General features: G+C 43.4%; 1 protein-coding gene across 6 annotated transcripts; it reads left to right on the forward strand.

The window, feature by feature from the left end:
• Positions 1 to 183,686: 183,686 nt before the first annotated feature.
• On the forward strand, positions 183,687 to 484,702 carry GABRA1 (gamma-aminobutyric acid type A receptor subunit alpha1). 6 transcript variants are annotated; one of them, XM_073649525.1, is made up of 11 exons: positions 183,687 to 184,113; positions 185,516 to 185,604; positions 284,171 to 284,227; positions 285,093 to 285,202; positions 316,488 to 316,555; positions 325,937 to 326,157; positions 337,613 to 337,695; positions 369,583 to 369,726; positions 457,371 to 457,523; positions 472,240 to 472,442; positions 481,534 to 484,702. In XM_073649525.1, exons 2-11 carry the CDS (start codon positions 185,531 to 185,533, stop codon positions 481,837 to 481,839), a joined length of 1,419 nt encoding a protein of 472 aa, XP_073505626.1. In that variant the 5' UTR covers positions 183,687 to 184,113; positions 185,516 to 185,530; the 3' UTR covers positions 481,840 to 484,702. The 6 variants fall into 6 exon arrangements, with proteins under 6 accessions (XP_073505626.1, XP_073505627.1, XP_073505629.1 ...); XM_073649523.1 differs by lacking the exon at positions 183,687 to 184,113 and adding an exon at positions 184,339 to 184,439; XM_073649526.1 differs by lacking the exon at positions 284,171 to 284,227 and having other exon boundaries at positions 183,692 to 184,113.
• Positions 484,703 to 576,716: the final 92,014 nt, after the last annotated feature.

Genomic DNA, 576,716 nt, shown 5'->3' on the forward strand with positions numbered 1-576,716 from the left:
CACCTAAGATAAAAGTGTCATAATAGCCTCTGAAAATTCAAGTCAATGGAACCCTTATGAGGGAACTGCTCTCCTGTTCTTCTCCTAGTATTATTGTATACCAAACCCCTCTAGTCTTCATCCCAGTAGTACAGTCATTTCTTAAATTTGTCTCACTGGCTGTTTTTCAACATGACACCAGGCTGCATGTTGCTCTTGTTTCTGTCAGCAGAATGTGTGGCCTAAGGCTGTGTGCCCACGTAGCGTTTTTCAAGCGTTTTTGATGCGGAATTTCCGCAGCGGAAACGCTTGTAAAACGCTTGGTAACCCGCACCCCATGGTCCCCAATGGGATTCCGCAAGTTCTATGCACATGCTGCGGATTTTTCCGCAGCGTTTATGCTGCGTACAAAAATCCGCAGCATGTCATTTAATTTTGCGTTTCCGCAAGCGGAATTGCCTTTGTCCAATGCATAAAAAACGCAAGGCAATTCCGCATGTGGAAAACGCGCGATAAACGCGCGAAAAACGCGCGATAAACGCGTGCGGAATTCCGCATGCGTTTTTCCGGGAGAGGACTTGCAGAAATGAAGCAGAAATTTTCTGCTTCATAAATGCAACGTGGGCACATAGCCTAAAAGTGCTATCAAGGCCTACAGTGTTTCCAGAATTGTCTCCCATCAAGCACATCAAGAACATCATTGGTCAGCAATTTCAAAAAGGAGCTGTCAGCAGCGGATTTTGATGATTTGTGTGTCAATTGCACTCAATTTGACAGAACATTCTTCAGACAACCATTAATAACCTCATTGATGGTATGCCAAGGTGTGCAGGGGAGTGTGCTTTTGCACATACTAAATGCTGAATAAGTTAAAATGTTGTTTTCATTTCTTCATCATTTCCATATCACTATCTTGTCTATTGATCTAGTAATTTCCTTAAATCCACAACATTTTCTGTTTTGGTGCAGCAGTTTCAATGATTATAATTGTATATTTATATATATATATATATATATATATATATATATATATATATATATATACAGCTCTGGCAAAAATTAAGAGACCACTGCAAAATTTTCATTTTCTTTGTTTTTTCTCTTTAGAGGTATAGTTTTGAGTAAAATGTACAATGTTGTTTTATTCTATAAACTACTGACAACATGTCTCCGAAATTCAAAGCTAAAAATTTTGTATTTATTTGCAGCAAATGAGAAATTGCGAATATAATAAAAAAGAAACAGTGCTTTGAGACCTCAAATAATGCAAGTTCTTATTAATTTAGAAGCAACAACAGAAAGAGTTCAGAAATCAATATTTGGTTGAATAACCATGATTTTTAATCACAGCTTTCATATGTCTTGGCATGCTTTCCACCAGTATTTCATCCTGCTTTTGGGTGACCTTATGCCACACCTGGCACAAAAATTTAAGCAGTTCTTTTTTGTTTGATGGCTTGTGACTATTACTGTTGAGCGAGCACTAAAATGCTCGGGTGCTCGAAGCTCAGGCCGAGCTTACCGTGATACTCGGGTGCTCGACCCGAGCAACGAGTCCAATGTTAGTCTATGGGAGACCCGAGCATTTTTGCGGCGGCACCCCCGGCAGTCTGTAGAAAGCCTAAAAAGTGCCCAAAACGATAGTGACAGTGATCAAATGACATGGGGACAGCATGGGGATCGCCCCAGAAAGCATTTTCGACCCCCAGGTAACTGCGGTCTACAACGTAGTGAGAAGTATTAAGCCACTTTTACGGGCTCACAATAAAACGTTCAAAAACTAAACTGAAACAGTTTTCCTGTGAAATATGTTAAGGAACATCCTTTCCAGGGCAAAGACTTGTGTATAAGGTAAAATAAATAGCCAAGAAAAAATAATCCTCCACACCTTGCGCTATGTTCACAAGTAGCATTTTTTATGCACTTTTGTATTGCTTTCAACTGTGACAAATGCATTCACCGGGAAATGTCATTTTAACATTTTACAACCTTATCTGGCCATGTGCTATGTGACACATGCATACAGTGCTGAAAAGACATGAGAACAGCATGGGGAAGACCCCTGGAAGCATCTCTGACACCCAGGTCACTGCCTAAAAGTGTGCCCATCAGAAGTGATCCTTGCCGCATCAGAAGATGCAGACTTGCAACTATCCCCCATTCCTTGCAATGCAAGTGCAGATATTCAGCCAACCACTTACCACCCGCAGGCTGCAATACTATACTGCTAGCTTGCACTTGAAATGGGGTATTTTAGTTTGGAGGAGGCCGAAGCTGGCCACTACCTCATGGCTGCGTCGGCGGCGAGGTCTCCATACTCAGTCCCCAGCCGCCACTATTTGTCCTGGGAACCTTCCCCACACTTTTCTTAGCCTAGCCTGCTTTAGGGCAGCATTGGACGAACCCACCAGACAACCAGACTCCTCTGGTGGGCCCTGGCTTCTCCATCAGGGGAGTTGAGAGTGCCAAGGTGAGGAGCATGATGATGATGATAGAAGTTAGCATCTGCTTTGTTTTCTTGGAATGCAAGCATAAGTGTGCAGCCTGCCACCCACCCACCCCCAGGCTGCAATACCATACTGCTAGCTTGCTTGCACTTGAAATGAGGCCTTTTAGGCTTATAGAGGCAGACGCCGGCCGCCATGTCATGGCTGCATTGGCGGCCTGGTATCCATACTCAGTCCCCAGCCGCCCGGCGGCCGGATGTCCACACTCGGTCCCCAGCCGCCAGGTGGCGGCCGGGTGTCCACACTCAGTCCCCAGCTGCCCCTATTTGTCCCGGTGCGCCTTATACACAAGCGCGCATACCAAACCATTACCTGTGCCCTCCCCAGTGCATTAAGTGGGAAGGACAGCCTAACCACAAACACGTGGACAAGTGAATGTGGCCAGGGATGGTCCATCTCACTGACGCCTTCACACTGGGTTAATATTGTGGAAGCCGGGACACAGTTGGACACTGGGATGCAACACGTCCTCCATACATAGAGGATTGCGGGTCCTGGGTCAATCAGGCTTCAACACAAAGTTCAGAAGGTAGACAGCAGCAGTGATCAGCCTCCTTCACAACGAGTATATTATTCATAATTATGAGGCCATCTATCTAATTAGCTTTCTGTTCCGTGGAATGCAAGCGCATGTATGTAGTAGCGGCTAGACCTGAGGTGGTCAGCGTTTTGGCTCATATCCTACCTCCTCTGAGGATTGCTGGATGTTTTCCTGCTACTATCCCAGTTCTAAGACTCCCGTTAAAACAAAGCTTCAGGTGATGAATGATGGATGAGGTGGTGGCAAAGGAGAAAGAGCAGGAGGAACAGGGACCATTCACATCAATATCAGGCCAGACAACCACACATGTCTTGTAGAATATGTTTCTGTACCAAAAGGAGCAGTTCGGCTACACAGTTATAGGGCATACAGTGAGTGCAATGCCTACCAAAAATTTAGAGGCACTCCAATGCCCCTTGGAAGTGACATGGAGGTCAGAGGGCCTTAACTAAACCTTTATTTCCATTTATAGCAACTGGGTCTCCTGTACACTGTTGGCCTAAGCAGTGAATGGAAGGCTTTCCAAAAATTATGAGGAACTGCAATGCTCTTTGAAACAGACAAGGATTACAGTGTATTAAAAACCTTCTACCAATTATTGGGGAGTGGGTCTCCCTTAGTTTTCGCCTATGCATTGAAAAGCAAAAGCTGACTAAAATTGGGAGGAAATGCAACGCCGGTTGAAAGCGTCATGGAGGTTAGAGGTAATTAAAAACAACATTTCATTGCACCTTGGAAGAGCTGTGGAGTTCAGAGTGGTTTAAAAAGACGGTTTAATGCCCCTTGGAAGAGACGTGGAGGTCACAGTAGCTTAACAAGATGGTCTTAATGCCCCTTGGAAGAGACGTGGAGGTCACAGTAGCTTAACAAGATGGTTTTAATGCCCCTTGGAAGAGACATGGAGTTCAGAGTGGTTTAACAAGACGGTTTTAATACCCCTTGGAAGAGACGTGGAGTTCAGAGTGGTTTAACAAGACCATTTTAATACCTCTTGGAAGAGACGTGGAGGTCACAGTAGCTTAACAAGATGGTTTTAATGCCCCTTGGAAGAGACATGGAGTTCAGAGTGGTTTAACAAGACGGTTTTAATACCCCTTGGAAGAGACGTGGAGTTCAGAGTGGTTTAACAAGACCATTTTAATACCTCTTGGAAGAGACGTGGAGGTCACAGTAGCTTAACAAGACGGTTTTAATGCCCCTTGGAAGAGATGTGGAGTTCAGAGTGGTTTAATAAGATGGTTTTAATGCCCCTTGGAAGAGACGTGGAGGTCACAGTAGCTTAGCAAGACGGTTTTAAAGCCCCTTGGAAGAGACGTGGAGGTCCCAGTGGAATAAAAAAACATTATCAATGCCCCTTGAAAGAGTTGTGGAGATCCCAGTGGAATAAAAAGACAATATCAATGACCCTAGGAAGAGAAGTGGAGGTGACAGCAGCTTAACAAGACGATTTTAATGCCCCTTGGAAGAGACGTGGAGTTCAGAGTGGTTGAGCAAGACAGTTTTAATGCCCCTTGGAAGAGAAGTGGAGGTCACAGTAGCTTAACAAGACAGTTTAATTGCCCCTTGGAAGAGACGTGGAGGTCTCAGTGGAATAAAAAGACAATATCAATGACTCTTGGATGAGACGTGGAGGTCACAGTAGCTTAACAAGACAATTTTAATGCCCCTTGGAAGAGACGTGGAGGTCACAGTAGCTTAACAAGACAGTTTTAATGCCCATTGGAAGAGACGTGGAGTTTAGAGTGGTTTAACAAGACGGTTTTAATGCCCCAAGGAAGAGACGGGGAGGTCACAGAAGCTTAACAAGACGGATTTAATGCCCCTTGGAAGAGACGTGGAGTTTAGTGTGGTTTAACAAGACGGTTTTAATGCTCCTTGGAATAGACGAGGAGGTCACAGTAGCTTAACAAGACGATTTTAATGCCCCTTGGAAGAGACGTGGAGTTCAGAGTTGTTTAACAAGAAGGTTTTAATGCCCCTTGGAAGAGACGTGGAGGTTACAGTGGAATAAAAAGACAATATCAATGACCCTTGGACGAGACGTGGAGGTCACAGTAGCTTAACAAGATGATTTTAATGTCCCTTGGAAGAGACGTGGAGGTCACAGTAGCTTAACAAGACAGTTTTAATGCCCCTTGGAAGAGACGTGGAGTTCAGAGTGGTTTAACAAGACTGTTTTAATGCCCCATGGAAGAGACGTGGAGGTCACAGTAGCTAAACAAGACGGTTTTAATGCCCATTGGAAGAGACGTGGAGGTCCCAGTGGAATAAAAAGACAATATTAATGCCCCTTGGAAAAGTGGTGGAGGTCCCAGTGGAATAAATAGACAATATCAATGACCCTTGGAAGAGACGTGGAGGTCACAGTAGCTTAACAAGACGATTTTAATGCCCTTTGGAAGAGACGTGGAGGTCCCAGTGGAATAAAAAGACAATATCAATGCCCCTTGGAAAACTGGTGGAGGTCCCAGTGGAATAAAAAGACAATATCAATGCCCTTTGGAAGAGTGTTGGAGTTTACAGTGGAATAAAAAGAAAATATCAATGCCCCTTGGAAGAGTGGTGGAGGTCGCACTGGAATAAAAAGACAATATGAATGCCCATTGGAAGAGTGGTGGAGGTCCCAGTGGAATAAAAAGACAATATCAATGACCCTTGGTAGAGGCATGGAGGTCACAGTAGCTTAACAAGACGATTTTTATGCCACTTGGAAGAGACGTGGAGTTCAGAATGGTTTAACAAGACGGTTTTAATGCCCCTTGGAAGAGACGTGAAGGTCACAGTGGAATATAAAGACAATAACAATGCCCCTTGGAAGAGACGTGGAGGTCACAGTAGCTTACCAAGACGATTTTAATGCCCCTTGGAAGAGACGTGGAGTTCAGAGTGGTTTAACAAGACAGTTTTAATGCCCCTTGGAAGAGACGTGGAGGTCACAGTAGCTTAATAAGACAGTTTTAATGCCCCTTTGAAGAGACGTGGAGGTCCCAGTGTAATAAAAAGACAATATCAATGCCCCTTGGAAGAGTGGTGGAGGTCCCAGTGGAATAAAAAGACAATATCAATGCCCCTTGAAAGAGTGGTGGAGGTTACAGTGGAATAAAAAGACAATATCAATGCCCCTTGGAAGAGTGGTAGTGGTCGTAGTGGAATAAAAAGACATTATCAATGACCCTTGGAAGAGACGTGGAGGTCACAGTAGCTTAACAAGACGATTTTAATGCCCCTTGGAAGAGACGTGGAGCTCAGAGTGGTTTAACAAGACAGTTTTAATGCCCCTTGGAAGAGACGTGGAGGTCACAGTAGCTTAATAAGACGGTTTTAATGCCCCTTGGAAGAGACGTGGAGGTCCCAGTGTAATAAAAAGACAATATCAATGCCCCTTGGAAGATGGGTGGAGGTCCCAGTGGGATAAAAAGACAATATCAATGCCCCTTGAAAGAGTGGTGGAGGTCACATTGGAATAAAAAGACAATATCAATGCCCCTTGGAAGAGTGGTGGAGGTCGCACTGGAATAAAAAGACAATATGAATGCCCATTGGAAGAGTGGTGGAGGTCCCAGTGGAATAAAAAGACAATATCAATGACCCTTGGTAGAGGCATGGAGGTCACAGTAGCTTAACAAGACGATTTTTATGCCACTTGGAAGAGACGTGGAGTTCAGAATGGTTTAACAAGACGGTTTTAATGCCCCTTGGAAGAGACGTGAAGGTCACAGTGGAATATAAAGACAATAACAATGCCCCTTGGAAGAGACGTGGAGGTCACAGTAGCTTACCAAGACGATTTTAATGCCCCTTGGAAGAGACGTGGAGTTCAGAGTGGTTTAACAAGACAGTTTTAATGCCCCTTGGAAGAGACGTGGAGGTCACAGTAGCTTAATAAGACAGTTTTAATGCCCCTTTGAAGAGACGTGGAGGTCCCAGTGTAATAAAAAGACAATATCAATGCCCCTTGGAAGAGTGGTGGAGGTCCCAGTGGAATAAAAAGACAATATCAATGCCCCTTGAAAGAGTGGTGGAGGTTACAGTGGAATAAAAAGACAATATCAATGCCCCTTGGAAGAGTGGTAGTGGTCGTAGTGGAATAAAAAGACATTATCAATGACCCTTGGAAGAGACGTGGAGGTCACAGTAGCTTAACAAGACGATTTTAATGCCCCTTGGAAGAGACGTGGAGCTCAGAGTGGTTTAACAAGACAGTTTTAATGCCCCTTGGAAGAGACGTGGAGGTCACAGTAGCTTAATAAGACGGTTTTAATGCCCCTTGGAAGAGACGTGGAGGTCCCAGTGTAATAAAAAGACAATATCAATGCCCCTTGGAAGATGGGTGGAGGTCCCAGTGGGATAAAAAGACAATATCAATGCCCCTTGAAAGAGTGGTGGAGGTCACATTGGAATAAAAAGACAATATCAATGCCCCTTGGATGAGTGGTGGAGGTCGCAGTGGAATAAATAGATATTATCAATGCCCCTTGGAAGAGTGGTGGACGTCCCAGTGGAATAAAAAGACAATATCAATGACCATTGGAAGAGACGTGGAGGTTACAGTAGCTTAACAAGACGGTTTTAATGCCCCTTGGAAGAGACGTAGAGTTCAGAGTGCTTTAACAAGACGGTTTTAATGCTCCTTGGAATAGACGAGGAGGTCACAGTAGCTTAACAAGACGATTTTAATGCCCCTTGGAAGAGACGTGGAGTTCAGAAGTTGTTTAACAAGAAGGTTTTAATGCCCCTTGGAAGAGACGTGGAGGTTACAGTTAGAGATGAGCGTTGTTCTACTCGAACTGTTCGCCAATCTCAAATTCGAGCTGTTTTGGGCGGTGTTCGAGCCGTTCGGCGAACACGAACAATTTGAGAAAAATTCGGCTGTTCGAGGTTATGTTCGATAACTGTTCGTGCACCAAAATCATAACTGGATTTTTTCTCAGTAATGATGAAAATTAATGTTAATACGCAGTTTGAGTGTACAGCGGGGTGGGGGGAGGGGCAGGGGATGGATCTCTGCAGGAACAATGAAGATCTCCATTTTTTTTTCTCTTTCCCGCATTTACAGTGGGGAGGTGCAATCTGTCAGCCTATCAGCAGCGCACACACGGAGCAAAGTGCTTTTTTTCACACAAGCAAGGGCATGTGTCATTGGCAGTGTATGTCACATGTCCTTGCCCTATAAGACCAAGCCATTTTCTCCGTCGCCACCATTTTCTCACTGCTGCAGCTGCATGTTAGACGGCACCGCTGTTGCTGTGTGCGCTATACCTTGTTAATTTCAAGCCAATTTTCGCACAAATATACAGATAGCTTGGGAGTAGGGAATAGTTGTGATTGCAGTCCTTTTAAGGACTAGGTTACAGCATTTCCTACGACTTTTATCAGGGAGGTCTGTGCTCTTAAATAGATCGGTTGTGGGAGTAAAGACTAATTGTAATTGCAGTCCTTTTCAGGACTAGGTTACATGAGTTCCTATCAGTTTTTGCCAGGCAGGTCTGTGCCAGTGCTGTGCAAGTTTTTTTCACAGCATTTGGCTGAATCTAGCAAAGCTAATCCTTTTTGGCCTATTGCAGAGTGTGTTAGTCAGTGGAGTAGCCTATCTGTGTTGCAAGATATACCACCTGTGTATAGAATACCAATTTTTTTACTGCACCTAGTGAAGTAAAATCTTTTGGGCATAGCATCATTCTATTAGTCCATCTATACTGACCTCCATCAGGTTGCAAATTAAAACTAATTTTTATCTGCATCTACAGTACCTCTGAAAAAATATTTGGGCTTCTAGCAGTGTGTGGGACTTGTTCTATTAGTCCATCTATACTGACCTCCATCAGGTTGCAAACTGAATATAATTTTTTTCTGCATCTAGCTCTGAAAAAATATTTGGCCTTCTAGTAGTGTGTTGGACTTTCTCTATTAGTCCATCTATACTGACCTCCATCAGGTTGAAAATTAAAACTAATATTTATCTGCATCTACAGTACCTCTGAAAAAATATTTGGGCTTCTAGCAGTGTGTGGGACTTGTTGTATTAGTCCATCTATACTGACCTCCATCAGGTTGCAAACTGAATATATTTTTTTCTGCATCTACCTCTGAAAAAATATTTGGCCTTCTAGTAGTGTGTCGGACTTTCTCTATTAGTCCATCTATACTGACCTCCATCAGGTTGCAAATTAAAAATAATTTTTATCTGCATCTACAGTACCTCTGAAAAAATATTTGGGCTTCTAGCTGTGTGCGGGACTTGTTGTATTAGTCCATCTATACTGACCTCCATCAGGTTGCAAACTGAATATAGTTTTTTCTGCATCTACCTCTGAAAAAATATTGGGCTTCTAGCTGTGTGTGGGTCTTGTTCTATTAATCCATCTATACTGACCTCCATCAGGTTGGAAACTGAATATATTTTTTTCTGCATCTACCTCTGAAAAAATATTTGGCCTTCTAGTAGTGTGTCGGACTTTCTCTATTAGTCCATCTATACTGACCTCCATCAGGTTGCAAATTAAAACTAATTTTTATCTGCATCTACAGTACCTCTGAAAAAATATTTGGGCTTCTAGCAGTGTGTGGGACTTGTTCTATTAGTCCATCTATACTGACCTCCATCAGGTTGCAAACTGAATATATTTTTTTCTGCATCTACCTCTGAAAAAATATTGGGCTTCTAGCTGTGTGTGGGTCTTGTTCTATTAATCCATCTATACTGACCTCCATCAGGTTGGAAACTGAATATATTTTTTTCTGCATCTACCTCTGAAAAAATATTTGGCCTTCTAGTAGTGTGTCGGACTTTCTCTATTAGTCCATCTATACTGACCTCCATCAGGTTGCAAATTAAAACTAATTTTTATCTGCATCTACAGTACCTCTGAAAAAATATTTGGGCTTCTAGCAGTGTGTGGGACTTGTTCTATTAGTCCATCTATACTGACCTCCATCAGGTTGCAAACTGAATATATTTTTTTCTGCATCTACCTCTGAAAAAATATTGGGCTTCTAGCTGTGTGTGGGTCTTGTTCTATTAATCCATCTATACTGACCTCCATCAGGTTGCAAACTGAATATATTTTTTTCTGCATCTACCTCTGAAAAAATATTTGGCCTTCTAGTAGTGTGTCGGACTTTCTCTATTAGTCCATCTATACTGACCTCCATCAGGTTGAAAATTAAAACTAATTTTTATCTGCATCTACAGTACCTCTGAAAAAATATTTGGGCTTCTAGCAGTGTGTGGGACTTGTTCTATTAGTCCATCTATACTGACCTCCATCAGGTTGCAAACTGAATATATTTTTTTCTGCATCTACCTCTGAAAAAATATTGGGCTTCTAGCTGTGTGTGGGTCTTGTTCTATTAATCCATCTATACTGACCTCCATCAGGTTGCAAACTGAATATAATTTTTTTCTGCATCTAGCTCTGAAAAAATATTTGGCCTTCTAGTAGTGTGTCGGACTTTCTCTATTAGTCCATCTATACTGACCTCCATCAGGTTGCAAATTAAAACTAATTTTTATCTGCATCTACAGTACCTCTGAAAAAATATTTGGGCTTCTAGCTGTGTGTCGGACTTGTTGTATTAGTCCATCTATACTGACCTCCATCAGGTTGCAAACTGAATATATTTTTTTCTGCATCTACTTCTGAAAAAATATTTGGCCTTCTAGTAGTGTGTCGGACTTTCTCTATTAGTCCATCTATACTGACCTCCATCAGGTTGCAAATTAAAAATAATTTTTATCTGCATCTACAGTACCTCTGAAAAAATATTTGGGCTTCTAGCTGTGTGCGGGACTTGTTGTATTAGTCCATCTATACTGACCTCCATCAGGTTGCAAACTGAATATAGTTTTTTCTGCATCTATCTCTGAAAAAATATTGGGCTTCTAGCTGTGTGTGGGTCTTGTTCTATTAATCCATCTATACTGACCTCCATCAGGTTGGAAACTGAATATATTTTTTTCTGCATCTACCTCTGAAAAAATATTTGGCCTTCTAGTAGTGTGTCGGACTTTCTCTATTAGTCCATCTATACTGACCTCCATCAGGTTGCAAACTGAATATAATTTTTTTCTGCATCTAGCTCTGAAAAAATATTTGGCCTTCTAGTAGTGTGTCGGACTTTCTCTATTAGTCCATCTATACTGACCTCCATCAGGTTGCAAATTAAAACTAATTTTTATCTGCATCTACAGTACCTCTGAAAAAATATTTGGGCTTCTAGCAGTGTGTGGGACTTGTTCTATTAGTCCATCTATACTGACCTCCATCAGGTTGCAAACTGAATATATTTTTTTCTGCATCTACCTCTGAAAAAATATTGGGCTTCTAGCTGTGTGTGGGTCTTGTTCTATTAATCCATCTATACTGACCTCCATCAGGTTGCAAACTGAATATAATTTTTTTCTGCATCTAGCTCTGAAAAAATATTTGGCCTTCTAGTAGTGTGTCGGACTTTCTCTATTAGTCCATCTATACTGACCTCCATCAGGTTGCAAATTAAAACTAATTTTTATCTGCATCTACAGTACCTCTGAAAAAATATTTGGGCTTCTAGCTGTGTGTGGGACTTGTTGTATTAGTCCATCTATACTGACCTCCATCAGGTTGCAAACTGAATATATTTTTTTCTGCATCTACCTCTGAAAAAATATTTGGCCTTCTAGTAGTGTGTCGGACTTTCTCTATTAGTCCATCTATACTGACCTCCATCAGGTTGCAAATTCAAAATAATTTTTTTCTGCATCTAACCCAGCCAATAGTTTTGGCCTAATACCACAGTTTGGCCACTCAGCTCTTCTCGGTTACCATCCATTGTTTTTTTGTGCAAACAACTCCAGAGTTGTGAATTAGTTAACCACCAAAATGAGTGGAAAAAGGCCTGCTGCTGGTGGAAAGGGGAATAGGCGTGTTGGGAAGGGGAAAAAAGGTTGTGTCCGTGGGGTAGGTGTTAAAGCAACAGTAACATCTGCAGAAGAAAGACCATCTTCCAGCGAAACTAAAATGTCTACTTCTTTTAGCGGACAATGTGATAAGATCCCTTTCTTACGGCCACGCCAATCGCTACAAATTCCAGATGAGGCACAAAAACAGCAGGTGCTTCAACGGATATCAAGTGCTCCTTTAAGTGAGCTCTCCTCCACATCAACTTCAACATCACAAATACTCCAGTCCTCAAAGGTGTTACCCAAATCGCACTTGCTTCCTCACAGCTCCCAAATCTCCAACTGCCCGTCTGAGTTTAGGTAGAACAGATGGTTGAGTCTGCAGAGCTGTTTACTCATACTATAGCCTGGGAATCAGAGGTCGACTCCAGCGCTTCTGTGAATCCAGACGAGGAAATGATCTGCACTGATGCCCAGAATCTTTATGAGTCGGATCCAGGACCAGACGCAGAAGGTTCTGACCATAATGTAGACCCTCATTCCCAAACTGTAACTCCTGTTGGTGGAGACAATGAGGAAGACGATGATAAGACTCAAATACCTGATTGGAGCGACAACTTTAGTTTTTTGTCAGGGCAGGAACAGGTTGGCTCTGAGGACGACGGGTGTGATAACGCACAGGGTGATGATGATGAGGTCGGAGATCCCACTTACTGTCAACCCACAGTCAGCCAAGAGATGAGGTCAGCAGAGGAGGTGGAGGAAGATGCTAGTGACGACGAGGTCAGGTTGCGCCTTCCTGGACAGAGACGTAGTACTGGAAGCACGTCAACAACTGCATCCTCAAACACAACTCTGCCTCTCACCACAAGTCGTGGTGGCTCTTCAGGTCGCATGGGTGCTAAGCCTTGCATAGCCTGGGCATTTTTTCAGATCGATAAAGATGACCCAACTCGTGTTATCTGTAACATTTGTCAGCAAAAGCTAAGTAGAGGCCAAAAAATACATAGTTTGAGTACTTCATGCATGAACCGGCACATGGACATGAAGCATAAGTTGCAGTGGGAAGCTCAGTGTGCTACAATGCGGCCTAGCCGGCCGGGCCAACCACCGTCTGCCATATCTTGTGCATCCGCGGCCTCTTCATCCTCTGTGACTGGGGGGACAGCAGTCACACCTGTTTTGGGGCGCAGACCTGCCACCTCTTTACCCGCAACAGCCAGCGTGATTGGCAGGTCATCATTTTCTTTGGAGGTGGTAACACCAGCTGGTCTTGAGCGCTGTCCGACATCGATAGCACCACCTTTGGATGAAGGCAACCTAACATGTCCGCCTGCATCTAACTCACAGACCGGCAGTTTGCCGGGGACACCCTTATCAACCCCGTCTAAGCACAATAGCCAGCCCTCGGTCCCTCAGATGTGGACAAGTAAAAGACCATTTCCTCCTAGCCATGAGAAAGCTAAGAGGTTGAATTTCACCATCTGCAAGCTCTTGGCTACAGAAATGCTGCCTTTCCGCCTGGTGGACACAGAGGATTTTCGAGACCTTATGTCCGTCGCAGTGCCCCAGTACCAGATGCCCAGTCGGCACTACTTCTCAAAGAAAGGTGTGTCTGCGCTCCACCAGCATGTCGCACACAACATCACCGCTTCTTTGAGAAACTCTGTGTGTGACAGGGTGCATTTCACCACAGACACTTGGACGAGTAGGCATGGACAGGGGCGTTACATGTCGCTGACTGGGCACTGGATAACTATGGTGACAGCAGGACAAGGGGCTGCTGTCCAAGTCTTGCCGTCCCCACGAGTTGTGCGTCAATCCTCTTTATGTCAAAGTTCCTCCACTGCTTCTGCCTCCTCAACCTCCTCTCGGTCTTCCACCTGCACCCAAAGCCTGTCTGGTCATGCCACAAGCTTTCTAACTGCGCAGAAGGGATCCTGCACACCTCCTTACTATGCTGGCAGTAGGGCTCAACGTCATCAGGCGGTTTTTACATTGAAATGTCTGGGAAATGTGAGTCACACAGCTGAGGAGTTGTGGTCAGCTCTGGAGAACCAATTTCATGAATGGTTGTCTCCACTGGACCTGAAACCAGGGAAGGCCGTGTGCGACAATGCTGCAAACCTGGGTGCGGCCCTTCGCCGGGGCAATGTCACACACGTGCCTTGTATGGCTCACGTGTTGAACCTGGTTGTCCAGCAATTTTTAGCCCACTATCCCAGACTAGATGGCCTTCTGCAGAGGGCACGGTCGCTGTGTGCTCACTTCCGCCGCTCGCATCCCGCAGCTCAGCGACTTACATCTCTACAGAAGTCGTTGGGCCTGCCACTTCACCGGCTAAAATGCGATGTGCCTACCCGGTGGAATTCAACTCTGCACATGTTGCAGCGACTGTGGCAGCACCGACAAGCCCTGGTTCAATGCGTTCTGACGTATAGCCTGGGCCAACGAGATTCAGAGGTGGGGCAAATCACGCTGGAGGAGTGGTCTCAGATCAGGGACCTATGCACCCTTCTGCACAGTTTTGAAATGGCGACGAAGATGTTTAGTGCTGACGATGCCATTATCAGCATGACTATTCCGGTGATTTACATGCTGGAGCACATGTTAAACAGAATTCGGAGTCAGGTGGTGGCACAAGAGGAGGTGGAGGAAGTAGAGGAGGAGGAGTTGTATGCGGAAGGGCTAACATCTGCAAGGTCCAGAAGGTCGGCAGCACCAAGGCGGCAGGCATGTGAGGGTGGGGGAGATGGTTTTACCAGGGCGCATGGTAGCAGCCAAACTAGTGAGGAAGGTGCAGGAGCCCAGGAAGAAGTGGAGGACGAACTGATGGAAGACTCACCAGATGAGGGAGACCTTGATCACATTTCTGTTGTGCGAGGTTGGGGGGAGAGGACAGAGGAAGGAAGCATGATTGTTACCTCGCCACCAACACAACAGGGACTTGGTGCTCCTGGATGCGCAACACACATGAGTGCCTTCTTGCTGCACTACCTGCAACATGACCCTCGAATTGTGAGAATTAGAAATAATCCTGACTACTGGGTTGCCACACTGTTAGATCCCCGGTACAAAAGTAAATTTGCAGAAATTATTCCTGCCATAGAAAGGGATGCATGCATGCAGGAGTATCAGCAGAGACTGTTGCAGAATCTTACATGTGCTTTTCCACAAAATACCAGTGGTGCACGTAGTGAATCTCACAGTTCCAACTTGCCAACCGTGGGACCGTCAAGTGTTCAGCACTCAAACCGTAACAGAACCACAGTATCTGCTGGTAACATCAATTTTGCGGAATCATTTCACCACTTTTTTAGCCCATCCTTTGCAAGGCCACAGGAGACAAGAAGTCTGACACATAGTCAACGCCTAGAGACGATGGTACAGGAGTATCTCCAAGTAAACATTGAAGCCACGACTGTGTCACTGGACCCTTGCTCTTTTTGGGCTTCCAATCTGGATAAATGGCCGGAGCTAGCCACTTACGCCTTGGAGATCTTGTCATGCCCCGCAGCCAGCGTTCTGTCTGAACGTGTGTTCAGCGCTGCTGGTGGTGTGCTGACAGATAAGCGCACGCGGCTCTCCACTGATAATGTAGACAGACTCACGTTCATAAAGATGAACAAATCATGGATCCGAAACGACTTTTCTACCCCTGTGTCATCCTGGGGAGAGTGAAAGCTTGATGATTGGTTAAAATCACCCTACCAAACGTTTTAAGCTTTCAAATTACTAATCATGTTTATCTGTATCTTGACTGGAAAATAATTTGGGCTTTGTAGCAGTGTGCAGCACTGATCCTATTAGGCCATCTATAATAAGCTCCACCAGATTTAAAATTAAAAATAATTTTTAGCTGCATCTAGCCCGGAAAATAATTTTGGGGCTCCGAGATGCGCAAGACACATAAGTGCCTTCTTGCTGCACTACCTGCAGCATGACCCTCATATTGTCAGAATTCGAAGTAATCATGACTACTGGGTTGCCACACTCTTAGATCCCCCAAACTTTTCGATCAACCTTTTCATTTTAATAAAGACCAAAAAAATGGTCATTTTTGAAATTATAAGCATTAGCAGGTTGTTAGAAACTGAAATCAAACAGTTTTCAACTCAAAACTTTATTCTAGGTGATGTTACATTTTCACATAGGACCCCTTGTTCGAAAGGAGCTTCTGAACTCTCTCGTCCATTGAATTTGTCAGGTTTTGGATGGTTTCTGCTTCAATTGTTTTGCATGAGGACAGAATACCCTCCCAGATCTGTTGCTTAGATGTGAACTGCCTCCCGCCATCATAGACACTCCTTTTAATGATGCTCCAAAGGTTCTGAATGGGGTAGAGGTCAGGGGAGCATGGGGGTCACACCATAAGTTTGTCCCCTTTTATGCCCATATCAGCCAGAGATGCAGATGTTTTATGTGCAGCATGAGATGGTGCATTATCATGCAGAAAAATGATCTTGCTGTGAAATACACGGTTCTTCTTCTTGAACCATGGCAGGAAGTGCTGTTTGAGAAAATCCACATACATTATGGAGTTCATCTTTAGCGCCTTCAGGGATCCTAAATGGGCCGACAATCTCTCTCCCCATGATTCCAGCCCAAAACATTACTCCACCTCCTCCTTGTTGGCGCTGTAGCCGTGTTTGCGTGGGGTGTCCATCAACCAGCCATCCTCCACTCCATCCATCTGGACCATCGAGCGCTGCACGGCACTCATCCTTGAACAAAACAGTTTTGAAATCAGTCTTCATGTAATGTTTGGCCCACTGGAGCCGTTTCTGCTTGTGTGAAGTGGATAGAGGAGGTCGACAAGATGGCGTATGCACAGCTGCAAACCTCTGAAGGACCCTGCATCTCGTTGTTCGGGGGACGTTGGAGGCACAAGCAGCTTCAAAAACTTGTCTGCTGCTATGACAAGGCTTTTTTGCTGCTGCTCTTTCAACCTGACGTAATTGCCTGTAGGAAAGAGTCCTCAATTTGCCCTTATCAGCACGCACACGTGTGTACTGTGAATCAGCTACATACTTCTTGATTGCCAAGACACTTCATCCTGATCATCGCACAATGTTGATTGTAGTCATGCCTTGACCTAAACACTCCACAATTTGTTGCTTCTCAGCAGCCGACACATCCTTTTTCTTTCCCATTTTGGCAGAAAATGTAGGCTGCTTAATAATGTGAGAGAGCCTTCTTAAGTAGTCTTGCCTTTCATTGGACACACCTGCCAAACTAATTAGCACAGGTGTCTGCAATTGCTTACAGTGATATAAAGAGCCCTGACACACATCACCATCAATGAGTTTAACTGACAAACAAACAAATTCTTCCCTTATCACTCCTAAACACTTTTTGCATAATAATTTGGAACGCTGTGTACATGTGCTTTTCCACAAAACACCAGCGGTTCACGTAGTGAATCTTACAGTTCTAACTTGCCAACCGTGGTCTGTATGGAATTGTTCAATAAAGGGCCCAAAATTAAGATAACATAGATGGGAGAGGTCTCTATGAATAGGAATTCCTAAGTATTTGATACCCTGTGAGGGCCAGGCAAAGGGAAAGTTGGACTGGATGGAATCCTATATGGATTTGGGGAGGGAGACATCGAGGGCCTCAGACTTCGCTGCATTGATTTTAAAATTTTACCATGTAACAAAGTGATCTATTTCAGCCATAACAGCATGGATGGATATATGTGATTGAGTGATATATACTAGGACATCATCAGCAAATAGAGAGCACTTGTACTCGGTGCCTCCCACCTCAATCCACCTAATATTGGGGTTATGGCGAATTGATGAGAGCAGGTGCTCCGTCACTAGGATGTATAAGAGAGGGGACAGAGGACATCCCTGCCTTGTCCCATTGGTGATTGTGAAAGGTGATGAAAATGTTCTGACGCACCCCCTGGGCCTTGGGACACCCGGAGCCGGACCCTTTTTGGTGGATGCTGGTGGTTGTAGTCTTCGTGGCGGCGACCCGGTTCCGTGGCTCAGGGCGGTCAAACCAGTGGCGGAACTATTTATGTGGTTTTGATGTTTAAATGTCCGACTACGCCACCCGTGGATTGCGGTCAGAGTGAACCGCCGCTACAGGGCAGACCGCTGAGGCTGGTGTTGTGGGTGCAGCAGAGTGTAGCATAACTCTCCACGGGAGGAGTATAGCCTCAGGGCAGTGTATGCGGAGGATGGGGGTGATGGTGCAGGGCAGCAGCAGTAACGACACGGAGTCAGTGATGCAGTCCAGGGCCTTTACTCACAGTTCTTATTATCCAGACCACGTCTGCAGGTAACGGCTGCCCACGTCGTACTGTGCTCACCAGGTGAGGGGCTCAGACAACTCCCAGATAACTTTGGAGCACTTCACAGGACCCCCTTTGTGTGTCCTTTGTCTGGCCTTTCTTACCACCACTTCTGTCCGGCTGCCTCGGGCCTCCTCTTGGTAAACTTGGCGCCAGTTTCCCTGACCCTATGTGGTGCCTTCCTAGCGGGTGTAGCGAGGGGCTGCGCCACATAAAATGTCAGAGCCTCCGGTTTCTAGCTGAGGGTCGTTTCCTGCCTCCACTAGTTCGGGGACCGGTCTCCCCCTTTGGCCTGACCCCTCCACGCAGGTGGATTCGGGCGTGCGGTGGCGACTCACCCGTCCGCACCCCTGGGATCCCTTCATTCCTCGTTCCTGGAGCCTTCTCCGCTCCTCTTCCTTCCTTCTCCCTCTTCCAGGCCTGGGCCTCTGTTACTAGGCCCGCCTCCGGAGCAGAGCTCATGCAGAGCCCCTGCTCCCTGCCACTTCTGCTCAGACTTCTCTGCACTGAACTAAGATGGTGCCCACCTTTTATACTCCCTTCTCAATGCACCCAGGAACTGCTTCCTCCCTGCTCCTGCACTACAGGGTTCCCCTTCCTCAGTGTTCCCTCCCCCCACTCCAGCCAGGGACAGGGACTGTCGTGCCCATCTCAGGGGCATATTGGTCGCCCTGCCCCACGGCAATGTGGTGTAATGCATGCAGGTGTCGGGTCCTGATCCACACTCCATCCTTACCTGAGAGTGAGATATCACACCTCTGGGTGAGGTGCAATACGTCTGTAGCAACCGAGCCCTCAGGGTGCTACAGTTCCATTTATCTTCAGCCTAGGTGACGTATTGCGATACAGGGCTGTGATTTTGGCTATAAAAGGGTCCCCTAGACCCCTACCCCAAGCATTTTAAGAGAATCATATATGGCGTGCCAGGAGACTCTATGGAATGCTTTCTCAGCATCCAACGAGAGTATCTAATTACAAATTTTTAACTGCATCTAGCCCAGGAAATACTTTGTGCCTAGTAGCAGTGTCTGCTAGTCAGCGGATTATCCCGGCTGTTAAGCAAGCTACACCACCTGTAGTTTAGACACTTAATTTTTTCAAAGGAAATGCTTCGGGACCATGGGATACTCAGTGAAGAGCATCAGGAGGCACCCCAAGGCATAGGGGCTGGGACTGGCAGTAGGATGCCTTGCGGTGGACAGCCGAGCTCGATCATTATAAAAGCTTTTTAACTGCAGCAGCTTTAGTGGACGCTACTGGAGCTGGAATTACGCGGCTGCTGGCATGAGACTTGCCCTCCAATAGATCCTTGTAAATGGATTTAAAGTGTATTCATTCAAATTAGAGAGACAATTTAAATTAAAAAGCTTAGAGCTGCCTCCACCACAGGGGGGCTCGCTCGACCCACCAGCGGACAGGCACCAGTATTGGGAGAGGGGGGCTGGCCATCAGGGTTCACCGCAGCTCTTGCACAAACCCGGCGACACGGAGGTGGCATGGGCAGGAGCGGACTGGCCGTGTCGGCTTCTCACTTTTTGGATTTTAGAAGGGCATGACATGCCTATATCTGTGTCTCCCCCTCCTTTTACTCCTCCACCTCTTTTATTTTCGCATGACTATATGTACTTGTCACTTTTCCATGTGTTAGTTGTGTCTTCTGAGCAGTTTGTCAGCTTTTGGACACCTTTGAAGGTGTTTTCTATGTGTTTCTATGTGTTTTTGTTTGCCTGCCATTGGTTTTAACGGTGTTCGAAGGTGTTCGACGAACAGTTCGGCGAACACACAGGTGTTCGACGAACCGAACCGAACTCGAACACTACGGGGGTGGCTCAACACTAGTTACAGTGGAATAAAAAGACAATATCAATGACCCTTGGACGAGACGAGGAGGTCACAGTAGCTTAACAAGACTATTTTAATGTCCCTTGGAAGAGACGTGGAAGTCACAGTAGCTTAACAAGACAGTTTTAATGCCCCTTGGAAGTGACGTGGAGTTCAGAGTGGTTTAACAAGACTGTTTTAATGCCCCATGGAAGAGACGTGGAGGTCACAATAGCTAAACAAGACGGTTTTAATGCCCATTGGAAGAGACGTGGAGGTCCCAGTGGAATAAAAAGACAATATCAATGCCCCTTGGAAAAGTGGTGGAGGTCCCAGTGGAATAAATAGACAATATCAATGACCCTTGGAAGAGACGTGGAGGTCACAGTAGCTTAACAAGACGATTTTAATGCCCTTTGGAAGAGACGTGGAGGTCCCAGTGGAATAAAAAGACAATATCAATGACCCTTGGAAGACTGGTGGAGGTCCCAGTGGAATAAAAAGACAATATCAATGCCCCTTGGAAGAGTGGTGGAGTTTACAGTGGAATAAAAAGACAATATCAATGCCCCTTGGAAGAGTGGTGGAGGTCGCACTGGAATAAAAAGACAACATGAATGCCCATTGGAAGAGTGGTGGAGGTCCCAGTGGAATAAAAAGACAATATCAATGACCCTTGGTAGAGACATGGAGGTCACAGTAGCTTAACAAGACGATTTTAATGCTACTTGGAAGAGACGTGGAGTTTAGAATGGTTTAACAAGACGGTTTTAATGCCCCTTGGAAGCGACGTGGAGGTCACAGTAGCTTAACTAGACGGTTTTAATGCCCCTTGGAAGAGACGTGAAGGTCACAGTGAAATATAAAGACAATAACAATGCCCCTTGGAAGAGACGTGGAGGTCACAGTAGCTTACCAAGACGATTTTAATGCCCCTTGGAAGAGACGTGGAGTTCAGAGTGGTTTAACAAGACAGTTTTAATGCCCCTTGGAAGAGACGTGGAGGTCACAGTAGCTTAATAAGACAGTTTTAATGCCCCTTTGAAGAGACGTGGAGATCCCAGTGTAATAAGACAATATCAATGCCCCTTGGAAGAGTGGTGGAGGTCCCAGTGGAATAAAAAGACAATATCAATGCCCCTTGAAAGAGTGGTGGAGGTTACAGTGGAATAAAAAGACAATATCAATGCCCCTTGGAAGAGTGGTGGTGGTCGTAGTGGAATAAAAAGACATTATCAATGTTCCTTGGAAGAGACGTGGAGGTCACAGTAGCTTAACAAGACAATTTTAATGCCCCTTGGAAGAGACGTGGAGCTCAGAGTGGTTTAACAAGACAGTTTTAATTCCCCTTGGAAGAGACGTGAAGGTCACAGTAGTTTAATAAGACGGTTTTAATGCCCCTTGGAAGAGACGTGGAGGTCCCAGTGTAATAAAAAGACAATATCAATGCCCCTTGGAAGATTGGTGGAGGTCCCAGTGGGATAAAAAGACAATATCAATGCCCCTTGAAAGAGTGGTGGAGGTCACAGTGGAATAAAAAGACAATATCAATGCCCCTTGGATGAGTGGTGGAGGTCGCAGTGGAATAACTAGACATTATCAATGCCCCTTGGAAGAGTGGTGGACGTCCCAGTGGAATAAAAAGACAATATCAATGACCATTGGAAGAGATGTGGAGGTTACAGTAGCTTAACAAGACGGTTTTAATGCCCCTTGGAAGAGACGTAGAGTTCAGAGTGCTTAAACAAGACGGTTTTAATGCTCCTTGGAATAGACGAGGAGGTCACAGTAGCTTAACAAGACGATTTTAATGCCCCTTGGAAGAGACGTGGAGTTCAGAGTTGTTTAACAAGATGGTTTTAATGCCCCTTGGAAGAGACGTGGAGGTTACAGTGGAATAAAAAGACAATATCAATGACCCTTGGACGAGACGTGGAGGTCACAGTAGCTTAACAAGACGATTTTAATGTCCCTTGGAAGAGACGTGGAGGTCACAGTAGCTTAACAAGACGGTTTTAATGCCCCTTGGAAGAGACGTGGAGTTCAGAGTGGTTTAACAAGACTGTTTTAATGCCCCTTGGAAGAGACGTGGAGGTCACAGTAGCTAAACAAGACGGTTTTAATGCCCATTGGAAGAGACGTGGAGGTACCAGTGGAATAAAAAGACAATATCAATGCCCCTTGGAAAAGTGGTGGAGGTCCCAGTGGAATAAATAGACAATATCAATGACCCTTGGAAGAGACGTGGAGGTCTCAGTAGCTTAACAAGACGATTTTAATGCCCTTTGGAAGAGACGTGGAGGTTCCAGTGGAATAAAAAGACAATATCAATGCCCTTGGAAGACTGGTGGAGGTCCCAGTGGAATAAAAAGACAATATCAATGCCCCTTGGAAGAGTGGTGGAGTTTACAGTGGAATAAAAAGACAATATCAATGCCCCTTGGAAGAGTGGTGGAGGTCGCACTGGAATAAAAAGACATTATGATTGCCCATTGGAAGAGTGGTGGAGGTCCCAGTGGAATAAAAAGACAATATCAATGACCCTTGGTAGAGACATGGAGGTCACAGTAGCTTAACAAGACGATTTTAATGCCACTTGGAAGAGACGTGGAGTTCAGAATGGTTTAACAATACGGTTTTAATGCCCCTTGGAAGCGACGTGGAGGTCACAGTAGCTTAACTAGACGGTTTTAATGCCCCTTGGAAGAGACGTGAAGGTCCCAGTGGAATAAAAAGACAATATCAATGACCCTAGGAAGAGACGTGGAGGTCACAGTAGCTTAACAAGTCGATTTTAATGCCGCTTACAAGAACCATGCAGTACAGCATATTAAAAACATTATTCCCATTATTGGGGAGTGGGTCTCCCATAGGCTTTGCCTATGCCTTCCAAGCAAAAGCTGCTATAAATTAGGATGGAGGAACTTGCAATGCCCCTTACAAGAGCCATGCAGTATAGAATATTAAAAACATTATTCCAATTATTGGGGAGTGGGAATCCCAAAGTCTTTGCTTATGCCTTCCAAGAAAAAGCTGCCAAAAATTAGGACGGAGGAACTTGCAATGCTGACAACACGGACCAGGGTCACCCTGGTGGTATAGTGGTGGTGGAGGCTGAGGATAAGGAGAAGAGCAAAAAACAGCCAAAATGAGGAAGCGTATACCCATGTGTCGGTGTGAAGCGGTGCATGGGAATACACCTCCCGAAATAACACAGTGGATTTGACTTTATGTTTCTCTGCTGTCATTTGGTGGTGATGAGAAGTCTGGCCCAATCTAGCCCTTTTTCAATTTGATAACGGTCAGCTTGTCAGCATTGTCAGTTGACAGGCGAGTGCGCTTATCAGTTATAATTCCCCCTGCGGCTCAAAAAACATGCTCCGATAACACGCTAGCAGCAGGGCAGGCCAGGACTTCCAAGGCATACAGAGCGAGTTCATTCCAAGTGTCCAGCTTGGATACCCAATAATTAAAAGGCACAGTGGAATCACGGAGGATGCTGAAACGGTCAGCAAGGTACTCCCTCACCATCTTTTGAAACTTTCCACTCCTTGTGAGAGTACTCCGCACCTCAGGGCCTGTTAGCTAGATGGGTCTCACAAAACTGTCCCAGAATGTTGACAGTGATCCCCTGCCTCTGCTGGATTGGAGTTCAATCTCCTCGCCTGTACGCCTTGGTTGGGCAACGAACTGTGACCTCTGCTGCTAGTGTGTACAGATGGGAATTTTTTTAACCGTTCTGCAGCAAGGGCCTTCTGGCAATGTCCCATTTTTGTAGACCTCTCCACCTCAGGAATGAGAGAGTGAAAGTTCTCCTTGTAGCGGGGGTTAAAATGTGTCACCAACCAGTAATGACTGTCACCCAACATTTTGACAATGCGAGAGTCACGGTTAAGGCAGCGTAACATAAAGTCAGCCATGCGTGCCAGACAGGTAATGGGGAAGACTTCCGTGTCCTCACCAAGATGACGACTGACCATGCTCTCCTCCTCCCCCCTGTCCTCAGGCCACCCTCGCTGAACCGACGGTATGACAGTTGTACAGGTACTACCGTCTACAGCGCATGATACCGGCTTCTGTTCTTCCTCCTCCTCCTCCTCCTCCTCTCCCTCATTGTCCCCCAATGCACATTGGGATGAGATGAGGCTGGGTTGTGTGTAATCGCCCGCTACGGCTTCTTGATCCATCTCATCATACTCTGGCTGCAATGCCTCCTCTTTAAATCTCTGCAGAGAGCATTGCAAAAGACAGACAAGTGGGATGCTGACTCTAATGATGGCGTCATCACCACTCACCATCTTGGTGGACTCCTCAAAGTTTGTCAGGATGGTACATATGTCAGACATCGAGGTCCACTCCTCAGGTCTTATGTGTGGAGTCTGACCTGAATATTGACGGCCTTGTTGCAGCCGGCTACTCCACAACTGCTCTCTTCTTGTCACAAATCCTTTGCAACATGTGAAGGGTAGAGTTCCAACTTGTGGGGACATCACACACCAGTCGGTGTGCCGGAAGCTGCAAACGCTGCTGCAACACAGCAAAGGCGGCGGAAGCTGTTGCCGACTTGCAAAAATGAGCTGACTGGCGGCGTACTTTGACGAGCAGATCTGGCAACTCGGGGTACGATTTAAGAAAACGCTGAACCACGAGGTTAAGCACATGAGCCAGCCATGGTACGTGTGTGATCTCGCCTCGCCTCAGAGCCGCCACCAGGTTACGGCCATTGTCACACACCACCATGCCTGGATGTAGGTTCAGCGGTCTCAGCCACAGATCTGCCTGCTCTCTCACAGCTGTCCAAAACTCACAAGCAATGTGAGGTTTATCACCTAAGCTTATGAGTTTCAGCACAGCCTGTTGTCGCTTGGCTGAGGCAGTACTGCAGTGCTTCCAGCTTGTAACTGATGTGGTGATATCTGAGATGGAGGCTGAACATGAGGAGGAGGAGGAGGATGATGCTCAGGAGCTGTACACTGTGGAGGCAACTCTGACTGACATAGGGCCTGCAATCCTCGGTGTGGGGAGGATGGGTCCCGGCTTCCTCTATGCTCACCCAGTGTTCCGTCAGGGAGATGTACCGTCCCTGGCCACAAGCATTTGTCCACGTGTCCGTTGTCAGGTGGACTCTCCCAGTAACTGCGTTGTTGAGGGCACGGCAGATGTTTTGGGACACGTGCTTGTGTAGTGCGGGGATGGCACACGGGGCAAAATAGTGTCGGCTGGGGACTGAGTACCGAGGGACGGCCACCGCCATAAGGTTGTGGAAGGATTCCGTCTCCACCAGCTTAAAAGGCAACATTTCCATCGCAAGCTGTCGTGAAATGTGCGAATTTAGGACTGTGGCCTGTGGGGCGTGGGCTGAGAATTTGCGCTGTCGTTCAAAGGTCTGGAATTTGGACAATTCAACGCTGCGGTGGGACGTGGACGTTGATGCTGTTTCTTGATAAACTGCCATAACAAGTGAAGACTGAGAGGAGGGGGCATCTTTGCATGCAGTATGGACAGGGGATTGCCTTGCACGCACAACAGGGGGTTCTATTACACTCACAACAGCGGAAGAAGCGGTGGTGACACCCGCTGACTCTGGTTGTGGACCCTGGGGTTCGCCCCACAAAGTCGGGTGCATTGCTGACATGTGCCTGATCATGCTGGTGGTGGTCAGTCTGGTAGTTTTGTAACCCCTGCTGATGCTGGCCTGGCAGGTGGTACATATGGCCTCTTTGGGTTTATCAGCAGAGTATTAAAAAAAATTCCAGACTCTGGAATACCTACCGGTTGTACTGGCAACGTCCCTCGTCTTGGTGTTACGGGGAACGGTTGCCCGCCTTCTGTCTGCAGCCACCACACTGCTTCTTCCTGCCAGTTGGGGTACTCTGCCTCTCTCCTCCTGTGTGCTGCTGGCCTCGCTCTGCATGTCCTCCTGCCATGTTGGGTCAGTTACTAGATCATCCACCACCTCCTCCTCTTCCACTTCCGCACCACGGTCCTCCTCCTCACTTCGTGGCAATTGTGTCTCGTCATCGTCCACCTCTTGTGACTAATTGCCAGCGTCTCCTTCCTGTGGCCGTGGCTGTTCAAATATTTGGGCATCGCTACATGGGATCTCCTCTTCCACCACTTCAAGCGGAGCAGGCGAGGGGCCCAAATATGGAAATGGACCAGTGAACAGCTCTTCAGAGTGCCCAACTGTGGGATCAGTGTCTGTCTGACGACACTCGGAATGGTGGGAGGAAGGAGCATCAGGGTGAGGAGGAGTATGTTGTCGAGACTCACAGCTACTAACACTTGACCGTGTGGAAGACAGACCGGAGGTGGTGGTGCCCAGGTGACTGGAAGTATTATCTGCTATCCAATTAATAACCTGTTCACGCTGATCAGTTCGCAATAGTGGTGTTGTTGTGTGCTTCCCTAGTAATTCGGTCAAGAACTGGGAGCGAGAAGTTGTGGCTGTTGGTTGTGGCACATTTTCACCTTGGCCACGGACCCGTCCTCTGCCCACACCATCACCAGAACGTCCAGTTCCTTGTCACTTGCCATGCGCATTGCCCATTGTAAATGAAGTAAAATAGCTTACACTCGCACTATCAATGGCAAAAGGGTAATAAAAAGTAGATTAGAATCGTGGAAGAGGAAAACCACAGTTCTAGTTCTCTGGCCTACACCAGAATCTTTTAAACAGTTATATTTGTGTCTGAACAGTCAGCGAGACACTCAAACTGTTTTTTTTTTATATAAAAAAGGCAAAAAGGTGGATTACACCCAGATTTGAACTGTGGAAGAGGAAAACAACAGTTCTATTTCTCTGGCCTACACCAGAATCTTTTAAACAGATATATTTGTGTCTGAACAGTCAGCGAGACACTCAAACTGTTTTTTTTTATGGAAAAAAGGCAAAAAAGTGGATAATACAGAGATTTGAATCGTGGAACTGCAAAACCACAGTTCTAGTTATCTGGCCGAAACCAGACTCTTTTAAACAGATATATTTGTGTCTGAACACTCACAGGCACACTCAATTGTTTTGGGGGGGGGGAAATACCAAAAGGATAATAAGACGGGTATTTGTACAGTCTGACTGAGGAAAAAAAAAAAAAAGAGGATTTAGATGAAAAAAAAGGATTTTTCCTCGCCCCTGAGACCTGGGGCTAAGGTTAGCAATTTGAGCAGCGGTAGCACACAGGACTGTAATTCAGTGTTTGTTGGTATAACCACTGTGTCTCCTATACAGCCTGCCTGACTGCCTGATATCTGGGATGGATATTAGTCCTCAGAAGGACTGTTTGCTTGATTTTGCAGGCTTTAGATATCCTACGCTACCTATTTTGCAGTATAAATCTCTCCCTAGCTCAGCAGCACTCTCCCTACACTGTTTGATCCGGAGCGACTGTGTCCAAGATGGTGGCGCCCGGTTTAAAATACTCGAGGTCATGCTGTGGGGCCAGCCTATCACTGTAATGCCCACAACCAACATGGCTGCGGCATTACAGTGACTGGCTGGCAATCCTTGCATGTTCATTGGCTCTGTAAAGAGCGCCAAACATGCAGGGCGGAGACCCGAGCTCACGTCCGAGTAATCCAAAAATGCTCGGTGCTGGCCGAACATCCCGAGTAGTGAGATGCTTGGGCGAGTATCGAGCAGTGTGGAGCATGCTCGCTCAACACTAATGACTATCCATCTTCCTCTTGATTACATTCCAGACGTTTTCAATGGAGTTCAGGTCTGGAGATTGGGCTGGCCATGACAGGGTCTTGATGTGGTGCTCCTTGATCCAAACATTGATTGACCTAGCTGTGTGGCATGGGGCATTGTCCTGCTTGAAAAAACAGTCCTCAGAGTTGGGGAACATTGTCTGAGCAGAAGGAAGCAAGTGTTTTTCAAGGATAACCTTGTATGCGGCTTGATTCATACGTCCTTTGCAAAGATTAACCTGCCCAATTCCAGCTTTGCTGAAGCATCCCCAGATCATCACCGTTCCTCCACCAAATTTCACAGTGGGTGCAAGACACTGTGGTTTGTATGGCTCACCAGGTCTCCGTCTAACCATTAGATGACCAGGTGTTGGGCAAAGCTGAAAATTAGACTCATCAGAGAAGACTACCTTACTCCAGTCCTCTATGGTCGAATCCTTATGGTCTTTTGCAAACTTCAGCCTGGTTCTCCTTTGCTTCTCATTGATGAAAGTTTTTTTTCTAGCTTTACATGACTTGAGGTCTGCCTCTGAGAGCCTGTTACAAACTGTTCTTGACATGCACGTCACTCCAGCTGCCATTTGCCATTCCTTTTGTAGGCCACTTGATGCCATCCTGCGGTTGCTGAGTGACATTCGAGTAAGATGACGGTCATCCTGGTCAGTGGAGAGTCACTTTCGCCCTCTGCCGGTCTGTAGCTTTGTTGTCCCCAATGTCTGCTGCTTGATCTTGTTTTAATAGACTGCCATCTTCAAAATTTTAAGGATGGAGGCAACATGATGCTCACTATCCCTCTGCTAGTAAAGCCAGAATTGAGCCCTTCTTTTCCTCACTCAAGACTTTTCTTTTCAACTCTTTGGCATGGTTAAAAGTTATTTTTTCATTCAAATTACTTTTGGGCTATTCCTAGCACTTGTTTTGCCATCCAGCTGTCCTATTGCAAGAGGATTCTGAAGACCACAGCAGTGTTTTTTATACTTTCCCTCATTACATAAGATTTGGTTCAGGTGGTCACCTAATCAGAAGCACATTAAGTAGAATGAGGTGTACTTTGGTTGGAATTCAACTGACACTGGAATGGAATGGCTGTCAGACATGTAGGGATGAAGATTTTTAGAAATTCGTGCAGTGGTCTCTTAATTTTTGCCAGTGGTCTCTTTAATTTTTTTTATATATACAGCTGAAACCAGAAGTTTACATACACTATATAAAAAGACACATGCATATTTTTCTCAATATCTAACATGAAATCAGAATAAACCTTTCCCGTTGTAGGTCATTTAGGATTACCATCATTTTTAATATTTGTCAAATGCCAGAATAATGAGAGAGAGAGAATGTTTTAAGGTATTTTTATTACTTACTTCAAAGTCAAAAGTTTACATACATTTCATTAGTATTTGGTACCATTGCCCTTAAACTGAATGACTTGGGTCAAACGTTTGGGATATCCTTCAACGGGCTTGTCACAATAGATAGTTGGAATTTGGGCCCATTCCTCCTGATAAAACTGGTGTAACTGATCCAGGTTTGTAGGTCGCCTTGCTTGCACCTGCCTTTTCAGCTTTGCCCATACATTTTCAATAGGATTGAGATCGGGGCTTTGTGATGGCCACTAAAAAACATTGACTTTGTTATCCTTAAGCCACTTTGTTACCATTTTGGCCGTATACTTCGGGTCATTGTCCATTTGGAAGACCCATTTCCGCCCAAGCTTTAACTTCCTGGCTGATGTCTGGAATTGTTGCTTCAGTATTGCCACATTATCTTCATTTCTCATGATGCCACCTATTTTGTGAAGTGCACCAGTCCTTCCTGCAGAAAACTAGCCCCACAACATGATGCTGCCACCCCTGTGTTTCACAGTTGGGATGGTGTTTTTAGGCTTCCAAGCTTCTCCCTTTTTCCTCCAAGCGTAACAATGATAATTGTGTCCAAAAAGTTCAATTTTAGTTTCATCAGATCACAGGACATCTCTCCAAAAATTAAGTTCTTTGTGCCTGTGTGCATTTTCAAACATTAATCTGGCTTTTTTATGTTTTTTTTTTTTGAGTAATGGCTTCTTCCTATCAGAGTGGCCTTTCAGCCCATGTGGATACAGTACTCGTTTCACTGTGGATATTGACACAATCTTACCAGCTTCCGCTATCATCTTCACAAGGTCTTTTGCTTTTGTCCTTGGGTTGAAATGCACATGTCGGACCAAAGCACGTTCATCTCTGGGACACAGAACCCGTCTCCTTCCTGAGCAGTATGATGGCTGGACATTCCTATCTTGTTTGTGCTTGGGTATAATTTTTTGTACAGATGAACGAGGCACCTTCAGGTATCTAGAAATTGTACCGAAGGATGAGCCAGACTTGTGCAATTCTCTTCCTGATATCTTGACTGATTTCTTTAGACTTTCCCATGATGCTACACAAAGACGCAGTGTGTTTCAGGTGTAGATCAAAATACATCCACAGGTGTGTCTCTAATTAACTTAGATGTTGCCAAAAAACAGAAGCTTCCAAAAACATGACATCATCATATGGGCAGTCCAGAATTGTTTAAAGGCAAAGTAATCTTAGTGTATGTAAACTTTTAACTTTGCAGTAAGTAATATAAATCCCTTAAAACATTATCGCTCTCATTATTCTGGCATTTGGCAAATATTAAAAATGATCGTAATCCTAATTGACCTAAAACGGGAAAGGTTTATTCTTATTTCATGTCAGATATTGAGAAAAACATGCATATGTGTCTTTTTATATAGCGTATATAAACTTCTGGTTTCAACTGTACGTGAGCTTGCACATTGGCTCCTGCTCTTATACTGTGTACTAGCTATTGAACCCGTTCTATGCCCGGGTGGTGAGTATTTTTATTGGTATATGGTCTCCCATGCTGGTATGTGCTGCCCCCCTCCTGGTATTTGTGCTGCCCCCATCCTGTCCCCACCATCCTATCCTGGTATGCATGGCACCCCTCACCCCCAATCCTGGTATGCATGGCACCCCTCACCCCCAATCCTGGAAGGCGTGGCACCCCTCATCCCCAATCCTGGTATGTGTGGTACCCCATCCCTCATCCCTATCCTGGTATGCATGGTCCCCTCACCCCCCACCCCCCAATCCTGGTATGTGTGGTACCCCTCACCCCCCAATCCTGGTATGCGTGGTCCCCTCACCCCCAAATCCTGGTATGTGTGGTACCCATCATCCTGGTATGCATGGTCCCCTCACCCCACAATCCGGGTATGTGTGTCCCCCTCACCCCCCAATCCTGGTATGCGTGGAACCCCTCACCCCCCAATCCTGGTATGCATGGTCCCCTCACCCCCCAATCCTGGTATGCATGGTCCCCTCACCCCCCAATCCTGGTATGTGGGGTTCTCCTCACCCCCAATCCTGGTATGCATAGTCCCCTCACCCCCCAATCCTGGTATGCATGGCACCCCTCACCCCCCAATCCTGGCATGTGTGGCCCCCTCATGCCTTTCACGCTGTACACACATGCAAAAAAATAAACAGTAATACTCACCTTTCTTCTCTGTGCTCCAGCACTTCTGTTTCCTGTTCTGCTGGAGGCGGGGGGAGGAGGGAGGCGCAAGAGCACCGTGCTGTCCGGCGCCATGTTACTGAAGACACATTGCAAATGTGTCTTCGGTAAAATGGCGCCGGATAGCGCTTTGCGCATGCGCCGATCCAATGCCTCACTCCTGCTCTGGTCTCCGGCGAAGAGAGGCGCCGCAGCAACGCTCCTCCCTGTCAGGTGAGTATGTAAGTATGGCGCCAGAGATCACGGTATGCATTCAGTGTCTATGCATATCGCGATCTCCGGCCCCATACACACTCCTCTTACCTTTAACGTCTGGATGCGTGATCCTGTCTTGAGCCAGACTGCGCATCGCGCATGCGCAGTCTATCGAGGCTTCAGACAGAGACACGCTTGCAGCGTTATATTAAGGATGCTTGCAATGGCGGATATGAGACGAGAATGTTGCACCACATCTCCTGACCATGCATTGGTGCATATGTAGGGGGATGGGCACGTTGCCCAAGCCCCTTGACAAGCCTTTGTGTAATGTTGTACAGTGTAATGTGTAGTGTGTACTGTGTGATACGTATTGTTATGTTATGTGTCTTTTCATATAGTGTATGTAAACTTCTGGTTTCAACTGTATATATATATATGTTTATATATATATATATATGTTTAGATATATATGAATATTACATGACATCGCATTGCCATAATTCACACTGCAAACATGTCACTCATCATGATCCAAGGAACTAGTCTGATTGCCGTATGTATAGTCAGGAAGGATTTTTTTCCCAATGTAGAGCTTAGTGTTTGCCACTTGGTTTTTTTTTGCCTTCCTCTGGATCAACATGTTAGGCTATGGGTTGAACTAGATGGACTTAGTCTTCATTCAACCTTAAAAACTATGTTACTATGTTACTATGTTACATTAGGTGCAGAGAGGGTTACTATGTTACATTAGGTGCCCAGGTTTACAACGGCATGTTTTCAGTGCATGACGAAGTGCAGGGCGGGATGTCATCCACCATATCTCCAATCCAGGGAGTGGTCTGGGCTTTTAATATCCAGCCTTTACACTCAGGTGTGTTCAGTATCAGGGGGGAAACCTGCTACAGAGAGGAGCTCGCATGTGCTGTGCTGAACTGAAAGTGACTAACCCTGAGTGGCCGGACGCCGGCCAATATACGGACTGTGCTGCAACTTTATATTTTGCTTTGCCTTTATACCGAATGGGCTGTGTTTCTTTTATGGACTCCAGGTTAGTATATGATGCTTAATAAACTAACCAAAAATTTAAAAAGACAGTGTTACTTGTCTACCTCCGCATACAGCCGAGCAAGTCGCTTTACCACAATATATACAATATATACACAATATATCCAAATAAATACAGACATGAAAACTAGGAACTTGTCTGACACTATGCATAGGGCTCTTTGCAAATTGCATGGCATTCAGGAGTAAATATATCAACATTGTAGAACAAACACATAATATTGCACAATAATGGGAGGCCTGTAAAGAAAGTTGGGAGTCTATTCAACTTGCTAAGTGAGTATTCCATTTTGTATTAAATGAGGTATAGGGCTGCCAAATTTAATTGGGGCATTCACAATGCATTAGGCTTCAAGTGCATGCGCAATAGGCAGAAGAAGTATATTGCATTCCATATTGGATATGGGAGTGTGGGTGAGAGCACAATGCATTAGATTCTAGGTGCATCCACCATAGCAGTGAGGAATGCATAAGCAACATAGTAGAAAACAGACATGCATCATGTGTGAGAGGTGTAGAGCGGGCACAATGCCTGGAAGATGTAGAGGATGCCATTTTTAAAATGGGATCAGCCTACAGTTAGAAAGAGTTAATGTATATTATGCATATTGCATGAATCTGAAGATCTGAAGTTGATGATGATAAAATATAAAGATATGTAAAGTAAGTGGTGAAATATAGAAACAATCATAGAATTATAGAATGTTAGAGTTAGAAGGGACCTCCAGGATCATCGTGTCCAACCCCCTGCTCAATGCAGGATTCAATAAACCATCTCAGACAGATGTCTGTCCAGCCTCTGTTTGAAGACTTCCATTGAAGGATAACTCTCCACCTCAGGTGGCCGCCTGTTCCACTCATTCACCTTCACTGTCAAAAAGTTTTTTCTAATATCTAATCTGTTTCTTGACCATTTTAGTTTCATCCCATTGCTTCTAGTCTTTCTTTGTGCAAATGAGAATAAAGCTGATCCCTCTACAGTGTGACAGCCCTTAAGATATTTGTAGACAGCTATTAAGTCTCCTATCAGTCTTCTCTTTTGCAAGCTAAACATTCCCAGATCCTCTAACCGTTCCTCATAGGACATAGTTTGCAGTCCGCTCACCATCCTGGTCGCTCTTCTCTGAACTTGCTCCAGTTTTTTTAAGTCTTTTTTAAAATGTGGTGCCCAGAACTGGACACAGTATTCAAGATGAGGTCTGACCAAGGAGGAGTAGAGGGGGATTATTACTTCACGTGATCTAGACTGTATGCTTCTGTTAATGCAACCCAGAATTGTGTTTGCCTCTTTTGCCGCTGCATCACAATGTTGACTCATGTTCAGTCTGTTATCTATTAGAATACCTGCATAGAGAACTACAGGTAGGAAATAAGATAATGTAAGGAAAATAAGAAAATAAGAAAGTGGTTTATTTCATCTGTGGAAGAGACATACAATATTAGTTAATGAGTGGGTAAGAGTCTGAAAGTATAGGACAAATGCACTCACAAGGATAAAACAGACACCTCTGACAAATACAATCCTTTGCGATAAAATTCCTGGTAATTTCTGTTCTTGAAAACTCTTCCCAGTAACCTCAATATAACAATATTTATTGATGAAATGCTTTTGTTTCTTTGTGGAAATAATAACTTTGTAGAACTTCAGGCTTCCGGGCAGTTCAACAAAGAAAAATATTGTATATAGTTTACATTAAACCTAAGACATGGAACAGGTGTAGAATAACACACAACACTAATTGTCACGGGTGTGTCGGAGGTGACAGACAGTCGCCCTGCAGTGGTTTGCAGGAGATCTCCACATTTGCAATGCAGACAGCTGCCTAGATAGGAGGCTGTGATTAGGACCTAGCGACTACCTCCCTTTAGTCTGGGTGTATATATACCTGGTGTGTCTAGGTGGGCATCGCCGGTTTTACTCATTTCTACTTGGAACTTCGCTTCACGTCCTCTCTGGAGTCTTGAGGCAGTGTGCCCTTTTGGAGTTCTTCTAAAGCTAAGTTGTTATTCCCGTGTGCTGTCTTCCCCTTTTGTCTTTAGAGTGCAAGCAGAGGTTTACTAGTTCTCATCTCCTTCCACCCCCAGCTATAGCCTTATGCCAGGGATAGTAGGGCGAGGCACGTGATTGGCGACAGCTGCGGAGGCTGTATAGGGACGTTAGGGGGAGAAAGGGTGACGCTAGTCCAGATTAGCAGTTCTCGGTTTCCTACATCATAGTTGGGCTCCGTCTCCGAGAATTTTTCAGAAAATAAAGCACAGGGATGTACCCCATCCTTTCCCTCCTGGGACAGAACTGCCCCCACCCCTACTGATAAGGCATCAACCTCTACCAGAAATGGCTTGGTCTCTTCCGGCTGGATCAAAACAGGGGCAGAGGTAAACCTCTCTTTGAGATGCGCAAAAGCCTTAACTGCCTCAGTGGACCATTGAACCGTATTTGCACCCTTCTTGGTGAGATGTTATAGGTTTAGAGATAACAGAAAAATTCTTTAGGACCTTTCAGCAATAATTTGCAAACCCTAAAAATCTCTGAATGGACTTTAAACATTCAGGCCTAGGCCACTCCAGTACTGCCTGAACCTTCACCAGGTCCATCTCAAACCCATCACGGGAGACAAAGTACCCCAAAAAACAATTTTTCTGTACTCGCACTTCTCTAGCTTAGCAAAGAGAGTATTTTCACTCAAAATCTGTAGAACTTTGCAGACTCTCTGCCAATGCGACACAAGATCGGGTGAATAGATCAAAATATCATCCAAATAAACAATAATGCTCCTACCGATCAACGGCCTCAGAATGTCATTAATGAAATTTTGAAAAAAAGCAGGCGCATTAGTAAGGCCAAAAGGCATCACCAGACATTCAAAATGACCCTCCTGGATATTAAAAGCTGTCTTCCATTCATCGCCCTCCTTCACCCGCAACAAATTATATGCCCCTCAAAGGTCAATATTAGAAAACCACTTCGCTCCGGTTAGTTGATTAAACAAATCCGGAATCAGCGGTAACGGGTAAGGATTGCGCACAGTGATCTCATTAATCTCCCAAAAATCCAAACACTGCCTAAGACCCCCATCCTTCTTTTTAACAAAAAAGAATCCTACAGCCACTGGGGACTTAGAGGGTTTTATATGACCTGCAGCTAAACTAGTCTGTGGGTACTCCTTTAAAGCTTCCCTCCCAAGAATAGTCAGATTAAATAAACGACTCTTAGGGAGTGTAGTACCTGGGACGAACTCACTAGCGCAGTCGTACTCTCTATGGAGCGGTACAGCTTGCGACTTAACATCCGAAAATACCCTCCAGAAATCCTGAATGGCTTCAGGTAGCTCCCTCTTCAAAACCGCAGCAATGTGAACATTACAGCATTTACCATAACACCCCTGACCCAGGACATTATAGTACTAGACGACCAGTCCAACAATGGATTGTGCACCCTTAACCAGGGTAAACCCAGGACCACTGGAGCTGGCAAATTAGCAAGTACAAATAAGTCTATATGCTCTTTATGTTCCATATTCATAATTAGTGGGAACCCGGTGACCTTCCGAGAAATGCGCCCATGCTCCAGGGGAGTGTTATAAATCACCACAACAGGGAAAGGAGATGACAAAGGTTTAGAAACAAACTTATACTTGACTAGAAATTGTTGATGAATCAAATTAAGAGCAGTGCCGCAATCAACCATTACCTGAAAATCAATGGAATGACCATGAAAGGTGGTATTACCAGATAAAAACACTCCTGTGGAACGTAAAAATGCTATACGAACAGGACAGTTGCTCCTGCTGACCCTTTTTTTCCCTTCCTTATGCGAGCCTCGCATTGCTTAATAAAATGGTCAGCCTTACCACAATACAAGCATAGCCTCTCCGAGAACCTCCTCTCCCTCTCCTGGGAATGGGAGGACATCGCCGCAACTTGCATCGGTTCCCCGCTGACGGCGTGACTAGCCTGAGAGACGGGGTCCAACAATAAAAGAGCCTTCTCTTCACTCTGCCTGGCTCTCAATCTTCTATCCACATGTATATGTAGCTGCATAGCTGTTTCCTAAGTGGCAGGTGCAGGATATGCAATGAGCAAATTTTTAACCCTTTCGTTCAAACCTGCCTGAAACTGACTCTTGAGTGCTGGGTCATTCCATCTGACCTCTGCGGACCATCGTCTGAACAGGGTGCAATACTTCTCAGCCTCACCAGAACCCGGTTTAAGCTGTCTGAGCTCTGCCTCAGTTGATATGACCCGAGCAGGATCATCATATAACAACCCCAATGCAGTAAAAAATGCTTCTACTGACGTCAAACAAGAATCATTAGGATGTAAAGAAAATGCCCAGATTTGAGGTTTGCCTCGCAGTAAAGACATAATAATCCCCACACGCTGTAATTCACTCCCTGAGGACCCAGGACTAAGCCGAAAATATAGTAAACATGCATTTTTTAACGTAAAAAATTCCTGCTGTTTACCAGAAAAAAACTCAAGTAATCCTACCTTCGGATCATCAGGGCCTGCTCCATGGCAATTACTCACGTGCTGTTGCAGACTGGCTACTTTCAGAGTTAACCCTTGCAGGTGCTGAGCAAGCTCCTGGACGCTGTTTATACTGAAGGAATCCGGATGAGGATTTTTTTTTTATATATATATATTTTGGTCGGACAAACTGTTGCGAAACTGCAACTCCAAACTAGGGCAGAAGAGGGAAAAGCTGTCCCTGCACTAGGTCTAGACTGAAGCCCTACGGTGGAGTGGGCAACCTATTCTTAGCGAATAGACCCACCGTCGTTTCCTAGACTAAACTCAAATGAAGACCTAAAGGAAGAGGGGAAGGAGACCATGAAAGAACTAAGGACTGGGAAAAAACAAACTGGTGAACTCCTAACAGGAAACTAGAGGAAGCTGCAGAAACGAAAAAGGGAATAAAGGAATCTTCAGCAGGCAGAACTAGAGGATCCTAGAACTGCACAAAACTAAACACAGAAAGTACTACTACCAAACCTCCTAGCCAGAATTCTCGCGAATTAACACTGTTGGTAATAAAGGATGATACAATCACCTGACCTTAGTCAAAACCAACACCAGGGGAAAAAGACCAGCAGCCAGAAAACCACAACAAAATGGCGGATGGTCCCAAGGTGACCATGAGAACCTTGCCCAGATATTACAGAAAGGGGTAGTTATTTCGGCTCTTTTTCCTGAACTGGAGGGTGAGGTGCTGGAGGCTCAGGGGGACGCCCCTGCCTCCTGCCCTTCAGGAAAGTTATTTGTACCACCTGATATGCGCCGTAAAGTAATCAAGAAACATCATAACTCTGTGCTTGCTGGGCATCCAGGTGGTAAGGCAACCGCGGACCTCCTCTCTCGTCGTTTTGGTGGCCGGGTAACACCCGCCCATCTGGTACTCTTCTTCCGCTACCTATCCCTAGCAGGCCATGGACACACTTGTCCATGGATTTTATTACTGACCTACCAGTTTCTGCAGGCAAAACGGTGGCTTTGGTAGTAGTAAAAAGGTTCAGTAAAATAATTCACTTTGTCGCACTTCCCAATGCCAAGACACTTTCTTTGGTGTTCATAAATGAGATTGTGAAGCTTCACGGGGTTCCCTCCAATGTGGTGTCTGATCGGGGGACCCAGTTTGTGTCCAAGTTCTGGAAGGCATTCTGTTCTTGACTGGGGGTGCAGCTGTCCTTTTCCTCTTGAGCCCTCACCTCTACCACCACTCCTTGTAATGGTTGATGGTAATTTGGAGTTTGAGATTTCGAGAATAGTAGATTTTCGTCTCCAACGTCTTTCTCTGCAATACTTGGTGCACTGGAAAGGCTATAGTCCGGAGGAGAGGACGTGGGTTTCAGCGTCAGAGGTGAACGCTCCAGGATTGGTTGGCTCTTTTCACATCTTTTTTCCTGAGAAACCCGGTCCTGAGTGTCCGGAGGCCACTCGTAGAGGGGGGGTACTGTCAAGGGTGTGTCAGAGGTGACAGTCTGTCGCCCTGCAGTCGTTTGCAGGTGATCTCCACGTTTGACAATGCAGACAGCTGCCTAGATAGGAGGCTGTGTTTAGGACCCAGCGACTACCTCCCTTTAGTCTGGGTGTATATCTACCTGGTGTGTCTAGGTGGGTGTCGCCGGTTATACTCATTTCTACTTGGCTGAAGCAGCATCACGTCCTCTCTGGAGTCTTGAGGCCGTGTGCCATGTTGTAGTTCTTCTAAAGCTAAGTTGTTATTCCCCTGTGTTGTCTTCCACTTTTTTCATTAGAGTGCTAGTGGAGGTTGACTAGTGCTCATCTCCTTCCACCCCCAGCTATAGCCTTACGCCAGGGATAGTAGGGCAAGGCACGCTATCGGCGACAGCTGCAGAGGCTGTATAGGGACGTTAGGGGGAGACAGGGTGACGCTAGTCCTGATTAGGAGGTCACTGCTTCCCCCTTTTCCTAGTGTCTTGGCTCCCTTTCCCTTTCCCCTCTGTATTGCTCTCACACCTGACGTGACACTAATAAAATGCTCACATGACACTTCGGCCAGTCAACCACAGGATTCTTGTCACACACAACATTAACACACTGGACCCAAGACACACAAATACACACAAAACACCAGTATAACGCTGAGTACATTACACACACATTACTAGTACACTGGACAAATGACATACACACCACTAATATATTGGAAACATGTCTCAAACACTACTAACATACTGGACACAATAATATAACTCAAACACAAGATCCTTGTTTCACACACATCACTAACACACTGGACACGTCACACAGACACACACCAGTAGCACATTGAATACATCATGCACACACATACACACTACTAGTACACTGGACAAATGACATACTGTATATACGACGAACTTACTGGACACATGGCGGAAACACCACTATTACATTGGAAACATGACTGAAACACTACTAATACAATGTACACATAGCACATCTCACTAATACACTGGACACATGACACACCTGCCTGTTAGTGTTGAGCGAGCATTAAAATGCTCGGGTGCTCGAAGCTCAGGCCGAGCTCGCCGTGATACTCGGGTGTAATGCGCCCAATGTTAGTCTATGGGAGACTCGAGCATTTTTGCGGTGGCACCCCCGGCAGTCTTTTAAAAGCCTAACAAGTGCCCAAAACGATAGTGACAGTGCTCAAATGACATGGGGACAGCATGGGGATCACCCCAGGAAGCATTTCTGACCCCCAGGTCACTGCTGTCAACAACGTGGTCAGAGGTATTAAGCCACTTTTACAGGCTCACAATAAAACGTTCAAAAACGAAAGTGAAACTTTTTTTCTGTGAAATATGTTAAGGAACATCCTTTCCAGGGTAAAGACTTGTGTATAAGTTAAAATAAATGACCAAAAACAAAAATACTCCTGCACACCTTCGGCTATGTTCACAAGTAGCATTTTTTATGCGTTTTTGCACTTTTGTATTGCTTTCAACTATGACAAATGCATTCACCGTGAAATGTCATTTTAACATTTTACAACCTGATCTGGCCATGTGCTGTGTGACACATGCATAAAGTGCTGAAAAGACAAGGGAACAGCATGGGGAAGACCACTGGAAGCATCTCTGACTCCTAGGTCACTGTCTAAAAGTGTGCCCATCATAAGTGATCCTTACCGCATCAGAAGATGCAGACTTGCAACTATCCCCATGCAAGTTCTAGTCCCAGGGCAGTGTTCAATTGTACCTCCCCCATTCCTTGCAATACAAGCTCAAGTATGCAGCCTGCCACCCACCCACCCCCAGGCTGCAATACCATACTGCTTGCTTGCTTGAACTTGAAATTGGGCCTTTTAGGCATGTGGAGGCGGAATCTGGCCACCACGTCATGGCTGTGTTGGCGGCCTGGAATCCATACTCAGTCCCCAGCCGCCCCACGGCCGGGTGTCCAAACACGGTCCCCAGCCGCCTGGGGGAAGCCGGGTGTCCATAAACGGTCCCCAGCCGCCCAAATTTCTCCTGGGAACATCCCCCCACACACTTTTCTTAGCCCGGCCTGCTTTAGGCAGCATTGGATGAGACTACCAGAGAACCAGACTCCTCCGGTGGGCCCTGACTTCTCCATCGGTGGAGTTGAGAGTGCCAAGGTGAGGAGCATGATGATGATGACAGAAGTTAGCATCTGCTATGTTTTCTTTTAATGCAAGTGTAAGTGTGCAGCCTGCCACCCACCCACCCCCAGACTGCAATTCCATACTGCTAGCTTGCACTTGAAATGGGGCCTTTTAGTTTGGAGGAGGCCGAAGCTGGCCACTACCTCATGGCTGCTTCGGCAGCGAGGTGTCCATACTCAGTCCCCAGCCACCCCTATTTGTCCCGGTAACCTTTCCCACACTTTTCTTAGCCTGGCCTGCTTTAGGGCAGCATTGTCTGAGCCCACCGGACTATCAGACGCCTCCGGTGGGCCCTGGCTTCTCCATCAGGGGAGTTGAGAGTGCCAAAGTGAGGAGCATGATGAGGATGATAGAAGTTAGCATCTGCTTTGTTTTGTTGTAATGCAAGCGCATGTATGTAGTAGCGGCTAGGCCTGAGGTGGTCAGCGTTTTGGCGCATATCCTACCTCCTCCGAGGATTGTTGGATGTTTTCCTGCTACTATCCAAGTTCTATGACTCCTGTTAAAACAAAGCTTCAGGTGATAAATGATGGATGAGGTAGTGGCAAAGGAGAAAGAGCAGGAGGAACAGGGACCATTCACATCAATATCAGGCCAGTCAACCAGATATGTCTTGTAGGATAGGTTTCTGTAACAATATGAGCGGTTCGGCTACACAGTTATAGGGCATACAGTGACTGCAATGCCTACCAAAAAATTCGAGCCACTCCAATGCCCCTTGGAAATGACATGGAGGTCAGAGTGCGTTAACTAAACCTTTTTTTCCATTTATAGCAACTGGGTCTCCTGTGCACTGTTGGCCTAAGCAGTGAATGGAAGGCTTTCCAAAAATTATGAGGAACTGCAATGCCCCTTACAAGAGCCATGTGTGGCACCCCAGGGGTCTGGTCACCACAGTAATAGAGATATTACGTCGGAGAGCAAGTGGGAGGTTTCCTGGTCAGGATCCCTTAAACATGCAACATCCTCCTGCCCCAATCCTGGGAGGGGAGAATTCTGCCCTTATAAACTGGATCTGGGGCGGGGTTGAGTGAGTCAGAGAACAATCAGAGTCAGAGTGAGAGCAAGGGAAAGTAACAGCAAGGAGCTCTGTAGGAGCTAGGAGCTAAAGACCAGGGGCTGGAAGCTGAGCAGAGCTCGCCCTGGCAGAAGACAATAGGAACCGGACACAGGAGTCCGAAGCTGTGAAGACTTATATATCCAGCAGCAGAAACCAGCCGGCAGGGGATTTCAGGTCCTCTGGCCATAGAAGCCCGAAGGCTCAGTCACAAGCAAGGGACCAGCACCGCCGTCGTGGAGCGGAAGCTAACAGAAGGCCCCAAGTCACCAGCCATACGGGTAAGCACTACACGGTACACTCAGGGACGTGGGCTACTTCTACCCGCTTACAGCAAGGTAGCCAGGAAGAGTGAAGACAGACGGGGAGGCCTACAACTCCACCTGGCCAGGGGAACTCCTGCTTGCTCACAGACTGACCAGGCCTCTTATGCTAGCCAGTACTCCCTGAGGGTCTACCTAATAATCATCAGTAAAGACCCTGAACTGCACTGCAAAGACTCTGAGTCATTCCTGCTGCGCTCGTGCACCATCACCCCCATCATCCACACTCACTGCCCTGAGGCTATACTCCTCCCGAGGGGAGTTATTCCATTCTATGCTGCGCACACAACACCAGCCTCAGCGGTCTGCCTCGCAGCGGTGGTACTCCCTGACCGCAATCCACGGGTGGCGCAGTCGGACAATTAACCTTAAAACCTAAGAAAGACTGCCACTGGTTTGACTAGCCTGAGCCACGGGACCGGGTCACCGCCACGGAGACTACAGACCCCAGAGACCCGGCACCGGGTATCCCACACACGTGTACACACGGCCCAGGGGGCGCGTCACATGCAGTACAGCATATTACAAACATAAGTCCCATTATTGGGGAGTGGGTGTCCCATGGTATTTGCTTATGCTTTCCAAGCAAAAGCTGCCAAAAATTAGGACGGAGTAACTTGCAATGCCCCTTACAAGAGCCATGCAGTACAGCATATTACAAACATAAGTCCCATTATTGGGGAGTGGGTGTCCCATAGTATTTGCTTATGCTTTCCCAGCAAAAGCTGCCAAAAATTAGGACGGAGCAACTTGCAATGCCCATTACAAGAGCCATGCAGTACAGCATATTACAAACATAAGTCCCATTATTGGGGAGTGGGTGTCCCATGGTATTTGCTTATGCTTTCCCAGCAAAAGCTGCCAAAAATTAGGACGGAGCAACTTGCAATGTCCCTTACAAGAGCCATGTAGTGCAGCATATTACAAACATAAGTCCCATTATTGGGGAGTGGGTGTCCCATAGTATTTGCTTATGCTTTCCCAGCAAAAGCTGCCAAAAATTACGACGGAGCAACTTGCAATGCCCCTTACAAGAGCCATGCAGTACAGCATATTACAAACATAAGTCCCATTATTGGGGAGTGGGTGTCCCATAGTATTTGCTTATGCTTTCCCAGCAAAAGCTGCCAAAAATTAGGACGGAGCAACTTGCAATGCCCCTTACAAGAGCCATGCAGTACAGCATATTACAAACATAAGTCCTATTATTGGGGAGTGGGTGTCCCATAGTATTTGCTTATGCTTTCCAAGCAAATGCTGCCAAAAATTAGGACAGAGCAACTTGCAATGCCCCTTACAAGAGCCATGCAGTACAGCATATTACAAACATAAGTCCCATTATTGGGGAGTGGGTGTCCCATAGTATTTGCTTATGCCTTGCAAGCAAAAGCTGCCAAAAATAATGACGGAGGAACTTGCAATGCTGGCACCCTGGTGGTATAGTGGTGGTGTAGGCTGAGGATAAGGAGAAGAAGATTAAACAGCCGAAACGAGGAAGCGTATACCCATGTGTGGGTGTGAAGCGGTGCATGTGAATACACCTCCCGAAATAACACAGTGGATTTGACTTTATGTTACTCTGCTGTCATTTGGTGGTGATGAGAAGTCTGGCCCAATCCTGCCCTTGATCATTTTGATAAGGGTCAGCTTGTCAGCATTGTCAGTTGACAGGCGAGTGCGCTTATCAGTTATAATTCCCCCAGCAGCACTAAAAACACGCTCCGATAACACGCTAGCGGCAGGGCAGGCCAGGACCTCCAAGGCGTACAGAGCGAGTTCATTCCAAGTGTCCAGCTTGGATACTCAATAATTAAAAGGCACAGAGGAATCACGGAGGACGCTGGTACGATCGGCAAGGGACTCCCTCACCATCTTTTGAAACTTTCCACTCCTTGTGAGAGTACCCCGCGCCTCAGGGCCGGTAAGCTGGGCGGGTGTCAGAAAACTGTCCCAGAACGTTGACAATGTTCCCCTGCCTCTGCTGGATTGGAGTTGCATCTCTCTCGCCTGTACGCCTTGGTTGGGCAACGAACTGTGACCTCTGCCGCTAGCGTGTTCAGATGGTAATTTTTTTAAGAGTTCTGCAGCAAGGGCCTTCTGGTATTGCCCCATTTTTGTAGACCTCTAAACCTCAGGAATAAGAGAGTGAAAGTTCTCCTTGTAGTGGGGGTCTACAAGTGTCACCAACCAGTAATGACTGTCACCCAACATTTTGACAATGCGAGGGTCACGGTTAAGGCAGCTTAACATAGCCATGATTGCCAGACTGGTAACGGGCTAGATTTCCATGTCCTCATCAAGATGACGACTGACCATGCTCTCCTCCTCCTCCTCCTCTTCCTCCTCCCCCCTGTCCTCAGGCCACCCACGCTGAACCAACGGTATGACACTTGTACAGGTACTACCGTCTACAACGCATGATAGCAGCTCCTGTTCTTCCTCCTCCTCCTCCTCTCCCTCATTGTCCCCCAATGCACGTTGGGATGAGATGAGGCTGGGCTGTGAGTAATCGCCCGCTACGGCTTTTTGATCCATCTCATCATACTCTGGCTGCAATGCAATTAATTCTCTGCAGAGAGCATTGCAAAAGACAGACAAGTGGGATGCTGACACTATTGATGGCGTCATCGCCACTCACCATCTTGGTGGCCTCCTCAAAGTTTGTCAGGATGGTACATATGTCAGACATCCAGGTCCACTCCTGAGGTCTTATGTGTGGAGTCTGACCTGAATATCGACAGCCTTGTTGCAGCTGATACTCCACAACTGCTCTCTTCGGCTCACAAATCCTTTTCAACATGTGGAGGGTAGAGTTACAACGTGTGGGGACATCACACACCAGTCGGTGTGCCGGAAGCTGCAAACGCTGCTGCAACACAGCAAGGGCGGCGGAAGCTGTAGCTGACTTGCGAAAATGAGCTGACAGGCAGCGTACTTTCACGAGCAGATCTGGCAACTCGGGGTACGATTTAAGAAACCGCTGAACCACGAGGTTAAGCACATGAGCCAGGCATGGTACGTGTGTGATCTCACCTCGCCTCAGAGCCGCCACCAGGTTACGGCCATTGTAACACACGACCATGCCGGGATGTAGGTTCAGCGGTCTCAGCCACAGATCTGCCTGCTCTTTCACAGCTGTCCACAACTCACAAGCAGTGTGACGTTTATCACCTAAGCTTATGAGTTTCAGCACAGCCTGTTGCCGCTTGGTGGAGGCGGTACTGCAATGCTTCCAGCTTGTAATTGATGTGGTGATATCTGAGATGGAGGCTGAACATGAGGAGGAGGAGGAGGAGGAGGATGCACAGGAGCTGTACACTGTGGGAGCAACTCTGACTGACATAGGGCCTGCAATCCTCGGTGTGGGGAGGATGTGTTCTGTCCCAAGGTCCGACTGGGTCCCTGCTTCCACTATGTTTACCCAGTGTGCCGTCAAAGAGATGTACCGTCCCGGGCCACAAGCACTTGTCCAGGTGTCCGTTGTCAGGTGGACTCTCCCAATAACTTCATTGTTGAGGGCACGGCAGATGTTTTGGGACACGTGCTTGTGTAGTGCGGGGATGGCACACTGGGCAAAATAGTGTCGGCTGGGGACCGAGTACCGAGGGACGGCCACCGCCATAAGATTGCGGAAGGATTCCTTCTCCACCAGCCTAAAAGGCAGCATTTCCTACGCAAGCAGTCATGAAATGTGCGAATTTAGGACTGTGGCCTGTGGGGCATTAGCTGCGAATTTCCGCTTTCGTTCAAAGGTCTGGGATATGGACAATTGAACGCTGCGGTGGGACGTGGACGTGGACGTTGATGCTGTGTCTTGAGAAACTGCCATAACAAGTGAAGACTGAGAGGAGGGGACATCTTTACATGCAGTATGGACAGGGGATTGCCTTGCACACACAACAGGGGGTTCTATTGCACGCACAACAGTGGAAGAAGCAGTGGTGACTCCCGCTGACACTGGTCGTGGACCCTGGGTTTCACCCCACAAAGTGGGGTGCTTTGCTGCCATGTGCATGATCATGCTGGTGGTGGTCAGGCTGGTAGTTTTGTCACCCCTGCTGATGCTGGCATGGCAGGTGGAACATATGGCCTTTTTGGGGTTATCAGCAGAGTCTTTAAAAAAATTCCAATTGCAAAAAGAACTTTGGCACTCCATACTTGAAAATATAAGAAATATTGTATCTAGACTAATGTCACTTTTAAAAATGAAGGTTTTTTGCGCATAATTTGGCCAATTTATGTGTGCCCATCAACCACGACAAGGTCACCTTCGTATGATGGGAAACTACGCTACGCTACCACTGGATATGCCACTCTTGGGCCGTAAGCCTGTATGGACAATATGTCTTTGCTTGGGCTTTTAACCTACAATGTATGGGCTGGCAGAGCTAGTTAAAACCACCTGTGACTGAATGGGAGGGACACATGGTCAGAAAAAAGGCTGTCAAACTTCTAATAGTGTGAACACGTACCTGCTGCAATGCTCCAGGAGCGGGATCCCAAAAATGATTAATAGAAAAAAGAGAGGGGTCGCTCACTGGTCTATTCGGGTGCTCTGAAGAAAAGAGTAATCTCAATTGCAAAAAGAACTTCGGCACTCCATACTTGAAAATATAAGAAATATTGTATCTAGACTAATGTCACTTTGAAAAATGAAGGTTTTTTGCGCATAATTTGGCCAATTTATGTGTGCCCATCAACCACGACAAGGTCACCTTCGTATGATGGGAAACTACGCTACACTACCACTGGATATGCCACTCTTGGGCCGTAAGCCTGTATGGACAATATGTCTTTGCTTGGGCTTTTAACCTACAATGTATGGGCTGGCAGAGCTAGTTAAAACCACCTGTGACTGAATGGGAGGGACACATGGTCAGAAAAAAGGCTGTCAAACTTCTAATAGTGTGAACACGTACCTGCTGCAATGCTCCAGGAGCGGTATCCCAAAAATGATTAATAGAAAAAAGAGAGGGGTCGCTCACTGGTCTATTCGGGTGCTCTGAAGAAAAGAGTAATCTCAATTGTAAAAAGAACTTTGGCACTCCATACTTGAAAATATAAGAAATATTGTATCTAGACTAATGTCACTTTGAAAAATGAAGGGTTTTTGCGCATAATTTGGCCAATTTATGTGTGCCCATCAACCACGACAAGGTCACCTTCGTATGATGGGAAACTACGCTACGCTACCACTGGATATGCCACTCTTGGGCCGTAAGCCTGTATGGACAATATGTCTTTGCTTGGGCTTTTAACCTACAATGTATGGGCTGGCAGAGCTAGTTAAAACCACCTGTGACTGAATGGGAGGGACACATGGTCAGAAAAAAGGCTGTCAAACTTCTAATAGTGTGAACACGTACCTGCTGCAATGCTCCAGGAGCGGGATCCCAAAAATGATTAATAGAAAAAAGAGAGGGGTCGCTCTCTGGTCTATTCGGGTGCTCTGAAGAAAAGAGTAATCTCAATTGCAAAAAGAACTTCGGCACTCCATACTTGAAAATATAAGAAATATTGTATCTAGACTAATGTCACTTTGAAAAATGAAGGTTTTTTGCGCATAATTTGGCCAATTTATGTGTGCCCATCAACCACGACAAGGTCACCTTCGTATGATGGGAAACGACGCTACGCTACCACTGGATATGCCACTCTTGGGCCGTAAGCCTGTATGGACAATATGTCTTTGCTTGGGCTTTTAACCTACAATGTATGGGCTGGCAGAGCTAGTTAAAACCACCTGTGACTGAATGGGAGGGACACATGGTCAGAAAAAAGGCTGTCAAACTTCTAATAGTGTGAACACGTACCTGCTGCAATGCTCCAGGAGCGGGATCCCAAAAATGATTAATAGAAAAAAGAGAGGGGTCGCTCACTGGTCTATTCGGGTGCTCTGAAGAAAAGAGTAATCTCAATTGCAAAAAGAACTTCGGCACTCCATACTTGAAAATATAAGAAATATTGTATCTAGACTAATGTCACTTTGAAAAATGAAGTTTTTTTGCGCATAATTTGGCCAATTTATGTGTGCCCATCAACCACGACAAGGTCACCTTCGTATGATGGGAAACTACGCTACGCTACCACTGGATATGCCACTCTTGGGCCGTAAGCCTGTATGGACAATATGTCTTTGCTTGGGCTTTTAACCTACAATGTATGGGCTGGCAGAGCTAGTTAAAACCACCTGTGACTGAATGGGAGGGACACATGGTCAGAAAAAAGGCTGTCAAACTTCTAATAGTGTGAACACGTACCTGCTGCAATGCTCCAGGAGCGGGATCCCAAAAATGATTAATAGAAAAAAGAGAGGGGTCGCTCACTGGTCTATTCGGGTGCTCTGAAGAAAAGAGTAATCTCAATTGCAAAAAGAACTTCGGCACTCCATACTTGAAAATATAAGAAATATTGTATCTAGACTAATGTCACTTTGAAAAATGAAGGTTTTTTGCGCATAATTTGGCCAATTTATGTGTGCCCATCAACCACGACAAGGTCACCTTCGTATGATGGGAAACTACGCTACGCTACCACTGGATATGCCACTCTTGGGCCGTAAGCCTGTATGGACAATATGTCTTTGCTTGGGCTTTTAACCTACAATGTATGGGCTGGCAGAGCTAGTTAAAACCACCTGTGACTGAATGGGAGGGACACATGGTCAGAAAAAAGGCTGTCAAACTTCTAATAGTGTGAACACGTACCTGCTGCAATGCTCCAAATTATGCGCAAAAAACCTTCATTTTTCAAAGTGACATTAGTCTAGAAACTATATTTCTTATATTTTCAAGTATGGAGTGCCGAAGTTCTTTTTGCAATTGAGATTACTCTTTTCTTCAGAGCACCCGAATAGACCAGTGAGCGACCCCTCTCTTTTTTCTATTAATCATTTTTGGGATCCCGCTCCTGGAGCATTGCAGCAGGTACGTGTTCACACTATTAGAAGTTTGACAGCCTTTTTTCTGACCATGTGTCCCTCCCATTCAGTCACAGGTGGTTTTAACTAGCTCTACCAGCCCATACATTGTAGGTTAAAAGCCCAAGCAAAGACATATTGTCCATACAGGCTTACGGCCCAAGAGTGGCATATCCAGTGGTAGCGTAGCGTAGTTTCCCATCATACGAAGGTGACCTTGTCGTGGTTGATGGGCACACATAAATTGGCCAAATTATGCGCAAAAAACCTTCATTTTTCAAAGTGACATTAGTCTAGATACAATATTTCTTATATTTTCATGTATGGAGTGCCAAAGTTCTTTTTGCAATTGAGATTACTCTTTTCTTCAGAGCACCCGAATAGACCAGTGAGCGACCCCTCTCTTTTTTCTATTAATCATTTTTGGGATCCCGCTCCTGGATCATTGCAGCAGGTACGTGTTCACACTATTAGAAGTTTGACAGCCTTTTTTCTGACAATGTGTCCCTCCCATTCAGTCACAGGTGGTTTTAACTAGCTCTGCCAGCCCATACATTGTAGGTTAAAAGCCCAAGCAAAGACATATTGTCCATACAGGCTTACGGCCCAAGAGTGGCATATCCAGTGGTAGCGTAGCGTAGTTTCCCATCATACGAAGGTGACCTTGTCGTGGTTGATGGGCACACATAAATTGGCCAAATTATGCGCAAAAAACCTTCATTTTTCAAAGTGACATTAGTCTAGATACAATATTTCTTATATTTTCAAGTATGGAGTGCCGAAGTTCTTTTTGCAATTGAGATTACTCTTTTCTTCAGAGCACCCGAATAGACCAGTGAGCGACCCCTCTTTTTTCTTTTAAAAAAATTCCAGACTCTGGAAGACCTACCGCTTGTACTGGCAACGTCCCTCGTGTTGGTGTTACGGGGAACGGTTGCCTGCCTTCTGTCTGCGGCCATCACACTGCTTCTTCCTGCCTGTTGGGGTACTCTGCCTCCCTCCCCCTGTGTGCTGCTGGCCTCACTCCGCATGTCCTCCTTCCACGTTGGGTCAGTTACTAGATCATCCACCACCTCCTCCTCTTCCACTTGCGCACCACGATCCTCTTCCTCACTTCCTGGCAATTGTGTCTCGTTATCGTCCACCTCTTGTGACAGATTGCCAACGTCGACTTCCTGTGGCCGTGGCTGTTCAAATATTTGGGCATCGCAACATGGGATCTCCTCTTCCACCACTTCAAGCGTATCAGGTGAGGGGCCCAAATATGGAAATGGACCAGAGAACAGCTCTTCAGAGTGTCCAAGTGTGGGATCACTTGCTGTCTGACAACACTCGGCATGGTGGGAGGAAGGAGTATCAGGGTGAGGAGGAGTATGCGGTCGAGACTCACGGCTACTAAGAGTTGACCGTGTGGAAGACACACCGGAGGTGGTGGTGCCCAGTAACTGGAAGTATTATCTGCTACCCAATTAGTAACCTGTTCGCACTGATCAGTTCTCAATACTGGTGTTGATCTGTGCTTCCGTAGTAATTCGGTCAAGAAGTGGGAGCGAGAAGATGTGGCTGTTAGTTGTGGCACATTTTCACCTTGGCCACGGCCCCATCCTCGGCACGAACCATCACCAGAACGTCCACTTCCACGTCCCTCGCCATGCGCCTTGCCCATTGTAAATGAAGTAAAATAGCTTACACTTGCACTATCAATGGAAAAAGTGTAATAAAGAGTAGATTAGAACCGTGGAAGAGGAAAACCACAGTTATTGTTTACTGGGGTATACCACACTTTTTTAAATAGAGATATTTGCGGCTGAACAGTGAGCGACACACTCAAACTGCTTTTTTTTTTAGATACCAAAGGCCCAAAACTGGATAATACAGCGATTTGACCCGTGGAACTGCGAAACCACACTGGGATGTCGGGCCTACACAAGACTATTTTCAACAGATATATTTTTGTGTCACAACAGTCAGGAGACACTACTGTTTTTCTTTACGGAAAAAACTACCAAAAGCTGAATAATAGAGATTTTTTACCGTGGGATGGCAAAACCACAGTTATTGTTTACTGGGGTATACCACACTTTTTTAAATAGAGATATTTGCGGCTGAACAGTGAGCAACACACTCAAACTGCTTTTTTTTAGATACCAAAGGCCCAAAACTGGATAGTACAGCGATTTGACCCGTGGAACTGCGAAACCACACTGGGATGTTGGGCCTACACAAGACTATTTTCAACAGATATATTTTTGTGTCACAACAGTCAGGAGACACTACTGTTTTTCTTTACGGAAAAAACTACCAAAAGCTGAATAATAGAGATTTTTTACCGTGGGATGGCAAAACCACAGTTATTGTTTACTGGGGTATACCACACTTTTTTAAATAGAGATATTTGCGGCTGAACAGTGAGCGACACACTCAAACTTCATTTTTTTTAGATACCAAAGGCCCAAAACTGGATAGTACAGCGATTTGACCCGTGGAACTGCGAAACCACACTGGGATGTCGGGCCTACACAAGACTATTTTCAACAGATATATTTTTGTGTCACAACAGTCAGGAGACACTACTGTTTTTCTTTACGGAAAAAACTACCAAAAGCTGAATAATAGAGATTTTTTACCGTGGGATGGCAAAACCACAGTTATTGTTTACTGGGGTATACCACACTTTTTTAAATAGAGATATTTGCGGCTGAACAGTGAGCAGCACACTCAAACTGCTTTTTTTTTAGATACAAATGGCCCAAAATGGATAATACAGAGGTTTGAACCGTGGAAGTGCAAAACAACACTTCTGTTTCTCTAGCCTACACCAGATTATTTTCAACAGTTATATTTGTGTCTGAAAAATCAGGGACACGCTTTTTTTTGGGGTGGGGGGGGACACACCAAAAGGTTAATAAGACGGGTATTTGTACAGTGTGAAGGAGGAAAAAAAAGGAGGATTTAGATGAAAAAAAAGGATTTTTCCTGGCCCCTGACACCTGGTGCTAAGTCCAGCAATTTCAGCAACAGGAGCACACAGGACTGTAATGCAGCGTTTGCTGGTATAACCACTGTGTCTCCTATACAGCCTGCCTGCCTGGTATCTGGGATGGATATTAGTCCTGAAAAGGACTGTTTGTTTGTTCTGGCAGCCTTTACAGACCCTAAACTAACTATTTCGCAGTTTATATCTCTCCCTAAATCAGCAACGCTGTCCCTACACTGTCTAATCCGGAGCGACTGTGTCCAAGATGGCGGCGCCCCATTTTAAATACTCGAGGTGACGCTGTGCGACCAGCCAATCACTGTAATGCCCACAACCAACATGGCTGCAGCATTACAGTGACTGGCTGGCAATCCCTGCATGTTCATTGGATCTGTAAAGAGCGCCAAACATGCAGGGCGGAGACCCGAGCTCCCGCCCGAGTAACCCGGAAATGCTCAGTGCTCGCCGAACATCCCGAGTAGCGTGATGCTCGGGCGAGTACCGAGCAGTGTCGAGCATGTTCGCTCAACACTACTGCCTGTCAAACACAGAACACTTGTCTCACACACATCACTAACACATTAGACACAAGACACACAAATACACACAAACACACAAGTAGTACATTAAATACATCACACACACACTCTACTAGTACACTGGAGAAATGACAAACACTGCCAACACACTGGACACCTAGCACATATCATTAACACACTGGACACACAACAGATACACCACTAATACATTGGACACATGACGTACTGTACATCTTACTAACACATTCGACACATAGTAACCATCACTAACACACTGGAGACATGAAACACCTGCCAGTCACTGAACAGACACATGCTATACACTACTAGCATACTGGACAAATCACATTTACACATACCACCAGTACTCTGGAGCTATGACTCATACTCAAACCATTAGTACACTGGAGCTATGACTCATACAAAAAACACTAGAACTCTGGAGCTATAACTCATACACAAACCATTAGTACTCTGGAGCTAAGAATCATACACAAAACACTAGTACTCTGGAGCTATGACTCATACACAAAACACTAGTACTCTGGAGCTATGACTCATACACATACCACAAGTACACTGGAGCTATGACTCATACACAAAACACTAGTACTCTGGAGCTAAGACTCATACACAAAACACTAGTACTCTGGAGCTATGACTCATACACAAAACACTAGTACTCTGGAGCTATGACTCATACACATACCACAAGTACACTGGAGCTATGACTCATACACAAAACACTAGTACTCTGGAGCTATGACTCATACACAAAACACTAGTACTCTGGAGCTATGACTCATACACATACCACAAGTACACTGGAGCTATGATTCATACAAAAAACACTAGTACTCTGGAGCTACGACTCATACACATACCACTAGTACTCTGGAGCTATGACTTATACACATACCACTAGTACTCTGGAGCTATGACTCATACAAAAATCACTAGTACTCTGGAGCTATGACTCATACAAAAAACACTAGTACTCTGGAACTATGACTCATACAAAAAACACTAGTACTCTGGAGCTATGACTCATACACAAAACACTAGCACTCAGGAGCTATGACTCATACAAAAAACACTAGTACTCTGGAGCTATGACTCATGCAAAAAATACTAGTACACTGGAGCTATAACTCATACAAAAAACACTAGTACTCTGGAGCTATGACTCATACAAAATACACTAGTACTCTGGAGCTATGACTCATACAAAAAACACTAGTACTCTGGAGCTATGACTCATACAAAAAAACACTAGTACTCTGGAGCTATAACTCATACACAAATCATTAGTAGTCTGGAGCTATGACTCATACACAAAACACTAGTACTCTGGAGCTATGACTCATACACAAAACCCTAGTACTCTGGAGCTATGACTCATACAAAAAACACTAGTACTCTGGAGCTATGACTCATACACAAACTACTAGTACTCTGGAGCTATGACTCATACAAAAAACACTGGTACTCTGGAGCTATGACTCATACAAAAAACACTAGTACTCGGGAGCTATGAGTCATAAAAAAAACACTAGTACTATGGAGCTACGACTCATACACATACCACTAATACTCTGGAGCTATGACTCATACACATACCACTAGTACTCTGGGGCTATGAGTCATACAAAAAACACTAGTACTCTGGAGCTATAACTCATGCAAAAAACACTAGTACTTTGGAGCTATGACTCATACAAAAAACACTAGTACTCTGGAGCTATGACTCATACAAAAAACACTAGTACTCTGGAGCTATGATTCATACAAAAAACACTAGTACTATGGAGCTATAACTCATACAAAAAACACTAGCACTCTGGAGCTATGACTTATACAAAAAACACTAGTACTCTGGAGCTATAACTCATAAAAAAAACACTAGTACTCTGGAGCTATGACTCATGCAAAAAACGCTAGTACTCTGGAGCTATGACTCATACACAAAACACTAGCTCTCTGGAAATATGACTCATACAAAAAACACTAGTACTCTGGAGCTATGACCCATACAAAAAACACTAGTACTCTGGAGCTATAACTCATACACAAACCATTAGTACTCTGGAGCTATGACTCATGCAAAAAACACTAGTATACTGGAGCTATAACTCATACACAAACCGTTAGTACTCTGGAGCTATGACTCATACACAAAACAGTAGTACTCTGGAGCTATGACTCATACACATACTACTAGTACTCTGGAGCTATTACTCATACACATACCACTTGTACTCTGGAGCTATGAGTCATACAAAAAACACTAGTACTCTGGAGCTACGACTCATACACATACCACTAGTACTCTGGAGCTATGGCTCATACACATACCACTAGTACTCTGGAGCTATGAGTCATACAAAAAACACTAGTACTCTGGAGCTATAACTCATACAAAAAACACTAGTACTCTGGAGCTGTGACTGACGCAAAAAACACTAGTACTCTGAAGCTATGACTCATACTAAAAAACACTAGTACTCTGGAGCTATGACTCATACAAAAAACACTAGTACTCTGGAGCTATGACTCATACAAAAAACACTAGTACTCTGGAACTATGACTCATACACAAAACACTAGTACTCTGGAGCTATGAATCATACAAAAAACACTAGTACTCTGAAGCTATGACTCATACAAAAAACACTAGTACTCTGGAGCTATAACTCATACACAAACCATTAGTACTCTGGTGCTATGACTCATACACAAAACACTAGTACTCTGGAGCTATGACTCATACCAAAAACACTAGTACTCTGGAGCTATGACTCATACACAAACCACTAGTACTCTGGAGCTATGACTCATACAAAAAACACTGGTACTCTGGAGCTATGACTCATACACATACCACTAGTACTCTGGAGCTATGACTCATACAAAAAACACTGGTACTCTGGAGCTATGACTCATACACATAGCACTAGTTCTCTGGAGCTGTGACTCATACACATACCACTTGTACTCTGGAGCTATGAGTCATACAAAAACACTAGTACTCTGGAGCTATGAGGCATACAAAAAACACTAGTACTCTGGAGCTATGAGTAGTGTTGAGCGATACATTCTGATATCGGGAAATATAGGATCGGATTGGATCGGACCGATACCGAAAAAGTATCGGATATCGCCGATTCCGATACCGGAAACCAATGCAAGTCAATGGGACAGAAATATCGGAATGAAAATAAACCCTTTCTTTCCTTGTAGGTTAATTCTACATGAAGGAAAACAACTAAGAATAATCTAGAATGTATTGGGGGAGGTGGGGAGACAATAAAGGCATAGAGGTTTAGCCCAATCAAATGGAATAGCAGGAATTAATATTTTTTTTAAGACGTTCTGAGTTACGGAAATATTGACTATGTTAAGTATTTTTATATTTTGTCAGATATTTATGTTTCACTACTTCCATGCTCTTCACCTTCTTTTTTACTTCTACCACACTTTCTCCTTCATCATCCTCAGCATCTTTTTCATCCACTTCTTCTTCACCTTCATCTTCTTCTTCTTCACCTTCTTCGTATTATTCTTTTTTTTTACATTCTTCATATTCTACTTCTTCATCTTCTTCATATTCTTCTTCTTCATCATATTCTTATTTGAGACAGGCATTCCTGTAGTTGTTATCTATAAAAGGTTGGACATTACACCTTTCGTTCTGCCCGTCACAAAAGATTTACAACAGGATTTGTCCGCGTTCAGTTTGGCCTGCAGCAGCAGGTCTTTTCCAGGGGCACCACGAGGAGGAACGGACTCACCCCCATACACTGCTTAGTCATCTTCTGCTTATAATTTAGATATTATCTTTTGCTCTGATTTTTAGTCTTATGCTTAATGTTCTTCCGCTTTTTGTTCTGCAGCTTCTTGTATTTCTGCTTCTTGGTTTTCTGTCTCTTGTTCTTCTGTATCTTGGTGCTTGTCTTCTCTTCTTTGTCCTCTTGGTCAACTTCTTCAGGGTCATCTTCTTGGTCTTCTTCGGGGTGGTCTTCAGGGTCGTCGTCTTCGGGGGTCCTCATCTTCGGGGTCCTCGTCTTCTTCGGGTTGGTCTTCTGGGTCCTCGTCTTCGGGGTCCTCGTCTTCTTTGGGGTGGTCTTCAGGGTCCTCGTCTTCTTTGGGGTGGTCTTCAGGGTCCTTGTCTTCTTCGGGGTGGTCTTCAGGGTCCTCGTCTTCAGGGTTGTCGTCTTCAGGGTCCTCGTCTTCTTAGGGTTGGTCTTCAGGGTCCTCGACTTCGGGGTCATCGTCTTCTTAGGGTTGGTCTTCAGGGTCCTCGTCTTCAGGGTCCTCGTCAGGGAGATCCAGAGTGATTACCAAGAACCATTTCAAAAAGCTTGAACTTGGAAATGTAGCAGAAGGTACAAGAAAGCTGAGGAACTACCGAGGACCAGCTGACGGTACTGGAACCCGGATGGGTAGCAGAAGGTACAAGAGCCAATGGAACTGCCGAAGACCAGCTGACGGTACTGGAACTCGGTTACTAAGCAGGAGGTACCTGTGCCAGAAAGCACTACCAAGGACCAGCAGACGTTGGTGGAACTTGGACACCGAGAAGGAGGCACCTAATCCAAAGGCACTGCCGAGAACCAGCTGACAGTACTGGAACCCGGATGGGTAGCAGAAGGTACCCATGTAAAAAAAAGTTCAAAGCCGCGAGCCGGCCGCAGTTACCAAAACCCACAGTCCTACAGGGGGTGTTTGTCCTATTGGCACTATGGAACCAGCCTTCATTGCCAGATCCCGCAGCCCACATAGGAGTCGCCTAAACTGCAGGCACCATAGAGTCGGCTAACCCGACCGCAACACGACAGGACAACGCATTGGAGGCAAAGTGACGTTGACACTACCCGGAAACAGCTGGCGTGCTGGAACCAGGCTGGGCAGGAGGGAGTACCCGTGCCAAAGTCACTGCCGAGAACCAGCTGACGGTACTGGAACCCGGATGGGTAGTAGAAGGTACAAGAGCAAATGGAACTACCGAGGACCAGCTGACAGTACTGGAACCCGGATGGGTAGCAGAAGGTACAAGAGCCAATGGAACTGCCGAAGACCAGCTGACTGTACTGGAACTCGGTTACTAAGCAGGAGGTACCTGTGCCAGAAAGCACTACCAAGGACCAGCAGACGTTGGTGGAACTTGGATACCGAGAAGGAGGCACCTAATCCAAAGGCACTGCCGAGAACCAGCTGACGGTACTGGAACCCGGATGGGTAGCAGAAGGTACCAATGTAAAAAAAAGTTCAAGGCCGCGAGCCGGCCGCAGCTACCAAAACCCACAGTCCTACAGGGGGTGCTTGTCCTATTGGCACTATGGAACCAGCCTTCATTGCCAGATCCCGCAGCCCACATAGGAGTCACCTAAACTGCAGGCACCATAGAGTCGGCTAACCCGACCGCAACATGACAGGACAACGCATTGGAGGCAAAGTGACGTTGACACTACCCGGAAACAGCTGGCGTGCTGGAACCAGGCTGGGCAGGAGGGAGTACCCGTGCTAAAGTCACTGCCGAGAACCAGCTGACGGTACTGGAACCCGGATGGGTAGTAGAAGGTACAAGAGCAAATGGAACTACCGAGGACCAGCTGACAGTACTGGAACCCGGATGGGTAGCAGAAGGTACAAGAGCCAATGGAACTGCCGAAGACCAGCTGACTGTACTGGAACTCGGTTACTAAGCAGGAGGTACCTGTGCCAGAAAGCACTACCAAGGACCAGCAGACGTTGGTGGAACTTGGATACCGAGAAGGAGGCACCTAATCCAAAGGCACTGCCGAGAACCAGCTGACGGTACTGGAACCCGGATGGGTAGCAGAAGGTACCAATGTAAAAAAAAGTTCAAGGCCGCGAGCCGGCCGCAGCTACCAAAACCCATAGTCCTACAGGGGGTGCTTGTCCTATTGGCACTATGGAACCAGCCTTCATTGCCAGATCCCGCAGCCCACATAGGAGTCACCTAAACTGCAGGCACCATAGAGTCGGCTAACCCGACCGCAACATGACAGGACAACGCATTGGAGGCAAAGTGACGTTGACACTACCCGGAAACAGCTGGCGTGCTGGAACCAGGCTGGGCAGGAGGGAGTACCCGTGCCAAAGAAACTGCCGAGAACCAGCTGACAGTACTGGAACCCGGATGGGTAGTACAAGGTACAAGAGCCAATGGAACTGCCGAAGACCAGCTGACGGTACTGGAACTCGGTTACTAAGCAGGAGGTACCTGTGCCAGAAAGCACTACCAAGGACCAGCAGACGTTGGTGGAACTTGGATACCGAGAAGGAGGCACCTAATCTAAAGGCACTGCCGAGAACCAGCTGACGGTACTGGAACCTGGATGGGTAGCAGAAGGTACCCATGTAAACAAAAGTTCAAGGCCGCGAGCCGGCCGCAGTTACCAAAACCCACAGTCCTACAGGGGGTGCTTGTCCTATTGGCACTATGGAACCAGCCTTCATTGCCAGATCCCGCAGCCCACATAGGAGTCACCTAAACTGCAGGCACCATAGAGTCGGCTAACCCGACCGCAACACGACAGGACAACGCATTGGAGGCAAAATAACGTTGACACTACCCGGAAACAGCTGGCGTGCTGGAACCAGGCTGGGCAGGAGGGAGTACCCGTGCCAAAGACACTGCCAAGAACCAGCTGACAGTACTGGAACCCGGATGGGTAGTAGAAGGTACAAGAGCCAATGGAACTGCCGAAGACCAGCTGACGGTACTAGAACTCGGTTACTAAGCAGGAGGTACCTGTGCCAGAAAGCACTACCAAGAACCAGCAGACGTTGGTGGAACTTGGATACCGAGAAGGAGGCACTTAATCCAAAGGCACTGCCGAGAACCAGCTAACGGTACTGGAACCCGGATGGGTAGTAGAAGGTACAAGAGCAAATGGAACTACCGAGAAACAGCTGGCGGTGCTGGAACCCAGGGTTAATACTAAAAACAGAGGGGAGCCAGAGGTGTAATTGGAGCAAGTTTTAAATCAGTAGTACAGTGGATGTGGACAAAGCAGGAGAATTTGCCGGACACACAGCAGGGGAACAGCTGACGTTACTGAACCCCAATAACACTGGAGCAAGCGTTGACTGTGCAGACGGCACTTCTGAGCAGCAACTAGTGGTATTGGAGCCCAGGGTAAATACTAAAAACAGAGGAGCCAGAGGTGTATTTGGAGGAGGTTTTAAATCAGTAGTACAGTGGATGTGGACAAAGCAGGAGAAATTGCCGTCCGCACAGCAGGGGAACAGCTAACGTTACCGAACCCCAATAACACGGCAGCAAGTGTTGACTGTGCAGACGGCACTTCCGAGCGCCAACTGGAGGTGTTGGAGCTCAGGGATAATACTGAAAACAAAGGATCCAGAGGTGTATTTGGAGGAGGTTTTAAATCAGTAGTACAGAGGATATGGACAGAGCAGGAGAAATTGCCGTCCGCACAGCAGGGGAACAGCTGACGATACTGAACCCCAATAACACGGCAGCAAGTGTTGACTGTGCAGACGGCACTTCCAAGCGCCAACTGGCGGTGTTGGAGCTCAGGGATAATACTGAAAACAGAGGAGCCAGAGGTGTAATTGAAGCAGCTTTAAAATCTGTAGTAGTGAGAATGTGGACAGAGCAGTAGAAATTGCCGTCCGCACAGCAGGGGAACAGCTGACGTTACCGAACCCCAATAACATGGCAGTAAGTGTTGACTGTGCAGACGACACTTCTGAGCGCCAACTGGCGGTGTTGGAGCTCAGGGATAATACTGAAAACAGAGGAGCCAGAGGTGTATTTGGAGGAGGTTTTAAATCAGTAGTACAGTGGATGTGGACAGAGCAGGAGAAATTGCCGTCCGCACAGCAGGGGAACAGCTGACGTTACTGAACCCCAATGACACGGCAGCAAGTGTTGACTGTGCAGACGGCACTTCCGAGCGCCAACTGGCGGTGTTGGAGCTCAGGGATAATACTGAAAACAGAGGAGCCAGAGGTGTAATTGGAGCAACTTTAAAATCTGTAGTAGTGAGAATGTGGACAGAGCAGGAGAAATTGTCGTCCGCACAGCAGGGGAACAGCTGACGTTACTGAACCCCAATGACATGGCAGCAAGTGTTGACTGTGCAGACGGCACTTCCGAGCGCCAACTGGTGATGTTGGAGCTCAGGGATAATACTGAAATCAGAGGAGCCAGAGGTGTAATTGGAGCAACTTTAAAATCTGTAGTAGTGAGAATGTGGACAGAGCAGGAGAAATTGCCATCCGCACAGCAGGGGAACGGCTGACGTTACTGAACCCCAATGACACGGCACCAAGTGTTGACTGTGCAGACGGCACTTCCGAGCGCCAACTGGCGGTGTTGGAGCTCAGGGATAATACTGAAAACAGAGGAGCCAGAGGTGTAATTGGAGCAACTTTAAAATCTGTAGTAGTGAGAATGTGGACAGAGCAGGAGAAATTGCCGTCCGCACAGCAGGGGAACAGCTGACGTTACTGAACCCCAATAACATGGCAGCAAGTGTTGACTGTGCAGACGGCACTTCCGAGCGCCAACTGGCGGTGTTGGAGCTCAGGGATAATACTGAAAACAGAGGAGCCAGAGGTGTATTTGGAGGAGGTTTTAAATCAGTAGTACAGTGGATGTGGACAGAGCAGGAGAAATTGCCGTCCGCACAGCAGGGGAACAGCTGACGTTACTGAACCCCAATAACATGGCAGCAAGTGTTGACTGTGCAGACGGCACTTCCGAGCGCCAACTGGCGGTGTTGGAGCTCAGGGATAATACTGAAAACAGAGGAGCCAGAGGTGTAATTGGAGCAACTTTAAAATCTGTAGTAGTGAGAATGTGGACAGAGCAGGAGAAATTGCCGTCCGCACAGCAGGAGAACAGCTGACGTTACTGAACCCCAATAACATGGCAACAACTGTTGACTGTGCAGACGGCACTTTCGAGCGCCAACTGGCGCTGTTGGAGCTCAGCGATAATACTGAAAGCAGAGTAGCCAGAGGTGTATTTGGAGGAGGTTTTAAATCAGTAGTACAGTGGATGTGGACAGAGCAGGAGAAATTGCCGTCCGCACAGCAGGGGAACAGCTGACGTTATTGAACCCCAATAACACGGCAGCAAGTGTTGACTGTGCAGACGGCACTTCCAAGCGCCAACTGGCGGTGTTGGAGCTCAGGGATAATACTGAAAACAGAGGAGCCAGAGGTGTAATTGGAGCAACTTTAAAATCTGTAGTAGTGAGAATGTGGACAGAGCAGGAGAAATTGCCGTCCGCACAGCAGGGGAACAGCTGACGTTACTGAACCCCAATATCATGGCAACAAGTGTTGACTGTGAAGACGGCACTTCCGAGCGCCAACTGGCGGTGTTGGAGCTCAGGGATAATACTGAAAACAGAGGAGCCAGAGGTGTATTTGGAGGAGGTTTTAAATCAGTAGTACAGTGGATGTGGACAGAGCAGGAGAAATTGCCATCCGCACAGCAGAGGAACAGCTGACGTTACTAAACCCCAATAACACGGCAGCAAGTGTTGACTGTGCAGACGGCACTTCCGAGCGCCAACTGGCGGTGTTGGAGCTCAGGGATAATACTGAAAACAGAGGAGCCAGAGGTGTAATTGGAGCAACTTTAAAATCTGTAGTAGTGAGAATGTGGACAGAGCAGGAGAAATTGCCGTCCGCACAGCAGGGGAACAGCTGACGTTACTGAACCCCAATAACATGGCAGCAAGTGTTGACTGTGCAGACGGCACTTCCGAGCGCCAACTGGCAGTGTTGGAGCTCAGGGATAATACTGAAAACAGAGGAGCCAGAGGTGTATTTGGAGGAGGTTTTAAATCAGTAGTACAGTGGATGTGGACAGAGCAGGAGAAATTGCCGTCCGCACAGCAGGGGAACAGCTGACGTTACTGAACCCCAATAACACGGCAGCAAGTGTTGACTGTGCAGACGGCACTTCCGAGCGCCAACTGGCGGTGTTGGAGCTCAGGGATAATACTGAAAACAGAGGAGTCAGAGGTGTAATTGGAGCAACTTTAAAATCTGTAGTAGTGAGAATGTGGACAGAGCAGGAGAAATTGCCGTCCGCACAGCAGGGGAACAGCTGACGTTACTGAACCCCAATAACACGGCAGCAAGTGTTGACTGTGCAGACGGCACTTCCGAGCGCCAACTGGCGGTGTTGGAGCTCAGGGATCATACTGAAAACAGAGGAGCCAGAGATGTAATTGGAGCAACTTTAAAATCTGTAGTAGTGAGAATGTGGACAGAGCACGAGAAATTGCCATCCGCACAGCCGGGGAACAGCTGACGTTACTGAACTCCAATGACACGGCAGCAAGTGTTGACTGTGCAGACGGCACTTCCGAACGCCAACTGGCGGTGTTGGAGCTCAGGGATTACAGTTCAGGTGGTAGAAACATGAACAGTACAGGAGACCTGGATACTGTTGCCAACCAATTATTTATTCTGGAAGAGGACTGGCAAATTCATGAGAGATCCAGGCCTTGTTCATTTTGAGAAAAGTAAGCTGGTCAACATTAGCGGAGGATAGTCGCATGCGACGGTCTGTTAGTACACCACCTGCAGCACTAAAGACGCGTTCCGATAATACACTAGCAGCAGGGCAAGCTAGCACCTCCAATGCATACTGACTAAGCTCTGGACATGTATCCAGCTTACAGACCCAAAACTTGAAGGGAGAAGAGCCGTCTGGGAGTACACTAAGAGGGCAAGACATGTAGTCTGTCACCATCTGACGGAAACGTTGCCTCCTACTGACTGGAGCCGTCTGTGATGGTGTAGACATTTGTGGCGGCGGGGACACAAAACTTTGCCACATTTCGGCCATACTGGTCTTGCCTTGTGCTGAGGCGCTGCTTCTGCTCCCTCTTTGTGCAGAGCTTCCTCCACTGCCTCAACGCACTGAGCTGCTTTCTAAAGCACTAGCAGCACTGCTCTCGGTTGGAATGGAGAACATGATGGAATGCACCAGTGCGTCTTGGTACTCCCGCATTTTACGCTGCCGGTTCAACGGTGTTATGAGGCTTTGTAAGTTGTCCCGGTAGCGAGGATCTAGGAGGGTGGATACCCAATAATCAGCCGTGTTGAGAATGTGGGCGATGCGGCGGTCGTTTCTCAGGCACTGCAGCATGAAATCAACCTTGTGCTGCAGACTGCCAATTGGCCAAGAAACGCTGTCCCCTGCTTGAGGCGTGATCTCTGGGTGCTCTGCATTACCCCACCCTCGCTCTAGATACTGACTACTAGAGCATTGTGTACCTCCCTCCTCTGGACAGATGTCTTCCTCATCCATTGACTCCTCCTCATCCTCCTCACAAAGTGTCCCCTGCCTAGGCCTTTGTGAGGAACCACGTTGCGCAGACTGTAGAGAAGCAGATGGCATTTGTGACTCCTCATCCTCCACCTCTTCCAAAACCTCGCCCCTTAGTGCTTGCAGTGTTTTTTCAAGCAGGCAGATAAGGGGGATTAGTCATGCTGACTAGTGCATCATCTGCACTTGCCATCCGCGTGGAATAATCGAAGGCACGCAAAACGTGGCAAATGTCCTTCACAGAGGCCCACTCAGTAGTGGTGAAGTGTGAACGGCGCGCACTGCGACTTGTTTGCGCCTGCTGCAGCTGGTACTCCATTACTGCTGCCTGCTGCTCACACAACCTCTCCAACATATGTAACGTTGAATTCCACCTGGTGGGTAGGTCACATATGATGCGATGTTCCGGAAGACGTAATCGGCGCTGCAGAGCTGCAATGCGTGATCTTGCATTGCTGGAACGCCGCAAGTGAGCGCACTCTATGCGGACCTTGTGAAGCAGTGCATCAAGATCCGGATAGTCCCTCAAAAAACTCTACACGACCAAGTTGAGCACATGTGCCAGACATGGGATGTGAGTGAGGTTGCCTAGGCCCAGAGCTGCCACCAGATTTCGGCCATTGTCACACACTACCATGCCTGGCTGGAGATTCGCTGGCACAAACCACACTTCGCTCTGCTGCTTGATGGCATTCCAGAGCTCCAGCGCTGTGGTGCTTCGATTCCCCAAAGAAATTAATTTTAATACGGCCTGTTGACGTTTGGCCACGGCTGTGCTCATATTGGTCACCATAACAGGTAACCGTTCACGGGTCGATGTGGAGGTAGACCGTGACGGCTCCTGCAGCGCTGATTCAGAGGAACTGGAGTATGAGGAGGAGTCAATGTGTACAGACTGGATTCCTGCCATCCTTGGAGTTGGCAGAACCCGTACAGCGCCACTCTCAAGATCTGTACCCGGCTCCACAACATTTACCCAATGGGCAGTGAGGGAAAGGTATCGTCCCTGTCCATGCTTACTGGTCCACGCATCGGTGGTCAGGTGGACCTTGCTACTGACGGCGTTTTGTAGCGCATGTTTAATTTTTCCCTCCACATGATGTTGCAGGGCAAGGACGGCTTGCCTGCTGAAATAAAAGCGGCTGGGCACGTTGTATTGTGGGACTGCCAATGCCATAAAGTTACAGAATATGTCAGTCTCCACCAGCCTGAATGATAGCATTTCAAGGACCAGTAGTTTAGCAATGCCAGCATTCAGAGCCTGTGCTCGGGGGTGGTTTGCCAAGTATGGGCGCCTTTTCTCCCATGCCTGTGCTAACGATGGCTGTAGACTGGCTTGGGAGTGTGAGGATGACTGGGAAAGTGGTGCTGTGGGTGGAATTACACTGTGTCTCTGTACAACAGTGCCAGATATTCTTCCATGGCGATCCTGTGAGGAAGCCGAACCAGCTGTGTGTGAGCTGGAGGAAGAGGCTACAACACGAGCTGAAGAGGTGGTAGGTGGCGCTGTAGGTTGGCCTAGGTCTTCAGTGTGTTTTTGTAACTCCACCACGTGCTTGGTCCGCACATGTTTCCACATATTTGTGGTATTGAGGTTGCTGACACTTTTCCCTCTTTTCACCTTCTGATTACACAGCTTGCATTTGACAAAGCAAATGTCATCTGCAACTGTGTCAAAAAAGGACTAGGCACTGCAAGTCTTGGGAGTGCCCGCTTTGGATTTTGGAAGAGCCATGCTCCTAATGGGTGCCGAAGTGGAGGCTACAGGCAACCAAGTCTGCCCCCTCCCTCTCCCTCCTTTTTGGGCTGTTCGGGGAATCTCTTCCTCAGAGCTGCTCCCACCACCTTCCTGTCCCTCACGCCATGATGGGTCAAGGACCTCATCATCTACACCACCCTCTTCAAACAACTGCTTCTCCTGGGTAGTCTCGACAGCACAGTACGCACCAGAAAGTGGCACCTGAGTCTCATCATCAGATGTGTACTGAGGTGTGCTGCTGACCATAGGCACTGGCCCACCCGCCTCTTCAGATTCAGAGAGACAAACCAGTTGCGCATCACTGAATACTACCTCTTCTTCAAATTCTCGAATTCTGCTTGGCTGGCCCCCTCTTTCCAAGCCAAGAGATTCAGAGAACAGAAGTAGAGATGGCTCCTGTCCAGGGCTCTCTGACTGCCTGTGCAATTTGGCAGGTGGTGAAGAGACAGATGGGTGCTCTTCAGTGCTCAGGACCTGAGAGGATCTGGAACTAATTGAAGTCGATGCGTTAGCTGCCATCCATCCGACAACGGCTTCAATTTGGTCCTCCCGCAGCAGTGGGGTACGGCTAGCTCCTACAAAGCTGCGCATAAAGGACTGTTCCCTGGTAAAACTGGGGGATGCTGAGTCACTGGTGCCCGCAGCAGGCACAGAATCCCCACGTCCTCTCCCTGCAGACACAGAATCCTCACGTCCTCTCCCTGCAGAAACTCCACGCCCACGCCCACGACCACATGCCTTACTCCCTGCCTTCTTCATTTTGGTAGACTGATAAAGATAGGCAGAAAAGTACTAAGGGCTTAGTGTGCTTATTCCTGAACAGCTGCTAACAGGTATAAGAAGCACTAATTTTATAAAGTGTGGACTAGACTTTAATATGAGCTAATGTGGCCTACACAACTGTAAAGTGGAGTGTTTGGTGAACTTTATTTAGGTTTTTTTTGTCACAAAAAGACACTGGATGTGCCTAAAGATGTAATAACGATAGTATCACAAAATTTTTGTAGCTATTACAATGTAGGAACCTACAATGCAATAGATGAGGCTACAAAAAATAGGCTAATACTAATCTGGCTGGGGCTGCAGGGCCCAATGCTGCAGAAAGGCTCCTCTAACTACTCCTATATAGTGTGTTTGGAACCAATTTAGCTGAATACGGATGGAACCACCACACTAATAGGAGAAATCAGGAAAAATTATGAATTGGCAAAAAAGGACAATGTATGAGGCAGTGACACACACTGAGTGCACTACAACCAGACGTGGTTGAAGCACACACTACAGGGTGAGCTGCACTCACACACCAGACCTTGCAGACAATGGTGAACAGTACAGATGCAGAGCACTGTGCACTAGCGCTGCAAGACCAAAAAAATTTCTCTATCTACTCCTATATAGTGTGTTTGGAACCAATTTAGCTGAATACGGATGGAACCACCACACTAATAGGAGATATCAGGAAAAATTATGAATTGGCAAAAAAGGACAATGTATGAGGCAGTGACACACACTGAGTGCACTACAACCAGACTTGGTTGAAGCACACACTACAGGGTGAGCTGCACTCACACACCAGACCTTGCAGACAGCGGTGAACAGTACAGATGCAGAGCACTGTGCACTAGCGCTGCAAGACCAAAAATATTTCTCTATCTACTCCTATATAGTGTGTTTGGAACCAATTTAGCAGAATACGGATGGAACCACCACACTAATAGGAGATATCAGGAAAAATTATGAATTGGCAAAAAAGGACAATGTATGAGGCAGTGACACACACTGAGTGCACTATAACCAGACGAGGCTGAAGCACACACTACAGGGTGAGCTGCACTCACACACAGAGACCTTGCAGAAAGCGGTGAACAGCACAGAGAACTGTGCACTAGCACTGCAAGGCACAGCGATTTATAAAGTAGCTTGGGTAAAGCAGAATAGACCAAATAGGTAGCTAAAACAGTCCCTCAGTACAACAGCATCCTATCCCTAACTGAATTCGCAGCAGAGTGAGATCAAAATGGCGGCGGCGGCTTTTATAGTGCATCATGACATCATTTCAGCAGCCAATCACAGCCATGCCATTAGTTAAGATGCCTACATGCCTAACAGAATGTGCCCACACTTCTTAGGATCCTCATTGGCTGAATAAAATGAAAATGGCTCATTGCATTATGGGAACTTCCGATTCCGGTATACGATATTGCAAAAGTATCGGAATTAAGTATCGGAATTCCGATACCGCGAATATCGGCCGATACCCGATATTTCAGTATCGGAATGCTCAACACTAGCTATAACTCATACACAAACCATTAGTACACTGGAGCTATGACTCATACACAAAACACTAGTACTCTGGAGCTATGACTCATACAAAAAAAACTAGTACACTGGAGCTATGACTCATACAAAAAACACTAGTACTCTGGAGCTATGACTCATACACAAAACACTAGTACACTGGAGCTATGACTCATACAAAAAACACTAGTACACTGGAGCTATGACTCATACAAAAAACACTAGTAGTCTGGAGCTATGACTCATACAAAAAACACTAGCACACTGGAGCTATGACTCATACAAAAAACAATAGTACACTGGAGCTATGACTCATACAAAAAACACTAGTGCTCTGGAGCTATGACTCATACAAAAAACACTAGTACTCTGGAGCTATGACTCATACAAAAAACACTAGCACTCTGGAGCTATGACTCATACACAAAACACTAGTACTCTGGAGCTATGACTCATACAAAAAACACTAGAACTCTGGAGCTATGACTCATACACAAAACACTAGTACTCTGGAGCTATAACTCGTACACAAAACACTAGCACTCAGGAGCTATGACTCATACAAAAAACACTAGTACTCTGGAGCTATGACTCATACAAAAAACACTAGAACTCTGGAGCTATGACTCATACACAAAACACTAGTACTCTGGAGCTATGACTCATACAAAAAACACTAGTAGTCTGGAGCTATCACTCATACAAAAAACACTAGTACTCTGGAGCTATAACTCGTACACAAAACACTAGTACTCTGGAGCTATGACTCATACAAAAAACACTAGTACTCTGGAGCTATGACTCATACAAAAAAACACTAGTAGTCTGGAGCTATCACTCATACAAAAAACACTAGTACTCTGGAGCTATAACTCATACACAAAACACTAGTACTCTGGAGCTATGACTCATACAAAAAACACTAGAACTCTGGAGCTATGGCTCATACAAAAAAACACTAGAACTCTGGAGCTATGACTCATACACAAAACACTAGTACTCTGGAGCTATGACTCATACACAAAACACTAGTACTCTGGAGCTATGACTCATACAAAAAACACTAGAACTCTGGAGCTATGACTCATACAAAAAACACTAGAACTCTGGAGCTATGACTCATACACAAAACACTAGTACTCTGGAGCTATGACTCATACAAAAAAAACTAGTACACTGGAGCTATGACTCATACAAAAAACACTAGTACTCTGGAGCTATGACTCATACACAAAACACTAGGACACTGGAGCTATGACTCATACAAAAAACACTAGTACACTGGAGCTATGGCTCATACAAAAAACACTAGTACACTGGAGCTATGACTCATACAAAAAACACTAGTACTCTGGAGCTATGACTCATACAAAAAACAATAGTACTCTGGAGCTATGACTCATACAAAAAACACTAGTACTCTGGAGCTATGACTCATACAAAAAACACTAGTACTCTGGAGCTATGACTCATACACAAAACACTAGTACTCTGGAGCTATGACTCATACAAAAAACACTAGAACTCTGGAGCTATGACTCGTACACAAAACACTAGTACTCTGGAGCTATAACTCGTACACAAAACACTAGCACTCAGGAGCTATGACTCATACAAAAAACACTAGTACTCTGGAGCTATGACTCATACAAAAAACACTAGAACTCTGGAGCTATGACTCATACACAAAACACTAGTACTCTGGAGCTATGACTCATACAAAAAACACTAGTAGTCTGGAGCTATCACTCATACAAAAAACACTAGTACTCTGGAGCTATAACTCGTACACAAAACACTAGTACTCTGGAGCTATGACTCATACAAAAAACACTAGAACTCTGGAGCTATGACTCATACAAAAAACACTAGAACTCTGGAGCTATGACTCATACACAAAACACTAGTACTCTGGAGCTATGACTCATACACAAAACACTAGTACACTGGAGCTATGACTCATACAAAAAACACTAGTAGTCTGGAGCTATGACTCATACAAAAAACACTAGCACACTGGAGCTATGACTCATACAAAAAACAATAGTACACTGGAGCTATGACTCATACAAAAAACACTAGTGCTCTGGAGCTATGACTCATACAAAAAACACTAGTACTCTGGAGCTATGACTCATACAAAAAACACTAGCACTCTGGAGCTATGACTCATACACAAAACACTAGTACTCTGGAGCTATGACTCATACAAAAAACACTAGAACTCTGGAGCTATGACTCATACACAAAACACTAGTACTCTGGAGCTATAACTCGTACACAAAACACTAGCACTCAGGAGCTATGACTCATACAAAAAACACTAGTACTCTGGAGCTATGACTCATACAAAAAACACTAGAACTCTGGAGCTATGACTCATACACAAAACACTAGTACTCTGGAGCTATGACTCATACAAAAAACACTAGTAGTCTGGAGCTATCACTCATACAAAAAACACTAGTACTCTGGAGCTATAACTCGTACACAAAACACTAGTACTCTGGAGCTATGACTCATACAAAAAACACTAGTACTCTGGAGCTATGACTCATACAAAAAAACACTAGTAGTCTGGAGCTATCACTCATACAAAAAACACTAGTACTCTGGAGCTATAACTCATACACAAAACACTAGTACTCTGGAGCTATGACTCATACAAAAAACACTAGAACTCTGGAGCTATGGCTCATACAAAAAAACACTAGAACTCTGGAGCTATGACTCATACACAAAACACTAGTACTCTGGAGCTATGACTCATACACAAAACACTAGTACTCTGGAGCTATGACTCATACAAAAAACACTAGAACTCTGGAGCTATGACTCATACAAAAAACACTAGAACTCTGGAGCTATGACTCATACACAAAACACTAGTACTCTGGAGCTATGACTCATACAAAAAAAACTAGTACACTGGAGCTATGACTCATACAAAAAACACTAGTACTCTGGAGCTATGACTCATACACAAAACACTAGGACACTGGAGCTATGACTCATACAAAAAACACTAGTACACTGGAGCTATGGCTCATACAAAAAACACTAGTACACTGGAGCTATGACTCATACAAAAAACACTAGTACTCTGGAGCTATGACTCATACAAAAAACAATAGTACTCTGGAGCTATGACTCATACAAAAAACACTAGTACTCTGGAGCTATGACTCATACAAAAAACACTAGTACTCTGGAGCTATGACTCATACACAAAACACTAGTACTCTGGAGCTATGACTCATACAAAAAACACTAGAACTCTGGAGCTATGACTCGTACACAAAACACTAGTACTCTGGAGCTATAACTCGTACACAAAACACTAGCACTCAGGAGCTATGACTCATACAAAAAACACTAGTACTCTGGAGCTATGACTCATACAAAAAACACTAGAACTCTGGAGCTATGACTCATACACAAAACACTAGTACTCTGGAGCTATGACTCATACAAAAAACACTAGTAGTCTGGAGCTATCACTCATACAAAAAACACTAGTACTCTGGAGCTATAACTCGTACACAAAACACTAGTACTCTGGAGCTATGACTCATACAAAAAACACTAGAACTCTGGAGCTATGACTCATACAAAAAACACTAGAACTCTGGAGCTATGACTCATACACAAAACACTAGTACTCTGGAGCTATGACTCATACACAAAACACTAGTACTCTGGAGCTATGACTCATACAAAAAAACACTAGAACTCTGGAGCTATGACTCATACAAAAAACACTAGAACTCTGGAGCTATGACTCATACACAAAACACTAGGACTCTGGAGCTATGACTCATACAAAAAAAACTAGTACACTGGAGCTATGACTCATACAAAAAACACTAGTACTCTGGAGCTATGACTCATACACAAAACACTAGTACACTGGAGCTATGACTCATACAAAAAACACTAGTACACTGGAGCTATGGCTCATACAAAAAACACTAGTACACTGGAGCTATGACTCATACAAAAAACACTAGTACTCTGGAGCTATGACTCATACAAAAAACAATAGTACTCTGGAGCTATGACTCATACAAAAAACACTAGTACTCTGGAGCTATGACTCATACAAAAAACACTAGTACTCTGGAGCTATGACTCATACACAAAACACTAGTACTCTGGAGCTATGACTCATACAAAAAACACTAGAAATCTGGAGCTATGACTCATACACAAAACACTAGTACTCTGGAGCTATAACTCGTACACAAAACACTAGCACTCAGGAGCTATGACTCATACAAAAAACACTAGTACTCTGGAGCTATGACTCATACAAAAAACACTAGAACTCTGGAGCTATGACTCATACACAAAACACTAGTACTCTGGAGCTATGACTCATACAAAAAACACTAGTAGTCTGGAGCTATCACTCATACAAAAAACACTAGTACTCTGGAGCTATAACTCGTACACAAAACACTAGTACTCTGGAGCTATGACTCATACAAAAAACACTAGTACTCTGGAGCTATGACTCATACAAAAAAACACTAGTAGTCTGGAGCTATCTCTCATACAAAAAACACTAGTACTCTGGAGCTATAACTCATACACAAAACACTAGTACTCTGGAGCTATGACTCATACAAAAAACACTAGAACTCTGGAGCTATGACTCATACAAAAAACACTAGAACTCTGGAGCTATGACTCATACACAAAACACTAGTACTCTGGAGCTATGACTCATACAAAAAACACTAGTACTCTGGAGCTATGACTCATACACAAAACACTAGTACTCTGGAGCTATGACTCATACAAAAAAACACCAGTATTCTGGAGCTATGACTCATACAAAAAACACTAGTATTCAGGAGCTATGACTCATACACAAAACACTAGTACTCTGGAGCTATAACTCGTACACAAAACACTAGCACTCAGGAGCTATGATTCATACAAAAAACACTAGTAGTCTGGAGCTATCACATACAAAAAACACTAGTACTCTAGAGCTATAACTCGTACAAAAAACACTAGTACTCTGGAGCTATGACTCATACAAAAAACACTAGTACTCTGGAGCTATGACTCATACAAAAAAACACTAGTAGTCTGGAGCTATCACTCATACAAAAAACACTAGTACTCTGGAGCTATAACTCATACACAAAACACTAGTACTCTGGAGCTATGACTCATACAAAAAACACTAGTACTCTGGAGCTATGACTCATACAAAAAACACTAGAACTCTGGAGCTATGACTCATACAAAAAACACTAGAACTCTGGAGCTATGACTCATACAAAAAACACTAGTATTCTGGAGCTATGACTCATACAAAAAACAATAGTACTCTGGAGCTATGACTCATACACAAACCATTAGTACACTGGAGCTATGACTCATACACAAAACACTAGTACTCTGGAGCTATGACTCATACACAAAACACTAGTACTCTGGAGCTATGACTCATACACAAAACACTAGTACTCTGGAGCTATGACTCATACACAAAACACTAGTACACTGGAGCTATGACTCATACAAAAAACACTAGTACTCTGGAGCTATGACTCATACACAAAACACTAGTACACTGGAGCTATGACTCATACAAAAAACACTAGTAGTCTGGAGCTATGACTCATACAAAAAACACTAGAACACTGGAGCTATGACTCATACAAAAAACACTAGTACAGTGGAGCTATGACTCATACAAAAAACACTAGTACTCTGGAGCTATGACTCATACAAAAAACACTAGTACTCTGGAGCTATGGCTCATACAAAAAAAACTAGAAGTCTGGAGCTATCACTCATACAAAAAACACTAGTACTCTGGATCTATAACTCATACACAAAACACTAGTACACTGGAGCTATGACTCATACAAAAAACACTAGAACTCTGGAGCTATGACTCATACACAAAACACTAGTACTCTGGAGCTATTACTCATACAAAAAACACTAGTACTCTGGAGCTATGACTCATACAAAAAACACTAGTACTCTGGAGCTATGAGCCATACACAAAACACTAGTACTCTGGAGCTATGACTCATACACATACCACTAGTACTCTGGAGCTATGACTCATACACAAAACACTAGTACTCTGGAGCTATGACTCATACAAAAAACACTAGTACTCTGGAGCTATGACTCATACAAAAAACACTAGTACACTGGAGCTATGACTCATACAAAAAACACTAGTACTCTGGAGCTATGACTCATACAAAAAACACTAGTACTCTGGAGCTATGACTCATACACAAAACACTAGTACACTGGAGCTATGACTCATACAAAAAACACTAGTAGTCTGGAGCTATGACTCATACAAAAAACACTAGAACACTGGAGCTATGACTCATACAAAAAACACTAGTACAGTGGAGCTATGACTCATACAAAAAACACTAGTACTCTGGAGCTATGACTCATACAAAAAACACTAGTACTCTGGAGCTATGGCTCATACAAAAAAAACTAGAAGTCTGGAGCTATCACTCATACAAAAAACACTAGTACTCTGGATCTATAACTCATACACAAAACACTAGTACACTGGAGCTATGACTCATACAAAAAACACTAGAACTCTGGAGCTATGACTCATACACAAAACACTAGTACTCTGGAGCTATGACTCATACAAAAAACACTAGTACTCTGGAGCTATGACTCATACAAAAAACACTAGTACTCTGGAGCTATGAGCCATACACAAAACACTAGTACTCTGGAGCTATGACTCATACACATACCACTAGTACTCTGGAGCTATGACTCATACACAAAACACTAGTACTCTGGAGCTATGACTCATACAAAAAACACTAGTACTCTGGAGCTATGACTCATACAAAAAACACTAGTACACTGGAGCTATGACTCATACAAAAAACACTAGTACTCTGGAGCTATGACTCATACAAAAAACACTAGTACTCTGGAGCTATGACTCATACAAAAAACACTAGTACTCTGGAGCTATGACTCATACAAAAAACACTAGTAGTCTGGAGCTATCACTCATACAAAAAACACTAGTACTCTGGAGCTATAACTCATACACAAAACACTAGTACACTGGAGCTATGACTCATACAAAAAACACTAGAACTCTGGAGCTATGACTCAAACACAAAACACTAGTACTCTGGAGCTATGACTCATACAAAAAACACTAGTACTCTGGAGCTATGACTCATACACAAAACATTATTACTCTGGAGCTATGACTCATACAAAAAACACTAGTACTCTGGAGCTATGACTTATACAAAAAACACTAGTACTCTGGAGCTATGACTCATACAAAAAACGCTAGTACACTGGAGCTATGACTCATACAAAAAACGCTAGTACTCTGGAGCCATGACTGATACAAAAAACACTAGAACTCTGGAGCTATGACTCATACACAAAACACTAGTACTCTGGAGCTATGACTCATACAAAAAACACTAGTACTCTGGAGCTATGACTCATACAAAAAACACTAGAACTCTGGAGCTATGACTCATACACAAAACACTAGTACTCTGGAGCTATGTTTCATACAAAAAACACTAGTACTCTGGAGCTATGACTCATACAAAAAACACTAGTACTCTGGAGCTATGACTCATACAAAAAACACTAGTACTCTGGAGCTATGAGTCATACACAAAACACTAGTACTCTGGAGCTATGACTCATACATATACCACTAGTACTCTGGAGCTATGACTCATACACAAAACACTAGTACTCTGGAGCTATGACTCATACAAAAAACACTAGTACTCTGGAGCTATGACTCATACAAAAAACACTAGTACTCTGGAGCTATGACTCATACAAAAAACACTAGTACTCTGGAGCTATGAGTCATACACAAAACACTAGTACTCTGGAGCTATGACTCATACACATACCACTAGTACTCTGGAGCTATGACTCATACAGAAAACACTAGTGCTCTGAAGCTATAACTCATACAAAAATCACTAGTGCTCTGGAGCTATGACTCATACAAAAAACACTAGAACTCTGGAGCTATGACTCATACACAAACCATTAGTACACTGGAGCTATGACTCATACACAAAACACTAGTACTCTGGAGCTATGACTCATACACAAAACACTAGTACTCTGGAGCTATGACTCATACACAAAACACTAGTACTCTGGAGCTATGACTCATACAAAAAACACTAGTACTCTGGAGCTATGACTCATACACAAACCATTAGTACACTGGAGCTATGACTCATACACAAAACACTAGTACTCTGGAGCTATGACTCATACACAAAACACTAGTACTCTGGAGCTATGACTCATACAAAAAACACTAGTACTCTGGAGCTATGACTCATACAAAAAAACACTAGTAGAGTGGAGCTATGACTCATACAAAAAACACTAGTAGTCTGGAGCTATGACTCATACAAAAAACACTAGCACACTGGAGCTATGACTCATACAAAAAACACTAGTACACTGGAGCTATGACTCATACAAAAAACACTAGTACTCTGGAGCTATGACTCATACAAAAAACACTAGTAGTCTGGAGCTATCACTCATACAAAAAACACTAGTACTCTGGAGCTATGACTCATACAAAAAACACTAGTACTCTGGAGCTGTGACTGACGCAAAAAACACTAGTACTCTGAAGCTATGACTCATACTAAAAAACACTAGTACTCTGGAGCTATGACTCATACAAAAAACACTAGTACTCTGGAGCTATGACTCATACAAAAAACACTAGTACTCTGGAGCTATAACTCATACACAAAACACTAGTACACTGGAGCTATGACTCATACAAAAAACACTAGTACTCTGGAGCTATAACTCATACACAAAACACTAGTACTCTGGAGCTATGACTCATACAAAAAACACTAGAACTCTGGAGCTATGACTCATACACATACCACTAGTACTCTGGTGCTATGACTCATACACAAAACACTAGTACTCTGGAGCTATGACTCATACACAAAACACTAGTGCTCTGGAGCTATGACTCATACAAAAAACACTAGTACTCTGGAGCTATGACTCATACACAAAACACTAGTACTCTGGAGCTATGACTCATACAAAAAAACACCAGTACTCTGGAGCTATGACTCATACAAAAAACACTAGTATTCTGGAGCTATGACTCATACACAAAACACTAGTACTCTGGAGCTATAACTCGTACACAAAACACTAGCACTCAGGAGCTATGACTCATACAAAAAACCCTAGTAGTCTGGAGCTATCACTCATACAAAAAACACTAGTACTCTAGAGCTATAACTCGTACAAAAAACACTAGTACTCTGGAGCTATGACTCATACAAAAAACACTAGTACTCTGGAGCTATGACTCATACAAAAAAACACTAATAGTCTGGAGCTATCACTCATACAAAAAACACTAGTACTCTGGAGCTATAACTCATACACAAAACACTAGTACTCTGGAGCTATGACTCATACAAAAAACACTAGTACTCTGGAGCTATGACTCATACAAAAAACACTAGAACTCTGGAGCTATGACTCATACAAAAAACACTAGAACTCTGGAGCTATGACTCATACAAAAAACACTAGTATTCTGGAGCTATGACTCATACAAAAAACAATAGTACTCTGGAGCTATGACTCATACACAAACCATTAGTACACTGGAGCTATGACTCATACACAAAACACTAGTACTCTGGAGCTATGACTCATACACAAAACACTAGTACTCTGGAGCTATGACTCATGCACAAAACACTAGTACCCTGGAGCTATGACTCATATACAAAACACTAGTACACTGGAGCTATGACTCATACAAAAAACACTAGTACTCTGGAGCTATGACTCATACACAAAACACTAGTACACTGGAGCTATGACTCATACAAAAAACACTAGTAGTCTGGAGCTATGATTCATACAAAAAACACTAGAACACTGGAGCTATGACTCATACAAAAAACACTAGTACACTGGAGCTATGACTCATACAAAAAACACTAGTACTCTGGAGCTATGACTCATACAAAAAACACTAGTACTCTGGAGCTATGACTCATACAAAAAAAACTAGAAGTCTGGAGCTATCACTCATACAAAAAACACTAGTACTCTGGATCTATAACTCATACACAAAACACTAGTACACTGGAGCTATGACTCATACAAAAAACACTAGAACTCTGGAGCTATGACTCATACACAAAACACTAGTACTCTGGAGCTATGACTCATACAAAAAACACTAGTACTCTGGAGCTATGACTTATACAAAAAACACTAGTACTCTGGAGCTATGAGCCATACACAAAACACTAGTACTCTGGAGCTATGACTCATACACATACCACTAGTACTCTGGAGCTATGACTCATACACAAAACACTAGTACTCTGGAGCTATGACTCATACAAAAAACACTAGTACTCTGGAGCTATGACTCATACAAAAAACACTAGTACACTGGAGCTATGACTCATACAAAAAACACTAGTACTCTGGAGCTATGACTCATACAAAAAACACTAGTACTCTGGAGCTATGACTCATACAAAAAACACTAGTACTCTGGAGCTATGACTCATACAAAAAACACTAGTAGTCTGGAGCTATCACTCATACAAAAACACTAGTACTCTGGAGCTATAACTCATACACAAAACACTAGTACACTGGAGCTATGACTCATACAAAAAACACTAGAACTCTGGAGCTATGACTCAAACACAAAACACTAGTACTCTGGAGCTATGACTCATACAAAAAACACTAGTACTCTGGAGCTATGACTCATACACAAAACACTATTACTCTGGAGCTATGACTCATACAAAAAACACTAGTACTCTGGAGCTATGACTTATACAAAAAACACTAGTACTCTGGAGCTATGACTCATACAAAAAACGCTAGTACACTGGAGCTATGACTCATACAAAAAACGCTAGTACTCTGGAGCCATGACTGATACAAAAAACACTAGAACTCTGGAGCTATGACTCATACACAAAACACTAGTACTCTGGAGCTATGACTCATACAAAAAACACTAGTACTCTGGAGCTATGACTCATACAAAAAACACTAGAACTCTGGAGCTATGACTCATACACAAAACACTAGTACTCTGGAGCTATGTTTCATACAAAAAACACTAGTACTCTGGAGCTATGACTCATACAAAAAACACTAGTACTCTGGAGCTATGACTCATACAAAAAACACTAGTACTCTGGAGCTATGACTCATACAAAAAACACTAGTACTCTGGAGCTATGAGTCATACACAAAACACTAGTACTCTGGAGCTATGACTCATACATATACCACTAGTACTCTGGAGCTATGACTCATACACAAAACACTAGTACTCTGGAGCTATGACTCATACAAAAAACACTAGTACTCTGGAGCTATGACTCATACAAAAAACACTAGTACTCTGGAGCTATGACTCATACAAAAAACACTAGTACTCTGGAGCTATGAGTCATACACAAAACACTAGTACTCTGGAGCTATGACTCATACACATACCACTAGTACTCTGGAGCTATGACTCATACAGAAAACACTAGTGCTCTGAAGCTATAACTCATACAAAAAACACTAGTGCTCTGGAGCTATGACTCATACAAAAAACACTAGAACTCTGGAGCTATGACTCATACACAAACCATTAGTACACTGGAGCTATGACTCATACACAAAACACTAGTACTCTGGAGCTATGACTCATACACAAAACACTAGTACTCTGGAGCTATGACTCATACACAAAACACTAGTACTCTGGAGCTATGACTCATACAAAAAACACTAGTACTCTGGAGCTATGACTCATACACAAACCATTAGTACACTGGAGCTATGACTCATACACAAAACACTAGTACTCTGGAGCTATGACTCATACACAAAACACTAGTACTCTGGAGCTATGACTCATACACAAAACACTAGTACTCTGGAGCTATGACTCATACACAAAACACTAGTACTCTGGAGCTATGACTCATACAAAAAACACTAGTACTCTGGAGCTATGACTCATACAAAAAACACTAGTACTCTGGAGCTATGACTCATACAAAAAACACTAGTAGTCTGGAGCTATCACTCATACAAAAAACACTAGTACTCTGGAGCTATAACTCATACACAAAACACTAGTACACTGGAGCTATGACTCATACAAAAAACACTAGAACTCTGGAGCTATGACTCAAACACAAAACACTAGTACTCTGGAGCTATGACTCATACAAAAAACACTAGTACTCTGGAGCTATGACTCATACACAAAACACTATTACTCTGGAGCTATGACTCATACAAAAAACGCTAGTACACTGGAGCTATGACTCATACAAAAAACGCTAGTACTCTGGAGCCATGACTGATACAAAAAACACTAGAACTCTGGAGCTATGACTCATACACAAAACACTAGTACTCTGGAGCTATGACTCATACAAAAAACACTAGTACTCTGGAGCTATGACTCATACAAAAAACACTAGAACTCTGGAGCTATGACTCATACACAAAACACTAGTACTCTGGAGCTATGTTTCATACAAAAAACACTAGTACTCTGGAGCTATGACTCATACAAAAAACACTAGTACTCTGGAGCTATGACTCATACAAAAAACACTAGTACTCTGGAGCTATGACTCATACAAAAAACACTAGTACTCTGGAGCTATGAGTCATACACAAAACACTAGTACTCTGGAGCTATGACTCATACATATACCACTAGTACTCTGGAGCTATGACTCATACACAAAACACTAGTACTCTGGAGCTATGACTCATACAAAAAACACTAGTACTCTGGAGCTATGACTCATACAAAAAACACTAGTACTCTGGAGCTATGACTCATACAAAAAACACTAGTACTCTGGAGCTATGAGTCATACACAAAACACTAGTACTCTGGAGCTATGACTCATACACATACCACTAGTACTCTGGAGCTATGACTCATACAGAAAACACTAGTGCTCTGAAGCTATAACTCATACAAAAAACACTAGTGCTCTGGAGCTATGACTCATACAAAAAACACTAGAACTCTGGAGCTATGACTCATACACAAACCATTAGTACACTGGAGCTATGACTCATACACAAAACACTAGTACTCTGGAGCTATGACTCATACACAAAACACTAGTACTCTGGAGCTATGACTCATACACAAAACACTAGTACTCTGGAGCTATGACTCATACAAAAAACACTAGTACTCTGGAGCTATGACTCATACACAAACCATTAGTACACTGGAGCTATGACTCATACACAAAACACTAGTACTCTGGAGCTATGACTCATACACAAAACACTAGTACTCTGGAGCTATGACTCATACACAAAACACTAGTACTCTGGAGCTATGACTCATACACAAAACACTAGTACTCTGGAGCTATGACTCATACAAAAAACACTAGTACTCTGGAGCTATGACTCATACAAAAAACACTAGTACTCTGGAGCTATGACTCATACAAAAAACACTAGTAGTCTGGAGCTATCACTCATACAAAAAACACTAGTACTCTGGAGCTATAACTCATACACAAAACACTAGTACACTGGAGCTATGACTCATACAAAAAACACTAGAACTCTGGAGCTATGACTCAAACACAAAACACTAGTACTCTGGAGCTATGACTCATACAAAAAACACTAGTACTCTGGAGCTATGACTCATACACAAAACACTATTACTCTGGAGCTATGACTCATACAAAAAACACTAGTACTCTGGAGCTATGACTTATACAAAAAACACTAGTACTCTGGAGCTATGACTCATACAAAAAACGCTAGTACACTGGAGCTATGACTCATACAAAAAACGCTAGTACTCTGGAGCCATGACTGATACAAAAAACACTAGAACTCTGGAGCTATGACTCATACACAAAACACTAGTACTCTGGAGCTATGACTCATACAAAAAACACTAGTACTCTGGAGCTATGACTCATACAAAAAACACTAGAACTCTGGAGCTATGACTCATACACAAAACACTAGTACTCTGGAGCTATGTTTCATACAAAAAACACTAGTACTCTGGAGCTATGACTCATACAAAAAACACTAGTACTCTGGAGCTATGACTCATACAAAAAACACTAGTACTCTGGAGCTATGACTCATGCAAAAAACACTAGTACTCTGGAGCTATGAGTCATACACAAAACACTAGTACTCTGGAGCTATGACTCATACATATACCACTAGTACTCTGGAGCTATGACTCATACACAAAACACTAGTACTCTGGAGCTATGACTCATACAAAAAACACTAGTACTCTGGAGCTATGACTCATACAAAAAACACTAGTACTCTGGAGCTATGACTCATACAAAAAACACTAGTACTCTGGAGCTATGAGTCATACACAAAACACTAGTACTCTGGAGCTATGACTCATACACATACCACTAGTACTCTGGAGCTATGACTCATACAGAAAACACTAGTGCTCTGAAGCTATAACTCATACAAAAAACACTAGTGCTCTGGAGCTATGACTCATACAAAAAACACTAGAACTCTGGAGCTATGACTCATACACAAACCATTAGTACACTGGAGCTATGACTCATACACAAAACACTAGTACTCTGGAGCTATGACTCATACACAAAACACTAGTACTCTGGAGCTATGACTCATACACAAAACACTAGTACTCTGGAGCTATGACTCATACAAAAAACACTAGTACTCTGGAGCTATGACTCATACACAAACCATTAGTACACTGGAGCTATGACTCATACACAAAACACTAGTACTCTGGAGCTATGACTCATACACAAAACACTAGTACTCTGGAGCTATGACTCATACACAAAACACTAGTACTCTGGAGCTATGACTCATACACAAAACACTAGTACTCTGGAGCTATGACTCATACAAAAAACACTAGTACTCTGGAGCTATGACTCATACAAAAAAACACTAGTACACTGGAGCTATGACTCATACAAAAAACACTAGTAGTCTGGAGCTATGACTCATACAAAAAACACTAGTACACTGGAGCTATGATTCATACAAAAAACACTAGTAGTCTGGAGCTATGACTCATACAAAAAACACTAGCACACTGGAGCTATGACTCATACAAAAAACACTAGTACACTGGAGCTATGACTCATACAAAAAACACTAGTACACTGGAGCTATGACTCATACAAAAAAGACTAGTAGTCTGGAGCTATGACTCATAAAAAAAACACTAGTACACTGGAGCTATGACTCATACAAAAAACACTAGTAGTCTGGAGCTATCACTCATACAAAAAACACTAGTACTCTGGAGCTATGACTCATACTAAAAAACACTAGTACTCTGGAGCTATGACTCATACAAAAAACACTAGTACTCTGGAGCTATGACTCATACAAAAAACACTAGTACTCTGGAGCTGTGACTGACGCAAAAAACACTAGTACTCTGAAGCTATGACTCATACTAAAAAACACTAGTACTCTGGAGCTATGACTCATACTAAAAAACACTAGTACTCTGGAGCTATGACTCATACAAAAAACACTAGTACTCTGGAGCTATGACTCATACAAAAAACACTAGTACTCTGGAGCTGTGACTGACGCAAAAAACACTAGTACTCTGAAGCTATGACTCATACTAAAAAACACTAGTACTCTGGAGCTATGACTCATACTAAAAAACACTAGTACTCTGGAGCTATAACTCATACACAAAACACTAGTAGTCTGGAGCTATGACTCATACAAAAAACACTAGAACACTGGAGCTATGACTCATACAAAAAACACTAGTACAGTGGAGCTATGACTCATACAAAAAACACTAGTACTCTGGAGCTATGACTCATACAAAAAACACTAGTACTCTGGAGCTATGGCTCATACAAAAAAAACTAGAAGTCTGGAGCTATCACTCATACAAAAAACACTAGTACTCTGGATCTATAACTCATACACAAAACACTAGTACACTGGAGCTATGACTCATACAAAAAACACTAGAACTCTGGAGCTATGACTCATACACAAAACACTAGTACTCTGGAGCTATGACTCATACAAAAAACACTAGTACTCTGGAGCTATGACTCATACAAAAAACACTAGTACTCTGGAGCTATGAGCCATACACAAAACACTAGTACTCTGGAGCTATGACTCATACACATACCACTAGTACTCTGGAGCTATGACTCATACACAAAACACTAGTACTCTGGAGCTATGACTCATACAAAAAACACTAGTACTCTGGAGCTATGACTCATACAAAAAACACTAGTACACTGGAGCTATGACTCATACAAAAAACACTAGTACTCTGGAGCTATGACTCATACAAAAAACACTAGTACTCTGGAGCTATCACTCATACAAAAAACACTAGTACTCTGGAGCTATAACTCATACACAAAACACTAGTACACTGGAGCTATGACTCATACAAAAAACACTAGAACTCTGGAGCTATGACTCAAACACAAAACACTAGTACTCTGGAGCTATGACTCATACAAAAAACACTAGTACTCTGGAGCTATGACTCATACACAAAACATTATTACTCTGGAGCTATGACTCATACAAAAAACACTAGTACTCTGGAGCTATGACTTATACAAAAAACACTAGTACTCTGGAGCTATGACTCATACAAAAAACGCTAGTACACTGGAGCTATGACTCATACAAAAAACGCTAGTACTCTGGAGCCATGACTGATACAAAAAACACTAGAACTCTGGAGCTATGACTCATACACAAAACACTAGTACTCTGGAGCTATGACTCATACAAAAAACACTAGTACTCTGGAGCTATGACTCATACAAAAAACACTAGAACTCTGGAGCTATGACTCATACACAAAACACTAGTACTCTGGAGCTATGTTTCATACAAAAAACACTAGTACTCTGGAGCTATGACTCATACAAAAAACACTAGTACTCTGGAGCTATGACTCATACAAAAAACACTAGTACTCTGGAGCTATGAGTCATACACAAAACACTAGTACTCTGGAGCTATGACTCATACATATACCACTAGTACTCTGGAGCTATGACTCATACACAAAACACTAGTACTCTGGAGCTATGACTCATACAAAAAACACTAGTACTCTGGAGCTATGACTCATACAAAAAACACTAGTACTCTGGAGCTATGACTCATACAAAAAACACTAGTACTCTGGAGCTATGAGTCATACACAAAACACTAGTACTCTGGAGCTATGACTCATACACATACCACTAGTACTCTGGAGCTATGACTCATACAGAAAACACTAGTGCTCTGAAGCTATAACTCATACAAAAATCACTAGTGCTCTGGAGCTATGACTCATACAAAAAACACTAGAACTCTGGAGCTATGACTCATACACAAACCATTAGTACACTGGAGCTATGACTCATACACAAAACACTAGTACTCTGGAGCTATGACTCATACACAAAACACTAGTACTCTGGAGCTATGACTCATACACAAAACACTAGTACTCTGGAGCTATGACTCATACAAAAAACACTAGTACTCTGGAGCTATGACTCATACACAAACCATTAGTACACTGGAGCTATGACTCATACACAAAACACTAGTACTCTGGAGCTATGACTCATACACAAAACACTAGTACTCTGGAGCTATGACTCATACAAAAAACACTAGTACTCTGGAGCTATGACTCATACAAAAAAACACTAGTACAGTGGAGCTATGACTCATACAAAAAACACTAGTAGTCTGGAGCTATGACTCATACAAAAAACACTAGCACACTGGAGCTATGACTCATACAAAAAACACTAGTACACTGGAGCTATGACTCATACAAAAAACACTAGTACTCTGGAGCTATGACTCATACAAAAAACACTAGTAGTCTGGAGCTATCACTCATACAAAAAACACTAGTACTCTGGAGCTATGACTCATACAAAAAACACTAGTACTCTGGAGCTGTGACTGACGCAAAAAACACTAGTACTCTGAAGCTATGACTCATACTAAAAAACACTAGTACTCTGGAGCTATGACTCATACAAAAAACACTAGTACTCTGGAGCTATGACTCATACAAAAAACACTAGTACTCTGGAGCTATAACTCATACACAAAACACTAGTACACTGGAGCTATGACTCATACAAAAAACACTAGTACTCTGGAGCTATAACTCATACACAAAACACTAGTACTCTGGAGCTATGACTCATACAAAAAACACTAGAACTCTGGAGCTATGACTCATACACATACCACTAGTACTCTGGTGCTATGACTCATACACAAAACACTAGTACTCTGGAGCTATGACTCATACACAAAACACTAGTGCTCTGGAGCTATGACTCATACAAAAAACACTAGTACTCTGGAGCTATGACTCATACACAAAACACTAGTACTCTGGAGCTATGACTCATACAAAAAAACACCAGTACTCTGGAGCTATGACTCATACAAAAAACACTAGTATTCTGGAGCTATGACTCATACACAAAACACTAGTACTCTGGAGCTATAACTCGTACACAAAACACTAGCACTCAGGAGCTATGACTCATACAAAAAACCCTAGTAGTCTGGAGCTATCACTCATACAAAAAACATTAGTACTCTAGAGCTATAACTCGTACAAAAAACACTAGTACTCTGGAGCTATGACTCATACAAAAAACACTAGTACTCTGGAGCTATGACTCATACAAAAAAACACTAGTAGTCTGGAGCTATCACTCATACAAAAAACACTAGTACTCTGGAGCTATAACTCATACACAAAACACTAGTACTCTGGAGCTATGACTCATACAAAAAACACTAGTACTCTGGAGCTATGACTCATACAAAAAACACTAGAACTCTGGAGCTATGACTCATACAAAAAACACTAGAACTCTGGAGCTTTGACTCATACAAAAAACACTAGTATTCTGGAGCTATGACTCATACAAAAAACAATAGTACTCTGGAGCTATGACTCATACACAAACCATTAGTACACTGGAGCTATGACTCATACACAAAACACTAGTACTCTGGAGCTATGACTCATACACAAAACACTAGTACTCTGGAGCTATGACTCATACACAAAACACTAGTACCCTGGAGCTATGACTCATATACAAAACACTAGTACACTGGAGCTATGACTCATACAAAAAACACTAGTACTCTGGAGCTATGACTCATACACAAAACACTAGTACACTGGAGCTATGACTCATACAAAAAACACTAGTAGTCTGGAGCTATGATTCATACAAAAAACACTAGAACACTGGAGCTATGACTCATACAAAAAACACTAGTACACTGGAGCTATGACTCATACAAAAAACACTAGTACTCTGGAGCTATGACTCATACAAAAAACACTAGTACTCTGGAGCTATGACTCATACAAAAAAAACTAGAAGTCTGGAGCTATCACTCATACAAAAAACACTAGTACTCTGGATCTATAACTCATACACAAAACACTAGTACACTGGAGCTATGACTCATACAAAAAACACTAGAACTCTGGAGCTATGACTCATACACAAAACACTAGTACTCTGGAGCTATGACTCATACAAAAAACACTAGTACTCTGGAGCTATGACTCATACAAAAAACACTAGTACTCTGGAGCTATGAGCCATACACAAAACACTAGTACTCTGGAGCTATGACTCATACACATACCACTAGTACTCTGGAGCTATGACTCATACACAAAACACTAGTACTCTGGAGCTAAGACTCATACAAAAAACACTAGTACTCTGGAGCTATGACTCATACAAAAAACACTAGTACACTGGAGCTATGACTCATACAAAAAACACTAGTACTCTGGAGCTATGACTCATACAAAAAACACTAGTACTCTGGAGCTATGACTCATACAAAAAACACTAGTACTCTGGAGCTATGACTCATACAAAAAACACTAGTAGTCTGGAGCTATCACTCATACAAAAAACACTAGTACTCTGGAGCTATAACTCATACACAAAACACTAGTACACTGGAGCTATGACTCATACAAAAAACACTAGAACTCTGGAGCTATGACTCAAACACAAAACACTAGTACTCTGGAGCTATGACTCATACAAAAAACACTAGTACTCTGGAGCTATGACTCATACACAAAACACTATTACTCTGGAGCTATGACTCATACAAAAAACACTAGTACTCTGGAGCTAGGACTTATACAAAAAACACTAGTACTCTGGAGCTATGACTCATACAAAAAACGCTAGTACACTGGAGCTATGACTCATACAAAAAACGCTAGTACTCTGGAGCCATGACTGATACAAAAAACACTAGAACTCTGGAGCTATGACTCATACACAAAACACTAGTACTCTGGAGCTATGACTCATACAAAAAACACTAGTACTCTGGAGCTATGACTCATACAAAAAACACTAGAACTCTGGAGCTATGACTCATACACAAAACACTAGTACTCTGGAGCTATGTTTCATACAAAAAACACTAGTACTCTGGAGCTATGACTCATACAAAAAACACTAGTACTCTGGAGCTATGACTCATACAAAAAACACTAGTACTCTGGAGCTATGACTCATACAAAAAACACTAGTACTCTGGAGCTATGAGTCATACACAAAACACTAGTACTCTGGAGCTATGACTCATACATATACCACTAGTACTCTGGAGCTATGACTCATACACAAAACACTAGTACTCTGGAGCTATGACTCATACAAAAAACACTAGTACTCTGGAGCTATGACTCATACAAAAAACACTAGTACTCTGGAGCTATGACTCATACAAAAAACACTAGTACTCTGGAGCTATGAGTCATACACAAAACACTAGTACTCTGGAGCTATGACTCATACACATACCACTAGTACTCTGGAGCTATGACTCATACAGAAAACACTAGTGCTCTGAAGCTATAACTCATACAAAAAACACTAGTGCTCTGGAGCTATGACTCATACAAAAAACACTAGAACTCTGGAGCTATGACTCATACACAAACCATTAGTACACTGGAGCTATGACTCATACACAAAACACTAGTACTCTGGAGCTATGACTCATACACAAAACACTAGTACTCTGGAGCTATGACTCATACACAAAACACTAGTACTCTGGAGCTATGACTCATACAAAAAACACTAGTACTCTGGAGCTATGACTCATACACAAACCATTAGTACACTGGAGCTATGACTCATACACAAAACACTAGTACTCTGGAGCTATGACTCATACACAAAACACTAGTACTCTGGAGCTATGACTCATACACAAAACACTAGTACTCTGGAGCTATGACTCATACACAAAACACTAGTACTCTGGAGCTATGACTCATACAAAAAACACTAGTACTCTGGAGCTATGACTCATACAAAAAACACTAGTACTCTGGAGCTATGACTCATACAAAAAACACTAGTAGTCTGGAGCTATCACTCATACAAAAAACACTAGTACTCTGGAGCTATAACTCATACACAAAACACTAGTACACTGGAGCTATGACTCATACAAAAAACACTAGAACTCTGGAGCTATGACTCAAACACAAAACACTAGTACTCTGGAGCTATGACTCATACAAAAAACACTAGTACTCTGGAGCTATGACTCATACACAAAACACTATTACTCTGGAGCTATGACTCATACAAAAAACACTAGTACTCTGGAGCTATGACTTATACAAAAAACACTAGTACTCTGGAGCTATGACTCATACAAAAAACGCTAGTACACTGGAGCTATGACTCACACAAAAAACGCTAGTACTCTGGAGCCATGACTGATACAAAAAACACTAGAACTCTGGAGCTATGACTCATACACAAAACACTAGTACTCTGGAGCTATGACTCATACAAAAAACACTAGTACTCTGGAGCTATGACTCATACAAAAAACACTAGAACTCTGGAGCTATGACTCATACACAAAACACTAGTACTCTGGAGCTATGTTTCATACAAAAAACACTAGTACTCTGGAGCTATGACTCATACAAAAAACACTAGTACTCTGGAGCTATGACTCATACAAAAAACACTAGTACTCTGGAGCTATGACTCATGCAAAAAACACTAGTACTCTGGAGCTATGAGTCATACACAAAACACTAGTACTCTGGAGCTATGACTCATACATATACCACTAGTACTCTGGAGCTATGACTCATACACAAAACACTAGTACTCTGGAGCTATGACTCATACAAAAAACACTAGTACTCTGGAGCTATGACTCATACAAAAAACACTAGTACTCTGGAGCTATGACTCATACAAAAAACACTAGTACTCTGGAGCTATGAGTCATACACAAAACACTAGTACTCTGGAGCTATGACTCATACACATACCACTAGTACTCTGGAGCTATGACTCATACAGAAAACACTAGTGCTCTGAAGCTATAACTCATACAAAAAACACTAGTGCTCTGGAGCTATGACTCATACAAAAAACACTAGAACTCTGGAGCTATGACTCATACACAAACCATTAGTACACTGGAGCTATGACTCATACACAAAACACTAGTACTCTGGAGCTATGACTCATACACAAAACACTAGTACTCTGGAGCTATGACTCATACACAAAACACTAGTACTCTGGAGCTATGACTCATACAAAAAACACTAGTACTCTGGAGCTATGACTCATACACAAACCATTAGTACACTGGAGCTATGACTCATACACAAAACACTAGTACTCTGGAGCTATGACTCATACACAAAACACTAGTACTCTGGAGCTATGACTCATACACAAAACACTAGTACTCTGGAGCTATGACTCATACACAAAACACTAGTACTCTGGAGCTATGACTCATACAAAAAACACTAGTACTCTGGAGCTATGACTCATACAAAAAAACACTAGTACACTGGAGCTATGACTCATACAAAAAACACTAGTAGTCTGGAGCTATGACTCATACAAAAAACACTAGTACACTGGAGCTATGATTCATACAAAAAACACTAGTAGTCTGGAGCTATGACTCATACAAAAAACACTAGCACACTGGAGCTATGACTCATACAAAAAACACTAGTACACTGGAGCTATGACTCATACAAAAAACACTAGTACACTGGAGCTATGACTCATACAAAAAACACTAGTAGTCTGGAGCTATGACTCATACAAAAAACACTAGTACACTGGAGCTATGACTCATACAAAAAACACTAGTAGTCTGGAGCTATCACTCATACAAAAAACACTAGTACTCTGGAGCTATGACTCATACTAAAAAACACTAGTACTCTGGAGCTATGACTCATACAAAAAACACTAGTACTCTGGAGCTATGACTCATACAAAAAACACTAGTACTCTGGAGCTGTGACTGACGCAAAAAACACTAGTACTCTGAAGCTATGACTCATACTAAAAAACACTAGTACTCTGGAGCTATGACTCATACTAAAAAACACTAGTACTCTGGAGCTATCACTCATACAAAAAACACTAGTACTCTGGAGCTATGACTCATACAAAAAACACTAGTACTCTGGAGCTGTGACTGACGCAAAAAACACTAGTACTCTGAAGCTATGACTCATACTAAAAAACACTAGTACTCTGGAGCTATGACTCATACTAAAAAACACTAGTACTCTGGAGCTATAACTCATACACAAAACACTAGTACACTGGAGCTATGACTCATACAAAAAACACTAGTACTCTGGAGCTATAACTCATACACAAAACACTAGTACTCTGGAGCTATGACTCATACACAAAACACTAGCACTCTGGAGCTATGACTCATACAAAAAACACTAGTACATTGGACACAAATCCCAAATAAAGCTCATACACTGGACATTTGGAGGACACAGCAATAATACACTGGACACATGACCCACCCGCCAGGCACTGGACACTACATACTGTACACTAGTCACATGATGCACATAGTGCTAAAAGGCTAGACACATGTCACACACACATCACTAAAACACTGGACAAATTATACACGTGCCACTAACACACTGGACACATACAGCTAGAAATTAATGCTAAATATTGTATTAATAATAATAGAGACATACAGTACATGATGACATAAATTTTAATGCACATAGAATTCTGACAGATGTTTGTAAATGTTTATGTACTGTATATTTTGTCTATAGTGACTGATGTTTAGTGTAATACCTAGGTATGTGTAGATAGGTGTTAATAATGTGCTCCAGCAACCTCTGTATAACAATATTTATTGGTGAAATGCTTGTTTCCTTGTAGCATCATTAAATTTGTAACACTGCAGGCCCACAGGCAATTCAAAGAATAGACATTGTGTAGACACTATCTTAAACCCAAAACATTGGACAGGTATTGGATAATAAATTCAATTTCTAAGTAAATAAAGATATTTCAAGAGAAAGAAAATAAGAGAAACAATTGGCATTTCCAAAGTATTACTGTATCAGTGGTAGAAATTCAAAGTAATTTTACTTCCCTTATGAAATGCAAAGAAGATCCAGAACATTGCCAAGTACCACAAATCCTTTGATCTGCAAATCATTAAGAGTCTAGAGGATCTCCATATTCTCTACTCGTGCTTTCTTCTTCTGCATCATAATAACAGGGGCATATTTATCATTGAGACTAGGAATACCACAGCAGTGGGGGCCAAGATTGTGGGATGACAAAACCCTACTTACTATGTCCTAGCCAATTCTTTGCCCTAGTGGTTTTGTATTCTGACTTTATTAGCTTTAGTTAGTCCAGCTGTGGTTAGTGCACCTTTTCAGCACCTTATGCAATACAGTTCTATTTAAAGGGAACCTGACACCAGTTTTTACCCATATAAAGTCTGTTCATCAACATTAAGACCTCTGTTATAGCATACTAGAATGCTGTAAAAAAAGTCTCCAATCCCCTCTGCAGATCCCTAAAAAAGACTTTTTATTCCACTCGCAGATTGGCACAGTCAAGTCCGATGGGCATCTCTGGTATTGATGGGCACCTCCTCTTCTTCTTCAATCACTGTCCTTCTTCCCTGCTTTGTATGAATGATGCATCCTATGTCATTCATGTGTGCACAACGGGCCCAGCAGAGTTGATGTACAAGGCCAGATTAGAGGTGTTGTGATAAACGAGCTTGGAGAATCAATACAATACGCAGCACACACAGTCGTGTCCAGCACAGATTCACTTTAATGAAATGCTGGTGGGGTTTATATACACCCCTGGTAGAAAGGGCTTTATGCCAACAAGCAACTGTTTTGTGGGATTCAGAGATAGTTGTGTCTAAGTATCTGGTTCGAATCTCAGAAACTTGGAATGTGTAGGGGGGTTTCTGTGTAAAGGTGCTACATGATAGATTTAGAGCATAAAACGGGGACTGAGAAGAAAAAATTGATCCTGATTTCCCACATCCACATAGTGCCTCTCCAGAGCAAAGTACTGCAGTACACATGCCTCCGTTTTACTTTCGGGTCATAGGCGCTCTTTGACCTTTACTGGTGCAAGCGTATTACAGTACTTTGGGCAGAAAGAAATACACCTACACAGGGGCGCAATGAGGGACAATGTGTGGATGATGTAGGACATATCATCCACATGAAGCAGGGAAGGAGGACGGCAATAGAAAGAAGAGAGGAGGCGACGGATCCAGACCAGAGACACCCATTACACTGGGCTGCGGCATCTGTGAGTATAATTAAAGGATTAAGGCTATGTGCCCACGATGCAGAAATGCTCAGGATTATTTCCTGAGCGTTTCTGCATCTCCCTGGCAGAAAAAACTCATGCGGATTGTACATGCGGATTGTACATGCGTTTCCCTGCCAGGGACATGCGGAAGTGAAGCGTTCTTCACCTGTATTTCCGCATGCGGATTGTACATGCGGACTGTACATGCGGATTGTACATGCAGATTTTACATGCATTTTTCCTGCCAGGGACATGCGGATGTGAAGCGTTCTTCACCTGTATTTCCGCATGCGGATTGTACATGCGGACTGTACATGTGGATTGTACATGCGGACTGTACATGCGGATTGTACATGCGGATTGTACATGCGTTTTTCCTGCCAGGGACATGCGGATGTGAAGCGTTCTTCACCTGTATTTCCGCATGCGGATTGTACATGCGGACTGTACATGTGGATTGTACATGCGGACTGTACATGCGGATTGTACATGCGGATTGTACATGCGTTTTTCCTGCCAGGGACATGCGGATGTGAAGCGTTCTTCACATGCAATTCCGCATGCGGGTTATCAAGCGCTTTCCAAGCGATTTTAGCATCACTTGGAAAGTGCTTGTCAACTTGGTCACACTATATAAATCCATGCAAATGGCATGAATTTATATAGTGTGACCGTAAAAGAATGGTAAAAAATAAAAAAATAAATTTATACTTACCTTCCGATGGCCCCCGGAGTCTTGCTGCACCGTCCCGAATGCCGGCAGCGGTACACTGAAGGACCTGCCGATATCAGCGTCGCGTGACCCGTCACATGACTCTGACGTCAGCGCAGGTCCTTCAGTCCATCGCGAACTGCCGGCAAGCAAGGAGGAGCGCAGCGCGGGCCGCCAGAAGGTAAGTATATATTTATTTTTTATTTTATTAATTTTTTTTACAGTTTTCTATGGTACCTGGGTCCGGAGGAGAGCCTCCTGTCCTCTAGACCTGGGTACCATCCACACATTAGAACGCATGGAATACGAATCTACATATACAGTGATGCGTAATCCATGCGTTTTAATGCAAGTCAATGGCGGCAAAAACGCAGCGCTTCCGCAAAATAATTGGTAGTGCTGCGTTTTTCTCCGCAATGATAATCCGCAACGGAAATTTCCACAGCATGTGTACAGCACATGCGGATTATCATTGGGGGACATGGCAGGCCTTCTACCATGTGATTTTTAAGTGTTTCTGCAGCGTTTTTGCCGCTGTGGAAAAGCTTAAAAAACGCATCATGGGCACACAGCCTAAGGGTCTATTTTGGGATCTACAGATTAGATTGGTGGCAGGTTCTCTTTAATTACATAATCACTGCAGTGATAATTGTGACAATTTGCTTTTTAAAAAGACAGAAGCTTTATTCTTTGGGACAGCGAGGAGGCAGTAAAAACACAAGTTGAATTTGAAAAGGACTAGCATTATGGATATTTTTAGAAATCAGGGGATACACAGCTCACGCAGCATCGATGTCCATGTCCAACTTTGATTTTACTAGCTTCCTTTTCAGTTTGTGCTTTTCTCCAATACATGATAAAAGGCAAGTTTAAACTTAAGGCCCTAATTGGGCCTAAAGGACAGACAGAGTGTATTTTTTGTTTTGTTTTCCAGCACCTTATTCCCTGAGCTGCAAGCTATTATGGAGAAGCCCGGTGGCCATGTCTGATGCCGTTAACTGTCTGAGTCTTCTGTTTTGGCCAATTCTCATGAATCAAATTTCAGAGTGACTGAATCTGCAGGAACTTGAGAATTTCAGGAAATTTGAATCAAACTCAATCCTCAGTGGACCGAATTGCTCATCTCTATATCTACAGATTAGGTGATGGATCCAGTCAATCACAAGAACAGGGGTTCTAAATCCTCTGTGTCATATGGAGTAGCAGGCAAGCATGCACACTGCCCCTATTCTGTGGATAGGGCTTAAGTGTTAAGGATCGCTCACACTGGCGTATAATATGGAGGAGAGCAATGTGAGAAAATATTGCATTGCACTCTTACCAGTGTTATTCAATGAGTCAAATCAGATCTGCAATTTTTTTCTCACACCGATTCGGCATCAGAAAAAAATCTTACCATGCTGGGACTGACAGCGTATCTCGCATGGCATGCACCCATTTAAGTCAATGGGTGCGCGCAAATCATCGGACTGCACTCGGATTCCATCCGAGTGGAGTCTAATATACAGTACAGACCAAAAGTTTGGACACACCTTCTCATTTAAAGATTTTTCTGTGTTTTCATGACTATGAAAATTGTACATTCACACTGAAGGCATCAAAACTATGAATTAACACATGTGGAATTACATACTTAACAAAAAGTGTGAAACAACTGAAAATATGTCTTATATTCTAGGTTCTTCAAAGTAGCCAACTTTTGCTTTGATGACTGCTTTGCACACTCTTGGCATTCTCTTGATGAGCTTCAAGAGGTAGTCACCAGAAATGGTCTTCCAACAATCTTGAAGGAGTTCCCAGAGATGCTTAGCACTTGTTGGCCCTTTTGCCTTATCTCTGCGGCCCAGCTCACCCCAAACCATCTTGATTGGGTTCAGATCTGGTGACTGTGGAGGCCAGGTCATCTGGCGTAGCACCCCATCACTCTCCTTCTTGGTCAAATAGCCTTTACACAGCCTGGAGGTGTGTTTAAGGTCATTGTCCTGTTGAAAAATAAATGATGGTTCAACTAAACGCAAACCGGAATTTAATAGTATGCCGCTGCAAGATGCTGTGGTAGCCATGCTGGTTCAGTATGCCTTCAATTTTGAATAAATCCCCAACAGTGTCCCCAGGAAAGCACCCCCACACCATCACACCTCCTCCTCCATGCTTCACGGTGGGAACCAGGCATGTAGAGTCCATCCGTTCACCTTTTCTGCTTCGCACAAAGACACGGTGGTTGGAACCAAAGATCTCAAATTTGGAATCATCAGACCAAAGCACTGATTTCCACTGGTCTAATGTCCATTCCTTGTGTTCTTTAGCCCAAATAAGTCTCTTCTGCTTGTTGCCTGTCCTTAGCATTGGTTTCCTAGCAGCTATTTTACCATAAAGGCCTGCTGCACAAAGTCTCCTCTTAACAATTGTTGTAGATATGTGTCTGCAGCTAGAACTCTGTGTGGCATTGACCTGGTCTCTAATCTAAGCTGTTGTTAACCTGCGATTTCTGAGGCTGGTGACTTGGATAAACTTATCCTCAGAAGCAGAGGTGACTCTTGGTCTTCCTTTCCTGGGGCGGTCCTCATGTGAGCCAGTTTCTTTGTAGCACTGGATGGTTTTTGCAACTGCACTTGGGGACACTTTCAAAGTTTGCCCAATTTTTCGGACTGACTGACCTTCATTTCTTAAAGTAATGATGGCCACTCGTTTTTCTTTACTTAGCTGCTTTTTTCTTGCCATAATACAAATTCTAACAGTCTATTCAGTAGGACTATCAGCTGTGTATCCACCTGACTTCTGCACAACACAACTGATGGTCCTAACCCCATTTATAAGGCAAGAAATCCCACTTATTAAACCTGACAGGGCACACCTGTGAAGTGAAAACCATTTCCGGTGACTACCTCTTGAAGCTCATCAAGAGAATGCCAAGAGTGTGCAAAGCAGTCATCAAAGCAAAAGGAGGCTACTTTGAAGAACCTAGACTATAAGACATATTTTAAGTTGTTTCACACTTTTTTGTTAAGTATATAATTCCACGTGTGTTAATTCACAGTTTTGATGCCTTCAGTGTGAATGTACAATTTTCATAGTTATGAAAATTCAGAAAAATCTTTAAATGAGAAGGTGTGTCCAAACTTTTGGTCTGTTCTGTATGCCGAGACAAGCAATTAAGATGATGGAGAGTAGAGTCAAGTGTTATTAGCATATTGCATCGTATGCTATACGTTAGTGTGACCCTGGCCTTAATCTTGAACTATATCAACGATTCAGAACAAAAACACTGCTACTAAATATGTGCAATTTTCTGACATAATAAGTTATTAAAATACTATTGATACAAATTATGGGTACTTATAATTTATCCATTATTGTTTGTTCTATTTATTGGGAAATGGAAGAAAAACTCAGCAAATCAGACATCTAGTTAAAAAAAACTGGTGTCCTCACCACAGAATGCATGGTTATTGCGTGTTTGCTGCGTTTCTTTTATGCGCTTTCCCTCATATTTGATGCGTTTTTGGTACAGAAGTGAAGCCGCGTTTTTAACGCTTTTTTAATACTATAGAAAAGCTTTGATTCTGCACTTAAAAATGCAAAGGTGTTTTTTTTTCCTTGCATTTTTTTCAGGCTCCACATAAAAATGAAATCAAATCCACTTTGCTAGGAATTTAGACCATGTTCACTTGCTGCATTTTTTCTGCTGCTTTTTTGCACAGAAATTCTGCTGTGTTGAACTGTCGAAGCAAAGTGGAGATGTGGTTTCATGAAAATTGCACCCCTGTTGCATCTAAAGCTGCTGCTGGACTGGTTGGTTTTGGTGCTTTTTTTCTCTGGAGGTTTGTATGTGGAGCCTGAAAAAAATGCATGTTAAAAAACTGCAGATACTTTTTTAAGTGCGGAATCAAACTTTTCTGTACCATAAAAAAACAAATTAGAAACGCGACTTCACACCTGCACCAAAAACGCATCACATAAGGGACAAAAGGCATAAAAATGCAGCAATAAATCAGAGAAGATTGTCATTGCGTAGCTTGGTGCGGACACCTGCAGAAAACAAAAACACAGTATTTATGCAAAGTGTGAACACAACCTTACAGACACAAAAAAGCCGGATGTCGTATAGTGAAGCTACATAGAGATGAGAAAGTTCTGGCGGCTCCGACTGTGAATGAAGGAACAAAAAATAATCCACAACTAGAGATGAGCAGGACGCACAGATGACGTCGCGCTGCCCCCGGTGATCAAAAGCCGCCAGGGACGCTGGAAGGATAGAGATTCACAGAACTCATATCCAGCCGCCAGTTACCACTGACCTGGCTGCTGGACTAGAGACCCGTGAATCAATCAGCTCATCTCTAGTCCCAACCATCCCGGATACAGTGGGCAGTCCTGGATTTGTGTCTACGACCTACAGTCTTGGCCATCTGCTGAATTTCCCTCACTGGCAGTGCTCCTGTGACAACTCCTCCTGCCAGGGGAGAAAGCCTGGTAAATAGGCATGGATTGGGGTGTGACCAGGGGCATGGCAAAAAATTTGCCACGGCACGGTATGCGCGCCATATAATTTGTCCCTCTTTCTGTTCTTCAAAAGTTGGGAAGTATGCATCAACATCTCATCTCTTTTTGAGGAAAGCACATCCTTGTAAATCTCTTTGGCTGTTTGAGGATCTATGCATAAGGTACGAAACCGCTGTGCAGGTAAGATTTTTTTCCTGTAATCTTCATTAACTCATCATTATACTGTCCAGAATGAATTTATTGTTACTTTGGAGTAGTTTTGTATAGTCAAATTGTTCAAATTGATATAGATACAACATATGGTGTTGCCCGTGAAGGAGGATCAAAAGCAGGAGCATACAAAAACAAAGAGGCCCCATACCAGAAGTCCTAATTGGGTTCCCTTACAAAAAAAATATTGGGCTGGGTCACAGTAGAGCATATCTCACAACTTTGCAGCCCTTACAATGTAATTTTCCTCTTTTTTAAGCCCCTAGATTCACCTTTCATTGCCCCCAGAAAGTATGATGCCAACAAAAGTGTCCCCCCAAACAAAGTATGATACCCCAACAGTGAATTTCTCCACAGTACCCTCCACACACATAGTATGATGACCCTACTGTTCACCCCAACAAAGTATGTTGACCCCAACACAGTATGATGCCCTAACTGTGACCCCAACACAGCCATCCACACAATATGATGGCCACACACAATCTTCCACACAGTATAATGGTCTTATATACAGCATAATGGCCCCACTGTCTGCCACACAGTATGATAGCCCCACAACAACGCTCCACAGAGTATGATAGCCACAACACAACCCTTCACACAGTATGATGGCCCAAACACAACCCTTCACACTGTATAATGGCCCACACTAGCCCTCCAAATAGCAGCATAATAATAATCTCTAACCCTCCACACAGTATTATGGACCCCACACAAACCTCCACACTGTATAATTTCTCACAAACAGTATAATGGGCCCCGTTAACCTTTCAAACAGTATAATGGTCCACCAAATAGTCCTCCAAACAGTATAATGGCCTCCCCAATGTACTCATTGATTAAAAAAAATACTCACCTCTTCTCGTTCCTCGCTGCTCCGGTCTCTTCAGCATTTGTTCTGAAGCTCTGCATTGTTTGGCACAGCTGACACGAAGCAGTAATGCACCCACTGCACTGAGACATCAGAGATCAGTCATAGAGGGAGAATAATGGAAGAGCTGACGGCTCTCTGATCCATGATTGCTTTCAAATATATCTGCATCCAAGATGCCGATACAATTGAGCGTGTGATGCCGTTGGGGATGGGAGTGGGCTGGGGACTTATAAATCTTAAATTAGCAGGTATATGACCAGTTACACAGAATAGTTTCCCATAAAACTGAATAGGAAGGCAGAGCAGCACTAGATTCACACAGTAGGGTCCCGACTCACACGGAATTTGACATCAGCAGTTACCACTTGATGGGAAGTTATATAAGGGATAACATTAGTAGTTAATGTATCTTGATTTATTCACGCATGTTCTAAATTTAAGTCTACGTTCCCACAATGAGCTTTTGGTGAGTTTTTGATGTTGTGAATTTTCTGCACCATTTCTGCATCTATTACGTAAATTATATTACTTTTTTTCATTGTGTTTTTTCCATGCGTATTTGTTATGTTTTTAACACTGCACTTTTTTCTCATTTTGGTATGTCATGCTTTAAATAAAGCTTGACAAAGCTTTATTGATAATCTTATGTGGATTACATGTGGTTTTAGACCACGTGTACACTTTGAGTAATTGGTGAGTTTTTTATCTTCTTAGTAAATAAGAAGCACAGTGTGCAGGAAATTTCTATCAATCCCATCCACTTTGCTGGAACTGTAAAATGCTGAGTTTTTGATGCAGGGAAAATACACAGCTTCAAAAACTCACTAAAAGCTCACTGTGGGCACATGGCCTAAAGGATTTTTTTGTACCCTAATATATATTTACATTACAAAAAAACTACTATGAAGGTAAGATTTTCTGAGTAATCTGCATGAACTTACCATTATTTGTACAGAATTGATTTATATTACCTTTGGAGTAGTTTATAGTCAGAATGTTCATATAGATATAGCTAGAACATAGGACGTTGGCAGTAAAGGAGGATCAAAAGCAATTGGAGTCAATAAGGTTGAAGGTTAATGCAGAGAAACTATGTTAGGGCTCTTTCACACGTCAATGTGTCCAGTATGTGTGGTGAGAGTTTCCACACGTACCGGAAACACTGACACATGTAGACCCATTCAAATCTATGGGTCTGTGCACATGTCAGCGTGTTTCCACGGACCGTGTGTCCATGAGCAAAACACACTGACATGTCCATTTTTTACCCACTGCATGGAAAGCAAAACGTCTCTCACTGATGACACATGGATGACATCCGTGTGTCATCAGTGTGACATGTGCGCCTGGTAATCACTGGTACAGTTAGCATTGTTCCCAAGTGCCGTGTGCTGGGGGCAACTCTCATCATTGTCTCATGCTTTTGCTGTGATCAGCACTAGAAAGGGACAATTATAAGAGTAGTTGTCTGCTCCCACTGTGTCCTGGTTTAAAAATAAGAATAACATAAAAAAAATCCTTATATTCACCTGTTCGAAGATGTCCCCTGCTGTAATCCACCTGACTGCTAACACCGGAGAGCCGGGGAGAATGACTCGCTCCAGCGGGCGGGTCCTGGACACCGCTCGGTGAGCTCAGCAGAGGTCTGGGGCCTGCTCACTGCAGCAAATCATTCTCCCCGGCTCCTCAATGTGAGCAGTCAGGTGGATTACAGCAGGGGACATCTTCGGACAGGTGAGTATAAGGATTTTTTTATTTTATTCTTATTTTTACACCATGAAACAGGGGGAGCAAAATACTACTCTCATCATTGTCCCTTGCTAGCGCTGATTGCAACACAAGCATTGGACAATGATGAGGGCAGCATTCAGCACCTGGTGCTTGGGAACAGTGCTAATTGTACACTCATTCCCAGGTGCCGGTATGTGTGATACTTATTCAGCACATGGGCGGCACACGAGTGGCACATGGGTGCCACATGGTTGCCATGTGCAACACAGGTCCAAATGGACACATAGACACCAATATCTCCAGTACTGCTTCTTTCTCTATCTAGACTGATCTTTCATTCCCAAAATTCTCAATTCCCAGGTAATATCTGTATTAAATTAAGACAGATGGCTAGGGATGAGCGGACCCATTGAAATTCGGGTTCTGGTGCCCAACCCGAACTTTAATCCAAAGTTCGGTCCAGTTACCAGAACTGTACCCAAACTTGAACCAGAACCCGAACCTCATAGGAAACAATGGGGACCCAAACCTTTGATCTGGAAAAATATCTCTCTCTCTTCCCAGACTTCCCCTGGAACACCAAACATTGCAACGGACTTTTGAGAGAAGTCTGTATTCACAGATTAGCACTGGACACTAGCTGTCAGGTACGAATCCCGAACGTTTAAGTTCGTGTTCGCTCATATCTAATTATTACATTACTAAGAGAATGTTATCAGTTGTAACTACTATATCCTATGTATGTGGGGGAAAACTACTGTTTGATCGCACGGCAGGACTCGGAAGGAAAGGAGTTTGACTTTTTGAATGCAAAATTTACTGTAATCATTAGCTGACGCCATGTCGCATTTGAAGAGCCTCTGATGTGCCTAAACAGTGGAAACCTCCCATAAGTGACCCCATTTTGGAAACTAGACCCCTCAAGGAACTTATATATATGTGTGGTGAGCACTTTGAACCCCCAGGTGCTTCAAAGAAGTTTTTAAAGTTAAACCGTTAAAATAAAAAATCACATTTTTCCCACAAAAATGTTCTTTTAGCCACAATTTTTTTTTTCATTTTGACAAGGGTAACAGGAGAAAATACACCATAAAATTTGTTGTGCACTTTATCCCGAGTACACCAATACCCAATATGTGGAGGAAAACTACTGTTTGTGCACACAGGAAGGACTCAGAAGGGAAGGAATGCTATTTGACTTTTGGAGCGCAAAATTGGCTGGAATCCTTAGCGAACGCTATGTTGCATTTGGAGAGCCTTTGATTTGTCTAAACAGTGGACACCCCCCATATTTGACCCCATTTTGGAAACTAGATCCCTCAAGGAATGATTCTAGATGTGTGGTGAGCACCTTGAACCCCCAGGTGCTTCACAAAAGTTTATAACATAGAGATGTGAAAATAAAAAATCACATGTTTCCCACAAAAATGTTCTTTTAGCCCCACAAAAATACACTCACCAGTCAATGTGATTTCAACATTTTACTACCTTATTTGCCCATGTGGTGTGTGTTTCTTTTGTGATGGAGGAACTCTGAAAGTTACAAAGCCTATTTTTACAGGGCCATCAGGCGGCCCTTACTATTGTTAAGGGGCCAGCAGTTGGCCTTCACTATTGTTAGAGGGCCATCAGCCGGCTATGCTTTATTGTTCATATTATTAAAGCGTGGGTCTCCAATACTGTTATTGCGTATGCAGTGACTGCAAGGGCTGCCAAAAATTTGGACGCACTCCAATACCCCTTTGAAGAAACATAGAGGAGGGCCTCAATATAAAAAATGTTCCCATTATAAAAGAGTAGGTCTCCTATACTGTTATTGCACATGCAGTGACTGCAAGTGCTGCCAAAAATGTAGACGCACTCCAATACCCCTTTGAAGAGACGTAGAAGAGGGCCTTATTAAATTTTTTTTTACCATTGTTAAGGAGTGGGTCTCATATACTGGCAATGCCCAGTGCATTGCCAGTGCATGGGCTGAAAAATATTTACCCCTGGGGGGTATACATGAACATACTGTATAACATACTACCTTATCTTCCCATGTTGTGTGCAAGACATGATCAGACACATCATGCTTCATTTATGAAGGAGGGACTCTGAAAATCACAAAGCCTATTTTTATAGGGCCATCACGCGTCCCTTACTATTCTTAAAAAGCCAGCAGTTGTCTCTCTCTATTGTTAGAGAGTCATCAGCCGGCTATACTTTGTGGTTCACATTATTAAAGAGTGAGTCTCCTATATTGTTAATGCGTATGCAGTGACTTCAAGGGCTGCCAAAAATTTGGACGCACCCCAATACTCCTTTGAAGAGACATAGGGCCTCAGTAAAAACAATGTTCTCAGATCTACCTCTCTGGCCCAGATGTCACCTCTCTGCTGTCCAGAATCCCAGCATGTCTATCAGCCATATCCTCTTTCTTCTCCTTTCACTTCCTCAAGCTTAATGTGGACAAAACTGAACTCATCATCTTTCCCCCATCTTGCATATGTTCCCCACCTGATCTTTCTATTGAAATAAATGACATCACACTTTCCCCTGTACCGGCAGTCCGCTGCCTCGGAGTAACCCTTGGCTCTGCTCTTGCCTTTAAACAACACATTCAAGCTCTCGCCACCTCCTGTCGCCTCCAGCTCAAAAATATTTCCAGAATCCGTCCTTTCCTCAACCTTCAATCTACTAAACTGCTTGTGCATGCCCTCATCATCTCCCTCCTCGACTATTGCAACATCCTCCTCTATGGCCTACCTGCTAACACTCTCGCACCCCTCCAGTCCATCCTCAACTCTGCTGCACAACTGGTTCATCTCTTGCCTCGCTATTCATCTGCTACCCACCTTTGCAAATACCTTCACTGTCTCCCAGTTGCCCAGCGTTTCCAGTTCAAACTACTAACACTGATCTACTTAGCCATCCATAACCTTTCTCCTCCTTACATCTCTTAACTAATCTCCCGATATATTCCCTTACGTAATCTCCAGTCCTTCCAAGACCTCCTTCTCTCCTCCAAGACTTCTCCTGAATATCCCACGTCCTATGGAATTCTGTGCCTCAACACGTTCGATTAGCCTCCACATTTGGATCCTTCAGATGCAACCTGAAAACCCATCTCTTCAAACAAGCTTCCAGCCTGCCATGACCTTGCTTGCTGCCACCTCAACATCATCCAGAGTTGCTGCAACCCCCCCAACCTACTGTTTACTTTTCCATCATCCTATAGAATGTAAGCTCGCAAAGGCAGGGTCCTCTTCCCTCTATACCAGACTATCATTGTTAGTTTGTTTACTGTAAGCGATATCTGTATTTGGTATGTAACACCTTCTAATGTTCAGCACCGTGGAATCAATGGCACTATATAAATAAATTATAATAAAAGAGTGGGTCTCTTATAGTGGTAATGCCCATGCAGTGACTGCAATGGCTGCCTAAATTTGGGAAATACCCCAATACGAATTTGAAGATACATAGAGGTGGGCATCAGTAATGACATGTTGCAATAAAAAGGAGCGGTTCTGCTAGACAGCTATTGCATATGCAGTGAGTACAATGGCTGCCTAAATTTGGGAAATACCCCAATACTAATTTAAAGACACATAGAGGAGGGCGTACGTAACAACATGTTTCCATTAGAAAGAAGCGATTCTGCTATAAAGTTATTCCGTATGCAGTGAGTACAATGGCTGCCTAAATTGGGGAAATACCCCAATACCAATTTGAAGACACATATAGGCAGGCCTCAGAAATGACATGTTCCCATTAGAAAGAACCGGGTCTCCCATACTATTATTGCGTATGCAGTGAGTACAATGGCTGTCTAAATTTGGGAAAAACCCTAATACCAATTGAAAGACAAATAGAGGTGGGCATTACTGTTGAGCGAACATGCTCGACACTGCTTGGTACTCGCCTGAGCATCACGCTACTCGGGATGTTCGGCGAGCACAGAGCATTTCCGGGTTACTCGGGTGGGAGCTCGGGTCTCTGCCCTGCATGTTTGGCGCTCTTTACAGAGCCAATGAACATGCAGGGATTGCCAGCCAGTCACTGTAATGCCACAGCCATGTTGGTTGTGGGCATTACATTGATTGGCTGGCCGCACAGCGTCACCTTGAGTATTTAAAACCGGGCTCCGCCATCTTGGACCCAGTCGCTCTTGATCAGCTAGTGTAGGGAAAGCGCTGCTGAGCTAGGGAGAGATTTATACTGCGAAACTAGTCCTTCTCAGGACTAATATCCATCCCAAATATCAGGTAGGCAGGCAGGCTGTATATTAGACGCAGTGGTTATACCAGCAAAGTCGTGTGTGCTCCTGTTGCTGAAATTTCGGGACTTAGCTCCAGGTCCTGGGGGGCCAGGAAAAATCCTTTTCTTTTCATCTAAATCCTCTTTTTTTTTTCCTCCTTTACACTGTACAAATACACGTATTATTAACATTTTGGTGTCCCCCCCCCCCCAAAAAAAAAAAAAAAGTGTGTCTGTGACAGTTGAGACACAAATATATCTGTTTAAAATAGTCTGGTGTAGGACAAAGAGACAGAAGTGTGGTTTTGCAGTTCCACGGGTCAAATCTCTGTGTTATCCACTTTTGGGCCATTTAAACCTAAAAAATAACAGTTTGAGTGTGTCGCTCACTGTTCAGCCGCAAATATATATATTGAAAAAAGTCTGGTATACACCAGTGAATTATAACTGTGGTTTTGCTGTTCCACGGTAAAAAATCTCTATTATCCTGCTTTTGGCATTTTTTGCCGTAAAAAAAAAAACAGTAATAGTGTCTCCCTGATTGTTCAGACACAAATATATCTGTTAAAAATAGTCTGGTGTAGGCCAGAGAAACAGAAGTGTGGTTTTGTAGTTCCACAGTTCAAACCTCTGTATTATCCACTTTTGGGCCATTTGTACCTAAAAAAAAAAAAATAACAGTTTGAGTGTGTCGCTCACTGTTCAGCCGCAAATATATATATTTAAAAGAGTCTGGCATACACCAGTAAATTATAACTGTGGTTTTGCCGTTCCACAGTAAAAAAAATCTCTATTATCCAGCTTTTGGTATTTTTTCCGTATAGAAAAACAGTAATAGTGTCTCCTGATTGTTCAGACACCAATATATCTGTTTAAAACACTCTGGTATACACCAGTAAATTATAACTGTGGTTTTGCCGTTCCACGGTAAAAAATCTCTATTATCCTGCTTTTGGCATTTTTTGCCGTAAAAAAAACTGTAATAGTGTCTCCCTGATTGTTCCGACTCAAATAATCTGTTTAAAATAGTCTGGTGTAGGCCTGAGAAATAGAACTGTGGTTTTGCAGTTCCACGGGTCAAATCTCTGTATTTTCCTGCTTTTGGCATTTTTTGCCATAAAGAAAAACAGTAATAGTGTCTCCTGATTGTTCAGACGCAAATATATCTGTTGAAAATAGTCTGGTGAAGGCCAGAGAAACAGAAGTGTGGTTTTACAGTTCCACGGTTCAAACCTCTGTAGTATCCACTTTTGGGCCATTTTTACCTAAAAAAAAACAGTTTGAGTGTGTCTGTTCAGCCGCAAATATATCTATTTAAAATTGTCTGGTATACCCCAGTAAACAATAACTGTCGTTTTGCCATTCCACGGTAAAAAATCTCTATTACTAAGCTTTTGGTATTTTTTCCGTAAAGAAAAACAGTAATAGTCTCTCCCTGATTGTTCAGATTGTTTAAAAGAGTCGGGTGTAGGCCAGAGAAATAGAACTGTGGTTTTCCTCTTCCACGGTTCTAATCTACTTTTTGTTACCCTTTTTCCATTGATAGTGCGAGTGTAAGCTATTTTACTTCCTTTACAATGGGAAAGGCGCATGGCAAGGGACGTGGAACTGGATGTTCTGGTGATGGTGCGTGCAGAGGACGGTGCCGTGGCCAAGGTGAAAATGTGCCACAACCAACAGCCACATCTTCTCACTCCCACTTCTTGACCGAATTACTAGGGAAGCACAGAACAACACCAGTTTTGCGAACTGATCAGTGTGAACAGGTTATTAATTGGATAGCAGATAATATTTCCAGTTACCTGGGCACCTCCACCTCCGGTCTGTTTTCCACACGGTCAAATCTTAGTAGCCGTGAGTCTCGACCGCATGCTCCTCCTCACCCTGATGCTCCTTCCTCCCACCATGCCCAGTTTCGTCAGACAGCAACTGATCCCACACTTGGACACTCTGAAGAGCTGTTCACTGGTCCATTTCCAGATTTGTGGCCCTCGCCTACTCCGCTTGAAGTGGTGGAAGAGGAGATCCCATGCAGCGATGCCGAAATATTTGAACAGCCACGGCCAAAGGAAGTCGACACTGGCAATTTGTCACAAGAGATGGACCATGACGAGACCCAATTGCCAGAAAGTGAGGAGGAGGATCGTGGTGTGCAAGTGGAAGAGGAGGAGGTGGTGGATGATCTAGCAACTGACCCAACGTGGCAGGAGGACATGCAGAGTGAGGCCAGCAGCACATAGGGTGAGGGAGGCAGATTACACCAACAGGCAGGAAGAAGCAGTGTGGTGGCCGCACATAGAAGGCAGGCAACAGTTCCCCGTAACACCAACACGAGGGACGTTGCCAGTACAACCTGTAGGTCTTCCAGAGTCTGAAATTTTTTTAAAGACTCTGCTGATGGCCCCAAAAAGGCCATTTGTACCACCTGCCATGCCAGCATCAGCAGGGGTGACAAAACTACCAGCCTGACCACCACCAGCATGATCAGGCACATGGCAGCAAAGCACCCGACTTTGTGGGGCGAACCCCAGGGTCCACGACCAGTGTCAGCGGGTGTCACCAGTGCTTCTTCCGCTGTTGTGCATGCATTAGAACCCCCTGTTGTGTGTGCAAGGCAATCCCCTGTCCATACTGCATGCAAAGATGACCCCTCCTCTCAGTCTTCACTTGTTTTGGCAGTTTCTCAAGAAACCGCATCAACGTCCAGGTCCACGTCCCACCGCTGCGTTCAATTGTCCATATCCCAGACCTTTGAACGAAAGCGGAAATTCGCAGCTAACGCCCCACATGTCACAGTCCTAAATTCGCACATTTCACGAAAGCTTGCAATGGAAATGCTGCCTTTTAGGCTGGTGGAGACGTAATCCTTCCGCAACCTTATGGCGGTGGCCGTCCCTCGGTACTCGGTCCCCAGCCGAAACTATTTTGCCCGGTGTGCCATCCCCCCACTACACAAGCACGTGTCCCAAAACATCTGCCGTGCCCTCAACAACGCAGTTACTGGGAGAGTCCACCTGACAACGGACACGTGGACAAGTGCTTGTGGCCAGGGATGGTATATCTCCCTGACGGCACACTGGGTAAACATAGTGGAAGCCGGGACCCAGTCGGACTTTGTGACGGAACACATCCTCCCCACACCGAGGATTGCAGGCCCTATGTCAGTCAGAGTTGCCTCCACAGTGTACAGCTTCTGCGCATCATCCTCCTTCTCCTCCTCCTCATGTTCAGCCTCCATCTCAGATATCACCACATCAGTTACAAGCTGGAAGCACTGCAGTACTGCCTCCGCCAAGCGGCAACAGGCTGTGCTGACACTCATAAGCTTAGGTGAGAAACCTCACACTGCTTGTGAGTTGTAGACAGCTTTGAAAGAGCAGGCAGATCTGTGGCTGACACCGCTGAAATTACATCCAGGCATGGTCGTGTGTGACAATGGCCGTAACCTGGTGGCGGCTCTGAGGCGAGGCGAGATCACACACGTACTATGCCTGGCTCATGTGCTTAACCTCGTGGTTCAGCGGTTTCTTAAATCGTACCCCGAGTTGCCAGATCTGCTCGTCAAAGTACGACGACTGTCAGTTCATTTTCACTAGTCGGCTACAGCTTCCGTCGCCCTTGCTGTGTTGCAGCAGCATTTGCAGCTTCCAGCACGCCGACTGGTGTGTGATGTCCCCACACGTTGGAACTCTACCCTCCACATGTTGCAAAGGATTTGTGAGCAGAAGAGAGCAGTTGTGGAGTACCAGCTGCAACAAGGCCGTCAATATTCAGGTCAGACTCCTCACATAAGTCCTCAGGAGTGGACCTGGATGTCTGACATATGTACCATCTTGACAAACTTTGAGGAGTCCACCAAGATGGTAAGTGGCGATGACGCCATCATTAGTATCAGCATTCCACTTGTCAGTCTTTTGCAATGCTCTCTGCAGAGAATTAAAGAGGAGGCATTGCAGCCAGAGTATGATGAGATGAATCAAGAAGCCGTAGTGGTCGATTACACACAGCCCAGCTTCATCTCATCCCAACGTGCATTGGGGGACAATGAGGGAGAGGAGGAGGAGGAGGAAGAACAGGAGCTTGTATCATGCGCTGTAGACGGTAGTACCTGTACAACTGTCATACCGTCGGTTCAGCGTGGGTGGCCTGAGGACAGTGGGGAGGAGGAGGAGGAGAGCATGGTCAGTCGTCATCTTGGTGAGGACATGGAAGTTTTGCCCGTTACCAGTCTGGCACGCATTGCTGACTTTATGTTACGCTGCCTTAACCGTGACCCTCGTGTTGTCAAAATGTTGGGTGACAGTCATTACTGGTTGGTGACACTTTTAGACTTCCGCTACAAGGAGAACTTTCACTCTCTTATTCCTGAGGTGGAGAGGTCTACAAAAATGGGGCAGTACCAGAAGGCCCTTGCTGCAGAACTGTTAAAAAAATTCCCATCTGAACACGCTAGCGGCACAGGTCACAGTTCGTTGCCCAACCAAGGCGTACAGGCAAGAGAGACGCAACTTCAATCCAGCAGAGGCAGGGGAACACTGTCAACGTTCTGGGACAGTTGAGGTACGGGGTACTCTCACAAGGAGTGGAAAGTTTCAAAAGATAGTGAGGGAGTACCTTTCCGACCGTACCAGCATCCTACATGATTCCTTTGTGCCTTTTAATTATTGGGTATCCAAGCTGGACACTTAGAATGAACTCGCTCTGTACGCCTTGGAGGTCCTTGCCTGCCCTGCCGCTAGTGTGTTATCGGAGTGTGTTTTTAGTGCCGCTGGGGGAATTATAACTGATAAGCGCACTCGCCTGTCAACTGACAATGCTGACAACCGACCCTTATCAAAATGAACAAGGGCTGGCTTGGGCCAGACTTCTCATCACCACCAAATGACAGCAGAGTAACATAAAGTTAAATGCACTGTGTTATTTCGGGAGGTGTATTCACATGCACCGCTTCACACCGACACGTGGATATACGCTTCCTCATTTCGGCTGTTTTATGTTCTTCTCCTTATCCTCAGCCTCCACCACCACTATACCATCAGGGTGACCGTGGTCCGTGTTGCCATTTTTGAAAGTTCCTCCATCCTTATTTTTGTCAGCTTTTGCTTGGAAGGCATAAGCAAAGACTGTGGGAGACCCACTCCCTAATAATGGGAGTAATATTTTTAAGATGCTGTACTGTATGGCTCTTGTAAGGGGCATTAAAACAGGTCTTGTTAAGCTACTGCAACCTCCACCGCTTTTCCAGGGGGCATTTAAACCATCTTGTTACGCTACTGAGACCTCTACTTCTTTTCCAATGGGCATTTAAACCATTTTGTTAAGCTACTGCGACCTTCACGTCTCTTCCGAGGGGCATTAAAACCGTCTTGTTAAGCTACTGCGACCTCCACGTCTCTTCCGAGGGGCATTAAAACCGTCTTGTTAAGATACTGTGACCTCCACCACTTTTCCAAGGGGCATTAAAACCATCTTGTTAAGCTACTGTGACCTCCACCACTTTTCCAAGGGGCATTAAAACCGTCTTAAGCTACTGTGACCTCCACCACTTTTCCAAGGGGCATTAAAACCGTCTTGTTAAGCTACTGCGACCTCCACCACTTTTCTAAGGGGCATTAAAACCATCTTGTTAAGCTACTGCGACCTCCACATCTCTTCCGAGGGGCATTAAAACCGCCTTGTTAAGCTACTGCGACCTCCACGTCTCTTCCGAGGGGCATTAAAACCATCTTGTTAAGCTACTGTGACCTCTACCACTTTTCCAAGGGGCATTAAAATCATCTTGTCAAGCTAATGCGACCTCCACCACTTTTCCAAGGGGCATTAAAACCATCTTGTTAAGCTACTGCGACCTCCACGTCTCTTCCGAGGGGCATTAAAACCGTCTTGTTAAGCTACTGTGACCTCCACCATTTTTCCAATTGGCATTAAAACCATCTTGTTAAACCACTCTGAACTCCACAGCTCTTCCAAGGGGCATTGAAATGTTGTTTTTAATTAACTCCAACCTCCATGACTCTTCGACCGGGCATTGCATTTCCTCCTAATTTTTGGCAGCTTTTGCTTGGAAGGCATAGGCAAAGACTATGGGAGACCCACTCCCCAATAATGGGAATAATGTTTGTAATATGCTGTACTGCATGGCTCTTGTAAGGGGCATTGCAACTTTCTCCGTCCTAATTTTTGGCAGCTTTTGCTTGGAAGGCATAGGCAAAGACTATGGGAGACCAACTCCCCAATAATGGGAATAATGTTTGTAATATGCTGTACTGCATGGCTCTTGTAAGGTGCATTGCAAGTTCCTCCATCCTAATTTTTGGCAGCTTTTGCTTGGAAGGCATAGACAAAGACTATGGGAGACCCACTCCCCAATAATGGGAATAATGATTTTAAGGTGCTGTACTGTATGGCTCTTGTAAGGGGCATTAAAGCCATCTTGTTAAGCTACTGCGACCTCCACCACTTTTCCAAGGGGCATTAAAACCGTCTTGTTAAGCTACTGTGACCTCCACGTCTCTTCCAAGGGGCATTAAAACCGTCTTGTTAAGCTACTGCGACCTCCACGTCTTTTCCAAGGGGCATTAAAACCGTCTTGTTAAGCTACTGTGACCTCCACGACTCTTCCAACGGGCATTGCATTTCCTCCTAATTTTAGTCAGCTTTTGCTTTTCAATGCATAGGCGAACACTAAGGGCGACCCACTCCCCAATAATGGGTAGAAGGTTTTTAGTACGCTGTAATCGACGTCTGTTTCAAGGGGCATTGCAGTTCCTCATAATTTTTGGAAAGCCTTCCATTCACTGATTAGACTAAAAGTGCACAGGAGACCCAGTTGCTACAGTATAAATGGGAAAAATGTTTTAGTTAAGGCCCTCTGACCTCTATGTCACTTCCAAGGGGCATTGGAGTGCCTCTAAATTTTTGGTATCCCCTATAACTGTGTAGCCGAACCGCTCCTTTTGGTACAGAAACATATCCTACAAGACATGTGTGGTTGACTGGCCTGATATTGATGTGAATGGTCCCTATTCCTCCTGCTCTTTCTCCTTTGTCACCACCTCATCCATCATTTATCACCTGAAGCTTTGTTTTAACGGGAGTCATAAAACTGGGATAGTAGCAGAAAAACATCCAGCAATCCTCGGAGGAGGTAGGATATGCGCCAAAACGCTGACCACCTCAGGCCTAGCCGCTACTACAAAAATGCCCTTGCATTCCAAGAAAACAAAGCAGATGCTAACTTCTATCATCATCATGCTCCTCACTTTGGCACTCTCAACTCCCCTGATGGAGAAGCCAGGGCCCACCGGAAGAGACTGGTTCTCTGGTGGGCTCGTCCAATGCTGCCCTAAAGCAGGCCAGGCTAAGAATAGTGTGTGGGAAGGTAACAGGATAAATAGGGGCGGCTGGGAGTGAGTATGGATACCTCGCTGCCGATGCAGCCATGAGGTAGTGGCCAGCTTCGGCCTCCTCCAAACTAAAAGGCCCCATTTCAAGTGAAAGCTAGCAGTATGGTATTGTAGCCTTCAGGTAGGTGGGTGGTTGGTTGGCTGCATATTTGTGCTTGCATTGCAAGGAATGGGGGAGGTACAATTGAACACTGCCCTGGGACAAGGACTTGCACGGGGATAGTTGCAAGTCTGCATCTTCTTATGCGGCAAGGATGACTTCTGATGGGCACACTTTTAGGCAGTGACCTGGGTGTCAGATGCTTCCAGGGGTCTTCCCTGTGCTGTTCCCATGTCTTTTCAGCACTGTATGCATGTATCACACAGCACATGGCCAGATAAGATTGTAGAATGTTAAAATGACATTTTACGGTGAATGCATTTGTCACGGTTGAAAGCAACACAAAAGTGCAAAACGCATAAAAAAAGCTACTTGTGAACATAGCCCAAGGTGTGGAGGAGTATTTTTTATTTGGGTTTTTTATTTTACCTTATACACAAGTTTTTACCTCTTTTCCTTAACATATTTCACAGAAAAGCAGTTTCAGTTTCGTTTTTGAACGTTTTATTGTGAGCCCTTAAAAGTGGCTTAATACCTCTGACCACGTTGTTGACAGCAGTGACCTGGGGGTCAGAAATGCTTCCTGGGGCGATCCCCATGCTGTCCAGATGTTATTTGAGCACTGTCACTATCGTTTTGGGCACTTGGTAGGCTTTTAAAATATTGCCGGGGGTCCCACCGCAAAAACGTTCGGGTCTCCCATAGACTAACATTGGGCTCGTTGCTCGGGTCGAGCACCCGAGTATCACGGTGAGCTCGGCCTGAGCTTTGAGCACCCAAGCTTTTTAGTGCTTGCTCAACACTTGTGGGCATCAATAGCGACATGTTCCCATTAGAAAGGAGCATTTCTGCTACACAGTTATTGCGTATGCAGTGAGTACAACGGCTGCCTAAATTTGGAAAAAAAAACAATACCAATTTAAAGACACATAGAGATGGGCCTCAGTAACGACATGTTCCCATTAGAAAGGAGCGGTTCTGCTATACAGTTATTGCATATACAGTGAGTACAACTGCTGCCTAAATTTGGGAAATACCCCAATACCAATTTGAAGACACATACATGGGGGCATCAGTACCGACATATTCCCATTAGAAAAGAGCGGGTCTCCCATACTGTTCTTGCATCTGCAGTGAGTACAACGGCTGCCTGAATTTGTAAAAAAAGACAATACCAGTTTTAAAGACACATAGAGGTGGGCCTCAGTAATGACATGTTCCCATTAGAAAGGAGTCTCCCATACTGTTCTTGCATATGCAGTGAGTACAATGGCTGCCTAAATTTGGGAGAAACCCCAATATCAATTTAAAGACTCATAGAGGTGGGCCTCAGTAACGACATGCTCCACAATAAGAATGGAGCGGGTCTCCCATACTGTTCTTGCGCATGCAGTGAGTACGACGGTTGCCTAAATTTGGGAAAAACTCCAATACCAATTTAAAGACACATAGAGGTGGGCCTCAGTAATGACATGTTCCCATTAGTTAGGAGAGGGTCTCCCATACGGTTCTTGCGCATGCAGTGAGTACAACGACTGTCTAAATATGGGTAAAAAACCCCAATACCAATTTAAAGACACATAGAGGTGGACCTCAGAAACGACATGTTCCCATTAGAAAGGAGCAGGTCTACTATACAGTTATTGTGTATGCAGTAAGTACAACGAGTACCTAAATTTGGGAAATACTCCAATACCAATTTACAGACACATAGAGGTGAGCCTCAGTAACGATATGTTCCCATTAGAATGGAGCGGTTCTGCTATACTATTATTGCATATGCAGAGAGTACAATGGCTGCCTAAATTTGGGAAATACCCCAATACCAATTTAAGGACACATAGAGGTGTGCCTCAGTAACAACATGTTCTTATTAGAAAGGAGCTGGTCTCCCATACTGTTCTTGCGTATGCAATGACTGCAACGGCTGCTAAAAATTTGGATGCACTCCAATGCCCCTTGGAAGAGACGTAGAGGAGGGCCTTATTATAAAAAAATGTTCCCATTATTAGTAAGTGGGTCTCCCATACTGTTATTGCCTATGCAGTGAATGCAAGGGCTGCCAATCATTTGGAGACACTTCAATGCCCCTTGCAAGAGACATAGATATGGTGATATGGTAGATATGGTAGTGATATGGTGGTGGAGGATGAGGATGAGGAGAAGGAGGAGGACAACAGCAAATAGACAAAATCAGGAAGCGTATACCCATGTCTGGGTGTGAAGAGGTGCATGGGAATAGACTTCCAGAAAAAAAGACACTGAATTTAAGTTTATGTTACGCTGGTGTTGAGAAGTCTGGCCCAATCCAGTCTTTGTTCATTTTGATAAGAGTCAACCTGTCAGCATTACCAATGCAAATAAACAGAAAATGAAAAACCGGCACTTATTCCAATCGCATACCTTTTTGCAGTCCAGTGAGCGTCAGTCACCGATGGCCAGGGATCGCTAATCAGCCGGTGCTCTGCCCGAAGAAAGATTTTTTCTTTGCTGTCTTGATAGTATATAGAAGGCGGCAATCCAGCAAGCGATTAAATATGAAGATCCTTTATTCTTTACACACAATTTTAAAACATGAATTTGGACCTTTTGAAGCACCGGCTTGGTGCGAAATGGCTGTCGTCCTGAAGGACTCCCGCTTCCCCGGTTCCAGTTTTTAAAATTGTGTGTAAAGAATAAATTATTTTCATATTTAATCGCTTGCTGGAGTGCCGCCTTCTATTTACTAACAAGATGTCAGCATTATTAGTTGATTGGCGGATGTGCCTATCAATTATAATTCCCCCGGCGGCACTAAACACCCGCTGTGACAAAATGCTAGCTGCAGGCCAGGCCAGGACCTACCAAGGCATAGAGAGGCAGTTTATGCCACGCGTCCAGCTTGGATACCCACCAATAATTATAAGGCACAGAGGAATCATGGAGGATGTTGGTACGGTCAGCAGGGTACTCCTTCAGAATCTACGTAAAATGATCCCTTCTTGTGAGACTACTCCGCACATTAGGGCCTGTGCGATGGGAGGGGCTGAGAACACTGTTCCAGAACTTTGACAATGTTCCTCTGCCTCTGCTGGATTTTATTCGTGTACCTCTCTCCTGTACTCCTTGGTTATCCAAGGAAGTGCGACCACTGCCACCAATGTTTTCAGATGGGAATTTTTTTAATAATTCCGCAACAAAGGCCTTCCGGTACTGCCTCATTTTAGTAAACCTGTCCGCCACGGGAATAAGATATAGAAAGTTCTCCTTGTAGCAAGGGTCTAGAAGTGTCATCAACCAGTAATGACTAGAGATGAGCGTTGTTCGACTCGAACTGTTCGCCAATCTCAAATTCGAGCTGTTTTGGGCGGTGTTCGAGCCGTTCGGCGAACACGAACGATTTGAGAAAAATTCGGCTGTTCGAGGTTATGTTCGATAACTGTTCATGCACCAAAATCATAACTGGATTTTTTCTCAGTAATGATGAAAATTAATGTTAATACGCAGTTTGAGTGTACAGTGGGGTGGGTGGAGGGGCAGGGGATGGATCTCTGCAGGAATAATGAAGATCTCCATTTTTTTTTCTCTTTCCCGCATTTACAGTGGGGAGGTGCAATCTGTCAGCCTATCAGCAGCGCACACACGGAGCGAAGTGCTTTTTTTCACACAAGCAAGGGCATGTGTCATTGGTAGTGTATGTCACATGTCCTTGCCCTATAAGACCAAGCCATTTTCCCCGTCGCCACCATTTTCTCACTGCTGCAGCTGCGTGTTAGACGGCACCGCTGTTGCTGTGTGCGCAATACCTTGCCAATTTTCGCACAAATCTACAGATAGCTTGGGAGTAGGGCATAGTTGTGATTGCAGTCCTTTTAAGGACTAGGTTACAGCATTTCCTACGACTTTTATCAGGCAGGTCTGTGCTCTTAAATAGATAGATTGTGGGAGTAAAGACTAATTGTAATTGCAGTCCTTTTCAGGACTAGGTTACATCAGTTCCTATCAGTTTTTGCCAGGCAGGTCTGTGCCAGTGCTGTGCAAGTTTTTTTCACAGCATTTGGCTGAATCTAGCAAAGCTAATCCTTTTTGGCCTATTGCAGAGTGTGTTAGTCAGTGGAGTAGCCTATATGTGTTGCAAGATATACCACCTGTGTATAGAATACCAATTTTTTTACTGCCCCTAGTGAAGTAAAATCTTTTGGGCATAGCATTATTCTATTAGTCCATCTATACTGACCTCCATCAGGTTGCAAATTGAATATAATTTTTTTCTGCATCTAGCTCTGAAAAAATATTTGGGCTTCTAGCAGTGTGTGGGACTTGTTCTATTAGTCCATCTATACTGACCTCCATCAGGTTGCAAACTGAATATAATTTTTTTCTGCATCTAGCTCTGAAAAAATATTTGGCCTTCTAGCAGTGTGTGGGACTTGTTCTATTAGTCCATCTATACTGACCTCCATCACGCTGCAAATTAAAAATAATTTTTTGTCTGCATCTAGCTCTGAAAAAATATTTGGCCTTCTAGCAGTGTGTGGGACTTTCTCTATTAGTCCATATATACTGACCTCCATCAGGTTGCAAATTAAAAATAATTTTTATCTGCATCTACCTCTGAAAAAATATTTGGGCTTCTAGCTGTGTGTGGGACTTGTTCTATTAGTCCATCAATACTGACCTCCATCGGGTTGCAAACTGAATATAATTTTTTTCTGCATCTAGCTCTGAAAAAATATTTGGCCTTCTAGCAGTGTGTGGGGCTTTCTCTATTAGTCCATCTATACTGACCTCAATCAGGTTGCAAATTAAAAATAATTTTTTGTCTGCATCTAGCTCTGAAAAAATATTTGGCCTTCTAGCAGTGTGTGGGACTTTCCCTATTAGTCCATCTATACTGACCTCCATCAGGCTGCAAATTAAAAATAATTTTTATCTGCATCTACCTCTGAAAAAATATTTGGCCTTCTAGCTGTGTGTGGGACTTTCTCTATTAGTCCATCTATACTGACCTCCATCAGGCTGCAAATTAAAAATAATTTTTATCTGCATCTACCTCTGAAAAAATATTTGGCCTTCTAGCTGTGTGTGGGACTTGTTCTATTAGTCCATCTATACTGACCTCCATCAGGTTGCAAACTGAATATAATTTTTTTCTGCATCTAGCTCTGAAAAAATATTTGGCCTTCTAGCAGTGTGTGGGACTTTCTCTATTAGTCCATCTATACTGACCTCCATCAGGTTGCAAATTAAAAATAATTTATATCTGCATCTAGCTCTGAAAAAATATTTGGCCTTCTAGCAGTGTGTGGGACTTTCTCTATTAGTCCATCTATACTGACCTCCATCAGGTTGCAAATTAAAAAAAAAATTTTGTCTGCATCTAGCTCTGAAAAAATATTTGGCCTTCTAGCAGTGTGTGGGACTTTCTCTATTAGTCCATCTATACTGACCTCCATCAGATTGCAAACTGAATACAATTTTTTTCTGCATCTACCTCTGAAAAAATATTGGGCTTCTAGCTGTGTGTGGGACTTGTTCTATTAATCCATCTATACAGACCTCCATCAGGTTGCAAACTGAATATAATTTTTTTCTGCATCTACCTCTGAAAAAATATTTGGGCTTCTAGCTGTGTGTGGGACTTGTTCTATTAGTCCATCTATACTGACCTCCATCAGGTTGCAAACTGAATATAATTTTTTTCTGCATCTAGCTATGAAAAAATATTTGGCCTTCTAGCAGTGTGTGGGACTTTCTCTATTAGTCCATCTATACTGACCTCCATCAAGTTGCAAACTGAATATATTTTTTGTCTGCATCTAGCTCTGAAAAAATATTTGGCCTTCTAGCAGTGTGTGGGACTTTCTCTATTAGTCCATCTATACTGACCTCCATCAGGTTGCAAACTGAATATATTTTTTTTCTGCATCTACCTCTGAAAAAATATTTGGCCTTCTAGCAGTGTGTGGGACTTTCTCTATTAGTCCATCTATACTGACCTCCATCAGGTTGCAAATTAAAAATTATTTTTATCTGCATCTAGCTCTGAAAAAATATTTGGCCTTCTAGCAGTGTGTGGGACTTTCTCTATTAGTCCATCTATACTGACCTCCATCAGGTTGCAAATTCAAAATAATTTTTTGTCTGCATCTAGCTCTGAAAAAATATTTGGCCTTCTAGCAGTGTGTGGGACTTTCTCTATTAGTCCATCTATACTGACCTCCATCAGGCTGCAAATTAAAAATTATTTTTATCTGCATCTACCTCTGAAAAAATATTTGGCCTTCTAGCTGTGTGTGGGACTTGTTCTATTAGTCCATCTATACTGACCTCCATCAGGTTGCAAACTGAATATAATTTTTTTCTGCATCTAGCTCTGAAAAAATATTTGGCCTTCTAGCAGTGTGTGGGACTTTCTCTATTAGTCCATCTATACTGACCTCCATCAGGTTGCAAATTAAAAATAATTTATATCTGCATCTAGCTCTGAAAAAATATTTGGCCTTCTAGCAGTGTGTGGGACTTTCTCTATTAGTCCATCTATACTGACCTCCATCAGGTTGCAAATTAAAAAAAATTTTTTGTCTGCATCTAGCTCTGAAAAAATATTTGGCCTTCTAGCAGTGTGTGGGACTTTCTCTATTAGTCCATCTATACTGACCTCCATCAGGTTGCAAACTGAATACAATCTTTTTCTGCATCTACCTCTGAAAAAATATTGGGCTTCTAGCTGTGTGTGGGACTTGTTCTATTAATCCATCTATACAGACCTCCATCAGGTTGCAAACTGAATATAATTTTTTTCTGCATCTAGCTCTGAAAAAATATTTGGCCTTCTAGCTGTGTGTGGGACTTTCTCTATTAGTCCATCTATACTGACCTCCATCAGGTTGCAAACTGAATATATTTTTTGTCTGCATCTAGCTCTGAAAAAATATTTGGCCTTCTAGCAGTGTGTGGGACTTTCTGTATTAGTCCATCTATACTGACCTCCATCAGGTTGCAAACTGAATATATTTATTGTCTGCATCTACCTCTGAAAAAATATTTGGGCTTCTAGCTGTGTGTGGGACTTGTTCTATTAGTCCATCTATACTGACCTCCATCAGGTTGCAAACTGAATATAATTTTTTTCTGCATCTACCTCTGAAAAAATATTTGGGCTTCTAGCTGTGTGTAGGACTTGTTCTATTAGTCCATCTATACTGACCTCCATCAGGTTGCAAACTAAATACAAATTTTTTTCTGCATCTACCTCTGAAAAAATATTTGGGCTTCTAGCTGTGTGTGGGACTTGTTCTATTAGTCCATCTATACTGACCTCCATCAGGTTGCAAATTGAATATAATTTTTTTCTGCATCTAACCCAGCCATTAGTTTTGGCCTAATACCACAGTTTGGCCACTCAGCTCTGCTCGGTTCCCATCCATTGTTTTTTTGTGCAAACAACTCCAGAGTTGTGAATTAGTTAACCACCAAAATGAGTGGAAAAAGGCCTGCTGCTGGTGGAAAGGGGAATAGGCGTGTTGGGAAGGGGAAAAAATGTTGTGTCCGTGGGGTAGGTGTTAAAGCAACAGTAACATCTGCAGAAGAAAGACCATCTTCCAGCCAAACTAAAATGTCTACTTCTTTTAGCGGACAATGTGATAAGATCCCTTTCTTACGGCCACGCCAATCGCTACAAATTCCAGATGAGGCACAAAAACAGCAGGTGCTTCAATGGATATCAAGTGCTCCTTTAAGTGGGCTCTCCTCCACATCAACTTCAACATCACAAATACTCCAGTCACCCCAATCGCACTTGCTTCCTCACAGCTCCCAAATCTCCAGCTGCCCGTCTGAGTATGAGGTAGAACAGATGGTTGAGTCTGCAGAGCTGTTTACTCATACTATAGCCTGGGAATCAGAGGTCGACTCCAGAGCTTCTGTGAATCCAGACGAGGAAATGATCTGCACTGATGCCCAAAATCTTTACGAGTCGGATCCAGGACAAGACGCAGAAGGTTCTGACCATAATGTAGACCCTCATTCCCAAACTGTAACTCCTGTTGGTGGAGACAATGAGGAAGACGATGATGAGACTCAAATACCTGATTGGAGCGACAACTTTAGTTTTTTGTCAGGGCAGGAACAGGTTGGCTCTGAGGACGACGGGTGTGATAACGCACAGGGTGATGATGATGAGGTTGGAGATCCCACTTACTGTCAACCCACAGTCAGCCAAGAGATGAGGTCAGCAGAGGAGGTGGAGGAAGATGCTAGTGACGACGAGGTCAGGTTGCGCCTTCCTGGACAGAGACGTAGTACTGGAAGCACGTCAACAACTGCATCCTCAAACACAACTCTGCCTCTCACCACAAGTCGTGGTGGCTCTTCAGGTCGCATGGGTGCTAAGCCTTGCATAGCCTGGGCATTTTTTCAGATCGATAAAGATGACCCAACTCGTGTTATCTGTAACATTTGTCAGCAAAAGCTAAGTAGAGGCCAAAAAATACATAGTTTGAGTACTTCATGCATGAACCGGCACATGGACATGAAGCATAAGTTGCAGTGGGAAGCTCAGTGTGCTACAATGCGGCCTAGCCGGCCGGGCCAACCACCGTCTGCCATAGCTTGTGCATCCGCGGCCTCTTCATCCTCTGTGACTGGGGGGACAGCAGTCACACCTGTTTTGGGGCGCAGACCTGCCACCTCTTTACCCGCAACAGCCAGCGTGATTGGCAGGTCATCATTTTCTTTGGAGGTGGTAACACCAGCTGGTGTTGAGCGCTGTCCGACATCGATAGCACCACCTTTGGATCAAGGCAACCTAACATGTCCGCCTGCATCTTCCTTACAGACCGTTAGTTTGCCGGGGACACCCTTATCAACCCCGTTTAAGCACAATAGCCAGCCCTCGGTCCCTCAGATGTGGACAAGTAAAAGACCATTTCCTCCTAGCCATGAGAAAGCTAAGAGGTTGAATTTCACCATCTGCAAGCTCTTGGCTAAAGAAATGGTGCCTTTCCGCCTGGTGGACACAGAGGATTTTCGAGACCTTATGTCCGTAGAAGTGCCCCAGTACCAGATGCCCAGTCGGCACTACTTCTCAAAGAAAAGTGTGCCTGCGCTCCACCAGCATGTCGCACACAACATCACCGCTTCTTTGAGAAACTCTGTGTGTGACAGGGTGCATTTCACCACAGACACTTGGACGAGTAGGCATGGACAGGGGCGTTACATGTCGCTGACTGGGCACTGGGTAACTATGGTGACAGCAGGACAAGGGGCTGCTGTCCAAGTCTTACTGTCCCCACGAGTTGTGCGTCAATCCTCTTTATGTCAAAGTTCCTCCACTGCTTCTGCCTCCTCAACCTCCTCTCGGTCTTCCACCTGCACCCAAAGCCTGTCTGGTCATGCCACAAGCTTTCTAACTGCGTAGAAGGGATCCTGCACACCTCCTTACTATGCTGGCAGTAGGGCTCAACGTCATCAGGCGGTTTTTACTTTGAAATGTCTGGGAAATGTGAGTCACACAGCTGAGGAGTTGTGGTCAGCTCTGGAGAACCAATTTCATGAATGGTTGTCTCCACTGGACCTGAAACCAGGGAAGGCCGTGTGCGACAATGCTGCAAACCTGGGTGCGGCCCTTCGCCGGGGCAATGTCACACACGTGCCTTGTATGGCTCACGTGTTGAACCTGGTTGTCCAGCAATTTTTAGCCCACTATCCCAGACTAGATGGCCTTCTGCAGAGGGCACGGTCGCTGTGTGCTCACTTCCGCCGTTCGCATCCCGCAGCTCAGCGACTTACATCTCTACAGAAGTCGTTGGGCCTGCCACTTCACCGGCTAAAATGCGATGTGCCTACCCGGTGGAATTCAACTCTGCACATGTTGCAGCGACTGTGGCAGCACCGACAAGCCCTGGTGCAATACGTTCTGACGTATAGCCTGGGCAAACGAGATCCAGACGTGGGGCAAATCACGCTGGAGGAGTGGTCTCAGATCAGGGACCTATGCACCCTTCTGCACAGTTTTGAAATGGCAACGAAGATGTTTAGTGCTGACGATGCCATTATCAGCATGACTATTCCGGTGATTTACATGCTGGAGCACATGTTAAACAGAATTCGGAGACAGGTGGTGGCACAAGAGGAGGTGGAGGAAGTAGAGGAGGAGGAGTTGTATGCGGAAGGGCTAACATCTGCAAGGTCCAGACGGTCGGCAGCACCAAGGCGGCAGGCATGTGAGGGTGGGGGAGATGGTTTTACCAGGGCGCATGGTAGCAGCCAAACTAGTGAGGAAGGTGCAGGAGCCCGGGAAGAAGTGGAGGACGAACTGATGGAAGACTCATCAGATGAGGGAGACCTTGATCACATTTCTGTTGTGCGAGGTTGGGGGGAGAGGACAGAGGAAGGAAGCATGATTGTTACCTCGCCACCAACACAACAGGGACTTTGTGCTCCTAGATGCGCAACACACATGAGTGCCTTCTTGCTGCACTACCTGCAACATGACCCTCGAATTGTGAGAATTAGAAATAATCCTGACTACTGGGTTGCCACACTGTTAGATCCCCGGTACAAAAGTAAATTTGCCGAAATTATTCCTGCCATAGAAAGGGATGCACGCATGCAGGAGTATCAGCAGAGACTGTTGCAGAATCTTACATGTGCTTTTCCACAAAACACCAGTGGTGCACGTAGTGAATCTCACAGTTCCAACTTGCCAACCGTGGGACCGTCAAGTGTTCAGCACTCAAACCGTAACAGAACCACAGTATCTGCTGGTAACATCAATTTTGCGGAATCATTTCACCACTTTTTTAGCCCATCCTTTGCAAGGCCACAGGAGACAAGAAGTCTGACACATAGTCAACGCCTAGAGACGATGGTACAGGAGTATCTCCAAGTAAACATTGAAGCCATGACTGTGTCACTCGACCCTTGCTCTTTTTGGGCTTCCAATCTGGATAAATGGCCGGAGCTAGACACTTACGCCTTGGAGATCTTGTCATACCCCGCAGCCAGCGTTCTGTCTGAACGTGTGTTCAGCGCTGCTGGTGGTGTGCTGACAGATAAGCGCACGCGGCTCTCCACTGATAATGTAGACAAACTCACGTTCATAAAGATGAACAAATCATGGATCCGAAACGACTTTTCTACCCCTGTGTCATCGTGGGGAGAGTAAAAGCTTGATGATTGGTTAAAATCACCCTACCAACCGTTTTAAGCTTTCAAATTACTAATCATGTTTATCTGTATCTTGGCTGGAAAATAATTTGGGCTTTGTAGCAGTGTGCAGCACTGATTCTATCAGGCCATCTATAATAAGCTCCACCAGATTTAAAATTACTAATCATGTTTATCTGTATCTTGACTGGAAAATAATTTGGGCTTTGTAGCAGTGTGCAGCACTGATCCTATTAGGCCATCTATACTAAGCTCCACCAGATTTAAAATTAATAATAATTTTTAGCTGCATCTAGCCCGGAAAATAATTTTGGGGCTCTGAGATGCGCAAGACACATAAGTGCCTTCTTGCTGCACTACCTGCAACATGACCCTCATATTGTCAGAATTCGAAGTAATCATGACTACTGGGTTGCCACACTCTTAGATCCCCCAAACTTTTCGATCAACCTTTTCATTTTAATAAAGACCAAAAAAATGGTCATTTTTGAAATTATAAGCATTAGCAGGTTATTAGAAACTGAAATCAAACAGTTTTCAACTCAAAACTTTATTCTAGGTGATGTTACATTTTCACATAGGACCCCTTGTTCGAAAGGAGCTTCTGAACTCTCTCGTCCATTGAATTTGTCAGGTTTTGGATGGTTTCTGCTTCAATTGTTTTGCATGAGGACAGAATACCCTCCCAGAGCTGTTGCTTAGATGTGAACTGCCTCCCGCCATCATAGACACTCCTTTTGATGATGCTCCAGAGGTTCTGAATGGGGTAGACGTCAGGGGAGCATGGGGGTCACACCATAAGTTTGTCCCCTTTTATGCCCATATCAGCCAGAGATGCAGATGTTTTATGTGCAGCATGAGATGGTGCATTATCATGCAAAAAAATGATCTTGCTGTGAAATACACGGTTCTTCTTCTTGAACCATGGCAGGAAGTGCTGTTTGAGAAAATCCACATACATTATGGAGTTCATCTTTAGCGCCTTCAGGGATCCTAAAGGGGCCGACAATCTCTCTCCCCATGATGCCAGCCCAAAACATTACTCCACCTCCTCCTTGTTGGCGCTGTAGCCGTGTTTGCATGGGGTGTCCATCAACCAGCCATCCTCCACTCCATCCATCTGGACCATCGAGCGCTGCACGGCACTCATCCGTGAACAAAACAGTTTTGAAATCACTCTTCATGTAATGTTTGGCCCACTGGAGCCGTTTCTGCTTGTGTGAAGTGGATAGAGGAGGTCGACAGGATGGCATATGCACGGCTGCAAACCTCTGAGGGACCCTGCATCTTGTTGTTCGGGGGACGTTGGAGGCACCAGCAGCTTCAAAAACTTGTCTGCTGCTGTGACAAGGCTTTTTTTGCCGCTGCTCTTTTAACCTGACGTAATTGCCTGTAGGAAAGAGTCCTCAATTTGCCCTTATCAGCACGCACACGTGTGTACTGTGAATCAGCTACATACTTCTTGATTGCCAAGACACTTCATCCTGATCATCGCACAATGTTGATTGTAGTCATGCCTTGACCTAAACACTCCACAATTTGTTGCTTCTCAGCAGCCGACACATCCTTTTTCTTTCCCATTTTGGCAGAAAATGTAGGCTGCTTAATAATGTGAGACAGCCTTCTTAAGTAGTCTTGCCTTTCATTGGACACACCTGCCAAACTAATTAGTACAGGTGTCTGCAATTGCTTACAGTGATCTAAAGGGCCCTGACACACATCACCATCAATGAGTTTAACTGACAAACAAACAAATTCTTCCCTTATCACTCCTAAACACTTTTTGCATAATAATTTGGAACACAGTGTACATGTGCTTTTCCACAAAACACCAGTGGTTCACGTAGTGAATCTTACAGTTCTAACTTGCCAACCATGGTCTGTATGGAGTTGTTCAATAAAGGGCCCAAAATTAAGATAACATAGATGGGAGAGGTCTCTATGAATAGGAATTCCTAAGTATCTGATACCCTGTGAGGGCCAGGCAAAGGGAAAGTTGGACAGGATGGAATCCTATATGGATTTGGGGAGGGAGACATCGAGGGCCTCAGACTTCGCTGCATTGATTTTAAAATTTGACCATGTAACAAAGTGATCTATTTCAGCCATAACAGCATGGATGGATATATGTGATTGAGTGATATATACTAGGACATCATCAGCAAATAGAGAGCACTTGTACTCGGTGCCTCCCACCTCAATCCACCTAATATTGGGGTTATGGCGAATTGATGAGAGCAGGTGCTCCGTCACTAGGATGTATAAGAGAGGGGACAGAGGACATCCCTGCCTTGTCCCATTGGTGATTGTGAAAGGTGAAGAAAATGTTCTGATGCACCTCCTGGGCCTTGGGACACCCGGAGCCGGACCCTTTTTGGTGGATGCTGGTGGTTGTAGTCTTCGTGGCGGTGACCCGGTTCCGTGGCTCAGGGTGGTCAAACCAGTGGCGGAACTATTTATGTGGTTTTGATGTTTAAATGTCCGACTATGCCACCCGTGGATTGCGGTCAGAGTGAACCGCCGCTGCAGGGCAGACCGCTGAGGCTGGTGCTGTGGGTGCAGCAGAGCGTAGCATAACTCCCCACCGGAGGAGTATAGCCTCAGGGCAGTGTATGCGGAGGATGGGGGTGATGGTGCAGGGCAGCAGCAGTAACGACACGGAGTCAGTGATGCAGTCCAGGGCCTTTACTCACAGTTCTTATTATCCAGACCACGTCTGCAGGTAACGGCTGCCCACGTCGTACTGTGCTCACCAGGTGAGGGGCTCAGACAACTCCCAGATAACTTTGGAGCGCTTCACAGGACCCCCTTTGTGTGTCCTTTGTCTGGCCTTTCTTACCAACCCTTCTGTCCGGCTGCCTCGGGCCTCCTCTTGGTAAACTTGGCACCAGTTTCCCTGACCCTATGTGGTGCCTTCCTAGCGGGTGTAGCGAGGGGCTGCGCCACATAAAATGTCACAGCCTCCGGTTTCTACCTGAGGGTCGTTTCCTGCCTCCACTATTTTCGGGGACCGGTCTCCCCCTTTGGCCTGACCCCTCCACGCAGGTGGATTCGGGCGTGCGGTGGCGACTCGCCCGTCCGCACCCCTGGGATCCCTTCATTCCTCGTTCCTGGAGCCTTCTCCGCTCCTCTTCTCCCTCTTCCAGGCCTGGGCCTCTGTTACTAGGCCCGCCTCCGGAGCAGAGCTCATGCAGAGCCCTTGCTCCCTGCCACTTCTGCTCAGACTTCTTTGCACTGAACTAAGATGGTGCCCACCTTTTATACTCCCTTCTCAATGCACCCAGGAACTGCTTCCTCCCTGCTCCTGCACTACAGGGTTCCCCTTCCTCAGTGTTCCCTCCCCCCACTCCAGCCAGGGACAGGGAATGTCGTGCCCATCTCAGAGGCATATTGGTCGCCCTGCCCCACGGCAATGTGGTGTAATGCATGCAGGTGTCGGGTCCTGATCCACACTCCATCCTTACCTGAGAGTGAGATATCACACCTCTGGGTGAGGTGCAATACTTCTGTAGCAACCGAGCCCTCAGGGTGCTACAGTTCCATTTATCTTCAGCCTAGGTGACGTATTGTGATACAGGGCCGTGATTTTGGCTATAAAAGGGTCCCCTAGACACCTACCCCAAGCTTTTTAAGAGAATCATATATGGCGTGCCAGGAGACTCTATGGAATGCTTTCTCAGCATCCAACGAGAGTATCTAATTACAAATTTTTAACTGCATCTAGCCCAGGAAATACTTTGTGCCTAGTAGCAGTGTCTGCTAGTCAGCGGATTATCCCGGCTGTTAAGCAAGCTACACCACCTGTAGTTTGGACACTTAATTTTTTCAACGGAAATGCTTCGGGACCACGGGATACTCAGTGAAGAGCATCAGGAGGCACCCCAAGGCATAGGGGCTGGGACTGGCAGTAGGATGCCTTGTGGTGGACAGCCGAGCTCGATCCTTATTAAAGCTTTTTAACTGCAGCAGCTTTAGTGGACGCTACTGGAGCTGGAATTACGCGGCTGCTGGCATGAGACTTGCCCTCCAATAGATCCTTGTAAATGGATTTAAAGTGTATTCATTCAAATTAGAGAGACAATTTAAATTAAAAAGCTTAGAGCTGCCTCCACCACAGGGGGGCTCGCTCGACCCACCAGTGGACAGGCACCAGTATTGGGAGAGGGGGGCTGGCCGTCAGGGTTCACCGCGGCTCTGGCACAAACCCGGCGACACGGAGGTGGCACGGGCAGGAGCGGACTGAACGTGTCGGCTTCTCACTTTTTGGATTTTAGAAGGGCATGACATGCCTATATCTGTGTCTCCCCCTCCTTTTACTCCTCCACCTCTTTTCTTTTTGCATGACTATATGTACTTGTCACTTTTCCATGTGTTAGTTGTGTCTTCTGAGCAGTTTGTCAGCTTTTGGACACCTTTGAAGGTGTTTTCTATGTGTTTCTATGTGTTTTTGTTTGCCTGCCATTGGTTTTAATGGTGTTCGAAGGTGTTCGACGAACAGTTCGACGAACAGTTCGGCGAACACACGGGTGTTCGACGAACCGAAACGAACTCGAACACTACGGGGGTGGCTCAACACTAGTAATGACTGTCACCCAAAATTTGGAGAACGCGTGGGTCATGGGAAAGACAGAGTAACATAAGCTCAGCCATGTGTGCCAGACTGCCAACAGGCAAGACTTCCGTGTCCTCACCAAGAAGATGAATGACCATGCTCTCCTCCTCTTCCTCCTTCTCCCTATCCTCGGCAATCCATGCTGAACAGACGGTAGGACAGTTATGCGGGTAGTACAGTCTATAGCACAGGGAATTAGCTCCTGTTCTTCCTCTGCCTCCTCTTCCTCACCGTCACCCAATCCACGTTGGGATGAGATGAGTCTGGGCTGTGTGAAATCATCCTGTATTGTACCAAGCGCCATCTCATCGTAATGCGCCTGCAATGCATCCTTTTTAATTGTGAGCAGCGAGTGTTTCAGAAGACAGAGAAGTGGGATGGTGACACTAATTATGGCGTCATCGATGCTCACCATCTTCGTGGAGTCCTCATAGTTTTGGAGGACAGCACAGATGTCTGACATCCATGCCCACTCCTCAGTTCTTATGTGCGGAGGCTGACCTGAATACCGATGGACATTTTGAAGCTAGTACAGAACAACTGCCCTGTGCTGCTCACAAATCCTTCCCAACATCTGCAAGGTTGAGTTCCAATGCGTGCAGACATCGCACCCCAGTCGGTGAGCTGAAAATGCTACTGAATCATGGCAAGGGCGGCGGAAGCTGGAGCTGACTTTCTAAAATGGACACACACGTGGCGTACTTTGACAAGCAGATCTGGGTAGGTTTTGAGAAACCACTGAACCACAAGGTTAAGCACATGGGCCAGGAATTGTACGTGTGTGAGCATGCCTCTCTTCAGAGCTGCCACCAGGTTCTGGCCATTGTCACACAAGACCATGACTGGCTGTAAGTTCAGCGGTGACAGCCACAGATCAGCCTGCTCTTTCATAGCTGTCCACAACTCTTCAGCGGTGTGCGGTTTGTCACGTAAGCATATTAGCTTCAGCACCGCCTGTTGCCTCTTGGCCAAGGCAGTGCTACAGTGCTTTCAGCTTCCGACTGATGTGGTCAGAAGGAGGTGCAGGAGCAGTAGAATGTGGGGGCAACCCTGATTGACCCAGGGCCCGCAATCCTCTGCGTTGGGAGGACGTGTTCAGTCCCAAGGTCCGATAGGGTCCCGGCTTCCGCTATATTAACCCACTGTGCCATCAGGGAGATGTACCTTCCATGCCCACAAGCACTTGTCCACGTGTCCAAGGTTATGTGGACCTTCCCAGTAACTGCGTTTTTGAGGGCTAATGTTCCAGGACACGTGCTTGTGTAAAGTGGGGATGGCATACCGGGAGAAATAGTGGTGGCTGGGGACCGAGTACCTAGGGATGGCTACTGCCATCAGGTTGCGTAAAAATCTTCTGTCTCCATGAGCCTAAAAAGCAACATTTCAAGCGCAAGCATTCGCAAAATGTGTGAATTTAGTAGTGTGATTTGTGGGGTGTTGGCTGCGCATTTGCGCTTGTGTACCAAGGACTGAGGTAGGGACAACTGAATGCTGCGCTGGGACAAGGACATGGACATGCTTGCTGATGGTGCTAGTTGAGAGTGTGCAACGACAAGTACAGAGCAGGAGGTATCTTCACATACGCCATGGACAGGGGATTGGGGTGCATGCACAACAGCGGAACAAGCAGTGGTATCACCCGCAGACACTGTTTCTGGACCCTGGCATTCGGCTCACTTAGTCGGGTGCTTTGATGTCATGTGCCTGATCATGCTGGTGGTGGTTAGACTGCTAGTTTTGCGACCCCTCCTGATGCTGGCCTGGCAGATGGTGGAAATGGCCTTTTTAGGGTTATCTCCATAGTCTTTAAAAAAGAACCAGACTCTGGAAGACCTAACAGTTGTGCTGGCAACTTCTGTCATGTTGGTGTTCTGGGCAACGGTTGACTGCCTTGTGTCTGTGCCCACCATACTGCTTGTTCCTGCCTGTTGTGGTGCTATGCCTCCCTCCCCCTGTGTGCTGCTGTCCACGCTCTGCATGTCACCTTGCCAGGTTGAGTCAGTGACTTTATCATCCACCACCTCATCTTCCACTTCCGCACCATGGTCCTCCTCCTGACTCTCTGAAAATTGTGTCTCATCATCATCCACCTCTTGCGACAGTAATTGCACTTTCCCACCATCGCCTTCATTTGACCGTGGCTGCTCAAATAATTGGGCATCGCTACACACGTTCTCCTCTTGCCCCACTTGAAGTTGGCTGGGCGAGAGCCCCGAATCTATAAATGGAAAAGTAAACAGTTCCTCGAAGTGTCCAAGTGTGAGATCAGTTGTCTCCGGGCACTCAGCATGGTGGGAGGAAGGAGGATCAGGGTGGGGAATATGCGGTCCAGACTCACGGCTAAAGACTTGACCGCGTGGAAGACAGGGTGGTGGTCATAGTTGCATAGTGACTGGAAGCATTATCTGCTATCCAGCCAACAACCTTTTGACACTTCTCTGGATTCAATAGTGGTGTGCTGCTGTCCCCTAGCAATTGGGAAAGGGAGGTTTGGCGACAAGATGTGACTGTTTGTTGTGGCACAATTTCAGCTTGTCCACGGCCTCGGCCTCTGCATGCACCGTCAGCATCACGTCCACTTCCCCGTCCCTTGCCACGCGCCTTGCCCTTTTTAAATGGAAGACAATATTTTCCACAGTCGCTACAAATGGCTGGATTTGTATGCAGTTATATGTGATACGTCTGACGGATGCACACGGGCATGTAGTTTCCTATTATTCACAGCGACCACGTATGAATAGCTTCAATGACACACTGCTACAAACTGTAAATGGAAGACAATGTTTTCCACGGTCGCTACAAATGGCTGGATTTGTACTGCAGTTAAAAGTGGTACGCCTGATGGACACACACGGTTTTAAATAGTGGGCTTGTAATTTCCTATTCTTCACAGCGAACACGTGTGAATAATTTCATTGACACACTGCTACAAATTCTAAATGGAGGACAATATTTTCTACATTCACTACAAATTTCTGGATGTTTATCGCTGTAATATGGAATCACGTCTGATGATGGAAAAGATCTGGCTGTTTTCTGCAGTGCTAACAAGCAAATGGAGCAGTATATGATGTACTCTGTATTGCTTTTTAAACAAATAATCAGGATTAAGATTAAAAAAAATTAGCCCTGGCCCCTGATATCTGGGGCTGTCTACAGATATCTGAAGCAGCAGGACCAGACAGAACATGCAGTGGACCCTCTTGTGCTGTATACACTGCCACAAACCCTGCTTGCCTGCATAACTCCTGCTGGATTAATATATGCAGCTGGATTAGTCCTCTGATGGACTGTTAGTTCAGATGGATATATATACAGTGCTGGCCAAAAGTATTGGCACCCCTGCAATTCTGTCAGATAATACTCAATTTCTTCCTGAAAATGATTGCAATCACAAATTCTTTGGTATTATTCTCTTCATTTAATTTGTCTTCAATGAAAAAAACACAAAAAGAATTGTCCTAAAGCCAAATTGGATATAATTCCACACCAAACCTAAAAAAGGGGGAGGACAAAAGTATTGGCACCCTTTGAAAAATCATGTGATGCTTCTCTAATTCGTGTAATTAACAGCACCTGTAACTTACCTGTGGCACCTAACATGTGTTGGCAATAACTAAATCACACTTGCAGCCATCTAACATGGATTAAAGTTGACTCAACCTCTATCCTGTGTCCTTGTGTGTACCACATTGAGCATGGAGAAAAGAAAGAAGACCAAAGAACTCTCTGAGGACTTGAGAAACTAAATTGTGAGGAAGCATGAGCAATCTCAAGGCTACAAGTCCATCTCCAAAGACCTGAATGTTCCTGTGTCTTCCGTGCGCAGTATCATCAAGAAGTTTACAGCCCATGGCACAGTGGCTAACCTCCCTAGATGTGGACGGAAAAGAAAAATTGACGAGAAATTTCAACGCAAGATTGTGCGGATGGTGGATAAAGAACCTCGACTAACATCCAAACAAGTTCAAGCTGCCCTGCAGTCCGAGGGTACAACAGTGTCAACCCGTACTATCCGTCGACGTCTGAATGAAAAGGGACTTTATGGTAGGATACCCAGGAAGACCCCACTTCTTACCCTGAGACATAAAAAAGCCAGGCTGGAGTTTGCCAAAACTTACCTGAGAAAGCCTAAAACGTTTTGGAAGAATGTTCTCTGGTCAGATGAGACAAAAGTAGAGCTTTTTGGGAAAAAGCATCAACATAGAGTGTACAGGAAATAAAAAGAGGCATTCAAAGAAAAGAACACGGTCCCTACAGTCAAACATGGCGGAGGTTCCCTGATGTTTTGGGGTTGCTTTGCTGCCTCTGGCACTGGACTGTTTGACCGTGTCCATGGCATTATGAAGTCTGAAGACTACCAACAAATTTTGCAGCATAATGTAGGGCCCAGTGTGAGAAAGCTGGGTCTCCCTCAGAGGTCATAGGTCTTCCAGCAGGACAATGACCCAAAACACACTTCCAAAAGCACTATAAAATGGTTTGACAGAAAGCACTGGAGACTTCTAAGCTGGCCAGCAATGAGTCCAGACCTGAATCCCATAGAACACCTGTGGAAAGATCTCAAAATGGCAGTTTGGAGAAGACACCCTTCAAATATCAGGGACCTGGAGCAGTTTGCCAAAGAAGAATGGTCTACAATTCCAGCAGAGCATTGTAAGAAACTCATTGATGCTTACCGGACGCGGTTGTTCACAGTTATTTTGGCTAAAGGTTGTGCAACCAAGTATTAGGCTGAGGGTGCCAATACTTTTGTCCGGCCCTTTTTTGGAGTTTTGTGTGAAATGATCAATGATTTGATTTTTGCTTCATTCTCTTTTGTGTTTTTTCCTTGCAAGCAAATTAAATGAAGAGAATAATACCAAAGAATTTGTGATTGCAATCATTTTCAGGAAGAAACTGAGTATTATCTGACAGAATTGCAGGGGAGCCAATACTTTTGGCCAGCACTGTCTACCTAGAGTACCACTACCTATGCTTAAATATTACACCACCAATTTTGTCCCTCACACAGCAGCACCTCTCCCTACTCTGCCTGTTTCTGGGATAGACTGTGACGAGTCTAGCATCACCAGGTCTTATATAGACCCAATGACGCTGTGATGCCAGCCAATCACTATAATGCCACAACCAACATGGCTACGGCATTACAGTGCGTGACAGACAAACCCTACAAGTTGATTGGCTCTCTAAAGAACGCTAAACATGCAGGGCGGGGACCCAAACTCTGGCAAGCATGCTCGCTCATCACTAATTTTTACCACCAAAATTTGGTATTAGCCCCAGATTTTACATTTTCACACTGGGAAATGGGTAAAAATGGCACCAAAATTTGTCACACAATTTCTGCTGAATGTAGACATAGCCCATATGTGGCTGTACAGTACTTCTTAGCCGCATGGCATTACTCGGGAGGGATGGAGCACTATTTGCCTTCTGGAGCACAGATTTTCCAAGAATAGTTTGCGTACTCCATATAAAGAGCTCTTAGGTGCTAGAAGAGCAGAATCCCCCTCAAGTGATCCCATTTTGAAAATTATACCCCCTTGGGAATTTATCTACAGGTAGCGCGATGATTTTGACTTCATAGGTGTTTCCCAGAAACAAGTAGCAGTGGATGTGGCTGAATGAAAATTGTAAATTGCTATTGTAGTGCCCAGTACGTTTTAGTCACCAGTACATTGTAGTGCCCAGTATGTAGTAGTGCCCAGCTCATGCTTCTGGATACACGCAATCGTAAATTAAGCAGGCTCTCATCTCTACAGAAATGCCAAACATGTGGATTATAAATGTGGTTTAGGCACAGTATGTTGCTCAGAAGGCAGGGGGGCATTTGTATTTGGAAGCACAGACTTTGCTGAATTTCTTTTGGGGGGCAAGGAGCCATAGCGCTTTTCCAGAGCCTTTGTACTCCCAGTCACGTGGAAGCCCCCTATATTTCCGTTAACACATACATGTTAAACTCTGGCCCATGAGCCAAATCTGGCTCACAGGGTGATTATATTTGGCCCGCGACACCATAGCCACCACCCCTATGTGGGGCCATTATTCTGTATGGAGGACTTTGTGGAGCCCATTATACTGTATGGAGGACTACGTGGGGCCCATTATACTGTATGAAAAGCTATGTGGGACCATTATACTGCTTGTAGGACTTTGTGGGGCCCATTATTCTGTATGGAGGACTGTGTGGGGCTCATTATACTGCATACTTTTTGGTCCACAAAGTTGTCCAAGTTTTTCATTTTGGCCCTCTGTGTGTTTGAGTTTGACATCCCAGTGATAACAGATGATGGATCTGAGTGGGGACTTGATTTTTTTGTGGATTAAGCTAAAGCTTTTATTGGGAACATTTTACATAACATTTTGGATCACATTTATCGGATGCTGTATGCTGAACACTTGTTTTGAGGTTTTCATCTAAATCTCTGAGTAAGGTGATTAAGATGAAACATTCGAGGGATATATTCATTATAATGAGCAGAGTTACTCTGGACTCTGTCTGGCCTCTGTGCAGTGTTGTCCTTCTTTTCAGAAGTGGACAAAACTGTGGCGGACTGCTCTTTTATGCACACCTAAAAAGACGGACACCGCCGGATCATAGGCCAGACGGCGTCCACAGTGTCTCCATCTGCCTCATTATAGGGAATCTTCTGCAGAGGGTTCCATCTGAAACATGTATTTCAGAGATTTACATGGAAACCCCAGTGTAAGGGCTCAGCGTAGAGCGCAGGATAAATGTGAGCCGAGCCTTACTGCAATCTTTGGGAGGCAAAATGATCAAATCAACAGCAGGTGAAGAATTGGTTTTATCTATTTTTTACGCCGTTCGTCATTTTGTATAAGTGATTAGACGACTTTATTCTTTGGGTTGGTGCTATTACAGTGATACCAGATAGATATTGCTTTTTTTTATGTTTGGCTGCTGTCACGCACTAAGAGACACTTTTTGCATCCCCATATTTTCAGAGCTTTAACATGAGTCATTTGAGGACTTGTTTTTTGTGGGAAGAGTTGACGTTTTTATTGGTACTATTTTCGAGCATATGTTATTTTTTGATCGCTTTCTATTCCGATTTTTGGAAGGCAGACTTAACAAAAAAAAGATATGCAGGAATTGTTTTTTTTTTTTTTTAAATGTCATTTCGCTTGTGGTAAAACTGATAAGGCAGCTTTATTCTTCGGGTCAGTACAATTACAACTCTACCACATTAGTATAGTTTTTTATGTTTTAGTGCTTTTAAACAATAAAAACTATTTTATAGAAAAAATATTTTTTTTGCATCGCTTTATTCTGAGAGCTATAACTTCTTTATTTTTCTGCTGACGGAGATGTATGGCAGATGCCATTTTTATTTAGATCTGGCTTTCTGATCGCGTTTTATTGCTCTTTTTGTTTGGAGGAATGATAAAGCATTGTTTTTTTGCCTTGTTTGATATGTATTTATTTATGGTGTTCACTGAATGGGTAAAATAGTGGGACAGTTTTATAACCTGAGTCATTCTGGACGCAGCAATGCCAAATGTGTACTTTTTTTTTGTTTTTTTGTTTTTACATAAATGTATTTTTGGATTAAGATTTTTTCAAATTTTTTTGGTCTTTATTTTGTGATATTTTTTTTAAATATTTTTACAATTTTTAAAACCCTTTTTTTTTTTTTTTTCTTCCCCATGTCCCTCTATGAAACATCACCTTTCCCTGCCTTGATCGCTGATGTAATACTCTGCAATGCTTTTCCGCTACAGGGCATTAGCTCAGCGTCTCATAGTCAGGGAGGAGGCATGTCAGCTCCTGCTCTGGTGAACCCATGGTCATTTTTCAACCCAGGTTCACCATGGAGACCATGAGCACAATGCGATCGCAATCGCGTTGTGCCAATGGGAGCAAAGATGGAGCTACCTCCCTCTGAGATGCCTATCGATGACGCTGTCACTATTGACAGTGGCATCAGAGGTGTTACACACCCGCGATCGATGCCAGCACCGATCCTGTGTGATGCTGCAAGGTGTCAGCTCTCATATAGAGCTGACATCCGTATTTGATCATGGCGGTGCTTAGCGTGAGCCTGTGTTATCATCAGGAAGTATATGTACAGTGATTTGTGGGAACGCTGCTCCCACAGAGCCGTACATATACTGCGGATGTTGGTATTAAGATATATAACATCATATTTAGAAACGTTGGCATGATCTACGACTAATAGTGAGGACCAAACATTAACAAGAAAAACATTAAGAAGTCCTAGTTTAAAACTTAATTCAGCCACTAGGAGGCATCAGCCTAATCGCTGGTAGAGGCATTAGGTACAGCAATCCTGTTAAGGCATCTGTTTGGGTGTCCACTGCTTACTCGTGACATGATCGTGGGGTGAGTATGGGCTGTTATGACATATGGTTAACTGCTGGATGCCTCTATGACTGCCAAGTTGGTATTCCTAATTGTTAGCACCATGATTTTTTTTATAAACTGCAGTGCTGATGTATTGCAGTATATAGGACAAGTGTAGCACCCTGAGGATTCGGCTGCTACAGGGGTATTGCACCTCAAGCCAGAGGTGTGATATTCCACTCCCGGGTAAGGATGGAGTGTGGAACTGAGCTCAGTAGGCTGCATGCACTACATACATCCCATTTCCGGGGGACAGATCAATGGTACTCCCACTAGGTATATGTGCAGGTACGACAGTGTCTGTCCCTGGCTGGAGTGGGAGGGGGGTGGAACATCCCAGTAGTGTAGGGGCAGATAGGGGGAGCAGTCTGGGTAATGCTAGGAGCTCATTGGGTGCTGGTCACCTGAGCTCACACATAGAGGGAGTATATAAGGTGGGAACCATCTTAGATCAGGGTCAGACAGGCAGACAGTTACCAGTCAGTCTTTTGTAGAGGGTCAAGCAGTCCTGAAAGAAGAGAGATAGGAGAAGAGAAGGACCCAGAGGGGAAGAAGAGGGAACCCCAAGAGCCCAAATACAACCAGAAGGGTGAAGGGTTGGCACAAGGGTACCGGATCCCAAGCTGGTGGAGGGCACTAATCCTCAGCCAGAGACCGGAGGTTGTGGGCAGGATCTGCCACGACCCCCCACTAAATCCACTGCGAAGGCACACCGAGTATAGGGTCAGGGAACCCAGAGACAAGGGTTTTACCAACAAGAGGCCCGAGGGAGCCGGACATAAGTGGATCCCTGGTGGGGAAGGCCAGAGAAAAGGAACGTCAGAAAGGGAGCTCAGGATCACGCTCCAGAATTACCTGGGGGTTGGCCGAGTCCAGGACCTGGTGGACGCAGCACGGCTCGGGCGGTCACTCAACGCCGGAGTGACCAGCACAACAGCAGTAAGTAAAAACCCTGAACTGCACAGCCCGACTCTGAGTCTTATTACCATCCTCACTGCACCACCACAACCACCATCCTCTACAACTGACCCCCTGATGCTATACCCCTCCCGTTGGGGGTTATACTACCAGAAGCTGCACACACACCACCAGCCTCAGCGGACCCTGCTGCAGCGGCGGCCGTATTGACCGCAAATCAACGGGTGGTGTAGTCGACACTAAAGAACATCCAGCAACATCTGTAGGACTGCCACACACTGAGCTTGACACCCTGGGCACGGACCGGGTCACCGCCACTCGGAGACTACAACCCCCATCTGATCCGGCTCCGGGTATCCCCCAAACAACACTGGCCCAGGGGGCGCGTCAACTTTGGCGTAGTCGGCAGGATTACGTGCCCGCAACAACCGGGTACTGCGTGCCTGAAGAAAAGTTCACCGTTACCTCAAAAAGAAGTCTCCCGCCGGAGGTCCCCGCCAACGGACCCCATCACAGGTCGTTTCCCGCCGGTTGTCCGCCATTTGCAGCTTTTTCCCGCCATTTCCAAAGATTTCCCGCCTTGGAAGAGCGGACGCCATTATGGGCGTGCCAGAGAGTGGCAAAAGGCCACCTCCCATCGTGGGCCAGGTCGAAGAATGGCGCCAAAAGCGGAAACCGCGCCCACCAACAGAGACTGTGATGCTGGAAGTGTCCATCAGCGTGAGAGAACTGCCCCTGGAACTGACAATCACAAAGTTGCCCCGGGACCACCCTCAGTGTGGGCGGAGACGGAACAAAAGAGCGAAGATGGGTGCAGCCTGGAGGAGTCTGGAGAGAGCGCACCCGGAGACAAGAAGTCTGGAGAGGAGTCCAGAGAAAGCGTACCCGGAGATGGAGGGAGAGACAGGCAGCACCGACCCAGTGGTCAGGAGCCTGCTGCAAGCAACAACCCCACTAGGCTTAGTGGAGATCCTAGCACAGCTCCCCCGAGACCGGGAGTGTGCACAGACCGCGCTGGAGGGCCTCGCACGGAGGATGGCCCAGGTGCAGCAAGACACGCTGACGGAGTGGAGCCGTGAGATGGCCCAGCAGACCGGAACCCGTCAGCGGAGCACGCCACCCGAGACGAGGAGACAGACCGCCTCTGAGGATGGTGCAGGAGGAGTGAAGGCCGGAGACGGCGCCGAGGAGGGAGCTGAACGGACGGAGGCAGGTAAAGGGGACGTCTTTACCCCGAGCCGAGAAACCGTGTACCTGTCCCAGCTCCCCGTCGCAGAGCCCGAAATTCCCCCTGCCGTGCCCGTCGCTGCATCGTCACCGTGCCAGACTAGGCCTCAAGCAGAAGCCGCGGCTGCGACCCCTGTGACGTCACACGCCTCGACCCTGAGCGCGACCAAACAGGAAATACCATCGGCCTGGTCGCAAGGTCTAGTACCTCCGGGCGCCGCAATTCCAACAGCGCCCCCTACCTCCGCGGAGCCACCAGCCTGGTCGCAGGGCCGAGTACCCCCGGGCGCCGCCGTCCTTACGGTGCCCTTTACCTTTAGGGTGCCCCAAGCCTGGTCGCAAGGCCTGGTCAACCCGGGCGCCGCTACCATCAACGCGCCCTCAACATCTCGAGTGCCGCACCTGGGCGAAGATCTATTTGCCCAGCACACGTGCCCGGATGGGCAGCCCTTTGTATGGCCCCAGGAGTACTACCAACTGGAACTCCAAAGAGCAAGGCCCCTGTGCGAGCCCCTGATTCCGGCTCCGAAGCCCGTAAGGAGAACCCCGCTCCCGCTAGAAGAAGCACAATTCGAGTGGGACCCCACCGGAGGAGACCTCATGGGGTTCACTCAAGAAACGCGGGCAGCTGCAGCAGAGCGAGTGGAGTGCTGCCGCCAGCAGTTGGCAGCCTTTGAGCAAGAGCGGAAAGAGAGGCGGATCCGTGAGCAGCGGCTGCAGGAACAGAGCGCAGGGCAGAAGAGCCGGACCAGGAGGAACCCCCGTGCAGCTCATGGTCCCCGTACCACCGGGACTGTGATTAAATTCAACCTGCAGCATGGGTGGGGCTTCATAAGAGACCATCATACCCCCGGCGACGTCTTTGTCACCCGCAGAGACGTAGAAAGCCATCTGCCGGAGGGACACAGAGGTCGTGACCTGTACGTAGGGGACGAGGTCACGTTCACCCGGCACAAGTGTGCCAAAGGACCCTACGCCCTCCATGTGCATCGCCTGACGGAGGAGGAGCTGCGGTGTGAGGAGGAGCAAGAGGACCCGGACGGGTCTGAAGACAAAGAAGGAGCAGGAGGACGCCGTCGTTAAAGTACGGTAAAGAGACTGTAAATAGTTACCCGTCGGGGTACAGTGAACTGTTGCTGTTAACTATGTCCCCGTTGGGACAAGTGTAAACTGTTACCCGTATGTCCCTTAATCCCACTGACCGAGGACTGAGAGCGGTCATTCCTTCCTTATACCTGGCCGAGGACTGAGAGCGGCCACTTTCCCCCTGTATATAGTTGCGCTTTCTAAGGCGCCCCCTACTGGTTTTATAAGGAAACCGTTTTTCTACAAGAGACTGTCGCACTTTACCCGGTCACAAGTCGCACCGTGGCCGGAGGAGCAAGAGTGTTAACATATATATAATGTTTTATATGTTATTGTTGTTATGAAAATTTGTATGTTTGATGTTTTTATTCTCTTACAGCCCGAGGACGTGCTGTGATTTACCAGGGGGGAATGTAGCACCCTGAGGATTCGGCTGCTACAGGGGTATTGCACCTCAAGCCAGAGGTGTGATATTCCACTCCCGGGTAAGGATGGAGTGTGGAACTGAGCTCAGTAGGCTGCATGCACTACATACATCCCATTTCCGGGGGACAGATCAATGGTACTCCCACCAGGTATATGTGCAGGTACGACAGTGTCTGTCCCTGGCTGGAGTGGGAGGGGGGTGGAACATCCCAGTAGTGTAGGGGCAGATAGGGGGAGCAGTCTGGGTAATGCTAGGAGCTCATTGGGTGCTGGTCACCTGAGCTCACACATAGAGGGAGTATATAAGGTGGGAACCATCTTAGATCAGGGTCAGACAGGCAGACAGTTACCAGTCAGTCTTTTGTAGAGGGTCAAGCAGTCCTGAAAGAAGAGAGATAGGAGAAGAGAAGGACCCAGAGGGGAAGAAGAGGGAACCCCAAGAGCCCAAATACAACCAGAAGGGTGAAGGGTTGGCACAAGGGTACCGGATCCCAAGCTGGTGGAGGGCACTAATCCTCAGCCAGAGACCGGAGGTTGTGGGCAGGATCTGCCACGACCCCCCACTAAATCCACTGCGAAGGCACACCGAGTATAGGGTCAGGGAACCCAGAGACAAGGGTTTTACCAACAAGAGGCCCGAGGGAGCCGGACATAAGTGGATCCCTGGTGGGGAAGGCCAGAGAAAAGGAACGTCAGAAAGGGAGCTCAGGATCACGCTCCAGAATTACCTGGGGGTTGGCCGAGTCCAGGACCTGGTGGACGCAGCACGGCTCGGGCGGTCACTCAAAGCCGGAGTGACCAGCACAACAGCAGTAAGTAAAAACCCTGAACTGCACAGCCCGACTCTGAGTCTTATTACCATCCTCACTGCACCACCACAACCACCATCCTCTACAACTGACCCCCTGAGGCTATACCCCTCCCGTTGGGGGTTATACTACCAGAAGCTGCACACACACCACCAGCCTCAGCGGACCCTGCTGCAGCGGCGGCCGTATTGACCGCAAATCAACGGGTGGCGTAGTCGACACTAAAGAACATCCAGCAACATCTGTAGGACTGCCACACACTGAGCTTGACACCCTGGGCACGGACCGGGTCACCGCCACTCGGAGACTACAACCCCCATCTGATCCGGCTCCGGGTATCCCCCAAACAACACTGGCCCAGGGGGCGCGTCACAAGCACTTAAATAATCTCAGGTTTAAGTCACCTATTGGGGACTAAAGAAAAAAAATTAAAAAGTGTTAAAAAGAGTTTTTAAAAATGTGATATCATAAAAATTTAAATCACCTTGTTTCCCTCTTTTAAAAAAAGATATAAGAAAAGAAAAAATCATATTCAATACATGTAATCATTTAACACATACTGTAAATGCAAAGTTGTGGAATTTCAGTTTCCTTTTCAGCCACACATCCTCCAAAAATGTTATGAAAAGTAATCAAATCATTTTATATACCCCCAAATTATCGTAATAACACTGCACAAAAAAATCCCTTGTACAACTCCATCGACAGAAAAATTATAAGTTATAAATGTCAGAAAATGGTGATACAAATCAAACTTTTACAAATTTCTGATTTTTTTTTCACTACTTAAAGGGAACCGGTCAAGTAAAAAAACTCACTTTTAAACTGCAGATATGGGGTTAATTTGCTGGTTAATAGTTTTCTGAAACTGCCTGGCGCCCGCACTGAGAGCTCCACTGCCAGGAGGAAATTAACTTTATTCCTCGGGGCAGCCTTCAGTAATGGAGGTGCGGCATCAGTCAGTATTACAGCTCAGAGCATAGTGAGCAGCGGCTGTAACTGCGCTGCCAGCACTGACTGACAGCCAGCTCAGAATTAGACCACATTCACATGTTCAGTATTTGGTCAGTATTTTACAACAGTATTTGTAAGACAAATACTCATCCACCCCTATGACTGAAAGCACAAGGTTGCTGGGAGTAATAAAGTTAATTTCTTCTCGGCATTGCAGACACCGGGCAGTTTCTGTACTTAATATAATTAACCCCATGTATGTATATTAAGAGTGTTTTTTTTTACATGATAGGTTCCTTTTAAATAAAAAATAATAGTTTAAGTTTTGTGTCACTGTAATTGCAAAGACCTGGGAAATCCTGTAATCAGGTCACTTTAACCGCACAATAAACAATGACATAATTACATTTTTTTCACAATTTCCAAGGAAAGGTTAGGTTACAGGTTTGTGTCTGATATTCAACTTTAAAAACTAGGAAAACTAAAATAAATGGTGTAATTCAAAACTACCACTTGTCTTGCAAAAAAAAGGCCCTAATGCAGGTATGTTGACCGAAGTAGCAGAGGAACAGCAGAAAACACAAAACTAAAAATTGGCCATGGCTGGAAGGGATTGAACAGCTGTATATATTGTCGCCTTTTTTACGCTTGCTCAGCGGATATAGATGTCTGTCTATCTTGCACATCACACACAAGATCAGACTTGTTAAAATATGTTATAAAGTAATTGAAAACTACTATTTATAATTATATTTTTATCTGGCAAACGTAATTGACAACTAACTTGGTGACTATTTGGTCATTTTGACATGTCTGGTGGAAGCCTCCAGAAGAATGGTCAGGTCACTTATTTTAAACGCTTTGTGACTTGGAACACCTTAAGTTTTTAAAAGAAGTTGAAAAAGACTGAACATATTCAAAGCTCAGCATTTTTACAATACAGTGCATTATGCTTGTTCTTTTTAGGCACATTTTTAGTACCTTTTTAGGCAGGTTCAAGGTGAAATTCGCATGAAAAGGACGTTGTGTGTATATAAACTTATAGATCCAATGTTTTCTGGACTCCAGAATAGTAAGTCTTTGGATTTTGTTACTAAATTGCTTCATATTGTCACATTGGTTTTATTAACTGACAAAATGATTAAAGCATTAAACCGAATCTGTCACCAAAATGGCTACATATCAACTGCCTGCGGTCAGTTAGACATCTTCCGGTTCTCTGTTATTCCTAGAATGTCTACACAATGAAGATGTGATTCTTTTTTATATGAGACATCTACTTGTGAGATACTGAGTTCCTCTGATTGTAAATTCTTGATGTTTTCAAACAGAGTCAGAGTCTTGGCTCAGTATTTGGATCAGCTTAAAATATAGCACAGGGTACAGATAGTTTAGGAATGGCTAGTAAGAAAATGATTGTTTTGCAGCTTTCAGAATTTGTTACCTCTTCAAAAATGTATATTTTAGGAAATGCTTCCATTCCTATATAAAACCAATTCAGTTGACCATCAATTCTGTTGAATTGTAAAAACAAAATGAGCAAATACCATGTAGTAAGTAAATAAATCATCAAATTAAATGTAAATAACATAGGGTACTTAGTTAACACTATTTTGAACAAAAAAGCACTAAAGTCATCCCACAGTGACATGGTGTACTCTATTGGGACAGTCCCTAACTCTTGTAGTTCACCTCACCATGTATCAGCAGATGTCAAAATAGATGGGTGCAAAGCAGGATCCAGACCTGACTGTTCAGACACCTGCCCATGAAAAGCTATGGAAAGAAAATGCCCAGCCCAAAAAAGCATGAGCCACACCCCTGTATGTCCAAAGTACAAAAAACTTAAATCGACACCAAAGAGATGAGCGGGAATATATGTTATTGAAACATGGCACAGTCCGGTAGCTGTAAGCGAGGTACTTGTCTCTCACGCCCCAGCACATTATATGAAAGTGTGGGTCCTGGCTGGGCACATGAACTTGTTTTGTGAGGGTGCTTGGCCCATGCAGGCAGTATGTAACCGATGTTGCTGGTTTGCCAGGACCAGATGCTTTACAGTTCAATGAGGGAGTCCACCATTCAAAAATAAGGTTATTGTTATTGAAGGATAACTTGAAATGAACTATAAATATAAAAAAACTGACTGGCCCTTCCAAACAGATAAAGACAAGTGTGAACAGGTGTAAGCTAAGAGGCACTCTACACTGTGTGCAGAATTGTTAGGCAAATGAGTATTTTGATCACATGATACTTTTTATACATGCTGTTCTACTCCAAGCTGCATAGGCTTGAGAGCCAACTACCAAATAAGTAAATCTGGTGATGTGCATCTCTGTAATGAGGAGGGGTGTTGACTAATGACATCAACACCCTATATAAGTAGTGTTGAGCCACCCCCGTAGTGTTCGAGTTCGGTTCGGTTCGTCGAACACACGTGTGTTCGCCGAACTGTTCGTCGAACTGTTCGTCGAACACCTTCGAACACCATTAAAACCAATGGCAGGCAAACAAAAACACATAGAAACACATAGAAAACACCTTCAAAGGTGTCCAAAAGCTGACAAACTGCTCAGAAGACACAACTAACACATGGAAAAGTGACAAGTACATATAGTCATGCGAAAATAAAAGAGGTGGAGGAGTAAAAGGAGGGGGAGACACAGATATAGGCATGTCATGCCCTTCTAAAATCCAAAAAGTGAGAAGCCGACACGGCCCGTCCGCTCCTGCCCGTGCCACCTCCGTGTCGCCGGGTTTGTGCCAGAGCCGCGGTGAACCCTGATGGCCAGCCCCCCTCTCCCAATACTGGTGCCTGTCCGCTGGTGGGTCAAGTGAGCCCCCCTGTGGTGGAGGCAGCTCTAAGCTTTTTAATTTAAATTGTCTCTCTAATTTGAATGAATACACTTTAAATCCATTTACAAGGATCTATTGGAGGGCAAGTCTCATGCCAGCAGCCGCGTAATTCCAGCTCCATTAGCGTCCACTAAAGCTGCTGCAGTTAAAAAGCTTTTATAAGGATCGAGCTCGGCTGTCCACCGCAAGGCATCCTACTGCCAGTCCCAGCCCTTATGCCTTGGGGTGCCTCCTGATGCTCTTCATTGAGTATCCCATGGTCCCGAAGCATTTCCTTTGAAAAAATTAAGTGTCTAAACTACAGGTGGTGTAGCTTGCTTAACAGCCGGGATAATCCGCTGACTAGCAGACACTGCTACTAGGCACAAAGTATTTCCTGGGCTAGATGCAGTTAAAAATTTGTAATTAGATACTCTCGTTGGATGCTGAGAAAGCATTCCATAGAGTCTCCTGGCACGCCATATATGATTCTCTTAAAAAGCTTGGGGTAGGGGTCTAGGGGACCCTTTTATAGCCAAAATCACGGCCCTGTATTGCAATACGTCACCTAGGCTGAAGATAAATGGAACTGTAGCACCCTGAGGGCTCGGTTGCTACAGACGTATTGCACCTCACCCAGAGGTGTGATATCTCACTCTCAGGTAAGGATGGAGTGTGGATCAGGACCCGACACCTGCATGCATTACACCACATTGCCGTGGGGCAGGGCGACCAATATGCCCCTGAGATGGGCACGACAGTCCCTGTCCCTGGCTGGAGTGGGGGGAGGGAACACTGAGGAATGGGAACCCTGTAGTGCAGGAGCAGGGAGGAAGCAGTTCCTGGGTGCATTGAGAAGGGAGTATAAAAGGTGGGCACCATCTTAGTTCAGTGCAGAGAAGTCTGAGCAGAAGTGGCAGGGAGCAGGGGCTCTGCATGAGCTCTGCTCCGGAGGCGGGCCTAGTAACAGAGGCCCAGGCCTGGAAGAGGGAGAAGGAAGGAAGAGGAGCGGAGAAGGCTCCAGGAACGAGGAATGAAGGGATCCCAGGGGTGCGGACGGGCGAGTCGCCACCGCACGCCCGAATCCACCTGCGTGGAGGGGTCAGGCCAAAGGGGGAGACCGGTCCCCGAACTAGTGGAGGCAGGAAACGACCCTCAGCTAGAAACCGGAGGCTCTGACATTTTATGTGGCGCAGCCCCTCGCTACACCCGCTAGGAAGGCACCACATAGGGTCAGGGAAACTGGCGCCAAGTTTACCAAGAGGAGGCCCGAGGCAGCCGGACAGAAGTGTTGGTAAGAAAGGCCAGACAAAGGACACACAAAGGGGGTCCTGTGAAGTGCTCCAAAGTTATCTGGGAGTTGTCTGAGCCCCTCACCTGGTGAGCACAGTACGACGTGGGCAGCCGTTACCTGCAGACGTGGTCTGGATAATAAGAACTGTGAGTAAAGGCCCTGGACTGCATCACTGACTCCGTGTCGTTACTGCTGCTGCCCTGCACCATCACCCCCATCCTCCGCATACACTGCCCTGAGGCTATACTCCTCCCGTGGGGAGTTATGCTACGCTCTGCTGCACCTACAACACCAGCCTCAGCGGTCTGCCCTGTAGCGGCGGTTCACTCTGACCGCAATCCACGGGTGGCGTAGTCGGACATTTAAACATCAAAACCACATAAATAGTTCCGCCACTGGTTTGACCGCCCTGAGCCACGGAACCGGGTCGCCGCCACGAAGACTACAACCACCAGCATCCACCAAAAAGGGTCCGGCTCCGGGTGTCCCAAGGCCCAGGGGGTGCATCAGAACATTTTCATCACCTTTCACAATCACCAATGGGACAAGGCAGGGATGTCCTCTGTCCCCTCTCTTATACATCCTAGTGACGGAGCACCTGCTCTCATCAATTCGCCATAACCCCAATATTAGGTGGATTGAGGTGGGAGGCACCGAGTACAAGTGCTCTCTATTTGCTGATGATGTCCTAGTATATATCACTCAATCACATATATCCATCCATGCTGTTATGGCTGAAATAGATCACTTTGTTACATGGTAAAATTTTAAAATCAATGCAGCGAAGTCTGAGGCCCTCGATGTCTCCCTCCCCAAATCCATATAGGATTCCATCCAGTCCAACTTTCCCTTTGCCTGGCCCTCACAGGGTATCAAATACTTAGGAATTCCTATTCATAGAGACCTCTCCCATCTATGTTATCTTAATTTTGGGCCCTTTATTGAACAATACCATACAGACCACGGTTGGCAAGTTAGAACTGTAAGATTCACTACGTGAACCGCTGGTGTTTTGTGGAAAAGCACATGTACACCGCGTTCCAAATTATTATGCAAAAAGTGTTTAGGAGTGATAAGGGAAGAATTTGTTTGTTTGTCAGTTAAACTTATTGATGGTGATGTGTGTCAGGGCTCTTTATATCACTGTAAGCAATTGCAGACACCTGTGCTAATTAGTTTGGCAGGTGTGTCCAATGAAAGGCAAGACTACTTAAGAAGGCTCTCTCACATTATTAAGCAGCCTACATTTTCTGCCAAAATGGGAAAGAAAAAGGATGTGTCGGCTGCTGAGAAGCAACAAATTGTGGAGTGTTTAGGTCAAGGCATGACTACAATCAACATTGTGCGATGATCAGGATGAAGTGTCTTGGCAATCAAGAAGTATGTAGCTGATTCACAGTACACACGTGTGCGTGCTGATAAGGGCAAATTGAGGACTCTTTCCTACAGGCAATTACGTCAGGTTGAAAGAGCAGCGGCAAAAAAGCCTTGTCATAGCAGCAGACAAGTTTTTGAAGCTGCTTGTGCCTCCAACGTCCCCCGAACAACAAGATGCAGGGTCCTTCAGAGGTTTGCAGCTGTGCATACGCCATCCTGTCGACCTCCTCTATCCACTTCACACAAGCAGAAACGGCTCCAGTGGGCCAAACATTACATGAAGACTGATTTCAAAACTGTTTTGTTCACGGATGAGTGCCATGCAGCGCTCGATGGTCCAGATGGATGGAGTGGAGGATGGCTGGTTGATGGACACCCCACGCAAACACGGCTACAGCGCCAACAAGGAGGAGGTGGAGTAATGTTTTGGGCTGGAATCATGGGGAGAGAGATTGTCGGCCCCTTTAGGATCCCTGAAGGCGCTAAAGATGAACTCCATAATGTATGTGGATTTTCTCAAACAGCACTTCCTGCCATGGTTCAAGAAGAAGAACCGTGTATTTCACAGCAAGATCATTTTTCTGCATGACAATGCACCATCTCATGCTGCACATAAAACATCTGCATCTCTGGCTGATATGGGCATAAAAGGGGACAAACTTATGGTGTGACCCCCATGCTCCCCTGACCTCTACCCCATTCAGAACCTTTGGAGCATCATTAAAAGGAGTGTCTATGATGGCGGGAGGCAGTTCACATCTAAGCAACAGCTCTGGGAGGGTATTCTGTCCTCATGCAAAACAATTGAAGCAGAAACCATCCAAAACCTGACAAATTCAATGGACGAGAGAGTTCAGAAGCTCCTTTCGAACAAGGGGTCCTATGTGAAAATGTAACATCACCTAGAATAAAGTTTTGAGTTGAAAACTGTTTGATTTCAGTTTCTAACAACCTGCTAATGCTTATAATTTCAAAAATGACCATTTTTTTGGTCTTTATTAAAATGAAAAGGTTGATCGAAAAGTTTGGGGGATCTAAGAGTGTGGCAACCCAGTAGTCATGATTACTTCGAATTCTGACAATATGAGGGTCATGCTGCAGGTAGTGCAGCAAGAAGGCACTTATGTGTCTTGCGCATCTCGGAGCCCCAAAATTATTTTCCGGGCTAGATGCAGCTAAAAATTATTTTTAATTTTAAATCTGGTGGAGCTTATTATAGATGGCCTAATAGGATCAGTGCTGCACACTGCTACAAAGCCCAAATTATTTTCCAGTCAAGATACAGATAAACATGATTAGTAATTTGAAAGCTTAAAACGTTTGGTAGGGTGATTTTAACCAATCATCAAGCTTTTACTCTCCCCAGGATGACACAGGGGTAGAAAAGTGGTTTCGGATCCATGATTTGTTCATCTTTATGAACGTGAGTCTGTCTACATTATCAGTGGAGAGCCGCGTGCGCTTATCTGTCAGCACACCACCAGCAGCGCTGAACACACGTTCAGACAGAACGCTGGCTGCGGGGCATGACAAGATCTCCAAGGCGTAAGTGGCTAGCTCCGGCCATTTATCCAGATTGGAAGCCCAAAAAGAGCAAGGGTCCAGTGACACAGTCGTGGCTTCAATGTTTACTTGGAGATACTCCTGTACCATCGTCTCTAGGCGTTGACTATGTGTCAGACTTCTTGTCTCCTGTGGCCTTGCAAAGGATGGGCTAAAAAAGTGGTGAAATGATTCCGCAAAATTGATGTTACCAGCAGATACTGTGGTTCTGTTACGGTTTGAGTGCTGAACACTTGACGGTCCCACGGTTGGCAAGTTGGAACTGTGAGATTCACTACGTGCACCACTGGTATTTTGTGGAAAAGCACATGTAAGATTCTGCAACAGTCTCTGCTAATACTCCTGCATGCGTGCATCCCTTTCTATGGCAGGAATAATTTCTGCAAATTTACTTTTGTACCGGGGATCTAACAGTGTGGCAACCCAGTAGTCAGGATTATTTCTAATTCTCATAATTCGAGGGTCATGTTGCAGGTAGTGCAGCAAGAAGGCACTCATGTGTGTTGCGCATCCAGGAGCACCAAGTCCCTGTTGTGTTGGTGGCGAGGTAACAATCATGCTTCCTTCCTCTGTCCTCTCCCCCCAACCTCGCACAACAGAAATGTGATCAAGGTCTCCCTCATCTGATGAGTCTTCCATCAGTTCGTCCTCCACTTCTTCCTGGGCTCCTGCACCTTCCTCACTAGTTTGGCTGCTACCATGCGCCCTGGTAAAACCATCTCCCCCACCCTCACATGCCTGCCGCCTTGGTGCTGCCGACCTTCTGGACCTTGCAGATGTTAGCCCTTCCGCATACAACTCCTCCTCCTCTACTTCCTCCACCTCCTCTTGTGCCACCACCTGACTCCGAATTCTGTTTAACATGTGCTCCAGCATGTAAATCACCGGAATAGTCATGCTGATAATGGCATCGTCAGCACTAAACATCTTCGTCGCCATTTCAAAACTGTGCAGAAGGGTGCATAGGTCCCTGATCTGAGACCACTCCTCCAGCGTGATTTGCCCCACCTCTGAATCTCGTTGGCCCAGGCTATACGTCAGAACGTATTGCACCAGGGCTTGTCGGTGCTGCCACAGTCGCTGCAACATGTGCAGAGTTGAATTCCACCGGGTAGGCACATCGCATTTTAGCCGGTGAAGTGGCAGGCCCAACGACTTCTGTAGAGATGTAAGTCGCTGAGCTGCGGGATGCGAACGGCGGAAGTGAGCACACAGCGACCGTGCCCTCTGCAGAAGGCCATCTAGTCTGGGATAGTGGGCTAAAAATTGCTGGACAACCAGGTTCAACATGTGAGCCATACAAGGCACGTGTGTGACATTGCCCCGGCGAAGGGCCGCACCCAGGTTTGCAGCATTGTCGCACATGGCCTTCCCTGGTTTCAGGTCCAGTGGAGACAACCATTCATGAAATTGGTTCTCCAGAGCTGACCACAACTCCTCAGCTGTGTGACTCACATTTCCCAGACATTTCAATGTAAAAACCGCCTGATGACGTTGAGCCCTACTGCCAGCATAGTAAGGAGGTGTGCAGGATCCCTTCTGCGCAGTTAGAAAGCTTGTGGCATGACCAGACAGGCTTTGGGTGCAGGTGGAAGACCGAGAGGAGGTTGAGGAGGCAGAAGCAGTGGAGGAACTTTGACATAAAGAGGATTGACGCACAACTCGTGGGGACGGCAAGACTTGGACAGCAGCCCCTTGTCCTGCTGTCACCATAGTTACCCAGTGCCCAGTCAGCGACATGTAACGCCCCTGTCCATGCCTACTCGTCCAAGTGTCTGTGGTGAAATGCACCCTGTCACACACAGAGTTTCTCAAAGAAGCGGTGATGTTGTGTGCGACATGCTGGTGGAGCGCAGGCACAACTTTCTTTGAGAAGTAGTGCCGACTGGGCATCTGGTACTGGGGCACTGCGACGGACATAAGGTCTCGAAAATCCTCTGTGTCCACCAGGCGGAAAGGCAGCATTTCTGTAGCCAAGAGCTTGCAGATGGTGAAATTCAACCTCTTAGCTTTCTCATGGCTAGGAGGAAATGGTCTTTTACTTGTCCACATCTGAGGGACCGAGGGCTGGCTATTGTGCTTAGACGGGGTTGATAAGGGTGTCCCCGGCAAACTGCCGGTCTGTGAGGAAGATGCAGACGGACATGTTAGGTTGCCTTCATCCAAAGGTGGTGCTATCGATGTCGGACAGCGCTCAACACCAGCTGGTGTTACCACCTCCAAAGAAAATGATGACCTGCCAATCACGCTGGCTGTTGCGGGTAAAGAGGTGGCAGGTCTGTGCCCCAAAATAGGTGTGACTGCTGTCCCCCCAGTCACAGAGGATGAAGAGGCCGCGGATGCACAAGATATGGCAGACGGTGGTTGGCCCGGCCGGCTAGGCCGCATTGTAGCACACTGAGCTTCCCACTGCAACTTATGCTTCATGTCTATGTGCCGGTTCATGCATGAAGTACTCAAACTATGTATTTTTTGGCCTCTACTTAGCTTTTGCTGACAAATGTTACAGATAACACGAGTTGGGTCATCTTTATCGATCTGAAAAAATGCCCAGGCTATGCAAGGCTTAGCACCCATGCGACCTGAAGAGCCACCACGACTTGTGGTGAGAGGCAGAGTTGTGTTTGAGGATGCAGTTGTTGACGTGCTTCCAGTACTACGTCTCTGTCCAGGAAGGCGCAACCTGACCTCGTCGTCACTAGCATCTTCCTCCACCTCCTCTGCTAACCTCATCTCTTGGCTGACTGTGGGTTGACAGTAAGTGGGATCTCCAACCTCATCATCATCACCCTGTGCGTTATCACACCCGTCGTCCTCAGAGCCAACCTGTTCCTGCCCTGACAAAAAACTAAAGTTGTCGCTCCAATCAGGTATTTGAGTCTTATCATCGTCTTCCTCATTGTCTCCACCAACAGGAGTTACAGTTTGGGAATGAGGGTCTACATTATGGTCAGAACCTTCTGCGTCTGGTCCTGGATCCGACTCATAAAGATTCTGGGCATCAGTGCAGATCATTTCCTCGTCTGGATTCACAGAAGCGCTGGAGTCGACCTCTGATTCCCAGGCTATAGTATGAGTAAACAGCTCTGCAGACTCAACCATCTGTTCTACCTCATACTCAGACGGGCAGCTGGAGATTTGGGAGCTGTGAGGAAGCAAGTGCGATTTGGGTGACACCTTTGAGGACTGGAGTATTTGTGATGTTGAAGTTGATGTGGAGGAGAGCCCACTTAAAGGAGCACTTGATATCCGTTGAAGCACCTGCTGTTTTTGTGCCTCATCTGGAATTTGTAGCGATTGGCGTGGCCGTAAGAAAGGGATCTTATCACATTGTCCGCTAAAAGAAGTAGACATTTTAGTTTGGCTGGAAGATGGTCTTTCTTCTGCAGATGTTACTGTTGCTTTAACACCTACCCCACGGACACAACCTTTTTTCCCCTTCCCAACACGCCTATTCCCCTTTCCACCAGCAGCAGGCCTTTTTCCACACATTTTGGTGGTTAACTAATTCACAACTCTGGAGTTGTTTGCACAAAAAAACAATGGATGGTAACCGAGCAGAGCTGAGTGGCCAAACTGTGGTATTAGGCCAAAACTATTGGCTGGGTTAGATGCAGAAAAAAATTATTTTGAATTTGCAACCTGATGGAGGTCAGTATAGATGGACTAATAGAGAAAGTCCGACACATTACTAGAAGGCCAAATATTTTTTCAGAGGTAGATACAGAAAAAAATATATTCAGTTTGCAACCTGATGGAGGTCAGTATAGATGGACTAATACAACAAGTCCCGCACACAGCTAGAAGCCCAAATATTTTTTCAGAGGTACTGTAGATGCAGATAAAAATTATTTTTAATTTGCAACCTGATGGAGGTCAGTATAGATGGACTAATAGAGAAAGTCCGACACACTACTAGAAGGCCAAATATTTTTTCAGAGGTAGATGCAGAAAAAAATATATTCAGTTTGCAACCTGATGGAGGTCAGTATAGATGGACTAATAGAACAAGTCCCACACACTGCTAGAAGCCCAAATATTTTTTCAGAGGTACTGTAGATGCAGATAAAAATTAGTTTTAATTTGCAACCTGATGGAGGTCAGTATAGATGGACTAATAGAGAAAGTCCGACACACTACTAGAAGGCCAAATATTTTTTCAGAGGTAGATGCAGAAAAAAATATATTCAGTTTGCAACCTGATGGAGGTCAGTATATATGGATTAATAGAACAAGACCCACACACAGCTAGAAGCCCAATATTTTTTCAGAGGTAGATGCAGAAAAAAATATATTCAGTTTGCAACCTGATGGAGGTCAGTATAGATGGACTAATAGAACAAGTCCCACACACTGCTAGAAGCCCAAATATTTTTTCAGAGGTACTGTAGATGCAGATAAAAATTAGTTTTAATTTGCAACCTGATGGAGGTCAGTATAGATGGACTAATAGAGAAAGTCCGACACACTACTAGAAGGCCAAATATTTTTTCAGAGGTAGATGCAGAAAAAAATATATTCAGTTTGCAACCTGATGGAGGTCAGTATAGATGGATTAATAGAACAAGACCCACACACAGCTAGAAGCCCAATATTTTTTCAGAGGTAGATGCAGAAAAAAATATATTCAGTTTGCAACCTGATGGAGGTCAGTATAGATGGACTAATAGAACAAGTCCCACACACTGCTAGAAGCCCAAATATTTTTCAGAGGTACTGTAGATGCAGATAAAAATTAGTTTTAATTTGCAACCTGATGGAGGTCAGTATAGATGGACTAATAGAGAAAGTCCGACACACTACTAGAAGGCCAAATATTTTTTCAGAGGTAGATGCAGAAAAAAATATATTCAGTTTGCAACCTGATGGAGGTCAGTATAGATGGGCTAATAGAACAAGTCCCACACACTGCTAGAAGCCCAAATATTTTTTCAGAGGTACTGTAGATGCAGATAAAAATTAGTTTTAATTTGCAACCTGATGGAGGTCAGTATAGATGGACTAATAGAGAAAGTCCGACACACTACTAGAAGGCCAAATATTTTTTCTGAGGTAGATGCAGAAAAAAATATATTCAGTTTGCAACCTGATGGAGGTCAGTATAGATGGATTAATAGAACAAGACCCACACACAGCTAGAAGCCCAATATTTTTTCAGAGGTAGATGCAGAAAAAACTATATTCAGTTTGCAACCTGATGGAGGTCAGTATAGATGGACTAATAGAACAAGTCCCACAAACTGCTAGAAGCCCAAATATTTTTTCAGAGGTACTGTAGATGCAGATAAAAATTAGTTTTAATTTGCAACCTGATGGAGGTCAGTATAGATGGACTAATAGAGAAAGTCCGACACACTACTAGAAGGCCAAATATTTTTTCAGAGGTAGATGCAGAAAAAAATATATTCAGTTTGCAACCTGATGGAGGTCAGTATAGATGGATTAATAGAACAAGACCCACACACAGCTAGAAGCCCAATATTTTTTCAGAGGTAGATGCAGAAAAAAATATATTCAGTTTGCAACCTGATGGAGGTCAGTATAGATGGACTAATAGAACAAGTCCCACACACTGCAAGAAGCCCAAATATTTTTTCAGAGGTACTGTAGATGCAGATAAAAATTAGTTTTAATTTGCAACCTGATGGAGGTCAGTATAGATGGACTAATAGAGAAAGTCCGACACACTACTAGAAGGCCAAATATTTTTTCAGAGGTAGATGCAGAAAAAAATATATTCAGTTTGCAACCTGATGGAGGTCAGTATAGATGGACTAATACAACAAGTCCCGCACACAGCTAGAAGCCCAAATATTTTTTCAGAGGTACTGTAGATGCAGATAAAAATTATTTTTAATTTGCAACCTGATGGAGGTCAGTATAGATGGACTAATAGAGAAAGTCCGACACACTACTAGAAGGCCAAATATTTTTTCAGAGGTAGATGCAGAAAAAAATATATTCAGTTTGCAACCTGATGGAGGTCAGTATAGATGGACTAATACAAAAAGTCCCACACACAGCTAGAAGCCCAAATATTTTTTCAGAGCTAGATGCAGAAAAAAATTATATTCAGTTTGCAACCTGATGGAGGTCAGTATAGATGGATTAATAGAACAAGACCCACACACAGCTAGAAGCCCGATATTTTTTCAGAGGTAGATGCAGAAAAAAATATATTCAGTTTGCAACCTGATGGAGGTCAGTATAGATGGACTAATAGAACAAGTCCCACACACTGCTAGAAGCCCAAATATTTTTTCAGAGGTACTGTAGATGCAGATAAAAATTAGTTTTAATTTGCAACCTGATGGAGGTCAGTATAGATGGACTAATAGAATGATGCTATGCCCAAAAGATTTTACTTCACTAGATGCAGTAAAAAAATTGGTATTCTATACACAGGTGGTATATCTTGCAACACAGGCTACTCCACTGACTAACACACTCTGCAATAGGCCAAAAAGGATTAGCTTTGCTAGATTCAGCCAAATGCTGTGAAAAAAACTTGCACAGCACTGGCACAGACCTGCCTGGCAAAAACTGATAGGAACTCATGTAACCTAGTCCTGAAAAGGACTCCAATTACAATTAGTCTTTACTCCCACAACCTATCTATTTAAGAGCACAGACCTCCCTGATAAAAGTCGTAGGAAATGCTGTAACCTAGTCCTTAAAAGGACTGCAATCACAACTATTCCCTACTCCCAAGCTATCTGTATATTTGTGCGAAAATTGGCTTGAAATTAACAAGGTATAGCGCACACAGCAACAGCGGTGCCGTCTAACACGCAGCTGCAGCAGTGAGAAAATGGTGGCGACGGGGAAAATGGCTTGGTCTTATAGGGCAAGGACATGTGACATACACTGCCAATGACACATGCCCTTGCTTGTGTGAAAAAAAGCACTTCGCTCCGTGTGTGTGCTGCTGATAGGCTGACAGATTGCACCTCCCCACTGTAAATGCGGGAAAGAGAAAAAAAAATGGAGATCTCCATTGTTCCTGCAGAGATCCATCCCCTGCCCCTCCCCCCACCCCGCTGTACACTCAAACTGCGTATTAACATTAATTTTCATCATTACTGAGAAAAAATCCAGTTATGATTTTGGTGCATGAACAGTTATCGAACATAACCTCGAACAGCCGAATTTTTCTCAAATTGTTCGTGTTCGCCGAACGGCTCGAACACCGCCCAAAACAGCTCGAATTTGAGATTGGCGAACAGTTCCAGTAGAACAACGCTCATCTCTATATATAAGGTGTGCTTATTTATTAGGCAACTTCCTTTCCTTTGGAAAAATGGGTCAGAAGAGTGATTTGACGGGCTCTGAAAAGTACAAAATTATGAAATGTCTTGCAGGGGGATGCAGCAGTCTTGAAATTTCCAAACTTTTGAAGCGTGATCACTGAACAATCAAGCATTTCATGGCAAATAGCCAACAGGGTCGCAAGAAGCATGTTGGCCAAAAAAGGCGCATAATAACTGCCCATGAATTGAGGAAAATCAAGCGTGAAGCTGCCAAGATGCCATTCGCCACCAGTTTTGCCATATTTCACAGCTGCAACGTTACTGGAGTATCAAAAAGCACAAGGTGTGCGATGCTCAGGGACATGGCCAAGGTAAGGAAGGCTGAAAAACGACCACCTTTGAACAAGAAACATAAGATAAAACATCAAGAATGGGCCAAGAAATATCTTAAGACTGATTTTTCAAAGGTTTTATGGACTGATGAAATGAGAGCGACTCTTGATGGGCCAGATTGATGGGCCAGAGGCTGGATCAGTAAAGGACAGAGAGCTCCACTCCGACTCAGACGCCAGCAAGGTGGAGGTGGGGTACTGGTATGGGCTGGTATCATCAAAGATGAACTTGTGGGACCTTTTCGAGTTGAGGATGGAGTGAAGCTCAAGTCCCAGACATACTGCCAGTTTCTGGAAGACAACTTCTTCAAGCAGTGGTACAGGAAGAAGTTGGTATCGTTCTAGAAAAACATGATTTTGATGCAGGCAGGACAATGCTCCATCACATGCATCCAACTACTCCACAGCGTGTCTGGCCAGTAAAGGTCTAAAAGAAGAAAAAATAATGACATGGCCCCCTTGTTCACCTGATCTCAACCCCATAGAGAGCCTGTGGTCCATCATAAAATGTGAGATCTACAGGGAGGGAAAACAGTACACCACTCGGAACAGTGTCTGGGAGGCTGTGAAGGCTGCTGCACGCAATGTTGATAGAAAACAGATCAAGCAACTGACAGAATCTATGGATGGAAGGCTGTTCAGTGTCATCATAAAGAAAGGTGGCTATATTGATCACTATTTTTTTTGTTTTTTGTTTTTGCATGTCAGAAATGTTTATTTTTAAATTTTGTGCACTAATATTGGTTTACCTAGTGAAAATAAACAAGTGAGATGGGATTATATTTGGTTTTTATTATGTTGCCTAATAATTCTGCACAGTCATAGTTACCTGCACAAACAGATATCCTCCTAAGATCTAAAATCTAAAAAAAAAAAAAAAACACTCCAACTTCCAAAAATATTAGGCTTGGATATTTGAGTCTTTTGGGTTGATTGAGAACATAGTTGTTGATCAATAATAAAAATAATCCTTTAAAATACAACTTGCCTAATAATTAATTCTGCACACAGTGTATATAACTAACAAATTAAAGCTGCACTCTGAAATGCTATAATATGTAAACATTGAATATATGAAATTGGAGCTGCTTTACTGCTGTAGCAAACACGTTAAAAAATGAAGGTACTTAGAGCATATATTGACCAATTCATGAGAGCCCAATAGCCAGCGACAAGGCGTAGCCCTTTGTTGTGACCCTAAACCTAACATGATGCCTCTCCAGGGCTAAAAGCCTACTATTATATGGGCAGATAGGATCAAGCCTTATTTAAAAACATCTTAGGTTGATGGGAAGAGTGCTCAATCAGAGGGCGTGTACTACAAAAAAAAACTGACCAGCACTTCCAAACAGAAAAAGACAAATGTGAACAGGTGTAAGCTAAGAGAGCCACTCTTTGTAACTAACAAATGAAAGCTGCACTCTGAAACGCTATAATATGTAAACATGAATTATATGAATTTGGAACTGTATTAGTGCTGTAGAAAACACATTAAAAATTTGGCCAATTCATGTGAGCCAAATAGCCAGCGACAAGTTGTACCCCTTTGATGGAACCCTAAACCTAACATGATGCCTCTCCCAGGCTAAAAACCTACAATTATTGGGCAGGTAGGATCAAGCTCTATTTAAAAATGCCTTAGGCTGATGGGAGGAGTGCTCAGTCAGAAGGTGTTTACTACAAATATCAAAAAACTGACCGGCACTTAAAAAGAGAAAAAGACAAGCATGAACCGATGCAAGCTAAGAGAGCTTGTTGTTGTTGTAGTTATTTTTAGTTATATAGAAAGTCTCTCTTATCTTGCACATGTTCACCCTGTCTTTTTATCTTTAGAAGTAACATTGGGAAAGAAAATTCTCTGGATTGAGTTTGCATTGAATTTCCTGAAATTTGCAGTTTTAAGCGAATTTGAACATTTTGAGTTTTCCACGCATCTGAAGCATCAGAGAGTGGGCTACCATCATTTTGCGTGGCCATGTGAGCTTCCTCATTATGTCATGCAGCAATGACTAGTGATGAGCGAGCATGCTCGCTACTGCTCGGTGCTCGCCCGAGCATCTCACTGCTCGGTGCTCGCCCGAGCATCTCACTGCTCGAGATGCTCGACGCTCGCCGAGTATTTCTGGGGTTGCTCGGCGGGAGCTCAGGTCCCCCTCCTGCATGTTTGGCACTCTTTAGAGCGCCAATAAACATGCAGGGATTGTCTGCCACACACTGTAATGCCACAGCCATGTTGATTGTGGCATTACAGTGATTGGCTGGCCGCACAGCATCATCAGGTCTATATCAGACCTGGCGCCACCATGCTCATCACAGTTACTCCGCAATCAGTACAGTGTAGGGAGAGCTGCTGCTGTGTCAGGGAGAGATTTGATTGTTTCTAGTTAGTGTAGATGTACAGACTATATTAGAGACACATATCCACCTCAACAAACAGTCCTTCTGAGGACTAATCCAGCTGCCGAGATATCAGTGCTAGGCAGGCAGGCAGAGTATATAGCAGACTGCAGTGCACATAGCAAGAGGGTCCATTCCAGTTCTGTCTGCTGGTGCTTTTACAGATATTTGTAGAAATAGGCCCAGGTATCAGGGGCCAGGAATATTATTTTATCTTAATCCTGATTATTTGCTTAAAAAGCAATACAGAGAACAAAGCTTATCTGCACCATTTCCTTGTTGGCACTGCAGAATACAGCCAAGTCCTTTCCATATTACAGCGCTAAAAATCCAGCTATTTAAAACTGTGTTTTGTCCGTCACACAGATCATATATACTGTAATTGCGCTGAAAATATTTCCATTTCTGGCCTCCATTTAAATTTTGTTCCAGTGTATCAGAGAACTGATTGACTTGAGGTCGGCGCTGTTAAAAATAGTTACCTACAGGCCAGGTATTTAAAACTGTTATTTGTCCGTCACAAGGATCATATATAATTGCGCTGAAAATGTGACCATTTCTGGCCTCCATTAAAGTTTTGCTTCAGTGTGTCAGTGAAATTATTGACACCAGTTTGCTGTTAAAAATAGTTACCTACAGGCCAGTTACAGGCCGTCACATGGATCACATATAAGTTCGCTCCAAATTCTGCCATTTGTAGTGAGCGTGGAAGATATTGTCCTCAATTTAAAATGAGCAAGGCACGTGTCAAGGGACGGGGAACTGGACATGATGGTGATGGTGCATGCAGAGGCCGAGGCCCATGGGCAACCTGAAATTGTGCCACACCAAACACCCACATCTTCTCGCTTGACCTTCCTGTCCCAATTAATAGGGGACCACAGAACACCACTAGAGAAAACAGAGCAGTGTGAAAAGGTTATTGGTTGGATAGCAGATAATGCCACCACCACCACTCTGTCTTCCACACGGTCAAGTCTCAGTAGCCGTGAGTCTGGACCGCATATTTTTCACCCTGATCCTCCTTCCTCCCACCATGCCAAGCGCCCAGAGACAACTGATCCCACACTTGGACACTCCAAAGAGCTGTTCACTTTTTCATTTATAGATTCAGGCCTCTCACCTGGTCTACTTGAAGTGGGGCAAGAGGAGATCGCATGTAGCAAAGCCCAAATATTTGAGCAGCCACGAAGGCGACGGTGGGAAAGTGTCACAAGAGATGGACGATGATGAGACATGACTGCCAGAAAGTCAGGAGGAGGACCAGGATGCGGAAGTGGAAGACGAGGTGGTGGATGATATAGTAACTGAACCAACCTGGCAAGAGGACATGCAGAGCGAGGACAGCAGCATACAGGGGGATGGAGGCAGAGCACCCCACCAGGCAGGAAGAAGCAGTGTGGTGGCCACAGACAGAAGATGGGCAACCGTTCCCGGTAACACCAACACGACGGAAGTTGCCAGTACCACTGTTAGGTCTTCCCGAGTCTGGTTGTTTTTTAAAGACTCAGCCGATAACCCCAAAAATGCCATTTGCACCACCTGCCAGGCCAGCATCAGCAGGGGTAGCAAAACTACCAGCATGACCACCAGCATGATCAGGCACATGGCAGCAAAGCACCCAACTTTGTGGGCCGAACCCCAGGGTCCAGGAAAAGTGTCTGCGCGTGACACCACTGTTTCTTCCGCTGTTGTGCATGCAAGCCAATTCCCTGTCCATAGTGCATGCGAAAATGCCTCCTGCTCTGCACCTGTCATTGCACACTATCAACTAGCACTATCAGCAAACATGTCTTTGTCCCAGCCCAGCATTCAGTTGTCCATACCCCAGTCCTTGGAATGCAAGCTCAAATATGCAGCCAATGCCCAACAGGCCACACTACTAAATTCCCACATTTCGTGACTGCTTTTGCTTGAAATGTAGCCTTTTAGGCTTGTGGAGACGGAAGCTTTCCGCAACGTGATGGCGGCGGCCGTCTCTCGGTACTCGGTCCCCAGCCGCCAGTATTTCTCACGGTGTGCCGTCCCTGCATTACACAAGCACGTGTCCAACAACATTAGCCGTGCCCTCAACAATGCAGTTACAGGGAAAGTCCACCTAACCACGGACACGGGGACAAGTGGTTGCGGACAGGGACGGTACATCTCGCTGACGGCACACTGGGTTAACATAGTGGAAGCAGGGACCCAGTCGGACCTTGGGACGCAACACATCCTCCTGACGCTGAGGATTGCGGGCCATATGTCAATCAGGGCTGCCCCTACAGTCTACAGCTCCTGCACGCTATCCTCCTCAGCCTCCTCCTCCTCTTCAGTCTCCATCTCCAAAATGACCACATCAGTCACAAGTTGGAAGCGCTGCAGAACTGCCTCGGTCAAGTGGCAACAGGCTGTGCTGAAGCTAATATGCTTAGGTGACAAACTGCACAATGCTGAAGAGTTGTGGACAACTCGGAAAGAGCAGGTTGATCTGTGGCTGACACCCCTGAACCTATAGCCAGGCATAGTCGTGTGTGACAATGGCCGGAACCTGGTGGTGTTTCTGAGACGAGGCGAGCTCACACATGTACCATGCCTGGCACATGTGCTTAACCTCGAGGTTCAGCGGTTTCTCAAAAGCTACCCGGAGCTGCTGGATCTGCTTGTCAAAGTACGCCGCCTGTGTGCCCATTTTAGAAAGTCGGCTAGAGCTTCCGCCGCCCTTGCCGTGCTTCAGTTTCTGGCTCACCAACTGGTGTGTGATGTCCCCATGCGTTGGAACTCTACACTGCAGATGTTGATAAGGATTTGTGAGCAGAAGACGGCAGCATTTGTTGACTAACAGCATCAACAAAGCCCTCGGTATTCAGTTCAGACTCCACACATATGACCTCAAGAGTGGACATGAATGTCAGACATCTGTACCATCCTCCAAAACTTTGAGGACTCCACCAAGATGATGAGCGGCTGGTGGAATCATAACTAATAAGCGCATCCACCTGTCAACTGAAAATGTTGACAGGCTGACTCTTACAAAAATGAACAAGGGCTGGTGGATTGGGCCAGACTTCTCAACACCACTGAATGATAGCAGCATTACATAAACTCAAATCCAGTGTCTTTTTTTGGGAGGTGTATTCCCATGCACCTTTTCACACCCACACATGGGTATAGCTTCCTGATTTTGCTATTTGCTCTTGTCTTCCTCCTTCTCCTCATCCTTATCCTCCACCACCATATTGCCAGGGTGACCATGGTAGGTGATGCAACACTCACATAACTTTTTTAAAGGGTGTTTATAATTAGTGTTGAGCCACCCCCGTAGTGTTCAAGTTCGGTTCGGTTCGTCGAACACCCGTGTGTTCGCCGAACTGTTCGTCGAACTGTTCGTCGAACACCTTCGAACACCATTAGAACCAATGGCAGGCAAACAAAAACACATAGAAACACATAGAAAACACCTTCAAAGGTGTCCAAAAGCTGACAAACTGCTCAGAAGACACAACTAACACATGGAAAAGTGACAAGTACATATAGTCATGAGAAAAGAAAAGAGGTGGAGGAGTAAAAGGAGGGGGAGACACAGATATAGGCATGTCATGCCCTTCTAAAATCCAAAAAGTGAGAAGCCGACACGTTCAGTCCGCTCCTGCCCATGCCACCTCCGTGTCGCCGGGTTTGTGCCAGAGCCGCGGTGAACCCTGATGGCCAGCCCCCCTCTCCCAATACTGGTGCCTATCCGCTGGTGGGTCGAGCGAGCCCCCCTGTGGTGGAGGCAGCTCTAAGCTTTTTAATTTAAATTGTCTCTCTAATTTGAATGAATACACTTTAAATCCATTTACAAGGATCTATTGGAGGGCAAGTCTCATGCCAGCAGCCGCGTAATTCCAGCTCCAGTAGCGTCCACTAAAGCTGCTGCAGTTAAAAAGCTTTTATAAGGATCGAGCTCGGCTGTCCACCGCAAGGCATCCTACTGCCAGTCCCAGCCCCTATGCCTTGGGGTGCCTCCTGATGCTCTTCACTGAGTATCCCGTGGTCCCGAAGCATTTCCTTTGAAAAAAATAAGTGTCCAAACTACAGGTGGTGTAGCTTGCTTAACAGCCGGGATAATCCGCTGACTAGCAGACACTGCTACTAGGCACAAAGTATTTCCTGGGCTAGATGCAGTTAAAAATTTGTAATTAGATAGTCTCGTTGGATGCTGAGAAAGCATTCCATAGAGTCTCCTGGCACGCCATATATGATTCTCTTAAAAAGCTTGGGGTAGGGGTCTAGGGGACCCTTTTATAGCCAAAATCATGGCCCTGTATCGCAATACGTCACCTAGGCTGAGGATAAATGGAACTGTAGCACCCTGAGGGCTCGGTTGCTACAGAGGTATTGCACCTCACCCAGAGGTGTGATATCTCACTCTCAGGTAAGGATGGAGTGTGGATCAGGACCCGACACCTGCATGCATTACACCACATTGCCGTGGGGCAGGGCGACCAATATGCCCCTGAGATGGGCACGACAGTCCCTGTCCCTGGCTGGAGTGGGGGGAGAGAACACTGAGGAAGTGGAACCCTGTAGTGCAGGAGCAGGGAGGAAGCAGTTCCTGAGTGCATTGAGAAGGGAGTATAAAAGGTGGGCACCATCTTAGTTCAGTGCAGAGAAGTCTGAGCAGAAGTGGCAGGGAGCAGGGGCTCTGCATGAGCTCTGCTCCGGAGGCGGGCCTAGTAACAGAGGCCCAGGCCTGGAAGAGGGAGAAGGAAGGAAGAGGAGTGGAGAAGGCTCCAGGAACGAGGAATGAAGGGATCCCAGGGGTGCGGACGGGCGAGTCGCCACCGCACGCCCGAATCCACCTGCATGGAGGGGTCAGGCCAAAGGGGGAGACCGGTTCCCGAAACTAGTGGAGGCAGGAAACGACCCTCAGCTAGAAACCGGAGGCTGTGACATTTTATGTGGTGCAGCCCCTCGCTACACCCGCTAGGAGGGCAGCACATAGGGTCAGGGAAACTGGCGCCAAGTTTACCAAGAGGAGGCCCGAGGCAGCCGGACAGAAGGGTTGGTAAGAAAGGCCAGACAAAGGACACACAAAGGGGGTCCTGTGAAGCGCTCCAAAGTTATCTGGGAGTTGTCTGAGCCCCTCACCTGGTGAGCACAGTACGACGTGGGCAGCCGTTACTTGCAGACGTGGTCTGGATAATAAGAACTGTGAGTAAAGGCCCTGGACTGCATCACTGACTCCGTGTCGTTACTGCTGCTGCCCTGCACCATCACCCCCATCCTCCGCATACACTGCCCTGAGGCTATACTCCTTCCGTGGGGAGTTATGCTACGCTCTGCTGCACCCACAACACCAGCCTCAGCGGTCTGCCCTGCAGCGGCGGTTCACTCTGACCGCAATCCACGGGTGGCGTAGTCGGACATTTAAACATCAAAACCACATAAATAGTTCCGCCACTGGTTTGACCACCCTGAGCCACGGAACCGGGTCGCCGCCACAAAGACTACAACCACCAGCATCCACCAAAAAGGGTCCGGCTCCTGGTGTCCCAAGGCCCAGGGGGTGCATCAGAACATTTTCATCACCTTTCACAATCACCAATGGGACAAGGCAGGGATGTCCTCTGTCCCCTCTCTTATACATCCTAGTGACGGAGCACCTGCTCTCATCAATTCGCCATAACCCCAATATTAGGTGGATTGAGGTGGGAGGCACCGAGTACAAGTGCTCTCTATTTGCTGATGATGTACTAGTATATATCACTCAATCACATATATCCATCCATGCTGTTATGGCTGAAATAGATTACTTTGTTACATGGTCAAATTTTAAAATCAATGCAGCGAAGTCTGAGGCCCTCGATGTCTCCCTCCCCAAATCCATATAGGATTCCATCCAGTCCAACTTTCCCTTTGCCTGGCCCTCACAGGGTATCAAATACTTAGGAATTCCTATTCATAGAGACCTCTCCCATCTATGTTATCTTAATTTTGGGCCCTTTATTGAACAACTCCATACAGACCACGGTTGGCAAGTTAGAACTGTAAGATTCACTACGTGAACCACTGGTGTTTTGTGGAAAAGCACATGTACACTGTGTTCCAAATTATTATGCAAAAAGTGTTTAGGAGTGATAAGGGAAGAATTTGTTTGTTTGTCAGTTAAACTCATTGATGGTGATGTGTGTCAGGGCTCTTTATATCACTGTAAGCAATTGCAGACACCTTTGCTAAATAGTTTGGCAGGTGTGTCCAATGAAAGGCAAGACTACTTAAGAAGGCTGTCTCACATTATTAAGCAGCCTACATTTTCTGCCAAAATGGGAAAGAAAAAGGATGTGTCGGCTGCTGAGAAGCAACAAATTGTGGAGTGTTTAGGTCAAGGCATGACTACAATCAACATTGTGCGATGATCAGGATGAAGTGTCTTGGCAATCAAGAAGTATGTAGCTGATTCACAGTACACACGTGTGCGTGCTGATAAGGGCAAATTGAGGACTCTTTCCTACAGGCAATTACGTCAGGTTAAAAGAGCAGCGGCAAAAAAGCCTTGTCATAGCAGCAGACAAGTTTTTGAAGCTGCTGGTGCCTCCAACGTCCCCCGACCAACAAGATGCAGGGTCCATCAGAGGTTTGCAGCTGTGCATATGCCATCCTGTCGACCTCCTCTATCCACTTCACACAAGCAGAAACGGCTCCAGTGGGCCAAACATTACATGAAGACTGATTTCAAAACTGTTTTGTTCACGGATGAGTGCCGTGCAGCGCTCGATGGTCCAGATGGATGGAGTGGAGGATGGCTGGTTGATGGACACCCCACGCAAACACGGCTACAGCGCCAACAAGGAGGAGGTGGAGTAATGTTTTGGGCTGGAATCATGGGGAGAGAGATTGTCGGCCCCTTTAGGATCCCTGAAGGCGCTAAAGATGAACTCCATAATGTATGTGGATTTTCTCAAACAGCACTTCCTGCCATGGTTCTAGAAGAAGAACCATGTATTTCACAGCAAGATCATTTTTTTGCATGATAATGCACCATCTCATGCTGCACATAAAACATCTGCATCTCTGGCTGATATGGGCATAAAAGGGGACAAACTTATGGTGTGACCCCCATGCTCCCCTGACCTCTACCCCATTCAGAACCTCTGGAGCATCATCTAAAGGAGTGTCTATGATGGCGGGAGGCAGTTCACATCTAAGCAACAGCTCTGGGAGGGTATTCTGTCCTCATGCAAAACAATTGAAGCAGAAACCATCCAAAACCTGACAAATTAAATGGACGAGAGTTCAGAAGCTCCTTTCGAACAAGGGGTCCTATGTGAAAATGTAACATCACCTAGAATAAAGTTTTGAGTTGAAAACTGTTTGATTTCAGTTTCTAATAACCTGCTAATGCTTATAATTTCAAAAATGACCATTTTTTTGGTCTTTATTAAAATGAAAAGGTTGATCGAAAAGTTTGGGGGATCTAAGAGTGTGGCAACCCAGTAGTCATGATTACTTCGAATTCTGACAATATGAGGGTCATGTTGCAGGTAGTGCAGCAAGAAGGCACTTATGTGTCTTGCGCATCTCGGAGCCCCAAAATTATTTTCCGGGCTAGATGCAGCTAAAAATTATTATTAATTTTAAATCTGGTGGAGCTTAGTATAGATGGGCTAATAGGATCAGTGCTGCACACTGCTACAAAGCCCAAATTATTTTCCAGTCAAGATACAGATAAACATGATTAGTAATTTGAAAGCTTAAAACGGTTGGTAGGGTGATTTTAACCAATCATCAAGCTTTTACTCTCCCCAGGATGACACAGGGGTAGAAAAGTCATTTCGGATCCATGATTTGTTCATCTTTATGAACGTGAGTCTGTCTACATTATCAGTGGAGAGCCGCGTGCGCTTATCTGTCAGCACACCACCAGCAGCGCTGAACACACGTTCAGACAGAGCGCTGGCTGCGGGGCATGACAAGATCTCCAAGGCGTAAGTGGCTAGCTCCGGCCATTTATCCAGATTGGAAGCCCAAAAAGAGCAAGGGTCCAGTGACACAGTCATGGCTTCAATGTTTACTTGGAGATACTCCTGTACCATCGTCTCTAGGCGTTGACTATGTGTCAGACTTCTTGTCTCCTGTGGCCTTGCAAAGGATGGGCTAAAAAAGTGGTGAAATGATTCCGCAAAATTGATGTTACCAGCAGATACTGTGGTTCTGTTACGGTTTGAGTGCTGAACACTTGACGGTCCCACGGTTGGCAAGTTGGAACTGTGAGATTCACTACGTGCACCACTGGTGTTTTGTGGAAAAGCACATGTAAGATTCTGCAACAGTCTCTGCTGATACTGCTGCATGCGTGCATCCCTTTCTATGGCAGGAATAATTTCTGCAAATTTACTTTTGTACCGGGGATCTAACAGTGTGGCAACCCAGTAGTCAGGATTATTTCTAGTTCTCACAATTCGAGGGTCATGTTGCAGGTAGTGCAGCAAGAAGGCACTCATGTGTGTTGCGCATCCAGGAGCACCAAGTCCCTGTTGTGTTGGTGGCGAGGTAACAATCATGCTTCCTTCCTCTGTCCTCTCCCCCCAACCTCGCACAACAGAAATGTGATCAAGGTCTCCCTCATCTGATGAGTCTTCCATCAGTTCGTCCTCCACTTCTTCCTGGGCTCCTGCACCTTCCTCACTAGTTTGGCTGCTACCATGTGCCCTGGTAAAACCATCTCCCCCACCCTCACATGCCTTCCGCCTTGGTGCTGCCGACCGTCTGGACCTTGCAGATGTTAGCCCTTCCGCATACAACTCCTCCTCCTCTACTTCCTCCACCTCCTCTTGTGCCACCACCTGACTCCGAATTCTGTTTAACATGTGCTCCAGCATGTAAATCACCGGAATAGTCATGCTGATAATGGCATCGTCAGCACTAAACATCTTCATCGCCATTTCAAAACTGTGCAGAAGGGTGCATAGGTCCCTGATCTGAGACCATTCCTCCAGCGTGATTTGCCCCACCTCCGGATCTCGTTGGCCCAGGCTATACGTCAGAACGTATTGCACCAGGGCTTGTCGGTGCTGCCACAGTCACTGCAACATGTGCAGAGTTGAATTCAACCGGGTAGGCACATCGCATTTTAGCCGGTGAAGTGGCAGGCCCAACGACTTCTGTAGAGATGTAAGTCGCTGAGCTGCGGGATGCGAACGGCGGAAGTGAGCACGCAGCGACCGTGCCCTCTGCAGAAGGCCATCTAGTCTGGGATAGTGGGCTAAAAATTGCTGGACAACCAGGTTCAACACGTGAGCCATACAAGGCACGTGTGTGACATTGCCCCGGCGAAGGGCCGCACCCAGGTTTGCAGCATTGTCGCACACGGCCTTCCCTGGTTTCAGGTCCAGTGGAGACAACCATTCATGAAATTGGTTCTCCAGAGCTGACCACAACTCCTCAGCTGTGTGACTCACATTTCCCAGACATTTCAAAGTAAAAACCGCCTGATGACGTTGAGCCCTACTGCCAGCATAGTAAGGAGGTGTGCAGGATCCCTTCTGCGCAGTTAGAAAGCTTGTGGCATGACCAGACAGGCTTTGGGTGCAGGTGGAAGACCGAGAGGAGGTTGAGGAGGCAGAAGCAGTGGAGGAACTTTGACATAAAGAGGATTGACGCACAACTCGTGGGGACGGCAAGACTTGGACAGCAGCCCCTTTTCCTGCTGTCACCATAGTTACCCAGTGCCCAGTCAGCGACATGTAATGCCCCTGTCCATGCCTACTCGTCCAAGTGTCTGTGGTGAAATGCACCCTGTCACACACAGAGTTTCTCAAAGAAGCGGTGATGTTGTGTGCGACATGCTGGTGGAGCGCAGGCACACCTTTCTTTGAGAAGTAGTGCCGACTGGGCATCTGGTACTGGGGCACTGCGACGGACATAAGGTCTCGAAAATCCTCTGTGTCCACCAGGCGGAAAGGCAGCATTTCTGTAGCCAAGAGCTTGCAGATGGTGAAATTCAACCTCTTAGCTTTCTCATGGCTAGGAGGAAATGGTCTTTTACTTGTCCACATCTGAGGGACCGAGGGCTGGCTATTGTGCTTAGACGGGGTTGATAAGGGTGTCCCCGGCAAACTGCCGGTCTGTGAGGAAGATGCAGGCGGACATGTTAGGTTGCCTTGATCCAAAGGTGGTGCTATCGATATCGGACAGCGCTCAACACCAGCTGGTGTTACCACCTCCAAAGAAAATGATGACCTGCCAATCACGCTGGCTGTTGCGGGTAAAGAGGTGGCAGGTCTGCGCCCCAAAACAGGTGTGACCGCTGTCCCCCCAGTCACAGAGGATGAAGATGCCGCGGATGCACAAGATATGGCAGACGGTGGTTGGCCCGGCCGGCTAGGCCGCATTGTAGCACACTGAGCTTCCCACTGCAACTTATGCTTCATGTCCATGTGTCGGTTCATGCATGAAGTACTCAAACTATGTATTTTTTGGCCTCTACTTAGATTTTGCTGACAAATGTTACAGATAACACGAGTTGGGTCATCTTTATCGATCTGAAAAAATGCCCAGGCTATGCAAGGCTTAGCACCCATGCTACCTGAAGAGCCACCATGACTTGTGGTGAGAGGCAGAGTTGTGTTTGAGGATGCAGTTGTTGACGTGCTTCCAGTACTACGTCTCTGTCCAGGAAGGCGCAGCCTGACCTCGTCGTCACTAGCATCTTCCTCCACCTCCTCTGCTGACCTCATCTCTTTGCTGACTGTGGGTTGACAGTAAGTGGGATCTCCAACTTCATCATCATCACCCTGTGCGTTATCACACCCGTCGTCCTCAGAGCCAACCTGTTCCTGCCCTGACAAAAAACTAAAGTTGTCACTCCAATCAGGTATTTTAGTCTCATCATCGTCTTCCTCATTGTCTCCACCAACAGGAGTTACAGTTTGGGAATGAGGGTCTACATTATGGTCAGAACCTTCTGCGTCTGGTCCTGGATCCGATTCATAAAGATTCTGGGCATCAGTGCAGATCATTTCCTCGTCTGGATTCACAGAAGCACTGGAGTCGACCTCTGATTCCCAGGCTATAGTATGAGTAAACAGCTCTGCAGACTCAACCATCTGTTCTACCTCATACTCATACGGGCAGCTGGAGATTTGGGAGCTGTGAGGAAGCAAGTGCGATTGGGTTGACACCTTTGAGGACTGGAGTATTTGTGATGTTGAAGTTGATGTGGAGGAGAGCCCACTTAAAGGAGCGCTTGATATCCGTTGAAGCACCTGCTGTTTTTATGCCTCATCTGGAATTTGTAGCGATTGGCGTGGCCGTAAGAAAGGGATCTTATCACATTCTCCACTAAAAGAAGTAGACATTTTAGTTTGGCTGGAAGATGGTCTTTCTTCTGCAGATGTTACTGTTGCTTTAACACCTACCCCACGGACACAACCTTTTTTCCCCTTCCCAACACACCTATTCCCCTTTCCACCAGCAGCAGGCCTTTTTCCACTCATTTTGGTGGTTAACTAATTCACAACTCTGGAGTTGTTTGCACAAAAAAACAATGGATGGTAACCGAGCAGAGCTGAGTGGCCAAACTGTGGTATTAGGCCAAAACTATTGGCTGGGTTAGATGCAGAAAAAAATTATATTCAATTTGCAACCTGATGGAGGTTAGTATAGATGGACTAATAGAGAAAGTCCCACACACAGCTAGAAGCCCAAATATTTTTTCAGAGGTAGATGCAGAAAAAAAATATATTCAGTTTGCAACCTGATGGAGGTCAGTATAGATGGACTAATAGAGAAAGTCCCACACACTGCTAGAAGGCCAAATATTTTTTCAGAGCTAGATGCAGACAAAAAATTATTTTTAATTTGCAACCTGATGGAGGTCAGTATAGATGGAATAATAGAGAAAGTCCCACACACTGCTAGAAGGCCAAATATTTTTTCAGAGCTAGATGCAGAAAAAAATTATATTCAGTTTGCAACCTGATGGAGGTCAGTATAGATGGACTAATAGAACAAGTCCCACACACAGCTAGAAGCCCAAATATTTTTTCAGAGGTAGATGCAGATAAAAATTATTTTTAATTTGCAACCTGATGGAAGTCAGTATAGATGGACTAATAGAGAAAGTCCCACACACAGCTAGAAGCCCAAATATTTTTTCAGAGGTAGATGCAGATAAAAATTATTTTTAATTTGCAACCTGATGGAGGTCAGTATAGATGGACTAATAGAGAAAGTCCCACACACTGCTAGAAGGCCAAATATTTTTTCAGAGGTAGATGCAGAAAAAAAATATATTCAGTTTGCAACCTGATGGAGGTCAGTATAGATGGACTAATAGAGAAAGTCCCACACACTGCTAGAAGGCCAAATATTTTTTCAGAGCTAGATGCAGAAAAAAATTATATTCAGTTTGCAACCTGATGGAGGTCAGTATAGATGGACTAATAGAACAAGTCCCGCACACTGCTAGAAGCCCAAATATTTTTTCAGAGCTAGATGCAGAAAAAAATTATATTCAATTTGCAACCTGATGGAGGTCAGTATAGATGGACTAATAGAATGATGCTATGCCCAAAAGATTTTACTTCACTAGGTGCAGTAAAAAAATTGGTATTCTATACACAGGTGGTATATCTTGCAACACAGATAGGCTACTCCACTGACTAACACACTCTGCAATAGGCCAAAAAGGATTAGCTTTGCTAGATTCAGCCAAATGCTGTGAAAAAAACTTGCACAGCACTGGCACAGACCTGCCTGGCAAAAACTGATAGGAACTGATGTAACCTAGTCCTGAAAAGGACTGCAATTACAATTAGTCTTTACTCCCACAATCTATCTATTTAAGAGCACAGACCTGCCTGATAAAAGTCGTAGGAAATGCTGTAACCTAGTCCTTAAAAGGACTGCAATCACAACTATTCCCTACTCCCAAGCTATCTGTAGATTTGTGCGAAAATTGGCTTGAAATTAACAAGGTATAGCGCACACAGCAACAGCGGTGCCGTCTAACACGCATCTGCAGCAGTGAGAAAATGGTGGCGACGGGGAAAATGGCTTGGTCTTATAGGGTAAGGACATGTGACATACACTGCCAATGACACATGATCCGTGTGTGCGCTGCTGATAGGCTGACAGATTGCACCTCCCCACTGTAAATGCGGGAAAGAGAAAAAAAAATGGAGATCTTCATTATTCCTGCAGAGATCCATCCCCTGCCCCTCCCCCCACCCCGCTGTACACTCAAACTGCGTATTAACATTAATTTTCATCATTACTGAGAAAAAATCGAGTTATGATTTTGGTGCACGAACAGTTATCGAACATAACCTCGCACAGCCGAATTTTTCTCAAATCGTTCGTGTTCGCCGAACGGCTCGAACACCGCCCAAAACAGCTCGAATTTGAGATTGGCGAACAGTTCGAGTAGAACAACGCTCATCTCTATTTATAATGCCCGTAAAAAAAAAATTTTTATACAGTATGTTCATGTATACCCCCCAAGGGGTAAATGTTTGTCAGCCCATACACTTAGTGCATGGGCATTACAAGTATAAGAGACCCGCTAATTTCTAATGAGAACATTTTTTTTTGAGGCCCTCTGCCACGTCTTTTCCTTCTTTCTTTTAATGTTCTTTTTATTGAGTATGCAAAAAGATGGGAAACAATCACAGCAAATTTGAACAATAAAACAGTCAAAACCAATATTTGCTATAAACAATAAGCAAATATAAGATATAGTAATGCCAAAATTGTTTTGATTCGCCTTATAATACAGATCTGTAAATTTGGGTCGTACGGTTAGATTGATTCCATAAAGAAACCAGGGGTATAAAGTAGTGAATAGCAAACAGAAATGATAAGGGAAAGAAAGCAGAAAGAAGGAGAGGGATAGGATAGAGGAAAAGAGTAAGCCACGTCTTTTCCAAGGTACATTGGAGTGCCTCCCAATTTTTGGAAGCCCTTGCACTCACTGCATAGGCCAACACTATGGGAGATCCACTTCCTAATAATGGGAACATTTTTTCATTAGACCCTCTACGTCTTTTCCAAGGGGCATTGGAGTGCCTCTAAATTTTTGACAACCCTTGCATTCACTGCATAGGCAACACAATGGGAGACCCACTTCCTAATAATGGAAACATTGTTTTCAGGAGGCCCTCTGTCCTCCATGTCTCTTCCAAGGGGCATTGGAGTGCCTTCACATTTTTGGCAGCCCTTGCATTCACTGCATAGGGAAACGGTATGTGGGAACCACTTCCTAATAATGGGAACAATGTTTTCAGGAGGCCCTCCTCTAAGTCTCTTCAAAGAAGTATTGAGGGGCATCCAAATTTTCAAAGGGGTATTGGGGTACGTCCAAATTTTGGCCAGCCCTGCCACTCACTGCATACGCAGTAACAGTATAGGAGATACACACTTTAGTAATGGGAACAACAAAGCATAGCCGGCTGATGGCTCTCTAAGAATAGTGAGGGCCGACTGCTGGCCCTTTAAGAATAGTAAAGGCCGCTTGATGGCCCTATAAAAATAGGCTTTGTGACTTTCAGAGTCCCTCCTTCATAAATGAAACAGGATGTGTCTAATCATGTCTCACGCACCACATGGCCAGATAAGATTGTAAAATGTGAAAATGACATTTCCCGGTGAATGCATTTGTCACGATTGAAAGCAATGCAAAAATTCAAAAACGCATCAAAAAACGCTACATGTAAACATCGCCCAAGGTGTGGAGGAGCATTTTTGTTTTTGGCTATTTATTTTGCCTTATATACAAGCCATTACCATGGAAAGGATGTTCCTTAACATATTTCCCAGGAAAATCCATTTTGGTTTAGCTTTTGTATGTTTTATTGAGAGTCCGTAAAAGTGGCGTAATACCTCTGACAATATTGTTGACAGAAGTGACCTAGGAGTCAGAAATGCTTCAAGGGGTCTTCCCCATGCTGTTCCAATGTCATTTGAGCACTGTTCCGATCGATTTGGGAAATTTTTAGGCCCTCTGCAGACCGCCAGGGGGAGCCGCCTGAAAAATGTTCGAGTTTCCCATAGACTTACATTGGACTCGTTGCTTGGTTCGAGCACCCGAGTATTCCAATTTGCTCGACCCGAGCATCGAGCACCCAAGCATTTTAGTGCTCGACCATCACTAGCTATGACATCAAGCGGATTATCATACCTTATACAGTGGCGGTCACTAGCTGGCCATTATAGATGGTTAGGTCTCTTCTATAGAATGTAAGCTCTTATAGTCACTTGAGTTCTTTCTCCCTCTCTCTCTTTCCTGTAGAGTGTAAGCTCTTATGGTCAGCAGGGTCCTCTCTCGGTCTATCTCACTCCTGTAGAGTGTAAGCTCTTGTGGTCAGTGGGGTCCTCTCTCTATTTCTCTATCTCTCACACTCTCTCTCCCCCCACCCTTCCCACCTTGATGTATTTTTTGAGAAATTACAAATTTGCCCTAAATAGAATTGGGGAAAATTCAGCAAAGTCAGGAAATTTGAATTTCAAAAGATCACCAGTTTAAAAGTCACATATGTCAGGAAACATGCTATCTTTCATCGAGAGTCAATGAGTCATTTTCTACAGTCATTCATCTGTGTATTATATGTACTTGCCCATGGCCTCAATCTGGAGTAAGGCAATTAAAATCATGAACGACTCATTACAAAGAGATGATATACTGTCCTGATTGCTGGGAAAGTGACTCGTGTGGCAATTGTTTGCTTTTTCATTTAGTGATATGATGAAGTAGGACACTGAAAATCATGCACTACGCACTTAAATTGACATGGGCTGATGAGTTTCAAATCAATGCATCAAGACACATTACCGCAAAACATAACACATAAAATACTGCATTTGTGTTGCTATTGATTGTATGTTTAAGACCTTTCAGGAGTATAACATCCAAAGGGAAGTCATGACCAGTCTGTTTGTAGTTTTTTTTTGTGGCAAGAAAAAGGTGAACCAATTCTGAAAGCTATTAACCTCAGGAGTTCTGCGTCGACACAGGAGAAGTTGATGCGTAATCATTTGAAATACCTTTTCTCTAAATTCTACGTCCACTTCCTACCTCTGTTAAGGTGGTTTTACACAAAATATTTTTGCAAAAATGCAGATTTTTGCAGTGTTTTCCAGGCTTTTTTATTGCTGCCGTATTGTGTTGACTATACATTAATCATTAAAAACGAAATGTACTACAATTAGTGCACTTTTACAAAATGTTGGTGCATTTTTGGATTTTTGGGGCTGTTCACAAATGTATATAAAAGATTGTTAAAACAGTCAGAAAACCCAAAAAGAAAAAAAATGCTGCAAAAAAAATAAAACTTTGTGTTAAAGAGGACATTTCACTGGATTTTTTAATTAAGGCTGAGTACCACAGTACCTCCTCTAATTGCCACAGCTCAACTGATACTGGAGCAGTTGTTCTTCTGTGCCCCTCTATTCCAAAGTTATCCCCCCCCCGTAATAATAGTGCAGATTTTCCCTTCAACCGTGTATTTACCATATAAATTCTCTGTGATGGTTTCCTTTTTCTCCTCTAATGGTGGCCAAACAAAACATGGCCTTACCCACAGAGAAGATCCGTGGTATATGCTCAGCAAAACTTGCACCATTATTACCTGGGGGAATAACTTTGTAATAAAGCGGCACAGATGAAAACTAAAAACTGTTTGAGAGTCAGTGGAGGAGCACCAATTAGAGGAGGCAATCAGTTTATTCCAAAAAAATCCAGTGAAAAGACCTATTTAAGGGTTCGTTAGGGCAGTGAAATTCAGCACCACAGACAGCTCCTTTGAGTTTTACAAATATACGAAAACACAATATTTATTTATTTATTTTTATTTATTTCATATCATATATATATATATATATATATATATATATATATATATATATATATATACAGTGTGTATACAGTATTAACTTTTGCACAGTACTGTGTATATATGTAGTACTGTGCAAAAGGTTTAGGCAGGTGCAGAGAAAATGCTACAAAATAATGTTTTTAAAAAAATTCTAAAGTGTTATTATTTTATTTTTATGAATTGACCAAATGCAAAATGAGTAAACAAAAGCAAAATCGAAATCTAATCAATATTTAGTGTGACCACTCTTTGCTTTCAATTGGAGATTCTGATTTGGCTTTTATCCTAAGTCATATGGCAAGGCTCGTTAAGGGTTCATATTGACTCCAATAGGTGACACTGGACTTCTTGTCCTCTTCCTCTCTAGAGTGGTAATTTGCATATTTAATTTGCCAGAGGAACATTGCATGGCTTATAAGCCTCCGCACACTGTTATGCCAAGCATGTCACTCTCCACAAGGCGAAATATTATCCATTTCACTCTTTGCTCTCAAAGCAGCATCACAGCGTCAATTCTTCATCCACTTACACAAATATTTTGAAGGAATTTGGCAAGGAGGTTGTTACAAATGTCTTGTAGAACTAACCACAGATCTTCTGAGGACATAGGCTTGTGGAAATTCTTCTGTGTCTTCATGTAATTCCACACAGACACAATGATGTTGAGATCATCACAGTTTGCTGAAGCACAGTATATGTATATATGTTTGTATATTGGCCACAGTGTATTTGTGCACCTGCATAATAATTGAATACTTAAAGGGAATCTGTCACCGGGATTTTGCTTTGTAATCTGACAACAGCGTAATGTAGGGGAAGAGACCTTGATTTCAGCGATCTATCACTTAGTTTACTGGGTTCAGCAGTTGTGATACAATCACATTTTTCTCTGCTGCAGATCTAGCAGTAATCGTAATGTTGAGCTGTGCATAACCGCACACACACCACTGATTGTCAGCTCTCTGTGTACACTGTATATTGACAGAAACCTGCTAATCAGTGCTGGGCGTGAGGTTGGACCAGAACCCAGGAGACCAGTTGTGCTGTAGTGATAATCTCTTGTTGATGAAACACTGATTGTATTGAAACAACAGAACACAACCTAGTAAGTGACACATCATTGGAATCAGGGTCTCTGCCCCTACATCATGGTGCTCTCAGATTACATAACAAAAGCCTGGCAACAGATTCCCTTTAATTGTGTGAGCCCTTTTCTGTTTTTTTTAATGGTTTGCATGGGGAAGGGGCTACGCAACCTTATTCACGCATATTTCCCAAAAAGGTTCTATCATGAGCTAAGCTTTTCCTTCTCCTGGCTCCGCTGCCCTCTGCTGTGCTCCATGTCGGGTTTTGCAGTTTGCCCGGAGTGGATCAATGACATCATCTTCCTGGACCTATTTAAGGCCCTGTGTCTAAGGATTAAAGCTCTAGTCCTTTGTTAGGTGTGCTCTCCCATCTGTGCTTATGTGTATGTGTTTGCATTCATTCCTCTCTCTCCTCAACCCCACATGTATTTTACACTCATGTTTTCCATTATTGAAATTCATGCACATTTATTAATCACAAATCAAATTTTTGGGGGAAAGTTCAGCGAAGTCGACAAATTCAAATTTCAAAAGATCCTCTCTTCTCTCGTTTACTAGCATGTTACAATTGCTTTTTGAATATGCATTGTGAAAAATAGGATTTTTTTAAAGGGAACTTGACAGCTGATACATGCGTCCCAATCCACGGGCCTCATGATTTTCTCCGAAGCGCCGTAGCGTTTCACAGTCAAACATACATGGCTAAGATCGTACAGCCAGTGACTGACACAGTCATGGCCGAAAGTGTTGGCACCCTTGAAATTGTTCCAGAAAATGAAGTATTTCTCCCAGAAAATTACTGTAATTACACATGTTTTGTTATACACGTTTATTTCCTTTGTATGTATTGGAACAACACAAAAAAAAACAGAGAAAAAAAGAGAAAAATTGGACATAATTTCACACAAAATCCTAAAACTGGGTCGGACATAATTGTTAGCACCCTCAACTTAATATTTGGTTGCACACCCTTTGGAATAAATGACTGCAATCAATCACTTCCTATAACCATCAACAAGCTTCTTTCACCTCTTAACTAGAATTTTGGACTGAATTATTTTACAAACTGTTCCAGATCTCTCATATTTGAAGGATGCCTTCTCTCAACAGCAATTTTAAAATCTTTCCACAGGTGTTTAATGGGATTTAGATCTGGACTCATTGCTGGCCACTTCAGAACTCTCCAGCTCTTTGTTTCCATCTATTTCTGGGTGCTTCTTGAAGTATGTTTGGGGTCTTTGTCTTGTTAGAAGACCCATGACCTAGGATGCAAACCCAGCTTTCTGACACTAGGCACTACATTGTGACCCACAATCCTTTGGTAATCTTCATATTTCATGATGTCTTTCACACAGCCAAGGCACCCAGTGCTAGAGGCAGCACAGCAACCCCAAGACATCTTTGAACCTCCACCCTATTTGACTGTAGGTACTGTGTACTTTTCTTTGTAAGTTTTGTTCCATTTTTGGTAAACAGTAGAATGATGTGCATTACCAAAAAGCTCTATCTTGGTCTTATCTGTCCACAATACACTTTCCCAGAAGGACTTTGGCTTACTCACATACATTTTGGCAAACTGCAGTCTAGCTTTTTTATGTCTCTGTGTCAGCAATGGGTCTCCTGCCATAGCGTTTCATTTCATTCAAATGTCGACGGATAGTTTGCGCTGACATTGATGCAACCTGAGCCTGTAGGAAAACTTTAATTTCTTTGGAACTTGATCGGGGCTGCTTATCCCCTATTCCGACTATCTCGTTTGCAATCTCCCATAAATTTTTCTCCGCTGTCCGCGTCCACAGAGAGTAGCTACCGTGCCATGGGTTGTAAACTTCTTGATTATGTTGGGCACCGTGGACTAACGAACATCAAGATCTCTGGAAATGGACTTGTAACCTTGAGATTGTTGATATTTTTCAAAAATTTTGGTTCTCAAGTTTTCAGACATTTCTCTTCTCCTCTTTCTGTTCTCCAAGCTTAGTGTGGAACACACAGACACACAATGAAAAGATTGAGTCAACTTCTCTCCTTTTTATCTGGTTTCATATTGTCCATACCAGATACTTGCCATGGGTGAGTTTAAGTGAGCATCACATGCTTTAAACAAAGTTGTTTACCAACAATTTTGGCCCATTTTTTGAGGTTTAGTGTGAAATTATGTCTAATTTGCCTTTTTTCAGATTTTTTTTGTGTTGTTCCAATACACACAAAGGAAATAAACACGTGTATAACAAAAAGTGAAATTGCAATAATTTTCTGGGAGAAATACTTCATTTTCTGTAACAATTTCAAGGGTGCCAACATTTTCGGCATGACTGTACATGCTGCCCGTGGAATGGGCAGCATGTATCAGCTGTCAGGTTCACTTTAATTAAGTTTTAGAAAAAGGACGGGTAAAAATCACAATAGCAGGACTAGAAGTCTTTGTTGAATCCTTACTTTTAATGCCACTACTCTACAGTTAGGGTTTCAGACCACTCAAGTGCTGCAGCCACAACTTACTGGAACATCTTATGCTCCATTACAACCATAGATATTGGGCTTTCTGTATCGCCCCCTTTAACACTGGCAATTCATGTGCCCTGAGCATCCATAGAAGTTTTACACGCTAAATCCTAGTCAGTCATTTTTTTTTTAGTATTTTTTCAACTGTATCTTTAGTATGTTATTGCAGTACCATATAGCAGCCTAAAAAAATCACCAGATATAATAATTATGGGATTATACAGCATGTTTCCCATTATATATCTAAAGGAAGAATATCATACAAAAAATCCTCAATCACCATATGAAAAAATGCATAGAGAACAAAATAATGTATTATAAAGGCAATTCCGGTAGCTAAACAGGAAAGGGTTCTTTACAGTTAGAGCAGTCAGACTCTGGGATTCCCTACCACAAGAGGTAGTGATGGTGAATAGTAAAGCAGCATTTAATAAAGGGCTGCATGCTTTTCTCACACCAAATGGTATAATCTAGTAATAGAGAATGTAGAACTGGTGGAGAAAGGTTGAACTTGATGGACCAAAGTCTTTTTTTAAACCTATATAACTATGTAAATGTCTAAACAACAATTACTCAAATGGATTAAATAGCAATTGTTGAAAATGAATATGTTCACGCATCACTATCACCTGGTCCGGGTCCTGTACTTGCTGCACCTGTATTCTCAGCCATCAGTAGAGCCACTGCCCATAGACATGTCCCGGTGTCCATACCCCTCGTAGTGACCTGTGCTGCACCTGCTAAGCTCCGGATGGCATTCCTTGTTTTATATCTCCCCCATTAATGGCACATCCCGCACAACACAACTAGAGAACCTGCTCTCATGGAAAAGTAACTCCTTTAATAAAACATTACAAAAAATTGATTGCACTTACAAGTGCACGGACTAGATAATAGCATATCTCATAGAAACCAAGGCCAGTTAGCTCCACTCAACATGCTTTGCCATCAGGGTCATAACAGACTCCTTTAAAACCACAAATTGGCTAACAGTCCAAGACAAGGGGAAGGAATTAAGGGACTTATAACATTAACCCTGCACTTACCAGTTCTGCAAATGTTGCAAGGAAATGTGTTCTACACAAGCTTCAAATATTTAGACTTTTTATTCTGTGTTTTTTTCTAAAACATTGGCACCACAATAATAAGTGATGAGGGCAAATATAGGAGCAGATAAATACTCATGATCTGATACTGGTATCTTCAATTCCTGCAGCTTTGTCCCATTCTGACTTATGCACTGAAAGCTTTTCTGCTTGGTTACTACTTGGGAACCGTTCACATCTAATGTGCTGTTTGCTGTAAACCATCCACAAGATTCATATAGGGAATTTGCTATTTGGGAAATGATGAGCAAGTGCTAGTATGGCATTTGTCTCACAATTACTATTAATGCTTTCTCACCATGCTGGGATCAAGTGAACTGAGATGATCTTCAACATTCATCAGAGAGTATAGATATACATGCACTCACACATACATATTCACACAGACTCACACGTGCAGACACTGCCATATACACACTCACATACACTCACGTGTACATACAGACATACACACACACTCACACATATACAAACACACTCACACATACATATTCACACAGACTGACACATAGATACATTCACACACACTCACACATACATATTCACACAGACTCAAATGTGCAGACACTGCCATATACACACTCACATACACTCACGTGTACATACAGACATACACACACACTCACACATATACAAACACACTCACACATACATACTCACACACACTCACACATACACTTATACAGACTCACATATTCATACATAGACATACACACACATAAACAGACTCATACATACAAGCACAAACACTCACACATGCATACACACACAAAGACTTACACATACATGCACACACTTTTCACTCACACAGACATATACAGATATACACAGACGCACTCACGCATACATACACTCACATATACAGACTCACACATGAACTCACACACAGACTCACACTTACAGACACACATACTCACTCACATGCACAGACATATAGACACACATACTTACACATACACACACATATACAGATTCACACAGACATACACACTCACACACACACACACATATACAGACACACACATATACACACAGACTGGCACACACTTACACTCACACATACATATATCCACAGACACACACTCATGCATTCATTCACAAACACTCACATACACAGACTCACACATACATACACCGATATACATACACTCTTATACATACATACACTTACACACACACACACTCACCAGACACTCACATGCACACACATGGACACAGAGACATACATACACACATACATACACTCACACAGACATACACACACACACTCACCAGACACTCACATGCACACACATGGACACAGAGACATACATACACACATGCATACACTCACACAGACATACACATATATTCACAGACATACACAGAGACATGCATACACTCACACAGACATACACACACACACTCACCAGACACTCACATGCACACACATGGACACAGAGACATACATACACACATACATACACTCACCAGACACTCACATGCACACACATGGACACAGAGACATACATACACACATGCATACACTCACACAGACATACACATATATTCACAGACATACACAGAGACATACATACACTCACACAGACATACACAGGTACACTCAGACACACACACCTACATGGCCATTAGCATGTTCTTCCCACACTGTATAGCTTCTGTGTAATGTCAGTATTGTGGCAGATGACACATTATGAGATGAGACACTGCATGTAACATCCTAGTAGAGCCAAGTTTGCAGTCCCCATCCAGACACAGCGGTGCATGACAATGAGTCCCCTCACACCACACTTTTGCAGGATACTTTTGCAGTGTCCCCAGTCTCCACTCACCAAGCACAGTAATCACACGTTAGAACAAACCATCCGACCCCTCACCACCCCCTCCCCAAATAAGCTTTGCCTTGCAAATTGCATCACAGAAAAAAAAAATGCTGCAGCTTGTGAAAGGATTTGATGGAGCATCCAGGGGAAAGGATTAAGGGCGATCGCAGCGCAAGTTAAATTGTGTTGCATATAAAAGAGATGGGCGGATTGGAGACTAGATGAGATTGGGACCACCTTCCTCTCTAAAATAAAATCTCTCTGGCATGAAGTCACAGCTTAGTTCACATCCGGTTTACCCCAGGACTGTCTTGGAAATAAAAGAATAAAGGGGGGAAGGAGCCTTGTTGTAGCTGGGAAGGGATTTGGGGGGGTCGCGTCTCGGGGAGGGCGCAGCGATGCGCTGATGCTGCTGCTGCTGGATGAGTGAGAGGCAGGGCCGAGCACAACTCCCAGCATCGCCTCAGCACACGCTCCTCTCCTCTCCTCTCTGCTTCTCCCCGGATCTCAAGTCACTTTCACAAGACTGGATTTTCCGAGCAGCGACCTCCTCTCCTTTCCCCCCACTTCAGATCAGAGGTGTCATAGGTAAGGACTCTTCTATCTCCTCTATGGCAGCACTTAGGATCCTGGAGGGTTGAGATGGGTTTTGTGATTTTTTTTTGGAGTGTAACCATTTTCCTCTCTCATCTGCAGCGATCGATGAACAGTTTGGGAGAGGACTTGGGTGATATTTGGGCTGGGGCTGCACAAGTCTGTGGGGTGCAGAGGATGGAGGACAATACAGATGCATTTGGCTGGAACTTGAGGTGGATTTTCCAATCTACAAGTCAGTGCCACCATAGACAATGAGTAGAGATTATTCCAAGGAGGAGATGGAAGGGCTGATGCTGTTGCATCTATTTCTGAGAAATGTGAGGTTCTGGGGAGCCAGGGAGAGTTGCAGTGTGAATGCACACCAATCATCTACATCTTCCATCATTAACCCCTTGCACGTTCCTCCCCGGCTCCTCCAGCATGTGCTGCTGTCACAGTCACAATGGAGGCTTCTTTTATTCATAAGCAGTTTGCCATTCACGTCTGTTTTAGCACAGGGTTTACATGGGAGCAATGCATCTCACTGGGCTTCCATTGATTGCCAGCACTTGTCCTGGAGGGTTTATTATCAGTTGTTGTTTTTTTTCCCTTTTAGTTTATTTTTTTTTACTGTAAGGCACAGAATAGACTCTGGATCTCATCCCTTAAATTGAGGGTTCCCAGGGTGTGAATGTGACTTGGAACCTGTGAATGGCTGTCTATCCAATCCAACTTTCACCTAGAAAACTGTGAATTGCATTGTCTGAAATCCTTCACCAGCCGCTATATGGAAACTTTAACCTGCTCAAGTTTGTACTGTGGAATATGTGAGTTTAGTGTGGGAAGAACCCCCCTCCCCCACATCCCACATCACCCATCAGGTCCTGAAGTATAGGGGGTTATTAGTGAAAGGTAACGCACCTGTTGTTTTTTTTTTTTATTATTATTTTAGGAATTTTTTGAATGCATTTTATGTATTAATGGGGACCTGTGTCAAAGCAGGGAACTTCCATGTAACAGATGGGGTATTAAAATAATGAGATTAAAGAGCAGCATTGGAGATCAAGTGAGTTTGATATGAGAGAGCTGCTGTTCTACCTTCTACTGGCAAGTAGGGATGCAATCCTAAAGCCGCATAGAGGTGAAGTTCTGTCCTGATGGAGCGTTCATGGCTGACTCACTTCATCAACGTTTCTGATTGGGCTTCAGAGCTGACAAGTAATTATGGAGATCGCTGTATCCATTGGTTTGTAGGGTCTTTTACAGAATATATACATATAATAATACGTTCCCGGGTTTGCAGATTTCCTATATAACTATGGGTTTGTGATGGATCTCATTGAGATGTGTTGTAAAATGTTCAGGGAAAACTTTCTTATGTTCTTCTATTGACTGTAATTGTGTTCGTTTACAGCCCCCATCATTCACTATGAAAAGAAAACACATTTACATTGATTGTCTGTGGGCCTGGACCATTCTTTTAAATACAATGACAGGAATAAGGTAAGTAGCCTTCGCTGCCATGACTTGCTGCCTGTTGTGAGACATGGACGTACAAGAAGCAACACTGTCACTGCATTCTGATCTGCATGTACCTCATCCAAAACCTGAATGAATCCTTTAGCATTCGTAGCCAATTCCTTACCTTATTACTATTCTTTACCATTACATCATAGACGTACCCATCAGAATTATACCTAGACATAATACCTGGCCCAGGGTATAACTCTACCTACCTATCTAGAATATATATATATATATATATATATATATATATATATGCATACATGCACATATTTATACTTTAGATAGACAGAAGTATGGATATACAGAGATAGAAAGACACATTTATATAGCTTTACTCTAGAAAGATAGATGTATATATAGATAGATATAGAAAGAGACCTCTATATAGCTATATTCTGGATAGATAGATAGATGGGTGTATATATATATGTATATATATATATATAAAATATGTGCACTATATTATCTTTAGCTGACATTTGTCATTTGCACATGTCATATATGCAACATCAGCTAATCCTGCGACTGAAGAGGCCACTGCGGTCAATGCACTTTTTACGTGTTGTATAAGTACATATTGTGTTCCCAAAATTTTCCTGGGTCCTTTCTATTAGTCTCCCCCTTCTTATCTGCCATTATAATGCTCAGTATTAGTATTAGCAGAAAGGTCTGAGTGTAACCAATAGTAATCAAGGTGTCAGGAGAAGAAAGCTAAGTGATGAGTTTGGATTGAATTTGTTCATTGCTTGAGGCGAGTACCAGCGAAGGTTATCACTCTTACAGGCCTGCTGCATATTGTATTTAACACATGTTTGTCTTTCAAGAAAGCAAGAGGGGGTCCGCGGGAGGCATACAACTTCATAAATATAGGAACAGGCTATGCTTGGCATAAGAGGATTTGTTTTCTTAATTTGTAATACCCCTTACCTCCAGCCCTTTGTCCTGGTTCTATTGAAAGTGAGAAAGTTTATTGTTTACTTATTATGTTTATTTATTTATATTTATTGTGCTGCTTGTTTTATCATTCTTGTTTGTTTGCTTTTAATCATATGGTTGTTTCTGTTTAATTATTTTTTATAGCTGATTTACCTCTATCTATCTATCTATCTGTCTATCTATCTATCTATCTATCTATCTATCTATCTATCTATCTATCTATCTATCTTTCTGTCTATCTGTCTATTTATTATCTATCTATCTATCTTTCTATCTATCTGTCTATCTATTATCTATCTATCTGTTTATCTATCTATCTATTTCGGCTGCCATTCTTGAATCATGTTTTTTACAGCCAGTGAAATACTTCTACTCGAGCCCGGTAGAAAGTAAAACACGTGCCACTATGATAATGACCTGTAGATGGAGTCAGTGCACAGTGTTTTAGTATATGGTGAGGGCGAGGTATACAGTTTATACTGATTGTCATTAAACAGTGAATAGCATAGAAAATACATAATGTATGAAGTTAGGATAAACACAGTGATAATAGTAATATCAACATATTTGCATTTGCATAATATAATCATAAAGAATGATTGGAGTATTTACAGTGCTGAGATGACTGTATGATTGTATCCAACGTTCCTATGTACCAAGCCATTTGTCAGGTACAAGGATACTTTTCATTTGTAGTCCTCGTTAGTATTATTTATTATTTGTGGTTGGTGTATGATACAGAAGCATTGTGAAGAAGTCGTATTTCTCTATTACCTTCACAATCCATGAAACTGGAATATTAACTGTGTTCCAGTTCAGTTTGAAGACAAATTCATTGCTGTTTGATCAGGGAATACAGCTTACATTCGGAAGCCAGGAACCCTATTAAGGTTATAATTATTGCTTATCACAAATTTTCAGCTCATGTTGTTTCTCATCCATCATTTTCTATCTTGGAGAGGTTTCCCTGCCCATGCTGGTCGCATCGTCTATTCATTCAGATCACAGCCACCAAGGTGTTCTTGTAGCTGACATTCACCTTAATCTTGATGCCCTTCTGGTCTCCTTGAGAATTGTGTCACATCAGTTTGTTAGGCAGACAATAAAGTGTTTAGAAAGTGTTACTTCCAGACAATAAACGCAATCCGCAAAGCTGAAATATCAAAAACCCGAATTATCAAGGAAGCTGTTAACAAGCATCTTGTGGCATAAAGCATATTGGTAAAACGCTGCAATACAATGCAAGGAAATATGATGGGAATACAAATAGAGTGTGGACGGTTTTATTTATATGGCGTTTACAGTGAGGTGTTTGCACTACATTAGGATTTCAGACGTCACGCCATGTTTGCGCTGAAGGTGCTGTCTAATATGAGACGTAGGGGTATGATTAAGGTAAGGGTACATTAAATAACAAAAAGTGCAAAATAAATTAATTTAAAAAATAGGCATCAATTACAATAACTGCCCATACTTATTGTGGTATATAAATTCTGTACTCATATATAGGAGGGATTGATAACACCTGAGAAGAGTGAGGCCACGTAATGATCTGCTCAGTATGTGCACATTTGGAATTGGACGTACGGTAGTATCATGGCCGTACTTTGGCTCATTTCCACCTGATCCTAGTGTATAAAGGGGTTTCCCATACTGCGCTCTGGTAACTTTTCTTAAAAAAAAAATAGTTTGTGTCTAAAGTTTTGATAAACGAGTAATAATGAGTAATGATAATAATAAGCGTTTGTAATCTGTAAGAATAAGGTTTGTCGGTGGAAGCAGAATAAACTAAATATTTATATGGATCATAATATCTAACTATTGGTCCTAATTATCTGCTACAGAGTTCTAGGTGTAATTTTCAATGGAAATTTCATGAGCCTCAGTTAGGATAAACTGATTAAGGCTATGTTCACACATGTTGGGTTTTTCAGCTTTTTTTGCTGCAGATTTTTATGAAAATTTTCAGCTGCGTTTTGCAGTACCAGCAAAGTCTATGAGAAACCAGAATTCTCTGTTCATGCATCTTGTTTTTTTTGTTGTTGCATATTTTGTGCCTTGGTTGGGTTTTTGGAAAATAGAGAATGTCACTTTCTTCAGCGTTTTTTCACCCATAGGAAGTAATGGGTGGTGAAAAAAAAGCTGAAAAAAATGCACCAAAATTTGCATCATCGTTTTTTTCAGCGTTTTTTATGGCAAAATAGAATGGGGTTCTTTTTTTTCACAGAACTTTATGTACATGCATAAATAGAGACAGAAGGACAGTGAAAAACCACTGAAAAACTGCACAAAAAATGCAGCAAAACCCGCGTTTTTGACGCAGATGATTTCCTGCCAGAGATCAGTTTTACTGCTGATTTGTGAAGTAAAAAAAAAACAACATGTGTGAACATAGTTTAAAAGTTAAATGTGTAGATATAATTTGTTATGGAAAGTAAGGAAAAAAATGAGTAAAATTGAATATTAAATTCACTTAAAATGTAACATTCTTAAGATATGTTTTTCTATATTTTTTCCTTACTTGTAAAAGTGTTGTCTTGTCTTATACAAGAATAGGTGTGGTTTACTGTAATTCTAAAAGCTTTTCAGACTACTCTTCACTATTATACCTATAAAATATCTGATCAGCTGCATATAGAATTTTTTTTTTTTATTAAATATGTATATAATCAGAAGTTTTATATATATATATATATATATATATATATATATATATATATATATTCAGTTAGACAATTTACTTTCTCTATCATATTTTCTTCTTCAAATAATATCTAGATCACAATTACATTTACCTCTGTGAATTTATAATGCACACAGTTTGCTTTTTATTAATTACATTGATTGGTTATATAAAATATTCTTAAGATATTTTATTGGATCCCTCATGACGTTCTTCTAGCTACTTATTTTATTTTCTTGAAAAATTCTCTCCTACGTCTATGTAATAGATTAGTGTTGGGATGCTCATATAAATTAGGATGCAAAGGGTTAATCAGACACATGGGTGACATTTTGGACCCAAATTATGAAGACTGGTGGATTGAAGCAAGAGGGCCTTTTGTTCTGCGTGAACAACTTAATATTGGTAGAATAGTCTGCACCTTTCCCAAAACGTTTTCGCCTTAATATTTACAGCATTGGCTACGCTAGGTATCAATAAAATAGCGGTGATATATGTGTGTTCGATTTTAAGTAAAGATATTTATATTATACTCAGACGTCTAGTTTTTTTTTATGGGTTATGTTATATTAGCAACTTTTTTTTCATATTTTTAAGAACAAAAAAAATAAATTAAGATGCAGACTTTAATGTTTATGTACATTAGATACCAAATAGGTTTATGGATTTATACTATATGTGGTTTCTATTACATTAACTATATTCAAAGTAAAAAAAATGGCTGTTCTAACTTGTGCCTGCTTGTGATTGCCTTTACAAAGAGGTGAAGGAATTATCTCCCATTCGGACATTTTATTACATCAAGTTGCAGGAAGGAGTCACATTCTGTAATTAGGGTGCTAACTACATTAATCTTTAGGGTAAGACGGGATGATGATGTCATGATGCATATTTGATTTGGTCAAAACCCTTCATGGGGATGATTGAATGTGATTTTTGCAAGAACATTAAATCCTTTTACTGTATGTTTGCGTTTACGCGAAAAACAAAACGAGTGAACTTTATGCATTCTATACCTCATCAAAACTGCACCGTCTAGTCATACCCTAACAGAAGTTTTCAGAATGATTTTACATTTAATTTTTTATTTAGTCTCTTTACATGGAATAATTAAAGTCCTAAAAAAAACTCACCTTCTTGAATGTTCCATTCTGTTAATACAGTACTATATATCAATTACAGGGAATCTGTCACCAAATTTTTGCCACCTAATCTGAACGCAGAATGATGTAGTAACATAGATCCTGATTCCAGTGATGTGTGACTTACTGGGCTGGTTGCTGTAGTTTTGATAAAATCACGGTTTTATCATTGAGAGATTATCACTAGAGGACTAGTAAACCTGCTGCCATGTAGTCCTCCATATTCAAGAACTCTGTACAACCACGCCCTCAACACTGATTGGTCGCTTTCATGCACAGTGTACACAGAAACCTTCCAATCAATGGTGTGGGCAGGGTCATACAGGGTTCAATACTCAGAGATCTGTCAGAACTGAAGCACATAAAACTGTGATTCTATGAAAAAATACAACAATCAGCCAATAAGTGATACATCACTGGTTACATAGTTACATAGTTTATAAGGCCGAAAAAAGACAAGCGTCCATCCAGTTCAGCCTATTTCTTGTGCACTGCAGCTATTCCGCTATTCCTATACCATGCGGTATAGGCCAATTTACATCATTGAGGAAAAATTCACTTCCCGACACCAATCTGGCAGTCAGATTAAATCCCTGGATTAATTAACTAAGCATAAGATGTAATTTTATTGTATTTATACATGTTTATGAGGTCTCCCCTAAGCCTTCTCTTTTCCAACGTAAATAGGCCTAATTTTGACAACCTCTCTGGGTATTCTAGTCCCTCCATTCCCTTTATTACCTTAGTCGCCCTCCTTTGTACCCTCTCTAGCTCCAATATGTCTTTCCTGAGCACCGGAGCCCAGAACTGTGCACAATATTCTAAGTGCGGCCTTACCAGCGCTTTATACAGAGGAAGAACAATGTTCTCATCACATGCTCCTATTCCTCTTCTGATGCATGCCATGACTCTATTTGCCTTCGCAGCTGCTGCCTGACACTGGGCACTCCAATTTAATTTGCTATTAACCAAGACGCCCAGGTCCTTCTCCATGTCAGATTTCCCCAACGGTTTCCCATTTAATATGTATGGGTGACTGCTGTTTTTCTTTCCCATGTGCATGACCTTACATTTATCGGCATTGAACCCCATTTGCCATTTTTTGGCCCAACTCCTCAATTTATCTAAATCCTCCTGCAGCTGTGCCCTATCCTCATCTGTATTAACTGCTTTACAAAGTTTAGTATCATCTGCAAATATTGCTATTTTACTATGCAACCCTTCCACTAGATCATTAATAAATAAAATAATATAGGGCCCAAGACAGACCCTTGAGGCACCCCGCTAGTAACCCTGACACACCCTGAGCTTACTCCATTGATAACCACCCTCTGCTTTCTATCACTCAGCCAGCTATTTACCCACTTGCACACATTATCCCCCAGACCAAGCATTCTCATTTTATATACCAACCTTTTGTGTGGCACGGTATCAAACGCTTTGGAGAAGTCAAGGTATACAACATCCACTGACTCTCCCCGGTCCAGCTGTGAGCTCACCTCCTCGTAGAAGGCCATCAGGTTTGTTTGGCAGGAGCGATCCCTCATGAATCAATGCTGATATGGAGTTAGACAGTTATTATCATTAAGATATTCTACAATAGCATCTCTAAGAAATCCTTCAAACAATTTACCCACAACAGATGTTAAGCTGACTGGTCTATAGTTCCCAGGGTCACTTTTAGACCCCTTTTTGAATATTGGTACCACATTTGCTTGGCGCCAGTCTAGTGGGACAGTCCCTGTCCATAAAGAGTGCTTGAATATAAGATACAGCGGCCTGTCTATCACATTACTTAATTCTTTTAGTACCCGGGGGTGTATGTCATCTGGGCCTGGTATAAGTGTCGGTGCCCCTACATCATGCTGTTCCAAGATGGGGCCGCAAAAACCTTGTCACAGATTCTCTTTAAATAAAAGTAATCTTTATTTATAATAGAATTCACTAAGAATTCGCAGATTTGTGCCTGACAGCATATTTATAATAGAGTCAATTGTATGGCAAAGACTACTCACCATCTTTGGAGCGGGTACATTTGCGGCTATGGGGCCCAAAGAATAGAAATGACCGGTTCTCCAGCTCTGATAAAAGAAAGACTATAATTTGGATAGAAGTAAGTTAATCATGGAAGAACCATTAAATGAACAATCATCTAGTCATCAGTCATAACATTAATATAGTCACACACATCTTAGTCCATGTTGACTAAGTCAGTAGGTCAAACAGGTCAATTACACTTGGTGAAGGCCAAATCATTTTTCTAAGAATTTTTTTTTTATAGGAAGATCTTTTTATAGACTAGTGACTATTGTTTAAAAATATAGTTTATTGTTAATTTATTGTTACATTTCACTTGAAGAAGTTAGGTTGAAATTGTTCATTTTCATGATCTTCAGAAAAATTGTGTATGGCCTCCTTTTACTGTCTGGCAACACTCATATGAAACATGCCAACAATTACAAGGCTTCAACGAGCTGCAATTTCCTCTTAATTCACTAGGATCTGATATTTGTGGAAAATTAAATTCTTCTGACATCTAATATCTCCTTAGACATTAATAGATTATCATGATAGAATGGGTACTTAACTGTTTTTCTAGTTAAGCAACCATACATTTTTAATGGGGTTGTCGACTACCTTTGATATTAATAAGCATTCACGAGAATAGGTCATTAGAGGGGTTGCCTCAAGACAAATTTTCAGAAGTGTACCTATCCCAGCCCCCCTTCTACACGGGCAGCACACTCCTAAAATTTGACTGCTCAAACCAGCAGCATAGTCAATCCTTTAGTCCAAACTGCCAAGAAGTACAGGGTATTCAGTGCTCAGAGACATGGCAAAGGTAAAGAAGCCTGAAAGCTGACCACCAGCAAATAACACAGACAAGATGAAACATAAAGACTGGGCCAAGAAATATCTAACCAAGCACTAGAGTACATTGGTGCATGCGATGGAGCTTTGTCCTGCATACAAATCATGACTTTCTTGAAAGATACAGACTTTTTCTTGTGCCACTGCTTGAAGAAAGTGTCTTCTAAAAACTTGCAGCAGGTTTGGGAGTTGATTTTGAGTTCGTCTTTAACCGAAAAGGTCCAACTAGCTCATCATTAATAATACTAGCCCATAGTAGTACCCCACCTCCACCTTGCTGGCATCGGAAGCCAAGTGGAGGACTGTGCTCATTACTGATCCAGCCAAGGGGCCCACATCTGGTTCGTCAAGACTCAAGAGTCCATCTCATCTGTCCATAAAATCGGTCTTCATATAATTCTTGGCCCAGTCTTGATGTTTCAAAGTGTCTTGTTCAGTGGTGGTTGGGTCTCAGCCTTCCTTACCTTGACCACCACTGAACACCTTGTACTTCTGGTCACTCCAGACAGGTTGCAGTTCTAGAATATGACAGCACTGGTAGGTAATGGCTTCTTCGCCGCTTCACAATTGATTAATTCTTCTGAAATCTTTGACAGTTAATGTCCACCTTCTTTCCTCAACACATTTTTTCAACCCTATGGCTATTTGCAACAAAACTTTTTATGGTTCTGTGATTACACCAATATATCTTAGCAATTTCAAGAGTGCCGCATCCCTCTGTAAGAGTTTTAGCAAATTTTAACTTTTCAGAGTCAGTTAAATCTCATTTATTTTTGGTCCATTTTGCCTGAGGAAAACAATCTACCTAATAACTGTGCACACCTTTATAAAGGGTGGTGACATCTTTAGGCCGCACCCTCCCTCATTACTCAAATTCAAATCACCTGATCTATTTAATCCAATAAGCATTCAAGTTTTTACAGCCTGGAGTTGGAAAATCTGCATAAAAATGGTGATATGGTCAAAATAATCACTTGCCTAATAATTGTGCACACAGTCAGAAGTGGACGTATCATTAGTGCATCCCATGCAGCAGGTGCGTGCTTCTTCATGAATCTGGAGTGTTTGACAAGTGGCATGTGCCTCCTGCACCATAACAGAAATCTTACTCTAGTTATGTACTGGATTAAATGTGCTGTGGCGTCTCACCCAATCCACGTGCCTATCCCACCCACCTCCACCCATTTTGGGGGAGCTGGGAGAAACTGGCGAGAAAATGCCAAAAGTCACAATTTTGGTTCAACTCTGAGTGGGGGCCTAAGCCTTTTTCCTTAGTTTTTGGATCAAAAACTGTGCAGAAACTCCAAGGTTTTGAGGAATTTTGCATTTTTGAGCAGGATTTGGAGAGTTTCTCCTCCAAAAACTTCCAAAAATAATCAGTGTGCACATACACTAAATGCATTTCTCACATAGGCACTATTGCCTACAATAAAGACAGAAGATGGAGTAGTGTTTTACGAACATTACTAAGAACCATTGCTATTAATGGTTAGATAATTTTTTTCATATTAACTGCCCTCCAGATATACGTAAAATTCTAAATAAACATATTGCCATTCGAGGATCTACGGATGGTTCCTTCTTTACTTTTATTTTTTTTATATGCTGTCTCTCAAAATAAGGCGACCAATTTTGAAAAAAAAAATCCTAAAAATTTTGTGTTACCCTTGTAATGCAAAAATTTTCTTTTCTTTTCAAGGCTGATCATCTCACACCATTGTTTCGGTATATGCTTAGTAAAAAAGGTACTTAAAGAAGACCACATCTGCACTTTTACCCCGGTTGATTTCCTTTTTTTGGCCATGGGCATTCAAAGTCTTTTAAACTCAGGTGAACTCGAAGAGTTTGTCGTGTAGAGAACTATTCAGGAAACTCTGGATTTTTTTTTTTTCTGAAACATCTGTTGTGTAATTTTTTCAGTAGTTTCCGCAGCGTTTTCCGATTTTTTTTTGGCGTTTAGTTTTCTCATGGTTTTTGTGAAGCCGTTTTCGGTCGTTTTTCTTTTTTTCCCATTAATGCAGAAACCGTTAGTTTTTGCTTAAAAAAAAGCTGTGTCAAAATGCTCCAAAAAAACATCTGATCATCTTTCGGACATCTTTTGAGCTTTCCTATTCACTTGTATTGTAAAGTTGAGAGCATCTTCTAAGCGGAAAATGCCAGAAGAATGGACATGTCATTTCTTTTAACCGCTTGGCATTTTTAGAAACCGGAAGTGGTGAAAACATGTTCAAAAGCCTCAACATACAGTATGCACAGCCAGTCTCTTTTTTTTAACATAGAAATGCTTATGTTCATTCTTTTGAAAATTTTTAATAGCTTTTTCTATGGCAGAGTCCGCCTGAAAAAAGACGTCGTGTGCTCATAACCACCTTTGAACCAGTAGCACTGCATCTAAATAACATCACTTTGCTCTCTACCGTCAGAACCTACTTTATGATTTTTCATCTTTATGAAATGAAGACTAGTACATTTACTGTAAGAAAAACAAGTCAATTTGAACAAGACTATATGTGTAAATTTCCCATGTGCCAGGCTGAGGATTTATATGGTCAAACTGTAAAACAAAGCAACAAAAATCAATAGGAACAAGCACATTTATGTTAAGTAAAACATGACCATTTGCCCATTTCATTGTATAATAAACATAATGATGTTACGAAGGATTTCTGCACGTCAATTCCTGCAGTAGCCTCATTCTAACGCAATTTGTTCTAGGGCAACAAACAATAATGGAAATGTAACAAAGAAAAACAAAGAGCTGTATTGTCATAGTGGGGTCACAGAAAGTGATCCCTCGATAGTTACAGGAAAACGGTTAGTCTACGAGTGAGAACAAATTAGAATGGTTGTGTTGTGTTTATTGGAAGTATCTAAAACTAAACTACCAAAGTCTCAATGCTCTTTTAAATCTTTTTACCTTGGACTTTTCCATCAAGAAAAAATATTTTTTTATGAATATTAACAAAATAATAGGCACAAATAAAATTCGAAAACACCGCTCATTGTCTAGAACAAAGTTGCTGTGATAGGCATTAGTTCTACCATATACTATGCTTACCTATCATTCTTAATTCTTCTTATTCTTAATGCAGTTTTTCAAAGAGTTTTCACTGTATATTATTAAAAATGTTAAAAGAAACACTCTGGGCAAAATTGATGCTCAGTGTTAGACCGGTTTGATATGTCTGTAAAACATGGATCCTCCAGGATTGCATTATGTTGGCAGAGCACTGTCTCTTGACCTGAGATATCTGGCTCATGTAGGCATATACAAACATGGTCAAAATTGTTGGTACCCCTCGTTTAATGAAAGAAAAACCCACAATGGTCACAGAAATAACTTGAATCTGACAAAAGAAATAATAAATTAAAAATCTATGAAAATGAACAAATGAAAGTCAGACATTGCTTTTCAACCCTGCTTCCACAGAATGTATGTGTATGAGGCACTTAGGTCAGATCAGGAATTCTGGGGTGAGGCCAAGGATTGCATTCAAAGCATGGTCTGAACTTCCAGGACATGTGAAACCGGTCTTATGTTTAGTGCAGAACTTGAGGGTATGATACAGCACACAGGAGCTTAAAGGAAATCTGTCAGCAGGTTTTTTCTGCCCCATCTGAGAGCAGCATTATGTAGGGGCAGAGACCCCGAATCCAACGATGTATCACTTAGATTACTGAATGCAGCCGTTCTGACACAATGAGAGTTCTTAGATTTAGCAATGCAGCAGAGCTGAGAAAGCTAACCCCGCCCACAGCAGGCTCATGCCTTAGGGCTCAAACAGATATCTGATCTTCGCATGAGTGTGATCCGTGTTTTTCACGGATTGCACTCTGGCCTATGATATTCTATGGGACTATGCACGTCTGATTTTTCCCCCGAACCGAGAGGTCCATGGAAAATATTGGAGCCATGTCCAATTTTGATCCGAGGGTCAGATCAAAATCTGCAATGCAAATCTATGGGTCCATGAAAAAATTGGATCACACTCGAATGACATCCAAGTGCGGTCAGATTTTCATGGACTGTCAGAAAAGAAACTCTGATCAAAATAATCGGTCCATTTTATTCTTCTGAATGAGCCCTTAGGCCACGTTCACACGTTCAGTATTTGGTCAGTATTTTACCTTAGTATTTGTAAGTCAAAACCAGCAGTGGAACAATGAGAGGAAAAGTGTAATAGAAACTCCTCACCACTTCTGTATTTATCACCCACTCCTGCTTTTCTCTTAGAAATACAGATGTAAAATACTGACCAAATACTGAATGTGTGAATGTGTCCTAATGGTGAGAAATAATGAGAAAGAATGCTATATACTGGTAGTTTGAAGTATATATTATGATGACTGAGCATTGATTCCAGAACCGAATGTAACTATGCATCAGCGTACTGTATATATTAAGGAAAGGCCAAAAGTGTCCACTATCCAAATTTGAAAAACTATTTGGGGGATAAAAGCTCACACACATAGAGCAGTATCGCCTGGTAAGGATAGTGAAAGGCACCTGGAGATGTTGTGTGAGGACACTACACCTGTAGACACGTGTAACTACTTCTGTGGCCCCATGGATGGAGGAGAAAAACTTATTTCAGATGATTAATAGAAAAGGAGGATGATATCACAACGCGTTTCAGGCCTGGACTGGCATCTTTCTCAAGGGAAAAAAACAGGTGAACCAAGAAGGTGAAATGCGTTGGAAAAATAAAGAACTATTTTGGAACACAAAAGGCTTTACCGCAGCAAAGCTCATTCAATATGATATCATCCTCCTCTACCACTATCCAGATTTGTAACAAATCGTTACCATTCTTTGCTTTGTTTCCAAATTGGAACATTTTAGTCAATACAAACTCTTCAGATATGGAAATTACTGAGCATGAAGGTTTTTTGTGAGCAATAAAGCTCTTCTGACTGGGGAGGGCGGGGGATATTGTCCAGGGGTTCCTTATACATTCAGTAAAATTGCCATGTAATCGATTATATTTTTTTGAAACATACAGACTCCTTGCAGATGTTGCCATTGTTGGGACTTAACTTCAGCGCTGCAAGGTCGACGTGATAACCAATCTGCCACTGTGCTGCCAGCTAATATGTTGTAATAACTAATATAAAGTTAATATTAAAAAATATTAATATAAATAACATTTCACACATGCACTATATTAACTAAAAATACTGAAATATTTTGGCACCCGGTGACTTGAAAATCCTCTTTGTACAGCAGCTTGGAAAAACATTTTCAGTGTTGATTCTGTTTCAGAATTGCCTGATGGTTTGGGATTTTGATGGTCCTGGGAGGAAATCCAAGTAGCGAAGCATTCTGTGCGACTGTAAAGAGCATGAAACAGCATTGGCCTCACAAAATATAACCTACATACAACATCCCGTGGACTAGCATAAATCCTGTAATCCAATCAATCTGATAATCTACCACAACACAAATCCTAAAAGACACAAATAGTCCAAACATTTATGCAATATCTCTGTACAACAAAGACAAAAAATAATCAACAAAACAAAATACCTGATCACGGACATATCTGGCCCAGACTTACGTGATAGTTATTAAATAATAGCAAGAGATTATTCACAGCAAATATTGCAATATAATTATGATTACTAGAGATGAGCAAATTGATCCACTAAGGTTCGAGTTCGGGTAGCATTTCCCAAAATGTGTGGTTTCACACAAATTCAAACATTTTGAGAGTTAATTTGTGGTTTTCAAAAAAAAATCTTGCCTTGCACTGTTTTCCACACGGCTGAAGCATCAGAGAGAGGGCTAATGTCATTTAGTGTTGCCGCATAATACCCTGCAGCTATGACATATTACGGATTATCATACTTTGTACAGTGGTGGTCAGTACCTGATCAGCTGTTCCCAGTGGAGCACAGTTTGTACAGCAGAGTTGTTTTCAATCTCTAGAGTCACTGGGTAAGTCTTTCTTGTGGTGAGTAAGCTCTTATGGTCAGCAGGGTCCTCTATGTCCCTTGTAGAGTGTAAGCTCCTATGGTCAGTGGGGTTCTCGATCTCTCATCTGTAGAGTGTAAGCTCTTCTTGACAAAGGGGTTTTCTCTCATCTGTAGAGTGTAAGCTCTTGTTGACAACAGGGTCCTCTCTCTCCCTCCTGTAGAGTATAAGCTCTTATTGACAAAAGGGTCCTCTCTCTCCTTCCTGTAGAGTATGAGCTCTTATTGACAACAGGGTTCTCTCTTTCCCTCCTGTAGAGTATAAACTCTTATTGACAACAGGGTTCTCTTTCTCCCTCCTGTAGAGTATAAGCTCTTGTTGACAACAGAGTTCTCTCTCTCCCTCCTGTGGAGTATAAGCTCTTGTTGACAACAGGGTTCTCTCTCTCTCCTGTAGCGTATAAGCTCTTGTTGACAACAGAGTTCTCTCTCTCCCTCCTGTAGAGTATAAGCTCTTATTGACAACAGGGTTCTCTCTCTCTCTCCTGTAGAGTATAAGCTCTTATTGACAACAGAGTTCTCTTTCTCCCTCCTGTAGAGTATAAGCTCTTATTGACAACATGGTTCTCTTCCTCCCTCCTGTAGAGTATAAGCTCTTATTGACAACAGGGTTCTCTCTCTCTCTCCTGTAGAGTATAAGCTCTTATTGACAACAGGGTTCTCTTTCTCCCTCCTGTAAGTATAAACTCTTATTGACAATGGGGTTCTTTTTCTCCCTCCTGTAGACTATAAGCTCTTATTGACAACATGGTTCTCTCTCTCCCTCCTGTAGAGTATAAGCTCTTATTGACAACGGGGTCATCTCTCCTGTAGAGTATAAGCTCTTATTGACAACGGGGTTCTCTTTCTCCCTCCTGTAGAATATAAGCTCTTGTTGACAACAGGGTTCTCTCTCTCCCTCCTGTAGAGTATAAGCTCTTATTGACGACGGGGTTCTCTTTCTCCCTCCTGTAGAGTAAAAGCTCTTATTGACAACAGGGTTCTCTCTCTCCCTCCTATAGAGTATAAGCTCTTATTGACAACGGGGTCATCTCTCCTGTAGAGTATAAGCTCTTATTGACAACGGGGATCCCTCTCTCATCTGTAGACTGTAAGCTCGTATGGTAAACTGGGTTCTCTTTCTATATCTCCCCTCCCCCACATATTTATTTTCTGAACAATTACAACCTTTCCAGTATTGAGATTTGCATGAATTTATTCGCAGTTAATCAATTTTTTTTTGCGAAAATTCTACGAATTCGGGAATTCGAATTTCAAAAGATCTGCTCATCTCAACTAAATACACATTTAAAAAGGAATTGTCAAAAGCAAACAGTTTTTACTTTAATTTTAGTCCTGCTGCTCCCCAGAATAGAAATGTGGATCTTTTTATTTAGTTCCACCATCTAAAGTCTTTACTAAGGGGGTAAAGAAAAAAAAGACCATATCTCTTGAATCGTATGATGGGTTTAAAATAGATTAAAAATTATTGGGAGCAGTAAAAATAAAATAAGAGCAAAAATGAATGACTGATACTGATAGGCAAGTATGAACACTCTACTTTTCCCCTGATTGACATACGTTGATATTTTGCCGACTGTGGATTTTTGTAAAATTCGAGTAGAATTCGATTCCACTTGAATGTATTATCGCATCTCTAGTTTTAACCTCTTCCTGGCCCATCCATTTAGCATGCTTTGGGATCGGCGGACCTTACAGCAAAAAAAAAAATAAAAATGGCTTCCTAATGATGATCAGTGCACCTTTGAATTGCATAAGTAGAGATGACTAGCCCAGGGGATGGGGATGACTCGGTTACCCGGGCCTTTAGCCTTAAGGAGGTCGCGGTGGTCGGCTCCCGGGCCCGTACTCTGGGGTCTCTCTTTAAAAAGGCGTTGATAAATATCAAGTTTATAAAAGTTCGTGACGCCACCTATGGTTTCTGATGATATTCACCAGTGCTGCGCAGTCCACTGAGGCCGGTGATAAGGCAGCTAGATGGTATGGCTCCCCACAGGTGGAGCTGGGCCTCAGGGCAGTATAAGAACGGGGATGCTGGACAAGGAGACTCAGCCGAGTCAGAGCAAGAACAGGGACGGACACAATAGTCACTTCAGTACCTTTTACTGGTGGAATTTCAGGCACTCCCCGGAGTACTGTAGGGTGAAGGGTGTATGTCCGGATTCTCCCCAATGAGCAGGTTTTGGGCCTCCTGGTTCTTGCTGCTGCGTAATAAGTTTCTGACCTGCCTGGAGCTAGGCCTAACTTTGTCTGTGTCCTGCGCTGGCTGACCTTGTGATAGGGCCTTCTCTTGGAGTGCACGCTCCCGACCTACGGGGCCTATGTGTCTCCTGGCTCTGGTACGTATCAGCACTTTAGCGATCCTGGGACCTGTAGTTCTCCAGGGATTCCGGTTTATTTTACTGGGTCGTGGAGATCCCGGCAAGCTTCGGACCCGGTGTCCGGTAACTGCTTCTTCGGGGTGAGCTAGTTAAGCTCCTCTGCCCCCTATGAACTAACTCTCTACTCTTCGCCTTCGGCCTACTCGGACCCTCAATAGGCTACTCACACTAACAAAAAACTGATAGTTAGCCTATTTTGGGAAAAGAGGGGTGGTTATGTGGGAGAAAATGATCGCCCTAGTAGTCTATATCCCAATCCATATGTTAGTGGACCCCAGAAGGACAAAAGAGGGATTTAATTCCAAAAATATAAATTTTATTAGAAATTGTAAAAATTACATCATAATTCACAATATAAGAAAAGGGAAGAAAAAGAGGTGGTAGGTAGACCATAGGGGCAGGTTTTAAGGAATAAAATCCTGCCAGGAGACTAACATCCCTAGACCAGCATGGAAAGTAAGCCAGGTACGTGTATTAGCTGCTATTTAAAAGATAATGGAAGGGTCATATCAATCTATGTCCACACTAGTAATAGCAGTGAGGTATAAGGCATGGTATACTAGATAATAATATTGATATGTGGACATATGGCAGCATATATCAGATCATATAGCAGTAATAAATGGGCAAGAGCATTAAACAAATAGCATTAGATAGGTAGCATAAAACATGTACACCGGTGATACATAAGTGTTAATAGATCGATAGTGCTATTGATATAGTATCTAGTCTGGAGCTGTTTAGTCTGGAGCTGCAGCTCTATAAAAAGTCAATTACCTTGTGCCATATAAGAAGTGACTTAGCAGCGTGTCCTGGAAAGCTGGGGGGGATGTGGTGCAGCCTCGACGCGCGTTTCGCCCTGGGAGTGGCTTTGTCAGGAGGCGTGGCTGTCGTGAGGTAGAGGGACATCCTTTATATGAGAACTGGCCAATCTAAATCGCTCGCGTCATAGAAGCCCCGCCCCCAGTGATGGCGCGGCCAGGCACGCACGCTATACACAGCTGGTGAGAGGAATCCTTTCTGTTGCTGCGGCGATGCGTCCTGCCATGAACATCACTGGGGCGGAAGTTCATGTCAGAGCGGTGAGTGGTAATACCAGGGAGTATGTTGAGGGATAGACCATATACAGATCCAAGCTATTATGCATGATGCAGCGCTGCATGGACACACGGAGTGGCCACCTCACTGTGACATGGAGCGCTGCAGATACAAAAGCAAGGAGACATGCTGGTCTAGGGATGTTAGTCTCCTGGCAGGATTTTATTCCTTAAAACCTGCCCCTATGGTCTACCTACCACCTCTTTTTCATCCCTTTTCTTATATTGTGAATTATGATGTAATTTTTACAATTTCTAATAAAATTGATATTTTTGGAATTAAATCCCTCTTTTGTCCTTCTGGGGTCCACTAACATATGGATTGGGATATAGACTACTAGGGCGATCATTTTCTCCCACATAACCACCCCTCTTTCCCCAAAATAGGCTATCTATCAGTTTTTTCAGTTTTCTAGGGATTACTGACCATATATATATTCTTTATGGCCAGCTTGTAGGTTTTCATACTCACACTAACAGCAGCGTGCCGCGTTTCACCGATCTTATGGCGCCGGCACACCTAAAGCTCACCTCTCTGAGCTACACGGAGTCTTGATCTGGATAAGCTCCACTGCAGGCTGACCTCTCTCAGGCTTCTACTGCAGGAACTCTCACAACAGGTTTGCTCTCTGTCAGTTCCAGTCTAGACTAACGACTGCCTGGCTCCACCTTCCCTTATATATCTCCCTAACGGGCTCCCTCTGGTGGTCTGAGGTGGAAGGTGGAGATGTGTGAATGGTTATGGGGGCCTCTTGTGGAGGAATCCTTCAATACACCCTTCTAGGATTTGTGATACCAAGCACAGCTGGGCGTCACACATTGATTTAATTCGATGCAAGTCAAATTTTCTGGCAAATTCAAGAGAATCTGATGAATTTTAATTTTGGCAGATTCGCTCATCCCTGCTGTCAAGTCTATTAAAATCTACTGCCGATACACGAGCCGAGCTCAAGCTAGTGTCTGGTAACACATTTAATTTACCTGTAGCTCGATTTTGATTGTAGCTTGTGTAAAGCGTCGTGTTTATTACACCCATGACAGCCACTTTATGGGAAAGTTTTTACTTTATTTTAGAAAGGGGGTCAGGGGAGGGTCAGATGTAAGTGAGCATCCTTAATACATACTGGCACTGTCCCTCTGTACTGATGAATTTATTAGCAGCAGACGTAGAAGCTCAAGACCCGTGGCAGTAGATTACACATCATTGCCATAGAGAATAAAAGGGAATGAGCCATAGTCTCAGCCTGTACTGATGATGTATAATCTAGGTGCCATGGGTCCCGAGCTTCCAGAAGTGCTGCAGGTGATAAATTTATCATCCACACAGGGAGACTGCCAGCGGCTAATAAGGAGCCTGCCACAGATGCCAAAGGACTCTTCAGAGAGCTTCTAGCAAATAAGGACATGGGGAGTTTTTACAAAATCTTTATGCTTCCTTCGCCATGAAATTCAAGATATAAAGAAAGGAGCCAGTGAGTTCCTGAGTGTACATGTATATACCTACTGGCCAGAGTTCTCCAGAACCAGTGCTGGCAGAGGAATGCCATAATCAAGGCCTAAAAATGTTCCCAATACAGCATTAACAATAACTTCGAAAAAAAATAAAGCAGAGTACACCCATAAAAAAATCGAACTAAAAAGAATACCCCAGCCCTTACCAGTCTCATTAGAGCATATCACCCCCTTCCCATCATACATAAGCATCACCCACATTTTTGAATATTATATTGTGTCAACCATTTATGGTAATAGTATGTGAACATTTATTGAATACCATTATTTATATTTAGCTTATTATAAAAAAAAAACAGTTTAGTACTCAACACTTCGGTCTAGGACAGAATGAACTGCAAATATATCACCAGATAAGTATATTACACACCTTCATTGCACACAATATACACATCTTGTTCACACACATTACACAAACTTTGTTCATACACACAACTTGTTTGCACTATTTATTCAACTTGTTTACACATTACCAACACCTTGTTCGGACACATTACAATTACCTTATTTTCACATATTACACATAGGTTGTTCATACACATTACACACCTTCATACTTGGCACACACAAGTTGTTCACTCATATTACACACACCTTGCTGGCACACATTAAGCATACCTTGTTCACAAATATTGCACACACCTTGTCCACAAAAATAACACCTTGTTCATATGCATTGTACACCTTATTCACACACATTGCACTTACCTTGTTCTTACACATTACACATACCCTATTCACATACATTACACACACCTTGTTTGCACACATTCTAGGCAACTTGTTTAGACACATTAAACACACCTTGTACCACATACCTTATTCACACACATTACACTAACGTTGTTTGCACATAATACACACACCTTGTTCACATGCATTACACACACCTACCCTGCACACATTATACACACATGTGTCCTAAGGGGAATTTGCACTGAAAGCTTGTGAACAAGCTGTCTATGGATGCTTATTTCACAACAATCTTGCTCATTCCTTGGGTGAAATGATTTTTAAGCAGTCTTGAAAATCATCTTTCTCATTAGCGCATCATCCTGTGGTAACAGACTGCCGAGAATAAGGGCAGTCTATGCGCATTGAACAATTTATTATAGATCGATTAGATGCATGGTATGCTTGTATGAACAGACTTTTAAATGACTGTCAGCGGGCATTTAGTGCGCTAGTCTGTTCGTCGACACTTCGAACACACAACTTCTGCAGGTTAATCTGCAGGTTACATTACAGCTCTATATACTTAAAACTGGAAAAAAAATCCTTTAGGATATTATTGGTCAAAGGTGGAGCTTTACATAGAAGGGGTTGTATCAACAGTACCCAAGTGATTGCACTCTTTTTACTAAGCAGAGACCACTAATTGTAGTTAAGATTAATAATTAATAGTTTAGATAATACAGATAATTTACAGATGTAGTCCACCACCCAATTGGGATCCCTGAGACCCTAAAATAATGGAATTATGTCTTTGTTACCATGTGCTCAATTGTCTAGGAAGTATATGGAATCACTTGTTTGCATGTACCAGTTGTATAGATTCACAGTACAGTTGTGTGTGTACATAAGCTGATGGAGGACATGTACGATGGCCCTGAACCAGTTTTCATGAATGAAAAAAAGCTGCCTATTTTTGTACAAGCCGTACTTGACCAAAAAAGTGCGACATTTACCACTACCCTCTCTATTTTTCAAAAATGTGCTTTGAATATCGAGAGGGGCATCGTCTCCAAGAATCCAACGGTTTTACCATAATTTACTTTAAATAATGGTGTTAAGTATAACAGAAATCTATGCTATCTAATAGATGGCAATGATTTTGGTTAGTTGTTCACGTACTGCCCAATATACTGTAGCATCGGCATCTCTGCCTCCTGCCGGGCAGAGACGCCGTTCCCCTCACCGCCATCGTCCTGGTCTGGCGTCTTCCTTTTTCCCTGCTGCTGTGGCGCGCACCGCACGCAGCTTCCCGGGCACTGTGCTTAGGGCACGCGCACGCCCAATGGCCGGAGGACTTCTATATAAGGCACCTCCTCCAAAATGGAGGTGCCTGTGCAAGGTTGTTGTTCCGTGTGCTAACACTTTCTTCAGCCCTCAGGTCCCACTGCCAGTCAGTCCTGCCTGCCAGTCTGTCTAACAGTCCAGCCCGCCAGTCTGTCTACAGTTCAGCCCGCCAGTCTGTCTAATAGTTCTGCCCGCTAGTCTGCCAGTTACCTGCCGTATCCGCCAGCTTGCCTACCTGGAGCACCTGCCAGTTACCTGTCGTGCCCGCCAGCGAGCCTTCCTGGAGCACCTGCCTGTTACCTGTTGTGCCCGCCAGCCGGCCTACCTGGAGCACCTGCCAGTTACCTGTCGTGCCTGCCAGCCTGTCTACCTGGAGCACCTCCCAGTTACCTGCTGTGCCCGCCAGCCTGCCTACCCGGAGCACCTGTTTGGCTATCCACCTTACCCGCCTGCTTGCCTACCCGGAGTACCTGTCTGACTATCTGCCGTACCTGCCTGCTGATCTACCTGGACCACCCGTCTGCCTTCCTGCCGTGCTCATCTGCTGTACCGGTCAGTTCCTGTCATCTGACCCGTGGGAGTCACCTGCTCTCACACAAGGTCGGTCCCAGTGTGTTACCTGGTTCACCTGCCCGGTCCCTCCCTGGTTCACGGAGTCGACTAAGCCGCCCTGTGACCTGTGTCAGGCCGAGTAGGCACTTAGTCATGCCCCTCTGGTCCCTCCTTGCACCGAAGCACAGAGGTTTCACCGCCCGGACCCATAACAGTTTGCACAGGCCATGGAACCCGGTGGCCTCCAGGCTCCTTCGCTTTCAGACCTGTACCAGGAGGTCTCACGTCAGAGATCCCAACAGGAAACTATCCTGTCCTATCTGTGGACTGTCAACTCCCACCTGGACACGGTGTCCACCCCGTCTGTGTCCGTCTCTAGCCGAGCAGCACCAGCTCCGGCGGCACCTCAACCCAGTGGCACTGTGGCACCCGGCTTTGGACCCCGGCTCTCTGCGCCTACACGTTTTGGTGGTGACCCAGTCTTATGTCGGGGCTGCATAAATCAGTGAATGCTGCACTTTGAACTCCTAGCACACCAGTTCACCTCTGACCGGGGCCAAAGTGGCGTTCATAATGTCTCACCTCACTGGGGAGGCATTGGCATGGCTAAACCCTCTGTGGGAAAGAAGGGATCCCCTGGTGTCCAATCTTCTGGCTTTCCTCGCTGCCTTCTGGAAGGTCTTCGATGAGCCCTGACGAAATTCTTTTACTGCCTCCTCACTTCTCCGTCTCAGCCAAGGGAGTCTCACTGTGGGCCAGTATGCCATACGTTTCCGAACCCTCGCATCTGAACTTTCCTGGAACAACGAGGCCCTGGTGTCCACCTTTTGGGAGAGTCTTTCCGGACGGATCAAGAATGAGCTTGCCGGTTGTGACATCTCTTCCACCCTGGACGACCTGGTGTCATTAGCTACCCAGATTGACATCTGTTTTCTGGAACGTGCTAAGGAGACTACCCGGGAGAGAAGATTTCCGCGTTTCACTCCAACATTCCAAAGTCCAGCCTCGCAACCAGCAATTCCCCGGGCATGTTCGCCTGAGCCTATGCAAATTGACCAAACCAAGATGGTCAAGTCTTGCCTGGAGACGCTGCTGAGCCGAGGGGAGTTGCTTCTACTGTGGCAGTATAGAGCATCTGATCCATTCCTGCCCGGTGAGGCTGGGAAACTCCAGTGTCTGGGACCGCTCGGAGAGGTCATCCTAGGCAACAGTAAATCCTCTACGTCCTTGACTCTGTCTGTTTCTATTTCCAGTGGTGAGACCCGCTTCTTCGAGATTGCCCTTCTGGATTCCGGAGCCGCTGGGAATCTCATTCAACAGGCTGTTGTGGAGCGGTATCAGATTCCTACCATACGTCTGGCTTTCCTCCAAATATGTCCGTCTCAAGATACCTTCTTATATGCTGGGTCCACGGTTCATCGGTCCATTCGGGGTTCTGAACCAAATCAATCCCGTGGCTTACAAGCTGAAACTCCCGGTCACCTTACGGATTCCCAACTTCTTTCTTGAATCCCTCCTCAAACCAGCTGTCCTTAATTCTATCCCCTGACGATCTGGGTACCAGTCCAGCTCCAGTCTCCGCTGAGGATGTCTTTGAGGTAGAAAGCATTTTGGCCACCAAGAGGGTAAGAGGAATGACTTTCTTTCTTGTGGATTGGAAGGGGTTTGGCCCAGAGGAGAGATCATGGGAACCTAGGGAGAACATTCATGCCCCTCATCTTCTTAAAAAATTTCTTGCGGGCCTTAAGAAGAGGGGGTGTAAAGGGGGGGTACTGTAGCATCGGCATCTCTGCCTCGTGCCATCTCTGCCTCATCCGCTGTACCAGTCAGTTGTTGTCATCTGACCCTTGGGAGTCACCTGCTCTCACACAAGGTTGGTCCCAGAGTGGCACCTGGTACACCTGCCCGGTCCCTCCCTGGTTCACAGAGTCGACTAAGCCGCCATGTGACCTGGGTCAGGCTGAGTAGACACTTAGTCACGCCCCTCTGGTCCCTCCTTGCACCGAAGCACAGAGGTTCCACCACCCGGACCCGTACCATATACCTTAAATCTATGACTTAGCATGTGACCTGTGAATTCTGTCAGCAGGTTTCTGCTATTTAATCTGAGAATAGCGTAGAGCAAGTGAGCCTGATTCCAGGGATGTGTCACTTACACGCTGTATGTTGTTGTTTCAATACAATCAGTGTTTTATCAGCTGGAGATTATCACTACCTGGTCAGGTCCAAGCAGTCCAGTAAGTGACACATCACTGGAATCAGGTTCTCTGACCCCATACAGATGCTTTATGGGCAAAATACAAAATAAATGATGTTTGATTCCATCAGGATAAGTTTCTGAAGGCTTTATCCTAACATCATATTACACTGATATTTTTAGACAATGTTTCACAATGTTATTTGATCACTGCTTGGTGATACTTGAAGTTATATAAAGGCCAACGTGCAAGGGAAAATATTTGCCTTGTTTTATGGACACAGTACCCCTGATTCCTCAAGGTGGGGGTTTTGTACTCCATTCTTGATGAAGTATGTGATGGCCATGCCATCACCAGAACTGCCATGTGCCATCACCAGAAATATTCTCCATTAAAGATCTGGTGCACATTTTTGCAATAATTTATGCTTTGTAGTGTAAATTATGATGAATTTGTTGGGTGAGCTTGGCAAAGCCTTGACCCATCCGAACAGGTATAAAAATGTCAAAAGTTGCACAATTTTTGCAGAAAACTGTGTTATGACTTGAGGCCTGTGTGTCAGTATTATAATTTAACCTAAGGGAATGGTTCCTAAGAAAATGTTTAATATTTTTTTTTTCTGTCAGAGATATTTGTCTATTATATAAATTATTAAGAAAATTTTACAACCATACAAGAGATTCTGGTGTTATTGAAAAGCAGCTTTCTTCAGCTATGCCATGATACAATACAGGTTGACATTTTACAGACCATCTGCAGAAATAATAGTGTACCAAACACTTTGCTTGGTATGAAACTTGCCTTGTGAGCAAAATGAAGAGAAGCAGGTCGCCAAATCCATGTAGAGTTTTGAGAACTAATTACTATCTAAAAGAAGACAGGCAGCTTCATAATGAGAGCGCCATACATGAGAGAACCAGGGCATAATATGATTACTAAACCTGTAGTTATTTGGAATGTAAGCCAAGGTGCTGTGCTCTAGATTGCAATGCCAACTTCAATATATAAACACAGAGATCTTTTATGAAATACTGCCCGTGGAAAGTACACAGAAGTATTTCACCATCCTGAGCTGTCCAGATGTCCTTGCCGTTAAAAGAAACCACCAGAAACAGTGCTATAAAGAAATGAAAGGAAACAACAACTTCTAATTATAAGCAATGTTCCTCTTATCTCAAAATAAGAAAGAGGGCTCCGTGACAGCAACTATCACACTATTATTTCTAAAAATATCTAGGACCAGGCGCCTAAAGGTCTATTCCAGTTATTGTGATGTATGTAATGTACATGGAACGCAGGATTCGAAAGGAAAATGTATTTGTAAATATTAGAATTATAAACTGCAACTTTGTTTTCAGCATATTGTAAAGTTGAAAATGACCGTAACGATAATGATAATGCTGTTACTGGACGGTGTAGCAGCCCTTGTCAGCTGATAACGTCCTGGATAAGCCTGAATACACAGCAGATTGGAAAAGAAAAAGCTGCCCCAAAAGCTAGCGTCCAGTTACACTGAACGATTATTGTGGACGAGTGTTCCTAGAAATGCTTGTTTCTCAATAATCGTGCAGTGTAGTCTGGCTGCTGATCACCCAAGGAGCGAGCAAACTCGTGTTCATCAGATGGAATACTCGGGCGAAATGTTTGCCCAATAGATTATCATTCTCTGCAGCACATCATACTGGGTTAACAGAACCTGTGCTGCCGAGATCAATGGCAGCTTATGCACATCTATTACTGATTATTCTGCGTGCATCTGAAGCGTGGTTGGCCTGTGTGAACAGGCTATTAAATGACTGCTGACCTGCAAACATGCCTGTTAAAGCGCTGTGGAATGTCTGTAAAGCGCTGTGGAATGTCTGTAAAGTGCTGTGGAATGTCTGTAAAGCGCTGTGGAATGTCTGTAAAGCGCTGTGGAATGTCTGTAAAGCGCTGTGGCATGTCTGTAAAGTGCTGTGGAATGTCTGTAAAGCGCTGTGGAATGTCTGTAAAGTGCTGTGGAATGTCTGTAAAGTGCTGTGGAATGTCTGTAAAGCGCTGTGGAATGTCTGTAAAGCGCTGTGGAATGTCTGTAAAGCGCTGTGGAATGTCTGTAAAGCGCTGTGGAATGTCTGTAAAGCGCTGAGGAATGTCTGTAAAGCGCTGTGGAATGTCTGTAAAGTGCTGTGGAATGTCTGTAAAGCGCTGTGGAATGTCTGTAAAGCGCTGTGGAATGTCTGTAAAGCGCTGTGGAATGTCTGTAAAGCGCTGTGGAATGTCTGTAAAGCGCTGTGGAATGTCTGTAAAGTGCTGTGGAATGTCTGTAAAGCGCTGTGGAATGTCTGTAAAGTGCTGTGGAATGTCTGTAAAGCGCTGTGACATTAATGGCGCTATATAAGTGATTAAAATAAATAAATAATGCTTCTGATTGGTGGTTATTTAGCGCCGTGCTGCATGCAGTGTAAATACATCCTATATAAATCCGTATACATCCGTATAAATCGGACGAATGCAATCCAATAGAAAAATGATTCCACTTGGCCCCGTCTTATTCAATGAGGCAGCGCAGATCTGCGGATTTTTTCTCCGCTGTATTCAGCGTGCTGTGATTTCACTCTGAAATTTGATGGGTGTGAGAAAAAAAATCGCATGCCATACGGAGCCACAGTACAGCATCCGATTTTAACAGATACATTGAAGTTCTGTAGCACAGGAAGCTGTAAATGGTCCTGTAAAGGGTTAATAGCTGCTGAATAAAAAAAACGGACTGCACACGGACATTACACGCATGAGAAGTTAAAGAAAATCGTACCACTCTCCTGGATGAGAATAGGATCAAGTATTTAAATGGAAGTGTGAACGAACCCTAAATGCTATGCCACACAGCACAGACACACGCTTAAAGGCATTGTCACACAGCAGATACCCACTTAAAGTGCACCTGTCAGCAGGATTGTGCTCAGTAAACTATATACACTGTCAGGTGGGTGATATTACACTGATTAAAATGATACATTGGTTGATTAAATCTGTCCTGTGGTTCTTGTGTAATCTTTACTTTCAGTTTGGAGATAATGATATGCTCGTGCTCTGGGGCAGCCTGTGGGGGGCGCTCTATCTGGTGCTCTGCTTACATATTCATCTGCATGCTCTTATGACAGATCACTGTGCCTTCACTGACCTGCCTCCTATTTTACCTAGCCCCGCACTGCTAGATGCATTATGTAAAATAGGAGGTAGGACAGTGAATGATCAGTGAGCTGCAATAACAGCATAAAGATGAATATGTAAGCAGAGCACCAGATAGAGCGCCCCCCACAGGCTGCCCCGGAGCACGAGCGTATCATTATCTCCAAACTGAAAGTAAAGATTACACAGGAACCACGGGACGGATTTCATCAACCAATGTATCATATTAATCAGTGTAATGTCGCCCACCTAACAGTGTATGTAGTTTACTGACCACAATCCTGCTGACAGTTGCACTTTAAAGGGAATGTCATACAGCAGACATGCACTTAAAGGGAATGTCACGCAGCAAACACGCACTTAAAGGGAATGTCTCACAGCAGACACGCACTTAAAGGGAATGTCACACAGCGGACACACGCTTGAAGACATTGTCATTTAGAACAGACTTAGCATAGTAAACTGTTAATGGCCCTGTAAAGGGTTAATAGTTGCTGAGTAAAAAAGAATGGTTTGCATATGGACATTACACACATGGTAAGTGAGAGAAAATCATCCCACTCTCCTGAATGAGAATGGGATCAATTTTTTTATACGCTAGTGTGACCTTAGCCTAAGGTTTCGTTTACACTGCATGATAATTGAGAACTAACAAAGGAACACTAAATTCTTGATGATTGAGCAGTGTAAAAGGCCAACGATTACACAGCAAATGAGAAACTCCCGTTCATTGGGTGAAATGATCTTTTGGCTTGCTTAAAATATAATTGTTCTCGACAGCTCATCATCTTGCATAAACAAGACAAGCTGCTGAGCACAGTGACTACCAATGGGCACTAAATCATCTATTACTGAGCATGTACATTAGAAAGCTCTGCTCCTGTCACCTGGAGATAGTTAGACTCTTATACTTTTCCTCTGATTGTTCCTCTCCTGGTTTTGTCTTACAAATACTGAGGTAAAATACTGACCAAATACTGAACGTGTGAACGTGACCTAAGTGGTAGAGTTTTTCTCCAGGTCACAGCAGTGAAACCTCCTAGTACACATGTTCCTATTAACATTCTAGGACAGGTTTCTGTCCGTGTAACAAAACTGCAGCCATTGTTATGTAATTATCTCCCTAGACAAATGAAGTATGATTAGCTAATTAAATGTATTTAGGAATTTGTTTCTATTCTCAGGAGACCCCTTTAACTTATACCTCGAGACGTGCAATTATAGGTTGTATTATCCTCTATCCTGAAGCTATGTAGCTCAGCGCATGGTTGTGCTGCTGGTACAAACTGTGTGCGCCGCCTTGCTGCTAGCAGAGGTTACATCTGCAGCATGGAGAAAGTGCAGGACCACTAATGCTGGCTTCAGAGCGGCACTTACAGGCACGGAAGGATAGAGCATGTAAGCACATGTGCATTGCTTAGTACACCACCCATCCTGACACTGCAGTGGTGACTGGAAAACCTAGGGAAAAAAAAAGTGCACCATAGAATTAAAAAGCCCTCCGTTCCTGAGAGAGGAGAGTGTTTTAATGAGAGGTAAATTGCATTTTGCTTATTTTTGCAAGCACAAAGGCACTTTGCAATTTTACCTATTTAACGTGATGAGACAACCTGTTTAAAACCCATGTCTCTGACAGATGGCATATGGTGGCATACATCTCCTATGAGGTCTCATTGTACAGATGCAGCTAGCAATACAACGCCGAGATGATGTTACTGGGTTAGTTTAGCCTGCAGTTTCCATAGTGCATTTATGGAGTAGCAAAGTGCATTATGTTATTCCATACCTTTTATAAGAGCCAGAGAGAGAGGCTAAAAGCATCTGAGTAATGATACCCTGGGGATATGCTGATGAGATACAGTGAAGATCCTTTACTACTTCTACTCTTAGTTTTGATGGATGGATAATAATTTCACTCCACAAATAATTATATTTTTATATTTATGATTATTATTTATTTATATATATATTTTAAACACCATTAAAAGTAGTAGGACGTCTCCTCCAAATGTTACAAGCAACACTTCAGCCCCCCTGAGGAAGGTGAGCTAAAACATTGCTTGAAACAAATTGGTGAATAAAGGAAACATCTATTTGCTCTTATTTTGGAGTGCTGACAATTTTTCTGCATGTTCAAGTTTGAACGACTAGTGTTGAGCGAGTATGTTCGGTTAACCCTTTCGCCGAGTATGCTCGGCCGAGCACAGAGTATGGCATGGATTAATGCTGATCTTCATTCACTTATGGCTGATACGAATGATTAAATTGTTTTCCTCCATAATGTTCTGCTGCCACCAGTGGCATGCCACATGACCAATCAGGCATCTACCTCCGATCCATCACATCATCTATAGCGTACTGCTGTTGTAGGGGCTGCCTTTGCTGACCCTATGTGTCCATATATCTACTTGCCTTGAACGTCACATTTTTCTACCAGTTAGCTTCTGTTGATGCCACTGAACAGCCACGATTGCCACACATCTCCTGATTGCCCATAAAGTTTTATAATACTATACAATACTGCTGCTCCCAAGGCTATTGTTGATGACCCTGCATCTCCTTGCCTTTCCCATCATATTTTATACCATGCTGTTTCAATTATCGCTGCCACTCTACAGTCATGCCAACTATAATTCTATAGTGTACGCCTGCTGCTGGGGTTGCCCTTGCTTGCCTTAGCTGCTAGACATTTCTTTGCCTAACCTGTTCTATACTGTGTTGTTTCTGCCACTGCCACTAGTCATTAATACATCTCCTGGATGGTCTAATGTATTTTATAGCAATACTGTTTTGCTGCTAAGAAATACACCCTCTTCAGGGTATACAAATTCAAAATAGTTCCCAAAGAAGGGATTTTTTTGTGAGTGTTTTGACAAGCCATTGCTTATTTTCTTTGAAAACAGCTGACCTGTACCTGTTCTTTAAATGAAGGGATACAGTTTAGACAGCTTAATATAAAGCCATTGTAATTTCTTAATTATTTTGAGAATAATAAACCTATTGCAGATCCCAAACAAGGGATTTTTTTTATTCCTAGTTGAAAAAACATTGCTTCTTTACTTTCACACCTGTTTCTGCTACTAAATTACAGTATAATTTTTGGATATCTCATGAAAAAGCTATCACTATATCACTTCTTCATTTAGCAAAGAACAAATATCTCAATGCTCCCAAATGGATCATTTTTCCACTACCTCTTTTGAAAAAGTCACAGCTTCTTCTGCTTTCACTGCCTGTGTATAGAAAACTGCAAAACAGGCATCTGCCTACAAAACATGATAATTTTTAGACTATTTTTACAATTTCATAAATTTAAAAAGTCTGTCAGTGCAGTGTGTTATTAAACACTTAGTTGGTTACTAACAGTCACCATCCATTTACCTACAGTCAGCTGTGTTTGCATTAAAGTGTTCGAAAGGGGCTCAGTTCACTCTTATGAGACCCCAAAGTGATACACAAGCCTTTTCCTGGAAAATATATGCTTTGCTGTATTGAGATTTGTGTCAAAAATTTGTTGAATCTACCAAATTCAAATTTATGCTATTATTAGTTGCAATGGTTGATGTTATAACCAATATATAGTAGACATGGGCTAAAGGTAACAGGAGAGGTATCGATTCTGTAGTTATGATTAGTTACATGGTGGACATCAATATATTAAGCATGATACCATAGTTATATTTAGATACAATAATCCAGATAATATAACATAGGTATGCCTGAATAAATGAGGTCATGAGCCCAGATACTTCTATATTGGTGGCATGCTTTAACTAATGGACAAATTCGATTTCAGTCTTGACCCTTTGCCAACTGTGGTCATTTCATAGCTCAATCTCTGTTATAATATATCTGTACTACTTAGCTGCATCTGAGGATAGACCATTATTATAAGTCATGAAAAACTTTCGCTTTTAGTATTCTGAACATATGATGCTTTCAAATCTATTGAGACAATCCCTCATTACAGTTTTATTCAAATACATGTACATAGTTGCCAATAAATGTCTTCATGCTAAAAATTTTGAGCTTTATAATTAGTTATAATAACCTCTTTGTCTGTCTTCTAATCTGCCTATATTAAGTGTCTGTCTTTCTCATTCATGTCCAAAAATAACGCAGGCAGAAGATAGTCGAAAGCGTTCTTTGCTGCCATCTTAAATCTATATTGTATGAGTTGGTGAAGTTATTACTAATGCAAAGCCTAAATGTTAGTTAAATTACAGGAGATGCTATATAGTGAAGTTTTAAAAGGACATTATTGACGGAGGAAGCTATTTTAGCTACTCAATGAAAATCAATATTGCTATCAGTCTAGGACTTACTGGAGCTACAATAAAAGATAGAAAAGACATGGGATTATTAAAGAAATGCTGCTCTTTTGTTCATTCAGTATGGGTACAAACACCAACAGCAGGAGGAGAAAGGTCACCTGGGTCACATACTGACAGGTAGGTTCTTGGCCATTGTGCAGAACCAGTCCTACAACATGTTTCATTTTGTTCCTGCTCAGTCATAAAATCCCTTAAGGCAGTAGATTTACATACAGAAAGAAGAGGATATTAACCATGTAGACATTAGGGTCATGCCTGTGGGATCATGGTCAAAAGGGGTAATAACCTTAAGTAAAATACAGCACTTATTACAATGTAGGAATAGAAAACAGAGAGAGTTCTGCTGAAATGCAATGTGTTAATCCTGCAACATGACTATGATGATAAATATGAGATCCATGACCTTTATTGCCTAGGGACCTAGACCATGAGCCTAAGCAAGTTTTAATTCTGTCCTTTGTACCTGAATGTTACTTATGCTATTTCCTAACATAAATTAAATCAAAACTCTTCAAGTTAAGTAAAAGAAAAAACAATCGGTCCTAGTAAGAATCCCAGGAAACATTTTAAACAAATCATTTGTAATTGAATAAAATCACAACTATATATAATTAGAACATATAGAGTTGAAACTTCCACAACTGTGGTGGCTAAAACAAAAATATTATAACCTATAACATTATTTCAAAGATAAGCAATTTTTGTAAAAGAAAAAAAATGTTTTTGAAAATTAGTTTTTTTTGCAGTATTATTCCAAGATTGAACCAACATAACCAATCTATACACTATTTACTCTGTAATAGTCTAAATAGAGTAGATTCCAATAGGATATCATGATCTTTTAATGCAACGTGGAATTCTAATTACCTTATTTTTCGGACTATAAGACGCACCCCAAATTTTGGGGTGGAAAATAGAAAAAAAAATATTTTTTATAAGATGGGGATCCATCTTATAGTCTGAATAGGTACAGTATCTTACCTGGGCCATGGTGGAGTGAGAGTCACAGGAGGCAGGGTCCCTCAGGAAGCCAGCGGCTGCAGCTGAAGAGTTGAGATGTTGAGGAGCCTGTGCCGGGCCGGGGCCTGTGCCTGGCTGGGGCCCTTAGCCAGGCTGGTTCCTGTGCTGGGGCCTGTGGCTGATTCCGGGGCCTGTAGCTGAAGCCGGGTCCTATGGCTGGGGCCGAGGCCTTTGGCTGGGGCTGGGTCCTGGGGCCGAGGCCTCTGGCTGGGGCCGAGGCCTCTTGCTGGGACTGGGGCCTCGGTCTGGGGCTGAGGCCAAGGGCTTGGGCTGGGGCTGAGACTTTGGACTGGAGCCTGTACTGGGCTGGGGCTGGTGCTGGGCTGTGAGCAGCATCGGGCGGCGAAGCAGAGCTGCCTGCGCAGGTTTCCGGTGTGCGCGACTATCTTCCTAGAGCTGTGATCTACAGGAAAATGGCCGCCGGAGCTACCGGTCTGCGTCTCGGGCAGCCATTTTCCTGTAGATCACAGCTCTAGGAAGATGGCCGCGCACACTGGGAAACTGCGCAGGCCGCTCTACTTTGCAGCCCGACACCGCTAACAGCCCGACATCGGCCCTAGCCCCAGTGCCGGCCAAGCACAGGTCCCAGCCCCAGCCACTCTGCCTCATCTCTGCTGCCGCCACCGCTACCACCACCGCGTTCCTGAAGGAGGGAGCGCCCTGCGATCCCACTTCACCACCACTGCAGGTAGCGTTTGGACCATAAGACGCATCCCCCATTTTCCTCCCAAATTTGGGGGAAAAAAAGTGTGTCTTATGGTCCGAAAAATATGGTACTTTTTTTTCCAACCCAAGCCTCTGACATATGTTACATTATAGGCAAATAAATTGCATACTTGCACGTGAGCACCCATGTTGAAAAAAAACTTTTGTTACTGAATGATAGGGATGAGCAGATCTTTTGAAACTCAAATTTGCCAACTTTGTTGAATTTTCCCCGAAACTTTGATTTGCAGGGAATAAGTTCACATGAATCTCAATAGCGGAAATCTTGTAAATGTTCAGAAAATACACGTGGGGGTGAAGAGAGAAAGAGAGAGAACCCTGCTGACCATAAGAACTTACACTCTGCAGGAGATAGAGAGGACCTCACTGACCATATGATCTTACACTCTGCAGGAGAGAGAGAGGAACCTGCTGTCTATAAGAGCTCACACTTTACAGGGGAGAGAGAATACGCCGCTGACTATAAGAGCTTACACACTATAGAAGAGAGAGAGAGGTCACCACTGTTCATAATAACTTCCACTATACTGCTTCCCACAAACCATAAGTACTTACACTCTACATGAGAGAGAGAGCAACCTGCTACCTATAATAGCTTACACTCTACAGGAGAGAAAGGTCCCCACTGACCATAAGAGCTTACACTCTACAGAAGAGAGAGAAGTCCCCACTGACCATAAAAGCTTACACTCTACAGGAGAGAGAGAGGTCCCCTCTGACCATAAGAGCTTTCACTCTACAGGAGAGGGATATAGATCCCCACTAACCTTAAGAGCTTACTCTATACATGTGAGAGAGAGAGAAAGGAACCTGCTGCCTATAAGAGATAACACTTTGCAGGGAACAGAGAATACCCCGCTGACCATAAGAGCTTACACACTATAGAAGAAAGAGAGGTCACCGCTGATCATAAGAACTTACACTATATAGGTGAGAGAGAGAGAGAAAGGTTCCCGTTGATCATAAGAGCTTACATTTTATAGGCAAGAGACAGAGATGACCCCGCTGATCATAAGAGCTTACTCTCTAAAAGAAAGAGAGGAACCTGCTGACCTTAAGAGCTTCACTCTGTACAGGTAAAAGAAAAGATATATCAACCCAATGCTTTTTTGAAATCCATCCCTGTACATACATTTGGTATATGCACCAAAACCATTCCCAGCACAAATGTAGACACTGTAAACATAATGTAAGTGGGCCATCTTCATCAACATATAGCAGTTTAATCCATGTCTTCTGGGGCTTTAATGAATGAAGGAGAGAAGGGGAATTTTATGCTAGCCTGTAAGAAGGGATGTGAAATAAAAAATGGAGGCAACTCATGCACATATCACAGCTCAGCCGCTTTTTGTCAAATAGAGTCCAACCAGTCAGCACAATTATAAGAAGACCTGGGGTAAAAATGCCGTAATGACATACCCATGTTCATGTGACCAAACACTGGTCTTAGTGGTATGCAACTCCTCAGTGCTGAAGCCAGTGATTGGCTAAAGTTTAATGTGTTCTTGAATGGCAAAAGCATTGCTACTGGAAGTAAGGAGAGACTGCCAGAGATTACCAGAGCACTGGCACCGAAGCAAGCAGGGATTCATTGGGATGCATAGATTACTTTTTTTCTAATCTTATATAAATTACTCTTAATGATGAATTTGCTAAGAGCCCTACATAAGAATATCATTTCACTACTAAAACCATGATGAACTATTTCTATACTGCTCTCGGGCTAGGTTCACACCACTGTTTTTCTTTCATCCGAAAGAAAAGGTGTGATTCGGGTTTCTCGGAGCTGGAGAAAAAAAAAAGTTTTTCCATCTTCTCTATTCAGTCTGTCTGTGAAGATCATGATGACATCTGAGTGCGGTCCAATGTTTTCTATGGACCCTTCGACTTGAATGGTCGAGTGCGATCCGATAATCAAAGGCAAATTGTGCATGCTGAGATTTTTTTCCTTAGATCAATCAGTCCGAGGAAAAAATTGGACATGTGCATGGCCTGATTGAATAACATAAGACTAGTGCTATCCATCAAAACAACGGATGGCACTCGTTAGATTTTTATGGTCTTCTGCACAAGTCCTTACTTTGGGATATTATATTTGTGCTGTCCTTTAGATTTATATAGTCTATTAGAGTGTCTTTATAGTTGTTATATCTCTTTCTTCTTCCAATTCTGGATTTGTGAGTACACTTTAAATGATAGTTTTTACGTTTTGAAGAGCCAGGGCACTTTGCACACTGTAAGCAGCATTTGTAAAATCATTACCATATTAAAAAACTATAACAAAAGTTGCAGAGTTACTATAACTACATCCCAAATATGTACAAAAACAAATGGACCTTTACTATTCAAAAGCATGCTTCTTTTAATATTCTTTGGTTTCTAAGCATTTCACTTAATAACACGCTGAAGTGCATTCTCCATGAAAGCTAATAAAGATGGCCATCTCTTTTCGTAATATTGCAGTAGCTCAGAGCAATATTGTGCAAAAATTCATTATCCTTATTTTGACCTTAATTAAGAAAGAGAGCATTAAGAGGATATTAAAGTACATTCAAAAAGGAGCCAAATTGCGAAATACAATAGCTATAAAAAATATTTGAAGTTTAGAAAACAAATTCTTTTTTTTCCCTTCAGTATTACATTTTCATTGAAAGAATTCTTGTTCCTCAAAATTTGTAATTTCCCATTTAATAAAAAATAACACAAAATAAAAGGAAAGGAAAAAGTATAAGGAAATAACCTACTTGAATTGCATTAGAACTCTAATTCAAAGCCATAGCTCTTCAATAACATTTTTAACTGAAATATCAAACAAGTTACATTTTTGAATTGTTTCCATAAAGCTAAAATATACCATAGGCCAAGATCTTTTATCAACTTTAATCAAACTTATTAAAACATTTATTAGTATTTTCTACATCTATACAAATGTTTCATCTTATTGCTGTTATTTTAATTGTCTAAAAGGATTCTTAGGTAATTACATTTTTTATAAATATTCCCTAATCACTCTTTGTCCTACTGTTTTGCCACTCAGTCATCAGCTTTAGGGCTCACTCACACAAGCGTAAATTCTCTTTTGGACATTTTTAAATTCTCTCATATGAGAGAATCGGATCAATTATGTAAAAATGACACTAAAATCAAACTGTTATAAGAGTTTGATCCTATTGTCAGCTTAGTGTAATCCAATTCTTTCGGCTGAGAAAATCGCAGCACAGGTGAGAAGATGGAGAACAAAATTTCTCCATCGTCTCCATTGTCTCTGAGTCTCACGAAATCGGACTGTACTCGGATGTCATCTAAGTACAGTCCGATAATTTCGATGCACCCATAGACCTGAATGGGTATGTGCCATCTGATCTGCAGAGTGACTCGTAGTGCGCTGTGATTTTTTTCTCACACCATATCGGTATGAGAAAAAAAAATGCTAATCAGCACTTCTACATAGAATAACATTGGTTCAAGTGCTATTCGATAAAACATTGGATAGCACTGGTTCAATGAACTTGCTCGTATGAGTGAGCCCTTTAAGGGGCTATCACATGCTGAAGGGAGGAGCACAGATGACATTACGACCCCACACACCTGATGAGATGCGCGCACAATTGACAGATGTCTTGCATATGTCCTATAGATTAGAATAAGACAAGTGCATGATACCTGACAATTGAACACAAGTCTTGTCAGGTTTGTGGGTTCAGAACATTATCGGTTTGCTCACTTCCAATGCGGAATTGAGCAGCAATGGTTGGCATTCTTAATCTCTTAGATCTGTGGAGAGACGTGAAGCATTACAAAGTTTCAATTGTTATCAAAAGGCTGTCCATATAGCGCATGCCTCTCATGCTGTATGTCAGAAGAGCAAACGCTAATGATGCTTTTTATTGGCACATTCTGGTTCCATCTATTAATAAGGTAGTTATTTTTTTCTTAACTAGACAACCAATTTATCTTCAAACACATTGATGTTTTTATGTGTGCAAAAAAAAGGAAAAGAAACATTTTTTTGGCTTTGCCACAAAATCTGTGGAGTATTCAAGCTAGAAATTTAAGTAGGTCAATCTTGTTCTGTTTTGTTGTTTCTCATTAGCCATCTACAGTGGAAAAGGTTACCACATCAGAAAGCTGAGTTGTTAAGTGATCACAGCTCTAAAAATCCACAAATGCTTTAAACATTGGGCTCAATAATCTCAATAAAATATTATTATTTACGTAGCACTGGTCCCTTCAACCCCAGCATGACATTATGATATTGAGCGGTGACGATTTATGGGCCATTGTGACAATTCTGGTTACTTTATTAGCTTTCGTTATTGCAACAACTTCTTAACTTTTTATATGGAGTTTTTTCCAATTAATCCCTTCAAAAAAAATAGAAGAGAGCACCAATACAATATTCTTACCAAGACTTTTTGCAGATGTCAAACTTGAAGCTACTGTGACCCAATCCAATATCTATAACATGGACACCATCTACCATGTGCCATGTATACTATTGGTATTTTCTTATGTGTTAGAAGGACCTATAAAACCCCTTAGGCACTAAGGCTGGGGTGCACCTCCTTTTGCACCTCCTGATTTTCTGTAGACCTTTATCTGGTCCTAGGAGAATAACCCATTATTCCCATTTTGTTTAAAGCCATAATATATATATATATAAAAAAAAAACTTTTGTTCAAAATAACCTGCAGAACACTTTGATAGCTCATGTACCAATAATAAATTTATGTTTTGTAAGAATTATCATGGTTCAAAGTAAATTTATTTTAATTGTGTAATTTTTAGAAAGAACATTCAGCTTTAATTTTATTTTATATGTGAATTTTTACTCTTGTGGCTTAAATTAATTATCTTTTACTGAAGGAAAAAGTGAACTCACTTTAATATATAGTTATTATAATAAACTGTACAGCAAATTATATCATTAGTGGCATAATACAATGTTCTTCATTAAAATTACATTTATTGCATTTTTATTGTGTTTTTAACATGTGAAAATATCATTTCTAATCTGAAAAATACCTGAATAATTGTTAAAAAAAAGCACAAACGTAAGAGCTCAGCTCGTCTTGTAGTAACTGTATTGCTAACTAGAAAAAAATAGAAAAAAGTATTAACTGCCGCATTGCGAAATATTGGGTGAAAACCCCTGTACACCAACCTGTCCAATTTATAATGGGAGCTCTCCAAATAAGGCGTACAAATTATGGAGTTAATTTATTGACCCATCTCAAATGCATGTATCATTATCTAACAATTTTGGATTAGGCATTCAATTACTTTTCTTATAAAAAAAATTGCTTTTGTTGCTTATTTCTCATTAGTAGATAGATTACTGTGTAATGGCTATGTCTGACTGTGCAGAAACATGGTCTGATCATGCTATATCTCCTGGGTAGGGGAGGAAGGAAAAGGGCCAACTGCATGGGTTCCTAAGTTTAGTCAGACCTAGGTTCCCTTGACCCTCCACAAATTGGAGTGTCTCTTTATGTCTCTAGCAGAGACGGTGGTCCACATGGATAGCCAGAGAAATGGCCGCCTCAAGGGAAACCGGAGTCTCATATAGGGCAAAGGCATCCTACAGATAGCCCTTGAGCGAACTTGCTACGGAGCACAGGTAATTCCATTTAGTATCTGTAGACCACCTCTGAAACTCGGAGCAATACTCCTCCGCTGGCCGGTCTCCCTGCTGAAGCTGATGTATCATAGACTTGGCCAGGGAGACGCCTTTGGGGTCTTCGTATATGTGACCTACAGCCTGAAAAAATTCCTCATCTACCTGAAGTGACTGAGAGTCTGCTGTGAGAGGAAATGTCCAGGCTTGGGGGTCACCCTGAAGGAGTTAAATTACGATCCCCACCCATTGCATGTTCAGTTCCTAAGGAGTGAGAACATAATTTAAAGTAAAGCTTATAGGCCTCCCTGAAAACTACAAACTCTCACCCCTCAGAGAACCTGTCAGGCAGAGCAATCTAGGGCTCCACCAGGGGTTGCTTAGGAGTTGCGGACCTTAAACCAGATGTGTTAGGGTGCTGTGAAACAACAGTGCGTAGATCTGCCACCTCCAGGTTGAGTTGCTGCAGATGCTGAGCCAGACCAGTAAATGGATCCATAATGGATCAAAAAATGGTATTGGCCAGTGTTAATGTCATGACACTGTTGTTTGATATTCCGGGGATAGGGGCTCCTTCCCTATCCCTAAAGCTAGGGGTGCCCTAGCTATCCCTGCTCCCCGAATTACTTCTAATGGTGAAGACACCAGGACATCCAAGGATTTGGGGAGTTGTAGTGTATAAGAATACACAAACCAGATTAACAAGGGAAGACATACAGGGATAAATGAAAATACGAATGATACAAATATGCACTCACAGACAACAGTGTGGAACACCGGGAAGTAAAGAGAGGGAAAAGCCAAATATGCATACAGACAAATCACCAACCAACAGTCTTTAGAACAACACTCCAAATGTCTACTCAAACGAAAAACACCTCCAACTCCAGAACCAGGCAGTATAAAACTAACACTGTCAATCCCAGCTTGCAAGAGGCGAGTACATATGGCAGAGGGGAGTGTCCAACACTGAACAGCTGAGACCATGAAAGCAGGAAAGCTCCAGAGACTCTCAACTGAACAGATTAACTCCTACACAGTTAGCAGAAACCTGCACTGTTTAATATGATTATGAAGTGCTTCTAATTAGTGCAGGAGTATGTGAAATCAGACAGCGTGGTCTTCTGGCCCCTCTCTGTCGCGGTAAACCTGTGACATGTACCATGTAGCAAAAGTGTATATCTGTGTTAAAATCATACTTAACAACATTCTTAAAGACTTAGAGGTGTACTTTTCAATTAATAAACACACATGGCATGTGCAAGGAGAAGCTGAGAAGGTAAGTGAAGTATGCTTATGGTGCTTCTTTAATATTATAAAATTTAGCATTTGTGATTCACACAATGTTAATTCTGATATATTTTCAAGTTGTCCACAACTTTTGCCATATGGAAGCAGTCCTATTAACTTTTTAATTGATTAAATGTGTGTATGCGAATGTACTGTACTGTGAGTGTAATAATATGCTCACCTACCGCTGCTCTCTCTGGTATTCAGCGACGGTCTTCTGCTCTTGTGAGTCACATCACCGCAAATGAGACTATCTGGCTTATTCTATACTGTATGCGTGAGCCACAAGTATCTTTTACAATGAAACTTACATTTTACACAGACTTACATTGTAAAAGCCACTTCCAGCTCACACGGAGCACAGCATGACTCAGAGTGCCTGCAGAGTGGAGACCTCATTCAGAAGAGCAGAAGACTATTGCTGGACTCCAAAGAGAGAAGGGGAAGGTGAGTATATTTACGCACTCACACTACATTACATTCATATACACACATTTAATCAATAAAAAAGTTAGTGGAGTGCTATTTCAAAGATAAAACTGTTGACAAACATACAGTATACAGTATGTATTGAATTCATTTTTCATTGAAATGGGTTTTTTTAGGTTTAGAATGTGTAGTTGAAAAAAAATGTCCAATTTATCACTTTGGACAACTCTAGATTTTGGTTACATACAGATTTTTTATCAACTTTGTGCCTCACTTTCTGAAAATCAATAAAAACACTGATTTTGCCACAATTTTTTTTCCTGAAGATCATGGCAGAAAATGTATAGACAACCACTTTGATGGGATAAAGTTGGCTAAATCGTAAATGCACTTACTTTTTTTCATAAGGCTAGATTCACACTAGCATTTGGCATCCCATTTTTCTGTTATGTTACAGCAACAAAAAAACAGAACTTCTGCAAAAAAATCATCTGTTTTGTGATGGAAAAAAATGGCACGGACAGACCTCGTTCAGTGTATGTGATTCACTTTTTTTCTGTTTGAGAGGTCAGCATTTTAAATTTGGAAGAAAAATTACAGGTAGGCTTTTTCTTCCAGCAAAAATGAGAATACTTACAACGAAGGCTACAACGCAAGTACAGTATACTTAAATCAACAGTTCAAGTAAAGATAAAAATCTTTATATATATATATATATATATATATATATATATATTATTAGAGTAAAATGGCAGTTTCCGCACTTATCATTCACTTTTTGTCTCTTGCACTGATTATTCACTCTCAAAAACTGCTCAGATCTGTCTACAAATCTGTCAGCCATCTGTTTATTCTGGAAAGTCACCTAAAAGTGCAGTTACACTTTAAATGCTGCTGTCTTCCTATATTGTGCAGTGTTCAGAATGAAGCAAGAAAAAGCATCTAAAAAATAAATATACACTGCTCAAAAAAATAAAGGGAACACTTAAACAACAGAATATAACTCCAAGTAAATCAAACTTCTGTGAAATCAAACTGTGCACTTAGGAAGCAACACTGATTGACAATCAATTTCACATGCTGTTGTGCAAATGGAATAGACAATAGATGGAAATTATTGGCAATTATCAAGACACCCTCAATAAAGGAGTGGTATTGCTGGTGGGGACCACAGACCACATCTCAGTACCAATGCTTTCTGGCTGATGTTTTGGTCACTTTTGAATGTTGGTTGTGCTTTCACACTCGTGGTAGCATGAGACGGACTCTACAACCCACAGAAGTTGCTCAGATAGTGCAGCTCACCCAGGATGAAACATCAATGTGAGCTGTGGCAAGAAGATTTGCTGTGTTTGTCAGCACAGTGTCCAGAGGCTCGAGGTGCCACCAGGAGACAGGCCAGTACATCAGGAGACGTGGAGGGGGCTGTAGGAGGGCAACAACCCAGCAGCAGGACCGCTACCTCCGCCTTTGTGCAAGGAGGAACAGAAGGAGCACTGCAAGAGCCCTGCAAAATGACCTCCAGCAGGCCACAAATGTGCATGTGTCTGCACATATGGTTATGTGGCAAATCCCAAGCGTCCTGCACGGTGTTGGGCTGTGAGCACAACCCCCATCTGTGGACATCGGGCCCTCATACCACCCTCATGGAGTTGGTTTCTAACACCAGGATTGGCAAAGTCGCCACTGGCGCCCCGTGCTCTTCACAGATGAAAGCAGGTTCACACTGAGCATATGTGACAAACGTGACAGAGTCTGGAGATGCCGTGGAGAGTGATCTGCTGCCTGCAACATCCTTCAGCATGACCAGTTTGGCAGTGGGTCAGTAATGGTGTGGGGTGGCATTTATTTGGAGGGCCACACAGCCCTCCATGTGCTCGCCAGAGGTAGCTTAGGTACTGAAATGAGATCCTCAGACCCCTTGTGAGACAATATGCTGGTGCGGTTGGCCATGGGTTCCTCCTAATGCAGGACAATGCCAGACCTCATGTGGCTGGAGTGTGTCAGCAGTTCCTGCAAGATGAAGGCATTGAAGCTATGGACTGGCCCGCTTGTTCCCCAGACCTGAATACAATTGAGCACATCTGGGACATCATGTCTTGCTCCATCCACCAATGTCCCATTGCACCACAGACTGTCAAGGAGTTAGCGGATGCTTTAGTCCAAGTCTGGGAGGAGATTCCACAGGAGACCATCTGCAACCTCATCAGGAGCATGCCCAGGCATTGTAGGGAGGTAATACAGGCACGTGGAGGCCACACACAATACTGAGCCTCATTTTGACTTGTTTTAAGGACATTACATCAAAGTTGAATCAGACTGTAGTGTGTTTTTCCGCTTTAATTTTGGGGGTGACTCCAAATCCAGGCCTCCATTGGTTAATAAATTTGATTTCCATTGATGATTTTTGTGTGATTTTGTTGTCAGCACATTCAACTTTGTACAGAACAAAGCATTCAATGAGAATATTTCATTCATTCAGAACTAGGATGTGTTATTTGAGTGTTCCCTTCATTTTTTTGAGCAGTGTGTATATATATATATATATATATATATATATATATATATATATATATATATATACAACCCCTGGCAAAAATTATGGAATCACCAGGCTCGGAGGATGTTCATTCAGTCGTTTAATGTTGTTGAAAAAAAGCAGATCACAGACTTGGCACAAAACTAAAGTCATTTCAAATGGCAACTTTAGGGCTTTAAGATACACTAAAAGAAATCAAGATAAAAAAATGTGCTACTCAGTAAGGGTAATTTTTTTCAGACCAAGTAGAGGGAAAAATTATAGAATCACTCAATTCTGAGGAAAAAATTATGGAATCATGAAAAACAAACACACAAAAGAACACTCCAATACATCACTAGTATTTTGTTGCACCACCTCTGGCTTTAATAAAAGCTTGCAGTCGCTGACTTAATGAGTGACAAACAGTACTCTTCATCAATCTGGCTCCAACTTTCTCTGATTGCTGTTGCCTGATCAGCTTTGCAGGTAGGAGCCTTGTCATGGACCATTTTCTTCAATTTCCACCAAAGATTTTCAATTCGATTGAGATCCGGACTATTTTCAGGCCATGACGTTGACCTTATGTGTCTTCTTTCAAGGAATGTTTTCACAGTTTTTGCTCTATGGAAGGATGCATTATCATCTTGAAAAATTATGTCATCATCCCCAAACATCATTTCAATTGATGGGATAAGAAAACTGTCCAAAATATCAATGTAAACGGGCATTTATTGAAGATCTAATGACAGCCATCTCCCCCGTGCCTTTACCTGACATGCAGCCCCATCTCATCAATGGCTGTGGAAATGTGCATGTTCTCTTCATGCAGTCATCTTTATAAATCTCATTGGAACGGCACCAAACAAAAGTTCTAGCATCATCACCTTGCCCAATGCAGATTCGCGATTCATCACTGAATATGACTTTCATCCAGTCATCCTCAGTCCACAATTGCTTTTCCTTAGCCAATTTTAACCTTGTTTTTTTCTGCTTAGGTGTTAATGATGGCTTATGTTTAGCTTTTCTGTATGTAAATCCCATTTCCTTTAGGCGGTTTCTTACAGTTCGGTCACAGACATTGACTCCAGTTTCCTCCCATTCGTTCCTCATTTGTTTTGTTGTGCATTTCCTGTTTTGGAGACATATTGATTTAAGTTTCCGGTCTTGAGGCTTTGATGTCTTTCTTGGTCTACCAGTATATTTGCCTTTATCAACCTTCCCATGTTGTTTGTATTTAGTCCAGATTTTAGACACAGCTGACTGTGAACAACCAACATCTTTTGCAACAGTGCGTGATGATTTACCTTCTGTTAAGAGTTTGATAATCCTCTCATTTGTTTTAATTGACATCTCTCCTGTTGGAGCCATGATTCATGTCAGTCCACTTGGTGCAGCAGCTCTCCAAAGTGTGATCACTGCTTTTTAGATGCAGACTAATGAGCAGATCTAATTTGATGCAGATGTTAGTTTTGGAAATTAAAATTTACCGGGTGATTTCATATTTTTTTCCCTCTGCTTTGTCTGAAGAAAATTACCCTTACTGAGTACCACATTTTTAATCTTGATTTATTTTAGTGTTTCTTAAAGCCCTAAAGTTGCCATTTGAAATTACTTTAGTTTTGTGCCATGTCTGTGATCTGATTTTTTTCAACAACATTAAACAACTGAATGAACATCCTCCGAGTCTGGTGATTCCATAATTTTTTCCAGGGGTTGTATATAGGACAAGAAACTCAAGTAGACTTATGGATTTTTTTTCTTTTCTGCTTTATAGAGGAAAGATCAAAAGCATCCAACATCTCTGTTTCCTAAGTATGCTATAAAAAGGAGACAGCATGTATAAATGGGAAAAACAGTATAACAGTGAAAACATTCAGAATTAAACACTTTTACAGCCCAATAAACCTAGGTCAAGGAAGCAATGCTCATAGACGTCTACTGGCCACTTTTGCACTTCTGTGTGCCTCCAATCTTATACATTTGTACACAGAGATGTTTTCTCGTTGATTCATAGCGAATCTCCAATCTTGCGTACTGTATTATAGAGATAGACTATCATTTAGTTTTTATTTACTTTAGATATACACTATCATTCAAAAGTTTGGGGTCATCTAGAAATTTCATTATTTTTCAAAGAAAAGCACTTTTTTTTTCAATGAAGCTATCATTAAATGAATCAGAAATACACTCTATACATTGTTAATGTGGTAAATGACTATTCTAGCTGCAAACATCTGTTTTTTTTGCAATATCTACATAGGTGTATAGAGGCCCATTTCCAACAACCACCAATCCAGTGTTTTAATGGTACATTGTGTTTGCTAACTGTGTAAGAAGGCTAATGGATGTTTAGAAAACCCTAGAAAACCCTTGCACAAGTATGTTAACCCAGCTGAAAACGGTTTGGCTGATTTAAGAAGATATAAAATTGACCTTCCTTTGAGGTAGTTCAGAATCTGGAGCATTACATTTGTTTATTCTATGAAACTCTCAAAATGGCCAGAAAAAGAGAACTTTCATGTGAAACTCGACAGTCTATACTTGTTCTTAGAAATGAAGGATATTCCATGCAAGAAATTGCCAACTAACTGAAGATTTCCTACAATGGTGTGTACTACTCCCTTCAGAAGAGAGCACGAACAGGCTCTAACCAGAGTAGAAAGAGAAATGGGAGGCCCCGCTGCACAACTGAGCAACAAGATAAGTACATTAAAGTCTCTAGCTTGAGAAATCGATGCCTCACAGCTCCTCAACTGGCAGCTTTATTAAATAATACACGTAAAACACACAGTGTCAATGTCAACATTGAAGAGGCGATTCCTGGATGCTGGCCTTCAGGGCAAAGTGGCAAAGAAAAAGCCATATCTGAGATTGGCTAATAAAAGAAAAAGATTAATATGGACAAAAGAACACAGACATTGGATAGAGGAAGATTGGAAAAAAGTTTTGTTTTATGGACAGACAAATCAAAGTTTGAGGTGTTTGTATCACACAGAAGAACATTTGTGAGACGCAGAACAACTTGAAAGATGCTGGAAGAGTGCCTAACGCCATCTGTCAAGCATGGTTGAGGTAATGTGATGGTCTGGGGTTGCTTTGGTGCTGGTAAAGTGGGAGATTTGTACAAGGCAAATGGGATTTGAATAAAGAAGGCTATCACTCCATTTTGCAATGCCATGCCATACCCTGTGGACTGCACTTGATTGGAGCCAATTTCATCCTACAACAGGACAATGACCCAAAGCACACCTCCAAATTATGCATGAACTATTTAGGGAAGAAGCAGGCAGCTGGTATTCTATCTGTAATGGAGTGGCCAGCGCAGTCACCAGATCTCAACCCCATTGAGCTGTTGTGGGACCAGCTTGACCGTATGGTATGCAAAAAGTGATCTCAACCCCATTGAGCTGTTGTGGGACCAGCTTGACCGTATGGTATGCAAAAAGTGCCCATCAAGCCAATCCAACTTGTGGGAGGGGCTTCAGGAAGCATGGGGTGAAATTTCTCAAGATTACCTCAGCAAATTAACAGCTAGAATGCCAAAGGTCTGCAATGCTGGAATTGCTGCAAAGGGAGCATTCTTTGACAACAGCAAAGTTTGAAGGAGAAAATTATTCTTTCAAATAAAAATCATTATTTCTAACCTTGTCAATATCTGGACTATATTTTCGATTCATTTTGCAACTCATTTGATAAATAAAAGTATGAGTTTTCATGGAAAACCCAAAATTGTCTGGGTGACCCCAAACTTTTGACCGGTAATGTACAATATTATGATCGTGGTGGGTGAGCCCCTTTAAGTGGTCCTTCACATTCCCACATTTTTATAGCCTATTTAAAAAATGCTAATATAAAATGGTATGTATTGATTACTATGATGTTTACAAGTGATTTTAAGTCCAATTGGTAAACCTACGAGAAACAAAAAATCAAAATACGCCAGGCAGAGCTGTGTTTTGAAAAAAAACATTAACCTCAAAAAATGTAGCAAAAAAAATTGTGTGTTGTCAAAATGACAGTATATTTTGACTATTTAACATTTTAATCAAACCCCTTTCAAATGTATTTCAATTTAAAATTCCCTATCATTACCTCTCTACTCAAACTTCCTGTTTTTTTTTTACTTCCTACAGTGATTAGTTTGAATTCTACCCTGAAATGAAGCCTCATCGGGGGTAGCATTGCAGGCATTTATTACAGCTACTTTCACCGCTATCCCCTGATGATGTCCTGATTTAGTAGTGGTGATGGATAAGTGACCACAGCTTCTATGACTCTTCTACAGTTCTTCTATATCTGAAACGAGTCGTTATCAAGGGTCGGTGATAGAAGCAGGGTGAGTGACAGCAGCGCACAGCTTCTGTCACAGCCCTGAAATGAATCATCAGGGGGTGGTGGTGCTGCTGTCAATCACACTGCTTCTATCACCACAACCTGATCAAGTTGCATTTCAGTGAAGAAGTGGCAGGGGAAGAAGGAATGAGGACTAAAGATGTGGGGTGGCGGGGACAGAAGTGTGGTGACGTGATAAAACTTCTCCATCACCTCAACTGAAACCAGACATCACCAGGGGATGGTGATGAAAGAAGCTGTTTTAAATGAATGCAGCACTGTCCCCAGAAGACGCTTTGTTTCAGGGTGGAAAAGGACGCAGTGGAAATGACTGCAGCCCCAGCCCACTGTTGACGACTCTTTTAAGAATACCCAGTACATGCTGGGAGACTCAAACAAATCACCATAGAAAGTCAGAAGAAAGAAACACAGACAGGAAGAAACGGTAGAGAGGGAATATTCAGGAATTTTTAATTGAGGTATGTTGGAGAAGTGGTTAGATTATTAACTTAGATATAGTGTATGAAATTCACTGTTAGTTTCGGACAACCCCTGTAAAATGGCTGCAGAGATTTTGAACTAAAAAATCCAATGAAGGAAAAAGCTAAATTTCCCCACAAAACATAAAAAAAAATGGTTATATGAAGTTTCGCCCTCAGCAGTTCGCCCCCAGCAATTTGCCCCCAACAGTTCGCCCCCATCTGTTCGCCCCCAGGTACATTTCACCCCCCGCACATTTCTCCCCCAGGAAGATTCGCCCCCGCACATTTCGCCCCCGCACGTTTCACCCCCGCACGTTTCAAACTGGGGGGCGATATGTGCGGGGGTGAGATGTGCGGGGGCAAAACATCCTGGGGGCCAAATGCTGGGAACGAAATGTACGGGGACGAAATGTACCCGGGGGCGAATTGCTTGGGGCGATCTGCTGGGGGCGAACTGCTGGGGGCGAAACATCCAATTCCCCCTAAAAAAATTAAGCTGTGGGTGAATCCTGCCTAAGACATTCTGGTTTCATAAGATTTCACCATGGCGCACTTGTTCACTAAGTGCACATTTATAGATTGATACAAATTCCATTAGCATTCTGCAATTTATATCACTTACATGATTTTCATACAGTATTTTAATTTTCACATTCTTGTCATTTGTTTCAAGGTGAAAACTGTGCAATCAATCATTTTGTGATTATGCAAATTACATATGACGTAATTGCATATTTATATGAACATGGAGAATCATGTATATTCAATATACATAATACTTTACATTTATTATTCATGCAGTTAATTTTTTTTTAGTCCTTTGACCAAGTAATGAATTGATACCTGTGGTCTCAAACACTCATCTTCAAGATTCTATAAGCTAAACCCGTATGTTCTGAATACCAAATATTGTTTGACATAAATAATTTCAACAGTGCAATTAGTGGTGAAACCAATATATGCTTCATATATATAAAGTGTATGTAAATACAAATACCATAAAATAGTATATACTTATAGTATTATTATAAATCAATATTTGAATCCATGATTAAAATAATTATTTGCTTTTAATAACCAGTATTATCAATGAGACCATCTAAACAAAATTGGAAAAAAAAACATAATATTTAAAGAATGTTAATACAAAAATATAAGAATATCTATCTATCTATCTATCTATCTATCTATTTATATATATATATATATATATATATATATACACACTGTATATATATATATATATATATATATATATATATATATATATATATATATACATGTGTCTTGTTAAAGCAGAATGTGAAATGTGTGTCGGTGCGTGGTGAGAGGTTTGTATTATGTCTACTGTCTGTATTATGTCTTTACAACATATACAATGACATATGCTGATTATTTATTTACTTTGGGTAGATCAAACTGCCTAGATCATATATTATTTAGCAGCACATTTTACATTGATTTATACAGTACTGACCAAAAGTTTGGACACACCATCTCATTTAAAGATTTTTCTGTATTTTCATGACTATGAAAATTGTACATTCACACTGAAGGCATCAAAACTTTGAATTAACACATGTGAATTATATACTTAACAAAAAATTGTGAAACAACTGAAAAAATATGTCTTATATTCTAGGTTCTTCAAAGTAGCCACCTTTTGCTTTGATGACTGCTTTGCACACTCTTGGCATTCTCTTGATGAGCTTCAAGAGGTAGTCACCAGAAATGGTCTTCCAACAATCTTGAAGGAGTTCCCAGAGAAGCTTAGAACTTGTTGGCCCTTTTGCCTTCACTCTGCGGTCCAGCTCACCCCAAACCATCTCGATTGGGTTCAGGTCTGGTGACTGTGGAGGCCAGGTCATCTGGCGTAGCACCCCATCACTCTCCTTCTTGGTCAAATAGCCCTTACACAGTCTGGAGGTGTGTTTGGGGTCATTGTCCTGTTGAAAAATAAATGATGGTCCAACTAAACGCAAACCGGATGGAACAGCATGCCGCTGCAAGATGCTGTGGTAGCCATGCTGGTTCAGTATGCCTTCAATTTTGAATAAATCCCCAACAGTGTCACCAGCAAAGCACCCCCACACCATCACACCTCCTCCTCCATGCTTCACGGTGGGAACCAGGCATGTAGAGTCCATCCGTTCACCTTTTCTGCGTCGCCCAAAGACACGGTGGTTGGAACCAAAGATCTCAAATTTGGACTCATCAGATCAAAGCACCAATTTCCACTGGTCTAATGTCCATTTCTTGTGTTCTTTAGCCCAAACAAGTCTCTTCTGTTTGTTGCCTGTCATTAGCAGTGGTTTCCTAGCAGCTATTTTACCATGAAGGCCTGCTGCACAAAGTCTCCTCTTAACAGTTGTTGTAGAGATGTGTCTGCTGCTAGAACACTGAGTGGCATTGACCTGGTCTCTAATCTGAGCTGCTATTAACGTGCGATTTCTGAGGCTGGTGACTCAGATAAACTTATCCTCAGAAGCAGAGGTGACTCTTGGTCTTCCTTTCCTTGGGCGGTCCTCATGTGAGCCAGTTTCTTTGTAGTGTTTGATGGTTTTTGCAACTGCACTTGGGGACACTTTCAAAATTTTCCCCATTTTTCGGACTGACTGACCTTCATTTCTTAAAGTAATGATGAATTAGAATCAGAACTATGAATTAACACATGTGAAATTATATACTTAACAAAAAAGTGTGAAACAACTGAAAATATGTCTGATATTCTCTGTTCTTCAAAGAAGCCACCATTTGCTTTGATGACTGCTTTGCACACTCTTGGAATTCTCTTGATGAGCTTCAAGAGGTAGTCACCGGAAATGGTTTTCACTTCACAGGTTTGCCCTGTCAGGTTTAATAAGTGGGATTTCTTGCCTTATAAATGGGGTTGGGACCATCAGTTGTGTTGTGCAGAAGTCAGGTGGATACACAGCTGATAGTCCTACTGAATAGACTGTTAGAATTTGTATTATGGCAAGAAAAAACAGCTAAGTAAAGAAAAACGAGTGGCCATCATTACTTTAAGAAATGAAGGTCAGTGAGTCCGAAAAATTGGGCAAACTTTGAAAGTGTTCCCAAGTGCAGTTGCAAAAACCATCAAGTGCTACAAATAAACTTTCTCACATGAGGACCGCCCCAGGAAAGGAAGACCAAGAGTCACCTCTGCTTCTGAGGATAAGTTTATCCGAGTCACAGCTCAGATTAGAGACCAGGTCAATGTCACACAGAGTTATAGCAGCAGACACGTCTCTACAACAACTGTTAAGAGGAGACTTTGTGCAGCAGGCTTTCATGGTAAAATAGCTGATAGGAAACCACTGCTAATGACAGGCAACAAGCAGAACAGACTTGTTTGGGCTAAAGAACACAAGGAATGGACATTAGACCAGTGGAAATATTTACTTTGGTCTGATGAGTCCAAATTTGAGATCTTTGGTTCCAACCACCATGTCTTTGTGCGACGCAGAAAAGGAGAACGAATGGACTCTACATGCCTGGTTCCCACCGTGAAGCATGGAGGAGGAGGTGTGATGGTGTGGGGGTGCTTTGCTGGTGACATTGTTGGGGATTTATTCAAAGTTGAAGGCATACTGAACCAGCATGGCTACCACAGCATCTTGCAGCGGCATGCTATTCCATCCGGTTTGCGTTTAGTTGGACCATCATTTATTTTTCAACAGGACAATGACCCCAAACACACCTACAGGCTGTGTAAGAGCTATTTGACCAAGAAGGAGAGTGACGGGGTGCTACGCCAGATGACCTGGCCTCCACAGTCACCAGACCTGAACCCAATCGAGATGGTTTGGGGTGAGCTGGACTGCAGAGTGAAGGCAAAAGGGTCAACAAGTGCTAAGCATCTCTGTGAACTCCTTCAAGATTGTTGGAAGACCATTTCCGGTGACTACCTCTTGAAGCTCATCAAGAGAATGCCAAGAGTGTGCAAATCAGTCATCAAATCTAAAGGTGGCTACTTTGAAGAACCTAGAATATCAGACATATTTTCAGTTGTTTCACACTTTTTTGTTAAGTATATAATTCCACATGTGTTAATTCATAGTTTTGATGCCTTCAGTGTGAATGTACAATTTTCATAGTCATGAAAATACGGAAAAATTTTAAATGAGAAGGTGTGTCCAAACTTTTGGTCTGCACTGTATATAAATATATATATATATATATATATATATATATATATATATATGACCATGGAGGCCGTTTTGAAGTTGGATATTTTGGGTCCAACTTTATTTTTTCATTGGGAAGAGGGTCATGTGACACATCAAACTAATTGAAAATTTCATAAGAAAAAACAATGGTGTGCTTGGTTTTAATGTAACTTTATTCTTTCATGAGTTTTTTACAAGTTTATGACCACTTTTAAAATGTGTTCAAAGTGCTGCCCATTGTGTTGGATTGTCAATGCAACCCTCTTCTCCCACTCTTGACACACTGATAGCAACACCGCAGAAACAATGCTAGCACAGGCTTCCAGTATCCGTTGTTTCAGATGCTGCACATCTTGTATCTTGATGGTATTGTGTGGTATATGGGGTACAAAGATAGTGGGGCCATTCTTCATCAATGGAAACCTCAATGCCACTGGATATCTGAAATTGCTACATGATGATGTGTTGCCCTCTTTGTGCACTGAAGATGGCACATTCACTGAGTTATTTCAACAAGATGGTGCACCAACACATTATGGGTGTCAGGTCTGAGCATTCCTACATGAACAGTTTCCTGGAAAGTGGATTGGTCATCGTGCACCAGTTGAATGGCCACCAAGGTCTCCCGATCTGACCCCCTTAGACTTTTATCTTTGGGGTCATCTGAAGGCAATTGTCTATGCTGTGAAGGTACGAGATGTGCAGCATCTGAAACAATGGATACTTGATGCCTGTGCTAGCATTTCTTCTGTAGTGTTGCTATCAGTGTGTCAAGAGTGGGAGAAGAGGGTTGCATTGACAATCCAACACAATGGTTAGCACTTTGAACACATTTTATAAGTGGTCATAAACTTGTTAAAAAATCATGAAAGAATAAAGTTATGTTAAAACCAAGCAGACCATTGTTTTTCTTATGAAATTCTCAATAAGTTTGATGTGTCACATGACCCTCTTCCCCTTGAACTAAATAAAGTTGGACCCAAAATGGCCGCCATGGTCACCACCCCTCTGGAAAAGTTTTCCCCCTCCCATATACTAATGTGCCACAAACAGGAAGTTGATATCACCAACCATTCCTATTTAATTTAGGTGTATCCATATAAATGGCCCACCCTGTATATTTTGTATATATATATATATATATATATATATATACACACAGTATATATAAATACAATAAATCCGAAGATTTAGGCTGTGTGCCCACGTAGCGTTTTACAAGCGTTTTTGATGCGGAATTTCCGCAGCGGAAACGCTTGTAAAATGCTTGGTAACCCGCACCCCATGATCCCCAATGGGTTTCCGCAACTTCTATGCACATGCTGCGGATTTTTCCGCAGCGTTTATGCCGCGTTCAAAAATCCGCAGCATGTCATTTAATTTTGCGTTTCCGCATGCAGAATTGCCTTTGTCCAATGCATAAAAAACGCAAGGCAATTCCGCATGTGGAAAACGCGTGAAAAACGCGCGAAAAAAGCGCGATAAACGCGTGCGGAATTCCGCATGCGTTTTTCCGGGAGAGGACTTGCATTTATGCAGCAGAAATTTTCTGCTTCATAAATGCAACGTGGGCACATAGCCTTATGCACTTTTTTTTTTTTTTACGTTTTTTGCATGTATTTGATTTTGAAATTGAAACCAAGTTAAAGAAACTAAGTATTGTATTGTAGATTGGATCTTAAGAATCTACATCTATTCTCATATCAGTCATACTGATATTTGGTGGACAGGACAGGCTTCTACTTTTATGCCTTGTAACATTAATTGTTTAGAATTGTTGATGTCTTATAGAATGTCAAGTCAAAATAAATCCCCAGTGATGCAGTTAATTTTAATTGTAGCCTATAGCTGGTGTACTCAGTCATGTGTTTTAATTTTGTTTTCATTCATAAATAATAGGATATTTTATATACCAGAAACATGATCTGAACATGCAATGCAATTTTAATGTAACGCATTATACAACAGTAGTTTACAAATTGCTGCCACTGCGATTTAAACAATATTGCATTTTTAACCACCTTTCTGCCGTTCTCCATTTTCATCTTTGTACTTTTTTTTTCTCCTCTTCTTCCTCCAAGAGTCCTAACTCTTTTCATTTTCCATAGATGTAGCTATTTGTGGACTTATTTTTGCAGGATGAATAGTAGTTTTAAATAGGGCTGAGCAAACCCGTGGAAGTTCGGGTTCTGGTACACCACCTGAAATTTATTCCAAATTTCTGTTCGGGTACCAGAGCTATACCCAAACTTGAATCAGAACCAGAACCCCATTGAAAATAATGGAGTCCCCGAACTTTTGATCTGGTAAAATAATCTCTCTCTCTGTCTGCAATGTACTTCCCCCGGAACCCCAAACATTGTAACGGACTTCTGGGAGAACCCTAAACTTTTAAGTTTGGGTTCATTTATCTCTAGTTTTTTTTAAAAAAATAGTTTTACCATACAGTTTACTGGAAAATTGAGAAAAATCATCTTTCATGAAATGGTGGAAAAAAAACCCACACCATTATTTTTGAGGATTGGTTCTTAAGGAGCTCATTGTGTAGTAAAAATTTCCTGACAATTTTCTCCAGATCAGGAAAATTACATCAATAGCAAACTTCTATGTTTTATTTTTTTTATTTACTGGTGAAAAAAAATGAAGAAATTCGAAAAATCTGTTATTTTTCTATGATTCATAGCTTTTTTATTTTTCTTATCAATCAAACCATCTGGGAGCTTTTATTTTGCTGAAATGAGAGCTATAGGTTTTGTACAAGGATTTCTACTTGTTTTTCATTACGTGTTTTGAGGTAAGATTCTGTTACTTTTTTTTGCATTATGGCATTTACTGTTTTGTTTGGATTAATACATTTTTACATTTTGTTATAAGATGTATTAATTAAAATGTACTTTGTCCCTGGGACAACCGTTTTAGGGATGGCACTATTTTTCAATTATGTAGCATTTTTGTTAATTGAAAACTGTTATGGTATAGTTTTGTGCATTGCGTAGTGTAAGGGTATGTGCACACAATGCGGTTTTTATGCGTTTCCGTGGCGTTTTTTCCACCATGGAAACCCATTACAACTGCATGTTAATAGGTCTGCAATGTATAGCAATGGTAATCCGCATGTGCTGTGCACATGATGCGGAAGTTTCCGCTCCGGATTACCATTGCAGTAAAATCCGCAGCAATACCATTTCTTATGTGATTCTGCGGTGAATTTGCGCCCATTGACTTGCATTGAATCGCAGCAAACGCGCAGGTAGAATATCTGATTTTCAATGAAAATCAATAGGCTCAAAATCGCCACGGAATCACGCTGCTGGTGGTACCTGGGTCGGGAGAAGAGGCTGCTACTCCTCTCATCCATCCGCTGCTCTGGCAAATAACAGCGAGAGCAGCGTGGATGGGAGCAGCAGCAGTCTGCTATTCCCAGCCCGCGTGCCTGCAGTAGTAAAAAAAAGAATAAAAAAGTAAAAATAAAGAAATAAACCTTTATACTCACCTGTCCGGCAGCCCCGGTGTCCTCCTGGTTTCCGGCGGCGATGCTGTCTCCCCGGCGGCCAACGGTACACTGCAGGGCATGGGCTCGCACCCTGCAGTGGTCCGAGCTGCCAGGACCTGCAGTGACGTCACAAATCAGCCAATCGTCACGTGACCATCAGCTGATAAGTGGCGGCAGCGATCAGTTGATGGTCACGTGACCATCAGCTGATGCTCACCCTGGGAAAATTCGCAAGAACGTTCCCACTGTGTTTATCTCACTGGGGCTGATCAGCTGATCTTTAGCTGATCAATCCCAGTGACCTCCTGCAGCAGCATGTATACTGACAGGGGTGATTTTACACCCCTGTCAGTATACATTGCTGTCTTCTACAGCAGTGTCATCAGTGATGGTTGATGTCACTGCTGTAGAAGTGACCCAGATCGTCATGGGACACTTGACGGTACGTGGACTGCTCATTGACGGCAGAGAGGTGAGGAATGTGTTTGTTTTTTAAAGTTTTTTTCAGGAGATTGAGGGCTTTGCGGAGGTGTGTAATAAAAAATATTGTAGAACCGTTTGTGTTTTATTTACGGTAATTAAAATACTTTATTCTACCCGTGTCTTTTATTGAAAAGGCGGTGACTATTTTATTATGCGGTTAGTAATGGGGGCGTCTTATAGGCGCCCTCCATTACTAACCTGGGCTTCACATCAGCAGCCAATACAAGGCTGACGTGAACCCCAACCCATTACCCCACTCGCCACCGCAACAGGGCCGTGGGGAAGAGCGAGGCTAAGTGTCAGACTTGGCGCATCTTATGGATGCGCCGTTTCTTGGAATGCTGAGGGGTGATATTATTAGCCGCGGTGGGGACTAGTATCCATGACCCCTTCCCTGGCTATTAATATCAGCCTGCAGCTATCTAGTTCAGCCTTTGCTGGTTAGATTTTATAGGTGGACCCCACATCAATTTTTTTCTGGGGTCCCCCTGTTTTCTAGCCAGTAAAAGCTAAACAAACAGCTGTGAGCTGATATTAATAGCCAGGGAACATTTTTGGCTAATGGCCCCTTCTGTGGCTATTAATATCAGTCCTCAGCGATCAGCTTTCCCTCTGCTGGTTATAAAAATGATGCGGGAGCACACGCCATTTTTTTTTAATTGTGTTTAATTCTGTGCCCACGATCTGGATGTAGCAGCGCTTTGGACGCAAATTTTTCCTGTGTCCAAATTGTTGCATTCTATTGAACGCAGGTAAATCCACATATGTTCACTGAACCATGCGGATTTACCGCATTCAATACTTTCTAGTGGTCAAATTTCTATTGCGCAGAACAGCGACTCCACAAGAGAATTTGACATGCTGCGGTACTGAAAGACGCATTGCATGTCAGTGTCCACAGGTGATTCGCGGCCTCTGATGCACGCATAGTGGACATGGGATTTTTAAAGATCCCATCCACTATGCTGTAACATCTGAATGCTGTGGGTTTGACGCTGCATAAACACGCAGCCTCAAACTTACAGCGGCTCCTGATCGTGGCCACGTACCCAAACTCACCCGCAGCATGTCAATTTCTGTAGCGGACACGCTAGTCTCAGCTGCAGATTTTGACCTTTTGAAGTGTCATTATATGCGGTGAATTCACATGTACCAACAACAAAATTGCATCATTAGAACACCGCGTTTTGGACGCAACATAAATACGTTGTGTCCAAAGCGCTGCTGAGTGCTGATCGGGGGACTTGTGGCTAACGAACCAGCTGTGAGATGTTAATTATGGCCAGGGAAAATGTTTGCCTAATGGCACCTTCCCAAGCTAAAATTAACAGCTCAGAGCAGTCGCATAAATTATATGAATAGAAATGCTAATGATGATTGGGTGAATGGGACTGGCTGACACCTAGCGCTTTTGTTTGGTGATGTCAAGGTGTCAATCAGACCTTTTCATGATCAACACTTAGTTAACACTTATTTGAATTACAGCAGACACATTCTTTCATCATTTAAAGGAACCAATATACTCACCCCAGTTCTATGGTAATCCAAGGGTTTAAGAAATGTCCCACCAAAATAACTTTATTTATCTCCAAAAAGCACTCATTGATGTACAAAAATGCTTAAAAAAAATGCGTGTAAATCCACATGTGTTTTTCCTGCCAGGAAGAGTCAAAAACCCTCAGGAAATTTCTGCTTCAAATCCGCATTGTGCGCCCATATTCTTAAAGTTGTGTATTTTAGAAGACTAATTTATTAGACTTTTGGTATTATTATGCTTTGTCTATAATGTTTTATTATATTCCAAGAAAAATATTTTTGCCTATTGACTTTTCTGAGCTAGAAAAAGAGGATTTTGCATTGCGTTTTCTTTGGCGACTTCCACAGTCCATGATCAAGCCAATCTATCCATGCAAATATACTAATATAATTACACAGAGTCAATTTGATAATGTAACTAAGTAGTCAATTAATAGTCATAGCATTGGGAATACAATTGAGAAAACTCAGACTTTGATGTACTAATATCATGTAAATTAGTAAAAAGTAGAATTTTTGGATAGAGCACCAGAATGTTCTTTTGATCTCTGGCATTGTAGTTAGATTTTTCTCATGCAGTTCTTTAATCTCTTAAAATAAATGAAGTAAAAGTACATTATCCAGTAGAAAATTATCTCATATGTTTCCTCAGAATTTCATACATATGTGTGTAGCTTCTGTACCTGCATGACCACAAGAAAGAGTTTGATTGCTGTTTTTAACCCCTTCAGCCCTGAGACTGTTTTCACCTTCCTGACCAGGCCAAATTTTACTATTCTAACCAGTGTCAGTTAATGAGGTAATAACTTTGGAACGCTTCAACGTATCCTGGTGATTCTGTTTTTTTCAGAACTTATTGTATTTTATGTTATTGGTTAATTTAGGTCAATAATTTTTTTCTTTTATTTGTGAAAATATTGTAATTTTGGCGAAAATGTTGAAAATATCACACTTTTCAAACTTTTAATTTTTTTACCTTTAAACCAGTTTTTCGTGCTGTATAAAACAATACATAAATTTGCCATATATCTACTTTACATCAGCATCATCTTTTTAAATGTAATTTTTTTTGTTAAACTTTTATACCTTCTAAATTCCTCTCACCAATTTCACATTTTTCCAACAAAATGTAAAAAAACATTTTTTTATTGGGACCCTCAAAGTGCTCAAAACCACATTCAAGAAATGTATTAACCCTTTAGGCACTATACAGGAATTAAAGCAATGTGTAAGGAAAAAATGAACATTTTAATTTTTCCCACCAAAATATCAATCTAGACCCAAATTTTACATTTTCACAACTGTAACAAGAGAAAATGGACCTTACAATTTGTTGTACAATTTCTCTTGAGTACACCAATAGCCTATATGTGGTGGAAAACTACTGTTTGGGAGCACTTGGAAGGGAAGGAGCACCTTTAGAATTGTGGAGTACAAAATTGTCTAGAATACACTGTGGACGCCATGTCACGTTAGCACAACCCCTGATGTGCCTAAACAGTGGAAATCCCCCCACAAGTGACCCCATTTTGGAAACTACACCCCTCAAGAAATTTATGTAGACGTTTGGTGAGCACTTTGAACCCACAGATGCTTCACAGAATTTTATAATGTTGAGCCGTGAAAATGAAAAATTGACATTTTACCCACAAAAATGTTGCTTTAGCCCAAAATTTTGCATTTTCACAAGGGTAACAGCAGAAAATGGACCATACAATTTTTTGTGCAATAACTCCTGCGTTTGCCAATATCCTATTTGTGGTCGTAAACTAGTTTTGAGGCACAGTACAAATCTCAGAGGTGAAGAAGCGTCATATTAGAGTAGAAATTTTGCTGGAATGGTTTGAGTGTGCCATATCGCATTGGCCGAGCCTCTGAGGTGTCAGAACAGCAGAATACCCCATAAGTGACCCCATTATACATACTGCATCTTACAATTAATTCATCAAAGGGTGCAGTGAGCATTTGAACACAATATTTTATACCATTGGGCGATGAAGAAAAAATAATTACATTTTTACCAGTAAATTGTTGGTTTAGCCCCAAGTTCTTAGTTTTCAAAAGGGGAAATAGGAGATGACAATACGTCATATGTTGGGAAGGGGTTAACTAACAACCCATATCCCATATAGTACATCTGTTCTACCTTAATTGTTGCCAGATGTCTGTATTTAAAATATAGAAATATAATCCAGCATGGGATACAAAAACAGGAAAAATTATGAAAAAAAAGATTAATATACCAACAGGAAAAAGAAAAAAAATATATTTTTTAACATAAATGCTTGAATATTACCTAAAGTGATACCATTTAAATCTATAATATGTTCAGCAGACAAGAACATCAAAAACCAGAATATTAACAATATGCAAGAAGTAAAATAGAGATGCAGGACTTATTAGGAAAGGGCAAGAGCCAAATTTTAATTTATTGCCCTGTGTGCCTGCCACTGTTACCATTCAGTAAGGAGAAGCTGTTTGTAATATAGTAATAATAATAAAATATGTAATATAATATATAATATAATAATAATTTTATTTATATAATTTTTTAGATCCCCGGTGGGCCCCTGCACAAGAGTGGGCCCCCTCTGCCTGTGTGATTAATATTTGTCAAAATAAAGGCAATATCTCATAATTCATTTAACAAGCTACCATGTTTTTTAATATATAGAAGCATGATTACATTAGAATGTAGTATTTCCATGAAGCTGGACAGAGCGCTTCCATCATCTATATTACTAATGGTCCCATGGCATCCCAGTCCAACACTGCAACTACACTACAACTGTTAATTTTCTCACTTTACATAAATTCTCTATTTTTCTATCCTTTTTCTTGTCTGCTGAATGCATGGAAAGGCAGTATATGAAACTATTACTGGGGATGAGTGGACCCTTGAATGCTTGGGTTACTTGGGTTAGTCTATTTCGACCAAACTTTAGTCCAAAGTTCAGTTCGGGTACCAGAACAATACCCAAACTTGAACTCCATATAAGTCAATGGGGACCCAAACTTGGGTGCTGTAAAACGGGCGTAGTAAGGGCTAGGGGCTGCCAAAGCCTCTCTCACACACAGTTATCCTGGAACTTTGAACACTAAAACAGACTTCTAGGAGAGGTCCGTGTGCAGAGATCAGCACCGGACACTGGTACGAATTTCAAACTTTCCAGTTCAGGTTAGCTCATCCCTAGCTATTACAGATCATGTCGTAGAAGATTTGTCTACATATCCTAATAAGGGAAATGAACAGGTTAATAATGTGGCCTAGTTTGAAAGTAAATGATACTGTGATTTTTCTTTTTCTCAACTCTGCATTTCAGAATCTATGGGTTGTTTTTTTTATAAATTGTAGCATTATTATTAGAGATGAGCGTTGTTCTACTCGAACTGTTCGCCAATCTCAAATTCGAGCTGTTTTGGGCGGTGTTCGAGCCGTTCGGCGAACACGAACAATTTGAGAAAAATTCGGCTGTTCGATAACTGTTCGTGCACCAAAATCATAACTGGATTTTTTCTCAGTAATGATGAAAATTAATGTTAATACGCAGTTTGAGTGTACAGCGGGGTGGGGGGAGGGGCAGGGGATGGATCTCTGCAGGAACAATGAAGATCTCCATTTTTTTTTCTCTTTCCCGCATTTGCAGTGGGGAGGTGCAATCTGTCAGCCTATCAGCAGCGCACACACGGAGCGAAGTGCTTTTTTTCACACAAGCAAGGGCATGTGTCATGGGCAGTGTATGTCACATGTCCTTGCCCTATAAGACCAAGCCATTTTCCCCGTCGCCACCATTTTCTCACTGCTGCAGCTGCGTGTTAGACGGCACCGCTGTTGCTGTGTGCGCTATACCTTGTTAATTTCAAGCCAATTTTCGCACAAATCTACAGATAGCTTGGGAGTAGGGAATAGTTGTGATTGCAGTCCTTTTAAGGACTAGGTTACAGCATTTCCTACGACTTTGATCAGGCAGGTCTGTGCTCTTAAATAGATAGATTGTGGGAGTAAAGACTAATTGTAATTGGAGTCCTTTTCAGGACTAGGTTACATCAGTTCCTATCAGTTTTTGCCAGGCAGGTCTGTGCCAGTGCCCGTCTGAGTATGAGGTAGAACAGATGGTTGAGTCTGCAGAGCTGTTTACTCATACTATAGCCTGGGAATCAGAGGTCGACTCCAGCGCTTCTGTGAATCCAGACGAGGAAATGATCTGCACTGATGCCCAGAATCTTTGTGAGTCGGATCCAGGACCAGACGCAGAAGGTTCTGACCATAATGTAGACCCTCATTCCCAAACTGTAACTCCTGTTGGTGGAGACAATGAGGAAGACGATGATAAGACTCAAATACCTGATTGGAGCGACAACTTTAGTTTTTTGTCAGGGCAGGAACAGGTTGGCTCTGAGGACGACGGGTGTGATAACGCACAGGGTGATGATGATGAGGTTGGAGATCCCACTTACTGTCAACCCACAGTCAGCCAAGAGATGAGGTCAGCAGAGGAGGTGGAGGAAGATGCTAGTGACGACGAGGTCAGGTTGTGCCTTCCTGGACAGAGACGTAGTACTGGAAGCACGTCAACAACTGCATCCTCAAACACAACTCTGCCTCTCACCACAAGTCGTGGTGGCTCTTCAGGTCGCATGGGTGCTAAGCCTTGCATAGCCTGGGCATTTTTTCAGATCGATAAAGATGACCCAACTCGTGTTATCTGTAACATTTGTCAGCAAAAGCTAAGTAGAGGCTAAAAAATACATAGTTTGAGTACTTCATGCATGAACCGGCACATGGACATGAAGCATAAGTTGCAGTGGGAAGCTCAGTGTGCTACAATGCGGCCTAGCCGGCCGGGCCAACCACCGTCTGCCATATCTTGTGCATCCGCGGCCTCTTCATCCTCTGTGACTGGGGGGACAGCAGTCACACCTGTTTTGGGGCGCAGACCTGCCACCTCTTTACCCGCAACAGCCAGCGTGATTGGCAGGTCATCATTTTCTTTGGAGGTGGTAACACCAGCTGGTGTTGAGCGCTGTCCGACATCGATAGCACCACCTTTGGATCAAGGCAACCTAACATGTCCGCCTGCATCTTCCTCACAGACCGGCAGTTTGCCGGGACACCCTTATCAACCCCGTCTAAGCACAATAGCCAGCCCTCGGTCCCTCAGATGTGGACAAGTAAAAGACCATTTCCTCCTAGCCATGAGAAAGCTAAGAGGTTGAATTTCACCATCTGCAAGCTCTTGGCTACAGAAATGCTGCTTTTCCGCCTGGTGGACACAGAGGATTTTCGAGACCTTATGTCAGTCGCAGTGCCCTAGTACCAGATGCCCAGTCGGCACTACTTCTCAAAGAAAGGTGTGCCTGTGCTCCACCAGCATGTCGCACACAACATCACCGCTTCTTTGAGAAACTCTGTGTGTGACAGGGTGCATTTCACCACAGACACTTGGACGAGTAGGCATGGACAGGGGCGTTACATGTCGCTGACTGGGCACTGGGTAACTATGGTGACAGCAGGACAAGGGGCTGCTGTCCAAGTCTTGCCGTCCCCACGAGTTGTGCGTCAATCCTCTTTATGTCAAAGTTCCTCCACTGCTTCTGCCTCCTCAACCTCCTCTCGGTCTTCCACCTGCACCCAAAGCCTGTCTGGTCATGCCACAAGCTTTCTAACTGCGCAGAAGGGATCCTGCACACCTCCTTACTATGCTGGCAGTAGGGCTCAACGTCATCAGGCGGTTTTTACATTGAAATGTCTGGGAAATGTGAGTCACACAGCTGAGGAGTTGTGGTCAGCTCTGGAGAACCAATTTCATGAATGGTTGTCTCCACTGGACCTGAAACCAGGGAAGGCCGTGTGCGACAATGCTGCAAACCTGGGTGCGGCCCTTCGCCGGGGCAATGTCACACACGTGCCTTGTATGGCTCACGTGTTGAACCTGGTTGTCCAGCAATTTTTAGCCCACTATCCCAGACTAGATGGCCTTCTGCAGAGGGCACGGTCGCTGTGTGCTCACTTCCGCCGTTCGCATCCCGCAGCTCAGCGACTTACATCTCTACAGAAGTCGTTGGGCCTGCCACTTCACCGGCTAAAATGCGATGTGCCTACCCGGTAGAATTCAACTCTGCACATGTTGCAGCGACTGTGGCAGCACCGACAAGCCCTGGTGCAATACGTTCTGACGTATAGCCTGGGCCAACGAGATTCAGAGGTGGGGCAAATCACGCTGGAGGAGTGGTCTCAGATCAGGGACCTATGCACCCTTCTGCACAGTTTTGAAATGGCGACGAAGATGTTTAGTGCTGACGATGCCATTATCAGCATGACTATTCCGGTGATTTACATGCTGGAGCACATGTTAAACAGAATTCGGAGTCAGGTGGTGGCACAAGAGGAGGTGGAGGAAGTAGAGGAGGAGGAGTTGTATGCGGAAGGGCTAACATCTGCAAGGTCCAGACGATCGGCAGCACCAAGGCGGCAGGCATGTGAGGGTGGGGGATATGGTTTTACCAGGGCGCATGGTAGCAGCCAAACTAGTGAGGAAGGTGCAGGAGCCCAGGAAGAAGTGGAGGACGAACTGATGGAAGACTCATCAGATGAGGGAGACCTTGATCACATTTCTGTTGTGCGAGGTTGGGGGGAGAGGACAGAGGAAGGAAGCATGATTGTTACCTCGCCACCAACACAACAGGTACTTGGTGCTCCTGGATGCGCAACACACATGAGTGCCTTCTTGCTGCACTACCTGCAACATGACCCTCGAATTGTGAGAATTAGAAATAATACTGACTACTGGGTTGCCACACTGTTAGATCCCCGGTACAAAAGTAAATTTGCAGAAATTATTCCTGCCATAGAAAGGGATGCACGCATGCAGGAGTATCAGCAGAGACTGTTGCAGAATCTTACATGTGCTTTTCCACAAAATACCAGTTGTGTACGTAGTGAATCTCACAGTTCCAACTTGCCAACCGTGGGACCGTCAAGTGTTCAGCACTCAAACCGTAACAGAACCACAGTATCTGCTGGTAACATCAATTTTGCGGAATCATTTCACCACTTTTTTAGCCCATCCTTTGCAAGGCCACAGGAGACAAGAAGTCTGACACATAGTCAACGCCTAGAGACGATGGTACAGGAGTATCTCCAAGTAAACATTGAAGCCACGACTGTGTCACTGGACCCTTGCTCTTTTTGGGCTTCCAATCTGGATAAATGGCCGGAGCTAGCCACTTACGCCTTGGAGATCTTGTCATGCCCCGCAGCCAGCGTTCTGTCTGAACGTGTGTTCAGCGCTGCTGGTGGTGTGCTGACAGATAAGCGCACGCGGCTCTCCACTGATAATGTAGACAGACTCACGTTCATAAAGATGAACAAATCATGGATCCGAAACGACTTTTCTACCCCTGTGTCATCCTGGGGAGAGTAAAAGCTTGATGATTGGTTAAAATCACCCTACCAACCGTTTTAAGCTTTCAAATTACTAATCATGTTTATCTGTATCTTGGCTGGAAAATAATTTGGGCTTTGTAGCAGTGTGCAGCACTGATCCTATTAGGCCATCTATACTAAATCTTCACCAGATTTAAAATTAATAATAATTTTTAGCTGCATCTAGCCCGGAAAATAATTTTGGGGCTCCGAGATGCGCAAGACACATAAGTGCCTTCTTGCTGCACTACCTGCAGCATGACCCTCATATTGTCAGAATTCGAAGTAATCATGACTACTGGGTTGCCACACTCTTAGATCCCCCAAACTTTTCGATCAACCTTTTCATTTTAATAAAGACCAAAAAAATGGTCATTTTTGAAATTATAAGCATTAGCAGGTTGTTAGAAACTGAAATCAAACAGTTTTCAACTCAAAACTTTATTCTAGGTGATGTTACATTTTCACATAGGACCCCTTGTTCGAAAGGAGCTTCTGAACTCTCTCGTCCATTGAATTTGTCAGGTTTTGGATGGTTTCTGCTTCAATTGTTTTGCATGAGGACAGAATACCCTCCCAGAGCTGTTGCTTAGATGTGAACTGCCTCCCGCCATCATAGACACTCCTTTTAATGATGCTCCAAAGGTTCTGAATGGGGTACAGGTCAGGGGAGCATGGGGGTCACACCATAAGTTTGTCCCCTTTTATGCCCATATCAGCCAGAGATGCAGATGTTTTATGTGCAGCATGAGATGGTGCATTATCATGCAGAAAAATGATCTTGCTATGAAATACACGGTTCTTCTTCTTGAACCATGGCAGGAAGTGCTGTTTGAGAAAATCCACATACATTATGGAGTTCATCTTTAGCGCCTTCAGGGATCCTAAAGGGGCCGACAATCTCTCTCCCCATGATTCCAGCCCAAAACATTACTCCACCTCCTCCTTGTTGGCGCTGTAGCCGTGTTTGCGTGGGGTGTCCATCAACCAGCCATCCTCCACTCCATCCATCTGGACCATCGAGCGCTGCACGGCACTCATCCGTGAACAAAACAGTTTTGAAATCAGTCTTCATGTAATGTTTGGCCCACTGGAGCCGTTTCTGCTTGTGTGAAGTGGATAGAGGAGGTCGACAGGATGGCGTATGCACAGCTGCAAACCTCTGAAGGACCCTGCATCTTGTTGTTCGGGGGACGTTGGAGGCACAAGCAGCTTCAAAAACTTGTCTGCTGCTATGACAAGGCTTTTTTGCCGCTGCTCTTTCAACCTGACGTAATTGCCTGTAGGAAAGAGTCCTCAATTTGCCCTTATCAGCACGCACACGTGTGTACTGTGAATCAGCTACATACTTCTTGATTGCCAAGACACTTCATCCTGATCATCGCACAATGTTGATTGTAGTCATGCCTTGACCTAAACACTCCACAATTTGTTGCTTCTCAGCAGCCGACTCATCCTTTTTCTTTCCCATTTTGGCAGAAAATGTTGGCTGCTTAATAATGTGAGACAGCCTTCTTAAGTAGTCTTGCCTTTCATTGGACACACCTGCCAAACTAATTAGCACAGGTGTCTGCAATTGCTTACAGTGATATAAAGAGCCCTGACACACATCACCATCAATGAGTTTAACTGACAAACAAACAAATTCTTCCCTTATCACTCCTAAACACTTTTTGCATAATAATTTGGAACGTAGTGTACATGTGCTTTTCCACAAAACACCAGTGGTTCACGTAGTGAATCTTACAGTTCTAACTTGCCAACCGTGGTCTGTATGGAGTTGTTCAATAAAGGGCCCAAAATTAAGATAACATAGATGGGAGAGGTCTCTATGAATAGGAATTCCTAAGTATTTGATACCCTGTGAGGGCCAGGCAAAGGGAAAGTTTGACTGGATGGAATCCTATATGGATTTGGGGAGGGAGACATCGAGGGCCTCAGACTTCACTGCATTGATTTTAAAATTTGACCATGTAACAAAGTGATCTATTTCAGCCATAACAGCATGGATGGATATATGTGATTGAGTGATATATACTAGGACATCATCAGCAAATAGAGAGCACTTGTACTCGGTGCCTCCCACCTCAATCCACCTAATATTGGGGTTATGGCGAATTGATGAGAGCAGGTGCTCCGTCACTAGGATGTATAAGAGAGGGGACAGAGGACATCCCTGCCTTGTCCCATTGGTGATTGTGAAAGGTGATGAAAATGTTCTGATGCACCCCCTGGGCCTTGGGACACCCGGAGCCGGACCCTTTTTGGTGGATGCTGGTGGTTGTAGTCTTCGTGGCGGCGACCCGGTTCCGTGGCTCAGGGTGGTCAAACCAGTGGCGGAACTATTTATGTGGTTTTGATGTTTAAATGTCCGACTACGCCACCCGTGGATTGCGGTCAGAGTGAACCGCCACTGCAGGGCAGACCGCTGAGGCTGGTGTTGTGGGTGCAGCAGAGCGTAGCATAACTCCCCACGGGAGGAGTATAGCCTCAGGGCAGTGTATGCGGAGGATGAGGGTGATGGTGCAGGGCAGCAGCAGTAACGACACGGAGTCAGTGATGCAGTCCAGGGCCTTTACTCACAGTTCTTATTATCCAGACCACGTCTGCAGGTAACGGCTGCCCACGTCGTACTGTGCTCACCAGGTGAGGGGCTCAGACAACTCCCAGATAACTTTGGAGCGCTTCACAGGACCCCCTTTGTGTGTCCTTTGTCTGGCCTTTCTTACCAACCCTTCTGTCCGGCTGCCTCGGGCCTCCTCTTGGTAAACTTGGCGCCAGTTTCCCTGACCCTATGTGGTGCCTTCCTAGTGGGTGTAGCGAGGGGCTGCGCCACATAAAATGTCACAGCCTCCGGTTTCTAGCTGAGGGTCGTTTCCTGCCTCCACTAGTTTCGAGGACAGGTCTTCCCCTTTGGCCTGACCCCTCCACGCAGGTGGATTCGGGCGTGCGGTGGCGACTCGCCCGTCCGCACCCCTGGGATCCCTTCATTCCTCGTTCCTGGAGCCTTCTCCACTCCTCTTCCTTCCTTCTCCCTCTTCCAGGCCTGGGCCTCTGTTACTAAGCCCGCCTCTGGAGCAGAGCTCATGCAGAGCCCCTGCTCCCTGCCACTTCTGCTCAGACTTCTCTGCACTGAACTAAGATGGTGCCCACCTTTTATACTCCCTTCTCAATGCACCCAGGAACTGCTTCCTCCCTGCTCCTGCACTACAGGGTTCCCCTTCCTCAGTGTTCCCTCCCCCCACTCCAGCCAGGGACAGGGACTGTCGTGCCCATCTCAGAGGCATATTGGTCGCCCTGCCCCACGGCAATGTGGTGTAATGCATGCAGGTTTCGGGTCCTGATCCACACGCCATCCTTACCTGAGAGTGAGATATCACACCTCTGGGTGAGGTGCAATACCTCTGTAGCAACCGAGCCCTCAGGGTGCTACAGTTCCATTTATCTTCAGCCTAGGTGACGTATTGTGATATGGGACGTGATTTTGGCTATAAAAGGGTCCCCTAGACCCCTACCCCAAGCTTTTTAAGAGAATCATATATGGCGTGCCAGGAGACTCTATGGAATGCTTTCTCAGCATCCAACGAGAGTATCTAATTACAAATTTTTAACTGCATCTAGCCCAGGAAATACTTTGTGCCTAGTAGCAGTGTCTGCTAGTCAGCGGATTATCCCGGCTGTTAAGCAAGCTACACCACCTGTAGTTTAGACACTTAATTTTTTCAAAGGAAATGCTTCGGGACCATGGGATACTCAGTGAAGAGCATCAGGAGGCACCCCAAGGCATAGGGGCTGGGACTGGCAGTAGGATGCCTTGCGGTGGACAGCCAAGCTCGATCCTTATAAAAGGAACACCTTCGAACACCATTAAAACCAATGGCAGGCAAACAAAAACACATAGAAACACATAGAAAACACCTTCAAAGGTGTCCAAAAGCTGACAAACTGCTCAGAAGACATAACTAACACATGGAAAAGTGACAAGTACATATAGTCATGCGAAAAGAAAAGAGGTGGAGGAGTAAAAGGAAGGGGAGACACAGATATAGGCATGTCATGCCCTTCTAAAATCCAAAAAGTGAGAAGCCGACACGGCCAGTCCGCTCCTGCCCGTGCCACCTCCGTGTCGCCGGGTTTGTGCCAGAGCCGCGGTGAACCCTGATGGCCAGCCCCCCTTTCCCAATACTGGTGCCTGTCCGCTGGTGGGTCGAGCGAGCCCCCCTGTGGTGGTAAGCTTTTTAATTTAAATTGTCTCTCTAATTTGAATGAATACACTTTAAATCCTTTTACAAGGATCTATTGAAGGGCAAGTCTCATGCCAGCATCTGCGTAATTCCAGCTCCAGTAGCGTCCACTAAAGATGCTGCAGTTAAAAAGCTTTTATAAGGATCGAGCTCGGCTGTCCACCGCAAGGCGTCCTACCGCCAGTCTCAGCCCCTATGCCTTGGGGTTCCTCCTGATGCTCTTCACTGAGTATCCCGTGGTCCCGAAGCATTTCCTTTGAAAAAATTAACTGTCCAAACTACAGGTGGTGTAGCTTGCTTAACAGCTGGGATAATCCGCTGACTAGCAGACACTGCTACTAGGCACAAAGTATTTCCTGGGCTAGATGCAGTTAAAAATTTGTAATCAGATACTCTCGTTGGATGCTGAGAAAGCATTCCATAGAGTCTCCTGGCACGCCATATATTATTCTCTTAAAAAGCTTGGGGTAGGGGTCTAGGGGACCCTTTTATAGCCAAAATCACGTCCCTGTATCATAATGCGTCACCTAGGCTGAAGATAAATGGAACTGTAGCACCCCAAGGGCTCGGTTGCTGCAGAGGTATTGCACCTCACCCACAGGTGTGATATCTCACTCTCAGGTAAGGATGGAGTGTGGATCAGGACCCCGACACCTGCATGCATTACACCACATTGCCGTGGGGCAGGGCGACCAATATGCCCCGGAGATGGGCACGACAGTCCCTGTCCCTGGCTGGAGTGGGGGGAGGGAACACTGAGGAAGGGGAACCCTGTAGTGCAGGAGCAGGGAGGAAGCAGTTCCTGGGTGCATTGAGAAGGGAGTATAAAAGGTGGGCACCATCTTAGTTCAGTGCAGAGAAGTCTGAGCAGAAGTGACAGGGAGCAGGGGCTCTGCATGAGCTCTGCTCCAGAGGCGGGCCTAGTAACAGAGGCCCAGGCCTGGAAGAGGGAGAAGGAAGGAAGATGAGTGGAGAAGGTTCCAGGAATGAGGAATGAAGGGATCCCAGGGGTGTGGACGGGCGAGTCGCCACCGCACGCCCGAATCCACCTGCGTGCAGGGGTCAGGCCAAAGGGGGAGACAGGTCCCCGAAACTAGTGGAGGCGGGAAACGACCCTCAGCTAGGAACCGGAGGCTGTGACATTTTATGTGGCGCAGCCCCTCGCTACACCCGCTAGGAGGGCAGCACATAGGGTCAGGGAAACTGGCGCCAAGTTTACCAAGAGGAGGCCCGAGGCAGCCGGACTGAAGGGTTGGTAAGAAAGGCAAGACAAAGGACACACAAAGGGGGTCCTGTGAAGTGCTCCAAAGTTATCTGGGAGTTGTCTGAGCCCCTCACCTGGTGAGCACAGTATGACGTGGGCAGCCGTTACCTGCAGAAGTGGTCTGGATAATAAGAACTGTGAGTAAAGGCCCTGGACTGCATCACTGACTCCGTGTCGTTACTGCTGCTGCCCTGCACCATCACCCCCATCCTCCGCATACACTGCCCTGAGGCTATACTCCTCCCGTGGGGAGTTATGCTACGCTCTGCTGCACCCACAACACCAGCCACAGCGGTCTGCCCTGCAGCGTCGGTTCACTCTGACCACAATCCACGGGTGGCGTAGTAGGACATTTAAACATTAAAACCAAATAAATAGTTCCGCCACTGGTTTGACCGCCCTGAGCCACGGAACCGAATCGCCGCCACGGAGACTACAACCAACAGCATCCACCAAAAAGGGTCCGGCTCCGGATGTCCCAAGGCCCAGGGGGCGCGTCAGAACATTTTCATCACCTTTCATAATCACCAATGGGACAAGGCAGGGATGTCCTCTGTCCCCTCTCTTATACATCCTAGTGACGGAGCACCTGCTCTCATCATTTCGCCATAACCCCAATATTAGGTGGATTGAGGTGCGAGGCACCGAGTACAAGTGCTCTGCATTTGCTGATGATGTCAATCCCATATATCCATCAGCAGGCTGTTATGGCTGAAATAGATCACTTTGTTACATGGTCAAATTTTAAAATCAATACAGCTAAGTCTGAGGCCCTCGATGTCTCCCTCCCCAAATCCATACAGGATTCCATCCAGTCCAACTTTCCCTTTGCCTGGCCCTCACAGGGTATCAAATTCTTAGGAATTCCTATTCATAGAGACGTCTCCCGTCTATGTTATCTTAATTTTGGGCCCTTTATTGAACAACTCCATACAGACCACGGTTGGCAAGTTAGAACTGTAAGATTCACTACGTGAACCACTGGTGTTTTGTGGAAAAGCACATGTACACTGTGACCCAAGTTATTATGCAAAAAGTGTTTAGAAGTGATAAGGGAAGAATTTGTTTGTTTGTCAGTTAAACTCATTGATGGTGATGTGTGTCAGGGCTCTTTATATCACTGTAAGCAATTGCAGACACCTGTGCTAATTAGTTTGGCAGGTGTGTCCAATGAACGGCAAGACTACTTAAGAAGGCTGTACCACATTATTAAGCAGCCTACATTTTCTGCCAAAATGGGAAAGAAAAAGGATGTGTCGGCTGCTGAGAAGCAACAAATTGTGAAGTGTTTAGGTCAAGGCATGACTACAATCAACATTGTGCGATGATCAGGATGAAGTGTCTTGGCAATCAAGAAGTATGTAGCTGATTCACAGTACACACGTGTGCGTGCTGATAAGGGCAAATTGAGGACTCTTTCCTACAGGCAATTACGTCAGGTTAAAAGAGCAGCGACAAAAAACCTTGTCATAGCAGCAGACAAGTTTTTGAAGCTGCTGGTGCCTCCAACGTCCCCTGAACAACAAGATGCAGGGTCCTTCAGAGGTTTGCAGCTGTGCGTACGCCATCCTGTCGACCTCCTCTATCCACTGCACACAAGCAGAAACGGCTCCAGTGGGCCAAACATTACATGAAGACTGATTTCAAAACTGTTTTGTTCACGGATGAGTGCCGTGCAACGCTCGATGGTCCAGATGGATGGAGTGGAGGATGGCTGGTTGATGGACACCCCACGCAAACACGGCTACAGCGCCAACAAGGAGGAGGTGGAGTAATGTTTTGGGCTGGAATCATGGAGAGAGAGATTGTCAGCCCCTTTAGGATCCCTGAAGGGGTAAAGATGAACTCCATAATGTATGTGGAGTTTCTCAAACAGCACTTCCTGCCATGGTTCAAGAAGAAGAACCGTGTATTCCACAGCAAGATCATTTTCATGCATGATAATGCACCGTCTCATGCTGCACATAACACATCTGCATCTCTGGCTGACATGGGCATAAAAGGGGACAAACTTATGGTGTGACCCCCATGCTCCCCTGATCTCTACCCCATTCAGAACCTCTGGAGCATCATCAAAAGGAGTGTCTATGATGGCGGGAGGCAGTTCACATCTAAGCAACAGCTCTGGGAGGCTATTCTGTCCTCATGCAAAACAATTGAAGCAGAAACCATCCAAAACCTGACAAATTCAATGGACGAGAGAGTTCAGAAGCTCCTTTCGAACAAGGGGTCCTATGTGCAAATGTAACATCACCTAGAATCAAGTTTTGAGTTGAAAACTGTTTGATTTCAGTTTCTAATAACGTGCTAATGCTTATAATTTCAAAAATGAACATTTTTTTGTCTTTATTAAAATGAAAAGGTTGATCGAAGAGTGTGGGGGATCTAAGAGTTTGGCAACCCAGTAGTCATGATTACTTTGAATTCTGACAATCTGAGGGTCATGTTGCAGGTAGTGCAGCAAGAAGGCACTTATGTGTCTTGCGCATCTCGGAGCCCCAAAATTATTTTCCGGGCTAGATGCAGCTAAAAATTATTATTCATTTTAAATCTGGTGGAGCTTAGTATAGATGGCCTAATAGAATCAGTACTGCACACTGCTACAAAGCCCAAATTATTTTCCAGCCAAGATACAGATAAACATGATTAGTAATTTTAAATCTGGTGGAGCTTAGTATAGATGGCCTAATAGAATCATTACTGCACACTGCTACAAAGCCCATATAATTTTCCAGCCAAGATACAGAAAAACATGATTAGTAATTTTAAATCTGGTGGAGCTTAGTATAGATGGCCTAATAGAATCATTACTGCACACTGCTACAAAGTCCAAATAATTTTCCAGCCAAGATACAGATAAACATGATTAGTAATTTGAAAGCTTAAAACGGTTGGTGAGGTGATTTTAACCAATCATCAAGCTTTTACTCTCCCCAGGATGACACAGGGGTAGAAATGTCGTTTCGGATCCATGATTTGTTCATCTTTATGAACGTGAGTCTGTCTACATTATCAGTGGAGAGCCGCGTGCGCTTATCTGTCAGCACACCACCAGCAGCGCTGAACACACGTTCAGACAGAATGCTTGCTGCGGGGCATGACAAGATCTCCAAGGCGTAGGTGGCGAGCTCCGGCCATTTATCCAGATTGGAAGGCCAAAAAGAGCAAGGGTCCAGTTACACAGTCATGGCTTCAATGTTTACTTGGAGATACTCCTGTACCATCGTCTCTAGGCGTTGACTATGTGTCAGACTTCTTGTCTCCTGTGGCCTTGCAAAGGATGAGCTGAAAAAGTGGTGAAATGATTCCGCAAAATTGATGTTACCAGCAGATACTGTGTTTCTGTTACGGTTTGAGTGCTGAACACTCGACGGTCCCACGGTTGGCAATTGGAACTGTGAGATTCACTACGTGCACCACTGGTGTTTTGTGGAAAAGCACATGTAAGATTCTGCAACAGTCTCTGCTGATACTCCTGCATGCGTGCATCCCTTTCTATGGCAGGAATTATTTCTGCAAATTTACTTTTGTACCGGGGATCTAACAGTGTGGCAACACAGTAGTCAGGATTATTTCTAATTTTCCCAATTCGAGGGTCATGTTGCAGGTAGTGCAGCAAGAAGGCACTCATGTGTCTTGCGCATCCAGGAGCACCAAGTCCCTGTTGTGTTGGTGGCGAGGTAACAATCATGCTTCCTTCCTCTGTCCTCTCCCCCCAACCTCGCACAACAGAAATGTGATCAAGGTCTCCCTCATCTGATGAGTCTTCCATCAGTTCGTCCTCCACTTCTTCCTGGGCTCCTGCACCTTCCTCACTAGTTTGGCTGCTACCATGCGCCCTGGTAAAACCATCTCCCCCACCCTCACATGCCTGCCGCCTTGGTGCTGCCGACCGTCTGGACCTTGCAGATGTTAGCCCTTCCGCATACAACTCCTCCTCCTCTACTTCCTCCACCTCCTCTTGTGCCACCACCTGACTCCGAATTCTGTTTAACATGTGCTCCAGCATGTAAATCACCGGAATAGTCATGCTGATAATGGCATCGTCAGCACTAAACATCTTCATCGCCATTTCAAAACTGTGCAGAAGGGTGCATAGGTCCCTGATCTGAGACCACTCCTCCAGTGTGATTTGCCCCACCTCTGGATCTCGTTGGCCCAGGCTATACGTCAGAACATATTGCACCAGGGCTTGTCGGTGCTGCCACAGTCACTGCAACATGTGCAGAGTTGAATTCCACCGGGTAGGCACATCGCATTTTAGCCGGTGAAGTGGCAGGCCCAACGACTTCTGTAGAGATGTAAGTCGCTGAGCTGCGGGATGCGAACGGCGGAAGTGAGCACACAGCGACCGTGCCCTCTGCAGAAGGCCATCTAGTCTGGGATAGTGGACTAAAAATTGCTGGACAACCAGGTTCAACACGTGAGCCATACAAGGCACGTGTGTGACATTGCCCCGGCGAAGGGCCGCACCCAGGTTTGCAGCATTGTCGCACACGGCCTTCCCTGGTTTCAGGTCCAGTGGAGACAACCATTCATGAAATTGGTTCTCCAGAGCTGACCACAACTCCTCAGCTGTGTGACTCACATTTCCCAGACATTTCAAAGTAAAAACCGCCTGATGGCGTTGAGCCCTACTGCCAGCATAGTAAGGAGGTGTGCAGGATCCCTTCTGCGCAGTTAGAAAGCTTGTGGCATGACCAGACAGGCTTTGGGTGCAGGTGGAGGACCGAGAGGAGGTTGAGGAGGCAGAAGCAGTGGAGGAACTTTGACATAAAGAGGATTGATGCACAACTCGTGGGGACGGCAAGACTTGGACAGCAGCCCCTTGTCCTGCTGTCACCATAGTTACCCAGTGCCCAGTCAGTGACATGTAACGCCCCTGTCCATGCCTACTCGTCCAAGTGTCTGTGGTGAAATGCACCCTGTCACACACAGAGTTTCTCAAAGAAGCGGTGATGTTGTGTTCGACATGCTGGTGGAGCGCAGGCACACCTTTCTTTGAGAAGTAGTGCCGACTGGGCATCTGGTACTGGGGCACTGCGACAGACAAAAGGTCTCGAAAATTCTCTGTGTCCACCAGGCGGAAAGGCAGCATTTCTGTAGCCAAGAGCTTGCAGATGGTGAAATTCAACCTCTTAGCTTTCTCATGGCTAGGAGGAAATGGTCTTTTACTTGTCCACATCTGAGGGACTGAGGGCTGGCCTTAGTGCTTAGACGGGGTTGATAAGGGTGTCCCCGGCAAACTGCCGGTCTGTGAGGAAGATGCAGGCGGACATGTTAGGTTGCCTTGATCCAAAGGTGGTGCTATCGATGTCGGACAGCGCTCAATACTAGTGTTGAGCCACTCCCGTAGTGTTCAAGTTTGGTTCGGTTCGTCGAACACCCGTGTGTTCGCCGAACTGTTCGTCGAACACCTTCGAACACCGTTAAAACCAATGGCAGGCAAACAAAAACACATAGAAACACATAGAAAACACCTTCAAAGGTGTCCAAAAGCTGACAAACTGCTCAGAAGACACAACTAACACATGGAAAAGTGACAAGTACATATAGTCATGCGAAAAGAAAAGAGGTGGAGGAGTAAAAGGAGGGGGAGACACAGATATAGGCATGTCATGCCCTTCTAAAATCCAAAAAGTGAGAAGCCGACACGTTCAGTCCGCTCCTGCCCGTGCCACCTCCGTGTCGCCGGGTTTGTGCCAGAGCCGCGGTGAACCCTGACGGCCAGCCCCCCTCTCCCAATACTGGTGCCTGTCCGCTGGTGGGTCGAGCGAGCCCCCCTGTGGTGGAGGCAGCTCTAAGCTTTTTAATTTAAATTGTCTCTCTAATTTGAATGAATACACTTTAAATCCATTTACAAGGATCTATTGGAGGGCAAGTCTCATGCCAGCAGCCGCGTAATTCCAGCTCCAGTAGCGTCCACTAAAGCTGCTGCAGTTAAAAAGCTTTTATAAGGATCGAGCTCGGCTGTCCACCGCAAGGCATCCTACTGCTAGTCCCAGCCCCTATGCCTTGGGGTGCCTCCTGATGCTCTTCACTGAGTATCCCGTGGTCCCGAAGCATTTCCTTTGAAAAAATTAAGTGTCCAAACTACAGGTGGTGTAGCTTGCTTAACAGCCGGGATAATCCGCTGACTAGCAGACACTGCTACTAGGCACAAAGTATTTCCTGGGCTAGATGCAGTTAAAAATTTGTAATTAGATACTCTCGTTGGATGCTGAGAAAGCATTCCATAGAGTCTCCTGGCACGCCATATATGATTCTCTTAAAAAGCTTGGGATAGGGGTCTAGGGGACCCTTTTATAGCCAAAATCACGGCCCTGTATCACAATACGTCACCTAGGCTGAAGATAAATGGAACTGTAGCACCCTGAGGGCTCGGTTGCTACAGAGGTATTGCACCTCACCCAGAGGTGTGATATCTCACTCTCAGGTAAGGATGGAGTGTGGATCAGGACCCGACACCTGCATGCATTACACCACATTGCCGTGGGGCAGGGCGACCAATATGCCTCTGAGATGGGCACGACAGTCCCTGTCCGTGGCTGGAGTGGGGAGAGGGAACACTGAGGAAGGGGAACCCTGTAGTGCAGGAGCAGGGAGGAAGCAGTTCCTGGGTGCATTGAGAAGGGAGTATAAAAGGTGGGCACCATCTTAGTTCAGTGCAGAGAAGTCTGAGCAGAAGTGGCAGGGAGCAGGGGCTCTGCATGAGCTCTGCTCCGGAGGCGGGCCTAGTAACAGAGGCCCAGGCCTGGAAGAGGGAGAAGGAAGGAAGAGGAGCGGAGAAGGCTCCAGGAATGAAGGGATCCCAGGGGTGCGGACGGGCGAGTCGCCACCGCACGCCCGAATCCACCTGCGTGGAGGGGTCAGGCCAAAGGGGGAGACCGGTCCCCGAAACTAGTGGAGGCAGGAAACGACCCTCAGCTAGAAACCAGAGGCTGTGACATTTTATGTGGCGCAGCCCCTCGCTACACCCGCTAGGAAGGCACCACATAGGGTCAGGGAAACTGGCGCCAAGTTTACCAAGAGGAGGCCCGAGGCAGCCAGACAGAAGGGTTGGTAACAAAGGCCAGACAAAGGACACACAAAGGGGGTCCTGTGAAGCGCTCCAAAGTTATCTGGGAGTTGTCTGAGCCCCTCACCTGGTGAGCACAGTACGACGTGGGCAGCCGTTACCTGCAGACATGGTCTGGATAATAAGAACTGTGAGTAAAGGCCCTGGACTGCATCACTGACTCCGTGTCGTTACTGCTGCTGCCCTGCACCATCACCCCCATCCTCCGCATACACTGCCCTGAGGCTATACTCCTCCCGTGGGGAGTTATGCTACGCTCTGCTGCACCCACAACACCAGCCTCAGCGGTCTGCCCTGCAGCGGCGGTTCACTCTGACCGCAATCCACGGGTGGCGTAGTCGGACATTTAAACATCAAAACCACATAAATAGTTCCGCCACTGGTTTGACCACCCTGAGCCACGGAACCGGGTCGCCGCCACGAAGACTACAACCACCAGCATCCACCAAAAAGGGTCCGGCTCCGGGTGTCCCAAGGCCCAGGGGGTGCATCAGAACATTTTCATCACCTTTCACAATCACCAATGGGACAAGGCAGGGATGTCCTCTGTCCCCTCTCTTATACATCCTAGTGACGGAGCACCTGCTCTCATCAATTCGCCATAACCCCAATATTAGGTGGATTGAGGTGGGAGGCACCGAGTACAAGTGCTCTCTCTTTGCTGATGATGTCCTAGTATATATCACTCAATCACATATATCCATCCATGCTGTTATGGCTGAAATAGATCACTTTGTTACATGGTCAAATTTTAAAATCAATGCAGCGAAGTCTGAGGCCCTCAATGTCTCCCTCCCCAAATCCATATAGGATTCCATCCAGTCCAACTTTCCCTTTGCCTGGCCCTCACAGGGTATCAAATACTTAGGAATTCCTATTCATAGAGACCTCTCCCATCTATGTTATCTTCATTTTGGGCCCTTTATTGAACAACTCCATACAAACCACGGTTGGCAAGTTAGAACTGTAAGATTCACTACGTGAACCACTGGTGTTTTGTGGAAAAGCACATGTACACTGTGTTCCAAATTATTATGCAAAAAGTGTTTAGGAGTGATAAGGGAAGAATTTGTTTGTCAGTTAAACTCATTGATGGTGATGTGTGTCAGGGCTCTTTATATCACTGTAAGCAATTGCAGACACCTGTGCTAATTAGTTTGGCAGGTGTGTCCAATGAAAGGCAAGACTACTTAAGAAGGCTGTCTCACAATATTAAGCAGCCTACATTTTCTGCCAAAATGGGAAAGAAAAAGGATGTGTCGGCTGCTGAGAAGCAACAAATTGTGGAGTGTTTAGGTCAAGGCATGACTACAATCAACATTGTGCGATGATCAGGATGAAGTGTCTTGGCAATCAAGAAGTATGTAGCTGATTCACAGTACACACGTGTGCGTGCTGATAAGGGCAAATTGAGGACTCTTTCCTACAGGCAATTACGTCAGGTTAAAAGAGCAGCGGCAAAAAATCCTTGTCATAGCAGCAGACAAGTTTTTGAAGCTGCTGGTGCCTCCAACGTTCCCCGAACAACAAGATGCAGGGTCCTTCAGAGGTTTGCAGCTGTGCATACGCCATCCTGTCGACCTCCTCTATCAACTTCACACAAGCAGAAACGGCTCCAGTGGGCCAAACATTACATGAAGACTGATTTCAAAACTGTTTTGTTCACGGATGAGTGCCGTGCAGCGCTCGATGGTCCAGATGGATGGAGTGGAGGATGGCTGGTTGATGGACACCCCACGCAAACACGGCTACAGCGCCAACAAGGAGGAGGTGGAGTAATGTTTTGGGCTGGAATCATGGGGAGAGAGATTGTCGGCCCCTTTAGGATCCCTGAAGGCGCTAAAGATGAACTCCATAATGTATGTGGATTTTCTCAAACAGCACTTCTTGCCATGGTTCAAGAAGAAGAACCGTGTATTTCACAGCAAGATCATTTTTTTGCATGATAATGCACCATCTCATGCTGCACATAAAACATCTGCATCTCTGGCTGATATGGGCATAAAAGGGGACAAACTTATGGTGTGACCCCAATGCTCCCCTGACCTCTACCCCATTCAGAACCTCTGTAGCATCATCAAAAGGAGTGTCTATGATGGCGGGAGGCAGTTCACATCTAAGCAACAGCTCTGGGAGGGTATTCTGTCCTCATGCAAAACAATTGAAGCAGAAACCATCCAAAACCTGACAAATTCAATGGACGAGAGAGTTCAGAAGCTCCTTTCGAACAAGGGGTCCTATGTGAAAATGTAACATCACCTAGAATACAGTTTTGAGTTGAAAACTGTTTGATTTCAGTTTCTAATAACCTGCTAATGCTTATAATTTCAAAAATGAACATTTTTTTGGTCTTTATTAAAATGAAAAGGTTGATCGAAAAGTTTGGGGGATCTAAGAGTGTGGCAACCCAGTAGTCATGATTACTTCGAATTCTGACAATATGAGGGTCATGTTGCAGGTAGTGCAGCAAGAAGGCACTTATGTGTCTTGCGCATCTCGGAGCCCCAAAATTATTTTCCGGGCTAGATGCAGCTAAAAATTATTATTAATTTTAAATCTGGTGGAGCTTAGTATAGATGGCCTAAGAGGATCAGTGCTGCACACTGCTACAAAGCCCAAATCATTTTCCAGTCAAGATACAGATAAACATGATTAGTAATTTTCAATCTGGTGGAGCTTATTTTAGATGGCCTAATAGAATCAGTGCTGCACACTGCTACAAAGCCCAAATTATTTTCCAGCCAAGATACAGATAAACATGATTAGTAATTTGAAAGCTTAAACGGTTGGTAGGGTGATTTTAACCAATCATCAAGCTTTTACTCTCCCCAGGATGACACAGGGGTAGAAAAGTCGTTTCGGATCCATGATTTGTTCATCTTTATGAACGTGAGTCTGTCTACATTATCAGTGGAGAGCCGCGTGCGCTTATCTGTCAGCACACCACCAGCAGCGCTGAACACACGTTCAGACAGAACGCTGGCTGCGGGGCATGACAAGATCTCCAAGGCGTAAGTGGCTAGCTCCGGCCATTTATCCAGATTGGATGCCCGAAAAGAGCAAGGGTCCAGTGACACAGTCATGGCTTCAATGTTTACTTGGAGATACTCCTGTACCATCGTCTCTAGGCGTTGACTATGTGTCAGACTTCTTGTCTCCTGTGGCCTTGCAAAGGATGGGCTAAAAAAGTGGTGAAATGATTCCGCAAAATTGATGTTACCAGCAGATACTGTGGTTCTGTTATGGTTTGAGTGCTGAACACTCGACGGTCCCACGGTTGGCAAGTTGGAACTGTGAGATTCACTACGTGCACCACTGGTGTTTTGTGGAAAAGCACATGTAAGATTCTGCAACAGTCTCTGCTGATACTCCTGCATGCGTGCATCCCTTTCTATGTCAGGAATAATTTCTGCAAATTTACTTTTGTACCGGGGATCTAACAGTGTGGCAACCCAGTAGTCAGGATTATTTCTAATTCTCACAATTCGAGGGTCATGTTGCAGGTAGTGCAGCAAGAAGGCACTCATGTGTGTTGCGCATCCAGGAGCACCAAGTCCCTGTTGTGTTGGTGGCGAGGTAACAATCATGCTTCCTTCCTCTGTCCTCTCCCCCCAACCTCGCACAACAGAAATGTGATCAAGGTCTCCCTCATCTGATGAGTCTTCCATCAGTTCGTCCTCCACTTCTTCCTGGGCTCCTGCACCTTCCTCACTAGTTTGGCTGCTACCATGTGCCCTGGTAAAACCATCTCCCCCACCCTCACATGCCTGCCGCCTTGGTGCTGCCGACCGTCTGGACCTTGCAGATGTTAGCCCTTCCGCATACAACTCCTCCTCCTCTACTTCCTCCACCTCCTCTTGTGCCACCACCTGACTCCGAATTCTGTTTAACATGTGCTCCAGCATGTAAATCACCGGAATAGTCATGCTGATAATGGCATCGTCAGCACTAAACATCTTCGTCACCATTTCAAAACTGTGCAGAAGGGTGCATAGGTCCCTGATCTGAGACCACTCCTCCAGCGTGATTTGCCCCACCTCTGGATCTCGTTGGCCCAGGCTATACGTCAGAACGTATTGCACCAGGGCTTGTCGGTGCTGCCACAGTCGCTGCAACATGTGCAGAGTTGAATTCCACCGGGTAGGCACATCGCATTTTAGCCGGTGAAGTGGCAGGCCCAACGACTTCTGTAGAGATGTAAGTCGCTGAGCAGCAGGATGCGAACGGCGGAAGTGAGCACACAGCGACCATGCCCTCTGCAGAAGGCCATCTAGTCTGGGATAGTGGGCTAAAAATTGCTGGACAACCAGGTTCAACACGTGAGCCATACAAGGCATGTGTGTGACATTGCCCCGGCGAAGGGCCGCACCCAGGTTTGCAGCATTGTCGCACACGGCCTTCCCTGGTTTCAGGTCCAGTGGAGACAACTATTCATGAAATTGGTTCTCCAGAGCTGACCACAAATCCTCAGCTGTGTGACTCATATTTCCCAGACATTTCAAAGTAAAAACCGCCTGATGACGTTGAGCCCTACTGCCAGCATAGTAAGGAGGTGTGCAGGATCCCTTCTGCGCAGTTAGAAAGCTTGTGGCATGACCAGACAGGCTTTGGGTGCAGGTGGAAGACCGAGAGGAGGTTGAGGAGGCAGAAGCAGTGGAGGAACTTTGAGATAAAGAGGATTGACGCACAACTCGTGGGGACGGCAAGACTTGGACAGTAGCCCCTTGTCCTGCTGTCACCATAGTTACCCAGTGCCCAGTCAGTGACACATAACGCCGCTGTCCATGCCTACTCATCCAAGTGTCTGTGGTGAAATGCACCCTGTCACACACAGAGTTTCTCAAAGAAGCGGTGATGTTGTGTGTGACATGCTGGTGGAGCGCAGGCACACCTTTCTTTGAGAAGTAGTGCTGACTGGGCATCTGGTACTGGGGCACTGCGACGGACATAAGGTCTCGAAAATCCTCTGTGTCCACCAGGCGGAAAGGCAGCATTTCTGTAGCCAAGAGCTTGCAGATGGTGAAATTCAACCTCTTAGCTTTCTCATGGCTAGGAGGAAATGGTCTTTTACTTGTCCACATCTGAGGGACCGAGGGCTGGCTATTGTGCTTAGACGGGGTTGATAAGGGTGTCCCCGGCAAACTGCCGGTCTGTGAGGAATATGCAGGCGGACATGTTAGGTTGCCTTGATCCAAAGGTGGTGCTATCGATGTCGGACAGCGCTCAACACCAGCTGGTGTTACCACCTCCAAAGAAAATGATGACCTGCCAATCACGCTGGCTGTTGCGGGTAAAGAGGTGGCAGGTCTGCGCCCCAAAACAGGTGTGACTGCTGTCCCCCCAGTCACAGAGGATGAAGAGGCCGTGGATGCACAAGATATGGCAGACGGTGGTTGGCCCGGCCGGCTAGGCCACATTGTAGCACACTGAGCTTCCCACTGCAACTTATGCTTCATGTCCATGTGCCGGTTCATGCATGAAGTACTCAAACTATGTATTTTTTAGCCTCTACTTAGCTTTTGCTGACAAATGTTACAGATAAAACGAGTTGGGTCATCTTTATCGATCTGAAAAAATGCCCAGGCTATGCAAGGCTTAGCACCCATGCGACCTGAAGAGCCACCACGACTTGTGGTGAGAGGCAGAGTTGTGTTTGAGGATGCAGTTGTTGACGTGCTTCCAGTACTACGTCTCTGTCCAGGAAGGCGCAACCTGACCTCGTCGTCACTAGCATCGTCCTCCACCTCCTCTGCTGACCTCATCTCTTGGCTGACTGTGGGTTGACAGTAAGTGGGATCTCCAACCTCATCATCATCACCCTGTGCGTTATCACACCCGTCGTCCTCAGAGCCAACCTGTTCCTGCCCTGACAAAAAACTAAAGTTGTGGCTCCAATCAGGTATTTGAGTCTCATCATCGTCTTCCTCATTGTCTCCACCAACAGGAGTTACAGTTTGGGAATGAGGGTCTACATTATGGTCAGAACCTTCTGCGTCTGGTCCTGGATCCGACTCATAAAGATTCTGGGCATCAGTGCAGATCATTTCCTCGTCTGGATTCACAGAAATGCTGGAGTCGACCTCTGATTCCCAGGCTATAGTATGAGTAAACAGCTCTGCAGACTCAACCATCTGTTCTACCTCATACTCAGACAGGCAGCTGGAGATTTGGGAGCTGTGAGGAAGCAAGTGCGATTGGGGTGACACCTTTGAGGACTGGAGTATTTGTGATGTTGAAGTTGATGTGGAGGAGAGCCCACTTAAAGGAGCACTTGATATCCGTTGAAGCACCTGCTGTTTTTGTGCCTCATCTGGAATTTGTAGCGATTGGCGTGGCCGTAAGAAAGGGATCTTATCACATTGTCCGCTAAAAGAAGTAGACATTTTAGTTTGGCTGGAAGATGGTCTTTCTTCTGCAGATGTTACTGTTGCTTTAACACCTACCCCACAGACACAATCTTTTTTCCCCTTCCCAACATGCCTATTCCCCTTTCCACCAGCAGCAGGCCTTTTTCCACTCATTTTGGTGGTTAACTAATTCACAACTCTGGAGTTGTTTGCACAAAAAAACAATGGATGGGAACCGAGCAGAGCTGAGTGGCCAAACTGTGGTATTAGGCCAAAACTATTGGCTGGGTTAGATGCAGAAAAAAATTATATTCAATTTGCAACCTGATGGAGGTCAGTATAGATGGACTAATAGAACAAGTCCCACACACAGCTAGAAGCCCAAATATTTTTTCAGAGGTAGATGCAGAAAAATATTGTATTCAGTTTGCAACCTGATGGAGGTCAGTATAGATGGACTAATAGAACAAGTCCTACACACGGCTAGAAGCCCAAATATTTTTTCAGAGGTAGATGCAGAAAAAAATATATTCAGTTTGCAACCTGATGGAGGTCAGTATAGATGGACTAATAGAGAAAGTCCCACACACTGCTAGAAGGCCAAATATTTTTTCAGAGCTAGATGCAGACAAAAAATTATTTTGAATTTGCAACCTGATGGAGGTCAGTATAGATGGACTAATAGAGAAAGTCCCACACACTGCTAGAAGGCCAAATATTTTTTCAGAGCTAGATGCAGATAAAAATTATTTTTAATTTGCAACCTGATGGAGGTCAGTATAGATGGACTAAAAGAGAAAGTCCCACACACTGCTAGAAGGCCAAATATTTTTTCAGAGCTAGATGCAGAAAAAAATGATATTCAGTTTGCAACCTGATGGAGGTCAGTATAGATGGACTAATAGAACAAGTCCCACACACAGCTAGAAGCCCAAATATTTTTTCAGAGGTAGATGCAGAAAAAAATTATATTCAGTTTGCAACCTGATGGAGGTCAGTATAGATGGACTAATAGAACAAGTCCCACACACTGCTAGAAGGCCAAATATTTTTTCAGAGCTAGATGCAGATATAAATTATTTTTAATTTGCAACCTGATGGAGGTCAGTATAGATGGACTAATAGAGAAAGTTCCACACACTGCTAGAAGGCCAAATATTTTTTCAGAGCTAGATGCAGAAAAAAATTATATTCAGTTTGCAACCTGATGAAGGTCAGTATAGATGGACTAATAGAACAAGTTCCACACACAGCTAGAAGGCCAAATATTTTTTCAGAGGTAGATGCAGAAAAAAATTATATTCAGTTTGCAACCTGATGGAGGTCTGTATAGATGGATTAATAGAACAAGTCCCACACACAGCTAGAAGCCCAATATTTTTTCAGAGGTAGATGCAGAAAAAAAATATATTCAGTTTGCTACCTGATGGAGGTCAGTATAGATGGACTAATAGATAAAGTCCCACACACTGCTAGAAGGCCAAATATTTTTTCAGAGCTAGATGCAGACAAAAAATTATTTTTAATTTGCAACCTGATGGAGGTCAGTATAGATGGACTAATAGAGAAAGTCCCACACAATGCTAGAAGGCCAAATATTTTTCCAGAGCTAGATGCAGATATAAATTATTTTTAATTTGCAACCTGATGGAGGTCAGTATAGATGGACTATTAGAGAAAGTCCCACACACTGCTAGAAGGCCAAATATTTTTTCAGAGCTAGATGCAGAAAAAAAATATATTCAGTTTGCAACCTGTTGGAGGTCAGTATAGATGGACTAATAAAACAAGTCCCACACACAGCTAGAAGGCCAAATATTTTTTCAGAGGTAGATGCAGATAAAAATTATTTTTAATTTGCAGCCTGATAGAGGTCAGTATAGATGGACTAATAGAGAAAGTCCCACACACTGCTAGAAGGCCAAATATTTTTTCAGAGGTAGATGCAGACAAAAAATTATTTTGAATTTGCAACCTGATGGAGGTCAGTATAGATGGACTAATAGAGAAAGTCCCACACACTGCTAGAAGGCCAAATATTTTTTCAGAGCTAGATGCAGACAAAAAATTATTTTAAATTTCCAACCTGATGGAGGTCAGTATAGATGGACTAATAGAGAAAGTCCCACACACTGCTAGAAGGCCAAATATTTTTTCAGAGCTAGATGCAGATAAAAATTATTTTTAATTTGCAACCTGATGGAGGTCAGTATAGATGGACTAATAGAGAAAGTCCCACACACTGCTAGAAGGCCAAATATTTTTTCAGAGCTAGATGCAGAAAAAAATTATATTCAGTTTGCATCCTGATGGAGGTCAGTATAGATGGACTAATAGAACAAGTCCCACACACAGCTAGAAGCCCAAATATTTTTTCAGAGGTAGATGCAGATAAAAATTATTTTTAATTTGCAACCTGATGGAGGTCAGTATAGATGGACTAATAGAGAAAGTCCCACACACTGCTAGAAGGCCAAATATTTTTTCAGAGCTAGATGCAGACAAAAAATTATTTTGAATTTGCAGCGTGATGGAGGTCAGTATAGATGGACTAATAGAACAAGTCCCACACACTGCTAGAAGGCCAAATATTTTTTCAGAGCTAGATGCAGAAAAAAATTATATTCAGTTTGCAACCTGAAGAAGGTCAGTATAGATGGACTAATAGAACAAGTCCCACACACTGCTAGAAGCCCAAATATTTTTTCAGAGCTAGATGCAGAAAAAAATTATATTCAATTTTCAACCTGATGGAGGTCAGTATAGATGGACTAATAGAATGATGCTATGCCCAAAAGATTTTACTTCACTAGGTGCAGTAAAAAAATTGGTATTCTATACACAGGTGGTATATCTTGCAACACAGATAGGCTACTCCACTGACTAACACACTCTGCAATAGGCCAAAAAGGATTAGCTTTGCAAGATTCAGCCAAATGCTGTGAAAAAAACTTGCACAGCACTGGCACAGACCTGCCTGGCAAAAACTGATAGGAACTGATTTAACCTAGTCCTGAAAAGGACTGCAATTACAATTAGTCTTTACTCCCACAATCTATCTATTTAAGAGCACAGACCTGCCTGATAAAAGTCGTAGGAAATGCTGTAACCTAGTCCTTAAAAGGACTGCAATCACAACTATTCCCTACTCCCAAGCTATCTGTAGATTTGTGCGAAAATTGGCTTGAAATTAACAAGGTATAGCGCACACAGCAACAGCGGTGCCGTCTAACACGCAGCTGCAGCAGTGAGAAAATGGTGGCGACGGGGAAAATGGCTTGGTTTTATAGGGCAAGGACATGTGACATACACTGCCAATGACACATGCCCTTGCTTGTGTGAAAAAAAGCACTTCGCTCCATGTGTGCGCTGCTGATACCCTGACAGATTGCACCTCCCCACTGTAAATGCGGGAAAGAGAAAAAAAATGGAGATCTTCATTATTCCTGCAGAGATCCATCCCCTGCCCCTCCCCCCACCCCGCTGTACACTCAAACTGCGTATTAACATTAATTTTCATCATTACTGAGAATAAATCCAGTTATGATTTTGGTGCACGAACAATTATCGAACATAACCTCGCACAGCCGAATTTTTCTCAAATTGTTCGTGTTCGCCGAACGGCTCGAACACCGCCCAAAACAGCTCGAATTTGAGATTGGCGAACAGTTCGAGTCGAACAACGCTCATCTCTACTCAATACCAGCTGGTGTTACCACCTCCAAAGAAAATGATGACCTGCCAATCACGCTGGCTGTTGCGGGTAAAGAGGTGGCAGGTCTGCTTCCCAAAACAGGTGTGACTGCTGTCCCCCCAGTCACGGAGGATAAAGAGGCCGCAGATGCACAAGATGGGGCAGACGGCGGCTGGCCCGGCCGGCTAGGCCGCATTGTAGCACAGTGAGCTTCCCACTGCAACTTATGCTTCATGTCCATGTGCCGATTCATGCATGAAGTACTCAAACTATGTATTTTTTGGCCTCTACTTAGCTTTTGTTGACAAATGTTACAGATAACACGAACTGGGTCATCTTTATCGATCTGAAAAAATGCCCAGGCTATGCAAGGCTTAGCACCCATGCGACCTGAAGAGCCACCACGACTTGTGGTCAGAGGCAGAGTTGTGTTTGAGGATGCAGTTGTTGACATGCTTCCAGTACTACGTCTCTGTCCAGGAAGGCGCAACCTGACCTCGTCATCACTTGCATCCTCCTCCACCTCTTCTGCTGACCTCATCTCTTGGCTGACTGTGGGTTGACAGTAAGTGGGATCTCCAACCTCATCATCATCACCCTGTGTGTTATCACACCCGTCGTCCTCAGAGCCAACCTGTTCCTGCCCTGACAAAAACTAAAGTTGTCGCTCCAATCAGGTATTTGAGTCTCATCATCGTCTTCCTCATTGTCTCCACCAACAGGAGTTACAGTTTGGGAATGAGGGTCTACATTATGGTCAGAATCTTCTGCGTCTGGTCCTGGATCCGACTCATAAAGATTCTGGGCATCAGTTCAGTTCATTTCCTTGTCTGGATTCACAGAAGCGCTGGAGCCGACCTCTGATTCCCAGCCTATAGTAGGAGTAAACAGCTCTGCAGACTCAACCATCTGTTCTACCTCATACTCAGACGGGCAGCTGGAGATTTGGGAGCTGAGAGGAAGCAAGTGCGATTGGGGTGACACCTCTGAGGACTGGAGTATTTGTGATGTTGAAGTTGAGGTGGAGGAGAGCCCACTTAAAGGAGCACTTGATATCCGTTGAAGCACCTGCTGTTTTTGTGCCTCATCTGGAATTTGTAGCGATTGGCGTGGCCGTAAGAAAGGGATCTTATCACATTGTCCGCTAAAAGAAGTAGACATTTTAGTTTGGCTGGAAGATGGTCTTTCTTCTGCAGATGTTACTGTTGCTTTAGCACCTACCCCACAGACACAACCTTTTTTCCCCTTCCCAACATGCCTATTCCCCTTTCCACCAGCAGCAGGCCTTTTTCCACTCATTTTGGTGGTTAACTAATTCACAACTCTGGAGTTGTTTGCACAAAAAAACAATGGATGGGAACCGAGCAGAGCTGAGTGGCCAAACTGTGGTATTAGGCCAAAACTATTGGCTGGGTTAGATGCAGAAAAAAATTATATTCAATTTGCAACCTGATGGAGGTCAGTATAGATGGACTAATAAAACAAGTACCACACACAGCTAGAAGCCCAAATATTTTTTCAGAGGTAGATGCAGAAAAAAATTGTATTCAGTTTGCAACTTGATGGAGGTCAGTATAGATGGACTAATAGAACAAGTCCTACACACAGCTAGAAGCCCAAATATTTTTTCAGAGGTAGATGCAGAAAAAAAATATATTCAGCTTGCAACCTGATGGAGGTCAGTATAGATGGACTAATAGAGAAAGTCCCACACACTGCTAGAAGGCCAAATATTTTTTCAGAGCTAGATGCAGACAAAAAATTATTTTGAATTTGCAACCTGATGGAGGTCAGTATAGATGGACTAATAGAGAAAGTCCCACACACTGCTAAAAGGCCAAATATTTTTTCAGAGCTAGATGCAGACAAAAAATTATTTTTAATTTGCAACCTGATGGAGGTCAGTATAGATGGACTAATAGAGAAAATCCCACACACTGCTAGAAGGCCAAATATTTTTTCAGAGCTAGATGCAGATAAAAATTATTTTTAATTTGCAACCTGATGGAGGTCAGTATAGATGGACTAAAAGAGAAAGTCCCACACACTGCTAGAAGGCCAAATATTTTTTCAGAGCTAGATGCAGAAAAAAATGATATTCAGTTTGCAACCTGATGGAGGTCAGTATAGATGGACTAATAGAACAAGTCCCACACACAGCTAGAAGCCCAAATATTTTTTCAGAGGTAGATGCAGAAAAAAATTATATTCAGTTTGCAACCTGATGGAGGTCAGTATAGATGGACTAATAGAACAAGTCCCACACACACAGCCGAATTTTTCTCAAATTGTTCGTGTTCGCCGAACGGCTCGAACACCGCCCAAAACAGCTCGAATTTGAGATTGGCGAACAACGCTCATCTCTACTCAATACCAGCTGGTGTTACCACCTCCAAAGAAAATGATGACCTGCCAATCACGCTGGCTGTTGCGGGTAAAGAGGTGGCAGGTCTGCTTCCCAAAACAGGTGTGACTGCTGTCCCCCCAGTCACGGGGGAAAAAGAGGCCGCAGATGCACAAGATGGGGCAGACGGCGGCTGGCCCGGCCGGCTAGGCCGCATTGTAGCACAGTGAGCTTCCCACTGCAACTTATGCTTCATGTCCATGTGCCGATTCATGCATGAAGTACTCAAACTATGTATTTTTTGGCCTCTACTTAGCTTTTGTTGACAAATGTTACAGATAACACGAACTGGGTCATCTTTATCGATCTGAAAAAATGCCCAGGCTATGCAAGGCTTAGCACCCATGCGACCTGAAGAGCCACCACGACTTGTGGTCAGAGGCAGAGTTGTGTTTGAGGATGCAGTTGTTGACATGCTTCCAGTACTACGTCTCTGTCCAGGAAGGCGCAACCTGACCTCGTCATCACTAGCATCCTCCTCCACCTCTTCTGCTGACCTCATCTCTTGGCTGACTGTGGGTTGACAGTAAGTGGGATCTCCAACCTCATCATCATCACCCTGTGTGTTATCACACCCGTCGTCCTCAGAGCCAACCTGTTCCTGCCCTGACAAAAACTAAAGTTGTCGCTCCAATCAGGTATTTGAGTCTCATCATCGTCTTCCTCATTGTCTCCACCAACAGGAGTTACAGTTTGGGAATGAGGGTCTACATTATGGTCAGAATCTTCTGCGTCTGGTCCTGGATCCGACTCATAAAGATTCTGGGCATCAGTTCAGTTCATTTCCTTGTCTGGAGTCACAGAAGCGCTGGAGCCGACCTCTGATTTCCAGACTATAGTAGGAGTAAACAGCTCTGCAGACTCAACCATCTGTTCTACCTCATACTCAGACGGGCAGCTGGAGATTTGGGAGCTGAGAGGAAGCAAGTGCGATTGGGGTGACACCTCTGAGGACTGGAGTATTTGTGATGTTGAAGTTTAGGTGGAGGAGAGCCCACTTAAAGGAGCACTTGATATCCGTTGAAGCACCTGCTGTTTTTGTGCCTCATCTGGAATTTGTAGCGATTGGTGTTGCCGTAAGAAAGGGATCTTATCACATTGTCCGCTAAAAGAAGTAGACATTTTAGTTTTGCTGGAAGATGGTCTTTCTTCTGCAGATGTTACTGTTGCTTTAACACCTACTCCACGGACACAACCTTTTTTCCCCTTCCCAACACGCCTATTCACCTTTCCACCAGCAGCAGGCCTTTTTCCACTCATTTTGGTGGTTAACTAATTCACAACTCTGGAGTTGTTTGCACAAAAAAACAATGGATGGGAACCGAGCAGAGCTGAGTGGCCAAACTGTGGTATTAGGCCAAAACTATTGTCTGGGTTAGATGCAGAAAAAAATTATATTCAGTTTGCAACCTGATGGAGGTCAGTATAGATGGACTAATAGAACAAGTCCCACACACAGCTAGAAGGCCAAATATTTTATCAGAGCTAGATGCAGAAAAAAAATATTTTCAATTTGCAACCTGATGGAGGTCAGTATAGATGGACTAATAGAACAAGTCCCACACACTGCTAGAAGGACAATATTTTTTCAGAGCTAGATGGAGAAAAAAATTATATTCAATTTGCAACCTGATGGAGGTCAGTATAGATGGACTAATAGAACAAGTCCCACACACTGCTAGAAGGCCAAATATTTTTTCAGAGCTAGATGCAGAAAAAAATTATATTCAATTTGCAACCTGATGGAGGTCAGTATAGATGGACTTATAGAACAAGTCCCACACACTGCTAGAAGGCCAAATATTATTTCAGAGCTAGATGCAGAAAAAAATTATATTCAATTTGCAGCGTGATGGAGGTCAGTATAGATGGACTAATAGAACAAGTCCCACACACAGCTTGAAGCCCAAATATTTTTTCAGAGGTAGATGCAGAAAAAAATTATATTCAGTTTGCAACCTGATAGAGGTCAGTATAGATGGACTAATAGAACAAGTCCCACACACAGCTAGAAGGCCAAATATTTTTTCAGAGCTAAATGCAGAAAATAATTATATTAAATTTGCAACTTTATGGAGGTCAGTATAGATGGACTAATAGAACAAGTCCCACACACTGCTAGAAGCCCAAATATATTTTCAGAGGTAGATGCAGAAAAAAATTATATTCAGTTTTCAACCTGATGGAGGTCAGTATAGATGGACTAATAGAACAAGTCCCACACACTGCTTGAAGGCCAAATATTTTTTCAGAGCTAGATGGAGAAAAATATTATATTCAATTTTCAACCTGATGGAGGTCAGTATACATGGACTAATAGAACAAGTCCCACACACAGCTAGAAGCCCAAATATTTTTTCAGAGCTAAATGCAGAAAAAAATTATATTCAATTTGCAACGTGATGGAGGTCAGTATAGATGGACTAATAGAACAAGTCCCACACACTGCTAGAAGGCCAAATATTTTTTCTGAGCTAGATGCAGAAAAAAGTAATATTCAGTTTGCAACCTAATGGAGGTCAGTATAGATGGACTAATAGAACAAGTCCCACACACTGCTAGAAGGCCAAATATTTTTTCAGAGCTAGATGCAGATAAAAATTATTTTGAATTTGCAACCTGATGCAGGTCAGTATAGATGGACTAATAGAACAAGTCCCACACACTGCTAGAAGGCCAAATATTTTTTCTGAGCTAGATGCAGAAAAAAATAATGTTCAATTTGCAACCTAATGGAGGTCAGTATAGATGGACTAATAGAACAAGTCCCACACACTGCTAGAAGGCCAAATATTTTTTCAGAGCTAGATGCAGATAAAAATTATTTTGAATTTGCAACCTCTATGGAGGTCAGTATAGATGGACTAATAGAACAAGTCCCACACACTGCTAGAAGGCCAAATATTTTTTCATAGCTAAATGCAGAAAAAAATTATATTAAATTTGCAACTTTATGGAGGTCAGTATAGATGGACTAATAGAACAAGTCCCACACACTGCTGGAAGCCCAAATATATTTTCAGAGGTAGATGCAGAAAAAAATTATATTCAATTTGCAACCTGATGGAGGTCAGTATAGATGGACTTATAGAACAAGTCCCACACACTGCTAGAAGGCCAAATATTATTTCAGAGCTAGATGCAGAAAAAAATTATATTCAATTTGCAGCGTGATGGAGGTCAGTATAGATGGACTAATAGAACAAGTCCCACACACAGCTTGAAGCCCAAATATTTTTTCAGAGGTAGGTGCAGAAAAAAATTATATTCAGTTTGCAACCTGATAGAGGTCAGTATAGATGGACTAATAGAACAAGTCCCACACACAGCTAGAAGGCCAAATATTTTTTCAGAGCTAAATGCAGAAAAAAATTATATTAAATTTGCAACTTTATGGAGGTCAGTATAGATGGACTAATAGAACAAGTCCCACACACTGCTAGAAGCCCAAATATATTTTCAGAGGTAGATGCAGAAAAAAATTATATTCAGTTTTCAACCTGATGGAGGTCAGTATAGATGGACTAATAGAACAAGTCCCACACACTGCTTGAAGGCCAAATATTTTTTCAGAGCTAGATGCAGAAAAATATTATATTCAATTTTCAACCTGATGGAGGTCAGTATAGATGGACTAATAGAACAAGTCCCACACACAGCTAGAAGCCCAAATATTTTTTCAGAGCTAAATGCAGAAAAAAATTATATTCAATTTGCAACGTGATGGAGGTCAGTATAGATGGACTAGTAGAACAAGTCCCACACACTGCTAGAAGGCCAAATATTTTTTCTGAGCTAGATGCAGAAAAAAATAATATTAAATTTGCAACCTAATGGAGGTCAGTATAGATGGACTAATAGAACAAGTCCCACACACTGCTAGAAGGCCAAATATTTTTTCAGAGCTAGATGCAGATAAAAATTATTTTGAATTTGCAACCTGATGGAGGTCAGTATAGATGGACTAATAGAACAAGTCCCACACACTGCTAGAAGGCCAAATATTTTTTCTGAGCTAGATGCAGAAAAAAATAATATTCAATTTGCAACCTAATGGAGGTCAGTATAGATGGACTAATAGAACAAGTCCCACACACTGCTAGAAGGCCAAATATTTTTTCAGAGCTAGATGCAGATAAAAATTATTTTGAATTTGCAACCTGATGGAGGTCAGTATAGATGGACTAATAGATCAAGTCCCACACACTGCTAGAAGGCCAAATATTTTTTCAGAGCTAGATGCAGAAAAAAATTATATTCAGTTTGCAACCTGATGGAGGTCAGTATAGATGGACTAATAGAACAAGCCCCACACACTGCTAGAAGCCCAAATATTTTTTCAGAGGTAGATGCAGAAAAAAATTATATTCAGTTTTCAACCTGATGGAGGTCAGTATAGATGGACTAATAGAACAAGTCCCACACACTGCTAGAAGGCCAATATTTTTTCAGAGGTAGATGCAGAAAAAAATTATATTCAATTTGCAACCTGATGGAGGTCAGTATAGTTGGACTAATAGAACAAGTCCCACACACTGCTAGAAGGCCAAATATTTTTTCAGAGCTAGATGCAGAAAAAAATTATATTCAGTTTGCAACCTGATGGAGGTCAGTATAGATGGACTAATAGAACAAGTCCCACACACTGGTAGAAGGCCAAATATTTTTTCAGAGCTAGATGCAGAAAAAAATAATATTCAATTTGCAACCTGATGGAGGTCAGTATAGATGGACTAATAGCTCAAGTTCCACACACTGCTAGGAGGCCAAATATTTTTTCAGAGCTAGATGCAGAAAAAAATTATATTCAGTTTGCAACCTGATGGAGGTCAGTATAGATGGACTAATAGAACAAGTCCTACACACTGCTAGAAGGCCAAATATTTTTTCAGAGCTAGATGCAGAAAAAAATTATATTCAATTTGCAACCTGATGGAGGTCAGTATAGATGGACTAATAGATCAAGATCCACACACTGCTAGAAGGCCAAATATTTTTTCAGAGCTAGATGCAGAAAAAAATTATATTCAGTTTGCAACCTGATGGAGGTCAGTATAGATGGACTAATAGAACAAGTCCCACACACTGCTAGAAGGCCAAATATTTTTTCAAAGCTAGATGCAGAAAAAAATTATATTCAATTTGCAACTTGATGGAGGTCAGTATAGATGGATTAATAGAACAAGTCCCACACACTGCTAGAAGCCCAGATATTTTTTCAGAGATAGATGCCGAAAAAAATTATATTTAATTTGCAACGTGATGGAGGTCAGTATAGATGGACTAATAGAACAAGTCCCACACACTGCTAGAAGGCCAAATATTTTTTCAGAGCTAGATGCAGAAAAAAATTATATTCAATTTGCAACCTGATGGAGGTCAGTATAGATGGACTAATAGAACAAGTTCCACACACTGCTAGAAGGCCAAATATTTTTTCAGAGCTAGATGCAGATAAAAATTATTTTGAATTTGCAACCTGATGGAGGTCAGTATAGATGGACTTATAGAACAAGTCCCACACACTGCTAGAAGGCCAAATATTTTTTCAGAGCTAGATGCAGAAAAAAATTATATTCAATTTGCAACGTGATGGAGGTCAGTATAGATGGACTAATAGAACAAGTCCCACACACAGCTTGAAGCCCAATTATTTTTTCAGAGGTAGATGCAGAAAAAAATTATATTCAGTTTTCAACCTGATAGAGGTCAGTATAGATGGACTAATAGAACAAGTCCCACACACAGCTTGAAGCCCAAATATTTTTTCAGAGGTAGATGCAGAAAAAAATTATATTCAGTTTGCAACCTGATGGAGGTCAGTATAGATGGACTAATAGAACAAGTCCCACACACTGCTAGAAGGCCAAATATTTTTTCAGAGCTAGATGCCGAAAAAAATTATATTCAATTTGCAACCTGATGGAGGTCAGTATAGATGGACTAATAGATCAAGTTCCACACACTGCTAGAAGGCCAAATATTTTTTCAGAGCTAGATGCAGAAAAAAATTATATTCAGTTTGCAACCTGATGGAGGTCAGTATAGATGGACTAATAGAACAAGTCCCACACACTGCTAGAAGCCCAATATTTTTTCAGAGGTAGATGCATAAAAAAATTATATTCAGTTTGCAACCTGATGGAAGTCAGTATAGATGGACTAATAGAACAAGTCCCACACACTGCTAGAAGGCCAAATATTTTTTCAGAGCTAAATGCAGAAAAATATTATATTCAATTTGCAACCTGATGGAGGTCAGTATAGATGGACTAATAGAACAAGTCCCACACACTGCTAGAAGCCCAAATATTTTTTCAGAGCTAGATGCAGAAAAAAATTATATTCAATTTGCAGCTTGATGGAGGTCAGTATAGATGGATTAATAGAACAAGTCCCACACACTGCTAGAAGCCCAGATATTTTTTCAGAGATAGATGCCGAAAAAAATTATATTCAATTTGCAACATGATGGAGGTCAGTATAGATGGACTAATAGAACAAGTCCCACACACTGCTAGAAGGCCAAATATTTTTTCAGAGCTAGATGCAGATAAAAATTATTTTGAATTTGCAACCTGATGGAGGTCAGTATAGATGGACTTATAGAACAAGTCCCACACACTGCTAGAAGGCCAAATATTTTTTCAGAGCTAGATGCAGAAAAAAATTATATTCAATTTGCAACGTGATGGAGGTCAGTATAGATGGACTAATAGAATAAGTCCCACACACAGCTTGAAGCCCAAATATTTTTTCAGAGGTAGATGCAGAAAAAAATTATATTCAGTTTGCAACCTGATAGAGGTCAGTATAGATGGACTAATAGAACAAGTCCCACACACAGCTAGATGGCCAAATATTTTTTCAGAGCTAAATGCAGAAAAAAATTATATTCAATTTGCAACCTGATGGAGGTCAGTATAGATGGACTAATAGAACAAGTCCCACATACAGCTAGAAGCCCAAATATTTTTTCAGAGCTAAATGCAGAAAAAAATTATATTCAGTTTGCAACGTGATGGAGGTCAGTATAGATGGACTAATAGAACAAGTCCCACACACTGCTAGAAGGCCAAATATTTTTTCTGAGCTAAATGCAGAAAAAAATAATATTCAATTTGCAAAGTGATGGAGGTCAGTATAGATGGACTAATAGAACAAGTCCCACACCCTGCTAGAAGGCCAAATATTTTTTCAGAACTAGATGCAGAAAAATATTATATTCAATTTGCAACCTGATGGAGGTCAGTATAGATGGACTAATAGAACAAGTCCCACACACTGCTAGAAGGCCAAATATTTTTTCACAGCTAGATGCAGAAAAATATTATATTCAATTTGCAACCTGATGGAGGTCAGTATAGATGGACTAATAGAACAAGTCCCACACACTGCTACAAGCCCAAATATTTTTTCAGAGCTAGATGCAGAAAAAAATTATATTCAATTTGCAACTTGATGGAGGTCAGTATAGATGGACTAATAGAACAAGTCCCACACACTGCTAGAAGCCCAGATATTTTTTCAGAGATAGATGCTGAAAAAAATTATATTCAATTTGCAACGTGATGGAGGTCAGTATAGATGGACTAATAGAACAAGTCCCACACACTGCTAGAAGGCCAAATATTTTTTCAGAGCTAGATGCAGAAAAAAATTATATTCAATTTGCAACCTGATGGAGGTCAGTATAGATGGACTAATAGAACAAGTTCCACACACTGCTAGAAGGCCAAATATTTTTTCAGAGCTAGATGCAGAAAAAAATTATATTCAATTTGCAACGTGATGGAGGTCAGTATAGATGGACTAATAGAACAAGTCCCACACACAGCTTGAAGCCCAAATATTTTTTCAGAGGTAGATGCAGAAAAAATTATATTCAGTTTGCAACCTGATAGAGGTCAGTATAGATGGACTAATAGAACAAGTCCCACACACAGCTAGAAGGCCAAATATTTTTTCAGAGCTAGATGCAGAAAAAAATTATATTCAATTTGCAACCTTATGGAGGTCAGTATAGATGGACTAATAGAATGATGCTATGCCCAAAAGGTTTTACTTCACTAGGTGCAGTAAAAAAATTGGTATTCTATACACAGGTGGTGTAGCTTGCCACACAGATAGGCTACTCCACTGACTAACACACTCTGCAATAGGCCAAAAAGGATTAGCTTTGCTAGATTTAGCCAAATGCTGTGAAAAAATCTTGCACTGGCACAGACCTGCCAGGCAAAAACTGATAGGAGCTGATGTAACTTAGTCCTGAAAAGGACTGCAATTACAATTAGTCTTTACTCCCACAACCTATCTATTTAAGAGCACAGACCTGCCTGATAAAAGTCGTAGGAAATGCTGTAACCTAGTCCTTAAAAGGACTGCAATCACAACTATTCCCTACTCCCAAGCTATCTGTAGATTTGTGCGAAAATTGGCTTGAAATTAACAAGGTATAGCGCACACAGCAACAGCGGTGCCGTCTAACACGCAGCTGCAGCAGTGAGAAAATGGTGGCGACGGGGAAAATGGCTGGGTCTTATAGGGCAAGGACATGTGACATACACTGCCAATGACACATGCCCTTGCTTGTGTGAAAAAAAGCACTTCGCTCCGTGTGTGCGCTGCTGATAGGCTGACAGATTGCACCTCCCCACTGTAAATGCGGGAAAGAGAAAAAAAAAATGGAGATCTTCATTATTCCTGCAGAGATTCATCCCCTGCCCCTCCCCCCGCCCCGCTGTATACTCAAACTGCGTATTAACATTAATTTTCATCATTACTGAGAAAAAATCCAGGTATGATTTTGGTGCACGAACAGTTATCGAACATAACCTCGAACAGCCGAATTTTTTTCAAATCGTTCGTGTTCGCCCAACGGCTCGAACACCGCCCAAAACAGCTCGAATTTGAGATTGGCGAACAGTTCGAGTCGAACAACGCTCATCTCTAGTGCTAACCACTGAGCCACTGTGTTGCCCATGTGTAAAGCTGTCATCAGAGTAAAAAAGGGGTACTTTGATGAATCTATGGTTTATCACATGTTCTGATTTGTTTCACGCGTATTTCTTTACTCTTTGTTTCCATATGTGGCTCTTTGTGGATTTACTGCCTTCAGTCTGAAACTACAAAGTGCACAATCCATTAAGAACAAAGAAAACCTTTGCATGAACAGGTGTGTCCAAACTTTTGTCCAGTAGTGTATATTATATAGTTATATAGGGAAAAGGGGTCTTTTTCCAAAAACAACACAATCATCATTGATAGACTGTGTTTATTTTTACAGCTTAACTTCATTCAACTGAATGAAAATGCCTAAAATTTCTAAAATGCCAAATACAGTCTGCAGTTAACAATGGTAGAGTTTCTGGAAAAAGACATTTTTTGTATAACAGAGACAACGTATATATTTTATTGTACCATTCAGCAAAATATGCTAGTAATACAGACAATATAATGGTGTAATATATGGTTAGATGATATTATTTTTGCTACAAGTTAGCAATTTTCTGCCTTTTTACATTGAGCACAATTCAATGCATATAATAAGGTGGAAAATGTGACAGTATGTTACAGCCAAAGATGTCAACATAATATACAGTATGTGAAAAGTATAGTGTTAATAAGCTCTCCAACTGGCGGTCGGTGAAAAATAAATGAATCTAAGTAGTATGGGCTCTCAGTAATTGTCACCCTCTCGTGCTCTGTATGAATCATGTATACTGTCCAGAAGGAATGCCCATATGATCCTGCCATGCTGCCCGAATACGCCTTATTTGGCCTAGCAGTGACATCCTTTCCATGTGATTCCCAGTATTAAGGATTGAGTGATACATTGATTAAAAATAGGAAAAAGCTGAGTGAGTTGGGGCCAATCTTTAGCTGTAATTGCTTTGGAATGACAATCTGGCTGAATAGAAGAGATTTTGTGGCTCTGAATCAGCATAAGTACGGATAAGTAGATTTTAGAATTACTGATGGCAGGATTGTATTCATCTCAATGCTTAATAATATATTTTTTCAATGTCCTGTAATTTCAGTTGCGGACAAAGCACACAGGATGAGATTAGAGACAATACCACAGTGTTCACGAGGATCCTTGATCGTCTGCTAGATGGCTATGATAACCGCTTAAGACCAGGACTGGGAGGTTGGTAATTATTATTAACTCTGCAATTGTCTATAACCACATCACGTCCTGAATTCAAGACACAGAATGCTAAATATATATGTATACATATACAGTATGCTCATCTGTATGCCAAAATTTACTTTATGCCAATACAATAGCATAGGAGTTTGATCAAACATGGGAGATTTTCTGAAGACATTTCTATGACTTTCCTCTTCATCTGAACCGTATCTACAGAAAAGTTCAATGTCAAGCAGGTAAATGTTTTTTGGAGCTGGAATCACACATGCATTTTTGATGCAGTTTAATAAACCAAAACCAAGATGTATAAAATAGTACGGAAGAGTGTATTTTTGAACTATAATATAATATAACTTAATATAAGATGCACCCTAGGTTTAGATAGAAGAAAATAGGAAAGACTATTTTCTACTAATGAAAAGTTTCCTGGTGATGTAAAGAAGTAGATGAGGCTGACGCGCCCCCTGGGCCGTGGGGTACTCGGCAGCCGGGCCTCTGGCTGCTGGGGAATATCACGGTAGCTGGCCCGGTCCGTGACCCAGGGCGGTCAGTAAAAGGGGGAATAGTTTATAGGGGATTTGGGAAAGTGTTCGTGACGCCACCTGTGGAATGCAGCTAAGGGGTGCCGCTGCTGTGGAGCAGTCCTCTGGAGCTGGTGTTACGGCAGCAGGGATGGCGTGGCTTTCCACAGGTAGAGCTAGCTCCAGGGCAGCGTGGGGTGTAATGGATGGTGGTGCAGGGGAGATGGGACCCAGTCGGGTCAGAGGAAGAACAGACACACACACCGGGGCTAGTTTCAGTACCTTTACTGCAGTTGGTAGTCAGGTACGGTCCGGGGCACTTGTAGGTGGTGTGCACATCTGGTCTTGCTCCCCAGTGAGCTGGTGTAAGGCCTCCTTTCTGTATCTTCCTGTCTCTCTACCTGGAGTTTCTGACCTGCCTGGAACAGGGTCTAGCTCCCTTGATGCTTCTCTCACCAGTCTTGCTTGGCGGCGAGGGCTTTCCCACTGGTTACCACGATACCTGGACACTGGGGCCTTTGTGGTACCTAGTTCTCTGAGTGTGCGCTATTCACGGGTGGACTGAGGGATATAAAATCCTCCTCAGTATGCCATATTCCCTACTGGGCATAGAGATCCCAATAGGCTCGAGCCCGGTGCCCGGCTTGCAACAGGGACGAACCCTCTGTGGTTCCTCTGTCCCTCATGGCTCTTCTCTTCCTTCTTGCCTTCTAGCTAGTGTTGAGCCACCCCCGTAGTGTTCGAGTTCGGTTCGGTTCGTCGAACACCCGTGTGTTCGCCGAACTGTTCGTCGAACTGTTCGTCGAACACCTTCGAACACCGTTAAAACCAATGGCAGGCAAACAAAAACACATAGAAACACATAGAAAACACCTTCAAAGGTGTCCAAAAGCTGACAAACTGCTCAGAAGACACAACTAACACATGGAAAAGTGACAAGTACATATAGTCATGCGAAAAGAAAAGAGGTGGAGGAGTAAAAGGAGGGGGAGACACAGATATCGGCATGTCATGCCCTTCTAAAATCCAAAAAGTGAGAAGCCGAGACGGCCAGTCCGCTCCTGCCCGTGCCACCTCCGTGTCGCCGGGTTTGTGCCAGAGCCGCGGTGAACCCTGACGGCCAGCCCCCCTCTCCCAATACTGGTGCCTGTCCGCTGGTGGGTCGAGAGAGCCCCCCTGTGGTGGAGGCAGCTCTAAGCTTTTTAATTTAAATTGTCCCTCTAATTTGAATGAATACACTTTAAATCCATTTACAAGGATCTATTGGAGGGCAAGTCTCATGCCAGCAGCCGCGTAATTCCAGCTCCAGTAGCGTCCACTAAAGCTGCTGCAGTTAAAAAGCTTTTATAAGGATCGAGCTCGGCTGTCCACCGCAAGGCATCCTAGTGCCAGTCCCAGCCCCTATGCCTTGGGGTGCCTCCTGATGCTCTTCACTAAGTATCCCGTGGTCCCGAAGCATTTCCTTTGAAAAAATTAAGTGTCCAAACTACAGGTGGTGTAGCTTGCTTAACAGCCGGGATAATCCGCTGACTAGCAGACACTGCTACTAGGCACAAAGTATTTCCTGGGCTAGATGCAGTTAAAAATTTGTAAGTAGATACTCTCGTTGGATGCTGAGAAAGCATTCCATAGAGTCTCCTGGCACGCCATATATGATTCTCTTAAAAAGCTTGGGGTAGGGGTCTAGGGGACCCTTTTATAGCCAAAATCACGGCCCTGTATCACAATACGTCACCTAGGCTGAAGATAAATGGAACTGTAGCACCGAGGGCTCGGTTGCTACAGACGTATTGCACCTCACCCAGAGGTGTGATATCTCACTCTCAGATAAGGATGGAGTGTGGATCAGGACCCGACACCTGCATGCATTACACCACATTGCCGTGGGGCAGGGCGACCAATATGCCCCTGAGATGGGCACGACAGTCCCTGTCCCTGGCTGGAGTGGGGGGAGGGAACACTGAGGAAGGGGAACCCTGCAGTGCAGGAGCAGGGAGGAAGCAATTCCTGGGTGCATTGAGAAGGGAGTATAAAAGGTGGGCACCATCTTAGTTCAGTGCAGAGAAGTCTGAGCAGAAGTGGCAGGGAGCAGGGGCTCTGCATGAGCTCTGCTCCGGAGGTGGGCCTAGTAACAGAGGCCCAGGCCTGCAAGAGGGAGAAGGAAGGAAGAGGAGCGGAGAAGGCTCCAGGAACGAGGAATGAAGGGATCCCAGGGGTGCGGACGGGCGAGTCGCCACCGCACGCCCGAATCCACCTGCGTGGAGGGGTCAGGCCAAAGGGGGAGACCGGTCCCCGAACTAGTGGAGGCAGGAAACGACCCTCAGCTAGAAACCGGAGGCTCTGACATTTTATGTGGCGCAGCCCCTTGCTCCACCCGCTAGGAAGGCACCACATAGGGTCAGGGAAACTGGCGCCAAGTTTACCAAGAGGAGGCCCGAGGCAGCCGGACAGAAGTGTTGGTAAGAAAGGCCAGACAAAGGACACACAAAGGGGGTCCTGTGAAGCGCTCCAAAGTTATCTGGGAGTTGTCTGAGCCCCTCACCTGGTGAGCACAGTACGACGTGGGCAGCCGTTACCTGCAGACGTGGTCTGGATAATAAGAACTGTGAGTAAAGGCCCTGAACTGCATCACTGACTCCGTGTCGTTACTGCTGCTGCCCTGCACCATCACCCCCATCCTCCGCATACACTGCCCTGAGGCTATACTCCTCCCGTGGGGAGTTATGCTACGCTCTGCTGCACCCACAACACCAGCCTTAGCGGTCTGCCCTGTAGCGGCGGTTCACTCTGACCGCAATCCACGGGTGGCGTAGTCGGACATTTAAACATCAAAACCACATAAATAGTTCCGCCACTGGTTTGACCGCCCTGAGCCACGGAACCGGATCGCCGCCACGAAGACTACAACCACCAGCATCCACCAAAAAGGGTCCGGCTCCGGGTGTCCCAAGGCCCAGGGGGTGCGTCAGAACATTTTCATCACCTTTCACAATCACCAATGGGACAAGGCAGGGATGTCCTCTGTCCCCTCTCTTATACATCCTAGTGACGGAGCACCTGCTCTCATCAATTCGCTATAACCCCAATATTAGGTGGATTGAGGTGGGAGGCACCGAGTACAAGTGCTCTCTATTTGCTGATGATGTCCTAGTATATATCACTCAATCACATATATCCATCCCTGCTGTTATGGCTGAAATAGATCACTTTGTTACATGGTAAAATTTTAAAATCAATGCAGCGAAGTCTGAGGCCCTCGATGTCTCCCTCCCTAAATCCATATAGGATTCCATCCAGTCCAACTTTCCCTTTGCCTGGCCCTCACAGGGTATCAAATACTTAGGAATTCCTATTCATAGAGACCTCTCCCATCTATGTTATCTTAATTTTGGGCCCTTTATTGAACAGTTCCATACAGACCACGGTTGGCAAGTTAGAACTGTAAGATTCACTACGTGAACCACTGGTGTTTTGTGGAAAAGCACATGTACACCGCGTTCCAAATTATTATGCAAAAAGTGTTTAGGAGTGATAAGGGAAGAATTTGTTTGTTTGTCAGTTAAACTCATTGATGGTGATGTGTGTCAGGGCTCTTTATATCACTGTAAGCAATTGCAGACACCTGTGCTAATTAGTTTGGCAGGTGTGTCCAATGAAAGGCAAGACTACTTAAGAAGGCTCTCTCACATTATTAAGCAGCCTACATTTTCTGCCAAAATGGGAAAGAAAAAGGATGTGTCGGCTGCTGAGAAGCAACAAATTGTGGAGTGTTTAGGTCAAGGCATGACTACAATCAACATTGTGCGATGATCAGGATGAAGTGTCTTGGCAATCAAGAAGTATGTAGCTGATTCACAGTACACACGTGTGCGTGCTGATAAGGGCAAATTGAGGACTCTTTCCTACAGGCAATTACGTCAGGTTGAAAGAGCAGCGGCAAAAAAGCCTTGTCATAGCAGCAGACAAGTTTTTGAAGCTGCTTGTGCCTCCAACGTCCCCCGAACAACAAGATGCAGGGTCCTTCAGAGGTTTGCAGCTGTGCATACGCCATCCTGTCGACCTCCTCTATCCACTTCACACAAGCAGAAACGGCTCCAGTGGGCCAAACATTACATGAAGACTGATTTCAAAACTGTTTTGTTCACGGATGAGTGCCGTGCAGCGCTCGATGGTCCAGATGAATGGAGTGGAGGATGGCTGGTTGATGGACACCCCACGCAAACACGGCTACAGCGCCAACAAGGAGGAGGTGGAGTAATGTTTTGGGCTGGAATCATGGGGAGAGAGATTGTCGGCCCCTTTAGGATCCCTGAAGGCGCTAAAGATGAACTCCATAATGTATGTGGATTTTCTCAAACAGCACTTCCTGCCATGGTTCAAGAAGAAGAACCGTGTATTTCACAGCAAGATCATTTTTCTGCATGATAATGCACCATCTCATGCTGCACATAAAACATCTGCATCTCTGGCTGATATGGGCATAAAAGGGGACAAACTTATGGTGTGACCCCCATGCTCCCCTGACCTCTACCCCATTCAGAACCTTTGGAGCATCATTGAAAGGAGTGTCTATGATGGCGGGAGGCAGTTCACATCTAAGCAACAGCTCTGGGAGGGTATTCTGTCCTCATGCAAAACAATTGAAGCAGAAACCATCCAAAACCTGACAAATTCAATGGACGAGAGAGTTCAGAAGCTCCTTTCGAACAAGGGGTCCTATGTGAAAATGTAACATCACCTAGAATAAAGTTTTGAGTTGAAAACTGTTTGATTTCAGTTTCTAACAACCTGCTAATGCTTATAATTTCAAAAATGACCATTTTTTTGGTCTTTATTAAAATGAAAAGGTTGATCGAAAAGTTTGGGGGATCTAAGAGTGTGGCAACCCAGTAGTCATGATTACTTCGAATTCTGACAATATGAGGGTCATGCTGCAGGTAGTGCAGCAAGAAGGCACTTATGTGTCTTGCGCATCTCGGAGCCCCAAAATTATTTTCCGGGCTAGATGCAGCTAAAAATTATTTTTAATTTTAAATCTGGTGAAGCTTATTATAGATGGCCTAATAGGATCAGTGCTGCACACTGCTACAAAGCCCAAATTATTTTCCAGTGAAGATACAGATAAACATGATTAGTAATTTGAAAGCTTAAAACGGTTGGTAGGGTGATTTTAACCAATCATCAAGCTTTTACTCTCCCCAGGATGACACAGGGGTAGAAAAGTTGTTTCGGATCCATGATTTGTTCATCTTTATGAACGTGAGTCTGTCTACATTATCAGTGGAGAGCCGCGTGCGCTTATCTGTCAGCACACCACCAGCAGCGCTGAACACACGTTCAGACAGAACGCTGGCTGCGGGGCATGACAAGATCTCCAAGGCGTAAGTGGCTAGCTCCAGCCATTTATCCAGATTGGAAGCCCAAAAAGAGCAAGGGTCCAGTGACACAGTCGTGGCTTCAATGTTTACTTGGAGATACTCCTGTACCATCGTCTCTAGGCGTTGACTATGTGTCAGACTTCTTGTCTCATGTGGCCTTGCAAAGGATGGGCTAAAAAAGTGGTGAAATGATTCCGCAAAATTGATGTTACCAGCAGATACTGTGGTTCTGTTACGGTTTGAGTGCTGAACACTTGACGGTCCCACGGTTGGCAAGTTGGAACTGTGAGATTCACTACGTGCACCACTGGTATTTTGTGGAAAAGCACATGTAAGATTCTGCAACAGTCTCTGCTGATACTCCTGCATGCGTGCATCCCTTTCTATGGCTGGAATAATTTCTGCAAATTTACTTTTGTACCGGGGATCTAACAGTGTGGCAACCCAGTAGTCAGGATTATTTCTAATTCTCACAATTCGAGGGTCATGTTGCAGGTAGTGCAGCAAGAAGGCACTCATGTGTGTTGCGCATCCAGGAGCACCAAGTCCCTGTTGTGTTGGTGGCGAGGTAACAATCATGCTTCCTTCCTCTGTCCTATCCCCCCAACCTCGCACAACAGAAATGTGATCAAGGTCTCCCTCATCTGATGAGTCTTCCATCAGTTCGTCCTCCACTTCTTCCTGGGCTCCTGCACCTTCCTCACTAGTTTGGCTGCTACCATGCGCCCTGGTTAAACCATCTCCCCCACCCTCACATGCCTGCCGCCTTGGTGCTGCCGACCGTCTGGACCTTGCAGATGTTAGCCCTTCCGCATACAACTCCTCCTCCTCTACTTCCTCCACCTCCTCTTGTGCCACCACCTGACTCCGAATTCTGTTTAACATGTGCTCCAGCATGTAAATCACCGGAATAGTCATGCTGATAATGGCATCGTCAGCACTAAACATCTTCGTCGCCATTTCAAAACTGTGCAGAAGGGTGCATAGGTCCCTGATCTGAGACCACTCCTCCAGCGTGATTTGCCCCACCTCTGAATCTCGTTGGCCCAGGCTATACGTCAGAACGTATTGCACCAGGGCTTGTCGGTGCTGCCACAGTCGCTGCAACATGTGCAGAGTTGAATTCCACCGGGTAGGCACATCGCATTTTAGCCGGTGAAGTGGCAGGCACAACGACTTCTGTAGAGATGTAAGTCGCTGAGCTGCGGGATGCGAACGGCGGAAGTGAGCACACAGCGACCGTGCCCTCTGCAGAAGGCCATCTAGTCTGGGATAGTGGGCTAAAAATTGCTGGACAACCAGGTTCAACACGTGAGCCATACAAGGCACGTGTGTGACATTGCCCCGGTGAAGGGCCGCACCCAGGTTTGCAGCATTGTCGCACACGGCCTTCCCTGGTTTCAGGTCCAGTGGAGACAACCATTCATGAAATTGGTTCTCCAGAGCTGACCACAACTCCTCAGCTGTGTGACTCACATTTCCCAGACATTTCAATGTAAAAACCGCCTGATGACGTTGAGCCCTACTGCCAGCATAGTAAGGAGGTGTGCAGGATCCCTTCTGCGCAGTTAGAAAGCTTGTGGCATGACCAGACAGGCTTTGGGTGCAGGTGGAAGACCGAGAGGAGGTTGAGGAGGCAGAAGCAGTGGAGGAAAAATGACATAAAGAGGATTGACGCACAACTCGTGGGGACGGCAAGACTTGGACAGCAGCCCCTTGTCCTGCTGTCACCATAGTTACCCAGTGCCCAGTCAGCGACATGTAACGCCCCTGTCCATGCCTACTCGTCCAAGTGTCTGTGGTGAAATGCACCCTGTCACACACAGAGTTTCTCAAAGAAGCGGTGATGTTGTGTGCGACATGCTGGTGGAGCGCAGGCACACCTTTCCTTGAGAAGTAGTGCCGACTGGGCATCTGGTACTGGGGCACTGCGACGGACATAAGGTCTCGAAAATCCTCTGTGTCCACCAGGCGGAAAGGCAGCATTTCTGTAGCCAAGAGCTTGCAGATGGTGAAATTCAACCTCTTAGCTTTCTCATGGCTAGGAGGAAATGGTGTTTTACTTGTCCACATCTGAGGGACCGAGGGCTGGCTATTGTGCTTAGACGGGGTTGATAAGGGTGTCCCCGGCAAACTGCCGGTCTGTGAGGAAGATGCAGGCGGACATGTTAGGTTGCCTTGATCCAAAGGTGGTGCTATCGATGTCGGACAGCGCTCAAGACCAGCTGGTGTTACCACCTCCAAAGAAAATGATGACCTGCCAATCACGCTGGCTGTTGCGGGTAAAGAGGTGGCAGGTCTGCGCCCCAAAACAGGTGTGACTGCTGTCCCCCCAGTCACAGAGGATGAAGAGGCCGCGGATGCACAAGATATGGCAGACGGTGGTTGGCCCGGCCGGCTAGACCGCATTGTAGCACACTGAGCTTCCCACTGCAACTTATGCTTCATGTCCATGTGCCGGTTCATGCATGAAGTACTCAAACTATGTATTTTTTGGCCTCTACTTAGCTTTTGCTGACAAATGTTACAGATAACACGAGTTGGGTCATCTTTATCGATCTGAAAAAATGCCCAGGCTATGCAAGGCTTAGCACCCATGCGACCTGAAGAGCCACCACGACTTGTGGTGAGAGGCAGAGTTGTGTTTGAGGATGCAGTTGTTGACGTGCTTCCAGTACTACGTCTCTGTCCAGGAAGGCGCAACCTGACCTCGTCGTCACTAGCATCTTCCTCCACCTCCTCTGCTGACCTCATCTCTTGGCTGACTGTGGGTTGACAGTAAGTGGGATCTCCGACCTCATCATCATCACCCTGTGCGTTATCACACCCGTCGTCCTCAGAGCCAACCTGTTCCTGCCCTGACAAAAAACTAAAGTTGTCGCTCCAATCAGGTATTTGAGTCTTATCATCGTCTTCCTCATTGTCTCCACCAACAGGAGTTACAGTTTGGGAATGAGGGTCTACATTATGGTCAGAACCTTCTGCGTCTGGTCCTGGATCCGACTCATAAAGATTCTGGGCATCAGTGCAGATCATTTCCTCGTCTGGATTCACAGAAGCGCTGGAGTCGACCTCTGATTCCCAGGCTATAGTATGAGTAAACAGCTCTGCAGACTCAACCATCTGTTCTACCTCATACTCAGACGGGCAGCTGGAGATTTGGGAGCTGTGAGGAAGCAAGTGCGATTTGGGTGACACCTTTGAGGACTGGAGTATTTGTGATGTTGAAGTTGATGTGGAGGAGAGCCCACTTAAAGGAGCACTTGATATCCGTTGAAGCACCTGCTGTTTTTGTGCCTCATCTGGAATTTGTAGCGATTGGCGTGGCCGTAAGAAAGGGATCTTATCACATTGTCCTCTAAAAGAAGTAGACATTTTAGTTTGGCTGGAAGATGGTCTTTCTTCTGCACCTACCCCACGGACACAACCTTTTTTCCCCTTCCCAACACGCCTATTCCCCTTTCCACCAGCAGCAGGCCTTTTTCCACTCATTTTGGTGGTTAACTAATTCACAACTCTGGAGTTGTTTGCACAAAAAAACAATGGATGGTAACCGAGCAGAGCTGAGTGGCCAAACTGTGGTATTAGGCCAAAAGTATTGGCTGGGTTAGATGCAGAAAAAAATTATTTTTAATTTGCAACCTGATGGAGGTCAGTATAGATGGACTAATAGACCAAGTCCCACACACCGCTAGAAGCCCAAATATTTTTTCAGAGCTAGATGCAGAAAATTTTTTTATTCAATTTGCAACCTGATGGAGGTCAGTATAGATGGACTAATAGACCAAGTCCCACACACTGCTAGAAGCCCAAATATTTTTTCAGAGCTAGATGCAGAAAAAAATTATTTTTAATTTGCAACCTGATGGAGGTCAGTATAGATGGACTAATAGACCAAGTCCCACACACTGCTAGAAGCCCAAATATTTTTTCAGAGCTAGATGCAGAAAAAAATTATTTTTAATTTGCAACCTGATGGAGGTCAGTATAGATGGACTAATAGACCAAGTCCCACACACTGCTAGAAGCCCAAATATTTTTTCAGAGCTAGATGCAGAAAAAAATTATTTTTAATTTGCAACCTGATGGAGGTCAGTATAGATGGACTAATAGACCAAGTCCCACACACCGCTAGAAGCCCAAATATTTTTTCAGAGCTAGATGCAGAAAAAAATTATATTCAATTTGCAACCTGCTGGACGTCAGTATAGAAGGACTAATAGAACAAGTCCCACACACTGCTAGAAGCCCAAATATTTTTTCAGAGCTAAATGAAGAAAAAAATTATTTTTAATTTGCAACCTGATGGAGGTCAGTATAGATGGACTAATAGACCAAGTCCCACACACTGCTAGAAGCCCAAATATTTTTTCAGAGCTAGATGCAGAAAAAAATTATTTTTAATTTGCAACCTGATGGAGGTCAGTATAGATGGACTAATAGACCAAGTCCCACACACCGCTAGAAGCCCAAATATTTTTTCAGAGCTAGATGCAGAAAATTTTTTTATTCAATTTGCAACCTGATGGAGGTCAGTATAGATGGACTAATAGACCAAGTCCCACACACTGCTAGAAGCCCAAATATTTTTTCAGAGCTAGATGCAGAAAAAAATTATTTTTAATTTGCAACCTGATGGAGGTCAGTATAGATGGACTAATAGACCAAGTCCCACACACCGCTAGAAGCCCAAATATTTTTTCAGAGCTAGATGCAGAAAATTTTTTTATTCAATTTGCAACCTGATGGAGGTCAGTATAGATGGACTAATAGACAAAGTCCCACACACTGCTAGAAGCCCAAATATTTTTTCAGAGCTAGATGCAGAAAAAAATTATTTTTAATTTGCAACCTGATGGAGGTCAGTATAGATGGACTAATAGACCAAGTCCCACACACTGCTAGAAGCCCAAATATTTTTTCAGAGCTAGATGCAGAAAAAAATTATTTTTAATTTGCAACCTGATGGAGGTCAGTATAGATGGACTAATAGAACAAGTCCCACACGCTGCTAGAAGCCCAAATATTTTTTCAGAGATAAATGAAGAAAAAAATTATTTTTAATTTGCAACCTGATGGAGGTCAGTATAGATGGACTAATAGACCAAGTCCCACACACTGCTAGAAGCCCAAATATTTTTTCAGAGCTAGATGCAGAAAAAAATTATTTTTAATTTGCAACCTGATGGAGGTCAGTATAGATGGACTAATAGACCAAGTCCCACACACCGCTAGAAGCCCAAATATTTTTTCAGAGCTAGATGCAGAAAAAAATTATATTCAGTTTGCAACCTGATGGAGGTCAGTATAGATGGACTAATAGAATGATGCTATGCCCAAAAGATTTTACTTCACTAGGTGCAGTAAAAAAATTGGTATTCTATACACAGGTGGTATATCTTGCAACACAGATAGGCTACTCCACTGACTAACACACTCTGCAATAGGCCAAAAAGGATTAGCTTTGCTAGATTCAGCCAAATGCTGTGAAAAAAACTTGCACAGCACTGGCACAGACCTGCCTGGCAAAAACTGATAGGAACTGATGTAACCTAGTCCTGAAAAGGACTCCAATTACAATTAGTCTTTACTCCCACAATCTATCTATTTAAGAGCACAGACCTGCCTGATAAAAGTCGTAGGAAATGCTGTAACCTAGTCCTTAAAAGGACTGCAATCACAACTATTCCCTACTCCCAAGCTATCTGTATATTTGTGCGAAAATTGGCTTGAAATTAACAAGGTATATCGCACACAGCAACAGCGGTGCCGTCTAACACGCAGCTGCAGCAGTGAGAAAATGTTGGCGACGGGGAAAATGGCTTGGTCTTATAGGGCAAGGACATGTGACATACACTGCCAATCACACATGCCCTTGCTTGTGTGAAAAAAAGCACTTCGCTCCGTGTGTGCGCTGCTGATAGGCTGACAGATTGCACCTCCCCACTGCAAATGCGGGAAAGAGAAAAAAAAATGGAGATCTTCATTGTTCCTGCAGAGATCCATCCCCTGCCCCTCCCCCCGCCCCGCTGTACACTCAAACTGCGTATTAACATTAATTTTCATCATTACTGAGAAAAAATCCAGTTATGATTTTGGTGCACGAACAGTTATCGAACATAACCTCGAACAGCCGAATTTTTCTCAAATTGTTCGTGTTCGCCGACCGGCTCGAACACCGCCCAAAACAGCTCGAATTTGAGATTGGCGAACAGTTCGAGTAGAACAACGCTCATCTCTACTTCTAGCCCACTCTAGGCTCTCACTCACCAGACTAGCAGGCAGCTTGGGCCTAGCCTGGCTTTCAGCCACACAGACTTCAGCTTGTCTGGTGCTGCAGCATCGTGTCACACTCACTGACTCACTGACTTCCTGAACTCCACCCCCCAGTATATACAGTACAGTCCAAAAGTTTGGACACACCTTCTCATTTAAAGATTTTTCTGTATTTTCATGACTTTGAAAATTGTACATTCACACCGAAGGCATCAAAACTATGAACTAACACATGTGGAATTATATACTTAACAAAAAAGTGTGAAACAACTGAAAATATGTCTTATATTCTAGGTTCTTCAAAGTAGCCACCTTTTGCTTTGATGACTGCTTTGCACACTCTTGGCATTCTCTTGATGAGCTTGAAGAGGTAGTCACCGGAAATGGTCTTCCAATAATCTTGAAGGAGTTCCCAGAGATGCTTAGCACTTGTTGGCCCTTTTGCCTTCACTCTGCGGTCCAGCTCACCCCAAACCATTTAGATTGGGTTCAGGTCTGGTGACTGTGGAGGTAAGGTCATCTCGCGTAGCACCCCATCACTCTTCTTCTTGGTCAAATAGCCCTTACACCGCCTGGAGGTGTGTTTGGGGTCATTGTCCTGTTGAAAAATAAATGATGGTCCATCTAAACGCAAACCGGATGGAATAGTATGCCGCTGCAAGATGCTGTGGTAGCCATGCTGGTTCAGTATGCCTTCAATTTTGAATAAATCCCCAACAGTGTCACCAGCAAAGCACCCCCACACCATCACACCTCGTCCTCCATGCTTCACGGTGGGAACCAGGCATGTAGAGTCCATCCGTTCACCTTTTCTGCGTCGTACAAAGACAATTTGGTTGGAACCAAAGATCTCAAATTTGGACTCATCAGTAGTGTTGAGCCACCCCCGTAGTGTTCGGGTTCGGTTCGGTTCGTCGAACACCGGGATGTTCGAGGAACTGTTCGTCGAACTGTTCGTCGAACACCTTAGAACACCGTCGAACACCGTTAAAACCAATGGCAGGCAAACAAAAACACATAGAAACACATAGAAAACACCTGCAAAGGTGTCCAAAAGCTGACAAACTGCTCAGAAGACACTCTCTTTAAAAAAGCCGGCCGGCAAATTCAGCAGCGGCATACACCGGTACCCGACAATTTAGACAAGAAGGAATAGAGCATCACACATAGATTAGATAGATAGAAACATGTCAGTCACACATATAAGAAGCACAGTGACAGTGTTGGTTACTGCACTTGTCATTTAGTGTAAAGGATTTATTAAAAACAATATTAGTGTTTTCATGCACCATCTCTTTAAAAAAGCCGGCCGGCAATTCAGCATCTGTACCCGACAATTTAGAACAGAAAGAATAGAGCTTCACACATAGATTAGATAGATAGAAACATGTCAGTCACATATATAATAAGTACAGTGATAGTGTTGCTTACTGTACTTGTCATTTAGTGTAAAGATTTATTTAAAAAAATAATAGTGTTTTCATGCACTGTCTCTTTAAAAAAGCCGGCCGGCAATTCAGCAGCGGTACCCGACAATTTAGAACAGAAAGATAGAGCATCACACATAGATTAGATAGATAGAAACATGTCAGTCACATATATATGAAGTACAGTGATAGTGTTGGTTACTGTACTTGTCATTTAGTATTAAAATAAAGGATTTATTATTAAAAAAATTGGCGTGGGGTTCCCCTTAATTTTAGGCTCTAGCGGAGGTTAAGCAGACGGCTGGGGCAGATGTTTGAAGCCTGGGAAGGGGGTAATACCCACGGAGCTTCCCAGGCTACTAATATCAGCCCCCAGCTGAATACATAGCCTTTACTAGCTATTAAAATGGGGGACCCCCCAAAAAAAATGACGTGGGGTCCCCCCTAATTTAATAGCTAGCAAAGGCTAGGCAGACAGCTGGGGGCTGATATTAATAGCCCAGGAAGGGAGCCATGAATATTGGCCCCCTCCCAGGCTAGAAACACCAGCCGTCAGCCGCCCCAGAAATGGCGCATTCATAGGATGCGCCAATTCTGGCACTTAGCCTCGCTCTTCCACGCTGCCCTGGTGCGGTGGCAGGGGGTAATAGGGTTGGGGTTGATGTCAGCTTATAATGCCAGCTGACATCAAGCCCAGGTTAGTAATGGAGAGGCGTCTATAAGACACCCCCATTACTAACCCCATAGTCAAAGTTAAAAAAAACACAAACACCCAGAATAAAGTCCTTTAATTGAAATAAAGACACAATCCTTTATTGTTCTAAATTAAACCATACTTACCATCACGCCCATTCCAGCTGAAGCCAACGATCTCCTGCAGTAAAAGAAAAATAATAAAGCAACCTCATCCTTACCTTTCCATGGTTCCCACGACAGCTTCAGCTCTGCTACATCGAGATGACAGGCTGGACCGCAGCAGAACGCTGCCATCCAGCCTGTCATCCCGCAGACACTGAGAAGCGCAGGCTTGCTTGCGCTGCTCAGCGTCTCTCTGTGACGACATCCAGATGAGCCGAGTTCATGTCCAATGAACTCGGCTCACCTCATGCACGTCACTGACAGCGTGGGAAAATTCTCACGCTAAAGCGCTGATTGCAGGAGAATTTTCCCACGCTGTCAGTGACGTGCAGGAGGTGAGCTGAGTTCATTGGACATGAGCTCACCTCATGCACATCACTGACAGCGTGGGAGAATTCTCCTGCACTCAGCACTTCAGCGTGAGAATTTTCCCACGCTGTCAGTGACGTGCATGAGGTGAGCCGAGTTCATTGGACATGACCTCGGCTCATCTGGATGCCGTCACAGCGAGACAGTGAGGAGCGCAAGCATGCCTGCGCTTCTCAGTGCCTGCGGGATGACAGACTGGATGGCAGCGTTCTGCTGCGGTCCAGCCAGTCATCTCGATGTAGCAGAGCTGAAGCTGTCGTGGGAACCATGGAAAGGTAAGGATGAGGTTGGTTTATTATTTTTCTTTTATTGCAGGAGATCGTTGGCTTCAGCTGGAATGGGTGTGATGGTAAGTATGGTTTAATTTAGAACAATAAAGAATTGTGTCTTTATTTCAATTAAAGGACTTTATTCTGGGTGTTGTGTTTTTTTTAAATACTTTACTAGAAATTCATGGCGGTCATGTCTAATACTGGCGTGACCCCATGAATTTTGGGCTTGGGGCCAGCTGATAATACCAAGCTGGCCCTAACCCCTTTATTACCCAGTGAGCCACCGCACCAGGGCCCTGGATGAGTTGGGTACAGCGCCAGAAGATGGCGCTTCTATGAACGCGCCATTTTCCGAGGTGGCTGCGGACTGCAATTTGTAGCGGGGGGGGGCCCAGAAAGCTTGGGCCTCCCTGCGCTGCAGATTCCAGCCCCCAGCTGCCTAGTTGTACCTGGCTGGACACAAAAATAGGGCGAAGCCCCACTTCAATTTTTTTTAATTATTTCATGAAATTCATGAAATAATTAAGAAAAAAAGGGCTTCCCTATATTGTTGTGTCCGGCCAGGTACAAATAGGCAGCTGGTGGATGGGGGCAGCCCGTTCCTGCCTGCTGTACCTGGCTGGACACAAATATAGTGCGAAGCCCCACTTCAATTTTTTTTAATTATTTCATGAAATTCATGAAATAATTAAGAAAAAAAGGGCTTCCCTATATTGTTGTGTCCGGCCAGGTACAAATAGGCAGCTGGTGGATGGGGGCAGCCCGTTCCTGCCTGCTGTACCTGGCTGGACACAAATATAGTGCGAAGCCCCACTTCAATTTTTTTAAATTATTTCAGGAAATTCTTGAAATAATTTAAAAAAATTGACGTGGGGCTTCGCACTATATTTGTGTCCAGCCAGGTACAGCAGGCAGGAACGGGCTGCCCCCAACCACCAGCTGCCTATTTGTACCTGGCCGGACACAACAATATAGGGAAGCCCTTTTTTTCTTAATTATTTCATGAAATAATTTAAAGAAAATTGACGTGGGGCTTCGCCCTGTTTTTGTGTCCAGCCAGGTACAACTAGGCAGCTGGGGGCTGGAATCCGCAGCGCAGGGAGGCCCAAGCTTTCTGGGCCACCCCCGCTGCAAATTGCAGTCCGCAGCCACCCCGGAAAATGGCGCGTTCATAGAAGCGCAATCTTCTGGCGCTGTACCCAACTCATCCAGGGCCCTGATGCGGTGGCTCACTGGGTAATAAAGGGGTTAGGGCCAGCTTGGCATTATCAGCTGGCCCTAAGCCCGAAATTCATGGGGTCACGCCAATATTAGACATGACCACCATGAATTTCTAGTAAAGTATTTAAAAAAAACACAACACCCAGAAAAAAGTCCTTTAATTGAAATAAACACACAATTCTTTATTGTTCTAAATTAAACCATACTTACCATCACGCCCATTCCAGCTGAAGCCAACGATCTCCTGAAATAAAAGAAAAATAATAAAGCAACATCATCCTTACCTTTCCATGGTTCCCATGACAGCTTCAGCTCTGCTACATCAAGATGACAGGCTGAACCGCAGCAGAACGCTGCCATCCAGCCTGTCATCCCGCAGACACTGAGAAGCGCAGGCTTGCTTGCGCTCCACAGTGTCTCTCTGTGAGGGTATCCAGATGAGCCGAGTTAATGTCCAATGAACTCGGCTCACCTCATGCACGTCACTGACAGCGTGGGAAAATTCTCCTGCACTCAGCGCTTCAGCGTGGGAGAATTCTCACACTGAAGCGCTGAGTGCAGGAGAATTCTCCCACGCTGTCAGTGACGTGCAGGAGGTGAGCTGAGTTCATTGGACATGAGCTCACCTTATGCACGTCACTGACAGCGTGGGAAAATTCTCCTGCACTCAGCGCTTCAGCGTGGGAGAATTCTCACGCTGAAGCGCTGAGTGCAGGAGAATTCTCCCACGCTGTCAGTGACGTGCAGGAGGTGAGCTGAGTTCATTGGACATGAGCTCACCTTACGCACGTCACTGACAGCGTGGGAGAATTCTCCTGCACTCACCGCTTCAGCGTGAGAATTTTCCCACGCTGTCAGTGACGTGCATGAGGTGAGCCGAGTTCATTGGACATGAACTCGGCTCATCTGGATGTCGTCACAGAGAGACGCTGAGCAGCGCAAGCAAGCCTGCGCTTCTCAGTGTCTGCGGGATGAGAGGCTGGATGGCAGCGTTCTGCTGCGGTCCAGCCTGTCATCTCGATGTAGCAGAGCTGAAGCTGTCGTGGGAACCATGGAAAGGTAAGGATGAGGTTGCTTTATTATTTTTCTTTTATTGCAGGAGATCGTTGGCTTCAGCTGGAATGGGCGTGACGGTAAGTATGGTTTAATTTAGAACAATAAAGGATTGTGTCTTTATTTCAATTAAAGGACTTTATTCTGGGTGTTTGTGTTTTTTTTAACTTTGACTATGGGGTTAGTAATGGGGGTGTCTTATAGACGCCTCTCCATTACTAACCTGGGCTTGATGTCAGCTGGCATTATAAGCTGACATCAACCCCAACCCTATTACCCCCTGCCACCGCACCAGGGCAGCGTGGAAGAGCGAGGCTAAGTGCCAGAATTGGCGCATCCTATGAATGCGCCATTTCTGGGGCGGCTGACGGCTGGTGTTTCTAGCCTGGGAGGGGGCCAATATTCATGGCTCCCTTCCTGGGCTATTAATATCAGCCCCCAGCTGTCTGCCTAGCCTTTGCTAGCTATTAAATTAGGGGGGACCCCACGTCATTTTTTTTGGGGGGTCCCCCATTTTAATAGCTTGTAAAGGCTATGTATTCAGCTGGGGGCTGATATTAGTAGCCTGGGAAGCTCCGTGGGTATTACCCCCTTCCCAGGCTTCAAACATCTGCCCCAGCCGTCTGCTTAACCTCCGCTAGAGCCTAAAATTAAGGGGAACCCCACGCCAATTTTTTTAATAATAAATCCTTTATTTTAATACTAAATGACAAGTACAGTAACCAACACTATCACTGTACTTCATATATATGTGACTGACATGTTTCTATCTATCTAATCTATGTGTGAAGCTCTATTCTGTCTGTTATAAATTGTCGGGTACCGCTGCTGAATTGCCGGCCGGCTTTTTTAAAGAGACGGTGCATGAAAACACTATTATTTTTTTTGATAAATCCTTTACGCTAAATGACAAGTACAGTAAGCAACACTGTCACTGTACTTCTTATATATGTGGCTGACATGTTTCTATCTATCTAATCTATGTGTGATGCTCTATTCTTTCTGTTATAAATTGTCGGGTACCGCTGCTGAATTGCCGGCCGGCTTTTTTAAAGAGACGGTGCATGAAAACACTATTATTTTTTTTGATAAATACTTTACACTAAATGACAAGTACAGTAAGCAGCACTTTCACTGTACTTCGTATATATGTGGCTGACATGTTTATATCTATCTAATCTATGTGTGAAGCTCTATTCTTTCGGTTCTAAATTGTCGGGTACAGGTGTATGCCGCTGCTGAATTGCCGGCTTTTCATGTTTCACTGTTGCCACTGTTCCCATCGATTTGGGCAATCACTGTAATGCCACAACCACCATGGCTGTGGCATTACAGTGAGTGGCAGACAATCCCTGCATGATTGGTGCTCTAAATAGCGCCAGACATGCAGGACACGCTTTTGGTGCACGAACAGTTATCGAACATAACCTCGAACAGCCGAATTTTTTGCAAATCGTTCGGGTTCGTCGAACAACTCGAACACCGCCCAAAACAGCTCGAATTTGAGATTGGCGAACAGTTCTAGACGAACACCGCTCATCTCTACTCATCAGACCAAAGCACAGATTTCCACTGGTCTAATGTCCATTCCTTGTGTTCTTTAGTCCAAACAAGTCTCTTCTGCTTGTTGCCTGTCCTTAGCAGTGGTTTCCTATCAGCTATTTTACCATGAAGGCCTGCTGCACAAAGTCTCCTCTTAACAGTTGTTGTAGAGATGTGTCTGCTGCTAGAACTCTGTGTGGCATTGACCTGGTCTCTAACCTGAGCTGCTGTTAACCTGCGATTTCTAAGGCTGGTGACTCGGATAAACTTATCCTCAGAAGCAGAGGTGACTCTTGGTCTTCCTTTCCTAGGGCGGTCCTCATGTGACCCAGTTTCTTTGTAGCGCTTGATGGTTTTTGCAACTGCACTTGGGGACACATTCAAAGTTTGCCCCATTTTTCGGACTGACTGACCTTCATTTCTTAAAGTAATGATGGCCACTCGATTTTCTTTACTTAGCTACTTTTTTCTTGCCATAATACAAATTCTAACAGTCTATTCAGTAGGACTATCAGCTGTGTATCCACCTGACTTCTGCACAACACAACTGATGGTCCCAACCCCATTTATAAGGCAAGAAATCCCACTTATTAAACCTGACAGGGCACACCTGTGAAGTGAAAATCATTTCCGGTCACTACCTCTTGAAGTTTATTAAGACAATGCCAAGAGTGTGCAAAGCAGTCATCAAAGCAAAAGGTGGCTACTTTGAAGAACCTAGAATATAAGACATATTTTCAGTTGTTTCACACCTTTTTGTTAATTATATAATTCCACATGTGTTAATTCATAGTTTTGATGCCTTCAGTGTGAATGTACAATTTTCAAAGTTATGAAAATACAGAAAAATCTTTAAATGAGAAGGTGTGTCCAATTTTTGGTCTGTACTGTATATACCTGACAGGGCTACATCTAGTGGACTTGGGTGGAGGTGTCTGCATGTATTGAGGCCACTGGGGAGAATCCCATCTGTGCAACACCAAGGAGTTCTGTGACAGCCTGCAGCCGCAGGGCGTCACAAGTCAATATCACTAATGTTGTTGCAATAGCGTTAAATAGGCAAGTAAGTTGTTAGTGTTTCACTGATGCATATATATGGCATTACAGCATGCACATTATGTACACTCTGAAATGCACACATATGCACACAGCACTTCTACACAAATGGAAATCTGTAACATACACACAGGTCTGCTACACACACAACTTTGCTACATCAACATACACACAGCTCAGATACATCAACAAATTCACAGCTCAGCTACATCGACACATATGCAGATCAGCTACATCAACACACATGCAGATCAGCTACATCAACACACATGCAGCTCAGTTACATCAGCACCCATGCAGCTCAGCTACATCATCACATTGTTCAGCTACATAGACACACACAGCTCAGCTACATAAACACATACACAGCACACATTTTGAAGTTATTTCCAGTCATATGACAGCTACATGGGACCTGAAGCATTCATGCCGCTTTAGTTATGTGCAAGTCCTGGTGGCTTTTATTCCACCCTGCACCAAGCAGATTGATTATTTTCGAACGGAAGGAGAAAAATCTTCACCCCTCCATAGTTCTCTCAATGGCCAAGAAGGACACTGTGTAATTGATTAGAAAAAGTTGCCTCCGGATTATAAGATCTATACATTTTTAGCAATAATTTTTTTGCTAAAATTTGTGTCTTATAGTTCAAAAAATATGGTACAGTATATGCCCTTCCTTTATAGTTTAGATATCTGTGTTGCATCTACAACTTTCTTAACAGGCTACTCAGGCTATCTGAGAAGTGTTTTGGAGTACTGTTTCTCCTTGTAGAGACTACCAGCTAATGGCTAGGCTAGGCAGTTGTCATTGGAAAAATAAATATGCAAATTAGCTCTTCGAAAAGAAGAAACAGTCTATTTAAAACAGTTCTGTCACTAGAATAACCATGCCAATCAATCATATGTCACCACATTGCCAAGTTCATTAAACACCATTCAAAGTGTGTGTTAGAATGTTTCTAGACTCCCTCTGCCCTTTGAAAAATGTTTATTCCTAATTCCAATTCTCTGAGGCATGGACTTAATGAGTGACAAACAGTACTTTTCATCAATCTGGCTCCAACTTTCTCTGATTGCAGATCAGCTTTGCAGGTTGGAGCCTTGTCATGGACCATTTTCTTCAACTTCCACCAAAGATTTTCAATTGGATTGAGATCCGGACTATTTGCAGGCCTTGACATTGACCTTATGTGTCTTCTTTCAAGGAATGTTTTCACAGTTTATGCTCTATGGCAGGATGCATTATCATCTTGAAAAATTATGTCATCATCCCCAAACATCCTTTCAATTGATGGGATAAGAAAACTGTTCAAAATATCAATGTAAACTTTGGCATTTATTGAAGATGTAATGACAGCCATCTCCCCAGTGCCTTTACCTGACTTGCAGCCCCATATCATCAATGACTGTGGAAATTTGCATGTTCTCTTCATGCAGTCATCTTTATAAATCTCATTGGAACGGCACCAAGCAAAAGTTCCAGCATCATCACCTTGCCCAATGCAGATTTGCGATTCATCACTGAATATGACTTTTATCCAGTCATCCACAGTCCACGATTGCTTTTCCTTAGCCCTTTGTAACCTTGTTTTTTTCTGTTTAGGTGTTAATGATGGCTTTTGTTTAGCTTTTCTGTATGTAAATCCCATTTCCTTTAGGCGGTTTCTTATAGTTCGGTCACAGACATTGACTCCAGTTTCCTCCCATTCGTTCCTCATTTGTTTTGTTGTGCATTTCCTGTTTTGGAGACATATTGCTGTAAGTTTCCGGTCTTGACGCTTTGATGTCTTCCTTGGTCTACCAGTATGTTTGCCTTTAACAGCCTTCCCATTTTGTTTGTATTTGGTCCAAATTTTAGACACAGCTGACTGTGAGCAGCCAACATCTTTTGCAACATTGCGTGATGATTTACCTTATTTTAAAAGTTTGATAATCCTCTCCTTTGTTTCATTTGACATCTCTCCTGTTGGAGCCTTGATTCATGTCAGTCCACTTGGTGCAACAGCTCTCCAAGGTGTGATCACTCCTTTTTAGATGCAGACTAACGAGTAGATCTAATTTGATGCAGGTGTTAGTTTTGGAAATTAAAATTTACAGGGTGATTCCATAATTTTTTCCTCAGAATTGAGTGATTCCATATTTTTTTCCCTCTGCTTGGTCTGAATAAAATTACCCTTACTGAGTACCACATTTTTAATCTTGATTTCTTTTAGTGTTTCTTAAAGCCCTAAAGTTGCCATTTGAAATGACTTTAGTTTTATGCTATGTCTGTGATCTGCTTTTTTTCAACAACATTAAACAACTGAATGAACATCCTCCGAGCCCGGTGATTCCATAATTTTTGCCAGGGGTTGTATACCTTTCCTCTGATTGTTCCTCACCTGGTTTTAGCTTACAACTACTGAGGAAAAATATTGACCAAATACTGATAGTGGGGCTGTAACCTTAGCGTGATTTCCGGAGCAGGAGAGGAAGAAGAAATTGAAAGGGCAGCTTGTCAATTAAGTAAGGTGTCTATAGTTAGAGTTTGCAGTCTGAATCAAAAAATCTGGCATGCTGAATGTTCATAAAGGATTAAAGAGCCATTTTGGGATTGGTTTGTTAAGTAAGTACACCATCCACATGTAAAGTCTGTCAGAGGCTGTCAGCTCAAAGATGTTACCTCAACTAGCTACTCAATCTAGCAGGTCCTAGAGGAAACCTGCCCTTCATCCCCATGCAGAGACCTTGACATACAATGGGGCCCTCTGCAATAGACAAAGGAGCGAACCTGATGTAAATGTTGTCAAAACTAAGCTGGATCAGTAACAGGGACAGAAACAGAAGGCAAAACCATAGTCTAAGAAATAGCTGGGGTCAAATACCAGGAGTCAGATAATTGTTAAGTCAGATTGGCCAGGGTCAACGGAAGAACATGTTACAGAAACAGACGTAATCGGGATAACAAGTTGGGCTGAGATCAGGATAAACAGAGCTAATACCAAAGTAATCCAAGCACAATGAGTGGCATACTGCTGAGAGTTTAAAGGGACTCTCTCAGAACAGAATGACTGTTCAAACCAAGTACAGACACTTGATGCATGATGGCATTTCCAAACATTTAAGTGCACCTTCCCACCATCTTGTTTTCCATCTTTCTCAGCCCTTCTTTATCTATAAATCCAGATGTGGCGCCCTGCAAAGACAGTCGTCACAAATATCTGTGAACTCTGATGGTGTGAGAAGCCAGCTCTTCAGCCATTTTTACACGCACAGATGTAATTAGTGTAAGAGCTATTGTGAAGTCTGGTGGGCAGCAGCCTCTACAGGAGAACTACTAAGCCCAGGAGATGCAACACTGCTCCTCTGGGTTTCAGTGGTGCTGGAGATCAAGGAGGCCAGGCAATGCCTTTGTTGTGGTCATTGTCGGGACTACAGCAAAATCTGTGCAGCCGCATGGGACATAGTGTCATGCTCGGTTCAAAAAAGGCCCAACTGCCAGACGATATCAGTTAGAAATCAGATGAGGGATGTCTATAGAGGATCCTTAGTTGCCAGCGGTGGGAAGAGAGCTGAGGTACTTTCCTGTGAGCCTGAGGCGCCGTGGATGCCATGGTCCAGGCTGAGAGAAGTTTTAGTGCACATATAGTGCTATATGCAGCGAGAGTGAGGAGAGCTGCTACATGTTGCCAGAAAAGAGCTGGGGTCATCACACTGTGTCGCCCGTGTCTGTAGCGCCACAAAATGTCTGCATGTATAATATAATTCATATGTTTTGCCAGTTATGGTGAGGGCTAAATTCTCTGCTTTTATCATTACATACACACATTGTTATCTGATCCCTTACTGGAGGACTTTGCACTTTTGCCAAACCAGGAAGTTGTGCATGATCCCTCAGAGAGGGGAGGAGGTGCTTCAGTAGTGGTACTTGTAGTGTGAGGAAGAAGAAGCACCATCATGGAGTTCTCTGTGGAAGGGCTAGCTGCACAAGGTAGGGTTCAGTCCCTAGAGAACAGAGACTTCCAGAGTCTGTGCTAAACTGTGAGTCTGCTTGGTCTTTATATAACGAGCAGGAAAGTGTTTTCCCAGGAGCATGGAGTCAAAGATACTGCTGCAAGAGAAAGTGAGTGATCTGACTCATGGATTCATGTTGCCTGCTCCCTGGAAGAGATCACAGATCCAGTAACTGTTTACCTTGGACCACTGCGGATCCAAGGAATCGTCTACGAGAGGTATAATTAGCAGCAGGGAGGCTACACAACCTCACAGCAGAGAATCTGAACCCTCACCATGCAGGTCTGACCAAAACTCTGTAGGTGAAATGTATAGAAGCTTCTGGAACTGTTTGAAAAATTCCAGTAAAAGGTACAAACTGGTTATTACCCTGTCTGAAGCTGATTATTTTCTGCTGCGCCATTCCTGCTCCAACTCCCCTGGGAGCCAGCCCTGGTTGGGAAGGGTTAATCATCTGGCACTGCCCATCACCTCCTAACTCCCAGGGATCTTCTTCAGTGCCCGGCCATACCAAGCCGAACATCCCAACTGGCGTCACAAACCATTTTATTGTTTTATTATTAACCCCCACAAATGATAAAGACTGGCGGCAAAACACCATGAGGAGCTGTTGGCTCAGTGTAATGAATAACTGTGGAGAGCTGTAATCATCATCATCATCATCATCATCAACTGCTCCAGTAAAAGTGAGTTTTTCTTCCTGTTGCACCTGAAGCCTGGAAATTGCTTATTGAGACAGGCTGATCCTGCATCCCTTCCACAACTTTCTCCTTTTTATTCTGCTGAGGACAGCCTGCCAGCCGGCAAGGCCACCGTGACCGTTGGCCACCATTATGCCCCAGCTCGGTGGTGGCCAACCCAGACACAGAGTTGTCAATCAAATAAGAGGTGGGATAGAGGGAAAACAAGCAGGTGGGAAGGTGTATATAAATGATTGGCCCCGCCATGATGCACCGAGCACTTGCACTTGGTTTGAACTGTCATTCTGTACTGACAGAGTCCCTTTAAGTAGGGTATGGTAATGCCTCATTGACTACAGCAGGGGTCTGATTACTTCTGACAGATAGACAGCAGACCCATCTATTTTCCCTGGGTGAGTGTCACCTCGGGCCACAGCCACACCAGTATCCCTGGCTGTACAGCTCCTGTACCTCCGAGTGATATCAGCTGTTACATCTCCTCTGCCAAATGCTGGATGAATATGGCAGCACCTTGCAAGGAAGGCAGATGTCTCTGGAACAGGTCCATTCAAGGATGCAGCACCTCATCAGTGCTAAGCGATTTATTGCATATACAGATTATATTCTTAGGTCTTGTGACAGACCCGCTTTAGTGTAGCCTATAACTTCAAAACAGTTGTATACAGATGGGTGCCTTTTCCTTCTGGAGACTCTGGTATAGTTAAAATCTCCAAAAAACAAACCTAGTAAAGATAATTATGTTTTAAAGATAAAATCTATAATCATCATTTAAGGCTCTTTAATAAATTGAGCACTAAATTACAGTGTAAGTTCCTATAAAAACACTTTTCTTCCTTCTGGAGGAGAGAACATTTGAATACAAGTTGCAAAGTCCTGTTCATCTTCATTGACTGGGCTTGGTATTGGCACTCACTAAAAATGGCAATAGCAGAATGTGCCCTTTCCTATGTAACATTGTGTGTGGAAAAAATATTAATGGATTTTTCTTATTTCAGTCCCAAAAATTAAAGAAGTTGTCGAATACTTGGACAACTCCATCTCATACCCCACGCTTGGCCACAATAAAAGAAAAACGCTTATACTCATCTCCGTGCCGGCACCACTCCAGCAGTGTCGGCACTCGCGTTCCCGGGTCTCTCGTTTAGTTATTATGACATGTGAGCCCGGTACCCAATCAGCGCTGGCGTCACTGGCCCCCAAACATTTAGATCAAGAAGGAATTGTCCTAATAGTGGACAACCCCTTTAAGTTTAGATATGAAGAATGAGTAAAACTGTCTAAATTGTGATATATCAGCTTCTGTGTTGTGTTCTTAGAATGTTGCTTTTCATTTCAGAAATGTTTCTAACAGAAGGACATAGTATCACGTCTATCAAATTAGCTTGCCATATTGTATGTATATGTGTTTCTTTTTTAATGCCATCTGGTGTAAATAAATTCTTATTGTATGTATGCCACAATACTGTAGCAACTTTTCCACTTGCTGAAATATTAGCAAAAAAACATTGATAAACGTGATCCAGTTTTTCTCCACATAGCTGTTATTTTTTGTCATAAATAAATTGATGTCTGAGTCCTAGTGTTTTTTAATAATGTGAGAGTGGCTTTATATACAGTATTTTTGAGGAAAAACACAGAATTAATGCCTCAGTGCAACATATCCAAAAATTGTGAAGCATACAATTACATTTAAATGCATTGCCCATTGCTATACGACTTAAAAAAAGACAGTGCTAAAAAAAAAATCATGCCTACCGAAACGTTAGTGTAGAGTCTGTGGACGGTGCCTCCACATGGTTCCCCTCCTCCCTTCATGCGGGGATGCCGATGTACTCACGGCTCCAGCCACAGCAGCGTCCCTGCACATTTCCTCCTTCCTCTCGGTGGTGCACCTAGTGTACGGGTGCTCCCCTGCTCTTAAAGGGGCAGTGTGTGCATTTGGTAAATGCCCCTAGCTAACAGCTGGGAGGCATTTAGTTAATAGTGATCACCTGCAAGATGTTTCCCAGCCAATAGTTGCGAGTCATCTTGTATAAAAGGCACCCTCCCCAATAGTTAGCTGCCTGAGCAACCCCTATAGTTACTTTGAAGTGGTTTGATGTGTGCAACTGTATGTTGCCAGGTCTCCCGTCACTTGTCTGTTAATGCTATTCCCGTATCCTGTATTCCCATAGTCTATTATAGTTATTCCATATCCTGTACTGTCCTTGTAGTCCTGTTTTGGATATACATTATCTTGAAGCCGCGTCCATGGTATCTGTACCCCGTGGCTGCATCGGCGGTACCTGAACTGTCTCCCAAGTGGCTGTACTGTCTGCACAGTCTGAACTTGTTCCAGTGGCCATCCTGTATGCACAGTCTGTTCCTGTCCCAAGTGGCCATCCTGCCCAGTCTAGGAATCTTAGTTAACGTTTCTGCCCCTTGCTGTCAGTTGCTACTGCCAGACCCCACCCTGGAGTGGCTTCTGTCAGCTACCTGCTGCAGAAGCCTGACCTCACCACTAGAGGCTCTAATAAACACCAAGGTAGCTGCTTAGTTACGCCCCTCAAGGGTAAATCCGGTTCGTAGTACAGTGAGTCTGCGAACCACATGCCCCACCTTCGAGAATAACAGTTGGCTTTTTCTTCTGGACAAAGATTTCCTGTAGCAGTCACCTCACATTTCCCCAGTAAAATAGAAAGACAGCTGACTGGCTGGGGACACCCGGAAGAAGCTATAATGTATTAGGTGAGTATGATATTTTATGTTAGCATCACCATAGATCCATATTTGATTTTTTTATTGTAGTGGGAAACCACTTTTATGAGAATTTAGCATGGCAGTAATTTAGTCAATAGTCTTCATCAGTTTTTGTAAGTCAAAAACGGGAACACCTCAAAAACATAGTTCCGTAAAATTCCTGAAAAATTCTTTCAGAAAAATTTGCACCTTTTCTAAGACACGGATGACCGATACTTAGGAAAGTCCATCAATATTTGATTAGTGAGGTCCTACTTCTTCTAGAAAGGAGGTAAATAGAGTTGAACAATAGAAAACAACAGAGTTTCATGTACCGATGTGTAACTATCAGGACAGTGAGGGACAATACTGATCTTGAAGGTAGCTTTAGTTATGCAGCCATTTTTCCTCACTGTTACATTGTCTGTAAAGTGAAATATAATCAATTTCAACCAGAAATCAGTTTATTATGGTGATTTTGATTGAACAACAGTAACTAAGATCCTACGTGCAATGACTCAATGAACGATACTCTTGTCCCCGCTCTCAGCACATCACAATGATCTCTGCTTAGAGCAGTGATGTACATCAGGGGATCACAATTGTAGAGATGCTCAGGTCTGCCCAGTACATTGATTAGCATATTGATAACTATGCAATTAGTGTTGGCAGATGCTCTATTAGTTCAATGTTCTCATTTTCCTGTTACTATCTAACCATTCATAAACCCATGCCGCAATTGTAATAAATTAAAAAGATCATGACATCATATTATTTTATAGGTTATTCATGTTATGTGTAACAACATTTTATTATTTTAGTATATGACAACACATCAATGGACTAAAAATTCTGATCAGTCAATTCTGGAAGCTGTTATTGACATACATAAGGATTTGTGTGACTTTGGCAAGGACCAACTTTTTTGTCTATATGAAAGGGTCAGATGAAAGGGTCAAAATAAGGACAACTGGTGAGATGGTGGCAAGGTCATTGGAGTTCAAAACTTAATGATCTCCGTGGGGAATGAAGGGTTGCTCTTTTGGTTCTTTGCCTTAGAAAAACTATATTACCTCATGTTGTAACAACAAAAGGAAGTTTGTAAGCCTAAACTGATAGTTAAAACTAAGCTTATAGTCTTGTAGGTGATGCAGACCTTATAGAAATTGCACTTTTAGTGTTCTAATTGCTGCCTCCGTTCTGAACTGAAGTTTAATCAAAACGCTAATTAGGGTGTGCGGTGCTCCCTTGATGTGGCTAAACAACTTAGTGCACCTTTCCACTCACTGCTTTTGCATGGCCGTGTTTTACTCAGTGATGGTTAACAGTACTTGCTTGCCTGAGCTTTATTTGCAGACAATGCTTAATCCACAAGTCTGTCAATTACAAGTAAGGGATGTAAGGCATGCCAAACCAGTGGACAGAACAGTACACTGAGCCTCTTGGACACACCAGTGATGCACCAAAGGCCCTAATAAATGCAGTACACAGGAAACTTAGGATATCAGGCATGGGTCGGATCTTTAGTGTCACCGGTGGTTGTAGTCGTGCCCAGTGCCTGGCGCACTGATGCTGTGGTGGGCACATGGCTGTGGAAGTACGGGGGTGACGCCGACATTACAGTTCCCTCTCAGCGGGATGGTTGGTGTTGTACCCCATCATGTTAGTGTAGGAATGAAAAAGGGTAGACAGCATGCATGATCTAGCAAAACAGGTGAGACTTTATTTAATGGTGGTACACTTTCTTAAAGATAATTTCCAGTGACCGCATCAACAGCAGCAGATATTGGCAAACTAATCATACATGACAAGTGCTATGCAGTACATCCATCCAGAGCTTATGCTGACGTCCAATACGGACACTATGGATTTCTTCAACCCAACTAGGGCCGTGTCCCCCAGGGGCCTCATTACGTAGGTAATAGTCATTCCCATATTTGCTAAGCGTGACTTACTTTTGAGTTTTCTTTCTCCGTCCACAACATACTGTATCTTTAAGCTGTGTCTTCTAGGGGTCCAGGGCATGCCTCCTTTTCGATTAGAACTTAGTTCCATTAGTTCTTCATGCCAACCTACGTTTTCATTGGATGAGTCTGCTCTGCCAGCCTTCTGGAACATGGCTACTCTTCTGCTATTCTGCTCTTCTCTCTCTAGTAACCATGTTACCTTATTTTATAAGCTGAAACTCTACCCACATATCTATTTCCTGTCTAAAACTAAGTGGTGGGATTAACTCTTTAGTGTGCTGCATATTGCATATAAAAACAGTGCAATAGTTTAAGTATTCAAAGGCATATATAAAATATACTCCACGTTATAAATGTAATGTAATTTAATTCACATTAAATAAGCATGTTTGATTAAACTTCAGTTTCTGCAGAGCGGGGGCATTGAATAGAACACAAAAGTTGCACTTTTTAGAGGTTCCTTACCTCTATAAGTCTATGTGATTATCGTATATGAACAGTTTAGGCTGACAGACTTCACTTAATGGTAAAAGAAAAAAATAGAAAATCCAGCACCACAAAAAATATGTATAAAAAACAGAAAAATGTATTGATCCATATCAAGGATTAAAATACAAATAGGACATAAGTAACAAAAAACGAAAAAGGATGGGAAATGGGGGGTGAGGGGGCTAGAAAAACAAAACCTTACATGTTTCGGTTTGCAAGTCCTTAGTTATAGTCATGTGCTTAGTCATACATATGACTAAGGACATGGATGTCCGAAACATGTAAGGTTTTGTTTTTCTTGCCCCCCGCCTTTCCCATCTCTTTTCATCTTTTGTAATTTATGTCCTATCTGTATTTTAATCCTTGATATGGATCAATACATTTTTCTATTTTTATACATATTTTCTTTGATCATGGATTTTCTCTTTTTTCTTTTGGCTCTATGGCTGGTACTGGTCCAGCATCTTTTCCATGCATCGCTCTTGTATTCTGGTGTTGTTGGCAACTATGGCGGGCTGATATATTTTTGTTTTTCTTTCATTTAATGGTGACTATGATAGAAAGATGTCAGAATACATAATGCATAACAGTCTGCTACGTATACAACTCCATAGTCACAGACCTGTCAAAGTGCCCATACTGACTACTGTCCACTGCCAAAAAAGCCTAAACTGAGCAAATGAGCATCAGAAAAATATATCTTGTCACATTGAAAAATATGTTCAGGAATGAGTGGTTTGAGGAATATGACAAAGCACAAGATGTCAACTTGGCCTCTAACTTTTCTACATCTGTAGTCAATAATTTGTTGAATGGGCTGAAAAAACAAGTGTTATATATGGAGACCCAAAGTAGAGATGAGTGAACCCGAATATTAAAGTCCGAAAATGGATATCTCCCGGAAGTCGGTTTTAATGTTCGGAGTTCCAGGAGATGTCCGGAGAGAGAGAATTTTCAAGCTCAAAAGTTTGGGTCCCAATTGTTTTCAATGAGGTTCGAGTTCTGCTCCAAGTTTGGGTACTGTTCTGGTACCCGAACTTATCTTTGGAATATAGTTCAGGTCGGGTACCAGAACCCAGACTTCCATGGGTCCGCTCTTTCCTAGCCACAAGTTATAAATTAAAGGTGTTAACTTGTCTCCTTGACAACATCTTGGTCCCAAAAACCACAAATCCATGCCTTGATGGGTCAGAGCTGTTTTGGTGGCATGAAGAGGACCTACATAAAAGTAGGCAGTTGGTTTCATGATTAATAGATAGATAGATACCCTTTGCAGCTTAAAATTTTAGCTGCTTATAAAATAACATTGAGAAATCTTTATTTTTAATATAAATGTCATATAAATTCATTGCTTCCAGTTAGGGGTGATGAAAAATACCTATTTTAGATCTAATGAAGATTGTTAGTAGACATTGAACATCCTCATTTCCTGCTTCAACAGAGCGTGTAACTGAAGTGAATACAGACATCTTCGTCACCAGCTTTGGACCAGTTTCTGATCACGATATGGTAAGATGAATTTTCCTATATTACATTCTATGCTCATGGATTTTGACTTCAAGGTCTATGCACAAAGGGAATAAAAGAAGATGAATTATATTTGCATATGGTAATGAACAAGTAAAGACTAATTTTACCTAACAGGCATCTGAGTGCTTTTTTGTTTCATGTGTCATGGCTGACCAATATTTGATCTCTACTATAAAATTTACAATACCCTATGTATTCTCAGTATGTTACCTGCAAGATTAAAATGACCTTCAAATCAAAACGATTTTACCGTTTGAATTTGCTGCATATAATGAATGATATTTAGATCATGCTTTTCATGCCATAATGTTAAGACTTGGGCTACACCACATGATAAGTCGCACAAAGTAATTCTTTGAATTTTTTGACTATTTTAACGCCTTGATTTTACTGTAAATGAAACATCCAAGTTGCAGATAAGTTGCACATGTATCATACCTGGCGGCATCCTTGCATAGTGGTCCATCTCCCACTGTGCAAGAGCGCGCACTTGATCTCCAGTCCAGTCTGCTAGCCTGGCTTCCCTCCATGCTGTCTGCTTGCCTCTGTTTCTGCTGCTTAAGGGCGGCGCCCGATCACTTCCTGCTTCTTGTAGCTGCTGCAGGCACACCCCTTGTGCGTCCTCAGCCTATTGCTGTCTGTCACCTGGTATTTAACCCAGCTCCTTCCTGGAATCCTTGCCTGAGCATTGTGTTCTGTCAGTTGGCTTCTAGTCACTGATGTGCCAGGTCCTGTCTATGTTTCCTGCCTTGCGGTATCAGTTCCCATGTCTGAACTGTGTCCTGTCTGAACTATCTTCTAGCATGTCTTCTGCCTATCCAGGAGGCTGTATTTCCAGGCCAGTGTGAACACGCTCCTAGCCTGTTCTTTCCACCTTCTAGGGGCCGCATACCTAGACCCGTTCCTGTATCTTGCCTGCTCCTGTCTGAACACGCTCCTAGCCTGTTTGTTCCGCCTTCTAGGGGCCGCATACCTAGACCCGCTCCTGTATCTTTCTGCTGTGTCTGTTCTTGTCTGAATACTCTCCTAGCCTGTTACCTGTTTTTCTCTATGTCCGTACCTTCCCTTTTGCTGCAGAATCTGATCCCGTACCTAACTCCTACTCCTTGTCCCTGTACTCCCGTTTGTGAGTTTAGAGTCCACTCGCTACTTCATTGCAAGTATCTTGTGTGTACCTGGTTCTGCCTTTCCCTTCCAGTCTGTTCCGTGTGAACAGAGCCCTGTCCCCTCTGCTCTGCCTTACTTACCGTTCCTGCGGTTTCCGCTCTGCTGTGCCTTGCTCACCGCTCCTGCGGTTTCCTCTCTGCTCTGCCTTGCTCGCTGCTCCGGCAGTCTCGCTCTGACCCTTTGCTCGCTGCTCCGGCAGTCTCGCTCTGCTCTGACCCTTTGCTCGCTGCTCCAGCAGTCTCGCTCTGCTCTGACCCTTTGCTCGCTGCTCCGGCAGTCTCACTCTGCTCTGACCCTTTGCTTGCTGCTCCTGCAGTCTCACTCTGCTCTGACCCTTTGCTCGCTGCTTTGGCAGTCTCGCTCTGCTCTGACCCTTTGCTCGCTGCTCTGCCAGTCTCGCTCTGCTCTGACCCTTTGCTCGCTGCTCCGGCAGTCTCGCTCTGCTCTGACCCTTTGCTCGCTGCTCCAGCAGTCTCGCTCTGCTCTGACCCTTTGCTCGCTGCTCCGGCAGTCTCGCTCTGCTCTGAACCTTTGCTTGCTGCTCCGGCAGACTCGCTCTGTTCTGACCCTTTGCTCGCTGCTCCGGCAGTCTCGCTCTGCTCTGACCCTTTGCTCGCTGCTCTGGCAGTCTCGCTCTTCTCTGACCCTTTGCTCGCTGCTTCGGCAGTCTCGTCCTGCTCCTCTCTCGCTCACCCCTCCTGGCGGCCTTGTCCTGATCTTCTCTCGCTCACCGCTCAATGCAGGCTGGTCTTGTTCTGCTCTTGCTCGCCGCTCTGGGCGGCCTTACTCTGCTGTGTTTGTCCACCGCATCTGTGGTTCTGTTCCTGAGTCCCAGTCTGTACTGGGTCCTATCCACTCGGTGCTCCAACCTGTCGTACCTGCCAGTACCTCCCTGCCTGCATAACAGTCGTGCTTACCAGTATCCGCCAGTCTGCATACCAGCCGTGTCTGCCTATACCCAGCAGTCTGTATGCCAGCCTAACCTGCCTGTTCCTGTATTCCCCTGTGTGGGTCAACAGCCGTGTCCGGGGTCTGTCCTGGAGTAGCACCTGGTCCCTCTGCTCGGTTCCTCCTTGGTGCACTGGCGTCGTATGCTGTCGTGCGACCCTGGTCGGATCGGGTGGATACTTAGTTACGCCCCTCCAGGCATTCACTCTCCGGCACAGTCCAGTGGAATCACTACATATACACGCACACGCCACTCAGCCCGGGCGTGTGCATTAAGGCATGCTCAGGCCATGGTTCCCATTGAGCCCCACGGCCTTCGCTGTCTGAGACGTTTTCCAGCGAATACGTGCATCTAGAAGAAATTTATTTATTTTTGCTACTAGCTGAGTTCCAGGGGAATTACGCACCCGTCCAGATGGAGCTTTCTGCACCCGTTCCAACGGATCCGCCACGGTATTTTTGGGATCCAAGACAGAGTCGTGCATTTGTGGAGCAATGCATGCTACACTTCAAGTTCTACCCTCTTTGTTTTCCCACTGATCGGGCTAAGGTGGGATTCATGATGTCTTACCTAGCGGGTGATGCCTTGAAATGGATCACCCCCCTATGGGATGCACAGGATAATATCGTCCTGGACATAATGGCCTTCCTGGTGGCCTTTCTAATGGTCTTCGATGACCCTAATCCGGAGGCTCCTGCTGAAGCTTCACTTCCCAATATCCCGGAGCAGCCCCGATGGGTAATGTGTGTGGGTAACGCACTAGTCCTCTTGCCCGATGAGACTACTGCCCACCCAGAATCCACACCAGATGACTACGCTCTCCCGAATACTTCTCCCAACCTCAAGAGGCAGTCCAGACGTGCTAGGCGTAGAGGCAAGCCGTCACGCCAGGGTCTGTCCTCCCAAAGACCTCCTGACCCCAACCTTGAAGTCCCTGCTGAAGCTTCACTTCCCAGTATCCCGGAGCAGCCCCGATGGGTAATGTGCGTGGGTAGCACAACAGTTCTCCTGCCCGAAGAGACTGCTGCCCACCCAGAATCCACACAGGAGGACTTCCTGCACCTAGTATCTGACACTTCACCCACTTTAACCGGTGAGCCTGTCCAAGGGTACTCCAAACCAGTGATTACCTCCGAGTCCGTGCACCTCTACAACCTGGCAGAGGACCCCCTGTTGCCTCCTGAATCCCCCGGGATACCCCTTGATGACAAATGGAGAGAGACTTCCCTACACCCGGTACCTGATACCTCGCCCGCTTCATCCAGTGAGTCCGACCTAGTGTACTCCGAAGCAGAGGTTACCCTCGAGTCTCTACACCCCTCCGACCAGGCGTAGGACCTCCAGTTGTCTCCTGAACCCTTCGGGGTGCTACTTGGTAGAGAATGGACAGAGTCTTACCTATACTCTGCACCTGATACCTCGCCCGCTTCGTCCAGTGAGTCCGACCTAGTGTACTCCAAAGCAGAGGTTACCCCCGAGTCTCTACACCCCTCCGAACAGGCGGAGGATCTCCAGTTGTCTCCTGAACCCTTCGGGGTGCTACCTGGTAGCTAATGGACAGAGACGTTCCTATTCTCTGCACCTGATACCTCGCCCTCTTCATCCAGTGAGTCCGAAGTAATGTACTCCGAAGCAGAGGTTACCCCCGCGTCTCTACAACCTCCGACCAGGCGGAGGACCTCCAGGTATCTCCAGAACCCTTCGGGGTGCTCCCTGGTAGTGAATGGACAGAGACTTTCCTATACTCCGTACCTGATACCTCGCCCGCTTCGCCCAGTGAGTCCGACCTAGTGTACTCCGAGGCTGAGGTTACCCCCGAGTCTCTGCACTCTTCCGACCCGGCGGAGGACTTCCAGTTGTCTTCTGTACCCTCTGGAGTGCCACCTGAAAATATGTGGAGAGAGACTTGCTTGTGTGCTGTTCCTGGTACTCCACCCGTTTCGTCTGTTGCTGAGGATGGCTGGATAGGAGGTAGCATCCTAGCTACTCAGATGAGACCAGTTTTTCCTGTGGACAGTGGAAGTGATCTCCTTGAAGTCAAGGATTGGCCCTCGAATTCCCTGCGGAACATTCTGGCAGGCCTGAAGAAGAGGGGGCGTAAGGGGAGGGGTACTGTAACATACCTGGCGGCGTCCTTGTATAGTGGTCCATCTCCCACAGTGCAAGAGTGCGCACTTGATCTCCAGTCCAGTCTGCTAGCCTGGCTTCCCTCCAAGCTGTCTGCTTGCCTCTGTTTCTGCTGCTTAAGGGCGGCGACCGATCACTTCCTGCTTCTTGTAGCTGCTGCAGGCACACCCCTTGTGCGTCCTCAGCCTATTGCTGTCTGTCACCTGGTATTTAACCCAGCTCCTTCCTGGAATCCTTGCCTGAGCATTGTGTTCTGTCAGTTGGCTTCTAGTCACTGATGTGCCAGGTCCTGTCTATGTTTCCTGCCTTGCCCTCGCTCTGCTCTGACCCTTTGCTCGCTGCTCCGGCAGTCTCGCTCTGCTCTGACCGTTTGCTCGCTGCTCGTGCAGTCTCGCTCTGCTCTGACCCTTTGCTCGCTGCTCTGGCAGTCTCGCTCTACTCTGACCCTTTGCCCGCTGCTCCGGCAGTCTCGCTCTGCTCTGACCCTTTGCTCGCTGCCCTGGCAGTCTCTCTCTGCTCTCACCCTTTGCTCGCTGCTCCGGCAGTCTCGCTCTGCTCTGACCCTTTGCTCGCTGCTTCGGCAGTCTCATGCTGCTCCTCTCTCGCTCACCCCTCCTGGCGGCCTTGTCCTGCTCTTCTCTCGCTCACCGCTCCAGGCGGTCTCGTCTTGTTCTGCTCTTGCTCGCCGCTCTGGGCGGCCTCACTCTGCTGTGTTTGTCCACCGCATCTGCTGTTCTGTTCCTGAGTCCCAGTCTGTACTGGGTCCTATCCACTCGGTGCTCCAACCTGTCGTACCTGCCAGTACCTCCCTGCCTGCATACCAATCGTGCTTACCAGTATCCGCCAGTCTACATACCAGCCGTGTCTTCCTATACCCAGCAGTCTGTGTGCCAGCCTAACCTGCCTGTTCCTGTATTCCCCTGTGTGGGTCAACAGCCGTGTCCGGGGTCTGTCCTGGAGTAGCACCTGGTCCCTCTGCTCGGTTCCTCCTTGGTGCACTGGCGTCGTATGCCATCGTGCGACCCTGGTCAGATCGGGTGGATACTTAGTTACGCCCCTCCAGGCATTCACTCTCCGGCACAGTCCAGTGGAATCACTACATATACACGCACACGCCACTCAGCCCGGGCGTGTGCATTACAGCACATAAGTCAAATGTAACATGTAGTCTATGGCAAATGAAATGTGTTGCAATTTCCGACCAGCTACAGAATGTCCAACACATTTGGAAACATTTGCAACTTTGAGTTGCAGTATGTCGCAGGCCTCAACGATACCATAGGAAATCATTACCTCCGATGTCGCTCAATTTCAGTGTCATGTGATACGTATCGCCGTGTAGCCCTAGCCTTAGGGGAAACCTTATATATATGTTACCTTGTCATATATTAAGCTGCATTCACACTGATAGATAATCATGAACGAGGCATGCTAAAAATATTTATTTCACGATTATCCTGCAGTGTAAAAAAGTACCAACGCCAAATGAATGAGCAGAACGCTCATTCATCGGGTGGAATGATATTTTGCACACATTATCCTGTACGAGAAGGACTCACACTGCCATGTGCACTATGAAATCTGCTACTTTGATTCACCTGTTTAAACAGGCTATTAAGTGACTGTCAAATTATACAGGGTTAAGGGTCACCTATCGTTGGTTGAATAGTGTCACCACACACAGAGACATGGGTATGAGATGACTCTTTATTTGTGAATAGCATTTGCAGACATTTGCACAGTTTTACAAATACTATTTCACTTTTTGTGCTTTGATTTGGAAAATAATCTTCATGGACATACTTGGATTATGTACTAAGTGATTTGATCACTTGGTTAGATCTATAGTATGTACATTCATTTTATGCTATGAAATTATAATATTGTTCATGCACTGGCACTTTATGTGATTAACTGTTTACATATGGGATCTACTCTGCCCTTCCCTGCTATTTGTATGTGGATCACCAGCCACAAATACTAGAGTCTTTCCTTTTGACTTTTTATTTTTATGTATATTTTTATGCCTTTTTTTTCCTGTATAACATAATAAACTTTTGAGTTATATATGTAGTTAACTATTGACTCCATGTTTATGTAGGATTAATAATCATGATATGTAGTATCTTTATGGTAGCAGAAGATAGTATCTTAATGATGGCAGAATCTTAGCAGTTTCTCACAGGATTGAGACCCTGAGCTTATAGGTAACACAATATAATAAAGGTTTAGAGCCTGTTACACATGAGTTGACGTACAGAGCTTGGCAATCACAGCAATAAAAGGAGTAGTCTCATAGCACAATTCACAATGTAGCTCACAACAGGATATTTCATAGCTGAGCAGGATGGCTCCATCACTGACTATGGTCACTTTCCTAAACCTGGGTGTTTTGTGTTATAGACACCCTCTATACAGACTGTGCACCAAAATTGGTTTACAGTATATCCAATTGCCACATCTTCTGAAACCGCTATTTATGGAGAACTCACTCCATCATGCCCAATATCAACAACAGTTCAGATCTGGTCCATGATGGAGGTAGCTGTCTGAAAACTACCCATTCAGTTTCCTTCTATTGGGTAGCCCAACTCCAAACATGGTTAAATTTCATTGCTTCTAACTCAGGACATATGCACTTTGGCTGTGACACTTTGCCCAGTTGACTGAATTACAGTATTAGTATTTAAATTACTTAAAATAAGGAGCATTAAGCTGCCTCCATATACAACCTGGTCTCACCTAAGGCAGAGCGTGTGTGGCACAATGTTCATTGTCACTATATGTGACCTTTGACCCAGCTGACTTGAGTGACTACTGCTACACATGTACTACAGCCTTAAAGACACCTGACCGAGAACAATAAATACACATAACAGGTGTAGCACCTGTAAAACAATGAATAACATCACATGGTGTAACTTAGCATGCAATAACATCAAGGAGGTGGTCCAGTGTTGGTCCACATTAAGCACAACTTTACAAAGGTCCATCCTCATTATCTCACCAGACTACACCAGACTGAAGGAATTAAAATAATTTTTTTTATAGGGGAAAATCACAGTTTAACTCCTCAACTGTCAATTCTGTTCACTCGCACACAGTGGTCATTTGTAGAGATGAACTGATCAATCTATGGAGGATAAACTTTGAGCCAAATTTCCTTAAATTTGCAGTTCAACAGTTCCAAGCTTATGTTAGCCCTAACTCATCTTTTTAACTTATCATTAATTGCTGCTATATTTTCTTCCTCTTTCAAACATGCAATCATCACACCCATTCTGAAGAAGCCATCTCTCGACCCACCCTTTACATCCAGGTATTATCCTCATATCACTTCTTCTATTTGCTTTAAAACTCCTTGAACAACACATTTACCTTAAACTCTCCTCGAACCTTTTATTCAACACACTCTTCAAGCAACTACATTCTGGCTTCTGTCCTCATCACACTGCTGAAACAACCCTAACCAAAGTTACAAACAGCCTGCTAACTGTCAAAACCTATACACTGTGCTCCTTGTAGACCTAGCCTCTGCCTTTGACATAGTTGACCACTCCCTCCAGTTACAAATTCTGTTATCTCTTGGAATCACTGACTTTACCCTTTCCTAGATATCGTCCTACCTCACTTACCGCGCATTTACGCCACACTAATTCCGTATCCCATTCTTTCTCTGATGATGACCCTCAAGGCTCTGTTCTGAGATCCGCTGCCTTATTAATCCACCCTTCCCTTGATCGTTTCTCTGCCTCTCTGATCCTTTCACTGTCTTACAGCTACTCAGTAAATTCAGCTTAAATTACTTATGTTCATAATCTGTCTCTTCCATACATCTCCAAGTTTATCACCCGATACCTACCTACATGTACTCTATGGTCTTTGCAAGATCTCCTTCTTTCCATTGCCTTTGGAACAGTATGTTCCTCACACAACCATCTTCGAGACTTCACGGAAGCACCCTCTATACTCTGAAATTCACTACCTCAGCACATCAGATTGTCTTCACGATTGAAACTTTCAGATGCAAGCTGAAAACTCATCTCTTCAAGAAAACCTACAACCTGCAATATCCTGGTTGTCACCTCAATAGCACCTAAGCTAAAAATAATTAGTTAAAGAAATGTATTAATTCCCATTCTGTAATTTATATTAAGGCATATTTATGGACTCATAAATATGCAAATAGCCTCTTTAAAGAGAAAGAGGATAGGAACATTGGTGCTACCTGTCGAGGGTAGTAGTCCTCTAAAAGACAATATCAACCCTTTTAAAGGGCTTGCCACAGCATTTAGTATAGGAAGCTAAACCGAAACACTCCATTTGCAGACAAATGTTTAGGGGTATTTGCTCCTGATCAGTGCAAAGCAAGAGGACAGGTTTGGCTGGCGAGAGGCTGTAACAGTGATTTTAAGGTCGTAAAGTTTTCCCTTGTGGAATATGTCAAGTCAGCGTAAGGTGACTTATAGGCCATGCAATGCTCCTCTGGAAATATAATTATGCAAAAAGCCTCTTCAGAGAGATTGAGGACAGGAACTCTTGCGCAATTCGTTAAAGGGCTTTGCAACATGACTTATAGTAAGAAGCCAAACCAGAAACTGCATTTGCAGACACGTTTTGCCATATTTTCCCCTCATCAGTGCAAAGCAGAAGAACTGATTTGGCAGGTCAAGAGGTTCTGATAGTGGGTCAAACTGCCAGGTTGGCATAAGGAGACTTGTATGGGCTAATGAATGAATATCAGACCTCAAACCTATTACATTTGTTAACATTATGTAAGAATCAGATGTTTGATGGTTTTGTTTAACTAAGAAATTCAGGTGGGAGCAGGCAGCCTCCATACTTACAGACTGTAGCTGTACAGCATGGTACATGAACAATGAGGTCAGTGTCATGTGGCCACATGTGTTTGTTGGTCATCGATCTTAATATTGATATTACATTTCCCCCCTTGCCATTTTTCTTCTCTGCTTACATTTCAAAGACATGATCTTTTCATTTATTGAGTGGTACATTACAGACAGATGGAGCTGCATTGTAAATAGCAATAATAAAGCATTGAGAACAATGAGGCATTTTACCTGCAATCTCTATTCTCTCTATTTGTCCATATACAGGAATATACAATTGATGTATTTTTTCGACAAGGTTGGAGAGATGAAAGACTAAAATTCAAGGGACCCATGACTGTTCTCCGCCTAAATAATTTAATGGCTAGTAAAATATGGACTCCAGATACATTTTTTCACAATGGAAAGAAGTCTGTGGCTCACAACATGACAATGCCAAACAAACTATTAAGAATAACAGAGGATGGAACACTGCTATATACAATGAGGTAATATATATATATATATATATATATATATTTTTTTTTTAAGATACATACATTTATTTTTGTCAATTTGCTATCATAGTTTGTTATTGCTTTTTTTACTAGACTTAAATTTGTTAAATCAAAGAAATATGGAATAAATGAGAATAGAAAAAGAGAAGTTGTCTAAAGTGCTTGTCAGCTTGCGGGACTTTCTGCCTGCTCTGTGAAAAAACACAATAAATAAAGCACAGCATTTTCCCACTACATTCTCACTATTGACCAACATTAAAGTGAATCTGTCAGTAGGATCAACCCTCCTAAGCCGTATATATGGACATGTAGGTCATAGGAAGCTGAATACACTGATACCTTGATATCTGCGATGTGATGTCTTATTGCAGAGAAATCCACATTTTATTGCAGAGAAATACACAATAAAATCTATGGGTTGGACACATATCGGAGAATCTGCCTCCAAAGCTTATTTTAAACGAAAGGAGGTGTTACCAATGTGAGACATGTAGATCAGGAGAGCAGACTGTCAGTCATTATATGTCTCACACTGGTAACTCCCCCTTCAGTTAAAATTAGCTCTAGAGGCAGACTCTCAGGAAGATCTATGTCCCGCCCATAAATCTTAACAGTGCATTTACATATTAAGAAAAACGTGTATTTCTCTGGAATAAGACATCTGATTGCAGATATCAAAATATCATTTTATTCAACTTACTATGACTTATATGTCTTTATCCCACTGAAAAATTCCCTTTAAAACTATATGACAATAAATGAGACGTACTGAATTTTTTTTTTTATATTTGAATCAGCCTTATTTTCTGCATGACAGAGGGCTGCAAAATGAGACTGTTTCCTTCTTTGCCTGCAATAGGAAACAAATATTGTTAAGCCTCCCCTTTGTTAAGGCTGGTCAATGAATTAAATAGCTATTAGCTCCTTTGCTACTTCTGAGTATATGTCTGCGCTCAGTAGGAGGAATGGAGTATATCTCAGCTAGACTCCTCTGGAGGTGGCTTATATCACTGAGAACAAAAGATTGGACAACTGTCTGATTCCTTTATTCCCACATCTGCTAGAGGTGAAAAAGTTCAGCTGGAAATTATGCTTGTGATGTCTGCCGAATTTCTACAAGAAAGCTACAAGACCAAGTAGGACATCCTGCAGACTGACAAACAATATGGTCAAGAGTATTAATTTATTTTTAGAATTAATTTCTCAGTTGCAATATAGTTTCTTTAAATAGTCTTTTTCTCTTGTTCTCTTCCATTTTTGGCTGGAAGCTGTCTGACAGTTTGGGTTTAGCTGAGAAGTTTAGCTTATTATCCCTGGACTGTAGTTAATTTTTTTACAGTCATTCACAGGATTGTGAGAAGGAGAAAAGGAGCAAGGCTGAGCTGCTTCAACACATACTGAATATTCCTTTACATACTTCTCACAGTTGCGGTTAAATAGGAAAATAAATGTTCTCATTATATATATATATGTACAGTACAGACCAAAAGTTTGGACACACCTTCTCATTTAAAGGTTTTTCTGTATTTTCATGACTATGAAAATTGTACATTCACACTGAAGGCGTCAAAACTATGAATTAACACATGTGGAATTATATACTTAACAAAAAGTGTGAAACAACTTAAAATATGTCTTATATTCTAGGTTCTTCAAAGTAGCCACCTTTTGCTTTGATGACTGCTTTGCACACTCTTGGCATTCTCTTGATGAGCTTCAAGAGGTAGTCACCGGAAATGGTTTTCACTTCACAGGTGTGCCCTGTCTGGTTTAATAAGTTGGATTTCTTGCCATATAAATGGGGTTGGGACCATCAGTTGTGTTGTGCAGAAGTCTGGTGGATACACAGCTGATAGTCCTACTGAATAGACTGTTAGAATTTGTATTATGGCAAGAAAAAAGCAGCTAAGTAAAGAAAAACGAGTGCCCATCATTACTTTAAGAAATGAAGGTCAGTCAGTCCGAAAAATTTGGCAAACTTTGAAAGTATCCCCAAGTGCAGTTACAAAAACCATCAAGCGCTACAAAGAAACTGGCTCACATGAGGATCACACCAGGAAAGGAAGAAGAAGAGTCACCCCTGCTTCTGAGGATAAGTTTATCTGAGTCACCCGCCTCAGAAATCGCAAGTTAACAGCAGCTCAGATTAGAGACCAGGTCAATGCCACACAGAGTTCTAGCAGCACACACATCTCTTCAACAACTGTTAAGAGGAGACTTTGTGCAGCAGGCCTTCATGGTAAAATAGCTGATAGGAAACCACTGCTAAGGACAGGAAACAAGCAGAAGAGACTTGTTTGGGCTAAAAAACACAAGGAATGGACATTAAGCCAGTGGGAATCTGTGCTTTGGTCTGATGAGTCCCAATTTGAGATCTTTGGTTCCAACCACCGTGTCTTTGTGCGACGCAGAAAAGGTGAACTGATGGACTCTACATGCCTGGTTTCCACCGTGAAACATGGAGGAGGAGGTGTGATGGTGTGGGGGTGCTTTGGTGGTGACACTGTTGGGGATTTATTCAAAATTGAAGGCATACTGAACCAGCATGGCTACCACAGCATCTTGCAGTGGCATGCTATTCCATCCGGTTTGCGTTTAGTTGGATCATCATTTATTTTTCAACAGGACAGTGACCCCAAACACACCTCCAGGCTGTGTAAGGGCTATTTGACCAAGAAGGACAGTGATGGGATGCTACGCCAGATGACCTGGCCACCACAGTCACTAGACCTGAACCCAATCGAGATGGTTTTATATATACAGTACAGACCAAAAGTTTGGATACACCTTCTCATTTAAAGATTTTTCTGTATTTTCATGACTATGAAAATTGTACATTCACACTGAAGGCATCAAAACTATGAAATAACACATGTGGAATTATATACTTAACAAAAAGTGTGAAACAACTGAAAATATGTCTTATATTCTCGGTTCTTCAAAGTAGCCACCTTCTGCTTTGATGACTGCTTTGCACACTCTTGGTATTCTCTTGTTGATCAGCAAGAGGTAGTCACCGGTAATGGTCTTCCAACAATCTTGAAGGAGTTCCCAGAGATGCTTAGCACTTGTTGGCCCTTTTGCCTTCACTCTGCGGTCCAGCTCACCCCAAACCATCTCGACTGGGTTCAGGTCTGGTGACTGTGGAGGTCAGGTCATCTGACGTAGCACCCCATCACTCTCCCTCTTGGTCAAATAGCCCTTACACAGCCTGGAGGTGTGTTTGGGGTCATTGTCCTGTTGAAAAATAAATGATGGTCCAACTAAACGCAAACCGGATGGAATAGCATGCTGCTGCAAGATGCTATGGTAGCCATGCTGGTTCAGTATGCCTTCAATTTTGAATAAATCCCAAACAGTGTCACCAGCAAAGCAACCGCACACCATCACACCTCCTCCTCCATGCTTCACGGTGGGAACCAGACATGTAGAGTTCATCCGTTCACCTTTTCTGCGTCGCACAAAGACACGGTGGTTGGAACCAACGATCTCAAATTTGTACTCATCAGACCAAAGCACAGATTTCCACTGGTCTAATGTCCATTTCTTGTGTTCTTTAGCCCAAACAAGTGTCTTCTGCTTGTTGCCTGTCCTTAGCAGTGGTTTCCTATCAGCTATTTTACCATGAAGGCCTGCTGCACAAAGTCTCCTCTTAACAGTTCTTGAATAGATGTGTCTGCTGCTAGAACTCTGTGTGGCATTGACCTGGTCTCTAATCTGAGCTGCTGTTAACCTGCGATTTTTGAGGCTGGTGACTCGGATAAATTTATCCTCAGAAGCAGAGGCGACTCTTGGTCTTTCTTTCCTGGAGCGGTCCTCATGTGAGCCAGTTTCTTTGTAATGCTTGATGGTTTTTGCAGCTGCACTTGGGGACACTTTCAAAATTTGCCCAATTTTTCAGACTGACTGACCTTCATTTCTTAAAGTAATGATGGCCACTCGTTTTTCTTCAATGAGCTGCTTTTTTCTTGCCATATTACAAATTCTAACGGTCTATTCAGTAGGACTATCAGCTGTGTATCCACCAGACTTCTGCACAGCACAACTGATAGTCTCAACCCCATTTATAAGCCAAGAAATCCAACTCATTAAACCTGAAAGGGGACACCTGTGAAGTGAAAACCATTTCCGGTGACTACCTCTTGAAGCTCATCAAGAGAATGCCAAGAGTGTGCAAAGCAGTCATGAAAGCAAAAGGTGGCTACTTTGAAGAACATAGAATATCAGACATATGTTTAGTTGTTTCACACTTTTTTGTTAAGTATATAATTCCACATGTGTTAATTCATATTTTTGATGCCTTCAGTGTGAATGTACAATTTTCATTGTCATGAAAATATAGAAAAATCATTAAATGAGAAGGTATGTCCAAACTTTTGGTCTGTACTATATATATATATATATATATATATATTTATTTTTTAATAAATAATTCACTTTTAAAAAATACAACTGCAAAGTATTTCTGTGTAATGAATACACATTACATTAGTTAACATAGAAAGATGTGAGAAAAGCTCATACATGGATACAGTACCTCTTATGATTTAATATCTGGTTACACTATAGCTTTACTTATCTAGAAGAAAAAAAATCTGTGTTTATAAATGTCAATCATTTTTGACAGTGCAATTCATTAATGCTCTAAACACCTATTTGCACAAAAAATTGACATTTCTCATTTAAAAGCATTTAGACAAGTTAACTCACGCTTTAAGTATAAAGTCAGGAAGCTCAGTTGCAGTTTACGGGGTTCTTGCATTGGTAGAATGAGTTTGATGTTTGACAGCTCTTGAAGTTGCTTTCTTCTGGGAAACCCCCCGATAAGGCTCCAAAGAACCACTGAGTTCCCCCAGAATCTGGTTGGGCAACACGGCCCTAGTCTATAAGACATTTATGATTTGTTTTCTTCACTGAAAAAAAAATCCTACAGCAAAGACAAATGCCCTGTAGAGAATAACGTTCAAGATGAAATATTAAGGCCACTTGAGAGAAGAAAATGTATGGAAAATTCCAGCTGTTGTATTACCAGCTGCATGCCACGCTATACATACATCATCTTGAAATGTTTTCCTTGGCCACAACCTGATGGATGGTGCATTATATTTTTTTAGGCAGCATTTTAATGGATATTTAAAAGACAAACCAATTGATGATATGGTAAATTATAGTTTGCCAGCAATTAACCTACTAGGTGGCATCAATTAATCAGGGTTTTCCATAAATCCCTCCTTGCCCAAAGGGCATGACTATGTAGAGTACAGTAACATGACTATTATAACTCATGATTTCGCAAGAGAAAGCCAAGCTCAAACTGCCTTTATTAAATCTCTAAAGAGCAAAATCAGTAAAGGGCTAAACACACAATGACTACAATGTTGATTGATGAATAAGAGTGCAAACAAGTCAATATTGCAATTTTTCTTGAAATAATAGTTCACATTGTAACAGTGTCATTTTTTAAAATCTACACCCTCTACACATACTTTTCACAAACCTAATTTTTCAGTGATTATTTACATTTGCTATATAATATAACTCCTTATTTTCAATAATAATTAAAATAGTAATAGTAATGATAATAATAGTGATAATAATAATAATTTGACAAACTTTTATTTCTCTTCTAACCAAACACATACTATACAAATATTGAGACATACATATTATTACTATTTATTTATGAATATACTTTATATAGTTCTACAATTTGATAGGAAGTTGATAAAATGTAAACATTTTTCACTGAGCAATGCCATTGTATTTCGCACATTTTTGAAGATTGCGTCAGCCAGAGAGCGGGCTCATACAATGTCAGGCACAGCTTCACGGGCTTCCCATTTTTGACCCCTCTTTTGTTAAAAAGCAATTGCTTATTCCGTTCTCCAAAAGGGAACGTTTTTGGACCATTTTAAAATGAAAAAAGCCTAAAAAGTCTATTAGTGCTGTTTATTGTTACACTGGCTGTTGGCTACCACCAGTTACCATCCGTTTCTCTGTTTATTATGTGAGGGAACTTTGACATTTATAAAGCTGTTTGCAGTCTCAGACTGTTACACACATTTTCTGGGCAATTAAAAGCTTAGCAGTATTGCTGATTCACAGCAAATTAATTTGCTGCAAATCAAATTTTTGAGAAAACATTTCTTGGACCTGATTAATTAGATTTTCTAAACATTCCTGGTATATACATTGCTAGCTCTCCCAGGTATTAGATTAAAGGGGTTGTCCAGTCTTGAGTAAATTTGCAGTCACTCATTCTCCGGTGCCAAGAGCAGGCAGTCATGTGACCGCAAGTATGCGGTATGCATACTTCCTGCCATGTTCCGATTAGATTGTTCCTGGCCTCTCTCAATACACTTGCATTGAGCGAGATAGGCCCCATATAGTTGGAATGTACAGTACAGACCAAAAGTTTTGACACACCTCATTTAAAGATTTTTCTGTATTTTCATGACTTTAAAAATTGTACATTCACACTGAAGGCATCAAAACTATGAATTAACACATGTGGAATTATATACTTAACAAAAAAGTGTGAAACAACTGAAAATATGTCTTATATTCTAGGTTCTTCAAAGTAGCCACCTTTTGCTTTGATGACTGCTTTGCACTCTCTTGGCATTCTCTTGATGAGCTTAAAGAGGTAGTCACTGGAAATGGTTTTAACTTCACAGGTGTGCCCTGTCAGGTTTAATAAGTGGGATTTCTTGCCTTACAAATGTGGTTGGGACCATCAGTTGTGTTGTGCAGAAGTCTGGTGGATATACAGCTGATAGTCCTACTGAATAGACTGTTAGAATTTGTATTATGGCAAGAAAAAAGCAGCTAAGTAATGAAAAATGAGTTGCCATCATTACTTTAAGAAATGAAGGTCAGTCAGTGCGAAAAATTGGGCAAACTTTGAAAGTGTCCCCAAGTGCAGTTGCAAAAACCATCCAGCGCTACAAAGAAACTGGCTCACAGGAGGACCACCCCAGGAAATGAAGACCAAGAGTCACCCCTGCTTCTGAGGATAAGTTTATCCGAGTCACCAGCCTCAGAAGTCGCAGGTTAACAGCAGCTCAGATTAGAGACTAGGTAAATGCCACACAGAGTTCTAGCAGCAGACACGTCTCTACAACTGTTAAGAGGAGACTTTGTGCAGCAGGCCTTCATGGTAAAATAGCTGCTAGGAAACCACTGCTAAGGACAGGCAACAAGCAGAAGAGACTTGTTTGGGCTAAGGAACACAAGTAATGGACATTTGACCATTGTAAATCTGTGCTTTGGTCTTTTAAGTCCAAATTTGAGATCTTTTCTTCCAACCACCGTGTCTTTGTGCGACGCAGAAAAAGTGAACAGATGGACTCTACATGCCTGGTTCCCACCGTGTAGCATGGAGGAGGAGATGTGATGGTGTGGGGGTGCTTTGCTGGTGACACTGTTGGGGATTTATTCAAAATTGAAGGCATACTGAACCAGCATGGCTACCACAGCATCTTGCAGCGGCATGCTATTCCATCCGGTTTGCGTTTAGTTGGACCATCATTTATTTTTCAACTGGACAATGACCCCAAACACACCTCCAGGCTGTGTAAGGGCTATTTGACCAAGAAGGAGAGTGATGGGGTGCTATGCCGGATGACCTGGCCTCCACAGTCATCAGACCTGAACCCAATCGAGATGGTTTGTGGTTAGCTGGACCGCAGAGTGAAGGCAAAAGGGCCAACAAGTGCTAAGCATCTCTGGGAACTCATTCAAGATTGTTGGAAGACCATTTCCGGTGACTACCTCTTGAAGCTCATCAAGAGAATGCCAAGAGTGTGCAAAGAAGTCATCAAAGCAAAAGGTGGCTACTTTGAAGAACCTAGCATATAATAGAATATAAGACATATTTTCAGTTGTTTCACACTTTTTTGTTAAGTATATAATTCCACATGTGTTAATTCATAGTTTTGATGCCTTCAGTGTGAATGTACAATTTTCAAAGTCATGAAAATACAGAAAAATCTTTAAATGAGAAGGTGTGTACAAACTTTTGGTCTGTACTGTACCTTGGAGTATGCATATTGCATTCTTGCGGTCACCTGACCGTGTGTTCCTGATGCCAGTACCAGAGAATCCTAAAAGCAATGGAAAAAATCCACCAATCCCAAAGGAAAAATATTATGGTTAAATATTCATATTTTATGAAAATCCATTTAAAACATGTTGAAGGGGGATAAGAAAAAGGGACATATAAAATTAGAGAAAGGATGACGCGTTTCTAACCAGCATGGTTCTTACTCATATCTTGCTAAGTTGAAATTCCTTCTGAGTACTGGACTGCATGCCGTGCGAGCCTCCTTTACTATTTTAACTGCTAAGTTGAAAGACCTACCACTTATTCTATTTGATGCCACTCCTTTGTATTTCACTTCCCCATATTTTAAAAGTTGGGCAACTTTCAACCCAGCAGGATATGAGTAAGAACCATTCTGGTTGGAAATGCGTCAAATCTTCTCAAATTTTTATGTCCCCTTTTTCCTATCCCCCTTCAAAATTTTTTTAATGGTTTTTCATTAAATGTGAAGATTTAACTATAATATTTTTCTTTTGAGATTACCATTGCTTTTGTGCCTCACTCATCCCCCAGCTAGGATCTTTTCCTTCCGTGCATCCCTTCCTCGATTAAAAGATCCCAGGGCTAAATTACACTTCGAGGGAGCTGATAAATGTTTTTTCCTTTTGTATTGGCATACCGGAGAATCCTCACAGCATGCATTTCATGCGATGTGAGGATCCACAAGTCTACAGTCACATAAATTAACTGAAAACATTTTGCTTAAGACCAGACAACCCCTTGAAACCTGCCTATTATAATCTGAAAAGAGAGGGGGAGTAGCAGAATAGGAGAGGCAGAAAGATATATTATGTTTCAAGCTTTGTCCTAAATTTTTTAGCTCATTCCAACACTGGATTCAAAGCTTCTCAGTATCTCTATATAGCATCCGCCATGTTGCTGTTTCTAAGGGTATGCTGCATAGAAACAGGAGAACATGAATTCTTCTTCCCTGTGATAACTTTATATGGTCCATACAAAGCTAAATATATATATACAAGTATTAGAAACAACTTTGCAGTTTATTCACTACTGTGAACAAATCATCCAGACAGTTGGATGGGCTTGAGCAAGCTTCCGACTTGCAGACAGATCCTGGGTGTAGGTGAGCCCTGTTCACTTCCATAGATTGTGCAGGAGAGCAGAGACACTGAACGACGATGAGGGAAACACACCTGCGGCGGCCATTCGGGGGACCTCCCCTTTTCTCAAGGCTTGAGATGATTCTCTGGATGATTTGTTCACAGTGGTGAATGTACTGCAAAGTTATTTCTATTACTTACATACCGGATGAAATATTTTTGGATAACTTATGAAGAAAAACAACTTGTGCCCTTTTCTGTTTTGTATGGACTATAGTCAGTTGGTGGGAGCAACTGCTATGTGGCGATTATAGATGTGGAACTTTAGTATTAAATAAGCCACTTTTTCAATTTTTGGATAACGTTATCTGGTAGACATCACTGCAACTAGTCTCCACCTACTAGCTCAGAGACTGCTGAAAAAAGAAGATAGAGCCTACAAAATAATAAAGTGATAAAAAATTCAGGCTACAAGAAATACACCGACCAGAAATACAGTTTTTCCTAATGTACACACACATGACACAACTTATTCTGAAATGTCACCTGCAAGTACAGGTACTTTTTTAATTCTACAACTGTGTGAAGAGAAACAAGGTATTTGGAGATCTGTAAGGGAAAAACATATCTCTGTCCTCTAAATAAAATGTATTATAAAAATATTCTACACATATTACAAAGTGTTAGACCTAAAGAGTGCGTGATGTTGACAGGACAGTTATAATAATGTTGAAGTAAAATTAATCTCATTGCCCCAATAAAAAAAATGGTGACATCCACCTAAACAGCCCATACTAAAAAAAAAAAAAATGGTGTTTGATAACAAAAAAAAACCATAGTAATAAACCGTAGTTTTTATTGGGATCAGTATGGAAAGCAGAGCAATTAACAGCTCGCGCACTATTCCTCCTTGTTGAAGCCAATATATCATGTATTAATACATAATTATATATTAATACATAAAATACTAGATGAAACAGCAATATAAATAGGACAACAACCCCAATATGGTTAATACATGTGCTAAATATATAGGAAACTAACTCTAAATAGACCAATTCATGTGAAACATCTAACGTAAGGTAAAATTAAAAAGTATCACACAGAACATACCAGAAATGTTCATCTTTTACCAGGTGAATAAACGTGAAAAAGGAAAACCAGTATCCATAATGCAAGTGTTTTATAGGCTGGTATAGGAGGGTCCCCAAGTGTATAACCATCTACTGTAGCTTCCTCAAGAAATACTGTAGCTTCCTCAGGGTTCCTTTTTCGGTGATGAATGCTGTTTATTGTACATCATTTGTAACTTTATAAGAGACTTCTAGTGAAAGGGCAGTGCAGAAACTACACAGACATGGATTTTTTTAAGACTATAAATTTATATTATTGTCCTAGGAAAAAATATATATATATATATATTTTTGTACTGTATTAGCCAGTAGATAGAAAAATATTAAAATTTTAGAATCCTCAGTGGTTGATACCTTTTAATGGCTAACTGAAAAGATGGTAACAAACTGCAAGCTTTCGAGACTACTCAGGTCTCTTCATCAGGCATAGTATACCACAAAATCTGAAGAGTCACATATTTATACACTTTAGGACACAGAAATAATGCAATAGACCTGTCTCATCTATTGCATTATTTCTGTGTCCTAATGTGTATAAATATGTGACTCTTCAGATTTTGCGTTATATTAGCCTGATGAAGAGACCTGAGTAGTCTCGAAAGCTTGCAGTTTGTTACCATCTTTTCAGTTAGCCATTAAAAGGTATCAACCACTGAGGACTCTCAAATCTAAATTTTTTTCTATTATTGTCATGGATTTTCAGAACATTTGGTTATTTTTACCTAAGTAAATACATTAAATGTTAAGTTTTACCTCCCCATACTGTAATAGCTTGCAGATAGTAATGCAACATTCAAAATAAAATACAGTTATATAAAAGCAGCCTTAGTCACAAATAATAGAAGGTGGGATCCAGAACGAAAGTATGAGTAATACTTAAGTGAGGAGTGGGAACATTCTCTTATGCTTTTTGTGAGCTTATGACAAGTCTATTTGTCATCATTTTTATAATTGCCTGCAACTGAACTTCCTACAGAACCTTGAAAACTGTCATATATGACATTTCAGAATTATTGGTTTTTGTAGTTTGCCTAATTTATGGGCACTACAGATTTTTCTTTTCTTTAGAAAACTGAAATACTTCAATAGAAAGGCATATTCATAAAAATACTTCCATCCAGGAGACATTATTCATTTTTTCTTTTCAGGTTAACGGTGCGAGCTGAATGCCCAATGCATTTAGAGGATTTCCCTATGGACGCTCATGCCTGCCCCTTAAAGTTTGGAAGTTGTGAGTATTCCAGAAATTCCTCCAATCTTATGAAATGTTTTGTTTCTTGGGGTCTTTTGTTTATTTTATTTGGCAAAAAAAAAAGATTTTTCTTACAGGGGTTTTAAAGTAAATATAATTACTAGAATAAATGCAACTTTATAATATACTTTTATACATTTGTATTAAACATAAAAAATACACTTGCCCTTTAATGACCCATGATGGAGATACAGTGCCTTGTGAAAGTATTTGGCCCCCTTGAACTTTTCTACCTTTTGCCACATTTCTGGCTTCAAGCATAAAGATTAGTGTTGAGCCACCCCCGTAGTGTTCGAGTTCGGTTCGGTTCGTCGAACACCCGTGTGTTCACCGAACTGTTCGTCGAACTGTTCGTCGAACACCTTCGAACACCATTAAAACCAATGGCAGGCAAACAAAAACACATATAAACACATAGAAAACACCTTCAAAGGTGTCCAAAAGCTGACAAACTGCTCAGAAGACACAACTAACACATGGAAAAGTGACAAGTACATATAGTCATGCGAAAAGAAAAGAGGTGGAGGAGTAAAAGGAGGGGGAGACACAGATATAGGCATGTCATGCCCTTCTAAAATCCAAAAAGTGAGAAGCCGAGACGGCCAGTCCGCTCCTGCCCGTGCCACCTCCGTGTCGCCGGGTTTGTGCCAGAGCCACGGTGAACCCTGACGGCCAGCCCCCCTCTCCCAATACTGGTGCCTGTCCGCTGGTGGGTCGAGAGAGCCCCCCTGTGGTGGAGGCAGCTCTAAGCTTTTTAATTTAAATTGTCCCTCTAATTTGAATGAATACACTTTAAATCCATTTACAAGGATCTATTGGAGGGCAAGTCTCATGCCAGCAGCCGCGTAATTCCAGCTCCAGTAGCGTCCACTAAAGCTGCTGCAGTTAAAAAGCTTTAATAAGGATCGAGCTCGGCTGTCCACCGCAAGGCATCCTAGTGCCAGTCCCAGCCCCTATGCCTTGGGGTGCCTCCTGATGCTCTTCACTAAGTATCCCGTGGTCCCGAAGCATTTCCTTTGAAAAAATTAAGTGTCCAAACTACAGGTGGTGTAGCTTGCTTAACAGCCGGGATAATCCGCTGACTAGCAGACACTGCTACTAGGCACAAAGTATTTCCTGGGCTAGATGCAGTTAAAAATTTGTAAGTAGATACTCTCGTTGGATGCTGAGAAAGCATTCCATAGAGTCTCCTGGCACGCCATATATGATTCTCTTAAAAAGCTTGGGGTAGGGGTCTAGGGGACCCTTTTATAGCCAAAATCACGGCCCTGTATCACAATACGTCACCTAGGCTGAAGATAAATGGAACTGTAGCACCGAGGGCTCGGTTGCTACAGACGTATTGCACCTCACCCAGAGGTGTGATATCTCACTCTCAGATAAGGATGGAGTGTGGATCAGGACCCGACACCTGCATGCATTACACCACATTGCCGTGGGGCAGGGCGACCAATATGCCCCTGAGATGGGCACGACAGTCCCTGTCCCTGGCTGGAGTGGGGGGAGGGAACACTGAGGAAGGGGAACCCTGCAGTGCAGGAGCAGGGAGGAAGCAGTTCCTGGGTGCATTGAGAAGGGAGTATAAAAGGTGGGCACCATCTTAGTTCAGTGCAGAGAAGTCTGAGCAGAAGTGGCAGGGAGCAGGGGCTCTGCATGAGCTCTGCTCCGGAGGCGGGCCTAGTAACAGAGGCCCAGGCCTGCAAGAGGGAGAAGGAAGGAAGAGGAGCGGAGAAGGCTCCAGGAACGAGGAATGAAGGGATCCCAGGGGTGCGGACGGGCGAGTCGCCACCGCACGCCCGAATCCACCTGCGTGGAGGGGTCAGGCCAAAGGGGGAGACCGGTCCCCGAACTAGTGGAGGCAGGAAACGACCCTCAGCTAGAAACCGGAGGCTCTGACATTTTATGTGGCGCAGCCCCTTGCTCCACCCGCTAGGAAGGCACCACATAGGGTCAGGGAAACTGGCGCCAAGTTTACCAAGAGGAGGCCCGAGGCAGCCGGACAGAAGTGTTGGTAAGAAAGGCCAGACAAAGGACACACAAAGGGGGTCCTGTGAAGCGCTCCAAAGTTATCTGGGAGTTGTCTGAGCCCCTCACCTGGTGAGCACAGTACGACGTGGGCAGCCGTTACCTGCAGACGTGGTCTGGATAATAAGAACTGTGAGTAAAGGCCCTGAACTGCATCACTGACTCCGTGTCGTTACTGCTGCTGCCCTGCACCATCACCCCCATCCTCCGCATACACTGCCCTGAGGCTATACTCCTCCCGTGGGGAGTTATGCTACGCTCTGCTGCACCCACAACACCAGCCTTAGCGGTCTGCCCTGTAGCGGCGGTTCACTCTGACCGCAATCCATGGGTGGCGTAGTCGGACATTTAAACATCAAAACCACATAAATAGTTCCGCCACTGGTTTGACCGCCCTGAGCCATGGAACCGGATCGCCGCCACGAAGACTACAACCACCAGCATCCACCAAAAAGGGTCCGGCTCCGGGTGTCCCAAGGCCCAGGGGGTGCGTCAGAACATTTTCATCACCTTTCACAATCACCAATGGGACAAGGCAGGGATGTCCTCTGTCCCCTCTCTTATACATCCTAGTGACGGAGCACCTGCTCTCATCAATTCGCCATAACCCCAATATTAGGTGGATTGAGGTGGGAGGCACCGAGTACAAGTGCTCTCTATTTGCTGTTGATGTCCTAGTATATATCACTCAATCACATATATCCATCCCTGCTGTTATGGCTGAAATAGATCACTTTGTTACATGGTAAAATTTTAAAATCAATGCAGCGAAGTCTGAGGCCCTCGATGTCTCCCTCCCTAAATCCATATAGGATTCCATCCAGTCCAACTTTCCCTTTGCCTGGCCCTCACAGGGTATCAAATACTTAGGAATTCCTATTCATAGAGACCTCTCCCATCTATGTTATCTTAATTTTGGGCCCTTTATTGAACAATTCCATACAGACCATGGTTGGCAAGTTAGAACTGTAAGATTCACTACGTGAACCACTGGTGTTTTGTGGAAAAGCACATGTACACCGCGTTCCAAATTATTATGCAAAAAGTGTTTAGGAGTGATAAGGGAAGAATTTGTTTGTTTGTCAGTTAAACTCATTGATGGTGATGTGTGTCAGGGCTCTTTATATCACTGTAAGCAATTGCAGACACCTGTGCTAATTAGTTTTGCAGGTGTGTCCAATGAAAGGCAAGACTACTTAAGAAGGCTCTCTCACATTATTAAGCAGCCTACATTTTCTGCCAAAATGGGAAAGAAAAAGGATGTGTCGGCTGCTGAGAAGCAACAAATTGTGGAGTGTTTAGGTCAAGGCATGACTACAATCAACATTGTGCGATGATCAGGATGAAGTGTCTTGGCAATCAAGAAGTATGTAGCTGATTCACAGTACACACGTGTGCGTGCTGATAAGGGCAAATTGAGGACTCTTTCCTACAGGCAATTACGTCAGGTTGAAACAGCAGCGGCAAAAAAGCCTTGTCATAGCAGCAGACAAGTTTTTGAAGCTGCTTGTGCCTCCAACGTCCCCCGAACAACAAGATGCAGGGTCCTTCAGAGGTTTGCAGCTGTGCATACGCCATCCTGTCGACCTCCTCTATCCACTTCACACAAGCAGAAACGGCTCCAGTGGGCCAAACATTACATGAAGACTGATTTCAAAACTGTTTTGTTCACGGATGAGTGCCGTGCAGCGCTCGATGGTCCAGATGAATGGAGTGGAGGATGGCTGGTTGATGGACACCCCACGCAAACACGGCTACAGCGCCAACAAGGAGGAGGTGGAGTAATGTTTTGGGCTGGAATCATGGGGAGAGAGATTGTCAGCCCCTTTAGGATCCCTGAAGGCGCTAAAGATGAACTCCATAATGTATGTGGATTTTCTCAAACAGCACTTCCTGCCATGGTTCAAGAAGAAGAACCGTGTATTTCACAGCAAGATCATTTTTCTGCATGATAATGCACCATCTCATGCTGCACATAAAACATCTGCATCTCTGGCTGATATGGGCATAAAAGGGGACAAACTTATGGTGTGACCCCCATGCTCCTCTGACCTCTACCCCATTCAGAACCTTTGGAGCATCATTAAAAGGAATGTCTATGATGGCGGGAGGCAGTTCACATCTAAGCAACAGCTCTGGGAGGGTATTCTGTCCTCATGCAAAACAATTGAAGCAGAAACCATCCAAAACCTGACAAATTCAATGGACGAGAGAGTTCAGAAGCTCCTTTCGAACAAGGGGTCCTATGTGAAAATGTAACATCACCTAGAATAAAGTTTTGAGTTGAAAACTGTTTGATTTCAGTTTCTAACAACCTGCTAATGCTTATAATTTCAAAAATGACCATTTTTTTGGTCTTTATTAAAATGAAAAGGTTGATCGAAAAGTTTGGGGGATCTAAGAGTGTGGCAACCCAGTAGTCATGATTACTTCGAATTCTGACAATATGAGGGTCATGCTGCAGGTAGTGCAGCAAGAAGGCACTTATGTGTCTTGCGCATCTCGGAGCCCCAAAATTATTTTCCGGGCTAGATGCAGCTAAAAATTATTTTTAATTTTAAATCTGGTGAAGCTTATTATAGATGGCCTAATAGGATCAGTGCTGCACACTGCTACAAAGCCCAAATTATTTTCCAGTCAAGATACAGATAAACATGATTAGTAATTTGAAAGCTTAAAACGGTTGGTAGGGTGATTTTAACCAATCATCAAGCTTTTACTCTCCCCAGGATGACACAGGGGTAGAAAAGTCGTTTCGGATCCATGATTTGTTCATCTTTATGAACGTGAGTCTGTCTACATTATCAGTGGAGAGCCGCGTGCGCTTATCTGTCAGCACACCACCAGCAGCGCTGAACACACGTTCAGACAGAACGCTGGCTGCGGGGCATGACAAGATCTCCAAGGTGTAAGTGGCTAGCTCCGGCCATTTATCCAGATTGGAAGCCCAAAAAGAGCAAGGGTCCAGTGACACAGTCGTGGCTTCAATGTTTACTTGGAGATACTCCTGTACCATCGTCTCTAGGCGTTGACTATGTGTCAGACTTCTTGTCTCCTGTGGCCTTGCAAAGGATGGGCTAAAAAAGTGGTGAAATGATTCCGCAAAATTGATGTTACCAGCAGATACTGTGGTTCTGTTACGGTTTGAGTGCTGAACACTTGACGGTCCCACGGTTGGCAAGTTGGAACTGTGAGATTCACTACGTGCACCACTGGTATTTTGTGGAAAAGCACATGTAAGATTCTGCAACAGTCTCTGCTGATACTCCTGCATGCGTGCATCCCTTTCTATGGCAGGAATAATTTCTGCAAATTTACTTTTGTACCAGGGATCTAACAGTGTGGCAACCCAGTAGTCAGGATTATTTCTAATTCTCACAATTCGAGGGTCATGTTGCAGGTAGTGCAGCAAGAAGGCACTCATGTGTGTTGCGCATCCAGGAGCACCAAGTCCCTGTTGTGTTGGTGGCGAGGTAGCAATCATGCTTCCTTCCTCTATCCTCTCCCCCCAACCTCGCACAACAGAAATGTGATCAAGGTCTCCCTCATCTGATGAGTCTTCCATCAGTTCGTCCTCCACTTCTTCCTGGGCTCCTGCACCTTCCTCACTAGTTTGGCTGCTACCATGCGCCCTGGTAAAATCATCTCCCCCACCCTCACATGCCTGCCGCCTTGGTGCTGCCGACCGTCTGGACCTTGCAGATGTTAGCCCTTCCGCATACAAGTCCTCCTCCTCTACTTCCTCCACCTCCTCTTGTGCCACCACCTGACTCCGAATTCTGTTTAACATGTGCTCCAGCATGTAAATCACCGGAATAGTCATGCTGATAATGGCATCGTCAGCACTAAACATCTTCGTCGCCATTTCAAAACTGTGCAGAAGGGTGCATAGGTCCCTGATCTGAGACCACTCCTCCAGCGTGATTTGCCCCACCTCTGAATCTCGTTGGCCCAGGCTATACGTCAGAACGTATTGCACCAGGGCTTGTCGGTGCTGCCACAGTCGCTGCAACATGTGCAGAGTTGAATTCCACCGGGTAGGCACATCGCATTTTAGCCGGTGAAGTGGCAGGCCCAACGACTTCTGTAGAGATGTAAGTCGCTGAGCTGCGGGATGCGAACGGCGGAAGTGAGCACACAGCGACCGTGCCCTCTGCAGAAGGCCATCTAGTCTGGGATAGTGGGCTAAAAATTGCTGGACAACCAGGTTCAACACGTGAGCCATACAAGGCACGTGTGTGACATTGCCCCGGCGAAGGGCCGCACCCAGGTTTGCAGCATTGTCGCACACGGCCTTCCCTGGTTTCAGGTCCAGTGGAGACAACCATTCATGAAATTGGTTCTCCAGAGCTGACCACAACTCCTCAGCTGTGTGACTCACATTTCCCAGACATTTCAATGTAAAAACCGCCTGATGACGTTGAGCCCTACTGCCAGCATAGTAAGGAGGTGTGCAGGATCCCTTCTGCGCAGTTAGAAAGCTTGTGGCATGACCAGACAGGCTTTGGGTGCAGGTGGAAGACCGAGAGGAGGTTGAGGAGGCAGAAGCAGTGGAGGAAAAATGACATAAAGAGGATTGACGCACAACTCGTGGGGACGGCAAGACTTGGACAGCAGCCCCGTGTCCTGCTGTCACCATAGTTACCCAGTGCCCAGTCAGCGACATGTAACGCCCCTGTCCATGCCTACTCGTCCAAGTGTCTGTGGTGAAATGCACCCTGTCACACACAGAGTTTCTCAAAGAAGCGGTGATGTTGTGTGCGACATGCTGGTGGAGCGTAGGCACACCTTTCTTTGAGAAGTAGTGCCGACTGGGCATCTGGTACTGGGGCACTGCGACGGACATAAGGTCTCGAAAATCCTCTGTGTCCACCAGGCGGAAAGGCAGCATTTCTGTAGCCAAGAGCTTGCAGATGGTGAAATTCAACCTCTTAGCTTTCTCATGGCTAGGAGGAAATGGTCTTTTACTTGTCCACATCTGAGGGACCGAGGGCTGGCTATTGTGCTTAGACGGGGTTGATAAGGGTGTCCCCGGCAAACTGCCGGTCTGTGAGGAAGATGCAGGCGGACATGTTAGGTTGCCTTGATCCAAAGGTGGTGCTATCGATGTCGGACAGCGCTCAAGACCAGCTGGTGTTACCACCTCCAAAGAAAATGATGACCTGCCAATCACGCTGGCTGTTGCGGGTAAAGAGGTGGCAGGTCTGCGCCCCAAAACAGGTGTGACTGCTGTCCCCCCAGTCACAGAGGATGAAGAGGCCGCGGATGCACAAGATATGGCAGACGGTGGTTGGCCCGGCCGGCTAGACCGCATTGTAGCACACTGAGCTTCCCACTGCAACTTATGCTTCATGTCCATGTGCCGGTTCATGCATGAAGTACTCAAACTATGTATTTTTTGGCCTCTACTTAGCTTTTGCTGACAAATGTTACAGATAACACGAGTTGGGTCATCTTTATCGATCTGAAAAAATGCCCAGGCTATGCAAGGCTTAGCACCCATGCGACCTGAAGAGCCACCACGACTTGTGGTGAGAGGCAGAGTTGTGTTTGAGGATGCAGTTGTTGACGTGCTTCCAGTACTACGTCTCTGTCCAGGAAGGCGCAACCTGACCTCGTCGTCACTAGCATCTTCCTCCACCTCCTCTGCTGACCTCATCTCTTGGCTGACTGTGGGTTGACAGTAAGTGGGATCTCCGACCTCATCATCATCACCCTGTGCGTTATCACACCCGTCGTCCTCAGAGCCAACCTGTTCCTGCCCTGACAAAAAACTAAAGTTGTCGCTCCAATCAGGTATTTGAGTCTTATCATCGTCTTCCTCATTGTCTCCACCAACAGGAGTTACAGTTTGGGAATGAGGGTCTACATTATGGTCAGAACCTTCTGCGTCTGGTCCTGGATCCGACTCATAAAGATTCTGGGCATCAGTGCAGATCATTTCCTCGTCTGGATTCACAGAAGCGCTGGAGTCGACCTCTGATTCCCAGGCTATAGTATGAGTAAACAGCTCTGCAGACTCAACCATCTGTTCTACCTCATACTCAGACGGGCAGCTGGAGATTTGGGAGCTGTGAGGAAGCAAGTGCGATTTGGGTGACACCTTTGAGGACTGGAGTATTTGTGATGTTGAAGTTGATGTGGTGGAGAGCCCACTTAAAGGAGCACTTGATATCCGTTGAAGCACCTGCTGTTTTTGTGCCTCATCTGGAATTTGTAGCGATTGGCGTGGCCGTAAGAAAGGGATCTTATCACATTGTCCGCTAAAAGAAGTAGACATTTTAGTTTGGCTGGAAGATGGTCTTTCTTCTGCACCTACCCCACGGACACAACCTTTTTTTCCCTTCCCAACACGCCTATTCCCCTTTCCACCAGCAGCAGGCCTTTTTCCACTCATTTTGGTGGTTAACAAATTCACAACTCTGGAGTTGTTTGCACAAAAAAACAATGGATGGTAACCGAGCAGAGCTGAGTGGCCAAACTGTGGTATTAGGCCAAAACTATTGGCTGGGTTAGATGCAGAAAAAAATTATTTTTAATTTGCAACCTGATGGAGGTCAGTATAGATGGACTAATAGACCAAGTCCCACACACCGCTAGAAGCCCAAATATTTTTTCAGAGCTAGATGCAGAAAAAAATTATTTTTAATTTGCAACCTGATGGAGGTCAGTATAGATGGACTAATAGACCAAGTCCCACACACCGCTAGAAGCCCAAATATTTTTTCAGAGCTAGATGCAGAAAATTTTTTTATTCAATTTGCAACCTGATGGAGGTCAGTATAGATGGACTAATAGACCAAGTCCCACACACTGCTAGAAGCCCAAATATTTTTTCAGAGCTAGATGCAGAAAAAAATTATTTTTAATTTGCAACCTGATGGAGGTCAGTATAGATGGACTAATAGACCAAGTCCCACACACTGCTAGAAGCCCAAATATTTTTTCAGAGCTAGATGCAGAAAAAAATTATTTTTAATTTGCAACCTGATGGAGGTCAGTATAGATGGACTAATAGAACAAGTCCCATACGCTGCTAGAAGCCCAAATATTTTTTCAGAGATAAATGAAGAAAAAAATTATTTTTAATTTGCAACCTGATGGAGGTCAGTATAGATGGACTAATAGACCAAGTCCCACACACTGCTAGAAGCCCAAATATTTTTTCAGAGCTAGATGCAGAAAAAAATTATTTTTAATTTGCAACCTGATGGAGGTCAGTATAGATGGACTAATAGACCAAGTCCCACACACCGCTAGAAGCCCAAATATTTTTTCAGAGCTAGATGCAGAAAAAAATTATATTCAATTTGCAACCTGCTGGAGGTCAGTATAGAAGGACTAATAGAACAAGTCCCACACACTGCTAGAAGCCCAAATATTTTTTCAGAGCTAAATGAAGAAAAAAATTATTTTTAATTTGCAACCTGATGGAGGTCAGTATAGATGGACTAATAGACCAAGTCCCACACACTGCTAGAAGCCCAATATTTTTTCAGAGCTAGATGCAGAAAAAAATTATATTCAGTTTGCAACCTGATGGAGGTCAGTATAGATGGACTAATAGAATGATGCTATGCCCAAAAGATTTTACTTCACTAGGTGCAGTAAAAAAATTGGTATTCTATACACAGGTGGTATATCTTGCAACACAGATAGGCTACTCCACTGACTAACACACTCTGCAATAGGCCAAAAAGGATTAGCTTTGCTAGATTCAGCCAAATGCTGTGAAAAAAACTTGCACAGCACTGGCACAGACCTGCCTGGCAAAAACTGATAGGAACTGATGTAACCTAGTCCTGAAAAGGACTCCAATTACAATTAGTCTTTACTCCCACAATCTATCTATTTAAGAGCACAGACCTGCCTGATAAAAGTCGTAGGAAATGCTGTAACCTAGTCCTTAAAAGGACTGCAATCACAACTATTCCCTACTCCCAAGCTATCTGTATATTTGTGCGAAAATTGGCTTGAAATTAACAAGGTATAGCGCACACAGCAACAGCGGTGCCGTCTAACATGCAGCTGCAGCAGTGAGAAAATGGTGGCGACGGGGAAAATGGCTTGGTCTTATAGGGCAAGGACATGTGACATACACTGCCAATCACACATGCCCTTGCTTGTGTGAAAAAAAGCACTTCGCTCCGTGTGTGCGCTGCTGATAGGCTGACAGATTGCACCTCCCCACTGCAAATGCGGGAAAGAGAAAAAAAAATGGAGATCTTCATTGTTCCTGCAGAGATCCATCCCCTGCCCCTCCCCCCGCCCCGCTGTACACTCAAACTGCGTATTAACATTAATTTTCATCATTACTGAGAAAAAATCCAGTTATGATTTTGGTGCACGAACAGTTATCGAACATAACCTCGAACAGCCGAATTTTTCTCAAATTGTTCGTGTTCGCCGACCGGCTCGAACACCGCCCAAAACAGCTCGAATTTGAGATTGGCGAACAGTTCGAGTAGAACAACGCTCATCTCTAATAAAGATATAAAATTATATTTTTTTTGGGAAGAATCAACAACAAGTGGGACACAATCGTAAAGTGGAACAAAATTTACTGGATATTTTAAACTTTTTTAAAAAATTAAAAACTGAAAAGTGGGGCATGCAATATTATTCAGCCCCCTTGAGTCAATACTTTGTAGCACCACCTTTTGCTGCGATTACAGCTGCAAGTCTCTTGGGGTCTCTATCAGTTTTGTACATCGAGAGGCTGAAATTCTTGCCCATTCTTCCTTGCAAAACAGCTCAAGTTCAGTGAGGTTGGATGGAGAGCGTTTGTGAACAGCAGATTTCTGCTCTTTCCACAGATTCTTGATTGGATTCAGGTCTGGACTTTCACTTGGCCATTCTAACACCTGGGTACGTTTATTTTTGAGCCATTCCATTGTAGATTTTGCTTTATGTTTGGGATCATTGTGTTGTTGGAAGATAAATCTCCGTCCCAGTCTCAGGTTTTTTGCAGACTCCAACAGGTTTTCTTCCAGAAAGGTCCTGTATTTGGTTCTGTCCATCTTCCCATCAATTTTAACCATCTTCCCTGTCCCTGCTGAAGGAAAGCGGGCCCAAACCATGATGCTGTCACCACCATGTTTGACAGTGGGGATGGTGTTTTGAGGGTGATGAGCTGTGTTGCTTTTACGCCAAACATATCAATTTGCATTGTGGCCAAAAAGTTTGATTTTGGTTTCATCTGATGAGAGCACCTTATTCCACATGTTTGGTGTGTCTCCCAGGTGGCTTGTGGCAAACTTCAAATGAGACTTTTTATGGATATCTTTGAGAAATGGCTTTCTTCTTGCCATTCTTCCATAAACGCCAGATTTTGGACAGTATACGACTGATTGTTGTCCTATGGACAGACCCTCCCACCTCAGCTGTAGATCTCTGCAGTTCATCCAGAGTGATCATGGGCTTTTTTGGCTGCATCTCTGTTCAGTCTTCTCCTTGTTCGAGATGAAAGTTTAGACGGACGTCCGGGGCCTTGGTAGATTTGCCATGGTCTGATACTCCTTCCATTTCAATATGATCGCTTGCACAGTGCTCCTTGAGATGTTTAAAACTTGGGAAATCTTTTTGTATCCAAATCCGGCTTTAAACTTTGCCACAACAGTATCTCGGACCTGCCTAGTGTGTTCCTTGGTCTTCATGATGCTCTCTGCACTTGAAACAGAACCCTGATTCTATTTATCATTACCGGTCATTTAGGACAATATTGCATCATTCATAGATCCTCACTGAACTTCTGGAGTGAGTTTGCTGCACTGAAAGTAAAGGGGTCGAATAATATTGCACGCCCCACTTTTCAGTTTTTAATTTTTTTAAAAACTTTAAAATACCCAATAAATTTCGTTCCACTTCACGATTGTGTCCACTTGTTGTTGATTCTTCCCCAAAAAATTAGAATTTCATATCTTTATGTTTGAAGCCAGAAATGTGGCAAAAGGTAGAAAAGTTCAAGGGGGCCAAATACTTTCACAAGGCACTGTATCTATCGCGAGTAAGTGCTATTTCCCAATCATGAAAATTGTATCCTGTGGTCTTGTGAATACTTTCCAATGTAATCATGAGAGCTGAAGCCTGGCTGTAATACACAGCAGGTTAATAGCGACTGAGGCATATAAGGTAACTATCAGGGCAAATGGAGCCTAATATTGACCCCCATTACTGTAATCAGCATCTGCCTATTAGGTCATACCAGAGATGGGGCCTTTTGGAATGACTGCCAGTATAAAACTGACAAGCTATAATTCATTGGACTACTGTTCATCCCAAAGCATTTTACAAACTATCAAATGGTCGCTGGTTCCATTTCTCGAATGGGATCAAAAATAAGAGTAAAATCAAATTCAATAATGTTTCATTAAAAGCACCCCCCCAAAAAATTACCATAAATCCCTTATTTTTAATAAAAATTATTTTATTTATTTTTTCATTTAAATGATTCATTGTTAAAAGCATATATATTTGGTACCACCACGCTCATCTAACTTAAATAATTACTTATACCATGTTGCATAAAAAAAGTTGAATTAGGCTTTCTTTTCTCCACTTCCCCCAAAACAAATTTAAAAATTATTCAATAAGTTGTATATATGTAGCCTGAAATGTCAGCAATAAAACTTACAATTAATCCTACAAAATACAGACCTCATACAGCTACATTGCCAGAAAATGTAAAACTTATGTCTCTTTAAAGGGTCGAAGAATGAAGAAGGGATCCAGCTTATGGGCAAACAGTGTTTCTTTATTCAGGTGAATATAGTACAGAAGATTAAGTTAAAACTTTCATGCTAGCGATAGCATCTATGCGTTTCAAGTGTCTCTCCACCCTTAGTTATTACTATGGGTGGAGAGGCACCTGAATCGCATAGATGCTATCGCTAACATGAAGGTTTTACCTTTAATTCTCTATACTATATTGCCCATGAGCTGGATCCCGTTTTCATTCTTCGGTTTCGGCATATCTACGCTATGACAGAGCGTCTTTCCGTGCTCCGAGACACAGGAATATATCAACGGTGATCTGGAAGCCTACATTGTGTTGACATATTAAAGGGTACCTATCTTTAACCTATGTCTGATACTAAAAGATTACTTAAAGGGAACCTGTTACTAAGCCTGGCTGCACGAATGCTGCTAGGTTGTATTTCACTGAAATAGTGCGGTGTATGCACTTGGGAGAGACCTGTCAATCAACTGTACAGGGGCAGGGAAAAGTCTGCTTGGAGCAAAGCTGGACTAGTCAGATCTCTTCTTACAGTCCCTGTGGGGCTTTTGAAACTATGTATCCTCTGAAAACTGCAGTATTTAAAAAAAAAGACATATCAGGCTATGATTCATGATGTCTGTGGTATGTGCAGCATATATGGGTTGTCTGATCAGAATATATTGATATATTTTTGTGCATCAAAGCCCCCTTTTGAGTGAGCCACAAAGAATGTTTTAAAAAAATAATAGGTCTAGAACAATGACAATTTGTTCCAAAATGTGCCAAAGCTTGATGCATTCAGACAAAACCAAGAGGAACTCATAAAAGTACATCTGCCACAGACGCAGGCCACGAACAAAAGTTGTGCTTTTATTTTTCGTCAAATGTTTCCTAATGAAAAAGTCCCTTCGATGTTTTCAAGTCTTCTAATATTTTGCAACCATAACAATATTAAATTTACCTACACATCACAATATAAATAGTTTTAATAAAAAAGTATTTTATTTAAACTATAATTTACATTGGATTGTATGGACAAGTTTATGAAGCTTAAAGGGGTTGTCCAGTTAAAACTGATAAGTCTGCAGTCACTCTGTGTGACTGCAGACTTATGAATCCCCCCCTGCATGCTATGTGCGCTGCAAGGATTTGCCGTTTTCAGACCTGGTAACGGAGGGTATGTATGAGTTATACATAACCACTGCCAGTGGGCGCAGCCTCGCTCTCCGTACACTTGTATGGAGCGAGGCTGCCCCTCTAATTGGCCACGCACATTGGCTGGCCATTTCATAAGACGGGGCGCGGGCTCGGCTCAATACAAGTGTATGGAGAGCGAGGCCGCGCCCACTGACCAAGGGTATGTACAACCAGCGAATCCCCGCAGCGAACAGCGCACAGACACTGAGGGGATTCATAAGTCTGCAGTCACACCGAGTGACTGCAAACTTATCGGTTTTGACCGGACAACCCCTTTAATATATGTTTAGATATCATATTCACTGGCTAAAATGAAAGGGAAATTATACATGTAAATAAAATGTAATTTTGATCATTATATTACTCTGTACTTTCAGATGCTTACATAAAATTAAGATGAGATATAGGTGTAGGTCATTGTTTTTAGCTTTGGAGTTTATAATTTCTGGATGATTATCTGACCTTCTACCTACTGTAATGGAATACATAGACCTAATGAACCATACCCTGAGGTTTAATAAATTTGCATTGAGAATGTTCCTTAACATTTCAGAGAATATGAGAGACAAGGTTAATTAGGATAGAAGATATTTCTTTTTTATACATTTAAAGAGTGAGATTGCAAACGGTTTTGGGTTTCATCTTTCAGATTTATCAGCTATATGTATGTACACGCATGTGTAGAAGATAAAAATAAAAAAAGGGGCGGCTACATCCAAAATGTGGCAAAAGTAAAAAAATAATACATTTTCTGCTGATGTGGTCCCTGACATGAGCTGAGGTTATGCTCCATAAATTCATTGCCTTGAGATTGTGATCCCTGAGATCAATCCAGTGAGAGTTTGATCAATGCCCCAAGATTGTGATGCCTGAGATTAGTGTTCTGAAATTGCGATTTCTGAGATCAGTGCTTTTAGATTGTGAATAATGAGATCAACGCTCTGAGATTGCAATCTCTGAGATCAGTGATGAGATTGTGGACCTGTGAAATCAATGCTGTGAGATTGTGATCCCTGAGATCAATGCTGTGAGATTGTGATCCCTGAGATCAATGCTGTGAGATTGTGATCCCTGAGATTAATGCTGTAAGATTGTGATCCCTGAGATTAATGCTGTAAAATTGTGTTCCCTGAGATTAATGCTGTGAGATTGTGATCCCTGAGATTAATGCTGTGAGATTGTGATCCATGAGATTAATGCTGTGAGATTGTGATCCCTGAGATTAATGCTGTGAGATTGTGATTCCTGAGATCAATGCTGTAAGATTTCGATCCCTGAGATTAGTGTTCTAAAATTGCGATCTTTGAGATCAGTGCTTTGAGATTGTAATTAGTGATGAGCGAGCATACTCGCAAGTACTCGGTACTCGTCCTAGCATCTCAGTATTCGAGATGCTCGGAGCTCAACGAGTACTTGCGAGATGCTCGGGCGGATGCTCGGGTCCCCTCCCTGCATGTTTGGCGCTCTTTAGAGCTCTAATCAGCATGCAGGGATTGCCTGCCACTCATTGTAATGCCGCAGCCATGATGGTTGTGGCATTACAGTGATTGGCTGGCAGCACAGCGTCATCAGGTTTATATCAGTCCCGGCGCCGCGGTGCTCGTCAGTCTACTCCACAATCAGGCAGTGTAGGGAGAGGTGCTGCTGAGGGAGAGATTTGGTTGTATAATAGGTAGTGTAGGGAGAAAACAAGTACATTACACATATCCATCTCAACAAACAGTCCTTCTGAGGGCTAATCCATCTGCAGAGATATCAGGCAGGCTGTGTACATAGGCAGGTATGCAGAGTATATAGCAGACTGCAGTGCATATAGCACAAGAGGCTCCATTCCAGTTCTGCCTTCTGCTGCTGTTAGATATTTCGAGACAAAGGCCCAGGGGCCAGGAATAGGTTTTTTTGGATCTTAATCCTCATTATTTGCTTAAAAAACAATCCAGAGAACACAGTGTTTCTGCGCCATTTGCTTGTTGGCACTGCAGAATACAGCCAGGTCCTTTCCATATTACAGCGCTAAAAATCCAGTTATTTAAAACTGTGGTTTATCCATCACACAGACCACATATAATTGTGCTGAAAATACTGCCATTTTTGGCCTCCATTCAATTTTTTTTTCAGTATGTCAGCAAAGTTTTTGACACCGGTTTGCTGTTCAAAATAGTTACCTTTAGGCCAAGTATTTAAAACTTTGGTTTGTCCGTCACACGGATCACATATATATTTAATGAAAATTCTGCCATTTCTGGCCTTCATTCTAATTTTTTTTCAGTGTGTCAGAAAAGTTTTTGGCATCGGTTTGCTGTTCAAAATAGTTACCTACAGGCCAGGTATTTAAAACTGGTTTCTCCATCACACGGATCACATTCATGTATAATTGCACTAAAAATACTGCCGTTTTTGGCCTCCATTCCAATTTTTTGTCAGTGTGTCAGCAAAGTTTTTGCCACCGATTTGCTGTTCAAAATAGTTACCTACAGGCCAGGTATTTAAAACTGTGGTGTCTCCATCACACGGATTACATATAACTTCTCTCCAAATTTAGCCATTTGTAGTGAGCGTGGAAGATATTGTCCTCCATTTAAAATGGGCAAGGCGTGTGGCAAGGGACTGGGAACTGGACGTGATGGTGATAGTGCATTCAGAGGCCGAGGCCGTGGGCAAGCTGAAATTGTGCCACAACAAACACCCACATTTTCTTGCCCGACGTTCCTGTCCCAAATTCCTAGGGGACCGCAGCAAACCACTATTGAACCCAGAGCAGTGTCAAAAGGTTGTTGATTGCATAGCGGATAATGCTTCCAGTCACTTAGCCACCACCACCAACACCTCCCTGTCTTCCACATGGCCAAGTCTCAGTAGCCGTGAGTCTGGACCACATATTCCTCACCCTGATCCTCCTTCCTCCCACCATGCAGAGTGCTCGGAGACATCTGATCCCACATTTGGACACTCTGAAGAGCTGTTCACTTTTCCATTTATAGATTCGGGCCTCTCGCCAGGTCCACTTGACGAGGGCAAGAGGAGATACCATGTAGCTATGCCCAAATATTTGAGAAGCCACGGTCCCAAGAAGGCGATGGTGGGAAAGTGTCAGAAGAGGTGGACGATGATGAGACACAATTGCCAGAAAGTCAGGAGGAGGACCAGGGTGCAGAAGTGGAAGACGAGGTGGTGGATGATATAGTAACTGACCCAACCTGGCAGGAGGACATGCAGAGCGAGGACAGCAGCACAAAGGGAGCGGAGGCAAAGCACCCCAACTGGCAGGAATAAACAGTGTGGTGGCCGCAGACAGAAGGCAGGCAACCGTTCCCCGTAACACCAACACGAAGGAAGTTGCCAGTGCAACTGTTAGGTCTTCCTGAGTCTGGTTGTTTTTTAAAGACTCTGCTGACAACCCCAAAAAGGCCATTTGCACCCCCTGCAAGGCCAGCATCATCAGGGGTGGCAAAACTAGCAGCCTGACCACCACCAGCATGATCGGGCACATAGCAGCTAAGCACCTGACTTTGTGGGCCGAATTCCAGGGTCCAGGAACAGTGTCTGCGGGAGGCACCATTGCTTCTTCCGCTGTTGTGCATGCAAGCCAATCCCCTGTCCATGGTGCATGCGTCCCTCGGTACTCAGTCCCCAGCCGCCAATATTTCTCCTGGTGTGCTGTCCCTGCATTACACAAGCGCGTGTCCCAAAACATTAGCCTTGCCTTCAACAACGCACATCCAGGTAAAGTTCACCTAACCACGGATACGTGGACAAGTGCTTGTGGGCAGGGACGGTACATCTCACTGATGGCACACTGGGTTAACATAGTGGAAGCCGGGACCCAGTCAGACCTTGGGATGGAACACGTCCTCCCGACGCCAAAGATTGCGGGCCCTAGGTCAATCAGGGTTGTCCCAACAGTCTACAGATGCTGCACCTCATCCTCCTCAGCCCCCTTCTCCTCTTCAGCCTCCATCTCCGAAATGACCACATCTGTCACAAGCTGGAAGCTCTGCAGCACTGCCTCGGCCAAGCGGCAACAGGCTGTGCTGAAGCTAACAAAGGCGACAAACCGCACATTGTTGAAGAGTTGTGGACAGCTCTGAAAGCGCTGGCAGATCTGTGACTCACACCGCTGAAACTACAGCCAGGCATGGTCGTGTGTGACAATGGCCAGAACCTGGTGGCGGCTCTGAGGCAAGGCGAGTTCACACACGTACCATGCCTGACCCATGTGCTTAACCTCGTGGTTTAGCGGTTTCTCAAATCCTACCCGGAGCTGCCAGATCTGCTTGTTAAAGTACGCTGCCTATGTGCCCATTTTAGAAAGTCAGCTAGAGCTTCCGCCGCCCTTGCCGTGTTTCAGCAGCGTTTGCAGTTCCGGTTCACAGACTGGTGTGTGATGTCCCCACGCATTGGAACTCTACACTGCAGATGTTGGGAAGGATTTGTGAGCAGAATAGGGCAGTTGTTGTCCACAAGCATCAACAAGGCCATCGGTATTCTGTTCAGACTCCACACATAAGACCTCAAGAGTGGACATGGATGTCAGACATATGTACCATCCTCCAAAACTTTGAGGACTCCACCAAGATGGTGAGCGGTGATGACGCCATAATTAGCATCACCATCCCGCTCCTCTGTCTTCTGAAATGCTCTCTGCTCACAATCAAAGAGGATGCATTGAAGGCGGAGCACGATGTGATGGAGCAAGGAATCATACAGGGTGATTACACACAGCCCAGCCTCATCTCATCCCAATGTGGATAGGGTGACAATGAGGAGGAGGAAGAACAGGAGCTAGTTTCATGCGCTATGGACGGTATCACCTGCACAGCTGTCTGTTCAGCGTGGATGACTAGAGGACAGAGAAAAGGAGCAGGAGGAGAGCATGGTCAGTCATCCTCTTGGTGAGAAAGGCTTGCCTTTTAGCAGTCTGACACGCATGGCTGAGTTTATGTTACACTGCCTTTCCCATGACCCTCGCGTTCTCAAAATTTTGGGCGACAGTCATTACTGGTTGGTGACACTCCTAGACCCACGCTACAAGGAGAACTTTTTATCTCTTATTCCTGAGGTGGACAGGTCTACAAAAATGGGGCTGTACCAGAAGGCCCTTGTTGCGGAACTATTAAAAAAAATCCCATCTAAAAACTCTGGCGGCAGAGGTCACAGTTCGTTTGACAACCAAGGAGTACAGGCAAGAGAGACACAACTTCAATCAAGCAGAGGCAGGGGAACACTGTCAAAGTTCTGGTAGAATTTTCTCAGCCACTCCCATCGCACAAGCCCTGAGGCGCGGAGTACTCTCACAAGGAGTGCTAAGTTTGGGAAGATGCTGAGGGACTACCTTGCTGACTGTACCAACGTCCTCCGTGATTCCTCTGTGCCTTATAATTATTGGGTATCAAAGCTGGATACGTGGAATGAACTGGCTCTCTATGCGTTGGATGTCCAGGCCTGCCCTGCCACCAGCGTTTTATCACAGCAGGTTTTTAGTGCCGCTGGTGGAATTATAACTGATAAGCGCATCCGCCTGTCATCTGAAAATGCTGACAGGCTGACTCTTATAAAAATGAACAAGAGCTGGATTGGGCCAGACTTCTCAACACCACCGAAAGATAGCAGCGTAACATAAACTCAAATCTAGTGTCTGTTTTTTGGGAGGTGTATTCCCATGCACCTCTTCACACCCACACATGGGTATATGCTTCCTAATTTTGGCTATTTGCTCTTGTCCTCCTCCTTCTCCTCATCCTCCACCATCATATCACCAGGGTGACCATGGTCCATGATGCAACACCCACATATTTTTTTTAAAGGTTGTTTATGATGCCAGTAAAAAAAAAAAGTTATACAGTATGTTCATGTATACCCCCCAGGGGTAAATGTTTGTCAGCCCATACACTTAGTGCATGGGCATTACAAGTATAGGAGACCCGCTCCTTTCTAATGGGAACATTTTTTTATGAGGCCTTCCTCCACGTCTCTTCAAGGGGCATTGGAGTGCCTCCAAATTTTTGGCAGCCCTTTCATTCACTGCATAGGCAAACACAATGGGAGACCCACTTATTAATAATGGGAACATTGTTTTCAGGAGGCCCTCAGACCTACACGTCTCTTCCAAGGGGCATTGGAGTGCCTCCAAATTTTTGGCACCCCTTGCGTTCACTGCATAGGCAAATACAATGGGAGACCCACTTCCTAGTACTGGAAACATTGTTTTCAGGAGGCCCTCTGACCTACACATCTCTACAAGGGGCATTGGAGTGCCTCCAAATTTTTGGCAACCCTTGCATTCACTTCATAGGCAAACACAATGGGAGACCCACTTCTTAATAATGGAAACATTGTTTTCAGGAGGCCCTCCTCTAAGTCTCTTCAAATGGGTATTGGGGTGCATCCAAATTTTCAAAGTGGTATTGGGGTGCGTCCAAATTTTGGGCAGCCCTGCCACTCACTGCATACACAATAACAATATAGGAGACCCACTCTTTAGTAATGGAAACAATAAAATATAGCCGGCAGATGGCTTTCTAAGATTAGTGAGGGCCGACTGCTGGCCCTTTAAGAATAGTAAAGGTCGCCTGATGGCCCCATAAAAGTAGGCTTTGTGACTATCAGAGTCCCTCCTTCATAAATGAAACACGATGTGTCTGATGATATGTCACACACCACATGGCCAGCTAAGGTTGCAAAATGTTAAAATGACATTTCCTGGTGAATGCATTTGTCACGGTTGAAAGCAATGCAAAAGTGCAAAAACGCATCAAAAACGCTACGTGTGAACATAGCCCAAGGTGTGGAGGAGCATTTTTGTTTTTGGTTATTTATTTTGCTTTATATACAAGTCATTACCCTGAAAAGGATGTTCCTTAACATATTTCCCAGGAAAATCCATTTTGGTTTCGTTTTTGTATGTTTTATTGTGAATCCGTAAAAGTGGCATAATACCTCTGACAACGTTGTTGACAGATGTGACCTTGGAGTCAGAAATGCTTCCAGGGGTCTTCCCGATGCTGTTCCCATGTCATTTTGTTACGGATCCGGGTGGTGGAACCTCTGTGCCGCGGTGCAAGGAGGGACCCAGAGGGGCGTAACTAAGTATCAACTCAGACCGACCCTGGTCGTACGGCGGCTAACGACTCCGTGACCAGGGAGGGACCGAGCAGAGGGACCCGGTGCTACTCTGGGGTCGACCTTGTAAGAGAGCAGGTGGCTCCCACGGGTCAGCGGACTGGGACTGACCGGTACAGCGGATGGACACAACAAGCAGGCAGAAGTCTCTGGATAGTTGACAGGTGGTCACGGCAAGTGACGGCAGGAGTCTCTAGGTTGACTGCAGGTAGTCACGGCAAGTGACGGCAGGAGTCTCCAGGTGGTGATGGCAAGTGACGGCGGGTAACAGGGAGGTCACAGGCAAGTGCTCCCAGGTGAGCGGGCTGGCAGGCACGGCAGGTAACAGGCAGGCAACAGGCAAGTGCTCCCAGGTGAGTGGGCTGGCAGACATGGCAGGTAACAGGCAGGCAACAGGCAAGGGCTCTCAGGTGAGCGGGCTGGCAGGCACGGCAGGTAACAGGCTGGCAACAGGCAAGTGCTCCCAGGAGAGCGGGCTAGCAGGCACGGCAGGTAGCAGGCAGGTAACTGGCGGGTACTTCCTGGTAAGCAGGCGGACTGGCCCATAGACAGACTGGCGGGTTGAACGGATGGCAAACTGTCGGGCTGGAGAGTAGTCAGACTGGCGGACTGGAACAGTAGTCAGGCTGTCAACTGGACCTGAGGGCTGAAGCAGAGGTAAGTATGCTGTGCATCAACTTTTGCTCGGGCACCTCCATATTGGAGGAGGTGCCTTATATATGGGAGGACCCTCGGCTATTGGCCGGGGACTCCTTAGGACGGCGCGCGCAGCCCCTTTAAGAGAGAGGGAGCGTGCGCGCCCTAAGCACAGTGCCCGGGAAGCTGAGCGCAGGAGGATGCCGCTCGGGGAGCGGGGAGGTGAGAGGGACGGCGTCTCTGCCTGGCAGGGGGCAGAGTCGCCGATGCTACATATTTGAGCACTGTTCCCATCGATTTGAGCAATTTTTAGGCACTCTGCAGACCGCTGGGTGAGCCGTCTGAAAAATGCTCGAGTTTCCAATAGACTTACATTGGGCTCATTGCTCGGGTCGAGCACTCAAGTATTCCAATGTGCTCGACCCTAGCATTGAGCACCCGAGCATTTTAGTGTTCGCCCATCACTAATTGTGATCCCTGTGATCAGTACTCTGAGATTGAGATCCCTTAAATCAGTGCTGAGATGATTGATCTGAGTGATCCTTGAGATTAATGCTGTGATATTTTGATCCCTTATATCAGCGTTCTGAAATTGTAATCCATGAGACCAGTGCTCTGAGATTGCAATCCATGAGATCAATGCTCTGAGATTGTGATCCCTGAGATTAGCGCTTTGAAATTGTGATCTCTGAGATCAATACTTTGAGAATATAATCCCTTACATCAATGCTCTGAGATTGTGATCCATGAGATCAAGAATGTGAGATTTCGGTCCTTGAGATCAGTGCTCTGAGATTGCGATCCCTGAGATCAGTGCTCTAAAATTGTGATTCCTGTGATCAATGCTCTGAGATTGAGATCCCTTAGATCAGTCTTCTTAGATTTTACTCTCTTAGTATCAGTACCACGCGACTGTGCTCTCTAGGATCAGTTTTCTGGGATTGAATGGTAATAGAGTGTATATTAGGACTAGGTTGAGCTGTAGACATTCACACTTATTTTTGTCACATCATTTACAAAAGTAAAATAAACCTGTTGAGTTAGAGAGGAGTGTTTTTGTATATTTTTTATTGCTATGGATTTATCAAATTAAATATATAAAAATTGTAGACAACTGCAGAACCACAAATTAATTTTAAAATCATGTTTTGTATAGAACAAGGCTGTTTCATTCTCAACAATGAATGTCCTTGCTGGAACATTTTGTGTGGAAAATACATTAGTGGGGCATGGCCTTTATGTCATCTCGGTAACCCTGTGATTCTTTACAAAGCTTTAGTTCATGTAGACATAATTATCACCTAAAAACTCAGCACCCATAGTGAAATTGTTATTGCTGTTACAAGCAACTGATGTACAGAAGAATTGTTTGGTATCATACATTTGAAGGTCATCATCACCATATTAGAGGACATCCTTGTATTAGCTCAGAACCCTTCATATCTGCCTGTCAAAATACAGTAATGTCTAAAATTTCCATTCACGTCTGTCCAAGTCTTATATATGTGTGAAAATGTCACCTTCTTTCTTCTAATTGATAAAGATTCCCATGTTTTTTCCTAAGGCTCTCCCTGCAGCAATATTTATTTTATTATTCATTATACATTTTTTTGCTTTTCTTTTTTTTCTTACCAACTTATGAATATGAATTGATGGTTCTAAAAATATATTGATTATGTTAACAGGCAAATCATAGTTTGAAGCAAAATTGTAACTCTTGATTAATAATTATTTCCTATACTTCTTTACATACACTTTTTTATTGTAAAAAAATGCTTTGATTTTCAAGTTTTTTATGAGGGTGGGCTATCCTTTTTTTTTATTTTAAATGCATTATTTTGCCCTAATAAAACACAATGTATGGAAAAATGACATACCCAAAGCATGCTGGATTTTCCTTATAATAAAAAAAGAAATAAACTGCCTGCAACAAGTGGACTGAAAATGTGAAAAAAATGGCACATAAATATTGTTTGACTAGATGGTTGCCCGATTCTAACGCATCGGGTATTCTAGAATATGCCCCATGCAGGATGTGACTCCCCCCCATATAATGCGCCGTGCAGGATGTCACATCCCCCGTCCGTTAAAATGCCCCATGCTGGATGTGACATCCCCCCCTCCATTATAATACCCCATGCAGGATGTCACATCCCCCCCATAGTGCCCCATGCAGGATGTCACATCCCCCCTCCCTTATAATGCCCCATGCAGGATGTCACATCCCCCCTATATAATACCCCATGCAGGATGTCACATCTCCCCCATAGTGCCCCATGGAGGATGTCTCATCCCCCTTCCCTTATAATTGCCCCTCCACGATGTCACGCTTCCCCACCCCACCTTTTAATGCCCTATGGCCCCATACAATAATAAAAAAAAAAAAAATCCAATACTCACCTCACTTGTCAGCTGCTCCTCTGGACTCCAGCGTAGCCCACATGTTCCCGCTGTGCGCTGTGACCGGTCAGGAGAGAGTGCGGTGTAAAGACGTCACTGCGCTCTCTGACCTGACACGTCACACAGCAGCAGCCGAAGACACAGGAGCTGCTGCGCAGGCACGGGGAGGGGTAAGTATGGTGCCGGGTTCCTGAGCGAGCAGGGGGGGGGGAGGGGAGGGGAGGGGAGAGGAGGAGTGGGGAGGGGTAAGTATGGCGCCGGGTGCCGGGGTCCTGAGCGAGCGGGGGGAGGGACAGGAGGCGAGGGGAGGAGATAGTAGAGGAGGGGAGGAGAGGGAAGGGGCGTCACTTTTACCATCCGGAGATAAGCGGCCGTAGCCGCTGATCTCCCGACAGTAGCCACATGGGGGTCAGCGGCGCCTCTGGTTGGGGGACGTATGCTGCGAGCAGCCGGCTTCATCTCCCGGCTGCATCTCCGCTCACCTCCGTGCGGCAGATCGGCCGCTAACGGCCGCCATCTTTTTGTGAAATGCCGCGTCGCTGATTGGCCGCGGCCGGACCAATCAGCGACGCGGGATATCCTGGACAGACAGACAGACTGAAAGACAGACAGACAGACGGGATAAGACAATTATATAGATAGATGTGTGTTTAATATTTGCCTTTAAGCTTACATCTTGCAGCAACATTTTTGAAAAAGTTAATCCACCATAAAAAAGTGAAAAATAAAGCTTTGTCTGAAATTGCTAAAATCTTAAAGTCTTAGCTCAGAATTAAAACAATATGCAATTGATGCAACATGACATATAATATGGTGAAAGTATGTTAAGAGCTCACCTAGTGAAGTGGGTTCTCTAAACCAGGTGAGCAGCTCAGACTGTAGGTGATGTTTCAGATTAACAATCTTTATGGATGATAAGAGGATCAGCGAGGGCCAGAATAGCAGTGTATGCAGAATGGTGGACAAACAAGCAGAGCTGGTAGCACCAGATGAAGCTGAGCCAGGTGTGAGGGTACTCATGGGAACAGAAACTGTATAGAAAACGGTTATCTTCCAGCAGTGTGTGCAGTTAATCACAGCAATGACAGTGAAATAAATGCAATCTGGTATGTTCTATGAGGCCACGGTTCATAGCAGAGATGCATGTAAACTGCGACTTGTAGCAAATGCTACCCACAGTTAAAGGGGCTGTGCCACAATAAAGGATACATTTAATTAAACAAAAAATGTGGAAATAAATCATTTTGCAATTTTCAGTTATTAAAAATTATGCTCCTTTCAAAAAATAACAACTTTTCATCTTCTGAAATGGGCCCCCGGCGTTATTCCGTCTGCGAGCTTTATCCGTCCATCCCGGTGGCTGTTCAGCTGGCCGAGCATGCTCAGTTCCTGTCATCATAAAAAATAGTTCCCCCACCTCCCCACTCCCAGTATGCACAATGTATGTGAGACCCCCCCTGTGCTCACAGAAAGCTGGGAAGCTTGTGCTGTGATAGGAAACACACTTCCCACACTCACAAAGCTCTGAAATCTGGGTGAGATTGTTCTGCTTTACCTGTACATGCTGTCAGAGCTGTGTTAGCGCGATTGCAGACTGGCGCTCCCTGCGCTCACACAGGATTGACAGCGCATGCGGGGAGCGTCTCACATTGTGCACACTGGGGGTTGGGAGGTGGAGGAACTCTTTTTTTATGATGATAGGAACTACGCATGCGTGGCCAGCTAATCGACCACTGGGATAGATGGATAAAACTCGCTTATGGAATAATGCTAGGGGGCCCATTTCAGAAGATGAAAAGTTGTTTTGTTTTTTTGAATGAAGCATAAACATGAAAATTTATTTACACATTTTTGGCTAAATTCTAATGTATCCTTTATTCTGGCACAACCACTTTAGGAAGAGAAGCCGAGAGATGCATTACCTTATTTGCAGAGGCCAGCACCAAGAACAGTTGCAAGTAGTTGGTAATTTGCTTGCTGATTGGTATAAACTGTTTGGACAACACCTAGTAAGCTGGACTGAGCTTTAAAATGCTGCTGTTTGAGCTATGGAACTTGGGAATAACAGAAGAAAGGATAGACACCTGACCGGAGCTGAGCTACGTGAAGATCAAGAAAACTCCTGGCAAGTTTGAGGCAACTGAGGACAATGCTACTTAATACCCAAGTACCATGCTTAAGCTGATGAAGTAAGCATAATTTGCCAGGTTACCTGAAAACCTAAGGGTGGACTACTACAAAGGAAGGCGGCCTTAAGAGAAGTGATCAGGGCATGACATTGCAGCCGGGACAGGTGAGGAACATGGTAATTTTTCTGTTTGACGAGCTTCTGCTACAAGTGACTTCCTTTGGCATGTGTGAATCAAATGGCACCACTTCCTGTAACGGTGATCTCTGTGTGTAGAGCTCACCTGGTCACTGAGGACTATGGCATAGAAGGCCGAACTTTCTGGACATCACGTGGAACAGCAATGACCAGGACCTAGGGCAATCAGTATTGCAGGCAGGCAAGTGATACAGGACACAGCAGAAAACACACAACCAGTGGTGTAGACAAAAACAGTCTGAACAAGTATAGCCAACAACAGATGGATAGCCTCTGGCAGCAGAAATGAAGAGGATGACTTGTTTAAAGAGAAGATGGACTTGGATGCTGCAGCATTTGAAGCATAAAGAAGTCTAGAGAGGAGTTTGTTATCCTTACAGCAGACAAACAGTTAGTCAGCAGGTCTGTGGCAGAAAGTAGATGCAGACTGTTGAAATCATAGGGGTTTGCAGAGAAGATAGCCAGCTGTAAAACCTGATGAGGCAACAAAAACGGAACATTCGCTTGCCCAATACTTAAACACACATACATGTCTTAGTCGGCCTTAAAAGGCCTTGAGAGATGATGTCATTGAAGGTCAGTGATCAACTTGTGAAACCAGATGGGGAGCAAAAAAATGACATTGATAACAGAAGGAAGCATAGCCCAGCCCTGCCCTATTGTGGTCACAGACAATTAAAGACAAAGAAAGACAAAAAAAGTTATGGAAAATTCCCCATAGTCTTGACATAACTAGGGAAGACATTGGAAATTAATGAAGGGCTCGCTAGAGTATGATGCACCAAATTTAATAAGAGGTGCACATCACTTAATGAATTTGATTCATCTTCTCAGTGGCGTGCATCTCTGTATGCCTTTCCATTAATCTTACTCAAGTCAGGGACTTGAATAGCATTTCTGTCCCTGACCACTTTTGCAGTCTTTGAAGGCTGGACATAGGCACATCCCTTCCCACCCTGACACCCTCCTCCTCAGCCCATTTTGGCAGAGCTGCTTCTAACTTCACATTGTGCACAAAAACTGCGCCTTTTCAAAGCATTATATGTCACTTTTCTGGCATAAAAGCTTTGATGAATCACCCACCATTATGTTTATAAGTCATTATGGAATACGTATAAATTATATATGAGAAAAAAATGATAGTAATAGGTAAAGAACCAGGGATTCTTTTAAACTGGTAAACGTTCTTTATCTATGTGTGGATTGCGGGGATGAAGTATATGGTCTATAAAAAAATATATGGAGCAGGTTTATTTATGTTTGGCGACTTTAAAAAAAAAAAAAAAAATTAGCTGCAATAATTGTTTCATTTTGTTTTTCACTAACTTTGAGTTTTTTGCTAAAGAAATTGTTTTAGTTTTCAGCACTTTTTAAGAAAACATGGAAATGACTGTGATTTCTACAATCTTTTATCCTGTGATGTGAATATAGAAAAAAGTGATTTTGACATATTTTATTCATACTAAATAGTATTTTGTTTAAATTTTCACACTAAGTAGCCTAAATTATGTCCAGAGCTCATCAGGTCTATTATGCTGCGGTTAATGGTTAATCGCTTGTTATAAACTGCCTCTGTCTTCTCAGAACCCCACCTGCTCCTGACAGATTGCAGAAACAGGAATTTTTGATTCCTCATTAGGAGGATTTAAGGGTATGTGCCCACGATGCAGAAATGAAGCAGAAAATTTCTGCAGCGTTTCTGCATGGTCATGGCAGTCAAAAACGCTTGCGGATTTTACACGCGTTTTTGACGCTTTTTGACTTGCGTTTTTCATGTGCATTGGAACCTCAAATCCGCATGCAGAAACGCACAAATAATGGACATGCTGCGGATTATTCCGCAAGGAAAATCTGCTGCGGAAAATTCCGCGGCATGGGCACAGAACATGCAGATTTTCATTGGGGATCATGGCGCACGGATTACCAAGCGTTTTGCAAGAGTTTACGCTGCGGAAAGTCCGCATCAAAAACGCTTGAAAAATGCATAGTGGGCACACAGCCTTAGAGTCACCAATGCTGAATTGGGACCATCACCGCCATCAAAAGATGGTGGGCAGTTGTTTAGGGAAATTTACTTTAATAAAGACTTAATAAAACTAAGGGGACTGGTCAAAGTTGTGCCAAATTTATCACAGCGATACACACTGGGTGATACAATTTTGTGCATCTTGATAGACAACCTAGACTCATTTGGTTGGCTTTTATTAGATCAATATTATGGTTAAAATTTGTGGCTCAAGTCATTTATTAACCTGGTTTATATAATAACCTCACTCTCCTTTTCTTAAAATACTTTTAAAAGGAGTTTAAAAAAACAGAAAAAATCTTCTGTATGACATTTACTCCAGTTTTTCAACTCAGTTCCCAACACGATTCCGGCACAATTTCAGTGGTAAATTTGGCCCATTATTTTATCTTAGCAAAAAATATGTCCTTGTTCAGAGCAAATAAAGGTGGCGAAAGCAACCAAAGTACATTTTTGTAATCTTTCATCACAAATACTGATCGCGTGTCCCTGTATCTTTTCTGGTAGATTAAAATAATTTTTGTAATTTTCTGTGAGAAAGCTTTGGCTGTTATTATACTGTAATGGGGACTTTGGGTTTCGCTACTTTTGAGTGGTGCAGGAGCAGTATGTCGCCACTTCAGGAGGGAGGTCTGGAACGTGGCAAAAAACTCAAATACCTAAATAGGTCCCAAATAAACAAACACATTTTCTCTATGGTGGCCCCCCTTTTTTGTATAAGATCTATCAGGGAGGGTGAGCCAACATCAAGCGAGGCGTCATATAGACTCTTAGGGTGCCAACTTCTGCAGTTAGGCAGAGATACTATTAGGCATCAAATAAGGTCAGCATCACTTTTATTTGCGAATATGTTTACTCTGTCTATATATGTGATATTAGATGTTACCACTATCAAATAATGTCCCTGCAGTTCAATAACTGATTCATGAGATATTTGGAGAATTGGCTGTCATTATAATACAATTAATTAGTTTCCTCTGACACAACAATCTTTGTATCTACATTGCTAGAGTTTTTTAGATCACATATACCATTTTTTCACTGTGTTTTTTTCTTCTTGTAGGGATTATTAGGGTCAGTGAGGGTAAGCCAACACTGAACGGGGGCCCCATGTTGTTCTTTAGGGTGTCAACGTCAGCGGCAAGGTAGGGTAGGCACAGGGAAAATACTAGGGCCAGTATCCTTACTGCTCATGTATGTTACCCATCCTTGCTATATTTACCAAAAAAACCCCCTTTTAAATATTTTCTAATTAAAGCTGTTGTATATACAGTTGTGCTCAAAAGTTTGCATACCCCGGCAGAATTTTTCCTTTCTTGACCTTGTTTCAGAGAATATGTTAATGATAACAAAACAATTTTTCTCCACTCATGGGTATTGGTTGGGTGAAGCCATTTATTGTCAAACTACTGTGTTTTCTCTTTTTAAATCTTAATGACAACCAAAAACATCCAAATGACCCTAATCAAATGTTAATATACCCCAGTTCTTAATACCGTGTATTGCCCCCTCTAACATCAATGACAGCTTGAAGTCTTTTGTGGTAGTTGTGGGTGAAGTTTTTTAATTTCTCTGGTGATAAAGCTGCCCATTCTTCTTGGCAAAAAGCCTCCAGTTCCTGTAAATTCCTGGGCTGTCTAGCATGAACTGCGTGCTTGAGATCTCCCCAGAGTGGCTCAATGATATTGAGGTCAGGAGACTGAGATGGCCACTCCACAACCTTCAATTTGTTCTGCTATAGCCAATGACAGGTCAACTTGGCTTTGTGTTTTGGATCGTTGTCATATTGGAACGTCCCATGCGCAGCTTCCGGGCTGATGAGTGCAAATTTGCCTCCAGTATTTGCTGGTAACGTATTGCGTTCATCTTTCCTTCAACTTTTACCAAGTTTCCTGTGCCTTTGTAGCTCACACATCCATAAAACATTAGTGATCCACCTCCGTGCTTTACTGTAGGAATGGTGTTGCTTTCATCATAGGCCTTGTTGACCTCTCTCCAAATGTAACTTTTATGGTTGTGGCCAAAAAGTTCAATTTTGGTCTAATCACTCCAAATTACCTTGTTCCAGAAGTTTTGAGGCTTGTCTCTGTGCTGTTTGGCATATTGTAGGTGAGATACTTTGTGGCATTTGTGCAGTAATGTCTTTCTTCTGGCGACTCGACCATGCAGCCCATTTTTCTTCAAGTGCCTCCTTATTGTGCATCTTGAAACAGCCACACGGCTATTTTTCAGAGAGTCCTGAATTTCAGCTGCTGTTATTTGTATGTTTTTCTTTGCATCCCGAACAATTTTCATGGCAGTTGTGGCCGAAATTCTTGTTGGTCTACCTGACCGTGGTTTGGTTTTAACAGAGCCCCTGATTTTCCATTTGTTAATCACAATTTGAACGCTGCTGACTGGCATTATCAATTCCTTGGATATTTTTTTGTATCCCTTTCCTGTGTTATACAGTTCAACTACCTTTTCCCGTAAATCCATTGACAATTCTTTTGCTTTCCCCATGACTCACAATCCAGAAACGTCAGTGGCTGGATGAAAGGTGCAAGAGTCTGTCTGGATCCCAGAAACTCACTCAGCTTTTATGTACACACACTGATTATGAGCAAACCGGCCACAGGTGAGGATGTTACCTTTAGTAGCCATTCAAACCCATTTGTGTCAAATTCTGTGCATATTGTCAGGCCAAAATCACCAGGGCATGTGAACTTTTGATCAGGGTCGTTGGGATGATTTTCGTTGACATTAAGATTTAAAAAGAGAAAACACAGTAGTTTGATGATGAATGGCTTAACCCAATCAATACCCATGAGTGGAGGAATTTTTTTTTTGTTATCATTCATATTCTCTGAAACAAGGCCAAGAAAGGAAAAATTCTGCCGGGGTATGTAAACTTTTGAGCACAACTGTAGTAGGTGGGTCTTTTTTAGTGTGTTTGTTAGGTCTGGATGTGGCTTGTGACCCTCTTTCAGATCTGAATGTGGCTTTCCCGGTAAAAAGGTTGCTCTAAAAACTCATGCAGATTTCCATGGATCTCGGTCCGATCCTGGATCACAATGCATGAACTGGCAACAGGTCTCTTGACCGGAGCACGACAGCTTCATATATTACTGTGAGGCTATCAGGCGCTGGTCGGGAGAGCTGCAGCCAGTCCATGCATTGTGATCCAAGATCAGACCGATATCCATAGAAATATGCATAAGCCCTAACTCTTCTGGAAAAATAAAAGTTAAATTGAGAATGGTTTCTATGGCCAAGGTAGAAATGTTGTCTTACACATTTTTGATAAACCTTCAGAGATAATTAATTAGTTAAAATCTGCTTCCACAGTGTAAAATGTATGTCTGATTTGCCCCCCTTTTTGGTTTGTATTCATTTTATATGTGTGTTGTACGGACTGATCAAGTTTTCCTTTGAATACAGATGCGTATACAAGAGCAGAAGTGGTATACACCTGGACACGAGAACCAGCACTGTCTGTCGTAGTTGCTGAGGATGGCTCCAGGTTAAATCAATATGATCTGCTAGGTCAAACGGTGGCGTCTGGAATCGTTCAATCTAGCACAGGTTTGTGAATATTTGTGCCTTGCCTTCACATATTGTGCGCTTTACATCCTATTGACTTCTCTTGTCTCAAGCAATAGAATCTCACTCCGCCAGCAGACGAGTTGCTACGGCAACAAGAGAAAATCTAATGATCAATTATTGTCCAATACTATCATTTTCAGGCTTAGTTAATCCTGGTAATGATGCCCTTTTCAACATCTGAAACAAAATGAAAAGGGCAGATTATAAATAGTAAGAGAAGTAGATTTTGGGGTTGTTTAGATTGCTAGAAATAATTGTCATTTATGCTAAATTGCTATTGTTTTGAGAAATGTACATGTTCCATTTTTGGCATCGCAATATTCATTGGGAAGTTAAATTAGCATGTGACTGCTACTCATCATTATAATAAGAAAAGTGTATTTCAAGGAGACACAATTTAATGTACCGTGTAAACCAAAACAAACAGGGAGCCTAGTTTATAACAATGTGGCACCGTCGTATGACCTTGAATATGTCACCTTGCCTTCCTTCCCGTGTCTTAGGCATGAAAAATTGCTTCTATGCAACAAGAAAAATGTAAAGTGATTTAAAAAAAATAAGGATACAGACAAAATGTAAATATATACACACAAAAATTATAATGGGATCGGCTGATATTAGAGAGAGGTATTATATATAAACATTTAGTATGAAAAGAATGTGTCCATTATATCATTATGAGATTATTTCTTAATAAATTTGTCATGCTTTTGGATTCGAACTCTTAATCCTGTGTTCTGTGGTCGGCGTCTCTCTCTCCTGAGTCACAACAGATACACCTTTTCCTTGGGTGTTTTAGTTCTGTTATCTTTGTATCTGTCATTTTTGGGTAACAGGTGTTTTTCATTTACTCTGTTTGTCTGTCTTATCAGCTTTCGGGTGCAGCTTTAAATACCTTCCCCTACTGGTGTTTCCTGCTGGTGATAGAGTTTGTTTGATTCATTCACTTAGTTGTAGGAAACTGCTAACTAGGCATCACGTGACCCCGGCTCTGACATCCGCTGATGTCATAACAAGTTCAGGCTGCAGCCAGGCATGACACAGTGACGCGCACCCCCCTGATTGATGGGCTGAGGGCGAGGTTTCACCGCACGTCACAGCCCAGCATCCACCATGCGCTTTCCTTCTGCTCTGCATTCGCTGGGAAAGCGCGCGCTGGATGCTTGGCTGTGACTTGCGGTGAAACCCCGCCCACAGCCCATTAATCATGGGGTGTGCATGTCACTGGATCACACCTGGCTGCAGCCGGGGGTCACATGATGCCTATTTAATGGTCAGCGATAGCGCCGCTCACAGGCAAAAATGACAACATAAGATAATTACAAAAATACTTCTTTTGACTCTTTAAATCGATGGGGGCATTATGTATAGTAGTGCACAACCTCTTTAAGTACACCCAATGGATCAATAGCTTGTAGAACAAACTGCACCAGCAATAGCTTAAAATAATTGTTTTCTGTATGACTTCATAAGTCTCTCACAGCATTCCAGAGTAATTTTGCCTACTCTTCTTTACAATGTTGCCTAAAGAGCAACCATTAATTATTAATGTTTTTTTCATAAATCAATAGTACACGTGAAAATAAGAAAGTTTGTAATATATCTTAGCAGAGAAATCAGCTTTTTTCTCCTCCTGCATTGATCCTTCTTTTTCAAAATTCTGAATTCACATGTAAAATCTGTCTTAAAGGGGTACTCCCATCTCCAAGATCCTATCCCAAAATGTAGTAGGAGTAATAATAATAATATTAGCAAATACCTCCAACTAGAAATGTAATATAGTATTTTTGATTCGCTATCTCTCTTACCTCATGTGCAGGCAATACAGGACCTTAGGTATCCATGGTTACGACCACTAGCAGCTAGCTAACTAACTGTGACTTTATTAGTGGACGTAACCATGGATACCTAAGGTCCCGCGTTGCCTGTACATGAGAAAAGAGACATAGCGAATCAAAAATACTATACTATATTTCTAAGTGGAGGTATTTGCTAATAGTATTATTATTACACCTACTACATATTGGGATAGGATCTTGGAGATGGGAGTACCCCTTTAAGTGAATGCAGATTTCCCATTATTGAGATAAGAGGGTTCTCATAAAGTTCTGTGGAGAACTGTAACTGTTGTTTCAGGAGAACTTGCCTCTAACTCATTCTCCCATCTCTCCTATCCATAGACTTTTAAAATCACCAGCTGTTATCTTCCATTTCAGTAATGGAAAAATCTGTCTTCACCAAAGACAGATTTTTCCCATGAATTCAGAGTGAACAATCAGTGGACAGAAGGACGTACTTCTGTACCAGCATGATGACTACCATATTACATTGAAACTCTAGGACACAGATGGTGGTCACCATGAATAGTCTTCTAGAAACATTTCAAATGAACATAAAACACAGTTTTAAATGTAGTTAAAGTCTTATACAAGGTCATTGATCTTGACAGAAATTACAAGATATGAAATAATATTTCCAACATTTATGAGAATTATAACATTTTTCTGAGCTACTTTGATGCATAAAGCAACATTGGAAGGGACACCACCCCAAAAATAATTTTGGTGTTCATAATAGCAGTACTATTAGGTCTACTATCTACTGTATCAATATAATCTATATGACTTTGCAGCTTCATTTGGCTGAAATTCAGCAAGGCTTGCCTAATATTAGACTAGAGATTTTAATGTTATGACTAGAGATGAATTAATGGATCTACAGAATTTGACTTTGAGTCAAATTTCTGAAATTTGCAGGTCTCTGCACATTCAAACAGTCTCCAATTCGATTTGGGAGGATAGATAAAAAATAAATAAATGCCTGCCATGATTTCAAACACTGCTGAAGACTCATACAATGGGGTAATGATGACCTCTGGCCATACAGGTTGAATAGAAGATGGACGCTGGCAAAGGAGCACCATTTTATGCTTGCGCAACATAGGGATAGAAGGTTAGAGTGCACATCTCATTCCACATAGGGATAGAAAAATACCTAATCTTATTAAGGTGTACTACTTTAGTGCTGAAGAACATTGAAAATAGGAGTGCAAGTTTAAGTCTGTGAATAATGATCCAAATATTGAAGTGATATAAAGGGAATCTGTGTACCTGTAAGTTAATTGACTTTAAGAGCAGCAATTTTTCTTATTCGAACACTGAAATTAAGGAGGGCAGTATTAAACCCCTCAGCACTGATTTTGATACTCAAACAAAATCCTGAATCCCAGGCTTATATGTTATTGAAATTGTGCTTCCTAAATTTTAAGACAGGCTCAAAACAGGTTCAGTAAACTCTTAGAAAACCTCAGAATGTTGTACATGTCTTTTCTTGGCAATTAGAGTATTTTCAGTATCCTAATTCATGGTATATTTATTCTATGTAAACCTAATCTTTTGGTAAAATTCGGCAGAGTGGCAAATATGAGTTTCAAACAATCCACTTATCTCTAGTATGACTGATCAGTATGTAAAACACCATATCAAAAAATAAAAAATTGAACAAATTAAATTGATCTCAACTATTTTTTTTACTTTAACTATCCATCCTTATAATTATCTGGTAAATAATTTTGTACAGTATTACATAAGTATAGATGTAGTTATTTAGATGTAAATGGTAAAGTGTATACAATAACAATGCAGATTTTGCTCAAACACATTTTATTATCTGAATCCATTTTATAAAAAAGAAACATGCATAACAACAGAACTGCTCATTGACATGTACTTTGCACCAGATGGGTCACTTTCTATTGCATGGACACAAGCTAATGAGCAAATGTGTTCACAGCTGTGACCTCTATGCTTCCAGTTCTCAGTGCTCAGTGGATTCATTTGGGGAGGTGTTCAGTTACCATCTTGTAAGCTAAGGGCATGTGCCCACAATGCAGATTTGAAGCAGAAATTTCCTGAGCATTTCTGCATCTTCTTGGCAGAAAAAACGCATGCGGAATTTACATGCTATTTTTAGCGTTTTTTTCAACGTTTTTAAATGTGTTTATGCATGTGTTTTTTTTCAAGCATTTTTCCAAGCGATTTTGAGCATCACTTGGAAAACGGCTTGACAAGTTGGTCACACAATATAAATCCATGCAACTGGCATGGATTTATATTGTGTGACCAACTTAGAGGAAGTTTCTACCATCAAATGCTGCATCTAAAGTAAAAAAATAATTAAAAAGTAAAAATAAATAAAAAACCTTATACTCACCTCTCCGGCGGACCCCTGGTCTCCTCCCGGCAGCATTCTCTCTCCTCGGCGTCCCGCGGTGTCCTGGCAGGACCTGCGGTGACGTCATTTAGTCAGCTGATGGTCACACGACCATCACCTGACCGCTGACATCGGTCGTGTGACCATTAGCTGACTAAATGACGTCACCACAGGTCCTGCCAGTACACGGGACGCTGAGGAGAGAGGACGCCGCTGGGAGGAGACCCAGGGCCACCAGAGAGGTGCGTAATAGTGTTGAGCGAGTATGTTCTATTAACCCTTTCGCCGAGTGTACTCGGGCGAGCACTGAGTATTTATAGCGTGCTCGGTGTTATGTTTGAATCGCTCCCGTGTGCATGATTTGCGTCTTTTTGACAGCTTTGATACATGTGAGGAATGTCTGCTTCTTACAGATTCCTCACATGTATTAAAGCTGTTAGACTGTTGCAAATCATGCACACGGGAGTGATTAAAACATCACCGAGCAGCTATAAATACTCGGTGCTCGCCCGAGCATGCTCGGTGAAAGGATTAACAAAACATACTCGCTCATCACTAGTGAGTAAGAATAATTTTTTTAATTTTTTACTTTATAATTCTCTTTTTACTTGCAGGTACGATGGTACCCGGGTCGGATGAGAGTCTCCTCTTCTCCAGACCCGGGTACCATCCGCACATTGAACCGCATAACATCCGAATGCATACATGTACAAAGAATGAGCAAGAAATGTATACCATTAGAAACGAATTATGTAGAAAGGAATGGCATTGGTTTTCTGTTTTTAGGCCTCTCAATAATAAAAAAAAGCATGAAAAACACTTGTAAAAAAGTAAAAAGCACATAAAGTGTATGTACTTATACCAGGAGTATCAAATACTTTTAATGTAAACAATATTCATGTACAGAAATTGACATGTTATGTTTCATTCTCCTTGAGTTTTCCAAAATTTGCATTTTCCAGAATAAAGAATTTTTTTCAATTCGCTATGCATGAGTTCAGCAAAATGGCGAGCTGCTGCAGATGCCATTTAACTGAACTTCAGATGGCCAGGCAAATGGTTAAAAAAATAAATAAAATGTTATTGCTCATTTCTCCTGCCATCACCCAACCCCCAACTTGCTGCCTCTTTTAGCACACCTCTTCACTCCAGTTCATAGTTTTCGTCTTCACTGCATGCCATGCCGTCACCACACGTAGGGATATCTAAGGCTTAGTGAAGCCAGAAGCCAAGTCCTGGAGTGAAGAGGTCAATGAGGATAAACAAGATGGAGAAGGGGAATAGAAGAGACATGGAGAACCAGATGTTGACCTATGGGGATGACAGGGCAGGTGTGCAGTGTGGTGAGTATTATTTTTTATTATATTTTTTTGCATCCTATGTTCATTGTGCTCTGGGGTCTAGAGAGATTCCAGAGCATAGAAAGGAACATTTAATTTGCATTGAATAATAATGCTGCAAATCAAAATTACCTGTAAAATCCATGTGATTTTAAAAAAGTTTGAGTTTTGGCAGATTCGATCATCTCTAGTTGGGATACATCCTCAGTAATTGGTTTGTTATGATTCCTCTAGATTTGAAGAGCTGAGGATTAGGTATGAGTGGACCCATGAATGTTCAGGTTCGACTGACCTTTTGTGCAAAGTTCGGTTCAGGTACCAGATCTGTACCTGAACTTGAACTCGAACCAAATAAAAATCATTGGCAACCCTTTGGAGCTGGAAAATCTCTCTCTTCCTCTTCTTCCGGAACTCCCGAACTGTAAAATGGACTTCCGAGAGAAGTCAGTCTTCGGAGTTCAGCACCGATACGAAATCAAAAATTTACAGTTTGGGTTCCCTCATCTCTAGTTAGGATATATCCACATGGAGCATATCTAGTGCACACTCCTGACATATAATTATTTTTCCTGCATTGGAAAATCAACAGCAAACATTTCCTTTCTGTACTGCAGAGTAAAATATGCAGGAAAAATCTGCCAAAGAAATCGACATGCTGTGAACGTCAAATAGGTTGCATTGGTCTACTTACCTGCAGGTTTTCACCATAGCATGTGCAGGAGATTTCATAAAATCTGATTCACAATGTTTGTGCTGTAAAAAGTAGCGTATTATCTGTTAGGAAAATCCACTATGCATCTGAAGCATGTTAATGCAACCTTACAGTTTCTGCAAATAAAGCTATTTATACATATAGAAAATTATGAAATCTTGCAATTTTCACACCATTAAGTGAGTTTAAGTATTTTTTTTTTTTTACATGTTACATTTGATATGCTCTAGGGTCGGGATTATTCCAGGAAAATCTGTGCAAACTGGTGAATTCAAGTTTTGCCTGATCCGCTCATGTTTAGCTGTAGTGTCTGTTTAAGATACACGTTTTCAGGTATAAAGTTGTGTGAAGATCTTATTTAATACTGAGTAAACTCCAAGACTTCAACATTAAGGTTAGAAAGAAACGTGTTAGCACAAGACAATTAGATGAAAACACAAAGATCTGTTTTATTTTGCATAACTTCAGCCTTTGACACTGATCCGGCTGTACCATAGCTTTTATTTAACATGAGCTTCATCAACTGGTTGAATGCTATGAAATACATGATCCTTGCAGCCATTTACCATTCCTCTCACACGATATATCTTGCCTGCTCGACAGACCATGCAGTTTTTTCCAATGTGAGCAGCATTCAGATGAAAGTGACTAAGTTAATGGAAGCCACATTTACACCTGACAGGTTTCAGATCCTTGGCTTTAACCTGTCATTGGCACACTGGATGAGAATGGGAAAGTGTTTCATCAACAGTATAAGTAGACTTTATGCTTACCCGCCTTCAAGGGTAGTCAAATGTAAAGTATAAAATGTATTGTAATCCAAATATTTATATAGCGGCCTGTCTAGTATAAAACAACATTGGCACAGTATATGAATACAGATGTTTGGTGGAAGGTAATTGAGTGTTCATATTGTCCCTCTAATGATATTCAATAAACTTTTAGGGGTGTGATGTTTTAGTACCTCTCTACTATTAGCTCTAATAAAAGTCTTCCTATTAGTGATGAGCGTATATGTTGTGTTAACCCTTTCGGCGAGCATGCTCAGGCGAACACAGAGTATCTTCAGCGTGCTCGGGTGTTATGTTTCACTCCGTGTACATGATTTGCGACTGCTTGACAGCTTTAATACATGTAAGGAATGCCTTAGAAACAGACATTCCTAACATGTATTAAAGCTGTCAAACAGTCACAAATCATGCACACAGAGAGACTGAAACATTACACCCGAGCACGATGAAGATACTCGGTGTTCGCCCCAGCATGCTCGCCGAAAGGGTTAACAGGACATACTCGCTCATCATTACTTTATATAGCTTAGTTTTCAAAATGGATTTGACACCTTTATTTTCCATATGTAATATACTAATTAAAAATACTATAAAATTAGATACTCTTACTAATATATATTGTGGTAGATCGCTCACTTGGCAGCACATGGAGGTAGACACAGGTATGCCATCTCTTTAAATCTTTGGCTGGTTTGTTATAATGTGGCATAAACCAACCTTTAGTCCTTGAAAATAAACACAGCCCGCTGGGCAAAACAGGAAAAACAAAGCAAAAATGGTAACACAAAGAACACAGTCCTTGTAGTAGCAGGGATTCGCCTGCTGAGAGTTCAGAAATTCCCCATAGTTCAGGAACAAACACAAGCTCCCATCTGGAACTTACTTCTCCAGATATTGAACTCTGAATGCTTCAGCTATCTGAGTATTTAAACTCCCCCAGACCACACCCTGAGGCGGAGATATGGTGAATGGCCTCCCTTCCTTCACAATGGCCATTCACAATAAAACACTCCCTTTTACTATGGACTTAACCCCTCTCAACAAATAACATGCTGGAGAAAACTTAATGGTTTCAGTTCACTGAGGCCGACAACCTCAGGGAAAAATATCTCCCGTCCATCACTTTACCAGTGACTTTGTATATATATATATATATATATATACATACAGTGGGTACGGAAAGTATTCCGACTCATTTAAACTTTTCACTCTTTGTTTCATTGCAGCCATTTGGTAAATTCTAAAAAGTTAATTTTTTTTTAAGTACACTCTGCACCCCATATTGACTGAAAAAAACAGAAATGTAGAATTTTTTGCAAATTTATTAAAAAAGAAAAACTGAAATACCACATGGTCATAAATATTCAGACCCTTTGCTCAGACACTCATATTTAAGTCACCTGCTGTCCATTTAAAGGGGTCTGAATTTAAAGGGGTCTGAATACTTTAACCACTGTATATATATATGTATATATATATATATATATATATATATATATACATATATACAGTACAGACCAAAAGTTTGGACACACCTTCTCATTTAAAGATTTTTCTGTATTTTCATGACTTTGAAAATTGTACATTCACACTGAAGGCATCAAAACTATGAATTAACACATGTGGAATTATATACTTAACAAAAAAGTGTGAAACAACTGAAAATATGTCTTGTATTCTAGGTTCTTCAAAGTAGCCACCTTTTGCTTTGATGACTGCTTTGCACACTCTTGGCATTCTCTTGATGAGCTTCAAGAGGTAGTTACCGGAAATGGTTTTCACTTCACAGGTGTGCCCTGTCAGGTTTAATAAGTGGGATTTCTTGCCTTATAAATGGGGTTGGGACCATCAGTTGTGTTGTGCAGAAGTCAGGTGGATACATAGCTGATAGTCCTACTGAATAGACTGTTAGAATTTGTATTATGGCAAGAAAAAAGCAGCTGAGTAAAGAAAAACGAGTGGCCATCATTACTTTAAGAAATGAAGGTCAGTCAGTCCGAAAAATTGGGCAAACTTTGAAATTGTGCCCAAGTGCAGTTGCAAAAAACATCAAGCGCTACAAAGAAACTGGCTCACATGAGGACCGCCCCAGGAAAGGAAGACCAAGAGTCACCTCTGCTTCTGACGATAAGTTTATCCGAGTCATCAGCCTCAGAAATCGCAGGTTAACAGCAGCTCAGATGAGAGACCAGGTCAATGTCGCACAGAGTTCTAGCAGCAGACACATCTCTACAACAACTGTTAAGAGGAGACTTTGTGCAGCAGGCCTTCATGGTAAAATAGCTGCTAGGAAACCACTGCTAAGGACAGGCAGCAAGCAGAAGAGACTTGTCTGGGCTAAAGAACACAAGGAATGGACATTAGACCAGTGGAAATCTGTGCTTTGGTCTGATGAGTCCAAATTTGAGATCTTTGGTTCCAACCACCGTGTCTTTGTGCGATGCAGAAAAGGTGAACGGAAGGACTCTACATGCCTGGTTCCCACCGTGAAGCATGGAGGAGGAGGTGTGATGGTGTGGGGGTGCTTTGCTGGTGACACTGTTGGGGATTTATTCAAAATTGAAGGCATACTGAACCAGCATGGCTACCACAGCATCTTGCAGTGGCATGCTATTCCATCCGGTTTGCATTTAGTTGGACCATCATTTATTTTTCAACAGGCCAATGACCCCAAACACACCTCCAGGCTGTGTAAGGGCTATTTGACCAAGAAGGAGAGTGATGGGGTGCTACGCCAGATGACCTGGCCTCCACAGTCACCAGACCTGAACCCAATCGAGATGGTTTGGGGTGAGCTGGACCGCAGAGTGAAGGCAAAAGGGTCAACAAGTGCTAAGCATCTCTGGGAACTCCTTCAAGATTGTTGGAAGACCATTTCCGGTGACTACCTCTTGAAGCTCATCAAGAGAATGCCAAGAGTGTGCAAAGCAGTCATCAAAGCAAAAGGTGGCTACTTTGAAGAACTTAGAGTATAACACATATTTTCAGTTGTTTCACACTTTTTTGTTAAGCATATAATTCCACATGTGTTAATTCATAGTTCTGATGCCTTCAGTGTGAATGTACAATTTTCATAGTCATGAAATTACAGAAAAATCTTTAAATAAGAAGGTGTGTCCAAACTTTTGGTCTGTACTGTATATATATATATATATATATATATATCCAAAGAATGCAGCAGCACTCCATATGGCCAAGATACGTCTTAACAATGAAAATAATAAAAATATTAGATCCAAACTGTTTTGCTTAGCAACAAGTACTTACAAACAATGAAGGTTTTTAGCGCATAAATTGGCCAATTCATGTGTGCCCATCAACCATGGCAAGGTAACCTCCCCCTGATGGGTAACTTCTCTGTCTAACATGCCACTTTTGGGCTACAAGCCTACAGCTAAACAGACAGACATACCTTCTTATGGGCTAAAAACACCTATATTTAAAGGGCAAGCAGAGCTGTTTATACAACACCTGCTGGTTAATGGGAGGAGTGGCATGTTAGGCAGAGTAGTTACCCATCAGGGGCCATGGTTGATGGGCACACATGAATTGGCCTATTTATGCGCTAAAAACCTTCATTGTTTGTAAGTACTTGTTACTAAGCAAAACAGTTAAGATCTAATATTTTCATTATTTTCATTGTTAAGACGTATCTTGGCCATATGGAGTGCTAGTGCTGCTGCATTCTTTTGATATAATTTATAGTTACGGCAGATGGCATCAGTTCAAACTTGGAGGTGCTGGTCAGGTTTCTATATATATATATATATATATATATATATATATATATATATATATATATATATATATATATATATATGTATAAATACATATATATATATATATACTGTATATATATATCTATACACTTGAAGACCCAAGTTTTTGTTCATTTACGATATTTTTCATACTATAAGACACAACTTTTAACTAGAAAAACTCTTGTTAAAAAGTCTGTGTGTCTTATAGTCTGAAGGCAGCTTCCTATGATGGAGGAGAACACAGACATAACATCCTTCCCTATCACTGAGAGACCTGCTCTCTCTCGTGTCCCACACTGATCTATGTGATTGGAGCAGAACAGGAAAGGAAGCTTACAATGACTTGAACAGGGACTGCAGGAGTTGAGCAGCTGAAGAGCCTCCCACCCAATTAATTTAAGGACCTTTCTAGTCATGTGTCTGACCACATGACCTGAAATGTCCTTAAGTTAATCGGGAGGGAGATCCTTCAGCTGCTTAGCTCATGCAGACTCCATTCAGATCCTGATCAAGAACTGCAAGATTTGATAATGTATAGTGTGTCTGTGTGTAAATGTGAACTTAGCAGAGCTGTGCGTCTATATGTGCATGCAGTGTGCATGTAGCAAAGCTGTGTTTGTCTATAAATATCTGTAGCAGAACTGTGTATGTGTCTATATGTGCATGCATTAGAGCTGTGTGTGTCTATATGTGCATGAATTAGAGCTGTGTGTGTCTATATATACATAGTGTAAGTAGCAGAGCTGTGTGTCTATATACACTGCTCAAAAAATAAAGGAGTTTTTTATGCAGACACATGCACATTTGTGGCCTGCTGGAGATCATTTTGCAGGGCTCTGGCAGTGCTCCTCCTGTTCCTCCTTGCACAAAGGCAGAGGTAGCTGTCCTGCTGCTGAGTTGTTGCCCTCCTACGGCCACCTCCACGTCTCCTGGTGTATTGGCCTGTCTCCTGGTAGCGCCTCCAGCCTCTGGACACAACGCTGACAGACAAAGCAAACCTTCTTGCCACAGCTCGCATTGATGTGCCATCCTGGATGAGTTGCACTACCTGATCGACTTCTGTGGGTTGTAGAGTCCATCTCCTGCTACCACGAGTGTGAAAGCACAACCAATATTCAAAAGTGACCAAAACATCAGCCAGAAAGCATTGGTACTGAGATGTGGTCTGTGGTACCCACCTTCAGAACCACTGCTTTATTGATGTCTTGATAATTGCCAATAATTTCCATCTATTGTCTATTCCATTTGCACAACAGCATATGAAATTGATTGTCAATCAGTGTTGCTTCCTAAGTGGACAGTTTGATTTCACAGAAGTTTGATTCACTTGGAGTTATATTCTGTTGTTTAAGTGTTCCCTTTATTTTTTTGAGCAGTGTATATATTTTTTGAAAACCCGAAATCATACTCGAAACCTGAGTGCACTTATAAAAGTGACTAAGTGCCACAAGAAAAAGTTGCACTAGGATGTGGTCTATTGCAGCCCTCTCTAACAAGAGAAAAGGCCCCAATAACCGATCCCTCCCAGCCGGAAGGCTACTGCAAGGGTCAGAGACAAGTGGCCTTCTCTAGCTGAAGCCAAAGGAGACCCAATCTTACTCCCAGCATCTGCCTGAGTTCCCACCCAATTGAGAACTGGGAACCATCTTCTGTCATCTCTCCTCCCAAGAAAGGAGAGCCTGGGTCAGGTGGGAGTGGAACATAATTTCCACATGTTCCCTGGTAGGTGTCGGGCGTTTGCTGGATTTGAAATGGGTCCAGAACCTTCTGTGGCCTCCCATTCCAGTCCAGCTGGGGCTGATGCTGCTCAGCATCATTGTTAGTCCCAATGCCTATCTGGTCCACGAGATGTACAGGTTGTCTCTTGGATATTTGTGCCTAGCAACATGAAGCATAGGTTGCGGAGGGAGACAGGGCTACTGAAGCCTAAGTCCAGGATTCTCTGTACTGGGCATGCCCGTGACATGGCGGACCGTGATTGGTGGTTTGGGAGTGAGCTGATTCGGTGACCTGGCACCACCTGATTGGTCGCGGGTGACGTCACCAATGGTGCGACGGTGGGCAGGGCTTATTCTTTAAAAGGTCCGCCCACAAACATGGTGGCACGCTCTGATCATTGAGCAGTGATGGTGTTGTGTGGACGCTTGGTCTCTTGGGCTCCACGTGTGCTTTAGTTTCTGCAGGCAGGTTTAGCGGAAATAGGCAGGCTAGATGAAATAGGCAGGTAGCTTCATCTGACTGCCTGGGTCTGACAAAGCGGTCGCCTTACACCCCGAGCAGTCTGCAGACACCCTATTCCCGGTACCTCCTGTAGGCCACATGGAGTGATACTTCTCAGTCCGATAGCATGCCGGTTGAGGGCACGTATTCTCCGGCGTGAGTCACACACGCATCCTAGCGCCAACAGTGTGGTCCCTGTGCCGTCAACAGGACTACAGATATATTATTTATCGCACATCTCCCGTGCAGTTAACGGAGATAGTGCGAATTCCTATTCCTGTTCCCGTGTGCTTTAACACGGAGGGGATTGCTATTTAAGTTGGTTGTTTCCTTCTCTCCCGGAAGGTGTTTGGCCGCAGTCCACCGGGCTGCACCGCGGACCCCGGGTTCGGTTGCGTTCCATTATAATAAAGTTGTTTGCAACTGTCCCCTTAACATTCCTACCCTAGACCTTTCAAAAGAGGAACCTGCAAGGGATCCACATCCTAACAAATCCTAATGACAAAAGAACATACGTGAATATGGAGAGACAGTGAAAAACACAAATAAAAAGAAATAATGAAGGTGTTTCTGGTTTAATACTGGCCAAACCTTTCACCGAGAATTTAGAAATTCTTCATCCTAAGGCCAAAAGACCCATAAAAGAATTTGTGCTCAATAAGTATGAAAAGTGAAGTGCGTGTGCAAATACTTGTGGGGTTCCTAATATGAGCAAATTAAGGCACCCCAGAGTCACCCCTCGTTGGTCACTTTGCACTTTGGGCTTTCAGTCTTACTCGAATTTAGTGACTTCAGTCCTGGGGGGCCATGCTTTCCACCGCATGACTATATAATGCACCCGGCGTTCTAACAGGCACTCCAAACCCAGTGTGCATATTGTATCAATATACTAAGACAGCCGATCCTAAAACCACCTTAACAAAATATAAAGAAGAAAAGTTTCTACACAGAATAAAAAGACTCTTGTCTGTCACACAAAGGTTTTTTTAAATGTGGGGAAAACAAATGTAATATATACCAATAGACATAAAAACAAAAACAATTATGTTAACAATAGATTTATTACCTTTGTGCATTAAAATTTGTGATAACGACCCCTCTGCTTTACACCACCAGGGAAGTTTTTATTAATAGGAAAAATGTTTTTCATATTTTCTGTTGTCTAAATCTTGGGGTGCATCTTATGGTATAAAGCAAAAAAAATGCTTAAACAGCAGCATAAACCCTCTCACTCTCTCCATTCATTATTCCATGTCAAGAAAGTTCAGTTTTTCAGGTACCTAATCCTAAGACATTTGCCACTTATTTCTCAAATGTTCAACCTGTGTTAAGAGAGGGATGCTATGTCAACTCTGATGGTCAAGTTTTTTTGTAATAGAATTTTCCAGTCAGCCTCAGTAATAATGTGAATGCTGTTTGATCCAATTCTATCATCAGCTTTTCTAGGTTCAGTTGACCAAAATTCAAGACAGATGCAATGGATACTACTTTTACAAAGCTTGGAAACTGCCAAATGCTCTTCACTATGTGGAAAATTATGCAGATATTCCAACTCTAAGCTATATAAACTTGAATGGTTGAATGGGTGAAGCAGATCAGGTGATGTGCATTTGTGTAATGAGGTGGGCGTGGCCTAAGGATACAACATCCTTTTTCAAGGTGTGCAGAATTATTAGGTAACTCATTTCCCTCAGACAAAATGAGCCAGAGTCTTACAAAGGGATGCAGTACTCTTGAAATTGTTAAGATATTGGGGTGTGATCGGAGAACCCTCAAAAGTTTTGTTGCAAATACTCAACAGGGTTGTAAAAAACGTGCTGAGAAAAATAAATGCACATTAAATGCCAAAGATTTGAGAAGAATCAAATGTGAATAAACCAGGAACCTTTTATCCTCCACTGCTGTCATATTCTAGAACTGCAACCTCCCTGGAGTGCCCAGCTGCACAAGGTATTCAGTGCTCAGAGACATGGCTAAGGTCAGGCAGGCTGAAACCTGACCACCGTTAAACAAGACCCATAACTTTAAATGTCAATACTTGGCCAAGAAATATCTGAAGACAGGTTTTTTTCAAAGGTTTTATGGACTGATGAGATGAGAGTGACTCTTAATGGAAGAGATATATGGTCCTGAAGCTGGATCAGTATGTGGCACAGACCTCCACTTCGACCCCGATGCCAGCTATCTGGAGATAGGGTGCTGCTATGGGCTGGTATAATCAAATATGAGCTAGTTGGACATTTTTAGATTGAAGATGGACTCAAAATCTACATCAAACTGACTGCTAATTTATAGAAGACACTTTCTTGAAGCGGTGGTACAGGAAAACATTTGCAATTTCAAGTACTCCACTGCTTAGCTAGTCAGTAAGAGCTTAAAAGATGAAAAAATAATGATATGTCCCCTTCCTCACCTGGCTTAAACCCTATTGAGAACTTGTAGGCTATTCTTAATTAGGAGATTTACGATGAAAGAAAACCAAACACTTCTGAACAGTGTCTGGGAGGCTGTGGTTGGTGGTGGCCAAAAAATTGATTGTCAACCGATTAAGAAACTGATATACTCCATGAACGGAAGGCTTATGACTGATGTTAAAAAGAAGAGTAGCTATATTGGTCAATGATAATTTTTTTTTGCGTTTTTTTTTTTTTAAATGTCACTAATGTATTTTTGTACATTTTGAGTTGTTTGGTCATTATTCTCACTTTTACAGTTGGAAATAAACAATTGAGATTAGAAAATTATGTTTTTTATTTAGTTGCATAATAATTCTGGAGTACTGAGATTCGAGCTCAGTATCTCCTGTTTACAAGACAGGCGCTTTAACCAACTAATCTACAGCAACAACACCTGTTGCCAGTGTCTTACTGCCCAGCATCAGCAGCAGGAAGTTGCGTGATGTGGCGGTTTATCTTGATCACATACAACACTGATTCAGTGTGACTCCTTCATAGGTGCCACATTACTGTGCAAAAGAAAGGCCTGACAATCTACTTCTTTATTATGTCAAGAAAACTTGATGGAGAGTACAACTAATGGAATTCAATACAGTGCTGTAAGATGCACCCCTAGGTTGGAAGGCACTGAGCAAGCTACTTGGGAAGAGCTGATGGTCGACCTTAGTATAAGCTATGCTCCATGACTTGCCAGGATTAAAGCCACAAGGACGTCTTGGTGCTGATATTGCTGGTCGAAAGAAAAGATCAAAAGCTGTAGAGATATCACATAAAGTTCGGAACTTGAAATGTATGAACCATGAGCCAAGATAAACTAGACATTATCAAAGTCAAAATGGATAGAACAGGACTTGACTCAAAATTGTCTAATTAAGTTGGACTCAATGTGAGCATTTACAGTCATTGAATCTACTATTCTGTCAGTGATAACTGAAGAAGAAATGGTGTCGCTTTTATTCTAATCCAAAGATTAGCTGGCACTGTCCTAACATATAATGCAAAAAGTGATAGAGTCATCTCAATACAACTACAAAAAGCACTAATCCTTGTCACAGTTATACAAGTCTACTCACCAACAACAGATGCAGATGAGGAGGACGTTAAACTACTCTACGATCAAGTTTAAGAGGAAATCGACAAGATACCAAAATAAGACTTACTGATTAACATGGAAAACTTGAATGCCAAAAGGGGCCACGTCAAACATGGAACTGTTTTTGGAAAATTAGGACCCAGTGAACAAAGCAAAGCTGGAAGAAGATTCATTGACTTTTGAAAGACAAATTAACGGTCCATTATAAACACCTTCTTCCAAAATCACATACAATCACTGTACAAATAGACATTACTGAATGATTCTGATAAGATCAGATTGACTACATATGTGTTTGCCAAACATGGAGGTCATCGATAATTACCGGCTAAACAAGGCCAGAAGCTGACTGTGAAACTTATCATTAACTTTTGACAGCACAGCTCAGAGTCAAGCTGCGTTAACAGACTAGACAGCAGGCCTTTTCCAACTTTGATTTGACCAACATATCTGACACATATAAAGACTATTGTTACTGAAGAAGCCAGTAAGACAATAAACAAGAGGCAGAAGACGTAAGGCAAACCTAAAGCTCAAAGAAAGAGGTACTACAAAAGTATCAACCAAGAATTTGCTTGCTGAAGGATGCCAACGGGAACAAACTAACTGAGCCAGAACAGATCAAGGAAAGATGGAAAGCGTACACAGAACACCTCTACAAGAACGACTCCGTGATATGGGAAGAAACTGAGACTGGAAATGAGTCGAACATCTTGAAAACGAAGTCGTTGCTGTGATAAAGCTTTCGTCAATTAGCAAAGCACCTGAATGTGACAATATTCCAAAACAGCTAATGAAGTCTTCTGAAGCAGGAGTTGATGTCATCACATGCCTGTGTCAACAGATACAGATAACTTGTAAATGGCCCAAGGACTGGACAAGATTTGTGTTTATTCCTATTCCAAAAAGGGAGCTGTTGCCAACTGTGGAAACTATTGCACTTATACCTCATGCCAGTAAAAAATACCACTGAAGATCCTACAAAGATATTTAAAGCCTTACTTTGACAAAGAGCTGCCAGAGGAACAAGCAGGATTCAGAAATAGCAGAGGAACAATAGATGGGATTGCTAACATTAAATGTATAATGGAATAAGCCAAAGAATACAACAAGTAGATCTATTTTTTCTTCATCGACTACAGCAAAGCCTTCGACTGTGTTGATCATCAGAGACTTTGGAATACCATGAAGAATATGGGTGTCCCAAACCATCTGATCAGCCTCATTAAGAACCTTGACATCGACCAAGAAGCAACAATCTGAAAAGAACACAGCGACACGGCATGGTTCAAAGTAAAGCAAAGCGTCAGACAAAGGCTGCATGCTGTCACCATTTCTATTCAATTTATATGCAGAAGCTATTTTCAGGAAGCATGGACTTGATGAAAAGCAAGATGGAATCAAAATTGCTGGATGAATCAACAATCTTAAATACGCAGATGATACAACAATGATAGCAATAAGCATAGAGAAAATGAAGGACTTATTACAGAGTGTCATGATGGAAAGCTCGAACATGGATCTGCTACTCAACACAAAGTAGACATACATATTGACTACTGCCAGATAAGACTGGGACACATTTGAGATGGAAGGAGATGAACTGGAAGTTGTAAAGGACTTCAGTAGGAGAATAGCTGTGGGCAAATTAACAATGAAGTCACTGGATAAGGTCTTCAAATCGAGGAGCTTTTTAGTGACAATGAAAACGTGGTGTAGCATCGGCGTCTCTGCCCCCTGCCAGGCAGAGACGCCGTCCCTCTCACCGCCGCGCTCCCTGCCCGGCATCCTCCAGCTCTCCTCTTCCTGCTTCTGCTGCCGGCACGCGTAGCTTCCCGGGCACTGTGCTTAGGGCGCACACGCGCGCGCTCCCTCCCTCTTAAAGGGGCCGCGCATACCGCCCTAAGCAGTCCCCGGCCAATTGCCAGAGGTCCTCCCATATATAAGGCACCTCCTCCAAAATGGAGGTGCCCGAGCAATAGTTGATGCACAGTATACTTACCTCTGCTTCAGCCCTCAGGTCCCGCTGCTTGCCGGTCTTCTAGTCCTGCCCGCCAGCCTGACTACCCTCCAGCCCGACAGTCTGTCTTTCGTTCAGTCCGCCAGTCTGTCTATGGGCTTTGCCCGCTTGCTTACCTGGAAGCACCTGCCTGTTACCTGTCAGCCTACCTGGAGACTCCTGCCTGTCACTTGCTGTGACCACCTGTCTGCCTACCTGGAGACTCCTGCCCGTCACTTGCCATGACCACTTGACAGCCTACCTAGAGGCTCCCGCCTGTCACTTGCCGTGACCACCTGTCTGCCTACCTGGAGGCTCCTGCCCGTCTCATGCCGTGACCACCTGACAGCCTACCTAGAGGCTCCTGCCCGTCACTTGCCGTGACCACCTGACAGCCTACCTAGAGGCTCCCGCCTTTCGCCTGCTGTCTCTGCCAGTTCATCTACCCGGATCTCTCGTCAGCCCGCCTGCTGTGCCCATCTGCAGTATCGGTTAGTGTCAGCCATCTGACCCGTGGGAGTCACCTGCTCTCTTACAAGGTTGTCCCCAGAGTAGCACCTGGTCCCTCTGCTCAGTCCCTCCCTGGTCACGGAGTTGTTAGCCCAGGTCGGTCCGAGTGGATACTTAGTTACGCCCCTCTGGGTCCCTCCTTGCACCGCACCACAGAGGTTCCACCACCCGGATCTGTAACACATGGCTTGTACATAGTTTAGTCTTTTCTGTGGTATATCGATGCAAAACCTGAATGATAAAGAAGCAAGACAGAAGAAGAGTCGACGCTTTTGAAATGTGGTGCTGGAGTAGGATGTTATTAATACCATGGATGGCAAGAAGAGCAAGCAAATCAATTTGGGAACAACTCAAGTCAGACATGTAACTCGAAGCAACAATCACCAAGCTATGACTTGCCTACTCTGTACACATGATACGAAGAGAGCAATCACTGGAGAACGATATCATGGTTGGAAGAATAGAAGGAACAAGGCGAAGAGATAGACCAACAGCCCAATGGCTTGATACTATTGAGATAATGGCGGAGAAGACTCTGGTGGACCTATCTATTCTTGCAAAAGATCGATCTTCCTATCGAGCATTCATTCATCAAGTTGCCATGGCTCGAGATAATAATGATGATTCTGCACACATAGATATTCTCTTAAGAAAGACAAAACATTACTTTCTTAAATATTCAAGGATCTGGTTTATTTAACTTTTGGATTGATTGACAGGACTGTAATTTTTCAATAATAAAACTATTCATCAAAATAACAAATTGCCTATGAATTATTTACAAAGCATAATTTTATTTGAGGGAATAAAGATTATAGAATATTCCTTCTAAACTACATTTTGCTACATCTAAAGGTAATGGGCAAAATGCCTAACAAAATGATCCACTGGGACTGACTACCTCTGCATTCTTCTCTATAAGCATCAAGATGAAAAAATAATGTGTTATTTTAATGTTGCACCTTTGCAATATTATGTATTTCTTATACTGTGGTTTCATCATCTACCACCTGCTTATATTTACAGTTAACTTTGCTTTTTTATTTTATGCTTGTATCGTATAGGAGTGTAATGTTTTCTAATATAATTATATTACCCCATTATGTGACGTGACTTTACATATATACATAGTTTAGCAGAAAATTAATTAGAAAATCTTTATTACCCTTTTCTTATTAATATATTTGAAAATGATAGCTTATATGAACACACAAAACAGTTTTCACATTGTAACTAATAACATATTTACTTTTCCAGTTAATTATGGACTTAGTACTATGTGCTTGCTTGCCGTGAGAAAAACACCTCACTTCCTTTGGATTATCTTTCCATATTCTAGCAGTGATTTGATAATATGAATGTACCTTGAGAATATGTCTCCTCGTTTTTTCTAACACTTTCCTAAGAAAGTTAGCAGAAAACGTTGATAAATGAATCCAGTTTGGGGCAGCTCTGAAAACCTGTCCAACCTGTCAAAAGTGCATCAGGGCTTCAAACCAAATGTACCGAGTAAAAGGAAAACCAGTTGTGGGGAAAATTAATCATGCCTTCGCAATCAGTATAATATAAAAGTCTTGAATTGACCCATCATTTATTTAAAGAAGAAAGTTTGTAACATTCAAAGATGGACGGATCAGGTGAATTTCAATTTGACTGTTAGCACAGATTTTACCGGGAAATTGGTTTTGCAGAAACGTTGTTCTCTGTTAATTTTCTTTCCCTTATTATGTTCGGGGATCTCTACAGACCCCAGAGAATAATTAAGTTATATGTCAAAAATAAAAATGTCCTTAAACTTGCCTCACCGCTCATCTCTTTGGTCCCTCTACTCATCACCATCATCCATCCGGTCCGCATCGCATCTGATACCTACTTCATGTGCTGAAATCCCTAGGCATTTCACACTGAGCCATGATTTCCAGCTCTAATAAGCTTAGTGAGGATTCTGCGAAACCACACAAAATGTCACAATGTTATAACGTGCGCCGTAACCATTGTGGGCACTTACACCGATCTGTTCTGAGCTTCAATAGAGCCGGAAGTCCGGGCTAAGTGGGATAGGCTTGGGGATTTCAGTGCTTGCGGCATGGATCTGAAAATGTCATCAGGACCGAAAATGTGACAGTCAAGAATGGAGGGACCAGAAAGGTAAGCTGTAAGGTGAGTAGGGGGATTTTTTTTTTACTTTTGGTGGCCTTTAATAGTTCAGAAAAATGGCAGCCAGCAGCAAATTGCAAACATTTTTGGAGAATGTGGATTTTGATAATATTCAAGTAGAATACAATTCCACTCAAATGTATTCGCTTATCTCTTGTAATGATGTGTTGTCTAGAGATGAGCGGTGTTCGACTAGAACTGTTCGCCAATCTCAAATTCGAGCTGTTTTGGGCGGTGTTCGAGTTGTTCGACGAACCCGAACGATTTGCAAAAAATTTGGCTGTTCGAGGTTATGTTCGATAACTGTTCGTGCACCAAAAGCGTGTCCTGCATGTCTGGCGCTATTTAGAGCACCAATCATGCAGGGATTGTCTGCCACTCACTGTAATGCCACAGCCATGGTGGTTGTGGCATTACAGTGATTGCCCAAATCGATGGGAACAGTGCCAACAGTGAAACATGAAAAGCCGGCAATTCATCAGCGGCATACACCGGTACCCGACAATTTAGAACCGAAAGAATAGAGCTTCACACATAGATTAGATAGAAACATGTCAGTCACACATATAAGAAGCACAGTGACAGTGTTGCTTACTGTACTTGTCATTTAGTGTAAAGGATTTATCAAAAAAAATAATAGTGTTTTCATGCACCGTCTCTTTAAAAAAGCCGGCCAGCAATTCAGCAGCGGTACCCGACAATTTATAACAGACAGAATACAGCTTCACACATAGATTAGATAGATAGAAACATGTCAGTCACATATATATGAAGTACAGTGACAGTGTTGATTACTGTACTTGTCATTTAGTGTAAAGGATTTATTAAAAAAAATAATAGTGTTTTCATGCACTGTCTCTTTAAAAAAGCCGGCCGGCAATTCAGCATCTGTACCCAACAATTTAGAATAGAAGGAATAGAGAATCACACATAGATTAGGTAGATAGAAACATGTCAGTCACATATATATGAAGTACAGTGACAGTGTTGCTTACTGTACTTGTCATTTAGTATAAAGGATTTATTAAAAAAAATAATAGTGTTTTCATGCACTGTCTCTTGAAAAAAGCCGGCCGGCAATTCAGCATCTGTACCCGACAATTTAGAATAGAAGGAATAGAGAATCACACATAGATTAGATAGATAGAAACAGGTCAGTCACATATATATGAAGTACAGTGACAGTGTTGCTTACTGTAGTTGTCATTTAGTGTAAAGGATTTATTAAAAAAAATAATAGTGTTTTCATGCACTGTCTCTTTAAAAAAGCCGGCCGGCAATTCAGCATCTGTACCCGACAATTTAGAATAGAAGGAATAGAGAATCACACATAGATTAGATAGATAGAAACATGTCAGTCACATATATATGAAGTACAGTGACAGTGTTGATTACTGTACTTGTCATTTAGTGTTAAAATAAAGGATTTATTTAAAAAAAAATTGGCGTGGGGATCCCCATAATTTTAGGCTCTAGCGGAGGTTAACCAGACAGCTGGGGCAGATGTTTGAAGCCTGGGAAGGGGGTAATACCCACGGAGCTTCCCAGGCTACTAATTTCAGCCCCCAGCGGAATACCTAGCCTTTACTAGCTATTAAAATGGGGGACCCCCCAAAAAAATGACGTGGGGTCCCCCCTATTTTAATAGCTAGCAAAGGCTAGGTAGACAGCTGGGGGCTGATATTAATAGCCCAGGAAGGGTGCCATGAATATTGGCCCCCTCCCAGGCTAGAAATACCAGCCATCAGCCGCCCCAGAAATGGCGCATCCTTAGGATGCGCCAATTCTGGCACTTAGCCTCGCTCTTCCCACTGCCCTGTAGCGGTGGCAGTGGGGTAATAGGGCTGGGGTTGATGTCAGCTTATAATGTCAGCTGACATCAAGCCCAGGTTAGTAATGGAGAGGCGTCTATAAGACACCCCCATTACTAACCCCATAGTCAAAGTTAAAAGAAAACACAAACACCCAGAATAAAGTCCTTTAATTGAAATAAAGACACATTCCTTTATTGTTCTAAATTAAACCATACTTACCATCACACCCATTCCAGCTGAAGCCAACGATCTCCTGCAATAAAAGAAAAATAATAAAGCAACCTCATCCTTACCTTTCCATGGTTCCCACGACAGCTTCAGCTCTGCTACATCGAGATAACAGGCTGGACCGCAGCAGAACGCTGCCATCCAGCCTGTCATCCCGCAGACACTGAGAAGCGCAGGCATGCTTGCGCTCCTCAGTGTCTGGCTGTGACGGCATCCAGATGAGCCGAGGTCATGTCCAATGAACTCGGCGCACCTCATGCACGTCACTGACAGCGTGGGAGAATTCTCCTGCACTCAGCACTTCAGCGTGAGAATTCTCCCACGCTGTCAGTGACGTACATGAGGTCAGCTGAGTTCATTGGACATGAATGAGCTCACCTCATGCACGTCACTGACAGCGTGGGAGAATTCTCACGCTGTAGCGCTGAGTGCAGGAGAATTTTCCCACGCTGTCAGTGACGTGCATGAGGTGAGCTGAGATCATTGGACATGAATGAGCTCACCTCATGCATGTCACTGACAGCGTGGGAAAATTCTCCTGCACTCAGCGCTTCAGCGTCAGAATTTTCCCACGCTGTCAGTGACGTGCATGAGGTGAGCTCATTCATGTCCAATGAACTCAGCTGACCTCATGTACGTCACTGACAGCGTGGGAGAATTTTCACGCTGAAGTGCTGAGTGCAGGAGAATTCTCCCACGCTGTCAGTGACGTGCATGAGGTGCGCCGAGTTCATTGGACATGAACTTGTCTCATCTTTATGCCGTCACAGCGAGACACTGAGGAGCGCAAGCATGCCTGCGCTTTTCAGTGTCCGCGGGATGACAGGCTGGATGGCAGCTTTCTGCTGCGGTCCAGCCTGTCATCTCGATGTAGCAGAGCTGAAGCTGTCGTGGGAACCATGGAAAGGTAAGGATGAGGTTGCTTTATTATTTTACTTTTATTGCAGGAGATCGTTGGCTTCAGCTGGAATGGGCGTGACGGTAAGTATGGTTTAATTTAGAACAATAAGGAATTGTGTGTTTATTTCAATTAAAGGACTTTATTCTGGGTGTTGTGTTTTTTTAAATACTTTACTAGAAATTCATGGTGGTCATGTCTAATATTGGTGTGACCCCATGAATTTCGGGCTTAGGGCCAGCTGATAATGCCAAGCTGGCCTTAACCCCTTTATTACCCAGTGAGCCACCGCACCAGGGCCCTGGATGAGTTGGGTACAGCGCCAGAAGATGGCGCTTCTATGAACGCGCCATTTTCTGGGGCGGCTGCGGACTGCAATTTGCAGCGGGTGGGGCCCAGAAAGCTTGGGCCTCCCTGCGCTGCGGATTCCAGCTCCCAGCTGCCTAGTTGTACCTGGCTGGGCACAAAAATAGGGCGAAGCCCCACGCATTTTTTTTTTAAATTATTTCATGAAATTCATGGAATAATTAAGAAAAAAAGGGCTTCCCTATATTGTTGTGTCCAACCAGGTACAAATAGGCAGCTGGTGGTTGGGGGCAGCCCGTCCCTGCCTGCTGTACCTGGCTGGACACAAATATAGTGCGAAGCCCCACGTCAATTTTTTTTTAATTATTTCATGAAATAATTTTTTTAAAAAAGGGCTTCCCTATATTGTTGTGTCTGGCCAGGTACAAATAGGCAGCTGGTGGTTGGGGGCAGCCCGTTCCTGCCTGCTGTACCTGACTGGACACAAATATAGGGCGAAGCCCCACGTCAATTTTTTTTTAATTATTTCAGGAAATTCATGAAATAATGAAAAAAAAATTGATGTGGGTCTTCGCCCTATATTTGTGTCCAGTCAGGTACAGCAGGCAGGAACGGGCTGCTCCCAACCACCAGCTGCCTATTTGTACCTAGCCGGACACAACAATATAGGGAAGCCCTTTTTTTCTTAATTATTCCATGAATTTCATGAATTTAAAAAAAAAATGCGTGGGGCTTCGCCCTATTTTTGTGTCCAGCCAGGTACAACTAGGCAGCTGGGGGCTGGAATCTGCAGCGCAGGGAGGCCCAAGCTTTCTGGGCCCCACCCGCTGCAAATTGCAGTCCGCAGATGCCCCGGAAAATGTCGCGTTCATAGAAGCGCCATCTTCTGGCGCTGTACCCAACTCATCCAGGGCCCTGGTGCGGTGGCTCACTGGGTAATAAAGGGGTTAAGGCCAGCTTGGCCTTATCAGCTGGCCCTAAGCCCGAAATTCATGGGGTCACGCCAATATTAGACATGACGACCATGAATTTCTAGTAAAGTATTTAAAAAAAACACAACACCCAGAAAAAAAGTCCTTTAATTGAAATAAACACACAATTCTTTATTGTTCTAAATTAAACCATACTTACCATCACGCCCATTCCAGCTGAAGCCAATGATCTCCTGCAATAAAAGTAAAATAATAAAGCAACATCATCCTTACCTTTCCATGGCTCCCACGACAGCTTCAGCTCTGCTACATCGAGATGACAGGCTGGACCGCAGCAGAACGCTGCCATCCAGCCTGTCATCCCGCAGACACTGAAAAGCGCAGGCATGCTTGCGCTACTCAGTGTCTGGCTGTGACGGCATCCAGATGAGCCGAGGTCATGTCCAATGAACTCGGCGCACCTCATGCACGTCACTGACAGCGTGGGAAAATTCTCACGCTGAAGCGCTGAGTGCAGGAGAATTTTCCCACGCTGTCAGTGACGTACATGAGGTGAGCCGAGTTCATTGTCGGCTCATCTGGATGCCGTCACAGTGAGACACTGAGGAGCTCAAGCAAGCCTGCGCTTCTCAGTGTCTGCGGGATGACAGGCTGGATGGCAGCGTTCTGCAGGTCCAGCCTGTCATCTCAATGTAGCAGAGCTGAAGCTGTCCTGGGAACCATGGAAAGGTAAGGATGAGGTTGCTTTATTATTTTTCTTTTATTGCAGGAGATCGTTGGCTTCAGCTGGAATGGGCGTGATGGTAAGTATGGTTTAATTTAGAACAATAAAGAATTGTGTCTTTATTTCAATTAAAGGACTTTATTCTGGGTGTTTGTGTTTTTTTTTTAACTTTGACTATGGGGTTAGTAATGGGGGTGTCTTATAGACGCCTCTCCATTACTAACCTGGGCTTGATGTCAGCTGACATTATAAGCTGACATCAACCCCAACCCTATTACCCCCTGCCACCGCACCAGGGCAGCGTGGAAGAGCGAGGCTAAGTGCCAGAATTGGCGCATCCTATGGATGCGCCATTTCTGGGGCGGCTGACGGCTGGTGTTTCTAGCCTGGGAGGGGGCCAATATTCATGGCTCCCTTCCTGGGCTATTAATATCAGCCCCCAGCTGTCTGCCTAGCCTTTGCTAGCTATTAAATTAGGGGGGACCCCACGTCATTTTTTTTGGGGGGGTCCTCCATTTTAATAGCTAGTAAAGGCTAGGTATTCAGCTGGGGGCTGATATTAGTAGCCTGGGAAGCTCCGTGGGTATTACCCCCTTCCCAGGCTTCAAACATCTGCCCCAGCTGTCTGCTTAACCTCCGCTAGAGACTAAAATTACGGGGAACCCCACGCCAATTTTTTTTAATAATAAATCCTTTATTTTAATACTAAATGACAAGTACAGTAACCAACACTATCACTGTACTTATTATATATGTGACTGACATGTTTCTATCTATCTAATCTATGTGTGAAGCTCTATTCTGTGTGTTATAAATTGTCGGGTACAGATGCTGAATTGCCGGCCGGCTTTTTTAAAGAGACGGTGCATGAAAACACTATTATTTTTTTTGATAAGTCCTTTACACTAAATGACAAGTACAGTAAACAACTCTGTCACTGTACTTCATATATATGTGGCTGACATGTTTCTATCTAATCTATGTGTGATTCTCTATTCCTTCTATTCTAAATTGTCGGGTACAGATGCTGAATTGCCAGCCGGCTTTTTTAAAGAGACGGTGCATGAAAACACTATTTTTTTTTTTAATAAATCCTTTGCAGTAAATGACAAGTACAGTAAGCAACACTGTCACAGTACTTCATATATATGTGACTGACATGTTTCTATCTATCTAATCTATGTGTGAAGCTCTATTCTGTCTGTTATAAATTGTCGGGTACCACTGCTGAATTGCCGGCCGGCTTTTTTAAAGAGATGGTGCACGAAAACACTATTATATTTTTTAATAAATCCTTTACACTAAATGACAAGTACAGTAAGCAACACTGACACTCCCACTGACACTGAGAATTCTCCTGCACTCAGCGCTTCAGCGTGAGAATTCTCCCACGCTGAAGCGCTGAGTGCAGGAGAATTTTCCCACGCTGTCAGTGACGTGCAGGAGGTGAGCTGTTATGTTCTGCTACCAAAGCTAAGGAAAGAGAGGAGATCTGTCCCTACTATAAGACTCAGCTGAATCCCTACGATGTAACAGGGAACCTGATCCTGCGATCAGACCTGCTAAAGTCCTAATCTAGTCTGTACGGAGACCTATAGATTTGGGGAGGGAATCCCTACAAGTACTAAGGACTGGGAGGAATATGGGACACCTCCTAACAGAAATAGCAGCAGACAGACGAACAAACAAAATAGATAGAACCTAGAGGTCCGTAGACCAAGCAAACTAACAGAGTTAGATACAGAGCACAGGCTAGCTAGAAAGTAGATATACAATGAAGTCCAGCAAAGCCAGAAGGGCGGAGCAGGATTAAATAGGCCAACAAGGTCATGTGACCAGCAAAGGAAAAAAAAACCTAACAGCAAGGTTCTAACAGTACCCCCCCTTCTAAGAGGATCCTCCGGATCCCCTAGGACCAGGCTTATCAGGAAATCTCCTGTGAAACGCTCTGATAAGTCTGGACGCGGAAACATCATCTGACCTCACCCAAGAGTTATCCTCGGGTCCGAAACCTTTCCAGGCCACAAGATACTGCAAACTACCTCTATACCGTCTAGAGTCAAGGATGCGAGAAATTTCATATTCCCCGTCCTCCACCACCGGAGGAACAGAGGCAGAGGCGTCACCATCCGACACAACAGCTTTTTTTAACAGAGAGACATGAAAGACCGGATTAATTCTCCAGGAGGTAGGAACCTCCAACCTAACAGCAGATTGGTTGACAACCTGAAGCACCTTAAAGGGCCCTACAAACTTGGGACCCAATTTCTTAGAAGGAATCCTCAACCGCAGATTCCTAGAGGACAACCAAACCATGTCACCAACAGCGAACAAAACCTCCTGTCGTTTCCTATCAAAGTAGTCTTTAGATTTTCTGTTGGCCTCCTGAAGATTACCACGCACATCCGTCCAAACTCTTTCCAAATCACCGGAAAAATTCTCCTCCTCAGGCACGGCAGATCCCAACTTGGAGAACGACCCAAACGACGGATGTCTCCCAGAACAACAAAAAAAAGGCGAACAACCAGCAGAAGAAGATGTATGATTGTTCAGAGCAAATTCGGCAAGTGGCAGAAACTCAGACCACCCCTCTTGATTGTCTGCCACAAAACAACGCAAGAACTGCTCAACATCCTGGTTTTTCCTTTCTGTCTGGCCATTAGATTCAGGATGATATCCGGACGAAAACGACAAATGAATTCCCAACCTGTCACAAAAGGCACGCCAAAAACGAGCCACGAACTGAGGACCCCTATCAGAAACAATGTCAGTAGGAACGCCATGAAGTCTGACAATTTCCTTGACAAAGGCCTTAGCGAGAGTTTTAGCGCAGGGCAGTTTGACGAAGGGAACCAAGTGACACATCTTGCTAAAACGGTCCACGACCACCCAGATGACAGTAAAACCCTCAGAGGGGGGAAGGTCAGTTATAAAGTCCATAGCCAAATGTGTCCAAGGAGCACTGGGGACCTCCAAAGGACAAAGCAACCCCGCAGCAGGAGTATGTGAGGACTTAGATCTAGCACATATAGTACATTGGCGCACCCACTTAATGACTTCCTTCTGCCATCCAGGCCACCAAAAACTGCGACCCACCAGTCTCTTGGTCTCAGAGATTCCGGGATGACCTGCCAACCGAGATTCGTGACACTCAACAAACAAATCTCTCCTAAAGGTCCCAGGCACAAACAACCTCCCATGAGGAGTGTTAGATGGGGCATTCTCCTGAGCTTTAAGAATCTCATCTTCCAAAACGGAGTCTAAAGCAGCTATCACAACACCTTCTTGTAAAATGTTTTCCTCTTTCTCAGCACCGACTATGGGAGAAAAACTGCGAGACAAGGCATCCGCCTTAACATTCTTAGTACCAGGGATGTAAGTAACGGAGAAATTAAACCGCGAGAAAAACAGTGCCCACCTAGCCTGACGGGCATTCAGGCGCTTGGCAGCGTCAAGATATATCAGATTTTTATGATCCGTAAGAACCTGAACGGGAAATTCCGCACCTTCCAAGAAGTGGCGCCAGTGTTCAAATGCGAGTTTAATAGCCAATAATTCCCGATTACCAATATCGTAATTCAATTCAGTCTCCGAAAATTTTTTTGAAAAAAAATGCACAGGGATGTAATCCATCCCCGTTATCCTGAGACAATACTGCGCCAACCCCCACAGAGGAAGCATCAACCTCAACCAAAAACGGCCTAGTAACATCAGGCTGCATAAGGATGGGAGCAGAGGTGAACCTCTCCTTGAGATACACAAAAGCTTCAATGGCCTCAGAAGACCACTGAACCGCATCAGCACCTTTCCTGGTGAGATCAGTCAGAGGTTTGACAATACTAGAAAAATTTTTTATGAATTTTCTATAGTAATTGGCGAAACCCAAAAACCTCTGTATTGATTTCAAACCAATAGGCCTAGGCCATTCCTGCACAGCCTGAACCTTAACCGGATCCATCTCAAAACCTTTGCTGGAGATAATGTAGCCCAAAAAACTAATTCTCTGTACAGCGAACTCACATTTCTCCAGCTTAGCAAAAAGCGAATTGTCCATTAATAACTGTAATACCTCACGCACGCTCCGCCAATGAGACTCCAGATCTGGCGAATAAATCAAAATGTCATCCAAATACACAACCACATTTTTACCGATCAAAGGTCTAAGGATGTCATTAATCAGATTCTGAAAAAATGCAGGAGCATTAGTAAGACCAAAAGGCATAACCAGATTCTCAAAATGACCCACAGGAGTGTTAAAAGCAGTCTTCCATTCATCACCCTCCTTCATGCGCAACAGATTGTATGCCCCCTTAAGGTCAATTTTAGAGAACCACTTGGCCCCCAATAACTGGTTAAACAGATCAGGAATCAATGGCAGTGGGTAAGGATTGCGTACCGTAATTTTGTTAATCTCACGAAAATCCAGACAAGGACGTAAACCGCCGTCCTTTTTTTTTACAAAAAAAAATCCAACCGCCACAGGAGACTTAGAGGGCCTAATGTGACCGGCGGCCAAACTTGTCTGTATGTATTCCTCCAAAGCCTTCCTCTCAGGAATAGTAAGGTTAAATAAACGACTTTTAGGAAGAGTCGCTCCAGGGACAAATTCAATAGAACAATCATAGTCTCTATGGGGAGGCAAAACCTGCGATTCTTTCTCAGAAAAAACTCTCCAAAAATCCTGAATAGGAACAGGCAATTCTCCCCTATCCAAAGCTGCAATACGCCCGTTACAACACTTGTCATAACATTTATGGCTCCAGGATTTAATTTCACTGGTAGACCAATCCAGTACAGGATTGTGAAATTTTAACCAGGGCAAACCCAATATTACTGGAGAAGGCAAGTTATTCAACACTACCAAATCCAATTTCTCATGGTGAACACCATTAATAGTGAGAGGAAATTCACTGACCTTGAGAGTAATATTCTTCAAAGGGGAGCCATCCACAGAAACCACAGCAATGGGGGATGATAAAGGTTCAGGTTTTAAATTGAGTTTTTCCACGAATCCCCCATCAATAACATTCAGTGTAGACCCGCAATCAACAAACACCCGAAATTCCATTAATTTTTCCTGAGCAATCGTGGAAGCAGCTAAAAATATACCCTTGGAATTTAAACAGGCAATACGGGCGTGACTGACCATTTTTTTTTCTTTCTTCATACGAAGCTCACAACCTTTAATCAAATGACCAGATTTTCCACAATAGAAACACAAGCCTTCTGAAAAACGACGGTGTTTTTCTTGAGAGCGAGGTGCCACCGATCCAATCTCCATCGGTTCACCACTGTTAGTACACACATTATCATAACCAGAAACTGACATAGCAGAGGATTTGCTCTCATTAACCCTAGCACGCAGTCTTCTGTCCACCCGTATAGCTAATTGCATAGCCTGTTGCAAATCCTCAGGTGTAGGATAAGCAATTAGCAGGTCTTTAACCTTTTCACTGAGCCCAGCAAGAAATAGACTTTTCAGAGCAGAATCGTTCCACCCTGTTTGAGTGGACCAACGACGAAAATGTGTACAATATTTTTCCATATTACCTGATCCTTGTTTTAAACGTCTCAACTCAGTCTCAGCTGATGCCACACGGTCAGGATCATCATATAATAGTCCTAAAGCAGAAAAAAAACTATCCACTGATCTGAAGCATGTATCACTAGGTTGCAAAGAAAAGGCCCACTCCTGAGGCTCTTTGCGCAAAAGTGACATTATGAACCCTACGCGCTGGGATTCATCCCCAGAGGACTTGGGTCTCAAACGAAAATACAATAAGCAAGCATTTTTAAATGAAAAAAATTCTCGATGTTCACCAAAAAATAAATCCGGCAAACATACCTTAGGCTCCAAGAAATATGCTCCAGGACAGTTACTCACGTGCTGACGGAGCTCGGCCACTTCCAGAGAGAGTCCCTGCAGGTGTTTAGCCAAATCCTGAACCGACACCATGATGGAACAAAAAAAAATCTTTCCTTAGAGAATTTACAGGCTGGACTTACTGTTATGTTCTGCTACCAAAGCTAAGGAAAGAGAGGAGATCTGTCCCTACTATAAGACTCAGCTGAATCCCTACGATGTAACAGGGAACCTGATCCTGCGATCAGACCTGCTAAAGTCCTAATCTAGTCTGTACGGAGACCTATAGATTTGGGGAGGGAATCCCTACAAGTACTAAGGACTGGGAGGAATATGGGACACCTCCTAACAGAAATAGCAGCAGACAGACGAACAAACAAAATAGATAGAACCTAGAGGTCCGTAGACCAAGCAAACTAACAGAGTTAGATACAGAGCACAGGCTAGCTAGAAAGTAGATATACAATGAAGTCCAGCAAAGCCAGAAGGGCGGAGCAGGATTAAATAGGCCAACAAGGTCATGTGACCAGCAAAGGAAAAAAAACCTAACAGCAAGGTTCTAACATGAGCTGAGTTCATTGGACATGAGCTCACCTCATGCACATCACTGACAGCGTGGGAGAATTCTCCTGCACTCAGCACTTCAGCGTGAGAATTTTCCCACGCTGTCAGTGACGTGCATGAGGTGAGCCGAGTTCATTGGACATGACCTCGGCTCATCTGGATGCCGTCACAGCGAGACAGTGAGGAGCGCAAGCATGCCTGCGCTTCTCAGTGTCTGCGGGATGACAGACTGGATGGCAGCGTTCTGCTGCGGTCCAGCCAGTCATCTCGATGTAGCAGAGCTGAAGCTGTCGTGAGAACCATGGAAAGGTAAGGATGAGGTTGGTTTATTATTTTTCTTTTATTGCAGGAGATCGTTGGCTTCAGCTGGAATGGGTGTGTTGGTAAGTATGGTTTAATTTAGAACAATAAAGAATTGTGTCTTTATTTCAATTAAAGGACTTTATTCTGGGTGTTGTGTTTTTTTTAAATACTTTACTAGAAATTCATGGCGGTCATGTCTAATACTGGCGTGACCCCATGAATTTTGGGCTTGGGGCCAGCTGATAATACCAAGCTGGCCCTAACCCCTTTATTACCCAGTGAGCCACCGCACCAGGGCCCTGGATGAGTTGGGTACAGCGCCAGAAGATGGCGCTTCTATGAACGCGCCATTTTCCGGGGTGGCTGCGGACTGCAATTTGTAGCGGGGGGGGGCCCAGAAAGCTTGGGCCTCCCTGCGCTGCAGATTCCAGCCCCCAGCTGCCTAGTTGTACCTGGCTGGACACAAAAATAGGGCGAAGCCCCACGTACTTTTTTTTTAATTATTTCATGAAATTCATGAAATAATTAAGAAAAAAAGGCCTTCCCTATATTGTTGTGTCCGGCCAGGTACAAATAGGCAGCCGGTGGTTGGGGGCAGCCCGTTCCTGCCTGCTGTACCTGGCTGGACACAAATATAGTGCGAAGCCCCACTTCAATTTTTTTTAATTATTTCATGAAATTCATGAAATAATTAAGAAAAAAAGGGCTTCCCTATATTGTTGTGTCCGGCCAGGTACAAATAGGCAGCTGGTGGATGGGGGCAGCCCGTTCCTGCCTGCTGTACCTGGCTGGACACTAATATAGTGCGAAGCCCCACTTCAATTTTTTTAAATTATTTCAGGAAATTCATGAAATAATTAAAAAAAAATTGACGTGGGGCTTCGCACTATATTTGTGTCCAGCCAGGTACAGCAGGCAGGAACGGGCTGCCCCCAACCACCAGCTGCCTATTTGTACCTGGCCGGACACAACAATATAGGGAAGCCCTTTTTTTCTTAATTATTTCATGAAATAATTTAAAGAAAATTGACGTGGGGATTCGCCCTGTTTTTGTGTCCAGCCAGGTACAACTAGGCAGCTGGGGGCTGGAATCCGCAGCGCAGGGAGGCCAAAGCTTTCTGGGCCACCCCCGCTGCAAATTGCAGTCCGCAGCCACCCCGGAAAATGGCGCGTTCATAGAAGCGCCATCTTCTGGCGCTGTACCCAACTCATCCAGGGCCCTGATGCGGTGGCTCACTGGGTAATAAAGGGGTTAGGGCCAGCTTGGCATTATCAGCTGGCCCTAAGCCCGAAATTCATGGGGTCACGCCAATATTAGACATGACCACCATGAATTTCTAGTAAAGTATTTAAAAAAAACACAACACCCAGAAAAAAGTCCTTTAATTGAAATAAACACACAATTCTTTATTGTTCTAAATTAAACCATACTTACCATCACGCTCATTCCAGCTGAAGCCAACGATCTCCTGAAATAAAAGAAAAATAATAAAGCAACATCATCCTTACCTTTCCATGGTTCCCATTTCAGCTTCAGCTCTGCTACATCGAGATGACAGGCTGGACCGCAGCAGAACGCTGCCATCCAGCCTGTCATCCCGCAGACACTGAGAAGCGCAGGCTTGCTTGCGCTCCACAGTGTCTCTCTGTGAGGGCATCCAGATGAGCCGAGTTGTTGTCCAATGAACTCGGCTCACCTCATGCACGTCACTGACAGCGTGGGAAAATTCTCCTGCACTCAGCGCTTCAGCGTAGGAGAATTCTCACACTGAAGCGCTGAGTGCAGGAGAATTCTCCCACGCTGTCAGTGACGTGCAGGAGGTGAGCTGAGTTCATTGGACATGAGCTCACCTTATGCACGTCACTGACAGCGTGGGAAAATTCTCCTGCACTCAGCGCTTCAGCGTGGGAGAATTCTCACGCTGAAGCGCTGAGTGCAGGAGAATTCTCCCACGCTGTCAGTGACGTGCAGGAGGTGAGCTGAGTTCATTGGACATGAGCTCACCTTATGCACGTCACTGACAGCGTGGGAGAATTCTCCTGCACTCACCGCTTCAGCGTGAGAATTTTCCCACGCTGTCAGTGACGTGCATGAGGTGAGCCGAGTTCATTGGACATGAACTCGGCTCATCTGGATGTCGTCACAGAGAGACGCTGAGCAGCGCAAGCAAGCCTGCGCTTCTCAGTGTCTGCGGGATGAGAGGCTGGATGGCAGCGTTCTGCTGCGGTCCAGCCTGTCATCTCGATGTAGCAGAGCTGAAGCTGTCGTGGGAACCATGGAAAGGTAAGGATGAGGTTGCTTTATTATTTTTCTTTTATTGCAGGAGATCGTTGGCTTCAGCTGGAATTGGCGTGATGGTAAGTATGGTTTAATTTAGAACAATAAAGGATTGTGTCTTTATTTCAATTAAAGGACTTTATTCTGGGTGTTTGTGTTTTTTTTAACTTTGACTATGGGGTTAGTAATGGGGGTGTCTTATAGACGCCTCTCCATTACTAACCTGGGCTTGATGTCAGCTGGCATTATAAGCTGACATCAACCCCAACCCTATTACCCCCTGCCACCGCACCAGGGCAGCGTGGAAGAGCGAGGCTAAGTGCCAGAATTGGCGCATCCTATGAATGCGCCATTTCTGGGGCGGCTGACGGCTGGTGTTTCTAGCCTGGGAGGGGGCCAATATTCATGGCTCCCTTCCTGGGCTATTAATATCAGCCCCCAGCTGTCTGCCTAGCCTTTGCTAGCTATAAAATTAGGGGGGACCCCACGTCATTTTTTTTGCGGGGTCCCCCATTTTAATAGCTAGTAAAGGCTATGTTTTCAGCTGGGGGCTGATATTAGTAGCCTGGGAAGCTCCGTGGGTATTACCCCCTTCCCAGGCTTCAAACATCTGCCCCAGCCGTCTGCTTAACCTCCGCTAGAGCCTAAAATTAAGGGGAACCCCACGCTAATTTTTTTAATAATAAATCCTTTATTTTAATACTAAATGACAAGTACAGTAACCAACACTATCACTGTACTTCATATATATGTGACTGACATGTTTCTATCTATCTAATCTATGTGTGAAGCACTATTCTGTCTGTTATAAATTGTCGGGTACCGCTGCTGAATTGCCGGCCGGCTTTTTTAAAGAGACGGTGCATGAAAACACTATTATTTTTTTTGATAAATCCTTTACGCTAAATGACAAGTACAGTAAGCAGCACTGTCACTGTACTTCATATATATGTGACTGACATGTTTCTATCTATCTAATCTATGTGTGATTCTCTATTCTTTCTATTCTAAATTGTCGGGTACCGCTGCTGAATTGCCGGCCGGCTTTTTTAAAGAGACGGTGCATGAAAACACTATTATTTTTTTTGATAAATCCTTTACGCTAAATGACAAGTACAGTAAGCAGCACTTTCACTGTACTTCGTATATATGTGGCTGACATGTTTATATCTATCTAATCTATGTGTGAAGCTCTATTCTTTCGGTTCTAAATTGTCGGGTACAGGTGTATGCCGCTGCTGAATTGCCGGCTTTTCATGTTTCACTGTTGGCACTGTTCCCATCGATTTGGGCAATCACTGTAATGCCACAACCACCATGGCTGTGGCATTACAGTGAGTGGCAGACAATCCCTGCATGATTGGTGCTTTAAATAGCGCCAGACATGCAGGACACGCTTTTGGTGCACGAACAGTTATCGAACATAACCTCGAACAGCCGAATTTTTTGCAAATCGTTCGGGTTCGTCGAACAACTCGAACACCGCCCAAAACAGCTCGAATGTGAGATTGGCGAACAGTTCTAGTCGAACACCGCTCATCTCTACTCTTAATACCAGAGTCATCGCAACTTATGTGGTTCTACTCATAAGCATTTGATATATATATATATATATACAGTACAGACCAAAAGTTTGGACACACCTTCTCATTTAAAGATTTTTCTGTATTTTCATGAGTATGAAAATTGTATATTCACACTGAAGGCATCAAAACTATCAATTAACACATGTAGAATTATATACTTAACAAAAAAGTGTGAAACAACTGAAATTATGTCTTATATTCTAGGTTCTTCAAAGTAGCCACCTTTTGCTTTGATGACTGCTTTGCACACTTGGCATTCTCTTGATGAGCTTCAAGAGGTAGTCAACGGAACTGGTTTTCACTTCACAGGTGTGCCCTGTCAGGTTTAATAAGTGGGATTTCTTGCCTTATAAATGGGGATGGGACCATCAGTTGTGTTGTGTAGAAGTCTGGTGGATACACAGCTGATAGTCCTACTGAATAGACTGTTAGAATTTGTATTATGGCAAGAAAAAAACAGCTAAGTAAAGAAAAACGAGTGGCCATCATTACTTTAAGAAATGAAGGTCAGTCAGTCCAAAAAATTGGGAAAACTTTGAAAGTGTCCCCAAGTGCAGGTGCAAAAACCATCAAGCGCTACAAAGAAACTGGTTCACATGAGGACCGCCCCAGGAAAGGAAGACCAAGAGTCACCTCTGCTTCTGAGGATAAGTTTATCCGAGTCACCAGCCTCAGAAATCGCAGGTTAACAGCAGCTCAGATTAGAGACCAGGTCAATGCCACACAGAGTTCTAGCAGCAGACACATCGCTACAACAACTGTTAAGAGGAGACTTTGTGAAGCACGCCTTCATGGTAAAATAGCTGCTAGGAAACCACTGCTAAGGACAGGCAACAAGCAGAAGAGACTTGTTTGGGCTAAAGAACACAAGGAATGGACATTAGACCAGTGGAAATCTGTGCTTTGGTCTGATGAGTCCAAATTTGAGATCTTTGGTTCCAACCACCGTGTCTTTGTGCGACGCAGAAAAGGTGAACGGAAGGACTCTACATGCCTGGTTCCCACCGTGAAGCATGGAGGAGGAGGTGTGATGGTGTGGGGGTGCTTTGCTGGTGACACTGTTGGGGATTTATTCAAAATTGAAGGCATACTGAACCAGCATAGCTACCACAGCATCTTGCAGCGGCATGCTATTCCATCCGGTTTGCGTTTAGTTGGACCATCATTTATTTTTCAACAGGACAATGACCCCAAACACACCTCCAGGCTGTGTAAGGGCTATTTGACCAAGGAGTAGAGTGATGGGGTGCTACGCCAGATGACCTGGCCTCCACAGTCACCAGACCTGAACCCAATCGAGATGGTTTGGGGTGAGCTGGACCGCAGAGTGAAGGCAAAAGGGCCAACAAGTGCTAAGCATCTCTGGGAACTCCTTCAAGATTGTTGGAAGACCATTTCCGGTGACTACCTCTTGAAGCTCATCAAGAGAATGCCAAGAGTGTGCAAAGCAGTCATCAAAGCAAAAGGTGGCTACTTTGAAGAGCCTAGAATATAAGACATATTTTCAGTTGTTTCACACTTTTTTGTTAAGTATATAATTCCACATGTGTTAATTCATAGTTTTGATGCCTTCAGTGTGAATGTACAATTTTCATAGTCATGAAAATACAGAAAAATCTTTAAATGAGAAGGTGTGTCCAAACTTTTGGTCTGTACTGTATATATATATATAAACTTGTTTGTACCATAGAAATGTTGTATTGCATCACTTCTATGGAACCACAATATCAAATGTCATTGATGTGCATTTTGAGCAAAAACTAGCCCGTTGTGTCCATTCCCCCGATAAAATTTAATATTGCCTAAATTGTTGAAAAAGTTTCTGTTGGCTGTGATAGAAATGTCTTACAGCACACCATACACCACAGCTTGCTGCATATAGTGTTCTGTACCCACAAACCAGTCATGTTGACCTCTGCCCAACTCTAAAATGGTCTACCTTGGGCATATTAGAATCTGAACTGGACCAAAGAACAATACAAGAAGGTGGCCAGGTCTGATCAATTACATTTTGTTTTACATCCTGTGGACACCTGAGTGTGTGCACTGCTTTCCTGGAGAAGCGTTGGCACCAAAATTCACTATTGAGAGAAGAAAAGTCAGTGGAAGAATTGTGATGCCCTCGTCAATGTTCTTCTGTATTATATACATGTTTATTTCCTTTGTGTGCATTGGAACAACACAAAATAAACTGAGGAAAAAAGGCAAATTGGACATCTCTTCACACAAAACCCCACAAATGGGCAGGAATAAATTGTGATGTTAGTTCAAAATCACTTTTGGCCAGTAACAGGTGTGGGCAATATGAAAATCACACCTGAAACCAGATAAAAAGGAAAAAGTTGACTCAATCTTTGCATTGTTTGTCTGTGTGTGTGAAACTTAGCATGGGAAACAAAAATAGATGAATAAAACTGTCTGAGGACTTGAGAACTAAGATTGTTGAAAAATGTCAACAATCTCAAGGTACAAGTCCATCTCCCGAGCTCTTTAAGTTCTTTTCTCCATGGTGTGCACCATAATCAGGAAATTTGCAATGACAATGTAGTTAATAGAGATGAGCGTTGTTCTACTCGAACTGTTCGCCAATCTCAAATTCGAGCTGTTTTGGGCGGTGTTTGAGCCGTTCGGCGAACACGAACAATTTGAGAAAAATTCGGCTGTTCGAGGTTATGTTCGATAACTGTTCGTGCACCAAAATCATAACTGGATTTTTTCTCAGTAATGATGAAAATTAATGTTGATACGCAGTTTGAGTGTACAGCGGGGTGGGGGGAGGGGCAGGGGATGGATCTCTGCAGGAACAATGAAGATCTCCATTTTTTTTTTCTCTTTCCCGCATTTACAGTGGGGAGGTGCAATCTGTCAGCCTATCAGCAGCGCACACACGGAGCGAAGTGCTTTTTTTCACACAAGCAAGGGCATGTGTCATTGGCAGTGTATGTCACATGTCCTTGCCCTATAAGACCAAGCCATTTTCCCCGTCGCCACCATTTTCTCACTGCTGCAGCTGCGTGTTAGACGGCACCGCTGTTGCTGTGTGCGCTATACCTTGTTAATTTCAAGCCAATTTTCGCACAAATCTACAGATAGCTTGGGAGTAGGGAATAGTTGTGATTGCAGTCCTTTTAAGGACTAGGTTACAGCATTTCCTACGACTTTTATCAGGCAGGTCTGTGCTCTTAAATAGATAGATTGTGGGAGTAAAGACTAATTGTAATTGGAGTCCTTTTCAGGACTAGGTTACATCAGTTCCTATCAGTTTTTGCCAGGCAGGTCTGTGCCAGTGCTGTGCAAGTTTTTTTCACAGCATTTGGCTGAATCTAGCAAAGCTAATCCTTTTTGGCCTATTGCAGAGTGTGTTAGTCAGTGGAGTAGCCTATCTGTGTTGCAAGATATACCACCTGTGTATAGAATACCAATTTTTTTACTGCACCTAGTGAAGCAAAATGTTTTGGGCATAGCATCATTCTATTAGTCCATCTATACTGACCTCCATCAGGTTGCAAATTGAATATAATTTTTTTCTGCATCTAGCTCTGAAAAAATATTGGGCTTCTAGCTGTGTGTGGGACTTGTTGTATTAGTCCATCTATACTGACCTCCATCAGGTTGCAAACTGCATATATTTTTTTCTTCATCTACCTCTGAAAAAATATTGGGCTTCTAGCTATGTGTGGGACTTGTTCTATTAATCCATCTATACAGACCTCCATCAGGTTGCAAACTGAATATATTTTTTTCTGCATCTACCTCTGAAAAAATATTGGGCTTCTAGCTGTGTGTGGGACTTGTTGTATTAGTCCATCTATACTGACCTCCATCAGGTTGCAAACTGAATATATTTTTTTCTGCATCTACCTCTGAAAAAATATTGGGCTTTTAGCTGTGTGTGGGACTTGTTTTATTAGTCCATCTATACAGACCTCCATCAGGTTGCAAACTGAATATATTTTTTTCTGCATCTACCTCTGAAAAAATATTGGGCTTCTAGCTGTGTGTGGGACTTGTTGTATTAGTCCATCTATACTGACCTCCATCAGGTTGCAAACTGAATATATTTTTTTCTGCATCTACCTCTGAAAAAATATTGGGCTTCTAGCTGTGTGTGGGACTTGTTCTATTAATCCATCTATACAGACCTCCATCAGGTTGCAAACTGAATATATTTTTTTCTGCATCTAGCTCTGAAAAAATATTTGGCCTTCTAGCAGTGTGTGGGACTTTCTCTAATAGTCCATCTATACTGACCTCCATCAGGTTGCAAATTGAATATAATTTTTTTCTGCATCTAACCCAGCCAATAGTTTTGGCCTAATACCACAGTTTGGCCATTCAGCTCTGCTCGGTTCCCATCCATTGTTTTTTTGTGCAAACAACTCCAGAGTTGTTAATTAGTTAACCACCAAAATGAGTGGAAAAAGGCCTGCTGCTGGTGGAAAGGGGAATAGGCGTGTTGGGAAGGGAAAAAAAGGTTGTGTCCGTGGGGTAGGTGTTAAAGCAACAGTAACATCTGCAGAAGAAAGATCATCTTCCAGCCAAACTAAAATGTCTACTTCTTTTAGCGGACAATGTGATAAGATCCCTTTCTTACGGCCACGCCAATCGCTACAAATTCCAGATGAGGCACAAAAACAGCAGGTGCTTCAACGGATATCAAGTGCTCCTTTAAGTGGGCTCTCCTCCACATCAACTTCAACATCACAAATACTCCAGTCCTCAAAAGGTGTCACCCCAATCACACTTGCTTCCTCACAGCTCCCAAATCTCCAGCTGCCCGTCTGAGTATGAGGTAGAACAGATGGTTGAGTCTGCAGAGCTGTTTACTCATACTATAGCCTGGGAATCAGAGGTCGACTCCAGCGCTTCTGTGAATCCAGACAAGGAAATGATCTGCACTGATGCCCAGAATCTTTATGAGTCGGATCCAGGACCAGACGCAGAAGGTTCTGACCATAATGTAGACCCTCATTCCCAAACTGTAACTCCTGTTGGTGGAGACAATGAGGAAGACGATGATAAGACTCAAATACCTGATTGGAGCGACAACTTTAGTTTTTTGTCAGGGCAGGAACAGGTTGGCTCTGAGGACGACGGGTGTGATAGCGCACAGGGTGATGATGATGAGGTTGGAGATCCCACTTACTGTCAACCCACAGTCAGCCAAGAGATGAGGTCAGCAGAAGAGGTGGAGGAAGATGCTAGTGACGACGAGGTCAGGTTGCGCCTTCCTGGACAGAGACGTAGTACTGGAAGCACGTCAACAACTGCATCCTCAAACACAACTCTGCCTCTCACCACAAGTCGTGGTGGCACTTCAGGTCGCATGGGTGCTAAGCCTTGCATAGCCTGGGCATTTTTTCAGATCGATAAAGATGACCCAACTCGTATTATCTGTAACATTTGTCAGCAAAAGCTAAGTAGAGGCCAAAAAATACATAGTTTGAGTACTTCATGCATGAACCGGCACATGGACATGAAGCATAAGTTGCAGTGGGAAGCTCAGTGTGCTACAATGCGGCCTAGCCGGCCGGGCCAACCACCGTCTGCCATATCTTGTGCATCCGCGGCCTCTTCATCCTCTGTGACTGGGGGGACAGCAGTCACACCTGTTTTGGGGCACAGACCTGCCACCTCTTTACCCGCAACAGCCAGCGTGATTGGCAGGTCATCATTTTCTTTGGAGGTGGTAACACCAGCTGGTGTTGAGCGCTGTCCGACATCGATAGCACCACCTTTGGATCAAGGCAACCTAACATGTCCGCCTGCATCTTCCTCACAGACCGGCAGTTTGCCGGGGACACCCTTATCAACCCCGTCTAAGCACAATAGCCAGCCCTCGGTCCCTCAGATGTGGACAAGTAAAAGACCATTTCCTCCTAGCCATGAGAAAGCTAAGAGGTTGAATTTCACCATCTGCAAGTTCTTGGCAACAGAAATGCTGCCTTTCCGCCTGGTGGACACAGAGGATTTTCGAGACCTTATGTCCGTCGCAGTGCCCCAGTACCAGATGCCCAGTCGGCACTACTTCTCAAAGAAAGGTGTGCCTGCGCTCCACCAGCATGTCGCACACAACATCACCGCTTCTTTGAGAAACTCTGTGTGTGACAGGGTGCATTTCACCACAGACACTTGGACGAGTAGGCATGGACAGGGGCGTTACATGTCGCTGACTGGGCACTGGGTAACTATGGTGACAGCAGGACAAGGGGCTGCTGTCCAAGTCTTGCCGTCCCCACGAGTTGTGCGTCAATCCTCTTTATGTCAAAGTTCCTCCACTGCTTCTGCCTCCTCAACCTCCTCTCGGTCTTCCACCTGCACCCAAAGCCTGTCTGGTCATGCCACAAGCTTTTTAACTGCGCAGAAGGGATCCTGCACACCTCCTTACTATGCTGGCAGTAGGGCTCAAAGTCATCAGGCGGTTTTTACATTGAAATGTCTGGGAAATGTGAGTCACACAGCTGAGGAGTTGTGGTCAGCTCTGGAGAACCAATTTCATGAATGGTTGTCTCCACTGGACCTGAAACCAGGGAAGGCCGTGTGCGACAATGCTGCAAACCTGGGTGCGGCCCTTCGCCGGGGCAATGTCACACACGTGCCTTGTATGGCTCACGTGTTGAACCTGGTTGTCCAGCAATTTTTAGCCCACTATCCCAGACTAGATGGCCTTCTGCAGAGGGCACGGTCGCTGTGTGCTCACTTTCGCCGTTCGCATCCCGCAGCTCAGCGACTTACATCTCTACAGAAGTCGTTGGGCCTGCCACTTCACCGGCTAAAATGCGATGTGCCTACCCGGTGGAATTCAACTCTGCACATGTTGCAGCGACTGTGGCAGCACCGACAAGCCCTGGTGCAATACGTTCTGACATATAGCCTGGGCCAACGAGATCCAGAGGTGGGGCAAATCACGCTGGAGGAGTGGTCTCAGATCAGGGACCTATGCACCCTTCTGCACAGTTTTGAAATGGCGACGAAGATGTTTACTGCTGACGATGCCATTATCAGCATGACTATTCCGGTGATTTACATGCTGGAGCACATGTTAAACAGAATTCGGAGTCAGGTGGTGGCACAAGAGGAGGTGGAGGAAGTAGAGGAGGAGGAGTTGTATGCGGAAGGGCTAACATCTGCAAGGTCCAGACGGTCGGCAGCACCAAGGCGGCAGGCATGTGAGGGTGGGGGAGATGGTTTTACCAGGGCGCATGGTAGCAGCCAAACAGGTGAGGAAGGTGTAGGAGCCCAGGAAGAAGTGGAGGACGAACTGATGGAAGACTCATCAGATGAGGGAGACCTTGATCACATTTCTATTGTGCGAGGTTGGGGGGAGAGGACAGAGGAAGGAAGCATGATTGTTACCTCGCCACCAACACAACAGGGACTTGGTGCTCCTGGATGCGCAACACACATGAGTGCCTTCTTGCTGCACTACCTGCAACATGACCCTCGAATTGTGAGAATTAGAAATAATCCTGACTACTGGGTTGCCACACTGTTAGATCCCCAGTACAAAAGTAAATTTGCAGAAATTATTCCTGCCATAGCAAGGGATGCACGCATGCAGGAGTATCAGCAGAGACTGTTGCAGAATCTTACATGTGCTTTTCCACAAAATACCAGTGGTGCACGTAGTGAATCTCACAGTTCCAACTTGCCAACCGTGGGACCGTCAAGTGTTCAGCACTCAAACCGTAACAGAACCACAGTATCTGCTGGTAACATCAATTTTGCGGAATCATTTCACCACTTTTTTAGCCCATCCTTTGCAAGGCCACAGGAGACAAGAAGTCTGACACATAGTCAACGCCTAGAGACGATGGTACAGGAGTATCTCCAAGTAAACATTGAAGCCACGACTGTGTCACTGGACCCTTGCTCTTTTTGGGCTTCCAATCTGGATAAATGGCCGGAGCTAGCCACTTACGCCTTGGAGATCTTGTCATGCCCCGCAGCCAGCGTTCTGTCTGAACGTGTGTTCAGCGCTGCTGGTGGTGTGCTGACTAGAGATGAGCGGTGTTCGACTTGAACTGTTCGCCAATCTCAAATTCGAGCTGTTTTGGGCGGTGTTCGAGTTGTTCGACGAACCCGAACGATTTGCAAAAAATTCGGCTGTTCGAGGTTATGTTCGATAACTGTTCGTGCACCAAAAGCGTGTCCTGCATGTCTGGCGCTATTTAGAGCACCAATCATGCAGGGATTGTCTGCCACTCACTGTAATGCCACAGCCATGGTGGTTGTGGCATTACAGTGATTGCCCAAATCGATGGGAACAGTGCTCACAGTGAAACATGAAAAGCCGGCAATTCAGCAGCGGCATACACCTGTTACCGACAATTTAGAACCGAAAGAATAGAGCTTCACACATAGATTAGATAGATATAAACATGTCAGCCACATATATACGAAGTACAGTGAAAGTGCTGCTTACTGTACTTGTCATTTAGCGTAAAGGATTTATCAAAAAAAATAATAGTGTTTTCATGCACCGTCTCTTTAAAAAAGCCGGCCGGCAATTCAGCAGCGGTACCCGACAATTTAGAATAGAAGGAATAGAGAATCACACATAGATTAGATAGATAGAAACATGTCAGTCACATATATAAGAAGTGCAGTGACAGTGTTGATTACTGTACTTGTCATTTAGTGTAAAGGATTTATTTAAAAAAATAATAGTGTTTTCATGCACTGTCTCTTTAAAAAAGCCGGCTGGCAATTCAGCAGCGGTACCCGACAATTTATAACAGACAGAATAGAGCTTCACACATAGATTAGATAGATAGAAACATGTCAGTCACATATATATGAAGTACAGTGATAGTGTTGGTTACTGTACTTGTCATTTAGTATTAAAATAAAGGATTTATTATTAAAAAAATTGGCGTGGGGTTCCCCTTAATTTTAGGCTCTAGCGGAGGTTAAGCAGACGGCTGGGGCAGATGTTTGAAGCTTGGGAAGGGGGTAATACCCACGGAGCTTCCCAGGCTACTAATATCAGCCCCCAGCTGAATACATAGCCTTTACTAGCTATTAAAATGGGGGACCCCCCAAAAGAAATGACGTGGGGTCCCCCCTAATTTAATAGCTAGCAAAGGCTAGGCAGACAGCTGGGGGCTGATATTAATAGCCCAGGAAGGGAGCCATGAATATTGGCCCCCTCCCAGGCTAGAAACACCAGCCGTCAGCCGCCCCAGAAATGGCGCATTCATAGGATGCGCCAATTCTGGCACTTAGCCTCGCTCTTCCACGCTGCCCTGGTGCGGTGGCAGGGGGTAATAGGGTTGGGGTTGATGTCAGCTTATAATGCCAGCTGACATCAAGCCCAGGTTAGTAATGGAGAGGCGTCTATAAGACACCCCCATTACTAACCCCATAGTCAAAGTTAAAAAAAACACAAACACCCAGAATAAAGTCCTTTAATTGAAATAAAGACACAATCCTTTATTGTTCTAAATTAAACCATACTTACCGTCACGCCCATTCCAGCTGAAGCCAACGATCTCCTGCAATAAAAGAAAAATAATAAAGCAACCTCATCCTTACCTTTCCATGGTTCCCACGACAGCTTCAGCTCTGCTACATCGAGATGACAGGCTGGACCGCAGCAGAACGCTGCCATCCAGCCTCTCATCCTGCAGACACTGAGAAGCGCAGGCTTGCTTGCGCTGCTCAGCGTCTCTCTGTGACGACATCCAGATGAGCCGAGTTCATGTCCAATGAACTCGGCTCACCTCATGCACGTCACTGACAGCGTGGGAAAATTCTCAAGCTGAAGCGGTGAGTGCAGGAGAATTCTCCCACGCTGTCAGTGACGTGCAGGAGGTGAGCTGAGTTCATTGGACATGAGCTCACCTTATGCACGTCACTGACAGCGTGGGAGAATTCTCCTGCACTCAGCGCTTCAGCGTGAGAATTCTCCCGCTGAAGCGCTGAGTGCAGGAGAATTTTCCCACGCTGTCAGTGACGTGCATAAGGTGAGCTCATGTCCAATGAACTCAGCTCACCTCCTGCACGTCACTGACAGCGTGGGAGAATTCTCCTGCACTCAGCGCTTCAGTGTGAGAATTCACCCACGCTGAAGCGCTGAGTGCAGGAGAATTTTCCCACGCTGTCAGTGACGTGCATGAGGTGAGCCGAGTTCATTGGACATTAACTCGGCTCATCTGGATGCCCTCACAGAGAGACACTGTGGAGCGCAAGCAAGCCTGCGCTTCTCAGTGTCTGCGGGATGACAGGCTGGATGGCAGCGTTCTGCTGCGGTCCAGCCTGTCATATCGATGTAGCAGAGCTGAAGCTGTCATGGGAACCATGGAAAGGTAAGGATGATGTTGCTTTATTATTTTTCTTTTATTTCAGGAGATCGTTGGCTTCAGCTGGAATGGGCGTGATGGTAAGTATGGTTTAATTTAGAACAATAAAGAATTGTGTGTTTATTTCAATTAAAGGACTTTTTTCTGGGTGTTGTGTTTTTTTTAAATACTTTACTAGAAATTCATGGTGGTCATGTCTAATATTGGCGTGACCCCATGAATTTCGGGCTTAGGGCCAGCTGATAATGCCAAGCTGGCCCTAACCCCTTTATTACCCAGTGAGCCACCGCATCAGGGCCCTGGATGAGTTTGGTACAGCGCCAGAAGATGGCGCTTCTATGAACGCGCCATTTTCCGGGGTGGCTGCGGACTGCAATTTGCAGCGGGGGTGGCCCAGAAAGCTTGGGCCTCCCTGCGCTGCGGATTCCAGCCCCCAGCTGCCTAGTTGTACCTGGCTGGACACAAAAACAGGGCGAAGCCCCATGTCAATTTTCTTTAAATTATTTCATGAAATAATTAAGAAAAAAAGGGCCTCCCTATATTGTTGTGTCCGGCCAGGTACAAATAGGCAGCTGGTGGTTGGGGGCAGCCCGTTCCTGCCTGCTGTACCTGGCTGGACACAAATATAGTGCGAAGCCCCACGTCAATTTTTTTTAAATTATTTCATGAATTTCCTGAAATAATTTAAAAAAATTGAAGTGGGGCTTCGCACTATATTTGTGTCCAGCCAGGTACAGCAGGCAGGAACGGGCTGCCCCCATCCACCAGCTGCCTATTTGTACCTGGCCGGACACAACAATATAGGGAAGCCCTTTTTTTCTTAATTATTTCATGAATTTCATGAAATAATTAAAAAAAATTGAAGTGGGGCTTCGCACTATATTTGTGTCCAGCCAGGTACAGCAGGCAGGAACGGGCTGCCCCCATCCACCAGCTGCCTATTTGTACCTGGCCGGACACAACAATATAGGGAAGGCCTTTTTTTCTTAATTATTTCATGAATTTCATGAAATAATTAAAAAAAAAGTACGTGGGGCTTCGCCCTATTTTTGTGTCCAGCCAGGTACAACTAGGCAGCTGGGGGCTGGAATCTGCAGCGCAGGGAGGCCCAAGCTTTCTGGGCCCCCCCCCGCTACAAATTGCAGTCCGCAGCCACCCCGGAAAATGGCGCGTTCATAGAAGCGCCATCTTCTGGCGCTGTACCCAACTCATCCAGGGCCCTGGTGCGGTGGCTCACTGGGTAATAAAGGGGTTAGGGCCAGCTTGGTATTATCAGCTGGCCCCAAGCCCAAAATTCATGGGGTCACGCCAGTATTAGACATGACCGCCATGAATTTCTAGTAAAGTATTTAAAAAAAACACAACACCCAGAATAAAGTCCTTTAATTGAAATAAAGACACAATTCTTTATTGTTCTAAATTAAACCATACTTACCATCACACCCATTCCAGCTGAAGCCAACGATCTCCTGCAATAAAAGAAAAATAATAAACCAACCTCATCCTTACCTTTCCATGGTTCCCACGACAGCTTCAGCTCTGCTACATCGAGATGACTGGCTGGACCGCAGCAGAACGCTGCCATCCAGTCTGTCATCCCGCAGACACTGAGAAGCGCAGGCATGCTTGCGCTCCTCACTGTCTCGCTGTGACGGCATCCAGATGAGCCGAGGTCATGTCCAATGAACTCGGCTCACCTCATGCACGTCACTGACAGCGTGGGAAAATTCTCACGCTGAAGTGCTGAGTGCAGGAGAATTCTCCCACGCTGTCAGTGATGTGCATGAGGTGAGCTCATGTCCAATGAACTCAGCTCACCTCCTGCACGTCACTGACAGCGTGGGAAAATTCTCCTGCAATCAGCGCTTCAGCGTGAGAATTTTCCCACGCTGTCAGTGACGTGCATGAGGTGAGCCGAGTTCATTGGACATGAACTCGGCTCATCTGGATGTCGTCACAGAGAGACGCTGAGCAGCGCAAGCAAGCCTGCGCTTCTCAGTGTCTGCGGGATGACAGGCTGGATGGCAGCGTTCTGCTGCGGTCCAGCCTGTCATCTCGATGTAGCAGAGCTGAAGTTGTCGTGGGAACCATGGAAAGGTAAGGATGAGGTTGCTTTATTATTTTTCTTTTATTGCAGGAGATCGTTGGCTTCAGCTGGAATGGGCGTGATGGTAAGTATGGTTTAATTTAGAACAATAAAGGATTGTGTCTTTATTTCAATTAAAGGACTTTATTCTGGGTGTTTGTGTTTTTTTTAACTTTGACTATGGGGTTAGTAATGGGGGTGTCTTATAGACGCCTCTCCATTACTAACCTGGGCTTGATGTCAGCTGGCATTATAAGCTAACATCAACCCCAACCCTATTACCCCCTGCCACCGCACCAGGGCAGTGTGGAAGAGCGAGGCTAAGTGCCAGAATTGGCGCATCCTATGAATGCGCCATTTCTGGGGCGGCTGACGGCTGGTGTTTCTAGCCTGGGAGGGGGCCAATATTCATGGCTCCCTTCCTGGGCTATTAATATCAGCCCCCAGCTGTCTGCCTAGCCTTTGCTAGCTATTAAATTAGGGGGGACCCCACGTCATTTTTTTGGGGGGGTCCCCCATTTTAATAGCTAGTAAAGGCTATGTATTCAGCTGGGGGCTGATATTAGTAGCCTGGGAAGCTCCGTGGGTATTACCCCCTTCCCAGGCTTCAAACATCTGCCCCAGCCGTCTGCTTAACCTCCGCTAGAGCCTAAAATTAAGGGGAACCCCACGCCAATTTTTTTAATAATAAATCCTTTATTTTAATACTAAATGACAAGTACAGTAACCAACACTATCACTGTACTTCATATATATGTGACTGACATGTTTCTATCTATCTAATCTATGTGTGATGCTCTATCTTTCTGTTCTAAATTGTCGGGTACCGCTGCTTAATTGCCGGCCGGCTTTTTTAAAGAGACAGTGCATGAAAACACTATTATTTTTTTAAATAAATCCTTTACACTAAATGACAAGTACAGTAAGCAACACTATCACTGTACTTATTATATATGTGACTGACATGTTTCTATCTATCTAATCTATGTGTGAAGCTCTATTCTTTCTGTTCTAAATTGTCGGGTACAGATGCTGAATTGCCGGCCGGCTTTTTTAAAGAGACGGTGCATGAAAACACTAATATTTTTTTTAATAAATCCTTTACACTAAATGACAAGTGCAGTAACCAACACTGTCACTGTGCTTCTTATATGTGTGACTGACATGTTTCTATCTATCTAATCTATGTGTGATGCTCTATTCCTTCTTGTCTAAATTGTCGGGTACCGGTGTATGCCGCTGCTGAATTTGCCGGCCGGCTTTTTTAAAGACAGTGTCTTCTAGGCAGTTTGTCAGCTTTTGGACACCTTTGCAGGTGTTTTCTATGTGTTTCTATGTGTTTTTGTTTGCCTGCCATTGGTTTTAAAGGTGTTTGACGGTGCTCTAAGGTGTTCGACGAACAGTTCGACGAACAGTTCCTCGAACATCCCGGTGTTCGACGAACCGAACCGAACCCGAACACTACGGGGGTGGCTCAACACTAGTGCTGACAGATAAGCGCACGCGGCTCTCCACTGATAATGTAGACAGACTCACGTTCATAAAGATGAACAAATCATGGATCCGAAACGACTTTTCTACCCCTGTGTCATCCTGGGGAGAGTAAAAGCTTGATGATTGGTTAAAATCACCCTACCAACCGTTTTAAGCTTTCAAATTACTAATCATGTTTATCTGTATCTTGGCTGGAAAATAATTTGGGCTTTGTAGCAGTGTGCAGCACTGATTCTATTAGGCCATCTATAATAAGCTCCACCAGATTTAAAATTACTAATCATGTTTATCTGTATCTTGACTGGAAAATAATTTGGGCTTTGTAGCAGTGTGCAGCATTGATCCTATTAGGCCATCTATACTAAAGCTTCACCAGATTTAAAATTAATAATAATTTTTAGCTGCATCTAGCCCGGAAAATAATTTTGGGGCTCCGAGATGCGCAAGACACATAAGTGCCTTCTTGCTGCACTACCTGCAGCATGACCCTCATATTGTCAGAATTCGAAGTAATCATGACTACTGGGTTTCCACACTCTTAGATCCCCCAAACTTTTCGATCAACCTTTTCATTTTAATAAAGACCAAAAAAATGGTCATTTTTGAAATTATAAGCATTAGCAGGTTGTTAGAAACTGAAATCAAACAGTTTTCAACTCAAAACTTTATTCTAAGTGATGTTACATTTTCACATAGGACCCCTTGTTCGAAAGGAGCTTCTGAACTCTCTCGTCCATTGAATTTGTCAGGTTTTGGATGGTTTCTGCTTCAATTGCATGAGGATAGAATACCCTCCCAGAGCTGTTGCTTAGATGTGAACTGCCTCCTGCCATCATAGACACTCCTTTTAATGATGCTCCAAAGGTTCTGAATGGGGTAGAGGTCAGGGGAGCATGGGGGTCACACCATATTATCACTTGGCGCCAGTTTCCCTGACCCTATGTGGTGCCTTCCTAGCGGGTGTAGCGAGGGGCTGCGCCACATAAAATGTCACAGCCTCCTGTTTCTAGCTGAGGGTCGTTTCCTGCCTCCACTAGTTTCGGGGACCGGTCTCCCCCTTTGGCCTGACCCCTCCACGCAGGTGGATTCGGGCGTGCGGTGGCGACTCGCCCGTCCGCACCCCTGAGATCCCTTCGTTCCTCGTTCCTGGAGCCTTCTCCGCTCCTCTTCCTTCCTTCTCCCTCTTCCAGGCCTGGGCCTCTGTTACTAGGCCCGCTTCCGGAGCAGAGCTCATGCAGAGCCCCTGCTCCCTGCCACTTCTGCTCAGACTTCTCTGCACTGAACTAAGATGGTGCCCACCTTTTATACTCCCTTCTCAATGCACCCAGGAACTGCTTCCTCCCTGCTCCTGCACTACAGGGTTCCCCTTCCTCAGTGTTCCCTCCCCCCACTCCAGCCAGGGACAGGGACTGTCGTGCCCATCTCAGGGGCATATTGGTCGCCCTGCCCCACGGCAATGTGGTGTAATGCATGCAGGTGTCAGGTCCTGATCCACACTACATCCTTACCTGAGAGTGAGATATCACACCTCTGGGTGAGGTGCAATACCTCTGTAGCAACCGAGCCCTCAGGGTGCTACAGTTCCATTTATCTTCAGCCTAGGTGACGTATTGCGATACAGGGCTGTGATTTTGGCTATAAAAGGGTCCCCTAGACCCCTACCCCAAGCTTTTTAAGAGAATCATATATGGCGTGCCAGGAGACTCTATGGAAAGCTTTCTCAGCATCCAACGAGAGTATCTAATTACAAATTTTTAACTGCATCTAGCCCAGGAAATACTTTGTGCCTAGTAGCAGGGTCTGCTAGTCAGCGGATTATCCCGGCTGTTATGCAAGCTACACCACCTGTAGTTTGGACACTTCATTTTTTCAAAGGAAATGCTTCGGGACCACGGGATACTCAGTGAAGAGCATCAGGAGGCACCCCAAGGCATAGGGGCTCGGACTGGCAGTAGGATGCCTTGCGGTGGACAGCCGAGCTCGATCCTTATAAAAGCTTTTTAACTGCAGCAGCTTTAGTGGACGCTACTGGAGCTGGAATTACGCGGCTGCTGGCATGAGACTTGCCCTCCAATAGATCCTTGTAAATGGATTTAAAGTGTATTTATTCAAATTAGAGAGACAATTTAAATTAAAAAGCTTAAAGCTGCCTCCACCACAGGGGGGCTCGCTCGACCCACCAGCGGACAGGCACCAGTATTGGGAGAGGGGGGCTGGCCGTCAGAGTTCACCGCGGCTCTGGCACAAACCCGGCGACACGGAGGTGGCACGGGCAGGAGTTGACTGAACGTGTCGGCTTCTCACTTTTTGGATTTTAGAAGGGCATGACATGCCTATATCTGTGTCTCCCCCTCCTTTTACTCCTCCACCTCTTTTCTTTTCGCATGACTATATGTACTTGTCACTTTTCCATGTGTTAGTTGTGTCTTCTGAGCAGTTTGTCAGCTTTTGGACACCTTTGAAGGTGTTTTCTATGTGTTTCTATGTGTTTTTGTTTGCCTGCCATTGGTTTTAACGGTGTTCGAAGGTGTTCGACGAACAGTTCGACGAACAGTTCGGCGAACACACGGGTGTTCGACGAACCGAACCGAACTCGAACACTACGGGGGTGGCTCAACACTAGTAGTTAATCTCCCTATATGTGGATGGCAGAGAAAAATTGATGAAAGGTTGCATTGCAGGAAAGCGTGGATGGTGGATAAGCAGCCCCAATCAAGTTCCAAAAAAATTCAAGCTGTCCTGCAGACTCAGGGTGCATCTATGTAGGCCTGAACTATCCATTAACATTTGAATGAAATGAAACACAGTGGCAGGAAACCCAGAAGGACCCGTTTGCTGACACAGACATAAAAAAGCTAGACTGCAGCTTGTCAAAATGTACGTGAGTAAGCCAAAATCCTTCTGGGAAAGAGTCTTGTGGACAGATTAGAAAAAAGATAGAGCTTTCTCGTAAAGCACATCATTCTACTGTTTATTGAAAACGGAATGAGGCCTATAAAGAAAAGAACACAGTACCTTTAGTCAAATATGGTGGAGGTTTAAAGAAGTTTTTAGTTGTTTTGCTGCTTCTGGCACTAGGTGCCTTGACTGTGTGCAAGGCATCATGAAATCTGAAGATTACCAAAAGATTTTGGGTTGCAATATACTGCCCAGTGTCTGAAAGCTGGGTTTGTGTCCTAGGTCATGGGTCTTCCAGCAGGACAATGATCCCAAATATACTTCAAGAAGCAGCCAAGAATGGATAGAAACAAATCACTGGAGAGTTCTGAAGTGGCCAGCAATGAGTCCGGATCAAAATCCCTTTGAATACCCGTGGAGAGATTTTCAAATTGCTGTTGAGAGAAGGCGCCCTTCAAATATGAGAGACCTGGAGAAATTTTCTAAAGAAGAGTGGTCCAAATTTCAGTTGAGAGGTGTAAATAGCTTGTTGGTGGTTGTAGGAACCAATTGATTGCAGTTATTTATTCCAAAGCATGTGCAACCAAATAGTGAGTTGAGGTGCCTACAATTTTGTTCGGACCATTTTTGGGGTTTTACGTGAAATTATGTCCAATTTGCCTTCTTTTCTTTGTTTTTTTGTGTTGTTCCTATGAACATCCCTGATTTTCCACGCTGTCACATCTGCGTGACAGCGTGGCAAATCTGGGATGTCCATGGGCAGAGCCCTTTCTTTGGCGCGAACAAGCTGGAACTCGGAACACGAACCCGAATTTGAAATGCCGAACAAATTCGCTCAAGAGTGCTTGTGACCCTTACCTCTGACTTCTTTCCTGTCAGTTAGAAGTTGCGGTCACAAGATGACTGCACGGGATTGGAGCAGTGCCAGGAAAAATTGAAGCAGTGCCAGGAAAAGCTGAAGATGATGGCTGGTGAGTATAGTACTAGTATAGTATAGTATATTACATATGTCGCACCACCCCAGCATTGAAATAAAAAAATTGGAGTGGTGTTTTTTCATATTGTTATCTGATGTCATCCAAATCAGCTCCCTCCCACATAGGAAGTGAGCTCTGCCAATGACACAATGACCCTACACACCTGCTGAGATGCGTGCATGATACCTGCTGTGTACATTTGAATTGTGTAAGTGTCTCAGCAGGTGTATGGGATCATAACTCAATCGGATCCATGGATTCCAGTGAGGAAGAGAATTCTGTTCAGTAATGCATGACCACTTTAAGCAAATCTTTAAAAGGTCATGATAATTTCAACAAACTTTGTAGAAATCAGGAAACTTTGTAATATATAATCATAATTCATTATATGAATGATAAGGAAGAATCAGGCGCGTCATCAGGTGATCATCATCAGGTGATTCATAAAGATTGGGGAGAATATGCCAGTTTTAATGAAAAGGTGTAGTACAGTGAGAGGAGCCCGATTCATTAGAATGCGCATGCCAGTTAATGAATCAGGCCACATCTCACCAGATGTGCGCCAATTCAAAAATCTAGCTGCAGTCTAGTAATAAACTAGACAACCAGACATTGTCACATTCTTGTCCTGCCCCATTTGCCCATTTCAGCACAGCTTACAAGGAATGGCGATAATGTCAAAAGTAGCAACTTCATGTTGTGCCAAAATTTCATGATTTTTAAAGTGTTTTTATGCCAGAAAACAGAAAATACTGATGTGTTGGCCCCAAAGTTCTAGAATGGCCAAGTCAAAGACCTGAACTTAATCCTATAGAAATGTTATGAACTTGAAGGGACCAGATCATGGGAGAAAAAAAGTCACAAAAATAATAAAGTTAAAGCTTTTTTTTTGTAGGGAAGTATGGACTAACATTCCACGTATCCCAATGTGTAGGACTAATCAACAATTACTGGACATGTTTAGATACCGTTATTGCTGTACAAGGGGGTCACACCTGATAATGAAAGCAAAGTTTCCTATATTTTTGCCACTCAGACATTATTTTAGATTATTTTTTCTCATTTAAAAACTGGCAACGTCTAATATTTTTGACTCATTTGTTTGATTTGGTTCCCTTGTTCTACTTTTAGGACTTGTGTGAAATCTGGTGTAGTTTTAGGTCAAATTTATGCAGAAATATTGAAAATTCTGAAGGGTTCACAAACTTTCAAGCACCACTGTAATTGGAAGGATAGGAAATAAAATAATTTATTGTAAAAGCCTAATATTGAGAAAGTAATGGACTCATTGTTATACTATCATCTACTAGCATTTTTTTTTGCAAATGGAAGTTCAGTAATGGACTAATGGAATGCAGCTTGCACAATAGTTACACCAAAATGACAAGAGATGAAAAGAGAGGAAAGAGAGGCCACAGCATGTTTCTCTTTGAAGTTCCTCTCCCAGGAGGCAATTTGTTTAATTCCATAGAATAAAAGATTAGACTATTGCTACTGTTTGTGGTCCATGATATGCTGCTTGCATTGTAGGTTTAGTCTTCAATCGTGTAACATTGTATGACACATATTACTGGGTAGTCTGGCATGTCATTATTTTTTAGTTATACAAATTAATTGAAAAACCTAATGCTAATTGTATCCACATCATGTTCTAGTTTTAGAGTGGAACAATTATACTGAGATGAGTGACGCTCATAGGTGCTACTTATTTTTGCATTAGACTGTTTATTTTGTAGCTTAAAGGGTTATTTCCATCTTCGTAGAAGGGTATTGCTGACAATTGCTTGAAAATTAATTTGATAAAATGTTTAGTCTCTCTTGAGACATTATCACTTTTCTGTTGCATACATGTTTCTATTGAATTTGTAAGCACTGCCCTGAAACTGGTGGGATCATTGGTGTTTACTGTTATCTCCAGCCATCTTCAGTGCAGTGCATACAAGCTAGACAGCAGTGGTGGTCTTTCTCCTAGGCAACAAGCTGTAAACCAAAAAGAAAATAATGTATTACTATCTCAAGAATCTGCTTGTTTTTATTATAATATTCATCTATGAAGATTGGAATCACTTTTTAAAGTAGTTTTTAATTTTTTGCACAAAAAAATGGTTGAATTGACTTTGTTGAAATTTTGGTTTAAAAAAAGATTCTCCGCAGCAGCTTAAGTGTGCAGCATAAAGTTCTGTATCTCTGCAAAATAACTTCACGAGTTATCCAGGACTTTTTTTTACTATGGGACTAAGAACTTACCAACAGATAGCTGCTAACAACCTGCCTGTTCTGCCCTGTGATGATCTCTTTTTGGCTCAGAGCGACCATGGATCCCTCCTGTCGGTGATTCTCCTGCTTCTTGTGATGTCACATCGACCGACCAGTTCTTTCTGCTCTGCTATATTGATGGAGCGTCATTACCAATGTTATGCTGATTGACAGCCGGCTCTTCGCTGCCTATCAGCAGAGAGCCGACTGTCAATCATCGTGATGTCAGCAGTGATGCCCGTCATCCAAGCAGAACAGATGGAAAAGAACTGTGTTGTTGACATGAAGTCAAAAGGAAACAATAGATTCACCGGCTGAGCAACTATCTGCCGGTAAGTATTTAGTCCAGTAGGAAAGAAGCCCATTTAATACAATCTCTGGTTGCTGCAGACTTAATATAACAGGACCTTTCATCAGTCAATTAGTTAGTGCATGCTGGGCTCTTTTACCTTCAAAATAGACTCTAAAGCAGCAAAATTAGGTGTTTTATTAGAAATAGTGTAGCTCCTACTAAAAATATTAAAGTATTAGTATTAATAAACTGTCAGCACAGAATGTTCAAAGTAAGAACAGGCACTTGATACACCATTGCATGGCCAAAAAGTTCAATGTACCTTCCCAAATGCATGTCTCTGCCCTTTTTTGGCTCTATATAGCCAGAGCCGTCAATCAAAGAGGAAGGCGAGAGGGCAAAGATAAAGTAAAAACAAGCAGATGGGAAGGTGGATTAAAATGTCTGATCCCGCCAAGGTTGCATCGAGCGCCTTAACTTGGTTTGGGCAGTCATTCTGGACTGACAAACTCCCTTTAAATTGTTGTAAGTCACTTCAGAGTTCCAGGATCTGCATTTCTACTTTGACTAATGTCATACCGATGTCAATGGGAATGCACAGTAGTCGCAACACAGTTTTAATTAGAAGAATGAAAATGACTTTGTACGGAGTAGAAAAAAAACACATATAATATTATACAGAAAATGCCAAAATAATTTGGCCATTTACAGTGGCATGAAAAAGTTTGGGCACCTTTGGTCAATATTACTGTTATTGTGAACAGTTAAGCAAGTTGAAGATGAAATGATCTAAATTAAAAGGGCTAAATTAAAATATGACACATATTATTTGTATTTTAGGCAAAAAAAAATATACTGTATATGTCATAATTTTTTACATTTTAAAAATTTAAAAAAGAAAAATGGGCTGATGCAAAATTTTGGGCACCCTTGGAGATTTGTGTGCTCAGATAACTTTGACCAAGGTTTCAGATCTTAATTAGCCTGTTAGGGTTATGGCTTGTTCACTATCATTGTTAGGAAAGGCCAGGTGATGCAAATTTCCCAGCTTTACAAAAACCCAGCCTCCTCTAACCTTGTGCCAAAAAACAGCAGCCATGGGTTCTTCTAAGCAGCTGCTTAGCGCTTTTAAAATTAAAATGGTGGAGGCCCACAAAGCAGGGGAAGGCTATAAAAGATAGCAAGGCATTTTTAAGTTGCCCTTTCTTCAATTTGAAATGTAATTTAGAAATAGCAATTAACAGGAACAGATGAGGTGAAGATAAGGTCTGGAAGACCAAGCAAAATTTCAGTGACAGCTGCTCATAGGATTGCTAGGGAGGCAAATCCGAACCCTCGCTTGACTGCAAAAGACCTTCAGAAAGATTTAGCAGACTCTGGAGTTGTGGTACATTGTTCTACTGTTCAAAAACACCTGCACAAATATGGCCTTCATGAAAGAGTCATCAGAAGAAAACCTCTCCTGCGTCCTCACCATAAAATTCAGTGTCAGAAGTATGCAAAGGAACATCTAAACAAGACTGATGTATTTTGGAAACTAGTCCTGTGGACCAATGAGGTTAACATAGAACTCTTTGGCCACAATCATCACAGGTATGTGCGGAGATAAAAGGGCACATAATTTCAGGAAAAGAACATCTCGCCAACCATTAAGCATGGGGCTGGATCAGTCATGCTTTGGAGTTGTATTGCAGCCAATGGCACAGGGATCATTTCATGTGTAGAGGAAAGAATGGATTTGATGAAATTTCAAAAAATTCTTGATGCAAACATAACACCATCTGTAAAAAAGCTGAAGTTGAAAAGAGCATGGCTTCTACAAATAGATAATGATCCTAAACACACGTCAAAATCCACAATAGCCTACCTCAGAAGGTGCAAGTTAAAGGTTTTTGTAACATACCTGGCGGCGTCCTTGCATAGTGGTCCATCTCCCACTGTGCAAGAGCGCGCACTTGATCTCCAGTCCAGTTTGCTAGCCTGGCTTCCCTCCATGCTGTCTGTTTGCCTCTGTGTCTGCTGCTTAAGCGCGGCGCCCGATCACTTCCTGCTTTTCGTACCTGCTGCAGACACACCCCTTGTGCGTCCTCAGCCTATTGCTGTCTGCCATCTGGTATTTAACCCAGCTGCTCCAATGAATCCCTGCCTGAGCATTGTGTTCTGTCAGTTGGCCTTTGGTCACTGATATGCCAGGTCCCTTTTATGTTTCCTGCCTTCGGTATCAGTTCCCGTGTCTGAACTGTGTCCTGACTGTATTGTCTTCTGGCCTGTTGTCTTCTGCCTATCCTGGAGGCTGTATTTCCAGGCCTGTGTGAACCCGCTCCTGTATCTTGCTGCTGTGTCTGTTCTTGTCTGAATACTCTCCTAGCCGGTTTTGTTTTTCTCTATGTCCGTACTTTCCCTTTTTCTGCAGAGTCTGAACTCATACCTAACTCCTGCTCGTTGTCACTGTACTTCCGTTTGTGAGTTTGTGGTCCACTCGCTACTTCTCTGCAAGTACCCTGTGGGTATCTGGTTCTGACTTTCCCTTCTAGTCTGTTCCGTGTGTACAGAGCCCTGTCCCCACCGCGTCTGCGGTTTTCGCTTTTCTCAGCTCTGTCCTCCGCTTCTGCGGATTTCGCTTTGCTCAGCTCTGTCCACCGCGTCGCCGGTTTTCGCTTTGCTCAGCTCTGTCCACCGCGTCGGCGGTTTTCGCTTTGCTCAGCTCTGTCCACCGCGTCTGCGGTTTTCGCTTTGCTCAGCTCTGTCCACCGCGTCTGCAGTTTTCGCTTTGCTCAGCTCTGTCCACCGCGTCTGCGGTTTTCGCTTTGCTCAGCCCTGTCCACCGCGTCTGCGGTTTTCGCTTTGCTCTGCCCTGTCCACTGCGTCTGCGGGTTTGAATTTGTCTCCCAGTCTGTACTGGACCCTACCCAGCCTGCGCTCTAGTCTGCCTGTTCCTGTATTCCCCCGTGTGGGTCAACAGCCGTGTCCGGAGTCTGACCTGGAGTAGACCCTGGTTCCTCTGCTCGGTTCCTCCCTGGTGCACTGGCGTCGTATGCCGTCGTGCGACCTTGGTCGGATCGGGCAGATACTTAGTTACGCCCCTCCAGGCACTCTCCGGTTCATTGCACAGTGGAATCACTATATAAACACCCACACGCTAGTCAGTCCGGGCGTGTGCATTACAGCATGCTCAGGCCATGATTCCCGTTGAGCCCCACGGCCTTTCTCTCTCTGAGATGTTTTCCAGCGAATACGTGCATTAAAAATAAATAAAGAAAAAAATTTTTTTTCCTTAGCTGAGTTCCAGGCTAATTACGCACCCGTCCAGATGGATCTTTCTGCACTCGTTCCTGCGGATCCTCCACGTTACTATGGGGATCCAAGACAGAGTCGTGCATTTGTGGAGCAATGCATGCTACACTTCAAGTTCTACCCTCTATGTTTTCCCATAGATCGGGCTAAGGTGGGATTCATGATGTCTTACCTAGCGGGTGATGCCTTGAATTGGATCACCCCCCTATGGGACGCACAGGATCCTATCGTCCTGGACATAATGGCCTTCCTGGTGGCCTTTCTAATGGTCTTCAATGATCCTAACCCAGAGGCTCCTGTTGAAGCTTCACTTCCCAATATCCCGGAGCAGCCCCGATGGGTATTGTGTGTGGGTAGCGCAATAGTCCTCCAGCCCAATGAGACTACTGCCCACCCAGAATCCTCACAGGGTGACTACACTCTCCGGAATACTTCTCCCAACCTCAAGAGGCAATCCAGACGTGCTAGACGTAGAGGCAAGCCGTCACGCCAGGGTCTGTCCTCCCTGAGACCTCCTGACCCTAACCTTGAAGTCCCTACTGAAGCTTCATCTCCCTGTATCCCGGAGAAGCCCCAACGGGTAATGTGCGTGGGTAGTGCACCAGTTCTCCTGCCCGAAGAGACTGCTGCCCACCCAGAATCCACACCGGAGGACCCCCTGTTGCCTCCTGAATCCCCCGGGATACCACTTGATGACTATTGGAGAGAGACTTCCCTATACTCTGCACCTGTTACCTCGCCCGCTTCGTCCAGTGAGTCCGACCTAGTGTTCTCCGAAGCAGAGGTTACCCCCGAGTCTCTACACCCCTCCGATCAGGCGGAGGATCTCCAGTTGTCTCTTGAACCCTTCGGGGTGCTACCTGGTAGCGAATGGACAGAGACTTTCCTATACCCGGTACCTGATACCTCGGCTGCTTCATCCAGTGAGTCCGACCTAGTGTACTCCGAAGCAGAGGTTACCCATGAGTCTCTTCACCCCTCCGACCTGGCGGAGGACCTCCAGTTGTCTCCTGAGCCCTTCGGGGTGCTACCTGGTAGCGAAAGGACAGAGACTCTCCTATACTCTGTACCTGATACCTTGCTCGCTTCGTCCAGTGAGTCCGACCTAGTGTTCTCCGAAGCAGAGGTTACCCCCGAGTCTCTACACCCCTCCGACCAGGCGGAGTACCTCCAGTTGTCTCCAGAACCCTTCGGGGTGCCACCTGGTGGTGAATGGACAGAGACTTTCCTATATCCTGGATCTGATACCTCGCCCGCTTCATTCAGTGAGTCCGACCTAGTGTACTCCGAAGCAGAGGTTACCCCCGAGTCTCTACACCCCTCCGACCAGGCGGAGGACCTCCAGTTGTCTCCTGAACCCTTTGGGGTGCTACCTGATAGCGAATGGACAGAGACTCTCCTATAATCGGTACCTGATACCCCGCCCGCTTCTTCCAGTGAGTCCGACCTGGTGTGCTCCGAGGCAGAGGTTATCCCCGAGTCTCTACACCCCTCCGACCAGGCGGAGGACCTCCAGTTGTCTCCTGAACCCTTCAGGGTGCTACCTGATAGCGAATGGACAGAGACTCTCCTATTCTCGGTACCTGATACCTCGCCCGCTTCTTCCAGTGAGTCCGACCTAGTGTACTCCAAAGCAGAGGTTACCCCCAAGTCTCTGCACTCTTCCGACCCGGCGGAGGACCCCCAGTTGTTTCCTGAATACTCCGGGGTACCACCTGATAACAAAGAGACAGTGACTTTTCTACACCTTGTACCTGATACCTCGCCCATTTCATCCTGTGAGCTTGACAAGATGTACCCTGAAGCAGAGGTTACCCTCGAGTCTTTGCACCCCTCCAACCCATCGGAGGGCTTTCAGTTGTCTCCTGAACCCTCTGGGGTGCTACCTGATAATAAGTGGAGAGAGACTTCCTTGTGTGCTATTCCTGGTACTCCACCCGTTTCGTCTGTTGCTGAGGATGGTTGGATAGGAGGTAGCATCCTAGCTAACCAGAGGAGACCAGTTTTTCCGGTGGACAGTAGAAGTGATCTCCTTGAAGTCAAGGATTGGCCCTCGAATTCCCTGCGGAACATTCTGGCACGCCTGAAGAAGAGGGGGCGTAAGGGGGGGGTACTGTAACATACCTGGCGGCGTCCTTGCATAGTGGTCCATCTCCCACTGTGCAATAGCGCGCACTTGATCTCCAGTCCAGTTTGCTAGCCTGGCTTCCCTCCATGCTGTCTGTTTGCCTCTGTGTCTGCTGCTTAAGGGAGGCGCCCGATCACTTCCTGCTTTTTGTACCTGCTGCAGACACACCCCTTGTGCGTCCTCAGCCTATTGCTGTCTGCCATCTGGTATTTAACCCAGCTGCTCCAATGAATCCCTGCCTGAGCATTGTGCTCTGTCAGTTGGCCTTTGGTCACTGATATGCCAGGTCCCGTTTATGTTTCCTGCCTTCGGTATCAGTTCCCGTGTCTGAACTGTGTCCTGTCTGTATTGTCTTCTGGCCTGTTGTCTTCTGCCTATCCTGGAGGCTGTATTTCCAGGCCTGTGTGAACCCGCTCCTGTATCTTGCTGCTGTGTCTGTTCTTGTCTGAATACTCTCCTAGCCTGTTTTGTTTTTCTCTATGTCCGTACTTTCCCTTTTTCTGCAGAGTCTGAACTCGTACCTAACTCCTGCTCGTTGTCACTGTACTTCCGTTTGTGAGTTTGTGGTCCACTCGCTACTTCTCTGCAAGTACCCTGTGGGTATCTGGTTCTGCCTTTCCCTTCTAGTCTGTTCCGTGTGTACAGAGCCCTGTCCCCACCGCGTCTGCGGTTTTCGCTTTGCTCAGCTCTGTCCACCGCGTCTGCAGTTTTCGCTTTGCTCAGCTCTGTCCACCGCGTCTGCGGTTTTCGCTTTGCTCAGCTCTGTCCACCACGTCTGCAGTTTTCGCTTTGCTCAGCTCTGTCCACCGCGTCTGCGGTTTTCGCTTTGCTCAGCTCTGTCCACCGCGTCTGCGGTTTTCGCTTTGCTCAGCTCTGTCCACCGCGTCTGCGGTTTTCGCTTTGCTCAGCTCTGTCCACCGCGTCTGCGGTTTTCGCTTTGCTCAGCTCTGTCCACCGCGTCTGCGGTTTTCGCTTTGCTCAGCTCTGTCCACCGCGTCTGCGGTTTTCGCTTTGCTCAGCTCTGTCCACCGCGTCTGCGGTTTTCACTTTGCTCAGCTCTGTCCACCGCGTCTGCGGTTTTCGCTTTGCTCAGCTCTGTCCACCTCGTCTGCGGTTTTCGCTTTGCTCAGCTCTGTCCACCGCGTCTGCGGTTTTCGCTTTGCTCAGCTCTGTCCACCGCGTCTGCGGTTTTCGCTTTGCTCAGCTCTGTCCACCGCGTCTACGGTTTTCGCTTTGCTCAGCTCTGTCCACCGCGTCTGCGGTTTTCGCTTTGCTCAGCTCTGTCCACCGCGTCTGCGGTTTTCGCTTTGCTTAGCTCTGTCCACCGCGTCTGCGGTTTTCGCTTTGCTCAGCCCTGTCCACCGCGTCTGCGGTTTTCACTTTGCTCTGCCCTGTCCACCGCGTCTGCGGTTTCGAATTTGTCTCCCAGTCTGTACTGGACCCTACCCTGCCTGCGCTCTAGTCTGCCTGTTCCTGTATTCCCCGGTGTGGGTCAACAGCCGTGTCCGGAGTCTGACCTGGAGTAGACCCTGGTTCCTCTGCTCGGTTCCTCCCTGGTGCACTGGCGTCGTATGCCGTCGTGCAACCTTGGTCGGATCGGGCAGATACTTAGTTACGCCCCTCCAGGCACTCTCCGGTTCATTGCACAGTGGAATCACTACATAAACACGCACACGCCAGTCAGTCCGGGCGTGTGCATTACAGTTTTACAATGCCCTTCACAGTCCACTGATCTTAACACCATTGAAAATCTGTGGCTAGACCTCAAAATAGCAATGCATGCAAGATAACCCAGGACTTTCACAGAACTTGAAGAATTATGCAAGGAAGAATGGAGGAAAATCCCTCAAACAAGAATTGAAATACTTTTGTCGGGCTACAAAAAGTGTTTGCAAGCTCTTATACTTGTAAAAGGGGGTGCTGCAAGTTACTAGCCATGCAGGGTGCCCAAACATTTGCATCAGCCCATTTTCTTTTTTGTTATTTTTTAAAATGTAAAATATGGAAATATATACAGTACAGACCAAAAGTTTGGACACACCTATTCATTTAAAGATTTTTCTGTATTTTCATGACTATGAAAATTGTACATTCACACTGAAGGCATCAAAACTATGAATTAACACATGTGGAATTATATACTTAACAAAAAAGTGTGAAACAACTGAAAATATGTCTTATATTCTAGGTTCTTCAAAGTAGCCACCTTTTGCTTTGATGACTGCTTTGCACACTCTTGGCATTCTCTTGCTAAAATACCAAGGAATTGTGTGATCGTTAGCTTTAGGCCTTTTAGAGATCATTTAATCTTCAACTTGCTTAACTGTTCACAATTAGTGTTGAGCCACCCCCGTAGTGTTCGAGTTCGGTTCGTCGAACACCCATGTGTTCGCCGAACTGTTCGTCGTACTGTTCGTCGAACACCTTCGAACACCATTAAAACCAATGGCAGGCAAACAAAAACACATAGAAACACATAGAAAACACCTTCAAAGGTGTCCAAAAGCTGACAAACTGCTCAGAAGACATAACTAACACATGGAAAAGTGACAAGTACATATAGTCATGCGAAAATAAAAGAGGTGGAGGAGTAAAAGGAGGGGGAGACACAGATATAGGCATGTCATGCCCTTCTAAAATCCAAAAAGTGAGAAGCCGACACGGCCAGTCCGCTCCTGCCCGTGCCACCTCCGTGTCGCCGGGTTTGTGCCAGAGCCGCGGTGAACCCTGACGGCCAGCCCCCCTCTCCCAATACTGGTGCCTGTCCGCTGGTGGGTCGAGCGAGCCCCCCTGTGGTGGAGGCAGCTCTAAGCTTTTTAATTTAAATTGTCTCTCTAATTTGAATGACTACACTTTAAATCCATTTACAAGGATCTATTGGAGGGCAAGTCTCATGCCAGCAGCCGCGTAATTCCAGCTCCATTAGCGTCCACTAAAGCTGCTGCAGTTAAAAAGCTTTTATAAGGATCGAGCTCGGCTGTCCACCGCAAGGCATCCTACTGCCAGTCCCAGCCCCTATGCCTTGGGGTGCCTCCTGATGCTCTTCACTAAGTATCCCATGGTCCCGAATCATTTCCTTTGAAAAAATTAAGTGTCTAAACTACAGGTGGTGTAGCTTGCTTAACAGCCGGGATAATCCGCTGACTAGCAGACACTGCTACTAGGCACAAAGTATTTCCTGGGCTAGATGCAGTTAAAAATTTGTAATTAGATACTCTCGTTGGATGCTGAGAAAGCATTCCATAGAGTCTCCTGGCACGCCATATATGATTCTCTTAAAAAGCTTGGGGTAGGGGTCTAGGGGACCCTTTTATAGCCAAAATCACGGCCCTGTATCGCAATACGTCACCTAGGCTGAAGATAAATGGAACTGTAGCACCCTGAGGGCTCGGTTGCTACAGACGTATTGCACCTCACCCAGAGGTGTGATATCTCACTCTCAGGTAAGGATGGAGTGTGGATCAGGACCCGACACCTGCATGCATTACACCACATTGCCGTGGGGCAGGGCGACCAATATGCCCCTGAGATGGGCACGACAGTCCCTGTCCCTGGCTGGAGTGGGGGGAGGGAACACTGAGGAAGGGGAACCCTGTAGTGCAGGAGCAGGGAGGAAGCAGTTCCTGGGTGCATTGAGAAGGGAGTATAAAAGGTGGGCACCATCTTAGTTCAGTGCAGAGAAGTCTGAGCAGAAGTGGCAGGGAGCAGGGGCTCTGCATGAGCTCTGCTCCGGATGCGGGCCTAGTAACAGAGGCCCAGGCCTGGAAGAGGGAGAAGGAAGGAAGAGGAGCGGAGAAGGCTCCAGGAACGAGGAATGAAGGGATCCCAGGGGTGCGGACGGGCGAGTCGCCACCGCACGCCCGAATCCACCTGCGTGGAGGGGTCAGGCCAAAGGGGGAGACCGGTCCCCGAACTAGTGGAGGCAGGAAACGACCCTCAGCTAGAAACCGGAGGCTCTGACATTTTATGTAGCGCAGCCCCTCGCTACACCCGCTAGGAAGGCACCACATAGGGTCAGGGAAACTGGCGCCAAGGTTACCAAGAGGAGGCCCGAGGCAGCCGGACAGAAGTGTTGGTAAGAAAGGCCAGACAAAGGACACACAAAGGGGGTCCTGTGAAGTGCTCCAAAGTTATCTGGGAGTTGTCTGAGCCCCTCACCTGGTGAGCACAGTATGACGTGGGCAGCCGTTACCTGCAGACGTGGTCTGGATAATAAGAACTGTGAGTAAAGACCCTGGACTGCATCACTGACTCCGTGTCGTTACTGCTGCTGCCCTGCACCATCACCCCCATCCTCCGCATACACTGCCCTGAGGCTATACTCCTCCCGTGGGGAGTTATGCTACGCTCTGCTGCACCCACAACACCAGCCTCAGCGGTCTGCCCTGTAGCAGCGGTTCACTCTGACCGCAATCCACGGGTGGCGTAGTCGGACATTTAAACATCAAAACCACATAAATAGTTCCGCCACTGGTTTGACCGCCCTGAGCCACGGAACCGGGTCGCCGCCATGAAGACTACAACCACCAGCATCCACCAAAAAGGGTCCGGCTCCGGGTGTCCCAAGGCCCATGGGGTGCGTCAGAACATTTTCATCACCTTTCACAATCACCAATGGGACAAGGCAGGGATGTCCTCTGTCCCCTCTCTTATACATCCTAGTGACGGAGCACCTGCTCTCATCAATTCGCCATAACCCCAATATTAGGTGGATTGAGGTGGGAGGCACCGAGTACAAGTGCTCTCTATTTGCTGATGATGTCCTAGTATATATCACTCAATCACATATATCCATCCCTGCTGTTATGGCTGAAATAGATCACTTTGTTACATGGTCAAATTTTAAAATCAATGCAGCGAAGTCTGAGGCCCTCGATGTCTCCCTCCCCAAATCCATATAGGATTCCATCCAGTCCAACTTTCCCTTTGCCTGTCCCTCACAGGGTATCAAATACTTAGGAATTCCTATTCATAGAGACCTCTCCCATCTATGTTATCTTAATTTTGGGCCCTTTATTGAACAACTCCATACAGACCACGGTTGGCAAGTTAGAACTGTAAGATTCACTACGTGAACCGCTGGTGTTTTGTGGAAAAGCACATGTACACTGCGTTCCAAATTATTATGCAAAAAGTGTTTAGGAGTGATAAGGGAAGAATTTGTTTGTTTGTCAGTTAAACTCATTGATGGTGATGTGTGTCAGGGCTCTTTATATCACTGTAAGCAATTGCAGACACCTGTGCTAATTAGTTTGGCAGGTGTGTCCAATGAAAGGCAAGACTACTTAAGAAGGCTCTCTCACATTATTAAGCAGCCTACATTTTCTGCCAAAATGGGAAAGAAAAAGGATGTGTCGGCTGCTGAGAAGCAACAAATTGTGGAGTGTTTAGGTCAAGGCATGACTACAATCAACATTGTGCGATGATCAGGATGAACTGTCTTGGCAATCAAGAAGTATGTAGCTGATTCACAGTACACACGTGTGCGTGCTGATAAGGGCAAATTGAGGACTCTTTCCTACAGGCAATTACGTCAGGTTGAAAGAGCAGCGGCAAAAAAGCCTTGTCATAGCAGCAGACAAGTTTTTGAAGCTGCTTGTGCCTCCAACGTCCCCCGAACAACAAGATGCAGGGTCCTTCAGAGGTTTGCAGCTGTGCATGCGCCATCCTGTCGACCTCCTCTATCCACTTCACACAAGCAGAAACGGCTCCAGTGGGCCAAACATTACATGAAGACTGATTTCAAAACAGTTTTGTTCACGAATGAGTGCCGTGCAGTGCTCGATGGTCCAGATGGATGGAGTGGAGGATGGCTGGTTGATGGACACCCCACGCAAACACGGCTACAGCGCCAACAAGGAGGAGGTGGAGTAATGTTTTGGGCTGGAATCATGGGGAGAGAGATTGTCGGCCCCTTTAGGATCCCTGAAGGCGCTAAAGATGAACTCCATAATGTATGTGGATTTTCTCAAACAGCACTTCCTGCCATGGTTCAAGAAGAAGAACCGTGTATTTCACAGCAAGATCATTTTTCTGCATGATAATGCACCATCTCATGCTGCACATAAAACATCTGCATCTCTGGCTGATATGGGCATAAAAGGGGACAAACTTATGGTGTGACCCCCATGCTCCCCTGACCTCTACCCCATTCAGAACCTTTGGAGCATCATTAAAAGGAGTGTCTATGATGGCGGGAGGCAGTTCACATCTAAGCAACAGCTCTGGGAGGGTATTCTGTCCTCATGCAAAACAATTGAAGCAGAAACCATCCAAAACCTGACAAATTCAATGGACGAGAGAGTTCAGAAGCTCCTTTCGAACAAGGGGTCCTATGTGAAAATGTAACATCACCTAGAATAAAGTTTTGAGTTGAAAACTGATTTCAGTTTCTAACAACCTGCTAATGCTTATAATTTCAAAAATGACCATTTTTTTGGTCTTTATTAAAATGAAAAGGTTGATCGAAAAGTTTGGGGGATCTAAGAGTGTGGCAACCCAGTAGTCATGATTACTTCGAATTCTGACAATATGAGGGTCATGCTGCAGGTAGTGCAGCAAGAAGGCACTTATGTGTCTTGCGCATCTCGGAGCCCCAAAATTATTTTCCGGGCTAGATGCAGCTAAAAATTATTTTTAATTTTAAATCTGGTGAAGCTTTAGTATAGATGGCCTAATAGGATCAGTGCTGCACACTGCTACAAAGCCCAAATTATTTTCCCGTCAAGATACAGATAAACATGATTAGTAATTTGAAAGCTTAAAACGGTTGGTAGGGTGATTTTAACCAATCATCAAGCTTTTACTCTCCCCAGGATGACACAGGGGTAGAAAAGTCGTTTCGGATCCATGATTTGTTCATCTTTATGAACGTGAGTCTGTCTACATTATCAGTGGAGAGCCGCGTGCGCTTATCTTTCAGCACACCACCAGCAGCGCTGAACACACGTTCAGACAGAACGCTGGCTGCGGGGCATGACAAGATCTCCAAGGCGTAAGTGGCTAGCTCCGGCCATTTATCCAGATTGGAAGCCCAAAAAGAGCAAGGGTCCAGTGACACAGTCGTGGCTTCAATGTTTACTTGGAGATACTCCTGTACCATCGTCTCTAGGCGTTGACTATGTGTCAGACTTCTTGTCTCCTGTGGCCTTGCAAAGGATGGGCTAAAAAAGTGGTGAAATGATTCCGCAAAATTGATGTTACCAGCAGATACTCTGGTTCTGTTACGGTTTGAGTGCTGAACACTTGACGGTCCCACGGTTGGCAAGTTGGAACTGTGAGATTCACTACGTGCACCACTGGTATTTTGTGGAAAAGCACATGTAAGATTCTGCAACAGTCTCTGCTGATACTCCTGCATGCGTGCATCCCTTTCTATGGCAGGAATAATTTCTGCAAATTTACTTTTGTACCGGGGATCTAACAGTGTGGCAACCCAGTAGTCAGGATTATTTCTAATTCTCACAATTCGAGGGTCATGTTGCAGGTAGTGCAGCAAGAAGGCACTCATGTGTGTTGCGCATCCAGGAGCACCAAGTCCCTGTTGTGTTGGTGGCGAGGTAACAATCATGCTTCCTTCCTCTGTCCTCTCCCCCAACCTCGCACAACAGAAATGTGATCAAGGTCTCCCTCATCTGATGAGTCTTCCATCAGTTCGTCCTCCACTTCTTCCTGGGCTCCTGCACCTTCCTCACTAGTTTGGCTGCTACCATGCGCCCTGGTAAAACCATCTCCCCCACCCTCACATGCCTGCCGCCTTGGTGCTGCCGACCGTCTGGACCTTGCAGATGTTAGCCCTTCCGCATACAACTCCTCCTCCTCTACTTCCTCCACCTCCTCTTGTGCCACCACCTGACTCCGAATTCTGTTTAACATGTGCTCCAGCATGTAAATCACCGGAATAGTCATGCTGATAATGGCATCGTCAGCACTAAACATCTTCGTCGCCATTTCCAAACTGTGCAGAAGGGTGCATAGGTCCCTGATCTGAGACCACTCCTCCAGCGTGATTTGCCCCCCCTCTGAATCTCGTTGGCCCAGGCTATACGTCAGAATGTATTGCACCAGGGCTTGTCGGTGCTGCCACAGTCGCTGCAACATGTGCAGAGTTGAATTCCACCGGGTAGGCACATCGCATTTTAGCCGGTGAAGTGGCAGGCCCAACGACTTCTGTAGAGATGTAAGTCGCTGAGCTGCGGGATGCGAACGGCGGAAGTGAGCACACAGCGACCGTGCCCTCTGCAGAAGGCCATCTAGTCTGGGATAGTGGGCTAAAAATTGCTGGACAACCAGGTTCAACACGTGAGCCATACAAGGCACGTGTGTGACATTGCCCCGGCGAAGGGCCGCACCCAGGTTTGCAGCATTGTCGCACACGGCCTTCCCTGGTTTCAGGTCCAGTGGAGACAACCATTCATGAAATTGGTTCTCCAGAGCTGACCACAACTCCTCAGCTGTGTGACTCACATTTCCCAGACATTTCAATGTAAAAACCGCCTGTTGACGTTGAGCCCTACTGCCAGCATAGTAAGGAGGTGTGCAGGATCCCTTCTGCGCAGTTAGAAAGCTTGTGGCATGACCAGACAGGCTTTGGGTGCAGGTGGAAGACCGAGAGGAGGTTGAGGAGGCAGAAGCAGTGGAGGAACTTTGACATAAAGAGGATTGACGCACAACTCGTGGGGACGGCAAGACTTGGACAGCAGCCCCTTGCCCTGCTGTCACCATAGTTACCCAGTGCCCAGTCAGCGACATGTAACGCCCCTGTCCATGCCTACTCGTCCAAGTGTCTGTGGTGAAATGCACCCTGTCACACACAGAGTTTCTCAAAGAAGTGGTGATGTTGTGTGCGACATGCTGGTGGAGCGCAGGCACACCTTTCTTTGAGAAGTAGTGCCGACTGGGCATCTGGTACTGGGGCACTGCGACGGACATAAGGTCTCGAAAATCCTCTGTGTCCACCAGGCGGAAAGGCAGCATTTCTGTAGCCAAGAGCTTGCAGATGGTGAAATTCAACCTCTTAGCTTTCTCATGGCTAGGAGGAAATGGTCTTTTACTTGTCCACATCTGAGGGACCGAGGGCTGGCTATTGTGCTTAGACGGGGTTGATAAGGGTGTCCCCGGCAAACTGCCGGTCTGTGAGGAAGATGCAGGCGGACATGTTAGGTTGCCTTGATCCAAAGGTGGTGCTATCGATGTCGGACAGCGCTCAACACCAGCTGGTGTTCCCACCTCCAATGAAAATGATGACCTGCCAATCACGCTGGCTGTTGCGGGTAAAGAGGTGGCAGGTCTGCGCCCCAAAACAGGTGTGACTGCTGTCCCCCCAGTCACAGAGGATGAAGAGGCCGCGGATGCACAAGATATGGCAGACGGTGGTTGGCCCGGCCGGCTAGGCCGCATTGTAGCACACTGAGCTTCCCACTGCAACTTATGCTTCATGTCCATGTGCCGGTTCATGCATGAAGTACTCAAACTATGTATTTTTTGGCCTCTACTTAGCTTTTGCTGACAAATGTTACAGATAACACGAGTTGGGTCATCTTTATCGATCTGAAAAAATGCCCAGGCTATGCAAGGCTTAGCACCCATGCGACCTGAAGAGCCACCACGACTTGTGGTGAGAGGCAGAGTTGTGTTTGAGGATGCAGTTGTTGACGTGCTTCCAGTACTACGTCTCTGTCCAGGAAGGCGCAACCTGACCTCGTCGTCACTAGCATCTTCCCCCACCTCCTCTGCTGACCTCATCTCTTGGCTGACTGTGGGTTGACAGTAAGTGGGATCTCCAACCTCATCATCATCACCCTGTGTGTTATCACACCCGTCGTCCTCAGAGCCAACCTGTTCCTGCCCTGACAAAAAACTAAAGTTGTCGCTCCAATCAGGTATTTGAGTCTTATCATCGTCTTCCTCATTGTCTCCACCAACAGGAGTTACAGTTTGGGAATGAGGGTCTACATTATGGTCAGAACCTTCTGCGTCTGGTCCTGGATCCGACTCATAAAGATTCTGGGCATCAGTGCAGATCATTTCCTCGTCTGGATTCACAGAAGCGCTGGAGTCGACCTCTGATTCCCAGGCTATAGTATGAGTAAACAGCTCTGCAGACTCAACCATCTGTTCTACCTCATACTCAGACGGGCAGCTGGAGATTTGGGAGCTGTGAGGAAGCAAGTGCGATTTGGGTGACACCTTTGAGGACTGGAGTATTTGTGATGTTGAAGTTGATGTGGAGGAGAGCCCACTTAAAGGAGCACTTGATATCCGTTGAAGCACCTGCTGTTTTTGTGCCTCATCTGGAATTTGTAGTGATTGGCGTGGCCGTAAGAAAGGGATCTTATCACATTGTCCGCTAAAAGAAGTAGACATTTTAGTTTGGCTGGAAGATGGTCTTTCTTCTGCAGATGTTACTGTTGCTTTAACACCTACCCCACGGACACAACCTTTTTTCCCCTTCCCAACACGCCTATTCCCCTTTCCACCAGCAGCAGCCTTTTTCCACTCATTTTGGTGGTTAACTAATTCACAACTCTGGAGTTGTTTGCACAAAAAAACAATGGATGGTAACCGAGCAGAGCTGAGTGGCCAAACTGTGGTATTAGGCCAAAACTATTGGCTGGGTTAGATGCAGAAAAAAATTATATTCAATTTGCAACCTGATGGAGGTCAGTATAGATGGACTAATACAACAAGTCCCACACACAGCTAGAAGCCCAATATTTTTTCAGAGGTAGATGCAGAAAAAAATATATTCAGTTTGCAACCTGATGGAGGTCAGTATAGATGGACTAACAGAGAAAGTCCCACACACTACTAGAAGGCCAAATATTTTTTCAGAGCTAGATGCAGAAAAAAATTATATTCAGTTTGCAACCTGATGGAGGACTGTATAGATGGATTAATAGAACAAGACCCACACACAGCTAGAAGCCCAATATTTTTTCAGAGGTAGATGCAGAAAAAAATATATTCAGTTTGCAACCTGATGGAGGTCAGTATAGATGGACTAATACAACAAGTCCCACACACAGCTAGAAGCCCAATATTTTTTCAGAGGTAGATGCAGAAAAAAATATATTCAGTTTGCAACCTGATGGAGGTCAGTATAGATGGACTAATACAACAAGTCCCACACACAGCTAGAAGCCCAAATATTTTTTCAGAGGTACTGTAGATGCAGATAAAAATTATGTTTAATTTGCAACCTGATGGAGGTCAGTATAGATGGACTAATAGAGAAAGTCCGACACACTACTAGAAGGCCAAATATTTTTTCAGAGCTAGATGCAGAAAAAAATTATATTCAGTTTGCAACCTGATGGAGGTCTGTATAGATGGATTAATAGAACAAGACCCACACACAGCTAGAAGCCCAATATTTTTTCAGATGTAGATGCAGAAAAAAATATATTCAGTTTGCAACCTGATGGAGGTCAGTATAGATGGACTAATACAACAAGTCCCACACACAGCTAGAAGCCCAATATTTTTTCAGAGGTAGATGCAGAAAAAAATATATTCAGTTTGCAACCTGATGGAGGTCAGTATAGGTGGACTAATAGAACAAGTCCCACACACTGCTAGAAGGACAAATATTTTTTCAGAGCTAGATGCAGAAAAAAATTATATTCAGTTTGCAACCTGATGGAGGTCAGTATAGATGGATTAATAGAACAAGACCCACACACAGCTAGAAGCCCAATATTTTTTCAGAGGTAGATGCAGAAAAAAATTATATTCAGTTTGCAACCTGATGGAGGTCAGTATAGATGGATTAATAGAACAAGACCCACACACAGCTAGAAGCCCAATATTTTTTCAGAGCTAGATGCAGAAAAAAATTATATTCAGTTTGCAACCTGATGGAGGTCAGTATAGATGGATTAATAGAACAAGACCCACACACAGCTAGAAGCCCAATATTTTTTCAGAGGTAGATGCAGAAAAAAATATATTCAGTTTGCAACCTGATGGAGGTCAGTATAGATGGACTAATACAACAAGTCCCACACACAGCTAGAAGCCCAATATTTTTTCAGAGGTAGATGCAGAAAAAAATATATTCAGTTTGCAACCTGATGGAGGTCAGTATAGATGGACTAATACAACAAGTCCCACACACAGCTTAAAGCCCAATATTTTTTCAGAGGTAGATGCAGAAAAAAATATATTCAGTTTGCAACCTGATGGAGGTCAGTATAGATGGACTAATACAACAAGTCCCACACACAGCTAGAAGCCCAATATTTTTTCAGAGGTAGATGCAGAAAAAAATATATTCAGTTTGCAACCTGATGGAGGTCAGTATAGATGGACTAACAGAGAAAGTCCCACACACTACTAGAAGGCCAAATATTTTTTCAGAGCTAGATGCAGAAAAAAATTATATTCAGTTTGCAACCTGATGGAGGACTGTATAGATGGATTAATAGAACAAGACCCACACACAGCTAGAAGCCCAATATTTTTTCAGAGGTAGATGCAGAAAAAAATATATTCAGTTTGCAACCTGATGGAGGTCAGTATAGATGGACTAATACAACAAGTCCCACACACAGCTAGAAGCCCAATATTTTTTCAGAGGTAGATGCAGAAAAAAATATATTCAGTTTGCAACCTGATGGAGGTCAGTATAGATGGACTAATACAACAAGTCCCACACACAGCTAGAAGCCCAAATATTTTTTCAGAGGTACTGTAGATGCAGATAAAAATTATGTTTAATTTGCAACCTGATGGAGGTCAGTATAGATGGACTAATAGAGAAAGTCCAACACACTACTAGAAGGCCAAATATTTTTTCAGAGCTAGATGCAGAAAAAAATTATATTCAGTTTGCAACCTGATGGAGGTCTGTATAGATGGATTAATAGAACAAGACCCACACACAGCTAGAAGCCCAATATTTTTTCAGATGTAGATGCAGAAAAAAATATATTCAGTTTGCAACCTGATGGAGGTCAGTATAGATGGACTAATACAACAAGTCCCACACACAGCTAGAAGCCCAATATTTTTTCAGAGGTAGATGCAGAAAAAAATATATTCAGTTTGCAACCTGATGGAGGTCAGTATAGGTGGACTAATAGAACAAGTCCCACACACTGCTAGAAGGACAAATATTTTTTCAGAGCTAGATGCAGAAAAAAATTATATTCAGTTTGCAACCTGATGGAGGTCAGTATAGATGGATTAATAGAACAAGACCCACACACAGCTAGAAGCCCAATATTTTTTCAGAGGTAGATGCAGAAAAAAATTATATTCAGTTTGCAACCTGATGGAGGTCAGTATAGATGGATTAATAGAACAAGACCCACACACAGCTAGAAGCCCAATATTTTTTCAGAGCTAGATGCAGAAAAAAATTATATTCAGTTTGCAACCTGATGGAGGTCAGTATAGATGGATTAATAGAACAAGACCCACACACAGCTAGAAGCCCAATATTTTTTCAGAGGTAGATGCAGAAAAAAATATATTCAGTTTGCAACCTGATGGAGGTCAGTATAGATGGACTAATACAACAAGTCCCACACACAGCTAGAAGCCCAATATTTTTTCAGAGGTAGATGCAGAAAAAAATATATTCAGTTTGCAACCTGATGGAGGTCAGTATAGATGGACTAATACAACAAGTCCCACACACAGCTAGAAGCCCAATATTTTTTCAGAGGTAGATGCAGAAAAAAATATATTCAGTTTGCAACCTGATGGAGGTCAGTATAGATGGACTAATACAACAAGTCCCACACACAGCTAGAAGCCCAAATATTTTTTCAGAGGTACTGTAGATGCAGATAAAAATTATTTTTAATTTGCAACCTGATGGAGGTCAGTATAGATGGACTAATAGAGAAAGTCCGACACACTACTAGAAGGCCAAATATTTTTTCAGAGCTAGATGCAGAAAAAAATTATATTCAGTTTGCAACCTGATGGAGGTCAGTATAGATGGATTAATAGAACAAGACCCACACACAGCTAGAAGCCCAATATTTTTTCAGAGGTAGATGCAGAAAAAAATATATTCAGTTTGCAACCTGATGGAGGTCAGTATAGATGGAGTAATACAACAAGTCCCACACACAGCTAGAAGCCCAATATTTTTTCAGAGGTAGATGCAGAAAAAAATATATTCAGTTTGCAACCTGATGGAGGTCAGTATCGATGGATTAATAGAGCAAGACCTACACACAGCTAGAAGCCCAATATTTTTTTCAGAGCTAGATGCAGAAAAAAATTATATTCAGTTTGCAACCTGATGGAGGTCAGTATAGATGGATTAATAGAACAAGACCCACACACAGCTAGAAGCCCAATATTTTTTCAGAGCTAGATGCAGAAAAAAATTAGATTCAGTTTGCAACCTGATGGAGGTCAGTATAGATGGACTAATAGAATGATGCTATGCCCAAAAGATTTTACTTCACAAGGTGCAGTAAAAAAATTGGTATTCTATACACAGGTGGTATATCTTGCAACACAGATAGGCTACTCCACTGACTAACACACTCTGCAATAGGCCAAAAAGGATTAGCTTTGCTAGATTCAGCCAAATGCTGTGAAAAAAACTTGCACAGCACTGGCACAGACCTGCCTGGCAAAAACTGATAGGAACTGATGTAACCTAGTCCTGAAAAGGACTCCAATTACAATTAGTCTTTACTCCCACAACCTATCTATTTAAGAGCACAGACCTGCCTGATAAAAGTCGTAGGAAATGCTGTAACCTAGTCCTTAAAAGTACTGCAATCACAACTATTCCCTACTCCCAAGCTATCTGTAGATTTGTGCGAAAATTGGCTTGAAATTAACAAGGTATAGCGCACACAGCAACAGCGGTGCCGTCTAACACGCAGCTGCAGCAGTGAGAAAATGGTGGCGACGGGGAAAATGGCTTGGTCTTATAGGGCAAGGACATGTGACATACACTGCCAATGACACATGCCCTTGCTTGTGTGAAAAAAAGCACTTCGCTCCGTGTGTGCGCTGCTGATAGGCTGACAGATTGCACCTCCCCACTGTAAATGCGGGAAAGAGAAAAAAAAATGGAGATCTTCATTGTTCCTGCAGAGATCCATCCCCTGCCCCTCCCCCCAGCCCGCTGTACACTCAAACTGCGTATTAACATTAATTTTCATCATTACTGAGAAAAAATCCAGTTATGATTTTGGTGCACGAACAGTGATCGAACATAACCTCGAACAGCCGAATTTTTCTCAAATTGTTCGTGTTCGCCGAACGGCTCGAACACCGCCCAAGACAGCTCGAATTTGAGATTGGCGAACAGTTCGAGTAGAACAACGCTCATCTCTATTCACAATAACAGTAATTTTGACCAGTGGTGCCCAAATTTTTACATGCCACTGTCTGCAGTGATTTTACATGTATATACTTCCATGAACAGATAAATATGGAGCATAATAGAGCTTCCAGTCTATTACGTAAGTTAATGTGACTAATTAAAGACTGAGAGTTTAAAAATGTGGGAATCACATTTTACATTATGATATAGAATTGTGCATTTATTGGTTCATCTTAGCGAAATATTTTGTCTACAATTTATCATTTTACCTTTCTTATGTGATATGTAATCAACTGGAGTGACAATAAAGACAGATCCAAACAGATAAGGTATTCGCTTCATGCACCCTGACATAACTGAACATTATTCTGGGTGCGCGTGTATACAGCATTCTCAGCTGCTGTGCCCAATCTAAACCAGGCATATGCTGGCTGTGTGTCAGCATCTATTATAAACAGCAGCTAGCTCAGTTCGCTGCTGTTAATCAATTACCTGCATTTGTCAATCACTGACAGCAAGATTTAAATGATGTGATTGCTTCCCACACTGCAATCATGGAGTGCCAATGGGTTACCATGGGGCCTGCTAAAACCCCTCATCGCTAATGTTAGTCCAGCCATAACTTAACTAGAAGATGCCAATTTACAATACACTACAATTTAAGTCATTTCAAGTCCTCTAATGGGAATAAACAATAAAATTAAAAAAAAGTTTTAAAAAATGAATAAGAGTAAAGATACATAAAAGTTGAAATCACCAACCTCCCCCCCTTTTGCCAGTTTCAAAGGAAAGAAATACAAAATTAATAAATAAACACATTTGGTATTGTCCTATTTGTAAAATTCTGATCTATCAGAATATAAAAATATTTAAACTCTGCTTTATACAATGAAAAGAAGAACAAAGTGAAACACCAGAATTGTAATTTTTTTAAGTTGATGCATTTTGCTTTAAAAAATACAACAAAAAACAAAATGTTATATGTATCCCAAAATGATAACAATAAAAACATCAGCTTGGCATGCAAGACAATGAAAACAAGCCCTGGCACAACTATATTTGTTTAGGAAAATGGCAATGTCAACTATAATTTTTCCTTTAAAGTTCTAATTTTTTTAGCCAATAATATCTAAAAACGTTTACAAATTTGGTTTTGCTATAAGTATACTACCCTAAAAATTATATTGCCAGGCATTTTTAATGCAGAATGAATGCCGTGAAAATAAAACCCAAGGGAGCATTTTTTTTAGAATATATTAGGCCGGGTCCCACAATGAATTCTTGGTGAGTTTTTGATGCTGTGTATTTTTGCTGCTTGAGAATCTCATGCCCAAGGTGCATCTTTTTTTTACTCAGCATAAACTGAGGTGCAGTGCATTCAAATCTGCAATATGTCCATTTCTCTTGCGGGTACACTGAGTTTTCTGTACGGATTTTTCCCATAAACTTGCATTGGATGCAAAAATTCTGCAGGTAAAAAACGCATATGCGTTTTTAATGTGTTTCATGATTTGGGTATCTTATATTAGGGCGATTGCTACAAAAACATGTTTTAGAAAAGTTATAATAGAGGTTCTTATCACTTTTTCTTTGGCACATATGGTAATAAAATCTGTAAAGAAAAATCATAATTACCAAACTCCATTTATCATGCTACACTTTGATTCCTATTCTTACATAAAATGCAATTTAAATGTAAATCCATTTTCCCCTTACATTATTCAATTGAAAATAAAAAATCTAAATCTTACTTACTCCCTGACCCTCCAGTGCTACCTGTAAGCTGCTGCCCAGGTCTTGGCTGACATGGCTGCAGTGGTAATGTCATGACTACAGCACATGACTACTTCACCCAATCACTTGGCTCAGCGATGATATCATGACTACAGAACATGACTGCTTTATCCAGTCACTGGACTCAGTGGTGATTTCATGACGACAGTACATGATTGCTTCACCCAATCCACTTTACTCACTGGTGATGTCATGACTACAGAACATGACTGTTTTATCTAGTCACTGGACTCAGCAGTGATGTCATGACTAGAGCACATGGCTACTTCATCCGAACACTTGACTCAGCGGTGATATCATGACTACAGAACATGACCGCTTTATCCAGTCACTGGACTCAGCGGTGATGTCATGAACACAGTACATGATTCCTTCACCCAATCCACTTTAATCAGCGGTGATGTCATGACTACAGAACATGACTTCTTTATCCAGTTACTGGACTCAGTGGTGATGTCATGACCACAGTACATGATTGCTTCACCCAATCCACTATACTCAGCGGTGATGTCATGACTACAGAACATGACTGCTTTATCTTGTCACTGGATCAGCGGTGATGTCATGACTACAGCACATGACTGCTTCTCCCAATCCACTTTACTCAGTGGTGATGTCATGACTACAGAACATGACTGCTTTATCTAGTCACTGGACTCAGCGGTGATGTCATGACTTCAGCACATGGCTGCTTCATCCAATCACTTGACTCAGTGGTGATATCATGACTACAGAACATGACTGCTTTATCCAGTCACTGGACTCAGTGGTGATGTGATGACCACAGTACATGATTGCTTCACCCAATCCACTTTACTCAGCGGTGATGTCATGACAACAGAACATGACTGCTTTATCCAGTCACTGGACTCAGTGGTGATGTCATGACTACAGCACATGACTGCTTCACCCAATCCACTTTACTCAGCGGTGATGTCATGACTACAGCACATGACTGCTTCTCCCAATCCTCTTTACTCAGCGGTAATGTCATGACTACAGAACATGGCTGCTTTATCTAGTCACTTGACTCAGCGGTGATGTCATGACTACAGAACATGACTTCTTTATCCAGTCACTGGAATCAGCAGTGATATCATGACCACAGTACATGATTGCTTCACCCAATCCACTTTACTCAGCAGTGATGTCATGACTACAGAACATGACTGCTTTATCTAGTCACTGGACTCAGCGGTGATGTCATGACTACAGCACATGGCTGCTTCTCCCAATCCACTTTACTCAGCGATGATGTCATGACTACAGAACATGACTGCTTTATCTAGTCACTGGACTCAGCGGTGATGTCATGACTACAGCACATGGCTGCTTCATCTAATCACTTGACTCAGCGGTGATGTCATGACTACAGAACATGACTGCTTTATCCAGTCACTGGACTCAGTGGTGATGTGATGACCACAGTACATGATTGCTTCACCCAATCCACTTTACTCAGCGGTGATGTCATGACTACAGAACATGAATGCTTTATCTAGTCACTGGACTCAGTGGTGATTTCAAGACTACAGCACATGACTTCTTCACCCAATCTCAGCGGTGATGTAATGACTACAGAACATGACTGCTCTATCTAGTCACTGGACTCAGCAGTGATATCATGACCACAGTACATGATTGCTTCACCCAATCCACTTTAATCAACAGTGATGTCATGACTACAGCACATGACCGCTTCACTCAATCACTTGACTCATTGGTGATGTCATGACTACAGCACATGACTGATTCACCCAATCACTTGACTTAGTGGTGATATCATGACTACAGAACATGACTGCTTCATCCTGTCACTTGACTTAGTGGTGATGTCATGACTGCAGAACATGACTGCTTCACCCAATCACTTGACTCATCGGTAATGTCCTGACTACAGCACATGACTGCTTCATCCAATCACTTGACTTAGTGGTGATATCATGACTACAGCACATGATTGCTTCACCCAATCACTTGACTCATCAGTGATGTCATGACTACAGCACATGACTGTTTTATAAAATCACTTGACTTAGTGGTGATGCATATTCAGATGTTACAAGACTCCAGAGACCTTTGATTGTCTAGAGCTGCCACATGCTTTGGTTTTAATTTTGCCGCAGCTGCTGTATCAGCAAAGACTCAAAGATGTAGCGGAGAGGTAGCATTAGAGAAACAGGTGGAAGTAATCTCATTCCTTATTCTGTGATATATCCAGCCTTTGGCACAAACAATTACACTTGTAAAGGTCCTTCAATGTACATGAAGTCTTCATAATTTCTGCATAGTGATGCAATGTTGTAAAGCACACTGCCACCATCCAGCTCTCTTTAGTGTAGTAAGAAAGTAGCTTAAATGAGAAGACATATATAGTATATTTTCAGAAGGATTAGAAGTTTTGTTGCATTTCTCTCTTTAGCTTGCCATTCGAGCATAAATGCCATCATCCTTCTAGGCTGAAAGTAAAATAATGTATTTGAAATGCTCTGTGCATAATCCATCGGCAATGTCTAGACATGATTTCTTAGACTAATTTAGATTCTCTTACGAGAGAATGAGTACTCTTATCTTTTAGCTAAAGTTAAAAACACAATTTCAGAATCTCATTTTTTAAAACAAAAAGTTATTTTATATACAAATTTCTACAGTAGATGCCAAATACTGATATTGAAATCTGGGATTTCAATGTGTCTGCTACAGGAAAAATATATATCTTTGTACTGTGTTAGCCAGTAGATATAAAAATATTAAGATTTGATAGTACTCAGTGGTACTTGATACCTTTTAATAGCTAACTGAAAAGATTGTAACAAATTGCAAGCTTTCGAGACTAGTAGGGTCTATTCATCAGACGTAGAAACAAACCCTAGTAGTCACGAAAGCTTGCAATTTGTTACCATCTTTTCAGTTAGCCTTTAAAAAGTATCAACCACTGAGGACTCTCAAATCTTAATGTTAATGTATCTGCTGTTTTCTTTCTTTTTATTAATGGCCGCTTTAAAAATTCAAATCATGATCAAGTTCTATTTTTTCACTTGTATTGTTTATTTAAATACAAAATGCGGTAGACTAAGAATTTACACCCCTTTATACTTTTTTATTATGTTGTACAGCAACATGATCACCTATAGGTCATTAAAATGCGTACATTTCAAAGATGAGCAGATCGATCCACTCCAAATCGACTTGGGGTTGAATTTTCAAAAATTCACAGAACCCGGCGAATTTGAACAATTTACGATTTGATTAGCGAGGATTGCCAAAAATCAATACTTGATGCCATTTCACACACTACTAAAGATTGCATCAGCCAGAGAGTGGGCACTACTGTAAATTGTATCCCATAATGCCTTGCAGCTATCATATTACATCATTTAAAGCAGCTAATCAGGGGGGGGGGCTATCACAGAAAATAATAATGAAGGAAGGTAAAGCAGAAGCCATTTGGGGATTTTACATTATAAGGTTAGGAGGTCAGACTGCCCAGCTCATTCAACATAGGTATAGTAAGGCCTAAATCAGAGTGTGGCGTACTACTGCTATGTTGAAGAACATTAAAAATGGAAGTGGAAGTTTCAGTCTGTGAATTATAATGCAAGGATTCAAGTGATAGAGAGGTCCTGGACCTGTAGAGTCTGTGAGAGTGAACTTATCTGTAATCTACTGCGGTACAGTACCACAATATATATATATGGTACATCTTCCGACAAGCCTACAACTTACAGTAGCCACCGTACCACCGTACCGCTGCGCGACCAGCTCTACCCTCACCTACTGTACCCTCACCCATCCGTTGTAGATTGTGATCCTTCGCGGGCTGGGTCCTCTGTCCTGCAGAAGTCGGTGACTCATTTTTTTTGGTCTAATTATTGTACTTGTTGCTTGCTATGTATACCCCTTTTCATATGTAAAGCGCCATGGCATTAATGGCTCTGTCATAATAATAAATAATAATATTAATATATTTTTTTATACACACTGCAGAAAAAGAGGGCAGTTTAATACCCTTTTGTCCGAATTTTGTGTTTTCAGTTTAAGACCTCAAAAAAGGGTTTATTACTAATGATGAGAGAGTATGCCTCATTAAACTTTATGGCTAGCACGCTCGGGTGCTCGCCGAGTATTTTGGCGTGCTCGGCATTTCATTCATTGTCACCGCACCTGCAAGTGTCACGGCTTTTAGACAGGCTATCTATAACATCCGTGACACTTGCAGGGACGGTTACAATGAATGTAACTCATTGCTCACCGTAAGGGTTAATGAGGCATACTCGCTCATCACTAATTATTACATTACTTGGAGACCTTATAGTGTTATACCCTTTTTTTTCAAGCAATTAGAGGATTTGCAGTATTGAGAATAAATTTGCTACAAATTAAATTTTTGGTGGAGAATTCAGCTAAGCTGGCAAATTCTAATTTAAAAAGATTTGATCATCTCTAATCTGAGTATAGCAAGCAATGAACACTGTGTAGTCTAATCTTGTAGTCACACCTTTTTCAATCTGTCCTCTATTCATGGCTAACCTTCCCCAAAAGAGGGGCAAATTGAAAAAAAGGAATGAAAATTTAAGACTGCAATATCACACTACAAAGATCTGTTTGTTGTCTGTTACCTTGTCTAAACTGGAGCTGAAGTTGGCTATTGAAATGAGCCAATCAGCCTATTTCATACAAAGCACTGGTAGTGTACCAACATACGCCGTGTTCCAAATTATTATGCAAATCTCTGATTTTCCTAAATGGTCGATGCAAATGAGTCAGTATAATGTTCAAATCATTAACCACTACAGTATAAATCAAATTTTATTGGACAAATCTCCCAATGAAAACAGGATTTCTTTTTCAAAACTAAAAAAAACTCAAAATGCACTGTTCTAAATTATTATACACAACAGCTTCCAATCATTGTATAGGTTGTAAAGAACTGAAAATGGTAGTTTGTTGAATTTACAGGGTTAAAGGGTTCATACCTACCCAGATCAAGGGGCATACAAGCACTCTCCTCATGATTCCGGCCCAAAACATGACTCTCCAACCTCCTTGCTGACATTGCAGTCTTGTTGGGACATGGTGGCCAACCACCAACCATTCATTACTCCGTCCATATAGACCATCCAGGATTGCACCGCACCCATTAATAAACAGACTGTTTAAAAATTGGTCTTCATGTATGACTGGGCCAACTGCAACCATTTCTGCTTATGAGTACTGTTCAGGGGTGTCCGAATAGTAGGTTTAAGCACAATTGCAAGCTTCTGGAGGATACTACACCTTAAGGTTCGCAGGACTCCATTGACACCAGCAGCTTCAAATCCCTGATTGGTAACGGTATTTTAGCAGATGCTCTCCATATCCAATTAATTTGTCTGGCAGAAACCTTTCTCATTATGCCTTTATCTGCATGAACCCATCTGTGTTCTTTATCAGCCACAAATATCTTCACAATATGATGATCATGCTAAAGTTTTAATAAAATATCTAATGTTTTCATACCTTAGCCAATGCATTGCACTTTTAATGTTTTTTTGATGCTTTTAGGCAGCAGAGAGATCCTTTTTCTTTACTATGTTGCTTGAAACCTGTTGCCTGCTTATTATTGTGGAACATCCTTCTTAAATACAGGGTGGGCCATTTATATTGATACACCTAAATTAAATGGGAATGGTTGGTGATATCAACTTCCTGTTTGTGGCACATTAGTATATGGGAGGGTGGAAACTTTTCCAGATGGGTGGTGACCATGGCGGCCAATTTGAAGTTGGCCATTTTGGATCCAACTTTATTTTATTCAATGGGAAGAGGGTCATGTGACACATCAAACTTATTGAGAATTTCATAAGAAAAACAATGGTGTGCTTGGTTTTAATGTAACTTTATACTTTCATGAGTTTTTTACAAGTTTATGACCACTTATAAAATGTGTTCAAAGTGCTGCCCATTGTGTTGGATTGTCAATGCAACCCTCTTCTCCCACTCTTGACACACTGATAGCAACACTGCAGAAGAAATGCTAGCACAGGCTTCCAGTATCCGTTGTTTCAGATGCTGCACATCTCGTATCTTGATGGTATGGTGTGGTATATGGGGTACAAAGATAGTGGGGCCATTCTTCATCAATGGAATCCTCAATGCCACTGGATATCTGAAATTGCTACATGATGATGTGTTGCCCTCTTTATTCGCTGAAGATGGCACGTTCCCTGAGTTTTTCCAACAAGATGGTGCACTACCACATTATGGGTGTCAGGTCCGAGCATTCCTACATGAACAGTTTCCTGGAAAGTGGATTGGTCATTGTGGGCTAGTTGAATGGCCACCAAGGTCTCCCGATCTGACCCCCTTAGACTTTTATCTTTGGGGAAATCTGAAGGCAATTGTCTATGCTGTGAAGATACGAGATGTGCAGCATCTGAAACAATGGATACTGGAAGCCTGTGCTTGCATTTCTTCTGTGGTGTTGCTATCAGTGTGTCAAGAGTGGGAGAAGAGGGTTGCACTGACAATCCAACACAATGGGCAGCACTTTGAACACATTTCATAAGTGGTCATAAACTTGTCAAAAACTCATGAAAGAATAAAGTTATGTTAAAACCAAGCACACCATTGTTTTTCTTATGATCTTATGAAATTCTCAATAAGTTTGATGTGTCACATGACCCTTTTCCCTTTGAAAAAAATAAAGTTGGATCCAAAATGGCTGACTTCAAAATGGCCACCATAGTCACCACCCATCTGGAAAAGTTTTCCCCCTCCCATATACTAATGTGCCACAAACAGGAAGTTGATATCACCAATCATTCCCATTTAATTTAGGTATATCCATATAAATGGCCAACCCTGTAGTTTTCCTTTAATTGGGCTAATCTGGCAAACTAATTGTCACAGATGTTTAAGATTTATTTCAGTGATCCAATGAGCCCTGAGACAATTTGTTTGTTTGGAATGTGATGTAGTTTATATTGGTTCATTTTTGTTTCAGTTGACAACCCCTTCAAACGGTTACTGTTATTGCAACAAACTTTGCATAAAACAATATTGGAGACTTTGTAATATATTTTATCACAGAAACATGATTATGTTGAGCCACTTTTTCCCCTGTCTCCTACCTCCTGAACTCACTAACTACTCTAAAAAACATGCCAAATCCATCTTGGTCAAAGTAATAGTTGTCATGTTGCACAGCCTATTACCTTCTAAGTAGACTTGACGTGGAGAATTAAGGAGCACTCAACTCAGTGTGAGACACAGAGCTGGTGCTTCAGCTTCAAGCAACAGTTTCACGTTATTGAATAAACTATTTGATATAGTGCTGGATTCACAGCCACACAGTTCAATATTGGTGTATAATTTCTTCAATACCTCTAATACTTATGTCTGAGTGCTAGACAGAGAAGAATGAGCTGAAATATATCTCTCTCTCAATTTACAGTGTATGGAATAAATAATAGCAGCTAGTTTAGACCCACTAGGTTATAGAACTGAAAATTGCTGATAGTATGAAAAAAGTACTGAAAAATTCAGGAAGCAAGTCATATAATGGACACAAATAGCATTATTCCTCAAATAGCATTACATGTGCATCTTATTTTGAAAGAAGTTTTAACTTATCTCCAGTACCATGGACTCTTGGGCTTAGCTTATTTTGAAAAGTTATTTGAAATTACAAGTACGCTTTAATAAAATACTAAGGAAGAGAGAAAAGTGCAATAGGATCTTATCCAGTTAAAATTTGATGAAACAAATAAAGGTTATGCTAACCTGATTATGTTGTGATCATGCAACATTAAGAAGGCATGTAATCCAAGCTGCGGCATGTCCATGGTTCCAGAGACCAAGGCGAAATATGTAGAAAGGAAAAAAGTGCAACATCCGAACAGATTTTCCACTTTTTTCCATTAAGTATGCTTTACTGTCCTTTGTTCCAATTTTCCTGCTTCATTACAATGCCATTATGAAGAAATTTACTTTGCCAAATGATAATTTGTACTCATAGAATTTTTTTTTTAGAAAGAATAAAAATACTAACTTTATTTTTTTTTGTAGGTGAATATGTTGTTATGACAACTCATTTCCACTTAAAAAGAAAAATTGGCTACTTTGTCATTCAAACCTACTTACCCTGCATTATGACAGTCATACTGTCTCAGGTCTCATTTTGGCTCAACAGAGAGTCTGTTCCTGCAAGAACTGTATTTGGTAAGTGTTTTCTTTTATGAATGAAAAGCTTAGAAGGAAATGTTGTGTCCACTAAGATTTTAGCCACCTAATGGAAATGTTACAAAAGATTATCTATGTTTTTCAACATATCATATTATGAGGTCTTCACAAACCCTGTTTTCCACAATCTGTGTTGGAAGACTGTCTGAGTATAAACGGTTACTCCTTACGGAAAATGCAGAAACAGCTTAATGAGAGTACACTAGAGGTTGTATTCTATAATGGGGTCCCATTAATGTGTCAATACACTTTAGATAATTGTCTACCAAATGCTCACTTAGCTGACAGCTATTCCTTTCAATTTCCCAATACACATGTGCACTTGTTTCAGTGGAAGTGTGTTAATCACTTCCCGGATTCTTTGTTCTTTACACTGAAGATAGTTCTTAATGACATTTGCTGTATGTTTAGGGATGCTGCATGCTGCTGAATAAATGTAGAGCAAATCAGATGATCACCAGTTTGTATTGCAACACTGATAAGTATTTGTCTGCATTTGTCAATGCTGAGGACTAGTGTTGAGCGAGTATGTTCTGTTAACCCTTTCGCGGAGTATGCTCGGGCGAGCACCGAGTAGTTACAGCTGCTCGGTGTTATGTTTAAATCACTCCCGTGTGCTTGATTTGCAACTGTTTGACAGCTTTAATACATGTGAGGAATGATTGTTTGTTTTGCATTCCTCACGTGTAATAAAGCGGTCAAACAGTCGCAAATCATGCACACGGGAGAGATTTAAACATAACACCGAGCAGCTGTAACTACTCGGTGCTCGCCCGAGCATACTCGGCGAAAGGGTTAACAGAACATACTTGCTCAACACTACTGAGGACCCCAAGATATGAGCAGCATGGATTACCATAGATACAGTGGTCAGTCAAGGAAACAGCATAGTAGGTGAAAAACACACAATTAGAGATGAGCGGATCATTTGAAATTCAAATTTGTCACCTTCACTAAATTTTCACACAATAATAAACTTGTGTCAAATAAATTCACAGCAAATCGTAATACTAAAAAGACTCTAACACTAGGAGTATATTGAACCCATTTTCAGCCAGTCTTAAAATTCAGGCCAAACACTTTGTGTGACATACACGCTTTGGATTCAGGGTTTTTTTTTCTGTAGCAAAATTAGCACTGAGGGGTTTAATACTGCTCTCCTTGTTTGCAGTATGTGAAGAATAAAAATAGGTTATTATTAAGGTGCTGTTACTGCAGTATATCTCAGATCAATCAATTCACAGTCACATTGACTGATTATACAGGTACAACACTTTCTTATATATCACTTGCATTTTTGGATGAATGTTCACAGATTGAGACTAGCACTCCCATTTTCAATCTGCTTTAGCACTGAAGTAGTACACCCTAATCAGATTAGGCATTTTTCTATCCCTAGTTGGAATGATCTCTGTGCCGTTATCTTTTATTTGTACAATAATAAAATGGCACTCTTTGGCTGGGCCCCATCTATTATACTAGCTGTGGTAGCCCCCTTGATTAGCTATGGTATACTTCTTGATGTCATAGCTGCAGGACATATTGGGGAAGCTCCTCTGGTCACATCTGATGTAATTAGCCCACTCTTTGCATTTTCAGCAGTGTGAGAAATGGCACCAGGCATTTTTGGGGAAGGGGACTGAATGTTTGAATTTGGAGGACTAAGAGTGTCAGGAAATTTGCTTCAAAGTCAATCCTCTGCAAATCAATACACTAAACTCTACACATCATGCTCACTTCTCTTCAAAATTGAGACCCATCTACAATAGTTTGTCTTTGAGTGGTCTTCATTAGTGTTGAGCGAGAATGTTCTGTTAACCCTTTCACCGAGTACGCTCGGGCCGCGCACCGAGTATTTATAGCTGCTCGGTGATAAGGTTAAATCGCTCCCGTATGCATGATTTGCGACTGTTTGACAAATTTATTACATGGGAGGAATGTCTATTTCTTACACATTCCTCACATGTATAAAGCTGCCAAACAGTTGCCAATCATGCACACGGGAGCGATTCAAACATATCACCGAGCAGCTATAAATACTTGGAGCACGGCCCGAGCATACTCGGACAGAACATACTCGCTCAACACTAGTCTTCATGGAAGAATTGTAGCTAAAAAGCACACCTTCAATATGGAAACAAGGTTAAGTAGTTATGCATAAAAACATTGGAACTTAGGAGCCGGAAAATGGAAGCAGGTGCTCTTGACCGATGAGTCAAAATTTGAAATATTTGACTTTAAAAGAAGACAGTCTGTTCGCAAAGGACTTGAGTGTGTTAATAAGTGTCTGTTTGCAGGCAACGTTGAAGCATGGTGATGGTTTTTCAAGTTTGAGGCCGCAATGGAGTCCTCAATGCTGAAAAAATTATCCATCAAGAAATACCATCAGACATCTGATCAGCTCTAAGTTTATTCAGCAGCAGGTAAACTATCCCAAACATACAGCTAATGTAATTAAGAACTATCTTCAGCACCAAGAGGAACAAAAAGTCCTGGAGGCGATGATTTGGCCCCCAGAAAGCCCTGATCTCTCATCATCAAATCTTCATTGGGTTACATGAAGAAACAGAAATATTTGTGCACACCTTACAAAATTTCTACAAAAACTGTGTTAAAGTGTATCTAGAAGAATTGATACTTTGACGACAAACTGTGGTCACAGCAAATATTGATTTGACTTAGATTTCTCCTTTATTCATTAATTTTGAATTTCTTAACTGATAAAAATAAGCTATTAGCACTTCTATTTTTTAAAGCATTCTTACTTTGCAGCATTTTTTTCCACACCTGCTTAAAACGTTTGCACGGTACTTTATGTCTAGAAGTGTTACTCAAATATTCTGGGCCCAATGCCAACTCTGTATAAAAGTCCATCACCCACAATGTCAAGGATGCCATTTCTAATACTGATAATTTTTTATGTGGCCAAAAGACTTATGGGTCCACTTAGGCAACATATACGTTGAACTAAATATACTTATGTTTACCTTCATCCTTAAAAACTATGAAATAGAGCTTGGATATCACACCCCTTATAGTTTGTTATATTGAATATATGTAAATAAAAAGACTAATCTACTGTACTATTACAGTGTTTTTGGAGTAAAGGTACCGTCACACTTAGGGACGCTAAAGTGATCCCGCAACGATACGACCTGTCAGGGATCGTTGCTGCGTCGCTATGTGGTCACTGGTGAGATGTCAAACAGTCAGATCTTCCCAACAACGCAGCAACGATACGGTGACCCGTAGAGACCTGTATAACGACGCAACGCAAATGCACACCTATGTGTCTCAGAGTCACCAACGAGGTCATTGGTAAGGTGTCAAACACACCGATACATGCTACCCAGCGGGACCTCAATGATCAAAAAATGGTCCGGGCCATTTTGACACGACCAGCGATCTCACAGCAGGGGCCTGGTCGCTGCTACGTGTCAAACGTAGCGAGATCGCTGCTGAGGTCGCTGTTGCGTCACAAAACTTGTGACTCAGCAGCAATTTCGCTAGGGATCTCGCTTAGTGTGACGGGGGCTTAAGCAACAGCTTCAACTTATCTTTGAGGAACTATGTTAAGCATATAGTGCAGGGAGTTGACCAGACAGTATTGTATGACCTCTCAGTTTTGCTTTTCTCAGTTCTCTTTTCCATCATTCTTCATGTTGTCCTGATGAAGATAATGGTTGTTGTAAATCCCAAGTAAAACAGTTCATTCTCCCAACAATGAATGCTTATGATTCTGCTGAAAACTGAAATCCGCAAGAGTCTTTACATACTTGACTACCCAAATTTAAATGTTACATTAACGTATTCACTGTATATTGTATGCAAAACTTATAAGACAAAATGAAAATCAGGCAATATTTGCCAAGAAGGCTAATGTCATTAAGTAGTAATTAGTTAATGCAGCCGCGCTTGTTTTTCTCTATTCATTAGTATTTCTTTGCATTGATGAAGAGAGAAAAAAAAAAGCTCTACAAGCAGTTTTGCTGTTCGGCAGAATATATATTCATTATAATTCAGTTATTTGGGCTTTTGATGTTTCCTTAGGGAATGAAATAACAGGTTTACAAAAATCCTATTAAATGCCAAAACACTGCTTGTTAAGTGATACTTGTGGTCATCAGTATATTCCTGCAATTTTCATAACGAGCGACGTAGTGAAAACACCGCAGTGGATGTAATATATTAATATCTACAGTTGTCAAGGTAACCGTGAGATATGTGATGTGCAGAACATGTTCAGAAGCAACAAAAAAAGTACACTTTCTGCAGTAGGTGAAATGTAATGCAGCATTTACACAATTTGAGATCATTAAAGCCTTAATTAAAAAAAAAATGTGACTAACGAAGTTAATTGCATTCAACCGGCTCTGCTTATGAAGTTGCATAAAGTCCTGGGTGAGCTGGTGGGGCCTCTTGCCCTTTTTACAGACCACCCTCTATGCAGTCTCAGTCCTCCTAGCTTTGCTATCATTCCTCATAGCTGGGGCATTTTACTGGGATGCAGAAGAGAAAAAAAACCTTTTTTTCCCATCCCCCACATCTAAGGACTTCTGAGCATTTTGCCTGAAGTCACAGGACAAGCACCAGCACTGTCTGATTACTCATTCAGTTTACATAGCAGGGGCCAAGAAGTCAGCAGAGCTACTGCTTGTGATGGGCAGAGAAAAACTGCTGCGTAGGGAGGAGGAAGGATACGCTCTCCATTGCTGCAGAGATAGACAAAAATGCCTTGAAATTTCTTTTTTTTGAGAGTATGGATATTTCTAGGATGAATATTTGTCTTTATGATTAAAAGGGGATTTTTTTATCTAATGCTATTTTTCCCCATTGTAGAAAACATCAAATACAGAACTTACAAAAATTGCAAGTGATTAACTTTAAGCTAATTAATACTAAATGACTCATGGTTGGGTGAGTTTTATTAGACTAATCGGATATCAATCAAATAATCTGTTACCAATCGATTTAGCTTGATAGTGAGTTTTATCAAATTATAAAAATGTGTTCTAGATTTTCAACTTTTTGGTAGGGTAAACTTGGAAGTCACAGGTAAAGGACCTTCATATACAGTTTCAAATTTTCAGCCTACATATTATGAATAAGTTGCAAGACAAGGTGTAAGCATACATACTTGTCCTGACACTGAGAATTAATTGTGGATAGCTTTAGAATCAGTGCCGATAAATCCACTGGTTTGGTAAACCACTGGTTTGGTAATAAATGACGTATCGGTGGTGATCAGATTACATAGGACTCCATTGATTTTCAAAATGGGCAATCCCAGTCTCACACTTCTCCAGCCACAAAATGATGACTACTTAGAGTACAGTTGGAGCCAATGTCCATCATGTGCCCTGCTACTTAATTTCCTTTGTATGGAACTGACAGCCCAGCACTGTTCTATATTAATTGTTTTTGTTGATGGCCTCATGTTCCTCATTTTGTGTGTTCTTGCACTGCACATGTCTTCTCGCTGAATTAAACACTTTAGACACTACACTGCATAATCTTTGCCTTAAGATGACATTTAAGATTATTTTCATACAATTTTGATGGCTTTTCTATGAGGTTTAACGCTTCTTCAGCATTTTTAACCTTTTAATATTTTGCAGTCATCATATTATATAGCACTGTGTACTTACAATTGCTCATTTTGCCTTTCTAATTAATTACTTTTTGCGTTAAGTCTATGACATCATATGATTAAAACAGATTAGCTGAATCCTTCTAAGCTCTATGTAGAAACAGGAGGTCAATTTTCTCTGCATGAGTAATCACTGCAAAAGTCCTGGCAGGGGGGGGTGAGGAAGCCATTGGGTCAGGAGTTGAAGAGGGGGGTGACTCATGCAGAGAAAAGAGACTTCCTGTTTCTACATAGAGAAAAGAAAAGAGAAGAATTAACTGGGTAGAAGGGAAAAAGAAGCAATTGTAAATACACAGTGTTTTACAATGTGATGACTGCAATATATTAAGACGATAAAACCGCTGATGGGAGTGATAATAATAATAATAATACGTTTTATTTTTATAGCGCCAACATATTCAGCAGCACTTTACAAATTTTAGGGGGGACTTATACAGACAATACAGAATAAGCATATCTCATATCGAAAGGAGTGAGGGCCCTGCTCGCAAGCTTACAGTCTATGAGGAAATGGGGGAGACACAAAAGGTAGAATGTACATACAGTGCTGGCCAAAAGTATTGGCACCCCTGCAATTCTGTCAGATAATACTCAGTTTCTTCCTGAAAATGATTGCAATCACAAATTCTTTGGTATTATTCTCTTCATTTAATTTGCTTGCAAGGAAAAAACACAAAAGAGAATGAAGCAAAAATCAAATCATTGATCATTTTACACAAAACTCCAAAAAAGGGCCGGACAAAAGTATTGGCACCCTCAGCCTAATACTTGGTTGCACAACCTTTAGCCAAAATAACTGCGAACAACCGCTTCAGGTAACCATCAATGAGTTTCTTACAATGCTCTGCTGGAATTGTAGACCATTCTTCTTTGGCAAACTGCTCCAGGTCCCTGATATTTGAAGGGTGCCTTCTCCCAACTGCCATTTTGAGATCTCTCCACAGGTGTTCTATGGGATTCAGGTCTGGACTCATTGCTGGCCACCTTAGAAGTCTCCAGTGCTTTCTCTCAAACCTTTTTATAGTGCTTTTGGAAGTGTGTTTTGGGTCATTGTCCTGCTGGAAGACCAATGACCTCTGAGGGAGACCCAGCTTTCTCACACTGGGCCCTACATTATGCTGCAAAATTTGTTGATAGTCTTCAGACTTCATAATGCCATGCACACGGTCAAGCAGTCCAGTGCCAGAGGCAGCAAAGCAACCGCAAAACATCAGGGAACCTCCGCCATGTTTGACTGTAGGGACCGTGTTCTTTTCTTTGAATGTCTCTTTTTTTTTCCTGTACACTCAATGTTGATGCTTTTTCCCAAAAAGCTCTACTTTTGTCTCATCTGACCAGAGAACATTCTTCCAAAATGTTTTAGGCTTTCTCAGGTAAGTTTTGGCAAACTCCAGCCTGGCTTTTTTATGTCTCGGGGTAAGAAGTGGGGTCTTCCTGGGTATCCTACCATACAGTCCCTTTTCATTCAGACGCCGACAGATAGTACGGGTTGACACTGTTGTACCCTCGGACTGCAGGGCAGCTTGAACTTGTTTGGATGTTAGTCGAGGTTCTTTATCCACCATCTGCACAATCTTGCGTTGAAATCTCTCATCAATTTTTCTTTTCCGTCCACATCTAAGGAGGTTAGCCACAGTGCCATGGGCTTTAAACTTCTTGATGACACTGTGCACGGAAGACACAGGAACATTCAGGTCTTTGGAGATGGACTTGTAGCCTTGAGATTGCTCATGCTTCCTCACAATTTGGTTTCTCAAGTCCTCAGACAGTTCTTTGGTCTTCTTTCTTTTCTCCATGCTCAATGTGGTACACACAAGTACACAGGACAGAGGTTGAGTCAACTTTAATCCATGTTAACTGGCTGCAAGTGTGATTTAGTTATTGCCAACACCTGTTAGGTGCCACAGGTAAGTTACAGGTGCTGATAATTACACGAATTAGAGAAGCATCACATGATTTTTCAAAGGGTGCTTATTTTTTTGTCCACCCCCTTTTTTAGGTTTGGTGTGGAATTATATCCAATTTGGCTTTAGGACAATTCTTTTTGTGTTTTTTTCATTGAAGACAAATTAAATGAAGAGAATAATACCAAAGAATTTGTGATTGCAATCATTTTCAGGAAGAAACTGAGTATTATCTGATAGAATTGCAGAGGTGCCAATACTTTTGGCCAGCACTGTATATTGTATAATGCAACCTTGTTATACTAAATAGGATAGATAATAGTACATGGACTGGTCACCTTCCAGTCTGTGTACAGTCGTGACCGAGACTATTAAGTGCATGGTTGGTATGAACCTGAAATTGAAGAAGATTTTAATATGGGGGAAAACTGGGACGGACAGATCGTGTGTGGAGGCGATACGCCAGTCTAAAGAAATGGGTTTTTAGGGTACGCTTTAAACTGTGGGTATTGGGAATTAATCGAACTGTCCTGGGTAGTGCATTCCAAAGAATTGGCGCAACACGTGAGAAATCTTGGAGACGGGAGTGGGAAGTTCGGATTATGGAGGATTTTAGTTTTAAGTCATTGAAAGAACAGAGGGCACGTGTAGGGTGGTAGACTGAGACAAGAGAGGAGATGTAGGGGGGTAATGAAGCATGGAGCGCTTTGTGGGTAAGCGTGATAAGTTTAAATTGAACTCTATATTGGATATGATCCTGGCTGCTGCGTTAAGGATGAATTGAAGAGGGGAGAGTTTAGTAAGAGGGAGCCCGTTAAGTAGAGAGTTGCAGTAGTCCAAACGAGAATGAATAAGAGCTACTGTAAGGCTATGTGCCCACGATGCAGAAATGCTCAGGATTTTTTCCTGTGCGTTTCTGCATCTCCCTGGCAGAAAAAAACGCGGATTGTACATGCGTTTTCCTGCCAGGGACATGCGGAAGTGAAGCGTTCTTTACTTGCATCTCCACATGTGGGTGTCAAGCACTTTCCAAGCGATTTTAGCATCACTTGGAAAGTGCTTGACAACTCGGTCACACTATATAAATCCATGCAACCGGCATGGATTTATATAGTGTGACCCGAGATAATGTCAAAAAATAAAAAATAAACCTATACTTACCTTCCGATGGCCCCTGCAGTCTTGCTGCACTCCTGTGCTGGCTGCCGGCAGATCACGGTGCGCTGTACTGAAGGACCTGCCGTCACATGACTGTGACGTCACCGCAGGTCCTTCAGTCCTGCGCGATCTATCGGCAAGCACAGGGAAGGAGTCCGGGGGCCGCCGGAAGGTGAATATAATCTTTATTTTTTATTTTATTCTTTTTTTTACAGCTTTTAATGGTACCTGGGTCCGGAGGAGAGTCTCCTGTTCTCCACACCCAGGTACCATCTGCACATTAGAATGCGCCAATTATGCAAGTACAGATGCAGTCTTGCGGAATTGGCGCATTCTAATGCAAGTCAATGGCGGCGAAAACACAGCACTTCTGCAAAATAATTAGTAGTGCTGCGTTTTTTTCCGCAGCGGAAATTTCCGCAGCATGTGCACAGCACATGCGGATTATCATTGGGGGACATGGCAGGCCCTCTACCATGCATTTTTTAAGCATTTCTGCAGCATTTTTGCCGCTGCGGAAACGCTTAAAAAACGCATCATGGGCACACAGCCTAAGAGTTTTTACCGAGTCAAAGGTGAGAAAAGTCTTGATTCTTGAGATGTTTTTGAGGTGTGGATGACATGAACGAGCGAGTGATTTGATGTGAGGAGTGAAGGAAAGATCTGAAACAAAAATGACCCCAAGACAGCGGGCTTGTTGCTGGGGAGTAATGGTTGAGCTACAAACGGAAATGGCAATATCGGGCACAGGTAGGTTAGTGGAGGGAGGAAATATGAGTAGTTCAGTTTTTGACAGATTCAGTTTAAGACAGAGGGAGGACATAATGTTAGACACAGCAGAAAGACAATCACTGGTCTTTTGTAGTAATGCAGGGGTGATGTCCAGAGCAGAGGTGTATAATTGGGTGTCATCAGCATAGAGATGGTACTGAAAACCGAATCTGCTGATTGTTTGTCCAGTGGGAGCGGTGTATAAGGAGAAAAGAAGGGGGCCTAGGACTGATCCTTGAGGAACTCCGACAGTAAGGGGAAGGAGAGAGGAGGAGGAGCCAGCGAAATACATAGAGAAGGAGCGGTCAGAGAGATAGGAGGAGAACCAGGAGAGAACAGTGTTCTTGAGGCCAGTAGTGCGGAGCATAATGAGGAGGAGCTGGTGATCCACAGTGTCGAATGCTGCAGAGAGATCCAGGAGAATCAGCAGGGAGTAGTGACCATTAGATTTAGTTGTTAGTAGATCATTAGAGACTTTAGTGAGGGCAGTTTCAGTAGAATGTAAAGAGCGGAAACCAGATTGTAAAGGGTCAAGAAGAGAGTTGTCTGAGAGATAGCAGATTAGACGGGAATGGACCAGGCATTCTAGGAGTTTAGAGATAAAGGGAAGATTGGAAACAGGTGTGCAGTTCTGGTCAAGGGATGTTTTTTTAAGTAATGGATGTATGCTGGCATGTTTGAAAGAAGAGGGAAAGATACCTGATGAGAGGGAGAGGTTGAAAATTTTAGTTAGGTGAGTGGTGACAGCTGGAGCAAGGGACTGAAGGAGATGTGAGGGAATAGAGTAATTCTTTAAAGAGAAACTGTATTTACCCCCCAAAACTTCTAAAACTACCATATTGTCCTGTTCCTGCACTTTTTAAATATGTGAACAAATTATGATGAAAAAGAATAAGATTAAAGCACCTTAAACAATTGACTTGTTTGACAAGGAATGAAGACAATTGGAAGAAAACTTAAGTCATTCTGCTCAAAACCTGCTTCAATGACATCTCTTAGTAATAGTGAACCCCATTGAACATCAATTGAGCCAGATTAGGGGTGACTAGGGACCAGTAAATTTGGCTTGTTTTCCACTCATTCCCACCTTTTTGATTGCAAAAAAGTAGCATGCATACAGCGCATAAGGAGTTAAATTTTGCACACCCTTAGAAATTATAAGACCAGAACAGTGGTTAATAGTGGCAGTTTGAGAACAAGAAGCAAAAGACATGTTCTTTTAACCAGTGATATAAAGGATATAAAGCATGAAGATACATCATTTTTGAAGCCCAGACCACAGAAGTACATCACTAGCACAATCAGTACATCATAGAGGGATTAGTTAAGTGTATGCACAGTGTGAGTTATGTATGCGCAGCGTGAGTGAAGTTTACAGCATCTTTCAGGAAAAGAAAAAAAGTGTTTTAAACCTTATATTTTTATTATTCGTTTTTAGTTTTGAGCAGTGTGGTCAACAAAGATTTCATACTGGGTTTAGGAGAGGTGCCATCTCCATGACTAATGGCTGTTTATTCCATATTGTACAATTTATATAATACGGCTCAGTTGTATAGAACATTATTCCCAGAATCACATTATTTTTCACAAAGAGCAGTAAATGCATACTTTTTGTTAATATAGACACTAATCCCAACATAAAGTTTATTTTTTGTACCTTGGTGTACTTTTTTTCATCTCTATCTACCTAGTTCTTCTGGCTTCACATAGATAAATGGACGTTCAATTTCTTACACTGATAAAGCTATATTTCCAGACCCCTCACCATCTCCTGTGTGCTCCTTACTAGCCATACCTTTTTGATTTATCATCAATATTATGTATGTGTAAAATTCTACTGATGCTTCTATTCACTCTCTGATCCTCTGCCTGACTGATTTTATCTTCCGTTATCTAGATCAATATTGCTGCCTTTGTAGTTTTTCATCATTTTCTGCTTATAGCAGAGCTCAAATCTCTTGCACTCTTCCACTCTGATACAATGGGATTACAGAGTTGTGGTTGTTGACTACTGCTAACATACAGTATCAGTTTTGAAAGCATGCAAATGCCACTTTGTTGATGCATATGGTAGAAGAAAATCCTGTGTCATTTGCATTGATAAAGCAACATATGCAGTTTCAGATCGCTGGTCTCTCGCTGGTCTCTCAGAAACAGGTAAAAAAAAAACTCAGCTCAATTAAACTGAGTCCATATACAAAGATCCCTCTCGTGCAGAATATCCTCTGAGCCCCAGTATAGAGAGACCCATCCTGTACCTTTCTGCCCTCTCCTGCAGTGTACAGTATTAATCATCTTAATACTTCTATACAAAGCCCATTTTACAGTATATCTTGCCTCTTAGCCCTTGTACACAGATCCCCTACCTATAGAATATCTCCTCTGCTCTTCACCAATTGACAAGTGATGGACGAGGCTGTTTTTTCCTACCATGCCAGTTATTGGGGAACTCACAGTGAGCATATAGTATATACTTATATACTCCTCCAATTCCAATGCATGGAATATATATATACATAAATATATATATACCCCGGTAGAGTCACTGCCAACTCCACAATAACAAAATAAACTAGCTGCCACCACCAATCATTTATACAGGCCGATTGGACACCCATATTGCGTATTGCTTCAGGGGTGCGGTTTACAGAACAAGAGGAACAGAGCTATTACATTTTATATATTTAATCTGAAAAAAGTAGGCATATTTTTATAAATATGCAAAGATATTGCAAAATAGACAAAACAATACAGTATAAACAATTACATGAAATAAAAAGGATAAACAGAACATTTTTTTACTAAACCTGATGTTGCAGGGTTGGCTCTAGCTTTTATGAAGGGGAGCTCTTTATTCTTGGGGAGCAAGAAACAGAACTACAGTAAACTGAATCTCCCAGGACTGACAAAGATTACATTTGGCGTTTGCCTTTATTAACAAAAGTTATGCTCACATGCTTCCCCTCCGGTGACTCACAATAGGGCTGGTCTTCAGAAAACCATAGGATGTGGCTCAGTCTAAGAAAAGTATGAGATTTCCAAATTCTTCAATATCTTCGCCCATGGAGGCCCCAGGTGGGTGAAAATACTGTCATGATTCCTACAACAATTTAACCTTTATATGGGGCTTGTTGAAGTAGGGAACTGACAAGGGCAGTTTTCAGCACTGTGAAAGACCACTCACAGTTAGCTGTCCAATCGACTGTTTACTGTAGCTTTTTTTTTGTGAGGTCCATCAGAGGCTAGGCAAGGGCACTATAGTTGGAGATGAACTTCCTATAGAACCATGCTGTATCCAAGAAGAACATCACCTGCTTCTTGGTCTTGAAGGTAGGCCAGGAGGCGATAGCAATGACCTTCCTGGACTCTGGCTTTAGAGTTCTGCCACCCACTTGGTGACCAAGGTACTGCACCTTCATCATGCCTATTTGATATTTTCCTGGCTTTATAGCCAAACCAGTGCCCTGGTTCTGCCTGAGCATCTGCCCCAGGTTCTCTCTCCAGGTGTTCCTCCCAGGTGGACTGAAGACCGCAATATCCTCCTGGTCATGCACTTTAGCACGAGAAATTCTCCTGCCACTATTGGACTTTTGGATCATCCCCAGGCATAACATTTCGTCTATCTCCCTTTTGATGTTCTTTAGCACCTCTAGAGATATACAGTATGCAAGTTGGCAGACTGGGAGGTGACTCTTTGTGTCTACCTGGTGGATGGCTAGCTGCATTTTCCCTGATACACCAGTGAAGATTTTCAGGTAGGGTCGGAATAAATCTCTCATCTGGGACCTCATCTCTCATCTGCACTTCATTATTATGTGGGGTCAAAGCCTTGCTACAATATTCACTATGAACTATGAGAACTCTATAGATTTTACAACAAAAACTTCTAACAGAAAAAGAGCAATTAAATGATTCTCTTGTATTACAGTACATATAATTAATGTAAATAGGAATGTGACAATCGGCAGATATTGACATTTGAAACATCAGAAAGGAATAAATTCCTAAGTGTGGTGGTGATCAAAAATAATTATTTGTGTCACGAATGGAGCTTCTTTAGGGTCCATTACATGGATGTAAAGTTTCTGTACAGTTTGTTGAAATGGGGTTAATTTCGCACACTGGAGTTTTTGGACCAGCTGGTCTTAATGGTAGTATAATGAAATGTACACTATGGGTAGTGACAGATGTTGTGCCGGGTGGGTGGTGTTTTCATGTGCAATCTACCATGTATCTTTTTACCGCTTTTCTGGAAACTAGAGTCAGGGTGGATCAATATGGAAACTATAAAGTAAAAGATTGTGCCTCTTCTTTGTGCCTACACCTCTTTTGGCTAAAAACATCTGCATTAATAGATAATGCAGTGTCTTGCCCATGTAAACACGTAAGTCTACTACATACATAGATGTGGGAATGAACTGTGAATACTATGAATGAATTCAAATATAATGTATATTTTATGTGATAAATGTATGTATTGGTAATACCTTCTTTCAGGACCTGTAAAACACTTGTAGAACATTATAGTCATTGGTCAAGTTTGGAAATGAGTGATTGGCAGGCATATAGCGATCAAATATTGACACAGAATACAAAGATATTGTCCTGAGAATAGGCTATCAATATGAAACTCTTGAAAAGCCTATTTGACATTGCAATACTGATGACTTTAAAGTAAAATCTGTACATTTGGGAAACATAGGACTGGAAATTGTGCATCTAGTTCCCCAAGAACACATCCTTTGTAGCTATAGCTATCACTTGCAACAAGGGAGTTGCTTTGCACTACAAGATCATCAGTAAATAGGAACAAACTTTTATGTACACCTAAAACATAAGCTGAGCATAGAGTTTCTGCAAGTGCAAAGGACAAGCATAATATTCAATGTGTAGCTAGATCAGTAGCTTTCCGCTCAATTTTGAAGGTAAGCTGGGGTTATTTATTTAGCTATTTTCTAGATACAACTTATGATGTACTCAATTCAATGTATCAAACATCTGAGGCTCACACTTTAGTAAATTATAAGCCATTTAGTATGCTCATAAAGACTGTAACTAGAATTATTCTGATACCCTAGGTTGCTAATTATTCCTTTGATCATGTGCTCGTTTTTCAAGGGCGCTTTGATATGTTTTGGAAACATTTTAAGGATCAAGTGCTCATGAATTAATCAATATAATAACTGGTCCATTGTTACTGTTTGGTTTGCAGGTGTGACAACAGTACTTACAATGACTACATTGAGCATCAGCGCCAGAAATTCTCTTCCAAAAGTTGCATATGCCACAGCCATGGACTGGTTTATAGCCGTGTGTTATGCATTTGTATTTTCTGCATTGATTGAATTTGCAACAGTAAACTATTTTACAAAGCGAGGTTATGCATGGGATGGAAAAAGTGTAGTTCCAGAAAAGGTAATTTATATTTTTATATTAATGTTTTAATGCATACAATGAGTTCATGTATTTCATGCTGCTGTTAACAAGAACATCAGAGATGGAACATATTATCTGTTACCATTAATGATGAGCTACATGCTCATTACTCGAGATTTACCAGCATGCTCGGGTGTTTTCTGAGTATCTTCAGCATACTCGGGTGTTATGTTTCAGTCACTCCATGCGCATGATTTTCGACTGTTTGACAGCTTTAATACATGTGAGGAATGCATTTTTCTTAGGCATTCCTCACATGAATTAAAGCTGTCAAACAGTCGCAAATCATGCGCACGGAGTGACTAAAGCATAACACTAGAGCACGTTGAAGATACTCGGCGAGCACCCGAGCATGCTCTCTGAAAGAGTTACCAGAACATACTCGCTCATCTCTAGTTACTATTTTACCAATATAGATATATTTTATAATTAAAAAAATGTTTGATGGCTTATCTTATTTATAGCCATATGAGATTGGTCAGCATCCAACCAACAGGACATCCACTGACCAGCAAAACTGAAATGATATGTAACAGTAGGACTAGGTACTGTTACACTGTTGACATACTGTTGACTTTGTGTCTGAAAAAACTGTGAAACACCACAACCCCAACTTTAGGATAACCAGTAGTCTTCCAGGAGTTGGATGCTCATGAACCACATATTGACAATCATTAATATGTGCCATTAGTATGTTTTCCCAGAAAATCCTTTTTAACTTGCTATCTTGTATATTTTCCTGAATTTCTTCTTAGAATATTATAAAATATTAAACTAGTTACAAATTTGATGATTGTGGAAATTAGTAAGGACAGCTGTGTTTCTTCTCATTCTTTTTTCTGTGACACTAGTCACTACTCACAGATAAGCCATGAGGCAGGGTAATCAAGAGGTCCGAGGTCAAAAACCAAGAGAGTATGTCATAGACAGAGGGGTGAGACGTAGGCATAGTCAGAAAACAGTATTCCAAGAAGGTACCGGATTACGACAAAAGGGCTAGGCAAATGGATGGTAAAGGCAAATCATAGGTCGAGCAGCAAAGATCAGAATACCAGACCAGGAGCACAGAGCAAGCACACACTTCATGAGCAAAGCTAATGTCAAGATTCCTCCTATCTGCGTGTCTGGATGTAGTGAATGACAATTCTGTCATCCAATCTAGGAATGGGGTGTTCTGAGCTGTCAGTATGGTGATGGACAGTTCAGTCACCCAATAGGCTGCTGGGGCATGCTGAGCTGTCATTCACTGCACCCAGACACTCAGAAAGGAGGAAATGTGACACTTTCCTCTTTTATATTGTATACTGTTTGTCCACACACCAGGTGCAAATAGCAAATAAAATGCAAGAAATGCAGGAGACGGATGAGTTTTGGTTATCTTATGCCTGATGTATAGAAATCTACAACTTAATGCTAGAATCAGGAAGGCTCCTTTCTTGTATGGAGATGCCTAAATGCAGATTGGCCATTGAAATTCTGTTCAGGGTATTTGAAAATGGAACCGCCCCTAAAAGCTGGTCTTTTGTCAGTCATAAATCTGTCTTATTTATTATCTGTGTTATCCTGGCTGAACAGTAATTTCAAGATAACTCATGTTTTAGTAGAATAAAGATGTCAATTATACCTGATGATGAGTTGGGTTTAAAAAGATAAATAAAATCTAGAACTGTTCTTTTTTGTCTCCCAAAGAGTGCCTTAAAAAGTGATCAAAAAGTTGTATTTGCTGTAAAACTAAAGTCACACAAAAGAATAAACCCGAATCAGCGTTATTGATGGAAAAATGGAAAAAGTATCATAGAGACTTAGAATTTGAAGACACAAAACAAATGATTTTTTCAAACAGTTAATTTATAGTACAGAAGTAATTAAACAAAACTGAACCCAAATTAATTTTATACTGAAGTAATCACACTGACCTACAAGATAGAGATGACACTTAATTTCTGCTGTTCTGTTGTTTTCTCTTTCTCTCATAAAGAAAACTTAGGTTATAGGTAATTTGTGCGGTAAAATAAAACAAATTAAAAAAGAAATGCTCTCATACATATGAGAAAAAAAAATTATATATATACAGTACAGACCAAAAGTTTGGCCACACCTCATTTAAAGATTTTTCTGTATTTTCATGACTTTGAAAATTGTACATTCACACTGAAGGCATCAAAACTATGAATTAACACATGTGGAATTATATACTTAACAAAAAAGTGTGAAACAACTGAAAATATGTCTTATATTCTAGGTTCTTCAAAGTAGCCACCTTTTGCTTTGATGACTGCTTTGCACATTGTTATGAAAATACAGAAAAATCTTTAAATGAGGTGTGTCCAAACTTTTGGTCTGTACTGTATATATATAATTTTTTTTTCTCATATGTATGAGAGCATTTCTTTTTTAATTTGTTTTATACTGTGTGTTAATAAAATATTTATTAATAATAGTAACTATAATAATATTTATTATTAATAGGAAGCAGCATATGTGATAAAGACGTTCTGGCCAAACACATTGTATGAGAGAACTTATTACCACTTAGAATGGAAGAATCAGCAGAAGCATTATTTAAGCAAACCGTATATCTATCATCAGATATAAATATCAAAGGAAATATTTAACGACAGATAGGCCATGTGGTCTTTTCTTGCTGTTTTCACTGTTTTATGGAAGGCCCCAGAAATGTACCTAAATAAACACATTTGCCTTCTTTTAGTACAATTTACAACACTGATTATTACCAATATTAGTAATTCATGAAAGGCAGCCTGGCTCTATATTATGGATGTGATTTCCATTCTGCCTGCTCTTCAGAGGTGAAACACAACATTGCCTATGAACATTAATGGAACATTGCCACCTAGTGGCTTTATCTGAAAATAAATGTACAAAAGGATGTTCAAAGTCTTTTAGCTTATATTTGTTTTAGACAAATTAAACATTTTAAGCAGAACATCTCTATAGAGCATTAGAATAGCTATAGTCAGTGGAATACCGATCTTATCTATTATTGACAAAAGTGACATTACAGCTGATTATATAAAGAGAATAAAGCTAAGATACCCAAATCTAAAGTATTAGTACTGGGTATAGCATAAATTGGGATTGTGTTAAAAAGTAACCTTTATTTAGATACCATTAAAAATATATAAAAGATAACTGGTTTCTCAGAGCCACAATATGGGCCAGATGATTTAGTTGAACCATACAGAAATAGGTCTATACAGAATAAAATGCACCCTTCTGAATTATATTAGCCAATCGCGTTCAGTGTGCATGGCTTAACTGTATCATCAAAAAATCATATATGGATCCCTTATGATCCTAGTATAAGTACAGGAGTATCATCTCTATCACTGTTTTGTAAGGCTAAGTAGTAGAAAATATATCTATTTTGTCAGTATAAGCCAAACAACTAGGTGATTCTAGATCTAGAATACAGAGGGTGTTTAATGATCCACCAGGGTATCAGCAGTTAAATGTACTCCCAATTGTTCACTACTACAGTATACCCAATCTCACAGATTGGCCAATATAATTCAGAAGGGTGCACTATTTTCTGTATAGACCTTTTTCTGTATGGTTCAACTGAATCATCTGGTCCATAGTGTGCCTTTGAGATACCAGTTACCTCACTACCTGTTTGTTCGTTTATTCACGGCACTATTTTTACACTTTTATATATTATTAATGGTATCTAAATAAAGGTTACTGTTTAACACAATCCCAATTTTCAGCAGATTTTATAAAGGAATACTAAAAGTCAAACCATTGTATATAATTTATGGGATTATTATAAACCATACTATATGGACTTAAATACAAAAATATATATATATATATGTATGTATGTATATATATATATATATATATATATATATATATATATATTAGAATAATACAATTTTGGAAAAGATAGAACATTGCCTTCTTTATTAAATAGATTTTTTAAAATAACCAAAAGATTGGATAAAACATATAATTAAAAATAGTACATTTTATTTAAAAGAAAGATTAAAGAGCATGTGTTACCAGGTCAAATGTGTCCAGTTTTTGCTCTTATTTTATTCCTGCTTCTTTTTTTAATCTTCCATACGGTTCCAGTAGTATGTCATTGGAGTGTGGGAGGAAACCGGAGAACCCAGAGGAAACCCACACAAACACGGGGAGAACATACAAACTCCTTGCAGATGTTGTCCTTGGTGGGATTTGAATCCAGGGCTCCAGTGTTGCAAGCAAACAGTCCTAACCACTGAGCCACCGGGCAGCCTAGTTATTGTCCTGCTGGGACCATAAATTCACCATATTTAAAAAGTTACCGTGCCCTACAATTTTGTAGATAGAAGTTCAAGGAATTCTATAGAGAGTGATTCAAGTACAGATGCATTCATATGTAATTGATATTTAATCCATACTGCATAAGTAAATGTCATCAGTATATGTTACTTTTAAAAAGGCGCTTACCCACATACTTCTAAATATTTTATGTAGGCGCATTACAATGACTGCACAGCCAATATTTAGAAGCTTGCGCTTGAATAATTGTCGTGCCAAAGAACTGTTTTGGTGCTCAGATCATTCATTTCAGCTTTTCTACATCTATTCAGATGCTATTTTATCTACTGTGTCCTTAATCTGAATTCATATTTATTTTACTCACTTATATAGCACTATTAATTCCACGGTGCTTTACAGACATCATCATCACTGTCCCCATTGAGGCTCACAATCTAGATTCTTTGGAAGCCAGAGAAAACCCATGCAAACACAGGGAGAACCTATAAACTCCTTGCAGATGTTGACCTTGGTGGGATTTGAACCCAGGACCCCAGGGCTGCAAAGCTTCAGTGTTCCTGATATAACAGACAAAGGCTTGAGGAAAAACTGATCTGTTTAATCTGTTAGTCAAACAGATCTTGATAATTCCTGACAGATCTTATTGCCTTACAATTTGGGTCTATATAGTTACTTCCTATAGAAATTTCTGGATATATATTTCTTTATTTATACAGTTTTGTAAAAATTCCCTACTCCAAGAATTCAACTGTAAAAAGCAAAAACAGGGAATTTGCTATTTCCAAAAGCAAATCTGTTACCAGATTTCAACATGTAAACTTATAACATTATTAAAGACTTTTTAGACCCGAGGAGGCTGATATATACTACTGTTCAAAAGTTTGGAGTCACCCAGACAATTTTGTGTTTTCCATAAAAACTCATACTTTTATTTATCAAATGAGTTGCAAAATGAATCGAAAATATAGTCCAGACATTGACAAGGTTAGAAATAATGATTTTTATTTGGAAGAATAATTTTCTCCTTCAAACTTTGCTTTCGTCAAAGAATGCTCCCTTTGCAGCAATTACAGCATTGTAGACCTTTGGCATTCTAGCTGTTAATTTGTGAGGTAATCTTGAGTAGTTTCACCCCATGCTTCATGAAGCCCCTCCACAAGTTGGATTGGCTTGATGGGCACTTTTTGCATACCATACGGTCAAGCTGCTCCCACAACAGCTCAATGGGGTTGAGATCTGGTGACTGCGCTGGCCACTCCATTACAAATAGAATACCAGCTGCCTGCTTCTTCCCTAAATAGTTCATGCATAATTTGGAGGTGTGCTTTTGGTCATTGTCCTGTTGTAGGATGAAATTGGCTCCAATCAAGCGCTGTCCACAGGGTATGGCATGGCATTGCAAAATGGAGTGATAGCCTTCCTTATTCAAAATCCCATTTACCTTGTACAAATCTCCCACTTTGCCAGCACCAAAGCAACCCCAGACCATCACATTACATCCACCATGCTTGACAGATGGCGTCAGGCTCTCTTCCAGCATCTTTTCAGTTGTTCTGTGACTCCCAAATGTTCTTCTGTGTGATCCAAACACCTCAAACTTTGATTTGTCTGTCCATAAAACTTTTTTTCCAATCTTCCTCTGTCCAATGTCTGTGTTTTTTGCCCATATTAATCTTTTCCTTTTATTAGCCAGTCTCAGATTTGGCTTTTTCTTTGCCACTTTGCCCTGAAGGCCAGCTTCCCGGAGTCGCCTCTTCACTGTAGACGTTGACACTAGCATTTTGCGTGTACTATTTAATGAAGCTTCCAGTTCAGGAGCTGTGAGGCATCGATTTCTCAAACTAGAGCCTCTAATGTACTTGTCTTGTTGCTCAGTTGTGCAGCGGGGCCTCCCACTTCTCTTTCTACTCTGGTTAGAGCCTGTTTGTTGTTATGATCTGCATCAAGTACTAAGGAAAGATAGGGGAAAGCTGTCCCTACAGTAAGACTAAGCTGAATCCCTACGATTTAGCGGGCTGACTGTTCCTAGCGAACAGACCCGACTTAGTCCTCGGTTAGTCTGAACGAAGACCTATGGCATAAGGGGAGGGGTCCCTAAAAGATCTAAGGACTGGGACAAAAATGGGACACCTCCTAAACAGAGAAGTTGTTGCGAAACACAAAAAGAAAAACTGACAAAAAGGTACTAGAGGTCCCAGAAGGACCAAGCGAACTGACAGAGAAAGGCACCGAAGCACCTGGCTAGAGAAACAGTCAAACACTGAAGTCCAGCACAGCCAAAAGGGCGGAGCTGTAATATAAAGGCAGGTGGTCACGTGACCACAAAACACAAGATGGAAAAAACAAACAGGAGGGTTCTAACATTTGTGCTCTCCTCTGAAGGGAGTAGTACACACCGTTGTAGGAAATCTTCAATTTCTTAGCAATTTCTCTGATGGAATAGCCTTCATGGAATAGACTGGTGAGTTTCACATGAAAGTTCTCTTTTTCTGGCCATTTTGAGAGTTTCATAGAACAAACAAATGTAATGCTCCAGATTCTCAACTAGCTCAAAGGAAGGTCAATTTTATAGCTTCTCAAATCAGCCAAACCGTTTTCAGCTGGGCTAACATACTTGTGCAAGGGTTTTCTAGGGTTTTCTAAACATCCATTAGCCTTCTTACACAGTTAGAATACACAATGTACCATTAAAACACTGGAGTGGTGGTTGTTGGAAATGAGCCTCTATACACCTATGTAGATATTGCAATAAAAACAAGATGTTTGCATCTAGAATAGTCATTTACCACATTAACAATGTATAGAGTGTATTTCTGATTCATTTAATGTCAGCTTCATTGAAAAAAGGGCTTTTCTTTCAAAAATATTGAAATTTCTAAATGACCCCAAACTTTTGAACTGTAGTGTACTTGCGTTGATAATCCATATCAGACTGTCTGTATAATTCTGATATGAAACTGAGCAAAACTCATAAACTCCTATTTTTAATAACAAAGAGGGAAAAGTTATAGAAAAAAAGTATTATACAGTCATTGTGATATGAATTTCTAAAATAAGTACACCAGCCTCATCAGCTATGAGATCTATTTAATAATACATGCAGTTTATATTGTGAAATCTGGGGACAGATCTGCTTTAAGAGTAAATGGACCCAAATTCTTGTAAACCTAATGTAATAAGAAAATGAAATATATTCTATAGATTTTGAAATCTTTTAAGATATATTTACATGTGGCCTATTTATTGCAGACATTTCTGAGTCTGAAAATATGTAGCTTTAATGAAATGCACATACGTTTCTTCAAATCCCATTCAGATGACTTGGACAATAACGAATATTTCTGAAACATATCTTCCATGGGCCGTAATACCCGTATAAACCATAAAGCTTCGTACATTAACTACTGTATCGCTGAAAATGTGAATCATTCTTTATATGAACTGGTATTACATTTTATGAAAAGGCTTGTTCCAGCTGGACTAAGTTTATCCATATGCCCTATAAGGGCTGTCATATTTGTGATAAAATACTGTTTAAAACTATTTAAAACTTTACTATCATCACATATTTTTCATATTTTTTTCATATTTTTTATCCCAATGACCTGTTGAAAATTTATTGAAATAATTGCTACTTATGTTCACAGAAAACAATCGTTCAGGCTAATGAAATCTACAGAGGATTGAACAGAAAAATGGTTGTTAATGACAATTTTCCTATGGACAATAAATTTTATGTGATCTATCACATGTCTGTGATGAAAACTCCAAATTTGTGCTGCCATCATCTTATTAACAGATGGAAGCAATTTCTCTTTGTTTCATAAAATAAATAAAGTTCTTTTTAAATGGCTCATCAGCATTTCATCACTAAATTTATTTTTGATGGTTTATACTAACAGTAGATGAGGAAATATTTTAATAGTTTATTAATTTGCTAACAAAACATGTAAAATAAGTGTAATATTGCTGTTTTTTATTTTAAAAGGAACCCCCATGACTGAACCCCCGAACGCTGCCATGGGGAATAAAGTTAATTTCCTCCCAGCTGCAGGAGTCTAAGTGCAGATGCCGGGCAGGTTCACAACGCTATTAACCTGAAGATTAACCCCATATCTGCAGGTTAAAAGCGTTTTTTTCACATGACAGGTTCCCTTCAAAGTGTATGTTATTTATATTTATTGGAAAACATAATGTTCCTCTACTATTTTTAAGTATTTTTAGGAACTTTATAGGATATATATGAATTAAAGAGGTTGTCCACTACTTTTACATTGATACCCTCCCTATCTGTAGGATAGGGTATCAATGTCTGATTGGCCGGAGTCCGGCACCCAGTTAGCTGCTATCGGTGTCGTTGGTCGCCGGCCGGAAGCACTTACTTGCTGAGATTGGCCGTCTAGTTGTAGTGGCCGCCACGGGGAGGCGGATGTGTAGTACCTCACGGCGGCCACTACAAGTAGATGGCCAAGCTCAGCAAGTAAGTACTTCCACCTGGCAATCGCCGACACCGATAACAGCTGATCAGCGGGGGTTCCGGGTGTTGGGCCCCAGCCGATCAGACATCGATTCCCTATCCTACGGATAGGGGATCAATGTATAAATAGTAAACAACTTCTTTAATGGCTAATTAGTTAGGAACATGTTAGTTGTGCATTAAGACAGTAAGATTGAAAAAATGTCTTTGCTTTTTTTCATGTAGTGTTCTGTAGTGTTCATGTAGATATACTGTAATTATATAAATCTAAATGATATACTAATGCATTTTGTGTTTGTCTAGCCTAAAAAAGTGAAGGATCCACTTATAAAGAAGAACAACACATATGCTTCAGCAACAGCAAACTACCCACCTATTGCTCGAGACCCTGGTCTGGCAACCATTGCTAAAAGTGCAACCTTAGAACCAAAAGATATTGAACCAAAGCCAAAGCCTGCAGAACCCAAGAAGACATTCAACAGTGTGAGCAAAATTGACCGACTATCAAGAATAGCATTTCCACTACTTTTTGGGACCTTTAACTTGGTCTACTGGGCAACATATCTCAATCGGGAGCCAGCGATCAAACCATCAGCACCACCTCAATAACCAATCAACTCATATATCCATGTTCTGTCTTTTGCACTGGGAATTGCTTCCAGTATCTAACACGGAATAATTCCTATTTGCCATACTGCCTCTGTCTTAAGGAAATTGAAGGTTTGCTTATGAAACATAGTCAAAATACAAAAACTAGAGGAGGCCTACGTGTGATGCCACGGTACCAATGTGTTTGGTTTAAAGTACAAGAGGTATCTACTAAACTTGTTTCTAACACTGAAAATACGAAACTAGACCTCAAGTTTGTCAGATAGCGTGGTGGTAAAATAGATAGCAGTCACAAATATGTCTGGTTCACAATATCTACCATTAATAGTTTGCAGGGATATGTAATAAATAGTTGACAATACTGTAAATAATGGTACTTCATGTGATAGCCATTGCTGTATGACCGCAAATAGAAGTTAGGTGCAAAATAAAATTTTCAATCTAGATTAGTTGAGGGGTTAAGGATTCTGAATTGTATTGTAAGCCCTGTTCACCTTTAATTCTCTGGCGACCTATAGAATAAGGATGACTGTGGATTTGCAATACGGACATGTTGAACTTACTTAACTCTCGCTATAGATATTTGGCAATGTTTCATGCTTTGAAATGCTTCTCAGATCATATCCATTAAGCTTTTGCATACTAAAGACTAAGGTATAAAAAATTACCTAAATATAAAGATATAATATCAAAAACAGAAGCATTCCCTTTGCAAAACAAATCACCCAATCTCTATCTATCTTAGAACTGCTAATATGAAGATTTTACTATACTAGAGTGTTAGCTACTAGGAGCTGTACCCTTATACATTAGGATGTATGTGAATAGTATATACAGTAGGGAACTATTTCACTTTCAATGATACATTATTGCGGAGCATTGCCACTTAATGAAGAGTTCTTCTGGGGTTTCTCTTTTACATTTTTATTTGTCTTCATTAACTTTAAGTACAAGCCTCAAAAAGTATGAGTGAAGACGTCTATTACAATAGTTTGTATTAGAAAAGATGAAAATATACATCTATATACTCGTATAGCCAGGTTACGCACTAGCTATAAAATCTTATGCTAAAACATGATCAAACCCCCAAGAAAAAAGCTTACTTGATGTAACTTATTTTATATTGATGAGGATAATGTTACGTTAGAAAAATTTGAAGAGCCACAACCAGAAGGAAAGGACGGCATATGCTGGAGCTACTACTGACAGTGGCAGTAGGTGGGAAGAAGTTTGGTGCTCGGCCTCCAATTAAAAGGAATTTGTCACCAGATTTTCACCACCTAATCTGATTGCAGCATAATGTAGAGAAAGAGACCCTGATTCCAGCGATGTGTCACTTACTTGGCTTCTTAGTGTAGTTTTGATAAAATCACAGTTTTACTAGATGACTAGTAAACTTGTAGACAGGTAGTCCTCCATATTCATGAGCTCTGTATAACTCCGCCCCCACTACTGATTGGCAGCCTTCTGTACACATGGGTAGAAAGCTGCCAATCAGTGGTGTGGACGGGGTTATACAGAGCTCAGTATTCAGAGAACTGCAAATATGCATCAAATTAAAATGACAGTAAGCAGCTAAGTAAGTGATGCATCGCTGGAATCAGGGTCTCTTTTCCTACATTGTGCTGCTCTCAGATGGGTAGCAAAAACCTGCAGACAGATTCCCTTTAACATGCACCTCATAGCATTTGCATAGTCTGCCTCTATGACGGTAGTTGTTTTTTTTTTTTACTTCCAGAATTAAATTAATATTACATCTCTGTGTGTATAATAGAAACAGGTGGTTAATACATTTTCCATACATTTTCCATCCTTAGAAAGCACTTATATGGAAGTTTGTGGGTGTGTGGGTTAACCTTTTACTTTGGGGGGAATTACAATTCTTTGGTGAGATTTGACAAATGAATGTGTATCTATGTTGACATGTAATATTTTTACATCCCACAATTTTTGCATATGATAAAACTAAAAATAATTAATCATACGACGATATCTAAGTGGAGAATATAAAGAACGAGCATGAATCCTGTACTGCATTGCACAAAGACTGTGCTATTTCTCTAGTACGGAATCTCTGTTGAATGCCTTAATTAAGGAGATTATTTCCATGTATACAAAGTTTGATGAAGCGTTCCATGTTTTAGGTTTTTCTTTTCTGTTTGATTCATGCGTAATCTGCAAAAAAAAAGATCTGAATGGATTTGTATGAAATTAGACACACAGAGATACAGTAGAGAAATCAATTCTTGCCTATTATGGGTCCATACACCCATCCATACAGACATATGCATTAGCTTTGGCGGTATTCCTGGCTTAAAGGGTTTACCCTACTCTTATTACTTCCACACCAGCAGGTACAACAAGAAATACTACTGACGTATGTTTACAATGGATTCAAAGATGCGAAAATAAATAGGTTCACAGGCGTTGGCATAGTAATACACAGTTTACTTCAAGGATAAAAGACAAAAACATACAAAACACAGACAAAACATCAAAAAGAAATATACAATATCTAAAAATAGCATCAAAAATACATTCAATACAAAATCATCTTAAAATACGTAGAAGAATATTGGAAATAGTTTCGAGACCCAGATAAATTGAGATGAGTTATACTAAGGCCCCGTCACACTAAGCGATGCAGCAGCGATCCCGACAACAATACAACCTGTCAGGGATCGTTGCTGCATCGCTAATACATCGCTGGTGAGCTGTCAAGCAGGCAGGCTCACCAGCGATCAGGGGAGCAGCGATATCGTGGAAAGGATCGTTCCACGATGTCCTGCTCCCGTTACCAGCCTGCTGCAAGTAGGAGCAGGCTGGTAACTATGGTAAACATCGCGTTACTAAGTGCGCGTGTGCCCCTAGTAACCCGCTGTTTACCATGGATACCACTCTGCTACGGTGTGCGGGAGCCTCCGCTTACCGTAGCAGAGTGGTATCCATGGTAAACAGCGGGTTACTAAGTGCGCGCGTGCCCCTAGTAACCCGATGTTTACCATAGTTACCAGCCAGATCGTTGGTCCCGCTGGTCACACACAGCGATGTGTGCTGGCCAGCGGGAGGCCAACGACCAAAAAATGGTCCAGGACACTTTGCAGCGATCAGCGACCTCACAGCAGGGGCCTGATCGTTGCAAAGTGTCACACACAGCGACATCGCTGGTGAGGTCGCTGGTGAGTCACCAAAACCGTGACTCAGCAGCGATATCGCTAGCGATATTGCTATGTGAGACGGGGGCTTAAGCTTCCATTATTTCATTTGGGGGAGGGAGCTCCTTACAAAACTCTAATGTTAAGATTAGATATAACCTAAATCCACTGTAAAAGTCCTACGCAAGGTTAACACCACCAGGTGTTAAAAAAACTGTATATTTTTTGGATCACGCCATTGGATCCTGTGAGGTTTTTGTTCTTCATTTGATAGGGATGAGCCGTGGAAGTTCGAGTTCTTGTACCCGACCTTTTTTCCAAAGTTCGGTTCGGGTACCAAAACAGTACCAGAACCCGAACCCCATTAAAAACAATGGGGACCCAAATTTTATAGCTGGAAAATTCTCTCGCTCTCTGCAACGGACTTCTCCTGGAGCTCAGAACATTGCAAACAGGCTTCCAGGAGAAGTCCGTGTTCGGTGTTTAGCACCAAACACTAACTGTCCGGTACGAACTCTAAAATTTTAACTTTGGGTTCGCTCATCTCTATGATTTGACTTATCAATCTTCAAAAGTCATTAGCTATACATTTTGGAATGTTTTTATCCTCAATTATTTTATTACATATAATTGAGGGGCTAAAACCAAAAAGCCTAGCTCTTTCTGTGCAATATGGCATAAGTTAGACACTTGCCAGGTTCAAATGTAGCCAAATTTAAGTTAACACAGAAACCAGAGCCATGGGATATCATGGCACGAAAATGGGTAGTTTAACAATTAACCTGACATCAGTTAATGATGGTGCTTTGTCAGGTTTAACTTAGCTTCATCTGTGTCAGCAGGTATTGTAAAGGTTCAGCAGGTATCGTTCATACTCGCTATGCTGATTAATTCTCATTGACCAGGCTACTTTAATGTGCTGGAAAATCCCTTTAAGGGACCACTAACACAATAGATAGCTGTCGGCTGAATGATGGTTTGGCCAGTCAATCAGCTGATAGTTGCCTCTCCTGACACATCTTTGTCTGACTGTGTTCTCTAGGAAAGTATGGCTACCAGTCTCCTCTGATGGCGACTTATCTCACCTAGAACAAAAGGATCTGTTTTCAAAAATATGAAATGTTGAATTCTTATCTCCCTTCAAAACATCTGTCAGGAGAAAGTTGGGAAGCCCCCATTCACATTTAACTGTCGGCAAGCCATCCCGATGTCGCCAGGTTTGGCCAATGGTAGTCTAATGTATATGGAGGCCCTAAGAACAAAACAAATGTGTATACCCAATTTAATGAACTTAGTCTAATTTATATAACTTAACAGGTAAACATTTATTCTCTTACTGTATTTCCATAACTACTATTAATGTACATAATTCAAAGAGAGAACCATATGAAATGTTAAAATGGGCTTCCTCGTCTGGGTCTGTTTAACACAATTTCACCCCTATAACTATAAAAACAGATTTATTGACTTACTTGCTGCCATTACTTTGTTTTTTCATTGTCTTTGTATTTCTTCCCCACACCTCTGCTTGCTTATATTACAAGGTCTGTGGAGAGGGAATCCCTGCATGGGCTCTTATCTTTTTTATAAATAATGGATGCAGCCAACCGTTGACTGGCTCCCATAGTTGGTGCATGGGCTGCTTGCATAGAACATGGATGACATAATTGTAATATCTTTTTCATGAACTATTTATTAATTATTTAATATTGATTTTGTCATATTTATTGGACTAATCTACCTAAAATGTTTGGCATTAAACATACACTTTTCAAGGTTTATGCGCATTTGTGTTAGCAACAGTAATCATTCTACTATATTCACTCTTAGAAACCTTAAGTACAAAGATGAAAATAGATAAGTAAGACACTATTTCTATACCAGTGATATACTGTATATATTTATTACCAATTTAGGGTAAAAATTATTTGTCAATTACTATGTAGAGTTATTTCAATTAAATGCAATCTAGTTTTTCAAATAAAGCAAAGCATTGTACAGAATTTAGGATTTTGAGGTGAGCTTTCATACATGTGTATAAATACTTAAGCATTTTTATTGTAAAGTAATAGCTACTGAATAGAGATACAGACACCTGTAACAGAGAGAGAGGAGAAAGACCATTTTACAGCACCAAATTTCAGGTCCCAATTAACTTCTATGGGGTTCGAGTTCTGGTTAAAGTTTGGATACAGTTCTGGTATAGACCGAACTTGACGAACCCTCAACTTCCACGGGTTTGCTCATTGCTATTACTGAAACTTGTAGTACTGACCAAGAAATGATCATATATATATATATTATATTCTCATGAATGTACACATTAGATACATTAGCCTAAAGGCATGGTGCACTTTTGCAAGCCACTTTTTTATTGCTCTAATACATCTTGATGAAACAAAAGTTGTTTTTGTAAACGTCTCATGCAGACATTAGTGTCTCTATGGTTAGAGATTACGTGCAAACCCCATGTGTAGTCTGATCATATATTCATGTGTTAAACTCAGTTCACATCCTGTTTGTGTATCCTGTTGGGATGTACTCCTTATTTTGGAATATATTTTTCAAAGCAGGATGTCTAGCCTGTGGCATCACATTGCTTTTGACTTCCCTTAAAGCCTCATTAAGACGTCCATGTCTATTGCCTTACACATAAATATGGCATAAGTGTCATCAGTGTTTTGGATTCAATTTTCATGAGTTTTTGGTCAATGTATCAGTTTTTGACATCAGTAATTTTCATGTATGGATAAATAAATTACAAAGTGTCTCCTATCCTATGCTATGTTATTTACGGACAGCACTCTGACGGCACAATGATGTCATCCATGTACTGTTCATGATTTTCATGGACCCATAGACTTGTATTTGTATTATTATTCCACGATGCCAGGAAAAAATGGAGATCTCTTTGTGATTTTTCCATGGACACTTGGTCTGCACGGATTTGGGAACAGCCCTAACACAATAATGGGTTCGTGTTGAATCCATATAAACCATGGATAGAACGTGTATATGAAAAACGGATCTCGGAATGAGGCCGAAAGGAACAAGATCTGTGTGGAATTTTGATAGGACAGAAATTTTTTTTAGGATATATGTACCTGACCTTGAAAAAGCAAGATACAAAAGGATGGATAAATGTGATGTACACTGAGCCTGATACAAATTAATTTAATAAAACAAAAGATTACATGTCATTTCAGTAATATAATATTTAAGCATCTCTGTACTAGACATTTCACAATCATCATTGAATTTAGTAGCTAAACAGCACCTGGTAAAAATGTTTAGGCTATGTCTACATCCACATGTGATGCTCAGTCACAGATCTGGCCAAAAGTAACTGATGAATATGGGTGGCATTAAAATCTAAAATACCATCATGGACACCCAAAGAACTCTATTACAATAAATTCTGCAATCAATGAGACACCTTTGATTTGTCCATAATTGCCATTAATTCTGTTGTTCTATGGTATGACAGAAATGAACAATTGAATTAATTAACATAGATGTTACCATAAAGCCTAAAGTGGTTGCCTTTGAGCACAGAAATGTATTAATGACGAAAAATGATCCAAACTTGTAGTATAACCTAAAATAAATACTTAAAATAGATAGTGTTAATGTATACATTGTTGGTATCTCACAGGGTTTGACCTCTCTGACATCTGCAATCAGTAGAATGAGCATTATACCGCTTTATTTTCTGTCATCCAGCCTGGCATTTGACATAATGGCACCCTATGGTCAATTGTTAATCATTAGACTCTGAGAAAAGTCAAGTTAAACCATCATGAGATGCTGTATTCTGATGATTGGAGAGGGTCATAAAGGTTAGAGATGAGCAGATATATTCAAGTGGAATTGAATTCTATTCGAACATTAGAACAATCACAATCTACAATTGCCAAAATATGGATTTATTGTGTTTCATTTCCACATGGATTCAGGATAATATCTGATAGCCGCCATTTTGCTGACCTGTAAAGGGCTATTATAAGGTTTTGAAAATAATTAAAAATAATAATAATTACCTTAGCGCTCACTTTTCCAACCCCTCCGCTCTTTACCATTGCCCATGTGGTCCTTGTCACATCATCAATTCGGTGCAAGCACGCATAAAGTCACAACATCATGACTTCACAATAGGCGCCATGAGCTAGCCTATGTATGCACAGAACCATCCCAGGCCTTATCAGAACTGAAAGTCCTGGTCTGGGGATTCAGTGCTTGTTGCAGTGATGAGAAGATGCGACAAGAACCGCATGGTGATGGTGAGGAGGGTCAAGAGAAGTGTAAGGTTTTTTGTTTTTTTTAACATGTTATGTTTATTCTGCTTTGGGGTCTAGAGAGATGCCAGAGCATAATAAGGATGTGAATCAAAAATACCACAAGCTGTTGAGTGCTGCCAGGAAGACGAGGGGCGAGTTTAATGGTCTATTTAACACACTATGCATTTCACAGCCGATCAGGCTCCTTCATTAGGTGCATGGTTTAACAGGATATTGATATAGACCTTTATAAAGGTCACTGATGATCTAGTAAATGAATTGTACAACAATTATTTTAACAACACATAAACATAATACAAATATTATCACTCTCTAAATATGAGCTGATATGTAAATGTCCGGGATAGTGCATATATTTTATTTTCTGCTGAGAAGATAAACCCCTAGGAGGAGTCCTATTGTTAACCCTTCCTTAGTTCCTATTTCCTATGCATTAATTCAAGCCATCAGGCATTAAAGTTGATAATTTAAAAATTCAATAGGATTCCCTATTGATGAGTCTCTACATGGTGCTTTTCGAGTCCCTCTATATAGCGCATTCCCCTCTAAAGGCTTAAACAGACAGTCTTTATGGGGGGGAAAGGGAAAACAATATGAAAATTAAAAAAAAATAAAAGGGAACGAACCAGAATTAGATTAAAAAAACAAATATAATGTCAAAGTTAAAAGGTGTATTTTAACAAAATACTGGTCAATTTTAAAAAATGATCCAATTCTATTGGAACCCCTACCCGAAAGACCTAACATTATTTTTCGTAGAAGCATGGCTCTCAAAAATCACATTGCACCAAGTAGGATCAAAGCGATCCAATCGTCCAATTTAATATCAACTACTTGTCAGGTTATCAGCTACATCTATGGGATCTTATCATTGTGGTGGAGCTAAATGTCTTTGTTGCGACATTATCACACAGGGGTGCAAGGAGTTTGGGTCCTGTATCACAGGTGAAATTTTCCAGATAAATCAATTCTAAAACTGCAATTCCAGTTATGTGATCTATATATTGCAGTGTAGCTGTGATCTCCAATATGTGGGATGCACCATACAATTAATACACAACAGGATGAACAAGCATCAATCTAATATTCGTAATGCAGTTACCAACCACAATTTATCATGTGGAACATCAGAAAGATCCAAGTAGCTTAAAGTTAACAATAATAGAACACATACCAGATGATATCCTTAAACACTATCAGAGACTCATCAATAGGGAATCCTATTGGATTTTTAAATAATCTGCTTTAATGCCTGATGGCTTGAATTAATGCATAGAAAATATGAATTAAGGAAGGGTTAACAATAGGACTCCTCTTAGAGGTTTATCTTCTTAGTAGAAAATAAAATCTCTGCTCTTTCAATAATATGTAATATGCACTATCCCGGATATTTATATATGGCTGTGTGCCCACTATGCGTTTTTAAGCGTTTCCGCAGCTGCAATTCCGCTGCAGATACGCTTAAAAAATCCTTGGTAGAAGGTCTGCCATGTTCCCCAATGATAATCCGCATGTGCTGTGAACATGCTGCAGAAATTTCCGCTGCGGATTATCATTGCAGAAAAATCTGCAGCACTAACAATTATTTTGTGGTATCGCGCCAATTTTTGCCGCCATTGACTTGCATTAGACCGCATAATATCCGCATCACTTCATGTGCACATGCGAACATCATGAGGATATCATGCGGTTCAATGTGCGGTACCATAGTACATGTAAAAAATAAGAATAAAATATAAAATATATACTTAAACTTACCTTCTGATGGCCCGTGGGCTTAATAGCGATGCGTCCTGGCTCGCCGGCAGCTCGCGATGGTCTAAAAGGACCTGCCATGACGTTATTTAGTCATATGACGGGTCACGCGACTGCTGACGACGGCGGTCGCGTGACCCGTCACATGACTAAATGATGTCATGGAAGGTCATTTTTGACCACCGCGAGACACCAGGGACACCAGACGGATCAGATAAGGACACGGGGGGGGCCATCAGAAGGTAAGCCAGTAATATTTTTGATTCACATCCTCATTCCTTAGTCCCAATGCTGGCCAGGCTAGAGTCGGGACGCATCTGCAGCCGGCACACATGGAGACTCCTTACGTGATCATCAGCGTTGTGCCTGTCTTGCACAATGCTAATAGGTGGTGAAACAGCTCACAATTCACCAACACAATCCATGGTCTACCTGCACTAGTTGCACTTCTCTTCTTTTTCTACTTTAGAGCATAATAAGGGACATTCAATCCATGGGGAATGACTTCTATGAAAATTTAATTTCCTGAGAAAAAAACACGTGAACAGGCAGATTCCAATTTTCCCTGATCTGCTCATCTCTAATAATGGTCAAACTTTTGACAAACTGAACCAATTAGTGCATAGGATAGATTAACAAAGACAACCGCTGTACAATTCATCCCTTCCATGGGGTTAAAAAATACTCAGAGTACATTATATCAGCATTGTGTGTAGAAGTGGAAAGTGCACATGCTTTCTATTTCAATGTGGTTCCCTGGCTAAGAACCCTGTACAGACCTTTGTGTATTTGTGAGTTTGAGAGTGGTCTAGAATATAGATTGTCATGATACAAATTGCTTACACTTTTATTTCTATCCTACAAACCAATGCTACACCATGATTACTGCTGTCATGATTTTTTATTTTTTTAGAAAAATATTTAGATTTGAGAGTCCTCAGTGGTTGATACCTTTTAATGACTAACTGAAAAGATGGTAACAAATTGCAATCTTTCGAGACTACTCAGGTCTCTTCATCAGGCTAGTATACCACAAAATCTGAAGAGTCACATATTTATGCACATTTATGCAGACATACTGTATCGAGAATCGGTTACAAACAGCAGTGCGGAAAAAGAGGCCCATAATCATGTAACGGTGGGGTGTATGACTGTTCTAACATAGCTTGTTATGGTATGGTAATATATAAAATTCTGGTATCTTGTGGCCATGTTGTTCAACTTGTTACTCAGTAGAGAGCATGAGCGACGAATATGAAAAACATGCACAGCATTATACTGAGTGTTGCATTTTTTATTTGGCAGTGATTAGGAACATTGAGCACTGAACATTTTATTGTAATATTGAAGAAGAGTTCAGATGTATTTTTGCTTTTTAGTGATTGTGCATGTCCTCTACATAACATATATTTGTATATTTCTTTATTGGAAACGGAGATAAACTAATATTTTAAAATTATTTGGGGAATTGATTCTTCAATATAAATGTTTGCCATACTCAATAGAAAATATCTCTTTCTGGATCATATTTTTTTTAAATGGATACATTCCCACAAAGAAATGACTTTGGGTCCTAAACTATATAGATGTTTAAGGAAGTCCATCCCCCACAAAATGCATTTTAAATGGGCTCTATAGTGTTGTAGGTGACTTGGTCCATATAGCCGCCATACTAGCACTGTGCCTATTACTGTGCCTGAGAAAAAAAGTTTAATTCATATTGAAATGAGAAGGCTTCAGTGCCCCCTTGTGCTGGCCATGAGTTTGGTTCACCGTCACGCCTCCCCATTTGCATATGAGGACTTTCCTCCAATTCTGATTGACAGCGCAACTTGCCAGAGCGAGCACCATCTGAATGCTGACAGAGTGTGTGTGGTCGCTTGCGCATGCAGTGGCCATGTGCATTCTCCTCCCTTTCTCCTTTCTTCTAGCGGCTCTCACTGCACTTATGGGAGTATTAATGTAGTGAACGACATCAGACAGGAAACAGAACACACACTGGAGCGAACTGTCAATCAGAAGCGGAGAAGGGTCCCAATATGCAAATTAAGGGCATAGCAGTGCACCAAACTCTTGGCCATGATAAGGAGGCACTGAAGCCTCCTCATTTGCATATGAATTAAAATTTATTTTCTCAGAGACTCTACCATTAAAAGGTACAGTAGTAGTATCGTTGTTATGGGGGCTGAGTCCCCTACAACACTTTATAAGCCATTTAAAATGCATTTTGAGGGTGACGGCCTCCATGTATCCAATATTCTTTTCTCATTAAAAAATTTTCATAGAACCTATTGACGTGTCAACTTTATATATATATATATATATATATATATATATATATACATACATAGATTTGGTAATGGCCAATACAGGATACATGGAGTCCACAGATCAATGGCTGCAAGACATTCTGATGAAGCAACTGGAAATTCCAATCCTTTGATCCTATAAAACATCGCTATAACACAGTTGTTCATAAGATTGATTACTGTTATATGCAGCCCGATGACCAGACTGGATGGTCCCTTGAGTCGGACAATGGTGCTTGAAGCTTTCTATGTGCACATTTTAGTGCAATGCCTGCAGTGGAGCTGTGCCTACCATGAACGGTGAGAGTACAACCTCAGTATTGGTTAGTCCAGTAATGATTTATTTTCTCCTCTCTGGACTTAAGTTGTGCCATTTCTCTCTCCTGCAGTATTACTTTGCTTTCAAGCACATATCCAATTGCTTCAATCCCATTAAATTTTGAAAAAACTTCAAAGTGACACATCAAGCAATTCTACCTAGAAACTATACCAATGCAGTGAAGTCATACTGTGAAGTAACAAAACTGCAAAAAAGTGGAAAAAGGCATCAAAAACTTTTCCAAAACAACCTTAAAGAGCTCTTAAAAACGTGCTCAGAAAACAAATGAATTCCCAATGTGGATTTCTTTTGAAAACCACATGTATTTGTCCACTTCCTATGAACATACCTTAATGGTTCACGTTAGGGTTCAGCTTTCAATATGTCGGTCAAAGCGTTGTGAAAATACTATCTAGTATAAATACTCAGCATTCTACCTCTTTGGGACCTGAAAATAAAACCGGTTTAAAAAACCTATTGCACATGAATATCAATTCACGCGTTCTCAGAAAAGAAAAGAAAAACAGTAAAAACACTATTTTTCTCTAAGTGTCCATGCATATGACTATATTTATTTTAGTCTTTAATGCAGTGCATCACATAGTTCGGCATAGGGTTTCACATCATGAATCAATTTATTCTATAAATTCTTTTAAATAAAAGCATGAAATATATGGTCTAAAATGTAACATAATATATAATGTGCATCAAAATAAAAACACAAAACCCTTCCTGCATAAGATCGGCTCAAGTTCTTGCACAGCTGTGTGTCTAACGGCAGAACTGTGGGATGCAAAGCTGATACAGTTCTGTGGCCCTTCATGCCATCACTAAGGCGCGTTTCACACATCTGTGACCTGACCTCAGCAAACTGCTTCATAGGAATTTAAGAAACAGCTATCCCAGGTTGGGAAACTCGGCAGTTACGTTGCATCTCCCAATGCGAGGATAGTCCGTGTTTCACCTGTGTGTGGAATCGGCCTTACTAAGATGGAATTACTCATTTGAGATAATATTTTGCATCAGTTTAAGGCCGGGGTCACACGAGCGATGATTCTCTCATGTGCAAGAGTCAGATCAATTAGGTGAAAGACACTTGGATCAAACTCTGATCACAGTGTGAGCTTAGTGTGATGTGATTCTCTCAGATGACAGAAATATAGCACAGGTGAGAAGATGGAGAACAAGATTTCTCCATCATCTACATTGTGTGAGTCCCTGGAAATAGAACAGCATTGGGATAGCATCCGAGTGCAGTCCAATATTTTTATCACACCCATAGACCTGAATGTGTGAGTGCCGTCTGATTTGCGGAGCCCCTCGCAGCATACTGCAATTTTTTTTATCATGCTAAATTGGCATGAGAAAAAAAACACTTTTCAGCACTGCCCCATGGTATAACATTGGTACTGATAATACATCGCCTAGCTCTCATCCGATGGAGTTCGCACCTGTGAGCAAGCACTAATTCTAGACATTATTCCCCATTCAGCTATAATCTCACCTCTAACAATATATTTGCAACTTTTATCTTTAACTTTATTCCAAAAGTAACATGATAAGTTTGCAGTACTAAAGCTCAACATACAAAGAACTTCCTTTTGTTCCGTAGATTACTGATACTTAGAAAGGGTTATTCTCAAAATTGTAGTTCAGGAGCTCACTGTTTCACTGCCGCCCATATTTTTGCTTTCCTGGAGGAGATGTGCTCTTGATAGTTGACACTTTTAACCTGTAACATGGCTGAGGCACTAGCAAGAACTGTGCATTCTCCTGGGATGGAAACAGAGGTAACATCAGAGGAATTGAGGGACACTGAAGCTTTCTTGCTCTAATCATCTTCAGAGTAGCTTTTGCAAACTCTATGCAGTGTTCCCCAATTCCAGTCCTCAAGAGCCACCAACAGGTCATGTTTTCAGGATTTCCTTAGTATTGTCCAAGTGATAATCCATCACCTATACAATGCTATGGAAATCCTAAAAATATGATAGGTTGGTGGCTCTTGAGGATTCGAGTAGGGGAACATTGCCCTATAGCAAAGAGCTTTGAAGCTCCTTACCAAGGAAGCTGGCATCTTCTGATAGACTGCAGAAGTGTCTGTTAACCCTGGCAATGAGCAGCACACAATACAAATAAAAATTCCTCCATTCTTGAGAATGGAGAGGATTTTTGATAAATTATAAATTGCAAAGTTGCTTCAAGTTCTTTGAAATTTTACCAATTTATTACTATGGGATAACCCTTCTAATTATATTCCAAAATACAAAGTAGTAAAATTAGTGCAAAAAATACACCAAAATGTGTGCTGTACTTTGACATTTTGATTAAAGACATATCAATATTGAAATGTTTTTTTTCTAAGTTTTATTTTGTGGTATTATCTTTATATTAATATCCAGTATATAGCCTAACAGGTTTATTAATTGGTATTGCCATACTTCGTTCTCACCTAGAAATAAAGCCATTTACAATATTTAAGAGAAAGTTGAAACTATAACAATGTAATGACTGTTTCCTGCAATAAGGGGGATGCAGCAAAATGGTGTAAAAACTAAAAGATCGATAATAGGAAAGATGAGGATACAAGATAAAAAAAATGCTTTATTGCTTTTTATTTGTTTGCTATGGGTAAATCTTCTACAATATGTGTTGCATAAATCCAAAATGTAAAAATTTATTTTGATCAAAATTCCTATTGACGTTGACCATTTTAGTTGAATCACTGTCAATTTGTGCATTAGTGTAGCTTGCCTTATATTTGCAGAGATTTTTGTTTAGCCGTAAATGGTTTGTGGACTCTACAGATGAGTTAATGTACAACTATTTATCTCTCGTGTTTTTGGTCCATACTTGATTCACCTAGCAAACCTGATTCATCTTAAGACAGAAGAACATCGACATTGTTATTTAAAAAATTTCATTGCAATTATGTAAAAATGTAGCATTTAATGCAGAACTCATAAACAAAAGAATGTACAGATTACAATAGATTTTATTAAGTAATGTTTTTACAGTAGCAATATATTTGTAGGAACACTATGTAAGGGCTTTCAATACTGGATGTCTTTTGGGTAAGTTGGGCATTCCCTTTAAGATATTGAAGACAGTTTGGCTGCCTCTTGATCTACCTGCACAAGTGATAATTCAGTACATGTTACGTAATGGTTGACTATAATCATTTCATATTGTTAAAAAAAATACATATCAACCCAATGGTTATTTACAAAGAATTATATATAAGATAATGCATGACCTACACCATGGTCTCTTGTATGAAATACATGTTACCTCTTCTCCTATGAATGCACTCAACTTTGAGCCATTGAATATTCACTTGTCAAGAAGATTGTTGTCTATAATGTGTCTGGTCCTTGATAAATCATTATTACAGTGGTGACGTCAGAAATCATAGAGCCTCATAGCAAAATTCTACCAAATGTTCTACAAGTTTAAGTTACTACAGTAATTCTACTAGTTCTAAAATTGTTCTAATAATGCCAATATATATTTGTATAGTGAAGAGGATAAAAATAAAGGTAACTGAATGAATAGGAACATGTTCTCAGAATAATAATTCTTATAAGGTTAGTGGCACTCTAAAGTAACATAAAGCGCTATTTAATGTCAATAGCTAAATGGTCTGTCTCAAGTTCTTAAAATGTTTAAAAAAACAAGCGGCTGAAAAAGCATGCAGCTTTTACAGTTTACCTCTCATTAAAAATCCTTTCTGTTATCAAGAATGGAGAAATTTTAAATGTTACAATGTGCAGCTCATTGCCATTGCCAACCTGCGGTTTCTGAGTGTGTCTCCTGTCCTGTCTGTTGAAAACAATGTTTCGCTTTGTGTCTTGCCATATTTTACATATTTTAGTTTTATAGAAGTGATCCTGTAAAATTATATTACATTATTTAATATAAAATGAAAGAATAAAAAACTAACTGAAAAATTCTTCAATTTTAGATAGTTTAAGAAATGACAAACGTAAGCCCTTTGTACACTGTTTGCATTTTATAACTGCCTTATTAATCCTATATTCATAGGTGAAATGAGGTACATTTTTATAATTATTTGTTTGGTACAATTATAATAATAAGGTAGCTAAACCAGGTCCTAAGATCATGCCAATTGAAAAATTAATCATTGTCTCTATTGATCCCTATTGCTATGACAGGTCCAAAAAGTTTTTCAAAGTGTAGTTACCATTTAATCACACAAATTTTGCTAAGGTAGTTGAATGCTACCAAATTTTCAATGTGGATATCTGAAATTGTATTTACTTAAAAATATATATAAATAAATTAGGGTCAAGTTTTGTCTAATGTCTCTAAATCATAACTCCATAACACTATTACTTCTTCTTCTTATTCTTAACAATAATAGTCAATTAACTAATGAAGTCTAAACCAACTCATATGTATTGAAAATTATATAAATTACAATATCATTATAAATAATGTAAAGTATATTATCAATCTATCTAGATATATGCTGATATATACTAAACATATTTCCTATTAGGATACCATAATATTTAGTTAAGTGTAAGCAATTCCTTTTTCCAAATTTCCAAAACAGGATTTCTTTGAACCTCTATACCTACTATAGAAATCCAACATTATTAGGCTTGAAGCTTCCGTAAACGTTCTACTGGAAGTCAACATTTTTATGGGTTACATAGTGGTAAATACAGTATGTAGCCTTAATGGTTTTTAGTTAGCACAATACTGAAATCTTGCAATCATTTTTTAACTTGGTGCATCACCATTTTACCTAATTTAAATAAACTATGTAGCTACAAAAATGGAGAAAGTAATTCTGGAAGCTGTCCCAAAAGGATGGCCAAAACTACCTCGGACAATAGTCTATTTTGATTACCAGACCACAAGCCCTAAAGTAGCAGGCTCTTCTAGTAAACCTCTCCAGCTCTCCAGGGTTTATGTGCAATCAGTAAGTGAAGTAATATTGAGAGCGTCTTCTCCCTTGAACGACAAAGATGTGCTGTTTGACTGCACGAGGGCCAAATTATTCAGTTAACTGAAGCTCATGGCATTCAAGAGAACAACTTAATCCGTATGTTATAATGATATAGGCTAAAATGTTATAGCAGAAAAGCAAAGCATATAACAAATAAACAATAAATTATCATGACAGAGGACAAACTGTACTGTAAACCAGCTGTCACACTCTTAAAGGGGATGTTCCACCTTTAGTACCTTGTGTAGATATTTGTATAGAATAATGAACTATTAAACTCCAGTTCTATAAATTTAGTGACTATTTATATTGTTCTTTTGAGCGATTAGCTAATGTTCACTTTTTGACCTTTTTTTTCCTAGTTAATATTCATAGCTACCTTTCTGAGCTTGCATTTTGCACACTAGCTGTGTATATTATTTATTTAGTCTGCTTTTGCTATGCAATGACAGCATTACATCCTATCTTAGTTTATTAGTATGTGTGAATAGTACAATACTGTATAAACCTAATTGCACAGTTTATCAAAGGAATGGTATTCTCTGTAGCTTTTATACAGTGCTTTGCTAAATCATGTAACAATAGTAAGTCTTCCTTGGGAATAATGATCCACTCTTATAGAGGACAGTTTCTGTTTACTCTTGGGTAATTTTAAAGATGACATTGAATGTTTATTGCACCTCAGTGCAGTGATGTGGCAATAAGTCCTAACAAATCTAATAGAGGTTGTTTATGGCAGGTGCATGTATTGCTTTATAGAGTTTAGCTAAAGCTCTTTATTTTATGTCAGATTGTAATTCTCTTAAAATAATAAAGTTCAAAAAGTTACATTATTTCATTGTTCTTGTATTTTTATTCAATATTATCCATTGTTCTCTACTGATTTCTTCAATTATCCAATATTCAAAACGTTTTCCTTTTTACAAAGGATGTCCAGCTTTTGTTCCAGTTACTGAATATTGATAATGCTTGCCAGAGATGAGTAAATATATGCGATTGGAATTTAATTCTATTCGAACATAACAAAAATGCCGAAATTAAGATTCATTTGTAGTTTTCTTCAGTAAAATTCAGCAAAATGTTGACTGAAAAATGGCTGAACTAGAAATAGCCATTAAAAGATTAAAAAATAATAAAGCTACTTATACTTACTAGTGATGAGCGAGTGTATTCATTACTGTTCACTATTCGCACGGATAGTACGGTATTCGGTTACTCGTTATATTGCAAGTATTTGTGTACTCACCTCACTATATTCGGATGTCCCGCCCTGCAGTTTTGGTGCCTCCTTTGCAGCCACTATACATCTTGATTGTGGCATTACTGTGATTGGCTCTCTACCCAGCGTCATAGGGTCTATTTAAGCCCTGCCGCCGCCATTTTGTGCACATTGCGTCTGGAGCCTGCATTCTATAAGCATAGGGAGAGATCGCTGAGCTGCTAGGGAGAGTGTTTAGGCCTCTTGATCAAACAAAAGACCTTGTAAGGGCCACCTGCAATGTATACTAGGTTAGTGTTTAAAGGAGCCGCTCACTAGCTCCATAATACCACCAAAAAATAGCTCTTTTCAGAGCTGAAGACACACAACAAAGTCAGAGTACAGGGAGGGAGAGATTGTGTATGAGGTAGGGAGAGGTTAAAGTGTTCTTCCAGTGTCCATCTTAAAACAGCTCTTTCAGAGGCAAAGCAATATTTTTCCAGCACACAGAGTAGTAGCATTTTGTGCTGCCTTTTTTTTAAAAGCACTGGTCTATTTTCCCCACTGTTTTAGGGGTCAGAACCTGTCTTCTGCTGTCCACATTAGTCCACTTAAAAAGGCGGTTAGTGCCCAATGCAAAGCAGTAGTCCAAATATTTCCTGCTGCCTGCTCTGTTGGAGCTGGTGTTCGTGTCTCTCCCAATTATCTCTTGGTATTGAAAAGAGCCGGTACCTCTGCCACTAGTATTGTCTGAGGGTGATGTTTTCAGCAACTGATCTACAACAGCGCTCTTGAAAGATTCCATTGTAAAACTCTTTGGTAACTCCAAAAAGAGAGAAGGAAATTTCTCCATGTACCATGGATCGAGAAAGGTGGCCAACCAGTATTGGTCGCTCTTGTCACCTGCACCTTAAAAACATCTCCAGAATCCGACCTTTCCTCACCTTTGAAACTGCAAATACTTTTACTGTCGCTCTTATTCACTGTTGTCTGGACTACTGCAACTCTCTTCTGATCGGTCTCCCTCTTACCAAACTTTCTCCTCTCCAATCCATCCTGAATGCGGCAACCAAGGTCGTATTTTTGTCCAGCCGCTTCACCGATGCCTCCATCTTGTGCCAGTCATTACTCTGGTTGCCCATTCGCTACAGGATCCAATTTAAACTCATTACTCTCACCCACAAAGCTCTCCACAGTTCTGCACCGCCTTATATCTCCTCTGTCATCTCTGTCTATAACCCTACACGTGCCCTCCATTCTGCAAATGACCTAAGACTAATATCCCCCATAATCCGAACCTCGCACCTCCGTCTCTAAGACTTCTCTCGTGCTGCACCAGTTCTCTGGAATGCTCTACTCCAGATGATCCGACCGATGCCTAACTCCCACGTCCTCAGGCGCGCTTTAAAAACCCATCTCTTTAAACAAGCTTACCACCTCAACTACTCAGTAAACTAACTTTCCCCTGTTCCCTCCTTCTAAATATTATTCAGAATCTGCAACCTACTATTCATCTGTCGCCACACCCTCCATGCCCACGATAACTGCACTCAATACTTGATTATTGCACTTAAGCATACTGGCTGATGACAGGATCATGCAGCTTTATATGAAAATCCCTACTTATTATAATTGCCAGACTTGAAATAAACACTTTTCACCTATTGTGTCCACCCATTTCCTTGTAGAATGTAAGCTTGCGAGCAGGGACCTCACTCCTACTGTAACTGGCAAACCGTCTTACCTTGTATTGAATTTATTGTATGGATATGTCCCCACTTAATTGTAAAGTGCTGCGGAATATGTTGACGCTATATAAAAAAAAATTATTATTATTATTGTTGGATAAAATGTGTATCACGCGAGGGTCTTGCACAGACACTTACACATGTACTGTGCCATGTGAGCCAAGCTGCAAAAAGGCAAATATTCTGTGTCCCCAACAGTAGAAACAGTACCCATCCTCTCCTCATGCTGACTCACCTCCTCCTCCTCTACCTCCTCCGCTCCAGCCCATCCAGGCTCTACAGACATGAAGCATGGGTTGGGTGTCCCCTCTGTAGCATTACGAGTCACCTCGGTAGCACAGAAAAACAAGTCCTCTCTCTCCTCATCCTCCTCATCTTCCTCCTCATCACCCAATGTTGTCTCAGAATATGGACTGGGCTGGGTAGTATCACCCATTGGGAAATCTGGCTCCATACCAACATGCTGGGCACTCAAAGCTTCCTCTTTGAGATTATGCTGTGATTGTTTCAAGAGACACAGCAGCAGGATGGTTACGCTGATAATAGACTGATCACCGCTCACAAGGTTGGTGCAGTACTCAAAATTCTTAAGAACCTCACAAATGTCAGCGATCCACACCCACTCGACAGTTGTTATGTGTGGTGGCTGACTCTCTGTCTGACGGGCATGTTGAAGCTGGTATTCAGCTTCTGCCCTCTGCTGTTCACTAATCCTCGTGTGGGCAGTTCGCAATTGAGTCGCTGACTTGGCAAATTCAAGTGCTTTTGCAGCGCTGTAAGAGCAGTAAAAGCGGCAGATGAATGGCGGAAATGGGCGCTAATACGGCACACCTTGTCAAGCAGGTACGGCAAGTCACGGTAAGTTTTCAGAAATTTCTGAACAACTAGGTTCAGCACGTGAGCCATGTATGGCACGTGTACCAGCTTGCCGACCTTTAAAGCCGCCACCAGGTTACGCCCATTATCGCTGACGACCAGACCGGGTTGAAGGTGTAGCGGGGAGAGCCACTGATCGGTATGTTGTTTTAAAGCTTGCCACTGCTCTGCTACAGTGTGTGCTTTCTGACCTAAACAGATCAGCTTCAGCAGAGTGTGTTGCCGCTTTGCCGATGCACTGCTACACAGGTCCCAGCATTCCAGTGATGGGGAGGGTAATTCAGCAGAGGATGAGGAGCAGAAGGAGGGGAGAGAGGAATTGGAAAATGAAGAGGCGGAAACCCTGACAGAAGTTGGGCCCGCTATTCTTGGCGTGGGTAGGATGTGTGATGTTCTAGTTTGCGCCTTTGTCCCACCCTCCACCAGGTTCACCCAGTGTGCCATGACAGAAATCTATCGTCCCTGTCCACAACAACTTGTCCAGGTGTCTGTTGTTAGGTGGACCTTTCCGGTTACGGCGTTGGTGAGTGCATGGTTCAGATTGTTTAACACGTGCTTGTGTAACACAGGGATGGCAAACTGGGCAAAATAGTGGCGGCTGGGAACACTGTATCGTGTGGCAGCCACAGCCAAGAGATCACGGAAGACTGTGTTCCCACAAGCCTAAACGGCAACATCTCCACAGCTAGCAATTTGGCAATGTGCGAATTTAGTATTTGTGCCTGTGGGTGCGTGGCTGGGTATTTACGCTTTCTTTCTAAGCTCTCAGACATGGACAATTGGACACTTCGCTGGGACAAGGAAGTGGATGTGGTTGATATCTGTTGTGTGTGAGCAACCACAGCTTGTGGGCAGGAGGTATGAGTGCCTGCTTCCTGAACAGCAGATTCTGAAGGACATAGCCCAGGCGATATGGCATTGCTTTGACCCGCAGATGCAGATTTGGTACCCTGGTGTTCCACCCACATACTGGGGTGCTTGGCTGCCATGTGTTTTCGCATAATGGTGGTGCTCAGGTTGCCTTTGCCTTGGCCTCTGCTCAACTTGGCATGGCAGATGGTACAGACTACAATGTTTTTCTCTGAAGGACTTTCAGAAAAAAAATTTGGGGCTGTTCTTGCGAACAGTTGACCCAGTTCTCACTCTGGGCAAACCACGACCCCTTGGTGCCTGTGTTGGTGCTACACATCCATCTTCCTCTGTGTTTCTGTCATGGCTATGCGTGCCAATGGCCCAGGTCAGATCAGTGGACTCATCATCGACCACTTCGTCTTCCATCTCATCCTCTTTCCCAGTTGACAATGTAGGCTAACCTGATGGCAACTGTGTCTCATCATCAGCCTCCACCTCCGGAGACAGTAAATGACGTTCCTCCAAGTGGCTTTCCTCTGGCCTTTGGTCCTCAAATACTTGAGCATCAATGCACGCCACCTCCTCTTGTTCCTCTTCAATGCTTCACAGTGATAGGCCAGAGCCAACCAAAGGATACGTACCAAACAGATCCTTGGAGTGGCCAAGCTTGGGGTCATATGTCTCCTGTGACTGATAATGGCAGGAGAAAGGAGAACCAGCTTCAGGATTGGAAGGGCCAGCCTTCTGTGTATCCACAATAGACTGTGTGGTCGTGGAAGATTTGTTGCTAATGCGTAGAGGCCTTGTCTGCTATCCAAGACAGAATCTGCTCTTGCTCTTCTGGCTTCCACACACATTTACGTTCCAGATGGGGAAATCTTCCCAGGAACATAGTGGATGCATCAAGCTTCTTCTGACCTGACACAGACTGAGTGCCTTCTCGCGCACCACTGACAACACCATGTCCACGTCCCTTAACAACAGGCTTTTTGGGCATTCTGGGTTTTGTTGACAGATTTTCAGATGTTCATGGCACAACCCAAGCTGTCACAGCCAAATTAGTGAGTCAACTATGACTCAGCCCATAGGGCTAATTTTTGCAAACCCTATGCACATTGTGCAGTGGACAAACCAGGACATTATTCCTACTCCAGCCTAACTACTATTTGTGATTGGAGGCCCTTGGGATGATGGCTTCCTGCGTCAACCATGACTCAGCCCATAGGGCTAATTTTTACAAACACTATGCACATTGTGGACAAACCTGAAATGTACAGTGGTCCTACCAAACTAATATTTGTCATTGGAGGCCACATTGTGACTGAGATAGGGGATACATATTCAATAGAATAGAAATTTACACGGACTGCTGATGAACGACTGATAGCCTTCTGAAAACTTGAATTGAGGGTCACAACTACTACAGTACTCCATCGTAGATAATGTTTGCCAAGGGAGGCCCTTGTCATGGAATCTTCCTTCACCTATGACACAGCCCCGGGAGTAATTTTTGGAAATACGATGCACATTCTGCACTGGACCAAGTAGTTCAATATCAAGAAGTCTTCTCTTGCTATATAATCTGGGGAATATTTACAATCAAAATCTCTGAGCCATTTGGAGAAACTTCTCCAACTCATCCTGGAGGTGGGGGCACCATATATCCTTTTTCCATTGATTTGCACAAGTGATATATTTGAGCTCGTCATCCAGTTGACTAGTGCAGCTTTATTTTTCCGGTTCACAGGGTTCAGCCATACCTGAGGATCGCAAGCCGCACTCACTGCTACCTTCTAGTACTCCATGTGTGACGTCCTCTCCGGTGTAAGCCCTTTTTAGTTTACCCTGGGTGTTGGGGGACTCGGTGTCGGGTCCTGTGATGGAGAGATGGGATGCAGCCGTGGCCCGGACCCGACCCGTGCTCAGGGCCGTCACATTAAAAAGGAGATGATGAGGGCTTATCCGGGATGAGTGGCTAATTAACGACTATGCCACCTGTGGTGCCTGGTGAAGGGTCACCAGCGCCGCTGCAGTCCGCTGAGGCATGGTTTTATGGCGGCCAGAGTTCTTACTACTCCCCACAGGCAGAGCAAGGCCTCAGGGCAGAGGGACAGGATGGAGGGGGTAGTAGTAGAGGAGAACGGACACCGCGTTGTGCGGTGTAGCGCAGAATAAACAGTCCGGAGGCCATAGGGGTGAACTTCCAAGGCTTTACTCACATAGATGGCAAAGGAAGGTGACTCCCTGCTCCCCACGGAGTCCTGCGCTCACCAGAGGCGGGGGTCCGACAACCTCTGAGTAAGTCCAGCATTCAGTCGTAACCCTACTGCAGAGTGTTCCTGAACTACAGACCGAATCCTTTCCTGTCCGTGTGTGTGCAAATAGGCCGGGTCTCCCTCTGAGCTCCTCTCAGAACAAGGGCACGGGTGGCAGCTCCGCTCCGTCCGATACCCGGTGGGATCCTCTGGGCCTACCGGGCTTTCCCATCCAGGACGTAGAGTAGCAAGGTCAGGTGTCAGGGGCCGGTACCCATTTTGCAGCCGGAGTCCCTCTGAATATATCAGCATGGCGAGGACAGGTGGCGTACTCCACTCCGTCTGCATCCTGCCTGGGATCCATTTGCTGTGGAGCCACACTCTAAAGCTCCGGACCATCTTGATCATGGTCCTTGACCAGGTTGAGACATTCCTGGTCTACAACCTGCCCCTCAACCCCAAGGCTAAAGTACGAGTGCCGTGTCTCTGTCCTCTGCAGGCCCACACAGGATCCACGCTCAGGGAGGGAGATCACAATACAAAGACCCAGAACCAAGATGGCTTTGTATTAAATATGAAATTTAAAGTGTAACTAACTTGTGAGTCCTCCACCTTCACCCACTAACTGGTTCCCCTAACTCTTGATTCCCCAGTCTCCCTGTAACTAGGGGAGCAGCACCTAGTGCATACTAGCTCCCTCTGGTGGAGAAATGTGGTGTTGGATGCAAGGTTGGGTCACGACTATCGCACTGTCCTTACCTCAGAGGAGGAACACCACACTCCATTAGAGAAGTGCAGCATCCCTGTGGCGGTCGAACCCTCAGGGGCGCCACACATGTCTCTTGGCTTTTTCTCTGTAGTATCTGCCCTTAAATGAGTTAAATAATAGAGTGAGGCCCTACAATATGAATAAGTGAGGGTACTCTCAAATGTACACAAGAGGGACCTCCAAAATTTCTAGAGGAGGTCACTCCAAAATGTATGTTACAGGGCCACACGAGGGCTCTCACAAAACTCAGCTTTCCTGCCTACTGCAGGCCCTTTGAACATTTGAATTTAGGGCCGCAGTATCACATAGTGGTGGAGGAGGGGGAGGGTCAAGCCCAAGGCTACAATAGGCTCATTGTAAACTGCTATGGAATATGTATGCCAATATCTGAGTGTCAATGATGGAGGGACCACTCACTCTGTCTAAGTAGCAGCTGTCCCTCCAAAACTCATGTTACAGAGCCACCTGAGGCCTCTCAGGTCAAAGATCAACATACCTACTGGTGCATTCTAGCTGTGCCTGTAAAGTGCTGGGGAATAGCGAACTAAAAATGATGTATGACAGAGGGACCTAAAAAATGTATATAGTAAGTCAGGGCCCTCCCAATTGTAAAAGGTGAAAAAAAGTCACAACAGTGTGTGTGAACAAAGGATAAAAGGGATATTTTTTTGGTTTCTCTTTTATATTTTGCCTTATGTACAAGTGATTATGCAGGAAAAACTGTTTCTTAACCTTTTTGGCCTGTTAAATGCAATTTAAGTTAGGTTTGGTAGTTGTTCTTGTGTGTCTGTTAAAGTGGCGTAATACTGCGACAAACCATATGTGAGTCAGAAATGCATACAGGCATATTCTCCAGGCTCTTCCCATTCTGTTTTAGCACTTTCCCATCCATTTCAGCCTTTTCCTCAGGCCCCCAGACTCCTTTGTAGAGTCCAGCCCAAAATGACTCACATTTCCCATTGACTTACATTGTACTCGCTATTCGAAACGAATACGCGATTATTACAAAGTACTCGTTATGAGTAAAGGGATTACGAATATTACAGTACTCGCTCATCACTAATACTTACCTTACCACTCATCTTCCTGGCCACTCCACTTTTCACTATTCCCCGTCCTGTCCTCATTGCATCTCATGATTGCCACAGTGAGAGTTCTATCTCTGGTCCTCTTCACACTACGCTAAGACTTCTGTAGCTAAAGAGGCCAGAAAATATTCTGCACATACCTATGCAAGGTCATGGCACACATCATGACCTGTTGGCTGTGCATAACTATTTGTCATGGGTGTGTCAGAAGTGACAGACAGTCGCCCTGCAGTTGGTTGCAGGAGATCTCTTCATTTGGCATTACAGAAAACTTCTTGAAGCTGTCTCTCTAAGACCCAGTGGCTACCTTCCTCTGGCTTATTAACACCCTGGCCTGGGTGTATAAATACCTGCTGCATGCCAGAGGGAGGTGCTGGCGATATTCACATTATCCCTTGTGAAGGCTTGAGCAAGAGCATTACTTCTACCTCTCTGGTGCTAGAGGACATGTGCGGATTTGTCTGGAGTAGTCTGAAGCTAAGTGATTTTCCCTTGTTTGTTCCCCTTGTTGTCTGTAGTGGTCAGTGGGGATCGACTAGCGCTCATCTCCTCCCTTCCCTAGCCAGGGCCCAGCGCCAGAGAAAGACAGGGCGAGGTACATGTGCGGCGATTGGTGAAGAACCAATATGGAGATGTTAGTGGAGACTGGGTGAGATTAGATCTACCTAGGAGGTCTCCACTCTCCCCTTTTCCTAGAGTCTGGGCTCCCTTTCCCTCTTCCCTTTTGTTGCACTTAGTCTTTCCTTCACCTTGCGTGACACTATTCCTTGCCTCTCAAGGATTCATTGCTCATCTTGGCGATCAGAGGATACAGCTAGGACCAGATGGGTGATGGTGAGGAGTGGACGGGTCAGAGAAGGTAAGGTGAGTATAAGGTTTATTTATTATATATATTTACATATTACTATGTGGGTCCCAGAGCACAATAATGGACAGTCACTTTACAAATCAAATTTTCTGGTAAAAATAGAATTTTTCTTGGTCCACTCATTTCTAATGCTTACACATTTAAATGGAATGTGTCATCAGAAAATAACTTACTGTTTAAATTGAGCTGTTATTTTTCGAGTATGTTTTTATGTCTTTGGTAATATTTTTTCTTTATTTTTCATATTACTATTTTTTTTTTTATAGAAATCCTCTAATTTTCATAGTATAAACCAAAATTAAAATGGTGCCACAAAACATCTCACAAATATATCAAATTTATTAAACATAAAATATCATATTTAGTGATGAGCAAACACTAAAATGCTCGGGTACTTGTTGTTCGAGTTGAGCAAATTGGAATGCTCGAGTGCTCGGACCGAGTAACAAACCCAATGTAAGTTTACGGGAAACTCAAGCATTTTTCAGGAGGCTCCCCCTGGCGGTCTGCAGAGGGACTAAAAATTGCCCAAATCGATGGGAACAGTGCTCAATTGACAAGGGTACAGCATGGGGAAGACCCCAGGAAGAATTACTGACTCACAGGTTACTGCTGTCATCAACATTGTCAGAGGTATTACACCACTTTTACTGACTCACAATAAAACATACAAACCAAAATGGATTTTCCTGGGAAATATGTTAAGGAACATCCTTTCCAGGGTAATGACTTGTATATAAGGCAAAATAAATAATTAAAAGCAAAAATGCTTCTCCACACCTTGGACTATGTTCACATGTAGCGTTTTTGATGCGTTTTTTTATTTTTGCATCGCTTTCAAGGGTGAAAAAACATTTACCAGTAAATTTCATTTTAAAATTTTACTAACTTATCTGGCCATGAGGTGTGTGACACATCATCAGACACATCCTGTTTCATTTATGATGGAGGGACTCTGAAAGTCACAAAGACTATTTTTAAAAAGGCCATCAGGAGGCCCTTACTATTCTTAAAGGGCCAGCAGTCAGCTATGCTTTGTTGTTCCCAATATTAATAAGTGGGTCTCCTATACTGTTATTGCGTATGCAGTGACTGCAATGGCTGCCAAAAATTTCGAGGAACTCCAATGCCCTTTGCCAGAGACGTAGAGGTCAGAGGGCCTCCTGCAAAAAATGCTCCCAGTATTAGGAAGTGTGTCTCCCATACTGTTTGCCTATGCAGTGAAGTAACAGCTGCCAAAAATTTGAAGGAACACCAATGCCCATTGTAAGAGACGTAGAGGTCAGAGGGCTTCCTGAAAACAATGTTCCCATTTTAGGTAGTGGGTCTCCCATAGTGTTTGCCTTTGCAGTAAAGCAATGGCTGCCAAAAATTTGGAGGAGCTCCAATGCCCCTTGCCAGAGAAATAGAAGTCGGAGGGCCTCCTGCAAAAATGCTCCCATTATTAGGAAGTGTGTCTCCCATACTGTTTGCCTATGCAGTGAAGCAACAGCTGCCAAAAATTTTGAGGAACTCCAATGCCCCTTGCAATAGACGTAGAGGTCGGAGGGCCTCCTGAAAACAATGTTCCCCTTATTAGGAAGTGTGTCTCCCATACTTTTTGCCTATGCAGTGAAGCAACGGCTGTCAAAAATATGGATTAACTCCGATGCCCCTTGCAAGAGACGTAAAGGTAGGAGGGACTCCTGTAAACAATGTTCCTGTAGCGTCGGCGTCCCTGCCTCCTGCTAGGCAGGGACGCTGTTCCCCTCACCTCTCTGCTCCGTGCCCGGCGGCTTCCTCCCGCTCTGCTTGCAGCGCCCGCTCTCCCCCGGTCACTGTGCTTAGGGCGTGCGCGCGCGTGCTCCCCCTCTCTTAAAAGGGCCGCGCGCGTCGCCCTAAGTAGTCCCCGGCCAATGGCCGGAGGATCCCTCCATATATAAGGCACCTCCTCCAAAATGGAGGTGCCCGAGCAATGTTGTTGCACTGTTCACTACTCTGCTTCAGCCCTCAGGTCCCGTTGCCTGTTACCTGCCTGTTACCTGCCTGTTACCTGCCAGTTGCCTGCCAGTTGCCTGCCAGTTTGCTGCCTGATTCCTGCCTGTCATCCGCTTTCCTGCTTGCTAGCCTGAGGTCCGACGGTCTGCCTTCCGACACCTGTCAGTCTGTCTATGGACCAGCTTGCCCGCTCACCTGGGAGCGCTTACCTGCTACCTGTCTGCTAGCCTACCTGGAGGCTCCGCCGTCAGGTGCTGTGACCACCTGCCAGTCCAGAGACTCTTGCCTGCTCACCTGGGAGCGCTCATCTGCTACCTGCCTGTTAGCCTACCTGGAGGCTCCGCCGTCACGTGCTGTGACCACCTGCCAGTCCAGAGACTCTTGCCCGCTCACCTGGGAGCGCTCATCTGCTACCTGCCTGATAGCCTACCTGGAGGCTCCGCCGTCACGTGCCGTGACCACCTGCCAGTCCAGAGACTCTTGCCCGCTCACCTGGGAGCGCTCATCTGCTACCTGCCTGTTAGCCTACCTGGAGGCTCCGCCGTCACATGCTGTGACCACCTGCTTATCCTGAGACTCTCGCCTGCTCACCTGGGAGCACTCATCTGCCATCTGCCTGCTAGCCTACCTGGAGGCTCAGCCGTCACAGGTCGTACCTGCCCGTTTACCCAGAGACTGTCCCGGTCACTTGCTGTGACCTCCTGCCCGTTTACCCAGAGACTGTCCCGGTCACTTGCTGTGACCTCCTGCCCGTTTACCCAGAGACTGTCCCGGTCACCTGCTGTGACTGCCTGCCTGTCTTCCCTGGTCGCCACCCGCTTCCTTACAAGGACTGCCCCCTTGTATAAGTTGCTCAGAGGTTCCGCCTCCCAGACCCGTTACAGTTTGCTCGGGCCATGGAACCCGGTGGCACCCAAGCTCCCTCGCTCTCGGACCTTTGTCATGAACTGTCCCGACAGAGGTCCCAACAGGAGTCCATCCTGGGTCACCTGCGGAATGTCAATACTCGCCTGGACACTTTGACTGCCCCATCAGCAACCACCAATACCATAGTATCCTGCTCTGGAATCCGGCTTTCTGCACCTCCTCGCTTCGGAGGCGACTCCGCTCAAGCTCGGGGCTTCATTAACCAGTGCACCCTGCACTTTGAACACCAGTCCCACCAGTTTAATTCCGACCGGGCCAAAGTAGCCTTCATCATGTCCCATCTCACGGGAGAGGCACTGGCTTGGCTAAATCCTCTATGGGAGAGAGGAGACCCTCTGGTGTCCGACCTGCCAGCCTTTCTCACGGCTTTCCGGAAGGTCTTCGATGAACCCGGACGGAGGACCTCATCCGCCTCATCTCTGCTACGCCTTCGTCAAGGGAGTCTCACCGTGGGCCAATATGCCATACGGTTCCGTACCCTTGCTTCGGAGCTGGCCTGGGATAACGACGCCCTGGTGTCCGTCTTCTGGGAGGGTCTGTCCAGCCGTATTAAAGATGAACTCGCCGGTCGGGACATTCCTACAACTCTCGACGACTTGATTACACTTGCCACCCGGATTGACATCCGGTTCCAGGAGTGCGCTAGGGAGGTCACCCGTGAGAGGAGGATTCCACGTCTAGTCCCTACCTCCCAGAGACCCGTCACTCTCCTGGCACACTCACCTGAGCCTATACAGGTCGACCAGACCAAGATGGTCAAGACCCGTCAAGACTTACGTCGTGCCGAGGGGAGCTGTTTCTACTGTGGCAGTAAGGAGCACCGGATCCGTTCCTGCCCTGAGAGGCCGGGAAACGCCTGTGTCTAGGATCGCTCAGAGAGGTCGCCCTAGACAAAAGTAAACCCTCTCCATCCCTGATGCTGTCTGTTTCTATCTTCTGCGGAGAGAACCGCTATTTTGAACTGGCTCAACTTGACTCTGGAGCTGCTGGAAATCTCATCTCTCAATCCCTGGTAGAAAAATACCACATTCCCACCAAACCTCTGGCCGTATCTTTATCTGTCGCCGCCGTGGATGGGGGCCTCTTACCACATCCCATCCAACTCATCACCGAATCTCTGACTCTACAGGTGGGAATGCTGCATTCTGAGAGCATCTCCTTTCATGTTCTGCCTGGACTCTCTTACGCACTATTGCTTGGCCTGCTTTGGCTCCAGAAACATGCACCCGTGCTTGACTGGCAGACCAGAGAGGTCCTTCGCTGGGGACAGGACTGCCATAAGACTTGTCTAGTTCCCGTTCATCCTGCCCGTCCTTCTCCTACCCCAGCCAATCTGCCCGGTCTTCCGGTTCCCTATTGGTCTTATGCGGATGTCTTCAATAAAAAAGAGGCAGAGACTTTACCTCCTCATAGACCATACGACTGCCCAATCGACCTGATGCCCGGCTCTACTCCTCCCCGTGGGCGAATCTACCCTTTGTCCGCTGCTGAAACCCGGTCCATGTCTGAATATATTGTGGAGAACCTGGCCCGGGGATTTATCCGGAAATCTACCTCCCCGGCGGGAGCAGGCTTCTTCTTTGTCAAAAAGAAGGACGGCTCACTCCGTCCATGTATAGACTATAGAGGCCTAAACCAGATTACTGTGAAGAATAAATACCCCCTTCCGCTTATTCCTGAATTATTTGACCGTCTGAGGGGGCTAGAATCTTCACCAAACTGGATCTCCGTGGGGCGTATAACCTGGTCCGTATCCGTCAGGGGGATGAGTGGAAGACGGCATTCAATACCCGGGACGGCCACTATGAGTACCTTGTGATGCCCTTCGGTCTCTGTAACGCTCCTGCCGTCTTTCAAGAGTTGGTCAATGACATCTTCCGTGATCTTCTCTACTCCTGCGTGGTGGTGTACCTGGACGATATCTTGGTCTTCTCTCCGGATCTTCCTACTCACCGGAGGGACGTTCGTCAGGTCCTGCTCAGGCTCAGGCAGAACCACCTCTACGCTAAATATGAGAAGTGCATCTTTGAGCAGACCTCTCTTCCATTTCTGGGCTACATAAGCTCTCAGACTGGTCTACAAATGGATCCTGAGAAACTGTCTGCCATCCAGAAGTGGCCCCGACCAGAGGGGTTGAAGGCTATTCAGCGGTTCCTGGGCTTCGCCAACTATTACCGCCTGTTCATACCGCACTTCTCTTCCCGGACCGCCCCTATCTCTGCTATCACCCGTAAAGGTACGAACCCCAGAGAATGGCTGCCCGAAGCAGAGGAGGCATTTCTTTCCTTAAAACAGGCCTTCCTCTCCACCTCGGTGCTGCATCGTCCGGACGGCAACAAACAATTCTTCCTAGAAGTTGACGCCTCCTCCTTACCCAAAAATCTTCTTCCGGAAGAAAGGTAACCTGCGGCTTTTTCTCCAAACTTTTCTCCTCTTCTGAGCGCAATTATTCTATAGGAGACCGAGAATTGTTGGCCATTAAGATGGCACTGGAGGAGTGGCGTTACCTGCTCGAGGGGGCTCTCCACCCGGTAATAATTTACACTGACCACAAGAACTTGGCATATCTCCAGAGCGCCCAGAGACTTAACCTTCGCCAAGCCCGGTGGTCTTTGTTTTTTGCCCGCTTTGATTTCATTCTTCATTTTCGTCCGGCTGACAATAACATCAAAGCTGACGCCCTGTCCCGATCCTTTCTGGTGTCTGATCTTGTGGAGGAGCCTAAACACATCATCGATCCCGCCAGAGTAATGCAGGTAGCCCCCGTGGGCCTAAATCGTCTCCCTCCCGGTAAGACGTTCGTAACGGAGTCCAATCGGTAGAAGATTCTACACTGGGGTCACTCGTCTAAGCTAGCTGGGCACGCCGGTCAGAAAAAGACCCTCCAGCTTATTACCCGGCACTACTGGTGGCCTACCCTGCACAAGAATGTAATTGACTTTGTTTCTGCTTGTGTGTCCTGCGCCCGCAACAAAGTTCCGAGACACCTGCCTGCCGGCCGCCTTCTTCCTCTGCCTGTGCCTGCTGCCCCGTGGCAACATATAGCTATGGACTTCATAACAGATCTCCCCATCTCTGCCGGTTGTACGGTCATTTGGGTGGTCGCTGACCGCTTTTCCAAAATGGCTCATTTTATTCCCCTGCCAGGCCTCCTGTCTGCTCCCGAGCTAGCTAAAGACTTTTCCCGCCACATCTTCCGTCTCCATGGTCTGCCTCTCCACATCGTGTCGGATCGTGCGGTTCAGTTCACCTCACGCTTCTGGAGAGCCACATGTAAACTCCTCGACGTTACCCTGGACTTCTCCTCCGCTTACCACCCACAGTCCAATGGTCAAGTGGAGCGGATCAATCAGAATCTGACCAGTTACCTCCGGCACTTCGTTAATGCCCACCATTCAGACTGGGTGGATCTCCTACCATGGGCCGAGTTCTCTTACAACAATCACGAGAGCGAATCTTCTTCTAAATCCCCGTTTTTTGTAGTCTTCGGTCAGCATCCTCGGATCCCTTTTCCTGTCTCCACCTCTGTGGACAACCCGGCCGCGGAATCTCTCGTTAGCAAATTTTCCTCCATTTGGGAGAGTACCCGATCCGCACTCCTTCAGTCGTCCGAGCGGATGAAGAGACACGCCGACAAAAAACGCCTGGATCCTCCACAATTCCGTCCCGGAGATAAAGTCTGGCTCTCATCCAAATATGTCCGGCTCAAGATTCCTTCCTATAAGTTAGGGCCTCGGTTCATCGGCCCACTAGAGGTTATCAAACAGATCAACCTGGTGGCCTATAAATTGAAACTCCCGGCCAACTTACGGATCCCTAACTCCTTCCATGTATCTCTTCTCAAACCCGTGGTGCTTAACTCCTTTTCCAAGTCTACAGGTATGCCTCCTGCTCCGGTTTCTGCTGAAGACGAGTTTGAGGTAGAGAACATTCTGGCCACCAAAAGGGTAAGAGGAAAGACCTTTTTTCTAGTGGATTGGAAGGGGTTTGGTCCTGAGGAGAGAACATGGGAGCCCCGGGAGAACATCCATGCCCCTCTCATCCTTGCTAAATTTCTGTCTGGCCTAAAAAAGGGGGGGCCTAAAGGGGGGGGTACTGTAGCGTCGGCGTCCCTGCCTCCTGCTAGGCAGGGACGCTGTTCCCCTCACCTCTCTGCTCCGTGCCCGGCGGCTTCCTCCCGCTCTGCTTGCAGCGCCCGCTCTCCCCCGGTCACTGTGCTTAGGGCTCGCGCGCGCTCCCCCTCTCTTAAAGGGGCCACGCGCGTCGCCCTAAGGAGTCCCCGGCCAATGGCCGGAGGATCCCTCCATATATAAGGCACCTCCTCCAAAATGGAGGTGCCCGAGCAATGTTGTTGCACTGTTCACTACTCTGCTTCAGCCCTCAGGTCCCGTTGCCTGTTACCTGCCTGTTACCTGCCTGTTACCTGCCTGTTACCTGCCAGTTGCCTGCCAGTTTGCTGCCTGATTCCTGCCTGTCATCCGCTTTCCTGCTTGCTAGCCTGAGGTCCGATGGTCTGCCTTCCGACACCTGTCAGTCTGTCTATGGACCAGCTTGCCCGCTCACCTGGGAGCGCTCACCTGCTACCTGTCTGCTAGCCTAACTGGAGGCTCCGCCGTCAGGTGCTGTGACCACCTGCCAGTCCAGAGACTCTTGCCTGCTCACCTGGGAGCGCTCATCTGCTACCTGCCTGTTAGCCTACCTGGAGGCTCCGCCGTCACGTGCTGTGACCACTTGCCAGTCCAGAGACTCTTGCCCGCTCACCTGGGAGCGCTCATCTGCTACCTGCCTGTTAGCCTACCTGGAGGCTCCGCCGTCACGTGCCGTGACCACCTGCCAGTCCAGAGACTCTTGCCCGCTCACCTGGGAGCGCTCATCTGCTACCTGCCTGTTAGCCTACCTGGAGGCTCCGCCGTCACATGCTGTGACCACCTGCTTATCCTGAGACTCTCGCCTGCTCACCTGGGAGCACTCATCTGCCATCTGCCTGCTAGCCTACCTGGAGGCTCAGCCGTCACAGGTCGTACCTGCCCGTTTACCCAGAGACTGTCCCGGTCACTTGCTGTGACTTCCTGCCTGTTTACCCAGAGACTGTCCCGGTCACTTGCTGTGACCTCCTGCCCGTTTACCCAGAGACTGCCCCGGTCACTTGCCGTGACCTCCTGCCCGTTTACCCAAAGACTGTCCCGGTCACTTGCTGTGACCTCCTGCCCGTTTACCCAGAGACTGTCCCGGTCACTTGCTGTGACCTCCTGCCTGTTTACCCAGAGACTGTCCCGGTCACTTGCCGTGACCTCCTGCCCGTTTGCCCAGAGACTGTCCCGGTCACCTGCTGTGACTGCCTGCCTGTCTTCCCTGGTCGCCACCCGCTTCCTTACAAGGACTGCCCCCTTGTATAAGTTGCTCAGAGGTTCCGCCTCCCAGACCCGTTACAGTTCCCATTATTAGGAAGTGTGTCTCCCATACTATTTGCCTATGCAGTGAAGCGACGGCTGCTAAAAATTTGGAGGAACTCCAATGCCCCTTCCAAGAGACATAGAGGTCGGAGGGCCTCCTGCAAAAAATACTCCCATTATTATGAATTATATATCCCATTCTGTTTGCCTATGCACTGAAGCAACGGCTGCCAAAAATTTGGAGGAATTCCAATGGCCCTTGCAAGAGAAGTAGAGGTCAGAGCGCCTCCTGAAAACAATGTTCCCATTATTAGGAAGTGTGTCTCCCATACTGTTTGCCTATGCAGTGAATGCAAAGGCTGCCAAAAATTTGGAGGAATTCAAATGCCCCTTGCAAAAGATGTAGCTATGTTGATATGGTACATATGGTGGTGATATGGTGGTGGAGGACGAGGATGCGGAGAAGGAGGAGGACAAGTGCAAATAGACAAAATCAGGAGTCGTGTACCCATGTCGGGGTGTGAAGACAGAGGTGCATGGGAATAGAGTTAGACCTCCTAAAAAAAGACACTGAATTTGAGTTTATATTATGCTGCTATCATTTGGTGGTGTTAAGAAGTCTGGCCCAATCCACACCTTGTTCATTTTGATAAGAGTCAGCCTGTCAGCATTTTCAGTTGACAGGCTGATGCGCCTCTCAGTTATAATTCCACCAGCGGCACTAAAAACCCGCTCTGACAAAACGCTAGTGGCAGGGCTGGCCAGGACCTCCAAGGCGTAGAGAGCCAGTTCATGCCCCGTGTCCAGCTTGGATACCTAATAATTATTAGGCACACAGGAATCACGGAGGATGTTGGTACGGTCGGCAAGATACTCCTTCAACATCTTCCGAAACTTTACCTTCCTTGGGAGAATACCCCGCGCCTCAGGGCCTGTGCGATGGGAGGGTCTGAGAAAATTCTCCCAGAACTTTGACAGTGTTCCCCTGCCTCTGTTGGATTGCATTTGTGTCTCTCTTGCCTGTACTCCTTGATTGTCCAATAAACTGTGACCTCTGCCACCAACGTTTTCAGATGGGAATTTTCAAAATAACTCCGCAACAAGGGCCTTCTCGTACTGCCCCATTTTATAAGGCTGGTCCTGCAAGGGAATAAGAGACATAAAGTTCTCCTTGTAACATGGGTCTAGAAGTGTCACCAAGCAGTAATGACTGTCACCCAAAATTTGGATGAGGGTCACCGGAAAGGCAGCATAACATAAACTCAGCCATGTGTGCCAGACTGCAAAGAGGCAAGACTTCTGTGTCCTAACCAAAAGGATGACTGACCAATGCTCTCCTCCTCATCCTCCTCCTCTTCCTCCTCCTCCCTGTCCTCAGGCCATCCACGCTAAACAGACGGTATGACAGTTGTGCAGGTAGTACGGTTTATTGCACAGGAAACTAGCTCCTGTGCTTCCTCCTTCTCCTCTTCCTCACTGTCACCCAATCCACATTGGGATAAGATGAGGTTGGGCTGTTTGTAATTACCCTGTATGGTTCCTTGCTCCATCTCATCGTGCTCCTCCTGCAATGCATCCTATTTTATTGTGAGCAGAAAGAGTTTCAGAAGACAGAGAAGTGGAATGGTAATACTAATTATTTCGTCATCGCCGCTCACCATCTTGGTGGAGTCCACAAAGTTTTGGAGGATGGTACAAATGTCTGACATCCATGTCCACTCCTGAGGTTTTATGTGTGGAGTCTGACCTGAATACTGACTGCCTTGTTGATGCTGGTAGTCAACAACTGCCCTCTTCTGCTCACAAATCCTTCCCAACATCTGCAATGTAGAGTTCCAACACATGGGGACATCGCAGATCAGTCGGTGAGCTGGAAGCTGCAAATGCTGCTGAAGCACAGCAAGGGCGGCGGAAGCTGTAGCTGACTTTCTAAAATGGGGACACAAGCAGCATACATTAACAAGCAGATCTGACAGATCCGGGTAGGTTTTGGGAAACCACTGAGCTACAAGGTTAAGCACATAGGCCAGGAATGGTACGTGTGTGAGCTCGCCTCGCCTCAGAGCTGCCACCAGGTTCCGGCCATTGTCACACATGGCTGTAGGGTCAGCGGTGTGAGCCACAGATCTGCCTGCTCTTTCAGAGCTGTCCACAACTCTTCAGCGTTGTGTGGTTTGTCAGCTAAGCATGTTAGCTTTAGCACAGCCTGTTGCCGCTTGGCCGAGGTAGTGCTTACAGATTGCGACTGATGTAGTCATTTCGGAGATGGAGACTGAAGAGGAGGAGGAGGTGCAAGAGCTGTAGAATGTGGGGGCAACCCTGATTGACCCAGGGCCCGTAATTCTCGGTGTCAGGAGGATGTGTTCCATCCCAAGGTCCGACTGGGTCCCAGCTTCCACTATATTAACCCAGTGTGCTGTCAGGAAGATGTACTGTCCCTGCCCACAAGCACTTGTCCACGTGTGCGTGGTTAGGTGGACTTTCCCAGCAACTGCGTTGTTGAGGTCACACCTAATGTTGTGGGACACGTGCTCGTGTAATACGGGGGATGGCACACTGGGAGAAATAGTGGTGGCTGGGGACCAAGTACTGAAGGATGGCCGCCGCCATCAGGTTGCAGAAAGCTTCCATCTCCACGAACCTAAAAGGCAAAATATTGACCGCAAGCAGTCGCGAAATGTGTGAATTTAGTAGCGTGGCCTGTGGGGCGTTGGCTGCATATTTGCGCTTGCGTTCCAAGGAGTGGAGTAGGGACAACTGAACACTGTGCTGGGACAAGGACATGGATGTGCTTGCTGATGGTGCTAGCTGAGAGTATGCAACGACAGGTGCAGGGTGGGAGGCATCTTGGCATGCGCCATGGACAGGGGATTTGCTTGCACGCACAACAGTGGAACAAGCAGTGGTGTAGTGGTGTTGCCCGCAGACAATGTTGCTGGACCCTGGGGTTCGGCCCACTTAATAGGGTGCTTTGCTACCATGTGCCTGGTCGTGCTACCCCTGCTGATCCTGGCCTTGCAGGTGGTGCAAATGGCTTTTTTGGGGTTATATGCAAAGTCTTTAAAAAATAACCTGAGTCGGGAAAACCTAACAGTTGTACTGGCAACTTCCGTCGTGTTGGCGTTATGAGGAACACTTTCCCGCCTTGTGTCTGCGGCCACCATGCTGATTCTTCTTGCCTGTTGTGGTGCTATTCCTCCCTCCCCCTATGTGCTGCTTTCCTCACTCTGTATGTCCCCCTGCCAGGTTGGGTCAGTTACTATATCATCTACCACCTCGTCTTCCATTTATGCACCCTGGTCCTCCTCCTGACTTTCTGGCAATTGTGTCTCATCATCATCATCATCATCCACCTCTTGCGACAGTAATTGCACGTTCCCATCATCGCCTTCATGTGATTGTGGCTGCTCCAAAATTTGGGCATCGCTACATGCGTTCTCCTATTGACTCACTTGAAGCTGGCCGGACGAGAGGGCCGAATCTACATATGGAAAAGTGAATAGCTCTTCTGAGTGTCCAAGTGTGGGATCAGTTGTCTTCAGGGACTCGGCATAGTGGGAGGAAGGAGGATCAGGGTGAGGAATATGTGCTCCAGAATCACAGCTACTGAGACTTTACCGTGTGGAAGACAGGGTGGTGGTGGTGGTGACTAGGGGACTGGAAGCATTATCTACTATCCAACCAGTAACCTTTTGACACTGCTCTGTGTTCAATAGTGGTGTTCTGCGGTCCCCTAGTAATTGGGACAGGAAGGTCGAGCGACAAGATGTGGGTGTTTGTTGTGGCACAATTTCAGCTTGACCACGGCCACGTCCTCGGCGTCTGTATGCACCATCACCATCATGTTCACTTCCCCGTCCCTTGCCACGCACCTTGCCCATTTTTAATGGAGGACAATATTTTCCACGTTCACGAGAAATGGATGATTTTGGAATGCAGTTATATGTGATACATCTGACAGAGAACCACAATTTTAAATACCAGGCCTGTTATTTGCTAATACTATCCTTCGCAGACACCTAATGTGAGTAGCTTGACCGACACACTGCAACGGAATGAAAATGGAAGAAATGTCTGGTTTTGGAACACTCTTATAGGTGTTATGTCTGACAGAGAACCACGGTTTTAAATAGCAGGCCTGTTATTTGCTAATACTATCCTTCACAGACACCTAGTGTGAATAGCTTGACCAACACACTGCAACAGAATGGAAAAGGAGGCCACTATTTTCCACTTTCAGTTTAAATTCCTGGATTTTTATTGCTGAAATATGGAACAGTTCTGGCTTTATTCTGCAGTGAGAACAAGCAAGTGGAGCAGAAAAAGGGTGTACTCTGGATTGCTTTTTAAGCAAATAACCTGGATTAAGATCAAAAATAATATTTTCCCTGGCCCCTGATATCTGGGGCTATGTCTACAAATATCTGTAAGAACAGCAGCAGCAGGAACGTTCAATGGACCCTCTTACACTATGCACTGCAGTCTGTCACATACACTTCCTGCCTACCTAACTCCTGCTATCATCACTGAATATATGCAGCTGAATTAGTCCTCAGAAGGACTGCTAGTTCAGTTGGATATATATATATATGTTGTGGAATACCTATAATAACTATGAAGAAGCAAATATCACCCTGATGCAGCAGCTCTCCCTACTCTACCTTGTTCCTGAGTAGACTGTGACGAGCATTGTGGCGCCCGGTCTTATATACACCTAATGATGCTGTGCGGCCAGCCAATCACTGTAATGCCCACAACCAACATGGCTACGGCATTGCAGTGCATGGCAGGCAATCCCTGCATGTTCATTTGCTCTCTAAAGAGCGCCAAACATGCAGGGAGGGAACCCGAGTTCCCGCCCGAGCAACCCGGAAATACTCGCGGAACGCCGAGCTCGTCGAGCACAGTGATGCTCGGGCGAGTACCATGCAGTGGCAAGCACGTTTGCTCATCACTAATCATATTGGATTTTGTTAAAAAACAGAGTAACTCACTGGACGGCTAACAACAAACCTCCCAAGGCTATAAACAGTATATAAATAGTATGCAGTACATTCCCTAGTTTTTTAACATATTCATCAGATAGATGAGTATAGGAGGCAAACTTACATAATAATAATAATGATAAGCTCTGTTAGGTGTGTAGCCCTGCGCCCCAACACGTTTTTCACCCAGCTTTGTCGACACGCGCCCTGATGAAGCTAAATGAAAAGCACTTGTATTTGTTAATCATTTGGGAATGTACTGCAATAGATATGCAATATGATATATTATGTAGATAATAATTACAGTGATGAGCAAAAGGCTAACAATGTTTTGAACTTTTGACTTTAAGGATCCATATGTCACCATCCACTACTGATTGTAACGTGATCAGACAATCAAGAACAAAAAAGAGCAAAGATTGCCCAAACAGAATGCCAGAAAGTGATTCTAATGTGAGACTACCATCATTTTATAGGCAATCATACTGGTTAACTCAAAAAGTTGAATTGCAACTTTTTAGCATATGATTAGTTATGGTTATGGTCTCACATTCCCTAATAGCTCAGTATGCTATTATGTTTATTCTCAAGCAAAAGGTCACTGGCTTGAATTGAGGAGAAGCAATGAAGAAGAAAAGAGAAACAGCATCATATATCTCATCAGTCAATAGCGGTCTCTCAGCCAAGAAAATTGCCAAACCGAATCATGTGTGTGCCATGGCAGTTGGAAGAATACGAAATTCAGTCTGTTCATCCATTTAAAAGCCAAAAGGTGGACGTCCAGGCAAATGATTGGAGTAAACAAGTCAGCTCATTACAAGGTCTATCAGTTCTGGATCAACAAACTCAGCAGTGGAGGTGGCTCGGATGCTTCATAATAGTGAGATCAAAGACGTCCATGCAAGCAACAAGTGACGCATGTTACACGAGTCTGGAATGGTGGCCCAAAAAAAGGTGAAGGTGCCTCGGCAATATCTTCCTAAGGAGCATTTCATAAGAGTTTGCAAAAAAGTACAAAAAGTGGACAGTAGAAAATTGGAAAAGAGTGATTTGGAGCGATTAGACAAAAGTCAAGAAACTATGCTCTGATGGGTGCAAATAGGTCTGAAAGATACAAGGGAAAAAGGAGCTAACAGATCAAGAAAATTAAGGAACTGTCTAATTTGGTGGAGGAAATGGGGTTGTTTCACAGCCAAAGGCGTTGGATACTTGACCAGAATTGATGGTGGTCTCAATGCTGATGGAGCTTTATGTGAGTTTCCTATAAGATGAGTTACTTCGTACACTCAAGTACTATTGGTATGAAAAGGATAACATAGTGTTCCAGCAGGACAGCGACCCAAAGCATATGTCGAGGTTGGTGAAGAAATGATTCAATGACAATGAAGTAGAAGTGCAGGATTGGCTCCCATAGTCCCCAGGCCTCAATCCAATCGAACACTTGTGGGTAGAGTTGAAGAAAAAGCTGTATACATACCCAAGTGAGTTGACCTGTGTGCACCAACTTTGGGGACATGTAAAAGAGACCTGGGATCAGATTTCGGTCTAAACATGCTTAAATCTAATCGAGAGCATGCCCAGAAAGATTCAGACAGTGTTGAAAAACAAAGGTGGATTTACAAAATACTAACAAAATAGCGAAAATTTAAATCTATATTTTTAAGAGCAAAACAGTAATAATGCAGAGACATGACAAGAATCTGCATAAATAATCATATGCAAAATAGTTGCAAGTCAAATTTATGTATGAGATAACCAAAACCTGTAGAAGTAGAAGGCAAGATAATGTCCTTGCCACACATATAATGAGAAAATTAACAATGATACACATGGAGATAAGCATATCACTATGAAAAATTGTAAACTCGGGCACTTAAAAGTAGCATTACATCACATTACAACCCAGCACAGAACACAAAAGCATATAATAAATTACACTGAAGAGATACATGCTCTTCATTCAGAGTAAAATATAGAAGTAATTTATAATTAAAGAATAGGAAATCATTAAAAATGCTGTAGTGCACTGATTATTAGGTGAGTCTGACTGACAATGCAAATTCTCAACTTGAAACTCTGATATTACCCACTTTTTTAAATGAGTAAAAACTTACATTTCTCCATGGCTGCATGTAGCAGGATCTCTTGACACTGGATGTAGATTTGAGAGGGGACTCACAATCATATTAAAGGAATAATACACTCTGGGGAAAAAAAGAGCATGAAAGTCTATTAAGTAGCCAGGAAGGAAATGAGCATTCATCTGGTAAATTTGGGTCTATTAAGAGACTCAAACCCAGAAGTGATGGCATGGGCAGCTTAAAATGCTACTTGGGCCATTAAATCTGTTACTTAAATCAGTTTATTATCAGAAAATGGCCTATTGTTAAATCTGGTTTTGGTTTTACTTTTATTTTTTTTATGTTGGCAATGTGTTTTGTTTTTGTAATACAAATTTCATTTTATCTTTAAAAGAATGTTTCTATGTCCAAGTGTTATTTCCTGAAACAATAGCAAGTTAAAGTCTAAAAAAGCCCAAGCAGATACTATGCAGTTTCAATGATACATCAGTATTTAAAGGGAAACTGTCAGTAGAATCAACCCTCCTAAGTAGAGATGAGCAAACCCGAACTTAAAAGTTCAGGGTTCATACAGGACAGTTAGTGTCTGGTGCTAAATGCTGAAAATGAACTTCTCCCAGAAGTCTGTTGAAGTGTTTGGAGTTCCAGGGGAAGCTCGTTTCAGGGAGAAAGAGAATTTACAGATCAAAAGTTTGAGTCCCCTTGTGTTCAAGGGGGTTCGGGTTCCGTTTGAATTTCGGAAACAGTTCTGTTACCCAAACCAAGCTTTGGAATAAAGTTTGGGTCAGGTATCAGAACCTGAACTTCCACAGGTCCACTCATCCCTTCTGCTAAGGAGTCCACATGGACATGCAGTTCCTAGAAAGTTGAAAAAAATGATGCCTTGATATCTGCAATCTGAGGTCTTATTCCCGAGAAATCCATTTTTTTCTTATATTTAAATGAGCTGTTAAGATCTATAGGCCAGACACTAATCGGTATGGGAATCTGCCTCCAGTGCTTTTTTTAGATAAAGGGGGATGTTACCACTGGAAGCCAAGTAATAACTAACACTTTGCTCTCATAATCACAGCTCTGCAGTGAGATCAGAGCTAACACAGTACAGCAGAGCTGACACAGTACAGCAGAAGTGAAGTTTGTATCATTAAAAACATTTGCAGCAGCATTTGTCATCTCATACTGCTGGCACTTTTGCTGCAGAGTGGTTCCTGTTTGTAACAAACACAGTACAGCTGAGCTAACACAGTAGAGCAGAACTAACACACATCAGAGCTAACAGAGTACAGGAGAAGTTAACTTTGTCTCTTTACAAACATTTGCAGCACCACTTACTCACTGATAATGCTGTCAGCTCTATTGCAGAGCTCTGCATGATTATAACTATCACATTACAACAGAGTTTAACTTTGTCTCATTACAAACATAGCAAGCACTTTTGTATTTGTCTTGTCAAAGAGCTGCCAGCTCTTCTGTACTGTCCTTCCTTCACACTGACTACCTGTGAGATGGAAGCTGAAGCACTGTGAGAGGACTGCAGTTGAAAATGTTTTTGTAATGAGACAAAGCTCACTTCGGCTGTATTGTGTTAGCTCTGATATCACTATTGAGCTGTTTGTGATTGTGAGATCATTACATATTACACTGTTTATGTACCTTTTCATTTAAAATAATCTCTGGTGGCAGATTCTCATGCAGATCAGTGTCCGGCCCATTGATCTTTACAGCTTGTTTGCATATAAGAAAACATGGATTTCTCTGGAATAAGATGTCACATCACAGATAAGGTATCAGTTTATTCAACTTTCCTTGACCTACATTCCCGTATAGAAGGCTTAGGAGGGGTGATCCTACTGACAAGGTATCTCTATGAGGAGATGAATAAAATAAGTAATCATGATTTTGTATAAATTATTCATGCTGATAATAAAGAAAAAGGATTAAAAAAATTCTCAACTAGAAGAACAAGTTTAAACCATATCTGGCTTTCCTAAAGAAAAAAAAAGCAGTGATTGTCTTTGGTTCGAATTTTGGCCATTAGCAACTTCTGAATGGATCTTACTTATTTGTATGAGATTCCTGGTGATTATTATATTTTCTTTCCACACTCTGAAAACATAAAGGTAAAATAATTTGTGTGTGTCATAGAGTAACAAAATTGATTGTAAGCCCTATTGGGGACAGCAACTGACATTGAGCAATAACAATTTCTTTACAGCAATGAGTAATATGTTGTCCCTTTATATACAACATAAATAAATAAAATATTGTTCATCAAAATCTTTCTTAAAAAATACCTGACATGATTTGTTAGATTTATTTTTATATTACATTACCATTTGAATTTGAAGAAGAACCTGTGTTGTATGATTTATATAACAAAGTCATGAGCCATTAATCTGATTTTTTCCTGTATTTAACTTTGAGCAAAAGAAGACAGGCATGATGGATAACTGTTCATTTTAAATTCTTCAGCTTAAGAAGAAGTTGTCAACATTCTGGTCATATTGCTGGCAGGATATCGACATAAATCCTAACATACCAGAATGGAAACATCATTGCAGAAATGGCACATTCATTTAAAACTCACTAATAGCCACAGAAAAAGGCGGATCTGGCTGGCCCTTGACACATGTATTATAAATCTAAATCTTTTGTATGAAGTTAAAATTAATGTGATGCATTGATATTTGAGAACCAATTCCCAAGACAAAGTGAAGCAAAAGTCTTTCTTGTTGTAGGTAGAACTTAACAGAAAAACGCAATAATAAATGTTAATACAATTTGGGTTTAAAAAGTAAAAAAATCTAAATGCAAAAAATATTCGGAAATTATAAAACCTGACCCAAAGAAGCAAAAATTGAGGATACTGAATTATACCGTATTTATTGGAAGCCATCTGGGATGTCTACCTAGAGGAAGCTCTTAAAAACTCAGAGTAGTTTTGGGCTTTTTTTTTCTTTTCTCTACAGTCAGAGGCATACATAGAAATTAATACCCCCTTAAAAAGAATTTACCTTTACCCCCCCAAAAATAATCTGCAGATTGTATTCATGCCATGCCATTCACCTGCATCAGGACCTTAATCGGGGCTTCTTCCAACTAAAGCTACCAAAGATATGATTCTGCTGCTACAGAACCTTGAATATTGTTCCTGTTTTCCTGCCTCGGTGCCTAGGTAGTAATGCCCTGGGCATACTATAACATAGCTCATACTGTACCTTGTACCTTCCCCCATTAGTCACAAGAGAGCTTTAGTCATAATGCCTGTCGCTGGATCAGTAAAGGGTACAGTCCTCCTCTTTGACTCAGACACCAGCAGGGTGGAGGTGGGGTACTGCAATGGACTTGTGTTATTAAAGAGGAATTAGTTGGATTTTTTAAGGTTGAAGATGGATTCAAAATCAACTGTCAAACCCACTGGGAGTTTTAAGAAGACACTTTCTTCAAACAGTGGTAGAGGAAAAAGTCTGCATCTTTCAATGAATCCATGATTTTGTTGCACGACAATGCTACATCACATGCATTGAAGTGCTCCACTGATTTGACCCTTCCTCACCTGACCTAAAGCCTATTGAGCATTTAAGGGCCCTTCTTAAACAGGAAATTTACAATGAAGGAAAACAGTCACTTCTCTGAACAGTATCTGGAGGCTGTGGTTGATGCTGCCCAAAAAGTTGATCGTCAACAGATCAAGAAACTAACAGACTTCATGGCTGGACGACGCATCACTGTTAATGAAAAGAAGGGCGGCAATGTTGGTCAGTGATATATAGATTTTTTTAAATGTCAGGAATGTATTTTTGTGCATTGTGAGTTCTTTGGTTATTATTCTCACTTTAACAGATTAAAATAAACAACTGAGATGGGAAAACTTACATTTTTCATTTAGTTACATAATAATTATGCACAATAATAATTGACCAATAATTCTGCACCCATAGATATTCTCCTTAAAAAAGACAGCACTGGATTTATTCAATAATAAAATTAATCATCAAAAATACAAATTGTCCAATAATTGTGCACATATTGTATATCCGCCTAACTCCAAAGTTGTTCTATTCCTCCCTACAGAGCCATACTAAGAATTTGCTGACCATGGATGACTTTCATACTTGCTTTATTTTTTCTAAAATAGAACAATTCACAAGCCCAAAATATTTCTTCTACTGCAATTATATCATAAATGATTCTTTTAATGTTTAGTTTTTTCTCCTCTTTGTTTTTTTTATAGTTGCTCTGGCTTAATGCATTGACACAAGAGATGAGCAAATATTTTGAAATTAAAATTCACCAGCTTCGTCAAAATTTTCCAAAAACCTAAGTCTGATGAAGGTCTATTTTTAAAACTATAGAAGAAAAAATCCTCTAAAAATCAAATTTGGCAGATTTGATCAAATTCAGATGGGAAATTATATGTGCTTCCAATTGCTGGTAAAATAAATGCATTATTTTCTGGGGTATCTGCAGATGCCAGAGCAGGATTAACAAATATGTTTAAAAAAAACAACATTATTTTCGGCTCATCCTTCTTCCCTGGTGTCATAACTCCTGATAAGCCCCAGTCTCCTAATGGTTCTCTCCCTCCCACTTGCTTCGATCTTCATTTTAATTTTCACTATTTAGCATCATTGGCACTGACTAGGCTTCAGGCAATGCTGACTAGATATTACGTGATGTCATAATGTGACTTGATTCCCAACCTCATATTGTTGTTTGAGGCATTGTTAGAACAATGGACGCTGAATAGTGAAGTCACAAGAGAATATTGGAGCCAGTGGTTGGAAGTGATCCACTGATGGACCCAGTGGTTACAAGAGAAGATTGGAGCCAGTGAGAGAGAGTGAGTCATTGGTGAACCTGATGGTTACTAGAAAAGATTGGAGCCAGTGAGAGAGAGTGAGTCATTGGTGAACCTGATGTTTTTTAGAGAAGATAGGAGCCAGTGAGAGAGAGTGAGTCATTGGTGCACCGGGAGGTTACAAAAGAAGATTGGAGCCAGTGAGAAAGTGTGAGTCATTGGTGGACCCAGTGTTTACAATAGAAGATTAGAGCTAGTAAGAGGGAGTTAACCATTGGCGTATCAAGTGGTTAAAAAAGAAGATTAGAGCCGGTAGAATGAAGTGAGTAGTGTTGAGCCACCCCCGTAGTGTTCGAGTTTGGTTCGGTTCGTCGAACACCCGTATGTTCGCCGAACTGTTCGTCGAACTGTACGTCGAACACCTTCAAACACCGTTAAAACCAATGGCAGTCAAACAAAAACACATAGAAACACAGAAAACACATAGAAAACACTTCAAAGGGGTCCAAAAGCTGACAAACTGCTCAGAAGACACAACTAACACATGGAAAAGTGACAAGTACAAATAGTCATGCGAATAGAAAAGAGGTAGAGGAGTAAAAGGAGGGGGAGACACAGATATAGGCATGTCATGCCCTTCTAAAACCAAAAAAGTGCGAAGCCGACACGGCCAGTCCGATCCTGCCCGTGTGACCTCCGTGTCGCCGGGTTTGTGCCAGAGCCGCAGTGGACCCTAACGGCCAGCCCCCCTCTCCCAATACTGGTGCCTGTCCGCTGGTGGGTCGAGCGATCTCCCCTACAGTGGAGGCAGGTCTAATCTTTTTAATTTAAATTGTCTCTCTAATTTGAATGAGTACACTTTAAATCCTTTTACAAGGATCTATTGGAGGGCAAGTCTCATGCCAGCAGCCGCGGTAATTCCAGCTCCAGTAGCGTCCACTAAAGCAGCTGCAGTTAAAAAGCTTTTATAAGGATCGAGCTTGGCGGTCCACCGCAAGGCGTCCTACCACCAGTCCCAGCCCCTGTGCCTTGGGGTGCCTCCCCGATGCTCTTCACTGAGTGTCCCGGGGGCCCGAACCTTTTCCTTTGAAAAAATTAAGTGTCCAAACTACAGGTGGTGTAGCTTGCTTAACAGCTGGGATAATCTGCTGACTAGCAGACACTGCTACTAGGCACAAAGAATTTCCTGGGCTAGATGCAGTTAAAAATTTGTAATTAGATACTCTCGTTGGATGCTGAGAAAGCATTCCATAGAGTCTCCTGGCAAGCCATATATTATTCTTTTAAAAAGCTTGGGGTAGGGGTCTAGGGGACCCTTTTATAGCCAAAATCACAGTCCTGTATCACAATACGTCACCTAGGCTGAAGATAAATGGAACGTTTTCATCACCTTTCATAATCACCAATGGGACAAGGCTGGGATGTCCTCTGTCCCCTCTCTTATACATCCTAGTGACGGAGCACCTGCTCTCATCAATTCGCCATAACCCCAATATTAGATGGATTGAGGTGGGAGGCACCGAGTATAAGTGCTCTGCATTTGCTGATGATGTCCTAGTATATATCACTCAATCACATATATCCATCCCTGCTGTTATGGCTGAAATAGATCACTTTGTTATATGGTCAAATTTTAAAATCAATGCAGCGAAGTCTGAGGCCCTCGATGTCTCCCTCCCCAAATCCATACAGGATTCCATCCAGTCTAAGTTTCCCTTTGCCTGGCCCTCACAGGGTATCAAATACTTAGGAATTTGTTTTCATAGAGACCTCTCCCGTCTATGTTATCTTAATTTTGGACCCTTTATTGAACAACTCCATACAGACCACGGTTGGCAAGTTAGAACTGTAAGATTCACTACATGAACCACTGGTGTTTTGTGGAAAATCACATGTACACTGTGTTCCAAATTATTATGCAAAAAGTGTTTAGGAGTGATAAGGGAAGAATTTGTTTGTTTGTCAGTTAAACTCATTGATGGTGATGTGTGTCAGGGCTCTTTATATCACTGTAAGCAATTGCAGACACCTGTGCTAATTAGTTTGGCAGGTGTGTCCAATGAAAGTCAAGACTACTTAAGAAGGCTGTCCCACATTATTAAGCAGCCTACATTTTCTGCCATAATGGGAAAGAAAAAGGATGTGTCGGCTGCTGAGAAGCAACAAATTGTGGAGTGTTTAAGTCAAGGCATTACTACTATCAACATTGCCAAGACACTTCATCCTGATCATCGCACAATCAAGAAGTATGTAGCTGATTCACAGTACACACGTGTGCATGCTGAGAAGGGAAAATTGAGGACTCTTTCCTCCAGGCAATTACATCAGGTTAAAAGAGCAGTGTCAAAAAAGCCTTGTCATAGCGGCAGACAAGTTTTTGAAGCTGCTGGTGCCTCCAACGTCCCCCGAACAACAAGATGCAGGGTCCGTCAGAGGTTTGCAGCTGTGCCATCCTGTCGACCTCCTCTATCCACTGTACACAAGCAGAAACAGCTCCAGTGGGCCAAACAATACATGAAGACTGACTTCAAAACTGTTTTGTTCACCGATGAGTGCCGTGCAACGCTCGATGGTCCAAATGGATGGAGTGGAGGATGGCTGGTTGATGGACACCCCAAGCAAACACGGCTACGACACCAACAAGGAGGAGATGAAGTAATGTTTTGTGCTGGACTCATGGGGAGAGAGATTGTCGGCCCCTTTAGGATCCCTGAAGGGGTAAAGATGAACTCCATAATGTATGTGGAGTTTCTCAAACAGCACTTCCTGCCAAGGTTCAAGAAGAAGAACCGTGTATTCCACAGCAAGATCATTTTCATGCATGATAATGCACCGTCTCATGCTGCACATGACACATCTGCATCTCTGGCTGATATGGGCATAAAAGGGGACAAACTTATGGTGTGACCCCCATGCTCCCCTGACCTCAACCCCATTGAGAACCTCTGGAGCATCATCAAAAGGCGTGTCTATGATGGTGGGAGGCAGTTCACATCTAAGCAACAGCTCTGGGAGGGTATTCTGTCCTCATGCAAAACAATTGAAGCAGAAACCATCCAAAACCTGACAAATTCAATGGACGAGAGAGTTCAGAAGATCCTTTCGAACAAGGGGTCCTATGTGCAAATGTAACATCACCTAGAATAAAGTTTTGAGTTGAAAACTGTTTGATTTCAGTTTCTAATAACCTGCTAATGCTTATAATTTCAAAAATGACCCATTTTTTTGTTCTTTATTAAAATGAAGAGGTTGATCAAAGAGTGTGGGGGATCTAAGAGTGTGGCAACCCAGTAGTCAGGATTATTTCGAATTCTGACAATCTGAGGGTCATGTTGCAGGTAGTGCAGCAAGAAGGCACTCAAGTGTCTTGCGCATCTAGGAGACCCAAAATTATTTTCCGGGCTAGATGCAGCTAAAAATTATTATTAATTTGAAAGCTGGTGGAGCTTAGTATAGATGGCCTAATAGAATCAGTACTGCAAACTGCTACAAGGCCAAAATTATTTTACAGGCAAGATACAGATAAACATGATTTTTAATAATAACACTGGTGTACAAAAAAAAAAATTCTGGCGTGGATTTTAAGAACAGTTTTAGACAATTTGAGGGTGCTGAATTCAAATCTGATCTTATAATTTCTCTATCACATCACATTTTTGTTTTTGTTTATATAGCCCATTTTCTATAATTCCAAGAAAAATATAAGTAGTGTATGAAAAGTGCCGGTTTATGCGGTTCACTAAGGTAAATTTAGTTTTCATTTAGTCTCCCAATAAATGTGAGAATATCTTTGTTTTCTTTGAACATGCATAATTCCCATTTGTTATGATAAGAAAGTAAAAAAACAGTTTTCAAACACCCTTGTTTTCTGTGCTACTGGGACAGTAGAGCTACAGCAGAGCATTGGGTGAAAACTGAATGGCCTCAGCGACAGAGTTTGGCATCTTGCGATAAGAATGTCATCCATGATCCTCTAGTGGATAGGAAGAACATTGTCCTTCCTCCCTTGATCATAAAACTTGGATTGATGAAGCAGTACGTCAAAGCTCTCAATCACAGTGGAGAATGCTTTAACTATATATGTTCAACTTTTCCTGGTCTTAGTGAAGAGAAGAAAAATGCTGGAATATTTGATGTACCTCAAATAAGAACACTTATGAGAGATCCAAACTTTATCACATCAATGAATGAGACAGAAGAAAGAGCTTGGAATGCATTTTGTAATGTGGTGCAGAATTTTCTAGGGAATAAGAAAGCAGACAACTATGAAGAGATTGTGGAAGAGCTACTAAAGAGTCTGAAAAATCTTGGATGTAGAATGAGTATCAAGATTCACTATTTACACAGCCATTTGGACTTTTTTCCAGAGAACCTTGGGGATGTGAGCGAGGAACAAGGGGAGCGTTTTCATCAGGACTTTAAAACAATGGAAGAACAGTATCAAGGCCGGTGGGACTCACATATGATGGCTGACTAATGCTAGAGCTTGATGAGAGACAACCCAGAAGCTGTACATCACAGATCAGCAAAGAAAAGAAAGTTCAAATAACTGCCATTTGCCATTCATCTGTGTGCCATATATATGTGTTTTTATATTTTGTAGTTTAATTTTGTAAGTATATTTGATTTGCTGTACACAGACTTTGTAATTTTTGTTATTCCTTGATTAAAAATATACAAAATGTAGTAACGAAAATCATGAGGTTTTTATAAAAAAACATTTGATAAGAGTAATTTCCATCAAAAATATTTCAAAATCCTGATGTGATAGCCAAAAACAGAGTTCATGTTAGTAATCAGCAGCGAAAATTGACTTAAAATATGTTTTAAAACCTTTTGACAGAAAAATTGCGGTGACCAGTCTAATTTTAAATATGGTGGAGCTTAGTATAGATGGCCTAATAGAATCAGTAATGCAAACTGCTACAAGGCACAAATTATTTTCCAGCCAAGATACAGATAAACATGATTAGCAATTTTAAATCTGGTGGAGTTTATTATAGATGGCCTAATAGAATCAGTATTGCAAACTGCTACAAGGCCCAAATTATTTTCCAGCCAAGATACAGATAAACATGATTAGTAATTTGAAAGCATAAAACGGTTGGTGAGGTGATTTTAACAAATCATCAAGCTTTTACTCTCCCCAGGATGACACAGGGGTAGAAAAGCCATTTCGGATCCATGATTTGTTCATCTTTATGAACGTGAGTCTGTCTACGTTATCAGTGGAGAGCCGCGTGCACTTATCTGTCAGCACACCACCAGCAGCGCTGAACACACTTTCAGACAGAACGCTGGCTGCGGGGCATGACAAGATCTCCAAGGCATAAGTGGTGAGCTCCAGCCATTTATCCAGATTAGATGCTCAAAAAGAGCAAGGGTCCAGTGACACAGTCATGGCTTCAATTTTTACTTGGAGATACTCCTGTACCATTGTCTCTAGGCGTTGACTATGTGTCAGACTTCTTGTCTCCTGTGGCCTTGCAAAGGATTGGCTAAAAAAGCGGTGAAATGATTCCGGAAAATTGATGTTACCAGCAGATACTGTGTTTCTGTTACGTTTTGAGTGCTGAACGCTCGACGGACCCATGGTTGGCAAGTTGGAACTGTGAGATTCACTACGTGCACCACTGGTGTTTTGTGGAAAAGCACATCTAAGATTCTGAAACAGTCTCTGCTGATACTCCTGCATGCGTGCATCCCTTTCTATGGCAGGAATAATTTCTGCAAATTTACTTTTGTTCCAGGGATCTAACAGTCTGGCAACCCAGTAGTCAGGATTATTTCTAATTATCACAATTCGAGGGTCATGTTGCAGGTAGTGCAGCAAGAAGGCACTCATGTGTCTTGCGCATCCAGGAGCACCAAGTCACTGTTGTGTTGGTGGCGAGGTAACAATCATGCTTCCTTCCTCTGCCCTCTCCCCCCAACCTCACACAACAGAAATGTGATCAAGGTCTCCCTCATCTGATGAGTCTTCCATCAGTTCATCCTCCACTTCTTCCTGGGCTCCTGCACATTCTTCACTAGTTTGGCTGCTACCATGCGCCCTGGTAAAACCATCTCCCCCACCCTCACATGCCTGCCGCCTTGGTGCTGCCGACCGTCTGTACCTTGCAGATGTTAGCCCTTCCGCATACAACTACTCCTCCTCTACTTCCTCCACCTCCTCTTGTGCCACCACCTGACTCCGAATTCTGTTTAACATGTGCTCCAGCATGTAAATAACCGGAATAGCCATGCTGATAACGGCATCGTCAGCACTAAACATCTTTGTCGCCATTTCAAAACTGTGCAGAAGGGTGCATAGGTCCCTGATCTGAGACCACTCCTCCAGCGTGATTTGCCCCACCTCTGTATCTCGTTGGCCCAGGCTATACATCAGAACATATTGCACCAGGGCTTGTCGGTGCTGCCACAAGTTGCTGCAACATGTGCAGAGTTGAATTCCACCGGGTAGGCACATCGCATTTTAGCCGGTGAAGTGGCAGGCCCAACGACTTCTGCAGAGATGTAAGTCGCTGAGTTGCGGGATGCGAACGGCGGAAGTGAGCACACAGCGATCGTGCCCTCTGCAGAAGGCCATCTAATCTGGGATAGTGGGCTAAAAATTGCTGAACAACCAGGTTCAACACATGAGTCATACAAGGCACGTGTGTGACATTGCCCTGGCGAAGGGCCGCACCCAGGTTTGCTACATTGTCGCACATGGCCTTCCCTGGTTTCAGGTCCAGTGGAGACAACCAATCATGAAACAGGTTCTCCAGAGCTGACCACAACTCCTCAGCTGTGTGACTCACATTTCCCAGACATTTCAAAGTAAAAACCGCCTGATGACTTTGAGCCCTGCTGCCAGCATAGTAAGGAGGTGTGCAGGATCCCTTCTGCGCAGTTAGAAAGCTTATGGCATGACCAGACAGGCTTTGGGTGCAGGTGGAGGACCGAGAGGAGGTTGAGGAGGCAGAAGCAGTGGAGGAACTTCGAGATAAAGAGGATTGACGCACAACTCGTGGGGACGGCAAGACTTGGACAGCAGCCCCTTGTCCTGCTGTCACCATAGTTACCCAGTGCCCAGTCAGCGACATGTAACGCCCCAGTCCATGCCTACTCGTCCAAGTGTCTGTGGTGAAATGCACCCTGTCACACACAGAATTTCTCAAAGAAGTGGTGATGTTGTGTGCAACATGCTGGTGGAGCGCAGGCACACCATTCTTTGAGAAGTAGTGCCGACTGGGCACCTGGTACTGGGGCACTGCGACGGACATAAGGTCTCGAAAATCCTCTGTGTCCACCAGGCAGAAAGGTAGCATTTCTGTAGCCAAGAGCTTGCAGATGGTGAAATTCAACCTCTTTGCTTTCTCATGGCTAGGAGGAAATGGTCTTTTACTTGTCCACATCTGATGGACCGAGGGCTGGCTATTGTGCTTAGACAGGGTTGAGAAGGGTGTCCCGGGCAAACTGCCGGTCTGTGAGGAAGATGCAGGCGGACATATTAGATTGCCTTGATCCAAAGGTGGTGCTATCGATGTCGGACAGTGCTGAACACCAGCTGGTGTTTCCACCTCCAAAGAAAATGATGACCTGCCAATCACACTGGCTGTGGCGGGTAAAGAGGTGGCAGGTCTGCACCCAAAATAGGTTTGACTGCTGTCCCACCAGTCAAAGAGGATGAAGAGGCCGCGGATGCACAAGATGTGGTAGAAGGTGTTTGGCCCGGCCGGCTAGGCCGCATTGTAGCACAGTGAGCTTCCCACTGCAACTTATGCTTCATATCCATGTGCCGGTTCATGCATGAAGTACTCAAACTATGTATTTTTTGGCCTCTACTTAGCTTTTGCTGAAAAAATATTACAGATAACATGAGTTGGGTCATCCTTATTGATCTAAAAAAATGCCCAGGCTATGCAAGGCTTAGCACCCATGCGATCTGAAGAGCCACCACGACTTGTGGTCAGAGGCAGAGTTGTGTTTGAGGAGGCAGTTGTTGATGGGCTTCCATTAATTCGTCTCTGTCCAGGAAGGCGCAACCTGACCTCGTCGCCACTAGCATCCTCCTCCACCTCCTCTGCTGACCTCATAGACTGGCTGACTGTGGTTTGACAGTAAGTGGGATCTCCAACCTCGTAATCATCACCCTGTGTGTTATCACACCCGTCGTCCTCAGAGTCAACCTGTTCCTGCCCTGACAAAAAACTAAAGTTCTGGCTTCAATCAGGTATTTGAGTCTCATCATCATCTTCCTCATTGTCTCCACCAACAGGAGTTACAGTTTGGGAACGAGGGTCTACATTATGGTCACAACCTTCTGCGTCTAGTCCTGGATCCGACTCATAAAGATTCTGGGCATCAGTGCAGATCATTTCCTCATCTGGATTCACAGAAGCACTCTAGCCGACCTCTGATTCTCAGGCTATAGTATGAGTAAACAGCTCTGCAGACTCAACCATCTGTTCTACCCCATACTCAGATGGGCAGCAGGAGACTTGGGAGCTGTGAGGAAGCAAATGCGATTGGGGTGACACCTCTGAGGACTGGAGTATTTGTGATGTTGAAGTTGATGTGGAGGAGAGCCTACTTAAAGGAGCACTTGATATCCGTTGAAGCACCTGCTGTTTTTGTGCCTCATCTGGAATTTGTAGCGATTATCGTGGCCGTAAGAAAGGGATCTTATCACATTGTCTGCTAAAAGAAGTAGACATCTTAGTTTGGCTGGAAGATTGTCATTCTTCTGCAGATGTTACTGTTGCTTTAGCACCTACCCCACAGACACAACCTTTTTTTCCCTACCCAACACGCCTATTCCACTTTCCACCAGCAGCAGGCCTTTTTCCACTCATTTTGGTGGTTAACTAATTGAAAACTCTGGAGTTGTTTGAACAAAAAACAATGGATGGGAACCGAGCAGAGCTGAGTGGCCAAACAGTGGTATTAGCCCAAAAGGATTTGCTGGGTTAGATGCAGATAAAAATTATTTTGAATTTGCAACCTGGTGGAGGTTAGTATAGATGGACTAATAGAACAAGTCCCACAAACTGCTACAAGCCGAAGCCCAAATATTTTTTCAGAGCTAGATGCAGATAAAAATAATTTTGAATTTGCAACCTCGTGGAGTTTAGTATAGATGGACTAATAGAACAAGTCCCACACACTGCTACAAGCCCAAATATTTTTTCAGAGCTAGATGCAGATAACAATTATTTTGAATTTGCAACCTGGTGGAGGTTAGTATAGATGGACTAATAGAACAAGTCCTACACACTGCTACAAGCCCAAATATTTTTTCAGAGCTATATGAAGATAAAAATTATATTGAATTTGCAACCTGGTGGAGGTTAGCATAGAGGGACTAATAGAACAAGTCCCACACACTGCTACAAGCCCAAATATTTTTTTAGATCTAGATGCAGATAAAAATTATTTTGAATTTGCAACCTGGTGGAGGTTAGTATAGATGGACTAATAGAACAAGTCCCACACATTGCTACAAGCCCAAATATTTTTTCAGAGCTAGATGCAGATAAACATTATCTTGAATTTGCAACCTGGTGGAGGTTAGTATAGATGGACTAATAGAACAAGTCCCACACACTGCTACAAGCCCAAATATTTTTTCAGAGCCAGATGCAGATAAAAATTATTTTGAATTTGCAACCTGGTGGAGGTTAGTTTAGATGGACTAATAGAATAAGTCCCACACACTGCTACAAGCCCAAATATTTTTTCAGAGCTAGATGAAGGAAAAGATAATTTTGAATTTGCAACCTGGTGGAGGTTAGTATAGATGGACTAATAGAACAAGTCCCACACACTGCTACAAGCCCAAATATTTTTTCAGAGCTAGATGCAGATAGAAATTATTTTGAATTTGCAACCTGGTGGAGGTTAGTATAGATGGACTAATAGAACAAGTCCCATACACTGCTACAAGCCCAAATATTTTTGTAGAGCTATATGAAGATAAAAATTATATTGAATTTGCAACCTGGTGGAGGTTAGTATACATGGACTAATAGAACAAGTCCCACACACTGCTACAAGCTCAAATATTTTTTCAGAGCTAGATGCAGATAAAAATTATTTTGAATTTGCAACCTGGTGGAGGTTAGTATAGATGGACTAATAGAACACGTCCCACACATTGCTACAAGCCCAAATATTTATTCAGAGCTAGATGCAGATAAACATTTTTTGAATTTGCAACCTGGTGGAGGTTAGTATAGATGGACTAATAGAACAAGTCCCACACACTGCTACAAGCCCAAATATTTTTTGAGAGCTAGATGCAGATAAAAATTGTTTTGAATTTGCAACCTGTTGGAGGTTAGTTTAGATGGACTAATAGAACAAGTCCCACACACTGCTACAAGCCCAAATATTTTTTCAGAGCTGGATGCAGATAAAAAAAAAATTGAATTTGCAACCTGGTGGAGGTTAGTATAGATGGCCTAAGAGAACAAGTCCCACACACTGCTACAAGCCCAAATATTTTTTCAGAGCTCGATGCAGATAAAAATTATTTTGAATTTGCAACCTGGTGGAGGTTAGTATAGGTGGACTAATAGAATGATGCTGTGCCCAAAAAGTTTTACTTGGCTAGGTGCAGTAAAAAAATTTGTATTCTATACACAGGTGGTGTAGCTTGCAACACAGATAGGCTACTCCTCTGGCTAACACACACTGCAAGAGGCCAAAAAGGATTTGCTTAGCTAGATTTAGCCAAATGCAGTGAAAAATACTTCCACAGCACTGGCACAGACCTGCCTGACAAAAAGTGATAGGAACTGATGTAACCTAGCCCTCAAAAGGACTGCAATTACAATTAGTCCCTACTCCCAACCTGTCTATTTAAGAGCACAGACCTGCCTGATAAAAGTCATAGGAAATGATGTAACCTAGTCCTCAAAAGGACTGCAATCACAACTATTCCCTACTAGAGATGAGCGTTGTTCGACTCGAACTGTTCGCCAATCTCAAATTCGAGCTGTTTTGGGAGGTGTTCGAGCCGTTCGGCGAACACGAACGATTTGAGAAAAATTCGGCTGTTCGAGGTTATGTTCGATAACTGTTCGTGCACCAAAATCATAACTGGATTTTTTCTCAGTAATGATGAAAATTAATTTTAATACGCAGTTTGAGTGTACAGCGGGGTGGGGGGAGGGGCAGGGGATGGATCTCTGCAGGAATAATGAAGATCTCCATTTTTTTTTCTCTTTCCCGCATTTACAGTGGGGAGGTGCAATCTGTCAGCCTATCAGCAGCGCACACACGGAGCGAAGTGCTTTTTTTCACACAAGCAAGGGCATGTGTCATTGGCAGTGTATGTCACATGTCCTTGCCCTATAAGACCAAGCCATTTTCCCCGTCGCCACCATTTTCTCACTGCTGCAGCTGCGTGTTAGACGGCACCAATTTTCGCACAAATCTACAGATAGCTTGGGAGTAGGGAATAGTTGTGATTGCAGTCCTTTTAAGGACTAGGTTACAGCATTTCCTACGACTTTTATCAGGCAGGTCTGTGCTCTTAAATAGATAGATTGTGGGAGTAAAGACTAATTGTAATTGCAGTCCTTTTCAGGACTAGGTTACATCAGTTCCTATCAGTTTTTGCCAGGCAGGTCTGTGCCAGTGCTGTGCAAGTTTTTTTCACAGCATTTGGCTGAATCTAGCAACGCTAATCCTTTTTGGCCTATTGCAGAGTGTGTTAGTCAGTGGAGTAGCCTATCTGTGTTGCAAGATATACCACCTGTGTATAGAATACCAATTTTTTTACTGCACCTAGTGAAGTAAAATATTTTGGGCATAGCATCATTCTATTAGTCCATCTATACTGACCTCCATCAGGTTGCAAATTGAATATAATTTTTTTCTGCATCTAGCTCTGAAAAAATATTTGGCCTTCTAGCAGTGTGTGGGACTTTCTCTATTAGTCCATCTATACTGACCTCCATCAGGTTGCAAATTAAAAATAATTTTTTGTTTGTATCTAGCTCTGAAAAAATATTTGGCCTTCTAGCAGTGTGTGGGACTTTCTCTATTAGTCCATCTATACTGACCTCCATCAGGTTGCAAATTAAAAATAATTTATATCTGCATCTAGCTCTGAAAAAATATTTGGCCTTCTAGCAGTGTGTGGGACTTTCTCTATTAGTCCATCTATACTGACCTCCATCAGGTTGCAAATTAAAAATAATTTTTTGTCTGCATCTAGCTCTGAAAAAATATTTGGCCTTCTAGCAGTGTGTGGGACTTTCTCTATTAGTTCATCTATACTGACCTCCATCAGGTTGCAAACTGAATATATTTTTTTTCTGCACCTACCTCTGAAAAAATATTTGGCTTCTAGCTGTGTGTGGGACTTGTTCTATTAATCCATCTATACAGACCTCCATCAGGTTGCAAACTGAATATAATTTTTTTCTGCATCTACCTCTGAAAAAATATTTGGGCTTCTAGCTGTGTGTGGGACTTGTTCTATTAATCCATCTATACAGACCTCCATCAGGTTGCAAACTGAATATAATTTTTTTCTGCATCTAGCTCTGAAAAAATATTTGGCCTTCTAGCAGTGTGTGGGACTTTCTCTATTAGTCCATCTATACTGACCTCCATCAGGTTGCAAATTAAAAATAATTTTTATCTGCATCTAGCTCTGAAAAAATATTTGGCCTTCTAGCAGTGTGTGGGACTTTCTCTATTAGTCCATCTATACTGACTTCCATCAGGTTGCAAATTCAAAATAATTTTTTGTCTGCATTTTGCTCTGAAAAAATATTTGGCCTTCTAGCAGTGTGTGGGACTTTCTCTATTAGTCCATCTATACTGACCTCCATCAGGTTGCAAATTAAAAATAATTTATATCTGCATCTACCTCTGAAAAAATATTTGGCCTTCTAGCAGTGTGTGGGACTTTCTCTATTAGTCCGTCTATACTGACCTCCATCAGGTTGCAAATTAAAAATAATTTTTTGTCTGCATCTAGCTCTAAAAAAATATTTGGCCTTCTAGCAGTGTGTGGGACTTTCTCTATTAGTCCATCTATACTGACCTCCATCAGGTTGCAAACTGAATATATTTTTTTTCTGCATCTACCTCTGAAAAAATATTGGGCTTCTAGCTGTGTGTGGGACTTGTTCTATTAATCCATCTATACAGACCTCCATCAGGTTGAAAACTGAATATAATTTTTTTCTGCATCTACCTCTGAAAAAATATTTGGGCTTCTAGCTGTGTGTGGGACTTGTTCTATTAATCCATCTATACAGACCTCCATCAGGTTGCAAACTGAATATAATTTTTTTCTGCATCTACCTCTGAAAAAATATTTGGGCTTCTAGCTGTGTGTGGGACTTGTTCTATTAGTCCATCTATACTGACCTCCATCAGGTTGCAAACTGAATATAATTTTTTTCTGCATCTAGCTCTGAAAAAATATTTGGCCTTCTAGCTGTGTGTGGGACTTTCTCTATTAGTCCATCTATACTGACCTCCATCAGGTTGCAAATTAAAACTAATTTTTATCTGCATCTAGCTCTGAAAAAATATTTGGCCTTCTAGCAGTGTGTGGGACTTTCTCTATTAGTCCATCTATACTGACCTCCATCAGGTTGCAAATTCAAAATAATTTTTTGTCTGCATCTAGCTCTGAAAAAATATTTGACCTTCTAGCAGTGTGTGGGACTTTCTCTATTAGTCCATCTATACTGACCTCCATCAGGCTGCAAATTAAAAATAATTTTTATCTGCATCTACCTCTGAAAAAATATTTGGCCTTCTAGCTGTGTGTGGGACCTGTTCTATTAGTCCATCTATACTGACCTCCATCAGGTTGCAAACTGAATATAATTTTTTTCTGCATCTAGCTCTGAAAAAATATTTGGCCTTCTAGCAGTGTGTGGGACTTTCTCTATTAGTCCATCTATACTGACCTCCATCAGGTTGCAAACTGAATATATTTTTTTTCTGCATCTACCTCTGAAAAAATATTGGGCTTCTAGCTGTGTGTGGGACTTGTTCTATTAATCCATCTATACAGACCTCCATCAGGTTGCAAACTGAATATAATTTTTTTCTGCATCTAGCTCTGAAAAAATATTTTTGCTTCTAGCTGTGTGTGGGACTTGTTCTATTAATCCATCTATACAGACCTCCATCAGGTTGCAAACTGAATATATTTTTTTTCTGCATCTACCTCTGAAAAAATATTTGGGCTTCTAGCTGTGTGTGGGACTTGTTCTATTAGTCCATCTATACTGACCTCCATCAGGTTGCAAACTGAATATAATTTTTTTCTGCATCTAGCTCTGAAAAAATATTTGGCCTTCTAGCAGTGTGTGGGACTTTCTCTATTAGTCCATCTATACTGACCTCCATCAGGTTGCAAATTAAAAATAATTTTTATCTGCATCTAGCTCTGAAAAAATATTTGGCCTTCTAGCAGTGTGTGGGACTTTCTCTATTAGTCCATCTATACTGACCTCCATCAGGTTTGAAATTCAAATTAATTTTTTGTCTGCATCTAGCTCTGAAAAAATATTTGGCCTTCTAGCAGTGTGTGGGACTTTCTCTATTAGTCCATTTATACTGATCTCCATCAGGCTGCAAATTAAAAATAATTTTTATCTGCATCTACCTCTGAAAAAATATTTGGCCTTCTAGCTGTGTGTGGGACTTGTGCTATTAGTCCATCTATACTGACGTCCATCAGGTTGCACACTGAATATAATTTTTTTCAGCATCTAGCTCTGAAAAAATATTTGGCCTTCTAGCAGTGTGTGGGACTTTCTCTATTAGTCCATCTATACTGACCTCCATCAGGTTGCAAATTAAAAATAATTTATATTTGCATCTAGCTCTGAAAAAATATTTGGCCTTCTAGCAGTGTGTGGGACTTTCTCTATTAGTCCATCTATACTGACCTCCATCAGGTTGCAAACTGAATATATTTTTTTTCTGCATCTACCTCTGAAAAAATATTTGGGCTTCTAGCTGTGTGTAGGACTTGTTCTATTAGTCTATCTATACTGACCTCCATCAGGTTGCAAACTGAATACAATTTTTTTCTGCTTCTACCTCTGAAAAAATATTTGGGCTTCTAGCTGTGTGTGGGACTTGTTCTATTAGTCCATCTATACTGACCTCCATCAGGTTGCAAATTGAATATAATTTTTTTCTGCATCTAACCCAGCCAATAGTTATGGCCTAATACCACAGTTTGGCCACTCAGCTCTGCTCGGTTCCCATCCATTGTTTTTTTGTGCAAACAACTCCAGAGTTGTGAATTAGTTAACCACCAAAATGAGTGGAAAAAGGCCTGCTGCTGGTGGAAAGGGGAATAGGCATGTTGGGAACTGGAAAAAAGGTTGTGTCTGTGGGGTAGGTGTTAAAGCAACAGTAACATCTGCAGAAGAAAGACCATCTTCCAGCCAAACTAAAATGTCTACTTCTTTTAGCGGACAATGTGATAAGATCCCTTTCTTACGGCCATGCAAATCGCTACAAATTCCAGATGAGGCACAAACACAGCAGGTGCTTCAATGGATATCAAGTGCTCCTTTAAGTGGGCTCTCCTCCACATCAACTTCAACATCACAAATACTCCAGTCCTCAAAGGTGTCACCCCAATCGCACTTGCTTCCTCACAGCTCCCAAATCTCCAGCTGCCCGTCTGAGTATGAGGTAGAACAGATGGTTGAGACTGCAGAGCTGTTTACTCATACTATAGCCTGGGAATCAGAGGTCGACTCCAGCGCTTCTGTGAATCCAGACGAGGAAATGATCTGCACTGATGCCCAGAATCTTTATGAGTCGGATCCAGGACCAGACGCAGAAGGTTCTGACCATAATGTAGACCCTCATTCCCAAACTGTAACTCCTGTTGGTGGAGACAATGAGGAAGACGATGATGAGACTCAAATACCTGATTGGAGTGACAACTTTAGTTTTTTGTCAGAGCAGGAACAGGTTGGCTCTGAGGACGACGGGTGTGATAACGCACAGAGTGATGATGATGAGGTTGGAGATCCCACTTACTGTCAACCCACAGTCAGCCAAGAGATGAGGTCAGCAGAGGAGGTGGAGGAATCTGCTAGTGACGACGAGGTCAGGTTGCGCCTTTCTGGACAGAGACGTAGTACTGGAAGCACATCAACAACTGCATCCTCAAACACAACTCTGCCTCTCACCACAAGTCGTGGTGGCTCTTCAGGGGTGATAAGCCTTGCATAGCCTGGGCATTTTTTCAGATCGATAAAGATGACCCAACTTGTGTTATCTGTAACATTTGTCAGCAAAAGCTAAGTAGAGGCCAAAAAATACATAGTTTGAGTACTTCATGCATGAACCGGCACATGGACATGAAGCATAAGTTGCAGTGGGAAGCTCAGTGTGCTACAATGCGGCCTAGCCGGCCGAGCCAACCACCGTCTGCCATATCTTGTGCATCCGCGGCCTCTTCATCCTCTGTGACTGGGGGGACAGCAGTCACACCTGTTTTGGGGCGCAGACCTGCCACCTCTTTACCCGCAACAGCCAGCGTGATTGGCAGGTCATCATTTTCTTTGGAGGTGGTAACACCAGCTGGTGTTGAGCGCTGTCCGACATCGATAGCACCACCTTTGGATCAAGGCAACCTAACATGTCCGCCTGCACCTTCTCACAGACCGGCAGTTTGCCGGGGACACCCTTATCAGCCCCGTCTAAGCACAATAGCCAGCCCTCGGTCCCTCAGATGTGGACAAGTAAAAGACCATTTCCTTCTAGCCATGAGAAAGCTAAGAGGTTGAATTTCACCATCTGCAAGCTCTTGGCTACAGAAATGCTGCCTTTCCGCCTGGTGGACGCAGAGGATTTTCGAGACCTTATGTCCGTCGCAGTGCACCAGTACCAGATGCCCAGTCGGCACTACTTCTCAAAGAAAGGTGTGCATGCGCTCCACCAGCATGTCGCACACAACATCACCGCTTCTTTGAGAAACTCTGTGTGTGACAGGGTGCATTTCACCACAGACACTTGGACGAGTAGGCATGGATAGGGGCGTTACATGTCGCTGACTGGGCACTGGGTAACTATGGTGACAGCAGGACAAGGGGCTGCTGTCCAAGTCTTGCCGTCCCCACGAGTTGTGCGTCAATCCTCTTTATGTCAAAGTTGCTCCACTGCTTCTGCCTCCTCAACCTCCTCTCGGTTTTCCACCTGCACCCAAAGCCTGTTTGGTCATGCCACAAGCTTTCTAACTGTGCAGAAGGGATCCTGCACACCTCCTTACTATGCTGGCAGTAGGGCTCATCGTCATCAGGCGGTTTTTTCTTTGAAATGTCTGGGAAATGTGAGTCACACAGCTGAGGAGTTGTGGTCAGCTCTGGAGAACCAATTTCATGAATGGTTGTCTCCACTGGACCTGAAACCAGGGAAGGCCGTGTGCGACAATGCTGCACACCTGGGTGCGGCCCTTCGCCGGGGCAATGTCACACACGTGCCTTGTATGGCTAACGTGTTGAACCTGGTTGTCCAGCAATTTTTAGCCCACTATCCCAGACTAGATGCCCTTCTGCAGAGGGCACAGTCGCTGTGTGCTCACTTCCGCCATTCGCATCCCGCAGCTCAGCGACTTACAAATCTACAGAAGTCGTTGGGCCTGCCACTTCACCGGCTAAAATGCGATGTGCCTACCCGGTGGAATTCAACTCTGCACATGTTGCAGCGACTGTGGCAGCACCGACAAGCCCTGGTGCAATACGTTCTGACGTATAGCCTGGGCCAACGAGATCCAGAGGTGGGGCAAATCACGCTGGAGGAGTGGTCTCAGATCAGGGACCTATGCACCCTTCTGCACAGTTTTGAAATGGCGACGAAGATGTTTAGTGCTGACGATGCCATTATCAGCATGACTATTCCGGTGATTTACATGCTGGAGCACATGTTAAACAGAATTCGGAGTCAGGTGGTGGCACAAGAGGAGGTGGAGGAAGTAGAGGAGGAGGAGTTGTATGCGGAAGGGCTAACATCTGCAAGGTCCAGACGGTCGGCAGCACCAAGGCGGCAGGCATGTGAGGGTGGGGGAGATGGTTTTACCAGGGCGCATGGTAGCAGCCAAACTAGTGAGGAAGGTGCAGGAGCCCAGGAAGAAGTGGAGGACGAACTGATGGAAGACTCATCAGATGAGGGAGACCTTGATCACATTTCTGTTGTGCGAGGTTGGGGGGAGAGGACAGAGGAAGGAAGCATGATTGTTACCTCGCCACCAACACAACAGGGACTTGGTGCTCCTGGATGCGCAACACACATGAGTGCCTTCTTGCTGCACTACCTGCAACATGACCCTCGAATTGTGAGAATTAGAAATAATCCTGACTACTGGGTTGCCACACTGTTAGATCCCCGGTACAAAAGTAAATTTGCAGAAATTATTCCTGCCATAGAAAGGGATGCACGCATGCAGGAGTATCAGCAGAGACTGTTGCAGAATCTTACATGTGCTTTTCCACAAAACACCAGTGGTGCACGTAGTGAATCTCACAGTTCCAAATTGCCAACCGTTGGACCGTCAAGTGATCAGCACTCAAACCGTAACAGAACCACAGTATCTGCTGGTAACATCAATTTTGCGGAATCATTTCACCACTTTTTTAGCCCATCCTTTGCAAGGCCACAGGAGACAAGAAGTCTGACACATAGTCAACGCCTAGAGACGATGGTACAGGAGTATCTCCAAGTAAACATTGAAGCCATGACTGTGTCACTGGACCCTTGCTCTTTTTGGGCTTCCAATCTGGATAAATGGCCGGAGCTAGCCACTTACGCCTTGGAGATCTTGTCATGCCCGCAGCAAGCGTTCTGTCTGAACGTGTGTTCAGCGCTGCTGGTGGTGTGCTGACAGATAAGAGCACGCGGCTCTCCACTGATAATGTAGACAGACTCACGTTCATAAAGATGAACAAATCATGGATCCGAAACGACTTTTCTACCCCTGTGTCATCCTGGGGAGAGTAAAAGCTTGATGATTGGTTAAAATCACCCTACCAACCGTTTTAAGCTTTCAAATTACTAATCATGTTTATCTGTATCTTGGCTGGAAAATAATTTGGGCTTTGTAGCAGTGTGCAGCACTGATTCTATTAGGCCATCTATAATAAGCTCCACCAGATTTAAAATTACTAATCATGTTTATCTGTATCTTGACTGGAAAATAATTTGGGCTTTGTAGCAGTGTGCAGCACTGATCCTATTAGGCCATCTATACTAAGCTCCACCAGATTTAAAATTAATAATAATTTTTAGCTGCATCTAGCCCAGAAAATAATTTTGGGGCTCCGAGATGCGCAAGACACATAAGTGCCTTCTTGCTGCACTACCTGCAACATGACCCTCATATTGTCAGAATTCGAAGTAATCATGACTACTGGGTTGCCACACTCTTAGATCCCCCAAACTTTTCGATCAACCTTTTCATTTTAATAAAGACCAAAAAAATGGTCATTTTTGAAATTATAAGCATTAGCAGGTTATTAGAAACTGAAATCAAAAAGTTTTCAACTCAAAACTTTATTCTAGGTGATGTTACATTTTCACATAGGACCCCTTGTTCGAAAGGAGCTTCTGAACTCTCTCGTCCATTGAATTTGTCAGGTTTTGGATGGTTTCTGCTTCAATTGTTTTGCATGAGGACAGAATACCCTCCCAGAGCTGTTGCTTAGATGTGAACTGCCTCCCGCCATCATAGACACTCCTTTTGATGATGCTCCAGAGGTTCTGAATGGGGTAGAGGTCAGGGGAGCATGGGGGTCACACCATAAGTTTGTCCCCTTTTATGCCCATATCAGCCAGAGATGCAGATGTTTTATGTGCAGCATGAGATGGTGCATTATCATGCAAAAAAATGATCTTGCTGTGAAATACACGGTTCTTCTTCTTGAACCATGGCAGGAAGTGCTGTTTGAGAAAATCCACATACATTATGGAGTTCATCTTTAGCGCCTTCAGGGATCCTAAAGGGGCCGACAATCTCTCTCCCCATGATTCCAGCCCAAAACATTACTCCACCTCCTCCTTGTTGGCGCTGTAGCCGTGTTTGCGTGGGGTGTCCATCAACCAGCCATCCTCCACTCCATCCATCTGGACCGTCGAGCGTTGCACGGCACTCATCCGTGAACAAAACAGTTTTGAAATCAGTCTTCATGTAATGTTTGGCCCACTGGAGCCGTTTCTGCTTGTGTGAAGTGGATAGAGGAGGTCGACAGGATGGCGTATGCACAGCTGCAAACCTCTGAAGGACCCTGCATCTTGTTGTTCGGGGGATGTTGGAGGCACCAGCAGCTTCAGAAACTTGTCTGCTGCTATGAGAAGGCTTTTTTGCCGCTGCTCTTTTAACCTCACGTAATTGCCTGTAGGAAAGAGTCCTCAATTTGCCCTTATCAGCACGCACACGTGTTTACTGTGAATCAGCTACATACTTCTTGATTGCCAAGACACTTCATCCTGATCATCGCACAATGTTGATTGTAGTCATGCCTTGACCTAAACACTCCACAATTTGTTGCTTCTCAGCAGCCGACACATCCTTTTTCTTTCCCATTTTGGCATAAAATGTAGGCTGCTTAATAATGTGAGACAGCCTTCTTAAGTAGTCTTGCCTTTCATTGGACACACCTGTCAAACTAATTAGCACAGTTGTCTGCAATTGCTTACAGTGATATAAAGAGCCCTGACACACATCACCATCAATGAGTTTAACTGACAAACAAACAAATTCTTCCCTTATCACTCCTAAACACTTTTTGCATAATAATTTGGAACACAGTGTACATGTGCTTTTCCACAAAACTCCAGTGGTTCACGTAGTGAATCTTACAGTTCTAACTTGCCAACCGTGGTCTGTATGGAGTTGTTCAATAAAGGGCCCAAAATTAAGATAACAAAGATGGGAGACGTCTCTATGAATAGGAATTCCTAAGTATTTGATACCCTGTGAGGGCCAGGCAAAGGGAAAGTTGGACTGGATGGAATCCTATATGGATTTGGGGAGGGAGACATCGAGGGCCTCAAACTTCGCTGCATTGATTTTAAAATTTGACCATGTAACAAAGTGATCTATTTCAGCCATAACAGCATGGATGGATATATGTGATTGAGTGATATATACTAGGACATCATCAGCAAATAGAGAGCACTTGTACTCGGTGCCTCCCACCTCAATCCACCTAATATTGGGGTTATGGCGAATTGATGAGAGCAGGTGCTCCGTCACTAGGATGTATAAGAGAGGGGACAGAGGACATCCCTGCCTTGTCCCATTGGTGATTGTGAAAGGTGATGAAAATGTTCTGACGCACCCCCTGGGCCTTGGGACACCCGGAGCCGGACCCTTTTTGGTGGATGCTGGTGGTTGTAGTCTTCGTGGCGGTGACCCGGTTCCGTGGCTCAGGGTGGTCAAAGCAGTGGCGGAACTATTTATGTGGTTTTGATGTTTAAATGTCCGACTACGCCACCCGTGGATTGCGGTCAGAGGGTGGTGTTGTGGGTGCAGCAGAGCGTAGCATAACTCCCCACGGGAGGAGTATAGCCTCAGGGCAGTGTATGCGGAGGATGGGGGTGATGGTGCAGGGCAGCAGCAGTAACGACACGGAGTCAGTGATGCAGTCCAGGGCCTTTACTCACAGTTCTTATTATCCAGACCACGTCTGCAGGTAACGGCTGCCCACGTCGTACTGTGCTCACCAGGTGAGGGGCTCAGACAACTCCCAGAAAACTTTGGAGCGCTTCACAGGACCCCCTTTGTGTGTCCTTTGTCTGGCCTTTCTTACCAACGCTTCTGTCCGGCTGCCTCGGGCCTCCTCTTGGTAAACTTGGCACCAGTTTCCCTGACCCAATGTGGTGCCTTCCTAGCGGGTCTAGCGAGGGGCTGCACCACATAAAATGTCACAGCCTCCGGTTTCTAGCTGAGGGTCGTTTCCCGCCTCCACTAGTTTTAGGGACCGGTCTCCCCCTTTGGCCTGACCCCTCTACGCAGGTGGATTCGGGCGTGCGGTGGCGACTCGCCCGTCCGCAACCCTGGGATCCCTTCGTTCCTCGTTCCTGGAGCCTTCTCCGCTCCTCTTCCTTCCTTCTCCCTCTTCCAGGCCTGGGCCTGTGTTACTAGGCCCGCCTCCGGAGCAGAGCCCATGCAGAGCCGCTGCTCCCTGTCACTTCTGCTCAGACTTCTCTGCACTGAACTAATATGGTGCCCACCTTTTATACTCCCTCATCAATGCACCCAGGAACTGCTTCCTCCCTGCTCCTGCACTACAGGGTTCCCCTTCCTCAGTGTTCCCTCCCCCCACTCCAGCCAGGGTCAGTGACTGTCGTGCCCATCTCAGGGGCATATTGGTCGCCCTGCCCCACGGCAATGTGGTGTAATGCATGCAGGTGTCGGGGTCCTGATCCACACTCCATCCTTACCTGAGAGTGAGATATCACACCTCTGGGTGAGGTGCAATGCCTCTGTAGCAACCGAGCCCTCAGGGTGCTACAGTTCCATTTATCTTCAGCCTAGGTGACGTATTGTGATACAGGGCCGTGATTTTGGCTATAAAAGGGTCCCCTAGACCCCTACCCCAAGCTTTTTAAGAGAATCATATATGGCGTGCCAGCAGACTCTATGGAATGCTTTCTCAGCATCCAATGAGAGTATCTAATTACAAATTTTTAACTGCATCTAGCCCAGGAAATACTTTGTGCCTAGTAGCAGTGTCTGCTAGTCAGCGGATTATCCCGGCTGTTAAGCAAGCTACACCACCTGTAGTTTGGACACTTAATTTTTTCAAAGGAAATGCTTCGGGACCACGGGATACTCAGTGAAGAGAATCAGGAGGCACCCCAAGGCATAGGGGCTGGGACTGGCAGTAGGATGCCTTGCGGTGGACAGCCGAGCTCGATCCTTATAAAAGCTTTTTAACTGCAGCAGCTTTAGTGGACGCTACTGGAGCTGGAATTACGCGGCTGCTGGCATGAGACTCGCCCTCCAATAGATCCTTGTAAATGGATTTAAAGTGTATTCATTCAAATTAGAGAGACAATTTAAATTAAAAAGCTTAGAGCTGCCTCCACCACAGGGGGGCTCGCTCGACCCACCAGCGGACAGGCACCAGTATTGGGAGAGGGGGGCTGGCCGTCAGGGTTCACCGCGGCTCTGGCACAAACCCGGCGACACGGAGGTGGCACGGGCAGGAGCGGACTGAACGTGTCGGCTTCTCACTTTTTGGATTTTAGAAGGGCATGACATGCCTATATCTGTGTCTCCCGCTCCTTTTACTCCTCCACCTCTTTTCTTTTCGCATGACTATATTTACTTGTCACTTTTCCATGTGTTAGTTGTGTCTTCTGAGCAGTTTGTCAGCTTTTGGACACCTTTGAAGGTGTTTTCTATGTGTTTCTATGTGTTTTTGTTTGCCTGCCATTGGTTTTAATGATGTTCGAAGGTGTTCGACGAACAGTTCGACGAACACATGGGTGTTCGACGAACGGAACCGAACTCGAACACTACGGGGGTGGCTCAACACTATTCCCTACTCCCAAGCTATCTGTAGATTTGTGCGAAAATTGGCTTGAAATTAACACTCAAAGTATAGCTCACACAGCAACACCGGTGCCGTCTAACATGCAGCTGAAGCAGAGAGAAAATGGTCGCTACGTGGAAAATGGCTGGGTCTGATAGGGCAAGGCCATGTGACATACACTGCCAATGACACATGCCCTTGCTTGTGTGAAAAAAAGCAGTTCGCTCCGTGTGTGCGCTGCTGATTGGCTGACAGATTGCACCTCCCCACTGTAAATGCGGATAAGAGAAAAAAAAATGGAGATCTTCATTATTTATGCAGAGATCCATCCCCTGCCCCTCCCCCCACCCCGCTGTAGACTCAAACTGCGTATTAACATTAATTTTCAGCATTACTGAGAAAAAATCCAGTTATGATTTTGCTGCTCGATCAGTTATCGAACATAACCTCGAACAGCCGAATTTTTTTCAAATCGTTCGGGTTCGTCGAACAGCTCGAACACCGCCCAAAACAGCTCGAATTTGAGATTGGTGAACAGTTCAAGTCGAACACCGCTCATCTCTAGAAGTGAGCCATTGGTGGATTGAGTGGTTAAAAGAGAAGATTAGATCCAGTAGGAGGAAGGGAGCCATTGTTGGACTGGGTGTTTACAACAGAAGATTGACTATAATAATTTTTATTTTTTAACCCCTTCTGAGCCACACTTTGCTTTGTTTATGCAAATTGAAGTGGAAAAAAGTGGTTTCTAGAGAATCCAAATTTTTGTGAAATTCAAAGCAAATTCAATTTACCTTGAACTGATTAGCTTATCTCTAGTCAAAACCAAAGCATTAATTATACATGTTCCATGGAATTACAAAATAAATTTTATCTCAATGGATCTATTGAGTGCCGATTGCTAATTTTGTATTGATTTCCTGACTGTAATTCTAATCAAGCATCACAATAGAATAGAAGAGTGTTGGGCCACCTTTTTACAACCAATGATTGTTAGGATTTACTACACTTATGATGTTTGAGGGCTACATATTTTAATTGAAAATTGTCTAGTAATTGAAATAGAAACACAAATGGATTTAAAAGCTGTGTGTCACTATTGGTCTTTCATTGACTATAAGAAAGCTACTGGCAAATTCCTCCTGACAGCTTGAAATGATAGAGTCAATCTTCTTTGAACAGCACTGATTACAAAATGAACACACTGCTAGGATATAGACATTCAGTATTGTCAGACCAGCACTTAGAGTTTTCTCTATATGTGGCATATTGTATGCTTTTGATAATGTAGAAACTAAGGTGAAATAAAGAATGTAAAACTAGTAAAAAGTGAGCAAGGTTTATATTGAAGATTGCACATTTTGCTAGTCACTCATCAGATCATAGAAGATACAAACGCTTATCTGAGAACAGATAGTTGCCACCCACATAACATAATGAACAGTGTTTATCCTTGCCAGGTTTAAAAAGTGTGCAGATTCACAGAAGCTGAGTTCAACCGCATAAGACACCAAAGATAAAACTTAAGAATAAAGCAGATTTTTTATAAAATATTTTATATATCATTACAACAATGGAGAAAAGGTTACAGAATTAAAACCAGTGGTTTCTGACACAAATGTGAATATGAATTTGACATTTAATAGAACTGTGTGGGGAAAAAATAAGACATTTTATGAGAGCACAATTTTAAAATTAATTTAATTAAAGTTGATCTTTGAATCAAGATTTAAAAAAGTGCAGTATAAAGAATGCCAGAAGTTCTCAAATTATAAATGTTTCAGAAGACTAGGACGTGAATAGGGACAATTTCTAGAAACTTCAGAGTTTCCTATCCATCTTTGATTACCTCTTTTAGTCTTTGGAAAGACACCTCCAAAATAAAATAAAAATTGTACCAGAGTTAATTATTTACAAAAAATTAAATCTAAAAATGGTAAGGCTTCCTATTTTTTTTTCTCCAACATTAACCCATTCACCCACAAGCCTGTTTTCACCTTCATGACCAGGCCAAATTTTACAATTCTGACCAGTGTTAATTTATGTGGCAATAACTCGGGAATGCCTCAACGTATCCCAGTGATTGTGAGATTGTTTTTTTCGGGACATATTATACTTCATGATAGTGGTTAAGTTTTTGGTGTCATGTTGCTTTTGAAAAGCACCCAATGTGTCTAAACAGTGCAAACCCCCCCACAACTGACCCCATTTTAGAAACTATACCCCTCAAGGAATTTATGTAGATGTGAGGTGAGTACCTAAAACACACAAGTGCCTCATAAAATTTAACAACGTTGAACTGTGAAAATGAAAAAAATATATTTTTACACAAAAATGTTTTTAGACACAAATTTTTTCATATTCAGAAGGTTAGCAGGAGAAAATGGACCCTAAATTTTTTTGTGCAATTTCTCCTGAGTACACTGATACCCGATATGCCTCAAAACCTAATTTTGAGGCACTGTGCAAAGCTCAGAAGGGAAGAAGCACCATATTGGAGTTTAGATTTTGCTGGAATGGTTTGAGGGTGCCATGTCACATTGGCAAAGCACCTGAGGTGTCAGAATAGCAGAAACCCCCATAAATGACCGTATTTTACAAACTACATCCCGAATTTAGGGGTTAGAGGTGCAGTGAGCATGTTGTTATCACATGTGCATCACAGAATTTTAAACCATTGGGTGGTGAAGAAAGAATAATTACATTTCTACCACTAAAATTATGATTTAGCCCCAAATTTTTAATTTTTATAAGGGATAATAGGAAAAAATGGACCTCTCTGTTTGTTTTTCAATTTCTCTTGAGTGCACCAATACCCTACATGTAATCGGGAACTACTTTTGAGGCACAGTGCAAAGCTCAGAAGGGACAGAGTGCCATATTATAGTGCAGATATTACTGTTATGGTCTGCAGGTGTCATAACTCACTGGGAGAACCACTGAGGTGCCAGAACAGCCAAACCCACCACAAGTGACCCCATTTTACAAGCTGGACCTCTCAATGAATTAATCTAAGGGTGCAGTGATCATATTGACACCACAGGTGTGTCACAGAATTTTATACCATTGGACAGTGAAGGAAAAGAATTACATTTTTACCAAAAAACTTTGTTTTAGCCGCATATTTTACATTTTCATATGGGGAAAATACACCAAATTTGTCACACAATTTCTGCTGAATGTAGAAATATCCCATATACTGTACAGTACTGCTTAGCCACACGGCGAGACTCGGTAGGGATGGAGCGCTATTTGCTGCCTGGAGCACAGATTTTCCTAGAATAGTTTGTGGACTCCATATACAGAGCCCCTAAGTGCTAGAAGAGCAGAATACCCTCCCCAAGGGACCCCATTTTGGAAATTTTACCCCTTTGGTAATTTACAGTATCTACAGGTGTAGTAATCATTTGACTTCATGGGTGTTTTCCAGAAACAACCAGCAGTGGATATTGCAGAGTGAAAATTTAAAATCTGATATTGTAGGGTCCAGTATGTTGTAGTGCCCAGTACGTTGTAGTTCCCATTAAGTTGTAGTGCCCAGCCCATTCTTCTGGAGACATGAACCCATAAATTAGGCGAGTTCTCATCGCTACAGAAATATCAAACGTGAGGATGCTAAATGTGATTTAGGCACACTGTGGGGCTCATAAGTGAGGGAGCACTAGGATTTGGGAGTGCAAAATTTTCCAAATTTCATTTGGCGGGTGAGGAGCCATATTTCTATCCCAGAGCCTTTGTGCTAGCAGTAACGTTGAAGTTCTCTATATTTCCCTTAACAAATGACGGACTTACTTTTTTGTGGACTGAGTTGAAGCATTTATTGGGAACATTTTACATAACATTTGGGATCACATTTATCATGTGCTCTATGCTCTACGCTGAGCAATTACATCGGGGTTTCCATCTAAATCTCCGAATAACATAATTAAGATGACACGCCCAACCGGTCCCTTCACTATAATGAGGCAACAGAGTTACTCTGGATTCCATCTGGCCCCTGTTCAGCATTGTTCTTTTCAGAAGTGCACAAAACTGTGGCGGACCGTGCTATTATGCACGCCTAACAAGACGGACATCATTAGATCATAGACCAGATGGCCTCCATAGTGCCTCTATCTGCCTCATTACAGGGAATCATCCATTGGGATTTCAGTCTGAATAACGCATTTCAAAAATTTACACTTAAAACCCAGTGTAAATGTTTAGTGTAGGACACAGGATAAATGTGAACTGAGGCATACTGCGATCTTTGGGAGGTAAAATGAACAAATCAACAGCAGGTCAAGAATTGGTTTAGTCAATGCAATTACAGCAATACTAGATTTATATCGTTTTTTTAAGTTTGGCTGCTGTCACACGCGTAAAGACGATTTTTTTTTTAAAAAAATTTTTTTTGCATAGCCATTAGTGTTGAGCCACCCCCGTAGTGATCGAGTTCGGTTCGGTTTGTTGAACACCCTTGTGTTCACCGAACTGTTCGTCGAACACCTTCGAACACCATTAAAACCAATGGCAGTCAAACAAAAACACATAGAAACACATAGAAAACACCTTCAAAGGTGTCCAAAAGCTGACAAACTGCTCAGAAGACATAACTAACACATGGAAAATTGACAAGTACATATAGTCATGCGAAAAGAAAAGAGGTGGAGGAGTAAAAGGAGGGGGAGACACAGATATAGGCATGTCATGCCCTTCTAAAATCCAAAAAGTGAGAAGCCGACACGGCCAGTCCGTTCCTGCCCGTGCCACCTCCGTTTGTGCCAGAGCCGCGGTGGACCCTGATGGCCAGCCTCCCTCTCCCAATACTGGTTCCTGTCCGCTGGTGGGTCGAGCGATCTCCCCTGTGGTGGAGGCAGCTCTAAGCTTTTTAATTTAAATTGTCTCTCTAATTTGAATGAATACACTTTAAATCCTTTTACAAGGATCTATTGAAGGGCGAGTCTCATGCCAGCAGCCGCGTAATTCCAGCTCCAGTAGCGTCCACTAAAGCTGCTGCAGTTAAAAAGCTTTTATAAGGATCGAGCTTGGCTGTCCACCGCAAGGCGTCCTACCACCAGTCCCAGCCCCTATGCCTTGGGGTGCCTCCTGATGCTCTTCACTGAGTATCCCGTGGTCCCGAAGCATTTCCTTTGAAAAAATTAAGTGTCCAAACTACAGGTGGTGTAGCTTGCTTAACTGCCGGGATAATCCGCTGACTAGCAGACACTGCTAATAGGCACAAAGTATTTCCTGGGCTAGATGCAGTTAAAAATTTGTAATTAGATACTATCATTGGATGCTGAGAAAGCATTCCATAGAGTCTCCTGGCACGCCATATATTATTCTCTTAAAAAGCTTGGGGTACTGGTCTAGGGGACCCTTTTATAGCCAAAATCACGGCCCTGTATCGCAATGCGTCACCTAGGCTGAAGATAAATGGAACTATAGCACGCCGAGGGCTCGGTTGCTGCAGAGGTATTGCACCTCACCCAGAGATGTGATATCTCACTCTCAGTTAAGGATGGAGTGTGGATCAGGACCCCGACACCTGCATGCATTACACCACATTGCCGTGGGGCAGGGCGACCAATATGCCCTTGAGATGGGCACGACAGTCCCTGTCCCTGGCTGGAGTGGGGGGAGGGAACACTGAGGAAGGGGAACCCTGTAGTGCAGGAGCAGGGAGGAAGCAGTTCCTGGGTGCATTGAGAAGGGAGTATAAAAGGTGGGCACCATCTTAGTTCAGTGCAGAGAAGTCTGAGCAGAAGTGACAGGGAGCAAGGGCTCTGCATGAGCTCTGCTCCAGAGGCGGGCCTAGTAACACAGGCCCAGGCCTGGAAGAGGGAGAAGGAAGGAAGAGGAGCGGAGAAGGCTCCAGGAACGAGGAACGAAGGGATCCCAGGGGTGTGGACGGGCGAGTCGCCACCGCACGCCCGAATCCACCTGCGTGGAGGGGTCAGGCCAAAGGGGGAGACCGGTCCCCGAAACTAGTGGAGGCGGGAAACGGCCCTCAGGTAGAAACCGGAGGCTGTGACATTTTATGTGGCGCAGCCCCTCGCTACACCCGCTAGGAGGGCAGCACATAGGGTCAGGGAAACTGGTGCCAAGTTTACCAAGAGGAGGCCCGAGGCAGCCGGACAGAACGGTTGGTAAGAAAGGCCAGACAAAGGACACTCAAAGGGGGTCCTGTGAAGCGCTCCAAAGTTATATGGGAGTTGTCTGAGCCCCTCACCTGGTGAGCACAGTACGACGTGGGCAGCTGTTACCTGCAGAAGTGGTCTGCATAATAAGAACTGTCAGTAAAGGCCCTGGACTGCCTCACTGACTCCGTGTTGTTACTGCTGCTGCCCTGCACCATCACCCCCATCCTCCGCATACACTGCCCTGAGGCTATACTCCTCCCGTGGGGAGTTATGCTACGCTCTGCTGCACCCACAACACCAGCCTCAGTGGTCTGCCCTGCAGCGGCGGTTCACTCTGACCACAATCCACTGGGTGGCGTAGTCGGACATTTAAACATCAAAACCACATAAATAGTTCCGCCACTGGTTTAACCGCCCTGAGCCACAGAAATGGGTCGCCGCCACAGAGACTACAACCACCAGCATCCACCAAAAAGGGTCCGGCTCCGGATGTCCCAAGGCCCAGGGGGCGCGTCAGAACATTTTCATCACCTTTCATAATCACCAATGGGACAAGGCAGGGATGTCCTCTGTCCCCTCTCTTATACATCCTAGTGACGGAGCACCTGCTCTCATCAATTCGCCATAACCCCAATATTAGGTGGATTGAGGTGGGAGGCACTGAGTACAAGTGCTCTCTATTTGCTGATGATGTCCTAGTATTTATCACTCAATCACATATATCCATCCCTGCTGTTATGGCTGAAATAGATCACTTTGTTACATGGTCAAATTTTAAAATCAATACAGCGAAGTCTGAGGCCCTCGATGTCTCCCTCCCCAAATCCATACAGGATTCCATCCAGTCCAACTTTCCCTTTGCCTGGCCCTCACAGGGTATCAAATTCTTAGGAATTCCTATTCATAGAGACCTCTCCTGTCTATGTTATCTTAATTTTGGGCCCTTTATTGAACAACTCCATACAGACCACGGTTGGCAAGTTAGAACTGTAAGATTCACTACGTGAACCACTGGAGTTTTGTGGAAAAGCACATGTACACTGTGTTCCAAATTATTATGCAAAAAGTGTTTAGGAGTGATAAGGGAAGAATTTGTTTGTTTGTCAGTTAAACTCATTGATGGTGATGTGTGTCAGAGCTCTTTATATCGCTGTAAGCAATTGCAGACACCTGTGCTAATTAGTTTGGCAGGTGTGTCCAATGAACGGCAAGACTACTTAAGAAGGCTGTCCCACATTATTAAGCAGCCTACATTTTCTGCCAAAATGGGAAAGAAAAAGGATGTGTTGGCTGCTGAGAAGCAACAAATTGTGGAGTGTTTAGGTCAAGGCATGACTACAATCAACATTGTGCGATGATCAGGATGAAGTGTCTTGGCAATCAAGAAGTATGTAGCTGATTCACAGTACACATGTGTGCGTGCTGATAAGGGCAAATAGAGGACTCTTTCCTACAGGCAATTACGTTAGGTTAAAAGAGCAGCGGCAAAAAAGCCTTGTCATAGGAGCAGACAAGTTTTTGAAGCAGCTGGTGCCTCCAACGTCCCCCGAACAACAAGATGCAGGGTCCTTCAGAGGTTTGCAGCTGTGCGTGCGCCATCCTGTCGACCTCCTCTATTCACTGCACACAAGCAGAAACGGCTCCAGTGGGCCAAACATTACATGAAGACTGATTTCAAAACTGTTTTCTTCACGGATGAGTGCCGTGCAACGGTCGATGGTCCAGATGGATGGAGTGGAGGATGGCTGGTTGATGGACACCCCACGCAAACACGGCTACAGCGCCATCAAGAGGAGGTGGAGTGATGTTTTGGGCTAGAATCATTGGGAGAGAGATTGTCAGCCCCTTTAGGATCCCTGAAGGGGTAAAGATGAACTCCATAATGTATGTGGAGTTTCTCAAACAGCACTTCCTGCCATGGTTCAAGAAGAAGAACCGTGTATTCCGCAGCAAGATCATTTTCATGCATGATAATGCACCGTCTCATGCTGCACATAACACATCTGCATCTTTGGCTGATATGGGCATAAAAGGGGACAAACTTATGGTGTGACCCCCATGCTCCCCTGACCTCTACCCCATTCAGAACCTCTGGAGCATCATCAAAAGGAGTGTGTATGATGGCGGGAGGCAGTTCACATATAAGCAACAGCTCTGGGAGGGTATTCTGTCCTCATGCAAAACAATTGAAGCAGAAACCATCCAAAACCTGACAAATTCAATGGACGAGAGAGTTCAGAAGCTCCTTTCGAACAAGGGGTCCTATGTGCAAATGTAACATCACCTAGAATAAAGTTTTGAGTTGAAAACTGTTTGATTTCAGTTTCTAATAACCTGCTAATGCTTAAAATTTCAAAAATGACCATTTTTTTGGTCTTTATTAAAATGAAATGGTTGATCGAAGAGTGTGGGGGATCTAAGAGTGTGGCAACCCAGTAGTCAGGATTACTTCGAATTCTGACAATCTGAGGGTCATGTTGCAGGTAGTGCAGCAAGAAGGCACTTATGTGTCTTGCGCATCTCGAAGCCCCAAAATTATTTTCCGGGCTAGATGCAGCTAAAAATTATTATTAATTTTAAATCTGGTGGAGCTTAGTATATATGGCCTAATAGAATCAGTACTGCACACTGCTACAAAGCCCAAATTATTTTCCAGCCAAGATACAGATAAACATGATTAGTAATTTGAAAGCTTAAAACGGTTGGTGAGGTGATTTTAACCAATCATCAAGCTTTTACTCTCCCCAGGATGACACAGGGGTAGAAAATACCCTTTCGGATCCATGATTTGTTCATCTTTATGAACGTGAGTCTGTCTACATTATCAGTGGAGAGCCGCGTGCGCTTATCTATCAGCACACCACCAGCAGCGCTAAACACACGTTCAGACAGAACGCTGGCTGCGGGGCATGACAAGATCTCCAAGGCGTAAGTGGCGAGCTCCGGCCATTTATCCAGATTGGAAGCCCAAAAAGAGCAAGGGTCCAGTGACACAGTCATGGCTTCAATGTTTACTTGGAGATACTCCTGTACCATCGTCTCTAGGCGTTGACTATGTGTCAGACTTCTTGTCTCCTGTGGCCTTGCAAAGGATGAGCTAAAAAAGTGGTGAAATGATTCCGGAAAATTGATGTTACCAGCAGATACTGTGTTTCTGTTACGGTTTGAGAGCTGAACACTCGACGGTCCCACGGTTGGCAAGTTGGAACTGTGAGATTCACTACGTGCACCACTGGTGTTTTGTGGAAAAGCACATGTAAGATTCTGCAACAGTCTCTGCTGATACTCCTGCATGCGTGCATCCCTTTCTATGGCAGGAATTATTTCTGCAAATTTACTTTTGTACCGGTGATCTAACAGTGTGGCAACCCAGTAGTCAGGATTATTTCTAAGTCTCCCAATTCGAGGGTCATGTTGCAGGTAGTGCAGCAAGAAGGCACTCATGTGTCTTGCGCATCCAGGAGCACCAAGTCCCTGTTGTGTTGGTGGCGAGGTAACAATCATGCTTCCTTCCTCTGTCCTCTCCCCCCAACCTCGCACAACAGAAATGTGATCAAGGTCTCCCTCATCTGATGAGTCTTCCATCAGTTCGTCCTCCACTTCTTCCTGTGCTCCTGCACCTTCCTCACTAGTTTGGCTGCTACCATGCGCCCAGGTAAAACCATCTCCCCCACCCTCACATGCCTGCCGCCTTGGTGCTGCCGACCATCTGGACCGTGCACATGTTAGCCCTTCCGAATACAACTCCACCTCCTCTACTTCCTCCACCTCCTCTTGTGCCACCACCTGACTCCGAATTCAGTTTAACATGTGCTCCAGCATGTAAATCACCGGAATAGTCATGCTGATAATGGCATCTTCACCACTAAACATCTTCGTCGCCATTTCAAAACTGTGGAGAAGGGTGCATAGGTCCCTGATCTGAGACCACTCCTCCAGTGTGATTTGCCCCACCTCTGGATCCCGTTGGCCCAGGCTATACGTCAGAACGTATTGCACCAGGGCTTGTCGGTGCTGCCACAGTCGCTGCAACATGTGCAGAGTTGAATTCCACCGGGTAGGCACATCGCATTTTAGCCGGTAAAGTGGCAGGCCCAACGATTTCTGTAGAGATGTAAGTCGCTGAGCTGCGGGATGCAAACGGCGGAAGTGAGCACACAGCGACCGTGCCCTCTGCAGAAGGCCATCTAGTCCAGGATAGTGGGCTAAAAATTGCTGGACAACTAGGTTCAACACGTGAGCCATACAAGGCACGTGTGTGAAATTGCCCCGGCGAAGGGCCGCACCCAGGTTTGCAGCATTGTCGCACACGGCCTTCCCTGGTTTCAGGTCCAGTGGAGACAACCATTCATGAAATTGGCTCTCCAGAGCTGACCACAACTCCTCAGCTGTGTGACTCACATTTCCCAGACATTTCAAAGTAAAAACAGCCTGATGACGTTGAGCCCTACTGCCTGCATAGTAAGGAGGTGTGCAGGATCCCTTCTGCGCAGTTAGAAAGCTTGTGGCATGACCAGACAGGCTTTGGATGAAGGTGGAAGACTGAGAGGAGGTTGAGGAGGCTGAAGCAGTGGAGGAACTTTGACATAAAGAGGATTGACGCACAACTCGTGGGGACGGCAAGACTTGGACAGCAGCCCCTTGTCCTGCTGTCACCATAGTTACCCAGTGCCCAGTCAGCGACATGTAAAGCCCCTGTCCATGCCTACTCGTCCAAGTGTCTGTGGTGAAATGCACCCTGTCACACACAGAGTTTCTCAAAGAAGCGGTGATGTTGTGTGCGACATGCTGGTGGAGCGCAGGCACACCTTTCTTTGAGAAGTAGTGCTGACTGGGCATCTGGTACTGGGGCACTGCGACGGACATAAGGTCCCGAAAATCCTCTGTGTCCACCAGGCGTAAAGGCCTCATTTCTGTAGCCAAGAGCTTGTAGATGGTGAAATTCAACCTCTTAGCTTTCTCATGGCTAGGAGGAAATGGTCTTTTACTTGTCCACATCTGAGGGACTGAGGGCTGGCTGTTGTGCTTAGACGGGGTTGATAAGGGTGACCCCGGCAAACTGCCGGTCTGTGAGGAAGATGCAGGCGGACATGTTAGGTTGCCTTGATCCAAAGGTGGCGCTATCGATGTCGGACAGCGCTCAACACCAGCTGGTGTTACCACCTCCAAAGAAAATGATGACCTGCCAATCACGCTGGCTGTTGCGGGTAAAGAGGTGGCAGGTCTGCGTCCCAAAACAGGTGTGACTGCTGTCCCCCCAGTCACAGAGGATGAAGAGGCCGCAGATGCACAAGATGGGGCAGACGGTGGTTGGCCCGGCCGGCTAGGCCGCATTGTAGCACAGTGAGCTTCCCACTGCAACTTATGCTTCATGTCCATGTGCCGGTACATGCATGAAGTACTCAAACTATGTATTTTTTGGCCTCTACTTAGCTTTTGCTGACAAATGTTACAGATAACATGAGTTGGGTCATCTTTATCGATCTGAAAAATGCCCAGGCTATGCAAGGCTTAGCACCCATGCGACCTGAAGAGCCACTATGACTTGTGGTCAGAGGCAGAGTTGTGTTTGAGGATGCAGTTGTTGACGTGCTCCCAGTACTACGTCTCTGTCCAGGAAGGCGCAACCTGACCTCGTCGTCACTAGCAACCTCCTCCACCTCCTCTGCTGACCTCATCTCTTGGCTGACTGTGGGTTGACAGTAAGTGGGATCTCCAACCTCACCATCATCACCCTGTGTGTTATCACACCTGCCCTGACAAAAAACTAAAGTTGTCGCTCCAATCAGGTATTTGTGTCTCATCATCGTCTTCCTCATTGTCTCCACCAACAGGAGTTACAGTTTGGGAATGAGGGTCTACATTATGGTCAGAACCTTCTGCGTCTGGTCCTGGATCCGACTCATAAAGATTCTGGGCATCAGTGCAGATAATTTCCTCGTCTGGATTCACAGAAGCACTGGAGCCGACCTCTGATTCCCAGGCTATAGTATGAGTAAACAGCTCTGCAGACTCAACCATCTGTTCTACCTCATACTCAGACAGGCAGCTGGAGATTTGGGAGCTGTGAGGAAGCAAGTGCGATTGGGTTGACACCTCTGAGGACTGGAGTATTTGTGATGTTGAAGTTGATGTGGAGGAGAGCCCACTTAAAGGAGAACTTGATATCCGTTGAAGCACCTGCTGTTTTTGTGCCTCATCTGGAATTTGTAGCGATTGGCGAGGCCGTAAGAAAGGGATCTTATCACATTGTCCGCTAAAAGAAGTAGACATTTTAGTTTTGCTGGAAGATGGTCTTTCTTCTGCAGATGTTACTGTTACTTTAACACCTACTCCATGGACACAACCTTTTTTCCCCTTCCCAACCCGCCTATTCTCCTTTCCACCAGCAGCAGGCCTTTTTCCACTCATTTTGGTGGTTAACTAATTCACAACTCTGGAGTTGTCTGCACAAAAAAACAATGGATGGGAACCGAGCAGAGCTGAGTGGCCAAACTGTGGTATTAGGCCAAAACTATTGTCTGGGTTAGATGCAGAAAAAAATTATATTCAGTTTGCAACCTGATGGAGGTCAGTATAGATGGACTAATAGAACAAGTCCCACACACAGCTTGAAGCCCAAATATTTTTTCCGAGCTAGATGCAGAAAAAAATTATATTCAATTTGCAAAGTGATGGAGGTCAGTATAGATGGACTAATAGAACAAGTCCCACACACTGCTAGAAGGCCAAATATTTTTTCAGAGCTAGATGCAGAAAAATATTATATTCAATTTGCAACCTGATGGAGGTCAGTATAGATGGACTAATAGAACAAGTCCCACACACTGCTAGTAGGCCAAATATTTTTTCAGAGCTAGATGCACAAAAAAATTATATTCAATTTGCAACCTGGTGGAGGTCAGTATAGATGGACTAATAGAACAAGTACCACACACAGCTAGAAGGCCAAATATTTTTTCAGAGGTAGATGCAGAAAAAATTATATTCAATTTGCAACCTGATGGAGGTCAGTATAGATGGACTAATAGAACAAGTCCCACACACTGCTAGAAGCCCAAATATTTTTTCAGAGCTAGATGCAGAAAAATATTATATTCAATTTGAAACCTGATGGAGGTCAGTATAGATGGACTAATAGAACAAGTCCCATACACTGCTATAAGGCCAAATATTTTTTCAGAGCTAGATGCAGAAAAATATTATATTCAATTTGCAACCTGATGGAGGTCAGTATAGATGGACTAATAGAAAAAGTCCCACACACAGCTAGAAGCCCAAATATTTTTTCAGCGGTAGATGCAGAAAAAAATTATATTCAATTTGCAACCTGATGGAGGTCAGTATAGATGGACTAATAGAACAAGTCCCACACACTGCTAGAAGGCCAAATATTTTTTCAGAGCTAGATGCAGAAAAATATTATATTCAATTTGCAACCTGATGGAGGTCAGTATAGATGGACTAATAGAACAAGTCCCACACACTGCTAGAAGCCCAAATATTTTTTCAGAGCTAGATGCAGAAAAATATTATATTCAATTTGCAACCTGATGGAGGTCAGTATAGATGGACTAATAGAACAAGTCCCATACACTGCTAGAAGGCCAAATATTTTTTCAGAGCTAGATGCAGAAAAATATTATATTCAATTTGCAACCTGATGGAGGTCAGTATAGATGGACTAATAGAACAAGTCCCACACACAGCTAGAAGCCCAAATATTTTTTCAGCGGTAGATGCAGAAAAAAATTATATTCAATTTGCAACCTGATGGAGGTCAGTATAGATGGACTAATAGAACAAGTCCCACACACTGCTAGAAGGCCAAATATTTTTTCAGAGCTAGATGCAGAAAAATATTATATTCAATTTGCAACCTGATGGAGGTCAGTATAGATGGACTAATAGAACAAGTCCCACACACAGCTAGAAGCCCAAATATTTTTTCAGAGGTAGATCCAGAAAAAAATTATATTCAGTTTGCAACCTGATGGAGGTCAGTATAGATGGACTAATAGAGCAAGTCCCACACACAGCTAGAAGCCCAAATATTTTTTCATAGGTAGATGCAGAAAAAAATTATATTCAGTTTGCAACCTGATGGAGCTCAGTATAGATGTACTAATAGAACAAGTCCCACACACAGCTAGAAGGCCAAACATTTTTTCAGAGCTAGATGCAGAAAAAAATTATATTCAATTTGCAACGTGATGGAGGTCAGTATAGATGGACTAATAGAACAAGTCCCACACACTGCTAGAAGGCCAAATATTTTTTCAGAGCTAGATGCAGAAAAAAATTATATTCAATTTGCAACCTGATGGAGGTCAGTATAGATTGACTAATAGAACAAGTCCCACACACTTCTAGAAGGCCAAATATTTTTTCAGAGCTAGATGCAGAAAAAAATTATATTCAATTTGCAACCTGATGGAGGTCAGTATAGATGGACTAATAGAACAAGTCCCACACACAGCTAGAAGCCCAAATATTTTTTCAGAGCTAGATGCAGAAAAAAATTATATTCAATTTGCAACCTGATGGTGGTCAGTATAGATGGACTAATAGAACAAGTCCCACACATTGCTAGAAGGCCAAATATTTTTTCCAAGCTAGATGCAGAAAAAAATTATATTCAATTTGCAACCTGATGGAGGTCAGTATAGATGGACTAATATAACAAGTCCCACACACTGCTAGAAGCCCAAATATTTTTTCAGAGCTAGATGCAGAAAAATATTATATTCAATTTGCAACGTGATGGAGGTCAGTATAGATGGACTAATAGAACAAGTCCCACACACTGCTAGAAGGCCAAATATTTTTTCAGAGCTAGATGCAGAAAAAAATTATATTCAATTTGCAACCTGATGGAGGTCAGTATAGATTGACTAATAGAACAAGTCCCACACACTTCTAGAAGGCCAAATATTTTTTCAGAGCTAGATGCAGAAAAAAATTATATTCAATTTGCAACCTGATGGAGGTCAGTATAGATGGACTAATAGAACAAGTCCCACACACAGCTAGAAGCCCAAATATTTTTTCAGAGCTAGATGCAGAAAAAAATTATATTCAATTTGCAACCTGATGGTGGTCAGTATAGATGGACTAATAGAACAAGTCCCACACATTGCTAGAAGGCCAAATATTTTTTCCAAGCTAGATGCAGAAAAAAATTATATTCAATTTGCAACCTGATGGAGGTCAGTATAGATGGACTAATATAACAAGTCCCACACACTGCTAGAAGCCCAAATATTTTTTCAGAGCTAGATGCAGAAAAATATTATATTCAATTTGCAACCTGATGGAGGTCAGTATAGATGGACTAATATAACAAGTCCCACACACTGCTAGAAGCCCAAATATTTTTTCAGAGCTAGATGCAGAAAAATATTATATTCAATTTGCAACCTGATGGAGGTCAGTATAGATGGACTAATAGAACAAGTCCCATACACTGCTATAAGGCCAAATATTTTTTCAGAGCTAGATGCAGAAAAATATTATATTCAATTTGCAACCTGATGGAGGTCAGTATAGATGGACTAATAGAACAAGTCCCACACACAGCTAGAAGCCCAAATATTTTTTCAGCGGTAGATGCAGAAAAAAATTATATTCAATTTCCAACCTGATGGAGGTCAGTATAGATGGACTAATAGAACAAGTCCCACACACTGCTAGAAGGCCAAATATTTTTTCAGAGCTAGATGCAGAAAAATATTATATTCAATTTGCAACCTGATGGAGGTCAGTATAGATGGACTAATAGAACAAGTCCCACACACAGCTAGAAGCCCAAATATTTTTTTAGAGGTAGATCCAGAAAAAAATTATATTCAGTTTGCAACCTGATGGAGGTCAGTATAGATGGACTAATAGAGCAAGTCCCACACACAGCTAGAAGCCCAAATATTTTTTCATAGGTAGATGCAGAAAAAAATTATATTCAGTTTGCAACCTGATGGAGCTCAGTATAGATGGACTAATAGAACAAGTCCCACACACAGCTAGAAGGCCAAAAATTTTTTCAGAGCTAGATGCAGAAAAAAATTATATTCAATTTGCAACGTGATGGAGGTCAGTATAGATGGACTAATAGAACAAGTCCCACACACTGCTAGAAGGCCAAATATTTTTTCAGAGCTAGATGCAGAAAAAAATTATATTCAATTTGCAACCTGATGGAGGTCAGTATAGATGGACTAATAGAACAAGTCCCACACACTTCTAGAAGGCCAAATATTTTTTCAGAGCTAGATGCAGAAAAAAATTATATTCAATTTGCAACCTGATGGAGGTCAGTATAGATGGACTAATAGAATAAGTCCCACACACTGCTAGAAGCCCAAATATTTTTTCAGAGCTAGATGCAGAAAAAAATTATATTCAATTTGCAACCTGATGGTGGTCAGTATAGATGGACTAATAGAACAAGTCCCACACATTGCTAGAAGGCCAAATATTTTTTCCGAGCTAGATGCAGAAAAAAATTATATTCAATTTGCAACCTGATGGAGGTCAGTATAGATGGACTAATAGAACAAGTCCCACAACTGCTAGAAGCCCAAATATTTTTTCAGAGCTAGATGCAGAAAAATATTATATTCAATTTGCAAATTGATGGAGGTCAGTATAGATGGACTAATAGAACAAGTCCCACCCACTGCTAGAAGCCCAAATATTTTTTCAGAGCTAGATGCAGAAAAAAATGATATTCAATTTGCAACCTGATGGAGGTCAGTATAGATGGACTAATATAACAAGTCCCACACACTGCTAGAAGCCCAAATATTTTTTCAGAGCTAGATGCAGAAAAATATTATATTCAATTTGCAACCTGATGGAGGTCAGTATGGACGGACTAATAGAACAAATCCCACACACTGCTAGAAGGCCAAATATTTTTTCATAGCTAGATGCAGAAAAATATTATATTCAATTTGCAACCTGATGAAGGTCAGTATAGATGGACTAATCGAACAAGTCCCACACACAGCTAGAAGCCCAAATATTTTTTCAGAGCCAGATGCAGAAAAAAATTATATTCAATTTGCAACCTGATGGAGGTCAGTATAGATGGACTAATAGAACAAGTCCCACACACTGCTAGAAGGCCAAATATTTTTTCAGAGCTAGATGGAGAAAAATATTATATTCAATTTGCAACCTGATGGAGGTCAGTATAGATGGACTAATAGAACAAGTCCCACACACTGCTAGAAGCCCAAATATTTTTTCAGAGCTAGATGCAGAAAAAAAATTATATTCAATTTGCAACCTGATGGAGGTCAGTATAGATGGTCTAATAGAACAAGTCCCACTTTCAGCTAGAAGCCCAAATATTTTTTCAGAGGTAGATGCAGAAAAAAATTATATTCAATTTGCAACCTTATGGAATTCAGTATAGATGGACTAATAGAATGATGCTATGCCCAAAAGGTTTTACTTCACTAGTTGCAGTAAAAAAATTAGTATTTTATACACAGGTGGTGTAGCTTGCAACACAGATAGGCTACTCCACTGACTAACACACTCTGCAATAGGCCAAAAAGGATTAGCTTTGCTAGATTTAGCCAAGTGCTGTGAAAAAAACTTGCACAGCACTGGCACAGACCTGCCTGGCAAAAACTGATAGGAACTGATCTAACTTAGTCCTGAAAAGGATTGCAATTACAATTAGTCTTTACTCCCAACCAATCTATTTAAGAGCACAGACCTGCCTGATAAAAGTCGTAGGAAATGCTGTAACCTAGTCCTTAAAAGACTGCAATCACAACTATTCCGTACTCCCAAGCTATCTGTAGATTTGTGCGTAAATTGGCTTGAAATTAACAAGGTATAGCGCACACAGCAACAGCGGTGCTGTCTAACACGTAGCTGCAGCATTGAGAAAATGGTGGCGACGGGGAAAATGGCTGGGTCTTATAGGGCAAGGACATGTGACATACACTGCCAATGACACATGCCCTTGCTTGTGTCATCGCTCCGTGTGTGCGTTGCTGATAGGCTGACAGATTGCACCTCCCCACTGTAAATGCGGGAAAGAGAAAAAAAAATGGAGATCTTCATTATTCCTGCAGAGATCCATCCCCTGCCCCTCCCCCTGCCCCGCTGTACACTCAAACTGCGTATTAACCCCTTTCCAACCCTTGCCTTATTAGTACGCACATTTGCGTACCCCCGGTTCAGTGAGGGCTCCGTTGCTGAGCCCGCACTGAACCGAGCACATGTCAGCTGATTCTTACAGTTGACATGTGCCCGCAACAGCCGCGGGTGGAATCGCGATCCACCCGCTGCTGTTAACATGTTAAATGCCGCTGTCAATCTTCGACAGCGAAATTTAACGCGCGCTTCCGGGTTGCGCGTCATAATCCCCGCCCACCGGCGACCCCATCACGTGATCGCGGGTCACCGATGGGCGTGCATGACAACCCAGGGTCTGCAGCAGACGCCTGTGGTTGTCATGATCTCGTCGCTATGAGCGCCACCTAGTGGTCGGCGGTCATAGCACAGGACCATTTCTGCTATATGCAGGGGATCTGCTGGTCCCTGTATGTAGCAGAGACGATCAGACAACTGCTGCTTCTAGTCTCCTATGGAGACTATTGAAGCATGAAGTAAGTGAAAAAAAAATGTTTTTAAAAATATAAAAAAATAAGAAAAATATAAAAGTTTAAATCACCCCCCTTTCGCCCCATTCAAAATAAAATATAAAAAAAAAAACCCACATACACATATTTGGTATCGCCGCGTTCAGAATCGCCCCATCTATCAATATAAAAAAAGAATTAATCCGTTTAGTAAACGGTGTAATGAGAAAAAAATTCTAAATGCCAGAATTACTTTTTTTGTTCGCCGCAAAATTGCAATAAAATGCAATAACGGGCGATCAAAACATCGGATCTACCCCAACATGTTATTAATAAAAACATCAGCCCGGCACGCAAAAAATAAGCCCTAACCCAGCCCCAGATCCCGAAAAATGGAGACGTTACAGGTCTCGGAATATGGCGCTATTTTTTTTTAGTTTTTTTTACCAAATTTGGGAACTTTTTTTCACCACTTAAATATAAAATAACCTATACATGTTTGGCGTCTACGAACTTGTAATGACCTGGAGAATAAGAATTGCAAGTCAGTTTAAGCATTCAGTGAACGTGGTAAAAAATAAAAATAAAAAACAACTGTGGTATTGCACTTTTTTTGCAATTTTACCACACTTGGAATTTTTTTCCCGTTTTCCCGTACATGATATGGTAAAACTAGTAGTGGCGTTGAAAAGTACAACTGGTCCTGCAAAAAATAAGCCCTCACACAGCCATATTGTCAAAAAAATAAAGACGCTATGGCTCTGGGAACAAGTGGAGCAAAAAGCGAAAAAGCAAAAACGACAAAACCCAAGGTTGCGAAGGGGTTAACATTAATTTTCATCATTATTGAGAAAAAATCCAGTTATGATTTCGGTGCACGAACAGTTATCGAACATAACCTCGAACAGCCGAATTTTTTTCAAATCGTTCGTGTTCGCCGAACGGCTCGAACACCGCCCATAACAGCTCGAATTTGAGATTAGCGAACAGTTCAAGTCGAACACCGCTCATCTCTATTAGCCATATTTTAATAGCTACAATTTTTCCATATTTTTGCTGACAAGAGTCATGTGAGGGCTTTTTTATGCAGGACGAGTTGATGTTTTTATTGATGCCGTATTCGGTCATGTAACTTTTTTGATCGCTATTTATTCTGATTTTTGGGAGACGAAATTAATAAAAAACAGCCATTCAGGAATTTTTTTTTTATTCCGTTCTGCATGTCGTAAAATTGGTAAGGCAGCTTTATTCTTCTGGTCAGTACGGTTAAAGCAATACTACATTTATATCATTTTCTTATGTTTTGGCACTTTCACACAATAAAAATTGTTATAGAAAAAATAATTATTTTCACATCTTTGTATTCTGAGAGCTGCAACTTTTTTTTTTTCAGCTGACGGAGCTGTATGGCAGCTTGTTTTTTGTGGGACAAGATGCCATTTTCAGTTATACCATTTTTATTTACATTCGTCTTTTTGATTGCGTTTTATTCCACTTTTTGTTTGGAATTTTTGGATTTTTTTAAAGTGTTCACTAAAGATGTTAACTAGTGTGACAGTTTTATAGGTCGAGTCATTCCAGACGCATCGATACCAAATATGTGTACATTTTTTGAACATTTTTTTTCATAAAAATACTTATTTATACAATATATACAGTGAAGAAAATAATTATTTGATCCCTTGCTGTTTTTGTAAGCTTGCCCACTGACAAAGACATGAACAGTCTATAATTTTAAGGGTAGGTTAATTTTAACATTGAGAGATAGAATATCCAAAAAAAAAACAAGAAAATCACATTGTATAAATTAGAAAAATTTATTTGCATTTTGCAGTGAGAAATAACTATTTGATCCCCTACAAATCATTATGAGTTCTTGCTCCTACAGACCAATTAGATGCTCCTAATCAACCCGTTACCTGCATTAAAGACAACTGTCTTATATAGTCACCTGTTTAAAAGACTCCTGTCCACAGACTCAATTAATCGGGCCCTTGTGATGACGTTGTGGAAGCACCAATCGGAGAGGAGAGATAGCACACTCCCTCTTCCTGCCGTCTAAAATCTGCAATCGATAACGATTGCAGTAGTAAGGGGGTTAAGCTTACGAGAGCCGGGTGTGAGCTGTGATATTCGCTGAACACACTGCAGCAATCGCGCGCACATAACTCCTGTTCACGCGAGATCCCCATGACATTTATATATTTCATTGGTTGGGAAGTTCTTCCCTTCCATGACGTATAGATACGTCTAATGTCGCGAAAAGGTTTATTGTTTTCGTATCAGCTTGAAGATATTTGCTGCAGAAAAATTAAGAATACCAGTGCTTTGGTTATATTTAGTGAAGGACAGTTGCAATTTTTTGAGATTCTGTCCAATTATTTTACTTGCTATAGTGAAACATTGAGGTTTCTCAACAGCAATCTTATGATTACAATAGTATTTGTAAAATCAAATGTAATTATTAGTGTTGAGCGAGCATGCTCGACACTGCTCTGTACTCGCCCGAGCATCACGCTACTCGGGATGTTCGGCGAGCACCGAGCATTTCCGGGTTACTCGGGCGGGAGCTCGGGTCTCCGCCCTGCATGTTTGGCGCTCTTTACAGAGCCAATGAACATGCAGGGATTGCCAGCCAGTCACTGTAATGCCGCAGCCATGTTGTTTGTGGGCATTACAGTCATTCGCTTGCCGCATAGCGTGACCTCGAGTATTTACAGCTGGGCGCCACCATCTTGGACACAGTCGCTCCGAATCAGACAGTGTAGGGACAGCGCTGCTAATTTAGGGAGAGATATATCCTGCAAAATAATTAGTGTAGGGTCTGTAAAGGCTGCCAGATCAAACAAACAGTCCTTCTCAGGACTAATATCCATCCCAGATATCAAGCAGGCAGGCAGGCAGGCTGTATAGGAGACACAGTGGTTATACCAGCAAATGCTGCATTACAGTCCTGTGTGCTCCTGTTGCTGAAATTGCTGGACATAGCTCCAGGTCTCGGGGGCCAGAAAAAATCCATTTTTTTTCATCTAAATCCTCTATTTTTTCCTCCTTCACACTGTACAAATACCCCTCTTATTAACCTTTTGGTGCCCCCCCCCCAAAAAAAAAGTGTGTGTCTGATTTTTCAGACACAAATATATCTGTTGAAAATAGTCTGGTGTAGGCTAGAGAAATAGAAGTGTGGTTTTGCAGTACCACGGTTCAAACCTCTGTATTATCCAGTTTTGGGCCATTTGTATCTAAAAAAAAAACTGTTTGAGTGTGTCGCTCACTGTTCAGCCGCAAATATATCTGTTAAAAATAGTCTGGTATACACCAGTAAATTATAACTGTGGTTTTGCTGTTCCACGGTAAAAAATCTCTATTATCCTGCTTTTGGCATTTTTTGCCATAAAAAATAAACAATAGTGTCTCCCTGATTTTTCAGACACAAATATATCTGTTGAAAATAGTCTGGTGTTGGCCCGAGAAATAGAAGTGTGATTTTGCAGTTCCATGGGTCAAATCTCTGTATTATCCTGCTTTTGTCATTTTTTCCCATAAAGAAAAACAGTAGTAGTGTCTCCTGATTATTCAGACACAAATATATCTGTTGAAAATAGTCTGGTATACACCATTAAATTATAACTGTGGTTTTGCTGTTCCACGGTAAAAAATCTCTATTATGAGGCTTTTGCCATTTTTTGCCATAAAAAAAAAAACTAATAGTGTCTCCCTGATTTTTCAGACAAAAATATATCTGTTGAAAATAGTCTGGTGTAGGCCAGAGAAACAGAAGTGTGGTTTTGCAGTTCCACGGTTCAAACCTCTGTATTATCCACTTTGGGGCCATTTGTATCTAAAAAAAAAACAGTTTGAGTATGTCGCTCACTGTTCAGCTGCAAATATATATATTTAAAAAAGTCTGGTATACACCAGTAAATTATAACTGTGGTTTTGCTGTTCCACGGTAAAATATCTCTATTATCCTGCTTTTGGCTTTTTTTGCCGTAAAAAAACAGCTAATAGTGTCTCCCTGATTTTTCAGACACTAATTTATCTGTTGAAAATAGTCTGGTGTAGGCCCGAGAAATAGAAGTGTGGTTTTGCAGTTCCACGGGTCAAATCTCTGTATTATCCTTCTTTTGCCATTTTTTGCCGTAAAGAAAAACAGTAGTAGTGTCTCCTGATTGTTCAGACACAAATATATCTGTTGAAATTAGTCTGGTATACACCAGTAAATTATAACTGTGGTTTTGCTGTTCCACGGTAAAAAATCTCTATTATCCTGCTTTGGGCATTTTTTACCGTAGAAAAAAACCTAATAGTGTCTCCCTGATTTTTCAGACACAAATATATCTGTTGAAAATAGTCAGGTGTATGCCAGAGAAACAGAAGTGTGGTTTTGCAGTTCCACAGTTCAAACCTCTGTATTATCCACTTTTGGGCCGTTTGTATCTAAAAACAACAGTTTGAGTGTGTCGCTCACTGTTCAGCCGCAAATATATATATTTAACACTAGAACTACCGGAGGGGTCATTTTGACCCTTTTGCTATTTATTTTTCCTATAATTTCTAAAATTTTAAGAAATGAGTTCTGAGTTTTTGTGACTTTTATTTATTCATGGTAGTGTATATTTTTTACACAAAAATGAATTGTAATTTTTTCAGGGGCCCAAATTTTACAATTCATACCTTTAAGTACTGAATGGGACAATTTGACCCCATACATAAAAGTAGTAGTAGGCAAGTCACCTAATATTACAGAGTACAGAAAATCACAGTGCTTCTCCCTAGTTGTAGAGTGTTATTGTGTCTTTGCATATCAGGGATGATTCAGCATTTTGTTTTGTCTAAACTTGTCTGAACATGTTTGATCCAAGTCTCTTATAGCGATTTCTGTCTGCACTTCAGTAGCAAACATTACAGTTGAAGCTACAACCCTGCATGTTTGTACAGTGTCGTTTTATTACTTCTGCGATCTTACAAGTCCCTTTTTGCGACGTATATTTGAAGCATGAGTAAGCAGAGGTGTCTGACAAGTGATGAAATTTTGAAATGTCATCAGAATTTATCTGAAAATGAGTCAGAAGAAGAAAATCAGGAACAAATAGACTCAGAGTCTGATGAAGAATATTTTCCTCATGATATTTCCGAAGAATCAGATTCAAGCAGTAACAGTGATATAATTGACGATACCGAAGATTCTGAAGAGGATGATGGACGTCCTACTACATCAGCAAGATGTACGGTCACACCACAATTGTGGAGAGGTAGAGGAAGAGGGACCCAACCACAATATTTTGGATACGGAGGGAGAAAGAAAGGTAGAGTGAACATTCCACCTGCTGTGGGTCATAAAGAGACTTGTCACGATGGAACTGTGTGGGAAGTTGTCCCAATTGCTTCTGCATCTACTAGCCAACTGTCCCAACAAAACATTCTATGAGAAACAGCTAGACCCACCCCTTATGCCAAACGGGAGATCATCAATGGGAATGTATCAAGTGCATGGAGGTTGCTAATTGATGAACCTATACTTCGCTACATAAAAAAGTGTACAGAAATGGAGGCTCGTCAGAAACTTGAAGATGATAAATGGACAGTTTCTCTAATCGAGCTTGATGCATTTACTGCAATATTATATGCGAGGGGCGCATATAATGCAAATGGGCTTTCTGTAAAAACCTTGTGGTCAAGTACTTGGGGTCCTCACTTCTTTCAAGACACTATGCTGAGAAGTAGGTTCGAAGAAATGATGCGATTTGTACGATTTGACATCAAATCCACCCGATCTGATACATTGAAGAATTACAAGTTTGCTTTATTTTCTGAAGTGTGGAATCGCTTCATTGGAAATTGTATACTGTGTTACAAACCTGGACAAAACCTGACAGTTGATGAACAGCTTTTTCCAACTAAATCAAGATGTCCTTTAACCCAATATATAGCCAATAAGCCGGACAAATTTGGAATAAAATTCTGGCTCGTAGCCGACGTAGAATCCAAAT

Source organism: Phyllobates terribilis, unplaced genomic scaffold (assembly GCF_046119375.1).
Source record: "Phyllobates terribilis strain yellow unplaced genomic scaffold, ASM4611937v1 Scaffold_10__3_contigs__length_209671492, whole genome shotgun sequence".
NCBI classification, from domain to species: domain Eukaryota; kingdom Metazoa; phylum Chordata; class Amphibia; order Anura; family Dendrobatidae; genus Phyllobates; species Phyllobates terribilis.

Bases quoted from the DNA above. Each gene is read 5' to 3' on its own strand.
- GABRA1 (XM_073649523.1), top strand. From the start codon at position 184,374: ATGAGTAGAGATTATTCCAAGGAGGAGATGGAAGGGCTGATGCTGTTG. The intron at 285,203-316,487 runs GTTGGTAATTAT...CTGCTTCAACAG, and splicing joins CTTAAGACCAGGACTGGGAG to AGCGTGTAACTGAAGTGAAT. The intron at 472,443-481,533 runs GTAATTTATATT...GTGTTTGTCTAG, and splicing joins AAAGTGTAGTTCCAGAAAAG to CCTAAAAAAGTGAAGGATCC.